Raw genomic sequence first — 547693 nt, 5'->3', positions numbered from 1 at the left:
AGCACAAACCCTGCAGCGGCAGAGCGCAGAGGAGCCCTGGAGCGGGAATCTAACACGGGAAAAGGAGACACAAACCATGGAAACCAAACCGGACACTGTCCCAGCCGCGCCTTCCTGCAACAAGCTATCAGCAAAACAAATGGACCCAATCCAAAATGTTAACCCATTCCATCCTTCAATCACCCTCGTGTAAAAAAACCACAAGATGCAAGCATATTAAAAAAACCCATCAAAATCAGTAAGGAAGTTAAATCCCCAATAAAAATGGGAAAATACCTTAATTTAAAAACTGAAATCCTCTGATAAACTGTGAAGAAAATGCCCCTTTTTTCCTATAACACATGAAACTATAAAAAATGAAAGTATTCAAATAATATGAAATAAAAACCTCCATACTAAAATAAACAAATATTAAAATAACTCTAATCCCATAAAAAGTTTAAACTTACAAAGAGAGGAAATACTCCTATACTTTCAAAAAAAACCCAAAAAAACCTCTGTTCCCAGAGATTAAGATAATTTGCAGACACAAACAAATAATAAAAATTTTACCTTTAAACAACTCATCTTTAAAACAATACCCCATAGATCAACATAACCCATCAACAAAATTTAAAAAAGTTTATAAAAATAAGAAACACTTTACACTGGCAAAGTTCCTCAAACTGTTTTTCTTTCCTTTTATAAAGAAGTCTCTATAACCTTAAAAAAAAGACTTCTCTCCATAAAAAGCCCGAAAAAAATAATTAAAAAGAAATAAACTGATTAAAAATTTTAAATTTAGTTTCTATACATTATCATTTAAAAAAATGCTGCAAAAGTACTTTTTTCTTTTAGTTACTTTCTATAAAATATTCTTTATACCCTTCAAAAGTTTTAAACCTACTTTACCTTTCTCGCAATCCTATCTCACAACAAAAAATAAATACCTTAGTAATTAATCAACACTAAAATCCACCACACTCATCAACACAGTAATTAAAACATCTCAAAATTTTAAAAATCTGAAATTAACAAACCAAAACCTCTGTTGTAGTGCTCATCCAGCGACACTTCATGTACCAATAGAATTCCCAAAAAAACCAAATGTTTCATGTTTGATGCAAAGTGTTTCTATATTTTGTGTTATTTTGTTTGCCAGAGAAGATTTGAGCTTAAAAGATGAAAATCTGCCTCTCTTGAAAACAAAGAGAAATTTTACTTCTATGGAACCCTAATTTTACCTCAGATGTCTATGATTCCTTTCTTTATGTTTCTTTCCCCCTGAATGTGAATGCAATTTTCAGCAGCAGCTGGGCTGTGTGGGAAATGCTGTTGGGTGCCCACAAGAAAAGTTCCTCATGTTAGTGGCGGAGACCATGGTGAGGTTTCAGCATTTCCTTTGTCAGGTGGGGTCTGGAGGCCCTGAGGTGGCCTTGTCTCCTCCGAGATTTCGTGCCTAAGGAAGCAAAGGCTGATTGAATGTGCCTGATCCTCTCCTGTCTAATGGGGAGGAACAGCAAACAGCAGAGCTGGAATCGCCTTCTCTGCTCCTGATTTCTCCTGCCAACAGATCTCTTGGCTCTCCCGGGCCCAGAAGTCACTTTTCCTTTGGGATGGATGGCCTGAAGGCACCCCGGTGCTGCAGGGCAGCACTGCTTCAGAAATCCTTTTGCCTTGGAAGCATCCTTCTGCCTAAGAGCTGGATTTGCAAATAGACAGATGTAGTGAGGCCAGGGAGCTAACTCAGAAATGTCAGTAGGGTCCCAAAGAAAAAGAGCCCCAGAAAAGAGTGCAGTTATTTTTATCACTAAGTTCCTAGCAGAAGTTTCTGGGCTGCAGGTGAGCCATGGAATAGTTTAGCAGCATCAGAAACAGCACATCCACTCTTGGCCAGCAGTTAGGGTTAGTGTTAGCATCTAGCCCTAAAACTCTTCCCGTGGCACTGGCAGTGGTTTCTGTCAGGATGTTTTTCCCAGCAGAAACCAAGGTAACCACAGGATGTGACAATATCTGCCTATACAGTGAATCTTGCTGTAAGGTTCCCATTTAACCTCCTGCTAACCAGGTGCAGCTGCCTTCCTGCCTGTGGCTGCCCTCTCACAGCTGGGTCTCAAAGGCTTTGTTACACCACAGGGATTCAGATGTTCATAGAATCTCTAGCACTGCTGTAGAAAACTGAATCTATGCCTTGTAAAAGTGAACCTTAGGTCAGCACTGGCAGCTGTACATCAGAAGGTGATTTTCTGTCTGACTGAACCAAAACTTCTTTAGAAAGCAGGAGACCTTACATGGATCAGAATTATTTATTAGAAATTACAGTTGTTTTCCACTTCAATTTCCATGCCAAACACAGGCACCTTTCCCCCTTTCAGTCAGAGAAGAAATCTGGATGACAACTGTGTTTCAGAGTCACTGTCACCCCTGCAGAGAGGCCTGGAGCTTTCCTTACCCCATCCCAGGGGACTGTGAGCTGCCCTCCCCAGCAGCAGAGGCCACACGTGCCCTCCTCAGCTCAAAGTCAAAGGTGCCCCTTGACAGAGCACGAGCTTCTAAGGCACTGGGGTAAGGAGTTGTTAGTTCCTAGCCCAGCATGCCATGGTGATGTGAGGGGTGAAAAATGCCACGTGTGCTGTGCACCAGCAGTGATGCTCAATCCATCTTTCCAGTGCTCTCCTTGGAGCTGGTCAGGCTCCTGGGGAAGACAGGCCAGCCAAAGGTGCTCAGTCTGGCCCTTGCAGGGTGAGGGGCAAGAAGCCAGAATCCAGCGTGGTCTCTTTGCCCTCTCCTGCAGCAGGATTTCTGAGAGGGACAGGACACGGTTTATATTTGGAGTGAAGGCTGAGCTGCCCCAGCCTCGGCCTCAGCCACGGCCTCAGTGAGGCCTTTGAAGCTGTGGCGCAGTCAGAAATTGGTCTGTGCACAGTGAGCAATTATGTTAAGGGGTAAGCAGAGAGCAATGGGCTTTCTGGCTGTGAGTTACTATAGGCCTGCAGTGTGAAACTTTAACCACCTTAACACAAAGACAAACAATGTTTGCTTGCCAATGACAGTGTGCTCACAATTGTAAACTATATTGAAGTGTATATAAACGGCCATTTTATAAACAATAAACAGAAAACCTTTGATTAACCGCATTGGTTCGGATCTATGTCTGTCCTGTCTAGCTTGACGATCAATACGAGGTCTCTTGCATTATCTGGCACCACGAACAAGGGACTCGGAAGACCCCGATGAGTTCCCAAATCACCTTCATGGCAACGGGGGACTGTCTCCAAATCGTGTGAAAGATGGGACGGGGGACACAGATGGCTCTGGATACACGGCTCCGTGCATCCCACTGCTGTCCCTCCTCCAAAAACAGACATAAATATATATTTATATATATATATATGTACATATACACCTGTGTTTGTGTATGTGTCACTACCCAGCTCTGCTGGCTGGAGCAGCTCCTGGCTCTCTGTGTACACTCTGCTCTCATAAGGAGAAGAATTTGCCTCTACCTATATATTTCCAAAATGGCTGATGTAAAGTTGTGTGCAGTGATTTCCATCAAATTTAATAGTGTGAAGTTCCCATTAAATCCCCATAAACAGGGGTATCTGCAGTCACTGTGATCCACTGCTGTTCTAGCCCACGCTCCCCAAAAACTGCTGCCAGCAGAACGGGGCACTAGGCCAAGTGCTAAACCTCTCTGGGACTGTGGTGCTTCCTCGGCCAGGCAGTTCCCTGTGCCAGCAGCGGTGGGTAACCACTGTAAGACTCAATTACCCTCTCAAATAATGACACACACGAGGCTGTGCTGTGCACGTTGCCTTCAGTGCTCAGCCCTCAGTGGGGAGGTCCCTTTCAGGTGCTGCTCAGCACTGAATGGGCTGTGCCAAGCGCAGAGCGAGAGCGGCTCACGCCAACAGAATGAAAGGCTGGGGAAAGAACCCAGAGAACAGCCTGCAGCATCCAGACTGGGTCAGAGATAACCAGAGAGGCTCAAAGATGTCCCAACAGTGGAGTCGAGCTTCCACCAGCTTGAAGATGAAGTCACACTTTAGGTGGGGAGATTGAACTGTATCGTTTATTAATGGAAGTGTCCTGTTTTGGAAGATGAGAATTACAAGCATCTGTTGTGGGGAAGTACACAGGGAACCATTAAGAGGCATTGGAGAGGTTTCCTTAAGGACCAACAAGTAAAGTAGAACAAGAAATAGAGGGCAAAACCAGGTTGGCCCCTGTATTCCCCACTGAGAAGGTTCCATAGCCCTGCTGTGGGCAGCAATCCCATAGGCATGGTAAGGTGGGGGCAAGAAACCACAGCAGAGCTCTGACATTCCTCAGCTGCCTCTAAATACAACAGGGACTGGAAGGCAAGGCTGAGTTGGCCTCTGTACTCACCACTGAGATCCACCTGCCATGGGCAGCACCCCATAGGCACGGCAGATGGGGTAAAAAAGCCATACCAGAACTCAGTGGTGCCATTTGGACCATTCCAAATAAGTGTGTCTAAAGAAACCCTGAGATGTTTTCCTTCTGTTCCCACTGTCCTTGCCCATACCAACAGATGTTAGTGTGATTCATTAAAAATCAGAATTGAAAACAAGAGGTAATTTTTCAAGCCACATGATTCATAGGAAAGGAGAAGTGTGACTTGTTGTAGATGACTCATGTGATGTGTGGCTCTCACAATGAAGAGATAGATATTATGTATATATTAGGAGAATTTTTGTAAATGTATAGTGCTGTTACTGTAACATGAGCTCCCCCAGTCCCCTTTCCCCTGCCCCTGTAGCAGCCTCAGCAGCCAGGGCATTTGGGGAGGGCCGGCTTCTTACCAGGAGGGGCGACAGGACAGCACCTGAGCTGCAGTCGAGATGTAAGGAAGTGATCTGCACCAGTGCACGGCAGAGAAGGGGTTCACTGACACAACTTTGGGAGGGGCTGAGGGTATAAAAGGCAGAGCACCCATTTTGTAAATGTGCACGTGGCTGATAGCCCCAGAGAGCGCCAGCGTTGTAATTATTCCTTAGTATTGTATTTTTTTGCTATGGTTTAATGAGCATTTGAAATTTTAAAAGTGAGGGTCCTTTCTTGTGGGAACTCAAAATGTCTCTCAGACATTTTTAGAGGTTCCAGGCCGTAGTAAGACGCAGTCTGGACCCCGGCAGGCAGCTGGATTTAGCTGTGATTTCGAGTTTGAACCATGGAATGAATTACCAACTTTGAAGGTGGAACAAGCAGTCACAAAATGCTAGATAGTATAGTAAATGTAGTCACAAAGTAGAGGGAAAAATTTTTTAGTAGTGTACAGGGGGGTTTTAGTGCATGTACAGGGGGGTTTTTACTTTGTACATGGGGGTCAGAAGTTTTAAGATGGAGGAAAGTGGGCCGAACCCATCCTTCTTCTTTCTTCTTCCTTACCTCCAATTCTTGGTGATGTTGGCACTCACAGATTGGTTTAGAATAGAAAAACACTTGGTAACATAGGTAATAGATATTGGGGAATAATTGTAAACATGTTATATGTAATATATCTTATAAAAGACAGCAGCAGCCCTGGGCGGGGGGGAGAGAAGAAGAAGACACCGGACAGTCAGGGTGTCAGGAGTGTGTGATTCTCTGCCTGGGCCGCTGACCAAAGGGCCGCAGCCCGAGAACCTAATCTGTTAGATAACTAGCAATAAATCGTCTTGAGACCGAAAAAGAAGAGGCTGCGGAGTTGTTCTTTGGGAACACAGGTTGGAGGAGAAGCTTTACCACCACACGAGACCCCAAACCAAACCCGGGGTTCTCACATCTGGCGTCCCTGGGTGGGCACCAGCAAGAAGATCAAAAAGAAACATCAAACAACCTCCAACCTTCATCAGTGGAGAAGAAAAAAAAAAAGAGAAAAGCAGAGCACACACTCGCCACAAATTCCAAGAAGAGAGGGAGCGGACAGCTCGAGATAAGAACCTGACCTTCACTGAAACAACTCGTCTCGGGGACTTTCCAGGGAGGAGATGACCCAGAAGCGTGCCTGGGATCTCTCACCTGTGAGCTGCTGGATGGTGATCAGTGCCATCTCCGGACTGACCTCGAGCCGACACAGCTTTTGGTGAGAACGGTCAAAATTAAGAACATGGGGGGGGAATTCTCCCAAGAGGAAAAAGAAATAGTATCTGCCTTCCAGGGCATCATCTCTACCCATCTGGTGGAGATTGCTCGAAAGGAGTTGAAAGATTTATTGTTATGGGTGAGGTGTAACTTCCTACACTCAGATCCAGATTTATTGTATGAGCCAAATTTTTGGCAGGAAATTAATAAACAATTATATTATCAGGCTATAAAAAATAATAAGCTTGTCGCAAAACTTTTACCTTCAGCAAGAACAGTTTTAGAGTCACTCTCACAATGCGGCAGCTCAAGCCAGGCAGCTACGGCTCCTGGTGACAAACAGGGGGGAACAGTCCAGCCAGCAGCTCGGGACATCCCCTCTCACCACACACACAGGACAGGCAGGATTGCGTCCTGTGGAACATCAGGGAGATGATACCCCATCGCGTCCCGTGTCCCTGGGTTCTCACTGTTCCTCAGTTTCCCAAGAGTCCCTAAGCTCCTCCGACGCAGAAATTCCCCAGACGGAGGCGGGCGAGCCAGGCACAGCCGCGACCCTCAGTGGGGGGAAGGCATTGCCCGAGTCCAAACCCACGGTGGGGGCGGCAGCGGCGGCGGCTCCGGTGGGGGAAGGTGCGAACGTGAGTGCAGAGCAGGGGGAGGAGGGAGAGGAAAGTGCTTTTGCATCTGCACAGGCTGGGAGTTCAAAACAGCCCGCGCAGAAGGCGAGGCCGGGGAGAGCGGCGGGGGTGGGACGGATCGGGGCGAAAGCGGGGGGTGCGAGTGTGACGGTGGTACGCTCGGAGCGCCCGGTGACACGTTCAATGTCGAGAATCCGTGAGGCCGCAGAAGCGGCCGCCCAAGAGGTGCAGGAAGGCAGCTCCCTGACCGCGGCAGCCAGGGCTGCTGAGGAAGCGGCAGAGGGACAGCGGGAGGCGTTCCTCGCTGCAGCTCAGGCGGCGGGCACGTGTGTGAAGGTCGAGCAAAACCCGACAGCCACGGGTGGAGGGGATTTCTCACATTTCAAATGTGCGGGACGAGCACACAGGGGGTGGAGCCGGCGCGCGGGCTGTGGGTGCTGGCACGGAGCCAGGAGACGGGCAAAGCGAGACGGAGACATCGGGGCCAGAATGGGAACAGGAGGGTGGATATGTCAATCTTGGGGGGGATGGCAGTGGCTCTGATTCGGAGGCGGTGCGGGGCGGAGCGAGGCCAAAGCATAGCCAGGGTCGGAGCAGGAGCGTTCACTCCCCTGAGATGACGCAGGCAGGGATGGGGCGTGGCCAGGAGGTAAACATTCCTCAGGGCACCGTTCCGTCACAATTCCCATGCCAACAGACAGCCCAAGCCCACAGCCAATCCCTGTCAGCTTCAGATATGACCAAATTAGAACAGTTATTGCAACGAGAGTCAGTTTCTCCGATTGCAGGGATCGCAAACGTGAATCAGTTGTTAGGAGAAATGCTCAAAGGTTTATCAGGAATATTGTGGGATTTGCAAATGTAAATCAATTGTCAGAAGAAATGCTCAAATGTTTATCGGAAGTGCAGATTGAAGAGCAGAGTGCGGTTCCCACCTCAGCTGGTCAGGCGGCAGCGCCATCTAGCGGCGGAACCACAACATTGCAACACGCTTCGCAGAACTTGTCGGGTCGAGGCTCTGCGCCACCCAGTGGTGGGACTGTGACATTGCAGGACTTTTTTCCAGTTTCTTATAAGAAAAACTCCAGGGTGAAAAAGGTCACATCTGCACGGCAGCAGGAACCTCCACTGACACCGGAACAGTGCGGGACTCAGGACACTTCTGCTGAGGCGCAGCAACGGGAGGAAACGATACGCATCACTGCTTTATAGGGTGTCCCAGCTTGGACGATTCCAAAATCAAGGTCTGCCAAAATTTCGGGGCAGGGAGAGTCAATTTTAATATCAAAGTGGGTTGTTGAATTTCTTTTACGATATTTAAGCACAGCCTTGGAGTCATAGCCAGAACTGTTGGTTCATCTTCCAAAAATTTCCAAATAATGCAAGGCAGTCGCGTGTTCTCCTCCACAGCAGATGCTTCACTTTTCTCCAGAGACTCTGAGCCTTCATCTTCGCAGAAGCTGCAGACGACATTGGTATTGGTGAGTGCTGCTGCACCAGAACTGCAGCCATGGCAGATGACTCCACTCTACAGGCAAGTACCCACTGAATTTACAGCTTTGCAGAGTGCAAAAGTGGACTGGCAGGACATTCGAGCAGAGTTGGAGAAAGAGAAAGGTTTATTGCAGGGCTCGGGAAATATAATGATGCCGGTGAACTATGACACTCAGGGCCAAAACCCGAGATGGGAACACCTGGACCGTGGAGCAATGAAAGAATTAGCTAAGGCCATTCGGGACAATGGGTTGTCATCACCATATTTCAAGCAGATGTTAAAAAGTATTTTTGGAATGTATGACTTAACACCGTATGATCTTAAATATCTTGCAACGTCAGTTCTTACAGACACCCAAGCTCTCATGTGGCAGAAGGCGTGGAGGAGATCCCTGGAGGAGCTGAGAGCCAGATACCAGGGCGGGCCAAATGCGAACCTCACCATGGTGCAGCTTGCTGGTGATCCTCCTGAGGATGATCCAACTCAACAGGCGGTGAGGCTCCCGCATCACGTGCTCAGCGACATCAAAGAGGCAGATGGAGGGCAATTCTTCAGATTGCTCCAGCGGGGGTCCAGGACACCATCTACACTGAGGTCAAACAGGGTCCTGCAGAGCCGTTTTCTTCATTCGTGGATTGTCTTTCTCAGGCGGTGGAGCGGCAGGTGAGCGAGGAGGGAGCGAAAGCACACCTGGTCAAAAGCCTCGCGTTCTCCAATGCCAATCCAGAGTGCAGACGGATCATCAGCATGATGCCGCACCAGGCCACCTTGGCAGACATGATCGAGGCATGCAGCAAGGTGGGGACACCACAACATGTTGCTTCCATCATGGAGGAACACTTGGGGGATCGAATTGAAAAATGTGTTAGGGAAGCTCTTGCAAATTATACAAAGGGCAACTCCAGTGCAGAGAGACGGTGCTTTGGGTGTGGGGCACAAGGACATATTAAAAGGAACTGCCCACAACTTGCAAAGCCCAACAAACCACCAGACCTTTGCCCTTGATGCAGGAGAGGGAAACATCTCGCAAGTGAGTGTCACTCACAGACAGATGTGGATGGGAAACTTCTTCCTATTCCGGGAAATGGGAAAAAGAGCACGAATCAACACCAGCGCGCTCAGACACAAATCCTGGCAGTGACACAGAACCAGCAGGAACAATCCTCAGGGAGCAACAAACAGAACCCCTCGGCAGAGCAATCTCCAAAATCCCCAGCGACCCAGACTTGGTACCACCCAGATTCCAATGCATCTTGGCAACCTCCAAACTGACATGTCTTTTGGACAATAGCCATGCAGTGATACCTACAGGTGTCACAGGGACTTCTTGGAAAAGGCAGGACTTTTTAATAATGGCCAGGGACAGAACTATCCTTGGACTTGTTGTTTATCCATCTTTGATTTCAGCAAACCATAATGAGGAGCTGATGGTCACGGCAAAAACCTTGTCACCACCTCTGACAATTCCACAAAACACACCAATTGCTCGAGCTATGGCTTTGCCATCTCATCCAGAAAGGCAAGCCACGCTGGTGTTCAACAAACGGGACTCTTTTCCTGGTGATCAAGCAGAAGTGCATGCATCTTGGGTGAAACATTTGAGCCGGGTTCGACCCATTGTTACTTGTCAGTTGACTTGTAACGAAAAGACAATTGCTATTACAGGGATGCTTGACACAGGAGCGGATGTTACAGTTATTTCATACATTTTTTGGCCTCGGGAATGGGACTTGGTTGCACCTTTGGGTTCTCTCACAGGCATAGGGGGGAGTTCCCTGTGCATGCAGAGTGAGAATGCAATTGTTGTCACAGGTCCGGGAAAAAAGACAGCAGTTATCCGTCCTTTCATCATGCAAAAGCCCATCACAGTGTGGGGAAGGGACCTTTTGGCACAGTGGGGACTGAAATTAGAATTGGATTTTTAACAGGGGTCACTGTGGCACTCGCCACTTTGAAACTGACCTGGAAAACAAATGATCCTGTTTGGGTGGATCAGTGGCCCCTGGAGCAGAAAAAATTGAGTGCATTGAAAAAGTTGGTCCAAGAACAGCTGCAAAAGGGACACATCAAACCAACAGACAGCCCATGGAATTCCCCAGTGTTTGTCATTCGCAAGAAAACTTCAGGGTCTTGGAGACTGCTTCATGATCTCAGGAAAATCAGCGAGGTCATCGAGGACATGGGGCCACTGCTGCTTGGGCTTCCATCTCTCTCGATGATCCCGAGGGACTGGTCGCTTGTGATCATTGATCTCAAGGACTGTTTTTTCAGCATTCCGCTTCATCCAGAAGATGCTCCACGCTTTGCATTTTCTGTCCCAAGCATCAACAGAGAAGAACCTTTGCAGAGATATCACTGGACAGTTCTTCCTCAGGGACTCAAAAATTCTCCAAGCATTTGCCAATGGTATGTGGCCCAAGCCTTGCATCCAGCACGAGAGAAACATCCAAAAACAAAAATTATCCATTATATGGATGATTTGCTCATTGCAGCATCAACAAAACAGGACGTGCAAGAGGTTCGTGACTGTGTGATTGCGCAGGTGCAAAAAGCAGGACTGGAAATTAGTACACCAAAAATACAGGAAATTGCACCTTGGAAATACCTGGGGTGGAAGATCATGAAACAAACAATAAGGCCACAGAAACTGGAAATCAACACAAAGGTCACCAATCTCCAGGACTTACAACAGCTTTTGGGGGAGATCAACTGGATGAGACCGATCCTGGGAATCACCAATGATGACATCTCGTCACTGCTCGACCTTTTGAGAGGGGACAATAACATCAAATCTCCCAGAACTTTGATGCCTGAAGCAAAAAGGGACCTTGAAAAGATCACAGACATAATTCAGCAGAGACAAGCACATCGCTTTGTAGAATCATTGCCTTTTCATTTAGCAGTGTTGGGGGAAAGAGCACAGTTATATGGGTTGGTTTTTCAATGGGATTTGTCTCAAATGGACCCTCTTTTGTTGATAGAGTGGGTTTTCTTAGCTTACAGGCCCTCAAAAACAATTCTCACAGATCTAGAAATGGTAGCACAGATTATTATTAAGGCAAGAACCAAGCTGCTGACAATGTCAGGCAGAGATTTCTCAGTTATTCATGTTCCTTTGAAAAAAGTGTATTTTGAATGGGCGATGCAGAAATCACAGGATTTTGCAATTGCTTTGTTAGGTTATCCGGGAATTTGTACTGTTCATTTTCTAGCTCACAGGATACTGAATGCGAAAGTAAGTTTCAGGGAAAAACCAAAAATAAGCCAGGAACCAGTGGATGGGGTAACAGTGTTCATTGATGGTTTGGGAAAAACTCATAAATCAGTAGTTACATGGCAAAATTCAAAAACAGGGGAGTGGAAATCAGACATAAAAATGGTACACGGTTCACCACAAATTGTGGAATTGGCAGCAGTTGTCAGGGTTTTTCAATTGTTTCAGGAACTTCTCAATCTGTTCACAGATTCAGCATATGCTGCAAATGTGGTCAAACAGTTAGAGGGATCACTTTTGAAACACACTGACAATGAAATTTTATATTCATATTTGTCATGCATGAGGACAATTCTAGAAGGTAGAGAACACGAATATTTTGTTACACATATCAGGGCACACTCATCACTCCCAGGGTTCTTAGCAGAGGGAAATGCTCACGCAGACAGACTCACAATGACCATATCTCAAACACTGCCGGATATTTTTGAGCAGGCAAAATTGAGCCATGCATTTTTCCATCAGAATGCACAGGCATTGATGGAATCCTTTCGCCTCTCCAAAAGTCAGGTGAGGGAGATCATCAATGCTTGTCCAGATTGTCAGCTTGTGCAGCCTCCTGCATCTACAGGAACTGTCAATCCAAGGGGATTGCAGAGTCTTCAGCTCTGGCAGGCTGATGTCACAAAATACCCATCCTTTGGGAGGCTCAAAAATATCCATGTTTCAGTAGACACATTTTCAGGAGCGATTTTTGCATCATTACATACAGGGGAGACCGCAGAACATGCCTGCAGACACTTTCTACAAGCATTTGCATCACTCGGGGTGCCAGAAGAAATAAAAACAGATAATGGTCCAACTTATACAGGTAAAGTTCTTGACAAATTTCTGAAAAAATGGGGAGTGAAACACACTTTTGGTATTCCTTATTCTCCCTCAGGTCAAGCAATCATTGAAAGAACACATCACACCCTGAAATCCCTTTTGGATAAACAGAAAAAGGGAGAGGCAGGCTCAACACCTTATATGCGGCTGAGCAAAGCTCTGTATGTGTTGAATTTTTTAAATGGTTCATTCTCAGAGCCCACACCACCAATTGTTAGGCATTTTACAAACAGTGCACAAGCAAAGTTAAGGGAAAATCCTTTGGTTTTGATCAGAAATCCAGAATCAGGACAAATTGAAGGTCCATTTACATTAATAACTTGGGGCAAGGGTTTTGCTTGTGTTTCCACAGAGCGAGGACTGAAGTGGGTGTCGGCGAGGCACGTGAAACCTTTCTGGGTGCAGACGCAGGTGGACACGGACCCGAGGAGCAAAGAAGAGAGCACGCAGACAGAGGCAGACAAGGACGCTGCAGACGTCTCGTCGGACAACGATTGATTATTCAGAGACTTGGGGTTTTTTTTGGGGGAAATTAAGTGTTATTTGAGTATTGCTGTATTGCAGGGTTTTTCACAGAGGTTGGGGACATGGACATGGAGTTTAGACAGGTAGTGTTCATGTGTCTCATTCTCTTGTCTGTTGCTTTGGACAATGAGACAGACTTTCCCATGAAACAACCAAGGGAAAATGTGTGGGAAACTTTGGCAAAGGCAGCAGGTCTGGACAGTATTTGTCTGACTCATTCAAAGCCAGGGAAACCATTTTCAACATGTTTGGTAGGTGTGCCAGTGAAGGACTGGCCAATTCCAAAAAATATCCCTCCAAAGGTTTTGAAAACCTTTTCGGATCCTATGGAAGGGTGGCATGTTTGGACACAATACCTTCCTGTGGCTCACCTGGAACCCCCAGAGTTAGACATTTTTGGGTCAACAAAATGAAATACTGTATCAAATTTAATCCAGTGGGAGTGGCAAAGACAGATAATCATACAATAGATGTCACTCCAAATCAATCTTTTTATAAAAATGCATCATCCTGGTGCAATTACACCAAGATGACAAGCAAAGCATTCCTTCAGCACCCAGCCACTTCACCAAAGGGAGTGTTTTTTGCGGTGGTGTGTTTTTCTTTCATTTAATATTTGTTTAATATCTGTTTCCCCCCCCCCATCTCCAAGTGGTCAATCTTCCCTTTCCCTGCCCCTTTCCCTGGAACCTTCCCTGTCATGTTAGTTCTGCCCTAAACTCCTCCCCTGCTATTCCCTTAGTGGTTACTGTTCCTACACCCGTCCTCCTGAGTTCTGTATAAAACCTCTGCTCCCGCCCCCGAGGGGGTCTTGGGGCTCATGGAATAAAACCATCCCGTTCATCCCCCAAGTCCCGTGTCACCTTCGTCTGTCCCTGCGCGCCACGAACTGAACTGCAGAGCTTGCAGGGGAAAGCGGCCGCCCGTTCTCTTCCCTCACCGCCCAGCACGGCACGGCTCGGAGTGCCGCGGCGAGAGGAGCGCATGCCGCGCCACAACATATGGTAGCGAGAGGATGGTTCCCTCCTTCGTCTTGTAAAAAAACCGGGCAAATTCGTGGGGGCGCCCGCCTCACAGAAGAAGAAGGAGGGAAGAGGAAAATCTACGGCCGTAAAAGCTCTGCCGGATGCTATGAGAAGCTGAGCGCCGAGCGAAAAAGATTGAGGCTCCGGGACCTCTTTGTTCTCGCCATCTTCCCGCCCGGGAGCAGCCGCGCTGCACGGGCAGCCGGGCTGCAGAGCTTTTTGGCGGGCAGACTTACCCGAGGACACAGAGGGCGGTTTTGGCAGCGGCTCGGGGGAGCCCGAAGAAGGGCTGACCGAGAAGAGGTTCGTTCCGCGGTCAGCATCTGCAGCGAGACCACCGGAGGCTGATAGTGGCCGAAACCAAGGCTTCGGGGACGAGTCTTGGTTTAACGGGAACACCCAGGCCTCCGGAAGGGCCAAAACCGGGAAGGAACATCCCCAGTTTTTAGCGCGACTTTTCCATCGAGTCGAAGAGAAGATTCAAGCCATCTCCGTCCGAGCCTGCAAGGTAAGGTAGGGTACACGGGGTGGGGATTGCCCCGACGGGCGGCTGGGTCTGCCACTTTTTTTTTTGCGTTTTAACCCCTGTCTGCACCCAGACTGGGGCTGTAGCCGTGCATGTCCCTGGCAGGCGGGTGGGTTTTCCTTTTCTGGGGGAAGTTAGCACTGAATGCTATTCTTCACCTAGTCTTCTGTGGGGACCTAGATTGGATCGCTTTTTCTTCTCCTCGAAAAAGTTGTCTTCTCTATCCTCCCCTCCCCATTCTGGGCTGGACGGAGGGGGTAGAAAAGACACCAGTAGGGAACAGCTAAGAGGGCGACACGTTAGCTATAGGAGAGTTGTTAAAAGAGACCCTTTACACCCACGCATTGCACCGACATCCAGCTGCGTTGGGTCCCCCCCCCCCCCCCCCGCCCCTATAAATTTCCCCTTTTTGCTTCTGTGAAGCTCCCTATGCCCCCATCCCCTCGGACTTTCCTAAAACCCTTTCCTATCCTCCCTTGGGGATGGCTGTGGCCGAGCCGCCCCAAGTGCCCTGCCGGACACTCCTCAGGCCAAGTGCCCTGTACACGGCACCCCCTCCCAAGATGGCGCTGGCCACGCCGCTCGGGACCCATTTCCCGCCTTGACCCTTCTTTTCCACCCCTGGTTTCCCGCCAGTCCCATCTCTTTCCCAATAGCCCTGCACCGTCCCTGCACGAGGCTAGTCCCTATTGTGGGGAGGCGGGGTTGGATATTCCCCAATCCTTCTTCTGGCTCTTCCTCCGGGGGGAAGGTCGGGAGGGATCTTCTTCCAAGGAAATGGAGCCGAAACCCAGGACTGAGGATCCGTCATTTTGTCTTCCCCCTAAAATGGCGACACCCCGGTCCACCCCTTACCGATACCCCCTGTTAATCATGGCAATCACTAATTAAGTGATTGTCTGATTCCCCCATCCTATTCCTTAATGTACCCTACCCAATGTTCCTTTTTATTTAACTACGAATTCCTCTTTTTGCTTTTAATTATTTTTTGAATAATCTATTTGTTGAGTTATATTTTATAGAAAGAAATACCATCCCAGTTAATTAATACTCAAGATATTATGCCCACCTCGCAAACAAACATTCAAATTGAACAAACCACACCGTTATCCGCTGACTCTGCTTTAAGAGTTTAAGAAGCTGAACATCGCAAACGCCGTAACGAAGCAAGTTTTAAATCAGATGAAGTCACAAATCCTGCTGTGCTTTGTACCCTTAATTTGGACTTTCGTTTAGGACAATTTTATATATTCCAGATGAAGTTTTTATATGTTTCATATGTTATAATCACAATTAGTTTATCATTTTTTGATGTCTTTCAATTTATGTTTTTTTTTAATAATATGTAATGTTACAATTTGATTTTATATTAAGTTGTTTTGTTATAATTATAATTAATTCAGTCTTTTCTAATATTTTTTGACCTAAAGGCTGTGTTTTTAACCATTATTGCTACAGGAATCGCATAACTAGTGTATCGCTTCAAGCTTGCTGCATTGCTGCGAAGTTTAAAAATTTATGAATTATATTTAGTTGATCTTTTATTATATTTAATTCCAATAATTCCATTTAATTATTTTATTTAAATTAGATAGTTGTAATTTTAATCATTCTAATTAAATTTTTTAGTTTAATTTCTGTCAATTATTTCATTCTATTTCAATAGTTTCAATTATTTACATTGTTTTAGATTGTTACTCAGAGCAGCAAAACAGCAAGTTTTGTACAGTCTTATGTCTGATTTAGGCTGTTACTACTCTTCCTGCCCTATAAATGCAATAATGTGTCTTTCATGTCCTTTAAGTAATTTACAAAGTTATCATATAATTTTACGTTGTATTAATTTGCTTAAACCACAGAATTCTCCTTCCTTTTGTAAAAGAAAAGAGGGAGATGTGGTGGTGTGTTTTTCTTTCATTTAATATTTGTTTAATATCTGTTTCCCCCCCCCTCATCTCCAAGTTCCCAATCCTCCCTTTCCCTGCCCCTTTCCCTGGAACCTTCCCTGTCATGTTAGTTCTGCCCTAAACTCCTCCCCTGCTATTCCCTTAGTGGTTACTGTTCCTACACCCGTCCTCCTGAGTTCTGTATAAAACCTCTGCTCCCGCCCCCGAGGGGGTCTTGGGGCTCACTGAATAAAACCATCCCGTTCATCCCCCAAGTCCCGTTCAGCCCTCGTCTGTCCCCGCGCGCCACGAACTGAACTGCAGAGCTTGCAGGGGGAAGCGGCCGCCCGTTCTCTTCCCTCACCGCCCAGCCTGGCACGGCTCGGAGTGCCGCAGCGAGAGGAGCGCATGCTGCGCCACAACAGTTTTTGATTTGCGGGGACAGAGTTTGGCCTGCTATCCCTGCAAAAGTCAAGGGCGGCCCATGCAGCATTGGGGAGCTCTCATTGATAGCACCTGATTTGAAAACTTTAAAGGAACAGACACGCAGGAAAAAAAAATCCCTTGATCAATGTAGTCCAAATTGTGATGATGATATTTATACCTGGGACAAGGCTCGGAGAATTGCAGTTGCAATTTTCTCACCCCAAACAGCATCGGGGGTGGCCTTGACACAATTGGACCACATAGCTTGCTGGTTGAGTAAACACAGTTGTGTCATTTCGTCTGCACTGAGTGACATGTTAACAGATATCAACAGTGCAAGACAAGCAGTTCTTCAAAACAGGGCAGCAATTGATTATTTGCTGCTGTCACATGGACACGGATGTGAAGAATTTGAGGGGATGTGCTGCATAAATTTGTCCGATCATTCAAAATCCATTAATGAAAATATAAAACAAATAGAAAGTAGTATCACCAAGTTGAAAAAAGTAACAGGGTCCTGGTGGGATGATTTCTTTAATCTTTTTGATCTCTCACCAGTGTGGAAAGAAATTTTGAAAGTAATATCTTACATTCTTATAGGGCTTGTAGTTCTTCTGCTTGTCATGCCATGCATTTTCATGTGTATTCGAAGGGCCTTGAACAAAGTGGCAAAGCACATGTTTTTGGTTCAAACAGGGAGGGGAGATGTGGGAACTCAAAATGTCTCTCAGACATTTTTAGAGGTTCCAGGCCGTGGTCAGACACAGTCTGGACCCCGGCAGGCAGCTGGATTTAGCTGTGATTTCGAGTTTCAACCATGGCATGAATTACCAACTTTGAAGGTGGAACAAGCAGTCACAAAATGCTAGATAGTATAGTAAATGTAGTCACAAAGTAGAGGGAAAAATTTTTTAGTAGTGTACAGGGGGGTTTTAGTGCATGTACAGGGGGGTTTTTACTTTGTACATGGGGGTCAGAAGTTCTAAGATGGAGGAAAGTGGGCTGAACCCATCCTTCTTCTTTCTTCTTCCTTACCTCCATGTTCTTGGTGATGTTGGCACTCACAGATTGGTTTAGAATAGAAAAACACTTAGTAACATAGGTAATAGGTATTGGGGAATAATTGTAAACATGTTATACGTAATATATCTTATAAAAGATAGCAGCAGCCCTGGGTGGGGGGGAGAGAAGAAGAAGACACCGGACAGTCAGGGTGTCAGGAGTGTGTGATTCTCTGCCTGGGCCGCTGACCAAAGGGCCGCAAACAGAGAACCTAATCTGTTAGATAACTAGCAATAAATCGTCTTGAGACCGAACAAGAAGAGGCTGCAGAGTTTTTCTTTGGGAACACGGGTTGGAGGAGAAGCTTTACCATCACACGAGACCCCAAACCAAACCCGGGGTTCTCACACTTTCTCACATCTTCCAAGGTGTCCTGGGTTGTAAGATAAGCTTGTATTCCATTTGCCATCTGTTGAAGGCAAACGGGTTGGACAGGTTTTTGTTATCTCTCTCAGAGACAATGGTTTGCCCTGTAGAGGCAATGGTTTGTTTATACACCATTGACTGATCCAATACAGGGCTGGTAAATGTAACACGGTGAGGGGTCCCACCCAGAGGGGGGAAGACAAGCACTCTATTGTTGTTTAAAGGGGTAGCTTTTTGGGGAGAGGAGGCAGCTCTCTGGGCGGGACTCCGAGAGAAGCAGCTCTTTTTTTTTTTTTTTTTTTTTTTTTTTTTTTTTTTTTTTTCTTCGCGGGATTCCCGGGGAAGCAGCTCTCTCTCGCTCTCTCTTCGGCGGCACTCACAGCGAAGCAGCCGGCGCGCGGAGGCGACGGCAGCGGAGCTCAGAGGCAACCCCGGCGCAGAGGAAGACCGGCCCCACTGCCACCAGATCTTCAGAGGAAAACTATACCCTTCTAAAGATCACCACTGCAGCTACAATTCATCAGTCACTGCAAGGGAAGCAATTGTCCCAGCGGAACTGATACTGGCACCCCTCAGGTTCTGGACTTTTTCTTTCACTGGTTTCGTTTGTACCGATTGCATTTGCCTTTTTAAATTGTTGTCTAGTTTTCTCCTAGTAAAGAATTGTTACTCCCACTCCCATATCTTTGCCTGAGAGCCTTTTAATTTAAAGATCCTGGTAATTCAGAGGGAGGGGGGTTTGCCGTTCTCCATTGCACAGGAGGCTTTGCCCTCTTTCACAGACTCCTGTCTTGTCGAACCAAGACAGAATTTGGCGCCCAACGTGGGGCTCGAGGGCATTGAGAGGGAAAAAGGATTAACAGTTCTTAAGTAATTTGTTTTTTTGTTGTGTGTAAAAACATCTTCAGCATCATCATGTGGTCTAGTTTACCTTGGTTTGGGTGGCATGTGATCGTAGCTATACTTTTCCCATTTGCAGACCCTTATCTAAAAATGGGTCCTATAACTAAGGCTACGGTGTCTGTTATCAAGTTTGGCTTCTGGGTTAATTGGGTGAGGAATTCATGGATCTTTAATTTCCTCTGGAAGGCAGGTACATGGATTCATAGCTATCACACGTTAACTGTATGTTTTTGGGGTTATTTTAATAACGGTACCTACTGCGAGGAAATAGCACTTGGGCAAACTTTCTCTCAACCTTTTAACCATCTTTTTGGGTCTGCTCCACCAGTTCTCAAAGGGTTAAGATCCTTTATAAGTGCTAATGATACCATACAATGGGTGGTGTTGCTGATAGTCCTTTTATATTTAGCATTCAGAGATAAGGGAAGATTAACCTGGATAACTACCCTCACACCTACACCACAGACTCGAGAGGCTGCTGCTCCAGAGCCTGACCCTGCCCCACAGCCCACCTCAGAAATGAACCGCCCAGATTGGGTGAGGGTTCTGGTTAAGGAGATACGAGAGATGCTGAAGGAGTGCATTTCCCCAGCTGGTGAGAAACCGGCCCTTTGCCTTGAGGAGGGACAGTCTAATAGTACAGCTGTGGAACCCACTAATGTTACAACTGTCCAGGTTCCAGCTGAACCACAAAGGCAGTCACGGTCAGCAGCAGTGGCCCCGGTAGAAACAAGGAAGTCTAAGGTGAAAGCAGAGCACCCTGCAGATAGGGACAGGAATGGAGGAACCTCACAACCCACAGGGGAGCCAGAGATTGCTATCATCACCGAGTCCCTGACGTACGAAAGTCTTCGCAATCTGCATAAAGACATTGTGCGACGAGGGCGTGAGGCTTATGCTACCTGGCTACTCCGGGTTTGGGATCTTATGAGTACAGGCGTGCAGCTGGACGGTGGTGAGGCAAAGAACTTAGGACCCTTGACCCAGGACTCGGGTATAAATCAAGTTTTTATAAGGGAACCAGGGTCCCTTTCTCTCTGGGAGCGGCTCTTAATGAGTGTCAGGGAGAGGTTTGTCCACAGAGAGAGAATGCAGGAGCACCATCATAGAATGCGCTGGAAGACCCTCGAGGAAGGGATCCAACAGCTGAGGGAAGTGGCAGTATTGGAGGTACTCTTTGGGAGGGATGGACGACACAATGATGACCCTGACAAGGTCAGGTGTATGGGACAAATGCTGTGGAGTCTGGCAAATCTTGGGCCATCTCAATACGCCACCTTCATTGCAACAATCAATGCTGACACCCACCGGGAGACAATAGGTTCTGTTGCCAACAAACTTAGGAATTATGAGAGTATGATTAATGGCCCAATGCAGGCTCATATCTCAGCTGTGATTAAGGAGTTTAAAGAGGAGATGAGGGAGGAGATAAGGAAGGTTAATACAGCACCCGTGAGAGTCACAGGCCCCAGAATCAGCACCCAACAATCCCCAGCTAGAGAGAGAGGGTACACCCCAAGGGCTAATCTGTGGTTCTTCCTGCGTGACCATGGGGAAGACATGGGGAGGTGGGATGGGAAACCCACTTCTGTCCTGGCAGCACGGGTCCGTCAACTCAAGGAGGGAAACTCTAACCGGGGGAGTTCCACCAAAGTGAAGGTAGCCTCAACCTCCCGTGACCAAGCTTGTGGGTACAATCTGTCAGACCCCCTTGAAGGGACCTCTAGTATGTATGCCCAGGGAAGGAATGATAACCAGTGTTAGAGGGGCCCTGTCTCTAGCCAGGGAGAGGCACGGGAAAACCGGATCTTCTGGACAGTGTGGATCCGATGGCCTGGCACATCAGAGCCACAAAAATATGATGCTTTAGTTGATACTGGTGCACAGTGTACTCTGATACCATCGGGACATGTGGGGGCAGAGCCTGTTTCCATTGCTGGTGTGACAGGGGGATCACAACAATTGACTCTGGTGGAAGCTGAGGTGAGCCTGACTGGGAAGGAGTGGAAGAAACACCCTATAGTGACTGGCCCAGATGCTCCGTGTATCCTAGGCATAGACTTCCTCCGGAACGGATATTACAAAGACCCAAAGGGACTCAGGTGGGCTTTTGGAATAGCCGCTGTAGAGGCAGAAGACATTAAGCAATTGAACACCTTGCCTGGACTGTCAGAAAACCCCTCTGCAGTAGGACTCCTAAGGGTGGAAGAACAACGCGTGCCAATTGCGACCTCAACAGTGCACCGCCAGCAGTATCGGACGGATCGAGATGCCGTGATCCCCATCCACAAAATGATTCGGGAGCTGGAGAGCCAAGGGGTGGTCAGCAAAACCCACTCACCCTTCAACAGCCCCACCATCTGCCATGGACTGATCCAGGCTGCACTAGAAAAGGGTGAGGCTCCAGAACACCTGCAATACATTGATGACATCATTGTGTGGGGGAGCACAGCGGCAGAAGTGTTTGAGAAAGGTGAGAGGATCATCCAGATACTACTAGAAGCTGGCTTTGCCATCAAGAAGAGCAAAGTCAAGGGACCTGCCCGAGAGATCCAGTTCCTGGGAGTGAAATGGCAAGATGGACGGCGCCAGATTCCCACTGAGGTCATCAACAAGATCACAGCTATGTCCCCACCAACCAGCAAAAAGGAAACACAAGCTTTCCTGGGTGCCATAGGTTTCTGGAGAATGCACATTCCTGAGTATAGCCAGATTGTGAGCCCTCTTTATCTGGTTACCCGAAAGAAGAATGATTTCCACTGGGGCCCTGAGCAGCAACAAGCCTTCACCCAGATCAAGCAGGAGATCGCTCATGCTGTAGCCCTTAGCCCAGTCAGAACGGGACCAGAGGTCAAGAATGTGCTCTACTCTGCAGCCGGGAACCATGGGATGTCCTGGAGCCTTTGGCAGAAAGTGCCTGGGGAGACTCGAGGCCGACCACTGGGATTCTGGAGCCGAAGTTACAGAGGGTCTGAAGCCAACTACACTCCCACAGAGAAGGAAATCTTGGCTGCCTTTGAAGAAGTTCAAGCCGCCTCGGAGGTAATTGGCACAGAAGCACAACTCCTCCTGGCACCCCGACTACCGGTGCTGGGGTGGATGTTTAAAGGAAAGGTTCCCTCTACCCACCATGCCACTGACGCCACATGGAGCAAATAGATTGCCCTCATCACTCAACGTGCCCGTATTGGAAACCTGAATCGCCCTGGGATTTTGGAGATAATTACGAACTGGCCAGAAGGTGAAAACTTTGGTCTCACTGATGATGAGGAGCAGGTACAAGTGGCAAGGGCTGAAGAAGCTCCACCATACAACCAACTACCAGCAGAGGAGACCTGCTACGCTCTTTTCACTGATGGTTCCTGTCGCATCGTAGGGATGAACCGGAAGTGGAAAGCAGCCGTATGGAGCCCCACACGCCAAGTTGCACAAGCTACCGAAGGAGAAGGTGGATCGAGCCAACTCGCCGAACTCAAGGCTGTTCAGCTGGCTCTGGACATTGCTGAAAGGGAGAAGTGGCCAAAGCTCTACCTTTATACTGATTCATGGATGGTAGCCAATGCTCTGTGGGGCTGAGTAGGAAGGTGGAGGAAGGCCAACTGGCAACGTAGAGGAAAGCCAATCTGGGCTGCTGATATATGGAAAGACATTGCCTCTCGGGTGGAAAAGCTGACGGTGAAAGTCCGTCATGTAGATGCCCATGTCCCCAAAAGTCGGGCTAATGAGGAGCACCGAAACAACGAGCAGGTAGATCAGGCAGCAAAAATAGAGGTGTCAAAGATAGACTTAGATTGGCACCATAAGGGGGAGTTGTTCCTGGCTCAATGGGCTCATGATGCCTCAGGTCATCAGGGCAGAGATGCCACCTACAAGTGGGCACGAGACCGAGGGGTGGATCTAACCATGGACAGTGTTTCCCAGGTTATCCATGACTGTGAGACCTGTGCTGCCATCAAACAGGCCAAGAGAGTGAAGCCCCTATGGCATGGTGGGCGGTGGTCCAAGTACAAGTATGGGGAGGCCTGGCAGATTGACTACATCACACTGCCCCAGACACGCCAAGGCAAGCGCTACGTGTTGACCATGGTGGAAGCCACCACTGGATGGCTGGAGACTTTCCCTGTACCTCATGCCACTGCCCGGAACACCATCTTAGGCTTGGAAAAGCAAGTCCTGTGGAGACACGGCACCCCTGAGAGAATTGAGTCTGACAACGGCACCCATTTCAAGAACAGCCTTATCAACACCTGGGCCAGAGAACATGGTATCGAATGGATATATCATATTCCCTATCATGCTCCAGCTGCCGGCAAAGTTGAACGGTGCAACGGACTCCTTAAGACTACCCTGAAGGCACTTGGTGGGGGAACATTTAGAAACTGGGAAATTAACCTGGCAAAAGCAACCTGGATGGGGTCTGTCAATCGAGCTGGCCCTGCTCAGTCAGAACCCTTACACGCAGTAGATGGAGATAAGGTCCCTGTAGTACATATGAAAAGTATTTTAGGGAAAACTGTTTGGATTAATCCCACCTCAGGCAAAGACCAACCCATTCGTGGGATTGTCTTTGCTCAAGGACCTGGTTACACTTGGTGGGTAATGCAGGAAGATGGGGAGACCCGCTGTGTACCACAGGGAAACTTGGTCTTAAGAGAGAACTGGGTGTAAGATTTCATGGTGTGCAGATGGAAATAGAATAAGGGGTGGATAATGTCCTGGGTTGTAAGATAAGCTTGTATTCCATTTGCCATCTGTTGAAGGCAAACGGGTTGGACAGGTTTTTGTTATCTCTCTCAGAGACAATGGTTTGCCCTGTAGAGGCAATGGTTTGTTTATACACCATTGACTGATCCAATACAGGGCTGGTAAATGTAACACGGTGAGGGGTCCCACCCAGAGGGGGGAAGACAAGCACTCTATTGTTGTTTAAAGGGGTAGCTTTTTGGGGAGAGGAGGCAGCTCTCTGGGCGGGACTCCGAGAGAAGCAGCTCTCTTTTTTTTTTTTTTTTTTTTTTTTCTTCGCGGGATTCCCGGGGAAGCAGCTCTCTCTCGCTCTCTCTTCGGCGGCACTCACAGCGAAGCAGCCGGCGCGCGGAGGCGACGGCAGCGGAGCTCAGAGGCAACCCCGGCGCAGAGGAAGACCGGCCCCACTGCCACCAGATCTTCAGAGGAAAACTATACCCTTCTAAAGATCACCACTGCAGCTACAATTCATCAGTCACTGCAAGGGAAGCAATTGTCCCAGCGGAACTGATACTGGCACCCCTCAGGTTCTGGACTTTTTCTTTCACTGGTTTCGTTTGTACCGATTGCATTTGCCTTTTTAAATTGTTGTCTAGTTTTCTCCTAGTAAAGAATTGTTACTCCCACTCCCATATCTTTGCCTGAGAGCCTTTTAATTTAAAGATCCTGGTAATTCAGAGGGAGGGGGGTTTGCCGTTCTCCATTGCACAGGAGGCTTTGCCCTCTTTCACAGACTCCTGTCTTGTCGAACCAAGACACAAGGACCATCCTAAAGTCTCAACTTCAGGCCAATTTGTGATGATTTCCAGGGAAATTTGCTTTCCCCAGTCAAGGTTGTTCTATAATGTTATAATTAGGGCTTTCAAATTTATGTACTAACTTTGGTTTTTCAAGTTATTATTGACCACAAGAATCCTGATATACTACACATTGTAATTACTGCTTTTGATATAGTATAACCTGTCACTGCATGTTTGCAACATATAGCTTCTGTAAGTAGGGCTGTAATAGATACCGTCTTAGAGCATAGAATAATAGAGACTGTGAAATGCTGAAATGATTGTTTCATGTAACTAACTCAGAAAATGATGCAAAAGAATTGATTTCCCATATTTGGGGACTTTCTTATCTGAAAGACACGATAATGGAATCAGAAACAAGAGTGCTGAACAAAAAGAAGAATTATTGACCCTCATTATCAGGGAGTGAAAATACAAGAAGACAGAACCACAAGAAAACATAAAATATATTCATTTAATTAGACAAGATAGCATGAAGACAAGTCAAAGGTTAAAACCAAACAAAAGAACATGTTAATGTAAAGTCATAATATATAAACTTTTAAAATATTTATAAAATAATTTCTATGTCTATATGAAAGGTATGTATAAAAACTTTTATAAGAAGGGTGAATAGAGAGCTGTGTTCCTCACATGTAATGAGGGCAATCCACTCACTCCAGGCAGCACCGCTGGCAGGATGCACTGCAGAGACTTTTCCCCTGAACACCCACCCCTGTGTTGGCACTGGGGATGGACAGGCACTGAGGTGACCCTGAGAGTCCGTGCAAGGCACAGGGTGCAGCTGAGGAAGGACAGCCCTGTGCTGGGCTCAGAGCTGAAGCTGGCACTGCCCAGCGTGGACAAGGTCCTTCCTGCAGCCCTGTCACAGGGCAGCTTGGGCCTTGCTGCAGACATACGGCCGCTCATTTGAGCACATCTCACTGCGGAATTTATCGTCAGCCAGGTACACACACGGGGAATTGCCAAGGACAGGAGCCCTGCAGGGAGGAGCAGAGACAGCGCTGGTTCCCAGGGGAACACCTTGTGCCCCTGTGCCCCCAGGCCCTGCCCGGCTCCCCGGCACTCACCTGGAGCTGTAGCTGCTGCCATCCCCCCAGTGCAGGCGCTCGCCCCGTCTGCGCAGCCCGATCCAGTAATCGACGTTCCCGCAGAGGCGGAAGAGCAAATCCTGCCCAGGAGAGAGGAGTGGGAGCTGCCCCGGCCCCTCGGGGGGACCCGTGCCCGGGGCTGCCCCCGCACGCCGGGGCTCCTTCCCTGCAAGGCCCCGGCACAGGGCTGCACCCCCAGCCCTACGAGCACCCAGCCCGGCCCAGGAGCACCCCCAGGCTCCCCTCAGCCACCCCACACCGCCCGCAGCCCCTCACTCACCATGGCCTCATCCTGGAGAATGGCCAGGGAGGCCCCGAGCTCCGAGCACCGTTCCTGAGCCTGATCCCAGCTCCTGTAATCCCTTGACAAGTAGTAGCAGACCCCATTGTACCCAACCCAGCCATGGGGACAGCCCAGAACCAACTGCGGAGTCGCAGGTGTGACTGGAACCTGTGGTGCTGGAGGGGGAAGAGGAGAAGGTCTGAGGATTCCCCTCTGCAGGGAGCAGGGACCCCGCTCTGCCCCGAGGGGATGGGCCCAGCCTGCTGCCCCTCCCTTACCTGACTGCACAGCCAAGGCCACCCCCAACGCCAGCACCAGCACCAGGAGCAGCAGAATCAGCACCGCCGTGAGCATGGGACGGGAGCTGAACCATTCACCTGGAGCAGGAAAGAGCTGCTGGCTGCCAGAACCAGACCCGGCCCTGCAATCTGCTCACCCCGTGCCCAGGGAGCACAGCAGGGACCCCTCAGCCACTGTGTCCCTCACTCAGCTGGCAGCCAGAGAGCCAAGAGCCTGGGCACAGCCAGGGACACAGCTGTGGGGACAGCCAGGGACACAGCTGTGGGGACAGGCTGCAGCAGGAGAACTGCACAGCCTTGGGGGCAGCTGGGGCTCTTGGTTCCAGCCACTGACGGGGCCCAGCAGAGCACGAGGCCTATTCCAGACATCGGGAAACAGCCACACACCTGCCAGCCCTGGCCTTGGGAGGAGACATTGTCGTCTCCGTAGAGGCCACAGGGGTGGCCCTGCACTCACCCAGGAATCTTCTGAGGATCCTTTTGTGTTCATTGCTGGTTGCTGATGTGCCCTGGGGACCCAGGGGCTCCCTCACACTCCCACCACTGCTGCAGAATCCATTCTCCACATCTTCACACTCACAAATGGCATCTCCCTGCTCATGCCAAGTGGCTTCTTGTGCCCCAGGCAGGTGTGGAACCCTGGCTGCTCGTCCCTCCTGGAGATGCTGGAGCTTCTTCACAACTCCATGAGTGGAGCACAATTCACCCTTCTCCAGCACACAGCCCTCATCTCTCTGCCTGGAACAAACAGCACCTTGCTCCCGATCCATCAGGAGTGCTGACAAGGCCTCTCGGAGATCGCCTCGGGAACAGCTTTACACCCGCGGTGGTGGCACCCTGAAAGGGACACGATGCGAGGTCACTGCTGGTGCCGGCCCCGCGGGACACCGAGGCTCAGCAGGGCGGTGCCGGCTCTGGTCGCTGCTGCGGCCCCGGCTCGTCCCCAGCGATCCGGGCAAGGAGGAGAGCGCGGGCAGCCGCTCCCTCCGCGATCCCAGCGCAGGGGGACCCGGCGGAACCCGGCACAAGGAACTCACCAGAACCCCCCTGGCCCTCAGCGCGGCCCCTCCGCCCGCAGCGAGCCCCGAGCTGGGGCAGAACCGAGCGCGGGTCCCGCCTGTGCCGGAGCCGCCTCCGCCTGCCGGGCTCCGGGGCCGCCGCCGCTCCGCAGTGACACAAACTCACTCACTGACTCACTCGCTCGCTCGCTCCCTCCCGTCCCTCCGCTCGCTCGCTCCCTCCCTCCCTCCGCTCGCTCCCTCCCTCCCTCCGCTCGCTCCCTCCCTCCCTCCGCTCGCTCGCTCCCTCCCTCCGCTCGCTCGCTCCCTCCCCTCCCTCGCTCCCTCCCCTCCCTCCGCTCGCTCCCTCCCCTCCCTCCGCTCGCTCGCTCCCTCCCTCCGCTCGCTCGCTCCCTCCCTCCGCTCGCTCGCTCCCTCCCTCCGCTCGCTCGCTCCCTCCCTCCGCTCGCTCGCTCCCTCCCTCCGCTCGCTCGCTCCCTCCCTCCGCTCGCTCGCTCGCTGCGGCTCCAGCCCCTCCTCACACAGGGGCGGGGCCGCCGCCGTCACTCGTGGCCGAAGCGGTGTGAGCGGGGTTTCGACCAAGCAGTGGGGAAAGCAGCGAGGGGTGGTGAGGGGCTGGGGGGGCAGAGACGTCACTTCGTTTTCCGTGAACTGGCTGAGCAAGAACCCCACCGTGGGAACGAGTTTCTTCTGGGGTTCTAAGGACTGGCTTATGGCACGGATTCTGGGGCTGGTCTGGGCTAGGCCAGGTGCCCGGGGCCAGCAAAACCGTTCTATGTCTCTCCCCCTGCCCCTGGGCAGGTACAGAACACAGCAGGAAAGTCTCGAGGGGCTCAGTAAAGGCAGCGAGAGAACTCTCACCCGTCATGGGCATAACGGAGGATTGAGGTCTGGACTGGGGAAATTAATTGAATTTATTATCAAACAAATCAGAGCAAGGGAATGAAAAGTGTCCCAAATCCTAAAAATGCACCCACCCCACGCTGGTCTCTCCTTCCTGGGCTCTACTTTATTCCCAGTTCCCTCCCTCCCCCCCGCACGGTGCCACAGAGGGATGTGGTTGTTTTGGTTTCAAAGGCAGGAGTCTGCTAAGGAAGGCAGGAGTCTCCCTTGCAATGGAAAATGTAAACCCTCTACCTCCAAATAATTAAATGTTGAGATGAAGTGGTTATCAGGCAAAGATATGAGAATATAAATAACAATCCTTTATTAGTAGAAGAAACTACAACACCGCAGCCAAGTGTGAGCCGGCCCCGCCCGCAGCGCGGCCCGCGCGGACACAAACCCGGGCCCGGCCCCGCTCGGCCGCGGCACTTTCCCCGCGGCTGCAGTTCCGGGCACGGCCGGCAGGGGCGCTGGCGGCAGCCGGGTCTGAGCAGGGCAGGGAGAGGCGAGCTCAGGAGCGGCACCGAGCAGGGGGGACAGGGCCCGCGGGCACCGGGGGAATGAGGGCCCCGCTCGGGGGCTGCTCGCACAAGCACAGCCTCCCCCCACAGCACAGCAAGCGCCTCTGCGCTGGGCTCCCGGGGTCGGTTGGATTTCCCATTGGAGCTTCTCGTGCCAGGAGGGCAATCCACTCACTCCAGGCAGCACCAGTCCCAGCATGTACTGCTGTCACTGTTGAGGCAGGACGGGAATGAAGAGGATCTGATTGAGAAGGCTGTGAGAGTAAAACTCCTATTTATTCAAAATACACTGCTCTTTTATACAGAGCTCCGCAAGGACCAAATCCATTTGTTGTGAAGTGAAAACAGCCCACCACCATTGGTGCAGAGTGCTTGATGCACAGTGATAGAACTTAACTATAAACAATGTGAAAAACGAGATAAATAATTATTTACATTCTTCCCCAGCTCTTTCCCAGGCCTCTGCCTGGATAGAAACTCTCAGTTTCTTCCTTTGACTGAATCTGAGTCCCACATGTCCGCCTTTTTAGTTTCAAGAAGGAGGCGGTGTTTGTCAGAACACCTTACAAAGAAGAGGACAAACACGACTCCGAGGTTCACTAGTTGATAATTCAAAACCTCATTGGATTTTGGCTCAGATCGGTCAAAGAGCTTCCAAACTTATAGTTTTCAAGGAATCAGTTACCAACTCTAAGATGGTAACAACTCTTTGTCAGACTGTCAAAAGACTGGCAGTCCAACTTGTCAAAACCCATTTCCCAGTGTGAGTATGACATGACAGAAAAGGTATTTACAACACATGCACATACCCAAATCAGCCAAATTTGGATTTGGCAAGATGAGTAACATCTGTTTGCCAGAGCTGCAAAGCCTTTAGGCCTCTGGGATTTGTCCCAGCCAGTAAGGTGCAGCAGGTTTGCCTTGATTGGCATTCATCAGAATTACTTTTGCAAGGTGTGTGCACTTAATAGAAGAATCATGCAAGGCTCTGCCTATGCAATCATGTCCTCAAAGGACAGCTTGAGTGATGAAATTGAATTCAGATCCAAATTACATCCTCAAGGCTTTCAAAACAATTGAGTGAAATTGACCCAATTCAGAAAGGACCAAATTCACAACACTTGAGAAACTTCTGAAATGCCATGAAATCTCTGAAATGCCATGGCCACAGCCCTTAATTCAATCACTTGGGCTGATGTTGATTCGTGGCTTCCCAGTACTTTGAGCTGTTAGTGAAAACACAGCTCTTTCCTCTTTCCGCTTTTTTTTTTTTTTTTTTTTTTTTTGAAGAGCCAGCGGCGGGCTCTGGGACCCAGCGATGCTGGGCAAGGCGGAGGACCTGGCCCCGTGGGCAGGGCCATGTGTCCCAAACCCGGCCGGGGCGAGCCAAGACTCTCCGCTGAGCCAAGAGTCACCCAGCTGGGCCCCCAGCTTCTCTTTGGTATCTCCTGGAGCCCCTGAATTTGGGGTCCCTGGGACATTTCAAGACCGCTGATAAATGAGCGACCTCTCCCACCCTCACACATCAGTGCACGTTCCCAACAGGGTGCGGGAAACCCAGCAATTCCTCGGAGTTTCCGCCCTTCCTCCACCCCGCTCAGCCATGGTTTATTCTACAGCTCCTCGGCATCCCGCTCTGCGAACCACCAGAGCAGGACGCGCAGGGCGCGAGAACGGGCTGTTTCCCCGGGAATAGAGAATTTCACCCGGGCTCCGAGACTCCCTGCACCACCCACGCCCGCCCGATACAAGGGGCTGCTCTCCTGTCCCCTCACAGTTCCCTGATCCGCGACCCCGCCCCCCTCATTCCCAGCTCCGGGACCAGCAGCAGTGGCGCTGCCGCTGGCCAAGCCGGTGTCCCCCCGCCGCCGGCTCTCCCTCGGAGGGGCAGAGTTCGGTACAGTCGAGGGGACGAACGGCTGGACCCATTGTCCAGCACGGGGCTCTCGGCCGCGGGACCGCAGGGCGGAGCCGCTCCAGGGGCCACGGCGGCGGAGCCGCTGCGCGCTGTGACCGCCCCTCCGCCGCGTCCCGCGGGGCGGCGCCGCGGCCGCATCTCCCGGCGGGGCCGGGGCCGGCGGCGGCCGCGGCTCTTCCGCCGGTCCCGAGGTCGGCGGCGGCGGCCGCGGCTCTTCCGCCGGTCCCGAGGTCGGCGGCGGCGGCCGCGGCTCTTCCGCCGGTCCCGAGGTCGGCGGCGGCGGCGGCTCTTGCCGCCGGAATGCAGCAGGCAGCGCCGCGGCTGCGGCGGTTCCTCCCGGGAGTGACGCCGGTGTTCCGGGGCGGGCGGAGTCAAGGCCGCCGCTGCTGCCGGAGCAGCGGTGGGCGTGACAGCGAAGTCTGCTGTCGGCAGGGGTGGCTCCACGGCAGGGGTGGTGTAGAAGGCAGGCACCACCTCCGGCAAGGGAGTCCATCCCACAGTGGGCAGGGCGGAGAAGAACACGGGTGCCCCGCTCAAAACGTGCTGTTGAGCAGCAGATGCCGGCATCGTAAATGAAATCAAATCAACCAGTCCGCATGACGTGCAGAGGGGCGGACTGGGAGGCAAAGCCTGTCCCGCCGGCACGATCGGAATTCCTGCGGATGGTGGTGGGCGTGCCAGGGGATGGACCAAAGGCTGCATCGCCGTCTGTGCCGGCTCCATCAGCGAAGGAGATGGGGGGCAGCATCCGCCCCGGCTGCGCCCGGCGCCGCGGGCAGTTCCAGCCCCCCGCAAATGCAGTTTGGAAAGCGGGGGGCTGCGGGGCCGCGGGCGGCGGCGGCTCCGCCAGCCCGGGGCCGCCCCGCGCAGTCCATGCACCCACGGCTGTGCTGAAGCTGAGAGCTGCGGCAGAGGCACCCCGGCTGCCTCGGGAGGGGCGGGCGGTGTCAGCGGCACCGCGCTCTGGGCAGGGTGCGCCCGCACAGCCCGCCGCCGCCCGGGCTGCAGCGCGGTCCGCCTCCGGGATCCCGAAACGTTCCGGTCAGAATCCATGTCTGTGTACAAGGTTATATCGATCCCCGCCCAAATTGCAGCCAGGTCGGACGCAGCGGTGTCTCCATTGCGCATTTGCACCGTGAGACAGCGTCCAAGGTTGAGCCAGACCTTCTGATCAAAGGGGAATCTGGGATTTACAGAAAATGCCCAGTCTCGAGCCCAACACAAAAGTCTGATCAGGTCCTCTTCAGAAAGCCAAGCTCTGATAAGAGGGATGCTGGCTCGCCAGGCAGTCGAGACTGCTTGCTCAACCGCCGATGTCTGGTTTCCCATTTTTAGGGAACCTTTCCCTAGCAGATGTCAACTTCAAGAGTCCAACAGTCCGCTATTCCAGGGAAAAACCCGCCCCGCTCAGTTCCGGAGTCTTAAGAGCCAGTCCACGGTCCAACCAGGACCCAGCCTTCTCCAGAAGGCGTGGACTTCCAGCGTTACCTTTCTTAAGAAGGCAGAGGTGTCCGTTCACAGCCTCCAGGCTATAAACGTGGAACCGCGCCAGAGGAGACCCCACGCAAAATGCTGAGGTTCAGGTCTGCTACGGAGGCTGCAATTCCATTTCAGGTCACCAGACCCTGTCCCTTCAGGGCAGGGTGCCGGGCCCACATCGGGATACACCAGACCCTGTTCCTCAGGGTAAGGTGTAATTCCATGTCAGTGGTAACCAGATGTTGTTGTCAAGGCAGGACGGGAATGAAGAGGATCTGATTCAGAAAGCTGTGAGAGTAAAATTCCGTTTATCCAAAATATACTGCTCTTATATACAGAGATCCACAAGGACCAAATCCATTGGTTCTGAAGTGAAAACAACCCACCACCATTGGTGCAGAGTGCTTGACGCACAGTGATAGAACATAACTATAAACAATGTGGAAAACAAGAGAGATAAAGAATTATTTACATTCTTTCCCAACTCCTTCCTAGGCCTCCGCCTGGATAGAAACTCTCAGTTCCTTCCTTCGACTGAATCTGACTCCCACATACTGCAGAGACTTTTCCCCTGAACACCCAGCCCAGCACTGGCCCTGGGGATGGACAGGCACTGAGGTGACCCTGAGAGTCAGTGCAAGGCACAGGGTGCAGCTGAGGAAGGACAGCCCTGTGCTGGGCTCAGAGCTGAAGCTGGCACTGCCCAGCGTGGACAAGGTCTGCTGCGCTCCCGCCCCGGTTCCCTTTGTCTCAGCCCCGGCTAGCTCTTCTCTGGGGCGAGAGTGGGTGATTGAGGCACCCTCCGCCGCTCCCAGCTGGGGTTTGGAGAGTGCCTTTGTGGGTTCCGGGCAGCGCTAGCAAGCCTCGCGGTGGTAAATGAAGAGCGGATCCTGCTGGGGGCTAAGTCCGAGTTTATTGTAGCCCAACGGGGCCAAATATCCTAGAACGGTGCCAGCCAACAGGAACAAGCACAAGGTGCTTGCACTGGCTTATAAACTGTAAGGGAGGGGTATCCAACGACCAATGGGGATAGGGATAGGGATAGGGATAGGGGGTGGCTCCGGGATGGGGGGATATGGTGTGGTCCAATGGGGGAAGGATATGGGGGGAGCCCCAGGTCCTCACCCAATCACCCGGTGCCCTGAGTAGAAGCTTCTGGATGGATGGGAAGGGGCACCGAGTGATAGACAAGGCACCCAGGGGGGGTAAAATGCCTCTTTCAGGGTGATGGATAGATACTGGGAAGGCGGGAAGGGAGGACAAGGCGGGAAAACTGGGGATAAACCAAGTTGCACACGGGGGTACAAAGGAATAAACCAATACATAATACAGGGATAATAAAACATATAAATAACGCAACTCCACATCTCCTCCTTTTTTTGTTTAAAAAGAAAGGGGAAATGGGCAACATGAGTCTTTAAATGGGGGCTGCACAGTCTCTGGGCTCATCTTGAAACTAGATGTTGTTTTCTTCAGGAAGTTCTTCTTCTTGGAACCCTTCCTTGTTCAAGGGTTCCAGTTCATCACTATGTTAAAGCTTGTAATAAACACAATGAGTCCCAGCAGCAGCGAAAGTCCTGTTTCTTTAGAAAGCAACTGAAATTAATAGTCGAGGTAGGGGAGGTCTAACTCAAAGGGGAACAGAGAATCCCAGGGAAGAGGGGGGGATCAGGTGAGGGGGACCTTTTCCGCCGTCGGAGGGCGGCGTACCCAACTTGAGGACTGTCCGGTTTTCTCTTCTGGGTCTTAGGGACATATGGTCTGACGAATTTGGAAGGGACCCATCTCAGGCCTGAGGGCGTGGATACGCAAGCGTACCCCCGTCCCCAGGTGACCAAGTCATAGGGTCCTTCCTGCCGCCAGGTCTCAGGGTCTTTAATGAGAACTGGTGGCTTTTCCCTGACCTTGCTCTGCTCGTAGGAATTAAAGTGCCTCGCGATGGGGGGGTTGAGGCACTCGAAGGAACAGTTTAAGAAATTGATGGTAAAAAGGGCCCGCGCCAACTGAACCTGGGGGGACTCATTTTTAGCTGACGACTGTTGTTGTTTAAGCATCCTTTTGATGCTTTGATGAGTCCTCTCCACCACGGCTTGACCTGTCGGGGAATAGGTGATGCTAGTTTTATGTTCTATTCCCCATTGCTGCAGGAAGCCTGCGAATTCCTTGGACGTGTACCCGGGGGCATTGTCTGTTTTTATCTGTTTTGGGACGCCCAGCATGGAGAAGGCTTGTATCAGGTGTTTCTCTATTTCCTTGGCCTTCTCCCCTGTGTGGGCAGAGGCGAAAACTGCTCCAGAGAAGGTGTCCACGGAGACATGGACGTACTTCATCCTCCCGAAGGAGGGGATATGAGTAACGTCCATCTGCCACACCTCACAGGACTTCAGACCCCTAGGATTAGCCCCTGCACTCACCGATGGTAGAGGGAGCGACTTACAGGACGGGCATGTGGCCACAATGGCCTTGGCCTGGTCCCGGGTTAGATGGAACTGCCGGACCAGACCAGGCGCATTTTGGTGGTAAAGCTGGTGGCTGATCTTTGCTTGCTGGAACTTGTCCGGGAGCGGCGCCAGCTGTGCAGGGGCAGCAGCGAGGGAATCGGCACGCCGATTGCCCTCGGCCAAGAACCCCGGCAGGTCGGTGTGTGACCTGATATGCATCACATAAAACGGTTGCTCTCGGTGGGAGACTAGCCTTATCAGCTTTGAGAGCAACCTGTTAAGGGCATCGTTGGAGACACCTTGCAGGATTGCATCCTGTGCTCTGGACACTACACCCGCTACATAGGCCAAATCGGTAACCAAATTGAAAGGTTCAGAGAACCGCTCAAAAGCTCTAACGACTGCGGCCAACTCAGCCACTTGAGGGGATCCTTCCACCTCAACAACATTTGTCTCCCACTGCTGAGTTTGAGGATCTTTCCAAGTCACTACTGACTTGCGGGACCTTCCGGACGCGTCTGTAAAAACTGTTAGAGCCTTTAAGGGTTTTTTGCTCTGAATTTGTTTTGTTGACAGAGTGAATTGGATTTCGAATTGAAAATTTTGTGGGCCGGTCTCAAAACAGAAATTTTTCCGGTGTAGCTGTCCAGTGCGAACTGCAATGATTCATTCTCTTGCAGCAGGTGTTCCAACATTGCCTTTGTGAATTGGCCCGATTCCAATTTCAAAGGAATGTGGATGTGATCAAAGTCACACCCCGCCAGCTCCCGAATCCGCGTTCTCGCTTTGCGGATTAGCTCTGCCACCAGCTCTTGTGGCCGTGTCAACCTTTTGGATCGTGAATGACTCAGGAATACCCACTCTATGATGGAGAGTGGGTCCCTTTTGTCCTGATCCTTGCCTTTTCCTAGGGTGTCTGCCCACTGAAAGATGACTCCGTGGAGGTGTGGCAGTCTGCCCAATATGATGAATCTGAAGGGCAGGCCCGGATCGTACCTGTGGGCCTGCCTGGCAGACATTGCCTCCTGAACCTTCTGCAAAGCAGCTTTGGCCTCTGGAGTGAGTTCCCTGGGAGAACTAGGCTCTTCCCCCCCTTTCAATAAATTGAAAAGAGGGGCTAGGTCTTCGTTGTTAATACCTAACCAGGGTCTCACCCAATTTAAAGACCCACACAGCTGCTGCACGTCGGCTAGAGTCCGAATTGAATTTTTTATGGCCAATTTCTGTGGAACAATGGTCCGCTTGTTTATCTCCAAACTTAGGTACTTCCAAGGTGGCATTCTTTGAATCTTATCTTCTCGCAGCTCGAACCCTACAGTAACCAACGCACTGGTTGTCAGTTCAAGCGCGTGTGTAAGTAAATCGCCGTTGGGGGCACAAATAAGAATATCATCCATATAGTGCTGGATGATCACGCCCTCGGTGGCTGCACGCACAGGGGACAGCAATGAAGAGACGTACCACTGGCAAATGCTTGGGCTGACTTTCATGCCTTGGGGAAGAACTTTCCAGTGGTATCTCTCCATTGGGGCTTCTCGGTTGATGGAAGGAACCGAGAAGGCGAACCGTGGTGCATCATCAGGGTGTAGGGGAATTTGAAAGAAACAATTCTTGATATCAATTACAGCCAATTCCCAATTTTCTGGTAACATCGTGGGGGACGGCATCCCTGGCTGGAGAGGACCCATATCTTCTATGACGTTGTTGATGGCACGAAGGTCATGAAGGAGGCGCCACTCGTCTTTGCCAGGTTTTTTCAGGACAAAGACGGGGGAATTCCAGGGGGATGTTGTTTCCTGGATATTCCCTTTGGCGAGTTGCTCCTTCACGAGCTCCCGAAGCGCTTTTAATTTTTGCTTATTGAGCGGCCACTGCTCTACCCACACTGGTGTGTCTGTGAGCCAATTAAGTTTCCGGGTAGGACGCTCCTCAGTGACCGCTGCCCGAAAAACCTGAGGGGTCGGGATGTCAATTGTGACCCCTCACTGGGCCATCAGGTCTCTCCCCCACAAGGGTTCCGTGTAATCTAATACGAACGGGCGTAAATAAGCCGATTGTCCGTTCGGCCCCTCAAATTTTACGATGTTTTTTGATTGCTTTGCCAATTGAGAACCCCCTACACCTTGAATTTTCCCCGCTACGTTTTGCAATTCCCAGCGTGACGGCCAATCCCGTGCGGTAATGACTGTTACGTCTGCCCCTGTATCCAGGAGACCGCTTAGGTGTTTGTACTCCCCATCCTTCCGCATATAGCAGGAGAGCTTTGGTCTTTCCTTCCCTATGACCTGGGCCTGGCACACCTGGTAGCTCTTCTTCGCTGACTTCTTCCATAGATCCTCAGGGTGTGCCGGGGGCCCAGATGCTGGAATAGCCTGGGCGATGATTTGGCCCTTGGGAAGGAAGACTGGAGGATGGGGGCAGTGCAGCCACACCACTAATCGCTCGGTGTTCCTGGATGTCAGGGATGGTGCAATAGTGACTTTGAGAGGCGTGAATTTTGTGTCCCCAAGAACGATGTACTTACTGTGGAGGTTCCTCCAGGTTCCTGGGTCTTCTGTGTCGACAGCGATGGAGTGCCAGTCGCTGTCCCTTAGGTGCAGAGCCTCAGTCAGGGCCAACCTATATGGGGAGAAACCAGATACGATGTTAAGTATCGGCTTGGGCTGGTTCAGGCTTCGACCCAGCCAGGCAGTGGGAATGAAATCCACATCTTCCCTCATATAGGCTGGTTTGTCAGCCATAATCTGGTGTGTCAAGTCCAGTGAAATGTTCTCAGGTGGGCATTGCAAGTAGTCGTCCCTCCCCTCCTCTGATGTTATAGAACCCACCATATTTATGTCCTCGCGCAGGGAGGGACTGCGCTGATGACTCAGTTTTTTTGTTTTCCCCCCGAGTTGGGGGCACTCTTTTCTTGTCGCTGCTGTTTAAACCTAAAAAACTCGTCCCTCAGCGGGCATTGGGAAGCCCAATGTCCCTTCTGCCTACATAGATTGCAGGCCTGGTGGTGCTGTTGTCCCCTCGGGGGTGCTCCTGTAGGGCGGTGATCTGGAGAAGGGATGGCTGGCGGTGTCACGGCTGCAGCAAAAGCCACTCTCCTTGTTGGTGGTTTAGGAGTCTCTGGAATGTCTTTAGCAGGAACTGTCACCTTCCTCGCACAGACTTGCAGCATGCTTTGAAGGGTAGGCTCAGGATCCAGGGGCAGACTGAGGATGGCTTGCCGGCACGCGTCGTTAGCGTTCTGCCTCACAACTGTGGCAAGCATCCCCTCTCGCAGCCTCTCGTCCGGGACCTGAGCCTCTATCGCATGATGCAAGCGATCCACGAACGCGACAAAAGGTTCTAGGGGTTCCTGCTTCAGGGACAAGAAGTTAATAACCGTACCGCTGGGTCTTAACTTAAAAAACGCCTTTTCTGCCGCCCTAGTGCTGACTTGCAGCACCTCTCTGGGGATTTTTTCCGCCTGCTTGGTCCCCATTTTCCAATCCCCCCCCCCGCACAAGTGGTCTACGGATATTATTGCCCCATCCTCATCCCTAGAGCTATCTGCATTGGCCCAGAGGTCAGGTAACACCTCTCTGATCTCCCGCTTCCACTCTGACTCCCAGATGAGGAATTCTCCGTGGGTAATTAAACAGGAGAAGAGAGTTCGAATATCTGCGGGGACATATTCTTTGGAGGAGAGGGTTGCTTTTAATAAGCTCGGAAGTATTCACTTTCCATCCCGAACTCCTTCTTGGCCTTGCAGAGCTCTTTGATGGTCTGCTGGGGGATGGGGGACCACTGTGCAAGGGGCCTACCCCCCCGCCGCGGGGTACAGGTGACAGGTGCGGCCGAGAAGGCAGGTAGGGACTGGGGTGGATCGGGGTTCCCACGCTCCCCCCCCCCCGGAACCGAAAGCGTGGGAACTGGAAGTGGGGTCGTGGGAACCAGGGGACGAGGCGTGGTCTGGAGCAGGGGGAGTGGTATGGTGGGGACTCCCCTCCTCAGGGGTGGAGCTGAGGGGTGGGGTGTTGAATAATTCAACGAAGGGGGAGTTGATGGGGGGTGGAGGAGGGAGGTGGGCGGAGAAATCCGGGGAGCAAAAGGGGTTGGTCTGCCGGAAGGGATTATGGGAGGGGGGAGGACAGGGATCATGGGAAGAAGGAGCACGAGTGGCGGGAAAACCCACGCGGTCACCTCCATCTTGTGTCCTGGGGAAGGGGGAGAAGGGAAGCTATTTTGGGGGGTTTGGGAATGGTGGATAGGGGATGAGGGATCTTCGAGGGTTTGGAATAACTGAAACCGAAAAGAGTCTCTACGGGACGGGGCTGTACAGTGCGGGGAAGAAGGGGAACGGGTAGAAGCAGAGACAATGCCTGCACCGCCCTGCGGGGTGTCTAGGGTATTCTCAGAAGGGCCAGAATCTGCCTGCGGGCAATGCCGGGATGCCTGTCTGATAATACCCGACTTCGGGAGAGAGGGAGAGTTTTGCCGCAGTTTTCCCGCAGCGCCTGCCGCAGCCGCAGCCTCGGGAGCAGCGACAGCAGCCACCCCGCGCTCTGCCGCAGCGGCGGCCACCGCATCGTACTGCAGAGAGCGGGCTGAGGGACAGGGAAGCGGAGTAGGGTTATATGAACTACCCGCCGAACTGGGGATCGGTTTGTTTGCGGCTGGCTGTGGCAGACTTTCGTAGCAGTATTTAATTATATCGCGAATTTGGAGAGCCAAATGGGTGAATTTGGAGAGAGAGAGATCCGACTGTCGCAGGATCTTTTTCCCTACCTGGTCCCAAAAGGGGGCTTGGTATAATTTAGCTGGCAAAATGTCGGGGAAAGTCTGCGACAACCACTGAACAAACTTCTTAACTTCAGATTTTTTAACCTTAATTCCCCCCACTAAAAGGATACCCACAACTTGGGAATAAATGCTCTTCTGCGGCACGGACAGCCTTGCACCCATGGCTGTTAGATGTTAAATCGTGCCGCAGCGCCTACGATTGGGAAAACACGAATGAAAAACAAAAGACCACACTTCCGGCTTTGTCGCGGTCCTTAAGCTTCCCGCCCGGGAAGGGAAGCACCAAAACCAGGAATTTTTTCCCCAAACCCCGGGGAAAAAGAAACCCACCAAAAAGGGATCCTTCCCCTAAACCCTAGGGGAAAGGAACCAACCAAAAAAGGATCGGGAAAGCCCCAGGGGCCCCTATACTCACAAACCACAGGGGTCCAAGAGGGAAGGGTGGAAAAGAAAAACCAATCGTAGAACTCCTCCGCGAGAGGATCGACTCCGGCGGTGCGTTCTGGAGCTGCCGATCCTGTCCCCGAGAGCGCCACCCACTAGAACGTGGGTCTGCTCTCGCCGGGGAAGCTGACGGCCAGGAGGACGATTCTTCGGGTCCGCACGACCCTAAAATCCTCAAACGAGGGGTCCAACGCCGCAAAAACGGGGCCGCTCGTTGGGCGCCAGCTGCCGCGCTCCCGCCCCGGTTCCCTTTGTCTCAGCCCCGGCTAGCTCTTGTGGGGCGAGGGCGGGCGATGGAGGCACCCTCCGCCGCTCCCAGCTGGGGTTTGGAGAGTGCCTTTGTGGGTTCCGGGCAGCGCTAGCAAGCCTCACGGTGGTAAATGAAGAGCGGATCCTGCTGGGGGCTAAGTCCGAGTTTATTGTAGCCCAACGGGGCCAAATGTCCTAGAACGGTGCCAGCCAACAGGAACGAGCACAAGGTGCTTGCACTGGCTTATAAACTGTAAGGGAGGGGTATCCAACGACCAATGGGGATAGGGATAGGGGGTGGCTCCGGGATGGGGGGATATGGTGGGGTCCAATGGGGGAAGGATATGGGGGGAGCCCCAGGCCCTCGCCCAATCACCCGGTGCCCTGAGTAGAAGCTTCTGGATGGATGGGAAGGGACACCGAGTGATAGACAAGGCACCTGGGGGGGGGGTAAAGGGGAGGACTGCATCTCTTCCAGGGTGATGGACAGCCACTGGAGAGGCGGGAAGGGAGGACAAGGCGGGGAAACTGGGGACAAACCAAGTTCTACATGGGGGTACAAAGAAATAAACCAATACATAATACAGGGATAATAAAACATACAAATAACGCAACTCCACACTCAACCCAGCTGTAACCCCAGATTCTCTTGGATATCCTTCAATCCGGCAACGCTGAGTGCTCTTAGGATGTTAATCTCTTGACCCAGCAAATTTATGCCCCTCCAAGGAAAACCTTCTCTTTTTACCCTTTTATTTTTTCCCAATTAACGATGCCAAGAAAACTCTCTTTTTGCTTTTTAATTACCCAATTAATTATGTCAAGAAAACCCTCTTTTTATATTTTCATTTCCTATCCCCCCACACCAAGGTATCACACTCCTTCCCGGAGACCCAGTCCCAGTTTCCCCGGGGTGGGGGGTTTCTCTCATTCTTGTTTTCACTCGCTTCGTCTCTTTCCTGGCCGTTTTTCTCGCGAAAGAAGATGGAAACGCAGAGTGGGAGACTACAGCTCTCATTTGGCAAGTCTGGGATGACCAGCTCACCTCTCATTCACACCCATTCATCCCCCCCCATCGGCCCCATCCCAACAAATACTCACCTATCCTCTTTCCTTGGGTCTTTGTTCTTCGCGTATGCGTTAATCTTAGGGGCTAATTACTGCGGTTTTAGGGAATCCTTTCCCTTTTCTTTGTTTTATTGTCTCCTTTTGTCCCTGGATCAAAACCTGCGTCTGTCGGTAGCACCAGGGGAACAGAGCGAAGCTGCCCAACCAGGGCAGGACGCGTCTCTTCACTCTGAGTCTCCTAAGGCACCGGCAGAGAGGTGTTAGCAACCATCCTCTGCTACCATAATTGTGAAAAATACCAATCACTTGGTTTTTAAAATTTTAAAAGTTTAATAATAATAACATGGTTATAAAAATAGTAATACAATTAGAATAATAAAGTTTAGAGTCAGGACAATTACAAGATAATAAAAAGCAAAGAATTAGGGACGTCCGGGTGCTCTCGGACACTAAGTCGCGAAAAGCATCCCTTGTGAACAAAGGAATCAGCCTTAAAACAATACACTTGTTACATATTCATATATCCTTCATGGTTATGCATACATGCTATTTAAAACAAGAAACTCTGCCTGTTGTATGTCAACTGTTTCCTTGAATTCCCATGGCATCTTCGAGTCTGAGCAAGGCCTGAAGAAATTAGCTTCTTCTGATAAGAAGCCATAAATTCCTCTCCTTTGGAACACTTAGGTGTTCCTCAAAGCAAGTATCTAATTTCAAAAAAAAAACAGAAAAAAAAACTTCCCCCCCCACATACATGGTGTTTATTTTAACTACTAAAATCTTCATCTTAACTACAGAAGAACAACTAATCAATATAACATAATACATATAGTAACTATCTGCAGAGAGCCATATAATAAGCATTTTTCACATAATGGAAACAGAAACCAGGGCATCCAAAAAAAGAAGAATTATTGACCCTTGCTATCAGAGAGTGAAAATACAAAAAGATAGAACCACAAGAAAAACAAATATTAGCTTAATCTACTAGGCAGCATGAAAAAAAGCCAAAGGTTAAAACCAAGCAAAAAAACTTGAAACTCAAACAAATATTTGAGTACGCACAAACTCAAGAATATGCATATAGGCCTGTAACATAACAGTACAATAGGAACATAGATTAAGTAAACCATATGCAAATAGCCAAGCACGTCAGCACAGTATTTTATCCCTTAACAAACTTCTATAAAAATTGTAAAGAGACAGCCATGTTTCAATAAGGACAATCAAATAACTGTAGGCAGCATCAGTGGCAGGATGCACTGCAGAGACTTTTCCCCTGAACACCCACCACTGTGTTGGCACTGGGGATGGACAGGCACTGAGGTGACCCTGAGAGTCCGTGCAAGGCACAGGGTGCAGCTGAGGAAGGACAGCCCTGGGCTGGGCTCAGAGCTGAAGCTGGCACTGCCCAGCGTGGACAAGGTCCTTTCTGCAGCCCTGTCACAGGGCAGCTTGGGCCTTGCTGCAGACATATGGCCGCTCATTTGAGCACATCTCACTGCGGAATTTATCGTCAGCCAGGCACACACACGGGGAATTGCCAAGGACAGGAACCCTGCAGGGAGGAGCAGAGACAGCGCTGGTTCCCAGGGGAACACCTTGTGCCCCTGTGCCCCCAGGCCCTGCCCGGCTCCCCGGCACTCACCTGGAGCTGTAGCTGCTGCCGTCCCCCCAGTGCAGGCGCTCGCCCCGTCTGCGCAGCCCGATCCAGTAATCGACGTTCCCGCGGAGGTGGAAGAGCAAATCCTGCCCAGGAGAGAGGAGTGGGAGCTGCCCCGGCCCCTCGGGGGGACCCGTGCCCGGGGCTGCCCCCGCACGCCGGGGCTCCTTCCCTGCAAGGCCCCGGCACAGGGCTGCACCCCCAGCCCTGTGAGCACCCAGCCCGGCCCAGGAGCACCCCCAGGCTCCCCTCAGCCACCCCACACCACCCGCAGCCCCTCACTCACCATGGCCTCATCCTGGAGAATGGCCAGGGAGGCCCCGAGCTCCGAGCACCGTTCCTGAGCCTGATCCCAGCTGCTGGAATCCCTTGACAAGTAGTAGCAGACCCCATTGTACCCAACCCAGTCATGGGGACAGCCCTGAACCAACTGCGGAGTCGCAGGTGTGACTGGAACCTGTGGTGCTGGAGGGGGAAGAGGAGAAGGTCTGAGGATTCCCCTCTGCAGGGAGCAGGGTCCCCGCTCTGCCCCGAGGGGCTGGGGCCAGCCTGCTGCCCCTCCCTTACCTGACTGCACAGCCAAGGCCACCCCCAAAGCCAGCACCAGCACCAGGAGCAGCAGAATCAGCACCGCCGTGAGCACGGGACGGGAGCTGAACCATTCACCTGGAGCAGGAAAGAGCTGCTGGCTGCCAGAACCAGACCCGGCCCTGCAATCTGCTCACCCCGTGCCCAGGGAGCACAGCAGGGACCCCTCAGCCACTGTGCCCCTCACTCAGCTGGCAGCCAGAGAGCCAAGAGCCTGGGCACAGGCAGGGACACAGCTGTGGGGACAGCCAGGGACACAGCTGTGGGGACAGGCTGCAGCAGGAGAACTGCACAGCCTTGGGGGCAGCTGGGGCTCTTGGTTCCAGCTACTGACAGGGCTCAGCAGAGCTCGAGGCCTATTCCAGACATTGGGAAACAGCCACACACCTGCCAGCCCTGGCCCTGGGAGGTGACACTGTCCCCTGCCTAGAGGCAATAGTGGGGTGCCTTGCTCACCAGGGCATATTCTGAGGTTCCTTTTCAGTACATTACTGATTGCTCTTCCATTCTCCAGGGGCTCCTTCTGAAGCCCATCAACAGAGCAGAATTCACCCTTCTCCAGCACACAGCCCTCATCTCTCTGCCTGGAACAAACAGCACCTTGCTCCCGACCCATCAGGAGTGCTGACAAAGCCTCTCGGAGATCGCCTCGGGAACAGCTTTACACCCGCGGTGGTGGCACCCTGAAAGGGACACGATGCGAGGTCACTGCTGGTGCCGGCCCCGCGGGACACCGAGGCTCAGCAGGGCGGTGCCGGCTCTGGCTGCGCTGTCCCCGCTCCCCAGGGCTGCGGCAGCAGCTGCGGAGACAAGCGCAGCCTCCGGGAGCTCTGCGCTCCCCGCAGCCCCGGCCCCTGTGGCTCTGCAGCCGCTGCAGCCCAGCTCCGTGCGGGACAGGCGCTGAGAGCGCCGGGCAGCTGCCGGATGCTGCCGGCCCAGGGCAGCTGCGGCTCGGAGCCCGCCTGCCCAGGGGCAGGAACCAGCAGCCCCGGGGGTTCACCATTGTCCCCCGCATGCCGTGCCCCGGCGGCTCGGAGCCCGGGGACACCGAGCGCCGGCACAGCCGCTCTGGCTCCCTGCCCGTGCCCGTGGAGCGGCTCCTGGCAGAGAGCGCAGCGCCGAGAAGCCTCGGCCCCGGAGCGGGCAGCGTGCGGCGCTTTCTGCCCCCGCTCGGCGCCCGCAGCGCTTTGGGCTCTGAGGCACGTTCGGGTTCATCCCGTGCCAGCCCCGAGCCGGGCACGGACACCGCCCGCCCGAGCAGCGGCCCCAGCCCGCAGCGAGCCCCGAGGTGGGGCGGAACCGAGCGCGGGTCCCACCTGGGCCGGAGCAGCCTCCGAGCTCCGGGGCCGCCGCCTCGCCGGGCTCCGGGGCCGCCGCCTCGCCGGGCTCCGGGGCCGCCGCCTCGCCGGGCTCCGGGGCCGCCGCCTCGCCGGGCTCCGGGGCCGCCGCCTCGCCGGGCTCCGGGGCCGCCGCCTCGCCGGGCTCCGGGGCCGCCGCCTCGCCGGGCTCCGGGGCCGCCGCCGCTCCGCTCCCGGACCGACACCGCTCGGGGCCGCCTTTTATAGCCTCAGCGCTGTGGGCGGGGCTTTGGCATTTTGACCAATCAGCGCGGGGAGCGCGTCCCGAGGCGCGAGGGCCGGGGGCAGCGGAGCGGTCGCGATCCGCGGTTTCCGTTTTGTTCTTGTGTCACGACGTGGTTACTGGAGTGGAAATGTACTAATAAGAAGAGGAGCCGCGTGGGAGGAAGTTTCTTCTGGGTCTCAAAACTGTGAATTACTGCGGAGATTCCTGGGCTAGGCTGCGGCACAGGCAGTGCCGGGCGTCCGGCGGCATCGGAGGTTCCCTGTCAATTTCGATCCCTTAATTATGCTTAAGGAGGGTCTCCCCTCAATGTAGTCCCGAGTAAAAAGTGAATTAAGGGGGATTTTCCCTCAATTTCGCCTCTGAAAATGAGAGGAAACAGAAATGCAGTTTCGTCTTCACAATCCCTCAACGAAGACGATTCTGCGGCCTTTGGACATCATTTCGTCTGTGAAGGTCCCTTCAAATGGAGGCTCCCCCTCGATGGAATTCTTACAATGGCACGTAAAGAGGTTTCCTCTCAAAGGAAGCCCTTTCAGACCAGGGACAGCCGTGTTTGCCGTCAAATGGAACCTGAAGCTGATGAAAATGGAGCTCTTTCCCTCAATTCAAACAGTACAATAAAGGTATTCCCCTTCCATTTAAACATAAAAAACATGGGAAATGGTGATTGCCTGTCTAGGGAGGCACCCTATATAACGAAAAATGTGTGTTTTCCTTCAGCTGAGACCCTTCAAATCATAGGTGCTTGGAGATTCTCTCCAATTCCAACAAAATTACAGAAAAGCTTTTCCCCCTCAATTTAAATCGCTTTTCTGCTCATTAGCCCCCTTTTTGGGGCACTAAGGAGGGACTGGGGGCACTTCCCCCTCCTCACTGGTCACACCTGGGGCTGCTGCACCTTGCAGAGTGCTGAGGAGTTCCCTCCCAGCTCCCTGCCAGTGTCCCTCTTCCTGGCAAGCAGCGGGAGGGATGCTGACAGCACCGGGCAGGAACTGGGAGCACTGTTCCTTCCCAGAGCTCCTGATATCCCTCCCAGTGCTCCTTCTTGTCCACTGCCGGTGCTCCCACTCTCCCTCCCAGCTCCCTCCTGGCATTCCCTGTGCTCCCAGTTCCCTCCCAGTGTTCCAGGATCTCTTCCAGTGCTCCCAGCGGCAAAGCACTGGGGGCACTGCGTGGTCTGCTCCTGAAGAGGCGAGACTTGAGCCGCTGGGAGGGAAATCCCCACTGGAAGGTGCCCGGAGCGGCGGTGCCCGCAGGGCTGGCCCGGGAGCGCCGGGCTGCGGAGAATTCTCTGCTGCGCCGCCGGCCTGGAGCCGCAGGGCCGGGGCAGCACGCAGGCAGCTCGGCAGCTGCTTGGGCTGCCGTGCCAAGGGCGCAAGCTGGTCTTTGCTTTTGCTTCCCAAGAAGGCAAAACTTCTTCTTTCTTTCTCCTTTTTTTCTTTTCATCCTCTCTCTTGTTATAGATGGATAACGAGATGATTGGCTCTTGCAATTAAGGGATGACTATTGTGTGAATATTAAGAGAAGCTTTATTGATGTATAGTTATGTTCTTGAGGTTTAGCTGTCCTCTGTTCTCCCCATAGCTCCCTTTCCCCCTCTGTATTGGTGCCATCAGACAGCCTGGTGTGTCTAGCACAGGGAGAAAGAAGGGCACAAGTGTCCCTGGCATGGGGCAGCTGGGAATGGAAAAGCTCGGTGCTGGGGTGGACATGGCAACACCTGGCCTCCAATCCAGCTACAAGAAAGCAATCTCCACCGATAAACGGCAAAGAAGAGCTGCCTGAGAGACTTTGGGAGGGACCAGGGCAGGCTGATGCACCCCCAGGGTTATAAAAGACCGAGCATCCATCTCGAAGAGGAACCGGCCACGTGGTTTCCACGAGGGCAGTTCCCAGCACTGCAAATTTTTCCTTATGTAGTCCTTTTGTTGTATTTTTGGTAAAGTTTAAATAAGCCTTTCAAATTTTTAAAGTGAGCAGTTGTCTTTCACTTTCTTTTCTTTTCTTTTTTCTTTTTTTTTCTTTCTTTCTTTTCTTTCTTTTCCTTCTTTCCTCCTTGTCTCGCTAATCAGGGATTTGTGTCGGGAGAGCCTGTCTATCCTGACTGTCAAGGAGGAAGGCTCTGTCTACATTTTGTGGTTAGACTACAACCGAGATCAAGTAGGAAGTCCCCAAAGAGAAAAGGAGGAAATAATACAAAAACATCAAACACTACCTTCCTTCCTATCTCTTTCTCTGTGATTACTCATTTTCAACCTGCTCTTGTGCCATACCTTTGGGTAGTACTAAAACGGCATTACTGCGGTCACTTTTACTTTATCCTCTGTAAGAGGACACAAAGCTGGCAGAGCTTTGCTGTGCTTCTGCTCCTCCCTCCTCTCCCTGAAAAAGCCCAGTCTTACTAACAGTGCAACTAACAGCGCTCTGGTCCTGCCTCAGGCAGTTTCCTGTGTGTGACTGGGCTTGAAAATGTGACAGGAAATATCTGAAACACAGATATTCATTTCTTTAACTTTACATGAAGTCACTGTTTCCCAGTTGATTTTGATGTTGAAACCATTCAGTGTAGCTACTCTTCATACAAAATAACCTTTAGCCATGTTTACTCTTACTGCCAGTAGGAGAGCATTTTCAGGAATTGCTGCAGTCTGTAGCAGTAGTCTCAGTATTTGTGTGCTTCGGGAGTTGCGCTTTGGAATAGGAGGAAAGTTTCTGTAGCACCACTGAGGAGCTGAACGCGCCTCTGTGAAACGCACGTGTTAAATCAAAGAGGAAAACCCCAGGAACCTGCTCCTTCTTCTGCAGCCGGCGAGGAGGTGGCGACCCCGGCCGCAGCCCCCGGCTCAGCCCGGCCGGGCCGGGCAGCGCTGGCCCGGGATGAGCCTCTTGTCCCGGGATAAGCCCCTTGTCCCGGGATGAGCCTCTTGTCCCGGGATAAGCCCCTTGTCCCGGGATAAACCCCTTGTCCCGGGATGAGCCCCTTGTCCCGGGATAAACCCCTTTTCCCAGGCTGAGCCCCTTGTCCCGGGAGAAGCCCCTTGTCCCGGGCTGAGCCCCTTGTCCCAGGCTGAGCCTCTTGTCCCGGGATAAGCCCCTTGTCCCAGATAAGCCCCTTGTCCCGGGAGAAGCCCCTTTTCCCGGGCTGAGCCCCTTGTCCCGGGATGAGCCCCTTGTCCCGGGCCGGGCCCGCATCAGCCCCGCTCGGGCCGGGCCGGGCCAGCAGCTGCCGGGCAGGAGGGCGGGGGAGGCTGCAGAGCCAAAAGCAGAGCGGGCCGGGGCTGTTGCCAAAAAATCCCTCCCGCAGCGGGCTGAGAGCACAAACCCTGCAGCGGCAGAGCGCAGAGGAGCCCTGGAGCGGGAATCTAACACGGGAAAAGGAGAAACAAACCACGGAAACCAAACCGGCCACTGTCCCAGCCGCGCCTTCCTGCCACAAGCTATCAGCAAAACAAATGGACCCAAAACAAAATGTTAACCCTTTCCATCCTTCAATCATCCTCGTGTAAAAAAAACACAAGATGCAAGCATATTAAAAAAAAAACCATCAAAATCAGTAAGGAAGTTAAATCCCCAATAAAAATGGGAAAATACCTTAATTTAAAAACTGAAATCCTCTGATAAACTGTGAAGAAAATGCCCCTTTTTTCCTATAACACATGAAACTATAAAAAATGAAAGTATTCAAATAATATGAAATAAAAACCTCCATACTAAAATAAACAAATATTAAAATAACTCTAATCCCATAAAAAGTTTAAACTTACAAAGAGAGGAAATACTCCTATACTTTCAAAAAAAACCAAAAAAAACCTCTGTTCCCAGAGATTAAGATAATTTGCAGACACAAACAAATAATAAAAATTTTACCTTTAAACAACTCATCTTTAAAACAATACCCCATAGATCAACATAACCCATCAACAAAATTTAAAAAAGCTTATAAAAATAAGAAACACTTTACACTGGCAAAGTTCCTCAAACAGTTTTTCTTTCCTTTTATAAAGAAGTCTCTATAACCTTAAAAAAAAGTCTTCTCTCCATAAAAAGCCCGAAAAAAATAATTAAAAAGAAATAAACTGATAAAAAATTTTAAATTTAGTTTCTATACATTATCATTTAAAAAAATGCTGCAAAAGTACTTTTTTCTTGTAGTTACTTTCTATAAAATATTCTTTATACCCTTCAAAAGTTTTAAACCTACTTTACCTTTCTCCTAATCCTATCTCACAACAAAAAATAAATACCTTAGTAATTAATCAACACTAAAATCCACCACACTCATCAACACAGTAATTAAAACATCTCAAAATTTTAAAAATCTGAAATTAACAAACCAAAACCTCTGTTGTAGTGCTCATCCAGCCACACTTCATGTACCAATAGAATTCCCAAAAAAAACCAAATGTTTCATGTTTGATGCAAAGTGTTTCTATATTTTGTGTTATTTTGTTTGCCAGAGAAGATTTGAGCTTAAAAGATGAAAATCTGCCTTTGTTGAAAACAAAGAGAAATTTTACTTCTATGGAACCCTAATTTTACCTCAGATGTCTATGATTCCTTTTTTTATGTTTCTTTCCCCCTGAATGTGAATGCAATTTTCAGCAGCAGCTGGGCTGTGTGGGAAATGCTGTTGGGTGCCCACAAGAAAAGTTCCTCATGTTAGTGGCGGAGACCATGGTGAGGTTTCAGCGTTTCCTTTGTCAGGTGGGGTCTGGAGGCCCTGAGGTGGCCTTGTCTCCTCCCAGATTTCGTGCCTAAGGAAGCAAAGGCTGATTGAATGTGCTTGATCCTCTCCTGTCTAATGGGGAGGAACAGCAAACAGCAGAGCTGGAATCGCCTTCTCTGCTCCTGATTTCTCCTGCCAACAGATCTCTTGGCTCTCCCGGGCCCAGAAGTCACTTTTCCTTTGGGATGGATGGCCTGAAGGCACCCCGGTGCTGCAGGGCAGCACTGCTTCACAAATCCTTTTGCCTTGGAAGCATCCTTCTGCCTAAGAGCTGGATTTGCAAATAGACAGATGTAGTGAGGCCAGGGAGCTAACTCAGAAATGTCTGTAGGATCCCAAAGAAAAAGAGCCCCAGAAAAGAGTGCAGTTATTTTTATCACTAAGTTCCTAGCAGAAGTTTCTGGGCTGCAGGTGAGCCATGGAATAGTTTAGCAGCATCAGAAACAGCACATCCACTCTTGGCCAGCAGTTAGGGTTAGTGTTAGCATCTAGCCCTAAAACTCTTCCCGTGGCACTGGCAGTGGTTTCTGTCAGGATGTTTTTCCCAGCAGAAACCAAGGTAACCACAGGATGTGACAATATCTGCCTATACAGTGAATCTTGCTGTAAGGTTCCCATTTAACCTCCTGCTAACCAGGTGCAGCTGCCTTCCTGCCTGTGGCTGCCCTCTCACAGCTGGGTCTCAAAGGCTTTGTTACACCACAGGGGTTCAGATGTTCATAGAATCTCTAGCACTGCTGTAGAAAACTGAATCTATGCCTTGTAAAAGTGAACCTTAGGTCAGCACTGGCAGCTGTACATCAGAAGGTGATTTTCTGTCTGACTGAACCAAAACTTCTTTAGAAAGCAGGAGACCTTACATGGATCAGAATTATTTATTAGAAATTACAGTTGTTTTCCACTTCAATTTCCATGCCAAACACAGGCACCTTTCCCCCTTTCAGTCTGAGAAGAAATCTGGATGAAAACTGTGTTTCAGAGTCACTGTCACCCCTGCAGAGAGGCCTGGAGCTTTCCTTTCCCCATCCCAGGGGACTGTGAGCTGCCCTCCCCAGCAGCAGAGGCCACACGTGCCCTCCTCAGCTCAAAGTCAAAGGTGCCCCTTGACAGAGCACAAGCTTCTAAGGCACTGGGGTAAGGAGTTGTTAGTTCCTAGCCCAGCATGCCATGGTGATGTGAGGGGTGAAAAATGCCACGTGTGCTGTGCACCAGCAGTGATGCTCAATCCATCTTTCCAGTGCTCTCCTTGGAGCTGGTCAGGCTCCTGGGGAAGACAGGCCAGCCAAAGGTGCTCCGTCTGGCCCTTGCAGGGTGAGGGGCAAGAAGCCAGAATCCAGCGTGGTCTCTTTGCCCTCTCCTGCAGCAGGATTTCTGAGAGGGACAGGACACGGTTTATATTTGGAGTGAAGGCTGAGCTGCCCCAGCCTCGGCCTCAGCCACGGCCTCAGTGAGGCCTTTGAAGCTGTGGTGCAGTCAGAAATTGGTCTGTGCACAGTGAGCAATTATGTTAAGGGGTAAGCAGAGAGCAATGGGCTTTCTGGCTGTGAGTTAGTATTGGCCTGCAGCGTGAAACTTTAACCACCGTAAGACAAAGACAAACAATGTTTGCTTGCCAATGACAGTGTGCTCAATTGTAAACTATATTGAAGTGTATATAAACAGCCATTTTATAAACAATAAACAGAAAACCTTTGATTAACCACATTGGTTCGGATCTATGTCTGTCCTGTCTAGCTTGACGATCAATACGAGGTCTCTTGCATTATCTGGCACCACGAACAAGGGACTTGGAAGACCCCGATGAGTTCCCAAATCACCTTCATGGCAACAGGGGACTGTCTCCAAATCGTGTGAAAGATGGGACGGGGGACAAAGATGGCTCTGGATACACGGCTCCGTGCATCCCACTGCTGTCCCTCCTCCAAAAACAGACATAAATATATATTTATATATATATATATGTACATATACACCTGTGTTTGTGTATGTGTCACTACCCAGCTCTGCTGGCTGGAGCAGCTCCTGGCTCTCTGTGTACACTCTGCTCTCGTAAGGAGAAGAAGAAGAAGGAGAAGAATTTGCCTCTACCTATATATTTCCCAAAAGGTTGATGTAAAGTTGTGTGCAGTGATTTCCATCAAATTTAATAGTGTGAAGTTCCCATTAAATCCCCATAAACAGGGGTATCTGCAGTCACTGTGATCCACTGCTGTTCTAGCCCACGCTCCCCAAAAACTGCTGCCAGCAGAACGGGGCGCTAGGCCAAGTGCTAAACCTCTCTGGGACTGTGGTGCTTCCTCGGCCAGGCAGTTCCCTGTGCCAGCAGTGGTGGGTAACCACTGTAAGACTCAATTACCCTCTCAAATAATGACACACACGAGGCTGTGCTGTGCACGTTGCCTTCAGTGCTCAGCCCTCAGTGGGGAGGTCCCTTTCAGGTGCTGCTCAGCACTGAATGGGCTGTGCCAAGCGCAGAGCGAGAGCGGCTCACGCCAACAGAATGAAAGGCTGGGGAAAGAACCCAGAGAACAGACTGCAGCATCCAGACTGGGTCAGAGATAACCAGAGAAGCTCAAAGGTTTCCCAGCAGTGGAGTCGAGCTTCCACCAGCTTGAAGATGAACTCACACTTTAGGTGGGGAGATTGAACTGTATAGTTTATTAATGGAATTGTCCTGTTTTGTTAGATGAGAATTACAAGCATCTGTTGAGGGGAAGTACACAGGGAACCGTCAGAGGCATTGGAGAGGTTTCCTTAAGGACCAACAAGTAAAGTAGAACAAGAAATAGAGGGCAAGACCAGGTTGGCCCCTGTATTCCCCCCACTGAGAAGGTTCCATAGCCCTGCTGTGGGCAGCAATCCCATAGGCATGGTAAGGTGGGGGCAAGAAACACAGCAGAGCTCTGACATTCCTCAGCTGCCTCTAAATACAACAGGGACTAGAAGGCAAGGCTGAGTTGGCCTCTGTACTCACCACTGAGATCCACCTGCCATGGGCAGCACCCTATAGGCACAGCAGATGGGGTAAAAAAGCCATACCAGAACTCAGTGGTGCCATTTGGACCATTCCAAGTAAGTGTGTCTAAAGAAACCCTGAGATGTTCTCCTTCTGTTCCACTGTCCTTGCCCATACCAACAGATGTTAGTGTGATTCATTAAAAATCAGAATTGAAAACAAGAGGTAATTTTTCAAGCCACATGATTCATAGGAAAGGAGAAGTGTGACTTGTTATAGATGACTCATGTGATGGGTGGCTCTCACAATGAAGAGATAGATATTATGTATATATTAGGAGAATTTTTGTAAATGTATAGAGCTGTTACTGTAACATGAGCTCCCCCAGTCCCCTTTCCCCTGCCCCTGTAGCAGCCTCAGCAGCCAGGGCATTTGGGGAGGGCCGGCTTCTTACCAGGAGGGGCAACAGGACAGCACCTGAGCTGCAGTCGAGATGTAAGGAAGTGATCTGCACCAGTGCACGGCAGAGAAGGGGTTCACTGACACAACTCTGGGAGGGGCTGAGGGTATAAAAGGCAGAGCACCCATTTTGTAAATGTGCATGTGGCTGATAGCCCCAGAGAGCGCCAGCGTTGTAATTATTCCTTAGTATTGTATTTTTTTGCTATGGTTTAATGAGCATTTGAAATTTTAAAAGTGAGGGTCCTTTCTTGTGGGAACTCAAAATGTCTCTCAGACATTTTTAGAGGTTCCAGGCCATGGTAAGATGCAGTCTGGACCCCGGCAGGCAGCTGGATTTAGCTGTGATTTCGAGTTTGAACCATGGAATGAATTACCAACTTTGAAGGTGGAACAAGCAGTCACAAAATGCTAGATAGTATAGTAAATGTAGTCATAAAGTAGAGGGAAAAATTTTTTAGTAGTGTACAGGGGGGTTTTAGTGCATGTACAAGCGGGTTTTTACTTTGTACATGGGGGTCAGAAGTTCTAAGATGGAGGAAAGTGGGCCGAACCCATCCTTCTTCTTTCTTCTTCCTTACCTCCAATTCTTGGTGATGTTGGCACTCACAGATTGGTTTAGAATAGAAAAACACTTGGTAACATAGGTAATATGTATTGGGGAATAATTGTAAACATGTTATATGTAATATATCTTATAAAAGATAGCAGCAGCCCTGGGTGGGGGGGAGAGAAGAAGAAGACACCGGACAGTCAGGGTGTCAGGAGTGTGTGATTCTCTGCCTGGGCCGCTGACCAAAGGGCCGCAGCCCAAGAACCTAATCTGTTAGATAACTAGCAATAAATCGTCTTGAGACCGAACAAGAAGAGGCTGCGGAGTTGTTCTTTGGGAACACAGGTTGGAGGAGAAGCTTTACCACCACACGAGACCCCAAACCAAAGCTGGGGTTCTCACATCTGGCCTTCCTGGGTGGGCACCAGCAAGAAGATCAAAAAGAAACATCAAACAACCTCCAACCTGCATCAGTGGAGAAGAAAAAAAAAAAAGAGAAAAGCAGAGCACACACTCGCCGCAAATTCCAAGAATAGAGGGAGCGGACAGCTCGAGATAAGAACCTGACCTTCACTGAAACAACTTGTCTCGGGGACTTTCCAGGGAGGAGACGACCCAGAAGCGTGCCTGGGATCTCTCACCTGTGACCTGCTGGACGGTGATCAGTGCCATCTCCGGACTGACCTCGAGCCGACACAGCTTTTGGTGAGAACGGTCAAAATTAAGAACATGGGGGGGGAATTCTCCCAAGAGGAAAAAGAAATAGTATCTGCCTTCCAGGGCATCATCTCTACCCATCTGGTGGAGATTGCTCGAAAGGAGTTGAAAGATTTATTGTTATGGGTGAGGTGTAACTTCCTACACTCAGATCCAGATTTATTGTATGAGCCAAATTTTTGGCAGGAAATTAATAAACAATTATATTATCAGGCTATAAAAAATAATAAGCTTGTCGCAAAACTTTTACCTTCAGCAAGAACAGTTTTAGAGTCACTCTCACAATGCGGCAGCTCAAGCCAGGCAGCTATGGCTCCTGGTGACAAACGGGGGGGAACAGTCCGGCCAGCAGCTTGGGACAGCCCCTCTCCCCACAAGCACAGGACAAGCAGGATTGCGTCCTGTGGAAAATCAGGGAGATGATACCCCATTGCATCCCGGGTTCTCACTGTTCCTCAGTTTCCCAAGAGTCCCTAAGCTCCTCCGACGCAGAAATTCCCCAGACGGAGGCGGGCGAGCCAGGCACAGCCGCGACCCTCAGTGGGAGGAAGGCATTGCCCAAGTCCAAACCCACGGTGGGGTGGCAGCTCCGGTGGGGGAAGGTGCGAACATGAGTGCAGAGCAGGGGGAGGAGGGAGAGGAAAGTGCTTTTGCATCTGCACAGGCTGGGAGTTCAAAACAGCCCGCGCAGAAGGCGCGGCCGGGGAGAGCGGCGGGGGTGGGACGGATCGGGGCGAAAGTGGGGGGTGCGAGTGCGGCGGTGGTACGCTCGGAGCGCCCGGTGACGCGTTCAATGTCGAGAATCCGTGAGGCCGCAGAAGCGGCCGCCCAAGAGGTGCAGGAAGGCAGCTCCCTGACCGCGGCAGCCAGGGCTGCTGAGGAAGCGGCAGAGGGACAGCGGGAGGCATTCCTCGCTGCAGCTCAGGCGGCGGGCACGCGCGCAAAGGTCGAGCAAAACCCGACAGCCACGGGTGGAGGGGATTTCTCACATTTCAAATGTGCGGGACAGGCACACAGGGGGTGGAGCCGGCGCACGCGGGCTGTGGGTGCTGGCACGGAGCCAGGAGACAGGCAAAGTGAGACGGAAACATCGGGGCCGGAATGGGAACAGGAGGGTGGATATGTCAGTCTTGGGGGGGATGGCAGTGGCTCTGATTCGGAGGCGGTGCGGGGCGGAGCGAGGCCAAAGCGTAGCCAGGGTCGGAGCAGGAGCGTTCACTCCCCTGAGATGACGCAGGCAGGGATGGGGCGTGGCCAGAAGGTAAACATTCCTCAGGGCACGGTTCCATCACAGCTCCCATGCCAACAGACAGCCCAAGCCCACAGCCAATCCCTGTCAGCTTCAGATATGACCAAATTAGAACAGTTGTTACAACAAGAGTCAGTTTCACCAACTGCAGGGATTGCAAATGTGAATCAGTTATTAGGAGAAATGCTCAAAGGTTTATAGGGAATTAGTGCAGGATTTGCAAATGTAAATCAGTTGACAGAAGAAATGCTCAAATGTTTGTCAGACGTGGAGATTGAAGAGCAGAGTGCGGTTCCCACCTCAGCTGGTCAGGCGGCAGCGCCATCTAGCGGCGGAACCACAACATTGCAACAGGCTTCGCAGAACTTGTCCGGTCGAGGCACTGCGCCACCCAGTGGTGGGACTGTGACATTGCAGGACTTTTCTCCAGTTTCTTATAAGAAAAACTCCAGGGTGAAAAAGGTCACATCTGCACGGCAGCAGGAACCTCCACTGACACCGGAACAGTGCGGGACTCAGGACACTTCTGCTGAGGTGCAGCAACGGGATGAAACGATACGCATCACTGCTTCGGAGAGTGTCCCAGCTTGGACGATTCCAAAATCAAGGTCTGCCAAAATTTCGGGGCAGGGAGAGTCAATTTTAATATCAAAGTGGGTTGTTGAATTTCTTTTACGATATTTAAGCACAGCCTTGGAGTCACAGCCAGAACTGTTGGTTCATCTTCCAAAAATTTTCCAAATAATGCAGGGCAGTCGTGTGTTCTCCTCCACAGCAGATGCTTCACTTTTCTCCAGAGACTCTCAGCCTTCATCTTCGCAGATGCTGCAGACGCCGTTGGTATCGGTGAGTGCTGCTGCACCAGAGCTGCAGTCACAACAGATGACTCCACTCTACAGGCAAGTACCCACTGAATTTACAGCTTTGCAGAGCGCAAAAGTGGACTGGCAGGACATTCGAGCAGAGTTGGAGAAAGAGAAAGGTTTATCGCAGGGCTCGGGAAATATAATGATGCCGGTGAACTATGACGCTCAGGGCCAAAACCCGAGATGGGAACACCTGGACCGTGGAGCAATCAAAGAATTAGCTAAGGCCATTCGGGACAATGGGTTGTCATCACCATATTTCAAGCAGATGTTAAAAAGTATTTTTGGAATGTATGACTTAACACCGTATGATCTTAAATATCTTGCAACGTCAGTTCTTACAGACACCCAAGCTCTCATGTGGCAGAAGGCGTGGAGGAGATCCCTGGAGGAGCTGAAAGCCAGATACCAGGGCGGGCCAAATGCGAACCTCACCATGGCGCAGCTTGCTGGTGATCCTCCTGAGGACGGTCTAACTCAACAGGCGGTGAGGCTCCCGCGTCACGTGCTCAGCGACATCAAAGAGGCAGCACGGAGGGCAATTCTTCAGATTGCTCCAGCGGGGGTCCAGGACACCATCTACACTGAGGTCAAACAGGGTCCTGCAGAGCCGTTTTCTTCATTCATGGATCATCTTTCCCAGGCGGTGGAGCGGCAGGTGAGCGAGGAGGGAGCGAAACCACACCTGGTCAAAAGCCTTGCATTCTCCAATGCCAATCCGGAGTGCAGACGGATCATCAGCATGATGCCGCACCAGGCCACCTTGGCAGACATGATCGAGGCGTGCAGCAAGGTGGGGACACCACAACATGTTGCTTTCATCATGGAGGAACACTTGGGGGATCGAATTGAAAAACGTGTTAGGGAAGCTCTTGCAAATTATACAAAGGGCAACTCCAATGCAGAGAGATGGTGCTTTGGGTGTGGGACACAAGGACATATTAAAAGGAACTGCCCACAACTTGCAAAGCCCAACAAGCCACCAGACCTTTGCTCTTGATGCAGGAGAGGGAAACATCTCGCAAGTGAGTGTCACTCACAGACAGATGTGGATGGGAAACTTCTTCCTATTCCGGGAAACGGGAAAAAGAACACGAATCAACGCCAGCGCGCTCAGACACAAATCCTGGCAGTGACACAGAACCAGCAGGAACAATCTTCAGGGAGCAACAAACAGAACCCCTCGGCAGAGCAATCTCCAAAATCCCCAGCGACCCAGACTTGGTACCACCCGGATTCCAATGTGTCTTGGCAACCTCCAAACTGACATGTCTTTTGGACAATAGCCATGCAGTGATACCTACAGGTGTCACAGGGACTTCTTGGAAAAGGCAGGACTTTTTAATAATGGCCAGGGACAGGAGCAGTATCCTTGGACTTGTTGTTTATCCATCTTTGATTTCAGCAAACCATAATGAGGAGCTGATGGTCACGGCAAAAGCCTTGCGACCACCTCTGACAATTCCACAAAACACACCGATTGCTCGAGCTATGGCTCTGCCATCTCATCCAGAAAGGCAAGCCACGCTGGTGTTCAACAAACGGGACTTTTTTCCTGGTGATCAAGCAGAAGTGCATGCATCTTGGGTGAAACATTTGAGCCGGGTTCGACCCATTGTTACTTGTCAGTTGACTTGTAACGAAAAGACAATTGCTATTACAGGGATGCTTGACACAGGAGCGGATGTTACAGTTATTTCATACATTTTTTGGCCTCGGGAATGGGACATGGTTGCACCTTTGGGTTCTCTCACAGGCATAGGGGGGAGTTCCCTGTGCATGCAGAGTGAGAATGCAATTGTTGTCACAGGTCCGGGAAAAAAGACAGCAGTTATCTGTCTTTTCATAGTGCACAAGCCCATCACAGTGTGGGGAAGGGACCTTTTGGCACAATGGGGACTGAAATTAGAGTTGGATTTTTAACAGGGGTCACTGTGGCACTCGCCACTTTGAAACTGACCTGGAAAACAAATGATCCTGTTTGGGTGGATCAGTGGCCCCTGGAGCAGAAAAAATTGAGTGCATTGAAAAAGTTGGTCCAAGAACAGCTGCAAAAGGGACACATCAAACCAACAGACAGCCCATGGAATTCCCCAGTGTTTGTCATTCGCAAGAAAACTTCAGGGTCTTGGAGACTGCTTCATGATCTCAGGAAAATCAATGATGTCATCGAGGACATGGGGCCACTGCAGCTTGGGCTTCCATCTCTCTCGATGATCCCGAGGGACTGGTCACTTGTGATCATTGATCTCAAGGACTGTTTTTTCAGCATTCCACTTCATCCAGATGATGCTCCACGCTTTGCATTTTCTGTCCCAAGCATCAACAGAGAAGAACCTTTGCAGAGATATCACTGGACGGTTCTTCCTCAGGGACTCAAAAATTCTCCAAGCATTTGCCAATGGTATGTGGCCCAAGCCTTGCATCCAGCACGAGAGAAACATCCAAAAACAAAAATTATCAATTATATGGATGATTTGCTCATTGCAGCATCAACAAAACAGGACGTGCAAGAGGTTCGTGACTGTGTGATTGCGCAGGTGCAAAAAGCAGGACTGGAAATTAGTACACCAAAGGTACAGGAAATTGCACCTTGGAAATACCTGGGGTGGAAGATCATGAAACAAACAATAAGGCCACAGAAACTGGAAATCAACACAAATGTCACCAATCTCCCGGACTTGCAACAGCTTTTGGGGGAGATCAACTGGATGAGACCGATCCTGGGAATCACCAATGATGACATCTCGTCATTGCTCGACCTTTTGAGAGGGGACACTAACATCAAATCTCCCAGAACTTTGATGCCTGAAGCAAAAAGGGACCTTGAAAAGATCACAGACATGATTCAGCAGAGACAAGCACATCGCTTTGTAGAATCATTGCCTTTTCATTTAGCAGTGTTGGGGGAAAGAGCACAGTTATATGGGTTGGTTTTTCAATGGGATTTGTCTCAAATGGACCCTCTTTTGTTGATAGAGTGGGTTTTCTTAGCTTACAGGCCCTCAAAAACAATTCTCACAGATCTAGAAATGGTAGCACAGATTATTATTAAGGCAAGAACCAAGCTGCTGACAATGTCAGGCAGAGATTTCTCAGTTATTCATGTTCCTTTGAAAAAAGTGTATTTTGAATGGGCGATGCAGAAATCACAGGATTTTGCAATTGCTTTGTTAGGTTATCCGGGAATTTGTACTGTTCATTTTCTAGCTCACAGGATACTGAATGCGAAAGTAAGTTTCAGGGAAAAACCAAAAATAAGCCAGGAACCAGTGGATGGGGTAACAGTGTTCATTGATGGTTTGGGAAAAACTCATAAATCAGTAGTTACATGGCAAAATTTAAAAACAGGGGAGTGGGAATCAGACATAAAAATGGTACAGGGTTCACCACAAATTGTGGAATTGGCAGCAGTTGTCAGGGTTTTTCAATTGTTTCAGGAACTTCTCAATCTGTTCACAGATTCAGCATATGCTGCAAATGTGGTCAAATGGTTAGAGGGATCACTTTTGAAACACACTGACAATGAAATTTTATATTCATATTTGTCATGCATGAGGACAATTCTAGAAGGTAGAGAACACAAATATTTTGTTACACATATCAGGGCACACTCATCACTCCCAGGGTTCTTAGCAGAGGGAAATGCTCACGCAGACAGACTCACAATGACCATATCTCAAACACTGCCGGATATTTTTGAGCAGGCAAAATTGAGCCATGCATTTTTCCATCAGAATGCACAGGCATTGATGGAATCCTTTCGCCTCTCCAAAAGTCAGGTGAGGGAGATCATCAATGCTTGTCCAGATTGTCAGCTTGTGCAGCCTCCTGCGTCTACAGGAGCTGTCAATCCAAGGGAATTGCAGAGTCTTCAGCTCTGGCAGGCTGATGTCACAAAATACCCATCCTTTGGGAGGCTCAAAAATATCCATGTTTCAGTAGACACATTTTAAGGAGCGATTTTTGCATCATTACATACAGGGGAGACCGCAGAACATGCCTGCAGACACTTTCTACAAGCATTTGCATCACTCGGGGTGCCACAAGAAATAAAAACAGATAATGGTCCAACTTATACAGGTAAAGTTCTTGACAAATTTCTGAAAAAATGGGGAGTGAAGCACATTTTTGGTATTCCTTATTCTCCCTCAGGTCAAGCAATCATTGAAAGAACACATCACGCCCTGAAATCCCTTTTGGATAAACAGAAAAGGGGAGAGGCAGGCTCAACACCTTATATGCGGCTGAGCAAAGCTCTGTATGTGTTTAATTTTTTAAATGGTTCTTTCTCAGAGCCCACACCGCCAATTGTTAGGCATTTTACAAACAGTGCACAAGCAAAGTTAAGGGAAAAGCCTTTGGTTTTGATCAGAAATCCGGAATCAGGACAAATTGAAGGTCCATTTACATTAATAACTTGGGGCAAGGGTTTTGCTTGTGTTTCCACAGAGCGAGGACCGAAGTGGGTGTCGGCGAGGCACGTGAAACCTTTTCGGGTGCAGACACAGGTGGACGTGGACCCGAGGAGCAAAGAAGAGAGCACGCAGACGGAGGCAGACAAGGACGCTGCAGACGTCTCGTCGGACAACGATTGATTATTCAGAGACTTGGGGTTTTTTTTGGGGAAATTAAGTGTTATTTGAGTGTTGCTGTATTGCAGGGTTTTTCACAGAGGTTGGGGACATGGACATGGAGTTTAGACAGGTAGTGTTCATGTGTCTCATTCTCTTGTCTGTTGCTTTGGACAATGAGACAGACTTTCCCATGAAACAACCAAGGGAAAATGTGTGGGAAACTTTGGCAAAGGCAGCGGCTCTGGACAGTATTTGTCTGACTCATTCAAAGCCAGGGAAACCATTTTCAACATGTTTGGTAGGTGTGCCAGTGAAGGAGTGGCCAATTCCAAAAAATATCCCTCCAAAGGTTTTGAAAACCTTTTCGGATCCTATGGAAGGGTGGCATGTTTGGACACAATACCTTCCTGTGGCTCACCTGGAACCCCCAGAGTTAGACATTTTTGGGTCAACAAAATGAAATACTGTATCAAATTTAATCCAGTGGGAGTGGCAAAGACAGATAATCATACAATAGATGTCACTCCAAATCAATCTTTTTATAAAAATGCATCATCTTGGTGCAATTACACCAAGGTGACAAGCAAAGCATCCCTTCAGCACCCAGCCACTTTACCGAAGGGAGTGTTTTTGATTTGCGGGGACAGAGTTTGGCCTGCTATCCCTGCAAAAATCAAAGGCGGTCCATGCAGCATTGGGGAGCTCTCATTGATAACACCTGATTTGAAAACTTTAAAGGAACAGACACGCAGGAAAAAAAGATCCCTTGATCAATATAGTCCAAATTGTGATGATGATGTTTATACCTGGGACAAGGCTCGGAGAATTGCAGTTGCAATTTTCTCGCCCCAAACAGCATCAGGGGTGGCCTTGACACAATTGGATCACATAGCTTGCTGGTTGAGTAAACACAGTCGTGCCATTTCGTCTGCACTGAGTGACATGTTAACAGATATCAGCAGTGCAAGACAAACAGTGCTTCAAAACAGGGCAGCAATTGATTATTTGCTGCTGTCACATGGGCACGGATGTAAAGAATTTGAGGGGATGTGCTGCATGAATTTGTCTGGTCATTCAAAATCTATTCATGAAAATATAAAACAAATAGAAAGTAATATCACCAAGTTGAAAAAAGTAACAGGGTCCTGGTGGGATGATTTCTTTAATCTTTTTGATCTCTCACCAGTGTGGAAAGAAATTTTGAAAGTAATACGTTACATTCTTATAGGGCTTGTAGTTCTTCTGCTTGTCATGCCATGCATTTTCATGTGTATTCGAAGGGCCTTGAACAAAGTGGCAAAGCAGGTGTTTTTGGTTCAAACAGGGAGGGGAGATGTGGGAACTCAAAATGTCTCTCAGACATTTTTAGAGGTTCCAGGCCGTGGTAAGACGCAGTCTGGACCCCGGCAGGCAGCTGGATTTAGCTGTGATTTCGAGTTTGAACCATGGAATGAATTACCAACTTTGAAGGTGGAACAAGCAGTCACAAAATGCTAGATAGTATAGTAAATGTAGTCACAAAGTAGAGGGGAAAATTTTTTAGTAGTGTACAGGGGGGTTTTAGTGCATGTACAGGGGGGTTTTTACTTTGTACATGGGGGGTCAGAAGTTCTAAGATGGAGGAAAGTGGGCTCAACCCATCCTTCTTCTTTCTTCTTCCTTACCTCCATGTTCTTGGTGATGTTGGCACTCACAGATTGGTTTAGAATAGAAAAACACTTGGTAACATAGGTAATAGGTATTGGGGAATAATTGTAAACATGTTATATGTAATATATCTTATAAAAGATAGCAGCAGCCCTGGGTGGGGGGGAGAGAAGAAGAAGACACCGGACAGTCAGGGTGTCAGGAGTGTGTGATTCTCTGCCTGGGCCGCTGACCAAAGGGCCACAGCCCGAGAACCTAATCTGTTAGATAACTAGCAATAAATCGTCTTGAGACCGAACAAGAAGAGGCTGCGGAGTTTTTCTTTGGGAACACGGGTTGGAGGAGAAGCTTTACCACCACACGAGACCCCAAACCAAACCCAGGGTTCTCACACTTTCTCACATCTTCCAAGGACCATCCTAAAGTCTCAACTTCAGGCCAATTTGTGATGATTTCCAGGGAAATTTGCTTTCCCCAGTCAAGGTTGTTCTATAATGTTATAATTAGGGCTTTCACATTTATGTACTAACTTTGGCTTTTCAAGTTATTATTGACCACAAGAATCCTGATATACTACACATTGTAATTACTGCTTTTGATATAGTATAACCTGTCACTGTATGTTTGCAACATATAGCTTCTGTAAGTAGGGCTGTAATAGATACCGTCTTAGAGCAGAGAATAATAGAGACTGTGAAATGCTGAAATTATTGTTTCATGTAACTAACTCAGAAAATGATGCAAAAGAATTGATTTCCCATATTTGGGGACTTTCTTATCTGAAAGACACGATAATGGAATCAGAAACAAGAGTGCTGAACAAAACGAAGAATTATTGACCCTCATTATCAGGGAGTGAAAATACAAGAAGACAGAACCACAAGAAAACATAAAATATATTCATTTAATTAGACAGGATAGCATGAAGACAAGTCAAAGGTTAAAACCAAACAAAAGAACATGTTAATGTAAAGTCATAATATATAAACTTTTAAAATATTTATAAAATAATTTCTATGTCTATATGAAAGGTATGTATAAAAACTTTTATAAGAAGGGTGAATAGAGAGCTGTGTTCCTCACATATAATGAGGGCAATCCAGTCACTCCAGGCAGCACCGCTGACAGGATGCACCGCAGAGACTTTTCCCCTGAACACCCAGCCCAGCGCTGGCCCTGAGGATGAACAGGCACTGAGGTGACCCTGAGAGTCCGTGCAAGGCACAGGGTGCAGCTGAGGAAGGACAGCCCTGTGCTGGGCTCAGAGCTGAAGCTGGCACTGCCCAGCGTGGACAAGGTCCTTTCTGCAGCCCCTGTCACAGGGCAGCTTGGGCCTTGCTGCAGACATACGGCCACTCATTTGAGCACATCTCACTGCGGAATTTATAGTCAGCCAGGCACACACACAGGGAATTGCCAAGGACAGGAACCCTGCAGGGAGGAGCAGAGACAGCGCTGGTTCCCAGGGGAACACCTTGTGCCCCTGTGCCCCCAGGCCCTGCCCGGCTCCCCGGCACTCACCTGGAGCTGTAGCTGCTGCTGTCCCCCCAGTGCAGGCGCTCGCCTCGTCTGCGCAGCCCGATCCAGTAATCGACGTTCCCGCGGAGGCGGAAGAGCAAATCCTGCCCAGGAGAGAGGAGTGGGAGCTGCCCCGGCCCCTCGGGGGGACCCGTGCCCGGGGCTGCCCCCGCACGCCGGGGCTCCTTCCCTGCAAGGCCCTGGCACAGGGCTGCACCCCCAGCCCCACGAGCACCCAGCCCGGCCCAGGAGCACCCCCAGGCTCCCCTCAGACACCCCACACCGCCCGCAGCCCCTCACTCACCATGGCCTCATCCTGGAGAATGGCCAGGGAGGCCCCGAGCTCCGAGCACCGTTCCTGAGCCTGATCCCAGCTCCTGGAATCCCTTGACAAGTAGTAGCAGACCCCATTGTATCCAACCCAGCCATGGGGACAGCACTGCAGAATCTCAGGTGTGACTGGAACCTGTGGTGCTGGAGGGGGAAGAGGAGAAGGTCTGAGGATTCCCCTCTGCAGGGAACAGGGTCCCCGCTCTGCCCCGAGGGGCTGGGCCCAGCCTGCTGCCCCTCCCTTACCTGACTGCACAGCCAAGGCCACCCCCAAAGCCAGCACCAGCACCAGGAGCAGCAGAATCAGCACCGCCGGCAGCACGGGACGGGAGCTGAACCATTCACCTGGAGCAGGAAAGAGCTGCTGGCTGCCAGAACCAGACCCGGCCCTGCAATCTGCTCACCCCGTGCCCAGGGAGCACAGCAGGGACCCCTCAGCCACTGTGCCCCTCACTCAGCTGGCAGCCAGAGAGCCAAGAGCCTGGGCACAGGCAGGGACACAGCTGTGGGGACAGCCAGGGACACAGCTGTGGGGACAGGCTGCAGCAGGAGAACTGCACAGCCTTGGGGGCAGCTGGGGCTCTTGGTTCCAGCCACTGACGGGGCCCACCACAACTCGAGGCCTCTTCCAGACATCGGGAAACAGCCACACACCTGCCAGCGCTGGGCGTGGGAGGTGACACTGTCCTCTCCGTAGAGGCCACAGGGTGGCCCTGCACTCACCCAGGAATCTTCTGGGGATCCTTTTTTGTTCATTGTTGGTTGCTGATGTGCCCTGTGGACCCAGGGGCTCCCTCACACTCCCACCACTGCTGCAGAATCCATTCTCCACATCTTCACACTCACAAATGGCACCTCCCTGCTCATGCCAAGTGGCTTCTTGTGCCCCAGGCAGGTGTGGAACCCTGGCTGCTGGTCCCTCCTGGAGATGCTGGAGCTTCTTCACAACTCCATGAGTGGAGCAGAATTCACCCTTCTCCAGCACACAGCCCTCATCTCTCTGCCAGGAACAAACAGCACCTTTCTCCCAATCCATCAGGAGTGCTGACAAAGCCTCTCGGAGATCGCCTCGGGAACAGCTTTACACCCGCGGTGGTGGCACCCTGAAGGGGACACGATGCGAGGTCACTGCCGGTGCCGGCCCCGCGGGACACCGAGGCTCAGCAGGGCGGTGCCGGCTCTGGTCGCTGCTGCGGCCCCGGCTCGTCCCCAGCGATCCGGGCAAGGAGGAGAGCGCGGGCAGCCGCTCCCTCCGCGATCCCAGCGCAGGGGGACCCGGCGGAACCCGGCACAAGGAACTCGCCAGAACCCCCCTGGCCCTCAGCGCGGCCCCTCCGCCCGCAGCGAGCCCCGAGCTGGGGCACATCCGATCGCGTGGTCCGGCCGGGTTTGAGAGGTTTCATCACCTTGAACTTTTCGCGAAGAAAGCAGCCCGTTCCAGCAAGGGGAGGGCGGAGCGAGCGGGGAGGTGCGGTCACGTCCCTGATGTCCCGTTAAACCCGCCCTACCAAATAAGGCCCCACGCCATTGAATCTGGTGAAGAACCGCAGCCCCGGGGAAGATGCTTCTGGGGCTCTCAAGAGTGAATTCTGGCAGGGATTCCCGGGCCGGGCTGCGCCTGGCCAGGTGCCCGGGCCAGCAAAGCCGCTCTGTGCCTCTCCTCCTGCCCCGGGCAGGCACAGAACACAGCAGGGAAGGCTCGAGGGTCGGGAAAAGGCCGGGGAGAGATCACTCACCGGTCACCGGAATAGGAGACACGGCTGGGGGAATTATTGGAATTTAGTATCGAACAAATCATCGCAAGAGCACGAGAGGTGGAGCAGCAGGGGTTCCAGCCTCGGAAGCAGGACTCTGCCCTCGGCCTCTCGCAGCTGCCCGAGGGGGATAAAGGATCCCCCGGGCCCCGAGCAGCGGCTCTGCCCCACCATGGGGATGTGTCCCCAGCCCAGCTCCGGGCCGGGCTCGGAGGGCCGAGCGCGGAGCAGGCGCTGAGCTGCTCCATGGAGCTTCCAGCCCCGCTGGGTGCGGCGGGCGCGGCACCGGCAGTGCCGGGCGTGCGGCGGCATCGCTCGGTGCTGGCGGCGTTTGCAGCGCCGAGGGATGGGCTGAGTCCGGCCCGGCAGCGCCAGCCCGTCGCTACCGACCTATTGCAGCTTCATGCCTGGTGCCTCTCTCCATGTTCCCTCCCAGTGTTCCAGGATCTCTTCCAGTGCTCCCAGCGGCAAATCACTGGGGGCACTGCGTGGTCTGCTGCTGAAGAGGCGAGACTTGAGCTGTTGGGAGGGAAATCCCGACTTGGGAAAAGCATTTCCTGGCCCGGGGCCCGAGTCCCGGTCCCGCAAGCGGCGGAGGGGGCTGGGCTGAGAGCGGCCGCGCCCCGGGCACGACGAGTTCGCAGCTGCCGGGTTTCTCCTCACGTCCCTCCCTTTTCCCGCAGCCTGAGCCTGTCCTTCGGCCGCGTTGGCAGAGCAGCCTCCCTCCGTCGTGCCGCAGAGCTGCCCTCGCTCCTTGCGAGGCGGGCTGGAAGATCGCCGGGCGGGCGGGGATGGCAGCGGCGGCTGCAGCCGGGAGAGCGGCGGGGCTGCCGCGGCTCCGCGCGGGGCTTCGGGCCCGGGCAGGGCTGAAGGGGACGGAGGCTGCGGAGACGCGCTTCGGGACGCCAGGCTTCTGCAGGTGGGGCTGAGGAAGCAGGAAGCTTTGCTGGTTGCTTAAATAAGGGAATTAGCTTATTTGTACACAGGCAATACATTAGTGGTTCTGTGCTTCCTGTTTGCGCTACAAGCATTGTAGGTTTTGAGTTTAAGTAAGCTTCAGAGATGGTGAACAGAGAAATATTATTTATAGTTGGAAATTGGTTTTGGACTTAAGACTCTACATTTTTTAGGTTTTGCTTCGAAATATAAGAATTACATTTGATTAGAGCTTTAAGGCTTTTATAAACGTCTTTGTGATGCTGGGATATTTTGTGCTTGATTGTGTTTTTTAAAGCTTCCCTGATGTTGTGTAATAGGAGATAATATTGGTTTGTGTTTGAGTCGAGCTAGTGACATAGGTAGAAGACTTGACTGGGTTTTTTTTGTAGAACGAATTCTTTGGGATCCTGCTTCTTTGTAGTAGCACTGAACAGAAAGTATTTTGAGTTTCTTAACTGCTTGAAAGATACTTGAGTTATTGGGGTTTTTATAACACAAACACAGTTGTATTGGTTATTTTAGTTTCTAACAAAACAGAGTTAACTGAGCAGTGTTTTAGAATATTTGATTTTATTATCAGTCCCAATAGAGTGAAACATACAAAATATAGAACTCAACATTATTCTATTAAAAGCTAAGTAATTTCCTAATTACAGTACCATATAAATGTTTTTCAAGATATTAGCTTTTACCACACAATACGAATGTTACTTTAACACCAAGCACCTATACTGTTACCTCATATAGTCCTATTACAATACTTATTTCAGAGTTCTAGTGCTCTAAAATATCTACCCATTTATAAAGCTATATTTTCAAACTTATTTCTAATTGAATCTCTTTCTCAACAATATCATCTCAATTCCATAGCTTTCCTAAGTCAACAAATCTTATCTCAATATTTGCCTGTGTGAACGTTCTATCAAATTGTAAAACTTGCTTACAAACCCATTCCTCAGGCACAGAGCAGCGAAAGCTCGGAGCAGCGGCAGCCGGGTCTGAGCAGGGCAGGGAGAGGCGAGCTCAGGAGCGGCACCGAGCAGGGGGGACAGGGCCCGCGGGCACCGGGGGAATGAGGGCCCCGCTCGGGGGCTGCTCGCACAAGCACAGCCTCCCCCCACAGCACAGCAAGCGCCTCTGCGCTGGGCTGTGGCCGTGGCAGCGAATTCCCTTCCCCGAGGCAGCGGCTCCGACCCGTCCCGTCCTCTTCCAAAGCCGAGAGAGAGACACAGAGCCAGCAGCGCACAGACCCTGCTTCCCTGTCAGGTGCCTGCTGCCAAAAGTGGGATTCCTCCTCAGCATGTATCACCTGTTCCTCTTCCAAGAACAGTCCAAAAGTGCCACCTTCAGGCCAGTTCGTGATGATTTCCAGGAGCACAGGGCCATTTGGATTTCGCAGTTGAGCTTGTTGTGTAAGGAGGGCAATGCACTCACTGCAGGCAGCACCGCTGGCAGGATGCACTGCAGAGACTTTTCCCCTGAACACCCAGCCCAGCGCTGGCCCTGGGGATGGACAGGCACTGAGGTGACCCTGAGAGTCAGGGCAAGGCACAGGGTGCAGCTGAGGAAGGACAGCCCTGGGCTGGGCTCAGAGCTGAAGCTGACACTGCCCAGAGTGGAGCAGGTCCCTTCTCGCCAGAACCCCCCAGGCCCTCAGCGCGGCCCCTCCGCCCGCAGCGAGCCCCGAGCTGGGGCGGAACCGAGCGCGGGTCCCGCCGGGGCCGGAGCCGCCTCCGAGCTCCGCCGCCGCCTCGCCGCGCTCCGGGGCCGCCGCCGCTCCGCTCCCCGCCACACGCAGCGGGCGCGGCCGCTACCGCCGCCGATTTGAGCCGATTTGAGCCGATTTGAGCCGATTTGAGCCGATTTGATCAATCAGAGTCCGGGAGCGCTGCCCATCGCGGCTCGGCCGTTCTGCTCCCCGCTCCCCCGCGGTCCCCTCTCCCCGGCGCTCCCGCCGCCTTCTCCGGGATCGGTTCCTTCACCGTTCTCTCAATGCGCGTCGCTGCCAGCCGGGATTCGGGGATCTGAACCCGAGTCCCTTTCGCTCGGCTCAGCGCAATGTAAACCCTCTGCGGGTGTCGGGGCAGCCCCGCCGCATCCCGAGCCCCGTGCGGGGCCAGCTCGGCTTTCCCCGCGCGGCGCCGGCCCTCGCCTAAGCCCGGCTTTTCCCACCCCCGCCTGGCTCCGCTTTTCCCACCCCCGCCTGGCTCCGCTTTTCCCACCCCCGCCTGGCTCCGCTTTTCCCACCCCCGCCTGGCTCCGCTTTTCCCACCCCCGCCTGGCTCCGCTTTTCCCACCCCCGCCTGGCTCCGCTTTTCCCTCCCCCGCCTGGCTCCGCTTTTCCCACCCCCGCCTGGCTCCGCTTTTCCCTCCCCCGCCTGGCTCCGCTTTTCCCACCCCCGCCTGGCTCCGCTTTTCCCACCCCCGCCTGGCTCCGCTTTTCCCTCCCCCGCCTGGCTCCGCTTTTCCCGGCGCGGCACGGCGGCTCCGGTTCTCCCCCGGGCGACCTCACTCCGCTGCTGTCCCTTCCCCGCTGCGGCGGGGCGAACTCCCCATTATCTGCCGTAAGGTCTCTGACTGCCTCTGGTTACTGAAGCCTCACGCACCGTGCTTTAGAATGCCTTAAAAATGTTGAAATGCTTTTTCAAAGTGAATCTTTTGTTTCCCGTGAACTCTGATTTCTCTGAGTGTTGTTCTTGGAGAGATTAAAGCAGTAAATGCAGTGTGTTCTTTATTATTGTTATTTTGTGCAGCATAAAACAATCTAATTTCATTAACAGAAATGCTGATAACATTTACTATATGGTATTACACTACATCCAATGTCGAGAAGCTCCCGGTTTGTTGGGCAGTTTGACAAATTCTACACTGTTGTTGTTTCTTTTGGTACAGGCAATATTCACAAGATATTATTACCTTGTTTATAACTGGCTTTTCAAAAACTTTGACATATCTTTGTGTGAGTACCTACAAGACACGCGTCATTGTGGGATCTCTCTATTCTGTTCTCCAGCTGCAGATGCCTCTCTTTGAACAGGCTGTCCACAGCCCTTCCCTGCTCTGCCTTCTCAGTCTTTAGTCCCTTCTCTCGTTTCAGCAGGTTTGCTATGCCTTGGCCCAGTGCTGTCTCATCATTCTCCTGGGCTTTCAGAGCTGCAGGATAACATCTCTGGCCTTTGTGGAAAGCCTCATCTGAGCTGAGGCCCTGTGGACTTTACGGACCCTGGTGTGACACACATCCTTCCAGGACACGGCTGTCACCTGCTGAGGGCAAGGCTGCTTCTGCTCTTTGGGAATCAGATCCAGCCCCAGGAATTCCCACAGAAGCAGCCCAGCAGTGTGCTGTGTTTGGGGCATCTCATCACTGCTGCTGTTGAGAGACTTGGTTTTGGATATGTTAGGGAGACCCTCCCAATGAGGGTCTTGGCTCTGGCCAGAAAATTGCCAACAAACCCGGGTGTTTTCTGCCTCAAAACTATATTCAAGTCTCTCTGACTTGGCAATTTGACTCTATAACAATGTGACAGCTGGATCTATTTTTAAAGTAAGCTTGGACACCTTTCCTGGGAATGGGAATCCAGGACCTGACTGACACAAGGTGTGGCAGCTGCTGCAGGCTCTGGGTGGTGGTGCAGTATTTAAGACATTGATAATCATCCAATTTCACATGTGTCATTAATGACATGTATTATCTGACTTATTCTTGATTCTGTAAGTGTCCTGTTTCACTGCATATATTCTTCTGTTTTGATGTTCCCTTCATGTTCATACCAAGAGACATGCATATTATTTTTAAAACAAAAAGAAAGGGGAACTGACTCCTAAATGATGGCTGAATAATGCAATATTTATACTAAAAGAATTTTAAAACACTTTTCTGTAAGTGTCACAGTGAGGGTGGCTGTGACAAACCTCTCTGGTTCCCTGACTTCAGGCAAGGGTGGTGAAAAGGAAAAGGAGCTGCTTTGATGGAGCTGCCCAGAAAGAACTTTAATTAAGGGTGAAAAATAACAAACGTGGAGAAGCCCTGCACCATACGAGGGGCAGGATCCAAAGACCTGAAACAAAGGGGAAGCAACAATATACACACTTGGGGGTGGAACATTCTAGAACTATAACCATACAGGAGAAACAAGTAAGCAATAGGGGAGCAGAACTTGGGCAACTTAGCACAATAACACCAAAAGCTTATGGGGAACTCTCAGGCTCTCCCTGAATTCAACAAATGATTCCCAGGCCCTGGAACTGACACCCGGCTCTTTTGGGGTAAAATCCAGCTGACTGTGGGTCACTGCTGGGCCAGTTCCCACATATGAGGATCTCCAGCAGAGTGTGCAATGGCAAGGCCGAGGTGATTTAGGAGCTGAGGGAGAAGGTGTGCAGGTGTTTAGCACCAGCAGGTTTAAAGTGCTCACCCGTTCCTGTGATCAGACATCAGTGGGCTCCGAGAAAGCGAGGCCCAGTGAGAAGAGAGGTGACCCAGTCACCACTCAGCCCTCGTGGCCAGGACAGGAACAGAGGCAGCTCTGCCAGGACGTGGCTGTGTCTGGAGACTTGGAGAGGCAGCTTGGCAACAGAGGCCTTCTGTCCTACAGTATTTACCACCATGGAACTGTGTTCCTGCTAACCCTCTTCAGCCATTCCCTGTTCCCTGGTAGAACAACAAGGATATGACAAAGCCTTAAGTGGGGAACAGGTTATGAAGGTTTTTGTCAAGGAAAGAACAAGGAACTTTACTTAAAAGAGTATAAGGATTTGGTACCACTGGATAGCAGGTCTGAGTTCTTTTGTTAACCTCCCTTAAGTCTTGTACCACTCTATAGCTGCCATCAGGCTTCTTTACTGGGAGTATTGGGGTATTATGGGGAGACATACAAGGTTTTAGTGTCTCATCCTTTATTAGTCCTTCTATTACTGGCTTTAAATATTCCCATCCTTCTAAAGATATAGGATACTGCCATACACATATGGGACAATTTTCTCTCTCCTTTGTAACCCTTATGGGGTCAATATTTAATCCTCCTCTATTTCCCTCCCCAGCCCAAACTTCCTTGTTAATTCTTCTTTCATTCTCCTGGCCTAGTTTTAAAAGTCGAGCTGTCATCTTCCCATCTTCTGGAACAACCCCTATTCTTAATTTCACTTGTAAATCTCGTCCCAGTAAATTGCTACCTGCCCCTGGGACCAATAAAACTTCCCCCAGCCAAAATCTAGTTTCTCCCTCTATTACCACATTTTTAACAACAGGTACTGTGAAACTCTCCTTTTGCTCCTGTTACTTTTACAGTATCTTTGCTTACACTATAACCTTTTGGAATATCTAACAGACAGGTTCTTTCTGCCCCTGTGTCTACCACAAATTCCAATTTTTCCTCTTGGGGACCCACTTTTAAAGTTATCACTGGCTCCAGATGGTATTTGTCCCCTTAAAAATAGAGCCTCTGACATCCCCATTCTTCCTCGGTGCCCATCTCTTTAGAAATTTCCAGATCTGTTGCCCTCTTAGGACAATCTCTTTTCTGATGTCCTTCACCCTTACAGTAAAAGCAGACATTCCTGGAATGTCCCTGAAACTTTGATTGTATTGGGATTTTATTCTTTCCTATTGCCCTGTTTCTACAACCGCCACCTCTAGGAGTAGTGCCTGTGTGGTTTTGATTTTTCTTATAATTGTTTTCTCGCAGGGTGACTGCCATAAGTTTTGCTTTTAGTTTAGATTTTTATTCATCTCTCCGAACATAAATTTTCTAAGCTTCCTTTAATAAATCATCCGATGACTTATCATGCCAATCTTCAATTTTGTCTAATTTTTTTCTAATATCTGGCCAAGCATTAGTAACAAAGTTAATCCTTAACAAAGCTTTTCTCACATCAGTTTCAGGATGTATTCTGGAATATTGTTTTATATTTCTCCTAAGTCTGTCTAACCATTCAGCTGGAGTTTCTTCTTTCCTTGTTGTGCCTCAAAAGCCTTTTTAGCATTTTGCCCTCGAGGTGCTGCCCCTTTTATTCCCTTGATTATTAAATTACAATACTCATTCATATGTTTTCTCCCCTCCTCATAATTTTGACCCCACTCAGGAGGTGCGGTTGGCATTTCTTCTCTCTGGGAGGCCCCTGTGGATTTTATTTATTCCAGGCTTTTATGCCTGCAATGCTGATCATTTCCCTTTCTTCCTGAGAAAAGAGTATCTTTATTATAGACGGCATTTCTTCCCAAGTATAGATGTTTGGACCTAGAAATGGGTCTAGTGTTTACCAGTGCCTATAGGATCCTCCAAAATCCCTTTGATTTCCTTTTTAAAATTCCTGACCTCAGAAGAAGTCAAGGGAGCTTTCACAAACCCAGTTCCAACCCCTCCCATCGGAACCTCTCTTAGTGGAAATAGATCCATTTCTTTAGCCCGGTCTCTTTCTATAGCCTTTCTCCCGTGCTGTGAGGAAGAGTCCGGAGAATGTTGCCTCCTAACTGAACTCCCTGTGTTCCTGTAAGGGGCGTCCTCCAGACAGAAAGAGTTTCTCGGAGCTGGGGCTGCGGTTCCCGGGGAGCGGAGCTCCGGGCAGGAAGGGGCTGAAGGCAGGGCCCAGCGCCCAGCCCTGGTCCTCCGAAGGCGGAGCCCGGGCAGGGTGTGCTGCCGGAGCCGCCGCAGGAGGGGCAGTGCCGGGGGCACCAGCCGGGAGCGGGATCGGCCCGCCCGTGGTTAAGGGCGGCTGGGCCGGTGCTCCCGGCAGAGGCAAAGCAGCAGCGGCGGTGCCCAGCGCAGCCGGGACGGGCAGAGTCGCCGGGGCTGGGGCAGAGGAATCAGCCGCGGGAGGAGCCCCGGGATGGGCCGGGCGGGAGCGCCGGGAGCCCGGCGGGCGGAGCAGCCGGGCGGGCCGGGGCCGGGGCCGGCCGGGCAGCCGCGAGCAGCGGGACGGGGCCGGGCACAGCGGCTGCGGGCGGCGGGGCGGCACCGGGAGCGCTGCGGCGGGGCGGGACCGGCAGAGCGGCCGCTGTGGGCGGTGGGCTCACAGCCGGGACGGGAACCGGGGCAGGAGCAGCCGCTGAGAGCAGCGAACCCGCGCCTGGGACGGGAGCGGGGCAGGAGCGGGCGGCGAGCGGGGCCGGGACAAGCGGCGCGGGCGCGAGTGGGAGCGGAGGGGGCAAAGCCCGTAAGGATCCCACTCCTTTTTATTTTTTCCCTCTTGCTCCCCTCCCTTTTCCTTTCTGTTTTCTTGGTTGTTTTTCCCCAAGTTTTCTGGTACTTTAAAGATTTTTATTTTCCTATAATCTCCTGTCCAACATGTGGCATATTCTCTTTTATCTGAATTAAACGATTCCTTTCAATTTACAAATACATTGAGAGCATGACAAATCCAACTTTCAAAAGAGCCGTATCTAGGCCAGTAAACATGGTCAGATCTTAATTCCTTTACCGGCCATTCTAGCATATGAAATTGTATCATCTTTACCTTGTCTTTCTTTCTCGTACAAGGGTTTTTTTTCCCAGTTGGCTAACATATATCCTTTTTCTTCTCTCTGCATTCTTCTTACTGGATTTCTGTCCCATCCCAAGATCTTATCTAATCGTCTTCTCTGTCTCTGTTTCCCACTTTCTCTAACAACCTGAGTACCACCTTCTTTCAACTACACAGAAAGTCCTTTCTCTCGCAATATCGTTCAACACAATCCACCTCGTCCAAGGAAATAAAGCTCAAAATAAACAATCTACATTCTATATACTTCCATTCATCTGTATTTACTCACCTTTATCTGTCACTCTCACACACACTGACACCCTCAAGCCTGTTCATTCATACTTCTCGACTTCACAATACTATTACATATACTTTCATTTGCCCACGCTCACTCACTTTTATTTTTCACTCACTCTCACATACAACAACAAGGTACCTTTTACTTTTAAACAATCTATATTACATATCCATATATCTACATTTATTTGGAGTGCTCTTGGAATGTAACCCACATCCATCAACCCAGCAGGTTTAATCCTGGAAGTATCTCCATTCTGCAGAATTTTAACACACCTATAACACTTTTAGGTGTTACTGGCCAGTTCGGGTGTTCTTGGATATCCCTCAACCCAGCCGTAACCCCAGATTCTCTTGGATATCCTTCAATCCGGCAACGCTGAGTGCTCTTAGGATGTTAATCTCTTGACCCAGCAAATTTATGCCCCTCCAAGGAAAACCTTCTCTTTTTACCCTTTTATTTTTTTCCCAATTAACGATGCCAAGAAAACTTCTCTTTTTGCTTTTTAATTACCCAATTAATTATGTCAAGAAAACCCTCTTTTTATATTTTCATTTCCTATCCCCCCACACCAAGGTATCCCACTCCTTCCCGGAGACCCAGTCCCAGTTTCCCCGGGGGGGGGGTTTTCTCTCATTCTTGTTTTCACTCGCTTCGTCTCTTTCCTGGCCGTTTTTCTCGCGAAAGAAGATGGAAACGCAGAGTGGGAGACTACAGCTCTCATTTGACAAGTCTGGGATGACCAGCTCACGTCTCATTCACACCCATTCATCCCCCCCTTATCGGCCCCATCCCAACAAATACTCACCTATCCTCGTTCCTTGGGTCTTTGTTCTTCGCGTATGCGTTAATCTTAGGGGCTAATTACTGCGGGTTTAGGGAATCCTTTCCCTTTTCTTTGTTTTATTGTCTCCTTTTGTCCCTGGACCAAAACCTGCGTCTGTCGGTAGCACCAGGGGAACAGAGCGAAGCTGCCCAACCAGGGCAGGACGCGTCTCTTCACTCTGAGTCTCCTAAGGCACCGGCAGAGAGGTGTTAGCAACCATCCTCTGCTACCATAATTGTGAAAAATGCCAATTACTTGGTTTTTAAAATTTTAAAAGTTTAATAATCATAACATGGTTATAAAAATAGTAATACAATTAGAATAATAAAGTTTAGAGTCAGGACAATTACAAGATAATAAAAAGCAAAGAATTAGGGACGTCCGGGTGCTCTCGGACACTAAGTCACGAAAAGCATCCCTTGTGAACAAAGGAATCAGCCTTAAACCAATACACTTGTTACATATTCATATATCCTTCATGGTTATGCATACATGCTATTTAAAACAAGAAACTCTGCCTGTTGTATGTCAACTGTTTCCTTTAATTCCCATGGCATCTTCGAGTCTGAGCAAGGCCTGAAGAAATTAGCTTCTTCTGATAAGAAGCCATAAATTCCTCTCCTTTGGAACACTTAGGTGTTCCTCAAAGCAAGTATCTAATTTCTAAAAAAAACAGAAAAAAAACCTTCCCCCTCTGTTGTGGCACGGTACGCGCTCCTCTCGCTGCGGCACTCCGAGCCGTGCCAGGCTGGGCGGTGAGGGAAGAGAACGGGCGTCCGCTTCCCCCTGCAAGCTCTGCAGTTCAGTTCGTGGCGCGCGGGGACAGACGAAGGTGGCACGGGACTTGGGGGTGAACGAGATGGTTTTATTTAGTGAGCCCCAAGACCCCGGCGGGCGGGGGGGCAAAGGTTTTATACAGAACTTAGGAGGATGGGTGTAGGAACAGCAACCAATGAGGGAATAGCAGGGGAGGAGTTTAGGGCAGAACTAACATCTGGAAGCTGAGGAGGGGGCTAGAATGAATGACAGGGAAGGTTCTAGGGAAAGGGGCAGGGAAAGGGAGGATTGACCACTTGGAGATGGGGGGGGGAAAACAGATATTAAACAAATATCAAATGAAAGAAAAACACACCACCGCACTACTCCACATACATGGTGTTTATTTTAACTACTAAAATCTTCATTTTAACTACAGAAGAACAACTAATCAATATAACAATACATATAGTAGCTATCTGCATAGAGCCATATAATAAGCATTTTTCACATAATGGAAACAGAAACCAGGGCATCCAAAAAAAGAAGAATTATTGACCCTTGCTATCAGAGAGTGAAATTACAAAAAGATAGAACCACAAGAAAAACATATATTAGCTTAATGTACTAGGCAGCATGAAGAAAAGCCAAAGGTTAAAACCAAGCAAAAAAACCTCAAAACTCAAACAAATATTTGAGTACTCACAAATTCAAGAATATGCATATAGGCCCGTAACATAACAGTACAATAGGAATATAGTTTAAGTAAACCATATGCAAATAGCCAAGCACCTCAGCACAGGATTTTATCCCTTATCAAACTTCTATAAAAATTTTAAAGAGTCAGCCATGTTTCAATAAGGACAATCAAATAACTGTAGGCAGCACCAGTGGCAGGATGCACTGCAGAGACTTTTCCCCTGAACACCCACCCCTGTGTTGGCACTGGGGATGGACAGGCACTGAGGTGACCCTGAGAGTCCGTGCAAGGCACAGGGTGCAGCTGAGGAAGGACAGCCCTGTGCTGGGCTCAGAGCTGAAGCTGGCACTGCCCAGCGTGGACAAGGTCCTTCCTCCAGCCCTGTCACAGGGCAGCTTGGGCCTTGCTGCAGACATACGGCCGCTCATTTGAGCACATCTCACTCCGGAATTTATCGTCAGCCAGGTACACACACGGGGAATTGCCAAGGACAGGAAGCCTGCAGGGAGGAGCAGAGACAGCGCTGGTTCCCAGGGGAACACCTTGTGCCCCTGTGCCCCCAGGCCCTGCCCGGCTCCCCGGCACTCACCTGGAGCTGTAGCTGCTGCCGTCCCCCCAGTGCAGGCGCTCGCCCCGTCTGCGCAGCCCGATCCAGTAATCGACGTTCCCGCGGAGGCGGAAGAGCAAATCCTGCCCAGGAGAGAGGAGTGGGAGCTGCCCCGGCCCCTCGGGGGGACCCGTGCCCGGGGCTGCCCCCGCACGCCGGGGCTCCTTCCCTGCAAGGCCCCGGCACAGGGCTGCACCCCCAGCCCTACGAGCACCCAGCCCGGCCCAGGAGCACCCCCAGGCTCCCCTCAGCCACCCCACACCGCCCGCAGCCCCTCACTCACCATGGCCTCATCCTGGAGAATGGCCAGGGAGGCCCCGAGCTCCGAGCACCGTTCCTGAGCCTGATCCCAGCTCCTGTAATCCCTTGACAAGTAGTAGCAGACCCCATTGGACCCAACCCAGCCACGGGGACAGCCCAGAACCAACTGCGGAGTCGCAGGTGTGACTGGAACCTGTGGTGCTGGAGGGGGAAGAGGAGAAGGTCTGAGGATTCCCCTCTGCAGGGAGCAGGGACCCCGCTCTGCCCCGAGGGGCTGGGCCCAGCCTGCTGCCCCTCCCTTACCTGACTGCACAGCCAAGGCCACCCCCAAAGCCAGCACCAGCACCAGGAGCAGCAGAATCAGCACCACCGTGAGCACGGGACGGGAGCTGAACCATTCACCTGGAGCAGGAAAGAGCTGCTGGCTGCCAGAACCAGACCCGGCCCTGCAATCTGCTCACCCCGTGCCCAGGGAGCACAGCAGAGACCCCTCAGCCACTGTGCCCCTCACTCAGCTGGCAGCCAGAGAGCCAAGAGCCTGGGCACAGGCAGGGACACAGCTGTGGGGACAGCCAGGGACACAGCTGTGGGGACAGGCTGCAGCAGGAGAACTGCACAGCCTTGGGGGCAGCTGGGGCTCTTGGTTCCAGCCACTGACGGGGCCCAGCAGAGCAGGAGGCCTCTTCCAGACAGTGGGAAACAGCCACACACCTGCCAGCCCTGGCCTTGGGATGTGACACTGTCCCCTCCCTAGAGGCCACAGGGTGGCCCTGCACTCACCCAGGAATCTTCTGAGTGGATTCTGTGTTGCTGACCGGTTCTCCAGGGACTCATTGACCCCCCCATGGGTGGAGCAGAATTCACTCTCCTGCAGCTCACAGCCCTCATCTCTCTGCCAGGAACAAACAGCACCTTGCTCCCGACCCATCAGGAGTGCTGACAAAGCCTCTCGGAGATCGCCTCGGGAACAGCTTTACACCCGCGGTGGTGGCACCCTGAAAGGACACGATGCGAGGTCACTGCTGGTGCCGGCCCCGCGGGACCCCGAGGCTCAGCAGGGCGGTGCCGGCTCTGGCTGCGCTGTCCCCGCTCCCCAGGGCTGCGGCAGCAGCTGCGGAGACAAGCGCAGCCTCCGGGAGCTCTGCGCTCCCCGCAGCCCCGGCCCCTGTGGCTCTGCAGCCGCTGCAGCCCAGCTCCGTGCGGGACAGGCGCTGGCAGCGCCGGGCAGCTGCCGGATGCTGCCGGCCCGGGGCAGCTGCGGCTCGGAGCCCGCCTGCCCAGGGGCAGGAACCAGCAGCCCCGGGGGTTCACGATTGTCCCCCGCATGCCCTGCCCCGGCGGCTCGGAGCCCGGGGACACCGAGCGCCGGCACAGCCGCTCTGGCTCCCTGCCCGTGCCCGTGGAGCGGCTCCTGGCAGAGAGCGCAGCGCCGAGAAGCCTCGGCCCCGGAGCGGGCAGCGTGCGGCGCTTTCTGCCCCCGCTCGGCGCCCGCAGCGCTTTGGGCTCTGAGGCACGTTCGGGTTCATCCCGTGCCAGCCCCGAGCCGGGCACGGACACCGCCCGCCCGAGCAGCGGCCCCAGCCCGCAGCGAGCCCCGAGCTGGGGCGGAACCGAGCGCGGGTCCCACCTGGGCTGGAGCCGCCTCCGAGCTCCGGTGCCGCCTCGCCGAGCTCCGGGGCCGCCGCCGCTCCGCTCCCGGACCGACACCGCTTGGGGCCCCCGCCCCCCGCCATTTATAGCCTCAGCGCTGTGGGCGGGGCTTTGGGCATTTTGACCAATCAGCGCGGGGAGCGCGGCCGGGGCCGGGGGCAGCGGAGCGATCGCCATCCGCGGTTTGATTTTTATCGCTTGTGTCACGTTGTGGTTATTGGAATGGAATTGTACTAATAAGAAGCGCAGCCGCGTGGGAGGAAGTTTCTTCTGGGTCTCAAAACTGTGAATTACTGCGGAGATTCCTGGGCTGGGCTGCGGCACAGGTAGTGCCGGGCGTCCGGCGGCGTCGGAGGTTCCCTGTCAATTTAGATCCCTTAATTATGCTTAAGGAGGGTCTCCCCTCAATGTAATCCCGAATAAAAAGTGAATCAAGGGGGATTTTCCCTCAATTTCGCCTCTGAAAATGAGGGGAAACAGGGAAATGCAGTTTCCTCTTCACATTCCCTCATAAAGACGATTCTGCGGCCTTTGGACATCATTCCGTCTGAGAAGGTCCCTTCAAATGGAGGTTCCCCCTCGATGGAACTCTTACAATGGCACATAAAGAGGTTCCTCTCAAAGGAAGCCCTTTGAGACCAGGGACAGCCGTATTTGCCGTCAAATGGAACCTAAAGCTGATGAAAATGGAGCTCTTTCCCTCATTTCAAACAGTACTATAAACGTTTTCTCCTTTCATTTAAACATAAAAAACATGGGAAATGGTGATTGCCTGCCTAGTGAGGCACCCAAAATAACGAAACAGGTGTGTTTTCCTTCAGCTGAGTCCCTTGAAATAACAGGTGCATGCAGATTCTATCCACTTCAAACAGAATTACAGAAAAGCTTTCCCCTCTCCATTTAAATCCCTTTTCTCCTCCTAAACCCCTTTTTTGGGGGGGTCCATGGGGAGGGATTGGGGGCTCTTCCTCCTCCTCACTGGTCACACCTGGGGCTGCTGCACCTTGCAGAGTGCTGAGGAGTTCCCTCCCAGCTCCCTGCCAGTGTCCCTCTTCCTGGCAAGCAGCGGGAGGGATGCTGAGAGCACTGGGCAGGAACTGGGAGCACTGTTCCTTCCCAGAGCTCCTGATATCCCTCCCAGTGCTGCTCCTTGTCCACTGCCGGTGCTCCCACTCTCCCTCCCAGCTCCCTCCTGGCATTCCCTGTGCTCCCAGTTCCCTCCCAGTGTTCCAGGATCTCTTCCAGTGCTCCCAGCGGCAAAGCACTGGGGGCACTGCGTGGTCAGCTCCTGAAGAGGCGAGACTTGAGTTGTTGGGAGGGAAATCCCGATTTGGGAAAAGCATTTCCTGGCCCGGGGCCCGAGTCCCGGTCCCAAGGGGCGGAGGGGGCTGGGCTGAGAGCGGCCGCGCCCCGGGCACGACGAGTTCGCCGCTGCCGGGTTTCTCCTCACGTCCCTCCCTTTTCCCGCAGCCTGAGCCTGTCCTTCGGCCGCGTTGGCAGAGCAGCCTCCCTCCGTCGTGCCGCAGAGCTGCCCTCGCTCCTTGCGAGGCGGGCTGGAAGATCGCCGGGCGGGCGGGGATGGCAGCGGCGGCTGCAGCCGGGAGAGCGGCGGGGCTGCCGCGGCTCCGCGCGGGGCTTCGGGCCCGGGCAGGGCTGAAGGGGACGGAGGCTGCGGAGACGCGCTTCGGGACGCCAGGCTTCTGCAGGTGGGGCTGAGGAAGCAGGAAGCTTTGCTGGTTGCTTAAATAAGGGAATTACCTTCTTTGTACAGAGGCAATACATTAGTGGTTCTGTGCTTCCTCTTTGTGCTACAACCATTGTAGGTTTTGAGTTTAACTAAGCTTCAGAGAAGGTGAACTGGGAAGCATTATTTATAGTTGGAAATTGGTTTTGGACTTAAGACTGTACATTTTTTACGTTTTGCTTCGAAATATAAGAATTACATTTGATTAGAGCTTTAAGGCTTTTATAAACGTCATTGTGTTGCTGGGATATTTTGTGCTTGATTGTGTTTTTTAAAGCTTGCCTGATGTTGTGTAATAGGAGATAATATTGGTTTGTGTTTGAGTCGAGCTAGTGACGTAGGTAGAAGACTTGATTGGGTTTTTTTGTAGAACTAATTCTTTGGGGTCCTGTTTCTTTGTAGTAGCACTGAACAAAAAGTATTTTGAGTATTTTAACTGCTTGAAAGATACTTGAGTTATTGGGGTTTTTATAACAGAAACACTGTTTTATTGGTTATTTTAGTTTCTATAAAGACAGGGTTAACTGAGCTATGTTTTAGAATATTTGATTTTATTATCAGTCTCAATACAGTGAAACATAAGAAATATAAAACTCACCATTATTCTATTGAAAGCTAAGTAATTTCCTAATTACAGTACCATATAAATGTTTTTCAAGATATTAGCTTTTACCACACAATACGAATGTTACTTTAACACCAAGCACCTATACTTTTACCTCATATAATCCTATTACAATGCATATTTCAGAGTTCTAATGCTCTAAAATATATACCCTTTCATAAAGCCATATTTTCAAACTTATTTCTAATTCAATTTCTTTCTCAACAATATCATCTCAATTCCATAGCCTTCCTAAGTCAACAAACCTTATCTCAATATTTGCCTGTGTTAACTTTCTATCAAATTGTTAAAGTTCCTTACAAACCCATTCCTCCGGCACAGAGCAGCGAAAGCTCGGAGCAGCGGCAGCCGGGTCTGAGCAGGGCAGGGAGAGGCGAGCTCAGGAGCGGCACCGAGCAGGGGGGACAGGGCCCGCGGGCACCGGGGGAATGAGGGCCCCGCTCGGGGGCTGCTCGCACAAGCACAGCCTCCCCCCACAGCACAGCAAGCGCCTCTGCGCTGGGCTGTGGCCGTGGCAGCGAATTCCCTTCCCCGAGGCAGCGGCTCCGACCCGTCCCGTCCTCTTCCAAAGCCGAGAGAGAGACACAGAGCCAGCAGCGCACAGACCCTGCTTCCCTGTCAGGTGCCTGCTGCCAAAAGCGGGATTCCTCCTCAGCATGTATCACCTGTTCCTCTTCCAAGAACAGTCCAAAAGTGCCACCTTCAGGCAGGTTCGTGATGATTTCCAGGAGCACAGGGCCATGTGGATTTCGCAGTTGAGCTTGTTGTGTAAGGAGGGCAATGCACTCACTGCAGGCAGCACCGCTGGCAGGATGCACCGCAGAGACTTTTCCCCTGAACACCCAGCCCAGCGCTGGCACTGGGGATGGACAGGCACTGAGGTGACCCTGAGAGTCCGTGCAAGGCACAGGGTGCAGCTGAGGAAGGACAGCCCTGGGCTGGGCTCAGAGCTGAAGCTGGCACTGCCCAGCGTGGAGCAGGTCCCTTCTCGCCAGAACCCCCCTGGCCCTCAGCGCGGCCCCAGCCCGCAGCGAGCCCCGAGCTGGGGCTTGATATGTATGTTGGTTGTAATTTGCACCAATGTAATATTGTTGTATTTGATCAAGGGAAATATTATTTGACATGTATAATATTTTGTTATTGCAAAACACACGCGCCAACGACCTAAGCTGCACCCCCATTACACCAGAACTGGTTTTCTTGGACAAAGCCTCATTGACAATTTAATACATGTGGCTCGCCCGTAGATGGAGTGTTCCAAAGGACCCCTAGGCGCTGATCATCCTGGTAGCGACCTGAGATTGGGATTGCTGGAGTCCTCCAAGCTGATACATCTGAATGCCATGGTTCCAGTAACTTCATCAGGGAAATCATCCACACCTGGACTTGGACTGTTCAACCTCAACTCGGAGAAAATAACTTTATACGTGGGACTCTGAATAGAAAGGAAAGGCAGATGGCTGAAATCCTTGCCTCGGGCTGAAAATTTCCTATAAAAACTGCAGGGTCCAAAAGGGCAGTGTGTGGGCTTAGAGGAAAATCTCTGCTGAGGCTGACTTCTCTGTTGCACACCCAGTGCTGGCCTTGAGCTCGTCTCTGTTTTTTCCTTGTGTCTGGTTAGATATGTTATGTGTAGTAAATATAATTTGCGCCATGCCTTGTATGAAATATGTAATATTAGATGTTAGATTATGCCAGTTTGTATTAGTTCCTCCCCCTTTGCAGACGAGACAGCGTACATATTGGAAACTGATTTACAAGTAAAAGGATGTGGCTTGGCCAAGAGATGGGCCGTATCTGGGCTCCAGGTGTTGATCATTGGTGCTGATCATCGCATGAATGGCCCGAGATGGATATCATGGAAATCCTCAGACAGATACATGTGAATGTAGTCTTCCCGTAAACTCTCATCAGGGATTCACCTACCCGGACATTGAATTATTTCTGCTCATCACCAAAAAAAGAAAATCTTGTTAACCTATGGACTCTGAATAGAAGAAAACACTAATTGCTGAAATCTTAGCCTCAGGCGGAATTTTTCCTATAAAAACCGCTTGTGCCAGGATGGAGATGTGTGGGCATAGAGAAAAACCTCTGCTGAGGCTGACCTCTTTGTTGCACACCCAGGGCCGACCCCGGGCTTGGCTCTGTTCTTTCCTTGTGGCTGGCTAGATAGAATTTGACCGCTAATAAAATTATTTTTATTTCTAATCTGGCTGAATAAATTCTCATTTATAACAGATAGAATTAATTGCAAATTAAATACTTTATTTTTTCATTTTAATTTGGCTGGACAAATTTTCATTTATAACAGGCTCAACCCGACTGCGGGTTGCTCCTGGGCTGGAGCCGCCTCCGAGCTCTGCCGCTGCCATTCTGCTCTGGTACGAGCACACCGGCCTCACCACTCAGACTGATCGAAGGCACTACTCGCATTGCCCTTTTGAGCTGATGTGCGTGGGAGGGCTTTGGCCATTTTGCCCAATCCATGCCCGGGGAAGCAGTAATGGAGCGGGCAGGATGTGCCTGAGGGAGCCTTGTGTGGGCTCAGGCTCAGGAGATCGCTGGCAGCGAGCCCCAGGCGGTGGGGAGGAACCTGGCCGGATCCACGGCACTCAGGGCGGGCTGCCAGGGCTCCGCAGTCACAGCTGCTGAGGGAGCCTGCCAGGGAAGGGACTTGTATGTAAATGGAGATGGGCTGGTGGGAGATGTGCTGCTTGGAGGCCTCCTGCAGCATGGTAATCATGTAATTGCAGTGTTCTCGATATTTGGTGATATTTGTGATGAACATCAATAGAATTTTTACATTAGATTGGATTGTCTAATTGGTCTCGGGTGGCAAGGTTTCTTTCAAGGGAAAAGTGTCAGCGTTCGTGCTCAGGGGCCTGTGGTCCCGAGTGTGTTTTGAATCCACAAAATCCGAACAGCGCAGGATGTGTCCCAGACCCAACCTGCCACCACCTCAAACTTGTGCTGCCCTGAGAGTCCCAAGCGCACCCTGCAAACTGACATCAGGAACCTGGCGTGGCCAATTTGTTTTCAGAGGGAAAAGGGCCAGTGTTTTTGTTCATGGGCCTCTGGCCCTGAGTGGGTGGCCACCTCCTGAGAATTCCGGATGGCACAGAACGTGTCCCAGACCGAACCTGCCATCACAAGGAACTTGTGCTGCCCTGACAGTCCCAAGAGCATCCTGCAAACTGACATGAGGAACCTGGGCTGGCGAGTTTTCTTTCAAGGGAAAAGGGCTGCTGCTTGTGTTCAGGATCCTGTGGCCCTGAGTGGGCAGCCAACTCCAAAAAATCTGAATGGCGCAGGATGTGTCCCAGACCTAACCTGTCCCCACCTCAAACTTGTGCTGCCCTGACAGTCCCAAGCACACCCTGCAAACTGACATCAGGAACCTGGGCTGGCGAGTCTCCTTTCAGAGGGAAAAGGGCTGGTGTTTGTGTTCAGGATCCTGTGGCCCTAAGTGGGCAGCCAACTCCGTAAATTCTGAACAGTGATGGGTGTTTCCAAGAACCAACCTGCCACCACCTCAAGCCAGTGTTGCCCTGACAGTCCCTGCAAACTGTCCCCAAGCACACCCTACAAACTGACATCAGGAACCTGGAGTGCCAAGTTTTCTTTCACAGGCAAATATGCCAGCGTTTGTGTTCAAGGGCCTGTGGCACTGAGTGTGAGGCCGTCTCCTGAAATTCCGAACGGCGCAGGATATGCCCCAAACCCAACCTGTCCCCACCTCAAACTTGTGCTGCCCTGACAGTCCCAAGCACACCCTGCAAACTGACATCAGGAACCAAGGGTGATGAGTTTTTCTTTCACAGGGCAAAGGGCTGGTGTTTGTGTTCAGGGGACTGTGGCCCTGAAGGGGTGGTTGGCTCCTAGAATTCTGGAAGGTGAAGGATGTGTCCCAGACCCAACCTGCCACCACCTGGAACTTCTGCTGCCCTGACAGTCCCAAGGGCACCCTGCTAACTGACCTGAGGAACATGGGCTGCTCAGCTTTGTTTCACAGGGAAAATGGCTGGCCTTCTAGGTCAAAGGCTGTTGCCCTGAGTGGGGACCAATTTTGAAAAATCCGAACGGTGAAGGATGTGTCCCAGACCCTACCTGCCACCACCTTAGACATGGGCTGCCCTGACAATTCCAAGTACATCCTGCAAACTGATATCAGGAACCTGGGGTGGCGAGGTTTGTTTCACAGGGAAAAAGGCCAGGGTTCTCGGTACAGGGCCTGTGGTCCTGAGTGGGCTGTTTGCTGCCCATGGTGTATCCATTGAGGAGATCCTTTTAATAAATCCCTACTTTATTCTTTAACTCTGTACAGCCTCTGTTCTAGGTCAGCCTTCTCAAGGCATCATGAGCACTCAGAGATCAAACAACTTGTGTCATGAGGTTTGCTTACTTCAGTTGTATGCTGGCACCTGTTATAGATCAACGTGAGTTTTATGCCCTGCTACTTTTGGGAGGTAGGTGGAATGCTGCTCTCAAGTTGCTAACCAAAAAGTTACATCTGATTAATCATCTGATTAATCAGATGAGTGCTAGTATTCTATATCCTGCTGATTAGTAATACCTATGAGCAATTGGGGCAATTGGGCCGTAATGCCCCAGCTGGCAGCTTGTCAATGCTGGGTCTTTCTGTAAATCCCTAAAAGCAGAGGGGTCTCAGTGATTTATACAAGCCAAGTGTTCCCAAAGAGGATTCAGTTAAGGGATGCATTCTTGAGAGAAATATGTTGTTGCTCTGTGTTCTTCTGCCTGTCTGGTACCTTTTCCATGGGAAAGCTCTGCTGTGTTTTGGTGAGGAAGCCGCTGTCAGGAATTGCCTGTTCCTTTTTCTAGGTCACTTGCCTTTATGGAGCATGTCCTGTCTTGATTTGCAGTGAGTGTTCTTCAGGCTTCAAACAGATTTCTCAGGAAAATGCAAGTGAGGACAATGTCCCTCACCTTGTTTTTCTGACCTGCTCAGGGCTGGGTACTGCCCATCGTCACTCCTGGTAGTTTAACATCAGTAATGGAGGCCACCAATGTTGTTTCATAACTAAGTCAAAAGGGTCTGTGTTATAAATGAAAATTTGTCCAGCCAAATTAATATGATAAAATAAAATATTTATTTTGCAATCAAATTCTATCTAGCCAGCCACAAGGACAGAACAGAGCTGAGCCCAGGGTCAGCCCTAGGTGTGCAACAAAGAGGTCAGCCTCAGCAGAGGTTTTCCTCTATGCCCACACACCTCTATCCTAGCACAAGTGGTTTTTATAGGGAAAATTCTGCCTGAGGCCAAGATTTCAGCAATCAGTCTTTTCTTCTATTCAGAGTTGATATGTTAATAAGATTCTCTTTTTTTTGTGATGAGGGAGAACAATTCAGTGTCTGGAGTTTGTTGAACCCCTTGATGAAATTTATGGGAATTCGGGAACGCTGCATTCACATGGATCTGACCGAGGATTTCCATGAGATCCATCTCGGGTCCTTCAGGCAAGGATCAGCACCTGGGGTTCCCTATCTCCCCAGCCATGGCCCATCTCCTGGGGGAGCAGTACCTTCTTACTTGTAAATCAGTTTCCAATATACACCCAGTCTCACCTGTGAGGGTGGGGGGAATCCTAATACAAATGTCTATACTCTAACAAATATTCAATATCACATATATCATATTAGAAACGGCACAAATTATATCTACTACACATAACAGTCTGGATTGAGGATTTTATAAAACAGTTTGAAATGTAATGCTTCTCCAAAGATGTGATGTGATTTTTATCTTGTAGTTGTTCTAGCTCTATTAAAAAATTCCCTATTTGAGTAGATTGAAAATACTTTTTCTCTTACTGGTAACTAAAACACCAGGAAGGGTGTTTGTACATGCCACCATGACCTGAAGGAATTCCCTCTCAACCTCCTAAAATAAAAGTAACCCAAGCAAACACAGTGTGTCTCAAAGGTGTGAAAGACTTACTTTTTTACTTGCTTCTCAGGTGTCAGGACTGCAGATTTTTACCACTGCTCTCCTGCATTTGTGGCAGCCAGGGACACATCCCTGTCCCCCTTCAAGCACCTGGCTTTGCAGTCTTGGCATCTAAGCTCTGACCAAGCAGGCAGAAAGGACTGTCAGCCTGAGTCAGCAGCAGATCAAACATCCTTTCAGCTGTCTCTTTCACTAAGCTTTCCTTGCCCAGATGGTTCCCTTGTTGTTCTTCCTCCAGAGAGGTGGAACCATTTCATCAGTAAAATCAGACCAGCTCTCCAAGCAAGGCACAGACTTTGGCCTTAGGGGAAGAGGCACTGATCCTTTCAAGATTTTTCTCTGTTCTAAGTGCAGTTCCTGTCGTAGCAGTTTCTGTCACCTTTGCATTAGCTGTGGTCTTCTAAAATGCTTATGTGCTGGTCTTGCTCTTCCCTTCTCCACCACCAGATAGCTCTGTTCTCTCTTTCTTGGGACTGTCTTACCAGTGGAGAAAATGAAGAGGCCCACTTAACATTTACAAAAAAAAACCCCAAAATTTAGGTATTTTATATGAAAACGGAAGATTGAATGGGAAGAGAGAGAAGAAGAGGAGAGCAAAGAGGCAATGGCTTTTCTTCTGGTTTTTGACAGCTCTCCCAAATCCATATAAACACAGACACTGGAAAGTGCCACTCTCCCTTTATTTTTGTTCTGGGAAAAAGAGTGCATTGGATGTCCACCAAAGACAGAAGAAATGGAAATGGGACATTGGTGCCATGGGGTCAATGACAGCTGGTCACAACAATTTGATGCTTTGGAACAAAGAATTTTATTGTACATTTACTTCAAACCATGGGATCTCAGAGGTGATCCACTGTGCATGGGCCTGTCAGACCAGTTCAGAGACCTTTGTAGGTCAGTGTGTTGAGTGCCATCAACGTGGTGCTGCCCTCACTGTGACTGAGCCCTTGCCTCCAGGGGCTTGGGAAGCTTTTCTATGGAGCTTTGACAGTTCTAGTGGAATCACAGAGTTGACGAAGCCCTGCCTAAGCTGTCTGGGCAGTCTGCTGCTGCAGCCACTCACAGATCAGCTGGTGAGCAATGGCCTGTTTTGGAGGGAACCAGGGTAAAAAACTACCGTCGTCTTGCTTTGAAGAGCTGGGTGCCCTCTTGAGACCCTCCACAATCTCCACCAGGCCAAACCAACGGGCTTCCTCCAGTTCCAGGGTGTCCACACTGATCTGGAAAGAATTCAGAGGGCACCACTTCCTTTAATCAGCTTTGAATGTGGGCAGTGGTACCTTGCCTCCACAGAGATGCCATGCTGAAATGCCCAGAGTGCTACATCCATGCCTGAATTAGGCACTGATGCCAGCCCAGGGAAGGATATTACATTGTTGTGCTGGCTTCCTTAGGGAAGCCACAAACCAACCCTGCTCCATCGTGGCAAAGCAAAGTGGCTGAGCACAGTAATTAACATGGTGGAATCTGAGTGTTCTATGGCAAATGTGTGAGGGAACCTTCTCTGCAAAGTTCAGAGGGAAAAATCCAGGGGTGTTGGACTCTGAGCTTGTATATACAGCGACCTGAGGGAAATCTGGCACCTTTCAACAGAAGATGACGGGATTGTGTCAAAGTTTCTTCTGTACTTGCAGAAAAAGCCAAAGGAAAATTGCATTTACGGAGGGTTTGATGCTCTCCTAACTAAATTCTGTGGACCGAAGGAGATTTTGCTGCCTGAGGCAGGCAGTGGAATAGCTCAGGGGAGCCCGAGGCGCTCACCTCAGCCCGCTGGGCTCCCACCAGGGCATGGCAGGCTATCATTAAGGAGCTCCTGGGGAAGGGCCAGTGCTGGGAAGCCGAGTAGCGGAGCGACTCCACCTCCAGCCCCACCTCTTCGGCCACTTCTCGCCGCACTGCCTCCTCCACGTTCTCCCCTAGAACCAGCCAGAGTTAGGCAAGGACGGCCCAGCCTCAGGGCAGCGAACCGCGGCGAGGAAAACGCAGGACATGCTCATTCCCACCCGCAGGAGCTCCAGCTGTGCTGACTTGGAAACACTTGCTGGTGGCAATACTCTGTTAAATCCATCAACTTCTGATAAACACAGGCACCAGAGACATTTTTGGCGCCATCTATATACAGATAGTGGACAGAACAATTCAATTTTAAGGCATTTTCCCTCCTGTAATGAAAAGTCTGTAGTTCTTCTTCTGAGCCAGATGGTATGAGACACAAAATGGATTTTTAAAGGATCAGGGGTTATAACCTAGCAGGTTTAAAGTTTATGTCTGCTATCAGGGACTACAACAACTGATAGACACCTATAATTCCCAATCCCTTCAGGTACATAACTGTATTTTTAATTCTGTCTGCATGCAAACACTGATCTATTTAGACATAATGGTTTTTTTCCCCACCTGTCACAGAATTACAGACTGGTTTGGGTCTGAAGGGACTTTAAGGATCATTTAGTTCCAACCCCTTGCCATCAGCATGGACACCTTCTGCTACACCAGGCTGCTCAATGGCTTACCCAGCTTGGCCCTGAACACATCTGGGGATGGGGACACAGATCACCTGTGTGTCCATCCTTCTTTGTGAACAGGGATTTGGCTGATGTCTGTTGCAGTAAGGTAGAAAAATCATAAAGAAAGGCTTCGTAGAATCAAGGCTCCTATCCTGGGGTTGCTGGCTGGCCTTGTCAAAGCCAGCACTTTGCAAGTTCCCATATGAAAGCAATCCTGGTGTGAACAGTTTGTTAGCATAACAATCTATTCCTGGGTAAAAAAACAACTTGCACTTGTATAAACTGTTTTTGCACTGTTAGAAAAATGAAAACTACCTCTCACAAACAGCTTTCCTGCACGTACACACTGGGGGTTTGAGTGACCAATCAATACAGAATAACAACTTGTTAATAGCCAATAAAGTAAATGGCAAGAAAGCTGCTGATCAATTGGAGTCACACAGGAGGTCTGTAAAACTGTATAAAAAGGATTTATGTAATAAAGAATGGGCTTTTCCCTCCGTGAAGAAAATGGAGTCCCGTGTGATTTATTCCAACAGATGTCCCCACACCCTGCATGCCCAGGGCCACTGTGCTGGATCAGAAGCCACTTACCCATGTCACAGAAGCCTGACAGAGCTGTGAACATCCCCGGGGGAAACGAGGGCTGGCGGGCCAGGAGGCACCGGCTCCCGTCGGACACCAGCGTGATGACCACTGGAGATATCTGCCACGTGCACCACAAAGCAAAACAAGGCCTTCAGACAAAACAAGTAAGTGCATATTTTTGCTTTTCCCAGCTGGTTGAGGGTTGCTGCCTGACCACTAAAAGCATCCAGCTAGGCACAAATCCCTTTTCCTGCTTCCCCCCTGGGGTGAGCCAGCAGTGCTCCTGTCCCTGTGTCCCTCCCCTGTGCTGCCAGGTGCTCACCTGTGGGTAGTAGGTGACTCCACTGGCATGGCAGACACGTTTGCTGCCAGCTGGGTTCTTCTCAGTGGGCTGCCCAGTTTTGCTGCAGTACTGGTGGGAATCGTGCCACCGCAGGAGGGACTGGGCCTGCCAACACAGAAGCACAAACTAAATATAAATATAAATATAAATATAAATATAAATATAAACATAAATATAAACACATAGGAGCAAGAAATAATTCAGAGCAGTCTCCCTGAATAATGCTTTGCGTGCAGTCGTGGGGATAAATTCTGATTATCTTTAGAAGCCTCAGAAAGGTGAATAAAGTATGGGCAGTGCTTTGAAAAGTGGCAGATTCTGCAATCCATGCTTGCTGCTTCTAAATTTGAGTATGTTTGGAGGAGGTGGGCAAGAGCTATTGTTTATTGGGACATAATGGGAGTTTTATTGGGATCTGGACTATTCTAAAGAGTCTCCAGCCCTGAATATTTTCTTGAAAAATAGCTCAGGCATCACAAACATTATAGAGCAGGAAAGGAAACATGAGCTATTTCTCCTTATGGGTCAGGATAGCTGATTTTCACACACAGGCCTTTTCTTAGGCCCTCCAAACACAGGGCGTCTGCAGAGCACCACCTTGTAAGGGAGAGGTTTTAAAAGAGCAGCTCTGAGAGAAGATGTGTAAGTTTGTTTGATTCCCAGTTTGCCTGATAGTTGTTGAGCTGAGGACAAACTGGGATTGCTGTGATTTAGCACATTTCAGCTAAATGGCATAAATTACTGCAGTCATTTTAAAGTCACTTTTCTGTTTCTCTTTCCCTTGCATCTTCCTTTTGGGACTACAAATTTGGGAAAACGAATGTAATTTATAGTGTGTCTGTATCTAAGTTCCTGAAAGTGTACAGTAGGTACTTCTACAATATTAGATCGTAAAACAATGTGGGATATGAAGAGAAGGGTTGATGTTAGAGATCACAGCTGTAAAAAGCCCTGTGCAATACCGAAGCCAGCAAAGGAGAATCCTTCTCATCCACTACAAAGAGAGCCTTTCGTAGGTCAGTAAATGATCCCTGCAGTTCTGACTCAAGGACTGATTTATCCAAGGCTCCTGTTCAAGGGGAAAAAAAATTAAAAAACAACGAAAATTTGATCTCATAAATTGCAGCTATTATTGCTATTATTCCAATTTTATGCCCCTTACTGTTCCAATATACAGTTCCTGGGAGTTCCCATGGAAGTGAACCACATCAGGGGTAGCATTCCCAAATGTTAGTGGCCTTCCCCAGCCCACCTTTCCTAACACACACAGGCACAGGAGCAGCAGTGCAGTCCATGGCCGTGACCTGCCACGCTCACACCAGCCCCTACAGAGACCCAGCCCAGCCCTCCTTGGCAGGACAGGATCTCCCAAGGATTAGGGATCTCCCCCATCCCAGTGCATCAAACTGGTGCTGGCACAGGTGGAAGAGGAGTCATCCCAACCTAAATCCAGCGCGAAGCGTGGTCTGTGCTCGTCCGAACAACCGATCAGCACCGACTTCTCCAGCCACCCCGTGGTCTCCTGCAGCTTCTCCAGAGTCTGTCTCATCTCTGAACAGCAGGGAAAGGGGAGGAGAAAGCTCTGATGAAAGCAACTCCATCTCTGGATTTGCTCTCTGGATCCATCTCTGGTGCTCTCTGGATCTTCAAGGCACAGGGAATCTTGACTCATGTGTGAAAGGGGACCAGACAAGTGATCCCACACAGGTAGAAACCTAAAAACCTGGCTTTCCTCCTAAGCTGTAGGGAGTTTAGACCATGTCAGGCTAACGGTCCCAATGTTGTAAAACTTAGGGACCAGCTGTCCATTGGTTTTGTCCTGTACCAGCCAATACCTTTCTCTCAAATAAAATTTTTCCTACATTACACCAAAAAGACGTTTGTCAGTAAGTCCTTGTTTGTTTTCTTTTCAGCCCTCTGTTTTCAAAAGGTACAGATCCAAAGGTTTAAGCCTGATCACTTCAGAACAGATCAGGTTGATACCATGTGTGTGTCTCTGTTTCATTTCAGCTGTGTGATCCACCAGGTGTTTCTTTCTGGATGCACTGATTCCTTTCTTACCTGCTGCACTGAGCTGTGGTACCAAATATTTCTTTCCAACTTTCTGCAGGAAGGGGGAGAGATTGTGAAAGAGGTAGAAAGTTCCTGAGGTCTGAGCTTGTCTACAAAGGCTGTCATCTTCCTTTAACTGATTTAAGTATCTGCAGTGAGAAAATGATTGGGGAGATGAATTGAAGATTGTGTTGAGATTATTGCTTATTTCAAGTCCTTTCTTTTGCACAGAGCAGGGGGGGCTGAATGAGCAGATTTAAGGTATTCCACGTGCTTGGAGAGTTTTGACAGCTGAGTCACTCTTTGGTGGACTGCAGCCTCTAGTAAAGTTTGTGTGGCAGAAAATACTGCAGTTCTTACCTATCACACGAGTACCCTCAAGTCTGGAGATGCAAGAAGATCAGTAACCCAGTCTCTCAATCCAAAAGGTCTGCTGTAAAGGCTGCAGGAAATCTTAATCTTCCCTTTAAACCCCCAATCCCTCCCAGCTCGGAATATTCTGTGAATTTGGATGACTCCAAATGCTGTCTGGCTGAACTGCTGAGCACTTCTGATGTTGAATCTGGTTCCCAGCAGGGCACATGTGTTTTGTTGTACCTGTGACACTGATGTGAGGGGTAAAAACCAAGTCTTAGGGCACAGCCGGCTGGAGCTGAGTTAGGAAAAAAAATCGCTGGAAAAAGAGTGTCAGCATATTCTCCTTCCAGGCTGTTTGAAGCAGTATTTAAAAGGAGGTGAGCAGCACCACTTCAAGTCTTCCTGGTATTGTAGGAGCCCTCTAGCCAGGAGAGGCAATAATTAACAGAGCTTCAGTCTGAGAGAAGCAGTTCTTACCACTGGTGAAGGGAGAAGCCTTGGTTGTTACCACTCACAGAGCTCACAAAGCATTTATTTCTGTGTGATGGCTAAACTGTTAAAGGATTTACCCTGGGGTCAGGGTTAGGTAGGGCTGCTTGTGCCAAGCTCTGTCTCCCAGGACTCAGGAATCTGATGAGAACTCACCTCATTTTTCTCACATAAGTGGAGTGCAACCTGCAGGCGAGGGAGGAAACTCTCCTGTGCAGTGCTTGACACACTGCAGCCATAACCAACACCTTCAGCTGGTGTCTCTGCCTAAAAAAAAGAGCATAAAATGTAATGCAGCAGCCCTGTAAGGCTAAATTTGATTTAAAAGGTCAATAACGAGATAAATCTCCCTCTCACAGTGTCTGCAGAATCTGCTTTCTAAAATGATCATTTCAGTCACACTTCAAATTCCATTTCAGGCCAGTTTTAAGACTACTTAAAGATACCTCAGTTTGTCTCCATCTCTGAGTCTTACAGAACTTGCTTATAAGACTAGATTAGAGCTTCTTGTCCCAAATCTCTGTGTCCCTGGGGAAAAGGGCAGAGAAGGTGGCTGCTCTTTTGCTGGTTTCCTACACAGTTGTAATGACCTCGATCCAGCCACACATCCTATTGCAGCACATCTGTGGGAAAGGCACTGATGCCAGGAGAGAGGAAAAGACAAAATATCAGCTGTGGAAGAGAATTCCTTGAGTTAGACAGGGGACAGCAGTTGCAGCTGAGAGGGATCATCTCCAGCTACGAAGGCTTTTTGTGCCAAAGAATCCCACCACCTGGGTTTTCAGCCCAGGCTGAAAGCCTGACCTCGGCTCCAGGATGCCAGGAAATAGCCAGAGACCCGGGACAAAAGTGAACGGTGGTGCACAATCCTCGGTGGTCACTTGAGAACATTGTGTGTATGTGTGTGTATATGTGTGTGTGTGTGTGTATGTGTGTGTGTGTGTATATGCGTGTGTGTATGTGTGTGTGTGTGTGTGTGTGTCTGTGTGTGCGTGTGTGTATGTGTATGTGTGTGTGTGTGTCTGTGTCTGTGTGTGCGTGTATGTGTGTGTGCGCGCGCGTGTGTGTTTGTGTATGTGTCTGTGTGTGTGTGCATGTTTGTATGTGTATGTGTGTGTGTGCGTGTGCGTGTATGTGTGTGTATGTGTGCGTGTGTATGTGTGTCTGTGTGTGCGTGTTTGTGTGTGTGTCTGTGTGTATGTGTATGTGTGTCTGTGTGTGCGTGTTTGTGTCTGTATGTATGTATGTGTGTGTGTGTATGTGTGCGTGTGTATGTGTGCATGTGTCTGTGTGCATGTGTCTGTGTGTGTGTGTCTATCTATGTGTATGTGTGTGTGTGTCTGTGTGTATGTCTGTGTGTATGTGTGTGTGTATCTGTGTATGTGTCTGTGTGTATGTGTGTGTCTGTGTGTATGTATGTGTGTGTGTGTATGGTGCGTGTGTATGTGTGCATGTGTATGTGTATATATGTGTGTCTGTGTATGTGTGTGTATGTATGTGTGTGTGTGTGTCTGTGTGTGTGTGTGTGTCTGTGTGTGTATGTATGTGTGTATGTGTGTGTATGTGTGTGTCTGTGTATCTATGTGTATGTGTGTGTGTGTCTGTGTGTATGTCTGTGTGTATGTGTGTGTGTATCTATGTGTATGTCTGTGTGTATGTGTGTGTCTGTGAGTATGTATGTGTGTGTGTGTGTCTGTGTGTATTATGTGTGTTTGTGTGTGTGTCTGTGTGTATGTATGTGTGTCTGTGTGTGTGTATGTATGTGTGTGTGTGTCTGTGTGTGTATGTATGTGTGTCTGTGTGTATGTGTATGTGTGTGTGTCTGTGTATGTGTGTGTCTGTGTGTGCGTGTCTGTGTGTGTGTCTGTGTGTGTATGTGTATGTGTGTGTGTCTGTGTGTGTGTATGTATGTGTGTCTGTGTGTATGTGTATGTATCTGTGTGTGTCTGTGTGTGTATGTATGTGTATCTGTGTGTCTGTGTGTATGTATGTGTATCTATGTGTGTGTGTGTCTGTGTGTGTATGTATGTGTATCTGTGTGTCTGTGTGTATGTATGTGTATCTGTGTGTGTGTCTGTGTGTGTATGTATGTGTATCTGTGTGTGTGTGTGTATGTATGTGTATCTGTGTGTGTGTCTGTGTGTGTATGTATGTGTGTATGTGTGTGTATGTGTGTGTCTGTGTATCTATGTGTATGTGTGTGTGTGTCTGTGTGTATGTCTGTGTGTATGTGTGTGTGTATCTATGTGTATGTCTGTGTGTATGTGTGTGTCTGTGAGTATGTATGTGTGTGTGTGTGTCTGTGTGTATTATGTGTGTTTGTGTGTGTGTCTGTGTGTATGTATGTGTGTCTGTGTGTGTGTATGTATGTGTGTGTGTGTCTGTGTGTGTATGTATGTGTGTCTGTGTGTATGTGTATGTGTGTGTGTCTGTGTATGTGTGTGTCTGTGTGTGCGTCTGTGTGTGTGTGTCTGTGTGTGTGTCTGTGTGTGTATGTGTATGTGTGTGTGTCTGTGTGTGTGTATGTATGTGTGTCTGTGTGTATGTGTATGTATCTGTGTGTGTCTGTGTGTGTATGTATGTGTATCTGTGTGTGTCTGTGTGTGTATGTATGTGTATCTGTGTGTGTGTGTGTATGTATGTGTATCTGTGTGTGTGTCTGTGTGTGTATGTATGTGTATCTGTGTGTCTGTGTGTATGTATGTGTATCTGTGTGTGTGTCTGTGTGTGTATGTATGTGTATCTGTGTGTCTGTGTGTATGTATGTGTATCTGTGTGTGTGTGTGTATGTATGTGTATCTGTGTGTCTGTGTGTATGTATGTGTATCTGTGTGTGTGTCTGTGTGTGTATGAATGTGTATCTGTGTGTCTGTGTGTGTATGTATGTGTGTCTGTGTGTGTGTCTGTGTGTGTATGAATGTGTATCTGTGTGTCTGTGTGTGTATGTATGTGTATCTGTGTGTCTGTGTGTATGTATGTGTATCTGTGTGTCAGTGTGTATGTATGTGTGTCTGTGTGTGTATGTATGTGTATCTGTGTGTCTGTGTGTATGTATGTGTGTCTGTGTGTGTATGTCTGTGTGTCTGTGTGTCTGTGTGTGTATCTGTGTGTCAGTGTGTGTGTGTGTCTCTCCAGGCCCGCGTCTCGCACAGCCGCCGTGCGGACCGCAGGGCGCTGAGCGCGGATCGCCGCCTCCGCTCGGGACGAGCCGCAGCGATCTCACCGCCGCGGACAAAGAACTCATGCCCGCCCTGAGCGCACGGCCTTAACCCTCCCTCCCCAGCAACCACGGCGCCCGGCTTTGGCTGGGACCAGCACTCCCGGCAGCAAGCCTCCACCTCCAGAGCCGTCCCGAGCCGCGGCGGGCCCCCCGGCCGAGCGGAGCCCGCCCGGGCCGCACTCACCGCGCCCGCCCCGCCGCGCAGCGCGCCGTGCGCCGCTCCGGCCGCGCCTCCCCGCCGGCAGCGCCGGGACCTGTAGTCCTGCCCACGCTGCACTTCGCGACCTTCTCTCTTCTCCTTTTCCCGCAAAGCTTCCCCGGCTTTCGGAACCCCAGCGCAGGAGCGTTCTTTAAAGTAAACGACAGCTCCATGCCAAAAATCAAACGGGGACACCCCTTGTGATAATTTATTTGCGAAGGAATTTGAGATGGGACTTTTGGAGTAATTTTTAATCATGTGGTTTTAAATTTTTTATATAGGCAAGGGAGAGTGAGTTTGGTTTACGTTGTTATGGTTTAGAAGCTTACAAGATTTTTTGTTATAACTCTTTTTAAGGAGTTATTGATTAATAAAATATCGTTAGTAAGGCTATTTATGATTTTGACTTAGTCTTTAAATATTTTATGGATTTAACTTACCATGTAAGTTTTTTACTTCATTATGTTATGACATATAAACTTATAGTATTGTATTTTAAGTTTTTGTTTATTTTGGTAATAATTTTTTAATATCTTAAACTTTAAAACTCCAAACTTTTAAAAAATTTAGCTTAACGTGCTTTTGTTTTAAACTATAAATCTACATTTTTGCTTTTAGCACTTAAGTTTGGAAGTTTTTTTTTAATGTCTCAGATCAAATTCTGTGTTTAATTTTAAGCTTTGGTTTACAGGCTCAAAGTTTTGAGAGTTCCTTGCATTTCAGATTCCAACAGTTGGATATATCCAAGGTCTGGAGCTGTTCAGTGCTCCAGCACCCAAATACCCACAGCTGGATTTGTCGGTGAACAGCTCTGATCAGAGAGCACCCTGTGCCAGGGCATGTCAGAATAATGACAAATGACTTTCATTCCTTTGCAAGCCAACAGATTCCTCTCGAGTATTGAAAACATTTTTCTGGGTTGGAGCCTACCTGACTATATTTAGCACAAAGAGAATTTTATAAACATACAAAAAGTAAATGTTTTCAGGGCAGCCTGATGCTTTTTGGTCATGAATTGAGCTGTTCTAATGAAGAATTCACGTCATGTAATCTGAGAGCACAGCTTGTAAAAATAATAAATAGAATATCCAGGGAAATAGTACTCTCGTTACCAGAGTTACTAACAAGTTTAGGTTTAATTACACTTGACTGCTATTTTTGTGCTTCCTGAATCAGAGCAAGCCCAGTCTTATTAATCCAGCCAGCTAAACTGGATTAATGGACAAAACACATCTTCCCTTAATAAGATAAAAGATTGAAATACAATCTCTAAGGGAAGTATCCACCCTGCTGTTAAAACAAACTAACAGCTTTATTGACCCAAACTGCCCCCAGATATGGATCTTGCAAGAAGAGCTGGCTTTAGAGGGGAGCAGCTGGGGGAGTTGCTTGGGACATCAAATCTTGGGCCAGCCTCTCCAGCTGGCTCAACCCAAAGCAGCCAGGGGTTTGGTGAGTGCACCCTGTCACAGGAAGGACTAAAAGCCAGGGCATCATGGCAGGGCAGTGCTCTGGCCTCTCCTTGTTAGGCGCAGCTCAAACCCCCATGGGTTGGATTAACCCAGTCATGCCCTGTGTGCCTCGGGAAGATAAGAAATGAGATTAGAGTATGCACTTCTGCTGCTGGTCTGACCTGGGGCAAGCCAAGCAATCTGTGAGAGATCCCTTGTGCCTCCTCCCCCGCGGTTCACACATTAATTGCCCTGTTAGATATTTCTGCAGGTGTAAGTAAGGGGGATGATTTCAAAACAGAGGCTTGCTTGTCTTTTATTCACTTCATAATTTAATTCAAGGAGCACAAATACCAGCTGTTGGTTTGGCACTTGAGTTGTTTCTTTGTAAGCATCTTTGGGGCTCCAGGCTGAGCGAGTTGCATGTGTAAACTGTTTATATCAGTTCCTTGCAGACATTGTACCCCATGCTGGGAGGAATCCTGGGAGTGAAGTGAGGGTCTGGACACACAAATGCATCTCTGACAGCTTTCTGTAGCTTACAAATTGAGCTTTGCAGGGCCCTAGAAGGAAGAGAATCCCAGAAACTCTCCTGATGCAGTAAGAGCAAAACAAAGGAGAGGGAAAGAGGAACAGGCAGTAGGAACATCATCTCTTACATGGACAAGATCAAGGTAAATCTTTGATTCTGTGTTGCTGAAATTATTTTTCTTAAATCTGGGTTTATAAAATACTCATATTGGGGTTAAGAGCTGGTAAAAGATTTTTCCAAGCCATAAAAGCTGCTGGAAAATGTTATTCCAGGCTAATAATGGTTATATTACTAATCTTGCTTTTTCTTTCTGTTTTGTGTCTCTGCAGTTGCTCCCAATAAGCAGCAATGAGCATTAGAATTGCTAACAGCTGGCCCTTGTAAAACAACTGTATGCCTTAAATACATGAAACCAGCAAATTCACATCAAAAACTTGTGGTCAAGCCGCAAGGAACTTTTTGGAAAGGAAAAGAAAGTCCTTTTTTTTAGGATGAGCTTAGGGAAAGACAAACCACTTCTTTAAAGAGAAAGCTAATGAATAGCTTTCCCCCCTGTCATTAAATTTTAGATGCAAACCACCCAAAACCTGGCTTTTCTCTGAAGTTAGAATTGTGTCCATCATGTATATGATGGACCCTTTAAACAGCTGGGCCTTTTGAGCTAATGTGGATTGATATAAATATGACTCAGCAACCTCATTAGTCAAATTAATGAGGTGGAGCCTTCAGCTCCATGCTGATTGACTTGCTGGTGTCCCCCACTGCCTGCCTTACTTCCTAAAAATAGCTGGAGAGCAAAAGAGGATAAGAAAGCAGCAGACCTCACTTGAAGAAATCTGCCTGTGCCTCTACAGCATGTGAGGTTTTGCCAAATCTCTAGAAGCTGCTGTTAAATCTCTGGCTGGATGTTAGGGACTCTATGGATAATGGGGCTTTAACTGGATGCCTCAGCTTGGATAACGTTCCAGTGTTTCCTGCTAGTTGTAGGAGTTGTATTTCTGTTGGAAGGCGACCAAAATGAGAGGAAGGGAAGGCTTATTTTTTGACGGATAGTTCCACTAAAAAACTGGCACTCTTCCTGCTCTGTGCAGCAGCGCTGCTGTCAGCCGTGTGGACACATCTGTGTCTACAGCTGGACAAGAAATTACTACATTCACCTCCTGCCCTTGTTTGTATCTCCTGTGAGACATGATTCATCTCAGCACCCCCTCAAAATGGGACGAAACACCCGAGGTTTTGTCCTTTGGGGTGGGAGCTGAGGTGGAAGTCTGGGTACAGGGAGAAATCTCAGCTGTGGATCACGCTGCAGCCTCCAGGTCTCTCTTCTGGCCGAGGCGGTTTTAAGGCAGTCACCCTGCTAAGGAATGTGTGTTAGAGGGGGGTTTGGGCCCTGTTATACCTTTGCCAGGTCTCTGTTGCTGTTGTGAAATATTTCCAGCTGGGAATGACCACAAATGCCTGCCTTGAGGAGGTGACCCTTTACTTGAAACCCTCATCTAAAGGAAAAAATGCGTAGGAATGTCCCCACTGAATGGCTGGGATGAACAAACAACCAGTTCATTTATGAAACCCTGGAAAGCAACGAGCAGGCAGCATCGATCTCTCCCAGCAAGACTCACTCAAGCAGCTTCTGGAAGTGTTTGAGAGGGTGCAGAGCGCTCCTTCCCAGGTGGGCTCGATGATCCCGGACTCTTTTCAGGCCTAATTGATTCCGTGATGCTGAGCCCAGCTGCCCCGGCAGCACGGTGCGGGGCCGGGCAGGGCTGCGGGGCGGTGCCCCGGCGTTCTGGGCTTTTTGTGGCAACTTTTACTCCAGAAACACCGCTTCGGCTCGAGGCTTCCACAGTCCCTGCTGTCCCGGGGGCTGTTCCCAGCTCGCAGCCCGGTCCCCAGGCCGGTGGCGGTCCCGGTGCGCGGTGTCCCCGGGCCGGTGGCGGTCCCGTTCGCGGTGTCCCCGGGCCGGTGGCGGTCCCGGTGCGCGGTGTCCCCGGGCCGGTGGCGGTCCCGGTGCGGCCCCGGTGCGCGGTGTCCCCGGGCCGGTGGCGGTCCCGTTCGCGGTGTCCCCGGGCCGGTGGCGGTCCCGGTGCGCGGTGTCCCCGGGCCGGTGGCGGCCCCGTGCGCGGTGTCCCCGGGCCGGCGGCGGTCCCGGTGCGGTCCCGTTCGCGGTGTCCCCGGGCCGGGCGGACCCACGTGGACACCAGGCAGTGGCGGCGGCGCATGCGCTGCGCAGCGGCCGCAGCTGTGACCGGGCTCACGTAGCGCGCGGCCGCACCGCCGGGGGCGTGGCCTGAGGGGGCGTGGCCACACGCGGCTATAAAAGGCGTGGCGGGGCCGGCCGCGCTCAGTTGGTGAAGCCCCCGGGAGGAGCGCGGGTCTCCGGTGCCGCTCCCGCCTAGCGCCCCCGTGCTCAGGTGAGGCCCCGCCGCCCGTCCCGCCGGCTGTGAGGGCGGCCGGGCGGGTGGGCCGGGGGGAAGGGAGCCGCGGGGCTGGGCGGCTGCCGTGCGGGCGGCGGTGGGTGGGGGCGATACGTGGCAGCGCTCCGCCGCCCCCGCCTTCCCCGCGGCGAGGAGCTGGTGTCCCGGCGCTGCCGGCCGGGGTTCCCGGCCCTTACGTAACGGGAGCCGGCAGCCTCCGGAGGGGGGCGGGAGGGCGCCGGCTTCCCGGCGGCTGGCAGACAAAACACAGCCGCCGCCTCCCTCTCCTCCGTGCCTGCCTCCTCCCGTTCCCCGCAGCTGGGAGTTGTCCCCTGGGCCGGGTCGGGTCCGCTGCCCTCCGCGGGGGCAGGTGGGCTCCCGCCCTGCCCGTGCGGAGCCGGGAGCGCATGGCTGGCAGCGATGGAAAGTTACTCGGCGTGAGCTGTGTGCGGAGATTGCGCCGCGGGCAACGCGGCTTGCCTCGGGTTCCCTCGCCGCTGCTTTGGGCTGGGCTCAGCCAGCTGCTGTGCGTGGAATTTCGTATCTGCCTTTGTAGTAAGCGATACCGTTCAGTTTTGGTAGGGTCTAGTCTGGCTAGCAGGAGAAACTCTGGAGCCTTCAGCATGCTGACGAATGTGATAAAAATATAACTAATATAATACATAAAATAGAAATATTATATATAATAAAAATATCACGTGTACTTAGACTAAATCTCCCAGCTTGCCTGGCTGCTCCCATAGGGAAGATCCTTTGGGATTGCCCAGCGTGTAGTTTCACTTCTTTTTTCCTGCTGGCTTCAGTAAGAGGCGAATGCAGAGTGCTGAAGTGTTTGCCTGCTTGTAAGTAAAGGTTCAGCACTCGAGGCTTTAGTGAATGAAAGGCATTTATTTACTTGGTTACAACGAGTAAATCGATGCGGCTCCCCGCAGCGCCCGGGGCTGTTGGCTCAGGATGCAGACGGTGCTCTGCCAGGGGCGGAGAGTAAAGGTAATGAGTTCCCGGCTTGTCTGGGGAGCAGAGGCCTGCCTTTGGGGACAGGGATGTTCCCTGTCCCACTACCCTACACCTCGGAACTTTTAATGGATACGCTGTGATGCCTTGGACCAAACTGATTTGACCCGGAGCACTCCGCACTGCTTCTGAAGTATGTGCTGACACAACCAGTACTGATTAACTTTCCTTCTCTTTGTTTTCCTCCCCGAGCCAGCTCACTGACCTGTGCAGATTTAAATGCTGTTCCATAATGAATGGCTTTAAAACCTGGCGTTTAAAGCTGTGACTTTTAGGGCTTGCACGTAGATTGCAAAGTGCCCGGTGCAGTTTATCAAATTGAAATGACAGGTGGCGAGTTACACTTTGGAAGGAGTGTGGATAAGCAGAGGTTTATATCAGGAAAGCCATGCCTTCATGCTGTGGTTGATACAGATAAGGAAATCTTTTTTTTCTTTAGAATAATATACTCCGTGGAAGAAACCAACTATCATTGGCATTGTCCTGCTTTCTTTATAGTTCACAATATCACTGGGTTGGAAGAGACCTTAAAGATCACCAAGTCCAACCCAGCCCCAACACCTCAACTAAGCCCTGGTACCCAGTGCCTCATCCAGTCTGTTTTTAAACACATTCAGGGATGGTGACTCCACCACCTCCCCAGGCCATTCCAGTATTTTATCACCCTCTCCTTAAAACATCTTTTCCTAATATCCAACCTATATTCCCTTGGTGCAGCTTAACACTGTCCTCTGGTTCTCCCAGTGCTGCCTGGAGAAAGAGACCAACCCTAGCTGAGCAGAGCCTCCTTTCAGGGAGTTGTAGAGAGTGACAAGGTCACCCCTGAGTCTCCTTTTCTCCAGGCTGAGCAGCCCCAGCTCCCTCAATCACTATTAATATTTGAAAACATTCCTGTATATCTCTGTTTTTGCTCAGCTAATCCTTGAGCAGAAGGATAGCCTCCTGTCTGTTGTATGTAATAAAATAATTGCTCTATTCCATTCCCCATGCTCTTTGTCTTGGCCTGGGAAGTTAGAAAAGGTGGGCTCTGAGGGGTGTCCATTCCATCTTAGTCTGGAGGAAACCAAGGGAAAACTTGCTTCAGTTCCCTGTGTACAAATCTCTGTACAAACAGAACTGCTCTGTATTCAGCCATGAATGTTGTCTTCAACTTGGAAGTAAATGATAGGTAGAGCACCCTACTCGACTTTGATTCTCATAAGGGTATTAATAATTAGAGTATTATGCTATGTTTTTCACATATATAAAAGATTATAACTTTGTTAAAAGATGCCTAAAGTGCACCCTCTTCTTTTTGTAATAGCAATTGTAGAAAATCTGTCTTCTTTCACTGCTTGGATCTTAATTTTAAGGCAGCCTTTGAACATGCAAGAGGACTTGGGAACTGGATTCTGGTGCTTCTGTCCTGTGAGACCTTTAAGCAATGATGACAGCTAAATATTTGTAGTACTTATTTTGGGAAAGTTTTCCTTTTCAGTAGTTTCAGTCACATTGTGTCATGAGACTGTAGCTTGGGTTGTCCTTGAGACAGGAGAGGTTTAGGGCAGTGAGCAGCTGTAATTTCTGGTTCCATCTTCTCCATGTCCCCTAAACTCAGCTTAACTGGTCAAGGGGTTTTATTATTATTTTTACATACAGTGGGGTCCAGGACGGATTTAATCAAAAGTTGAGGATCTTGGTGATAGTTTTGTCTCCTGGCCCTGCAGTGGACTTCATTTTGAGCAGGCCAGTTACTTCTTACCTAAATAAAGAAGCTGGTTTGGAATTGAGTTAGAGCCATTCCATATTGAAGTAGCCCCTCAGTTTACATTTTTTTATCCTGTTTTCTCAGTCCTTGTAAGCACCTGGGAACTTGGAGCTGGCAGTGAGGAGACTTGGCTAATGAGCCTCTTCAGTCTTTGGTCACTGGGCAGTGGGACCTTGATTGTGATGAGGTTATGTCGTGTGCCACTCTGCAGCTGTCTTTGCTTGTCTGCTTGCATCTTTCTACTTGTAAAGCAGGACTGAACTCTGGGAACCCCCCAAAAAACCCCTCTAAGGTTACATCAGTTGAAATGGTTGTGTTGAAATTTGTTGTGCGCTCAGAGAATCTGTGCTGCTCTTGGCAGTGCCATTGCTCTGCTTGCTGCTTTGTTTCCCTTCTATCCGCGTGTTTATTTTCTCTTTGCTGTCCCCTCCTTCCCCTGCTCGTGTTTTGCTGTTTCAGAGCTTAGTCAGTGCACGTTCCCAGGGGAGGCAGGGAGCTCCTGTGTTGGAGCTGTCAGCTGGACTCCCACTTCTCTGCGTGGGCAGTGATCCCCTTCTTCCCGAGATGCTCAATTGCCATTTCTGTGGGACACAGCTGAGGAGGAGGGCAAGACTGACAGGAATAATGGAGAGAGGATTTTCATCTTGTTTTACTTCATGTCAACAACGGGAAGAAATTAAAGCCTACTTACTTGGCAGCCTGTGGATCTGGGAGATTGCCAGCGTCTATATGGACTGAGCTGTGTTTTCTTTGATTTGGGAACCTGTGGCTGGTGCTGCTGCAGTGGTTGGAAGGCTCTGCTCCTTCTGAAATTCTTCCAAGAATGGGAGATCTAGTTCCTCTGGGCAGCCCTTTCTAGTGCCTAAGTGTGACAAACTTCGTGTTTGTACCTCCTTGGAATTGCCCTCGTTGCATTTTGTGGCTGTTGCCAGTCACTCCTGCTGTGTGCCTGTGGAGATAAGGAGTTGGGAATAAGGGTTGCAACATTGTTTGTAGAAGCCTGGTGTTGGAACAGGCTGCAAAGGCTGAGAAATAAAGAGGAGAAGAGGAAAACCAAGATGGAATGCTGTCACTGAGAGCAGTATGTGGTGAGGAAACATTGTTTTCTTCACCTTTTTAGTGATTTTTAAAATTGGTTTTCCTTTGTGGCTTTAAAAAGTTTCATCTTGATTAATATAGCAAGAAAGGAAACTTTCTGAAGCTTCTCTTGTGTTTCACTGAGTGCAGTAAACAAATAGCTCAGTGCATTCCCAGTGCTGATAAAATTGGTAAATATTTGTGATGTAGTAAAGCTGTTCGTGCTTTGTCACCGATTCACAGATGTATTGGCTCGAGTGCTGAATGAGCAGGAGGCACTTGGCTTTCTGCAGGGTGAAACAGGAGTTGAGTGGTGTTTTCAGTAAGAATGGAGGTGGACATCAGTGGGTTTTTATTAGGTTTGTTTGAAACAGTCTGATGGCTGCCTGTGGGGAGGAAGAGGTGAGGAAGGCTGCTGTGGACAGCAGGGCTGCTTTAAAGCATTGGTGAGGGGAAAAAGGGGAACTCCAGGAGGCTTCCCTGTCCAAACTCTCACGGGCAGAAAGCAAGTTAGAATGTGCAAGAATGCATCAGCCCTTCAGCTGTGGTCATGCAGATTTTGGGTGGTTTACAAGAGCTGGAGGTTGTGCTGCTTTTCTGGGCTCGTTTCCTGCTGTTGCTGTTGGTGCCAGTGGAACTGTGCTGGTCCTGTCCAACAGGCAGGCAGGCCCCAGAGGAAATCCAAAGCCCAGTGCAAATCCTTCTGCAGTGCTGGAGGTGGAAGGAGAGGAGGGAGCTGCCTCCTGACCCTCAGGTGCAGGACAAGCAGAGGTCCTGCACTCCAGAGTCAGGGACGGTTCCTGTTAATACCACCACCCATGCTTGGGATGGTTTCTATTTGGGTGTAACTTTTGAACTTCCATGGTTATGTTTGCACATTTGCTATGTGAATACCAGACCTATTGGTCTATGTTGTTTGCTTCCCTAAATAGGACAAACTACCTTGTAGCTGAGCTTGCTTTTTTCCTTTCTTTTTTTCTTCATTAGTTGTGCTGTTGGAAGAACTGTAAACCAATTTCTGTTAGTCCATGCACTGGAATTAAATTTTTTTTCTGACCAGATACAATATGTGAGAGGTTTAAGCTTTTGTCTGGGGAGGAAAAAAAGCAAACCTTGTGAATTCCACGACAGCATAATTACTCCTGAAGTATGCAGGAGCCAGGCGATGCTGGGCTGCTGAAGGGATCAGGATCCTGAAAGGCTTGAGCTTGGCAGCTGGCCCTGCAGAAAGCACTGCAGCCTGTGGGTGCTCAGCCAGGATCCAGGGACAGACAGAGCAGCCTTTTGTGTCAGGTGTGCAGCTTGGCTCCACGGGGGCAGCGGGAACATGCACACAACTCCCTCTCTGGACTGCTCATGTCAGACTTTCATTCAGACCTGTTCCACTGGCATCTTCCCGACTGAAAAAAGGAAACTTCTTTTTCCCACTGAGTGGATGAACTTGATGATGACTATTTTAAACCAGCGTTGTGTGCTTTTTTCAGTGTTTGGTTTCTTTCAGTGCTTTTTGCCAAGCAGCTCGTAACTGCAGCATGATTTAGATGCCAAAAAGGAAGAGTGCTGGTGAGCACCTTGTCCCTGAGCTATTCTTTTTTCTCAGGTATAAAAGTCAGCAGGAAGGACTCAGTCTGTGGGAGCTGCTCAGGCTGTCAGGGTTCTGCTCCCTCAAGCAGCAGTGGCAGCCCCAAGAGACTGAGCTGCTCCTTCTGAGGGTGCATTCCACTCTCTGGTGAGCAGGGATTTTCACCTGTTTGTGTTTCTCTCACAGGTGTGTAGCGAGGTGAGAGCTGTTGAGCAATGGCGTTCAAGAAGGTTTGGTGTGCCCTAGCTCTGGGATTTCTGCTGCCTTTCTCTTGTGCCCACACGGACTTCTTCACTTCCATTGGTGAGAACTGCTTTGGTGTAGCCAAAAGAGTTTCTTGACAGCCTCCAAAGCTCATTCTGCAAGGATGTGTTAATCATCCGAGGCCCTAATTGGTGCAGAACTAAAACCACTTCCTAGTTCTTACCACATTATTGGCTTTTCTCTGGGGAGAAACCAGGGGTGGTCTAATGACCCAGGCTAGGCTTTGCAGTGACTATTTATTCTTAAGGGTATTGGAATTGAGGCAGAATTTGGGTGTTGCACACATGTTGAAGGAGGTGGTGAAGCTGCCAAGGACACATAATGGTGCAGTATGTCTGGATCACCCTTGGGTTCTGATGGGCACTGCACCCCTTTGTGCTGAACCACTTCAGCTGCCTGCTTGCAGGAGGTGAAGCAATTATTAATTAATACCAGGGACCCCTTGAAGTCATGGATATAATCTTAAAAATAAAGCCCTGGATCAGTGCTGTGTATCAAACATGAAGGCTTTGTGTATATCTGTAGCTTTTTCTTTATTTGCTCTACATTATGTATGCTTGGATGAAAGATTACTCTGTGGCAAACAATTTCCTTTTCCAAATGAATCCTAAATTAGTTCTAATAATAAATATGCAGTATTACATTAATTTCCATGGCAACAAGGTCGGTCCAGCAGGAGATTTTCTCCTTCAAAAAAGAGAAAAAAAGGTCTTACTCAGATATTCCTTCAGGATTGTTTAAGCAAACGCAGAAGGACTTTTGGGGAAGAATGAAAGTCAAAAAGAGGAAAAGGCCTTTAATTCTCAGGGTTTTGTTTCTCCTTGACTCACCAAACTCTTTTTTTTTTTTCTAGGTCATATGACAGACTTAATTAATACAGAAAAAGATCTGGTTGTGTCACTCAAAGATTACATTAAGGCAGAGGAAAGCAAGCTGGAGCAGATCAAAAAGTAAGCAGTTGTTGCCACAATGCTAATGGTTGATCATTTGAGTCCACCCTTATGCAGAAAGATCTTCCTTAAGGCTGATTAAATTTGTGGAATTTTTCCTCTGGGGCAAAGCTTAAAGTAGCAGGTTTTGCTGGGTGTTTGTTGTAAGTTGTTCTTTCAGCACTGCTTGGTGCATAAATAAGAAGAGACCTGACCATGTGAGGAGCAGAGCCCAGTGTGTCAGATTTTATCACAGCTAGAAAAACACATTTTATCACTGAACAGGATGCTTTCCTTGCTTTCAGAAATATGCATAAGTCTGTCTTGAGGGTGTTAAAAGAGTTCTAGATGGAGGAGTAGTTTTTATTTTAGCCTTTGTGTATTACTTTCTGGTGTTCCACCATGCAGGAAGAAAGATCCTTCTTAGTCCTTTGAAACACAGACTTGGAATTGCTGCCAGGTTTGGAATGTTACAAGTAGATTCTTTACAACTACAAATGAACAAGGGAAGTGAGCCAGTTGGGGCATCCCAGGGTGTGTAAACACAGCTTGTTGCAGAAATGTTGCAGCTCTGTTTTAATTTTATCAGAGGTGCTCCCTGTGAGGTCAGGAGAGTTTAAATAACTGTCACAGAGCTGTTAAAGAACATGGGGGAAAATGCCAGCGTTGTTTGTTGGCATCTGGAAGATACTGGGAGCTGCTCCTGCAGTGGGAAATGCAGGGAGGGTTTGACCCTGGGCCATGTGAAGGCACAGGGTGAAGTTGGTTTCTTTCAGTCTTGCTCTGAGCTGGAGCTGGTCCCCAGCAGCTCCTCTGGTTTGGAGGGACCCCCTCACTGGTGTGGCTGCTGGAAACCCCCCCAGGGACTGCCAGAGTGCAGGAGAACAATCAGGGGCAGTGTGGGGAGATGCAGCCAGGGGCTCCTCTGACAGCTGTGAACACCTCCGTGCCTCAGGTACAGCCTGCAGATTCCATCCAGGCAAACCAGATCCTGGAACAAGAGGAGCTCCAGCTGATGGGCAGAGCTCCCTCCAGGCTACAGATTCTGGATTTGCTTTCTTGCTGGAGTTTGGGATTCTCTGTGGGTGTGGCTCCTCAACATCAATTTACCCTGACTGCAGGGCGTTGCTGCACCTCTTCATGGTGTACAGCTGCTTTTTAATTTTTTTTTAAGCTGTGCTTGTTTTGGGTCACCTTGGGGTTGTGAATGACTTGTGGTACTTAGAGAATTTTGAGTTGGGGCTGCAGCACTAGAAACTGGGTCTGGGCCACTCATGTGGAGGTGTGAGAACAACATGTTGCTTCATCCAAGCTTTCAGCATGGAAAGGAGCTTTGAGAGGCAAGGGATGTCTCACACATGTAAGTGTGTGTCTGAGTGTAAAATAATTTGAGACAAGCATTGAACTGCTTTTTTGTAAGCCTTAGGGGGAAAAAGGGGGCAATTGAAAGATTGAAAATGTGGGTAAAGCTTTGTTTTTGATCAGTCCTGCATGACAGCTTGTAATGGAAGTGCTGGCACTGTGCTTTTGGGGCTTGTAGGAAGAAGTTCCTGCAGCAGGGCTCCAACGAGGACTGCAGGAGCAGCACAAGACTTGGGCTGCAGCTGAGGAAGAAGATTTAATAAAAGAAAAGGAAGTAGCCCTTTTTGTTCCTTTTAGAAGAGCTCTAAATATATATAATGCAAAAGCCTGCAATTTTGGTTGACTTTTTTATTAGTGAAGACATTTGAGCAGTTTGCAATCATTTCTTTAGCACACCAGCAGACCTCTGTGAGACTTTAATGAATACTGTCATTCTAGATGGGCAGAGAAGTTGGATCAGCTGACAGCTACTGCCACGAAAGACCCAGAGGGGTTTTTGGGCCATCCTGTGAATGCATTCAAGCTGATGAAACGGCTCAACACAGAGTGGGGTGAGCTGGAGAGCCTGGTCCTCAAGGACATGTCAGATGGTGAGTGTGTGCCTGCAGCACAAGCCAGCATCACAGACTCACTGCAGGTACTTGGCTGTTGCCTTTCACGTGTCAGGGCTTGAATTAGATTGGCAAATCTGCTTTTGAGACTGAGCATTTGTGGAATTAGTGTAGCAAACACTTAATTGCTGCCTCTTTTCTTCAGCAAGAGTGGAAGCTCTTTAGCAAAGGAGCAGGACAAGAAATAGTCAAGTGTGAAAGACACTTAGCAAAAGGAAGCCAGGGTGGTTATAATGGACCTGTGAGACTGTCTCAACAGCTAATTAATACCAGATGGAGGTTTGTAATAAGGAATTGTAAGAAAGAGCTTTCAAAAAGAAAAGGATTAGTCTCTGATAAGGGTTCAGCACGCTCAGCTTCCCTGTTGCTGCGAGAGGGGCTGAATATGGCAACAGAAAAGGCTCACACTGCACCTGCCAGCCAGAAATCTGCACCAGTGTGTCTTAAGCCCTTCTGAATGGGTGGGAGTAAAAAAACAACAACAAAAAAAGTCTTTATTTTTGGTTTTTCCTTTGCTTTCTTTAAAACAAAACCCAAACCAAATGCAAACTGTGCAGCCTGTGTTGTGAGTTCAGTCCAGGCTTGTGTGAAGGTGGATTTTGGCTTTCCCTGGGGCAGGGAGTTCACACAATTCCCAGGACAGAGGGTGAGCATGTGTTTCCCTGCCTTTCCCAGGCTTTATCTCCAACATGACAATCCAGAGGCAGTTCTTCCCAAATGATGAGGATCAGACTGGGGCAGCCAAGGCCCTCCTGAGGCTCCAGGACACCTACAACCTGGACACAGACACCCTCTCCAGAGGGAACCTGCCAGGTGAGAGCCATCCTTGGTTGTTATTTGCATTTCCTAAATGTCCTCATTACAAATTTTTTTTCTCTGTTCCATCTTGTTTAATTTCTCATCCTGAAGGTAACATTAGGAAAGGGTTTGAGCTGGCTAAAATGAATGAAAAAGTGGTTTTTTTGGTTGAAATCTGCATCTTTCTTCTAGTTATGGTAAGATAATCTAGTGTTAATGGTTTCAAATAAAAATCAATAGCAATAAAATTTTGTCTGGGTGAGTTTTTTCCCTTGTGTTGCACTGGCAGTTGCCTGGTTTTATTGCACAGCTTAATGCATTTTAGCAAGTTCCTTTGAGCTTAACATTCAGGGATTGTGTAAATTGAAGAGCAAAAGATGGTGCATACACAGACTTAAGCCTATGTGGCATTGCTTGAGCTGATCATTAACAGGCTGCTTTGTGCAGGAGAAGACACAACTTCTCTCTTTTTGTCAGAAAACTTTCTCTGCTGAGTCTTCCTTGTTTCCTCTGTTCAAAACCAGTCCTGTGCCAGCTGGCAAAAAATCAGCTCTGTACAATCCATCTGTGTTTTTGCAAGTGCTCATTGTGGTCAGATGCCTAATAAAATTAAGGGTAATTTGCTTTATGTGTTATGATGTATAACCTTGCTTTTGGGTTTGGTTCAAGACCTGCTTAAGGACCTACAGATTCCTCCTAATGCAATGAGCAGCTTGTTGCTGTTTTCTTCAAACAGCACAAAATACAAGGGGAAGTTTTGCTGGTTTTGAAGCAATGAGCTGTCCAGACTGTGTGCAATGAATTGTAATGGCAGAACCTAGACGTTCTGGAGGATAAAAAAGAGGATAGAAAAGAATAGGTTGGACTCCAGAGAGGAACTTCCCATGTGGTCACTTGTTTGTGCTCCTTTTCTTCATTCCCAGGGAATTTCTTTTGGTCCAGAATCTCAGCTTCTGCCCAGTTATTGGAGGCTTTGCAGATTCAGGCTCAGGAAGTTGCAGTTGCTGCCCATCACAGGAATGGACAGCAGAACAGCTGCACTCTTTGGGCACTGCAGAGCTGCTGTTAGAAATTCAGAATGGTTAAGATGTAATCAGGGATGTAATTTTAGCTGTAACACTGGCAGGTTCTGTTTCCCTTTTACAAGATTAAATCTGGTTTTTCATAGGGCCTGTATTTCCAGAGGCAAAAATAGGAATCTGTAATTTGCCTACTAGTGCTTTAATCTTTCAGAGGTCACTTAAAATGTTTCTAAAAATGACTGACTTGAAAAAAATCCCAAGCAGCTGGGAATTTACTCCCTGGTGTTTTTCTTTTTCCTCCCCCACCAAGTTGTCACTAACAAGTGGTTCAGTAACATTTTGAAAGCAGTGGTGTGATGTCCTTGAAAACAAAGTTCTGAAACTTCAAATTAGGCTCATTTTTACTCTTGTTGGAAGTGGTTGGGGTTTTGAAGAAGGAAAGTTTAATTGATTTTTCACTAGTGTAGAGACATTTAGCATGTTCCCTGGTATTCTGGCAGTGGAAAGCTGCATCTGAGTGCTTGTGTGCCAAGGATTTACAGGCTTTAGAGACTTCCAACAAACAGCTACTGCAGAAGGGAGCTGTGGGAGAACAGAAATAAAAGCCTGCTGTGAGGAATGAGAAATAATTTGAATGTTTCTCGGAGGACAGGTCTGGAACCCTGTGTAAACTCTTTGTTTTGCTCTAAATACCCAGGTGTGAAGCACAAATCCTTTCTAACAGCTGAAGACTGCTTTGAGCTGGGCAAGATTGCCTACACAGAAGCTGACTACTACCACACAGAGCTGTGGATGGAGCAAGCCCTGAAGCAGCTGGATGAGGGAGAAGTGTCCTCTGCAGACAAAGTCTACATCCTGGACTACCTGAGCTATGCTGTGTACCAGCAGGGCGACCTGGGCAAGGCCATGGCGCTCACCAGGCGCCTCCTGGAGCTGGGTGAGGGACACAGGGGCACAGCCCTGCCTGGGTTTGTCCTGGGGAGTGCAGCCTTGCCTAGGATCTGACTCCTATATACCTTTGTGAAGTGTGTTTTTACATTTTAGATACAGATTTGCTCCTTTGTACTGAAGGGTTTTCTTGGCTTCTGTCCTTTTACCTGTCTGAAATCTGGTTCTCTCTCTACGTTTTGCTTTCCTGGATTGAGATTGCTTCCCACTAGGTAGAGGCAAAACCAAAATTAAATGGAAACTAAAATGGTGATACTGAAATCTCTGCAGATGATTTAAATGCAAATTCAGCATGCTGAAGATGAAACACTTGTAAAAACAAGAAATACAGACTACAGGACAGTGAGATAAGTCTGTTTCATGAAAAATGAAAGCATTTATTCTTCTGTAAATACTCCACTGACTGACTGTGTAACAGATGTTCTGGGAAGCTCAGAACTAACCCTAACATAGCAAAAGCCACTTACTAAAGAACTGAAGCTAATTCTGTAAGTTAAAAAGCTTTGTCACCAGAAATCCTAAATCCCACCAGGGTAGTTTCAAGTTTCCAGGCCGTCGTGCTGTGCCAGCTCTCTCCCTGTCCCATTCCCTTGTCTCTCCCTCTGTAGTGAGATGGGATGGAGTGGCCAAACCCTTTTCCTCAGTGCTGGGACCCCTGTGTGCAGTGAGGGTTGGAGAAGCAGTGGTGTGCATCTGTTTCCTTTTGCTTTCTGTGAATAACCACTTCTGGATGATTCCTCAGGGGCTGGAACCCTGCCAGTGATCCCCGTCTGCTTCTCTGTCTGTAGATCCTGAACATCAAAGAGCAAATGGGAACATGAAATACTTTGAATACATCATGGCTAAAGAAAAAGAAGCAAACAAATCCAGCACGGATTCAGAAGAGCAGCAGGAGAAGGAAACTGAGGTTAAGAAAAAGGATTACCTGCCTGAGAGAAGGAAGTACGAAATGCTGTGCCGTGGGGAGGGGCTCAAAATGGTAAAGTGGAGTAGACTGTTCTCAAATGTTTGAAACCAAACAATGTCAGGAATTTGTGTGTGGTGTGCAAGCAAGGAAGCTGTTAGAGCAAGCAGCTGGATGAGTGTGCAGAGCTGAGGATCACGTGTTGGATTTCTTCCCCCTTTGGGCTGTTCAGTAGACAGAAAGCAATGCTGCCCCAGGCACTGCTGGCTGTCTTGGATGTGCTCCATCAGTGTAATTAATTGAATAAGGATGCTGGAAGTCCGGAGTTACAGACAGAATTAAACAGGGGTGGTTTTTTCGTGGTGAAATTATCTTAGTAATGTTATGTGAAGTAATGCTTGCTGAAGTATTGCACAGCAACATTTAAGTGCAGGCAGCGCTGACTTCTCAAACTGAAATAATCTCTTTAACCTGTCACATAAGGAGGTGGGGAGAGTGAATTGTTTGCATGCCCAGGATGTGTTCCACCCTTGGAGATACCAATGTCCTGTGGCAGTTCTCTGACTGTCCCCTGCTGTGCCTCCCTCCCAGACTCCCCGCAGACAGAAGAGGCTCTTCTGCCGCTACTACGACGGGAACAGAAACCCCAGATACATCCTGGGCCCTGTCAAGCAGGAGGATGAGTGGGACAAGCCCCGGATCGTTCGCTTCCTGGACATCATCTCTGATGAAGAGATCGAGACCGTAAAGGAGCTGGCAAAGCCCAGGGTAAATGCCTTACCCTTCCTTGCCTCTGGAATCTGCAATTCCTCGTGTACTTGGTGTGAGTGGCTGTCTCTGGAGCGCAGGGGTGCGTGCAGTGAGCTTACACTTTGCATGCCTCACCTCGCAGCTCTCGGTGGCACCCCTTGCAGGAAGCTGGGAAAAGCTGGGAATTCTCTGTGATTGACTGGAGGCAGGTCACAGCAGCACAGAATTGTCAGGCTCTCCCAGCAGACACAATTTCAGCTGGTTTGGATGAGGAGGAGAATGTTCTCCAACAGAGAACAAACATAAAGCAGCAAGGGTGGACTGGAGTATTCCTGACTTGTTGCTTTTCTGCTTGTGTTTCTTTCCTTTTTAAGTCTGGAAGGGAAAGCAGCCATTCCTCTGGTCCTGGAATGCCACCTTATTGTATAGACAAGAAAGAATGGTTATATTCTCCATTTTGCTATATGACTGGCTTCTGTTGATGCCTTGTGAAGGCTGGTCCAGAACAGAGATGAGACAGTTAAAGAATAAAGTAGGGATTTATTAAAAGGCCTCAATGGATCCACCTTGGGCAGCACAAGAGCCCAGCCAGGGCTGCACCCCAGATGAGTCAAAATGGTCACAAAATGCACGAGTGCTCACGGGGACTCTCACTTTGATCAGTTCAGCTCCATTTGCACATTGGAGTTCATTGTCCAATTCCAGCTTTAGCCCAGGCAGTCCCATCCTGCTTTTCTCTCTTCAGCCCACGTTGTTTGTGCTCTTGGGCCTGAGATTTGGATCATCTGTCCTTGGTCCCCAGCTAGAGAAGGAATTGTTTTGTCTCCCTGCTCTGTGCAGAGAGCTCACTGTGCCTTAATGTGAAGCTCAGACCCACACACTAAACCAGCACAGAACCTGGAAAATACAAAAGCTAAACCTGAGGCCATCACTATCTCCAGGCTTGGAAGCTGCCTGCAGGTGAAAGAGCTTTAAGAGGTCAGGACATAATTGGTGCATTTTGGCTTCTTATTGACGATGGTGGCTCATCAACCCTGTTTGAGACACTGGATGCACAGGTTCTTGTTTCTTAGTGAGGAATAATCCAGGGCAGCTCCACTGTCTGAGAAAACAGCAAGCTGATGGGGTTGCCTTCTGTATCCAGTTGGTGCAACTTGGCATCTACAAGTGTACACTGAAGATGTAGTTAGTTAAATTAATTTATTTTTTCATCAATTCTAAAATAAGACTTATACTCATAGAAATGTGATTTTCCTGCTTTTTTCCTTTGCTTTTGGCTTAAATGGCTGAGAAGATGGAGACTGGGGGAATAAGAGCATTCAGTGCAAGAGAAGCTCTTGGCTTGGCTAAGAGGTGTGGTTGTACATGGGCACCTGGGCAGTGAGGCTGTCCTTGGCCTACCAGAGAGCTTGAAGGAGATGTTAAAGCTCCCTGAAGCCTGAGGGCTTGGACATTGGGAAGAATCTCTTCACTGAAGGAGTTTGTCAGGCTTTGGCAAGTTGCCATCCCTGGAGGTGCCCAAGGAATGGCTGGATGTGACACTCAGTGCTCCAGGCTGGGTGGCAAGGTGGGCAGGGATCAGAGGCTGGAGTTGAGTATCTTGGAGGTCTTCTCCAACCTCAGTGATTCTGTGATTTTATTCTGAGGATTCTGAGATAATGTTCTGAACTGTAAGCAAGAAGTGCAAGCTTTTCCCTCCATCTGTGAGACACCTCCTCCTGCCGCCCTGGCAGACAGCTTTGCTGCAGGGCTGAAAATCAGAGCCCCCATTGCTGGTCTGGAGGTGTTGGAGCTCCTTTGCTCCACTGTGATGTGTTCCATACCTGTGGACTGTGACCAGACCACTACTTTACAGAGTAGAAAACTGTTAAATGTGTGACTGTAAGCTCTGAACTTGCTGAGGTCGCTGTTTTCCTGTCAAACAGCTCATGGCAAAGACTTGGAGACCTTTATGGCAGGAGCATCTGTATGCAGTTACTGTTCCCATATTCCCTGTGGCTGAGGCCTTGCATGGCTCAGCAGCAAAAGATTTTGTTCTTGGAGACCTGAAGGTCATCTCCTGCTTCCTGCTGCTCAGGATGCTGCCATCCTCTGGGAGAAGAGTGCTGGCTGATCTATGCCCAGCCTTCTGCCCTGCTGGCAGGATGAAGCCTCATTATTCAGCTCTGGAGTCTCACTGGAATTGTAGTTTGTGCCTTTCTTTTTTATGTATCTGCATCAGAGGAGAGGAGAGGCAGCATACTGGGATCGCCCAGTATTTTTTCTTCTTAGTAGGTATGGAGAGGCCTTGGCTTGTTTAGTTGATTTTAACAGTGGAGAAATGCTTCTGATTGTTTGGAAGTTGGCATGACATTGTGCCTTTAGCAAGATTTGGGTTCTGCATCTCAGCCTTTCCAGTTATGAGTGATGGAGAGTGTCTGGTAGTACATGAACCAAGCTAAAGGGCACATGTAAGGCTCCGAGTTGGAATATTAACACAGATGGGAAGGTGTGAGGTAAATAGAGCACAACAGAGGGAAAGAAAAGCTTTGAGTCAGGAGTTCCCACTCTATGTAGATGTGACCATGGGTGAAGCAGAAGTTTGTGGGAACTCAGTGCTGCTTTTGGTACAGGAAGGACCAAAAAGAAATGGTTTATTCACCTTTGGCTCCTGGTGCTGCCTGGATTCAATTTACCTGTCAAACTCCTTGTGCAGGGGCAGGGCAGTGTTGTCCACATGCCACACCATGGTGCTGCTCCCAGAGCATTTCACTACAAGAGAAACTCAAGCTGCTGTAGTTTGCTTTATTCAGACAGCTGTTCCCGCTACAGCCATGGAAACACACAAACATGGAAAACCTTAAAAAAAAAAAACCAACCAAGAAACCTTTCTTTTGGTAAAGCTGGAGCCTCCCCTCGTTCCCCGTGGCCCTGCAGCCTCGGTGGCAGCCAGAGCAGGGCAGCGGTGCCGGGGCGGTGGCATTGTCCCCTGGCCAGGCTTCTGAATGGTCGGATTGCTGGGATGCAGATTGTGCTTGTAATGCAACTTCTGATGGTTCGCTTCACAGCTGAGGCGAGCCACCATTTCAAACCCCATAACGGGAGCCTTGGAGACGGCACATTACAGAATTAGCAAAAGGTAAGAGAGCTCTATGCCAGAGGTTTTGGGCCTGTCATGAGTGTGTACGTCCTGCTCATTCTGAGGAAACAAGAGGTGGGCTGAAGAGACAGCTTGCAGTCCACCTTGTGATTCCCTGCAGATCTGTAACAGGCTGTTGCTGCTGAGTTTCTCAGTCTTTTCCTTCAGCTGGAAGTTCTGGGGGCGTGTTTTGATTTGTTCTTTCCTTTTTGGTCGCCTTCTCAAGTCTGTTTTCTTAAGCAAGTCTCTGCAGTCAGTGTGATAAATACAAGATGCCACAAAAACTTCAGTAAAATCTGGTTTTTGTTTTTAATCTATACATTTCCCCTTGCTCCTTCTCGCAACCAAAGGGAATCATCCTCTCTTTCTTTGGAAAATGAAACAGACCTCAAGAGTGCCTTAATGGGTGTAAGAAATGCTTCAGGTCCTTGCTGTGCACACAGATACACATCTCCTTGTCCAGGATAATCCCACACTCCCAGCTGAGCTCCTTTACCTCCTGCCTGACACAAACCTGGCAGAACACAGGCTCACTTCCACTGGGCTTCTGGTTCTTTTCAGCTTGTCCATTAAGTACTACAAGAGCTGAATTTAGCCAGTGCTGTCCAAAATTGGCTGGATCTGAAAGAAACCACCTGCCCCTGCTTGCCCTCCCTTGGTTTTAGCCATAGTAATTAAAGATTGGCTGCACAGGCCATCAGCACTGAGCCAAAATTCTGGGAGGAGTTAAAGCTTCTGGGTGAGGAGGAATTGTGTGGGAAACTCAGCATCGTAAATTACTTGCAGAAAGTCTTGATTTTAAACAAACAAAAAAAAAAAAAAGAGGAAAAATAATAAAGGGAGGAAAAAAGTGAAAGGACAATCTAACCAAATTATTCCAACCAATTTGTTGTGATTTGGACATGGCAGCTACAGCTTGTGTTGCCCTTCCAACCATTGCTAATATGCGAGCATCGCATCCGGACCAATCAGAACCCTTTCAAACACCTGGGGCTTGGCCAAAAAGCAGCCTGCAAGGTGGGTAAGCCTTGTCCTTTCTCTTTTTGTAGCTGAGCCGTGCTACTGTTCATGACCCTGAGACTGGGAAACTGACCACAGCACATTACAGAGTCTCTAAGAGGTAAGGGGAAGGGATTCCTTGTCTGAGGAAGTGTGTCCTGGGGCTGTGCTGCTTCAGCGCAGGGATTCTGTGTTAACTTTCCTTATTCTTCAGCCTTTCTTTCAAAGAGAGCGGCCTAAGCAAGCTAAGCTGTCATCTAACAAAGCATGGGGTCTTCTGAAGTAGGGATTGGGTGTCAGTGGTGGCATTCCAAAGTGGAAGTGCCCCCTCTGGCTGAGCATGGCTTGTGTGCTGTGACTAATGTACTAAACGTGGGCTCTGCTGGCACTGGTGCAATGAGGCACCTCCCTGGCTCTCCTCAGCTCCACTGCCCACGCTTGCTCAGAGCTGGGAGCTGCTGTGATTCCTGGGAGCACTGCCCATTAAAGCTAGGGGATGATTTTAAGGGATTTCCATGTTGGAATGGTGGAAGGTAGTTGCTGCCCTCATAGAAACTCAGTCTTCTTTCAGCTGCTTTGAACTTGGAATGGTCTGGAGCTGAAGGGCTTTTATTTAGCTGTGAATTTCTTCAGAAAGGTTAAAGTGCTTCCAAATGTGGGCTCACCGGAAGGTGATTGATTCAGGAATGATGATAAGTCTCAGGAAAACTGGAAAACCACTGGAGCCAAGGTCCTTAAGGCCACTCTAGTGGCAAGTTGAAAGCATTTTTTTTATGCCTCACACCTTTGCAGCACGTGGGTCTGTGTGCTCATTGGCACACAGCTAGTGGGAATCCCCTGGAAATTGTCTGGGAAGCTCCTATACGTTCACTCCTTAAAACAGCCCCTACAGAGGGACTTTAGGAGCATTCATCTTTCTGTTGGACATGTGTTTTATTTAATTTTTATTTCTTGTTTTTAATGTTCAAGTGTGTCCATGTCTTACCTGTCTTGGTTATTTGTCACTGCGTATTTGGAAGGTTTAATTTATTCACTTGTGGGCTTTGTCCTGTGTGCCAGACAGCTCTGGAGTATTTACTGAGTAACATCCCCTCATGTCAAACTTGATGTGCTAATGATGGGAGTTGGAGAAGGTGACCAGATTACTGATGGAAATTGGGATGCATAATTGGTCCCTATTTAAATAGATGAGGCTTAGTGAAATAACTTTTTATTTTGAGTTGTGATTTTTCATTAGTAGGGAGTGTTATTCCCTGAGGTAGTGCAGATACCACAGTCAGAAAAAACAGTACAAGGCACCATAGTATTAAAGTATTAAAAAATAGTATTAAAGGCCTATTAAGAAAAACAGGATAGAGCCTGGGGAATGTGACCCTTAAATTCTTAATGAGGTTTGGTGCTCAAAAATGTGGGACTTCCTTCCAGTGTACCCAAGGAACTCTCAGAAATAAATCAGATTTTACTGAGCTAAGTATTCAGTATCTCATTGGAAACTGGAATTAAAATTGTAGAGACACATCCAAGAAGTTGGGGAAGGCCATTTTTTGAGGGTAGGACTAGCCTTGAGATGTGCAGCAGGGCTGCCCTTCTCCTGCTTCCCCTTGCCTTTGCTTTCCTCCATGTGCAGATTTGCACGATGGATCTGGACTTCCCAAGAGAACTTGACACCTAAATCTGGAGTAGGAGGCAGAAGCCACCCCCACCAGCCTGATTTGGAGGGCCTGTGCTGTTCCTGCTGCTCTCCTGCACTGCCAGAAACATCTTTCCCTTGGAGCTGCTTGAGCGCGTTCAGATTCCAGATGAATCATTGCTCCTGAAAACCAAAAAATGCTCACTTCATTTTTTTAATACATGACTGCTTTCCCCCTCCAAACATTCCTTCCCAGCACATGCCCTCCTAAATTACAGCATTCCTGTCTGTGAGAGAGCTACTGTTCCCTTGGTGGGACGTGGCAGCTCTGTGAAGGGAGGCACCTTGCCAGTGTGTGCAGCACCAGGATAAACCCACCCACTCACACACTGCTTTTACAGATAAAAACTCCCTTTTCCCCCTTCTCTCTCCTCCCAGCAGGCAGCCACAGTTTGCAGCATGTAATGCTAAAAGTTTCCACTTCAGAAATACCAGGCTGGGCTTTTTACTCGCTCCCTGTTGTGTCACTGCTGGTACTTTTCTGCACACCAAGTGTGGCTTAGGAGGCTTTTAAACACAAATGCCAGCATTTTGTGGCCAGTGTCTTACAGAAGTAGTGCTGGGATGCAATATCTTCTCCTAGACTGACCAGTGCAGCTGAGGAGATGAGATCTGGGGGGGTGGGGTGGATGTGCTCTTCTGTGTTCAGTAGCTCCAGAGCATTGTCTGGTGTTTCCTTAATGTACTGCTTAGTCTTTAAATTATTTCTGTGTAGAAGCATTGTGCCATTAAAAAATCTCTGAGGTGCCTCATGCAGATTTATAAGAAGGAGGAATATGGGACATTTTGTGGCTGCCCCATCCTTGGCAGGGTCCAAGGCCAGGTTGGAGAAGGCTTGGAGCATCCTGGGATAGGGGAAGGTGTCCCTGCCCATGGCAGGGGGTACAATGGGCTGAGCTTTGAGGTCCCTCACAGTGAAGCCACATCCTGATTCCATGAGTCAATATGATTATTCCTGACTCTTTGTAATGCATATAGAAGATGTTAAAAGCCCCCCAGGGTGAATTCACCATGCTAATGGAAGTTACATTTTTTTGTAACAGTTCAGGGATGGCTTTTTACAAAGCAAAGTAGGTCAGCAAAGCACCAAACTTGGGTGGTCAGGGAACTGGGGGGTTGTGGGGTGGTTATTAAGGAAATACCAAATCCTTCTGTAACTGAATCAGTGGTATCTTGAACTGCCCTGCCTGTGGCTTCCCAGGAGTTGTCCCTTTTTTGTTAGGGCCCATCACAGACTCAGGTGGTAGCTGGTCAAAAATAGGACAGAATGCAATGAACCTGGAAGTATGTAAATATCAAAAGAGAACAAACTGCTGAGCATGTTTAGGGCTGTTAATGCTGCATCGCCTGCACCACTGGTCAGGGGAATCTTTCTCTTTTTTTGTTAGACAAGGGCCGCAAAAAAGCCAATTTGTGTGAAGAAATAGTTCTGAATGAGGCAGAGACTTTTATCAGCGAGGGACCAAGCTGGGACAGCAGCAGAGGAGGGAATATGGGACAGCTGTAATATTCTGTGACTAGGCAAAAGCCATGGCTGCAGCTTGCATGACACCTCCAGGGTTAAATCCTCCTGTTAACTGCAGCACTCCAGGCCTCCCTGTGGTTTTGCTCAGCACCCAGCAGACAGGCTGGCACTTGGAATATGGTTTCAATTCCCTGTTTCTCCACCTTTCATAGGCTTTCTTTGTATGTGGAGGCAGTTTGATTTTTAAAATACATACAGTACTCCCCCTTCCTGAAAGGCTGCAGTATTCTCCCTGGTGAAGCATTCACAACAGAGCAAGAATGCTTGGGTTTTTCTTTCTTTGGGTTTTTCTTTCTTTGGGTTTTTTTCCTTTATTAACAGACTGGATAGAGGTAGAGCGAGCCTACACTGAAGCTGCTGGGTGTGTTGGGGCTCTTCTTGTGCCTTAAATGTGAGGTTAGGGCTGCTTGTGAGCATTACCTGGTCACCATGGCAGTGTAGCATGGCTGCTTTTAGGGATTTTTGTTTGCTGAATGCTTCATATCCATATCTTAGCATTCTTCTGCCACCTGAAAGCAAAGCAGGTTGTGTTGTAACATTTCCTTGTACTAACAAGTGTTCAGCAGTGGATGGGTCTGGGCATGTGTTTGTGCATGTCTGTCATGAGAAATCTGATTTCTTTTATCTCATAGTTCATTTGTAATTTAAAAAAAATGCCTGTAGAGATTCTGTAACCTGTGTCAGTGCCTTGTGTCATGTGTCATGCTACTACTGTTCCTCCCAGGCAAAGCATTTGGGGATTTTAATTTTTTTTTTTAAATGCAATTTGAAAGAAAAACTTAATTTAGTATAGATGTGAAGATTGATTTGAGTAAAAATACGTGGATGCTGCTGATTATAGTTTCCATCTGGGCTCTGGGCACAGAGATTTCTGTGGCAGGAAGCAGTGCTGAGCCCAAAAGCTGAGTCAGCTGCTAGGAAAAAAAAGGTAGCAATAGCTATCTCTATTTTCCTGCCAAAAAAAAAAGAAAAAAAAAAAAGAAAAAGAGGAAAACAAGCCCCAAATCATCAATATTATCACATCAATATTAGTGCAGTGGGCTGCCAGGATAAAATGAAGTTGCAGTGGCTGGCATGGGATGAGTAAAGCAGCAACAGAAACAGGCATCAGGTGAGCAGATGTGGAAAAACTCTAATACACAGTAGGAGGCAAACATTCTGAAAGATGCCTTTGGAACTGAGGCTGACCTTCCACATTAAAAAAAAGGGGGGGTTTAGTTTGGGTACCCCCCCCCTTAAAAATCATTGTGTGCCTGAAGCATGTGCTAAATACCAGATTTATAATAGGCTGTTCTAATAGCAGTTGTCCAATTTAATGCATTATTTGATTGTTTTCAGAATGATTTTTAGTAGCACTGCAGGGATAAGTGATGAGGAAGGGCAGCTCCCAGAGAGCTGGCCTGGAAGTGTGTGACATTTATGGGAGTAGAGTTCCAGCTCAGCTCAGACAAACACAGCAATTCACCTGTTCCTGTCCCAAACCTTGCTTCAAAATGCATCACCCCAGGGGATGGATGAGCTGTTGGGAGTGGGATATGAGCAAAACTCTGTGTGTCTGGTTTAAAAAAACAGCTTGAAGCACTGTTTGTAACACTTCCTTCAGCCCAGTATGGGAATTCAGGCCCTTGGTTACAGAGCTCCCTTAAACCCCTGCTGGATTCGTCTTTTTAGGAAATGCGTTCATTAAATTCAGGGCTTTGTAACACCCTGGAAATACTTCTGGTCATGCCACCAAATCCTTGAGAAGTCCTAAAAACCAAGCTCCCATTCCAAGTACCTGCAAGTGTTGCTGCTGTGCTGCCTGTTGCTGTCAGTGTCACTAACTGTCCCCCCCCAGCGCGTGGCTGTCGGGGTACGAGAGCCCGGTGGTGTCCCGCATCAACACCAGGATCCAGGATCTGACAGGGCTGGATGTCTCCACAGCAGAGGAGCTGCAGGTAAGTGGCACCATGGCCTTGGTGCTGGATGCCAGTCAGCATTTCAGCACCTCTTGTGCTTGCTCAGGTGAAGTGGCCATAAAAATCTCATTTATTTACAGAGGGGGAGAAAAGGTTGTCTTTGCAGAGCAGCTGTTAAGTGTGAAATGGCTTTTTGGGGCTGGAAGGAAGCAGTGATAACTGAAACTCTGGATTCCTTTTTATTTGGACAAATAAACTGAGTTTCAGGGCCACAGGGTCAAATCTTACTGCTGTTGGAGGCAGTTAAAAGTTTAACTCGGGGAAGGCCACCAGTGTGTCTGGTGTCCCTGGGATGTGGGAAACACTGGCTGTATGTGTAACCTGAGTAAACTGTAATTTAGAAGTGCTTTTGTTTGTTTGAGGCCTTTAAATGAGCAGCTGCCTCCCTGACTGTGAGGAGAGCATGAGTGCCTAGAAAGCAGGACACCCACAAAGTACTTCTGAAACCTGCTGTGCTCCTTGCCAAGGTTCCTGGTGATAAAATGGCCAAGGATCTGGTGGAAAACTGATGATATTTTTTTATAACTAATTAGCAAGAAGAACAGGGAACCCTCTTTATTGACACAGTCAAATTCAGGTCAAAAAGTGGTATCAATTTGATGATGTAAAAGTACCATGACACTGTTTTGGAGAGAGTCTGAAGAGTTTTCTGTAGAAGAAAAATGCTTTTCTGTCTTGGGAAGCACCAGATTCTTTACCTGGAGCATCCTAGAGTGCCAGTCTTGGATGTGGCTCCTGCTGCTGACAGAGGCTTGACATTTCCTGGGGGTTGGTGTTTAAATTTCATTTCTGCAAAGGCTGTAGCTGACAGTCAAACTCTTGCCTGGGTAAAGACTGATTTACTAGATCCTGTGCTTCTCCTTCCACTGTAGGTAGCCAACTACGGCGTAGGAGGCCAGTATGAGCCTCATTTTGATTTTGGAAGGGTAAGTCCTGTTTTGTCTTCACTCTTTCTTCTTCACAAGCGCTGTGTTTCTCTTTTTCAGGTGGCAAATTATGGAGTGGGAGGACAGTATGAGCCCCACTTTGACTTTGCACGGGCAAGTAAAGAGCTGGAGGAGAGCTAGACCTGGTGAAGCCTGGGCCTCTGGGCTGGGGCACACTCTCTGTTCTTCAATGTGTATTAAATTTTGTAGCTCTTCCACTTTCCTAATCCATGTCCGTGGAGAAAGCCCTCTAAACCACCAGCTGAACCTGTGGAGGTTGCTACCTGTAAACTGAGTGCCAGCAGACTCCTGACAACTGGAAAAAGTCTTATCTCACTGTCCTTAATTTTTTAATTGGATTTAAATTCCCCACCTGTTTTATTCCAGTTTAAATTGCAGACTGCTGAAATTCAGTTGGTTATTTACTGGGCATAATTCTGTGTGGTTTAACCCTTTCAGATTAACCTTAACCCTGCCAATCCCAGCCACCAACTCTGAATCAGGATCTCTGCTCTGTAAGCACCTGCTCCAAGGCATTGCAAGCAATTAACAGGTTTTGTTTGGAAACACTAGGTTCCCAGGAGTAACAGCTGTTGGAATTTCAGTGCACACAAACTGTGGTCACAGGGGGTGGGTTTAAAAAGAGAGGTGTGACAGAAGTTGGTATCAAAACTCCTCAAAATGGGGGGTTCATTCTTGTAAGTTGAGTGCTGGACACCTCTTAGTTGCCTGGTTGGTCACTGAGGCTTCCTCCCTGCTTCCCAGCTGGAATCCAGAGTGGAGTGTGGCAGGGAGGTGTCCCAGCTGACCCCTGAGTCTGAGAGCTGCCCTGGCTGCTCCCAGGGACAAGGGGGATGAGTGTAATTAAATAATTCAGTTTGCTGTGAGGAGGATTTATAGCCTCAGCCTCAGACAGCACAGTTGTTGTTACCCATTAGAAATCTGGGCTTAATGCCCTCCCTCCCTGTCCTACAGAATTTCAAAGCGCCTGGTTTATTTAAATTTATATATTCACTCCTATTGCATTCCTCCCCTCCTTCCAAATCGAGGGGTTGGATTAATTCTTCTGCATGAGTCTGTTCTGTGCTGCTGGCTCAGCAGCTGTGTGTCACCGGCTGCTCTCAGCAACCAAAAAGAAATGCTGATGGAATCTGCCTGCTTTTGTTCACAGAAAGATGAGCCAGATGCTTTTAAAGAATTGGGAACAGGCAACAGAATTGCTACTTGGTTGTTCTATGTAAGTGATACATTTCTGCCATCTGTCACTGCATATTCTATACCATGGAATGATGTAATTCTGTTTTTCTTTCATTCTTTTTTACTGAAGGGACTTGCAAGTGAAACAGCCACTAACTTTGTGTTAATACATATGGGGGGGGGGTTTCACCCAGACTTTGTGGCTCTTCCATGTGTCTTAAGGAGGATTCTTCCCCAAATTTGAGCATTAGCTTAAGTCATTTGCCTGCCTGTTATTGTGTTTACAGCATGTTCACTGCCTTAACACTCGAGTGGGAGGGACAAGGCTGGGACTGCACTGAGAACAGAGGGGATTTGGCTTTCTTAGGGGATTTATGTCAAAATTAAATTTCATTTTTACTAAAAAGTGAGATTTTATCAGCCTGAACTCACCTGTCCTTCCCCACCTGTTCAGATGAGTGATGTGTCAGCAGGGGGAGCCACGGTCTTCCCTGAAGTGGGAGCCAGCGTTTGGCCGAGAAAGGTGAGCAGGATTGATCCAGCAGATAAATCCACTCCTCCCCACCTACCCAAAAACAGAGCTTGAAAATGAACCTTTAAAATAATTGTAAGCACCTCTGTGCTGTCATAACAGTGCTATGATTTTCCTTAAGTGCAGCAACTGGAGCTGTGCTGCTGATTCCAAGGGCCCTGATAGTCCATGTGTGGATGCAAATGCAAAACATTTGAATACTCCAAAACACATATTGAAAATACTCAAATCTGTGAGTTGATTCAGTCTTGAGGCATCTGTAGGAAATTCTCCTGTCAGTTTTTTCCTTCAAGCAAGGCTTGCCTTTATTGGCCTGCTTGCTGCTCAGCTTTAGTAAATAATCTTGGCTTTCTTAAACTGGTCAGGAGTTGAATGAAACTGGCTTAGGATTTACAAAAAAAAATTAAGAGCCAAGTATATAGACATACAATAAGTCAAAGGAGACTTATTCCTGAGGAAACACATGATATAACACAGAGAAGAGCCTTCAGTTTTAAAGGAGGCTCTGGAACACAAATGCACCTGCCTTTGCCTTAGTGTGTGTTGTACAGAGCACACACTAAGGGTGAGTGTTCCCTGCCATTCCCAGGGAACAGCTGTGTTCTGGTACAATCTCTGGTGTGACAGTGTGTGTTGTACAGAGCACACACTAAGGGTGAGTGTTCCCTGCCATTCCCAGGGAACAGCTGTGTTCTGGTACAATCTCTTCCCAAGTGGAGAAGGCGATTACAGCACGCGACACGCAGCCTGCCCGGTGCTAGTGGGAAATAAATGGGGTGAGTACCTGCCTCTGACCTGAGTCTGGGCTCTGCTGGGGGCATGGCTTGGTTTTATTTTTCCTTTGAACTTCAGAAATTACATTAGTTGTAAAGAAATATATTTAATTTACTTTATCTACCTCATATCTCTCTATATGTTAAATATATATAGTAGCATATTTCATTATGTGTATATAAAGGAAATTAATACTATATCCACTTTAAGACTTTTTGCAGCTATGTCTACTTTAAGAGAATTTTTGTAGCTTTGCTGCCATACTGGAAGGGTTTTTGGTTGGTTGGTTATTTTTATTAGACTAACCTCACAGATTTGTGTGTGGCAGTGGGGGTTGGAATGAGAGAGTCTTTTAAGGCCCCTTCCAACCCAAACCATTCTGTGATTAAAACCCTTTAGAAAATTAAGATAATCCTGTACTTAACCAGAAGCTGACCTAGAGCACATTTAGCTTCAGAAGAGGAGCTGGCCATGTGCAGTGATCCAATGCCTTTGTGTCTTTGCAGTCTCCAACAAGTGGCTCCACGAGCGGGGGCAGGAGTTCCGCCGGCCGTGCACGTTATCGGAGCTGGAATGAGGCAGCCTGGGCTCCTGAGAACTCGGGGTGTGGGAAATGCACACACCTGCCAGTTTACAACTGACTAACAAACACTCCACTACAGGTTCACCCCGCCCAGCTCAGCTGTGGACAGGACAAACGTACTTTTGGTTCCCTCCAAATCCCCCCCCAAGGTTTATCAACAGAAAATACCGAGGTTGACAAGTGTTACTGGAAAAAAAAAAAGGACAAAATACAGATGAGGGCCACAACTTACAGTGGTGTTGTGTGTGGTGTTCCTGTCACCATCATCCCTCTGAACAGTGCAGGCAGCCAGGGGTTGTCTGGAGTTCTCCTCACACCTGCCAGGCTTAGGGCAGGATGACTGTGTGGGAGGGCTCCTTTCTAAGGAATGCTGAATTAAACCCATTCCTTTCTTCAATTCCCAGACACTCGACTCTCTGCTTTCCAAGAGTGCCTGACCACTGCAGGCATGCTTTGTTTTTTTTTTCCTCTGGAAAACAGGTTGTTAGCATGTTTTAGCCTGGTTTTCCACTTCCACAAAAAACCCACTTTTTAAACTTGTCTTCCTTCTCAGCCTGGGTGGAGAATTTGGCTCTTAATCTTGACCACATGAGCCAGCAGTTCCACAGGCAGAGTCAGGATGCTTCCACAGTGTCAGAGCAGCCTGGGAACGCCCACAGCCCATCTCCCCTCCTCTTCTGCAATGTTTGTCCACACGAACAAATGCTGCTTTTGTTCTGTCCTGGCAGCCAGCTCTTCCCTCTGCTCCTTGGGCAGCAGGGATGGGGATGTTCCCATCTTCATTAATCAAAATTGTCGTGCCTTAGGACACTGGAATTTCAAATTGGTTCTGAGACTTCAGGTGCTGAGGTAACACAGAGTCCTCACAGAATGCTCCCTGCCCTCATTCTCCTCCCAGCTCTCGAGGTTTCAGGAGAAAGTCTCAGCCTATTTATAGTCCTGAACCTTTTTATGAAGCGGGCTCCCTTTCCTGAATCCTTTCCCTTCCACAGCAGGATTTTTAGCAAACTATCCAAATAATCTCACTAGCATGAGGACAAAAATCAAAGGAAGCTGCACCTGCCTCTACCTAAACAGTCCAATTTTCTGGAAGATGATGATTTTACTGATTTAGGGGTCAAGCCTGAAGTCTTTACCAAGGGAAAAATTCCAATTTTGGTTAATTAGATTTTCTGCCTCAATAAAAATCTTGACAGTTGAGCCAAAACATACAAAATCAATTATTACATGTGCTAGAAATACCTCTGGATTACTGGGAATGCAGTTTAAGGTACTATAGTTGGAGGAACTGCATACTTTCAGAAGATACTTTAAAAGGTCTTTGCTGGAAAAAGAATTGTTAAATTTCTACTGAGCCTGGTAGCAGTGGGACCCACAGAACTGCCCCTCCTTAGCCCTGCACCTTCCTGAATTTTGCCTGGCTTTTGGCAGCTGGAAAACAAGGTCCATCCATAACGTGAGAACACAAAGTCTGCACAGTCCCACCTCACATCTGTACTGCTCATTTGCCAAGAGCAGGAGCTGATCTAAATAAATTCACCCCAGAGCTGCGTTAGCAGAGGTGAACTTTGAGCACCAAATTGTAATAATTTTAAAAAACCCCAAACCCATAAGATTTGTGCCTACCTGAGTTTTCTCACTTTTTTCATCTGTCTCTCTTCCTCTCCATTGTTCTCTTCTCTTTCCCATCTCTTAGTTTGTTAAGCTCCAAAAAAGTAACCATGGCTGCAGGTACCTCCCACCATGTCCCTGCAAGTAAAAGGGGACAATGAACAAGTGGGAGCAGTTGAGAACTGCCTTTGGGGCATCCATAAATGCTTGTAGGGAAGCCAGTCCGACCTAGTAAAAGAGCACAAAACAAAATCCCTGTATTGCCAACAGGTATGGAAAACGCCTGCATTTGCTCTTACTATCCCATCTCTGTTTAACAGTCACCAAAGCATGAAAAAAAACAGAGTTGGGGAATTTTGCTCAGCAGTTCCCACCCTCACCTCAATACCAGTGAGTACTTCCAGTGTTAAACAGCACCAGTCTCAGGCATTGCTTAGGGAGTACAAATCTTCTGGTGTACAACTTTCTAAAGCAGTGAAGCACTCAGATAATTCTTCAGGAAAGAATTTTCTACTTTTGACAATAGAAAATTTTACTTGGTTAAAGGAAAAAAAACCAAAACAATCAAAATTAAATCTCCAATCTGCTGGGATACATCAGGAATATCCCAGATTATGACAACAGGGTTGTCTTAGATTTTTTGAACTGCAGACAATCCCTATTTCCACTCCCTCCACTGCAGTGGTGTCCATGCATCCAACGCTGACTGTGTAAGGGATTACACTGGTGCTGCTGCTTCTGCCTTATCCCATCATTTCTCAGAGGGCTTTTGGATCCCCATTGTGGCTCCTGTGTGAATCTAGTTTTGTATTAAACGTGATTGAAAACTGTCTGGGCTCACAGTGACTGACAACTGCCTTACTGTTACATTTTTTTGTAATAAAATTTTTAATGTAAAAAAAAAAAAGTGAATAGGCTTAAAATAAAAGCCACTGCCATTAGCAGTGAGAAATCCTCCACATCCAGCTCTCCTCGTATGTGGCTGCTACGAATCTGATCACACAGAGTTTTATTACCATTTGTGGAAACCAAACTCCTCCATTTCCCTTCACCATCTCACTAGGCAGGTGCAGGAGAGGTTCCTACCCCAAATTCCTGTTCAACACTAAACTTTGTATCTCCACTGGGAACACACAGCACTAAAGGACTGCAAGAGGGGAGGACAGATAATGCTGGGCTGAACGCAGGGTCAGCTGCTGAGGGTCCCTTTTACAGGGGTGACAAATCTCTTTCATGAAGCCAGAAGGTCAAACATCCACTTACCCTGGAATGGTTCTAGGGAGGGGAAGAAAACACCAGAGACTCCAAGAGCACAATAAACTCACATGTAGGAAGGTCAGGCTGGCCTCTTCCATGACGCACACCTCTGGGGTCTACACCACAGCCATTCCTGGGCTTCACCCTGCAGAGCAGTGGAGCTTGTGCTTAATTCCCATCCTCAGGAACCTGCAAAAAGTACAGCAACGGCTGGTGAGCAGCCTGGATCCTTTTGCCTGTGGAACGGAGCCGTGCGCTGCCCATGGAGCACTTGGCTTGCAGGTAGGGAGGGCATTGCCCCACCACAGCTGATGTGAGCACACATTTGAAATAAGCCTGAAGTGCACCAGCACTGTTTGATTTTGGAAAGGTGATGGGGTTCCACCTCCAGCCACCCTGTGCTGTTGAGCTGCTGCCCTGCCCCTGGCAAGATGGGCCTGGGAGGAAGGGAAGGGCTCTGGATCAACCCTGTCCCACCCTGACTTCCCACCATCCTACCTGGGCTCTTGTGGCACAGCTGCACCTCAAGGATGACCATGGGGGGGGTCACCAGCATGGGAGGAACCCAGCAAGGGTAAGGACCACAGCAGCTGCAGCTGAAAAGGCAGGGTAAGGTCAGAGATAGGTAAGGCCTGTGAATGTCACAGGGCAGGATAAGATGAAAAGAAAGGAAAGGGTCTGACAGGATCACAGAATCCCAGAATGATTTGGGTTGGAGGGTGCTTAAAACTCATCTAGTTCCAATCCCTGCCATGGGGAGGGACACCTTCCAGTATCCCAGACCTTGTCCAACCTAGCCTTAGATACTTCCAGGGACAGCCATAGCTCTTCTGGGCAGCCTCCTCAGGGCCTCACCACCCTCACAATATAGGATTTCTTCCCAATATCCCCATCTATCCCTGCCCTCTGTCAATTTGATGACCTTCTCCCTTGTCCTGTTACTCCAGTCCCTCTCCAGCTCTCCTGGAGCCTCTTTAGTCACTGGAAGGGGCTCTGAGGTCTCTGCCATTTTCTCTTTTCCAGGCTGAACAACCCCAGCTGTGCAGCCTTTCCTCCCAGCAGAGCTGCTCCATCCCTCTGCTCATCCTGGTGCCTGCCCTGGGCTCTCTCCAGCAGCTCCAGGTCCCCCCTGTGCTGGGGCAGCTCTGCAGGTGGGGTCTCACCTGAGCACAGGGGCAGAGGGGCAGAACCTTCTGCAGCTGGGAGAAGGCAGCACAAAGCTGAAGGATTCCCAGAGGGACGGGACCTGCCCACACACTTGAGCTCGACCCCATTAGGGAGGGGGTCTTTAACCACCCCACCCACCCTCCCCTGGCAGCCAGACTCTGACCTGGCTCAGAGGACTTGGGGATTTCACCATTGACCCGCAGCTCTCCTCCCCACAATCCGTGACTCACTGGGCTCCCAAACCGGGCTGTGGAGCAGCCACGGATCCCCCACTAACCTGAGCCACCAGCTGCCTCTTCCCCCTGCTAAACATCCACCAGCAGCTCCCTAAGGCAGCCAAAGCCGATGGAAAAGTAGCTCAGTGCCTCAGTCCCATGTCCCCCCCAGCAGAGTGGCACGGGAAGGAGCCTGGCAGTGAGGAGGAATGCAGCACAGGAGCTGCAGCCCGGCTCCTGATGCGGGGCCAGGAGGGCTTTTCCAGCTCCATGTGGGAAGGGGCTCGGTGCCCCGGGCGCGGGGGACACAGGAGCACAGGGACAGGCCGGGTGCAGTCACCTCTCCCTCCCAGGGCAGGAACACTGCCAAAAGCTGGGCAGCATCCCTGGGAACGCGGGACTCACCGCGGCCCGGCTGCTCTGTATTTGAGCATTACCGAGGCAGGAATGAACGCACGCAATCAGGAGCTGCCTATCCCGAGGTCAGCACCAGGGTAAGGAACCAGCTGTCAAGAGTTCACCTCCGTGGCAAAAAGCATCTGCACCCCTTAAATCTTCAGAGACAGAAAAGCTGGTGCAGGGAAGGGGTTTTGGTAAGAGCAGCGAGGCCAGAGAACCTGCGGGGGCCCACTGTGCATATCCATGCTCCTCACTGCTGCAGCTGCTGAGCCACTCCCCGAGGGAAAACTGGAGGTCGCTTTTACCCAATCCCACATTTTTCCTGGTCTTCAAGTCTTGCAGTCTGGGTGCAACCAAGGTATTTGCATCTGGACTGAAAAGCTCTCAGGAGACTGGCTCGGGGAGGGAAGGAGGCAGAAGGAAGGAAGGAGAGTGGCTCAATCCCAGGGCAGGGCAAAGGGGCTGCCACGTTATGGAAAAGCAGTTAAACTGCATTGTACTCACCAACCTTTGCTTCGGGACCAGTGACAAACTAACAGGAAACTTTCTGACTCCTCATTACTCAGGCTCTGCCTTCTGCCAGCTGCTCCCTCCCCGCCCTGTTCGGCTTTCCCAATTCCAATTGATTTTGCAAACAAGCCTGGGTGCTCCAGAGCCTCCAGCTCCAGGCTGCATGCCCTGCTCATGCCACATTCCCTGTGGTTTGCCTCCTCTGCAGTCCTGCCAGCATTTTTTCCCTCTCTCTTTGCCTTCAGCAGCACATGGATCAGTCAGCAGGGACTGAGGGATGACAAAGAAAGCTGGGTTCTGGAATTGCCTCTAGAACAACCCTAAAAGGCTCTACATAAAAGCAGGACACCATGCACAGACACCCAGAGGCTCTTATACATTTCCAAGCTATTCCCAAATAGCTGTTTTGCTCTTTTTTACATTAATTTCTGCCAGGCTGTTGGCAAAGGCTGGGAGCACTGGGACTGTGAAATGGAGTGTCAGGCAGGGCAGGGACTGAACCAAAGGCTCCACTCACTGCAAGACACAGCATGGGACTCCTGAATCCAGTTTGCCCTGCACTGGGGCTGTGAAAACAAATTCCAGTTTGCCCTGCACTGGGGTACTGACAACAAATTCCAGGGACCATTTCCACCCATGACTGACAGAGCAGTCCCCAGCATGGTCTGAACAGCAGGAGAGGCCCAAGCTCTCCAGTGTTCCTGCAAGGAAGTCCTCACCTCCCCAGCACTCCCTCTGCCATGTGCCAGGGGTGACACAGATGTCACAAAAGGCTTACTTGAGGCAGGGATTTGCTGATTCCCAAGCTGCCAACCTCCCTTTCCCAGTGTTCTATGCATCTGGGTTTATTTCCCCAAATGCAAAGTTGGTTTGAGGTTCCCCTGGGAGCTCCTGCACTAATAAATGTCACCTCACCCCTAAGTCAGCCCTGGGCCTCAGAACGGGTAGAACAAGCAGGCAGAAGCTGCCTCCACACCATTGCTCAGGAGAGGGACTAACCAGCTTGTTTGCTCCCTTCCCCACTTCTCTGACTTACCTGTCTAAGAAACCAAGACTTGGCTGTAGTTCCCCCTCCTTATCCCATGTCTGGAGCTCATCACCCAGGGCTACGTGCAGAGACAGGCAGTGCCATGGACCTCTGGCCCTTCAGAAGCAGCAACACTGAGGGGCTGAATCTCCTGCAAAACTATAAAATGCCAGAATTTGCATTTGTGCTTGGCATAGATTTTAAATGCCTGCAGCCCAGCTCCTCTTGAGAGGCAGTGCTGTGCTGGAGCACATCTGAAAATCTAAGAGCAGCCAGAACCTTCCCACACCATTTCCCTTCTCTATTCCTTGTCAGTGGTTTGCTTTGTCTTTTGTTGTTGGTGTTCACTTGGTTGCTTTCTTTTTAATGAGCAACTTTGAACCCTGCACCAGCTGAGCAGGTCCCTGGGTCCTGGCAGACCTGTCCCACTCCAGAGCCAGGACCTGCAGCTGCCCTACTACCCATTCCCTGGCTCAGGTCTCAGTGCCAACCTTTCCTCCTGGGTCACCTGTGCTACACATTTAACTTACATTACACAGGAGCTGTAACAACCAGCTGGAACATCAGCCACATCAAAGGCAGTACTCACCTACCACACTGATCCTGGAACTGGAGCTGATGCCAAGGATTGCCAAGGAATTACAGACTCCTGAATGGAGGCTTTGTAACCCCGAACTACTCCAAGCTGCTGGACCAACCCCTCTGAGGCTCCGTGGGCCCTTGGGATTTGCTAGGAGCAATACACCCAGCAGCTAGGCTGGCTGAAGCTCCCATCCCACCCCTCCACGTGCCCAGGAGGCCTGTGGAAAAGGCAAGGGGTGCTCCTCAACCCGCCTGAGCAGCAGAAATTTTGGGCAGAGAGATACTCTTCACGTCCCAGCAGGCTGGGGAAGGAGCGAGGTGGCCCATGCAGCGTCCTCGGGGGACAGACCCCGCTCAGGGGTGAGGGAAGGGTTCCTCCTGGGGAGCTGCAGCCCCGGTGCCATGGGGACCGAGCGTGTCCCAGCGGGATTGTGCAAACTCCCAGCTCTGGGAGCCGATCTCCCTCCGTATCTCGGCGCTGCACTTTGCACCCCGGCTGCCGTGACCTCACGCCGGCTCTGGGGCAGCGTTTAAAGTCCAGGCAGAGCGGTGCCACTGCCTCCAGCCCAGAGCGGCTCGTCCCCGGCGCGGCTGCCCCTCCGCCGGGGCTCGGCGCCGCGCAGCATGCGGCTGCTGCTGCGGGCAGCGCTCCTGTGCCTGGCCCTGCGCCGGGGCCAGGGCTCCGAGCAGCCAGCGCCCCGCAGCCCCGGCCAGCAGGACTCCCAGGCAGAGTCGTCCTTCCCCGACTGGGGCATCGAAACCATCCGGGACGGCTTTGAAACGGTGAACAGCTACTTCGACTCCTTCTTGGAACTGCTCGGGGGGAGAAATGGAGTCTGTCAGTACCGCTGTCGATATGGTAAGTGCTCATCGCTGCCGCTGGCTCCTCTCTCCTCGCCCTTTCCTCTCTTTCCTTCTCCCTCCCTGCGGCCACGACCAGCCCCTCCTCCCCACGAGCTGTGCCCGGCATTGCTCAGGGTCAGCACCTCTGCCGGTGCCAGCACGGGGACACTGAACCCCTTCCCCAAGAGCAGCCTGCTCGCCAGGCACCGCGCTGGGTGCACAGGACGGCAGGGGAGGCGCAGCTTCCCTGCAGGGGCACACAGGTACCCGGCTGTCCCTGTGCCCGGAGCCCGGACAGGACGCGAGGGAAGGCTGAGCCAGCTGCCCTAATCTCAGCAACCTTCGGAGTGTCCTTATCCTGCGGCGGTGAGCTGGCCGTGCCGTGGGCTGGAGGAGGAGAGATAACGGGGGACAAGCCACACGGCACTGCGAGGCACCTTTAGTACTCAAGGCACAAGGAGGCAGCTCCTGCTTGCTTTGGACTTCACTTTTTGGTGATTTACCCAAAAGGATTAGTTTGGTTTGTCCTGCGGGCAGGATGAAGGGGGTGACACCTTGGGGAGGGCAGGGCAGGGGAGTGGGTGCACAGAGCTGCAGTCTGTGGGGTGACAGGGTACCTGTGGGAACGACCTGCTTAGGAACCAGCCAGGAGTTTTCCCACAGACTAACCTCTCCTCAGCCTCCTACAACTGTCCCACAGCCACATCTTGTCCTGTCACCTCAGCCTGCCCAGCCACAGCTGCCTGTCAGCCCCTTGCCCCACAGCTTCACCCCACACCTTTAGTGACCACCTGGGAAAGATGCTTGTGAGCAGAGGGGTTTCAACCCCTCTCCTCCCCGGAGCAATGTTTTGCACAGACAGACTTAACCCTTTGGGGAGACCCCACTGACTCTGTCTCAGTCTGTATGGATCCCGTGGACCTCCTGCTCTTCCCAGACCAGCAGCCAGGGCACTGGGACAAAGAGATGCTGCAGGGCTGGGACCTCAGCTCCCTGCCAAGGCAAAGGGGCCATAAGGAGTTCAAAATCAGTCTGAAAGTTGTGAAGTTCTTTGTTCTGTTTCATAACTAATGTCACAGAAACACACAACAGGCTGAGCTGGAAGGGACCCATCAGGATCACTGATTCTAACTCCTGGCCCTGTGACACCCCAAGAGTCACATCCTGTGAAACGTTGTCCAGACACTCCTGGAGCTCTGGTAGCCATGGGACCACTTCTCTGATGAGCCTGGAAGTGCTTCCAGGGCTCAGCCACCTGCTGGATGTAAAATCTCTTCTGAACATCCATCTAATGTGTATATATGTGTCCTCCCCCTCCTGCCAGCTCTGCTCCCAGGCCCCACACTGAGAACAAACAGGGAGCAGCAAGCTCAGCCCCATGGGATGGAGGGAGCCAGGTACCCCAGCCCATCACCACAGTCCCACAGTGACTCTGGTCCCTCAGCTGGGGATCTCTCAGTCCTCTCTACAGCAGCCCAGGAGGGCCATGTGTGTCCCCAGTGCCTGGAGGATGAGGTCCCCAGACCCTCCAGCACCACCCCAGCACACAGGATGAGCCCATCAGGCAACCTGTCCCATGCGCAAGGTGTGGCAGTCCCAGGCCATGTGTGTGACAACCTCCTAAAGGTGCACTCCATGCTCCAAATTCAGAGCAGAAAGGGACTTGCCCTCCTCAATGTAGAGACTGAAACTCCTGGCAGTGGGAAAAACGTGGCTGGGACTGCAGTGGGCCTGAGGTAATGATGATATTCAGAGCTGCTTTCACAGAGCCTCAGGACTTACCACATCATGCAGGAGTTACTGCTTTTGGACACATCCAGAGGGCTATCCCTGCCTGTCCTTAGAAAAAGCATCTCCAGAGAGCAGCACAAATCCCTGCTCACATCCCAGGAGCACCCTGCATCTCAAAGGAACAGTGTTTTAGCCAGAAAGGAAAACAAGCCCATTGTTAGCCCAGTTCTCACTCTCTGCTGAACAGCTCATTAATAACTGCCTGAAGGAGGACACTACTGAAATGCTGCCCATGTGGCTCCAAGGGGCTTGCTGGACCCTTCCTTGCTAATCTCTGGCACAGACATTGCAAACTGGAGAGGATGCCAGGATGGTCCCAAATCAGTGAGATCCAGTCCTTGCTCAGAAGGGTGAACATAAACCATCTTTGTGCTGAATCAAGGCCTGATTGCTTTTTTTCCCCAGGCATGAAACAGAAATTATTCCTTCTACTTATTTCCATTTCAGCCAAGAGAGACCAAAAATAGCTTATTTTGCCACGGTAAAGGTCAGGACTCACCTGTGATTGCCACATCCATCTTCAGCTGAACACTTGGCAGTTCCAGCTGTAAGACTCTCCTGATTTTTCAGCAGCTACTGAGGTCTGAAAACAGCCAACTTGATGGATAACTCCCTTAAATCAGGACATTAGGGTTACACTAGCATTTACTGGCAAATATCCTCCTGCTTACAAAGTCTCACTGGGGAAACAAACAGCCTGGGCTGGGAGTGAAGCCCTTGTAGCTTCCTCCTGGCCAAACAAGACTTCACTGCTTTGCTCATTTGGTCCTGAAGGGCTTCAGATGAGGGGGCACCTCCAGGCTGTGGGAAAAGAGCCTTCAAAGCCAGGCTCTCTCCAACAGGGCACACAAGGCTGGGTGTGTGCAGGCACCTCTGCTCAAAGCCTGTCTGCCTGGGGCACACAAACAACAATGGACCACCCAAACAGTGCAAGGAGCCCTGAAGACCACCCATTCACCCAAAAATACACTCAGCTCCCCCAGCCAATGTCCCAGCACTGAGACCTCCTGCATTGCCAGCAGCTGATCAGCCAGCTGGCTGCTTTCCAGCCTCTTGGAATAGCTACAACAGCCTGAGGGTATTAAAATGCATCAGGGAAACTCAACTTCAGTTCTAGGGCTGTGGCGACAAGGCAGTGGCCTGCAATCTATCTTCTTGCCTGTAAGGATGGGCAAGCAATAAATGATAACAGGGGCACTGAGTCAATGCTTGTAGAGAGGCAGGAATGCCTGATATTCCTGTTTTGCTTTTCTGCTACCTACAAAACAAGATGTAGGAGAGAGGTTAATTGTGGTGTCTTGGACTTGACCTAGCTGAGAAAGAGTACAAAGGGACACTTTATAAGTTTAAAAGCTCTGTTTTTCAGAGGGGAGGAGACAAATTTCCTACAAGGGCTTATCCTGAAGGCAGTTGATGTTTTGTGGGATCAGCACAATCCTTATGTGAGGGTTTTTTTCCTCATAACAGCTTTCTAGAACATTGTAATAGGCTCTGACTTGGGCTTAATTGAAGATCTGGAAACACAGCTCTCATTGGCTGGGAACTGGATAATAGAGGGAGAACTGGATGATCTTAAAGGTCCCATCCAACCCAAGCCATTCCATGATTCCATGATCTACACATCCCCAAAAAGTCTCACTCCTACTCAGACTTGCCATCTTATCCCATTAACTGTCAGTGTGCTGCAGGAACAGAATTTTTACAATCAATATTACAAGTAAGACACTCAAATTTGACTCCATCCTGCAAAACCCACGGCAGATTTTGAACTTTCTTCTGCCTCCTGCATCAGTTCAGGAACATTTGAATTCTGAGTCCCTGTTCCCACCCCCTTCCAAAAAAAAAAACAAACATCAAGGCTCTTTTGGAGGGGGAAAATTGCCTGTTGGTGTCTCACAGCTGGATAGGATTTCAGTTTGTTATTTATTTGTAGCAAATCTGTTATTTAAGCAAAACAGCTCTGGCAAAGTTTAATTGAGAGGTGCTGGGAACACTCCTACATAAGTCTCTCTGAGGCTTTTGGCTGCAAGGCCTTCCCAAGGGCACAGCAGATTTATGGTTGAATTAACCACTGGCTTTTTAGGTACCTGAACAGAAAAATGGGGAAAGTGTCTTAAATAATTCCCCGCGCTGACAAAAAGCAAGAGGTGGAAATGGACTTTAAAAGAACCCACCCCTGCCTTGAAGGGCTGAATTAGATCCATTTTATGTCTATATAAATTCTCTAGCCATGCTCAGGGAAGCAGAAACTTAACCCTTGATGTGACAGGTTTCAGAAGGCTCAGCTCACACGTGGTTTTTTGGAGCATTACTACAGTTTGTTGTCCCAGGGCAGCGACAGGACCCAGGGAATGGCTGGAGCTGTGTCAGGGCAGGGTTAGGTTGGATATGAGGAAAAGGTTCTTCCCCCAGAGGGTGGTCAGGCACTGAACAGGTTCCCCCACAAAAATCAGATTAAAATGCTACTGAAAGGTACTGCTAGACTGGCTGGGAGCTGGACTCTTCCTACATTGGGTAAATAATTATTCACAGAGGGAGTTCTTGCTCCTTTATGCATATTAAGCAGACTGAGGAAAGTGCAGAGATTAAAGGAACAAAAATTATTTGCAAAATGTGGCAATGCATCACCATGGGCAGAAAATGGACCAAGAAGACCTGCTCAGAGCAAGATCAGACACTCAAGGTCTGGCACAGTTTGGAGGAGATCCGCAGCACAACAAGAATGAACTGAGGATAGAAAGAAACCCCCTTGCTAAGCCAGCAGTGCAAGCAGTAGGGTTTGGGGATGCAAACCAAAGGGGAGCTGTCACTCCTTGCTTTTTGGACCTAGTCCTGGGAAGATCAGCTTTCCTAACATTTGTCTTGTCTCTTCTTTCCCAGGGAAGGCTCCCATGCCACGGCCTCACTACAAACCCCAAGAACCCAACGGCTGTAGCTCCCATTTTCTGGGGCTCAAGGTACCCGAAAGTGTATGTACTATCCCACCCACCAATCCCAAAGGATGCAGCTCTCCATCACATCACCAGCTCATCATTCTGGGCAAGGAAAAGGCTGGGCTGGGCAGCTCGGTGACAATAACCTGTGTGCACACAGCAACACCTGAGTGCATCCTCCATACCTGCCCCTTCACCTCTTCCCACACTTTTTGCCTCTGCCAAGCACTGAATGAAACCCGCAGGCTTTAATAATGCACCCGCTCGTTACATTAAAGGCAATTAATGAAATCATATTGGAATCACCAGGAAAAGCCTTCCCAGGAGGCTCTCAGAGCAGGGAATCCTATTTAGCTCATGCATTATTACTGCCCACGGAGTCTGCAGCAATTAGGCAGATTCCTGCCCTGACAATCGCTCTCTTTGCAGCCCATTTTTCATGTTAGGTTTAATTCCTGAAACTCTATTTCACTGCAAAGCTTGTGGGCATTTCTGTGGTGCCTACTCTGCACCAGGCAATTGCAAGTGCAATGAAGGAACAATTAATCTAAATTTTACATGAGGAAGGGCAAAAAGAGGAATAATTCATAACAAGCTAACAAGTACAGTCTCTCCAGGAGACAGGCCTTCTGCTCCACCACCTCCAGGGTCATTGGCTAAGCTTACAGGGAGCACAACTCCCCTGACCATGCTGTGTTTGTCCTTGGCCTCAATTGCATCTCTGAGAAATAAGGCATTAGAACACTTATGGCATGTTTATTACGCCAAAAAGCAGGACCTTGTCAGGTTGTGGGAAAAAGAGGAAAAGAGAAAAGGGGCCTTTGCCACTGTTGGCAAGGACATGGAGCTCTCTGACAAATGAAAACTAGAAAATGGTCATGGTGGGGCTGTTTCCCACCTCTCTGCCAGATGCCGATTCCCTGGGACACAGAGAGGAGAAGAGAATGGGATGAAGTCTGCACTGAGCCTGAACCACTGACACCACTGGGCTGCTCCCTCATCCTTCTTTAGATGGTGAGGGAGCAGCACACATTCCCTCCTGCTGCCCCAGCTATCAGGAACAGCTTCTGGAAAAGGAGCCAGCTAGACCTCACCCCATCACAGCTGTGTGAGCCTGAGGCCAGAACCCAGCCAAGGGACACCTCTGTTCTCTTTCCCCAGCTAGACTTGGGCATTCCTGCCATGACCAAGTGCTGTAACCAGCTGGACATTTGTTATGACACCTGTGGGGCCAACAAGTACCGCTGTGACGCCAAGTTCCGCTGGTGCCTCCACTCCATCTGCTCCGACCTCAAGCGCAGCCTGGGCTTTGTCTCCAAGGTGCAAGGTAGGACCCTGCCTCACATCCCCAGTGCAGGGAGCCCCTTCCTTGCCAAAAAGATGCACAACTGTGCAGTAGGGAGCAGCATCTCTGAACTGCACTCGTCACAGGTGGGTGAGAACACAGAGATCTGCCCCCTCTGCCACACACTTCTGTCTCAAATAACCTACAGTTATTTGCATTTAGAAAACATTACAATGTGTGGAAAAAAACCACAAACAACCCTGGACGCAATTCCTTCAAAACTTGGAGGCAGTCCCAGACACCTTAATGGGATAGTGAGGCACACTCTTGAAACCTTTACATGGCCAGAGGCCAGCAAAACTGAGAAAGCCAAGGGCTCTCGGGGATCTGGTCACAGATAAGAGATGATGATGGCACCAGGGACACACCAGTCTGGGTAGTGGCTGAGCCACTGCAGGCAGCTCTGGATGACTCAGAAGTGCTAACAAGCTCTAGAGATGTGCCAGCAGCTCAAGTGCCACCCTGGTTTTGCCTAATTTAAAAAGCCTCAGCCTAGAAGTCTGAGAAGAGCTTTTTTGGTAACTTCTGCTGACCCCCTGCTCTAAGGTATCCTTAAATATGCATTTGTTTTCCAAAGGTGCAGCCTGATTAGGACACATGGGAAGTCTGCAGCGCTAGTGCAGATAGCTTCCTACCTGGTCACAGATAAATGCATGGAAAGAGTGCCCAGGCCAGCAAGAGAAATCAAAGGCATGGATTGAGACATAAATGCTACAGGCTGAGCACAGCCAATCTTTCATGGTCACCCTTATCAACAGTTCCTCACACAGCCAACTTCTTCCCATCTCTTCAGATTTTCCACTTTTTCATATGACTCCTTCTTGCTCTCTGCTTGCAGCAGCAAAGCAAACCTAGATCCTAGGGAGTTAAGGTGGAGCAGAGCCCAAACTCCTGGGCTGAGCCAAGCCACCTCTGCCAGGAGGAGCAGATTCCTCCAGCATCTCTGTCCTGGCTGCTGTAGGAGGCACAGGTAACACCAGTGAACTTCAGAGCCATCCTCCCCTCACCTTGGGCTCTACAGATCCTGTCCCCAGGGCTGCTCTGAGTAGCTCCTGTCACAGTCCTCCTCCTCAGCCATCCCAGCTCTTATCTGGCATTCAAAACCTCGGTTTTCCCACTGACTCACCACAGCCTCTCTAGTGCCTGCCAACTGAGCAGCCTCCTGAAGGAACAGGAGAGGCTGAGATAGGAGAAAACAGTCTCAAAGGCAAGGCTTTCCCAGCTTCATCATGCATACAGCTATCAGTGTTGCTGCCAGTAAATAAACCCTAAAGACCTAATATTAACCTATTTATTTACTGACAAGCACTTTCAGGGCTGTTTTTGGGATGTGGAGGGGCTAGTAGTCAAGCAGTCAGCTGCTCCAGCTGCTGTAAGATTTTTCATGCTGGCTGGCAGCTGGCATCGTAAAACCCAGAAATGTTGATTAATAGTGGCCATAGGCAAAACTGAGAGGAGAAGTAATAATACAGGGGCCTCCTGGGAAATCTGTTTGGTAAACAGTGCTGTTTGCAGAGCCCCAGATGATCCATCAACCAGTAGGGCCTCAAAGAGGCAAGAAAGGAGGGGTTTGGGGGTTAAAAAATGAATGCCACCCTGGGTAGAAGAGAGGAGGGAACCTCAGGATTATAAAAATGCAGTTCTCAGAGAGAAAAGATGACAGCCCATGCTTCCAATGGCAAACCCCACGGAGCTCAGTGCAGGGCTCGTGCTGGGGAGCTCAGGGTTTCCTGTCCTTACCTGGCCGCCCTGTTCTTCTCCACAGCCTGTGAATCCATGGCAGACACGGTGTTCAACGCCGTCTGGACCCTGGGCTGCCGGCCCTTCATGAACAGCCAGAGGAGCGCCTGCATTTGCAGCGAGGAGGAGCGCGACGAACTGTGAGCCAGAGCAGCCGCGCAGCGCCCGTCAGGCAGCACGGTGACTCCTGTCAGCCCCCGGCATGGGCACCCACGGCAGCCTGGGGCACGGCACAGCCACCCCACGGACAGAGGGCAGCCGTGCCTGCTGCCCGCCGCAGATGCAGCTCCACAGCCCCACTGCCCCTTCCCAGGCCCACAGGATCCCAGGCCAGTTCTCTCCAAGGCAAGCAGGATGCAGCGCTGCTTATAAACACAAGACTTACCTTAAATACGTACTATTACCTCCCCCCACCCTGTAACTCCCTAATTTGCAGTGCAAGGCATTAGGTTTCTGCAAGCCCTGTGAAATTCCCAGTCCATGGATACGCTATGTACATTTTTGCACTGCTGGTGACAGACTGAAGAGGGGTAATTTGCTTTCAGTACATTGCTCGCACCCATCTCTTGACACTTTCCATCCTGTCATTACACACCCTGACAACCCTGCATATTTAAATACTTGGTGGATCCTAAACTGACTTAAGACATCTGGAGATTTCTTAAGCATGAGTTAAGGGGAAGGGCTCGAGGTGTTTGTGGTACACAGTTGATATTCAGGACCAAAGCCCACCATTTATCAGATGTGAAATCACAGCCTTTTCCCCCAGTCTCAGGAGAGGAAGCCACTTTTCTTTGCCAGTGTCATCCACTGGCATCTATTTAATTACTTTTCTCCTACAGCATTTAACAAAGCTTTGCCCTTAGGATCCCTTTTTACACAAAATGGCTGGGTCTCCACCTCCATCTCTTGCACGAGCGAAACAGGAGGCTCACAGTGGCCTTGGATGAGAAATTCTGGAGCCTTATCTGTCAGATGACAGGACTTATGTGCTACCTCTGTGGGGCCGCTATCAGCAGCCTCAGACACCATTCCTTCTAAAACTGGTTAATACTCCCATCTGTTATGGAGAGCTTTTGTTGCGTGCAAAACCAGAATTTTAAGTGGTGCATGGCATTTTGCCTCCACAGAACACTGGCAGACAGCTTTCAGCTGGGTTTCTTATTGGAAGGATGTTGCTACTGGGTGTGTGCGTGCCGTGCCATGTAAATATTTCAGCAGCTCCTGCAAACATATTTATGGTTATGTTCCTCCATCTGCCACAGAGAAGTTAAGGCTGCAAAAGGGTGATTTAACAAGAGTGGAAAGAGTCTGCCTTGGTTGCTTTTCTTCCAGTTTAAATGGGTTTAAAATGTATGCATGGAGCTATAAATTATTTAAGCCCTGTATTCCTATTCCTGCCAGTCATCCTTGCCTTACAGTGAACAGCAATGAGACATTCAGCTGGCCTCAAGTGGGCTGGAACAACAAGACCCCCCCTGGTATCCAGACCAGGAAAATGGAAGTGACTGCGTGAGGTGTACTGGAGTGTTTTCTTTCACAGAGGACTTCAACATTGCTCAGATGTAACGACAGCCTTTCCTAGCTGGGCTAATGCCACTGGAGAGGGAATTCTGCATTGTTGAGATTCCCTGCCCTGTCAGAGCATGAGGCTGGACACACAACCTTGATTATCCAGCTAAGAAACATCTACTTTTGGCTAGGGATGGGAAGGAAACATTCCTCACTCCAGACGCTGCCCAAACTTTGTATTCTGTTGGTGAAATAGTGCTTGTGGCCAGTTGAAATTGGCCAGTGAACACCCTCCTATGATTAAATGACAAAAATGAAGTTAAAATAGCTATATTGCCTACATTCAACAGCTGACTGCATGGCAAATATCTTAAATTACCTTAGAGTTCAAGTGATATCAGACTAAAGCCAAGCAACTGCTGGCAGGTGGTGACATACACCGGAGAAATCAAAGGGTTCTGAACAAAATCTCTGTACCCAGACACTGATAGTGCTGGAGACATTGCTAAGATAAATCATAATTTCTCCCTGCTTTCAGACCACTATTCATCCCAAAACCCCAGAGACCACCCCAAGCAGGCCAGCTGCTGAATAAATTCATTTTTCACTGTGGTAACGTGAAAAACTCCCTAGCAGCTCTACAAGGAAATATCTGAACCTTCAAGTGGTGGCAGTGACTCCAGCAAATAATCCTGTGTTGGAGCAAACCAGCACATGAAACCCAGTAAAACTGCAACCAAACTAAAACCTGCTTCCCCTCCATGCCACTCCTGCTATCCAGTGATGTACAGCCACAGAAGCAGCTGATCACAGGATACTGCATGAACCTTGGGTCATCTTCAATTCCACCCTGCTCTGGACACAAAGACACCACTTTGCTCATCCCATGGCTTCCTCTTGATTTTGTGCATTGGCAGGACTGTTTTCAGCTGCAGAGTGGAAAAGCTGCTCCACGTGAATTCGTCAGGAAGAACCAGATAATCTGCACAATAACTGACATAAACCAGGAAAGGAACTTCTCTCTCCATCACTCCCCTGACATCCCTTCCATATAAACAAACAAGACCAGTTGATTCTCCAGAAGGCACCAGATAATTAATTTAATTTCCCAGCTCTTGTTTTATCAAAACAAATATATTTAATGGAGTCTGCCTGAACAAAGAAGTGACAGTGGGAAACTGCCCCTGTGGTCCTACTGCAGATGTGAATCAGCAGAACAGCAATCCTAGGAGAAACCTTTTTCCTTTCTTTTTCTTTCACATATGGTTGGATAACACATGAAAAGTGTCTTTCCATTTATACGTACTTATCATCATAGAAATATTTTTGTTTACCGTAACACAAATACACTTATTTCCAAGATTAGAAAAGCAGCCATGAAGCTATTTAGAAAAATCATTAAACTCTCAGCCATTAAATGTTCATTCCTCAATGGAATCTCACTTGCCAGAACAAATAAATCTGTGAAATAGGTTGAAATGTTTGAGGTGATTTGTGACTCCTTTCTAAATGGTCCCTTCAAACAGATTCCACTCCCATTTGAGAGCAGCAGCAAATTTTGGCTTTTAGAGTAATGTGGCTGCTCCAAGCAAAGCAGAACACAGGTGATGAAGATTGGGGAGCTTCCAGCAGAGCTCTAACCACACAGGACAGAGCTGCACACTGAGGAACCTCTTGCAGAAAGCCCTGGGAATGCACTGCAGAGCCACTGCCACCGGTGGAGACGGATCCTTCCCCTCATCCTCCAGCCCAGCCTGTCCCATGTTGTCCTTCACTGCTGGCTGTGCTTCCTCCCTTCCAGCCCACACCCCTAATCCTTTACCACACAGCTCAAGGAACCTGAGCCAGAGGAGCTGATCAACATCCATTGTATTTTCTTCAGAAGGAGCTTGGCAGCCCAAAAAGATTCCTGACAACCATGATGCCACCACCATCACCAGTCACTGTGTCCCCTGCCGTGTCCACTCAGACAATGCTGCCACGTCTCCTGTCACCAGGCTCACTGGGGACAGCCCTGTCCTGAGAACTGCCCACATTACCAACAATTGCTATAAATAATTAATATGCATTCCTCTAATCCTCTGTTGGAACCATGGCCTTGCTAACGAGGGCAACGTATCACACCTTCCAGACAAACACTTGGCAGCAGCATGCACGGGATGGGGGTGTTTATAGATGTTTAATGGTGTTTCTCTTACAATCAAGGTGCTATCACAGCACTTAGGAAAGGCATTTTTGGTGGTGGGAGAAAAAGAAGAATAATGATACACTAAATACAGGAGGAAACACTATTAAACTTCATGCAATTATCAAAAGCCACTAAAAAAAATCAAATCTCATTAAATATCTTTTGCTATTTAAAATCACAGTTAAATGTGCCTGTGATAGATCTGAGCTTTAGCTGCCTGTAATGACAATTGCATCGCTCCAAGGAACTTAGACATGATGAGATATATTTTACACATGTTTTTATTAACAATCACCTGAAATCTCCAGCATCACTCACAGAGCTGCACAGCAAACACACTCATCTATGATACTATTTGTACTGTCTGATGCAAGAAGGGCTTGGATAACATTTGTTTAGTCAAGGACAAACAGTCCTAGGGCCTGTAGGTGGATGTAGGGAAAGGCAAAGTTGGGTAACATTTCTGGCCTGCAAAGAAACAGGGTCCCTGCAGCTAAAGGATTGTTGGGAAGAAATGCAGATAAAAGCAAACTGTTCTGCAGTCTGGGTCACACTCCAAGGGCTGCCTCATGGGCCCAAACCACTTGACAAATAATCACCACAGAGTTAAGGAAATGAGTCCTCAGGTTCAAGCGGGGCTTTAACAAATACCTGTGGTTTCTCAACCACCACAACAGAAGGCAGTGATAAGGAAGGCCAGGGATGCTGTTCCAGAGGGTGGGTGTCAGTCATCAAAGTCGATCCTGATGGGGCCTCCTGTCAGGATGTGGTTTGACACGTGAACAGATTCCTTGTCCTGCTGCTCCTCCTGTTGCTCGGCCGACCTGCGCACGCGTCTCCGGCAGCCCTGGGCGCAGCGCGAGGTCTCGTCCAGCGCGCCGCACACGAGGATGCGGCAGTGCAGGAACACCTCCTGAGGTGGGGACACAGCAGGAGGGTCAGTGCACAGCTCTGACCACTGGCACTGCTGCCAGGGCCAGTGCCACAGCATTCCTGTGGCACATGGTTCGTGTCCAGCATCGCCGCCCGCGGCCAGAACGGCCGCTCCGGCTGTTTCCTGGGCGCTCTCTGCAGAGAGCCTGGCTGAGGTCTCAGAGGCAAGAGCAGGGAGACAGGGAATAGGATGGTGTGAAATGACCCTCCAGATGAAGGGATGAAAACAGCAGGAATCAGCTCGAAGAGCTCATGGGGACTGGTAGAAGCTGCGTGTCGAGAATGCGAGCCTCGCACGGATTGATGGAGACGTGCAAGAGAATTTCAAGTGAGCTGGGCAAACAAAGCCAGGAAACCAAGGGGAAGAAGGAGGAAAACACAGGGTATTGAGAGGGTAAGCTGAGGGAAGAAGAAGAATGCAAAGAGCAAGGAGCCAGCTGCCTTTTCTCCTGTCACAGCACAGGCAGTGACAGGATTGCTGCTCCCTGCCCTGTAAATGACCAGGAGAGCAAGCAAGATCCCTGCAAGCAGCAGCCACAAAGACTTGGAGAGGTTTGAAGCAGAATCCATTGTGCAGGATGGGAGGATGCAGGTTGGAGGCAGCAGGGGTAATCAGAAAGCCAAGGAAAATTTCTGAATTTTAGAAGATCTCATCTGTTTTAACCCTACTGGGGCTCTCCAGTAGCTGGAGCAGCAGCTTTATGCTTTTTGGAGCAGGCAGTGTTGGCTGAGCATAGCAATGACTGGAAGATCCAATTTCCTCCAACACAGAAAGGAAAGCTATTTGCATTAGGAAAATGGCATTATCCTTCCACTGTCTTCCCACTACAGAGCTGCTGCCCTAGAGAGACAGCCTGGTTTCACATTGAATTAAACAGTATAGTGGCCTTCTGTCTGGAGTGCTGGCATCTGAACTCATGAGAGCTAGAGAAGGCTGAAGAGATCCCAAACTAAAAACGGTGTTGTTTTAAAGAAAGGGCACTGTGAAATGTGACTGAGAACACTTCTCTCACCCAGCAAACAAGGGGCCACCAACACCACCCTGGAGGCAACAACAATTTTAGTCCGCTGTGGCACTGATGTTCCAAAACTGTCCTTCATATTTTAATTTTAGTTGTTTTTATCAATCTCTCCTGAACTACCTTTCTCAAACTCCTGTAAGGTGTAACTGCTGGAACAGGCACAGCAGAACCTGCCTTGGGCCAGCCATTTCATACCCTTTTCCAGCTTGGTGCTGAGGCTCCTCAGTCATATCAAAGCTGATGAAATATCTAAGAGTTGAGTTTTGATCTTACCTTGTTGTCTTTGCCCACAAACTTGAACACAGGAACCTGGAAGTGCTTGGCAAGATGGTCCTTTGACGTGTACTGCTTCACAGAATCATCAGAAACACAGCTGAGGAGAGCAGAGGGAGAGGCTTTAATGGGTTTCCCAGAAATGGAAAAAAGAAAGAGAAAAGACATTCCAGCCTACTTAACCAGAGAAAGAAAAGGAGGGATTGGTTCTCTCAGGCTCAGCTACCATTTCTGCTACTTCCTCTTTGGCCACAGGAGAAAAGTCAGGAATGATGGGGAAAACCAGCAGCACTGCTAATAGCATCTCCAGACAGGGAACAGCTCAGCAGCAGAGGGCTGGCAGGACGTGGCCCAGTCCCTCAGAGAGGGACTGCCAGCGAGCTGCAGGCAAGTCTGTCCTCATTTCACCTCCCTGTGCAACAGCCTGCAGTGTTATACACTACAGAATGTGCCGTGCACTCACTGTATACACATAGATATGCACATAAATTATGCTTAAAATGAATCAGCCTGCACTCACATTACTAAAATATGACAGATGATGGAAACAACAAAAATCTAGGTTTACTTTGCTTTATATCATTTACGTTTTTCTTCCTGCTGGATTTGGTCAAATAGCTTAAATGCACTACACCAAAAATTTATAATTTCAGTTTTTCCATTGCTAGCAATGCAAGCAAGTAAGAGAGGTCACAGAACTGCAAGAAAATAAACTGCTTTTATAACAAGCTACATTCCAGGTACAGTGTATTTATAAACTACTGCAGCCTATTTAGAGTTTGACAGACAAAATTATGGTGGCTCAATAATTACTGCTGATTATTGCAAAGCCTTGGGCATCTTGAGAGGTTCTGATGCTGCTGTGAAATTGCATTGCAATGTAGCTTGTCCTTTCTAGCAAGTTAATGCCAAAAATGTGGACTTTGAAAGATATATAAAAAAACCAACAAAAAACAACAAAACCAAAGCAGTGGTGGAAGTGACAAAAGGTACTGGTGTAGCTCAAATCCTTGCTCTTGCAGCAAGCTTCAGCTCCCATCTTTACACAAGAAATGTGCATGGCATTGTCAGCAACTCTGATGTCTGCCATGTTCAGCTGTAAAAGAGCAGTTCTGCCTTCACTGGAACGTTTTGGAATCTCTAAGTTGCCAAAATTCCTTTTTAAACAAGGCATATGATCATAAGGAATGACAGTTAAAGACTTTTCATAGGTGAGTGGCCAAGCTCTGGGCCATGAAGTCAATTCACAGGCATGTTCTCATTTGTGAGCACATAAACTGTGATGATTATTAGACACTGGATCAAACTGACTCCTAAACCCCAGGTTCTCCAAAGGTTCTCCACACTGGTGGAAGGAAACCTACTGATCTGGGGCTAGGGAGAGGGAAAGTGGAAGAACACCAGAAATGAATCAGAGATACATACACAAAACCAGCACAGACACCTCATGAGTCACATGGGCAAGTCCTTTTGCATTTGTGGGGCCAGACTACATCCCATTCTCCTAGGAAAAACCCCAGAGACCCTGCTGCCCACTTTGGAGAGGTGAGAAGAGACAGGTACGGAAGGAAAAGGGGTGGGCCTGGTCAGGATATGGGGAAAACCACCCTATCCCTGTGCAGAATGTGCTTAGGTTTGGGGAGCAGAGCAGCAGTGCCGTGGCAGCTGTGCTCTGACCCTCTTATGCAGGGTTGCAAGGCTGAAAGGAAGGCTTGCACAATGAAATATCCACCTCAGCCTAGCAAACAGGGCAGCCTGAGACATAAGATGAGCTCTGCAATGGAACTACCTTAACCACCCCGTGCTCTGCTGAACCACAGCTTCTGAGCTCAGCAGTGACATGACCTGGCTCCAGATGCCCCAGAAAGCTCCAGTGTTTATCAGCTGTGCCATCGGTCACTGCCTTTGTTCCACTTTGTTCTCAGAAGGCAGGGAATTAACAGAGAAAGAGCAGCAGAGGGAATTTCCCATTCCTCAGACCAAGGTATATCCCCCTCCAATATAAACAGTGTTTCCCCTTGGATTATGCAGTTAACTCTTGCAGGTCTGATCCTATATAAACTGATAAAAAACCCTATCTTTATTGCCATGGGCTTTTGGGACTGGATTTCTAGGAGGAAACTGAATTATTACAGAAGAGTCTGGAGCAGGGACAACTTAACAGTGCATTCAGGTAATTCAATTTTGAATCACTGGAGCCTGCAGTGATGGCTGCAGAGTGGAGCATTTTTCCCTTCAGTGAAGTTTTAATGCCCTCTGCAGGTACCAAGGGACTGCTGGTGCCATAAATCCTCCAACCAGTTCTGGGGTGAATTCAAGAGATGACATTTCCTGCCTTCTCCTTTCTTTATGCAGCTCAGGTTTTAGCTGCTGTTTTGAATCCCATCATTTTCATTCATGGGGAGAAAGGAATGAATATTTGAGGCCTTGACTCTGAGAAAGGTCCATGGAACAGCCAAGCCAGGCAGTTGATAAAATCAATTTTTCCATTACAGATCTGCTCATAAAGCCCAGAAATGTTGGGCACAGAAGGACTGCAGCTTAGCATGGAGGGAGAGCACACTAATGCTGATTCCTCTGTCAGAAGGGAATAAAAGCAGTAATTTTGGGTACTTTACATTGCAGGGCCCTTTTGCTACTAGACAACCACACAGGACTTGCTAGCAGCAGCTGTAACAGTGGATGATTTAGTCTGGCAGCTGAGGACATGATTGTTGTCATCATTACACGGTCTGGCAGGCAACATACAGGATTTACACAAGCACTGTCCCTTGACTCTCAGGCTACAACTCTTGGGTATGTCTTAGATATTCCTTTGGCTGATTTCCCTCCCTAAAGAACAGCAGACTGCCTCACAACTATGACATTTCCTCTGGTTAAGCAGCTGGATGCAAACGCTCCACAGCAATGCTGCAGCATGGCACAGCCATTCCAGCACCCAAAGAAGTGTCTGAAAAGGGAGATCATCTCAGGAGCCACAGCTGACCCACAGCAAGGCTCCCCAAACCTCTGATGCAAAAACCACTACAACAGTGAACCCACAGATCTGCACAAACTTATTTTTAGCATATCCTAGAATAATCACTAACTCCAAATACCTAAAAAATTTCAGCCAAACTGAAAGACTCTAAGTTTATTGCACTGACAGGCATCACAGAGAGCAAAGCAAGGGATTCTCCTGCAGCTCCTACCAGGACTAGCAATGGGCTCTTCTGGCTCGTGCTATAATAAGGCCATTATGAGATAATTAAGAAACTCACTCCAGTTGCTGCAGCAGCTGCCTGGCAGCAGCACAGGGCCATAGGGGTTTTGCACATTGGCTTGGCAGAGAGAGGATATCAGGAAAGAGAATCTTTTCTACAGGAGCCAGCTCAATTATCCACAAGGCTAGTGACAGGGAAATACATCCTGTAAAGGCTGCACTCAGAGGAACCTCTTTCACTGCCTCCCACTGTTTCTCCCAATTACTTTTGATGGGACATGTGGTTTCAGCCTGATGGCTGCTGGTGATTGCTACGACCAGGACAGACAGGCTGCTGTGGAGAGGGGGATAGTGTTTCCTGCATCACACAGACAACTCAACCCCACTGCCAATTACCTCTAAATTGCCAGTAAGAGAGGGAACAATGAACTCACCCATCTTGAATCAGGTAGTACTTCAGGATCTCATCAATTTTGGAGGTGGGAGTGGCAAAGCAGCTCTCCACCAGCGTCTCCAGTCCACTGACGTGCACCAAGGGCTCAATCCCAAAGTACAGGGAGTCCCGAAGCTTGAGGGTGGGAAGATCACCCCTGTAGGGCTCATCAAAGTCTTTGTCCTTGAAGATCTCCAGAGTGAAGGGGAAGACGCCCTGGTTGCGGCTCATGATTTCCAAGGGAGAGTTCTTGAGGTTGGGCACGTAGCCCTCGGAGATGGTGTAGCGGCGCGGGAACTCGCAGGTCACGGGGATCAGCAGCTTGCTGGTGCGCACAATGATGTCCCCATTGCTCCCCGGCGTCTGCTTGGGCAAGCCAGTCACCAGGTTGGTGGCAATGATTTTATCATTGATTACCTACAGCAAAGAAAGGGGAGATCGCTGAGAAAGACCTCCCTGGGCTGACACTCGGAGTAGCCACTGAAGGTCCACCTTGTGAATTTACAGCCCACAACCAGAATGATGCTGCTCATCCTCACAGACCAGCTAAGGCCTGCTGGCAGCTACAATGCACCACACTTCTGCTACGGTGAGCCATTGTCCAGTTGCCAGTTTAACCTTTCAAATATTATCAGAATCTGTCTCAGCAGAAGGATGAAGAGTGGGGACACTTCTACCTTCTACCCTGGTGAAGCAGGAGGCAAGCAGAAAGCAGCACCCATGCTGTCAGACACACACTGCTGGAGGGGGGATGGAACAAGCTGACTTTGGAAAGCCAGTCCAGGTCTACTCTGAGGGCAGCTGCATGGCAACACAGAAAACAGCTCTGAGGGTGCAGATAAATCAGCTTTGTTCCCCAAATAAGCCACAGCCAAATCCCCAAATCCCAGAGACTGGGCAGTAGGTATACGTACATCTACAACGGTACCACAGGACTTCAGGGAGAAATGGATGTTGACATGAGTGCCATTGGACACGCCTTTGCATGAAGTGTTGATGAGGGAAAGGTCCAGGCCTCCAACCAGGTCCTTTGGGATGCTCACCTCAATAGAGCTGGACTTGCACAGCACTGGAACTGCAAGAGAAGTCCCCAGAACAACAGTGTGTGCCACAAACCTACAGGTGAGCTGGAGAAGGGCTAGACCAGATATAATCAGGGGAATAAAATTGGAATCATAGATAGCATTTATGATAATGATCCTACCACAGTAACCTAACTACCCATCTTGCATTCCCACTCCACAACACAAACCAGAGCTGCCACTGCTCCAAATTCTCCAGCCACAGCAATGCCTCAGAAAACAATGAAGACAATCACTGCACTTGCAGCTGAAACGTAGCTGTGCTTTCCAGCTTCACTTAACACTCAGCACAGATTTGGTTGATAGATCTTGCACTGTGATGTCCTGGGAAGAGCCTTTGCCAGATATGGGTATCAAATTCACGATGCCCCAGGCAAAGCCATTTTTTTAAGACCCTTAATCAGATTTTACATCAAACCCGGAACATGCTGAAACAAGGCAGAGTAATTCCATATAGATTCTGAGCTAAAAGGGAAACACCTCAAAAAGCCATAATAATCTTTTTATAAGCAATAAACCTAGCTCTGACAAACAAACCCAATTAGCTCACTCATTCCACCTCCCTTCCAACCTTTAAATTTTAATACAGGCCTCCGTGTGAATTTTTTAAATTAAAATTTCATTACATAGTAAGCAGGAGAAAATGAACAAAATAAAAAAAGGAAGGAAAAGAAAATAATCTTCACTAAAAAAGTAGTTGCTGTATATATATTCCTTGGGGTTATTCAGTTCAGTTGGAGACAGGACAAACATACTGGTGGCATATATTCTGGTTTCAGCTAGAAGAAAGAAACCTTTTGCAGGATTTACATTTATTATATTTTGAAGTGCCACGACAAAACCATTTTGCAAACATACCAGTTTCCCGAGATTTTTGCCAAAATTAATTGCAGCACCAGTCCTTGACATTCCTGTGGCCTGCCTTCCCTTAATTTCAATCCTTAATTATATAATTTAAGATTCTGGATATTTGAAATAAGGCACACTGTTAAAACAGGCATTTAAATCCCCTTTAAAAATTTCCCTGTCCCAGCTCAGGTATTTACAGCAGCCTCTGAGTACCTTCAGGGAGGATTTTTGATTAAAAGTTGATCATTTCAAAGCGATACGCTAAAATGTATGCAGAGTTCCCAAAGCAATATGTTCCCATAATGACACTGCTGGGTTAGAACAGAAGCTTAAAGGACGAAAAATTACCTTAACCTTCCCTCCACTGGCAGCAGAAGGCAAGTGGGAATAACTGAGCATGTTAAATGGCTCAGGAGCAGACAAAGGAACTTGGAGAACACAGCATAATGCAGAGAGAGAGGAACATCCTTTGCAGAACTGATTGGTTCCATCTGGATTTAAAGACTTGCTGTTCTAGCACTCCTTGATAAATAAGAATATGTAGTGCTTTTATAAAGGTGACATTCAGGGCAAGAGATTTGGATCCCAACTGCAATTCTCTGAAGTTCAGGACTGATTTAGTTCAGGATCCTGCTGTTTCTACATGTCTTTGACTGACACAAAATGGGAGAAATAAAAGATTCCGTTTTCCCTGTGCTCTGGAGCTGCAGGAGCTGTGTGCCCTCCTGGACACAGAAACAAGTAAAGGAAACCTCTTGACTCAAGCCAACTCGTGGCTATTTGGGTAAACAGTGACAGTCAAACATTTTAGTTATTCACCTCTTACTTCTCAGAGCACCTGTGAGAACTGGGAAAGCCTCCTCATTTCTACTTTAAGCTCTGTTTTGCACCAATGCCTCTGAGCACCTGTGCCTGGGAGGAAGCTTCTGTGGCGAGTCCAACACTCATTTCTCTGCCTGCCATTGTTATTGGCACCATATTCCAGCCTCTGGCTCCTTCCTTGGCCTTTCAAAGTGCTGCTGCTTGGAGCAGAGGTTATCTCCCTGCACAGACTGCTCAGCAGAACAGGTTGTCTGGCACTGGGGAGCCCTGACCCACTACAAACATAAACCCTGCTTAGCTGCACAAAAATTTTGGTAGGGGATGGGGGAAAGAGCATCTCATCCCTACTCTTCAGGAAGAGGTGGGATACTAGGATGGGCTGCAAAATTCTAGGATGATCTGCAAAATTCCAAGTATTTTGCTGGCTGGTATCTTTATGGAAAAACTGCAGCCTGTAGACTGTGATTTCTGTTAAAGACTATTAATGTTTGTTCTGAATGTGGAGACAGTGCAGAGGAGGGTAGAGAGTCTGTAGATTCAATTGCTTCAGGCTACTGTGCCTACCCTGCACTGTTAATTGAACCAACATAAACCTGATAAGGTGCCACAAAAAATGGTGTGGTACAGTTCCATATCTGCTCAGAATTGCAGGCCACAGCATGGGGACATAAATTGATGAATGCAAAAGTACAGGCAATTTCACTTTATGAGATGCTGTAGCCTAAGCCTCAGCCTGGCTCCCACCAGTGCTGCTGCTCTCATTAGCACAGCCTCATCAGCAGCAGAAACTCTGGCTGGGAAATCCAGAATTTCCAACCCTGCCTGGGGCTGCCTCAGGGGCTCAGGACTGAAAAACATTGCTCTGTTCTGGCCTGTATCCATCAATCAGACTTTGAATCAGAGAGTGTGATCACAGCTCTTGGAAACCCCTACCCCCACCTCCCCACCAGCACTGCTGGATTCCAAGTGGGCAATGCTCACCCTTGGGAGCCCTGCCTTTTAAAAAGCTTAAAAAGCAGAAAATCCATCAAGCAGAACCATTCCAACTTCCTCTCTGAGGTATACCTGCCCTTTTGGCCACCACAAAGCCTGAATTGTGTCCCTCCCACTGATGTCTGGGCACTCTGTGGCACATCAGACTGCAGGAGGTTCTCTGAGCACACCAGGCAACACCAGACTGCTGGTAGCCTGGATGTATTTGCATAAGAAATCTTTGCAAAAACCAGGGAGCTTGTTTATTCCATGTGCATACCATAGGCACAAGTGACTCAGCATCAAGGACTCCCTGTGGAAAGTTCAGATGGAAGGTTCTCCAAGGATAACGCTGCCCTGGCCCCTACACAGCAGAAGCAACAGTCAATTTTTGGATGCCATCCTGGGCACTTTTCCAAGGGGCAGCAGGAGCACCTACTAGCAAAGCTACTGCCCTGCTTCATGGCACAGGAATGCTTACTGGATTGACATACTTGGAAAAAAACATGCCTCTCTCTTTAACCCTGTTCTTGGAAGGGACTGACTGGACTGCTTTAGCTGAGAGTTTGAAGTTTGAAGCCTGGAAAATGCCAGCTCTAACAACATAAATTTGTCAGGGGTGTGCACAGAGCAGTATTATGGGAGATGTTTGTAGGAAATAGGAGAGGTAAGATGACTTCCAGAAGGCTGTAAAAGCAGGCCTAAGAAACTGAAAGAACAGAGAACTAGCTACAGCTGCAAAGTCTGAAAGCAGAGAGTTACATAGCTATACCAAGCAAGGACATAGCTTGAGTTTTAGGCTTGGCTAAAAGAGACCTTAAAACTGTAGGAAAATATGCTTAGCAAGGTAGTAGAAGGTTTTAAGCTTAATAATGAATTATTGTGCATTGTTAATAGAAAGAAGGCAAGCAAGCACTGTGTGAAGCAGGTGTACATGTGCTTCTAGCCATTGGCTAGAACAATTGTCTGTAAGCTTTAGCAATGTTCTATTGGCTCAAAAGCTTTTAAAATGCTCTGTAACAAAGAAATCTTTGGCTGCTGCTGGCTGTACATGAGCTTCTGCCATCTTCCTATTGTCTCAACCATGTAAAGAGGCCGATGCTGCAATAAAAGCTCAAGGATTGTACCCCAGCAGTCCTGTCCTGTTAGTGAAAACAAACTGCAAACACAATGCTGAGCAGTATTAGTCGTAAGGGAACACTGCCCCACAATTAATGTGATGCAAGATGCACCCAAACTGGGCCCTGTGGCTGTTCTCCTGCCTGGAGAGAAGAGCAACATCTTCAGGCTCTCATCTTTGGATAGACTGTCATTAGTAACAAAGCTCCATTAACCCAACTGGGAAGGACAGACTAAGAGAAGACAGCAAAAACAGGAAGAAAAGTTCCTCCAGACATTCTCTTGGAGGACAGAGGCTGCTGGGGAGATTTTCTTCACCTACCCTGGCAAGTGTGGTTGTCTTCTGACAGAACAAGTCCCCTGGGACATTCACACTGGTAGGTGCCTTCCACTTCAATACAGGTATGGCTGCAGCCTCCGTTGTTATTGTGACAGCCTTCAATTTCTGGGAAAGAAGGGAAAATCAGCACATCCTGCAGGCTGAACAGACCCCTGACTAACCAACAGTCTGAACAATACAGCTCAAAGGCAACAGTTTTTCCCAGAAAATGAGGTGGAGACCCCCTTTTAAATGGTACTTTTACAATTAAAGGCAATAGTTTGTCTCCCAGAGAATGAGGTGAATACCCTTTTTTTAATTGTACATTTTTACTCATGTAGAGCATCATGATTTTTTTCTTTCAAATAACCTTAACTGCTTGATTTTTTTAACCCTTTGAGATGAATATGCTAGACGAGTACTACTGTTCTCAGTAAAATAACTGAACATGAGATAAGCAAATCATAAATATAAAATATTTCTCCCTGAGCCTGCCATCAGAAATCACTTTGTGGCTTTCACTGAAATGTACAGGAAAGAATGGAAATCCTATACTCAATCCTATACAATGCATGGAAAATAACAGCCCAAACACCCCATACGAGTCAAAGCAATGGGTAAAACATCATAATGTAAGTTTTGAGATTCTTTCAACCTTACTCAGCCTCCCCAGCTCAGGTAATCAAGCTAAATCTCTTGCATTTGTTCTTTTTAGCAACAAGCTGTGAGGTGGCTCACATCTCACATCCCATTCTCTACCAGCTCACAAAGCTGAGGATACATCTTCAGAAATAAAACTCACTAACAAGCTTGTAAAAATCCCCAGCAGCAGTGTTAAACTCGTGAAAGGCACCATCCTTCGTACAGAAGGGAAATTAAATGATACATCAAAGGCCCTAAAAGCCAACTTGGGGAATGGCAGAAACAAATGAGTTTCCAAACAGACTATTCCAGCCTCGTCAGAAGAGTGCAGCACTTGGGAATAAAAATTGCACAGCTCATTTATGTGATGCCCCGGCAGCTCAGAGCTGGATGTGACAGGGACAAAGTCCACAGACCATTTTTGGCCCCACACAACTTGACAGGTACTTAAGGAGCACTCTGCACAGCAGCATTTCCCAGGAAAGTGTCACTGCCTGGATGAGTGATGTACCGGCAGAGCTCAGAGAGCAGATTTAGCTCTTTTGGGTAACTGAAAAGTGAGACACATCTGTAGTTGTTTTTCTTGTCTGAGACCCCACAGTTTCTGTGAACATCACACAGCAGCTTTGCTGTGGGGAGGTACAGCGTTTTTCCACAGCTCACCACAGAAAACATCAGGCACACATCAGTTTCTGCTGGGTTTGCTTTTTCTGCTCAGGGATGTTTGTATATTGTTAGTGACAACACATCAGGTCCACAATTTGGTCTTTAAGCCATCAGTCTAAATTTATCAAGGGTTTTCAACCTGGCTGTGCCACCACTGTGAAGGAATTGTGGCAGCTGCACAAAGCAGAAGAGCCCATAGACATCAAAGAGCAAAATGCTGCCCTAATCCCAAATTTAACTTCTGTCTGCAGATTGGCACCCCCTCTCCTCAGTCTCTATCCTGGGAGGCTAAAGTGATCCTCGTGCTCTAGTCTAATGTCATGGCATTACCCCATACCTCATGTGAGCTGCCAAAACCCAGTGCTGCTAAATCTGTCCCCACAAATCTACAGAGCCAAATCCCAACAACTCCAGCAACAGGTTCTGCCTAGACAATCAATCTTGCAGATGCACTGCTGTCTTTCCCCCACGGAGATAAACACAAGTAAATCCTAACAGAAATGGACAAGGCAGCGAGAACAACAAGGAGATTTCTTTCTGCTTGCTTAGAGGGATATTTTAGTATCAACCCCTCTGGCAAGCACAGAGGTGATATCAGTGACATTTAATCCCAGGGGCAAGGAGCCAAGAGAGAGCCAGTGCTGCAAGGGAATGATTTATATAGTTCCAGCAGCCTGTGGTAGATGAAGCCTCACCTTCACAGGTTTTCCCATCACTTCCCAGTGTGCGCCCAACCCCGCACTCGCAGCGGAAGGAATTCTTCAGGTTAACACAGAACTCGCTGCAGCCCCCGTTGTTCTGTTCACACTCATTTTCATCTGAAAAAAAAACAAGCTCTGGAATGGAATGAATAATCCCACTACAAGTAGTAATACTGATAGTAGCTTTTGAATCTCTTGATAAAGCTCTGAAAACTCCTCCTAACTATTTTTTAAAGACTAAAGTGGTGCTATGTCTGTCTGACCTTTTTTTTCTTTTTTTTTTTTTTTTGAAAGGTAATTTGTTCTCTGATATTCTAATTCCTCAACCTGATTTAATCTCTGTGTGCAAAAAGCAAATCAAACAGAGATGAAGGGACAAACATTGCTCTTGCTGAGCCACAAAATGAATGATTTCTCTTAGGCAGGCTAGGATGCTGAAGTTATCAGTTAAAGTTCACATGGGGCTTCATCAAAACAGCTTAGAATATGGCATTTATTAGGTGTCAGAAGCTTAAAACCAAGAAAAAAGAAAAGTACCATTTGAACAGGTCAGAGATGAGCTGTCTCAGGTATCTGTGGACCCACACATGCACAGTACCCACAGCTGGCAGCTGCTGGTGGTGTCTCCTTCCACAAGCAACGTGAATTGATTATTTTTAGCCACAGGCTTGGCCGGTACCTTGCTTTGGGAGGCAGGAAGCATACCCAGGAGACTCAAACAGACACTCTGTATTTCACACATGTGACAGGCTCCACACTTTCCCTTCTAAAAATAAATCTAAAGCTGCTTAAAAACAGAAGGTGAAGAGGGAAAGGGCTACTGGCAAAGGCATGGAGATCTTGTTAGAAGTGCCTAGAGATTGTCTTGGCCAAGGGTTGAGCCCAGAAATTCCCCTGACTGATCCTTCCAAGTTCTACAGCATACACAGATCTCTGTCCCCACTCTTCCCCCAGTGACAAGCAGCACTTTTGGAGTGCAGGCTGGTTGTCTTGAGACTGGACTGGGACAGTGCTGAGCTGATTTTAACCATGGCTTAGTAGAACCATGGCTTAGAGGATCCAGGCATTGAAGAAGTGAAAGGCAATGCACTGAGTTGGTGGATGTGTGACAGACAAAGACCTTATTTAACCCCACCTCGTTTAACCCCTAAATGAAAATGTAACTCAGGATCAGCTGCTCTGCTCTGAGGTTTAAAGCATCCAATGTACTGAGGAGAAGCACAGAGACGCTCAGCATTCACAAAATGGTCTGGGTTGGAAGGGACCTTAAAGCTCATCTTGTTCCATCCACTGCTATTATTCCAGGCTGGGCCAGCCCCATCCAACCTGGCCTTGGACACTTCCAGGGATGTGGCAGCCACAGCTGCTCTGCTGCATTCCTGCAGCAGCTTCAGTCCCTCTCTCTGGGGGAGCTGGGAAAGGAAGCACATTCTCTGCTTAGGAAAGACAAACAGGGATTTATTTGGTTTCTCCGAAAGGAGGACATAGCTGCTCTCAGAGCTGTAATTGCACAATTACTCAGCACAACAGAAAGTTATTAGGAAGATTATGGAGCCACACAAGAGAGGCTGCAGGTAGGGGAACCAGTGTGATCATTCCAGCTGAGGTGCTGTGCCACATGGGAATCTCGAGGAGAAGCGGCAGTGCAGAAATCCTGCTTGTGGGGGGGATGAAAGCAGCTACAGCACACACAGACAGGCTCAGGACTCTTGTGTGCCTCCCTGCTGCAGGAAATCCTTTCCTCTGAGCCTGCCACACATTCACTGAGTGCTAATGCTTGTCAAGGGCACTTCTGTGACTGGAAAGCTTGCACAGAAGCAGCCAATAAATGCTTTTAATTACCTCAGAGAGCTCAGTCAGCCACTTGGCTGCAGACAAGTGGAGATGCTTAAGCAAAAGCCTTCCCCAGAATCACTGGGAGCAAGTGTAACTCTGCAGCAGGACCAGGCTGCTCCTTCCACACACTGGAATGGCTGTGGGTCCCACCCTGATGCTCACAGACATGAGGTGTGTGAAGAAAGAAACCACCCACGCCTGCATTGTCAGGTATAGCCCCTATGAAACAGACTGACCTGCCACACAGCCTCCTGGACCAGCTCTGCTTGCAGCTTCATCACCAAATCAAGTGACAGATGAGATTCCTCTTCCCCCAAACATCCTTTCCTCCCTTCTCTCCCTTACCTCCTCCTATCAATTGCTGTGGCTCTGCAGCTCCCCAGCAGCCACTCCCTTCCCATCCCCTTTATTTGTCCCATCATTTTCCCGACCTCTCAGTCCAGGTGCTCTCCCCCAGCACCACACACAACCACAGAGCTCTCCTCAGAGCTTCATGGGGATTCCCCCACAGATCTCCAAAGCCCATGTTCCCCATTCTGCTCTCACCTCCCTCCTGGCCATGCTGGTCTCTGCCATCAAGTGCCAGCTCCCCCTTGTCATGCTGCCTAAAACCATTGCAGCTGTGATGGGACTTAAAGGTATTTGGGTCTCCTCAAGCCCCAGGCCCTGGACAATGTCCCAAAGGGCAGGAAATATGATGGAGTTTAGTGTGCAGCCCCACAGCAGCCAGCAAAACTTTTTTTGGAAGAGAGATATTCAACAGAGCATGGGAGAGGAAATCTCTAATGCCAGACTGCATAGCACTTTCTGAGTACCACAGTGATACCACAGAAACCTGCACCACGAGCTTGCAAAGAGTCTCTGCTACTGCCTTCAGCAGCTGAACCATGCAGAAAGCAAATGCAGCCTCACAAACACGGAGCTCCAGGGGCACCAGAATGGATGCAGTCATGGGATGTCGTATCTTGGAACCATTTACAGAATCATAGTCCTAGTTGTAGGCAGCAAAAGGGAAAACTCCTCTCAGGATATGTCATTTTTTATAGTGCTTCGTAAGGCAAGGGATTTGAGATGTGAGCAATGAAACAGAAGGAAGAAAACCATCAGCAAGTGGCACAGCTTATTTCCACCCTTACCAAGGCATGTCTGGCCATCAGGTCCGAGTGTCGTACCCGGGGAACACGTGCAGTCACCAGTGTCCAGGCAGGAGTCCTGGCAATCCACTACATCACAGATGTCATAAAAATCTAGGGCATGACAAGAACAAGGTCAGCACAAAGCCCTGAGCATGCAAGGAAAGCACAGGATTTGTCCCTTCAGCTTCCCACCATGTGTGCATCCTGGCCCACGTTGGGAAAGCTGACCTGCTGAAGCTGCTGAGAAACGATCAAGTTTAATTACTGCAAATCAGAGATGTAAATTTTGACTTCGGTAGCATGCCAAGGCAAGCCTCAGGGCCCACAGGGAGCATTAAATCACTGAGACCAGGTCAGCTGTGGAAAAATCCTGCTAGAGGAACAAAGCAGTGATGCTACAGACCACCACCTGGGGAAGCCAGGCAGGCTCTGGGGGACCAAACGAGATGACTTACGGCCACAGTAGGCGTGGAAGCAGACGCTGGGCTTGGCGAGGTGGTACACGTAGTACCCTCCCGGGCAGGCCTTGACCTCGATGGTGGTGTTCCAGAGGCAGCAGTTGCCGCTGAAGCTGGCGCAGGCCTGGCGCCGCACGATGCCGTCGGCGGGGCGCGGGTGGCTGCCGTTCATCCACACGGGAGCGTGGGTGCCGCAGTGGTTCTCGGGGATGCAGAAGGTGGGCATGGCGTCGCCGGCCATGCCCGTGAAGCGGTACCACTCGCCGTCGATGCCGCTGTCGCAGGTGGGCTGCCCGTGCGAGCTGTTGATGCGGTGCTCCGTGTTCCTCCAGGGCTCGTTCAGGCTGATGTAGGCAGAGCAGGGGTCCAGGGCTGGGACACACACAGAGAGCAGCTGATAGGTATCAAACCCAGTTGTTGATGGACAATTACAAAACTGTTTTTTTTTTTTTTTCTCTGTCCCTGACTTAACAGAACCATTGTGATCTGTTCTCACCCCCGAGGAGAAAAGGTGGTACCGGCAAACTCATTGCCTTGTGGAAAATTCTGACAGCTCGCCTGAAAAGTCTTGGAGGAACAAGTAAATTAACAGAGCTCGTACAACATTATACAACAGTCTGACCTGCTGCTTAGCTGACAGGGAAAAAACAAGATATAAGCACATCTGAGATCCAGGTAATGATTTTGCCATAGCAAATACACCCTGGGATCTAGCCTAGGACAACAAACCTTTGGTTCAAGCACTGAGCACCTGCAAGTTCCTCCTGAAGTCACTGGGAAGTCTCCCAGTTTGGAGAAATCGACCACAAAACTGGTAAATCTCTCAGCCTTGGAACAAAGGACTATATCTCAAACAGTTCATGCAGCCTCTTTTAAAACCCACCCACAGCCAGTGTCATCCCTCACAGCTGAGCTGCCAAACCTTTTTAATCATTATCTTAAAATCTAGAGGGCATGAAGGTCTGGATTGGGGCCTTCTGAGGAGCAACACGTTAAACCCTCTACACAGCTGTGTTCTTGCATGCCCACAAACCCTCCTGTTCTGCACAGGAGATCACCTGTCTGTGAGTGAAGTGTTTGTGGGTGCAAGACATGAAAACTTTCTGGCAAGTGCATGTCTGTCCATGCAGTGCTCAAGGAGTGTGCCCCTTTTCAGAGGCCTTTCTGAATCTTCTGCAAATAATTAAAATATCAGAGTACCATAGGGAGAACATAAACGAAGAATTTAAGTGTTCATTAAATTTTCAACCTCCTCCTAATTAACCCTCATTTGGCAGCTTTGACACTGGAAGTCCAGAGGTTCCATTTTGCCTTACATTTAATACCTGATTAAGCATAACTTATCCATGACAAGCAAAAGGAATGTTAATACTGCCACGAGTAAGGAAAATTGATTATCATTTCCTAAAATTAGGCTAATAAAACCATTCACTCTGACAAAATACATCTTAGACTGGAACAACCTTAACTTTCCACAGCACATTTCTTTTGAAGTTCTAAAACTGTGCTGTTTTGACAATACTGTGATGGAGTTTGGGTGAAGGAGGAATACTATGCTCTTTCTATTAGAAAAACAAATGAGCCTGGTTCATTATTTTGATTTGTTTCACTGACTTTAAAGTGGAAGCTACAAGTGCTTCGGCGAATAGACGTAAAATTGTTCTTATTTAGCTACATCCTCTGTAAATATCTGTCCCTCAGATGTGCTATCTCACATATACAACATCTCTCATTCCTTCCTCAGCCACAGATACATTTTGCTGGGTCTCAAATCAAGCACAAAAGCAGGAACAGCTGCCAGAGTCAGGAGTGCTGCAGAGCTGGCACAGGGAGCGTGGATCTGGGCTATGAAGGAATCTCAAGTGCCACGATTCAGACACAGAGGAGCTGATTCACTGCCACCACAACCAGCCTGGTTCTCCTGAGCAGCAGACAGGGGAATGCAGCACATTGGAATCTCTGATGGGATCCACCAGGCATTCGTTCCTGAGGTCTCCTTTTCACCTGCCTCTGCTTGCCTGTCCTTACCACAGACAGCAGCAGCAGTGCTGTAGATCCCATCCTATAAAAGCTGGTTTGATTTCTGCCAAAAGGAAAATACAGAACAGAGCATCCTCTGGGCTTCCCTCAGTGTCATTCCCTTGGTTTCCACAAGAGGATTTGGTGTGGCCTTAGGGTGAGTCACTGACTGAAACAAAAAGGTTTTTGCAGTGTTAAAAGCCAAATGAGGTGAAGCAGGAATCCCCTGTCAGCTTTCCAGCTGGGCAGCACTAAAAATACCAACACTCTCATTAGCTTTCATGTAATTATGAAATATCCTTTGTAGACAGACTCTGGGAATGCTCACCTAGGGAGATTACATTGTCTCCTAAATTTAAAGGCAAAATTTAGTGAGATGAACATGCAACAGCTCAGAGGGAACTGGAAGAAGGCACATCAGGGGAATTGAGGTAGCATTCCCTCACATCTTTCATTCCCCTGAGAGCTGGCAGGAGTGAGGGGGAAGCAAACAAGCAGAAAAAACAGACAGTTCTCTTTGGAACACTGCACATCCTCACGGCCACTTTTGGACTGCCAGTGCTGCCCCACACCAGCATCCCTGTAGACACCAAGCAGTCTTTGGCAGCACAGTTTTTTTCATTTGAATTAATTAAACTGAGTTTTTAAGACAAAAATTCCACAAAAATAGAGAAGTGGCTGATCAGCCTCTCCCCTCAAACTTGGGGATTTGCACAAAACTGTAACTGTAACCAGCTCACTACTTTTCATTTTTCCTGGCTTTTCCTCCTCAATGCTTCTTTCATGGCCAGAGCAATTGAGGCTGACAAGCACTAGCTTCGAAGCAAAGCTTTTCCATTTGTAAGCTTGGTGCTATCATTAGTTCTCTGACTGACATGGTAGCAGCTATACTGAGTGGAAAATCAGGCTCCAGCAAGCACTGGTGAGTGCCCCATCCTGCAGAGATGAATCCTGGGTGCATTGTGTAACTAGAGATCCTTCCTTCAGTACAACTAAGCAATAAAGGGAGCAGCACTACATTATGGCACTAAATTCAGTTCAGATTTGTCAAGGAAGCAGGAGAAAAGGCAACATAATGCCTACTCATAGAGTCTGTCCTCCAAAGGGAGAGGAAAATCCCACTGTGTCTTGGCAATAGAGGTTCTTCCAGCATGGGAGACTTCACACTCTGTAACAGAAGGATCTAACTGGAAGGAATTTCACATCACCTTCAAACAAAAGGGGTATTTCTCCCACTTTCCAATCTTTCACCTAAGAATACCAAGGCTCACCGTGAACCTTAGAGATGGCAAACAGAAATAAGTCAATGCCTCTTTACTCACCCATCGAAGACACTGGCTGGAGCTGAATGACAAAGTAAATACAGAAAAAGAAGTACTGGAACATCCCACTGAGCCAAGGAAGAGCCACCACTCAAGGGACAGAGGCTTTGAAGTCCTTGTACAGGCTGTGGCTCTTGCAGCCTTCCTCTCAGTGGAGCTTCTGACTCCAGGCTTCCAGAAGAGCAAGTGGGATTACTCTCCTGGAAGTTTATCAGAGGAAGGAGCTGAAGGGACGTGGGCTACAGCTCCAGCCTTGACCTCCCCAGAGCAGCTCTGCCCCTTACTGACAGCAGGGATGTAGTCACTGATCAATCTTGTTTTTTGGACTTAACCTGCTATTGTTTTCTGCCCTGACTGCCCCACAGTGACACCTCCACTATCTTATCCAGAGAAGAATTCTAACCAGGGACACCCGGACATCCCGAAGGGATGGAAAAGAAGAACAGATGGGTGCTTGTTATCTGTGCTCCTTCCACAAGTCACACTCCATGGCTCCCTCCAGGCAGAAAACACCAGCTAAGGAGCCTTAACTGCAGGAAATAGTGGCCAAAGGAGCAGCACTGATCCTTCCGAGAACAGATTGCAGAGGAGTGCCTGGAGCAGAGCTACAATGGGAACATCAGTCAAACTGAAAGACTGGGGTCCCACAGGGAAATGAGCTGCTCTTAGGCTACCCAGAGGCCCTTGACACTCTTGGCCACACAGCCTGACCACTGCAGCGAGATTATCAAACAAGGCAAGTAAAGACACTTTTCTGCAGTGCTCTTACAAGTCTCTTGTCTTGATAAAGTAAACCAATCCCAACGTTATGGAATTAATTTTGATGCAAAACCGAGCGTCTAAGAACCTCTCCTGACTAGTTCAGACCAAAGTGGGATAAGTCACAGGTGACAGCCACAAGCTCTAGATGCAGCTCACTGAAATGTATTCTTAATTACAGCAAACCCAGAAAGGATTCTTCCCTCCTACCCCACTCCAAGAGCTCTCCATCAGCAATGAGTGCAGCTGAGCCCACAGTAATTACACAAACAGCCAAGTGTGGGCATTTCCCCATTCCCTAGGCATCCTGCATTTCTGCAGCAAGCTGGCCTAAGAAATGACACCAAACTTCATATCCCAGCAGGAAAAAAAGTGTCTCCACTATGCTCATTTTATCCATGTTGAATTTGCACAAGACAGGGAGCTGAGTGCTTGTTTGTCTTGCAGGGACTGTACATTACAGAAAATTCTCAGTGGCCTCTGTTGGGGTGTGCTCCTCGGAGTGAAGGGCAATGGGCTGCTGTACTCCACCCCAGCACAGGAGTTTTTTCAGTGGTGAATGACTCTAGGGAACAACAAAAAAAACCTCCAAATAAAATACTGTTATTGCTCCCATAAGGAAAGAAAAATATATAAATTCTTGTGGCTCTATTGTGCTGACAGCTGTGCAGTACCAGAAAGGTTTTTCCAACAACAGGAAAAGAGAACAGATTCACTACACAAAGCTATCAAGGCAGATAACCCTCAAAAGGTGACTATGTGAATTCCCAGAAGAGAAACTAAAATTGAACAGAGAATAATACAGCAAGCCACTGGAATTTCTATTTTGCCACTTTCCTTGAGAGGCTGGTTTGTACTTACGATGCCAGGTAAATAAAACTGACAAGCCTAAATGCAATGCTCTGTGTCACAGGTGTGTACAGTTCCCTGAACCATCTCTTCACCAGCTGCCTTTGTTTCGTAGCTGCTAGATGAGCCTGTTATAACAAGGTTTTGACAGGTACATGTAAGTGACTGACAGCTGACAATTAACACAGAGAAATGAACTGCAGCAAGGCAAATTGGAGCCTCAAAGGTGTCACCTACAGGCCCTATCAAGTTCTCAAAAATGGATTAAAGCAGGAGATGCCCCAGCATTCCCAGTGATCCCAAATCACCATAACATCTAATTGAAGGAAGTGGTCTCAAGCTGGAGAAGACAGTCTGCTACCTCTAAACATTTCCGGGAAGAAACACCAGAGGAAACTCTTCTATCAGCAGCTTCTCTTTGAAAGTTAATTTGGGTGACACTCACAGCTCCAATTCCCCCACAAACAATCTATGCCTCAGGGAGCTGTAACAGTTAGTGCTAAGAGGATAAATGGAGGGGAAAAAAACTCTCCCTGCAAGGAGATGCTCTGGGAGAGACAGAATTCCAATAGGGCATTCTGTAGGACCTGCACTCTCCAGCAAATATGTTGCTCCTGACCTCCACATTTGCATCCCAAAGAGATGCTCTCAACACCCCCAAAAGTTCAGGCTCAAGTTAGAATCTTGTAAAAGAAGCCACCAGTACTGTTTAAGAGATATGAAGAAGGAAGGCAAAATTAAAATATATGGCAGGAATTTTATTTTGGTACCCAAGAGGGATTTTCTAAACCTGCTACAAAGCCTGTGCATATCTGTTCTTAACACAAGAAAAATGCAGGTGGCAACCACCTTTGTGGAAGAGAGATCTCTGCAGGGCTTTACAATCCTCACACAAGAACTCAAATTCTTCAAAGCATTGGCTGGGCTGGAAAGCCTCATACAGTTTGTAATGGATTCGTGAATAAAAATGTTTCGGCATTTGCTGAGGTGGTCTTGGTTTTGTCAGAGCCACCTCTCAGAACACAGCAATGCCTGGGAGGTGTGTGAAGCACAGCTCTGGGTGCAGGAACCTGCAACCTGCCTAGAAGGAGCAGGAAGAAGAGCTAATCAGCACTTCCTGCTGCAGGCAGGGAGGAGAATCTGGCACACAGGACAGGCTCCCTTGTCTGGGATTGATTGGAGGATGCACGTTCACAATAAGCCCTGACAGGCAGCTGAGATGGATTGCACTGAAGTCAAGGACTTGGAGATAGGCCTTGTTGCTGTAAACAACTTGTGCCAGGACTCCAAGCCAGTGAGAAGGGCTGTGGAGACAAGGGAGAGAGCACGAGCTGTGGGATGTGGGCAAACTCCACACAAGTACAACACTGAGAACATCACTCCTAGTTACAAGTAGCAGTTCTATTTCCTTCCCGTTAGTGGAGCACTGTGATACAGAACTTGGTGTTTGAGAGTGCTTTTCCACAGGTCCTACAAACCCAGCATATTTTCCATGCTCCTACATTTTCAGATGGAGGAATTAGGGCATAGACAGCACACCAACAACTGCAAAACCAGTCAGGGGCAGAAAGAGAAGCAGAAGTCATCTTTTAAGAGACCTCAGAGCCCAGCAGCACAGCCTAAGAGCAGTTCTCCCCGGCTTCAGGGCTTAGGTACACTGCAAGTCTAACTTTCATTACGGGATTTTACTTTTCATCCTTTTAAATGCCAGTAAAGAAAATAAGCTTAATGAGTTTTTTAAAAGGAACAATTAGCATCTCTTGGGATAGGTAGAAGAACACTAAAGATATAAAAATCTCCTTCCTCTGTGAAAATAAAGCATACAATGGGACACAAAGGAAAGAAGCTTGTTTTTATAACTACAGAGACACGAAAAAACCAGGGGGTATCAAAGAAATTGGTCCATTGGCTCAAAGACGAGGTAGCTTGGCCAGCTTCACATGGCTGGCTCAGTGCCATGGTCTGACAGCCAACAGCAGCTTCAGAGCATCATGCAAACCCTCTTAAAGCCAACAGTGAAGCTAAGAACTGGCAGCAAGGTGATCATCATTGCTGCCTGCCAGAAAGGAAGGGTTACAGGGAGAAAGAAAAAGGGTTTCTTCTTTGCTCTTCAGAAAAGAGGAGCCATGAACAGCTTCCCTGGAGGGGCCTGCAAGGCAGACTCAGGGGTGTGGCAAAGGGAATGTAATGCAGTTCTCCAGGAAACTTTGAACTGGTCGTATGTTAAAACCCTAGATAGTAAGTGTTTTGGGCTTTCTATACTAGAAAACAAAGACCCTCAAGAGAACACTACATTTAACCTAAGGCCATTAAAAAAACGTCCATACATTTATTTGAAAACTCCCTCACAGAAGTGGTTAATCAAAAGAATGACAAAATCAGAAGAAAAAGCAGCACCTGAGCACTGCAATTCCTCACCAGGGCTGAGGAACGCAGTGGTGCAATAAATCCGGGCAGCTCTGCCTGCTCTGCAAGTGCTGCCTATCACCTGCCTGGCTCCCAAAGAGGAAATACCTGCTGCAAGAGTGTGTGTTGATGTTGAGATACAACAGTGTGGATCAGGAGAGTAAACAAACCCTGCCCTTCCCTTCAGTGTTAGCATTCCAAGACACTGAGACTGGAGAGGGAAGCCTGTGGATTTCAGGACACAAGTGCAGCCACTGACCTTACTTTTATTACCCATCCCATCTCTAGAGCAACGTTAATTCATGTGCAGGAACAGTTTTGCAACAGCACCCTTTGCTTTCAAAATAGAGATGGTGGTAATAAGATGTCACAACATCTCTTGCTCTCCTGGATGCCAAAATGGATGAATTCTTATGCAACTGAGCCAAACAATTTACCTAAAGGTGGCAGCAGCTCACCTGGGGACAGCAGCAGACTAAGGGCTGGTTGGAGGAAGGAGGCCTGTCAGCAGTGATTAAAGGTAGTTGACAACAAAGAGCTTCCAGCCCTTCCTCTCCAGCTTTGAAAAACACAAGAGTTGTTTTTTTTCAAAAACTAGCTAACATAGATGGTAATTTTTTTTAAGCAGCCCACAGGCAAGATGGAAACCTGCACTAAACATCTCATCCTAATAATCCACAAAGCATACTCTGCCGATTCCCAAAGGTAATGAACAAGTCATGTGTTACCATGACAAATCATTCAAGGGCCCAGGCAGAAAGGAACTGAAGCCTAACACCAGTTTTTCTCCAAAAAAACACATGAGTGCAATATGGAAATACACTGACACCACAGCTACCTCTTTTGGGTTGCTGGCTATTATCTGCCTATCTATATTCTTATCCTGCTACTATGCTGGCCAAACAAAGGAAGATCTTTGCTAGACCAAGTATCTCTACCTCTACCTCACCACCTCAACTGCTCCTGAATTCCCTGGGTTAGGCAGCCAGGCCTGGCAGCCAGATCTCCATCCAGGCTTCTTCAGGAAAGCTATTATCTGCATCACCACGGCCTCCGTGAGGTGACGTCAGTCAAGAAGACGCAACCTAAACAAAAAGAAATGGAGGAAACTCAGGACAGAGCTGCCACACAGGGAATATTCTCTTCTCAGCTGGGGAAAATAACATTATTCAAGAGCACTGATTCAAAAATTGAATAGTTATTTATTGTTCCAGAAGTACATTGCTCTTTTATACATATTTCATAAATGATACAGGATTTTACACATGTTCAGGTTTTTTTTTTTTGTTCTTTTTTTTTTTTTTTTTTAAAGAAGGACTTTTCTCCATGCTCCCTCCCTCATCCCAAACACACACCAAAGATTCAGCTACAGGATTGTGTTCACTTTTTTTCCTTTTAAAACTCATCACACAAACATGATAAAACAGATAAAAAATAATCACACAATGTAATTAAATGGAAAGACAGAGGAGAAGGGGAAGGGAAGAAAAAAAAAATAAAACTAGAAACATGCACCCATTCGGTCCAACATGCCACTGAGTGAGAAGAGGCAGCAATCCCAGCTGTGTTTCCACATCTGCAAGGCACCTGGCATCTAGTTAATACTGAATTATTTTCTTTCCTATATTTTTAAAACATGGTTCCCCCAAAAAACCAGAAGCCTTCTTCCATGACACAGTGAGGAGTAGTAGTGAAACATCAAAAAGAAGCAGCCAGCCTTTCTGTATATAAAGCTTAGTGTCCTTCTCCCACCTTCATCCTGTCTCCAGAGCATTTATCAGCAGGGTGCTAAACCAGACTGACCTGCTTTGAGTGAAGAGATGTTTTATCTGCTTAGAAAGCAGCCAGCCTTGGCTAAGAGAGAGGGCAATGGGTTGGCCTTCCTTTCATTATTTCTTTTTAGCTAAGAACAAGAGATGTCATTAGCCACTCCTAAGAAATTCTGACCTGTGGACACAAAGTTCACTTAAAGCTACTTAATCAGGGGAAAGTGCTACAGAACCAAAGCAGTTCTGTGTCTTACACTGTAAGATCCCCAGGCTCTCAAAAAGCCTCTGGGCAAGGGAAATGCTTTGACGATATGTGAAACCTTCTATCCCATTACACAAGCAGTCAAGTATCAAGTTTCATTATTCCATGTTCCAAAACTGTTCATTTAAAAGCAGGAGTCATGATTCTGGCAACAGTTTTGTAATCCTTTAAAGCCTTCCTAATTTCATAGTCCAGGTAGCTCTCAGATTTGGGGTAGGAAGAGGGGAACCTCCCTGCCTTAAGACTGCATATAAAAAACCGCTCATGCAATGCTGCCATGGATTTCTAGGAGGAGCTCAAGGGCATTGGGACACAAAGTTTAGAGAGTTATTACGGAATAATTCAAAACATCGATTATCGAATGTCCAGAAGAAAACTCATTCCTTCTCTCACTGGGCTACAACCAATCTGTGCTACAAATAAGCAAAGGAGGAAGTCAGTGGAGCACAGGGGGTGGGCTGGGAAGAGGAAGCTCACGGTTTTCCAGTAGAAAGCAGTCTTGTAGTAACTTTATAAAAGAGACCAGGTCTGACCAGAAGTGTGCGTGTTAATGGCGGTGGAGTGCAAGTTCTGATCACCAGCCAGAGCTCCAGGTGGCTTGGATTCTTTGTTCATTTATTTTTTTCTCCTTTTGTTTTTTTTTTTTCAAGAGAGAAAGAGATTGGAATCAGGTAAAGGAAAATTTAAAAAGCTAAGCAGGCTGCTGGTGTCTTATCAAGAGGCAGACCCTGCAAAGCTGGAAGAAGACACCCCTTCACCCCAGCATTACATTCTTTTCATGAACCCCCCCCAGTCCTGTATTTGTACACAATCACCATTCTGACAGTTCTTAAAATGTGACTATTTGCCAAGCCCTTTTCAGAACTAACATTCCACAATGTCCCATCTTCAGATTTAGGAGATTTTCCCCCTTTACAGTCCTTTGCCTTGATTAAAGGTAAAAACCCTCCACCCCACAACACCACGTCCCAGCTTCCACCTGCAATGCTTTAATTAAAAAAGGCAAGAGCTATGAACAGGTTTTTTGCTGGGGTTCAGAGCTTCTTTGCTGATCAGTCCTTTTCAGAAATTTGCTGGATGGGCAGATGAACTTGCAGTGGGTCTCGAAGTCTCTTAAGGTCCAATTCTGCCTAAAAGTAAAAGACACGTTATAAAGCACAAGCTCCCAAAACAACTTCCCCCAATACTATTTCCCTTTAGAGAAAGAAAAGCTTTCCCACATTTTCTTGTTTTTTCCCTGTCCAGCAGGAATTTGCCCAAAGAGTGACAGCAAGTTGAAAGCTCATATTTACAAAAACCATTCTCAGCTGCATTTCTCTGAAGTTGTCTGTATGGAGCCACTTAAAGGAACAGGGTAGGGGAGATTTGGATCCCCATAAACCCACTGTAGTATTTTTTAAAAAAGAAACCAACAAAACCCCAGCAAACCAACATCCCAACTAGATTATTAGGCATGGTTGATTCTAAAAAGCTCCAGGAAAATATGGCCATCCAATGGCATCTGTATTCAACACGGCATAAGAAACCCCAGAGAGACCTGTGGGTCCTTCCTTATGCAGTTTTTTTCTCCAAGGCATGGGTAGAACTCCTCTTGCCTTGGGTATCTTACACTGTCATTTCCAGAGCCTGGAAATAAAGGATGATAGAGTAGTGAAAAATAATGTGGTAATTCTGCTTTTTCTGCTCACACCATCCTTCTGCAATAAGGCTCGGAGAAACACAGGGAAACATCTCTATCCAAGTCCTTTGCTGAACAGATCCCACAATGTGGATAATCTGTCAAGAGTGTCTGTCTCCAGAGTCTGAGAAATCTGCTCCCACTGATTTAAACAATACGGCTACATTTTCTGAGGATTATTTTCCAGGACTGCACTGAAGTGGTATGTCAGGAAGACCTGAACTGAATGGATGCAAGCCTTCATTCCTCACTAAATCCATCTGGTGTGTAGGAGCTGAGAAGAAAAGATACCTTGAATTAGGCTCCTCTAAAGCATGAAAAGTCTGATGCAAGTCAAGATTTACCAGCAGTTTCTGAAAGGCCTTTAAAGATTGATATGTGTTTCATGTTGATTTACACTTCCAGCAGTTCTATTCCTGGCAATATCAAAGCCAATTCAGCGATTGCAGTGGGGCTGTGACAGGAAAATGGGCTGAAAACTTAAAATACATTCATTCTTGCTTGAGGTGTGTCTGTTAATAGTAACGAAGAGCTAGCAAGTAGTAATTTCTTTATCTTGTTTCTGGAAAAATTCTTGTTACCTGAGCAATTGCATCCTTGAGTTGATTGTATTTCTCTAGATCAAATCGTGTCTTTTTGGCTCCTTTATGGAAAAATAGTAAGTACTGTCTGTCTCTGGCATCTGGATAAACATATTCCTAAAGAGAAAAAAGGAGAGGAAACAGAAAAAAAGCTACAGCAGGGAGGCAGCACAGGATGCCATAGCACAGTATGTCTCAGGTGTTTTAGGGGGAATGACCAGTTTCTGACAAAAGGCACAAGCTTGGCCCCAAGCTCACACAGTGGTGGGTGACCCCTGCCAGCAGCTAAACCCCCACCCAGTCACTCACTGCTGCACAGCTGGATGGGAGAGGGAAGAGAATCCAAAGGTAGGAAAAAACCAAGAAAGATTTAAGTGTAGAGTTAAAGACAGTTTAATAACTGAGGGGAAAAACCAACAACAATATAAGAGTGATGCAAAAGCAATCACTCACCACCTTCTGCCAGCAGACCAATGCCCAGCCAGACTCTGAGCGACAGCTGCTTTGGAGAAACTCCCTCCCAATTTACTGCAAAATGTGACATCATGTGGTATGGTCAGTTTGGTCAGTTCAGGGCAGCTGTCCCAGGTGTGCTCCCTCACAACACCTCACCCAGCCCCAGCCTATTCCCAGGGATGGGAAGCAGGGGATTGGGAGGCAGCAGACCAGGGAAGAACAAAAATCACAGAAGGCCTTGATGCTGTACCAGCACAGCTCAGCAACAGCAAAAGGACTGCTGTGTTACCAGGGCTGTCTTGGTCACAAATGCCAAACACTGCACCACACCAGCTGCTCTGAAGAACATTGACTTTGCTGGGTCTAGCTGGGATGGAGTTAGACATATGCTTCTCTACCCATTTGTTACACTCCACCAGTGAGTTACCAGCACCTTCCTCCTGTCCCCAGTGTGTGAATCCTTCCACACAGAGACAACAAAAAATAACATTTCATACTGACAAGTTTGTGTGGAACAATGGAGGGAGAAAAGCTATAAATACTGTCCCTGAAATGATGCAGCTGACAGACCCTTGGGACACCACGCTGGAACACCTGCAGCATCTGTTCTGATGGCCCTGTGACAGCAGAGACACTTTGAGCCCTCCCTTCCTCATTACTTAGGCAGGATTAGGAACTGATGAGACAAAATCCCACGCACAAGAAAATCGAATCTGTCACAATTACAAGGATCCAGAGACTGATTCTTCATCTGGATGGGAGGCTATATCTGTGAAAGGCATTTCCAACAAGATGCCCAATCCCTGGGCTCTTTAAAAGGGTCAACATGGCATGTGAGAGGGGTGGGCTTCTTTGAAGCTCAGAAGGTACCTCATGTAGCCATACCTGTCTGTGCTGACCATATGTGCCAGCAGATGAATCTGTCTGGCTACAGCAGTCAGTCAGCAAACACTTTTAGAAAAGCATTTCTGGTAAGGCAACCGGCCATGAGAACACCCCACAGCCACACACCAGCTCTCTGCCACAAATTAAACAAGTGGCATCTGGGTTCCAACAGGATAAGGAAGGGGCAAAGCAGCTTCTACCAGGCACAACTTTGCTATTTTTCTAGGGAGTAGAGCCCAGAAAGTCTTCTACTGAAGCGTCAAGATCAGCACAACAAGTCCTACCTGGCGGGTCATTACGAAATAAGCATACATTGCCATGGCACTACCATAGGTGATGAAATAGGTGACTGGTTCCATAATGTCCCAAGAATATTCCCACCAGGTGAGGCGGGCCAGAATCCCAAACTGAGTGGCCATGTAGGCCAGGCCTCCCCACAACACCAAGGTTGTCCTCTTCTCTGCCTTCCTGCTGAGCTCCATCCTTACCTGCAGAAAGCAGAAACACACACCTTGCAGTCTCAGAAGTAATTATGTTAATACTGTTAAAAGATAATACTGTAAAATGAGTCCCTTATATTAATAGCAACATTACGTGATTCAAAACATGATTTGATTATACATAATGCTTATACAAACACAAACACATCTCAGCTTCTTTCCCATCACTATCTTGCTGTCACCTATATTTACTCTGAGCATGCTCCGAATGCCTCAGGAAAGTATTTTTTTCTCTATAGTCAGAGATGTTCTGTTGCATTAGCCCAAGTCCTTATTTACTAACAAGCTCATTTCCAACTACTTGAAGCAAGGAAACAAAATATTTCCACAGAAACCAAAAGCAGACATGGTTTGGTAAACACTTGGTTCAGTGATCCTAAAACTATTTGAAGCATGCCAGGGACCCAATTAAAACCTGGAAATACATCCAGGCTACATTTGGAGGATAAATAAAACACACTGAGAAACTCCTTACTTTTTCTAGAGGTGCTAGCTGCTCCTTCAATTGCTCTAGTCTCCCTATCAGCTCCTTCTCCTTGTTCAGCTGGTGCTCCTCGATGCTCAAGGCTGTGTACAGCTGCTGAACCAACGTCTTCACATCATTCAGCGTTGTGGCATTTTCATGGCTTAAGAGCTCTAGGGAAAAACAGAGGCTGCTTTATACACTGTGCCCACAGGGTTTCTCACGGGCCCTTGGGAAACCAATATTAGTCTGCACCGGAAACAAACAAAACTATCTTTTCAACAAACAGGTCTTTGGAAGAGCTCTAGCACTCTAAGACAATGGGATCTCCCTTGAAAGAAAACTAGGCTTTACTACTGGATGTTCCTTAAATTTGTTAAGAACAAGGAAAAGAGAGAAGTCCTATAAAGTTAGCCAGTTGTCAACAGCTGCTTCTGATTCATATTTATGTACAATTCGAAAGAACTAAACTAGCTACAATCCATCACACCAGCTGTCAAGACCCAGGCAGATTTCAGAATACAAACCATCAGCAACCAGAGTTATTGGTGGTGGCAACTGGACATTGTGGGTTAGGGACCCTACAACAGCCTCATCAGCAGCATTTTGAGCACCAGTGCCAAGAATTGTTTCCCAGGGCTCTGTGGCAACATCCCTTGCTGTGCTGCCTGCAAAGCAGCAAAGTTGCCCTCATGGAATCCAGAAACAAGAAAAGGACCATGACTCAAAAGCACCTTGATCCTTGCATTCCAACTCAAAAAGGATTCCTACAGGATACCAGTTCATAAAGGAGTTGTGACTACCTGTACTGTCTTACAGTCCAGATAGAAATAAAAAGAAGCTTGAAATTAAAGCAAAAGATTTTGACATTAGCCAAATAAAAAAATTAATTGTTGTAGCATCCTTGGACTTGTACCTACAGTTATCAAAATATGATTTTACCAACTCAAAAAGCTATGGACAGCTTAAGCTTTAACACCAGCAGCTCAAGGGAAAAAAGTGACTCAGCTGCCAGCGCCAAGACACACAAAGTACATAATTTCATTCTAGTTAAAGAGCTCCTGTTCTCCCTGGAAGAAAAATCTATATGTTCCTACTGAGACGAACATCAAGAAGTACATATTTAAAATTACAGTATTCTGGCATTTCCATTCTCAAATACACAAGGTGATCTTGTAACAATGCAAAAGCAATAGTTGAAAAGTTTGACAGAACTAATCTCAGTGCCTATTTGCAGGCACATTCATTTTAGCACAAACTATAGAAAGCTCCTTGGCAAGTGCATCCTAGGAGACCATTTCCTGTAACCTTGGTGATCCCAGAGCTCACCTATCAGCACACAGTGGGTGACAGCAGAGTAACAACTTTGTGTATGTGTGTGGTACCCAGTGTTTAGACACCCAGTCTTAGCAGAGAGCTTTCTGCTAAGGTGCTTTTAATGAGATGGGGGAAAAAGAAAACATCTCTAGTAGAGGTCAGTCTACCCCACATTTAGGGGAGAAAGACTATCTCACCCAGTACACTGCACTCCCAATTCCAGAATAACAGAACAATAAAATCCCCCACATCTGTGAGCCTAACAGAAACAGCATTTCCCAAGCTGTCTCTTTGGTTTAAATCCTCAAAAGTAATTACAGGCATACAAGAACCTGGTGTTTTATGAAGGCTATTAAGCTGCCCAGAAGAAAGAGGGCAGACAAAAACACAGGTCCTGCCTCCCCCAGAAATGCTGAGGTGTCTCAAAAGCTTCTTTGCAGGTTTTCACATCTTGAAAATCAAACACATTCAAAGAGTATTACTGAAATGGATTTTCTTATTGACTCAAAATAGGTTGCTTTCCCTTCCCCTCCTACATGATTTTTCTAAGGGCACAGTCTCCTTTATTTCACTGTTTGGTAGCTAACAGGGTGTTGAGGTTTATCTGCAATATTCAAAGTACCACACTTAAATGGAAACAATGTTAGCTGTCAGGGGAAGCAACAATTTATTCTTCCAAACCAGACAATCTCAGTTTCAATCTAATTCCCATCTTGTATTGTATTCCCTCAGAATGAGTTAAATTAAATTACTTTCCAGTAATTATGAAAAAAAATTTGGAAAACTTAGAAATTAAAAGGAATTCTATTTCTTTGTTTATTCCTTTTGAGGGCTGGGGGCACTAGCTTTGAACAGAAATGAAATATCTGCTTTTCATTAGTGATTATTCTTGGCTATCTCTAAATTGGGCTCCAAGGGCAGGATTAGAAACCATGAGGTTTCCTTTGAGAAATAACACTTCATGCTCCCGAACAAGTCAATAAAGCATGTTGCAATGAAGCAGGGAACTGAATACTGAGATGTACTCCCAGTGCTGAGCAGAAACAGGCTGCTTTACCTCTCTTTGGTGGTCTGACGTGGTAGGAGACATCATTAATGATCAGTTTGAAGTCATCCAGCAGAAGGAGGTCTATGCCTGTGGAGGAGGCCACACGTGTGCCATCTGTGAGGAAAGCACAGATGATGCATTAAGCAGGAGGAACAAAGAGCTTAAACATGCTCTGGCTAAATTGTAACACCATCCCAAATCCAGCTGTTTGGTTTCTATTCTTTGTAACTAGAATAAACAGAAAACCAGAGGGTGGATATCTTAATGTACAGTATTGGATTATGGAAAAACAGTACATCTGAAGTATGGAAGTAGTATACAAAAATACAGAAAAACATTAAAATCTTCAATACAAATAGTAACGTCTTCAGATAAACTTGATCTCTTGATGTGCTTTGCCATATAGCCAAAAATCAAAAAGCAGAGTCCCTTAAAGCTGAAACGGAATTTAAGTTTACAAAATAAATTCTTAGCTATTTACAATAATAATGTAAACATATATTGTAAATATTCTCTGTAAAGGATGATACTTTTTGCCAGGACAACAAGGGGTGAAACGTGACTGAGTTCTCATTGCTAAAGCAGGATACTGATTCTCATGTACCACCTTCCATACCCAATTCCTTATAAATCAATTTGAACCTCTCTGTAGGTTGCACAGCTTGCATCTTTCCTACTAAATAGTAGGGAACTCACCAGAAAGCATCTCCATTAGGACTGATTTCCTTGGCAACACTGACTACACAATATTCTAACTCCAGGAATAGCATTTCTACCTTCTGCTCTTCAAGGAACGTCAAAAAACTCACTACGGCAAACTTTACTTCAAAAGCAAAAGGCCGCACGCAAACAGCTGGCAAGCAAGTAAACCAATCCATTTGTAAACAAGAATAAATACCTGCTGAGTAGATTGCAACCCGATCAATTCCTCTGTCCTCTGCTCGCAGCTGTTGCAAGAACACCCCGACAGAGTCTGAGATGGGTTTCAGGGTGAACTGGCAGCGCTCGCGCCGCGATGGAAGACTCACAGAAATCACAGGCAACCCGTTCTGGTAAACCACTGTCACTTCTGCAGAGACAACAAAAACACAAGCTCAGCATTAGAAGGTAACAGATCTTCTCTGCTTGCTCCATGAAGAAGAGGCAAACCTGATTATAACCTGCATATAACAGAATAAACTTTTGGTTTTCTCAAGAGATGTGGCCAAAGAAAAATGAAGGTATAACAGAGATTCTCACTCCAGTAACCTGGCAGCGTTTTTCTATACTTTGTAGAAGTTACTTACTCTAAACACAGTCACCTTTGTTCTAAAGGCAACATGATATATAAAAGCCATAACATGGCAGCACAGTATGTTTTGGGTAGGTTTTGAGAATAAAAGTGTTTTGGACTATGGAAGACAAAACACTGCTGTTTACATCAGGATTTATAGCTCAGGAGACAAAGGCAGATTGTGTCTATTAGAAAACATCAAGGAAGGGCCCACTTCAAATGTTTATATTCTTGTTTACTTCTGGTTTCTTCCTCCTTGTCCTGAGGCAAAACATGTAAGAAAGCAGGAGCATGAAGTTGCAGGAAAAGAGCACTCCAAGTTTAGGCTTCAAGGTCATTTCATCTAAAATTCATGGGATCAATATGCTTTGTACTTCTCCAGACAGGCATTACTACTTAGGTGTAGATGAAACAAGATTTTTCCATTTCTCTGGTGCTGCCAAAAGCTTTTCTGAGGGCGTTCTTGAGGATTTCTGTAATTCTAAAATCAATGGTAGTGACCTGTATGAGCTGTAAGCTGGTTATTATTTTACTGCCACAACCTGCTCAGTGTGCTTTGTGAGACCCATACATAGAAAAGAGAAGTTCAAAGTTCATCTTCCCTAAGCCCTTTACTGAATCACAGTCATAACTGTCCTCAAGTGACGTAGTTGCTAAGATATAACAGCACACCTCAAAATGATTCGCTTTTATAGGTATAGGTATACGGGGTTTTTATTGCTCAGATCATTTGCTGTGTCTCAAGGATGGTGCAGTCACACCCACCCACAATTCATCTGCCTCAGTATCCCAACCTGTTGTAACTTGGGTCAACTCCTGCCTCCTTATACTCACTGGACTGACAATGCCAAGTCATTTTAAGCAACATCAAAATCAGCCAGTCAAAAAGTCAACAGAAATAGAAATGAAGGCAAATAATGTTATTTTAACAAGCAAAGGGAACTATGGGGACAAGTCCTGGGGCAACACACCCTTCCAAAAATGGGGGATTGTGGATATTGAGAAAGCATTTACCAAGTGCACTTTCACAAAGCCAGAAGAATTCTCTTCTCATTCTTAGCTATCACACACCTTCATGAAATGAATCAAGCATAAAAAAGCTTTTTCCCTCTTGCAAGAGATTGCTGCCTTCAAGTCCTTAAAGACTAGATGGAAGCAACCAAGTATGGACACCTAAAACAACTAAAGCATCCTAAGAGGCCCCAGTATTTGAAAACCTATCAATGCCTCTTCTAAAGACTCAGACATCTGACAGGATTTTAGTAGCTTTAGTGTTTTGAAGCACAGAATTCAGAGGGAACAATCATATATTTACTGGAAAGAAATACAGCAAAGTGCTAATTTATTTGGACTGCCAGACAGAATTTAGAGCTCCTTAGCAGCAGCTGTTTTGACACCAGCTATCAGGTTTTCTTTACATTTAAAATGCTACCTGGATTATACAGGCAGTGAGGCAGTTTTTTTGCAGAGAAAAAGAGAGAACAATGTTTACATTTGCACGTTGTCCACATATTCCCATCAGTACCACACCACAACCAGAGCTCCAGGACTGCCAGCTCTGGAGGAAGTGACTACCAGGAATAGCCCCACTGCATTTTAGGAGTCATCAGCATTAGGAGCACAAACAAAGCCTTTCACAAGAACTTCCAGCTTAGGTGAAGTATTAAAGACCAAATTATTTCCCTTCAAAAGACAGGGTCCTTAAGTCTGTAAATACAGCCGCTTTATGTTTTTCTTGCAAAAACCTTGTACAAGTGATTTCCTAGCTTAATTCACTGGTGGGGAAAGTTCATGATTGTAGGTTGATCCTCTCACCACCTCCCACACAAGCAACGCTGGTCTGATTTTTACTGCATTGAAGAGGGAAGCAGCAAAGAAAAGAAGGAAATCTGAAGGACACAATAACACAAACCTAACAGACAGCAGCAAGCAGCTCCAGTAAAAATTATTAACAAGCCCCTGCGATATGGCTGCCTCACTCTTTCTCCCACAGCCCTGTGTGTCTTCTGCACCTACTTCACAACTTACTAAGTGGACAAAGTATTTGGTACCTCTCTAATTACAGAGTTAAGGTTTCAGCTAATCTTCCCCTAGTTACATTTTAAGCCAGGATTTAAAGACATGGCACAAGTAAAATAAATTAATTTTATACAAGTGTGCTGCACTTACATTTACAGTCACCTACAGCTTGGCCAGGAATGGTGCTAAATGAGACCATGGAGGATTTTAACAGCTTTACATGCTATATTAAGTGTGGAGTTGCTTTGAAGCATCAGTTCCATCCAAGTACCACAAAGTTTTGACTCAATCAAATGTGCACCAGCAGCAGGTCATGGTTGGTTTTTTTTTAAATATTTTTGCTTAAGATCAACTTGAGCTACAAACAAGGTCACAACGGAGAATGGTAAAAGGAAAGTGTGGCCAAAGAAGTCAGTGTTGAACATTGGCTACCGGTAAAGGCAAAGTTATTGGAAGAAATAATGAGAGAATTATTCAAGCACAACATGAGGAAAGGTAAAATCTCATCAGCACAAACAGATATCTTCTCAACCTTACACATCCTCTACAATTCTACCTGTTTAAGCACCCAGGTTTTCATGTAAGCTCTGCAGAGCAGTCAGTCATGTTCTCTTTGTATTTGCACACTTGTTATCCTGGCAGGGGAAGCAGGAACCCTTCATTTATTAGCTTTCAGACCTTATTAACAAGCCTTAACAAGGAGAGGATCCACTCAATGCTCATGTTTGTCAGCACAAGCGCTCCACTCCCTGTGCACAGCATGCAGATGTTAAGCAGCTGAAAACTGCTCCTTTCCTCTTTGCATTGTGGCACACTGAGACTTTTATAGTTCCACCAGTGCATCCTTTTGCTTTGTGCTCTGACAACCTTATCAAAAAAGCTACATGTTTAAGCTGTCCCAGAATTTAAATAAAGGAGTAACATTGCCTTGGCTTCAAAACTTATTCACAGCAGTAAGTGATGCTTCTGACTATTCTGGCATATAGCTGAACTGCACTTTTGTTATATAAATGGACTTAAGGGAGCAGGTAGGGTCAGGCTAAAGGGACAACAGTGAGTCTTCTGGTGCTCAAGCAGGGGTATCCCAGAGCACACAAGCACAGATTTGTGTCCAGATGGTTCTGGAGTATCCACAGACTCTCTGGGCTATCTGTTCCAGTGCACAGGAGAAGTTGTTCTTCCTCATGTTCAGGGAGAATTTCCTGTGCATCAGTTTCTGCCCTTTGCTTCATGTCCAAGTACTTGGTATCACTGAACAGAGCCAGGCTCCAGCCTCTGGCACCTCCCTCCAGGAAGGGCAGGGGTCATACAGACCTCACAGCTACATCAGAAAGAAGTCTGGCAAAAAGACTTGGACAGCTGCACGCAATTCCATCTTTCTTTATAAAGCCTGCCGAGTTTTGTAAGGACAGTTCATAGAAAAGATGCCCATTGCCTTAATTCTTCCCGAGGTTGTTCTCTCTGTCACTTCCTTAGCTCCAAATTGGACTGGTGCCCAGCCAAGGAAGCCTCAACCAGAAAAGGGAGCAGGGAATTAAAGCCGAGTTGGGGAAGTGCAAGTGAGGCAGGAGCTGGTGTGTACTCACCATCAGAGGGCACTACGGTACTGCAATACACCACTCTCACGCTCTGCCAAGGAGACAGCCGATGATGCACCTGGAAAACACGGGAAAAGGGACAACTGTTCAGAGTCTGGCAGGTTCCTGCGCCCCCTCCCCAGTGCCCGCTCCAGGCACTTCCTCCCGTCCCAGGAGCGGCCACAGAGCCGGAGCACCTGCCGGGAACAGCCTCTTCCTTCCCATCTGCCACCCCACAGGGATTCCCCCGCAGCCAAGTTCACCTCTCCACACCTCCCTCTCCACACACGCAGCTGAGAGTCCAGAGCAGAACAGCTGTGGTTTGTTTTCCTTAATGTGACGTGTATTTTTAAAGCCACGCGGTCAATCAGTTTTAAGAAATCCATTTAGCTTACTACACAGAGTAGAAATCATATCAAAGCACAAGTCTTTAAAGGTTAAAAAAAAGAAGTTTTTGCCTAACCAGGATGGATGTTTTGAGTTGTGGATTGACAGGTTCATTCTCTTTGGTTGTTTTCCATGCCAACACTACTTTTCTCATATCCATACAGAGGGAAGCCAAACTTTGAAGCATGAAGTAGTAAACATGCCTGTCCATAGAAGAACAAATTGTCCCAACATAAAAAGCAGTAATTGTAATACTGAGCTATAAAAATAAAAAACAACAGCCCAACAGGAAGAGAGCACATATAAACGGGTTTGTATATTTTGCAAACTTGGCACAAGACTCATTTGTCCATGAAAATCTACAACCAGACTGATTTAAAGTCTATCTTTAAGATTATATTACACTGGTTATATACTAATCCTTCCCCAACACCAAAATTGCAACTCTGGCACAAAACGGCCCAACTGTAAACCACACCACAGCAGCTCTCACCTGCCTCTGGTGGTTTATATTTCAGTAGCTAGCCTCATATTTTTCAGCAGCTGTTGTCCAATTTGGACATTCCTATGGTCTGGGATATTTTCTCTTTGCTGATTGCTAAAACACAGCTGCCAAACCTACATTTTTAAAAAAGGTATCTTACAGGGAGGAATTAAGTAAACTTCTAAGGAAGTTTGCAAACAAAACCCAAGTTACTGATTGTTTCTCTGCCAAATTGTCCAGACCCCTGTGTTTCATGAGGCTGCCTTTGATAACCTACTTTGAATAGCTTTTATTGCCACTCCCCTTGTCCTCTGAAGTCTGGAATCTAAACCAAGGATAGTTTCCACTAACCTTTCTTGAAAGCAGGACCTTTGGCCCTGATGGTCACTGCATTGACAGCTCTAGAAATTCACTGTGGCATGTGCTGTATTTATATTTCATTTCTATCCATTTTGACAACAAAGATCAGTCATTTTCAATTTGCCTCCTCTCAGCTGCATTTTCAGCTTCCCAGGGTCGAATCAGACACAGGAAAATAAGTAGGCACCACACAGCTGTAACTTAAGTGGGAAGCTGAATGTTTCAGCAAAAGTAATGCTGTAAAAAACATTCGTGTGTTGGGAACCAAAGGGCAAATTTGCCCTTTTGCAAGTGAAACAAGCAAGCCTTCTTGATTCTCTGACAGATGTGATACTGTTGAGCAACCAGGACTACCTCTCCCACATGAAAAAAAACAGGTTTTTAGGCTCAAAACTATCTGAGAAAAACACAGCTGAGGTCCCACATACCGTACAAATCCAGTTCTGTTGTCTTGGCATTACTATTATATTGTTAACAAAGTCAGAAAGCTTCAAGGATCAAGATGCAAATCAATTTTCAGAACCAACTTTTACCTAAGGAGGGGAATTTCAATCCTCCCAAAAATAGTATCAGATACAAAAACAAGTTGACAGAATTCACTCAGTGAGACACAAACCCTCCTCAGTCAGAGAGCTCTACCCCAAAGACCGTTTATAGACCTGTTATACCTGATCCCACAGCACAGCTAGCACTGATACGAGGTTTTTACTGCTTCACTCTCCCCCTCTACACAACGTAATTCATTCATTTTTCAAACACTGCACAGCAGGACTCTGCCTTTTTGCCAGATGTGGGTGGCAGCCCAAAACCACAGTTCTCTGAACATCCTAAACCCTGCTAAACCCAGCATCATCCTACTGCAAAATAACCATGTAGCTGGACAATATTATAAGTTGCACATGCAAAGACTTTACCTTAGGGTTATGAGTATCTGACAGATACAAGCTCACTCCAGAAACCTCCTGCCCTCATAAAACAAAACATGAAAAAGACAAAACAGGTTGAAAAAAACAGGGCATGTTAGGCAACTCATCAAAAAGCTGAGGTTTCCTCAGACTTAACCCCTTGCACAATTCTTGCATCCCAATATGAGCTGAACCCCTCTGTTTCCTTAACACTCACCTCCAGTGTGCTGCCAGTACATTTTATAGCAGAGATGCTGTTAAAGCACTCATATCTCACTCCTGCAGCTCTGAACTGTGCTGCTGGTACAATTCCTTATCAACAAAAACAGTCTCTACTGGGCAGGAAGTGAAAAAAAAGGAACAAATGAACTCAAAACCGAGCAGAGACGGAGATGTCATGATATGTCATCCAAGGTTAGCAAGAGCTTACAGAGTCATTCATCATTTTTATTCCTAAAGGGAGACTGTTGTTTTAAAATTGAGATGGAGAGAAATGTTTGAACCCATTACTCGACATCTGCAGTTCAACAGCTTCATACAGAAAGGGGTCAGAAGGCTGAAGCTGGGGATCAGAGCAGTGCAGGGCACAGAGATGAACTCGTTTCAAGCTTTACTGGCCAGATCTGTCCCTCAGGTAAACAGCCAACAGCTCACCCCCCTTCAGCAACCAAGTGTGGAATAACTGCATCCAAATTTTAGTCCATACAGGCTGTCTACCCCTCCCAAAATAAACAATACTTGGGAGTGTGAAAAGCACGGAAGCCAGACCACTAAAATGAGAAGCTTTAAGCGCTAGGATAACTTTCTGGGTCTCACAGGAACACATGCAGGAATTCACATTCCACATCCATCAGATCTTTCATTTCCTCCCATATCTGCAGTAAGATGCATGCTAAGAGGCTCAGGGTCATGCAGCAGCTGCACTCCCAAAATGATTACTGGAACAAGAGGAACAAAGTCCAGTCTTCTATCTAAAATTAATGCTTCCTCCAGGTCTGTATTAGACAACCCAAAGGTAAAAATAACAGCATCTCTATAGGTCCTAATGTAGCTTTCTTAATATTACCTGGGTGACAAAGTTAATCAAAGCCAAAAAAAAAAAAAAAATCAACCTTTTGGCTATCAGTGAGTGCTCTCTGATGGAAGAAGAGGGAGCAGCTCCTGTTCTCCAATTATGTAATTAGCAATGATGGAATACTAACAACTTTAAGAGATTGAGTCTCCAAACATTATTTAGAATAAGAAAAGAGGTTGACCAGGGAAGAAAAAAAACCCACAAAAAACCCCAAAACAAACAAACAAAACCAACACAAAAACAAACAAACAAACAAAAAAAAACCACAAAACCACAAAAAAACCCAACCAACCAAAAAAAAAAAAAAAAAAAAAAAAAAAAAAAAAAGGTGAACATCTTACTCTAGAACCTAAATAAAACATGCTGCTAACTCATTACCTGGAGTACCAGTGCAGCAGGAACTGCACAGCTTTTGTGAAAAACAGCATACTCTGCACAAAAATTTCTTACAAGTAAAGCATTTAGAGACACATTTACAAGTGCTTCTGCCAACATCTATTATACAAATTACAAGAGGCCCCCTTTATATGAGACCGACTTAAGTCTGATACAAAGCAGCTCACCTTTTCCAATAAGAAACAGCTATTTTCCTCTCTATCCCAACTTTTGCTGCATGAAACACTGAATGTCTTTCCTGGCTCTAAAAGTGGTTATCTTAAAATCTCCAGGCTGGAATCTCAGTGATAAAAATTGCTTCGAGCTTTCCCAAGCAGCCCCAGGCAACCCAAGCCACCCACCCTAAACATGCTGAAGGGCTCCATTTATCTGTCTTTACCTCATTTCTGCTCCTGTACTCAATCTGTTAGATTTTGGTCTCTCTTAAACAGGATGCTGGAACCCTGGATACTGAGGATTTTAGACTCTGTGCTGACAAACACTGACCCCCAAGGGAACACAGCATTTGACCAGAGACTGTGGAGAAGGCTTCCAAAATTGAATAATAAAACTAAAATTATTAATGTGTAGTTTGAATATAAGTGTGCAATATCATGTAGTAGAAAAGTTGGGAGTTGAAAGGTTTAAAATATAATAATATATATAAAGATAAAAGTTTTAAAGCAGTAACTAGTCCTTCTTCACGAGCTTGAGTAGTATTTTGTAATTAGACAGAAAAGTCCACATTAATGAGATATGAGTGATTAGTGTAATTTCTTAATTAGACAGCTTTTCCTTAAAAGATGCTGAAGAGATAGATACAAAGCCATTTTTGTAACTTGTTAGTGAAATAACTGTAGAACTCACAATTTGTGAGACTGTAATATAAATAAAAATAATAAACATCTAAGTCTAAACACAAAATACCATCTCAAACACTTTCAATAACAACCCTAACCAAAACAAAAAAAAGAAAATAATGAACACAGTACCTCAATCCTAAATTATCCAAGTTTTCCCTTCTGTCCTCCCCTTTTCTTTCCCCTTCAACACCAGCTGTTTGCAAAGTAAAGGAGACTCAGGGCAAAACCATGCCCTGACCAGAAACCTGCTGTCCAAGGGATGTGACGTGTGACTTCCCAGCACAACCAGTGTTTTTGCACCAGCACATAATCTCTGACTGGGTTGAAGAACATTGAGCTGTGAGGGATTGACTGGGGCCAGCATCCCAGCCAGCTGCTCCAGAACAGGACAGGAAGATGCAGGATAAAAGGATGAAGGCAGGGAGATCAGTCACCACTCCTCCTCACTGGCTTAACAGTCTGGACTAAGGGAAAGTTGATTTACCACCAATTAAAGTAGACAATATCAAGAAACAGGCTGAAATTAATACTCTCCCCCCTAAGCCAACCTTTTATCCGGGATCCAACTCTGCCCAGAAACCCCTTAGACACTGCACACCGAGATCCCTCATCCCCTGGGTACCCCACAGAGATCAGAGACTCTTCAACCCACACACCTCTCAACATCCTGAAACACCCCACAGACAAAGACCCCTCTCAGCCTCCTGAGACACCCCACAGCCCTCAGAGACCCCTCCCAGCCCCACCCAGTGCCTATTAAACCAGTTTGCCAATAAAACCCATCACAAAGCAGCCAGTGTGGGCTCTGAGCACTCACAGGACCTTGCCGACCCACGCAGTTCCTCCCCTGAGGTGACCAGGGGAAGATGGTGGTGCCTCATGAGGGTGCCAGTTCAGTGCACCAGTGCCAGCTCCAGCTAATTCCCGCTGATTCCTCCTCGGTATCCTCCCTTGCCTTCCTCAGACACCTCCAAAGGGATCAAAACAAGCCTATCTCACTGAAGATGTCTGCCTGCATCTCTCACCCCCTTCTTTGCTTTCTGAGGTGCCTGCACCACTGCCCGCTTCCGGGATCTCTCTTTGAGAGAAAAAAAAAATTAAACAAACTTCTCAATCTTCCTTTGAGATTGAGGCCAACTTTATCAGGGATTTTCAACCTTGTATAAAAGACCTTCTCCAGCTTCTCGCTGTGGTCTCTGGATACATTCACTCAGCCAATACAGCCGTGTAGTATTTTCCTCCAGGTGCACCCTGGGCTGCTGTTTGGGAGTCTGGGATGTGATAAAACACTCCCTGCTCTCACAGGGGTACAGCTCACACTGCATCCATGCAAACCCCCCAGGGATTTGGCTGGAGAGGGAACGCAGTGAGGAAAGCCTCTGTACCCAAGAGCTGTGCCCTTGCAGTGACAGCAACAAGCCGCACAATTTTCTCTAAGTCCAAACTGCTGCCTTTTTCAACCATACAGCTCATCTCCCAGGACCTAAACAACACTTGTCTGATTAAATCCCACTGCCTTGAACTGATTCCACTCTCTGGCAGCACACCCTTACTCCATCCCACTCAAGAGGTCAGATTTTGCACCAAAAAGAACATTTTGCACCCACTGCCTCCACAGGGCAGCGCTTCATGTGGATGAAGGTCAAGCAAATGAGAACCCATCTGAACTGCAGTGCTGTTCTTTGTGGATTTTTTCTTCTGTGTTTTAAAATCAGGCTGTAGACAGACACACGCACAAAAAAAAAGCAATGCCAGCAAGATGTGGGAAGTGTCATTCCTTACATTTGGAAGTACTTTGTATGACCTACGCATTAGCAAATGATCTTCATTTGCCTCGGTTCTTGTTCCTGCCTGAATTTTCTCTTCTTCCAGCATTAGTACAAAGCTCTATCACATCTGCTAGGAAGAGAACATAAACAGGAGGTGAGCTATAAATACTCCTTTCTCATCCTGCTTCCTTTGCCCATCTGCCTAAAAAGAAGCAGGTAATCCACAGTGTCCAGGAAGAGGAGGGGGTTGGAGGAAAGATTAATTCTCTGCAGAAAAGGGAAAAAGAAGGGATGAAGTAACTTAACTGTTCCTCATCCTTCATTGTGCCTTTCTCCCAGGTATTACTGCTGTTCTGGAGATACTGAAATGAGGAGTTGCAGCAGCAACTGTTGTTGAGCAGGAACATCACTGCATCTGATGGGTTTGATTAAGCCCCTGGGAGATGAGGGAAGGGGAAGTAACAAAAGGGGGAAAAAGTTAAGCTGACACCTTAAGCACACCAGTCAGGCAGAATCTATTGCTTTTAACACCATCCACATCACTTCCCCCTTAACTAAAAACCAAATCAAAACCTCAAACTGAAACCTTCTCTCAGTCTATATTCTTAATTCTATTGCAAATGTCAAAAACTTACAGAGAATTACCCAATTCCTAACTTAAGACAGATGACAGGCAGGGTACCCCAGACCCTCACACTCCCTCTTCCACCCAACCTTCACACTGAACTTCCTACCTCTGGCAGACAACACAAAACAGGGTTGGAACTTCTCCCTGACAGTTTGTCATGCCAGATCACAGTTTGACCATGAAAATATTTTTGCTTTACTGGAGCAGGAGGGTTTGGATTCCACTTCTTTAATACAATCTTCATGATTACTGGGGGGAAAAAAAAGCTGAGAATTTTAATTCCTTTGAATCCTGAAGGCTTGAAACACAGAACTCAAACAAAACACTAGGATGCATTTAAACCTGTGTCAGCTTTGAAATCTGAGACTAAGCTCCTTTTCCTAATTTCCAGATTCATCATTTGCATCTTACTGGCAAGGTTTATAAACCTCTTCTCAAAATTAAGGGGGCTGTCGACCACTGTTTAAAAAAAAGTTTGAAGAACCCAGTGAGTTCTGAGCCCACTGATTTCAGGGATTTTGTCTCTCTCAGCCACCCACAGCTGAAAACTGCATAACTAAGAGAGAAGGCATCAGATGGATTCCCCTCAGCAATTTCCCCAGGGCAGCTTCGCTGTTGTTTTGTCCTTTGGTTTCTTGTTTGATTTTTTTTCCTCTAGCACTTACCAACCCCATTAGGCAACTCCTTTAGCCTCTGTTAGAACCAGTTTAAAACAAGAGCTCTTGCCCCCCTTCTCCCAGTGCAAAAAGAGCTTCTCAGTGAGGAAACAGCACTTCACTGACATCCCTGCACTTCCAGCATCAATGAGCAGAGTTACGGAGCGAGATTCCCACAAGTGCAAGGGAATTCCTTCTGCCTTGGTGATTGTTGGGGGGCAGCCAATTTGCACTGGTTTTCCAGGGAAATAAACTCAGAAATGAGGGAACCTCACTGTTGAAAAGACGCAGCAGGCTCCTGCAGGCTTTGGAGTCAGCGCCAGCACATGCACAGCTTGGGAGGATCTGCACGCTCTGAAATATGGAGAGTGCAACATCCTGTAAGCCACAGCAGCCCAGCACATCCCACTGCTGGGGGAGTCCTACACCATCAACTCCCTGCAGGATAGCACAACACAAAACAATCTCATCTCTCTGGCTAACTTTACACCTGGGTTTGGTCCAAAAAGTGGTGGAACAAAACGGTAAGTATTCTCAGACAGCAAAAGGCTGTACCCAACAAAGGCACATCCAGTCAGTCCATAAAAAGTGGTTCCTTCTCTTGGATTATGAGCCTTACAGGGTGAGCCTAAAGGCCAAACTCACTTTAGGATTGAATCTTTATGAGGCACTTCGGGAAGCTTAAAAGTGTTGCCTAGAAGTGCCAGACAAGCTTTATAGATACTCTGATTCTCACAAGTTCAGATCCTAAGCAAAAAACTAAGTTTGGCTACAAATACCTGCAGCCAGTTAACACCGGCCAGGTTTATTCTGGAAGAAACACCGAAGTGTAGGATGTTCAATTGGCATTCGTCCCTGTTTTCTACAATCAGTTTGCAGCAGTTTACCACCAGGTGTGATTAGTACAGTAAAAATCAATCCTCTTGCTAGTCCCACACACATCTCATGAATCCCTGGAAGAATCCCCTTCCAAAATTAAGGGTGGATGCCTGATTCTCCCCCTGGATACGCTGCCTGCCATAAAGATTGTTAATGTGCAACTCTGGCTTCTAAATCCCTTATGTTCCCTGGCAAGACTAGAGCAACAGAAGGAAAAGAAAAAATCCCAAAAAAAATATATGAATGTTTTAAAGCCGTTAAAGAATTCCATTTCATTGTGCTACCAGACCATAGATCAAGGATACTTACACGCAAACTTAATATCCCTGTATGTTAATGTTTAATTTCCTTTGGTTAAAGATGTACTTTTACTTATTTTGCAGGATGGCCTGCCTCCTGTGCCCTGAGAGAGGAGATGGTGCAATGCTCACCTCCTGTGTGCCATAGGTACGTGCCTGGAGAGGCAACTTGGCAGAAGTTGAAGCAGGAGTGAAAGGCAGCGTTCTGCAGAGGAGGATCTTTATTGACACACTAATAACGTGCAGGAAGAACACAAACACATTACTTGTGAACCTGATGCTTAACTAGTGTGTTAAATTCAGTTCCCAAGGTTCCTCAGTTCAGTTTTTCCCTGCTCATCTCACCTGGTCTATTTGGGAGAGGAGGCGGTCACAAGAGTCACAGAATCCTGGAAAGGTTTGGGTTTGAAGGGACCTTAAAGATCATCTTGTTCCACCCTCTCTTCCCATGGGCAGAGACTTCTTCCACTATCCCAGGCTACTCCAAGCCCTGCCCAACCTGGCCTTGGACACTTCCAGGGATTCAGGGGCAGACACAGTTTCTCTGGGCACTCTGTACCAGGGCCGGCCCACCCTCACAGGGATTAATTTCTTCCCAACATCCCATCTAACCCTGCCCTCTGACAGTTTAAAGCCATCCACCCCTGTAGATAGTCTCTCCTTTTGTAGGTTCCCTTCATGTACTGGAAAGCCACAGTTAGGTTACCCCAAAGCTTTTCTTCCCCAGGCTGAACAATCCCAGTTCTCCCAGCCTTTCCTCACAGCAGAGGTGCTCCATCTCCCTAACCACAGGAAAGTGGTGTTGACCCCTTCTGTACAGCACAAGCAGCACCCACAGGCTATCCTGCAGCATTCTGTGCATGGTTGCAGAAACCCAAACTTGCTCCTGGCTCCTCTGGAGGAGGAAAAGCTTTTATCACCTGTAGGACTGCTCCCCAAACCCCAGCTTTGGCAGCAGGTGGGGCTGACTGGAGCACCCATTGCTTCATCACTGGTCACAAGCAGGAGGCCCAGAGATCAAAAGGTTTTTATTTAATTGACCATTGATAAAGGGAATGACTGCAACAGCATCTCCTAATAGCTCCGAGCTATTCATTTGAGCATCTCCTACATGGCATTGCTGTGCTACAAAACTGAATGTAATTATACTCAAATGCATGAAAGCACAACAGAGGCATGAACAGATAAAGTCTGAGCAAAGCTGTAAACTGAAGTCAATCACTTCATCTAACAGCCAGTGCCACCCTCAAAGCTCAGTCACACCCACCACTCCTTGAGGCTGAGGCTGGATGCCCTCGGAAGGGCTCCTGCTCCCCTGTAGGTGCCACAGCAGTGCCTGTGGCCAGGCCATCTTCAGCACCAATCCGCTCTGTCCCCTCCCAAACCTCCCTCCTGTGTCCTGGCAAAACCAGTCAAAACAGGGTTTATGGACATGCACTATGCACAAACCCACCTTTAGTTTATATAATGATTAAGTCCAGGCATCCAAGTTAAAATCACTAAAGTATTTTAGATAAAATCAGACTTAAGACTTTCCCTAACTTATCAAGTTAACCACTGCCAAGATGTGTGGTAAACCAGGACTACCCAAACATTCCATTCCACCTCTTTGTTTAAAGATACTTTTTTTCTATAAATTTTCTATCTCCCAGACCACAAGGCTTGTTTTAGTAGGATTTTAACTGAAATTTTTCAAATTGTTTTAGCTCAAGTATTTTTACTTTGTTTTAAAAGCACACAACATAATTTCCTGTGCTTACACCTCTACCTACAGATTTTTCCCCCACAGAAGCTGTTGCAGCTTCTTCCAAAGAGTAAGAGACAAGGAGGATCCAACACCAAACAAATCCAGTTTCAACAGGCAGTCACAGAAAGCAAATTTGAACTACTTGCCCAATCATAAACTACAAAGCACACATCAGAAATACACATGTTGCAAAGGGTTTGTAGCTCACACTTCTTCCCTATATGAAGGCTAAGGATTAACTCATATTAAGAGAGATTGAGAAGCCTTGGAAATGAACCATTAGAAAAAAATTACTAGGAAAATGAACATTTTTCTAGTCATTAAGGCCATTTAAGAATGAACAGTCCTGGGAAAAGAGATTATCCTGGGAGAGAGAGAGATTTGGAATGGAAAGTAACAGGAGATCTTTAGCTTGCTCACTTCCTTAAAGCTTTTCCAAATCAATTAAATTTGGTTTAATATACTGTGATAGGTGTTCAGTGGTCTAGAAGAAGGCAATTTACAATTTGGCTCTGAGTTATACAAGCTGTCAGAGACACCTTTACAGTTTGTATTTGCATTGACAGTCTCAGTTAGTTAATGAAAATTGAACCATTCTTCTCTGGAAAATTAAATATACACACAAAATAGAGAAAAAAAGCCTCTGTGGAGAAGCCACAAAGCGATAGGCATCAAGACAAGGACTTCAAAACATACTTCAAAACATATGCTTTCAATCAAGAGAAGAGGCTGGCTCAGCTACACAGAATCAGATACTCTCCATACTTTCTTTCCAAGAACCTTTTTAATGCTTTCTCGCTGCACGGAATAGCCCTGAGAAGCAGGACTTTTCCTTTGATCCAATACTAATTATGACTTAAAGCTCTTTCAACTGTGAATCCCATGTTTCTGCTCCTCTGTGGAGATAGCTTTAAGAGGCCAGAGAGAATCACAGAATTCCAGACTAGCTTAGGTTGGAAAGAACTTTAAAGCCCATCTCATTCCAACTCCCTGCCATGGGCAGGGACACCTTCCACAGACCAGGTTCCTCCATGCTCCATCCAGACCGGCCTTGGACAATTGCAGGGATTCAGGGGTAACCACAACTTTTCTGGGCAATTTGTGCCAGGGCCTCTCCCACCCTCACAGGGAAGAATTTCTTCCCAACATCCCATCTAACCCTGTCTTCTGGATGTTTGAACCCATTCCCTCTTGTCCCATCACTATATGCCCATACAAAAGCCCTTCTCTCTCCTTTGTTTTTAAATTGATTTTGGCAGCGTTGGGTGAACAAACAATGGGAAGAGCACATTTCCCCAGCTGACTTGCTGGTAGGACTCTGCCTTGTTTTCTAAGCCTGTGAAATCTGCTGGGTTCACAGCTCTGCAGTCTGACATGTGCAGCTTGAAATCATCTCCAAAATATGCATCAACAACTTGGAAGGTCTAGACATAAAAAAACAGTGAACAGGGTTGGGCCTCCATTACAATTTGTTTCTTTCATCCCTCCCCACTTACTCTGCTTTGCTGATGGATGGAGGGATTCAAACAACTTGTAAGTGAACCACAACTAGCTGCCACAGCTGCTGGTCATGATTCTTTCCAATGGGCTCTGCTAAAAGCTTGCACAACCACAAACACTCTCATGAGACATCACAAGCACATCCCTCTTTTCACAAGGTTTTTTTTTGTTTTTGTTTTAGTATCTGACAAAGCTTATTGCTCAAATCAGAATGTAACAAGGTGATGAGTTTCGGTATGAGACCCAGGCATTTCCAAGCAAAGAGCTCATCCTTTTGGGGAGCAGGAGGCCCAATGGCACTCTGGAACAGCCTCGGAGAGGCGAAACCTTGCGTGCTTTCCCAGCACAGCACCAAAAACACATTAGCCCTTGAGAAAGCATTAAGAGAAGCATTAAAATAGCTGGCTGGGAGCAGTGTAAGTGGCTGTCCAGACAAATACTAGGAGAATCTATAAAGAGCTCTGGAGGCAAAAAAAAAATCCTCAGTTGGAAAGCAGACCAATCCTACAGACACGCAAACCAGGGACACTTACATCAAGTTCAGACTAAATATCAAAGATCACTCATTTCTGAGAGGGAGCAGTCATGATAGAAAATAAAAACATGCACAAGGCAAGCTGGGAAAGCAGTAGCTAGATGAGCACAGAGAAGAGAAACAGCAGGAACACAGGTCACAGCCTTGCTACAATGCTGCAGGACACTGCACCAGCTGCAATCAGATTTGCTCAGGAGTGCAAGAACCCAGCAAATCCACTCAGGCAGAGCACATCCCACATGGATTGCCTACAGACAAGCACCATTTCTGCAGTGACAGTCACGATGACCCTGTGCCATCTCCAGTGAGGAGGCTGTACAGCAAACAACCCCCTCCCCGAATTTTACCTTGCCCTTTTCACACAGCAGGCACAGGGTACTTGAGTGTTTTCAAGCCAGTCTGAAAAGGCTAAAGTCTCATCCCTACACTGTGTTTCTGTAATTCAAGGATATCACTATAAACTTGGGAAAAGAATTCAGGCAAAGTTACAACTGCAAGAGTTTGAACACAGCCTGGGAATCATGCTCGAATGGTGGGTGACTGGCACACGCTTCTCCTCTGGGGATAAATTTCTTTTCCACATTAGGAACCCAGAAAGATTCATTCCAATATGCCTGCAGGCAAGAGGAACAGAATTAATTTAAGCTCACCTGAGTTTTTTTTCTGGCACTGAGAGGTTCTCAGCAGGCAAATGCTAACAAGGTATTTATGAAGTTATGCTGTATTTGCAAAGAGGGGCAGGGGGAAGCTTTGGCCTGTTCAGCCATTCTGAAAAAGGTCATCACCAAGTCGCCACAATCCCCTACATGCAGCGAGGGGCTGGGCCACCAAATACTTCAAAAAAGACAGTATTTCAACTTTTTAACAAAGAGAGGTATTAAGAGTCTCACAGTCTAGAACAGAGTCTGTGTGGTCCTTGGCTTGGAAGCATTTGTGAGACCTGTTCTATTTCTCAGGTCTCATTTGTTATTAATATATACAATATGTTTAAGAGCACAGTAGCCAGTCTGACAGACTAACAGACAGAGTAAAGTCTGATCAGCAGGAACTGCTGTTCTCACCTTCTGTAGATAGGGAAGATGGATTTAAATCCAGTAAAACATTAAGTGTTGTGAATTTGACACCATGACTCTCTGGATTACCAAAACCTCTACCCTGCAGAACACTGAAAAATTCAGAAGTATCATCTCCCAGACCACTGAGCAACCATCACTCCTTTGGTTTTGCACACTGGTGAGAAATGCGTTGGCAAGTTTGTAGGAGAGTGTGAGGCAGCTCAGGGGATGACATCTGGCAGAGGGAACTGTCTCATGTACATTTATTATTAATTAATATCAAACTCCTTTTTTGGAATTCTGCATCTTCCAGACAAAGTCCTGCCTAAGGAAGATTAAATACCTGGTTTCTCCAAAAAAGGCAACTTCTAGCAAAGCATCTTGTAAAAGTCAGTCCTCTTACCCAAGTGAGGGATCCACAATTTCCCTGGACAAAGAGGCAGCTCCTCTGATGTTTAACCCCCCCACAAACACTCTGCAGAAATCCCAGCAGGAAATAGGAACACTCTTGTCCCTGCTGGGCAAGTGCCAAGAGTGTGCAAAGCCAACTCCATCTCACCCTGTGGTGCTGCTCGTTTGCTGATCTCCATTAAGGGTGTCATTAAGGGTAGCCTCAAGGCTACCAAGCCACAAAGCCCTGCAGTTTTGTAGAGGGCCACCTTGTACCCTGCTAGGCACCAGGAGGTTACAGAAAGGGGCTGTAAAACCACCCCCCTACTCCCCTTTAACAGCCCTGCACAGAACCTCTGACACATCTTAGATGTAAGAGGAGGTGGCTGGGTAAGAAAAATCAGGACTTGTGGACCTTGCACAAATGGAATTTACAAAGATGAACAGAACTAAAGCCTGCACAGTCCCAAATAGATTTCAATAAGCTTTCCCCACACTATTTACAGCCCAGCAAGAGGCTTAAAACCGCTCATTCTGATCTGGCTAGAAGTAGCTCACGCAAGGCTCACCTTAATGGGGTGACATTAACTTCTTTTGGTGCCCCAAACCTTCCTACAACTGCATTTTAATGCAAACTCTTTCCCCTGCTTCCCTCCTCTTCCCACAAGCCTAGGTTTCTTTGATTCTCAGTCTAATTAGGAGATAATTTTAACTCTGATACTTATTTGATTGCACTGGTGCTTAACCACGCTATTAGGCAAATCATTAGCTGACATGTGGCACCTTTTCCACCTCACAGAGACAGCTCAGTGGAGAGGATGGGGGGAAACTCCAGAGAAAGAACCCCTGTCAATCCTTAGATTTAACAGGCTACAGTTAAAGCACTGCTTGGGCCACCATTTCCACTTTATCACAAACAACAGGGGCAAGACAAGCAGCTGTAACTGCAGTCCAACCTGCCTGGGATCACACATCCAAGGTCACCTGTGAAGGACAACAGGACAGCTTGATCCTAGAACCCACACTGAGCATCCTGAGCAGCACAGGAGCTGCAGCAACCAAGCAGACAACCAATCTTCTGTACTTGAACACCAACTGTGCAAGACCCTGCCTGCTCCATTTCTACAACCCCGGGCTCTGAGACTGCCTGTGGCACATTCTGGCAAAGGGCATTGGAGCCCATCAGCTCCAGCTTGGAAATGCTGCTTTACAAGTTTACTGTTCCAGGAGAAAATACAACAGGTTCAGTCACTTGCTGCTGCCTGAGAGAGGCTCCTGTGTTTCACTCACACCCATTTAGAGAAGACTACTTCAAATGAACAGTAAGTTAAAAAAGGAACTTTTAAAAAACCACAAAACAGCTGGATAAGTTCTATGAAGGGAGTGTTTCCCACCTTCCTTCAAGAATCCCAATTAAAGTACATAAGCAAACAGTAAGACATCATTTAACAACAGTGTGCCTAAATTGATTGTTAGGGCATCAGTGAGTCATGAACTGCCAAGTTCAAGCAGCTGCTTTCTCCTTCTAGGAAAGCCTTCAGCCCAACACACACAAATTTGCATGGAATAACCATTTTGCAAGCCTGTGAACCAAAGCCTCCTGCAGCAGCAGCCACAGCTGCTGACTTTGCCAACTACCTCTGCTCAGCAGCTGCCCCAGCAACACATTCCCCCTTCACACCCCATCTCTGAAGCACCAAGTTCTTGTGCTCTGCTGGAATGAGAAAGAAAGGCAGTTCCAGACAGGCTTTGCAGTCCAGCCCCTGACAGAAACACACCTGAAAACAGTTTCTTTCTTCTGAAATTTCTTGCTGACAGTAGACTGTGTTAGGAGCTGGAAACATCAGCTCACTCAAGGAGACAAGTGATGAGCTGCCTTTGTCTGCTCCTTGGGAACAGCTGGAAAAGGTTGAGATAATAGAGGAGGCTTTAAACTGGTTGCCAGTGTTTGCTCTTCACAGAAAGTACATTTCACAAGCTGTTTGTGTGACTGGCACCTTTGTATCTCCTCTCAGTGTGCTACAGCACCTGAGAACAAGAGGAGTCCGAGACCAGAAAAGATCTTCCAGATTGCTTAAAACAGATTTCACGTGACAGAAATGGCTCAAGTACTAACACAATGAATGCTTCTTATACTATTTTACCAAATTACAAGGGAAAAATCTCTCCAAGGTCTCTTGCCAATCAGTCCTGGGAATCCATTTTTCCTGCTTTTTGCCATGGTAGCTGACTTTACAGTTCCTGGCCATATAGAAGCAGCCAACCTGGCATAGCTGGAAAACAAAACAAAATTTCAGATGGGCTTTTAAAGACCTCCTTTACTGACTTGATCTTAAACTACTGCACAGATTGCCAGTGCTTTGCTGCTCATTGCAGCAGCTCTTTTGCCTTATTGTGCCAAGAAAAGTCACCGGTGCTTCACAGGGGGCGTGGAGGGAGATCATCTCCATGAAGTCACCAGGACCATCTTAAAAGGGACCACCACAGCCAAGGGACAAGCTCTACCAACAGGAGAGGGCACACAGAGTCAGCTGGCTGATTTCACAACTGCTGCTGACAGCTCCGATGATTTGTGTCCTTACAACAACAACATTTCTGAAGCCATCAGCTGGTAGCAGCTTACCAGCTAGCAACAGGAGCAAGATGGAGAGCAAATCCATAAGCTACCAATGACACTACCAGGAAAGTCCGTGAATATTCATGCCACTAAAATACAAATGAATTTTTAATATTTTTTTTTACTATGGAATAAAAATTAGTAGCTTCAAGTAACCCAAAGCTTTACAAACCTTAGTATACCAAAACAACAAACCCAAAGATGACCAAGAAGACTGTTTCACTCCATTTTTCTGGACCAGTGCATTTGTACTTCCTATTTTCCCCTCCTTAAGGAGGCACCCATCCAGTTCACTGTATGGAGCAAGCAACTCCACACTGATGCCTTAGGTTTTAGGCTTTTATATATTTCAGATTCTGTGCTGCTTTAGTGTGTAGGTCTGAGCTTCACATTAAGGCACAGTGAGCTCTCTGCACAGAGCAGGGAGACAAAACAATTCCTTCTCTAGCTGGGCACCAAGGACAAATTATCCAAATCTCAGGCCCAAGAGCACAAACACCGTGGGCTGAAGAGAGAAACACCATGAAGAGAGAAACACCATCAGGATTGGACTGCCTGGGCTAAAGCTGGAATTGGACAATGAACTCCAAGGTGCAAATGGAGCAGAACTGATCACAGTGAGAGCCCCCGTGAGCGCTCGTGCATTTTGTGACCATTTTGGTTCATCTTGGTGTGTAGCCCTGGCTGGGCTCTTGTGCTGCCCAAGGTGGATACTTGAGGCCTTTTAATAAATCTTTACTTTATTCTTTAACTCTGTCTCATCTCTGTTCTAGATCAGCCTTCACAAGGAATCAACACACTGGAGTACAAGTCACACACACATACAACACAAGGCAGACTTTATTCAAACAGCTCACACATATTTCAGCCTGTAGTTTTCCAAAACTTTTTCTCCTTTTTTTTTTTTCTTTTAAACTGAACTTGCAAACAACCAGCAATGGCTCCAGCAGGAATTAAACCAACTTTTACAATCCATATGCCATGCACACCTGACACACAGGTGTCTACAGCTGGAGCCATACTGTCAACATGGACAACAGGCACACCAGTGATCTACATAAAACACGGGTAACTAAACTTTCAGATCAGCAACCCATTTTTGTACCAAATAAAACAGTGACAAGCACTGTCAAAGCACCACATGTGTCTGCTGGGCACAGGCAGCACAATGGAAGAGGGGCAGCTCCCAGTAGCCTGTAAAAGTCAAAATGTAGTGAGCAAGCCTGTCTTGAATTGAGTAATAGAGCAGTCATCTGGATTTATTAAGAATATTTATTCAGAGCAATCCTAAAATACAATGGATGCATGCTTGGGAAATGCCACAGATCAAGCAAGCATATAGATTACACTTGCAGCTGTTTCCTCAGCTGTCATCAGTCCTCTGGGGATTTCTCACTGACCACAGAGGCTGCCCTTGCCCTGCTGGCCAGGTCCCCCCACCACACTCCTGATCACAGCATCTTCTAAACACAGTTCATGGCACCACTTATAGCACATCCCAGCTAACAGAAGCACGTTAGGCACTCCTCCATCATCATCTTTCCAGAGAAAAACAAAGAGGCTAAATCCTGCTGTCTGTAACTGTAGGACTGAGAAAGAGTTACAGGGTTAAAGTGAGAAATTGTGTCAAAAACTACCAGTTTGGGCTTAAAATTTGAGTAAAGCATGCCTCTGCTATTTACAGCTTAAAGAGTAATACCTTTAAGAGCTGCATAGGGGAAAAACAACGTTCCTGGGCAAGAAAGAAGAACTGGCTCAGCTGCAGTTCTCAGGAGCAAACTCACAGGTTCTCAGGAAACTCGGAAGCAGATTCACACCACCAGATTTGGTAGTAGAAAGTGAATACAAGAGATGAGGATGAAAACTGAACACCAAATGGGATTTTCAGTTACTGAATGCCAAGTGAAGACTTGTAATCTGTTTCTGTATGGCCCTGAATATATTCACTTGACCCTGAGCATACCTCATGTTTCAGGATTTTTTAATGCATCACAAAAAGACACGGAGGTGCCAGCTCCATCGCCTTGCCCCATCCCCTTACCCAGAACCCATCCTTTGGGAGCAGGCAATGGATCACAAGTGAGCCATTTCAGCATTCCCCTTCCACTGGCACACTTGCACACTGCTGAGCAAGGGAAAAACCTCCCTTTCCAAGTTATTTTATTCATGCTAAGTTCTCCCTCTTCCCAGACACCAACTATATTTTAACATTCTACAACTGCAAGTTAAATTTACCATAGGAAAGAGACCAATGCCTGGTTCCACTGTCCCAAGTTTGCAGTCACTGGACTGTAGTGTGCTGTTACCAGCCCAATGTAATCTCACAGGGCTTGCCAAAACCCAGTACTGACCCCTGTGTGATGCTCCTGACAGGCTTCCCTAACATCCACCCTATCCAGGTATCAGTTTTTCCTGCCATATAATCACTCCTTGCTCTTTATCACAATCTAGGGAAACTTCCACAGCCATTTCCTTACAGCACCAAGGCCAGGAAAAACATTTTACTGAACTGTGCAACCTTCAGCAGCTTCTTGGCTCAGTTATAAGAAAAATTATCACTGGCTTATAAAAAAAAAATCTCTAATGCAGTTAAAATATTTCTGGCACAGAAACAATAAAAAAGTAAAGTGTTTCAAATGCCTGGCTAAATTTGCTACAATAGATGAAAAAGGGCTTTCTAAGCAAGTTTATCCATGAGATCACCTTTCTGTGGTATACAGCAACAGCTCAATTAATCACAAAACTTTTTGCAAGGACTTTCCAAAAAGAGAGGAATAACATAACAGACCCTGCAGAACAGCTCCCCAATAAAGGCAGCACACATACTCTTCATCCTTCTGCATGAGGAGCTCCTCAACACTGAACTCTGATTTGAAAACCATTTCTTTCTATTTATTCGTGCAACAATGATGCAAACTGGCTTTGTCCTTTCTCAAGTGGTTGCTGCTTTATTCACTACAGCCCTCAGTTTGCACAGCACTTAAATACTGATTCAGTTCTTTCTAATGAAAGATTTCATGTAGAAAAGAACCAAAAGAGGTAATTCAGGTACACAGAGAGTGATTTATCCACATACCTCCACACAGGCAGCATTCTTCCTCCAGTCAATAAACTTTATTCCTCCTTAGGAAGGATTTGACACAGACATCAAGCACACAGATTGTCCAGTTCAAAGTGGGAAGCACACAGATCAAAAGACACCCTCCAGCTCCAAATCACCATTTTTATTTTGGTTGTGACCCCTGCAAAATAGGCTTCCCTTGTATACTAAGGGTGAATTCCCAGTGCTACCAGCTCTTGCTGGATTCCCCCACACTCCTCATATCCCCCTGAGCCCCACTGTCAGGACACCTATTTCAGCCAAACCCTCCAATATCTCAGTTCTACTGCCAAAAGGCAGAGTCTATAACTTCTGGCATTCAATAGCCTTAAAGTATCAAAGCATAGATGAGTCACCAGGGCAAGATTAAAAGGAATTAGATTTTTTAATATTGCCAGTAAAGAAAAAGAAAAAAGTGGTTTGTGCAAGAGACAACTTATAGTCTTCAAATATGAGTCTCTCTTGGTGAGCTCATCCCTCAAATGGATGGTGTCAGTTTGATGCATCAGTGCATGCAAGATCAATGCAATCCTAAACTTTGTATCTTCAAGAAGTTATTTTCCAAATTTGCCCGGGAATTGTTTAAGCATTACACAGGCTGAAAAAAGAATAAATCAAGCCTAACTATTGGAAACACAAGTAATTCATCTGGCAAGCTGAGAATAGAGACAACGGACTATGAATAATTCAAGAGGGGTAAGATCCAAAATATTCTGTTACCTGCAGCCTGAAGTGGTGATAAAATACTTGATTAAATTGGAGAGTAAAAGCTGTTCAGCACAATTACTGGATAAATATTTCAGAGCAATTTTTCTGTTAAATATTTGGAATCCCCCTGCCAGCCTGCATTCCACCCAAGGACACAAGGGGAGGGTTCCTACAAGAACTCACGGCCTTTCAGAGGCAAAAGTCTCAGAGGGTGAGGGATGAACATTCAGACTCACAGAAACCCAGCTCCAACCACTTTGCCACTTTACAAGCTAATTGTTTCAGATGTAGCTTCAGATATTTGTTGAGAAGAACCTCGATAGTTCTACTTGTGGAAGTAGGATTTTAGGCATTGCTTTAGGAAAAAAATCCTCCTCCCCTCAAGCCTGTTTTAGCTGTTGAATAAAATCAGAGCTTAGGAAACAGATCTCACAGACCACTGAACCTGCATTTGCACACTCACTTCACCTAATCACTGAGCTATACAGCCGGTCCAGGGAGCACAAAGGGCACCACAACAGAGCTGCCACCTGATAATGCCAAGGTAAATCACTTAAACCAGTTATGATCTGTGTTATTTCCAAGCAATTTGCTCCACGGAGTGATTGGGCATGGAGTTCTCTGAGTAACTTGAAATTCTGGGGGAAAAAATGTTCATAATTGCCATTTGAACTCAAAGGGAGGAATTTCTCAGCACCCAGAGGGGGAAAAGAGCAAACCTTGTTCAAAGAAAGGCAGAACCTGGTTGGGGATCAGCAGGAGAGCCTTGTCCAGATGTGATCATGGCATTATCAAGGCTTTGGGGACTTTCTCTGAAAGCCCTGTACCTGTGAGGAATGTCAGAGTAACCCTCAGCCTGCATTTGGGAAAGGGAGGGGAATATGGGCACTAAAGCTAATCCTGGCTCTGACAAAAAGTAACTTTCACGTTATTATTAGTATTTCTTCACCCCATCTTTTCTCCTCCAGACCCAATACTTGGGACATATCTGGGAAAAGGAAAAAAAATCTGACCTACACAAATTTAAAGGCATGAATGACTGTGATAAAAAGGAAAACACGTTTCAGTGTGAAAAGCACATAAAGCTCCAGTGTAGGAGCTCAGGAGCAGCAACTGATGCTTGGGCCAAGGAGGAGGTCTCAGAGATAAAACACTCAAGAACAGAAAGGTAAATTCTATCCACTTTTAATTAAGGAAGAAGTAAATGTTACTGAATTTAATCAAGAGTCCTTCCCTATTCTTTCTAGCTGGGTTTAGCAATAGTGCAACAAAACCCAGTTTGGGGAGTGTGATTTCAAATCCAGACCATTTCAAGAATATCGAGCTTCAATAAAGCTTCAATAAGCAAAGCCACCAGGCAGGAAAACTCATTAGGAACAGTCAGCTAAATACATTCACAATTTCTACTTTATTTTCCTGAAATGCCACTCATATCCAGCAATAGGGTTTCCCCTGCACTTAGAAACATCCATCCAGCTCCCATAATCCTAACTCCCAGTTTATCTCTGAAAACACACAGCATGTCAATTGCTATGTATTTCACACGCTTCCTGATTTATTTAAACCAAAGAGAATTGTAAAGAAGACATTTTTATGACTTATTCTAATTGAAGCTGAAATATAAATCTCCAAGTCAAATGTAGCTACCTTAAGGATACATGATAGATCAATCCTTTAAACACATTATTCATGGCATTTAGGTTCAGAAATGTAAAGCTGCCGCTAACCAGCTATTTAATAATAAATAGACATAAAAATTCAGTAATGGGGGCAAAAAAATCCACAACCAGGTACTTCTGAAGCTTCCAGAAGAAATCTGGAATGATGATCCTTGAGGGTGCCTTCCAAATCAGAATATTCTGTGAAATACTGGAGACCTGATGTGTGACTTCCATGGAAATGAAAAAAATAGCAAAAACTATTTCTTTATTTTCCATCAAGAAACAGGTCTGATAAAGAGATAACATACACAAAACAAATAGGTCTTCAGGCACCCTTATCACAAAATATTCGAAGCTGACTTCTGATTTTGACTGTCAATATTTTCCATTAGGCTTTACCTGCCTTGTGATAAAATAATAAAATGAATGCCCATCGCTGGTTTTATTTTTGGGCATGGACAAAGGCAGGCCCTGGGGATATCTCATCCGAAATGTTTGAGGGAATTTCTGTCAGTGCTGTCAGCCCTGGGGGAGCACCAGGAACCTGTGCCAGCTCAACAGCCCTGCTCACCCAGCCCATGCTGACCCATAGCTAAGGCCACTCAAACAACCCAAATTCTTCCCAGCTTGGCACTGAACTGGCAAATCCCTTAAAAGAATTGTGGATCCTCTCAAGAGATGCCACTTGAAAAGCCTCTCTGTAGTGGTCAGTGGCTCTGGACATCAGTGAGGGAGATGCACAAGCTGTTAACAAGCAAGATTACAGGCTTTCTTTTGTAAAAATTAGTTATTTAATAGCAATTCTAGAGACTGAACATCAACATTTTTTTCATCTCAGCACATAACAGCCTCAGAGATGCAAAAATTTTCAATTCCAACTGAAGGCACATGTGTTCAGACCCCACCTGTGAACAAGATTAAATTCCTTGGGGTTTTGTTTCATTTTTTAAAAGCACAGGAGTCTTGCATTTTGGAAAATTAATCCAGCTGCCACACTGCAGGACAATGAGAAGGACAAGATTAGCTTGGTCTCTCCCAAAGGCTCAGAGCACTGCACATGAGCTGCTTAGGTGTGTTCCCTGCTGGCAAAGTGTGGTCTTGTAGCTGAAGTGAAAAGCAGAGAAGTTCCTTGGCTGGCCTGTGGAACAGAGGTGCTTTGCATTTCCTGCCCATTGAACAGCAGGGAGCTGGGCTGGAGGAAGACAGGAATGGTGTGGCATTAATTTTGGGTACCTTTAACCACAAAAACAGGAAAGTATTTCCTGAAACAAGCTGACTCTCAGCAGTTTATTTTACAGAACACCTTTGCCACAGGGAACAGCAAGGCATCCCAGCATCAGAACTTGACTCCCCCTGAAGCTGCCCCCACCCCAAGTCCTGCTATTAGCCCATGGTGACCCCAGGTTAGGAAACCATCAACTCCTCCAGGGTTTGGAGACACCACAATGCTTTGCTAATGCTGCTGTGGGCAGCACTGGCCTCGTGTGGCAACGTTTTGTGCACTTTCCAAATGTTACAGTCCAAAACCTCAGACTCTGCAACCCCACTAAACTCTTTCTTTGGGAGCTGCTCCTCCTTTAGCACCTTTATTACCACACCTGGTATGTCAGCATCATTTTGATCTTTACTTGCTCAAGTCTCACACAACCCACAGTCCTTCACCCTTCACACTCATTTCCAAGACACCTTGGAGCTTCGTGAGATAAGCACATTTGACAGAGAATCTTGCCCAACACTGCAGCCAATAGGAAATCCAAGGAATCAACACCTCCCCTCCCCTCTTGGGACTGAGCTCTGGCACTGCTGAATCCCTCCCTGAGTCTCTGCTGCCAGCAGGGCACCATCCATCTCACACTGCCTGAAGTGCTTGCACAGCATTCTCCCTCCAAGGAAGCTTTAGGGAGGAAGTTTCCCTGAAGCAGAGGATGCTAACAAAAGCAGATTAGATAAATCACAAGGTCCTGTTGCTATAAAAATGCCCCTTAATTTACTAGCTTAATTAAGGAGACCCCAGACCATGCTGCCAGTGCCAGGACCCACCTCCCCACTCCTGCCTGTGGTGGTGTTCTGATGTCCTCTGGTTTACTCAAACTCACTTTTTTTTTCCCCTGCAGGTTGCTATCAGCCAGATAAAGGAATCAATACAACGTGCTGTCACACAGCTGCTGGTTTTCCTGCTTGCAGCTGAAAGATGAGAAATACCCTATCATCCCTGCTCACATTTGGGGTTGACAGCTTCTTTCTAAACAGAAATTAAGGCTAGCACTGGTGGAACCTACCCTAATTGAGCACCATACTACTGGCAGATCTTTGTTTGCATCCATCCTTGCTCCACTGTGAGAGCCACGTAAGCACCACCAAAACTGGTGGTTGAAGCTTTTAAACTACAATTTAATACAACTAAGAAAAAAATCAAACTTCAAATATTGCCTTAAGGGTTTAGGAGTATTCTCTTCTCCATGAAGTGAGAGTTCCTAATGTGAATCTTCTAATTTTACTTCCATAAAAGAGTAGCAACTTTTAACTTCCAGGTGGAAATTACCACAAGGCTGGGTCAGACTTTTGTTTTCTCATTGCTTAGAGAAGACCAATAAACACTCAATTCAGTAAAAGCTCCACTATTAATTCAGGTGGCTGGAGAGGTTACACTCACCCTAGGGACCAGGCAATAAATCAGCACAAAAGACACATACACAGAAGCCTGTATTTTTCTCATAAACCCCAATATCACTCTGTAAGAAAGCCAAGTTGTCAGCCAAATTCTTCTTTCCTCAGAAGCTTGCACACATTTTCTGTGAATTTCTAATTTAAGCCCTCCCTTAGGCAGGAGAAGGCTTCTCAACACTGGAATGAGCAAACAAAAATTAAATCCCTCCTAAGCACTGCGGCAGAAAGCAGCACCTTGAGCTTGCTTTGCTCTCCAAGTTTATGGTTAAAAGTACCCAAAATTAATGCCACACCAACCATTCCTCTCCTCCTCCAGCCCAGCTCCCTGCTGTTCAATGGGCAGGAAATGCAAAGCACCTCTGTTTCACAGGCGAGCCAAAGAACTTCTCTGCTTTTCACTTCAGCTACAAGACCACTTTGCCAGCAGGGAACACACCTCAAACTGATGCACAGCTCAAAGTAACTGCAGCAAGTGGCATCCTTTGAAATCCAGCCATTAGAGCTAAAACCATTTGTAACCACCACCACCCAACAAAGCAGCAGCAGCCTCCACAGGCACCCCAAAGATTCCCCCCTAAATGTCACCCAACAAACCCTTCAGTGCTGCTCCATTTCCACGGTGGGGGGGTTTTACTTTTAACATGACAGGTGCCCCCAGCTGCTTTTAGATGCCAAATTTCTGGAGGAATGGTGTTTATTAATGGTCTCAAATTCACACCGAGCTCAAAATAAATGAAGAACATTTTCAGGGTGCTTCCACCAGGGCTTGCAGGACAAGCCAAGGACTAGTTTCTTCTGCCTCATTTCTTCTCTCAGGTCACACACTGAGAAACACCATTAAAAGCCAAAGAAGGTAAGAAATTTTGACAAACTTCAACCTGGAAATAACACTGCAAACCAATACAAAGCTCTGGCCAGCAACTTTTCCCTACAGATCCAGTACCAGAGCCAGTGGAAAACTACACAGATATTGATGGGAACCTTCCAGAGCCGAGTGTGAACGTAGCAGGGCTTGGCAGAGTCACCAAGACCTGGGCTGGTATTCAAAAACACCCAGAAACTGAAATCTCAGTATATTCTGTACAAGTTAGTTTGAAAAGAGCCTCACACTAAATCTGACACTTCCAAAATTGTTCAGTGCAGATGCTGTAACATGCTATCTGCAGGTGATACTGGTTGATTCCTGCAACCTCTTTGACACTCAGATGTGTACAGGCAGTCTTAAATCACAGACAATCATCATTCATCTGCAGAGAACAGGGCTGAAGTCCTGCTCAACAGAGTTACAGAGAAATAATCTCTGCTACACATCATCAATAATGCACAGCCAACAGAAAGTGCCATGTTAACATACAGATGGACAATAATCTAATTAACAGTGACCTTTTTTTCTCTTGCACTGCCTACAGGTCAAAACGTTTGAGTCACTTTGAAAGGAGAGATGATGTCAAAAATGGCTGTTTGGGGAAATCCCTATATCTAATAATGGTTTTAACCAGCCCATTTGTTCTGACTGAACTGAAGAATGCTTGATGGTTGCTATGAATACAAATGAAGGGATTTCCAGTTAATGTGCACTGCACAGAGAAGCAAATCCTCGTGATTAAACACCTCCCTCCTCTCTCCCTGCTCCACAGCCCCCAAAACAACTAATGCTCCGGGACAAGAGCTCCAGTGGAATTGTTTCTGAATTCACTGATCACGCCAAACTCGCAGACACCATCTGCTCCAGCTTCCTTATCCCATACGCGAATCCCTCCTTTAAGAAAGGAACACTTCTTGTTAGCAGCAGGCTCTCTACTACAAGCTCTGCTACTCACAGAACCACTGGGTTGGAAGAGACCTCCAAATGAGTCCAACGCAGCCCCAACACCTCAACTAAACCCTGGCACCCAGTGCCACATCCAGTCTGTTTTTAACACATCCAGGCATGGTGACTCCACCATCTCCCTGGGCAGCCATTCCAGAACTTCATCACCCTTTCTGTAAAATACTTTCTCCTGATACCCAACCTATATTCCCTTGGTGCAGCTTAACACCGTGTCCTCTGGTTCTCCCAGTGCTGCCTGGAGAAAAGGACCAACCCCACCTGGGCACAGCCTCCTTTCAGGGAGTTGTAGAGAGAGACAAGGTCACCCCTGAGTCTCCTTTTCTCCAGGTGAGCACCCCCAGCTCCCTCAGCCGTTCCTCACAGGGTTTGTGTTCCCAGCCCCTCTCCACCCTCGGTGCCTCCTCTGGACGCGCTCCAGCGTCTCAACGTCCTTTGCTCGGCAAGCAAAATCGTCTCTTTCAACATTATTTCAGAAGCGGCTTTAGAGAGCAAGGGCATCCCCCAGAACCCGACACGGGGAATTCAGCCCCGCTTTGCGCTGGCACAGCGACAGCCTTGCGGCAGGAGCCCGCAGGCTCTCGGGGGAGCGGCAGGAGCAGCGGCCGGCGGTACGGAGCCGGGCGGCGGGAGATGCCTCGCTGGATGCCGGCTCTCATGCCGCCCATGCTCCCGGAATGCCAGCTCCCAGCTCCCCCGGCTCTGCAGAGCACGAGAGGCGGCTTTGGGATGCAGCGAACAGCATCTCCATCCCTGGGCCGGCTCTCCCGGCGGCCGCCGGTGGGGAATCACCGCCGCCGCCGCCGCAGGGATCTCCCAGCCAAGCAGCTCCGCAGGCTCATTTCCCCGCCTGCCTGCTGGGGGTTCCCCTGGTGCTTTGAAACCAGAGCCTCACATCCCTGCACTGCATTTGCAGCCACGACTGCAGGGAGGGACCGCTGGACCACAAGAGAGCGGAGTATTTTTGTCATCGCTGCCCCGGTTCCCAGCAGAGCACGGCACGCCGCACCAGCAAATGTATTAATAGCGCTTTACGCTCCTAACGCAATCTTCTGTTTGGAAATTCGCTCCCAGAAAGAATTACACTGCTGTAAAAGCAAAAGGAAGAAAATCCACACAACAGCAGGAAATGAGCAAATAGAAGAGAGTTGACAGAGCAGTTGGGCAACTCAGGACTGCAATAACTCACCCACGCAAAAAGATGCGGAAATTCTTCACACAAAAGTGGTTTCCATATTTATATGGCATTAAGTGAACTTCAAAAAATTAGCCCAAAATTATTAACCCTTCAAGATCCCCTGCACTCACTCATCTTGCTAAACAAATAATTCTTCCCTGTGAAGGAGATGCATTTCCTTTAAGAGCATAGCACAGAGTTGCACTAACACGGAGTTACTCCTGCAGAAATCATTCTGCTCCTTCTGCCGCAGCCAAATGCTTCTACTGTAGCTATTGCTGCAGAATGGAATTGTGATGTTCTAAGAATTCATTCTTTTTCGTATGGAGTACCTGTCAATGGAACATCTATCCACGTGTAGTGGCTAAGCACTGGAACTAATTACAGAGACCACATTAAAGACCCAACACGGGATTTTTTTCCCCGTTCCAACAGGTATCTTGTCCTTGAAAAAACCAAAATAGTCAAGCTTGAGAAATAGGAGTGTTTGTAACTACATTCAGAAATTGGGATGGCTTGGCAGAGCACTTTAGTTCTGAAACAAAAATAGGGATTTTAACTAGAAAAATAAAATTTAGACACCACAATCTTTATACTAAACAGAAAGCTCTTAGATTTTTCTATTTTCACATTCCCTCAAAAGCCCCTTTTTCCAACAAGAGGCTTAAATAAGCATTACTATTCCTACAGATGCTGTTCCATTGAACACAAAGGAATGCCTGAGACCTACACTGGAACTCCTTGGGCAGGGAAAGAGCCGTGTCCCAGGCAGAGCATGGCAACACAGGATGGCATCAACTGCTGCCTTCCCGTGAAGCAACAAACTGTGCTCTGCAAGTAATTCATTCTGTATTTGTACTTTATATTTAATTGAGCTAGGTATCTGTTTCAACTAAGTGCAGTCACCAGACCTACAAGTGGGTAAGAGCTAATGTACAGAACAACAAAATTTCCCACAAACACAAAACTGGGAAGTCGAGGCTTCTCACCCCGCACACAACTCCCTTCTCTACATTTTTTGAAGCACGTGAACATTTTCCCCATAAGGATTTGGCTCCATTTCTGAAATTCAGAGGAACCTGCCATCCTGCCCAAGATGGCAGCTCCACCATAGCTGGTACCTAAATTACATGCTGAATTTTTAGGACTGAAGCTTCTATTGCAAACATTTGAGTGGTTCACACTCAAACCACAGAGCTCAGCATTTCTCAAGCAGTTATAAGGAAGGAAAATGAGAGTGCAACTTCTTACCCTCTTGCAGCCACTGCACAGTGTTACAGGAAGGGGAGGGGTGAAATCAGGTTTAAATGAAGGTCAACATTTGGATTGGGGGTTATTGCAATAACTCATCTGGAAAATCAGCCTTCAGCTGCAGCCAGAACACAAAAATATATTTTCCAATTTAAACTTGGTTGTTTAGTAGACACAGGTTCAGTGTATTTATCCACTATCCTGCTATATGCTTCATTTTATGAACAGCCAGAGAGAATGGTGGGACACTGATGAGTAAAACTAATAAATGGGTAAATGTCAGCCACATTTTGGATACCACATGCACAAAAAATTGCTTGGGAAGCAGCAAAGAAGTCAAAGACTTCTAATCATTCGTCCCAATAAATAACTTGTCCCTTCAGTGAAAAATTCATGTTCACAGTATCAATGGGTACAAAAATGCATATGCTTCACAATGAGATAATTTCTGTATTTAAATCACAGCAAAAGTAAACACACTTCTGCCCTGGCTTTTCCTCAAGGCCTTGCTACATGATTTCCCTAAAGACAGCAGCTCCCAGGCTAGAGGAGCACATTTCCAACAGCGCCTTCATCTGTGCCAGGAGGACACCAAGAGCATCAAAGCAGAGGGGAAAGAGCATGGATTTGACTCCAAAGCTCGTGGCAGGCAGCAAACCTCCCCGAGTGACACTGTACATTAAACAGCTCCCTGAGCAACACCAGATATGTACATGGCAATCCCCCCAGCTTGGCTTACAAGTTGTTCTCAGTGCTCTGGCACGTTCACCAGAGAGCTTGAGCATGCAGAGACCCACTGTGTGCTCACAATTTCACTCCCACCTGGACAGCAGTGAGTCGTGCTTTCGGTTTACGGAGGTGGCAAGGCTTGGAAAAGCAGGCAGAAATAAACTGATTTGCAAGCTCAGAGCAACCAGCAATCAAAAGGTTTTATTGCAACTCTCAATTCAGTCCTACCTGGCTGCTTACAAATGAAAGCACAGCCCCTCTCTCGCGTGGTAAGAATAGAGCAGGGAGAAGCAGGAGATTCCCATGCCTCAGGACACAGCGTTCCGGTTTTCAGCTGGGTGAAAAAGGGAAACACGAGCTCCAGCCTCTTGTGACATCTAATGAAATGCTGTCTCTTCCTTTTTTTTTTTTCCAGGATTGCCTCTGAGGCAGAAATTCATTTAGAGAATCACCTGTTTTTTCAGCTGCTAATTTCAATGCTCGTTTAGAAAATCTGCATGGGTACCAAACAGCCTTGAACCCCACCAGCTCAGCAAATGCTCAGCTACAGCCCCTGCAGCACAACACTATTTATTAACTTCACAGAGCTCACTCTTCACCCTCAGAGGTGTTTCTGGCACAAAACACTGGATTTCCTATCCACTCTCAGGGAGAGGAAAAAACCCACATTCATTATTTGCAGCCCACACCTCTCCTGCTGTAATTGCCTTGGTTAACAATTACCTGCACCACAGTTTTGAACTTGGTTTCAGCCTTAATTTACAGCTTTTCAGGAAGGACATACAGGTGGGATGGAGAGAAAGAGACCACAGGCCACCTTCCCTACCTGAGCAGAAGCCCTCAAGCAGAATGTAATGAACTTCAAGGTTGTGCTGCTCCTTCTCATCCCAGTGGGATGAGATCAGTGCTGTCCAGCAGCAGTGGAAAAAAAAAAGCATTTTCCTTCGCAGAGCACAGCTGAACTGATAAAGCCACCAGAGAAAGATTTCAGTCACAATAAAGGGCTAAAGAAAACACCCCAACCAACCTATGTATTAGAGATCTTGCATGTTTCTGCTCATCTCCAAGCTTTGAGACATGTCATTTTTGTTCCCACCTCTTATGACTATATTTCCATCACACAACTTCCTTGTTTGCTGTACCAGAAACCTGAAGTTGTTATAGAAAGAATATATTTATTATATTATTTATATTACATATAATATTATGTCTTTATACTATCTTATAATATCTATTATATCTTTATTATGTTTACTATTATTTATAGAGCAGCCTCGGAATTTCTCTCACTCCCTGAACTAACATCAGTTCATTAAAGGTGCATGAAAGCAGCACTTCTAATATTAAAACTTCTTTCCTTTTTTTCCATAATAAAATGTGGAGGTAGACATATTTTCCACAACAACATGACAATGAAGGCTGTGATGAGAAAGTCACAAGGATTTTCACCAATGCCTTTCCATGGTATTTGAGACTCTGGACATCCCTAAATAGGGACAGTCCTACTGTCACGACAGCAAGGGCTTATCTTCAGCAAAACCAGCTGAGGCTTCAGGTATTAAAGTAATTATCCCAAGTCATTTCACAAATCAGAGGTCATTCTACCTTCTCCAGAAAAGCATCCAAAATGCAACACAAACACTTTCATGGGAAGGGGCAGAGGGAATGCAGGTATTTATTTGCATTATACTCAGAGCCACATTCAGGGCTTCCTTCACCTGAGTGTATTTTTGAGAGCCATCTGCCTGTTCTGAGCAGTAAAGAGCAGGAGGAGTTACATCACCTTCCTGTGCAAGTGCAGCTTTTTCAGCCACAACAAGCTTTTTTTTTCTTTAATGTAAATAAAACGCAGAAGTCTGTTCCAGAAAACAAGTCCAGAATTTTTCTGTCTTTAAAATAATTCACAGAGAGGTATCTGGTTGAAGGGGGAGTAAGCAGGGCAGCAGGAACAGGATGACCACAGCACATCTCTGAGGATTGCAGACCTTCTCACATCTACCCAGACAGTGACTAACTACTGCCCAGAGCTGCCACTATTCTTTCAATCAAACCCAAACCTACTACAGCTCTGATGTGAAATTTTCTTGGCTATGCAGTGCATAAAAAACCCCAAGGAGCAAGCTGCTTTTTTTAAGAGTTCTTTGCAGCATCTTTTTACTATGGCTTTAAATGGACTAGCAAAGAAGCTGAAATATTTCAATCAATAGCTGTGAAAAAGAACACAGCAGTCTGCAACACAGCTACAGGGGAAGAACAAAAGCATGAATTTCTCTGGAAATATTTACAAGAGAGTTCTATTTCCAAATCTCCACATGGCAGAGCATTCCAGGCCATGAGACATCCTTGCTAATGAAGCTGTGAGCTCAGTTAACTCAGACAACATCACTATAAAGCCTGATTGAATATTTTTTTCTATCCATCATTAGGGAGCCTATCTATATCCAAGTGTCTTCTGCAGGAAGCTCTTCAATTTGACTTCCCAACACGTGTGAAAGTCAATCCAGAGGCACTTCACACAAATTAATGCCAGCTGCTGCCAGCAGCTAAAAGATCTCAGCCTCAGCCTGAGAGAGCAGAGGTTATTTAACCTGGAGAAAACGAGGAGAGCTCAGAACCCCTTCCAGAGCCTAGAGGGGCTCCAGGAGAGCTGGAGAGGGCCTGGGGGCAAGGGATGGAGGGACAGGACACAGGGAACTGCCAGAAGGCAGGGAAAGATGGGATACTTGGAAGGAATTCTATATTGTGAGGGTGGGCAGGCCATGGCAAAGGGTGCCCAGAGCAGCTGTAGCTGTCCCTGGATCCCTGGAAGTGTCCAAGGCCAGGGTGAAATAAGATGAGATTTAAGATTTGCTCTTGTCCACACCACATCACCTTTATCCTTCCCCCACCGCTGCACTGGAATCCTCTTGGAGCTATTCCCAGGACCTATTACTCTTGGGATCAACACCACATACCTTGAGACAAGCACACACAAGACACAGCAGTGCCCAAGGAATGGGCTTTGAGATATTTATAAACCACGTTATGTAGAAAGGGAAACACAGGAACACACGCTGAATTATCCTGGTGTGGGTTTGTAGACAATTTTAGCAGCATATTTGACTAACACTGTGCATTCACATATCTCAAGGGATGACTTTCAGAAAATCAAGCTCTCTTCATACATTTATGTAGGGCAGCTTCACAACATATGCTATCATATCATTATTTGGCTACAACACAGCCAAAATTTCTAGTTCTCCTACAAAGATCCTGATTTTATGGCTGTATTTTCCAGCTGGTACAGGAATGTTAGTTTGCAGCAGAAAAGGTAAAGCAACACTGTTCACTTTTTCTATTAGCACAAAGAAAATACTCATCAGAGACAGCATAAAAGAGATTCTTGTGTCATTTACTAGATCCTCATTACCCCAATTCCCACTAACTGGGCACTTACACCTGAGTCAGCAGCAGCTCAGTGCACTCCCAGCAGCCCATTTCTTTCCTCTTTTGTAAAGCTTTTAATGAGGCTGCCTGACCAAGAGAAAAACTTCTCAGTGTTGAGTGACCTCTGGAAGCCCTGAGGCAATGGTCCTGTCTTCGGTGGAGATGCCCTTCAACACCTTCTCAATCATTTTCTTATTAAAATATGCAAAACCAAGAACACCCACACATTGCATGATTGTGTCCTGAAGCCAAAGAGTTTTAGATTGTTCAGCTTATTTATTATTTTTGGGGGGGAGGTAATGTCTAATTATGCAGCTAAACCTGCCAGCAAGGACCTGGCTGCTATTTTATTTCCACCAGTTATGCAGAAAAGGTCTCTGAAAGGACACTGGGAATTAGTTTGTGGCAATAGGTTATGACAAACTTGCTGATGAATTTGAAGAGTGCCTGACTGCATTTTCAACAGTTCCGGGCACTCTCTGTCTTCAGGCTCAACCTAAGATAGCAAGAGCAGGTTAACAATAATCTCTGCTGAACTTGTTTCCCTGATTTTATAATATCTGTGATATCCAGCAGATACACAATCTTTTATGTCTGGGACAGGAAACAGCAGTAGGAAGCACAAAGGTTATTCTCTTGTGCTGTACTCTCACCTTCCTCCCATGGGCCATGACACACACACAGTGTGTCTGCATCCCAGCCAGGGCACTGGAAAACACCCTGGGCACTGCTTTTGCTCCTGTGTGAGCAAAAGCTCTTTCCCTGATCCCTCTAAGAGCCTCACTGAGGCAGTGTCAGCAAACCTGCAATTTTAGTTTTCATTAGAGCTCAGAAAGCCATCCAAGTGCTCCCCATGTGAAATTCCTTGGCTCCCTGGGGTTCAGCTGAACACAAAGCCAAGATGGAAACCATCTAAGACCAAACTCATCAGAGGGCATTCCCAGTTTCCAGAGTGACTCACCCATCCCTCCTGAAGCTCAGAAAAGCCAGCCATGGTCCAAGACACACTCCTATAAGGTCAAAGAGAGCACAAGCCAAATTTTGATGCTGGGAAGCTGCCTGCCCAGGCTAATAGCAATTTTGCTTTTAACATACTTAATTATATCTCCTAATACAGTCACGTCTTTCCCCTGCAAGGGTTCATATGGGGCTGTTTGTAGCCCCTCCTTCTGAGTCAGGAGATATTTCTCCAGAGATTGCCTTTTAAAGATAATTTTTTAAATTCTATACACTAAGCACAAGTAGCAAATCACACTGAGGAGTAGCAGCATATGGCAAAACATACAGGTGGCACTCAGCCCATCAGCTTTGTCTCTGATCTGTCAAACCACGACAGCAGCTTATAAAGAAGCAAGCCCTTCCATCTCCTCTCACCAGAACCAGGATGGATTGTGAGATCCACTGCATTCCAAGGCAGCATTAATGCCATCCTCACTTGCTAGGTCTTTAAGGAGAAGAGTTGTGCCATGCTTTAAACATCTCCCCTGCAGCCACTGAAGTAGTAACCTCATGTTTTACGTTATAGATATATTTCTGTCTCTGATTTGGCTTGTCTGTGTTTAGAAAAATAAACTGCATGCAACAAAACAGAAAAACCTGATTTGGAAACAGCCTTAGCATTGCCTTTAGCACTTGGAGCTCTGGAAGGTTGCCTTTACCGTGGAGGTCTTGCTGCTTTAAGACAGAAATAGAAAAAAAGGCCTGATTACGCATTTTCTTCAATAAATAATGCAAAAAGCCTACACACTCCTGTGAAGAGAGATTCAAACCTGGGTCAGTTCAGAAAATACCTCAGCTACCACAGAGCCACTACAGAAACAGCTCTCCCATCTCTCAGCCACACCTGCTTTGCACATCAGAGTCCCAGCTAATCCTAGTTTTACTGTCTCATCATTACTATCAACACTTATAATTAATAGCATGCAGAAATAACTCCCAATGCAAACTGCTATGGAAAGAAAATGACAGCTCAGGTTTTGTGGAGCAGAGCTCATCCATCCCACTGTTAGAAGGACAGACTGCAGGCTGGGTTTTACTATGCCTGGTTCTGCATAGTGCTGCCTAATAGAAATCCTTGCCCACTAATAAATCCACAGGGAATTATAAATCCTGGCTGTAAGAAGAGAAGGCAGATGATTTTTCCAGGGGCAGGAGGACAAGACACCTCTGAAGGGCTCCTGAGCCAGTGGCACACGGAGCTGCAGCTGCTGCTGTTTCACACTTGCTGCTCCATGTCCCCAGGGGAGACAGGGGATTACTGCAGGATGTTTTCATGAGCTGGAATTAGCCAGTGCCAGCATTTCACAACTCTAACACATGAAATAAATAGCTTGACCTCTGCTCCCTCACACCACCTCACACCCTAAAGGACAAGCACAGTGGTGCTGGCATTGCTTCCCTCCACGTGGCGAGCATGGAAGGGGGCACCACATCCCTGCTAACAGAGCTGGAAAGGCTATTTAGGAGAAAAGAAAAACGATAAAACTGCTGGAGCAGTCCACTGAGGCATCTGCTTTTCACTGACCACTTCTTTATTAACTACACATTGAACACCAAGTGTTTCCTGTGCCAGCATCCGGGAGAGAACGGCCAAAGCTGAGCAGGCAGAGTTCCAGCAGCACAACCTCAGTGAGCACAGACTCCTTCAGAGGGTTCCTCAAGCCACACAGAGCCAAGAATACAACACAAAAAGCCCAGCTTAGGAGCAGGTGTGGCACAGAGCTACAACACTCCCCCGGCAGCACTGGGGGAAATAAAAATGGTTTGAGGAGAGACAAACAGGACCGCAGGGTTTTTGTCAGGTTACTGACAGCACAGCAAAGCTGTGGCCAGAAGGCAGTTTATTCTGTTTGGTTCATAAATTGAGTAATTCAGTGATGTCTTTTAAACAGGACTGAAGCTTTTTCAGAAGTAATGTTCATTTCTTCCTAATTTCATGGTAGAATTCCCAAGTCTCCACTTTTTCTTTTAAACAGCTCTTTAGAGCCTCAGCTATTCTTGCTGGCAGCATACAGTGGAAAACATTAAAGAAAAACAATACATGATCAAAAATAAAATTTGCTAAACCCCACGATTTCTAGGGCAACACCACATAAAACAAGTCACCCCCCTTTTTCCTCTCAAATTCCTGCAGTTTTAGATCTTCATGTTTGGTACCTCAACTGATCTTCATTTTCCAGCATAACAAATTCAGTCCAAAACAATTCAGGTATCCAAGATCCTACTAATTACACTTCCCACACACACAGAGAAAAAGAGACTTTCTTCTTGGCTTTCAGGAGTACCAGATCACATCTAGATTTGTCCCCAGGAGGATTCTTCCAGTGAACTCATATTTCAAAGCAGCAGAGATGAAATAGCAAGATGCAGCAGAGAAAACCCCACTGAGATCCCAACTGGGCACTACACCACCTATTCCACTCTCTGTGCTCCTCACACAGCACTCATGAGCCAAAAGCAACCAAAGCACAGCCTGGAGGTGATGCCAGCAGCTGCTGACGAGGGTGGGAAGCCTTGGGTGCAGCATCTGAAGCTGGAAAGTTTTTTACACACTTTTCACTGCAGGCTGTCAAGGGGTTTCTTAGCTATAGCTCTGCAAGCAGGAGAAAAGTAATCTGCAAAACCCTGCAGAAGAACTAAATACATTAAAGTCTCTGTTTGCCACACAGCTAGTGTCACAACAGACCTTAACAGAACTCACAGCACACTGGTATTTGTCCCCCAGCATCCCACAGCACAGCTCAGGGCTTTGGGGTGCCATTTATTATTACACTTACTCCATGTAACCAAACCCTCTTGGTATGTTGAAAAACTGTCCCACTGATTTATTTTTTATATATATACAAACAAAGTAAGTTTATAGACAAAATGTTGGCACCAAAAGGCTTCTTTACAAGTACCTCTTTTGATACACCTGTCCCAGCAGTGCTGTGGGCACAGGCCCAGGGCAGGGACTGTCCCCTGGGCTGGTCCTGCTGCGGGACCCCAGGGCTGTGTCCAGTTCTGGGTCCCCAGTCCCATGGAGGGGCTGGAGCGTGGCCAGGGCAGGGAAGGGAGCTGGGAAGGGGCTGGAGCCCCAGGAGCGGCTGAGGGAGCTGGGAAGGGGCTCAGCCTGGAGCAAAGGAGGCTCAGGGGGGACCTTGTGGCTCTGCACAGCTCCTGCCAGGAGGGGACAGCCAGGGGGGGTCGGGCTCTGCTGCCAGGGAACAGGGACAGGACAAGGGGAAACGGCCTCAAGCTGGGCCAGGGGAGGCTCAGCTGGGACAGCAGCAGGAATTTCTCCATGGAAAGGCTGCTCAGGCCTTGGCAGGGCTGCCCAGGGAGCTTTGGAGTGCCCATCCCTGGAGGTGTCCCAGGAAGGGCTGGAGGTGGCACTCAGTGCTCTGGGCTGGGGACAAGGTGGGCACAGCTTGGGCTTGATGATCCTGAAGGTCTTTCCCAACCTCAATGACCCAGTACAAATATTTTGGCTACTACAGCATTTTGCAATAATATTTTTCTTTTAAACACCTGTAGACATCTTTTTTTTCATAGAACATTAAATGCTTTATTTTAAATCATCCCACTAAATTATCTACTGTGCATTCAGCAACACCACAGTATTTTTAATTTTTTGTCCACATCTGCTGATACAGGTACAGGGCAGTGTCCAGGCAATAGTATCTACTACAACTTGCACAACTCATGGCACTCCCAGAACCACAATAAGCCTCCAGCACTTGTGCCAGCATGGTGCATTATTCATCAGATCTTTTTACAGACACACCTACCCCACAACCAAAATCTCTTGCTCGATACACTTCTCCCTGGATCTCCTCCTGAACAATTTCAAGAAAAGACTTACAAAATTGGGAAGCTTAGCTAAAAGCACCTATTATGTGCAGTACTGTGTAAAAGGGCAAAAGCCACAAGAAAGCACAGTAAAAAATCACACAATCAATTAAAGCACCCAAAAGCAGTTTAAGAGATGAAACAAGCACTCTCTAGACATGCACCAAAGCACACACAGGTGAGGAATCAGTTCCCAAACACTCTTCCAGAATATTCTGGACACATTTAAAGGTGCAGAGGCTCCCTGGCACAATTCCTCTGCAAAGCCTGAACTTTCCACTGATTCCACCCAGCAATAAACATTGCTTGGCAACATTAATATTTATTCTCATCTCATCCCCACCCTTTCCCTGCAGGAAGAAGTCAAGCCTCCAAAGGATAGCAGGTCTCCCATGTCAGCCAGAAGCAAAGTGTAGAGACTGAAATATCAGCTATCACCTCCAAAATAGAATCATAATTATAATCAGGTCACCATAATCACCTGGGCTAAAAACTTCCTAGCAGGTGGACCAGGCAAAGCTCAAGGAATTCAAAAAGCCTTTCCCACACTTTTAACCTGTGCATGGAAGGCCAAAGTGATTTCAGCATCCTGTCAAGGTCACAAAGCTAAAAAATAAGCCATATTTGGAGAAACTTCTCATGCACACTCAACTGGAAGAAGGTATGAGGTGAACAAAATTCCTTTCTCTCTCTCTAGGGGAGGATGATAAAGTTACTCACCTCGGTCACACATCAGGAATAAGGGTTCCCTGCTTTTTCAGAAAGCCTGTCCAAGGCCTCATCACCTCCCTCAACATCCCAAGCTTTTCCCAATTTACTATTTAAGCCTGAACTGGGAATTTAACCACACAGGGGGGAGGAATAAGCAACAAAAGCAGCAGAGAATAGTGCCTGAAAATGCTGCCACCCCTCCCAAACACAACATGCCAGCAATTACACAGAGGGGAAGGAAACAGAAGTGTCCCCTGTGGCAAAGAAAAACACTCTCTCCCAAAAATGCTCTGTAATCAGGGCAAGAATGACACAGAGAAACAGAAGGATGGAAAGAGTGGTTACAGCCTAAACAAGGAGCTGGTGTCATGTCAAGTTTTATCTTCTTTTCCTACCTGGGTCAGGGCTGGGATTGAAAGCTCTCAAGATGGTATTTCGTGTTCAGACTGAAGTTTATAGTTCTTATCTATATCACAGTCTTACATGCCATGAATTCTGCAGCTCTAACAAGCTACAAAATGGCTCCATATCTATCTCTACAAGGCCGTTTAAGGATAAACTGTCCAATTAGGAAATGACACCTAAATTATTTTTACTTTTAACCCAATAACCAACCACCCATGGCCCACAATGGGGACTTTTTTATCCAGTTACACAAAACCACCCAAACCCATGGAGAAGAGGGTGAAGAAGAAGAAGATAAAGAAGGTAAAGAAAAAGAACCAGCCTCTGCCCTAAAACCTCCATCTTGTTTCATATATATTACTATATTCTAAAACCTTAAACTCTAGGTTTCCCACCCTGTGATATCACACACTTTTATTCAAACTCCACACCCATAATCCCAGTTGTGTTATTCAATTTTGGAAGCTTCTCCACAACCTCAGGTCAAATGCAGTGTTCTCTTGGGGGTCAGTGCCTGTCAGCACAGAAAGTCTAAAATTCTCAGCAACCAGGCTTCCAACAGTCAGGCTCAACAGGTACAAGACCCAAAGGTTAAATTAAAGGATCTCTGGATTAAGGCATTTGCCAAACAGCCGCAAAAATAAAAAACTAAAGAGGTTATAGAGCTCCTTCTGAGAAAAAGAGTAAAGGGTGAGGGCTGCTCCCAAATCACCCAGGTTTCTTCTACACTGATGACCCAAAGCCACACTCGTGCCCCATGATGCTGAGCTCAAACTGCTTTCCCACAGGCCTTCACAGGGCCCTTCAAAGTTCAGAGCTGCCAAGCAAAGAAACAAAAAGGATGCAATCACACAAAGAAACAACAACAACAAAAAAGGATGCAATCACACAAAGAAGCAAAAAAAAAGGATGCAACCACAGTTATTTCTACATGTTCCCAGAAATATCCCAACATGTTGCATCACACAGAGGCCTGCAATGCAGCCAGTGGAAGGTGTAACTCCAGGGGAATTCAAAGTCTCAATTTTGAGTCCTCCTTCAAAGGTCACAGATACTTAATGTTGATACCAAAACAACATTACGGTGTTAACCTTCATCTCAAGCAATACTCAGGATCCTTCATCACTTCAAATTAGGGTGGTGCTGCATGACCGACTCTTGACTTTTTTGATATTGGAACTTATGATAACTTGTACAGAGTCCTACTAGAAGTACTGACCATGTTTCTCTCCTTAAAACCTTTTCCTCAGCAGAAGCATTTATTTAAATTCAGGACTGGCAGGAAACCAGAAGCTTCTCTGCTTTTCAGTACTGACAGGAGCTGTGTTGGTCTAAACAAGGGCTTATTCCCTGCACTCTCTCCAACAACCTGGTTGCAAGGATGTTTCTGTCCCATTTTGGAGGTGTCAACAGGAGGATTTTTCAGGAAGAGCAGACTGGGTTACAGTGTCAACAGAAACCAGAAGGCAGCCTATCATATTGGGATGACACAGAAGGAGAGAAGGGAAAAAGGAACCACTGCTGTAGCATTCAACACAAAAGCCACAGGAGCACAGGTCATGCAATGTGAGTGGGAATATCATCACTGAGGGAAGCACAGAGACTGAAGAGATCAAGATTTACTCCAAGGCAGCAGCTATTTGGCATAGCTATAGAGAAGCTATCAAAATTAAGGCCCATTAGGCTCAGCTCAAACAGTCAGGAGGCTTCCGTTCCTGCTGTTTTGGGGAAATAAACAGATTAAAATGTTGGGAAGTTACTGAAATGTGCCTATTGAAAACAGCTAACTGTAGGTTTTGCTCTGGGTAGTTACCAACACAAATGTTTACCACTTGCCAAAGTATTCCCATGCAAATATCACTACAGGATTTTCCAAATAACTCTGGCTGTGAGCTGAACCTGACTTGGGCTCCCATCCTCCCACCTGAGCACAGGCATACATCACTAACTTGTACAGTAATTTCCATGGAATGAACCACTTCAGAGGACTTAAACACCTGCCCACGAGAATTCCCTTGTGAAGAAACAAAGTGGAAATCACAATCACCGGATCTTCAACCCAAGAAACACAGAAAGCAAGAGCCAAAAGCAAAGAGAGCAGCAGGGTGGTGCCATGGCTCAATATTATTTGTTTCTTTTCCTGGAGGGACCTTGGCCCCAGCTACTCCAGTGGTTCCCCCAGCAGCAGTTTGCTGCCTCAGTGTCTAAACAATGTCAGAAGCCACCAGATCCAGTGAAACTTTGCTCCCAATTAAGTCTCTTAAGGGACACCCTGTGCTGCAAATCACTGAAGACAAGACACTCAACTTCCTTGATCAAAATACCTCATTAGCTCCCCACCTCCCTCCTTGGTAAGGGACAATCCACCAGTTAGCAGCACTTCTGGAGTCCTACCTAAAGCACTTATTTCAGGCTGCTCATAATATCTGACAAGAGCTTCCCCACATAAAGGAAAAATTACATGTGGATTTCTTTTTGATTCAAAGCTCAACCAGCAATTAAGCTGCTAAGAGACAATTGCAGTGGCTCTCTAAAAAGCCCCCAGTACCCAGGATTGCAGAGTAAATCAGCATTTAACTCCACAGTAAGTATTTTCCAGCTTTTAAAAGCTCCAACAGCTGGATTAGGAAGTCTGTGGTGGAGTGGGGGATTAACCAGGGGTTTTCCACAATGGGAGAGAAGCAAGAAAGCAAAGCCAAATCAGGGCCACTTTGGTTCAGAGCACCTTAACTGAAGAATTACATCAGGCTTAGTATCACTAACAATTCCAGGGGCTTAAATTCCGTCTGACACCACAGTTGATGCCTCACTCAAAATTAATTCATCATTAAAGATGACCTGCTGCCATGAGACATCAAAAACTCATTACAAGCTATAGGAGCTGGGTGCTGCAGGACTGAATTGAATCTCATCTTCAAGAGGTTTTCCCTTCAGGAAGGAGAAGCTCAAATTGCAAGATTAGTCATGCTTACAGAAGCACAGGGACAGCTCCACACACCCTGCTGAAAGGGAAAGCCCAGGCTACACAGGGAGAGTGCCCTCAGCAAAAAGGAGAAAACAGGATTTAAAACCCCTTAGATATTAATCAACAGGTTTTCCATGGCTCATTTTTTCTTTCTGTAGACATTCACATTTCACAAGCACCCCAAATCCCAGACAAATTACCATTTAGAATACTCTATGTGTGTGGATATATATAAACTTTAAATTACCATTGAAAATATTGTGTGTGTACATATATATATATATATATATATATATATATATATATATATATCTGAAATGAAGGCTGCAAACTTGCAAGCTCCTTTGTCACTCTGTTTTCTATCAGCTCAGAAAAAGGAATTCCCTTTACCTGGAGTAAATTAAGGTGAATTTGCTGCAAGGGAAAGCAAGAGTGGGTTTTGGTCGGTCTCCTAACATTTGTTTTCTCTAATCATCCTAATGTTTTCCAAGCTTTACAGGGGAGACACTGCATTCATTTCCCAGTGTTGCAGCTCTCTGGGAAGGACTCAAAAGAGACTCCAAGCTCAAACACCTAAAAGACAACACTTCACATGCAATACTGCTGTTTCATCAGTCTCCCACTGCCTGTCTCTGTTACCTCAAAGGAAAGGGAAATTAATTATTCCAAAGCCAGGAAGGCTGGATGTGTCAGAGCTCCTAATGATAACTCGGGCACCTTCCAGTGCTGGCAGCCAAGTCATCTCGCAGCCAAAGAGGGTGGGGGAAGTAAAACACCCAATTAAGACCACATTAAGGAACTTGTTCTCTTATTTTAGTAGGTGTAGCTCACTTCCCAATTGCCTAATGCATAATTACACCTAGAGGTGCTTATTGTCACTCTGGATCTGTTCTTGCAGTGCATTTATTTTGACAGCTCCGTTTACACCAATGGGCTTGGATCTCCAGTTTTGGGATATGTTTTTCCAAGCGTGAGGGATTACAAGAGCGATCGAACCCTCACACTCCCATTTTTAGTCTAATTCCATTGAGTTAAAGGCCTGCAGTTGGCAAAAGCTTTCACTAGAGGAGGCAGAGTTTACACTGATTTAAAACTAGAGTAATCAGTAATTCCTGCAGCACCACCTCCCCTCAAGGAGGGCTGCCTTGGCCAGGAATACAAGTAAGATTTTTAAACAAAGCAAGGGGTTGTTAAACAAAGCAAGGCTTCTATCCAGTGTCAGGTGTGTGCTGGAGCACAGACACCACCCCTAGCAACAGCTCCAGCCAGCATCATTGCTGCCCTACAGCCCAGGCTGGTGCCTTCTGCAAGGCTGATCTCAGCAAAACACTCCCCAAGCACGGGAGACAGGTTAAAAAACAAACCAAAAAGTAAACATCTATCAATCCAAGTCACTTATGAAGCAGACCAGCTCTTCACTGGCCTTGACTTCACCCTTTAGACAGTTCAAAAAACTCCCAAACGGGATATTCAAGTAGGGCTGAGCAGCCAATCACAGGAAATTAATTTTATATTCTCCTAGAAGGAATGAGGCAGCTTCTTTCCAGCTGAGAGCATGTAATTATTTGGCACCAAGTGGCTCCATCTCAGAAGCTGTGACAGCAGCTGCACAGCCCCTTTTGGTACGGTAAGTGCATTTTTCCTTCGTCTCAAATCTATTGGTTCTCCAGTTTTACCAACTGCCTGGAAAAATATAAGCTCCCAAGAGGATTTCAAGTCACTATGACACAACATTCTCTTCCATGTGAATAATTTTGCAAAGCACCAACTCCAGCCACCAAGGACAGGACAAGGCAAGCACCACAGCACAGCCTAGGCTGGATGGGACCTCCCAGACACCTGAAGCTGTTCTCTTCTTTTACTCCAGCTTTAACAGGGAACATAACAGCTCAAAGTATCTCCAGAAGACTCTGGAAGGAAGGACATCTGTCCTTATCCCGGGATAAACAGATGACAACCACAGCTTTTATCTCCCCAAAGCAGGATGGGTAAGTTAAAAACCCAAAACGCCCCATTCTTAACGGTCCAGTGAAGCTCAACTGAGTCTACTCATCTGCTTTTATAAAAATATTGTTCCACTGTAAAAAGGACTTTTTTTAAAATAAATGCTGTTTAGAAGAGATTTATTGACAAGAATTATTATTATTATTAACAAGATGTGGCCAATGACAGCAATGTCTCATTAATCCACGTAATTGATACCATTTCTAGAGCAAATTCCAAGCAAAACCCTGAGACTAAACATCTTTCTTTTCAAGATAGAGACTCAGATAAGGTTTCCTGTCCAAGATATTTAGAGATGCCATTAGTTTTTCCAAGCTGCCTCTAATGAGTAATTTGAGGGGGAGGTTGTTTTTGTTTTGCTTTTAGAATCACAACCAGCAACAGCCTCTCTGTAAAGGAGAAAGAGGAATTCACAGCAAGTAGCTCTGGTGCCAATATTTCAAAAATAAGCAACTTGCATAATCTTAAAAGCATTTATATGGAAGCTCTCCTTCAGAAAGAGGCCTTTGATGATACTGTGGTTTTGACAGCAAGGTCCTTATATGGATTCAAACCACACAAAACATTTTATACAGAGCACGATTGTAACAATGATCACTAGGAACATGCTGAATGAATGGAGGCCAGAACCAAAAGATTCGTGGAGACCTTGGTGTTCCTAACTTGAAAGTTTCATACCAGGAATACCAGAGGAGCTTGGCAGAGCTTTTGTTTTTACATAGACACACGCTGTTTTTCCAAGAACAAGCTCCCTGCCAAAAGAGCTCCCAGGCAGGGATGCTCCCAGGGCCTCGAGATCAGCAAGGAGTGACCAAGGATGAGGGATTTGTCCTCTTCTGCAGGAGCTGGACACCAACCCCCAGGTAAATGGACTGCAGCACACATTTCCTGAGTATTTACAATGGAAGCGAGATAAAGAAGTGCCATTTCTAAGAAGTGACATTAGTGAGAACAGGGTGTTACATCAGTTTACCAGGCTGCAGTGCCCTGACAGCATGACAACAAAACCTTCATCTGCTGAAGCCACTCAGCACATCCCTCTGCACCTCATCTTTCCTTCTCCCTAGAGCCTCCCATCCATGACAGACTTCCTGTGCCTTTCCATGGCTGAGAACCACACAGAGCTAAAGGAGAACAAACTTCTGCCAACAAACCCTAGACAAGAGCCCCAATATTTCAACTTCTCTTCAGCTTTAGGAGGAGAATGCAAGCTGAAGATCTGATGTATTTATGGCATAGCAGTTGTGCTTCCCAAACCCCTGGGGAGAAAACTGGCTGGAAAACACCCAAAGTGCCTTAGAGCTATTCACTGCAGCTGCTTGTGCTTCCCAAGGTGTGCTCCTGGTTGGAAAACAGGACAGCATTCCCCTTGTTCCTAAGGGCTCAGAGCTCCCATGCCAGAGGTGGTGTAAATTCAAGGAGCCAGCACAGGGCTCCTGTAAAGCACACTGAGGAAAAAGGAAAGCTCAATGTACATTTTGACAGGCTCTGAACACAAATGAAAAATGAGGTAACAAAGAACTGCATTCAGACCTGTCTGGAGAACTTCTGGATTCCTACTATATTTTTGTGCAACAGTACATGAAGCTTCACCGAACACCAGAGCATGACTGTCATAATTAATTTCATTTTTCAACAATTAGATGTGGACATTCTCCATCTCACTGAAATGAGAAATGTGATTTATATTTCCTTTGTCACCTGTTAAATCAGAGACTATGCATTAAACAGGATTGAATTGTGTCATTTTTGCCAAAAGTAACATCATTATTATAGCCACAGGGACTCACAGAGGAAATCCATTCTCCACAGGATTTTTTTTCTGTGCAAACAACACTAAGCATTTAAAAATTATCTATAATACAGAGGTGTTTTGCATAAACTTCCCTGCCTGAGTACTAAATTTGAATTGGAGAGCTCCAGCAGTGCTCAGTAGTAGAATCTGACAAATCTTTTCTATTAGAAGAATATTTGGATGCATGGTAACCTCATGCTGCAAAAGGCTTTCTCCTATCTCAGTAAAATGTCCAAAACCAACACTTGCTTCCCCCAAACCTGTAGACCACCTCAGCCCAGAAGGCTTCTAGGAGCAGCAGAAGGAAGGAGAGCAAGGAGCAGGGACCCACAAGGTTAATCCAACAGGATCCTCCTGGCTGAAAGCATGTGTAATGTTCTTGGATATGCCAGGCTTTTTATTTACAGCTGCTGCAGGAAGGCTGGACAGGGACAACACAAGTACCAGAATTTCTGCCTCAGAAACCCAGAGAACAGCTGATCTACAGCAAAAGGCAAAAAAGCAGTCAGGAGCCTGCCCTGTCAATAATCTAGGAACAAAAGTGAGGGATGGAAGCAGCTGTGGTTCAGGCACTATGCAGCACCACCACATCAGAACAACTTTTCTGTCTCTGAGACAACTCCATTACTCACATGTGTGGATCCATCTGTTCCCATTAGAGTGTAAAATGCCTCAGTGTGACCCCTGCACTGTTCCTTATTGCCACACACATCTGTTCTTCCTCTAGTCAGACTTCCCATCACCCCAGCAGAGTAACACACCTCCCCCCCCAGACCAGCTATAAAATACATACATCAAAGGAAAAAAATCACTCTGCAGCTGGCAGCCATAACCTCACCACTTAATCCACATGAATTTCTAGGAAAGCACATAAAGCAAAGTGTTTGAAATAGCTTTCCTACTTCCAAGGTGCTGCAAAGAAAAAAAACCCAAAAAAGCCTTCTCCCACACAACTCTTCTGGCTGCTGCAAAATCCTGAGCTAGGCTGCAGCCAGTGGGGAGCACTGACAGGTCCTGCAGAGCTCCCAGGCCTCCAGGACAGCCTGTGCTTCTTGAGGACACTTCTTGAAGCATCCAACCTGACAGCTCTGCTCTTCTGTCCAACAGCCTGGTAACTCCTGCAGTTATCACCCTCCACAGCACTCTCATGATGCCTCAGGTTTAGGTTTTATGTATTTCAGATTCTGTGCTGCTTTAGTGTGTGGGTCTGAGCTTCACATTAAGGCACAGTGAGCTCTCTTCACAGAGGAGGGAAACAAAATTCCTTCTCTAGCTGGGACCAAGGACAAATGATCCAAATTTCATAGCATAAATCTGAATTTCAAGAGCATAAACAACATGGAGTGAAGAGAGAAAAACAAACAGGATGGGACTTCATAACCTGAAGCTATAATTGGACAATGAACTCCAATATGCAAACGGAACAGAACTTCTAAAAGCGAGAGACCCCATGACCGGTCATGCATTTTGTGACCATTTTGGTTCATCTCAGGTGTAGCCCTGGCTGGGCTCTTGTGCTGCCCAAGGTGGATCTATGCAAACCTAATAAATCCCTGCTTTTTGTTCTTTAGTTCCATCTAGTCTCTGTTCTAGGTCAGCCTTCACAAGGTATCACTCAGACCTCTGAGCGCTGCCAAAGCACTGCAGATCTCTGAAGAGGGAGTAAAAATCAGACAGATGTGGGAAAGGAGAGTTGTCATGAGTGCAGGGGACAATAAGCAGGTAAATAACCAGCCAGAAGCAGCAGCTTGGCAGGTCAGGCAGCTGGGGCATTCATGGTAAGGCTCCCTCTGATTCTCCATGGGCTTTGTAAGCTCTAAATACCAGTCAGTCCTCCCCAGATTGAATTGTGGAACGATGTGGGTTGGAACAGACCTTAAAGCTCATCTCATTCCATCCCTTGGCCCCATTACATGATGATCCCAGGGTGCTCCAAGCACCTTCCAGCCTGGTCTTGGACACTTCCTGGGATGGGGCAACCACAACATAACTATCCTGATAAATCATGAAGCTGCCAAACTTCTATTCCATATACAAACCCATGTCCAACATCATCTGGCTTTGCAGTCATGAGCAACAGACTTGAACAGAGCCAGCCTCACACGCCTCACTGGTTCCAGTTTGCAAATTAGGCTTTTTACAAAATCACCCAAATCAGAACATTTCTGCAAGTAGGATTTATCCCAAAGATTACAGCAATAGTAGGGAGGAAAAAATGAACAACAGCACTGAAAACCAGAAATCACGGTCATGTATTAATAAAATTGCACCAAAACTCTCACCCATCACATGAGGAAAGTATGTTTGGATGCTGTCTTGTATTTCAGGAGCCCCTCTGCTGCAGCTTTGGTAGGCCTTGAAAAAAACCCCAGCAAAAGAAGGAAACCAAAGACAATGAAAAAGCTCCTCTCAAATCATCAATACCTACAATCTCCTACTATCTGTTCAAAGTACACAAGGGCATAACACCAACCTGAAAGAAAACCAAGCCAACCTACACAAGTCTGAACATCCACACACTATTTACAGACACACAAATCTCTCTGCACATTGATAAAAGTTTCTGAATTTGGTAAATTTGCAAGAGATTAGGGCTGCAGGGGGCTAAGGCTGGACACACCCTGCCTGCCCTTCCCATCCCAGCCAGTAGCCCTAAGGAGAGGCCCAGACTCACCTGAGATCACTGTTATTATATAGAATTGTATTATAGATGTCTAATCCTGATCTTCATTTAAAAATTACTAAGAAATTCCTTTCTATTACACCTACAGTTATACACGTTTCCGGGCAGGAAATAAAACCAACAGAACCCAGACAATGCCTTGCAGGTATAAACATCCTGCCCAGGATCAGCAAAGAGCCACAGACCTCAAAATCCCACAGAATAATTGATGGTGCAGTCATAACAAGTGCACAACCACAGGTGTTTGCCATCACCTTCCTCCACATGTTTACCTACAAATTGGGCATTGAAATCAAAGGATGGACCAGGTGAGCTTGGTTCAATCAGCTTTATAACAGGGATTTGGAATCTGTTCTCCAGACCATGCTGCTAGGTTTATTTCTACATTTAACATTAAAATTGTGTGGTTTTTCAAGTGATAAACACAGTTCACACACTAATGCAAAACTGACTCTTAGCTTATGAAGATATGGGTAAAGTTCTCCCAGGTTTAGCCTTTGGAGGAAATGAACTTGAGGGAGCCTAAAGGAACTAAATACACTCATTAAAAAAAAACACTCCATCTGCTTCCTGGTAAAACACTTCCCTCTCCAAAAATCAGCATGTGAACTGTGTTTATAATCTAAAAAAATCACACAAGTTTTGCTTCCATTTTGAACAGGTCTGATACAGTCTGTGCTGAGGGTTTTAGTGGTTTTTCTTTTCCCCTGCTACCTGTCTGTCAAACTGAGCAAGGTGCTCACTTCAACCTGAATAAAGCAAAACTGGAGTCACAGATGAAAAAGGCAACATTCCTTATCTGCACTGATCCCACCTCATCAGGGATTCCAGCCTGAAACACCTCAGTAAGGAAAGATAACAGGAAAGAAAGAAAGAAAACCTCTCAGGTTTGTAAACCCATTCAAAACACAAATGTTGTGTTACTTGTGCCAAAACAGACTAAGGAAGAGGAAAACCACTGTGCACCTGTAATGTCAAGCCCCAGCCTAACACCAGAACAGCACCTTCAGTTTGGAACCAAGAACATTCCTTTTAATCCAGCTCACACATTCATATTCCTTCCTACTGCCAAAATGAACCACAAAAGCAAGGTAGAGAACAGATGATTCTCTAAAGCATGGTTTAGGGTTTTTTTAGGTTTTGGTTTTTCAAAAATCATTCAGAACAATTTCACTGAACAGAATTTGTCCCAGATACTTGACCTGCTACAAAATATCAGCCAAGTCCCTTCTCAGTGAAGGCAGCCCACAAGCCTTGGAATAAAATCTACCTTAGGCAAGGCAAAAGCATTAATTCCATCAAGATACTTGAGAGTATTTCTTGCAGTCTGAGACAGGAACAGACAAGTCATAAGAGACACACCACCACCTGGAAGGCTTCTTCATGAATTCCACCCCTAACCCTTGGACTGGTTAGAGAGGAAACAGAGGTCAGGGAATCACACTGAAGTTTCCATGTGTTTCCACAGGCTGAAGTGGGTGCACAAATGATTTTATGCTCAGCCACAATAGCACAGAACTGAGCAAGAGACTCCCACTTATCCAAAATGTACAGCTGGTAAATAAATACAGGCCCAGCCTACAATTTCAGGCAATCACCAAAAACCTTGTCATGCTCCCCGGAAAAGTCAGGGATGTCCCAGCAGCAAAGGAGGGTGCAGGTGGGATTAATTGTCATAGTACTCAGAGGTTCTACAAACAGCAGACAAACACTCATGTAATAAAGCCACGAATGTAAATCCATCCTCTTGCTCTTGCTGTTTATAGCCTCCAGCAGAAGCCATGGAGCTATAAAAACTCCCTCATTACCACCTGCTCAGCCTTCAGTAAACTGAGTATCTTCAAAAGAGGAAAGACAAACCCACCCCAAGAATGCACATCTTGCCAAACTGGCTCTGGCTGACGTGTGAGATATCCCAACAAAACAGTCTCACCACGGAGAATGCAACTGTGCACTCTGGGCTAAAGGCACAGGGAGGAAAGAAAGAGTCAGTCCTAAACCAGGAAAGCTGAATTTATTTGCTATTACGTTATTTGTCACTGAAAAAATTGCAGACTGCCATCATCTGTCAGGTCAAACATGAGGGAGGTGAATAGTTTGATTGGTAAAACCCAGGGTGCTGTAACCCAAGATGATTTTCTGCTCAAACACTCCTTGTTAGGAAAAACTCCCAATTACTTTCTCTTGCAGGGCTGCCTGAATTGAAAAAAACAATGTGGTGTTTTGACAGTCCTTCATAGGAGAAAACCATCAGCTCCTTTCAGTGCTCAGAGGCTTAAGAGTCATCTAAGGCACTGGTATAGCCTGAAGAGGGACAATTATGATATTAATTCCCCTGAATCTGTCTAAATGCCTACAAAACCAACACTTTAAATAAAAGCTTTCACTTGGGCAAATATCGAACCAGTTCCCAGCAAGACAGAGCTCTAAAAAACAATTCCATGGTGAATGTGAATTATTAGACTTAAGAACTTTCATGTACACTTAAAATCTCTCATGCAAAAAGCCAGAGGACTATGATGAAACGAACTGGTCTCCATATCGACCTCATTCAAAAATGCCACAACAATTTTCCTTAGCAGCAGATAATGAAAAACCTATAAACTCCCATCTCAACCATGGTAATTCATCCTGCCTTTTTTATTACTACTCAAAAATGTATCAGTCATTGCTAACCTTAAACAAATGCAGATTAATGCTGCTTCTTGAACAAATCCCATCTATTTTCTCCCAAAATAGATGACTTATTTTTCAGTCACACTTCCCAATTAACAGGAGGATGCATCCAATGTACTCAAAACCCTTTTGGATTTAGGTGCAATTTTTCAAGTTATTCTCTGACCACATTCCCAGCTCACACCTTTGATGGAGCTTTAAGAACAGGTATTTTCTTCTTCCCTTTTACATGTTATGTAAAGAGCTCCAGAAGTTCCTTGTCATGGACACTGAAACTTGTATCAATGATGATATTCAACACCTCTTAACACATCCCCAAGAGCTGAAAACTTTACTACCCAAGACTTCAGGGTTTTATTTTCATGCTGGTAGACAAAAGGGTGAAGATCAGGATGACAAAACAGGGAAGAGAGGAACAAAAAAATGCCAGCAGAGAACAAGTAACTTGGCAGGGGTGGGAGGGAAGCAGTGAAGAACCTCATTAGTCAGGATAGAATTTAATTAAAGTGTGAAAACAACAGCACTGCCAAACTCCAAAATGCAACTACCTGGGACTAGAAGTATCCAGCCCAGAAATCAGGTACTTCAAGACAAACAAAGATTTATTCCAACAAAAAACTACCCAGTCATTCCCAACAACTGGCCAGATTTACTGCTGATTAATAGCCATAAGGAAAACTTACAAAATTTGACCTCCTTCCAGCTTGAACACTGACTAAGCCATGATAAGGACAAATCAAAATATCTTCCTTCAGGATGATCTAATGCTTCAATCTGAAAGTTCCCAATGTAGAAAGCCACCAGGGTGTGCTCAGACACCAACATCTTGCCAACCAAATCACCACCACCGGGCCCTGAACACCACTTTTAAACCATCAGGTGTGATTAATTAACCATGTCTTTGCCCATCAAAAGATGATTAGCCCCACCTGAAAGTCCTAATTGGCTGCAATTTCAGCTAAGAAGTTAGCCATGGTAACTTCTCAAATCACAATAGCACCCAGTGGTACTTGGATTTATCCCAGTGCCTTTCGCACTTTGAATCATCTGTCTGTGAACTGCATTTGAGTTTTCATTCCCTCCCAGCTCTCACATGGTCACAGTGCCACCAAAATCATTCAGGCACTGTGTTCCATGCTCAGGCACAGCTTCCACACCCTGTCTGGCAAAAGGAGGAAAAGGAGCTATTCCATGAGCTTGTTTTGAAGAGGGAATATCTCCCTTTAATTATCTCTAATTAAACCACCAATGTACACCTGCAGTAACACACAGTCCCGGAGGTCACTTGAGCAGTAAACCCTGGACTTTTGCTGGCACTACACAATCTTCCAAGAAATCCACACATATTTATCTTGCAAAGAACTTAGTTCTAGCAATTTTAGTGTTGTTGAAACAGGCAACTTTGCTACTCCTTCAGCAACAGGGAGGGCTCCTCACCAGTTCTTGGTCAGGTGATTAAAACTGTGTGGATATTCATTAACGCTTTCTATGCAAAATTCAGTGTAAGCTCACGGAGGCCCTGTTTTTTCACAGATTTGCTGATAAATATTCCTGCTGCAGCAGCCCTACTCCTGGCTGGTAAATACTTTAAGGCCCCACACAGACTAGCATAGAAAAAAACAAGATACATATAACTTCAGGTTCAGTCGACTTGAAATTTGTCATGAGAACAGCAACTTGACATTTTTAAGAAAGCCTTACACAAAACATCTGCTAGTGACAATTGCTTAGACTTCTGTCTCTAGGAAAAGCCAGATAATCCTTCCCACATTATTTCCTTGAAAAGTTGACAGCAGCATTTTAATATTGACCTCTTTGTTAGCTTGAAAACCAAGAATAAAACTGACTTTGTATACAAAAAGGAGGAATTTTTTATTACCATATTGAGCACCCTATCACACACAATCCAAGCAGCAAATATTTGTGCGCCTTCACCTTTATTTACTTTATCCAACCACTTGCATACTTAAAAAAGCATTTCTTTGTCCCTTACCCTACCAATATAAAAGGCTCATTCAGATCTAAGTACTCACATAACCAAGACACCAAGCTGGTTATAAACCTTCCCAATTTTTCTCCTCAGCTGAGACATTTGCATGGATTTACTACTAAAGTATAAACATAAGGAAAATTATGTTTAAGTAACTGAAGTATAAAAAAATATAAGAGACACCAAAAACATCCCTGCCATAGTTTCCAGCTTTGTTAAGTACTCCCTTTGAGCTGTGGGGAAAGGCTGGAGAAGAAAACAAGGCTTGGAAGGCAAAAGCCTCACTTCCCCCAGGTCTGTCCTGGTGGTAAGTGGTGAATTCTCTCTACAAAAAGTTTACTCCCCCAGTTGCTGGGCATTCATAACATCCCAAGCTCTGGCCCAACACATGAGGATGGGGAGACTTGAAATGCCAAAAAATTACAACACAACACAGTCAGTAACTTGGAAAGCCAATTGCAGCACGACAACTCTCCAGGCAGAAATAAAAGGTATCACTCACCACACACTCCAGGCTGAGGAAAACAGAGAACTGAGACAGCACCAGCAGAGAAAGGGATGCTCTCCCAGCCTTTCCACTCTGCTCACCACCCTCACCTGCTCCACACCCAGCTGCTCCTCATTCCCCTAATGGGCACAAAGCACCTCCAGCCCCTGGGAATGATCCCTTCAAACCCACCAGGGTGGGGCTGTCATCCACTGCCCAGCTGGTTCTGAGCTGGGCACACAAATCCCCATTGTGTTCCTCTTTGTGAACTATTTTTAAAACCAAGTCCCCTGGTACAGGCTGGGAGAGCTGGGGCTGCTCAGCCTGGAGAAGAAAAAGCTCCAGGGAAACCTGGAGTTCCTTCCAGTTAAAAGGGGCTTATAAAAAAAGGGAGAGTAACTTTCTACAACTGCATGGAGTAAGAGGACAAGGGGGTACGGCTTCAAACCAAGAGAGGAGAGATTTAGATGGGATAATGGGGAGGAATTGTTCCCTGGAGGGTGGGCAGGCCCTGGCACAGGGTGCCCAGAGCAGCTGGGGCTGCCCCTGGAACAGTCCCAAGGCCAGGCTGGACAGGGCTTGGAGTGACCTGGGATAGCAGGATCCTGCCCATGAACAGGACTGGGATGGGTTTTAAGGTCAGTGTGGGAAATGGATTTGTAGAGAATTCTCAAAACCTGACAGAAGGCTCACACAGTGTGCATCTGTATGCAAACTTTGAGAGAAGAAATGCTGACTTAGAAATGCCATGGAATAGGACAGACATTGCTGAGAGAGACATGGAACTAGAAACAAGTTTCAAAGGATGGCCTTGTAAAAAAGACTGGATACTTTGGAGAAATAGAACCATTAAAGATGCATTGTAGTGGGACCCATGAGGGGTAATTTAGATGACTGGCTTTAAGGCATTTACAGCATGGTGTGGCTAAAGCTGATAGGCCAAGAAACTTTTATAATGCATTGTAATTAGGAAATAGTTGGCTTCTGATTGTGATGGTGTAAATTAAAACATCTGTATTGTCTCACCCTTCACATGAGACTGAAAATTGAATAAAAGTTGTTAAAATGCCTCTCAGTTGCCACATCTCTGGGTCAGAAAAGAGCTGAATCTGACACCTTCCAACCCAGACCATTCTGGGATTCTGTGATACATAAGCAAAGCTGTTAATTTGTTTAATCTCTATTCTAACATTTGTGGATTTTTGCCTCAAAACATCAAAACTTGGTGAATAAATCTTTTTTTAGACAGCGCACAGAGAAAACGTCCAGTTAAATACTGCAGTGGCAGAAGAGGCACACAATAGCAAAGGGACAAACTCCCCTCCTTGGAGGTGCTGGAAAAGAGGGATAGCTGCCCCAGGCAGTAAGCAGCTCTGCCCTTCAAGCTTCCTGTTCTTTCTTCAAGCTCTTTCCTCAATTTTTCCACAAATTGCCTCCTTTTCTGCAGCAGCAACCACCCCTCACATACAAATCAAGCTCTAACCCTGCTGCTCCAAAGCACAGCCCCAAGTGCAGATTTGACCCCACAGAGACACTTCTTTAAGCTCAAAATGCAACAGTACATTGAAATAGGTCATTATTTTTCATGACCATATTTTTATGGCTGGTATTATCAGTTGAAGGAAAACTGCTCTGAAAACAGTTGTAGAGTAAGTGTTACGTATCTATAGAGAGTAAATGTAACACTAATTTCATTTTTTCCCCATTTAGTGGCATTAAGTCACAATCCATTCCTACTTATCCCCCAAAAAGTCACATAAACTGCATTAAGACACCCAGTTCCCAGTGTCCATCTGTTTGCAGGGATGCTCACCAGCTAAACCTCCTTCTTCACAGCTCACAATTGCAACAGGAACTACTCTGCAATCCCAAAGAGAGTTTCCAAATGATAAATTTAGTGTCAGAAGCCAAAAGTCCCTCCAATAGGTCCAAAGAGCCCTTTCTTTGCAAGGTACTCACAATCACCACTCAAGGGGCAGTGATTCTTAGAAACTAAATATTTACTCACAAAAAACCTGAGAGAATCCATTCCATAGCCACCTCAGCTTTCCCTGAAAAGTTCTTCTGCATCCAGGCAAGTAAGGATTCATAAAGGCATCTGCTTGCACAAGAACTGCAAAAATCCCTTCCTCTGAGCCCCTCTGCCAGCAGTGACTACGGAGCTACCTCATGTCACCCTGCAGCTGCTGCTTCCCAATCCACACTGACTCCTCCTGCAGAACCACCAGCTGCTCCTTCTGCACACCTTTACTCACTGAGGGACATGAAAACACCAGTTTTTGCCATCCTCTGACTCAAATATTAAATTTCCCCACAGCAAACAGATATAAATCGGAGCATCCTACAACTGCAAAATCCATGAGGTTGTGTAGGGTCCAGTGTTTTCAGTTTTGTGATGGATGCCTGGCAAAGCAACTCTTTGCCAGAAAAACTATTTGAGGAAACCTAGAGAGGGTAAGAAAAATTAATGGTGGCCCTAAAATTCAAAATATACAAGTAATTTTTACCCTGTCTTGACTGTGGAATAATCAGCAAAATAAAGAATTTCAAAAACCACACGAGAGCTGGAAATATTTTGATGCTGAAGCTCTGCTCAGTTCACTGCCTGGGATTTGTTAGCAGTATCCATTTAAACCTGCACTCTGCCAGATTACTGTCTCACTGACACTAATTCCAGATTATTTTTCTAAACTAGGATAATCTTAACACAAGCACAGTAAAGACAAGATGTTTGTCTGGAAATCAGTTCTCTTCAAAGCTGTCTTTTACAAATCAGTTCAACCTATTCTGAGTGAAAACTGCCCCCAGAAGTCTGAGGTTCCACAAGAGTGTAGGGATTAAGAGTGAAGCAACAATTTGGTCCAAAACTAATCACCAGGCAAAGGTCTGAAAGAGATTATTCAATCACCTATGCTCTCAAACATCCTTGTGTAATTTTTGCTATTTTACTTGCATTCTCTTACTATTTTTTTGCAAACTATTGATCAAAAAATTCATTTGTAGAAATGTAAAAGAGTGCAGAGAAGGATTAATGGCTCGTGCTAGTTGAAGCAGACTTTTTACACTTCTACATAGCCTGCTTGGGTTTGTGCCTTAGAAACTAAACTTTGCGAAAAACAGGAGAAAAGGGAGAGGACAGGGAGAAAGCTATTTATCACTGGAGGCTCTGGAGTGCTAAATCAGCACATCACATAAAATTAATCTTGCTGGCCACTGGTCCTCATCCCTACAAAGAAAAAAAAAAAGAAACAAGCAGCTTCAGCAGCAAAGTGGCACACATTTTATTCAACTTTATTATTTAAATCCTACCTGAATATTACTTAAAAGCTTTTCTATCAAGGAAGTACTTTAAGAACAGTAGCTCAACAAAAAGCAGATGATTTGCACTTTCACAGGAGGCCAACATTCCCATCTCTTCTCTCCTGGACACGAGGGTTAATATACTGTGTTCAACCTCTGAGTTTCATAGCTACACACTAATTACTGCAGAGAGGGAAGGAAAATTAATGGCTGGTCAGAGCTGTGGGCAGAAATAAAGCAAGTGTCTAGTCAAAGCCTGGTTATTCTTCTCCTATCAGATTATCTACCTGGAAAAGCCACACCACAGTTAAAGCTGCAAACAGCAATTATAACTGTTAAAAGTTAGGACTTCTTATTAAGGTTGTGCTTCTTCAGTCTCTTGTGAAAAAGTGCAATTAACATCCCCAAAATGACTTGGTAGTCTTGTTCTCACAGCAAGATGAGGGGGGGAAAAACCCCAATTATTACTGGATTACATAATATAATCCAATAGATATTAATAGGTATTTTATATATAGATATTGTATATATTTTCATATAATCCAATAATTAATTTATACAATGCAATAATGTTAATAATTATTGCAAGAGAAAAGCCTTGGCATAGGGACAACACTGTGTTACGGGTTCACTATCAAACAAGGAGGGGAAAACATCAGGAAGGCCAAGGGATGATCAAGAATAGCATCTTTGCACCAAAATTCCCAGAATATAAATCAGGAATCCAGGAGAAGCCACTGAAATGCTTTCATGTCCCTTCAAATTCCTGTACTTATTACAATTACAGCGATACATGGCAAAGTGGAATATGAACAGATGACAACAGCTCAAGTGCATCCTATTTTTCATCTACCTTCTTCCCACCCCCACTATTTTTGATTGTCTGCCTGCAACTGTCCTTTCCCTTGATTTTGGGAAATAACCACCTTCCCAGGGAGTCTGTCGAATTTATTCACATGGATCAGCAAATTACAAAGCTAACTTTGAACTTCTTTAACTGATTGCAAAAACATCAAGTTATTATACTCACAATGTCCTTTCAACTTGGGTGATGCTCTTCAAACCTACAAGGAAATAGGCAGGTATTTTTCACAGCAAGAGCTGGAAGGGCTTTGCACTCAGGTAATATGCAATAAATCAAAATTTCTCTACTAAGAAGTTGCATGGATTTCTCTCATGTTTATGTACGAGCTCTTCATGCATCTCAAACAGCCAAGAGAAGAAGTTGGGGCACTCAGCAAAACACCAGAGCAGTAGGAGGAAGATACAATAACAACAGCAATAAAAAAAAAAAGTATTTTCTTCTATTTTGAATTATATTTCTTCAGGAACCAGACTGAGGTAGATCTGGCCATGGGAAAAGCCTCACATGATCACCAGGACTAAAAATTAATATTAAGGTTCAAGCAGCACAGAGATGAAATCAGAGCTGGAGAACTGCAGCTGTAAACACAACCCATAAAATTAAAGTTTAATCACTTAGGATTAAATAAGTTTCATGCATATTACTGCCAGTGGTCAGCCAAGCTGTTCTCTAGCAGCAGTTATTTACAGCTATTAAATAACTGTATTAAAGTGTTCTAGAGGATGCTTTTTCCAAGGCAAATCATAGCCAAAATAATACAGATTTTAAACTACCCTGTGCTCACAAATGGCAAAAAAAGGGAAATACACTTGAGAACTAAATTAGCCTAATCTGAAAACAACTCTTGAGATGCTAGTTGGTATAATAAAAATGGAAAGCATGACAATAGAAGGCTGAAAGTTTTACTGTTTTTTTTATTAGTTTTCTTTGGAAAAGCTAAAGGAGGAGGCAGAGTAACAGAGCTGGAGCACATTAAAATACACAAACAGAAAACAGTCAGGAGGGGTTTTGGGGGGATGTTCAGTGGAAAGGAGATAAGGGCTGGCTTAACTTTTTAGCCAAGGAAATTGAGAAAACATGGACTTGACACCCAGCCAATGGGGTCTCCAAGTCCTCAGTGGGATGCCATGGCTAGGTAAGGAATTCTGCTTTCAGGCCACATATTTTCATATACCCAAGGCTGTAAGGAAGCTTGGAAGCGTTTGTGAGTCAGAATCCTGCCTGGAGCATCCTCAGCTCCTGCAGGAGGCGAGCAGAGCTCTGGCAGAGCCATGAAAGCTGTGCACGGATACCCAGGGAACATGAGGGTATTCCTGTGATTCCATCCCAGTGGAAATCCACACAAATTATGTAAAGACTGCTCTGAAAACTACTGTGGTGCTTTGACATTGTAATTCCAAGAACAAACAGGCCTCTCTGGTGCACTCTGTTATATAAAACGTCAGGCTAATCATACCAATTTGGCTTGATGAGTGTTGCCAAATGTCCTAAACTGAAGGAAAAATGGGAGATACAGTGTTGAGGATTAGTCAGTTATATACCTACTGTCTACACAAGCACAAATGAAGAAACTAATGACATCTGACTGACCACAACAAACAGTTCCTCAGGAACACACAGTGCTTGCTTGAAATGCCCAAAGACACACTGCTCCAGGCATAGGTGTTCCTGTGCTTTCTTTCCACTAAAACAGGAATAATTCAGGGAACAACCTCAAGGAGTATGACTGGATCAAACTGGAGTCTGATTTTTAAAAAAAAAAAAAAAAGCCTAAATCTCTCTTCTGAGCCACCAGGAGCAGTTTTTTACTTCCAAGAAGAAGTAGGTCATGAAAGCAGCAGCTCCACCAAAGTCCCTGTCCCAGATCCAGAGCCCCGAGTGCTCCACACAAACTGGAGCTGTGTGTTACCAGTGAGCTTGCAGTGGATGCCTTGTGTGTACCACTGACTGCAAGTGGAAAAAACCACAATTCAGCACAAGCAAAGGAGCTGCTGTGCAGAGGAAAACTGAATGGTGTGCAGGGGCAGCCACCAGAAACAACCCACCTTTGGGGAAAGATGAAAAAGAAACCCCAACATCTGTTAAAAATGTTATTTACAAAACAATTAATTTCACAAATGCATAGTATCAATGCTTTTCTCAAAATCCTGACTTCCTTGCCAGCTCAAAAAACCATATCTGTGTGGTGTCACATCCTGCCCTGCTCAATAATGAGATACTTTGCGAAACTATTTGTGTAAAATTACTCTCTCGAGCACTAAATGCCAAGAGGAAATATGGAAATGGTCGCTCCCACACACACGAGTGAGTGGCTGATTCAAAACCATGATTTGTTTTCCACAAGAACATGTGTGAATCTGAGTCATGGTCTTTGTCTTTGGACAAAATTATCCTTAAAATAAAATCCATCTTAGCACTCTTCAACTCTGTGGTCAGAGCAATCCGTGGCTTTTTGGCTTCAGCCCAAAGCTCTGTTTTGGGCCATCAGCCTCGTTACTTAGCAATCAGACTCACATCACCCAGCCGAGCAAGGAGGAATGGATGTCTCAGCACTTGCAGTGGTTTCCCTCCCTTGCAGCACCACGGTTTCCAGGTTCAAAAACAACAACAGTCCTCCCGTGCGATGCAGGGCACTGACCACAGCCTGAACAAAAGCCACTGCCAGGGGTTTTCTAGGCAGATCATGAAACACAAGGACAGCTCATCATGAGAAGGGAACAGTTTTTAATATATTTCCTTCGTGCAGAAGGGAGTATCTGGAGCTGGTTTCATTACTAGCAATATACACTGCTCATGAAACAAGTCTTCTCTCTTAACAGAGACACTGGGTTTGATTCCCTTGAATCCCTTACACCAAAATCCAAGGGAAGGATCCCACTCTCCACTTAAATACAACACCCCCAAACTCGGGAAAAACCACAGAGCACTGAAGAGTGCAATTATCCAATCTACTCAATATTTAGACAATGACATTTCTGTTGTCAGTGCCTCAGGAAGAAGTCCCTGGATAACAGGAATAGCCTTGCAGAAAGCAGGAGGCTCCCACAGGAGCCCTCCTGCATGGCAAACATGCCAGGCGTCACCACCCGACCAAACCTTCAACTCACCCTTTCCCCCTCTGCAGGAAGCCAAGAGGATTTCCCAAGTCACATGATAAATCAGGGCATTTTCATTCCAAAAAAGGAATCATATTCTTCTCCCCCTGGGAAATCTCTGCAGTTTTTTAACTCACTGTTATTTCGGGGAGAAAATAACTTTTGCTGCCAGCTTTCCCTCCCAGCTCCCCTCCACCAGGAATCTTTGTAATGTTTGGGACAGGCTTCCAATTAATTTAAATTACTATTAAAAGGTTGGTGCTGCACTGCATATTCACAGTGTGTGAGATTTATCTGGAAGCAGAAAACATGAGCAGAACGTGGGATATCAAATTATTCTCAAAGGCAAGCATGAATAATGACAGGACAGTATTCATGCAGGAAAATTTGTACAGGAAAACCATCATCCAGACCCCAGAAATTTCTTTTTAACACACAAGTTGAAAAAAAATCCCACATCACTCTTGTGCTATATTGGGCAGCCCATTTTCTCTTAATATCTTCATTTGTCAGAGTAGTACTTAAAATTGTCATTTGTGGAGTTGCTTTGCCAGGCAGAAAACTCATTCTCACTTAAGTCCAAACATCAAAGAAAAATGACAAGGTTAAATTATGACGATGTATTTTTAAAGAATGGTTGAAGTGGAATGAATAACTATTTCCTCTTACAACAATCTGTCAGAACTAATTTCCTTCCTACTCTGATTCCATCTCACAATCTGCACCCTGGCCAGCAAACATCCTTTTGCTGCTCCTTCTATGGGTTTCAGCTGCAAATCTAAAAGAGCTCAGCACCATCAGGAGTCCGTTTGGGCAGAAGAAAACAAGAGTTTAAGACAAGACTGACAGAGCACCAGACTGACAATCACCCAGAGCCTGTTTTTATGGTGGTTGTTCCCTTGTAGATCCTTCACAAGTTACATATCTGAGTGCAATTCAAGGTTTAATTATTCCAACAGGGAGTGTCAGAGATTGAGAGTTTCCACATTGCATGGCAGTTCTTTCCTCCTGGGGAAGCCAACAAAGGCAAATTGCTGAAATTGCTGAAATGAGCTCCACATTTCCTAATTCCTTAAGAGCTGCCAAGAATGCAAAAAGATAGTGGACATGGTCTGTGTTTTACATGAGACAAAAGCCATACCCCATAGGCTCGTCCTGCTGGAAACTAATTCCACATCACACTCAAGTGCTGCACATTTTCATCTTCATTAAGATGACATCTCATTTTGATGACCAGTTGAGACCTTAATAACAGGGAGAAAACCCTATTCAGAATCTTTAACAGCAGAAGTACAAGTCCTTTCATTTTCTGCATTAAATACTCAAGGACAAAATAGCCCTTAAAGCCTGATTACTGAAGTTTGCACTGGGAAAGTGAAAATATAATAAAATCCCCACCAGCAATATCACAGGTGGCCTCTCACCCTGAGAGCACTTCAGAAATAAGAAGTATGCCCCCATGGTGAGCGCAGGGAACACAGCTTCATCTAGTTTCAACAAATTTCAAATTTTTTAGTACAGTACCTCATCCTACCAGAAGCCACAGAAGTAGAAAGCAGCAGTTGAGATTTTAGGAGGAGTGGCTGACCACCAACTGACACTGCAATAAATGAATAATTACTTTTTCAAAAACCTGCGCCACCCAAATCTAAACCAATTTCTGTATTTCCACAGACCTACAATCAGGACAATAATTTAAATTGCATATTTGAGTCAGCTCAATGCTATTTTATAGAATGGCAAACTGGTGACTCATAGCACAAATCAGAAATTAAGTCATAAAAGTTTATGTTTCACCCTCCAGACTGGGTGGAGCCTAACCTCACAGAAAGTTTCCTCTTTAAGAGGAGTCTTAAAACAGCTTTAGAAAAAGAACAACTTTTTTTCTTCCTCTCTTTCAAAGACTTGACTCTGGTCAGGAGAGCTATACCCCTCTTGTCTGAGCACAGCTGAGAAATAATCCCCTTGTGGAAAAAGAACTACCCTGAAATTTTTATATTTTAGTGACAGCATCAACTTGATCATGACTGTAACTTCCTTTCCCATCATGGAACCTAGAGTCTTAATTATTCCCATGGGATAAATAATAAATAAAATATGGTAATACCATCAAATAACTGTCAAAAAACCCCAAACCAACATCTAGTCCTCATATTGTGCTCCTCTTTCACACAGATAGCCCTGAAAGTGTGTTCTCTGATTTTAGCCACTTACATACATCCAAAATACTTGCTGGTCATCCCCTTTGAAGCTTTTGCTCACCAAAAAAAAAAAAGCACAGATTTTTAATCATTCCTTGGAAAATCACAATCAGCAGTATGCCAGGTCAGGAAAACAGCAGTACAGCTAATTAAACAAGTCTGCCAAAAAACACAGCCCACAGTCTTCCAAGTCCCACCATCCCTGCAGCCACCCACTGCCACTGCCTGAGCTTCACCTGAAAATTTACTTCAAGGGCTGGGAAATAATGGGACAGTAAACTGTGGCTTTTGTGACAGCAAGGTGTTGGAACCCAGAATTTTAGACTTTCTGTGTTGACAGGCACTGACCCTCAAGAGAACACTGCATTTACCCTGAGGCCGTGGAGATGGCATCCAAAATTGAGTAACAGAACTCATTCAACTCTATCTGAATGAATGACAATTCAATTCTACCCATAATCTGGGATTGTGGGTGTGGAGTTTGAATAGAAGTGTGTAATATCACAGGATGGAAAACTTAAAGAGTTTAAGATTTTAGAATAATATATATAAAGGAAGATGGAGGTTTTAGAGCGGAGACTGTTTCTTCTTCTTCACTTTGTTCTTCATCTTCTTCTTCACCATGGGTTTGGGTGGTTTTGTGTAACTGGATAAAGAAGTCCTCATTGCAAGCACAGGTGGTTGGTTATTGGGTTAAAAGTACAAATAATTTAAGTGTCATTCCTTAATTGGACAGTTTATCCTTAGAAAGCCTTGCAGAGAGAGATGGGGCTCCATTTTTAGTTTGTTGGAGTGAAGTGCTGTAGAACTCAGGGTTTGTGAGAGAAGAACTGATAAACATCTGAGTCCCAACAAGAAATACCATCTCACACATTTAATCCTGACCCTGGCAAAAAAGAAGCAAAGACTCCTCGTGTCTTGCCCTCAGGGCTTGAGGGGGTCCCACAGGAAATTATGACCACACTATCGATCTACAGCTTCTCTGGAAGTCAATGCTGCATAGGAAAAAAACCTCACTAAATACACACTGGATCTATGGTGAATAAAGGACAGCTGCAGCAGTATGTCCCCTGCATCCTCCTCTTGATGCTTATCCTATCTCTCCTTGGCACAGAACAAGATCTTTGCAAGACACAGTCTCCACTACATCCTCAAACCTGAGCCACCTGCACCAAAATCCTACCTGGCTTGGAGGATGGCTCTATACAGGTAACCCTGGTCCTCAGGAGCAGAAAGAAAAATCTGCAGGTTGTCCAATACCTACTCAAAATTTGGCTGTGCCTCAGATCGGTTCTCTTTTTCCTTCTTCGGCTTAGAAGAAGGCACTTGGAATCAATATTCCTGATTTGCCCAGAACTGCTAGAATGAGCTACCACAGGAATGCCACACACAGCCAAGCCCTTGATTTTTTATAGGTATTTTTGCACCAGCTGATTACATTCCAATCCAACCTAACTCAACCCCTGGCTAGGGGCACCAGGAAATGCAGCAACAGGAGCCTCTAATCTCTGCAGGAAGGAAGCCATGAGGATTAGGTGTTCAACAGACAAAAGCAAAGCATTTCATTTAAGTATTTTGTCTACTTCCACATCACTGAAAACCATTTATAGCTTGCTTCCAAGCCCCACTACACCTCAGCCCTTGGGAAGCTGACCCTCAACTTCCACAGCACCTGGGACAAGCAGGAGACAGAAAAGGCTTTCCCTTGTTCCATGAGGAAATTTCCCTTGAGGAATAGCCCCACTTCAATTCTCTCTCCACGCCCCTCAGAGGACAAGCTGTCTATCAGGACGTGTGGCCTCCCACACATTACAACCCCCCAGCCCGCTCCAGCACCTTCTTCTCCACTGCAAACACATTTGGGAACTTGGCTTCCTCCAGCCTCGGTGTGTGTACCCAAACAGGGAGACTGGAAAGAGATGAAGGCTCTGATACTTCTGCTCCCAGTTCATTTATTCAGCTCTGTCACACTCTTCCAGCACTGTGGATGCCCAAGGCCCAGTTGCTCCATGGTCAGGCCTCCTCACCCTGCTCAGCCATCCTGAAATGTGCAACACCACCACACTCAGAGGGGAAATGGACAAATATCAGTAAAAACTTCCTTCTTCTTGCTTATCCCTACACCAAGATCAATGAAGGAACTTCTCATTCAAGTTTCTTGCATCCCCCTCCCCAGATCTCTCACCCTTGTTTCTGTTAGGGACAGACTCACGTCTTCTCCCTAAGGCATTGTTCCTGTGGGAACATCTCCATGCTGAACATTTCCCACAGAGCTTTCCCAACTCCCCCACCAGGTTTCAGAACTCTCAAGCAAGCTGTGAATGCTTCATTCAAGCCCTGTGTCCTCCAGTATTGATGTACTCCCAACTGTTCCCTCATAATCCAAGTATTTGCTCACCTCCTTGCCCTCTCTCCCATTTGGTGTTGTTATTGAAACCTCCTCCTTTGTATTTCACCCACCTGGAGGGGTTTTAATGTTTATTTTACAGCACTGTCCTCTCACAGTAATCTGGTCTATTGGTGCAGTTTCTTCCAGCATTACTTATATTGCTTTTGAAAGAACTCATCCATAAGACCATTTAGCATTTCCACCCCGTTTCAAAGAAGGCCCATATAATTTATCACCTCTGCGAGAAACCAGCCATCCTGAGAAGTACCCAAGTAGAATTGATGGTACTAAAAACAACAGTGCACAGACACACCTGATGCAACCACTCTATTAATTACATCCATATTATACAAACTCTTCCTCCATCTTTCTTAATATAATCTATGGTCTCAGGAAGCTTGTACGTCCCAGTCCCATCACAGCAGGATCAATTCTTCATCAGCCATAACTGATTGATGTGAGCCTAGCCTGGCCTAACCACCTCCGATAACAGACTAAACAGCCTTCCCAAGAAATAATTCAGCATTTCACTGTCTTATTGTCAGTAAAGTCTGCCAGCACCTAACCAAACCCTTCTGCATACGCTGTGAGCCCATTCCTTCTCCTACTTGACGAGAATTAGTGTGGTTTGCTGCTTCCTCTTTGCAGCAACACCTCCTTTCAATTTCCTCTTTATTATGAAGAGCTCCAGTTCCTTTAATTTCTCCTCACAGATCATTTATTCCAGGATTCAGCTGCTCTCTCTCAGTGGTCTGCAGAGTTTCTCAAGTGCAGTGCGAGGGAAAGGATAACTAATCTCTGCTGTGGAAGGATAAAAAGGCACATCACAGATGCTGCCAGAAGGAACTGCCAGGATCCTGGATCCCGATCTCTTGATTCTCAGGGATTCAACCCAACCAACCTGCGCAAAACCTCCCGGTTGAAAAAACCCCAAAAACTAATGACTGCAACACCACAGCCAGGCTGCCAAAAATCAAACAGCACAGCCCAACTAAAGCCAGGAGGGCTTTCTAATCATCAGACCCCCGGACACTGGCAAAATCCTTCTCCTTCCCCAAGCTCCTGAAGGAGACAGCTCTGACAGCAGGATTTTAACATGCCCACACCTCAGTCACGTCCGCTCAGTATCCTGGGCAAACACAGGAGATTCACAGCTTTTGTATTTTTTTTTTTAGATTTTCTCACACATTTACTGCTACACTTAGCTCAAGGAGTGAAACTAAGCACGAATCTGCGCCTCTGTTAAATCAACCGCAAAGGTCAATTTAAATTTAGACAAATACAAATTATTTGCCAGGGCCACACCACTCAAGGAGACAGCTCAGATATTAATGACGGACGCTGGAAAGACCATTCCACACCTGAGCAGGTGCCGGGATTAACCCTGCAGTCACAAGTCACACCTCACACGCGGGAACGAGCGCGCCGCGAATGCGGGACTGCCGGGATGGAGACACCCGATAGCGACGGAACGTCCGGCATCCCCTCGCTGCCAGACACAGCGACAGGGGCGGAGGAACGAGCGGCACCCCGAAGATACCGGGCACAAACAACTCTTTCAACAGCACCGACAACCGCAGCGATGTCTCCGCTGCGCCGGCGGAGCTCAGAGCCCGCCCCGTCCCCCGATTAATGCACAATCTTGGTGGCTCCTCGTAGTTCCGTGATTACTTGTTTGGAGCAAAACAACGGAGCGACAGGTGCACACCTCCAACAGAAGCTCCTTTAGAGGCAGCACTGAAACGGATTGTGGCAAACGCCGGAAGGATAACCTGCGGTAACACAGTGTTCCCTTAGTTTAAAAAGAAAAAATAGGGAAAAAACCTTCCCGGTATTTTTAGCAAGTCTTTCGAGCTCCAAGACGCGACCTGCTGCCTTTACAGTTTTTTTCCGCCCTGAGACACACAAGAAAGCCTGTGCGCTGCCATTCCCCTCTTTTCCTGGCAAAGCTACCAAGAAAAAGGGAGCGAACAGAACCCGGCTAGCTGTGCCCCCCTCCCTCTGCCCGCCAGCGCACCGACCGGGATTCAGGAAGCCCCCCGAGCGCCTCTCCCTCGGCTGACCTTGAGGGGGGCGGGAAGAGAAGGGACGAGAGGCAGAATCCGGGGCAGAGGCGCTGCGCTGCCCGCTCGGGTCGGTGCCGGTGCCGCCGCTCCCGGCGGGGGCTCCGCGACCCCCGCGCCCCCCCCGCCTCCCGGCGGCCCCCAGCGCCACCTGGCGGCCGCGCCCCGCGCCCCCCGCCCCGGAACGCCGGGCAGCGCCGGCAGCACCGCCCGCTCCCGGAGTTGCGCGGGGCGGGCGGGCCACGAGCTGCCGCTGCCGGCGCGCGACCGGGAGAGCTCCGCTGCCGCCGCCCGCCACAGCGCTCGAGTTTCACCCGGTGACGGTGCTAAGAATAAACGCGCAGCTAGCGGAGCCACCCCGAAACCGCCGTGGAGCAGCCGCGGAGCCGGGGCCCCCGCGCCGTCCGCCGGCACCGCGCCCGCCTTCTGAAGGGCACACGGCTGCCGCCTCACTCACCGTCCGGTGTCGCTGCTGCTGCTGCTGCTGGCGGCGCCGGCCCAGCGCCGGGAAGCGGCCGGCGGCGGTGAGTGCGGCGGGGCGGCGGCCGCAGAGGAGGAGCGGCAGCGCTCTGCCCGCCGTGGCCGCCATCGCGCCGCTGGAGCCGCCCCACGCTGCGGCGGCGGCGGCGACGGTGCTGCTGCCGCCCGGCGGGGCGGGGCGGGGCGGGCGCGCGGCGAGCGGCGAGGCGGGGCCAATCGGCGCCGCTGGCCAATCGCGGCGTCCCTTCGGCCGGCCCCCGGGCCTCGCACAGCCAATCGGCGTCCAGCGGGTGGGTCGCTCGGAGAGGCGATTGGCCGGTGGGCGGGGCGGGGAAACTCCTCGGCGGAGGTGCCGTGGGGCGGGGCCAATGATGGGCGGGGCCAGGGATGGGCGGGGCTGGGAGTGGAAAAAAGGGGCGCGGGGTCCCCAAAGGGGAACAGCCAGGAACGGGATGCGGGGAGATGGGGAGCACTGGGAAAGGGGTGCAGCGAGGTGCGATGCATTAAAGAGGGGGTGCAGGGAGATGGGGAGCACCGGGAAAGGGGTGCAGGGAGGTGGGATGCATTAGAGAGGGGGTGCAGGGAGATGGGGAGCACCGGGAAAAGGGTGCAGGGAGGTGGGAGGCAGTAGGGAGGGGGTGCCTGGAGATGGGGAGCACCGGGAAAGGGGTGCAGGGAGGTGGGATGCATTAGAGAAGGGGTGCCTGGAGATGGGGAGCACCGGGAAAGGGGTGCAGGGAGGTGGGAGGCACTAGAGAGGGGGTGCCGGGAGATGGGGAGCACCGGGAAAGGGGTGCAGGGAGGTGGGAGGCACTAGAGAGGGGGTGCCGGGAGATGGGGAGCACCGGGAAAGGGGTGCAGGGAGGTGGGAGGCACTAGAGAGGGGGTGCCGGGAGATGGGGAGCACCGGGAAAGGGGTGCAGGGAGGTGGGAGGCACTAGAGAGGGGGTGCCAGGAGATGGGGAGCACCGGGAAAGGGAGACCACCAGGAAGAGGCTGCAGGAAGATACCACAACGGATGCAACGTAAAGGTGGCACAGGAATTTGGGGTACTGGGTCAGACTGGCACCCAACCAAACAGTAGTTTCAGTGAAGGGTAAAAGAACATCTGGAGATACATATATGTATGTATGTATATATGTATGTGTATATATATATGTGTTGCAGACATGGTGGGCTGAGCTGCCAGCATAGACCTTGCAGCACCTGTGCTAAGTAAGCAATCTGTGCTCAACTTTCTCTTGAAAGATGATGTACCTGGATTACTTTACTTAGAAAAGACTTTTTCCTCTGGCCTGGGAGTTACTACAACACCGATGGCAGATCCTTCTTAATTCCTGTTATTTCTCCCTCTGCGTTTCTAAAAATATGGAGAGGAGCACGACCAAGTCATGGGATGACACAGATGTGCTTCAGTATCTCCCACACCATCACAACTCTCCTTTTTCCATCCCCACCTCCCTCCAGTGCTGCCTTCCACAAGCCCTGATGGGTGTTCTAAGCTTTCCTCCAAGCAATGTCATTTTGGAGTTTGTCCCTGAGAAATCCTCCACCTCAATCCTAATTTCTGGCTGGATTTTTTCCTGCAGAGATCAGCTTTCCCTTCTTTCTCTTTGTTGGTTGGGAAAGTGTGGTTGAAAGCCTTGATTGTGTCCATCTAGAAGGATTTACCAATGTCTTTCAGACTTCCCACATTTAGCATTTCAATGATTATTTGTGTTTTCTTGGAAAACCAAGGAGACAAATTGCAGCAGCAGCTACTCTTGAGCTTTGTTGCTCAGACCAGGCAGAGTCTTTGCTTGATCTCTGCTTGTTTTATTTCCCTCTTCTGTCATGTTGAAAACTGATGGTGAAAGGAAAAATGCTTCCAAACAAGGGTTTTAAGTAGCAAAGCCCTCAGTGATGACTCCACAGTGGAAGATGTTCCCCCACACATCTTGGCACCCCATGGACCAAAGCCAGGGTTTCCCTTTCTGCCACATCAGGCTCTCCCTGGGACAGCTCCCAGCACAGTGGGATTAAAATTGTAAAAATGGCAAAACTGTGGTTAATGCAGCCTGGGTGAACTGGAAAAGAAAGATTAGAAAGACAGGAAAGGGACAGGGAGGAAGTCCCAGGATGGGGAATTCCCTTGGGGTCAGAGCCACCTCTTCTCCTGATAAACTACCCACCCCAAATCTTTTTGCCTGGGGGAGCAGACACGTTTAGGATGAGCCCGTGCTCTCCTCCTCATGGGGTTTCCTACAGGGATCAGTGCCAGCAGCTCTGAGGGAGGACAGGGATGGGCACTGCAAGCAGACCCTGCCCCAACTCTCTCCTATTCCCTACTCCTCCAGCCATTCATATTCTGTAATTAGCTATTTATTAATCATAAAAGAGGAGCTAGGACCGACCAAAAGTAAAATTTTTGGCAGAATTTATACATTTCCAGGGAATATTTGACAGAGGTGGGGGAAGATGGGCTTTGAGCAAAGGCTGAACACAGCAGAAAGGCCAAAAATTCATTAGCAAATGCCTGCTGAGTGTGCACTTGTTACAAAGCACAAAAATGGGAATTAAATATGAGCCCTGAGATCAATACCCCAGGCAATTAAACGAGCCAGCAGGGAACAACTCCCCAAGGCGCAGGTAGAGAGAGGGGTGAGGATACTGGCACCAAAATGAAACCCTGTCATTTCATGTCAAAAACTACTGCTAGAAGCATCTTCCACTCTTGGAAAACCTAAATAAAATAATGTATTTAAAAAGGCTTTCTCCTGGTGCTTATAATTACAACTGGTTGAATATTGGAAAGCTGCTCCTGAGAAGAATTGCTGGAGAAAAGCACACCAGAGTTTGCAATTAATATTATTGCAGTAGGAAAGTGGAAAACTTAAGCTTCAAACCCTCATCAACCATACTGACACTGCTGAGAGAGGCACGGATTGTTCCCTCTTGCAAATAAAACACTGATGTAAGAGAAAGTGAGTGTGAGATAAGCCATAGGCAAAGCCATCACTTTGGAAAACCTGCTCATGCCCCAAAGTGCTTGGATTAAATAAACCAGCTAGGAAGAAAAATCCTAAATTATCTTTTAGTCCATAGATTCATCACTTTCTCCATGTTATTTAAATTTAGGATTAGCCAATTTTACCCCTACAGATGTCCAGGGCTGTGATACAGAAGAATCAGGCATCTGGAGATAGATGCAAAATCCTGCAGGTGCATTAGGCATGGGTGGAGGAGGAAATTCAGGAGGATCCCAGGTCTAAGTGCTTTTTATCTCCTTTTATTTAGAAGAAAGGTTGGTGCTTCCAGGTTTCTGCACAGCCCTGAGATGGGGGTCAGAGTCTAGTTGCCAATAAAGGAACGGTGTTGGCCACCTTCTGTAAGCTGAGCACTGCCCAGCTTCTCATGGAGTGACAGGATAGGAGGGGAAAATTCCCCTGGACTGGGCAGGATGGTGATCCCTGTCTCATCACAACTCAGATCCGAGCTACCCAGTGTTTGCTGGCTGCTTCTCCCACCCCTTTTTGGGATCTGGAGATGGCCAGACCACAGCCACACAGAGACCCCTCTAAGCCTCTGGGATCCCCTTGCACCTTGCCAAAATGTTCACCTTAAAAATCCCCACAGTATTCCCGCTGTGGGAGGGCAGTGTCAGGACTTAGCAGCCTCCTGGATTCCTCAAGAGCAATTGCTGTCTATTTATGCCTCTGGAAAATGTGTTTTTTAATGGGGGTACATTAAAGCCCGAGGAGAGTCAGCCTAAGAGGCAACTGGAAGCAACTGAAATTAAAATAGCTAAAATTAGCCTCCTCAGCAGTGAGTCCTCCCTCTGATCTGAATGCCGAGGTACACATGACCCAGGCGTGCCTTTCTCACTTTCCCTTCCTGCTGCCATCCCATTCCTGGGCCACTGGGCACGGCTGCAGCTGCTGCCACACCCACCCACCACCCCGAAGAAGGAAGGAATTGTTCCCTGGGAGGGTGGGCAGGCCCTGGCACAGGGTGCCCAGAGAAGCTGTGGCTGCTCCTGGATCCCTGGAAGTGTCCAATTCTGGGTTGGATGGGGCTTGGAGCAGCCTGGGATGGTGGAAGGCGTCCCTGTCCACAGCAAAACAAGATGATCTTTAAGATCCCTTCCAACCCTTTAACATTCTATGATTATATAGATATATAAAAGCACCTGAGACCCCATATACCACTTTTTCAGGCACTATACACAGGCCCTACAGCCCAGCTAACCAGGACCTATGGAGACACTCCTTGTACAGTGCATAGAAGCCTTTCAGGACCTGTACATAAGCCCCTCAGATCCTACAGACACACCATTCAGGGGACCTGTAAATATGCTCCTTGTACACTGTATACAGGCCTTGAAGGACCTACAGATATGGGCCCCTGGGACCCTATATACAGCAGGCCTTTCAGAGCATACACATATATATATATATATATATACACACACCATAGATAGGCTCCTGAGACTATATACAGACCTTTCAGAATATATATATATAGATATATTTATGTATATATACTCCTCAGAGCCTGTCTACAGGGCTTTCAGAGCCTCTGTCTATCTATGTGGGCCCCTGAGACACTATATAAAGACCCCTCAGAACCTATATATATGGGTCCCTCAGAACCCATACACAGGCCTTTCAGAGCTTCTGTCTATCTGGGCCTCTGACACCCTATATATAGAGCTTTCAGACTATCTACCTACGTATAAATAGGCGGGCCCCTCAGACCTTATATACAGACCTCAGAGAACCCATATATATATGGACTCCTGAGACCCTATATACAGGCCTTCAAGTACGTCTAAGCCCCTGAGGCCCCACACACACTGTTCAAAGCCCTATACCAAATCCCCTCAGCCCCTACAGACGGGACCCGCCGGAACACTCACCACACGCTGTATAAAAGCCTACACAAAGAGGTTTCTGAACCCATACACACGCACGGACCCACCAGAACCTGCAGCGAGCCCCGCGCCCCTCACGGCGCCCAGCAGGACCCCAAGGCCACGCCCACCAATGCAGGTCCCGCCCACACGCGGCGCAGGCCCCGCCCACACGCGGCACAGGCCCCGCCCACACGCGGCACAGGCCCCGCCCACACGCGGCACAGGCCCCGCCCACACGCTGCGCAGGCCCCGCCCACACGCGGCACAGCCCCCGCCCCCGGAAGCTCGCGCATGCGCGGTGGGCGTGGCGGCGGGAGCGGCGGCGGGGCTGAGCGGAGGGACTGAGGTGAGCGGGATCCTGAGGGGGCCGGCTCAAGGTTGAGGAGCCGTCGGTCCCGGGGCTGCAGTGTTCCCGGCCTTGGGGCGGATGGGGGCTGAGTGGATGCCAGAGCCCAGAACTGGGCGGGGAGGGGGCGTTCCCAAGGCACGGGGAAGTTTAAGGCCCCGGAATATGGGTCTGCTTAGGCCGTAGGTGTCAGGGGAGTTCTGCGGGCTGAGCAGGGGTTCCCGGGCCACGGGGATGGAAACGGGCCTAGGGGGAGTCGCAGGCCCCGGGAATAGGAGGGTCCTGCCTCCCGGGGCTGAGGGACTCCAAGGCCTCGGGGGTGAGGGCTCCTGGCTCCCGAGGCTTGGGGCTAAGGGGTCCCAGGCTGAGACAGAGCTGCTGCCCGGGATAACCAGGTGTTCCGGCACACACGAGGCTCGGGATGCCGTGTTCTTGTGGCTTCTCCATCCCCCTGGGAAATGACCGCGGGTCTGGGGCTGCACGGCGGCGCTCGGGAACGGGGGTCCCCCGGTGTGCGGCGCCCGGGGGCCCTGCAGGGAGTGTTGTGGGGCTCTCCCACCGTGCGAGCACCTGCCTTTGGGTTACTTCTCTTGCTGGTTGTGGGATGCCGGCGGCGCTGCCCGGGCTGTGTGAGTTATCGCCGTGTGTCAGAGCTCACGTCAAAACACTTTCTCTTGATAGAGGTTCTTTAAAGCTTCAACTCTGCTGAATGGCCCCAGCTGCGTTTGATGTGCAGTTTGTGTCGGAAAAACTTTAGGGTGAATTTGAGTTAATGTACTGCTCAGAGACCAGAAATGCCTGATGTTTATCACAACGAGATTGATGTGCTCTGTACTTGCCTGTAGTTTAATGAACTGCTTGGGAAGGATCTGGCTGTTTAGTGGGGTCTAGGGGTGTGGGCAGGTCAAACCAGGCAGGATTTCTGGAGGTTTCTCCTTTAGAATCCTCATTGCCAGCAGGCTTGAGCTAAAGGCCTGGCTTATCTTTAATTCCTTTATTCAGCTGTTGACCATTTTCCTCCTCCTGGCTTTTTTGGCTCAGTCTGAGATGCATTTCCTGTGGTCGATAAACTGAGGTCGAGTATGAGCACTGCAGGGCATGACTGCCAGGAGGAAAATTGTGTGCAGCACAAAGTTATGATCTTCATTATGCTTTTTTCTCATCTTTAGAACAGGCCCCAGATGAGAAATACTTCTCTGTGTTCTCTGTGACCTCTTTATCTGCAAACTGGGAGCTAATACACTACAGGTGAGGATGGTACTGCTGAGTGCTGAGCATGTCCTTGCTTTCAGGTGCTTTAACTGGTGAATTCATAATGTGGCTGATTGTTACCCTTAATATACCCTGCGTAGAATTATTCTTGTCCTGGAGCATTCTCTTAGGGCTTTTCTTAAAGCTGTAGGAGAATGAGTTGCCTTTTTTTTGCAGTGTACAAAGTTGTGCTGACTTTCCTGGTGCAAGTGCTTGGGCACACTGAGCCCTGAAAGAGGTTTGTCTGCCTGTAGCTTTCTGTCAAGCCAACCTCAGCTGTTCCACCACTTTCATAAAATGCAAAAAAACTCCCAACACCAAAAAAACCTGAAGTAGTCACTAAAAATGTGTTTGAACATAGGGAGGTATATAAAAAGCACCAACAAAAGTACAACCAAAGCTAATAAAAGATACTTAAACTATGTGTTTGTCTATCTGGAGCAACAGAGCATTTAATGACTTCTCACTGTCAGAGGGCAGGGTTAGATGGGATATTGGGAAGAAATCCTTCCATGTGAGGGTGCCCAGATAAGCTGTGGCTGCCCCTGGATCCCTGGAAGTGCCCAAGGCCAGGCTGGATGGGGCTTGGAGCCACCTGAGATGGTGGAAGGTGTTTACAGTGAGTCTTAAGCTCATGTAACCCCTCTTTATTTCCTTGTGGAAGTGGCTTGTTCTCCCAATGACCCATTTCCTGCAGCAACTTTTGTGGTATTCCCTAATGCTTCCTGAGCCCAGGAAGCTGAAATTCCATGCCCTGGAGGAAAAAGAATTATGTGCCTTGATTCCATCATCACTGTCTGCCTGCTGGGACCCTCTAGAGAACCCTGTGTGTCACTGGGGCTGACACTTCTCCCTGCAAGTTCCTGTTGCACCTCCTGGCTTCCTGGGTAAGCTCATGGCAGAGTTTGAGGAGACATGATCCAGTTGTCCTCAGGCTGCAAGACTTGAAAATCATTTGAAGTCTGGGCAGGGCTTTGAAGCAGCAGCTCAGAAATGTTACTTTTTTCAGGTGATAGTTGAGGGAGCCATCAGGATGTTTAGATCTGGAATGTGGCAATAACCATTTTTATTTTCTTGAGCAAAATAAGTTCTGTAGCAGTCATATTAAGTTTATTATAAAAACATACTGTTTTATGCTGTTCCAGTTGCTGCAGTAACACTTCCTGAAGTGATCTGGGATATGGAAATGCTTGGGTTTTTCTTCCCAAGTTCCCAGTTGACATATTGGGGCCAAATATTTTAGCTCAGTACAGTGGGGCTGAGGATGCTTGGGTACAACAATAAAAATAACCTTAATTGTATTAATTCCTGGTGCTGTGATTTCCTGTTGGGATGTTGAAGGGTGAAAAACTGTCTTGGTGTAGATGTGACTTCAGGTGGGATGATGTCGTTTGGGATAATTTATCAGGAAACAGTTACCCAGGGTCTTTGGGTGTTGTACACCTTTGAGATTAAAATTGCCTTTCTTTTTTAAACTGAATTGTTCTAAGAAAAGTGTGCTGTAAATGGTGTGGCTCCCTCTTAAACACAGAAAGGAAAGACTATTTAACAACCATCCAATTCCACCCCTGCCATGGGCAGGAACACCTTCCACTGTCCCAGGCTGCTCCAAGCCCTGTCCAGCCTGGCCTTGGGCACTGCCAGGGATCCAGGGGCAGCCCCAGCTGCTCTGGGCACCCTGTGCCAGGGCCTGCCCACCCTCCCAGGGAAAGAATTCCTTCCCAATATCCCATCCTTCCCTGCCCTCTGGCAGTGGGAAGCCATTCTCCCTTGTCCTTTTGCTCCATGTCCTTGTCCAAAATCATTCTGCAGCTCTTTTGTTGGTACTGAAAGACTGAGGATGAATATTTATCTTTAGGGTGATGCATTTTACACTTCAAGTAAAAAATACATGGACTCATAGCAGAAGGTGAGTAGAGCCTGAGGCACTTTGTCTCCCTAAGCACACACCATCCAAAGCCTGTGGCAGCTTCACCTCTTAGTTTTAGATTTAAGATACCTTAAAAGAGGAAAACCAGACTGTTAGATCATGAATTGTTTTACTGTGGCTTCTGTGGACTTATCTGAAAAGTCCTTGGGTAGTAAATTTTGAGTTTTGCTTGTCTACTGCCCTGTCTGGGAGTACAGTCACTTGTTTATCCCCAGAGAAACTTGCTAAGGAGTTTATTTCTGTGCATTCTGGATTTAACTTCTCTTGAGAGCAGCTTTTAATTGTAGTCCCACCATTTGAAGAGCTCCTTGTCTGTGGGTGTGGGGCAGGACCAGGTTAGAAGAACCAAAACACTGATGGTTGTAACTGGGAATTTTGTACTGAGACTGGCACAAGGTTTGGGTTGGGGATTTTTTTCTGGGTCTCCAAGGTCTCTCAAGGTAAAATTCCTAGTTGTTTCTCTCACTTCAGCTCTGTGATGTGGAATCTGAGATCCTCATGTAGACAACAAGAAAGAAGGTCATGGTTTGAGACAAGAGGAGTTGCAGCTGACCTGTGTTTGAAACATGAGCCCTGGGAATCTGTGTGGCTCCAGAATTCATGGCCTGTCTGTGATGCAGACAAAGCTGCTGTGCTGACACACACCAGCCAGCCCCAGTGTCTGTATGGACCAGCTGTGTTCTGTACCACCACTTGAATTTCTGTGTTTTCATTTGTTTCATGCAAAGTTCCCACCTCTGGCATTTTTTGCTTCATGAGCTAGAAGAGCAGTGGGGGTTTTGTCACAAAAATCCCAGTTGTGATACAGACAGGTACCTGAGGTGTGCCTGCCTGCCCACCTTGGATGGAGCCATGTGTTTGCTGCTGGCTTTTTCCTGCTGAAACCCAGCTCCTCAGGCTGTGTTTTACAAGCACAAGGCACTAGCCTGGCACTTTCCCCTCTCTGAAGTTCAAGGTAATCCAACAAAAGCAAAAGAAAAGCAACTGCAGTGATTCAGACCTGCCTTTCCTTTTTAGGGCGAAATCAATGCTGTACTCTTCTGCTGATTTCCCAAACAATCTCCATCTGGTAGATGAAACAGAGGTGCTGTGAATATTTTTGTCTGTTTCAGTAAGTTTTTAATTTAAAATTTCTTTGTGTAGAAAAGAGAGCCACCAAAGTACATGACTCTGGCCAGGAAGAAGCATTTTCTTAAGGAGGATGTGGCTATACATGATGTTTCTGTTTAAAAGGCAACTTCAGCCAAGGAGAAATTACCACATTGTGATATTCAGGTTCTTGGAGGGTTCACAGATCTTTTTCCTCCTTGTCACAGAGGAGTTCAGACTTCACCATATCAAATTCTGAGACAATCCACTCTCTGACATGCTTCAAAAAACCTTTGTCTCTTTCTGAAGCTGGAATTGTATCTGCAGGTAACTCAAACCTGCCAAACTGCCACCTTGTCAGCCTAGGGAGGCTTTTGCTTTGTTCTAAATTTTTCTCTTCCAGAATTAATTTTTCATGTTTATTCATTAGGAGTTAACACTGGTTTTCTTGGAGCCCAATGAGCCATAAATATTTCTTAAATGTGACTACTCTGAGATATTTTTTGTTTCTTTTGAGGTACATGCAGGTGGATGACTGTTGGATGAAGCTTCAAGGAGAGTCTCTCCATTCTTAGGAAAAGTTAGGAATTCTCAGGGAAAACATGCCCTGTGGACACAGATTGTGCAAGGCAAGTTAAATTAGTCAGGCCATTAAGCAGATGCATTCCTGCTGGCTGTAACTTTTTATAGGAAAAGGCAGATGTGTTATGTTTTCTACCCCTCTGCCAACAGGTCTTTGATGCTCCTTTGCTCCTCAAATCAGTGTGGAAATATCTGTGCTCTAGTGCACCTGCTGGAGTGGCTGGTTTGCAAAGGCAGCCTGAATATTTGAGAATAACAGTTGGAAAAAGGAAATTTCAAAGTACTGATGAGGGTAGAAGTAGCTTAATAAAGGGTGTGAAGTTTTTTGGTTGGTTTTTGTTTTTACAGCTCTTCTAAATTACTTTTGACATCTCTAGATTTTTCTAGGGAGCTTTTCGTGGCTGGGGTGTACTGCAATGTTTTCTAGGCAGAAAAGTTCAAGGAATGTGCTGCATTTTGAATGGAGAAGGGGAAGCTTGAACCAGGAAAAAACAGCATTTGGCATTTGTTTCTGTGCAAGTTTATAGCTGCCTCCTAGAAACCTACAGTGCATTGCTGGAGTCTGACAGTCTGAAGTAGCAAGGAAATGGTGTATCCTTGTGGAGGTGCTATTTTCAGTGCTGCTGCAATAGATGGGCCCAGTTTACTCTGTTTTGGTACACTCACTTTACATTTGTGTCTCCAGAGCTGTGCTTCATGGTGACTGCATCCATCTACTCTCAGGTCCTCTGGTGACTCAGCTCACAGGTGAAATTTGGGGTTGCTGTTGAGTTTGCCAAGTTTCTTCTGCCAGTTTAGTGGCACCAAAATATTTCCCCAGGATGTAAACACTCCTGTTTCCCTTTCAAGGGAAGCCCAAGCCAGCTACTGTCCTACATCCTTATAAATAATCCAGTTGCAATTTCTAAAAAATGTTTTATTAAAGCTAAATCTAAAAGCTTGTGTGTTTGCAATGCATAATCTTCTCTCCTTACTCTGAGAATCAGTGCAATTATTTGGCAGAATACAGCAGCTTATGAGGGGAGGGATGTCACTGATCATCTCTGAGGGGAGGCTGAGCCATGGCTGAGTGTAGTTACAGAGCTGTGCAGTTGGGGATTGGTCATTTCCAGGGCTGAGGATTTTAGGAAGAGGTGAGACTTTACTGCAATGACAATTAAAAAGAAATTGCTGGGCTATGGCTTAAGTTTGTGCATTGATTGATACCTGGTAGACTCTACATCATTTTGAATCATGCTCTGAAACAAATCTGGTTCCTCTCCAGCAAAATTAATGGGATCAAATATTGCCCCAGTCTCCTACCTGAGGAGAAATTACTTTTACTGCTAGATTTCATTTTCCCAAAACTGATTTATGTGTCTTGGTAGGCTAATAACTTCAGTAAGGTATGAAATCCTTTATCTCAAAATTGTGCTCAGTAAACTGAAAATTTGGAGGGGAAAAGAGCAGGAGCTGTTGGGTCTGTTTTGGAAATGGGGGAAGGAGGGGATCCAGGTGTTTCATTACCTGGAATGCACCTCCTGGCACCCTTTCAGGAGTTATTCTTAGACAAATTTCATGGAATAATAGAATGGTTCCTGTTGGAAGGGACCTTAAAGCCCATCCAGTGCCACCCCTGTCATAGGCAGGGACACATTTTCCTATCCCAGGCTGCTCCAAGCCCCATCCAACCTGGTCTTGGACACTTTCAGGGATCCAGGGGCAGCCACAGCTTCTCTAGGAAGAAGTCATGACTGGTGGAGGCAGGTTGAAGCTCTGAGGTTTTTTTCCCCGTGGTTTATGAATCTCAGTGTTTACAGTGAAACTTCTTTCCTGATTGCTTCACCCTTTCCTTTGCATGTTGAGTTTTCCTTTCCATTTGATTTATTGTCCTTTTTTCCCCATTTTAATTTTTCCTTCGTCTCCCCAATCCTCTCAAGAAGATGGAGACAGGAGAGCTGGGAGCTGTTCCCCTCACTCCTCTGCTGTTGGCTCTGGTTTCAGTGAGCAGGGCTGAGGGATAATTGACAGTCAGGGGCTGAGATGGGAACAGGTGAGGAATTTTCCTACAGCATCTCTTGGGTCAGGATGTCTTGATGTGCTCTGGCAACATCAAACTTGGCTTTTTAATGAACACACAGCTTCAGAAAGCTCTTTGAGTTCTTAGTGACTCCATCTCAGCCAGTCTCTGCATGAATTTTTATGCCTAAATGGTGCCTCCTAAATACACTTTTTTTTTTCCCAGAAGATCTTACTGCATAGCAGTATATTAAAATTTACAATTGGCATTCTGCACTAATTCATGGGCTTACCATGTCCTAGTAAAATTTTTCAAATAAGTGTGTGTGACCCCTTCTCTGATGAAAAATTAAACACCCACTGGCTTCTTGAATTACTGTTGTCCTTCTCACATGCTTGTGCTGCCAAGGCCAGCTTTGACATCAAAATGCTGCTTCAAGTGTTTTATCTGCTCTGGATCTCCAAAAGATCTACAAAAGTTTAGTGCTGGGGGTACCCAAGTGTGGGTAGCCCCTTTTCCTCAGGCTGAGCTGCTTAGTGCTTTCAGTCTTGGAATCATGAGCTAATTAGGGAGCTGGAAAACCAGGAGCAAGTCTTTTTGTAATCTCCTTTTGGTATCTGAAAAAGGATGCAAGAGTTGGGATCTTCTAATTCTTTTCTGCACTAAAAATATCTAGAGCTTTGGAAAGGCCAGAGGTGGACAGCTTGTCTCATTTTCCTTGGAGACCAGATTAGCAGACAGAGGGTCATTGTTTGGGGAAATCAAATACCCACATCAAGCCAGAAGTGATGTAACTGTTGAAATAATGTTGCATTGCTTCTTTTCACCTGACCTGATGGTCTCAGTCAGAGTGGAGCATCTTTTGTCCTGGGTTGGAAGTGGTGTTTTCCTAGTGGGTTTGAGTCTCTCTGTTGACTCTTCTGCTTTAAAAAAAACACCTATGAATTGTGGCATAAATAAACGTAGATGGGTCATTCTGTTCTGGAAAAAAGCCCCAACTATTTCATTTGTCCAAGGATATTGATTCAACCTCTGAAAGTAACTACAGAGTTGTTCTGAGCAAGAATTTAAGGTAAGGTTGGCTTATCTCTTGGAAACATAAATACAGTCTACATATTTCCTTGTAGCTGTAGTTCTAGAACATCATGATAACTCCAAAATAATAAAAATAAGCAAACATAAAATTTAAGTGTTTGTTGGGGTTTTTTTTCCTCTAGGCTGCTTTGTTGTATCCTGTAAAAAATCTTTTATTATAGTAAATCATTCAGGAATAGGGATTGTAAGCTGTAATCATATCAGTTGATGGGAGTTTCATACTTGATCTCAGTTTTGTTCCTAGTCCTACTGCAAACTGGTGTTGAGCTTTTTGTTGCTGCACAGGACAAGATGCTTATTTTTAATCTTTCTAAAAGTGAGCATCATCTTTCTCAAGTGATCTTGACTTCAGTGCCTGGAGTTTTTAGCCAAATATACCAAATATCAGGGCACTTTTGATTTAAAGAAAGGAAATTGTGAGAGAGTGTAGAAATTGCAGATGACAAATTCAGCTTCCATAGGGATTTTTTAAATTGCTCTGAGATAAAGATGCTCTTTATTTTGGGGCAATTGTGTGAACTGCTTTCAGCTCTCTCAGGCAGTTGCCACCAAGTGAACACTGGGCAAACATCCCAGCAAAATCAAGGATGGAGATTGCTTGGACAAAGCAGATAATTTAGTGTTTCTTAAGGCTCAGGCAGAGTAAACATTTATGCAGTACTAAAGTCAGTGATCAGAAATGTTGTAAAAAATCTCTTCAAACTCCCAAGGAAACGCTGTGGGGCTTAATTTCCATTTTGGTTGATTAAATGATGCTGGCAATACTTCTCTTATCCAATACATGTTAGGAATATAAAGTGTAATTAGGATGAGGAGCCCTAGAAAGGGCAAGGATAGCTTCTTGGGGAAAGGAACACATGCAGATTTTCCTCTGCATATGGAACAGAAATTCATCCCTGGAGACAAAATGGGAACATCAGGTTTGTGTAGAGTGGAAATAATTTTAAATTTGAAATCAGAGTTGTTTTTCATAACCATCTCGTTCAGAGCTGGAGAGGATTGGATCAGTGCTGTTAGCTGCCTGCATTCTGTTAACATTTGAATTTTAAACCTGTTTATTTGAAAAAGAATAAACAAAACCATAATTCCAATTTTAATAGGAGCACAGATGAATATCAAATGGATGCTGTTTGGATGGATTCACTGTGAGCACTGAAATTTGCTGTGTTTGCCCATAAACCAGGGTGGGGATGGATGCACAGCCTGTGGCTTTGCCACCTCCACCATTTCTTGTGCTCCCACCTCCCTTGTCCCAGGACTGGGCAAAAGTCTTAGTCTGAACTTAATCTGAAAAAACCCACTGAGCAGGGATTTGTTAACAATTTTTCATTACTTGATTGTGCTGTGAAGTCTTCAGGGCCTCCTCTACCACCTCTTGCCTTTAAAGATACTGAGCTTCAGCCCTCACAATTACCTGCTAAATATTTGAGTGTCTTCCCTCCCTCTTCCTCTGTTCCCATCCCAAATTGTGCATCCCTCCACTGTGGAATCCTGACCTGCAGCAAGTGGCACTGATACATCCAGCTCTCTGCGGTGGGAATGGCCTAACACACCACACACATGAGAGGTGTTTGCACAGACAGGTCCCAGGATCCTCAGTTTTGGTTCAGCAGAATAGTGTGGTGGCATCCTGTGTTGCAGAAGCAAATAGAAAACAATAGTTATGGCTTTATTTTTTGTATTCTGTAATTATTCACTGCCTGGGGATATGTGAGTAGAATGGCAAGAATGGGGAATAAAAGGAAAAATTAGGCTGCTGCTCCTCTGCGGTTTTTTTTGGGAATTCCTTTACCATTCTGTTCCCAATTTTATTGCTGACCTTGTGAATGAAAATATTGCATTTGCCTGAGAAATAAAACCTTTATTTCATAAGAACACGCAGCAAATTTTCTTTTCAAAGGCAGCATTTACCCTTCGCCTTCAATCCTGTGAGCTACCAAAATTGCTTTGCCTCCTGCAGCTGGTGTGTGATGAGGTGCTGTTTCTGTGGTTCCTTTTTCTCTGTTGTAATTATGTTTGGATTTGTAGCTCTGCTTTCCCATTTGTCTCTGTTCTGTTGGGCATATAATGGTGTATGGATTGTATTTTGTAAGCTTTGACACTTTGAAACTTGTCCTGTACTTACAGTTGCATATAAATGCTTTGCTTCAGGCTAGATAAAAAAAGGCATTTAAGAACAGTAGGGGTTTCTGAGGAAAATTTAAATGCCTGGGTTGGGTTTTGTTTGATAGGTTTGCTTGTTATTTGGCTAAATTTGCCTTTTAAAAATCCAGCTATGACTTTGCTTTTGGCTAAATGCCTCTTACCCGCTGTAGTTGTTTATCAGGTCTACCTGCCATCTTCCATGCCTTGGAAATTGAGAGATGGGCTGCAGATATTTCATAGAATCATGGAATGATACGGGTTGGTACGGACTTTTAAGATCATCCAGTTCCAACCCCTTGCAGGACAGGGACACCTTCCCTAAATCAGGTTGCTCCAAGACTCATCCAGCATGGCCTTGAACATTTGCAGGGATGTGGAGTCCACAGCCTCCGTGGGAAGGTGAGATTCCCTCTTGATGAGGGTTTTGCGGAAAGGCTGAGGAATTGGAATAACACTGATTAACAGCTGGATGTGACAGCCAGGTGTGTGTGGCATTCACATTCTCTGGACAGAGACATAATTCTCTCAGGAAAAGCACAGAGAGAAGAAGAGAAAACAATCTTTATCTTTGCTCCTTTGTTTTCCCCATATGGAGATTGTTTACCTGAAGTGGTTGCTGGATTGGATTCTGTTGAAAACTGTTTGGGTTCAGTGACCAGTCGGATCCACTTGTGGCTCGGGCTCTCAGCAGAGAAGTCACGAGTTGTTAGTTAGTTGATAGGTAAGTAAGAAGTATGTATGTAGAATAGGATAGTTTCTCTTTAAATAGTATATTAATATCATATAGTACAGTTTTAATAAAGCTATCCTTCAGCCTTCTGATCTGGAGCCAGACATCATAATTTCTTCCCTGTTAAGGTTGTCTTTTTTACTATAGGTGTGTGCCAATACCTGACACTCACAAGCATTTTTAATCTGTTTATTAGCCAGATTATGTGCCTCTTTCAGAACAGGTACTAAACACCCGGGAGTTACTCTGTGAAACTTTTCCTAGTTTAGGACCGGCAACCCTTGGAAACTTTGTTGTCCTGAAGCAGCTCTCATTCCGCAGGATGTTCCGGCTGCGCTTCCTGCCCGTGGCCGCGGGGCTGGCGGCGATGTCCCGGCATTACCATGGGACAGCCCAGCACCCTGGCATCCGGCGTAGGCTCGTGGTGGCGGCTTTCATGGGGACCACTGCAGCCACAGCGAGTGCCAGATTCCTTTGGCAGAGGTAATAGATGGATTTCTCATTTCTTTCCTGCCCCTGGTAAGTACCTGTGGTGCTTCTGCTTGTCCTGCTGCTGCTGCATGGAAGGAAGGTTGGTGAAGGGCTTGGAACACAAGCCCTGTGAAGAATGACTGAGGGAGCTGGGGGTGCTCAGCCTGGAGAAAAGGAGGCTCAGAGGTTACCTTGTCACTCTCTACAACTCCTGAAAGGAGGCTGTGCTCAGCTGGGCTTGGTCTCTTTGTCCAGGCACCAACTGACAAACCAGAGGACACAGCCTTAAGCTATACCAAGGGAATATAGGTTGGATATTAGGAAACGATTTTTCACAGAAAGGGTGATGAAGTACTGGAATTGCCTGCCCAAGGAGGTGGTGGAGTCACCAGGGTTTAGTTGAGGCTGGATTTGATGATCTTGGAGGTCTCTTGCAACCTGGTCATTCTGTGAATTCTGTGAATGGCTGTGGGTGATTCCCTGAGGAGCTGCTTTGCTGCTGGCAGTGCTCAGGACAGAGCTCAAGTGAGGCGTTGTCTCACACGGGCTCTTTGATGTGTTTTTCTGCCTCATTTCCTCCCTGTCTGGTGGTTTGTGGTGGTGTGAAGAGAGAAACCTTCACTTTCACAACTTTTAATTGAAACAGCACATCTGGGCAGGGTTTGCTCCTCTCTTTTTTTGTGTGATCTGCTGGCTGCTTAATATATAAATATGCTTGCAGCATAGGAGCAGAAGGGAATAGTCTGTCTTTGAGTGGGAAGGTAGCAGCACACAGGGTTGATGTGGATTTTAGGACACCTCATGGGTTCTGAGGCTCACAGCTCTTTCCTGTAACTGAGGCAAAAGGGGATGTTTGGGCCTTCCTGAGGTGATGCTCACTGAACCCTGGGGCTGTGCCATGCCTGAAGTAAAACAGGGACTCCCTTCTCTTCCATTACTTGGGAACAGCATGGCACCGGCAGTGTCGCTCAAGCACATGACTGCAATTGGACTCTAAAAATAAACTATTGCTGAAAGCTTGTGTTTTTTTCATTCCAATACTCAGGGGATTTGTTGCTGGCTTCCTGCTCACCTGTGGCTAGAAGGCTGAAGTTTTAATGCAGTGGAAGAAAGGTGATGGGAATTGTTCTGGCTGTTTCTTAGAGCTGTCAAAGCTGGCTCTCTGCTAAAAGGAGTTGCTTTGTGGAGGAAGAACAGTGTGATCCAGCACAGTGTCATTTTGTGCTGCATTTTGCTAATGATCTGCACTGATGCAGTCAGTGCCTCTGAAAGAATGGTCAGGATAACTCCCCTTTTCCAGCAGGGAAGAGTGTGGGGTTTTTCCACTGCAAACCTTTCCCTCGACATAATCAGAAAGTCAGTAGGACATCATGTTCTATATAGAGTTGTCCCAGAGACGCAGAGTTAATATCTCCCTTCTGTAGCAGGTTCCTCTGCTTTTAAAACCAGCTACGTTTTCAGGTGCTGATGTTGTTTTTATCAGGAGGATTGTACTTGTGCTATGTGGAATGCTGGGCCAGAGAGGGATTTTTGGCTCCTGGAGTACTTTGCTGTTCCTTGGAGGTCCTTGGGCACCTTCCTCAGCTGAAAGCATTGATAGAAATCAGTGAGACACAGCTCTCAACAATCTGGAGAGACTGACTACTTGCTGTTATTACTTGTTTTGCCTTTCCTTGCTCTGTCTTCTTCATCTTTTATAAATTTAAAAAGCACTAAATAGAATTGTACAGACTTTCAAGTATTCTTTTCCTGAGCCATAAAATAAATCCTCAATGTCAGCAACTGTAAAATAAAAGTGCACCTAAGCTTACGATGTTAATTTAATTACTTGGCTTAAAGCTGCTGAATAAAACAAGGAACAAAACTGATATGTTTGATGTAGAAAATTCTTCATACTGACATCTGTGGAAGTTTTAAATGGACTTTCAAGTGGGCATTTTAGCCTTGTTTAAAGAAATAAGGGATGAAGTGTAAATTTCTTTTGTCTTTTTGAAAATGCCTATTAGGTGATCAGTAGAGTTGGAGAGTAGGTGAATACAGAATGTTTGTAATAATATCCTCAGGTAGGTGTGTCCTGAGTTAGTACAGGAAGTAGCAATAAGTATAATTAATTTGTTCTAAGAGATAAATATGTGAATATTTCTTTACAGTTAAGGCATTAAAGATGTACCAGGCCAGATCAAGAAGCAGTTGGAAATTTTAAGTTTATTGGGCTAGATAAGTAGAAGATGGTGGTGGTGTGAAGAAAGACAGGAATTATCAGATATAGTCTGAAACCAGTGTATTTCAGGTGGATTCTGTAGGATGTGCTCTGAGCAGCAGCAGAAGCCAGTGCTGGGGTAAGTAAGCTCACACAAAGGTAGAGAAGAAATCGAGGAGTAAAAAGATACATATGGAAAAGTCCTGTAGTTGTATGATGCAAGATAGACTTAATGGTGTGTCTTCCCAAGATGGGAGGTGGGTTGGTGGGATCTTTGGTCCATTGTAGGTAAGTGTTGCTCTTGTTGCCTTCCCTGCTCTCTGGAAGTCCTGCTGCCTGCTTTTGGGGAATGTATCTCATCTAAATTATTATACAACAGGAGTAGCTCATGCTGATCAGTTTTCCTGTGGCAAGGAATATTTGAGCAGTGCAAATAGCTGAGCTTAGAAGACTAATGAAGTTTACACTTTCTCAGCAATAACTTAAACTCTCAGGATTTCCAGCTGGCAAGAGAAGCAATTAAGTACCTGGGCACTGGCATAATGAACTGAATTAATTGAAATTAATCTTGGTGCAGTCATTGGCTACTCTAAATGAGGCACCAATATATGAGAAGTTTGTGGCAAGCTTAATGTTTGTAAAAAATATTCTATTGCTGATCCTGGTGTAAAACTTGTACTTTCTAGTTTCTGATACCCATTTGGAATGTATTAGTAAATGGCTGCAGATCTGTTCTTCATGTCACAACCTTTCTTGGCTGAATCTGTGGGCGTCTGAAAGCACTTACATTGCATTTTGGTGCTGAAGCTTGTTAATCAGTCTAACGTTGAATGAAGTAAGGGAGCAAAGGTACCTTTGGGGGCACAGAGTGACCTCTGTAAGCAGAGTCATACCAGTGCTCTTCCTGACAGACTGAAAATACTTAGTAAATGATCCATTTCTTATCCTTCTGTGAATAAATTAGTGGTAAGAATAAGGGTAAGACACCTGTGTTGCTCTGGAAATTGCTGCCTCAGACCTGGACCTTGTTGGAGCCACTCCAGAGGAGGCCATGGAGCTGCTCCCAGGGCTGGAGCCCCTCAGCTCTGGAGCCAGGCTGGGAGAGCTGGGGGTGTTCACCTGGAGAGAAGAAGGATTGGGATTGGGAACTTGGAGCTCTTTCCAGTGCCTAACAGTGCTCTAGAAGAGCTGGGAAGGGACTGGGGACAAGGGTCTGGAGTGACAGGACAAGGGGGAATGGCTTTCCACTGCCAGAGGGCCAGCTTAGTTTAGATATTGGGAAAGAATTGTTCCCTGGGAGGGTAGGGAGGCCCTGGCACAGGGTGCCCAGAGAAACTGTGGCTGACTGGAGGTGTCCAAGGCCAGGTTGGATGGGGCTTGGAGCAATCTGGGATAGTGGGAGGTGTCCCTGCCCATGGCAGGATGTGGCACTGGAGGAGCTTTAAGTTTCCTTCCAAATCAAACTGGTTTGGGATTCTATAACTCTATTTAAGAGTGCACTGGTTTTTTTTTTGCACAGGTCCCAGGGACTTTAGAGTAATTTGCTTAAAATACATTTTTAATGGGAGAATTGCTGGAAATATGCTAGCTGAAACAGAGACTTCAAAAATCTCTCTTATAGTAAAACAAAGGAAACCACATAAATCATAGTCAAGAGGAGAGAAACCCATTTTATAGCTACAGATCTGTCAGGTACAACTTAACCTAATGTATGGAGAAAAGATGAAAAATTATAGGTATTATTCATGTGAGTTTATTTTTAGAGTTCTCATGTGTTTACGTGTTGGGGGGATGGAATGAGCTGATCTTTTCAGGTCTCTTCCAATCCAAAGCATTTTGTGATTTTATGCTTCTTTTTTAATTCTTTGTGAGAGATGGCACACTCAAGAGACTCTCTTTGGGATTGCTGTGCTGAGGGTTTTTTCCTAAGACTTCAAGACACATTGGTCTGGGAGTGGTGTCTTGAAAGAACGCTGTGTTTTCTCCAGTGGCTTTTGGCTGAATTACTGGGTTTTTTTTTCCATGGACACTGGGGAAGGAAAGGATCAGATCCTGGGGGTACAGCCTTATACCCCACTGTGGTCAGCTCTGTTTGGAAATGAAAGCAGCCTCTCCTGGATTAAGAAATACCAGATTTATGCTCACAAGGATATTGGGGTAATGTCAGGAACACCACAGCATTAGGGTGTCATTAGGGTACCTGCCTTTGTGGAGTTCTTGCCACAAATTCATTGTGCCAATTTATATTGGTGTTGAGTATGTGAGAAATGAGGAGGGAAGCAAAGTAGTAAAGAGCCCTGTGAGTGTGACAACACTGAAAAATTGGGTTGTGGCTCTTCATCCTCTCTGGTGAATTCCTTATTAAAGTTTCAGGTAACTAATTGAGGTGCTGAATATGGTTGAGCTGAGGATGAGCCAGAGTTCCTTGCTGAAAGTTCTCCTGATCCCTGGAGGTTGCCTGTTTTTATGAATGCCATGTCCTAGCTTGCTTTTTCATTACAGCATGAAAGCCCTGAAGTCTTAAGTGGCTTTTAAACCTCACTGGGATGTTCCCAGATGTTTACATACAGGGAGAATGGCAACTCTTAGTCAGCTGAGGAATATGTGTGTCAGGCAGGATTCCTCCCTCCTGCCTCTGGTTTGCTGACTCCTGAGGGCCCATCTCTTGTATTTTCTTCTGAGGCTGAGCAGCAACTGATAGCTGAGCACTTTGCTACTGCCTTCAGGGTTAGAATAACTGATCACTGTTATCTCTGGCACAAAGTTTTGTGATTTTTTTTTTCATGCTGTTCTGCTTCTGTCATTCAAAGAAGAAAAATACTTTCAAGTGAGGGGTAGTGATTCATTGGAAGACTTGCAACTTGAGGTGTTGTGCCAATGCTTAGTGTGAGTCCCAGCATCCTTCCTGCATGTGTATCCTATGGTTGCATGTGTTTGGCTCTCTTCAAGAATGGTTCCCCAGGAGAGAATTTATCATTGCAGACCTCTGGTAGCTCAGTGTTTTTGGGGAGGATGAGGAATCTAATCTTATTTCATTATTGGCCTTCTCTAAGCATTCAAAGAAGATATTGCTAAGTGGGTGGGAAGTAGACTTTGTTTCAGATTCAGTTCACTGGAGGGGAAAAAACTGAAGAGATCAGAATGGTTGAAGCATGGCAGTAGGGTTCAGGATCCAGGGCAGGCCCACTCTATGGGGAAAGGCTGGTGGCTGGTCTTGGCACAGAGTGAAGGAAGGCTTTGTATTTTAATTTGCCTTTTGTGCAGAAGCTGCAGCACTAGGAATTTAATTGCAAAGTCAGCCTCATCAAACAGGGGAGAGAGAGTCCTCACTTGCTGAGGGAAGGCCAGCAAGGTGGATATTTCTGGAGTTCTGGGGTTTTTTTCCCTCCAGCTATACTCTGACATCTACACTGAAAGGCTTTTTTTATGTGGGTTGAGTATGGAAGTTGCAGTTGTTGGAAGCCAAGGATTTCAGCAGAGGGTGGTAAAATACACAGAGAAGGTGCATGTAGCGAGCTTCTCCTTCAGTGGTTAATTCAGTAGTAGTTTGGCCAGTGGCTTGGAGGTGAGGAATAGCTGTTAAAACCTTGCTTGAGAAGTAGCCTACAGATTCTGCCTTACTCCTCAGCTCATTTTCCTGGATGCTGGGGTGGTGGTCTGGTTGTGGAGCAGAGTTAATTACCTGGATAAAGCAGAGGGAGGAAAAAGCTGACTGTATTCAAACAGCCTCCATCTGTACTGCTGGAGCAACTGACTTGAAGGAATGCGTGGGATGTGCTAGAAAAGTTTGATTTTTCAATTTCATCTATCTCTTCCCTGGTCTGCTAGCTGTCAATCACATGTTACAGGAGCAAATCTTTCCTGATACAGCTATTCTGCTGCACGTTTCCTATGGAATAGCTTAGTTGTGGCAGTTGATTTCCTGCTGCTTTTCTGTCCCTTTTCCCAAGAGGTTCCCTCAGAGCTACTTAAGATGGGTGTCATGCCTGCACAAGGGCTTTCCAAGTGCTGCTGGTGTAGCCTCAGCTGGCAGCTGCATTTTCAGCCAAACCCACAGCTCCTCAAGGGTGTGCCAGTGCAGATTAAACTTTCAGGAAAGGCTTCAGGACAGGTGCCAGCATGAACTTCATGCTCTCCAAGAGAGATCAGCTGCTGGACTGTTCTGGGGAAAGAGTTCCCCTACCTTTAAGTACTTGTGGAGGAACCAGGTTTGTATCGTGTCTCTGAAAGTTTGGTTCAGTGGAGGCCATAAAGATGGTGCTTTGCTGTAAGATCACAAATACATATTGGCAAGTTGAGACTCAGGGCCTTTTCAGAGTAGAAAGTGTGTAAAATCCATATCTATGTGAAAAGGCAGGATTAATGCTGCTCTTTGCTGAACACTTGTGTATTTTATTACATCAGACCCCTTTAATGGAGCTGTGTTCTGTCCCACTGTGGATAGAAACCTCTGAATCCCTATCTAAGCTGATCCCTTCCAACCCAAACCATTCCATAAATTATAGTGTCTTCTTCCCACCAGTACTGTGGACGTTTGCAGTTCTTTAGCCTGTTCCCATCTGTCTTGTACTGTGCTGTCAGTGAATTATTGGATGCTGATAAGGAGAGAGTTGTCTTTTATTTTGCTCGCATTTAAATTAATTGATGGAGCACTTATCCTCATTTCTCCTTCTTGGAAGCTGATGTTCTGAGATTGCTGCAAGCTGTGGAAGGTGCCCCTGCCCATGGCAGGGGGTTGGAATGAGAGGATTTTTAAGGCCCCTTCCAACCCAAACTATTCCTTGATTCTGTGAATCCTGGGGAGACAGACACAGACTCTCTTCTGTTAGTATTACATAGCATATCTGTGTTTTCCAGGAAACTGGTAGGATGAAGTATGTGTAGCCTTTTGTTTAGAGCTTGGGAAACTTCAAAAATCTTGGTTTGTTTTTGTTTTTCTCCCTAGGCAGCCCTTTTAAAACAAACTCACACAGCTGTAAATGACCACATTCATAGTTCTAGGCAGTACCAAAGTGGTCAAGGAGCAGCACCTGTGTGTGAGCTCATACTCTGTGACTAGTCCAAAATAAATCACCAGGAATGCAAAGTAAAGGCAATTTTACTTAAATTATGGGATGTTTCCCTGAGCTGTTTGAGTCCTTTAGAAAGTGAAATAATTTTGTCAAACCATTGGCTTTGTTGCTTGTGACATGTTAAGGGATCCTCAGAGATTATCATCTCTCTGATGTTAATGTGGTCTGAATTCTGTCTGATTCTAAACTGCTTTACAAGTAAAGCATGGGAAAGCCAGAGCATTGTTTGGCTTAGGGATTTATCCTGCTTTTTATTTAATCATCCCATTGCTAGTTGCAGTTCTGTGAGTTGCTCCTGATTCTGAGTGATTTGAAGTGTTGAGTCTTGGTCTATGAATAGAGTTGACTGAAGATCTTTGTATTTGAACAGCAAGGGAAAAGGGGTCCTGGGCTCTTCCAGAGTTTTATTTGCACCTTGAGGACAAACAACTCCAGTTTTATTGTCATAAATCCTGCAGCACTGGTGTTTAGAAGTGTCATTGGTGGAAGAAGGGGATAAAACAGCTTGTCAGCTGCTGGAGATAGAAAATAAATCAGCTGAGCTGAAACAAAAAGGTTGTTCATCCTGAATCCTGCAGTGCTGCGGGTAAAACACATTTCTGTCACTTAATACATCTTTTTGGGGAAGCAGAGATGGAAATTAGTGCTAGAGGAGGTATGATATGCCTTTCTCCTAGTGTTTCTTGCGTGTCTAGTTTTTGGGAGAGGGTGTTATAATTCACGGAGTGATTTGGACTGGGAAAACTTACTGTGGCCATTAGTCTGGGGTTTGATGTAGGGTGGAAATTTGATTACAACAGGGAAAAGTACACTGAATTCCAAGGGGACTGGTCACTTTTTTGCTTTTGCTTTGCAGCTCTCCCCGCTGAACTGTAACCAGTGTTGCACTCAGGTGGAGCCTGGCAGGACCATTTAGTGGCACCCCTCAGTCACTCCCTAAATGAGTGTTTTCTTTTCCCTGGTACAGGGCCTATGCAGAAGACTCTGTCAGACATGGCCCGAGGGCAGAGCCGGGGGAGAAGCACGAGGAGGAGGAGAGCAGCAGCAGCGAGGACAGGAGGGCAGTGGCCTCGGGTGATGAGGAGGCGCCACCGGAAGGGAAGAAGAAGAAGCGCTCTGGGTTCAGGGACCGCAAGGTACCGAGGGAAAACTTGCTCTGCACCTGTCTTTTATTTTCTGAGGAACCTCACTCTTTGGGAGCCTTTCTCAGCATATTGCCATGAGTTTCTGCAGGTCGAAACTTGTGTATTTGTGATCCTCTGAAATGGAGACCTCTTCTCCCACCTCTACTTATATGTCCAAAATAATCAAGGCTCCTGCACTGATAGCTGTTAAGATGGTGCATACAAAGTAGGGAATTGGTGCCAAAGCTTTTAAACCACTTGGGATATTCAGCATGTGTGTCTCTGAGTCCATCCTTTTGCCTGAGGATATACACAGTGCATGCAGGAAAAAGTAGAGGGTGAATGTGGAGGGGAGGGTTATAGGAAAAGGTGTACTTTAATTCTTCATTTAATTATTCTGTGCAAATGTACTTGTTGAAATACAGCTTTGGTCCCCCTTCTTGGTTAGTTCTGGCTCTCTCAATGCTTCTAGCTATTTCATTTTCAGATCAGACACATTTTCAAGAGGAGGAAAACTTGAGTAATAAGCTCTATTGTTGGCTTGTGACCTCCCTTCACTCTTGGGCAGTTCCAGGAGCTTTGGTCACCTCAGAACTGACAACTGGTTTAGCACTATCTGAAACCATTGTTATTAAAGGATGTGTAACTGGATCTGACAGAATCCTGTAACTGGGAGCTGGCAGATAGCAGTATTTTATTTTTTTAAGCCCATCTGGATGTCAGTTTTATAGGGCTGCGTTGGATGATGTAATATCTTTGCAGCACCAAAGAGGAGAAAGGAATTGTGAAGAGAATCTAGTCCCATTTTGTTATGATTTGCTTCTGATATTTATTTTTAAGCCTGTATTCTAGAAGTTGCATCTCATTAGCTGTTAAATTGTGGATAGTCATATATAGTGGCTTAACAGCCTCTCATGAAAAATTAAGAGTTGTTTCCTTTAGAGCTGCTGAATCATTTTGGTTCCTGGTCAGAAAAGATTACACAACTTGTGATTTCAAGTGCCTCGTGGTATTTGGGGCTCCAGACTTTCTCCTGTTGTGACATGTTGGTGGCAGCTCAGTGAAGTTACGTAGTAAGATACTGTGCTGAGATATTCAGAATTGTCCAGGAATGTGGGTTCTTGGAAGCTGCTAATTTTCATGGCAGCTGGGTGTCAGGTGCTCTGACAGTGCTCTTGCCAGTACTACTCAAGAAAAGCAGGTTATTGGCTTTTTCCAGTGTTAGCAGAGGCAGTTTGCAGAGAGCAAACCATACTCCACCTCCACACACACTCTTACTTTTGAATACAGTGAGTGTAAAGGTTGATTTTAGTCTGACATGGCTGCTGGCTGGGGAAGCCAGAGGAAGTTTTTTTACAGGCAAGGACTATTGTTCCAGTTGTTTGAGATGTGCCTGTGTTGACCAGCTCTTTCCTTTCCAAACTAGGTAGGGAGGAATATGGCCATGATTTCCAAATAAGACACAAGCCAGGTATGCCTAAAAGATGGAAATAGTGTGGCCTGGATCCCTTCTCATCCCAGACTGCCTTCTCCAACAGCAGGAACTCAGGAACAGTGATTTCCCTGGGGACAGCCCTCATTGTCTTTGTGCCAACACAAGCCTTTTCTCTGCAGCCTCCAGACAGAATGTACCTTGTGTGGCCTGAATGCCAATGTTGCAAAAGCTCCTTTAAACGCAGCATGTGCCAGGTATTGTCTCAGGTGCTGGCTCAGTGTTCGGTCAGCAGTTGCTGCAGTGAGTCACCCCGAGAGCTGTTTGAATGTGGCCAACTCAAATGACAGGGGAAGGTGTGCCCCCGCTCCCAGGATGTGCTGCTCCCCTAACTGTGTAGCACCTCAGTGATTCTTGACTCTTCTACGTGTTTAAGTAAACCCCAACAAACCACCAGCCACAGTAAAAACTTCCCAGCTCTTCCCATAATTAATTGAAATAGCATGGGGTTTTCATTCCAAAAAAATTAAGCCTAATTGGAAGTGCTTAACACTTGTTTGTTATCCTAATGTTGCTTTTAATGAAGGTGATAATTAGTGGTGAAACAATAAATTAAGTTTGACATTGCTGTTTTAGATAGTGATCCAGTGGGAGGGGGAAGGTGAAACATAAAGCACTTTCAGGTGTTGGGATTGTGTGTGGATAGTTCCCAGGCAGGTGTAGGTCCTCGATATGTAGGGCAGAAAAGGAAAAAAATTACTTGAGTGCCTCAGTACAGTTTGAAGGCTAATGAGCTGTAATACAGGATGGGGGCGGGCTGATGTGTTAATTAACTTGCTAAAAGTGTTTGCATGCAGTAGTAGGGCTGACTTATCAAGATATACTGGCAGTGTTTGGGTCCTGCAGGTATATTGCCTTGGGATGTTCCTCATGCTGAGCCTTCATTTGGGTGTGTGTCACAGGAGGAAGCACAAAGAAAATGAGTCCTAATTAATTTACCCTGTAAAAATGTGTGCTGCTGCATAGTCAGGGAGGCCCTGGTGATGCTCTGTGCCTTGAGATGCTAATTTAGAGCTTTATTTTCAGCATAGGATTTAGGTTTTGTTTTTTTTTTTTTTCTTTTAACCTGAGGCTTAGCATAAACATTGACAGTCTCAACAGCACCTTCATTCTTGTAGAGCAGCAGGGATTACTTACTTGTCTTTCTCCTCCAGTACATGCTCTACTAATAAATCCAAAAAAGGGATTTTTCCCTTGGGGTCATATAATCTTTCTGAAGGTGCCTGATTATGTAAGGCTGCATTTCTGGGAGCAGGATGAGAATTTTGACTGGTCTTCCTTGCATCAAGGACTGGTTTGTAGTAGGGAAAGGAGATGGTACCCTTGCCTGGCATGATTTTCAGTCCAGGTGACTTTGAAGCAGTGCAAAAATCCCTCACAAATGGTTGTCTGCACCCAAATACATGGGCTCTTAGCTCCACGTTTGTGCTGGGGGATCAGGCCACTCTTGTTATCACCCCTTTGATGTTCAGCACCCAGTCATAAATAACAGGTTTTCCCATTTGCAGCACCTTGGCTGCTCCCTTCTTGACCTAGCTTCGTGTTGCACCCAGCCTTGCAGTCAGAGGGATGGGCTGCAACATTTGTCAGTTTTTGCCGGCTGATTAGCTTTTTACCAAGAATGATGTAATTGAGATTTCAGCTGCAGGCAAAGGGGAAGAGGTGTGGCTGCATTTGTTCCCTTCTTGTAGGGAAGCTTGTAGAAGAGGTGCGATTTCCGTTGTGATGAAAGCAACCTGTGAGATGCTAAAAAGCAGTTTAGGTTCTTCTCTTTTGGTCTAGATTGTGCATTTTTTGTGCTGTAAGATGAGACAGGAGACGTGGTTTTGAGCCTATGTTGTTATTAAGATGTTGTTGCTGTGGAGGTAATACTCAAAATAATTTAAACATGAGGAGAAAAGCACCTGAAAGTAACAAGCCTGATTGTAGCATCTTAGCAGGGGCTTAAAATAGATGCAGAGGGAAGAGCCGTTGTGGATATGAAGTCAAGTGGGGTAAAATGAAACATGGTTTTACTGCCAGAAATGTCAGGATTCCTGTCTCTGGTGCAGCAGTGGGGTTGGGTTGTTGAGTTGTGCCCAGCTGGGTTGAGGGAAAGCATTTGATAGCACCTTGCAAGAAACTTTTCCACAGGCTTGGAAAATTTGGCTAATGAGGTTTTTTTAGCTAGAAAGCAGGCTGTGTTGAAGGGTTACCATGGATGGAGGGAGCTGGTTGTGGTTTGTGGTGTCTGCTTTTGGCCTCAGTCTGGGATTTCATACTGTCCTTGAGTTTGTCTTCCTTGAAGGTAAAAATACCGAGCTGTTTCTGGCTGATTAAGCTGGGTGGGGTGTTATTCATGAGATCAGGTCACGCAGGAGTGAGACATGGCCTTCACCCACAAGTGAAAAGATCAGTTTGGCATAAGGAGCTGCCTCCTGCCAGGTGGGAGCAGTAGACAAAGCCAGAAAGAGGTGGAAAAGTCGGTGTCATCTTTACTTGGAGCTTGGCAATAAAGCAATTTTCCTCATTCCAATGCCCTTAGCTGTGGAGAACCCTGTGGACTGAAGCAATAAAAGTGGAATTAGGTTTGTTGATTGGAAGTCCAAAGGGCCTAGTGAAAAAAACTTTGTCCTGCAGGAGGGAGGGAACTGCCTGTAGTGGTTGATGCAAGGACGTGTGAATTCTGGAAAGGCTGTGGTGATGCAGAAATGAGGGGGGAGAATGCTTTAGGTATTTTCATTGTAGGTAGTGTCATCTGGGGCAAATACAGAGTAGAGAGGATTTACTTTACAAAGGCCTGGCTTGGGGGATTTGAAATATTTGGCTCTTTTTTATCCTAGAAGTAAGAAAAACTAGAGGGGGTGTTTTCTGTCTGATAAACATCAGGCTGAGGAAGTTGTTCAGGAACTTAAGGACAAGGCTGAACCAGGACCAAAGCCAGGAATGATCTACAGCTGCCTTGGCAGTACCCTTGATCTTGCCTGTTCTCTTGCAGCACATTGTTGGTGGGGATATTTTTCTCCTGTGGCTCTTGGCCAGCTGCAGGTTTCAAGTACATTATGGACTGTTAAACACAGCATATAATGCAGGAATGAAAAGCTGAAGTAAGGAGGAAAGTTTTCTGTGCTCATACATGATGAAGTGTAGGTGTCTGTGCCTTTTTCCACCCTCGTGGCCTTGTGTTGGGATTTTGTTTAGAAAAGCTGTCTGTTGTCTTTGATTAATTCCAGCTGTTTGGGGGGAAAATGATTCTAGGTACCAAAAAAGAAATCACTGCTGGCAGAGTTAGGAAGAAGCAGATTGGTGGAGAGGACTGAGTTTCTGGGGAATTCTGCCAATGTGATAGAAAAGAGGAAAAAATGGGCTTGGGTGACTGAGCAACCGGCTGCGGCTCCAAGTGATTTTTCCAAGGCTCTGCCTGAAAGTAAAGGTTTCTCCCAACCTTCCAAGACTTTTTTCTTTTACTTCATATATTAATCACAAATCAAACCCTTCAACGCTGTGGTTAAAATGTTGGGCTGCTTTAGATCTACAAATGTGATGCCAGTGTGTTTTCTTATGCTCATGTTTTTAAAGCACCTTCAGGAATTTTGTGGATTTCTTTTTCTTCTGCCACCATGAAGAGTCTAAAGTTATTCACAATGAAGATTTTTAGTGTTTGTTCTTAATCCTGGGACATCAGCAGCTGATATATCCAGTTTTCCTGGGTGTTCAAAAGGCTTTTGAAAGGAATAATGCAAAATTGTCCCGAGTTGTGTTGCTACATGTAACTTGTCCTGTGGCTAATCTCTCTGAGGATTGAGAGTCAGCGAGGGGCAGGGACAGTGAACATCTAATGCTGGCTGAATTTCATTTCCAGGTGATGGAATACGAGAACAGGATCAGAGCCTACTCCACACCAGACAAAATCTTCAGATACTTTGCCACGCTGAAGGTCATCAACGAGCACGGCGAGTCCGAGGTGTTCATGACCCCGCAGGATTTCGTCAGATCCATCACCCCCAACGAGAAGCAGCCAGAGAGTGAGTGGTGTGTGGGTGCTGATCAGGAGAGCTGATACTCCCCAGGCTCTGCTCACCTGGTCTGTAAACTTACCAGCTCTGATTGCCAGAGCTAGGAAGCATCTCCTGAAGGTCCTCTGCTCCAAGCCAAAATTAGCCTGAGTCCTTTCATGTTTCCCAAAATGCTGTTGCAGTGTACTAGAGCTGGCCGGTGTGAGACCCTGAAGAGCAGATGGGATGCCTTTCTCCTGTATTTAATAGGGAAATATTACCTTTAACTGAAACACTTCCTAAACCTACAAAAAGAGATTGCTTTGGCAAGGAAAGCACCAGCAATAAAGGTTGGAGTCAATGATCTTAGGGATCTTTTCCAGCCCAAGTGGTTCCAAAGGAGTTGAGGCAGCCCTATGTGATGCTGCTGGTCAGGGTAGGGCTCATCTCTGCCATCTTCAAATTCCCTGTGGGTTGCAAACAAACACATCACTTGTGCTACTTGGAGGGGGAGGTGTTTGGCAATGAAAAAGGGGGAGAGAGACACCTTCTCTTGTCTGGAAAGCTGTGTCCTGAATATTTGGTGTTGGTGGGGTAGCAGGAGGCTTTTATTTGCATTTTAGAGATTTTGTCTCCATTTCATGTTTGGGGTTTCCATTTAGAGATTCGTTTTGTCTTCCTTTTAGAGATTAATATTTGGGATGAGATGTGGGAGATCATGTTTCTTGGTCTCCCACATTGTATCTCAAAGAATGAAACAGGCTTTTGTCAAATTAAAACTTCCCTTGTCTCTGCAGACATTAAAGAAGAACTTCAGCCCCCAAATGTTAAATATTTGAGTGTGGGGTTTGTGTCCAAATTGTCAAACTGTTTTGATCTCTTACATGACAGCTGCTAAATAAATACTGTGTACTCTTGTGCTTAGAAAATAACAATATGAAGTGTGTGCAGGAGGGAAGAAAAAATAATCCTGGCATTAGTGTTTAAAGCATGTAGATGAATTGATATTTAAATTTCCATCCTAAATTTCCATTTTCCTTGGAAATGGCTGTAGATTACCATCCTGTCTGTCTCAAACTCCTTGAATTGGTACTTGGAAAAGAAGTAGCACCTGTCTGGAAGTTTAAAAACTGAAAACATCCTGTGTTTCATTTCAACACATCTGATTATTTTATTTCTTCCGCATGCTTGGTGCATTTTAGGGTGTGTACAGCAAATAGCTGGAAGAATGCTGAGCAAACACCTTACTCAGAGACAAGCAGAGGTGACTAATGGGAAATAATAATTCATCAGCCTTGGCCACTCACTTCCCATATTATTTCCATTGTTATCCTGGCTGTTGAAATGGCCTCATGAAGCCATGGTGCCTGCAAATACTGCCAGTCAGTGACACACAGCAGCTTGTAAGGGAACAAAGTGGTCTTGGGTGCTTTTAGCAAGTGGAATGGGATGGAAGCTGAGCTTGGGCTGCACATCAGCAGGCAGAGCAGGAAGCTAGGCATCTTGGATTTTGCCGAGTTGAAAAATCTGTCTTCAGAACGCTTAGGGAAATTTTGTGGATTTGCTTCTAGATGGAACTGCTCTAGGGTGGTTGTTCCTTACCAGCTCTGCACATCATCACAATCACAGTAAATGGGTTTTTTTAACAAATAATGAACAGTAGAAGAGTAAAACACTTATTGCTGCAATAAAGTCAAACCAGCCATAACCTTGTTCTGAAATGTTTTTAAAGCTAGTAGTAAAAAATAAAAGGAAGATAAGTCTGGTTTTCACACCAGAAACTGAAAACAAAGAGTGCTACCTGCTGGCCAGATGAGTTCTGTACTTCACTCCCTGCTGGTGCTTTTGACTCATAGGATAATTTAGGTTACAGGTTAGTTGGGAAATGCTGGGGCTGCTTTCATACTGAGTGACAACTTGGGTGTGCCCTCCACTGGGGCTAGAGCATCCTGCCTTAGCCCAAGTTCCTCTTCGGGGTTCCAGTGTAGCCTGGTGTGTTCCTGGGAGACCTCTTCGAGGTAATCCTTCAGTGTGCTCAAGCTGCAGGTCATAATTTCAGGGAGTAACTTCTTGTAAATGCCTCTGCTGTTTTATTAAGAGAAAACACTGAGGAATAGAAGTGATCTGGAGTAACGAGGTAGCTGAGTCCCTGTTGTATTTATTTTTAAACTGCTCATCTACTGTGAAGGTGTTGTGTGCCTGATTCATTTTTATGGATTATGTAGGGAAAGTTTGATTTATTGTCAATAAAGTGTCAGCTTAATTCTGGCCTGTGTTTTGCTAGCGTGGGGAAAATGAATGCCAATTCCTCAGCTCCTGTAGATTGCTTTCTCTGGTTCAGTCAAACTTCCTGCCACAGCATTCCCAAGTAGGCAAGCTGTGCTTAAGTAATGACATGAGCTTGCTGTGCTTGGAATGGTTTGTCAGAAGCAGCCAAGGAATGGCATTAAATTTGAAAGCTTGCTTTAAAAAAAAAAAATTCTTTCTGTGCTATCTGGAAAGTTCAAGTGCCAGGAGAAGCGTGGGTGGTGATCTCTACTCCCTGCAGTCCTGTATTATTTTTTTTTCTCTTATGTCCTCTCATACCTGAGAGGTAAGTTTGCTCCAGGAGTGGATGGGGAGGGATGGCTGTTTCCTGCCTGGTGCTTCCTTGGAACCTCAGTCCCAAACCAGCTGAAAATACTCTGGTGGGAAGTGCAGAGATTCCCTCTATTTCCCCAGGTCTATCTGGGTCCGTTCTGCACTGATTGTTTTCCTGAGGAAAATGAGTATTTTGGAGCATCCTGGACTAAGAAGGAGCTGTGTCATGCTCAGCTTTCCTATGGCCTTTGAAATAAGGACTGAAAGAAGTAAAAAATACTTCTATCTCATCCCAGCATGGTGTAATGAAGGCAGGTTCTTCACAGACCAATCCTACTCTTCCTTTCCTGTATTAACCTCACTGGTTATCCCAGACTCCTACCACAGGAAAGATTAATTTCAAGTTTCACCACATAATGAGCACCAACTCAAATATCTGAACTCTTGGAAGGTTTTTTGGTTGGGTTGTTTTTTTTGTTTGTGTGCAAGAGACCCCAACCACGCTGCTGAAGGCCAGGCAGGAGCAGCAGCTGTGGCCCTGCTGGCTCTGTGCATGGGATGGTGACAGAGGAGAGCAGTCGTGAAGGATGGAGCTGATTTCTGGAGTCTACATCAGAGTGTGCAGCTTGCTTCTCCTGGTAGGAATGGTTTGTTTTCCATGTCTCAACTGCATGAGGAGCTGACCACAAGCTGGCCTCTGGGGTGGTTATGAGTGATTATTTGTAATTTTGATTAAAGTTTATGAAATAAACCTGTACAACCATCAGCCAGGAGCTGAGACAAGCACTCAAGAAGGAGGGGAGAGCTCCCTGGGCTGGTACAGATCCCTAAAGTTACACAAAGAGGTCAGCTGGGATATATAAGACCTAGAAGGAAGCTAGAAACTCTGGGATTCCAGTCCTTCTGGGAATTCACTCTCTGTTCTTCCCCAGTACATCTGCTGAAGAGCTCTTCAGAGCAAGGATGCAAGCGAGAGGTAACTCCATTTGTCTCCTGAACAAGGTGCAGCTCTTTTTCTGTGGGAATACACAATGCCTGGGCAAGAATCATCTTTGAGCCTGTCATGCCTGATATGAGACTCCAGGAAAAGAGGCAGGGAAGAGCAGGAGATGCATTTACATGTATGCTTATGTGCTGAAAGTCACATAAATGAGGGCTTCCCATAGAGGTGCCAAGTTGGTGTGGCTGACCAGGTGTGTTAGGAATGCATGTCTTACAGGGAGACTTGTTGGAACAGGAGGAGATAGATGAGAATCTTGATCCTTCCTGAAACAAAACAGTCCTGGACTTGAACCTAAACGAGGCTATTGTCCCCTGAGAAGTCTCAGGCAGCTTTTTGTTTGCTTGCAGATTACATTTTAGATTCAGAAGGGAAATACTCTGAATACAACAATCAGAAGCTGGATTACAGCTCTGGAGGGGAAAGCTTGCTCCAGCATTTTCTACTGCCATAATGTAGCCATATCACAAGCACAGTTAGCAGGCTTTTCAGTCTTTATAATTAGCCCTTTTATTCATCTGCTGGCAATAAAGGAGTCCATGTTATATATTAAGCAGTGGGGAAAAAAAAGCAGATCATGAATGAATGTTACCCAAATAATGTGAAAAATCTGACAAGGATATCAAGACTGGAAGGAATTGAAAAGGTTTTTCCATCAGTGAGAAGTTGCTGGTGTCCCAGAGGAAACCATGATGGTTTCTAATTGATCTCAACTGTGTTCTTGGCAGAATATAATTGTCCTTCTCCTGGAAGCTCATTTTTAAAATGTTTTTTAGAGCTGCAGTCTATAACCTACTGCCTATGGATTTATTTTTACAAGATAACATGAAGAGCTTAGTAATTGACTGCATATTTATCAAGTGTGGTTATTAGTTGGCTTTGAGAAAATCCATGGAAAGTATATTTTTTTTTAATCAATAGGAATATAATAAGCATTTGATTTTAGATTTGGCTGTTGCTGAACAAGAGCAAGAGCAAGTTATTCTGTATTTTTCCCTTCACATAATTCATTCCTTCTCCATGAAAATGTCCTCCCTAGCTTAAAATGAGAGAAGTAAATGCAGGGAGTATGGTTCTGCTGTTGAACACCCTATTTTCCCTATTGTGGCAGGCAGTGAGTGTTAAGTAATTTTTGCTTTATATTGAATCATTTTTATTTTTAGAGTGCTGTGAAAGTACCATCACATGAATAAAAGTGGCAGCCTGTATCCCTGGTATTGGTGAGTAAATGGTGCCTGTCTACTCTGAAATAACATTTCTAGTGGTGCTACGTGCTTGGATGCTTCATGGCAGTGCTGCTGTTTATTTGGGGCTCCTGATAGGTGACATCAGAATTTGTAGGAGTAATAAACAGGGGTTGCTAAACATTCCAGGGAAGCTGCCTGGGAAATCATTGCAGGTCACTGAAATGCTGCTGGCAGTGCATGGCTGGTGCAGAGCCCTTGGCTGCAGGAGCAAAAGGGATGTATAGGGAAAGGTGAGGTGTTGTGCAGGGTCTCAGATTGTGGCAGAAACTCTGAGTTTGTTAAATAGAAACAATGAGTGAAGCTCTGGGTGATCACTGCAAGCCACACTAGCCATGGGGTGTGTCCCAGGAAAGCTTGAAGCAGACAGGTATCTTCCTGAAATGACTCCTGGATTTCATTGCTGCTTCTCTTGAGGAAGTCCTTTCAACCACTTCTGGGAGAATGCTTTTTCAGCCCCAGCTCCTCAGTGAAAGGTAGAAAAGTTCTTTTTCTCCTGATTGAACATGCCTATTAGCCTGTGTTCCTGCAGCCTGTCAGCAATAGCCCAGCAAGGGGCTGTTTGTCTTGGGAGTGTGGCACTTAGAAACAATCCTGTGGTGGCTTTAACATAACACTCTGCTTTTTGAGAAGCAGAGGTGCACTAACTGCCATTCTTCCCTTCCTTGTTCAGCTGGGATTGTCTTCATCCATCCATTGGCTCGCCAGCCCATGCAAATGCTGAATTCCTATTGCAGCATCTTGGGGGGAAAGCTTCTTGGGGCTTTTTATCTAATTTAAAGAAAGACCCCAGGCAACAGACCCCCTTTGTTGGTTTCCTTTTGTCAAGTTTAAAGGCTTGTGGAAAAGCAGGCAGCTAAGTCCTTAAAAAAGAAAATAAAACTATACTGGGAAAAGAAAAATATATAGAATAAAAGTGTATGCATTGAACATAAATGCCTCTTTTCAGCTTTTGAATTTACTTCTTCTCTCAGGACCAATGTAAGGGGAATTTCACAGAGGAATTTAAGTGTGCAGCTTAATTAATGCAACAGAGGAGAGGGGACATGGTTGTGCAGGGCTGGGAGGGTGACCATATAAAACGCTGGTGGAAACCAATGTGCTTGTGTGTGCAGTACAATTCTGGAATCATCTGGGTTGAAAAAGATGTTCAGAGATCAAAGATGTTCAAGAGTTCAGATATTTGAATTGCTGCTCATTATGTGGTGAAACTCAAAATGCATCTTTCCTGTGGCAGCAGTCTGGAATAACCAGCGAGGTTAATACAGGAATGGAACAGCAGGATTGGTTTGGGAAGAACCTGCCTTCATTACAGCAATGCCACAGCCACCACTAAACTATGTCCCCAAGAGCCACATCTATATGGCTTTTAAATCCCTCCAAAGATGGTGACATCACCACTGCCCTGGGCAGCCTGTGCCAGTGCTTGACCTCCCTTTGGTGAAAGAATTTTCCCTAATATCCAGTCTAAACTGCCCCTGGCATAGCTTGAGGCCATTTCCCCTTGTCCTGTCCCTGTTCCCTGGATGCAGAGCCCGACCCCCCTGGCTGTCCCCTCCTGTCAGAAGCTGTGCAGATCCAGAATGTCCCACCTGAGCCTCCTTTTCTCCAGGCTGAGCCCCTTCCCAGCTCCCTCAGCTGCTCCTGGGGCTCCAGCCCCTTCCCCAGCTCCCTTCCCTTCCCTGGATATACTCCAGGGCTCTCTGGCTGGGAGGGTCAGAACTGGACACAGCCCTGGGGGCCAGCCCAGGGGATGGCCCTACCCTGGGCCTGTGCCCACACCACTGTTGGCACAGCCCAGGAGCCATTATTTCCATATTTATGTATTACATAAATATTTATTATAATTATTTAGAAACATATGGTATTTATAGATATAAATTGACAGTTATCAGCTCATCTTTTCTTGCAGTTCTCTACACAATCATCTATTCATTTTGGCTCTCTGTTGAACCTCTGTGCTTTCCCTGTGTCCAGTTGCAGGAGGTGCCATTAAGACATACTTTCACTTGCTATTTTTAACCCATGTCCTTTTTTTGGCTTTCCATGAGTACATGTATAATGTCAGGCTGTCAGGGATCTGTCTTTCAGCAGCATTTCCTGGCATGGGAAAAGGAGGTGTTCCTGAGAAGTGACTTTATTATGACACATAGACATAAGCTCAGCTTAAGTCACCATCCAAGTGGATGGTCGGGGTGAGCTCTGACCACATAAAGTGTCTGTAATAAAATAATCACATTCATCAGATAAATCCTGCCTCTAAATGCACTATTAATTACCTCATTTATACCTGCAGCTTGGAGAAGGACAAAATTCAGAAGATTAAAGTCTGGAAATGTGTATGAATATGCAATTTGCATTGTTATCAGGCCCATGAAATATTGAGAAGGTGCTTTCTGGCTAGAATTTTCGCAAGTGCAGAAAGCCCTGTGACAATTGCCTTGACCTTTGAAATTGGTGGCAGAGGAGTTGTAGCTGCTTTGGGTCACAAAGGGCAAGAGGGGGTCAACCTGGAGCAATGAATAATTCCATTTTCTGCACAATACCATGAAACTTTCCAGCAGACAGGAAGGGTTTTGTTATCCTCTTTCAAAAGCAGGTGACGCAGCAGGCATGGGGAAGGCTTTATTTTGGTTTTTCCATCTTATTTTCTAATTTAAATTGAAATGAGAATGTGCTAATTACCATAAACAGTGGCAGAAAATACACGGGATGTCTCCAGAAGGTTTTATTTCTCAGAGCACCAAAAATCAGCCTCTACTCTCATGAGTTTTACTGGAAATGCTTGACTTGAGTTCTGCTTAATCTCTTCTCAGGATGCGTCTTCCTGATTTTGGATTGCAAAGCTCAGATAATTAATCTTACTGAACTTTTTTTTTTGTCATCTTGCTTATACGTACAGTCACTGGTGTTAGATGCAGCCTGCTGGGCATTGTGGGTGAGATGAGAGCTTTGTGCCTTAACTCACCTCAGGCTGGCATATTCTTTTCCCCTCTTCAACATAAATAAACATTTCAGGAAGGTATCAGAGACTTTATTGATATAAACAATCCCTCTGCCTGCTTTTCTCCAATTCAGCTAAAGTACTCCACTTCTTACAAATGCATCTACAGCTTATCTCCTTTAAAATCTATTTATTTTATACTCAGATATGAACAAGCTCTGGGTTTGTTTGGGGATATCCCAATTAACTATAAGAACAAGTCCATTTTTTCCCATTTTGAGCCATTCCAAAGGTGTTATTAAAAGCACCAAGAGTCACAGGTGAAATGTTTACCTGGTAATAGTGCAGGGATCTACTTTGAGAAGGGTATTCCAGGCTCTTGAGAGGTGCTGATTGCTGAGCTCTTGCTGGCCCTGCTATAGAAGGAGGTTTTCTTCTCCGATTCCATGAGTTTGTTGACTTCTTGGGTTCAAAATACAAAGTACAAAATATACAAAACCAAATATAATTTTCCTCTTATCCTTATGCTTTCTACACATGTTACTTGGACTGTGCATTTTATTTTCCAGTTCTCTCAAGCAGAAAACACAAGAAATATTTAATTCTATGCTATAAAAGCTTTCTTTTCTGTAAGTTTTTTTTTTCTCTTGCAGACCTGGGCCTGGACCAATTCATAGTGAAACGCTATGATGGGAAGGTGAGCACATTGTATTATTAAATGTACTTTATTTAATGGCTTTTTTGACCTAGAATCCTTCAGTTATTACCTGTGTGAGGGTGTAAGTTAAATGAAGTGTGCCAAGTGTTCTCTTCTGAACATTTTCATTTTCAGTAGCATTGCAGTACTTTTTCTGTAGTGACAGAAAGATTGTTTCCATAAAGGGACCTTATTTTAATGTTTACAGACAAAATATTACCACTTCCTATATGCTGGTGGGCTGGGAAATCATGGGTTGTAATCACATTTCTTTGCTGCTTCTTTCTGACTGTGTGAGAGCCCCACAAGTTAAATCATTTCAGAGGAAACTCACTGGACCTTTCCCTTCCAGTCTCATCACCAGATTCCTAAAGGAAGGAGATGCTCTTGTGGTTTTTTTTCTGTGTCCCACCCATGTATTTCCCCCCATTGAACAGCCTTTCTCTGTTCCCCTTTTGAGGCCAGGTTCTTCCTGCAGCACTGCACAACTATTCTGGGTGATTGTGCTGTCATCACAGGTGTTGGTAAAATCTTAGTTCTGATCTAACTTTGTCTCCCTGTGAAAGGGAGCCACCTAGCATCCCACCTGTTGTTTTGGACAGCACAGACCTAATTATCCACACTGTAAATCCCACTGGGGTGGTAAAGGTAGCTCTGCCTCAGGACTGGCAGCTCAGATTGACTCCTTGATACAGATAATTGCAGGTTAGTTAATTTTCCATCATATCATACAATGATGTAGCAGCATTTTAGCTGCTTTTAGCAGCATTTTCATCTGCACCATCTGAAAATAAAGCTTTCAAAGGGACATCAGCATCTCACCCCCTATTGCTGCTGGGTGCACCTGGCATAGTGTAAGGCATTTCCAGAAAACTTTGACACTGGGGAGAAAAAAGAATTGAAAGCTTTATATAAACACAATGTGGGCTGAACTTGTGCAGTCCCCTGGTTTGTGTTTAGCAGGGACGGGTGACAACAGGATGATCAAATACCTGGGGTCCCTGTCATGAGCTCTGGACGAATGTGCTGGTTACCCAGACAGCAGAGCAGGGCTTTGCTGGAAAACAGACAACAGGGAGGTGGATTTTGGCAGTTAGTTTTGATACATAAAGCTCCAAAACATGTCATGAACACCTGTTTTCTTTTCCCCCCTGCCACAAATGTGATGTCTGTTTTTTGTGATTTAAAAAAACAGCCCAACCAAAGGAAGGATGTATATTCTTTGCAAAATATCCAGTGTTTCTCCCTCTGGATTCATGACAGTCTGTTTTGTATTCAATCACTTTCATCATTTTATCTTGTCAAGATATCACCCTCATTCCTTAGGCTTTAGATAAACAGGATTTGTTTGTAGGGAAGAAGTGCTGAATCCCACACTATTTTTGCTAATCGCTCTTCTGTTCCTGAGCGCTCTGCAGGCGATTCCCAGCACACTAGGTAAAAAATCCAAAGGCAAATCTTTTGAACTCAGCTTTCTGTTCCTTTGCCCCTCAACACCAAGGGCTCTGACCTGTAGTAGACTGAAATAGCTTTTTATATAACTTACAGATGTTGCTGCTGCATTTGAATGTCTCCGTGCTGTGGTTTGATTGCCTGAAAGTGAGGCAGCAGATTTAGGGGACTGCAATGGACTTTGCTTTATTATTATCTTCTCCTGGGGCCTGATTTTTCCACAGCCTAATAACACCCTGGAAGCAGTGTACTCTGAAAATGAAGAAATAGAGGGTCTTGTTTGCTTGGCTGTCTGCTTAAAGACACCTTGGGACTGGCTACATCTGCTGTGGCTATTAGGGCAGTGGTAATGTCCAGATGAGAGGATAATTTAAGGAGAGGATAAAATGAGCTGGCCTTGGCTCTCCCTTGGTAATGAAGGAAGGTGACAGCAGTTTATTCTGACAGCAGCTTGTTCTCATTTTGTTGCTTGCTTTGGGTTCCAGTTTAAAAAAATAACACTGCTGTTACTCAGCCAAGTACAACTGAGCTGCTGCAGAGCTGGCCTTGCACATTCTGAGTTTCACTTGCATAGTGATAAAACCCTTTTGCATCTTTTCCTCCATGCCTGGTTCCAGCCACACGTTCCTCTTGGATTATCAAAGCAGCCTCTGCTTGGAGGAGATTTGCCTTTGTGTGCTGAAGGAGCTGCTGAGCTCAGGCAGAAGGGTGAAAGGGTTATCACTGTTCCCCTAAGCATCCTTAAGGATGTTACACAGAGGCAATGGGAACTGTGGTTCTCAAAAATAGGCCTGGTCACTGGAAAGTAGTTCTCCTTTTTTAAGGAAAATGGAGTTTGTGAACTGTCAGACATAAGCAAGCTGTGCTGCTGAAAAGCACTGACAATCCAGAGGCCAGATCCTGGCTGAAGAGTGGGAAAGATGATTGATTTTAGTTCCAAGCAAAGTTCCAAACATGATGTCTGCATGCAAGGAGTAGTTTAGAAGGAGATTCAGTTAAAAGGTCTGTGCAGTTAGTTGCATTTTAATGACATATTCCAGGACAGTGTTTGTAGCATCCGTGTGAATTTGAAGTATGTGTCTTTGAGATCTAGATGCTGCAGCATTAGTGGGATGAAGTATGAGCTGCTCCTTTCACAGAACCCATTTTATTTAGGCAAAGCTGCCGTCAAAACCAACTAATTGGCTGTTGTGGAGTGATCAGGACTGATCTTGCCAAAGGATTTTGGGGAGTGATGTGCCTCTGTATTGTGCTTTTGTTGGGTTTCCAAGCCAGCTTGCTGTGCATGTGACTGAATGCCATGGTGAGAAGATAAAATCCACCTTTTTCCCCCTCTTCCTGCCCCTCCTTCTTCCTGCTGATAATTTATAGAGTTACTGGAGAGGGAGGTAGATATTACTGCCTTATTAATGGCAACAATGCTCCTGTAATATGAGCCTAAATGCTTTTTCTTCACTCATGCAAGACCAAAAGCCCTGGAGACACTCAGCCAGCACAAACCTTTGGTCAGATGTGTGTGCCAGCACAGGCTCATGCTTTTGGGCTAAGCGTGTACAGGGAGGCAACCTGTGGCTCCATTTTTGTCTAAGAGTGGTGGTTTCTTCCCTTGGGAAGCAAGCTCAGCAAAATAGGGGGAAAGAGGCATTGATTACTATTCATGCAGAGTAGAAAAAAGGTATTAATCAGCTTGCAGACATTTCATATGGACCCTGAGCAAAAGGCTGATGTGAGAACAGACACACTCTCAGGGTGTGGAGGTGCCCAGACCATGACTGTCTGCTCTGTTTCCACTGTCTCTTCCCTCTTGCATTTGGCTGTGGGAAGGCAAATGCATTTTTAACCCATCTGTAGGAGAAGTAACTCATGTTTTAGTGATGAATATGCTCTCACTAAGTAGTAGGGATTTCTTAGCACATATAACCTGGTATAAGCTTCATTAACGTTATGTAAGTTGTCATGCAGTTTGTTTAAAATTTTCTTTTTTTGTGCTCTCTCTATTTTTTCTGGTTTATGCATTAATGATTGACATGCTTCATCTCTCAAAAAAAACAAAGAAACAATGCAGTTCATGTTATTGGTCTGAATTGTGAGCTGCATATCCACCCTGGTGAGCCAGCATGGGAGCTCCCAGGTGTCCCCCAGCTGAGCTTCCAGCAGTGCAGCCTGGTGGAAAGGTGAAGGTGAGCTGGATTCCTTTTAAGAGACCTCTGGCCTATTTAGGATATAAAAGCCTCACTCTAGATGGCTTATTAGTTTAATTAGGATACACTTGACTTGCTCTTTTTTCTCCTGTGGGGAGAATTCCTTACTGCTGCTCAATAAGAGCAAGAGCCTTTGAGCTACCAGCAACAGCTTCCCCTCCTGCAGTAAGTAATTAGAGAGGCTTTCAGTGCCCTCTAATTAAATTTATGACTTAAGTATTTCCTGCCAGCATTTATGTTTACTTCTCTAGATGTTTGGGCGTGCCATAAAGTAATGCCAAGCAAGGTGAAGGACAAGGAAAATACTTCAAATGGTGCCTCTAAGTGCCAGTAAAACATCTCTAGAATAGAATTCACTTCCACTGGATAATGCAGGGTCATATCATGGACCAGTGCAATGAGTATCTTCAGCTGCCCTGACCTGAAGGTGTGTGTCCATTAAAGAACACTTGCTGGGAGTCAGCTCAGGAGGCAGATTTCTTTCCAGATGATTTAAAGAGCATCTCAGGAGTAGAAGAGTTGAAAAAAGTACTTGGGGAGGATCCCCAAGGCAAAGACTGGAGGTAGATGCACCATCCTTTCCTGGTGGATTGAAGGATCTTGCACACAGGTTTCACAAAGTGGGAAGGAAAGGAGCCTTGATTTATTAGCTGGAATTTCTGGGATCCTTTGCTCTGTGGATGGGCTTTGCCTGGAGCTCTCAGCAGAGTTTGATAAGCTGCCATAGACCCAAACTTGCGGCAAGCGAGACAAGCCTAAAATCCTGCTGTCATTCAGGAGCCAAACACAGGGTCAGAGCTCTGAGCTCCCTGGAGGTTTAAGTGCCTCTGAAATCTTAATTCCAAAGGATGCAACTATAAATGCTGCCTTACCAAAAGCCAGTATCACGATTCAGTAAAGAGCAGCATAAAGGGCAGGTGCACTGGAAGACACTTGGTATGTTCTCCAGGTTAAATGCAATGAAAATAGGTGAGGAGTCCTCTAAATCCAACTGTGTGAGGTCTTGCCAGCATCTGTTGTGACAGAGTTTGAAATGAATGTGTCCCCAGCTGGAGCTGGTGAGGCTGAGTTATGGCTTGCTTAGAGACACCTTTCAAGTGTTTAGCTATTCTAGTGCATAATCCATAGGAAATGTCACTATCCAAATTCAGATTCCCTGCTTTTAAATTCCTTCATCCTCTGATCTCAGCACAGGTAGTATTTGCATAATAACCAGGAGGCACCTTCTTACATGGATAATAACCTTACACTGATCTGCAGGAACATTCCTCTGCTATCCCTAAAAGTATTGTAAGGAAGTGGTGAGACAAAATCCTTGCCTGTGGCTTTGTGGAAGCAAGCAGAGATGCAGTTTATTGCAAATAACCAGCAAAGCTGAGCTGAGAAGGTTTTTATCTTCTTTGCTTCCTTTGCTAACACCCTGTCCATGTTGGTTGGTTTCTTTGCTTGTTGGTTTTTCCCTCCCAGCCAAACTTGACCCTCCTGTCTGCTTCAGTTAGTTCTGATGTTTCTCTCCTGTGTGGACACTGAAATGTGCAAATTCTTTTCTTGGTTTGTTTTTAATAAAACTGTATTTCATCAAAGAAAAATCCTTAATTGCTTCTAACACAAACATCCCTGTGAGCACCTGGGCTGCTTTAGGTACAGAACAAGTAGATAATCCTATCTTCTCTACCAAACATTTGTGTATTTTGGCTTTGACAAAGCTCTATTTGCTGTTATCTTTGTGTATCCCTAATTCTGCTGCTCATTTCCATAGGGCTCCGACTAAAATCCTCTGTTTGTTCTTTGTCCTCTTTTGTTCTGGTTTCCAGGTACCCGGCGGGTGTTTCCTCCAGCTGCTAATATCTCTGATACTTGTCTTTATTCTAATTCTGGTTTGTGGTTTTTTTTGGTGTAACCAAGCATTCCCTCATTTTCTTCCCTTTTCTAACCCTCTCCCCTCCCACCAGGATTTCTGGCAGGTACAAAGCAGACAGCAGCATGTGCTTTGATTAGTTTGTGCTTCAGACCTCATAATATGCACTTTTCACGTGAAAGGGACAGTGTACGCTCACCTCTTCCCCTGCTCCTCTCGTAAATACTCCTGAGTGCTCTCCTTGATCCTCAGCCTGCAGGGTTTATTTCAGAGCACCTGAGTGTGGCTTGTGGAGAGAACAGTCCTCAGGGTAACCATTAATACCTGGCTCTATTAACAGGAACTGCTTTGAGCAAAGCTCAGATGTGTGTCTGCCTGCCCTCCTGGTTTCACAGTGTCCTCTGAGGCTTCTGTCTTATTCTGCAGCTTGATGAGATTGTGATAGAGCTGGCTCTGCTGGAAAATAGCGCTTTCCCCTTGAGGCCATAAAGTTAGTTTGATTCCCTGGCCAAATGCTTTGGGGAAATGTCATCTATCTGAAGGTGTGCAGGTGTGGGAAAGGCTGCATTTGCAAACTTGAGTTTTTCAAGTTAATTATGTAGACTGAACTGTATTAAAGACTATGTTAGATGGTAGATATTTAGTTGTTGTAGTTCTTAAAATGTTTTTTTTAGGAAAAAGAACTAGAAACCAAAGGGGAGTTCATTCAATATTAGTAAGTAAAGAGGAAAATATCTGGAAGCACTTTGAGTTTGCCCTGTAGCTTTGTGGCATTAATGAAATCCATAGGGAAAGTTAGGGGAAAATAAACAACTTAGTAATAAGCCCTCAGTGGGTGTATGCAGTCTTTTAATCAAAAATAGATTCTGGAGTATTTGTGGCTTTAATTTCTTTGGTAGTTTTGCTTTTGTTAGCTTAACGCTTAATACTTGAGGGACAAAAACAAAGCTCTGAGAACTCTGTCCTTGGGTGACATGGTGTTAGGAGGGAGAGGGTGGCAAGGAATGCTTCAGGAGGTGCTTGAACTCACTTGGCTCCACAAGGAGGTCAACTCTGGATGGCAGAAGCAGGTGAAGAAAAAAAAAGACAGAGAGGGAAAGAGAATTGATAAGATTTTGGTGGTGAGTACCAAGTGTACAACCCTAACCTCATCAACTGAGCCAATGTTTAATAATTGCTTTTTATAGAGAACTATTATTTTCCTCCTTGTGTCCTTTCACACTGGGAATTTCTGCCTGAGAGAAGGAGCAACACAATGAGTTCATCTTGGTCATGCAGGCTGACATGAGGGAGAGCAGCATCCCAATTTCCATCCAAGACATAAACAGCTGTTTAAATTCAAAGGTGGCAAAACTGAGCTCATTTTAGAAGCTTGATGTGGGCCATCAAGGACCCTAATTTCAATCATCTCCATTAAATTTCCATGCAAAATGCCCCAGAGGTCCTGCAGATTGTGATTTCATTACCCTGCAGAGGGCTGAGGGGAGCACAAGTGTAGACTGTCCCTTTTCAAGGCCTTTCCTATTTGCTTTTCCTGCAGGGGTTTCTCCCTTGCATGAGTGGCTTTGCTGCCTGCCACGCGTTGGGAGAGTCTGTGTCGTTGATTTTCTGGGTTGTGCAGAATGCTGGCCTTGCATTTCAGGTGCCCTTTGTTTGAAAGGTGGTTTGAATATTTACAGCCTTGCTGGAAGGGAGGGAATGCAAATTTCTCTTTCCAGTCACAGGAGTCCACCTGCAGTAAGAATTGCTGCCCAGGTTTTCATTCTCTGCATGTGCTCAAATTGAGAGTGAGAGAATGTGCAGGACAACCTCACCCATGTTCAACTCTGTATTTTTGTGCCCCTCTGTAGACACAGATAAAATAACCCCTGAAAATCAAAAGTTTTTAAAACCTCTTGATTAAAATATACTCTTGAAAGGTATTATCTGCCAATTATGCAGTATTATCTGCTAACAGTAAATTTTAAGCATTTTTTTAGGTCAGCACTCAGCCACAACAATTTGCTATGGAGAATCCGTTTGTGTTTGCCGGTATTGGTGTGCAGACTTCATAGTAAATTATCATTCCTAGTGGCTCCAGATAATGTGAGCTTTCCCAGGTTCTAAAAGAGGTTTATGAGTTTCAAAAGGTCCTTGTGCTGTTTTCATCACAGCCTCCAACACTTTTTTCTTATTTAATGATGTAGAAAAAGTGATATAAAAAAGCAAGGCAGTGCATTTCAAATTACTTATTTTGCATCTATATTATGGAACTGACTTTAAAAAGTGTTGAATTCTTTAATTTTCCCTTAAGTCCCATTTTTGTCCATTTCATAGTGCAGAGGGACCTCTCCCATTTCTTTTTCCCTAAAGGACTTTTGAATATTTGGGCTGAAATGCTCAATTTTAAAATCTGATCCTGAAAACCTTTTTATTTCTTTATTAGTTTTTCTCAAAGTGAGGTGCCTGGTATCTCTAGATACATGGTTTTGACTCTTTAAAGCTTAAATCTTTAAAAAAAATGAGCAAAGTTTAAAATCCTCCCTTTTTTGGTTCAGTGTTTTGATGCAGACAGAGTTAAAAGCACATATTTTTAATTGCCACAGCAAGCTGGTTTGCACTGGAATTAATTAAGGGCTTTCCCTTGTCTGTTACCAAGTCTCTTAATATATATTTCCCTGGATTTTCAACAGCCCTGCTTGGGAAAAGCTGCAATAATCCACACCTGTCCTGCTAGCAAAAGGGACTTTCTTTCCTACATGCTTACAGTTAACCATGAAAGAAACACATTAATAGATGTTCTTATTTTAATATTTTGCATAACTGAAGGTGGTCAGTTGGGACTGAAAGAGAATTGCTTTGCATCCAGGGGACTTCACTCTACACTCATGGGTTTGTATTTGCTCAGTACAATATTGGTCACCTGAAAATGTTTCTGTTCAAAAGGAACAAACCAAGTACAGTGATGTTTGTAAATAAAAGGTGGTTTATTCTTCATCTAAAATCCCTTGCTAATTAACAGAATTGCTTCCTGGTTCTGGAGAAATACCCATTATCTCTCATGGATGTTTATTTTATTGTTGTTTTGGAAGGCAGAAGTGGTCACATTGGGCTGATAAATTCCTGAAGCTTTGGTTCATGGAGGTGCAAATGTGGTGCTGAAACATAAGTTACAGGAAGAAACATGCCCAAAATGTCCTTTCCTTCTCCAGATGGAAACACAGACTGACAGCTCTGAGGGATTTCCCAAGAATGTGTTCTTCCCAAATTAAATGCTGTAGTTTCTGGAATGCCAGATGAAGTGGAGCTGCCAGGATTTAGGTGGTCAGGCTTTTCTAGACTTGCATTAGGAGTGGGAGCAGCAGCACCGTGTGCCCATCTCTGCCTCTGCAGAGAAGGCATCCTTCCATGTGCAAAAATACGCCTTTATTTTTCAGATTTGCATAATTCAGTATTACCACGTTTCACTCCTCAGCCCTGAGAAAACAATTTTAAAATCCAAAATAAAGGTAATATTTGACAAGGAACATAAGGATTCCGTGGGGTTTTTCCACCAATCCTTGTTGATGGAAGCTGTACCGTGTCCTTAACTTAAGGGAGGCTCCAGCACATCAGTTTTGGGGTGGAGTATGTGAAATTTGTGATGTATATTTGGGTGCTTTGCAGCCAGCCTGTACATAAAGAACTCTGGGGAATTGCCTGCATGCAGCACAAGACTTTTTCCTCTAGCACGTGGGTTTGGGGAAGCTTGGTCACTGCATTGATCTGTTCAGCCACATCTTGGTGCTGATTGAGCTTGAAGCCTGAGTTGGGAAGGGCAAAGCAAGCTCTGTATCTTGAATTTGAGTCAGTTTTTTGACCTGTCATCGGTGTCTGGAACTGTAAGAGAATCTGCCTGTACACCTGTCACAAGTTTTGTTCCACTGAGACTGGACTGGTAGCTTCTCACTGAACTTACACAGCCATGCTTGTGCCAAAAGCAGCGAGATATTTGGATTTCTTTTTCTTTTTACATGTTAATTTGGATGTCTGCTTGTCTGTGTGCTTGTTAAATATGAATCTACTGCTTGATCAAAAAATACATCGTAATTGTAAAGTGTTCCCCATGGCTTGCTCACTTGTGAATGCTCGGGTTTAAATGGGTTTTTTTGGGGTGTACTGAATGATCTTAACCAATTACTCTGGTTTTGGGAGTGGATTTTAAATGGAAAAAAATGCTGAGTGGAAGACATTTGGCTGTTTTAACTGAACAATTTGAGAATTACCTTGAGCTCAGATACAGAAGGGTGTTGATAATTACTTGTGGAGATGACTTGTCTCTAAAAGAAGGTGGAGGTTTGGAAAGAGATTTTTTGCCTGGGTGTTTGATACCATGCATCACCTTTCTGGCTGAATGGGAGTGTGCTGGAAGGAAGGTGGGCTGTGGAAAAGGGTGGTTTGAGATGTTAGTGAGGACTGACTTGAGGGGTGACAACAGCTCACATTGTGCTTTGTGAAATAGGTAGCTAGATTTATTTTACAATATTTTTTCCTGGAAGTTAGATATAATTCCTTGCAGTACGTTTCATGGTGGGGAGCAGCTCCTGGGAGATGGATGCTTTGAGCCTTCCCATTGTGGGGTGAGCTTCCCACTAAGTTCATGGAAAGCAATCAAACACACAGCTTCTCACTGAGACAGGAAAATGAATGGGAGAGTTGGGAAATTTTTAAAGCTTCTGTTCTACTGCTGGGAACCTGAAAATCTGATTGATCAGGGCAGTTGTTATTTTCCCTTAAAATCAGCGGGAGAAATTCCCTTTTCCACGAGCTACAGGCAGCTGAGCAATGTAGTTACAGCTTGTGTTCCCTGGGTTGGTGACAAGTAGATGCTGGTTTTAAGATAAATAAATAACCTTTTTTTACTATGTTTGCTCAAAGGAAGGTGCAAATGGGTAAATGCTTCTCCCTCCCACCTGTCTTTATATTTCAGAGACTAACTAACTTAATATCCTTTTTTATTGCTAATCTATGAATGTTCTTTCCTCTTATGAGGAATATTTTGAGCTGTTTGATGCTGACCATGAATTTTAAGTGCAGCAAAAAGCCCATAAAAATTAATAAACCACCTTCTGGAACTTTTTCATGGGATTCTTCAAGCAAGTTGCCAATAGCTAGATTATGATCAATGCTGCCCAAGAGAGGCAATCAGAGGGAGAGGCAATAAATCACAGGAGCAGGTGAGATGCTGCTGGCAACACCTCCAGCAGCAGTCACAGGGAGCTGCTTTCTCCCCACATCCTGCCTGTGGTTCAAAGGAAAACCAGATGTTTGTTCTTCACATCAGCATCAATGTTATTTTTGCTTTGGATTCATCTTGATGGAAATGGAAGCAAAACCAGTTTTTGAGGAAATGATATTTCAACCTGGTACCCCATAAGCATAAATGGCTGTTATCTTGCATCAAATGAAGGCCATTAGCATGTTGTCTGCTGGTAGTGACTCACCTCTTATTAAATTCCTGGTGCTCTCCAGGTGGTAAAGGCAGAGTTACTGGGAATAATTTTATGTGATCAATAGGACCAAAGTATTTTTCCCTGGAAACTGTGGGGTTTTGTAATCTATATGATTATTTTTGTCTCTTTTCTTGTGGTTTTCAAGCCAGATACAGGTTAAATTTTCATCTAAATTATTAGCTGAGCTCATCCCCACTCTGCAATCACATACAACGGTGAGTTCACTCTCAAAAAATAAAAGAAAGCCAAAAAACTTGAGGTGGATGAGAGACATCAGCTGCAGGCAGTGGAGAAGCTATGAGCTAACACTTGCTGGGATATCTCCATAGGGTTCCAGTCACAGCAACCACCTGGTTGCTCCAGACTTTCCTTGCTCTTGGCAAGCCTAACCATTCAACTTGATGTGACGTTTTGCCTGCTTGTTTTATTGTTGGTTAATCTGTTTTCTTTTCTTTATCTTGTATATGATGGGATCTCCGCTAGACAGAGGTAACGGTGGGGGGCAGTTGTGTAGCTGGACCCTTGTGTGGTGCTGTTTGTTGGTGGTTTTTCCTAAAACCAGTCCTAAATTCAGCCTTCTTTTCACCGTGCCTGCGTGTGCTTGCATGGCCTGGTTTCCATGGAATAACCTCATCCACCCCTACTCTCCTCTGTATTAATTTAATTCTCCTCTCTGTGTGTGTGTGTTTCCTCCTACTGTGTCCTTAAAGTGGGTCACCAGTGTGTATTCCCTAACAGTTTTATGGATACTTTTCAGCCTTTGGGGGTTCTGCGGATCAAAGGGACTGGAATTTTTAGCTTAGTAAGATATTGTGAGCTGATAAGTGGAAAAGAACTGGAGCAAGAGGGGGGATTGAGTTGGTTTCAGGCCCAGTCCTCCCTGTGAGTTCACACACACACACGGTTTGAATAACTTTGATCAGATTTTATATTCATGTCAAATAGTCCTTTCTTGGCTCTTATCTACAGCAGAGTCTAACTAAAAAGCTGTCAGTGAAATACAATTTCCTCTTTGAATCCTGTATTAAAGTTTGAGTTTTTTTATCACTAATCTCAAAGATTTTAAGCAAAGTGACCGTAGTTTTATTTATGTTTATTTCAGCTGAGCTGAACTAACAAAGGTTGGTTGCAATTCCTTATCCTCATTTGAGATGGGCAAGCACCGATCTTTGCAGAACTTTTGTGATCAGATCCAAAGGCTGGAAAAGGTCCTCTGGATATGGATGGAGATGGTAGGGGTGTGTGTGTCTATGGAATGGCTTGTTGGTGCTAAGGATACAAATCAAGCCTTCCATTTCTGTGTTTAACCTGATGCTGTCTTTGATCTCTTTGGGGTGTGGCTCGGGTGGATGACCAGAAGTTATCTCAGGAGAGGGAGAAGTTTGCTGACGAGGACAGCATTTTCTACGCGCTTGGAGAATGTGGACTCATTTCTTTTTCCGACTACATCTTCCTCACCACAGTCCTTTCCAGTAAGTACAGCAGGGATTTGCCCTGCAATTCCTGTTTTGTTTTTTTTTAATTTTTGGGGTTCACAAGCTTGTTGACATGAATTTCCCTAAAAGGCCTTTTGATTGCCTGCAACTCGAGCTGAGCAATTGCTGTTGCTTGATCTGGTCTAGCCTGAGTGCTTCGGGAAGACAAGCAGATTGATGACTTCTGAAGATTTATTTCTCATTTTGAAATGTGACAGATTTTTTTTTAATGAGTCACTTGACCTGCTGTTCAGATCTGTAAATGGAGATGTGTTCTTGAGCTGTGTTCATGTGATATTCTCTTGGATTTGGAAACCAGCTTTTCACTGGTTTCACGCCTTTCCAAATTCACTTTTCCAGCTGTATTTTCACTTGGGTGAGCTCAGGTTTGTGAGTGATACAATCCAATGAGGAGGGAAGTTAAGCTGTTTATATTTCAACCAGTATCATTAGATACCTTCTGTCTTTTTACCCTGCTGCCCTTGACTTGCATTTGTGGTATTTCCATGATCTGCTATCTGTTCCAGCAAAGTCGTCTGCACTCTGAGTGCCAGCACTGAAAAGTTTGCTTTGCTGGCAAGAACCAGTAAAACTGAAGCCTTTGATAATGTCAAATGGCATTTCTAGACTTTCTTCACGTGGAAGTCAAGCTCAGAACCTCATTTGCAGAGCTTCTCTGACTGCTTGGAAGGTGCCGTGTCATAAACAGGAAAGTCAATGTCACTTTCTCAGCCCTATTAGAAAAAGTGGGGTAAGGGGTAATAAGCCACTGTCCAAATGAATTTGAGACATTTTATTTTCAGTTTTAAAAAGAGAAAACTTGGCCATCTAATCTGGTAATTATCTATTCCATGCTGACCTGATCTGTGGAATTAAAAAACTGAATGCTTCCCAGTTAGCTGCAGAGCCCACTGCTGCCTGCCCAGTGCTGTTGAGGGAGTCAGCTGGGTTAATCACTGATGCTTTGTCACAGCAACAGGTGCTTTATTCTCCCCCGTGTTCTTGCATGTTGTAACAGGAGACATGAGAGGCAGCTCTTCATTTACTGAGGATCTATTCCTGGGAAGCAGCAATGCTCACGTTCTTGTTTGTTGTCAAATGGACCTGGCGGGGGGACAGACTTGTGTGTGACCTTCATGTTGTGAAAACAACCAGAGAGATACAGCTGGTTCAAGCCAGGGAATTTGTTTTATGACTTTAATTTGTTTTTTTTTTTCCACCAAGTCTCCAAACTGGCTCTTAAGATCTTTGCTGTTCCTTTCTTGTATTCATCTGGACTGTGCCAAAATGATCTCAGGTACTCACTTGTGTGTAATGAGGGCTTTTCATCTGAGCCTCCACAGATGACAATGAACTCTCAAATTACTGAGTGTGGTTTGGAAAACACTCTTGCCCTTGTTTTTATGGTTGTGCTGGTGGTGAACAACGCCCTAATCAAGTACACAGGGTGCAAAATTAATTTATGTGCTTCCACAGGCAGCAGTAAAAGAAGTTGTTCTTGCTTTGCTTTAACTTGTTTGTTGTGAGAATAAAAGAAAAGGACCACCTTGTGTTGGAGGGCTGTGAGGGGGGGACAGGGTTTTATTCCTCTTGTTCTTGGGCTTTTGAATGTGTTCACAATTACAGGGGCGTTAGCTTAATGAGGAGACAGAATTGACTTTGAGGATCCATATGAAGGGTGGGCAAGGCAGAAGCTTTCAAAAAGGAAAATTAAAAAAAAAAAAAAAAAAGGAAAAAAAAATTCCAGGGCTTTGAGGCTGACTTATAGACATTTGGGGAGTTTGCTAAATGATTACTGAAGATGGAGGAATTTCTCTGGAGCTCCTGTTTAACAGAGATTCCCCAGAGGGAGAGTTTGGGTTTCATTTCTAAAGCATTTGCTTTTGTAAAATTAACTCCCAACCAAGCCTTACCCTGTGGATAAACAGAAAACTCACTGTTGCACCCCACTGGTTTACTCTCTGGTTAATATTGCTTTGCAGGAATCCAGTAGTTCCTGATTAGGTTCTTTTCCCTAGAAATAAATAAATAAAACAGAGAAATAAATAAATAGACTATTTATTTATAAATAAATAAAATAAAATGATGAAAATAAATCTTAAATGTGACAGTTCAATATTTGTTTTCTCCTTGTGTTGTTTAAATAATCCAAACATTAAGGAAGTATCTGGACAAGGTGGAGCTGTAGATTACATCAAATAGAAAAATAAATAAATATTGGGAAAAGAAGGTGGCATATTGAGCATTAAGCAGGATAATCAAAAGGGGGAGTGGGAGATTGGGTCTGGGAGGGGAAAGCAGGAGGGAGAGTGATGGGGAGAGATCCATCATGGTCTGGTTTGGCTCGTTGGACTCCAAACTGGTCAATGAGAGCCTTGGGAAACAAGAAGCCCCGAGGGCGCTGTGTCGTTGTGCTCAGCCAGGCTTTGGGAGTGCTTCCCCAAACTCCTCATTTCAGTTGTCTTTGCAGCTTTACCTGAAGCTCCCTCCAGCTGAGTTCTGTGAAATGGGGAGTGAGAGGAGGAGAGAGGGCTGGAGTTTTCATTTCATATTGCTCTCAAGCAGCTGTTTGCACATTGCTCAGAAAATTAGTCTGTCACCGTATCTTATTTACGAGCCATTCCTCACTCCAGCACTGTCTGTTCCCCTCGGCTGAATTTTCTTTTTAAAAGAACTAATAAAATGGCTTTTAGCTGCTTCAGAAAGCCAACCTTCTGTCCTGGTAATCCTGTTAAAGGCAATGAGAGTTGAGGGGCCTTGAGGAAACTCCATGGCTTCTGTCGCTTCAGCTGCTTCTCATGTTTTGGGGCCAGAGGTAGAAAGACAAGTAAATTCTGATGGAATTTCCCTTGGATCCTTTGAATGTTATAGGAAAACAATGCCTTCCCTGACCAAAGAGGTTTTTGCTTTGAAACTTGCAAAACAAACGGAGGAAGGAGAAAAAGAGCTTTTCCATGGCCAGTGACTGCAATTTCCCAGCAAATGGGGTCCATTTTCAAGGCACACTAATTCTGCCTCCAATAACAGGTACTGAAGAGAGCTGGGCATTAAAAGAATAAATTGGTGTTGTTTCCACAGTTGGACTGTTGCTGTGTCTGGATTTAAGTCTCCTGGCAAGAGGGTTAAGTGACATTGGCTGAAGCCACAATAATTAACCTTTTGCCAGGGCTCTCATAGCAGACCTGCATCTCCTTCTCCCATCACAGCAGGTAACTCTCACTTAGGATGGATTCACCTCTGTTATTTTTTTTTCTGTCCTGTGTATAGGGAATAAATTTCAAGCCATCTAACTCTGGAACTTGTGTTCTGGCCGGATATTGAGCTCTGTGTGTGTCCCTGCAATGGAGAGACATCTTCTCCCACACTGGGATCTCCAGAGTCCCTTTGGACCATGACTGTTCTGAATAAATTATTCCTGGCTGACAGGAAATTCTTCAGCCCCATCCCTGCCATGAGTGAAATCTGTTACCTCACCAGTGGTGGGGTAATCCAGGTGTGCCCAGTGCCACAGGGCCCATTTCCTCAAGAGAAGGTTGCTTTGAGTTCACAGGACTATTTTTGTTTGTAGTCTTTTTCATGTTAATTTTATCTTCAATCTTTCCAGACCCTCCATGGGTCCATCTCACCCTCACTATTTGGAGCAAGGATGTCTTCCTACCTTTCTGCCAGCCCAGTCACTGCTGTGTGGCATTTCCAACATGAATCTGAGCAGCATCTTCCAAGGAATATCCCAGCTTCCAAACACAAGCCTGGCTGCTTCCTGGCACAGGGAGAGCTCTGTGGCTTGGCATACCACTTGTGCCATGCTGAAGGACAGAAATGGGAATGAATTTTCACAGTTGGCAGTTGGGGATGTTCCCAAGTGATTTGAAAACTCAGACTGTGGCATGGGAGGCTCTGTCAGCCTGCATCCTTCACATGGCTTTCCTCTGTTCATGTCTTCATCCCTTAGATTTGTGTGGTGTGATGGGATGGGGGATTCAGGGACAGGGCAGCCACAGTTTTTCTGTGCCAGCACCCTCCCAGGGAAGAATTTCTCCCTGGTATCCCAAGATGATGCACTTGCATTATTGTGGAGTTAATTCTTATCCTTCTTTGTGAGAAGAAATAACCCATTTTTCCTTCAGAACTGATGATATTGTGGCTGTGTCTATGCTGTGGGCTCAGTTTTTTAGTTGCCTGTTACTTACATCTCTGGGTTGATTAACATTAAAAAAAAAAACAACTTGGAATGATTTGGATTCATTTTCTGAAATGGTGGAATAGTAATGAAAGGAAAATATCTGCAACATTAAGTTTAATGGGTTTTTACCCCTATATTTACTGCAGCTGGGGCTCAGCCATCTGTATTCTATGGATAGCTGTCTCTGCTTCAGGACTCTGTTAATCTGGGATTGAGTCACTTACAGGATACTGGGGCCTTTGCCCATCTATTTTTCTTAATTTTGGGATAAATGGAACAGAAGCAACCATAGGATGTTTAACTCCAAATGACTGATTTTTTTTCTTTCCCAGCTGAGTTCGTGATCCTTCTTCCCACACTAGAGTTGCTTGGGGAGTTATTAAGCCTTGGAAGCCATGAACTCCTTTGTGCATGAGTTCCCACCAAAAGACAAGATATTCTAGTGTTTTCTAGCCAGAAATTTTACTTCCTCTAAGTAACATCACCAAAAAATCTCCCTTTTTTGGCAAAGAAATTCCCAGCTCCATGAGGAGGGAGCAATGGGTACTCTCCAAAAGTGTGTTAAGACTTTGGTTTTCTTAAAATGCAGTTCTTCTGCTAGACACCAGAAGGCAAGATGCACTAAGAGGTGTCTCCAAGTGTGGAATGTTGAGTTTTTGGGAAAGAGAAAATCCCAAATGAGCACAAAGCCAAGAAATGTGGGCTTTCTTATAGGCAAGCTTTTAATGTCTTTGCTTCTGCTGAGAGTACAAGGCTGTAAAGAGCAATTGAGTGCTGCAAATTGGTCCATTGAATAATTGAAAATAGTTTAAAATGGCATAATTGGCTTAAAGATGCCTAATCAACCCATCTCATCCCTCAGAGCTTCCCAAGGGCTTTACCCTGCTGGATCCAAGTGGATTTTTTCCATGTGGTCAGGGCTGCTGCTTGTTATTTGTTTGCTGGTGGAGGACACTTACCTCTCTAATGTTCCTGTGTTTGACTTCTGCTTTACTTGCTCTTCTTCTGTCCCCATATATTTGATTAGAACAAATGAATGAAGAAAAATGTTAATTGCTCTTTGTGCTAAATCCTGGGTTAGTTGAAAAAGCAATGGAGAGCAACTCTTGGCATGGAGAGCTCATGGAATTATGGATCTAAAGGATCCTTTCAGCCTTTCCATATATCTATGTCTAGGTCTATATATATGGATCATTCCACATGTCTGTAAGCCAGGAGTTTGCTGATAGTGGTGTGGGCTTCAGTACCACATTTTCACTCATGTTGGCCTAATGGAAGGGATTGGAAATAGGTGATTTCTAAGGTTCCTTCCAACCCAAACCATCCCATGCTTCTATGTTCATGATTTGGAGGATCCTCCTGAACATCTAAAGGTAGAAATAAAACTAAAGAAGAAATTGCAGTTGCCCTGATCAGTTTCTGTCTCATTGCCCAAGGGAAATCAGTTGCAATGAAACAGTCTCTATTTTTAATAATATCGAAAATTATGGCAAGGAGACAGCTCACACAATCAGAGAGAGCTGGGAATGCATCAGAGCACCTGGGGAAAATCCAGAGGTGGTTTTCCCTTATCAAGACAGGCATCAGGCCATATGAAAACCAAACAGTCCTTTAAATGGTTTTGGAAACCACTGCAGGAGGAATATTGGGTTTGTTTGGAGGCATCTTAATTAGGGAGGCAGTGGGGAAATTTAGAGATGCTGCAGTTGGGAATGGTAAAATTTGGGGGGGCAAAATAAAAGAGGGAGGGAAAGCTGGGCAATCTGGTGTCTGCTGCTTTTTTGATCTATAGGTTTGAGGGATGTAAGTGCAGGAAGAGGAAGAGAAATGGAAGTTGTACAAGCTGAGGTAATGGGCAAGGCGGGTGCAGTGGGATTGGCTGCTGTCAGGGCAACTCTTCCTACATAAATCCTGGCCAGAAGCATCACAGCCAAGGGGAGAGGCAGAAATCATCTGACCCAGGCCCCATAAATCCAGTCCTGGACATCAGGGGTGTACATCTCTAATGAGCATTCCTTCCTGAGCAGCAGTGGGATGAGCTAATTGTCTTGGGTGCCCTCCGGTTCCTCTGGCTCAGGGTCACATTGTTTGGATTGAAGTGTCATCACAGGTAATTGGAGCTGGATATGTAGATCAAAGGAAGAAACCAGGCATGCCATTTATTAGCTAAAGGAGTGAAGTAATTGAATTTGCCAATTTAAAGCCACTCTTCCCTGTCTTCAGAAAATACTGACCCTGCAGATTTTTGATGCTGAACTGCTCATTTAAATTTTGGAGGTGTTGTTCTCCTCTGGGGCTTTGATAAACTGCTTATGGTAATGTGTGTTTAAAGATGGAAAAGGAGAGAAATGGCCTTGTGAGGGAGAAGTGCATATTCTACTCTGTTCACCGTGTGTCTGCACAAATGGGATGGGCTATTATATATTTCCTTAAAAAAGGGGAAAAAACCTCAACATGTAACAGTTTTTCACAAGGAGTAACAAATTTCCCAATTTTTAAATAAACATTGTTATACTCTGGTAGAGAAAATGGGGTAAGAAATATTTGTTGACTACTCTTTTTCTAGAACCTTGTAACTAGATGAGAGTTTCTTCTGTTCCTCCCCTTCCTCGTAGAGGAAACACCATTTCCAGAGTGCCAGATTTTGGGCCTAATAAAAAATTGCCTCCAGGCTTTCATGAAGTACTTGCAATTAAAGTGAATAAAATTGCATGTGTTCTTGAAATATTAAGGGGGTAGTTGGAAGCTTGTTGCTCTTCAGGAAAATGGGGAATTAATCACTGGAGATGCTGGATAGATACAGAGGAGTCTTAATCCCTTAAATTCAATGTATCATTGGAGAGATTATGAAAGTGGTGCTGGGGACTGGCTGTCCCCAGGTCAATTAACACTGAGTTAATGAGGGACAGGGAGTGAAGATCTCCCCCTCCTAGCAGGCAGGAGGGAGGAGCTGTGTGGAGGCACAGCAGGGATGTGGGTGGAAGTGGGGGATGACCCAGCACGTGGTGTGGTCACAGGAGATGCTGCTCCTGCACGTGGTATCTGGAATTCCAAGCTCGAGTAATTGGCAGGGGGAAATTGGAAGTGCAGGGATGATAACAGCGGGACCACGTGTGCTGTGTATATCAAGCAGGTAGTGACAAGCTGGCCCTGCCATCAGCCCAAATGCCCTCATTTATCTATTTTGGGCACAAAGTGTTTGGGAAAAGAGGTCTCATTAACCTGTCTGCTGCATCTTTTCCTCATAAAGTGATAGTCTTTATTACAGTAAGGAGAAAACACGATGTGAAGGTTTTGAACTGGAGCTGTAACAAACATCCAAAATCCAGTTAATTGCATATTCATTTCCTTTTGTCTGAGTGATTCCTCTTTGTCTCCCCTCTCCCACCCCTGTTTGGGAAGTGCCTTCCCACAGAAGGGTGGATGCAAAAACTCATTATACCCTGAGCATCCACTGGAAATATTAAAAGTTGATTGCACAGATGAGATTAAAGAGGGCTGAACCTCACCAGTGATCTACATTAGATTTGGGAAATGAAAAAAGGAGCTAAGTTTTAACTGATCTCTTAAGATGACAGCCTTAGCATTAGTTATAAGCTAGAGGATTCCCTAGAAATCCCAGCAAACACCACAAATCCTGTAGGAGGTGTGTATTTGAAAGTAGCAGAGCATGATAATTCCTCATATATTAACTTAATTTGGAAAAAATTTTGGCGCTGTGTTGTAGCTTCAAACAGTGATGGGTTACAGAGCCCAAAATGGAAATGTACTGGAATTCTGTGGTGGGATGTAGGGAAAAGAGCGTGGCTGGCTGGGAAGTGTTGCTTTTGCAGTTCTGACTAAATAAACCATGACGGCACAGACTAAATGCAATGATAAATAACGTACGGTGGCGTCTCAGCTCGTGAGCTCCAGCCCACACCTCATCTCAGTATCATGACTGGGCTGGGACAGGGTGGTCAGGATTTGTTGAAATTTGTACAGGGAGGCAAGAGCTGAGAACTGTCCAGATTCCAGATATGCTCCTCACCCATGGGAAGCACAGAGAGTGCAGTGCCGGAGGAACATCCTCTGGCCAAACTGGTGTTCAACTGCATGGAACAGACTGGAGTTCTTGCTGCAGCATCATTTTCTGTTAATTGTCATTAGAAATACCAGATGGCATCTTGCTTTCCAGCTTTTTCCATCTGTAAATAGAATAAATGTTCCAGAAATATCTCCTCCTTACAACTCCTTGTCAAGATCTTTGGTAAAAAGAGAACCATGAAGCTTATAGTTAGAGGTTCCTTAGAGCTGCATTTCCTCACTAAAATTGAAAGAATTTGGCAAAATTGCTTTCAGATAAAGTAATTCAGAACTTGTGCTCTATTTTTATTGAGCTTTTTTATCTTTGTTAACTGTTTTTTATGTTTTGTTGGGTTTTTCATGTAGCTCCCCAGAGGAATTTTGAAATCGCCTTTAAGATGTTTGATCTGAACGGTGACGGCGAGGTGGACATGGAAGAGTTTGAGCAGGCAAGTTGAACAATCAGTGCTGTGGCATCTTAGCCATGAGCACAGCATTCCTCTATGTTTTATTTTGGTGCTTAGAGAAAATTTTTCATTCAACCAGGACAGCCAGCAGTACAGATTCAGAATTTGAGATTTCCTATGACTTTGTCACCAACATTCAAGGCCAGCTGCATGGGCCTTGGAGCATCCTGGTCTAGTGGAAGGTGTCCCTGCCTGTGGCAAGGGGTGGAACTGGATGATCTTTAAGGTCCTTACAGAAAGTCAGTTTTAAGAAAGAACTTTTTTTCACTCTACTGATAAAATGGGATTTTGATCCTACTGCCTTCACAGCTTCTACTGTATTCCTTAATTTTGTCTTCAGAGAATAGCCAAAGTAAGTCTGCTTCAGAGGAGAATTTATCCACTTATTCCAGTGTAATCCAAAAACACGTTATTGAGAACATATTTTCATTAGTCCTCTACTTCTTACAAGGCTTCATCAACAGGATCTTTGCTGCAGGTTTTTTAATGAGTTTAGCCTTCGTGTCTGATACTGGTGAGCTCTTCCTGTAAGCTGTGATTTATGGCTGTGTCCAAGTGAGAATAGATTGAAGGCTTGAGCTGTCAGTGGGGAAAAGATTTGCCCTCCCCCAGCAGAAGAGCGTGATTTTTCTTGCCTATTTCTAGCCTTAAGATATTGGGAACTTACATACACCCTGAAATGACATCCTGAATCACCAGTGTGTGCTATTCATAACAGGAAACTTAAATGCATTTACAAAGTGCTACCGAAGAACAAAGCAGCCCTGGAGAATCCAGGGACAGATTCCTACTCATGAGTTGGCTCAATGAGTAATTAACTGCAGAAGAGTCTCTACAAGGTCATGCTTGGGGCACTTGCTATAAATGGGAAGAACTAGTGGCAAAGGAGGTCAGTTGAATTACCTTCCCTTTCTAATCTTTTGCTGTCATCCTCCTTAAATTATTACCTGTGTGTATGATGTCATCATCATGAGCTTGCTCCAGAGCCATAGAATATATCTGGGTAAGATGCACACTTTGGACACTGAGGAGACTGGAGTGTGTTGATCTGCAGTCTGATATCACTTCACTTGACAGCTTGAAATGTAGACCTGGGGTTTTGTTCATGTTCCCTCCTTCCCCCAAGTAAAAATCTCTGTTCTTCCTTCTGTCTGCACAGTGCATGCTATTAGCACTCCACTGCAGCTATGTGATCATATTGAACAGTCCAAAAGGTGATTTATGGTAGTTGTAATGTTCTAAAATGAAATCAATTATGGAGGTAGATGAATTTAAGAAAAGCAGAGAACAATTAACCTCCTACTAAAAATGCAGTGACGCCAAGGTACTAACACAGATGTCACGTTTGCTTTTTTATTAGAGTCACATAAAATGAAAAGGGAACATTTCTACCGGACGAATGTTTCCTAATCACTATGAAGATGAGGACACAAAATTGAATTAAATTATTTCAAATCATCTAGTAAGCCAGGGGAAGTTATATATGCATTAAGTCACATAAATATCCTTAGGAAGGGGAAGGTATTTTTGTTAAGCTGGTTACATGTGTCACTGCCTGTATAGAAAGGAATAAAGTTCCTGGTTAGCATCAGAATATTTGGGTGAAGGCTGAGAGTAAGAGGATGAAGGAGCTATTCTGGAAAGTGAGAAGATATCTGTGAAGATACTGATTTGCTGCAAGAACAAACACAGCTCCAGTGGGAGGCACATATATCTTATTATGCAAACATAAAACATTACAAACAATTGTTTATATGATAAATCCTCTTTTTCACTCCTTATGGAAATGCCTTGGGAAGAGCATGCAGGAGGCAGAGTTTGCAGCTCTGTCCTGTTAATCTTACCTAGCAGGAGCAGCTGGAACTGGCCCTCTCAGGGGATTATGCAGCAGTTGAAAAGAGCAACATCATTTTGGGAAGAATGGGTGCAAAAAGAGGGGGAAGAAAAGGACCATCAGGGAAGCATCATTCTATCCCTGCTGGCTGTGAGCATGTGGGAATGAACTTCCTGCTCCTCCCTCACACCTTCTCTTTGGAGGCAGCCAACAGCAGGTCCTCTTATCACTGCTGTTTGTAAACCTCATCAGGAAAGAAAATTACTGCAGACATTTAGTTAATATGTGACTAAGCTTTAACTTCTTAATAAAATCCCATTTCATTTCTTCAGGCCTTGCTGAAGGATTTCAGATATTTTATGCAGTCGCAGCACGTGGTTAGTTCTTAGTCCTGAATAATGTGGTGCCTGCATCAGTATTGCTTCAATTCTTCATCCTTTGGCATGTAAATTGTTGGTATACTCCTCTGTTTTTAAAGAAAAGCTGGCTAAAAAGTAGAAAACTTGCAGGCAGTGTTACTGGTGATTTCTCTTTAAGTATTTTAATTTTTTTCTTCCTCCTCATCTGGTACAAAAGATGAAACATGATAAACACTTAGGCTGAAATATGAACAAATCATGGAGCACCTCAGAGCTCCATGTCCTTGCACAATTTATGAGCTGTGGGTGAGGGCAGCTCCTTGCAGTGGTGCCTGCCTTTCTGGGCATTGAAAGGATTACCCAAAACAGAGACTAGTTATATCATTTTGGCTCTAGCGCCCACAGGTGGATTTTCAACCTGTGTAACACTTTGTTACAGATGGGAGAGGAAAAGACAGCCTAGGATTCCATATAAATAACACCCAGGAAAAGCTGCTCTGTGGAGCAGTCTGCAGTGTGGCAAACACTCATGTAGAAACAGGGGCAGTTTTCCAAGCTGGCCTTAAATTGCCTTGCTTCAGACAGTTTATAAATATTTGTCTCCAAACTGTGCTGCATGCAGAGCTCACAGTTAACAGTGAAGCACAAAGCTAACTAAGGAGTTGCTATTTACAGTGCAAAAATCAGAGAATTCCTGAACGGTTTGGGTTGGAAAGCACCTTAAAGATTATTTCATTCCAACCCCCCTGCCATGGGCAGGTGCACCTTCTTCTATCCCAGGTTGCTCCAGGTTCTATCCAGCTTGTCCTTGAACACTTCCAGGAATGGGCAGCCACAGCTTCTCTGTGCAACCTCTGCCATGGCCTCACCACCCACACAGAGAATTTCCTCTTAATATGTAGTCTAAAGCTCATTTCTTTCAGTGTAAAGCCACTATCCTTGTTAATAGTCTCTCTCCATGTTTCTTGCAGCTCCCTTCAGGCACTGGGAGGCCACAATTAGGTCACCCCACATCCTTCCTCACATCAGAGTAACCCCGAAAGCCTCAAAACTTCTTTTCTGTATTTTTTTCCCTCTTGATTTTCTCTTCAGCTTGATTTTCCTTGTGGAAGAACAGCCAGTAGTCTCTGGTTGGGATGCAGCGTTTACAACAAGGTGAACGCAGGAGCAGCAGCACAGCATTTTCCTCCAGAGCATCCCCTTTGGGGCTGCTCCAGCACTCACTCTCTCATTAGGAAAAAGTTGAACACACTGAATACCACAATAATGAGGTTCTGGCATCCTTGTTACAGCTGGAGCTCTTGGCAGCTGCTTTTCTTCCTCCCTTCCAATTTTTGTCTGCCGGGGGAAGAGGCTGATGGCAAAGGAGCAGTGTTTGCTGGAGCTTTGGGAAGTCTGGGTTGTCAGGTGGCTTTTTTCCCCCTCCTTTTTCAAACTTCTTGTCTTTAATATGAATCCTTTTGCTGCCTTGTTGGAAGACATCAATTAGTACACAGAGAATAAGCCTGCCTTCTCACAATTCAGCAATAATCACTTAGATCACCTTGGTAGTTTAGTGAGCTATTTGAGGGTTTCACTACTCCCAAACCAAATGCAGTCATGTCCATGAGATACTTGAGGAGAATATGGCTGCATTAGGCTTGGCTGCCCCCTTAAATTTGCACAGAACCCTTAAAATAACACACTCTTGGATTTTCAGGCTGTCACATCCTTCAAGGTCAGCCTTTGTGGGGTAGGGTAGTTCTTTTGAAGAGCGTTTTGTGCTGGGTGGCACAGCCCCCAGGGATGGAGGAACTTCCAGCTGTCACAGAGAACAACAGGCAGCAAGGAGAGGCCCTTGGGTTGAGAACCCCAGGATTTGTGCATGAGTGGGAAGAAATGTGCTGTTTGCTGACTGGGCTTGGTGTAAGCTCACAAGGATGGGCAGTAAAGGAGTGGAAGCTCTAAAACATGTGAAGAGTTTTTTCTTCCCCACAATCCCTGGATGTGTTTAAAAACAGACTGGATGTGGCACAGGGTACCATGTGTTGAGGTGTTGGAGCTGGGTTAGACTCAATGATCTTGAAGGTCTCTTCCAACCTCATCCTTCTGTGAATTCTGTGATTGCTGCAGCTTCCCCACCTCCTGGGATTTTGCTGAGAAGAAGATGCTCTGCTGACCAGGGGTGGGATCAGCAGTAGAATGATTATCTGCAAACTGGCTGAATTGTTTCCTAAAACTCATTTTAAGCACTTGATTCTTTTCTTTCTTTAAAATGGACTGAAAAAAACCAAAACCTAGGTTGGCCAGAGAAGTTGAGGACTCCTCATTCTTAGAGGTGTTCAAGGCCAGGCTGGACAGAGCTTGGAGCAAGCTGGTCTAGTGGAAAGTGGTCCTGCCCACAGAAAGGTTTTGGAACTAGATGGTCTTTAAGGTCACTTCCAGCCTGAATCATTCTGTGATTCTCTTAAGTTCAGCCAAATCTTTGAATTTTTGTATCTCCAGAGATTTGTTTGAAGAGGAAAAGAAAGGAGGATGCCACTTTGCTGGTATGGTGTTGATTGTGCCATCCTCCCTGTGATTTTTAGGTGCAGAGCATCATCCGTTCCCAAACCAGCATGGGCATGCGCCACCGGGACCGCTCCACCACCGGCAACACCCTCAAAACCGGCTTCAACTCGGCGCTCACCACCTACTTCTTCGGGGCTGACCTGAAGGGAAAGCTCACCATCTCCCACTTCCTGGACTTCCAGCGCAAGCTGCAGCACGACATCCTGAAGCTTGAGGTTTGGGGTGCTTTTTTTTGTGCAGGGGAGGGCAGTGCAGCATGGACTGTGCTGCAGGGTGGGGCTTCTGGAGGAGGAGCAAGAGCTTGGAAAGGGTACAGAGGGAATTTGCATAGCTGCGACTTGCAGAGCCAAGCTGTTAAATTCCTGGTGAGCATTTTAGTTGACTGTGGCACTCCCCAAGGAACGTCTCCAGCATTTGTTGGTGGCTGCTGTTGTGGAGTTGGAGCAGCAGCTCTCACATCCTGGGTGTGTGTCCCTCTAAAAGCCTGCCTGTTACCTTGGCGCTGCTGCTGGAGGTGATTAAAGGGAAAACCAACAGAGGTTCTGAGTTACCTGTTGCTACCTTGCTGAGGAAGGTTGGTCTCACTCCTAATCAGTGAGCTGGGCCCTAAAGGACCAAGATTTATAACATTCCCAAAACTCTTAATCTTTGCTTTTCTCCCCACCTTTTCTGTTTGCTTCATGATTTTGAATGTTTCTGATGGCAAAGTGTTCAAGGCTTGTTTGAATCCTCCTAAATAGGTGGTCTCTATTATGTGACCTCCGTTGTTCACTCTTGGATGTTTTATAAGAAGTGTTGCCCATCTCTTCTGAATTTAGTCTCCTTTTTAATTTGCATTACCCTGAGTTTTAACAGCAGCTCTCAGCCTCTTGCTCCTAGTCACATAATCTGAATTTTAGCATCACCCTTCATAATTTGGTTCTTTTGTATAAAATCAGTAGAAGGACAGCAACAGGGGACTTACTGGTCTGTCTCAGCTCCCAGGTAGAGCTGACTCAAGATGGAAATGGTGCCCATCGCTGCAATCAGGCTCCAAGGTTCAACCTGGCTTGAGCAAAGCCAGGCTTTTATTTGCATTGGAAACCAGGATTTGTGCTCAAGAAGATGTCCCCCATCCTAGCAGGACAACAGTATTCAGAGCTCTGTCACTTCAGGCTGGTGTATCATTGCTCACATGCTCAGGTTGTGTGATCAGCATTTTATTAAGTTCTTATCAAGTCATTTATTGTAATTTGAACTGAATTTATTTCCTTTTTAATTTGGAATTTACAAATCAAAGTAAGAAACTGACCCAAGGACTGATTATTTATTTTTGTGAAGGCTATTGCCTGGTTGACTGCCTCCATTTCCTGGCCATTGAAGCAGGTGGTGTGGCCCTTCCTTTGCAGGGGGAATAGTCTGCTTGAAGACAATGTTCTTTGTGAACTGGGTCAGTTTCTCAGTGCCTCTGCAAATTGAAATGAATAAAATACTTTCTAAGGTGAAGAAAAATCAGGTGTAACATGAATGTAAAGGCAAGAGAAGCAGAGATTATTCTATGCCCTGGTTTTCTACTGTTCACTCCAGGGGTGGGCACTGAAGTATTTCTGACCTGTGCTTCTTCCACGAGTTCCCACTTCCCTCTTTAAGAAAAAATGGGGTTTTTCTTTTCAGTTTCATGATACTTGTTCTTCAATTTCTGCTGTGACAATTTAGGTTTTGATTTCAGTCAATTGTGAATCTTCCTGGCTAATAGTAGTTGCTTTTCTAATAGGTTATTTATAACTGGGGACAATAAAAGATATTTATGTCTGGGTAAGTTATCAAATATGAAGGGATCATTACTGCTTCCCTGCCTGCAGCCTTGAGCACAGCACCAGGCTGATACTCATTTCCACTGAAACATTGGTGGTTCTGTTCTGCCAAACTTAACTTTTCCTTTAGTTCCTGCTACTAAAGCCCTGATTTTCCTGTTCATAGCTCTCATTGATTTAGGCAAATCAGGCCTATTTCTGTCCCCAGCATTATGCAACATGACTTCTCTTCAGCTTTTATCTCTTTTGACTTGATCTCAAACCTTTTTTCCTTGCTTCACATTTGATGTGTTTGTTCACACTTAAGGAGCTTTCACATGAGTGTCTGGTGGGTTTGTGTTGTTCCTTTCCCAGGGAATGCTCTAATGACCTCAGCCTCTTAAAAATCACAGTAATTCAGAGATGAAATATCTCTTGAGTTGAGAGAAGGGTTTATCCTGACCCATGTATATCAGGAAAATGTGAGAGGTGGTGCTCAGCTGAACTCTTCTTCCCTCATTTACTCATCTTTTGCTGGCTCAGTAAAACTGGAGCAGGGTCTGAAGCTGGGATGTTGATTTGGAACCCAGTTTTTGTTTATATTCAGAGCTCTGGGGAAGTCCTTGGGGAAATGCAGGTCTGAAGAATCTCGTGGGGCTGGCGCAGCCCTTGAGTGACCCAGAGCCTCTGTTCTCCAGCTGGGATCTGCCTTTGTCTCTTCTGAAAGAAACCTACCTTAAGAAAGACTTTTTTTTTTAAAGCCTTTTCAGCTCAGGATCCAGACATTTCTGCAGTTCATACACTTGAGCTGTTTTCTGCTGACTGAAAGTGGAACAATAGTTTCTGACTGTCTGAACCCACTTTATCTCTCCTCTTACTGATTTTGGTTCATTTTTTTTAAATCAAAATATCCGTGCATATGTCTTGCTAAGATTCAGCAGAGGCTCTCACAGAGGAATTAACTCAGACAAAGCCCTGAACATTTCAATGTTTCTTATGGCTGAAGTGCTGACAGCAGGTTTAAGTAACCATGGCCTGGTGTTTTCTTCTTCTCTTCTGCTTTTATATCTTTTTTTAATGCAAGTATATTTTCCATCATTTTGTGAAGACTCAGTTGCAGGAAGGGAAAGATGAGGAAAGTAACCACAGCCAGAGGTAGAGGGGAAGCTTTCTTTCAATGCCTTATTTCAGCCTTTTGGGGTTTAGCTACTTGGAGAAAGCTGTAGTCATTTTTTTGGGTTATGGGGTGGTCCTGCTTAGCTAAGGCTGAGCTACAGGAGCCAACCCATCAAATGAAGCTCCTGGCAAGGTCCTACAGCCAAAAGTCCTTTTTTCTTGTGGCTCACTTTGACAAACATTGACAAGTTTGTCTGTCAGGCTCTGCAGCTCTCACATGTCCCCTTGGCACAGGTGGTGTTGGGCTCTTTTTTTGGTTTTAGAGTGGAAGATCTCTGTGAGTCTGGAAGATTAATAGGACTTAACATCATTGTTTATGCTATTTCTGCTTGTTAGTGCTTGTCCCAGATATTCCTGTGTCCTTGGTGGACCAAAAGAAGTCCCAGTCAGCCTGTGGGGCTCTTCCAACCTAATTTTTTAGGATTCTAGAAGTGCACATAGCAGAGATGTGCGAGCCCTTTGTTCTCCGTGTCTTTGTCATTCCTGCAAGGCACCCCAAAACCTGCTGCTAGCACTGAGTTAATCTCCATATTTTTCCTCTTGCCCAAGGATTAAGGATGTCCCAATGTCTCTCCCAAGCAAAAGGTCTTCCAAGCAAAGTAAAATGGGATTCTGTAAGAATATGGCAAAGGTATGAGACATCATTGTGGTTGTGGGTCTCAGATTCAGTGAAAGGAAGAAACTGAGAGTTTCTATCCAGGCAGAAGCCTGGGAAAGAGCTGGAGAAGAATGTAAATAGTTCTCTATCTCTCTTGTTTTTCACATTGTTTATAGTTAAGTTCTATCACTGTGCGTCAAGCACTCTGCACCAATGGTTTGGGTTGTTTTCCCTTCAGGACCAATGGAGTTGGTCCTCACAAAGCTCTGTAATAAAAGAGCAGTGTATTTTGAATAAACCAGAGTTTTACTCTCAGCAGCCTTCTGAGCAGAGTCTCTTCATTCCTGTCCTGCCTCGACAGCGACATCTGGTTATCTGGAAAATTCCTTATTTGCTGTGTCAGTTCTGTGACTGGTGATGTGTAACTTATCCTGGAAATTCCTGGTTTTTCATGGCCAGTGCCACTACACTTACTGTCTGGTTTGGTTTTTATGAAGAAGGGGTGCTGGGTACTCTTCCATCTGCACACACCTCATTAGCAAGTCCTAGGTCCTTTGGGATCTCAGGCCTGTCTTAACAAATACTCTTGTTTCAGAAGGCATTTCTGATGCTCCTCAGTTGGGTTTTATGGTAATATCTTAAATCTGTAAGTGCCTTTCTGAGTCCCAGTGTTGGAATAGTTAGTATCCAAGTAATCCTGTAGCAGGTATTAAAAACTGCTCTATTGTTTCCAGCTAACTCAAGATTTTTTTGGGATTCTGCCTTGGTTTTTATATAGGCTGGCAGAGCAATACAGGTTTTCAGTGATTTGTTAACACACAAGCAACAAAACTTGCAGTAATGAATCACATATCTTTGTTTCTGCTGCAGTCATTTAGGGGGGAAATGAGTAACTTAAGTAAATTGTTTTGAGTAGCCTGAAAAATGAAGTCTGACAGTGTGAGACTGTCTGAGCTTTGTAAGGAGGGGCCCCAAAACTCAGACGTTTTACAGGTTAGTTTACTGTTGGAACTTATACAAGGTATTTTTGTTTGGTTTTAAGTTACCTTTATGACAGTCTCTGTCATGATTAGCTGTGTTGTCTCTCAGAGTTGTCCTTTACTTGCTGATCCTCTCAGCCTCACCACTGACCCAGCCCCTTGATGGGGAATGTAATGTTTTCCCTTTTTCCTTATGAATTCTGCCCTTTCAGCAGTCCTGTAATGGATTTTGGGTACTGGTACAGTTTTGTCACTTCTGTATCTATATCCTGGATATCTAGAATTCCTGCTTAAGTTACAGAGTTGCTTTCTCTTCCTTCACATGATCCTTACATCTGAAAAGCCAAACCAGCACTTGTGGAATTGCTTCTTCAGTAAGGCAGTTAATGACAGGTACAAAAGTTGTTTGTGTTCTTGTTAGTGATTTCCTGGCCTGGTGGCAGGGGAAGGAGAGGAGGATGGGCTGATGGCTAAATACAGAAAGTCTAAAGTGTGCCCAATGAGTCCTCTGTTTATCCCAGAGGATGAGTGATGTGTCTGTGTCATTGTTGTCAGGCCCTGACCAGATAAAAGGTATGCTGATAACTAATAACCTTTAAAAGCTCTGGAGGAAAAGAGGATCTGGATGTGGAGGCTATGCCCTCTGAAGTCAGAGATGGACAAAGCCATGATGGATTTAGTGCCAAGGAGAGAGGAGTTACCAGGAGACCCTGCAGACCTATATATTCCTTCTTCTGCATTTCCCATGGTAGGAGTTGAGGGAACAGAAGTGAGGCTGATGTCTCTGTGTTTGATAGATAGCCACAAAATTGTGGTGGGTGACAGAATTTTCTGACATGTCCACTTAAAAGTGGGAACATCCAATCACTGTGAAGAGTTTCATATGAGAGAGCCTTGTAGTTAAGAAGGCACAGTCCAGCATACACATATGTAATCCAGGAATTTCTAGGCAGGCAGTGGAGGTGATTTGGACAGCTCTTCCTGATTTTGACAGCATTCAGAGCTGGCAGACTGCTTTTGTCTTGGTGTGTGAGTGGAAATGGTCACATGAAGCTTTCAGGTTGACTGCACTATCTCAGTTAGGTTTGGTGAAAAGCTGGCATTCAGTTCTTGTCCAGTGTCAGCCAAAGACTTGGGGAGAATTCAGAGTGGAACATTAGTATGGAAAAAAAATCTGGGGATAGGGATAAGTTATGAGGCCATGGCATGTGCAGCTTAAAGGAAAGACAGAAGGGAGATATAACTGTCTCAGTAAGCACAAGGAGTCACCATAAAGGAGTCTGAGGCAAGTCATTTTCATCAGTCAGGAACAGCAGAGCAGGTAATGAAATGCCTAAGTGTGCACCAGAGAAAGTTTAGTTGGAATCCAAGGCAGGTTGAATGAATTCCAGTCCCTTTTTCCATGAAGCAGGGGGAATGCTGGTGGGTAGGGGACTCAATGCCATGGGGGAGTTACCAAAAGCTGGACTTTGTGCTTCAGTCAGAAGATGCCATAAATACTGTTCCTAACTGATTCCTTCCTTGTCCAAGGGAGGAAATTTGTGCCAGAGAACTCAAACTCTCCCAGTGCCTCACTCTGAGAGGCAGAGGAAGACTCTGTGGGGTGGTTTTGGGGGCGTCAGGATTATAAAAGCATATTGAGTAACTGCATGTCAGCTGTAAAATCACAGAATGTCCTGAGTGGGAAGGGACCCACAAGGATCATGGAGCCCTGCCCAGGACACCCCAGCAATCCCACCCTGTGCCACCCTGAGAACATTATCCAAACACTCCTGGAGCTCTGGTAGCCTTGGGGCAATGCCCATCCCTTGGGAGCCTGTTCAATGCCTGACTACCCTCTGGTGGAAGAACCTTTTCCCAAAATCCAGCCTAAACTTCTCCTAACACAACTTTGGGTCATTCCCTTGGGTGCTGTCACTGGTCACCAAAATATCAGTGATCCAGGAGTGTGCCAGTAAGGCTGACAGGGTGTGGCAGTTCATGTGCTGCAGCTGCTTGTGAGCGTGGCTGGAACACAAAGGAGCAGCTGTGGCATCCTCTTGTTTGGGATGGATGCTTCATGGAGCAACCACCTGGGGAGAGAACTGCCTTGCTTGTATTTGAACCAGCGTGGTTGATGCAGTGGCTTTGCAGGGGAAGCTATGGAGAATTTTATTGGAATTTCTATTTATTGCATCATTAGCAGCAGTGAAAGCTTTGCACTGTACCAGCAGGCTCCTTTGGTTTATGAAGGGTTTGTAAATCCACTGCTGAGCTCCCGCAGTGCAGCAGAGCCTTGTGTGGGACCCCTGCAAATAAAATCCCAGGAGTGCTCTTTGGATTCATTACCTTGCCACAGGATTGTGTGGAGGTTTGTATCAGAGTCTGTGAGTTAGAAAATATAAGCTATTCAGCATAGATGCTCTAGTTTATGTGTGCACAACCAAGTTAGCCAACAGCCAGGGGGCAGCAGAAGTTGGTGGGCAAGAGATTATGGATGTCTGTGTGAGCGTGTTCTTGTAGCAGGTACCTGACTTGTGCCTCCTCCTTCTGCTGGATGAACACCTCAGTCCTCCTGCTCCTTCTCCCCTTTGAGGCTCTGAATTGAGCTTCTCTGCAGCTCCACACATTGCTGGCTGTGCTTCAGCCCTGGCTTTGCTTCTGCTGATGAAGGAAGGATGTGGAAGCAGGACCCTTTTCCCTGCTAGGCTGAATTAAACTCCTGCAAACTTGTACTTCTTGGAGAACTGAACACCAAGATCAAGCAGAAAACAGTGTGAACTCTTAACAGGCAATGAGGGAGCTGTATTTCTTAATAAAACTGTATACAGCAGTTCCATGGAGACTTAGATATTGGGATTTTTCAGAGTAATGGCTTCACTCACATTCTTGCAGCTCCACTGTCCTGTGTGTTTTCCTGCAGGAGGGTTGGAAGTTTATTCTGCTTCTGAACTTTCCTCTTATTCAGAGAGCATGCAGGACAGAAAAACTGCTGTGTTCCATGGTACCAGGAGCATTGTCAAGGGCAGGGATGGCAGCAGCAGAACCAAGTCTGGAGAGCAGCTCCAGAGGGAGGAGATTGCTCAGCTCTTCCCCCTCCCCATCCCTTTAATTTATCATATGTGTCCTTTTTCCTTAGCATTACTGATTCCTTTTCTTCAGGTTTCCTTCCTGTCGTTCCCTCACTGCACAGAATTTCAAAACACTGATCTGCTCAGAGCCTGCAGGAAGATATTTTCATCCATGGGGCTGAAGTTCAGGTGCAGCCATCTTTACATAACCTTTTTTTAATCGCTCATTAAAGCGGAACAAGTGGCTGGTGATGGGAATGAATTTTTCCCCCTTGCAGGCAACACTGGCTTGCCAAGGTCAGTGAAATCTCCAAAGCTTCTCTCCAATATCAGGTGTGTTATGGACAAATTCAATTGGGGAGGCTAATTATAGATAAATCAATTAACAAGAATTTATTAAGCAAGCAGTATTAAGCAAAAGAACAGCGCTGGGCGACCGGGGAGCCTCTGCTCTGCCACGGCAACCTTCCCCCTTTGACCTTTTTGTTTTTTTAGTCCCCTTTATTTTTTTTTTTTTCCAGTTGATGTATTTTCTCTCAATGCACTCTGCGCCGGTGCAATTGGTTGCTGGGGGGTCTTTTTTTCTGCCCTTGGTGGTCATAGGAACGAAGGCTCCTCATCTTCCTCGCAGATTGTCCTTAGCCTAAAAGTTAACTTGTATATAATTAGTTACACAGTCTTCTATGCTAGTAGCATTTCCTACTCAGTTCAAATTGTTATCTCCTTTAACGCTCATTTTGATGAACAAAGACCTTTTTATTTATTACAAGGTCTGCTGGGATTGCACTGCTGTTGACAGATGGACATTTTGAACCTGGCTGCTACAGATTCACTTAGGCAGAAGGGGGAAAGTGTGAACAGGAAAGCATGTGGAAGATTGGATTTTTCTCATGTGAAAATAGCTCCCATTTCTTTCATTTCTTTATTATTTTTTAAGGTAAAGAGAAGCAATGGTCCAGGCTGGGTTTGGCATTTCCTCCTGCCCATTTTCATTCCTCCTGTTGTTGGCAGCTCTGAACATCTTTAGAGCTGTGTCTTTGAGTGGGTTTTACCAAATAATGCAGTAATTACATTTGGGGGCTCTTTGTAGGCTGTGTCCAGAGCAGGCTGAACTTCATCTTGGAAAACCCAGTGCTTTAGATCTATTGTCCATGGAAGAAACCTTTCAGCATAATCATCCCCCCACAAAGAATTAGTTTTTTAACTCTTCAATCTTCCCAAACAAAAAGCCTTTAGAAACTTTCCCCTTCCTTTTTTTCTGGCAGTAATTCAGTGCCTGTGCAAACACTTCAGCTTACTCACAAATACATTAAATTTTTTTGGATGGACGAGGTTGCTCAAGGATGTAGGGAGATATATAGTGTTTTCCCCTTTCTTTTTCTTCCTGTCATAGTTGTATATGCAACTTGACAAGAGATCCTGGCAACCTCCCTCTCCAGAACAGTAAACAGAGCCAGTGCTGCAGTAGTTTGCAGATAAATAATGTATTACAGCCTGTCAAATAAAGCTTTGAGCAAATACCACTTTAAAGGGTCATATATTATGAATCTGAATATTACTTTACAAATAATTATTTCCAGATCCTTTTGATTCTTTATTACGTACAGAGCAGTCTGGGAACAGGTCACCTTTTTCCACTACCCCTAAACCTGATAGAATTAGTATTAGCAAGATTTCTCCCTTGGATGTTTTGTTTTTTTGGTTTTTTTTCCCAGCCTGCAGAAAGAAGCTCAAAGATCATCCCTCAGCACTTCTCTCCCCATCCAAATGTCCTTGAAGATATATTTCTCTTTGCTATTTCAATTAGGAATGTGGCACATATATATTTATTTACTTGAGATCCTTGCTTTGAGATTGTAGGGAATGCATCATCTGTTTGATTGGTTTTTAGGAGAAACCTTCCTAGAAATTTAGGAGCCTCCTAAAATATAGCTGGATATTTAGCTAATGTGAGTGTTTGAAGAGGATAGGAAGTATATCCTTTTGGCATTGCTTTAGGAAAAGTCTGAGCTGTGTTTTCATCGTGCTGGCTCCAGTTACAACTGGGTGTTTCCCTCCTGCACTGATGGGATTTGGTGGATCCCAAATGCTGTTTGTGCCTGTGCCAAGTGCAAGGGCCCAGAGGTTATTTTAGCCGTTTTCTTCTTCAGCAAACAAAGCAAGAGACACAAGCCACCAGTGTGTGTCCAGTCCAAAAATGCCAGGTTAGGAAGGAGGGGCATAATCAATTTATCCCACTTTTCCATGGGAGGTTTTGACAGCCACTTGTGATTGTCTGGTGATGCTGAGCCCTCTCTGAGGGCTCTGGTGTCCCCTCCCAGCTGCAGAGCAGGGGCTGCTCTCTTGGGCCCAGCTGGGTCTGGTGGCAGCAATCAAAAAACATTGCTCCTCCTTTTTTAAGCAGTTTTGTAAACTCCCATTCTCTGCTTAGAGGGGATATTTGTTAGCTTATGGCCTTTTCTGACACAGAGATAGGCAACTGAGAACTCAGAAATAACCAAGAAATGTTTTAAAAACTTTTATTCTACTTTGAGTCTCATGTGAAGAGTAAAACAATACAGATGTTATGAGGCACACCATCACAATTGAAAGCCAACTATTTTCTATTTACAATAAATTATAAACATTTCTTAATCTATCAATTTTTACCTCACAATGCTTTAAATACCTTAAATAATCTAAAATTACCTTTCAAAAGTTCTACTACAATGCATCTTTCATAGTTCTATTTCTCCAAAGTATCTGATCTTATTTACAAAACCATCCTTTAAAACTTGTTTCTAATTCCATTTCTCTCGCAACAATGTCTGTCCTATTCCATGACATTTCTAAGTCAACAGTTCGTATCTCAAAGTTTACATACAAATACATACTGTGTAAATCTTATATCATACTTTGAAAATTCTCTATAAATCCATTTCCCACAGATTTTAGCACTGGAGTTTTAGGTAGAATCTTCCCCTATTAACACTATTAATTATGACAAATTTACTGAAGAGGAAGGAGAGTCAGTTGGGAAGTGAAACCTTCCCCTGAAAGCGTGTGGTACCCAAACTTGGCCTTTTTCTGGCCAAGTGGAGCTGCTTCATTTCCCACTGGTGAGCCTTGCTGCCAGAAGGAGAGATGGAAGGAAACCAATGTCTGCATTTAGGAACTACCAGCAGGTTTTATTTTTTCACCAGGATGTTTCTTGTGTTGGTGTCTCTGAATTGGTTTGGGCTGGATGCTCCTCAGAGCCTGGGATTTGATTTCCTGCAGGGGAAGATGGATTGAGTTATTGGAGGAAAAAAACAATGAAGCAGGAAAAGATATGATGGGTCTGTTGTTTTATGATGGCTCCTTGTATTACCTTTCCATAAAGTTGTGCAATTAAGGAGCTGTAGAAGCTGGGGAAATTGCTTATTTGTCCTCTGCTCTCCTCATGTGAGAAAGCCTTTTTCTCAGAAGGAAGGAGAGTGGGGTTATTTGAACAAATCTAGGAATTTCATCTTATAGAGGAGCAGGAATATGCTCATCCTTCAGGTTTTGGGGGGGAGTTTGGGACTCTTTAACGTGTGTATAAAGTTAAGGGTAGGCTTTTAAATAACAAAAAAAAAAATCAGGGAGTACCCTGCTGTGTATTTGGACTGGCTACTGGGACTGGGCTAGCAAAGCTGGTGAAGTCAAAGGCTGCACCCCATTTCTGCTGCCTTCTTCCCCTCCTATAGGATTTCAGAATAGCCTGGGTTGGAAGAGATCTTAAAGCTCATCTCATTCCACCCCCTGCCATAGGCAGGGACACTTTTCACTGTCCAAGACTGCTCCAAGCTCTGTCCAACCTGCCTTTGGACACTTCCAGGGATCCAGGGGCAGCCACAGCTTCTCCTGGCACCCTGTGCCAGGGCCTGCCCACCCTCACAGGGAACAATTCCTTCTTTATACCCAATCTAAACCTCCCTTCTTTTAGTTTGAAGCCATTCCCTTCTGTCCTGTCACTACAGTTCCTGCAGAACTGTTCCGTAAATGCCTTGGAATTCCTTTCACATCACTTGGCTTTGAATGAATTTTAAAACACAGCCTTTTTATATTTCAAGCTAATTTCTTCAGCACCTCAGGTGTCCTGGCCTGCAGGAAGAACACTGACCAGCATTCTCTCCTCTTTTCTCCTTGCCTCGTGCAGATGCAGAATCCACTGCTGGCACCAAGTGGCTGCCAGTGGAAGCTGCTCCGGAGGTGTTGGACTCGCTGGCCCATTGTGTGTGTGATTTTGGGATGGGGTAGGACCCCCCCCACCCATCCTCTGTTTGTCCTGGTGGGATGGTGGGAGCACGAGCTGCTCCACCCTCCTCTGGATAATGCTGGGTGAGCACTGCTTTGGCCCTGCTTTTCCTTCTTTAAGATCCATGAAAGGGCACAAGGCTGTCAGAGGACTCGTTTGTTGTAATAAACCCCAGAGTGCTGTGCCCTGCATCCCCTCCTTGTAGGGTGTGGGGTTATTTCCCCCCAGTGAACAGAAAAATAACCTGTAGAGTGTCATCCTGTGCATGGAGGCAGATAATTGTAATTACCTGGGAATGGACACTGTTTTTCCTGCTTTTTCAAATACCAAAAGAATTTTTACACTTAACACTGTTTGTAGACTGTGTATTGAGTACTGAAAGACAAATTCCTGTAGGCTTTGCACCCTCCTTCATTTCCAAGTGGTGAGTTGTGCTTGGCTAGAAGATATTCCGGAGGGTAGAGAAACATGGATGTACCTCTGCTCCCAGGAAAGGGGGTGTCAGGGGTAGCTGGGGGTTTTCTTTCATCAGGAATCAATGGGTTTCCACTCACAAATCCTTTGAAGCCCAGTTTCTTTATGGATCAACACAATCTCTGACACAGCAGAAAAAAAAAAACAGAATTCCCTCCCTGAAATTTCTCTTAAAATGACATGGCATGCTTATCCCTTCTGTAATTAATTTAAGTGCATCTGACAACAGCTTGGAGTCAAAGAGTTGAACTTCCTTTATCCCTCACTGTGATGCTGTTGCTTTTGCTCAGTTCAGTGGTGGTTCTGTTGGAATTTGGGAACTGGATGTGGACCAGCTCTCACTTCCCAGCCCCTTTCTGGGCTGACCTTTGCAATGAGCACCACTGTATGTGACAGTGGGCATCTGAGTGTTCTGGTTTGTTGTTAGAAATATTCATTTCAAAGTGAGATAAATAATAAGCAGCACAAATTCCATAGTTTCCAGACTTTTTAAATTAAATTCCATAGTTTTCAGGCTTTTTATTTCTTGTGAATACTTTTGTGGTGTATCAGTAGAAAAATGAAAAGTATTTAAATTTTTCCTTTCTGGTCTTTTCTGCATCTGGTAATACAAAACAGATCACAATCTGAAGGTTTAGTTCAAAAAAAAACTGCAAGGAGTTGGTTCTTTATTTCCCCATCTGCAGGGCGCTGTGCTTGCTTGTGTTACTCCATGGAGCTGCCCAATGCTTGATCCTTAATGCAGGGCAGGGGGAGAGGGGACTGATGGGCTTTCAGACACCAGCTTGAGATTTTCTAAGCATAGGCACCTCTCAGGAGGTTGATCTGAGATATTTGGACCCATTTCCTAGCCTTTAATTAAAGATGCTACCTAAAGCTCTGCTAAAACTTGGGATATTTTAAGGTTGTTGGTAGAAATATGCTGATTTATGTCTTTGGGGATGAAATTAGGAATATTACAGCAGAAGAAAGCATCAGTGCAGCTTTTGAAGCAGCACTGATAGCAAATTTTTGTGTCCCAAGGGCATTTTCTTTGCATTCTTTAGGCATGACAGAAATGACTACTTTTGCTTTTTAATGAAGAACGATTCCAACAAATGAGTTTTCCCTCTCCTTTCCCAAGCACAGGAGAATGGGAGAGGCCCACGTTTTGCATCATGAGTGATTCCCAAAGCCTGTATCAGATGACAGTAAAAATAACCATTTTTTCCCCCAAAACTGTGTGTGGGCCACTCAGGTGAAAGCACAAGGGGGCCGAGGAGCAGAATTTCTCCATTTGGGATCTGCCTCCTGACAGAGTCACCCATACAAATCCCTCCAGCCTTGGTGCTCCACTTTTCAGGAGTCCCTTGGTTTCCCACTGGGAAAAGCAGCCAAAATCTAGTTGATATGGTAATAATTAAAAATTCATTAGCACCAAAGAGCAGCTGAGTCTGGAATGGTCAACTCAGCAGGCAGCAAAATGTCAATCATTGGTACCAAGTTGTTCCCCATGAGTTTAAAAATTATTTTTGTTGTTTAATGTCATCTTCTGGCTTGTGACCAGCTGGAGTATTGGTCTTGTGTTTCCTGGTAAATTTGAAGGGATATAATCTATCCCAAGTGCTGGGATCTGTGAAGCTGGGTGAAGTTTAATGTTGATGCTTGTAGATTCACAGAGGAGGGGGAAAAGGAAAGGATGAAATCCCCATTACTCAGAGGGCAAAGAGCTGGTGCTCCTACCCAGCACCTTCCCAAGCTGGGGAATGGCTCTTCCCTCCTTCCCTGCAGTGGAAGCCGGGAGACAAACTTCTGCAGGAGAGGTGGATTACTGGAGAAAACCCTTCTCTGCCCAAGGGCTTTTTGGAAGTTCTACAGGGGCCTCACAGCAGCATTTGTGGGAGTCAGGGACCGGAAGGGTCTGAGGATGAGGAGAACTTTGGGAAGGTGAAGTCTGGAGACATCCATGAACTTTTCTTTGCTGAGACACTGGTACAGGCCTTGGGGCAGAGAGGAGTAAAATTAAAGACCTTTGCAAGACTTCTCTTTGGTTTATTAATCACTGTCCCTGTTTAGAGCAGCCATGGAGCCACTCATTAGCCCAGTCCTGTGTGATAAAGCTGGGAGGGATTTCTGAGTTCTGTTTTCTTCCTTTATTCTTCTTTCTTTTCCCCGGGGATTTCTCCCTTCCAGCTCACAGCTGCACGTTATCTCTGTTTCTTCAGGAAGGTCCCAATTTCAACAGGTGTCCTCACACTGGTGCACCATTAAATGGTGTGGTTTTTGTTTCTTAAACTTTTGTTAAGGTTGGGATTGAAGTGCTTGAGATGGTATTTTGTATTTAGATTTAGATGCTTACTTTTATTTATATTGTAAGTTGTGAGTTTTATAGTATTTTATTAATAAGTTATAAAATATTTAATTATTTTTATATAAGGCTTTTTAATGTTAAACTATTTAATTAAGAAATTATACTTGAATTATTTTTACTTTTAATTTAATAACTAATTACTTGAAGTCTGCAATGCGGACTTGTTTAATTATACACTGCTACTTAAATTTATGAAGAAGAAGGTGAAGAAAAACATTTAGCTACCATCTTAAAACTTTTATTTTGTTTCATATATATTGTTATATTTTAAAATTTTAAACTCTTAAGTTTTCTACTCTGTGATATTACACACTTCTAATTAAACTACACTCATAATCTTAGTGCTATCATTCAATTTTGGAAGCCTTCTCTACAGCCTCAGGTCAAATGAAAATTCACCTGAAAGGAGGCTGTGCTCAGCTGGGGTTGGTCTCTTTCTCCAGGCAGCACTGGGAGAACCAGAGGACACGGTGTTAAGCTGCACCAAGGGAATATAGGTTGGGTATCAGGAGAAAGTTTTTTACAGAAAGGGTGATGAAGTTTTGGAATGGCTGCCCAGGGAGGTGGTGGAGTCACCATCCCTGGATGTGTTAAAAACAGACTGGATGTGGCACTGGGGGCCAGGGTTTAGTTGAGGTGTTGGGGTTGGGTTGGACTCGATGATCTTGGAGGTCTCTTGCAACCTAGTCATTCTGTGAATTCTGTGAAATGCAGTGTTCTCTTGGGGGTTACAGTCTGTTAGTACAGAAAGCCTGAAATTCTCAGCATCCAGGACTCCAACAAAGGCTTCTCCCAAGAGCTGTCCAAGGAATTGCACATAGGGCAAATGTGGAGAGACAATCCTGTGGAAAGCAGATCCTAGAACCCATCAGCACTTCTCCTTCACCAGCTTTTCCTGCAATCTTAATTCTTTATGGTGCCCTTTTTATGCTTCATGCCTCAGGTGGAGCTTTGTGGTGCTCCTGGTTTTCATCTCCCTGTTCCCTTTTCCCTCGCAGTTCGAGCGGCATGACCCGGTGGATGGGCGGATCACGGAGCGGCAGTTCGGGAGCATGCTGCTGGCATACAGCGGGGTGCAGTCCAAGAAGCTCACTGTCATGCTCAAACAGCTCAAGAAGCACTTCCAGGATGGAGAGGTCAGTGGCATTCATGGAAAATTTGGGAAAATTTCTCAGCCCCAGGCTGGGCTGAAAAATGAGTTAAGCAATGCCTATCTTCTTCGGAAGAGCATTCACTCCTTGTTGAGCTGTGGTGGAGAGAGAGGGAAGAGCTGGGAGTGCAGTGGTTGGTGTCCAGTGCAGGCTGTAGGTTTATTCCTTATGAAAATAGATGCTGTAATTTTAAAAATTCAATTTGCTGAATAGCACCCTGGGTCTGGAGCCATAGAACAAACACTGAAGCCATGCTCCCAATTCCTGGCTCGACCTTGGATTCGTTAGCTGCTGTGACCAGGCAGTTTATTATTCAGTTATTAACTTCTGGGAAAAATTACTCACAATTTAGAGAGGACTATGTTTGCAGACCCTACACTCATTAATTCAGTGATAGTCCTTGGAAAAAGATATCCATATCGTAAGATGTGCTTTATCAGGTAAGGCAAGTATGGGCTGAGAAATTATCGAGCATTAGAATTTTACATCTGCCCCTGTAATAAATGTTCTTTTATTAAGCCAGAATGTTCTTTTATTAACTGGGATATAAACAAGCAATTCATCAAAGTGAGAAGGGATGGAAAGTCTTTGGCTGGCTGTTTTGGAGTTGCTTTCTTCTGACATCAGAACCAGAGTTTATTTCATAACTGGTTTAGGTGCCAAATGTGTTATAAAACACAAGTTCTGACCAGAGTCTGCAACTTTTTTTGTTCCTTAATGGGATTCCTACATTAACAGGAATAACTTGATTTCTCCAGGAAAAAGTGCTTAAATGCAATGTGTGTCTAATAGAAAAATATCAGCTCTGGTTTAGAAGTTTGCAAATTGTTGATTCTTTTGCTGTGATTTTTGTGTATATATATATATATATATATATATATATATATATATATATGTATGTATATATGTATAGATATTACTGAACAGTAGCTGGCTGTGTGAGAAAAGAGACAAAGGAATTTCTTTTGGAAGGTTTCCTACAGCAGATGTTTTCTTCCTTTCATGTGTAAGCCAAGACCCTGACATCTGTGCCAGAGGAAGAACTTCTTGTTCTCACCTTATTCCTCATCCCCAAATCAGCCAGATTGTCTTTCTATTTACAGACAGCCAGACTCAAAGCAAATCTTTATCTTCCTTTATTCCAAGGACTTTCAAGGAGAGAAAATGGGCAATAGGACAAAAATTTTATTTGTAAGGAAAAGTATTTGTGAAAAATTCATGATTCCTTACACTGCTGAGGATGAAATGCCCAGACACTGTCCCAGACTCACCCAGCAAGGCTTTTCCTTGGAAGTGCAGTTCTTTTGAGAGAGCTTTCTTATGGAATCTGCCAAACTTTGTCCTCTTTGTCTGATGAAATTACCTTGACTGCACAAGGCAACCCTGGCAGCCTCCAAAACAACAAAACTGAGTTTAATCTAATCTGTAGCTGTTTCCAAGGCTGTTATTCTGCATTCCTGCTTTTGAGAATGATAAGCTTTCTTCTATTAACTGCTAATCTGCTTTCATTATTTTATTTTTCTTGAGGAAAAATCCTATCTTAACCCTGGGTAGGTGAACTTTGTCTATTCAGCAGAGCTGCCACACTCTGTTTTGTCTAACATTTCTTATGAATGTCCTCCCCAAGTTGTACTTACACAGCTGCTTTTCTCCTGGTAAAAAAGACCTGAGTCATCAGCAACATTCAGAACCAATGTATTAGTGCCTCCCGAACTGCTGGAAAACCAAGCTGTCTCTTCAGAAGCCAGTGATTCATGTCATCTCCCACGTGTGCTTCAGGGGCTGGCTGGGTTATTTTTCTGTGGAGATAGCAGGGGGTGGCAGTGAGGTGGAATTCCTTGCTGAACCTGGGTTCCCAGGTGAAAAGCCCTAATTTTTGCAGGTGTTTGAGTTGTTGTGTTACAAGCAGGTAAGTGCTTCTGGAGTCTCCCTGCTTATGTTTTGTGAGGATTACGTGGGTGATGAAGGAATTTGGCTGATCATGAATTAAAAGCTGGAGCTACAAATGTCTTGAAAGATGTGATCATTCATTTGTTGATTTGCCTCATGCTGTTCCAGTCCCTGATTTTTATTTTATTTTGGAAGCTGGAACAGAGTTAACACTGACACCAGCCTCACCTATGGGATTCCTCAAAAACAAAAAATAAATTTCCTAACACTCATGGTATTCTTGCTACAGACATTCAATGGTCTTGTCCACCTGAAAGCCATGATTTGTAGGATACATGTGTGCACTGGTTTTGTTTTTTCAGCTGGTGAAAGGACCACAAAGGCCAGGTTGGGTGGGGCTGGGAGCATCCTGGGATAATGGAAGGTGTCACTGCCCATGGGACACCATGGAATGAGATGGGCTTTGAGGTCCCTTCCCACCCAAACCATTCCAGGATACTAAACAAGGGTCCATGATGCACAGACAACAGTGCTCCTGGGCCTCGGCATCTGCCATTTTGGGAATTCCAGGGAAATACAAACTTTATGGCTCTTTGCTTAGAACCCTACAAACCCCAGATGTCCCAGATAGAGCAGGCAGATCTCAGCACAAAGTCTTCTGCTGGCCTGGAAGTGGCCACACACCTCATGATTCCTCCAGGCTTTCCACTCTCCCAGTGCCCTACTCCCAGGCAGGGAGGCATCATGATAATTGCAAAGGTATTTTCTCTTGTAGAACCATTGTACAAAACAGAGGGATCTTTGCAGTGCTTCCTGTAGAGGTACCTGATTTACTGGATTATTTTTTTCCCTAGGACAGTATTTAATTTAATTCTGCTGTACATCCTAGTGCTTCTCTCGGGAAGAGGAGCAGGCAGACATTCAAGGAAAGCTTCCTGCAGTGTCACCAGGGATTTCTCCCTTCAGTCAGCTCTGTTGTCTACATGTGCTCTCCCATTTTGCCATCCCATCCTTTTTGGCCCAGATCCATGAGTCCAGGGCTGACAAAGCTGCTGTTGCATGTGTCAGTGCACACGTAGATCATTAGAGCAGGGCCACGTACTCACAGCCAAGATAGGAACAAGCTGCAAATGTCTGTATGGAAAGACTTTTAAAATGTTCTTTTTCTTTCAAAAGACTGGTGGCTTCTTCCCTGATTTTAGAAGTTGTTTGAGCAGAGTTACAGCAGATTGTGTAAATTTATATTTGACAGTACCTGCTGAACACATCCAAGTTGTGGAGCTCTGCTGTGTTCTGCATCTTGGATTTTTAATATCTTGCTCTATCAATCTGTTGTGCCAGGCAGGATAGGAGGAGCCTGAACTCCTCTTGACAAGATGATTTATGTCTCCCAGAGAGGGAGTCTGAGTGGTTATTACTGTGGTGATGATTCACCTCCTCCCTTGGCTCCATGCCGTGGCTCTGCTGCAGGAGCTGGAGGCTCCAGCTCTTGTCCCAGTGATGCCTCAAGTTTTAGCTTTTATATTTTTCAGATTCTCTGCTGCTTTAGTGTGTAGGTCTGAGCTTCCTATTAATTATTGGTAAGCTCTCTTCACAGAGCAGGGAGACAAAACAATTCCTTCTCTAGCCGGGGACCCAAATACAAGCACCCAAATCTCAGGCCCAATAGCATAAACGACATGGACTGAAGAGAGAAAAACAAGCAGGATGGGACTGCCTGGGCTAAAGCTGGAATTGGACAATGAATTCAAATGTACAAATGGAGCAAAACTGATCAAAGTGAGAGACCCTGTGAGCAGGTGTCCATTTCGTGACCATTTTGGTTCATCTTGGGTGCAGCCCTGGCTGAGCTCTTGTGCTGCCCAAGGTTGATCCACTGAGGCCTTTTAATAAATCCCTGCTTTATTCTTTAACTCTGCCCAAGCCTCTGTTCTAGGCCAGCCTTCAAAAGGCATCACCAGCCCTGCTGTAGTTGTGCTGGAGCTGCACAGGGTGATAAAATCAGGTGTAGTGTAACCAGGTGGGGTTCCCAGAGTTGTGTTCATCAGCAGTTCTTCTCCTCAGTATCTCAGGTTGTTTTTCCATGACTATCCCAGAACGTGGTTCTCACCTGAGCACATGCTCACTTGGCCCAGGTAGATGGAGCAGACAGAGATCCTGCCTCCAGCAGCAAAGCAAACTGGGACACTTCTGTGCTTTAGTGTCACCTTCTGCCACACTGGGTAAGACATGGATTACCCCTGGGATCCCTGAATCTCCTGGGAGAGACCTCACAGTGCACAGGCTTGTTGAGTTGTTGGGTTTTTTTGGGGGGTTTTTTTTGTTGTTTTTTTTTTTGCCAGGGTTGGGATGAAATGTGTAGATGGTATTTATTCTTTGGACTCAGATGTGTATTAGTTCTTATCTGTATTACAGTCTCACAAACCCTGAGTTCTACAGCACTTCACTCTAACAAACTAAAAATGTAGCTCTATCTCTCTTTACAAGGTCTTTTAAAGATAAGCTGTTTAATAAAGAAATGACACTTAAATTATTTTTGCTTTTAACTTGATAACTAACTACTTGTGACTTGCAATGTAGACTTTTTAATCTAATTACACAATATTCCTTAAACTCATGAAGAAGGTGAAGAAGGACTAGCTTCTGCTCTAAAATTTTTATCTTGCTTTATATTACCATATTTTAAAATCTTAAACTCTAAGTTTTTTACTATGTGATATTACATACTTTTATTCAAACTACACACCTATAGTCTTAGTTTTAGCATTTAACTTTTGAAGATTTTTCTATGGCCTCAGGGTAAATGCAGTGTTCTCTTGGGGGTCAGTGCCTGTCAGCACAGAAAGTCTGAAATTCTCGGTAACCAGGCTTCCAACATGGACTGTTTGATATTGTCATTGCAAGTGTTCAGGCTTCCAAAGAATTTATCAATTCACCTGTTTGCAGTGGCCTCCTGCATCTGAGGTCTGCTCACCTAGAAAATGGTTTTCAGTCCCTTCCCGTTGTGGGACTGGTGGGGTCAGGAAGGGAACAAAAGTACAGATCACAACCCACATCCTCAAGTGCCAAGGCTGATTTTTTGGAGTGTGCAGATGAATTCCCTTCAGGCTACAGCTTCAGGCCAATGAGTCACTGTGTCATTGCCAGGAGTGCTCATGATCTCCTTTTCCCATCACCACATGAGGGTCTTTTCTCTGTCCTAGGGGCTGACTTTTGAGGAGGTGGAGAACTTCTTCACTTTTCTGAAGAACATAAATGACGTGGACACGGCTTTGAGCTTCTACCACATGGCTGGAGCTTCTCTTGATAAAGGTATTAAAACCTGTGGGATGTTCAGGTGCTGAAAGCCTGAGGGAGCACAACTCATGCCATGTCTTTGGGAGTTGGGAAGATGTCAGACAAGCCCAGGCTGATAGGTTAAAACTGTACCCAAATTTCAATTCCTCCCTGTAATGAGGTGCTTAGCTTGCAGAATCCATGGATAAAGAGGGATTTCAGGTTTTCTACTTCCACAGTTTTAGATACAGGGAGAAGAAATGCTGACATGTAGCCAGAAGAATGAGGAAGCAGTGGTTTCATGGTGGTACCTTCAGAAGGACCATTCTGCTGTGTGCAGAGGCAAGGTGACCTAATGAGTGTGCCACAGGCTGTGGTTCCCAGGGACACCACTGTTTCTTGTTCATCCTCATCTTCTGAAGTTACCTTATTTTTCTTCCTCTACAAAGGACTTCAAAAATTAGTGTAAAAAAATTATTGCAGAGTTATTTTCTGTGGAGGTCTCTGATCCACATGGCAAAGACACAGCAGCTGTGAGACTGGTGATAGGAACTGCTCAACCCTTGTTTTGGTTCAGCTTTGCTCAAAAATCATAGATTTTGTCTAGAAATAAGGGCTGGATGCTGCATTTCTGATTGGAAAGCCAAGCAGTGGCAAACACCTTTGGAGCTCCTGGGAATGCTGGAGGGAAAGAGGAAGAGCACTGGGACACCACTGAGGTCACAGACTAAGCATTAAAGTCTGTCCAGAGACTTTATTGTATTTCAGATAACCACAGTCCAGAGGAGTAGCTTGAATAAACCTCAGACCTGGTGTTTCCTGGAGAACTTGGTAATAATGTGGTTTATTGATCAGACCAATCCATATCCTTCTCCTTCTCATCAGGTTTCCTTTTCTGAGCTGGTCTGTCTCAGGTATGTTCTTAGATCTGACACACTGATTAAAAAAAAAAAAGGCAAAAAAATCCCAAAAATATATTTCAAACCAAGTCCCACTCTGCCAGGATCTGTCACAAGTGCTTTGGTTTTTGGGTTTTTTTTAAGAGGGCTTTTTATTTTTTTAACAGACTGAGAATATAAAAAGAAGATGGCAAACTCATTAAGATTTTTAGGCTAAGTGGAAACTCTTTGTCTGCTATAAAGTTGAAGCTGATTCATTTAGGCAGCTGCAGAATTAAACATTTTGGAAGTCAGCTATTCCAACTGCTGCTGTTGTGGGAATATTAAGGCATTAATAGGTTGTGGGGCAGTTGAATTACAGAGGGAAACAAACGTGTCACATTTCTTCTTCTGTGTGTCTGCAGCCCTTCTCATTTGGGGGGAAAATCATCTGTACTTTTTGGTTTAGATCATCATTACCTTAAGACTTAAAAGATCCTGATAGGATTTTCTTTCATTTAAAAGTTTTCTTTCATTTAAAATACCAAGTCTGTGTGTGCTGCTGCTGCTCTGAGCCCTTTCTGCAGCATCCCAGAGGAGATAATAGCCCAGCAAATCAAATTTTTCTCAGTGCCTACAGGAAATTAGCATTTATCCTGTCATGGAATATACATTTTTCCAGAATTTAGGTCTGTGTGCAGTTGGTAAATCAGTGTGATTGTTGTTTAAATATGTGCTATTAATGAGCTTGTGCAGCCACTGAGCTGGGAGTGTTTGTCTGGAGTAGGGGAACCTTCTTTGGGCGGGGATCAGATTTAAGTGAACCATAAATGGCGTGTGCCCTCCCAAAAGTGAAACTTTCACAAGGTTGCTGGTTACAAACTAACAAATGTAAAAATTACACGGGGATGGGGACTAGGAAAAGGTTAGTATGTGTAATCATTTGCTGCTAACAATACAGCAAACATTATTATGATTTTAGAAGGGCTGTTTAAAATTTCAGAGGGGAAAAAATGGCTGGTACCAAACAGCCAGAGCTTGACAGCCTGTTTTCTGTGCTGTTGCTTCTTCTTCTAAAAAAGATCATAAACCTGCATTTTAATGATCCATTTAAAAACACCCAGATTATTTGTTAGCCCATCTTTCATTTTCCGAGCAACATAATAGCTATCATTCTCCTAAATCATAAGCATTCCTTAGAAGACCTCCCCAGCCTGGGCTCACAGCTGGAAGCAGGACAGGAACTGAATTTGGTGCTTATTCCCCTTTTAGGAGGGTGTGAATTGCACTTTTTCTGGCACTGTGTGCAGCCAGGCTTTCCAAGCAGCCCTTCTGCCAGCAGAGAGCTGTGGGATAACTCCTTTGGGGTTTAGGGCAAGGCATGGATGGGCCAAAGCATGGCAAGACAGCTGAGCCCACTGCTGATCCATGGCTTGGAGCAAGGCTGGAGCCCCAGAGAGGTTAATGGAAAATCATTTTATTTGAATGATGCTGCTTGAAATGGCTGCAGAGTGGACAGGGGATCTGGAAGGGGGCAGAGGTGAGCTGGAATGCAGTCATGGAATTGCTGCTTGCTTTCCTCTGCCTTGGAGATGGATGGAAGAAGTCAGCCCCCCCTGAAGCACAGCTTGGGTTGCTCCTCTGGAATAATGGCAGTGCTGGTAGTTGGGAGGGGTCTCTGGAGACCCTGGTGTCCACCAGGATCCCCTGCAGCTGCTGGCCCTGGGCCACCTGCAGTCAGGTTTGGGATGTCTGCAAGGAATCTCCTTTCTTTCCATATTTCTGGCTGTGGATGTTGCACAAACAGCTCTGCCTTTGGTCTGGCAGCTCTGCTTTTATTTTTTTTTCCCCCTCCCTGATCTTTGTGACTTTCTGTCATGCTCCCTTTGATGTCAAAACAGCTTCTGCTCAGCTGCAGGGCTGCAGTTTGAGGAGACCAAGGAAAATGTGCTGTGCACACAGGATTGCACAAGGCTTATCCATCTCTTTCCTGGAAGGGTGTTCCAGCACGTACTCATGCAAATGATTTGTAAAAAGTTAAATAGATTTTGGTAGCTAAACTGCCAGTGATAGCATCCAACATTTTCAACTGGGAGCCTTGAAATTAAACGTGTGCATCAACGTGAGGCTGATTTCTGAGAGCCCAAAACACGTGTCCTGCCTTTCCATCCTGGAATGGCCCAGGGCAGGGAGCTCTGCTCCCATCACTCCAGTGCCATTTGGAAAACAAAGGCAGCAGCCCAGCTGTCCATTCTTTTGGCCACATGTGTGATTAATGCCAGGTTGGAGGGAAGAAGTGAGTTTTGCCATCTGGTGAGACTCTGGCCTGGAGCGAAGCCCCGTTTGCAGGCACTCAGTGAGGCATTGCTCACAGTGCAGTTCTGGGAATCAGAGTGGAAAAAAAGAATTAACTGTGTCAGACTCTAAACTTGCATAAAATCACTCAGATGGCTCATTAAAGGAACCATTAAAGGAAGGGAGATATCAATGCATGAAATTTTATAAGCTTTTCAAGATAGAAATGTGGAACTGATTCTTGATTATATGAAATCCAGGAGAATTTATATCCCAGAACCCCAAACCTGGACAGGCTTTAGGAGGTGTTCCTCAGACAGCATCTATTTCATTTTGTGAAATGGTAAAGAAATTACTCCAACAGGCTTGCTTCAATTTTATTTGCCTCCCCGAGCTACTTTGTGGTCTGGAGCATGTGTGTGGATGTGAAAGCAGAGACGCTTTCCCTCTTCCTTATGATTCCTTAAAAACCAGCACAGCACAGTCATGCAGCCCCTGTGAAGTCATTTTGGCATCAAGCAAGAATGATGGGATGGAGCTGACACTTGTGCAGTTGGATTAATAAGAGAGGAAGCAGGAACTGGTGGCCATGAGTACAAGTTCCAGCTGGGAAAACTGTGGCTGTGAAAAATAAGCAGGAGGGGAGGGATCAGGAGACTCCCTGCAGAGATGGAAGGACTGGGTAAAATCTCAGCAGAAAAACATAATTTATAATTAAAGGAATTAGGACAAGGGGCAATGGTTTTAAATTGAAAGGGGAGGTTTTGATTTGGTGTTAGGGAGAAATTGTTCCCTTTGAGGGTGGACAGGCCCTGGCACAGGGTGCCCAGAGCAGCTGTGGCTGCCCCTGGGTCCCTGGCAGTGCCCAAGGCCAGGCTGGACAGGGCTTGGAGCAGCCTGGGATGGTGGAAGGTGTCCCTGCCCATGGCAGGGGTGGCACTGGATGAGCTCTAAGGCCCCTTCTAAGCCAAACCATTCTGGAATTCTGTGATGAAGAAATCATTCTAACTTTATTTTTTACATGTAAGGCTACAGCTATAGGGTACCTAGAGCATCAGGAAGGGAGGATAGCATCAAGGTGAAGCACCTTGAGAGAAGTTTTTAATTTACAACAACTTAAATGAAATTTGGTGTTTCTGTCTGAAGAAATACAGAGTAATAACTGCTGACTGGAGCTACATCACTCATGGAGAAAAGGAATTTCACTCAAAAAGAATAATTATGTGGGAAAAGTAGGGTCTTGCTTGAGAGTATATATTTTACATATATACAATGCATCATTTCAATTTTCTACTATATTATTTAGTAAAAGGAGAGGTTTTATGGGGAAAGGACCTGATGGTGGCTGTGAATTCCTCTCAGAAAACCCCAGATTTCACTCAAGGGAGCAGAAACGAGGTGGAAGGTACCAATAATGTAAACATCAATGAAAAAATCCCATTAGAAATATTTTATGCAGTTTGTAATTAATCCAGTAATGGTATACATTGGATGATTATTTTTTCCTTTTTGACACTCAACTCTCCAAAATTCCTGAAGGACTGGGTTTGCAGAAACCCCATAACGATACTGTGGAGGAATGCAGAGGCTGTTTGTGGTTTCAGTCTGGTTTTGTGATGAACCACTTCCCTCTTTTCCTTTGCTCCACAGCTAAACATTGATCCCAGTTGCTGCGGATGGCGTTTCCTTGGGTCAGGCTTTGTAGAGAAGCAATTTAAATACACTTATACCACCCTAGTGAGGGGGCACTTTTTTCCCCATTTGTGCAGCAAAATCAACTGCCTAACCCTGCCAGATTGATAGCTCCATGGATTGCCCTTTTCTAAAGGTGGGAATAAAACTCCTGCTTGCTTCTCTGCTGCCAGTCTGGGGAGAAAAGGGAAAAAAATTCCTTACAACTCTATTTTATTGCAAGTTTAATCTGGTTTGCTCCCTGCAGGCAGGTGAGTGGGTTCGTTCTGCAATTACCGGGTTGCAACAGGAAAAGCAGTTTTTGGAATTCCCAGTTTTTTTAATACCCTGCTTGATAGAGTTGAATGCTTGATAGCATTCCTTGGAATGCTGTCAGGATCCGCCTTGTTGATCAAGCTTATTCCAGGCCTCTCTGAAGACCCAAAGGTCGTTTTCCATGGAGGAACAGCGGTCTCCTGCTGTGGCTGGCACATCGTGCGCCCTGTGTGACCCTGTGCCCTCCCTCTGTTGCAGTGACCATGCAGCAGGTGGCCAGGACAGTGGCCAAGGTGGAGCTGTCGGACCACGTGTGCGACGTGGTGTTCGCGCTCTTCGACTGTGACGGTGAGTGAGCACCCCGACCTCAGCCAGGCTGCGAGAGTCCAGGGCAAGAAATCCGGGGGGACAGGGCTCTTCTCGCCATGCTCCTTGTCCGTGGATCTGTGGTGAACCCCTGTTGGATTGTGCCCTTTTCTGACCCAGAGATGGGGCAACTGAGAGGTCTTTTAAAAACTTTTATTCCATTTTCAGTCTCGTGAAGGGTGAGACAATACAGATGTTATAATTCACACCATCACAATCAGAAGCCAACTATTTCCTAATTACAATACACTGCAAGTGTTTTGTGGCCTATCAGCTTTAGCCACACCATGCTGTAAATGCCTTAAAGCCAATCATCTAAATTACCCCTCATGGGTCCCACTACAATGCATCTTTCATAGTTCTATTTCTCCAAAGTATCCAGTCTTTTTTACAAGACCATCCTTTGAAACTTATTTCTAGTTCCATGTCTCTCTCAGCAATGTCTGTCCTATTCCATGGCATCTCTAAGTCAGCATTTCTTCTCTCAAAGTTTGCATACAGATGCACACTGTGTGAGCTTTCTGTCAGGTTTTGAGAATTCTCTACAAATCCATTTCCCACATTCCCCCTGCCCTTTTGGGAAGGGTGGTAGCCGCCCTGTGAGATGTGGATGTTGGAGCACAGATGGGAAGGTTTGGTGTGCACACTTATGCTCCTTTTCCCCGCCAGAGAACTCCAGTTGGTTTAACAAAATGGACTGTTGTGCTCCAGCGTTGGAAACGAGCCGGTCTGGGGCTTTATCTCCAAAGTCCTAGACAAATGTCAGCTTAGTTTTTAATTAATTAATAGCAGCTCTGTGCCCTGGTGGGAAGCTGGCTTTGCAGAGGGTGTGCGTGCCCCGGGGTAGTTGTTGCCACACTGAAGCACTCCTGGCTTGATTTAATGGGAGTTCCTGGAGTCTTTGCCAGGTGACAGCAATTCTGACTTGGAAAGAAGGAAATTCTGCATTTGCCCAAAACTGCCAAGCCAAAATCAGAGTCCTGGATGGCACCCTGCTTCTCCAGCACAGTCACCAGCATCTGGCAGCTCTAAGTGGCAGCACTGCTGCATGAACATTAAAATATTTATTTAATTTATTTATTCCTTGTTGTCCCTCTTGGTTTCAGCCCCACCTGCTCCTTTGCAGGTTTCTAAGGTCACAGCTCCTGTTTTATTTTCCTCTGTGCTTCAGTATCACTGTTGTGATACAATCTTCACGCCAGATGATCAGGCTGGAGATTAGAGTGAGCTGAAGTGTATCCAAATATTCCCTGTTTGCCTTCTCTCACAGGAGAATCTCCTAAATATTTTCACAGCAAATCTTGTGGGGGGAAAGACTCTGGTTGCCAGAGGAGTCCCCCAAGGATGTAACCAGGCACAGATGTCTTTTTATTATTATTATTATTTTGTTGTTTTCTCTCCATCAGTGTTTACAGACATTAAAAATCTGAAGCACTGGAGGGAATTTTGCTCAGCCCTTGATAGTTTGCTGGAATTTTGCTTCCAGTGGCTGCATTCTCCATAACCTCATTAATCAGACTGACAAATCTTCCCTTCTACTCCATTTGAAACATTTGTGCACCCATAATTTCCTAAACCACTTAAAGCAGTGTTTCCTGAGAGGACAGGGACATTTGGTTTGCATTTGCTTTTCTGCCTCCTGCAAGCATCCATGGGGTTGGGATTTAAGTTCTCTGGCTCAGGAACCCTTGCTCAGCAGGATATTTTGGGAGATGGGAGCCAAATGTGCTCTCAGTTTCTGGAGGAAAGGACACTCATGGCTGTTACCCTTTAAAGTTATAATTTCAAGGAGGTTGCTGGTGGGTCTCTGATTGTTTTTCCTCCTTTTTGCAGGGAATGGAGAGCTGAGCAACAAGGAGTTTGTTGCCATCATGAAGCAGCGCCTGATGCGAGGCTTGGAGAAGCCCAAGGACATGGGCTTCACACGGCTCATGAGGGCCATGTGGAAGTGTGCCCAGGAGACAGCATGGGACTTCACAGCTCCCAAGCAGCAGTAGCAGGGTTGGGAAGGAGCACCCCCATTCCCTGGATCAGCCCATGGGCACAGCAGGGTGGCACCAGGCTCTGGAGAGCCCAGGCTGGCTGTACCAGGAGGGTTTTGTCAATCCAAGTTAGAAATCCTGCCTGCTGTATTTACTTGCTGCTGGCTCCTTCATATTCCTCTCCCTCAGGAACAAGGAAAGGACTTTTACTGCCACCAGCTGCATGGTGTGATGTGCCCTGCTCCAGAGCTGGGCCCCAAATCACCTTTATTTAGTACTATGAAAAAAATGGCATGGGGGGGGGGATTCTTTTATTTCTCAGACTACTCTTTGGAAAAGCCAGGCAATTCCTGGATTTCCTGAATCCCAGGCCAGGATTTCAGCCAGCCAAAAGCTCCGTGCTGCACCTGCTGCAGAAGGGCAGCTAAAAGTAGTGGAGCTGTCCTGCCCTTCCTGCCTTGCAGAAGCCTCCTGCTGCAGGAGCTCCCTGACTGATCTCCTGAGTGGGGAATTGCACTGGGAAGGCCTGACAGGCGTGGTTTGCCGGGTGCTGTCCTGTAAAATACCTTGTAAAGATGTTCTCACAGCAGCCTGCCTCTGTCTCTCCATTGCTCCAGACCCTGCCCCAAGACTGGCACTGAGGCACTGAAGATGGGGTGCTTTGGAAGGAGAGGGGGGGAACCTCCATGACTTTCCAGAGCTGGAAAGCCAAAGGGGATCAATCACTCCTGGAATACTTTCCTTCCCCAGCACAGGAAGGACATGGAGCTGCTGGAGGGAGAAGCCACCAAGGTGATCAGAGGGATGGAGCAGCTCTGCTGGGAGGAAAGACTGGAAGAGTTGGGATTGTTCAGCCTGGAGAGAAACTCCAGAGTGACCTAATTGTGGCCTTGCAGTGCCTGGAGGTGATAGGAAACATGGAGAGGGAATATTGACAAAGGCCTCAAGTGCCAGGATGAGGGGAAATGGTTTCCCACTGCCAGAGGGCAGGAATGGATGGGATACTGGGGAGAAATCCTTCCCTGTGAGGGCGATGAGGCCCTGGCACAGGATGCCCAGAGAGGCCGTGGCTGCCCTGGATCCCTGGCAGTGTCCAAGGCCAGGTTGGACACTGGGGCTTGGAACACCCTGGGACAGTGGAAGGTGTCCCTGCCATGGCAGAGGGTGGCACTGGAGGGGCTTTAAGGTCCCTTCCCACCCAAACTATTGTAGGATTCTGTGGTTTGTACTGGGATATTGATCCTGACCACTCCAGCCAGAGTTCTCTTCCTTTCCTCCCTCATTTTCCAGGCAGTGCCTGTACCTTCGGGGTGGTTTGGGTGTGGGTTACTGTGCTGTCACCCCACAGACCAAGGTGGGTGTGCAGGTCCGGCCCTTCCTGCCTCAGCTGTTCCTCCTCCCCTGCCTGCTCCCCATGGCCAGCCTCCAGGGATCTGTCACCTGTCTCTGGATTCCTTTTTGGAATTACAGGTTCTCGCTATCCCTGCTGCTACTGAATGTGAAGCAGTGTGCAACAATGTGACGGAGCCCCGAGCAGCCTCTTCCCTCCTCAGCGTCTCCTGCAGCCAGGACCTGTTCCAAAGGCTGGAAGCTCCATAAGGAGGAAGGCTCTAATGTTTTGACAATTCCTGAGGCGATGTTAATAATGTTCCCCTCCGGGGTGCCCTCTGCTTTGCCCTCCCGCTGTTGGTGGCCGGCAGGGCGCTCCCCGCCCGCCCCCCGCGCCCGCCCCCCGCGCCCGCCCGGCCCCACAGAGCCGCCCCGCCCGGGGGCCGGGTTCCGTGACGTCATCGCTCCGCGCCCGGCCCCGCCCTCCCGCCCCCCCCGCCCGGCCGCCGCCGCCATGGAGTCGAACCGGGACGAGGCGGAGCGGTGCATTGGTATTGCACTGGCCGCCCTCAAGGCCAACCAGCCCGACAAGGCCCGCCGCTTCCTGGAGAAGGCGCAGCGCTTGTACCCCTCGCAGCGGGTCCGCGGTGAGCGCCGGCCCGGGGGCGCGGCGGGGGGCCCGGGGGAGCGCGGCCTGCGCGGCCGCCGCCGGGCCTGACCTCTCACCCTCACGGCGCCTGCGCGGTGCGCGCGGGGGACGGCGGGAAAGCGAGTTCCTCGGGGGTCCCGGGGGTGTCCTGGGGTCTCGGCCGCGGTACCGCCGGGGACCGGGCACCGATGGGCGGCGATCCGGCACTCTCGGCCCGCGGCCTCTGTCTTTAACGGGGGCTCACAGTCAGGAGAGCGCCGGGAAGGGAAGGGGAACCGGCTCCGTGCTGCTGTGGCACCCCTGAGCCGCGGGCACAACACCCGCTGCTGGTGCAGCAGCGCTGAGGGGAGGGAAGGAGCTCGGCAAGGCGAGGGAGAGGTTCTCGGGGGGCTTCGAAAAGCTCTTCTCCTCCTCCTATTCCTCTTCTCCTTTTCCTATTGCACTCCTGCTATTCCTCCTCCTGTTTGTCTCCTCCTTGCATTCCTCCTATTCCTCTCCTATTCCTCCTCTCCTTCTCCTATCCTGTTTCTGTCCCTCTGCTCCTGTTCTTTTCCTCCTCCTCCTTCTGTCCCTCTCCTCTTCCTGTTTTTCTCCTCTTATTCCTGTTCCTCTCCTCCTCCCATTCGTCCCCTCCCTCTCGTATTCCTCTCTTCCCTGTTCCTGCATTCCTCCTCTTATTCTTTCTCTCCTCCTATTCCTCCTCATCTCTTCCTCTTATTTGTCCTCTTCTCCTCCTCCTTTCCTTCTCCCATCCCTCCTCCTCTCCTCTTCCTATTCCTCCTGTTTCCATTGTATTCCTCCTCTCCCTGTCCTGTCCCTGCTCCAGCAGTTGCCCCCTGTTTGCAGACAGACAGGCTGGGGCTGAGCTCACACTCTCACATGTAACAAAACAATCCTCCTCCAAGACTTTTTGCCAGATTTATGTTGGTTTTCATCATTTCCTGAAAGCTGTAATTCATATGGGAAGTGGTTTGTGAAAGCGGCCAAACTCGATTCTTTCCCTGCATGTTCTTACATGGCTGAATATTATGCAAAGGGCTGAAGGTTTAATATTTTTTTTTTCTTTTTTTTTTTTTTCGCTTTGACCTCATCTGAGTTTGGATTTTCTGGCTGAGCCTTGCAGCTTGTAATCTCTTTTTGGTTGCACCAGGCCTCCTCCCTCAAACACAGCATGTGCTGTGGTGTGGTTTTCCTCCTCTCCCTTTCCTCTGGAATTTATACTTTGGTGAAATTACTGGGTAGGAAAAGTGACTTTTGGAGGAAGGCAGAGCCTGGGGAGTGGGGGGCAGCAGGGCAGGTTAATGTCAAACACAACATGCTAATTTGTGGCCAGACCTAACCACGTATCTCATCCAAGGACCCTTTGTTCCATGTCCTGCTGGGTCTGGAGTTGGGAAATGCTGCCAGAGATCCCACGGTGGTCCCTGAGCCTCTGAGGAGCTCCTGGGAAATCTCTTCCCCAGGAGATACCCAGGGTTTGGCAACACTCAGCAACGTGGCCTTGCTCAGCCAGTGCTGCAAACTCTGACCCTGGCTGGGATTTTTGGGATCAGGGAAGAGTTTTGCAAGGGGATTGCAGCAAAAATCTTTTGTGTCAGGACACGTTGGCTGAGACACAGTCACACTCTGGTCACCTTCAAGTGGGAGCTGGGGAAAATTTGTGGGAAGTTGGGCAAGTGTTGGCTAATAAGGGAGGGAAAAGGCTCTGTGGCACATGCTGAGAGGAACTGAGTTGGCATAACTGAAATCTAATTCTGCACTCTCTGCTTCTGAATTTGTGCTGTGCTGGGGCTGCACAGAGGATGCAAAAAGCAGCAGGTTTGGGGCTGTGGAGCAAAATGGGACTGACCTGTGGCCATCTGTGGGTGTCTGTGCTTGGGTTTGGGAGATGCACTCTGGGCAGCAGGAGAGGGGGGATTCTGCTCCTCTGCCCCTGTGCTCAGGTGAGACCCCACCTGCAGAGCTGTCCCAGCCCTGGGGCCAGCACAGGAGGGACCTGGAGCTGCTGGAGAGAGCCCAGGGCAGGCATCAAGTTGCTGAGGGGACTGGAGCACCTTCCCTATGGAGCCAGACTGGAAGAGCTGGGGCTGCTCAGCCTGGAGAAGAGAAGGATGTATGAAGACCTCACAGCTCCTTCTAGGGCATGAAGGGGCTACAAGAAAATTTGAGAGGGATTTTATCAGGAACTGGAGTAGCAGGACAAGGGGAGTGGCTTCCACTGCCAGAGGGCAGGGCTGGATGGGATATTGGGAATTAGGAATTGTTCCCTGGGAGGGTGGGCAGGCCCTGGCACAGGGTGCCCAGAGCAGCTGTGGCTGCCCCTGGATCCCTGGCAGTGCCCAAGGCCAGGCTGGACTTTGGAGCATGGAGCAGCCTGGGACAGGGGAAGGTGTCCCTACGCATGGCAGGGGGTGGGAATGGATGGCTTTGAGATCTCTTCCAACCCAAAGTGTTCTGGAATTAAAATCTCCTGGTAAGCTGTAGGGAACAAAGCCCAAAGGAGCAGGAAGGGCAGTAGGTGTGGGAACAGCCTCGTGAGGTGAAATTTAAAATCACCTGGCAGATTGCTTCAGGTTTAGAAGGAGCAAAACCAAAGACTGTAATTCAGTGAACACTGAAGCATTGGAAATATGAGCGAGGGAAGAATTTACTTTTCTAAAAGAAATTCATTTTAAATTTGTGAAGCCCCCAAGCCCAAAACTCATCCAGTGAGTTACTGCTCCTTAGCCCACTGTCCTTTGCATCCCTCATCCTGTATCGGCTTTTGGATTCCTGAGTGGATTTTTCTGCCCCCTCTGAGTGCTGGGACCAGATAGGATATCTTGGCTCATCTCTTGGCCTGCAAGTGTTGTTTGCACTTGCCTAAAGAAGGTGATACTCCCATAGTACAAGGTCTGTGGTGTGCAATCCATGGGAGGATTGGAACTTCTTCCCCAGCTCTAGGGTCTGGATAAAGGACTGCAAGCTCAGGATACTGGGGCCTGTGTAAATATCCTTGGCTGGGTTTCACTGTAGTATGTGTGCCTGTTGTTTTGAATGGGGGTGAAGAAATCAGTCTGATGCTTGGTTGAAAAAGCAGTTTTAAAAGATGGTGCTATGCAGCTGCCAGGGAAATGCATGATGGAAAGGTGTTTGGTATCTTCCTCCACTGTGTCCCCTGGGTGGTTAGGCCAGGCCTGCGTGTTTGTCCCCTCTTGGCTGCAGAGGATAGAAAACAGTGCCTGAGCCTTGCAAGGAGGAGCAGAAAAGGGAAGGTGAATTTATTATACTCCCAGTACCTGAGAGGGAAGATGGGTTTCACAGCTGCTCCGACAGGAGAGCAAAGCACCCATGTGAGGAGCTGGCAGCCAGCAGTGCTGCAGCTCTGTCCCCAAAAGGGGAGTGTCCCTGTGGGATTGGCAGCCCACAGAATTATTTTCTAAGCTATCTGAAGATATGGCATTGTCACATCACTTCCCCAGCACTGTAGGCTCCCAAAAGCAGGGGATAAAGAAGAATAATACACTGTGATGTGCTAGAGGATGAATTTGGACATGCTTTGCTGTCAAGGAGAGGTGGAAGGGAAAAAAGGACAGGAATACACTGCTTTGCTGATCTGCTGTGGCTCCTGGCCTGTCTGTATGGGTGGTCCTGGGGTTTTTATGGAGGTTGTGTGTGTTGGGAGAAGCAGAATTATCTTCAGGAGTGGCCCTCACATCTGGGTCAGAAGCAACAGGAGCTGAAAGATTACATGGGAGGGAAGGTGAGGGTCTTCCTGGGGAAGGATGGGGGGAATCTTGGGAAGGTGGCAGAAATTAAGAGAAATCTCTTCATGGGAGAGCTGGAAGGGCAGGTTGAGCTTGGTGCTTTCTACTTCATGTTTTTGTTTCTCTCGTTTCAGTTCTGCTTGAGTCACTCAACAAGAATGAGCATTCAGCCAATGGCCAATCCCAACCCAGGGAATCCACAAACCATCAGTTCAGGAAAATGAGTGGAGAATTCCCATCAGCCAACAGAGAGGCTGGGGGGGAGGCCCCCAAGGGCTACACTCAGGACCAGCTGGATGCAGTTAAGAGGTTTGTCCACTGCTCTCAGGGGCATTTGTTTGACTCTATCACATGGTACCCCATGTGCTTTTCACAGGATTTTAAAAATTTGGGTTTTGAACCATATAGAATAGTGTTAAAAACATGCCCAGGAGGATTTATAGCTCCAGCAGCCCTGGTAGGCAGCTGGCTTGGGTCTGCTCATTTTCCAAACCCTGTTTCAAGCTTCCCTTTATTCCTTTCTCCCATTTGCCCATCCTGGAAGCTGAAGGACTGAACTGCAGGTGCTATGGTGCTATCACTTGGTAAACTTTGTTTAAGGTTATGGGCATGGCCTGAATTGTGCAAGAACCACTTCAAGGGATTTGCAGGAATGTTTGTTACGTCATCCACTTCTCCTGAAACCCAGCCTGCTGGATTCTGTCTCATCACATGAGAAGCAGAAGCCTTGGCTGGGCTGAGTGTGCCCAGGAAGAATGGGCTGCACACCCTGGGCTGCTCCCTCTTTTCTCTGGAGTTCAGCTGATGGAAGTTTTAAATCTGGGAATTAGCTGAAGAGAGAGTGAGGGAGGGGAAAGGCCAGTATCCTTCAGGTGCTGTAGTCCTTCCCAAACAGCCTCCAACACACGAGGATGATGAATGTGAAGTTTATCTGCCAGTCACATTCCTGTGTGGGTCTGAGGGGAGGCTCTTCCTCCTCCACTAGCCCAACTCATTCTGTGCTGGTCCTCCCAGCACAGCCGGAGTGAGTGGGTGAGAACAGCTGGGTCACCTCTGAGGAGCAGGGCCTGAGTAATGCAGAGATCCCTGAGCAACATCCATCGAAACTGTGCTGCCTGAAAAGTCTCACAGCTGACGAGTATTCAAGAGTTTTTATATCCAGTTTTTATATCCAGGTTTTTACTCCTAGAACTCGGTGTTTGCTCCCCTCTCCCATGGCAGGGTAAAGCAGTGCAAAGATTACTATGAAATTCTGGGAGTCAACAGAGACGCTTCCGATGAGGATCTGAAAAAGGCCTACAGGAAACTGGCCCTGAAGTTCCACCCAGACAAGAACCACGCACCGGGGGCCACAGAGGCATTCAAAGGTAAAGCCAGCTCCAGATTTGTGGTTTGCCCCCCACTCTCAGTAAGCTGGGCTTGTGAGAACCCTTAAAAACAATCCCATGAGTCAGGCAGAGTGAAATAAAGCTGCTCTTTGTGAAATTTTCTCCCTTCAGAGCTGGTCGTGTCATAACCAAAGTATGAACTTAAAATAATAAACACAGGTTGGCATGTGTAGGATTCACCGCTGTTGGCTGGGTTAGGAGAAGCCTTCTTCTCTTTCTCCCTGTGTGTTGCTCCAAGCTCCTGCCTTGCTGCTCAGGGGGGAATTCTGTCAGGATTAACCCAGTTAACTTATGCAGCACCAGAGGCAGACGCAGGGCTCACAAACCCCTCAGGAGAAACATTCCAGGAAACACCCAACCATTTGTGGATGGAATTGGTGGATAGAAATCCCAAGTGGAAGTTTCTAGCGTAAAACTGCAGCAGATATACAAGTGAGCCCAGTCAGAACTTAGAAAAGGAGCTCTGGTTCTGCTGCAAAGAGCCCAATTCTCAGATCCTCTCTATAAATGCAGCAGGGGTGTTTCCTGGGTAATAAGAAACCTTAAAATTTGAGTAATTTCCAAGAGAGATACTGTTGCTCAGAACATGTAATCCCATTTTCCCCTGCATGCTGTGGAAGTTTGATTATTATCATTGAGCTAAACACAGAATTCCTTGGTGCCAGTTGCACAGCACTGGTTTGGAAGCTGTTAAAATAATCTGATTCTGGCCACTTTTAGAGGGAAATTCTTTACTCACGATAATGCTGAGGCTCTGGCACAGGTGCCCAGAGAAGCTGTGGCTGCCCCTAGATCTCTGGAAGTTTTCTAGGCCAGCTTGGATGGGGCTTGGAGCAACCTGGGATATTGGAAGGTATCCCTGTCCATGGCAGGGCGTGGAACCGAGAAGGTCTCTAAGGCACCTTGCACCACAAAGCAGCCTGATTTTAGGAGTGAAATGCATGAGACCTTTGCTGAAGCAGGGAGCAGGCCTAGCCTGATGTGAATGTACTGGTACAGTATTCAGGTGAGCTCCTCACAGACACAAATTCAGCAGTAAAAGTCTTAGGTAAGGTTTGTTCAAGCCTTTTAAGACTTAAATCCTTCCCTGATAAGTGTTAGCAAATAGTGACTGACCCCCCAGCTACCTGGGAGAGCCTGTGCTGGTGTGGGGGGCAGATGAAAGGGCATCTGCACACAGGTATCAGCTCTGCCTGTGCAGACCTGCTGCTCCACAGCTCATCCATGGATCCCTCCGTGGCCAAAGGCAGGTTTCCTCACCTGTAAACTTGAATAATGATGTTTGCCCAAGGCTTTTGCAGGAGTTATGTGTCAGAAGTGGAGCGTTAAGCAAAGTGCCCTTTATCCCCCACTGCGGGGTTATCTCCTCCAGGTCTTGCTTCCATGGCTTCCTGTCCGTCAGCCCCTGAGCTGAGCTGAAGTCACCCTGCTTGGCTCCAGAGGGTGGAGGGGGAAACGTGCCCTGCTGTGAGGATATGAGATAATTTTTCCTTATGTTGATGTATTAGCTGAAGTCTTGGCATTCACCTTCCCAGTGACTGCTGATAAGGTGATGTGCTGAGCCCGTGTCTCAGTGTACAGTTCCAGCTGGCTGCAGGCTGTCTCGTGGCAGATCTGCATCACTACCTATTTGCTCCTGGAAAAAGCCTTGAGCCTGGCTACTTGGAGCTAAAATCCTGCTTTGGAATGAGGCATTTCTTGGGCTTTGTCAGCACAAAGTCAAAGAGCAAACAAACCCTGAACCGCTCCATTGTCGTTCCTTCCTTTGTTCTTTTCAGCTATGTGGTTGATACACTCTGAGTCAGTCCTTGTCCTCCAGCTTCCTTGCCTGGCTCTAGAAATGTTTGCTCTGGGTACACTAATTATAACCGAGAGGGAGAAGGAGTGTATTGACATTACATCCTCTGCCCTCCAAATCTCCACTCCAAGAAGAAACCATACACTTCCACCTGACCATGGGGAAAGTATCAAATCTTGGAGCTGATCTCCAAATGGGCACGTTATCCCACTGTTCCCCCTTTTCCATCCCTTCTGCCCTGCCCTTTACACACCAGGCAGCTGCTGCCATGGGCATTTTGGGTCCTTGCAATGCAGGGAGCCCTGGGGTGGCTTGGTGCAGACAGCAGTGGGAAGCTGGAATGTGTGGAGAGGCGAATACAGAAATGGGAGGGTGGCAGGCAGACGTTCTGGGAAAAAGACTGGGAGGAGAGGGACCCAGGGACCTGGCAGGGGTTTATTTCCAGTACATTTCCAGCCTCACAGGCACTGGTTAACAATCCTTGTAATTTTGCACCTTGCATGTGGCATCTGGAAGTACTGAAACTCTTAGCTGATGCAGCTTTTATGGAAAGTGTTAAAGTCCCTTTCAGGGATTCAGCCCGTATTTAAATTATTTTGCAGTTCTAGTTCTAGGCTCTGACATCGAATTCCCTTAATGCCACTTTTGAATAAAATTTGTCAACTAAAATTTTATTTCCCTACACAGCTGCCTACAGCTGAAGGGTTTCTCTGGGGACATGCACCAAATCCTTATCAGTCATATAACTTCTTCATTTGAATTCATTATGGAATTTTTCCCTGAGTGTGGTTTCCTCCTGCCTGGATTTGCCCGAGCCGTGTGCCAGGTACCTGCTGCGAAGACGTGGGTGGGCGAATCTCTTGCTTTGTACGACAGGAAGGGCAAATGCTGGCAGTGTGCAGGGCAGCAGGCGGGAGGAAGGAGCTAACTGCTTCCTCGTGTCCGTGTCGCAGCCATCGGGAACGCGTACGCGGTGCTGAGCAACCCCGAGAAGAGGAAGCAGTACGAGCAGTTCGGAGACGAGAAACTCAACCCCGCCCGCCACGGACACAGCCACGCCGACTTCCACCGCGGCTTCGAGGCCGACATCTCCCCCGAGGACCTCTTCAACATGTTCTTTGGGGGTGGTTTTCCTTCTAGTAAGCACCTTAAATCTGCATTTCTTGTGTGGGGCCTCATCCTTTTGCTGCAGTTGGGCTTCTTTAGGCTGGATGAGGGGGATTTCTCCTTCGCGTGTGGCCAAAACACTTTTGAGTTTCTTAAATGGTTCATCTTTGGAGAACTCGGCAACCATCAGAGCTGGACTTCTTCCCAGCCTCAGGTGTTTGCTTGCATGCTGGCAATCTGCTGTTAAGTTGGGTTGGATGCTAGAACAAAAAGTGACTTGTTTTAAGGGTAATTGTGAAAATAATCCCGTTTTGAGGAAGGCTTTTCTGCCTGGTGGTTTTGGAATTTAAATCTTACCAGAGCAAACTGTGGTAACAGCTGGGCCTTGTTCTTGATCTCTGTCTACTCCACCATGCAGCTAGAACAGGTTCTCCAAGATCAGTGGCCACTTCCTTCTCTCCCCTGTGTCCCATAAAAAAGGAAAATAATATTTCTACAGCATAATTTAGACCTTGTGAATTGAAAAATAAATCTGTGTCCTGATCATGGCCTGGGGAGCAGGAAAGAATCTGTTCCTTTACTTTCTCAAAAGACAGATTCCATGTCAGGAGAAGGGTATTTTGGAACACTCCTTCGTATTTGTTCCAGTTACATCTGACTGGAAGTGGACACAGGGCTTCCTGACCTCTGTAGACCAACGTGAAAAAAATAATTTGGTTTCAGTAAAGAAAATTCACTCTGGTAGCTCTTTCCTGTCTGGAATCTAAGCACTAACACCCCAACACCAGAGGCTCAAAAGCATCTGGAATCCTTTTGCAGCATTTGTGCTCTGCCTGGCAAAAACAGCATGTTGCTATTTTAGCTCAGTCTCTTTTTCCCTTTCCTCACTGTCTTGAGAGATTTGAGGGCTGCTCTCAGCCTGGCTCCCTTTGCAGCTGTAGCTTTGACATTTAAAACAAGACATGGAAGAGCTTTGTTTGCAGGGTGGGAAAAACCCCAGAATTATTTATGTTTGTAACTGGTTTTAATCTATTCCATCAGAAGGGAGAAGGCCTGTGCAGGGTATTCTCTTTCTCTGTAGCTGACCCTGCCTGCTTTGGGCAGGAGGCTGAACTTCCTGAGGTCACCTCCAAGCTGAGTTTTCATATGATCCTGCAGAATCTTACAGAAGGAGCTCTGTGCCCACTCTGTACTCAAACCACCTCAGGAATATCCTGTTTCAGCCTGAGAGCAGGTGACAGGGATCACAGCCACCTTTTGTGGCCCCTCCCTGGCCAGCCAGCAGCACCCTCCACAGTGTGACTTTGGAGTAAGAGTTTTCTTCTTCCTTCAGGTAATGTTCACGTGTACAGCAATGGCAGGATGAGGTACACCTACCACCAGAGGCAGGACAGGCGGGAGCATCAGGGAGATGTAAGTGAAAAACACCTGGGATCTGGGGGGCTGGAGGTTTTGCACAGCACTTCATTGGGTGCTGTGCCTGGCTTGTGAAACAGTCCTACTTGTTGCCACCCTCCCAAACAGAAAGCTGGAGTCAGGGTTATTATGGCTGTTGTCTGGGCAGAGCCAATTTTATTGTAAAAGAACAAACAAGAACTTCCTGAATATTTTTATCTTGAGCTTAAAGGTGGAACTGAAGGGAGCTTGGGAGGTAAGGGAGAAGGGGAATTACCTTCATCTGTCCAGCATTGAAAAGGGGAGAAGGCCATCCATAAAACCAATCCTGCTCACTAGTTTGCTCTAGAAAGATGAACTGTGGGTATGAAGCTTTTGGAATTCCCTCCCAAGGCTCCCCCTGGCAGTCCCCTCTGCCCGTTGTCATATCCAGAGAAGAGCCAGGGAGTTTGGACCTTCAGAGTCACGATGTCCTGTGGGCTGCTGGGTTCCCCCCAGCTGTTTTGGGTTACTCCCTGTGAAAAGCAGGAGAGAGAAGGTTGTGTTGGAGCGCTGGGAGGGAAGGAGGAAGGGAGGTGCCATGGGATCCTTGTCCAGCTGTATGGGTGGCACTCCACTGTGTGTTTCTGTTCCCTCAGGGTGGCCTGGGGCTGTTTGTCCAGCTGATGCCCATCCTCATCCTGATCATCGTGTCTGCTCTCAGCCAGATGATGGTCTCCAGCCCACCCTACAGTTTGAGTCACAGGCTGTTAGTACCCATTCCTCTAAAACTTATCTACATGGGGAGGGGGTGGGCTCTGGAGGGGTGTGGGGGGGCAGGGATCTTGCATCTGTTCTTCCTTTGGTTTTGTTTTTTTTTTTGCTTTATCTCCTGACCCCATTGCTCTTGCTGATAGTGAAGCCTTTGTGCTTCTCAAACAGCTGTGAGATACAAGGTACAGGGAAGGTTGGAGGGTGCTCATTTCCCTAATGGAGAGAGTTCCTTGTCAGGGATCTTCTGGAGTCCGTACCCACAGCTGTGCCTGTCACGGAAAGGGGCAGACAAAGTGGTTTGGGGAGGCTGCAGCCCAGCACCAAAATCCCATATGGACAAAATTGAGGTGTAGAGTGTGAAAAACAAAAGCCATGTTCTCCATGAAAGCCTTAGTACAACACAGCAGAGGAAGAGGGTGAGGAATAAAAGACACTCCCAGAGAAGTCCCCTGTTTCTGAACTCTCATCTTTCCATGAAGTAGCTTTGGCCAGACACTTAGTATGTGAAAGTGAAACTGCTCTGTTCTAGATCCTGTGGAAATGCCCTGATCTTCTCCCTTTGGTGACTAATGGAATGTGTCCTCATTCTTAGTCACTTTGCAGTGCTAACAGAGAGTGGGAAAACAGGCTTGATTTCTGTCTGCTTGCATCATTCTTGGCAAAAGCTTACTACGTGTTCAGTGTGAGTTCCTTATGTGCATTTAGAGAGGGCAGACCTGGTTGCAGCCTGGTGTTCCTGCCTATTTTCACAGGTAGCAATGTTTGCCATTGATCATAGAATCCCAGAAGGCTTTGGACCTTAAAATTATCTTGTTCCATCCCCTGCCACGGCCATGGACACCTCCCCCACTAGACCAGATTGCTTCAAGCCCTGACTAACCTGGCCTTGAACAATTCCAGGGGAGGGGCATGATGTTAATTACTATAAAACCCAGCTACGCTTTCAGATTCAGAGTAAAGACTGTGACATTGGTGCTTGGGACCAAAAGATGGGATGGTTTTGGCACAGTTAAGGGTTATTCTGAGAGGGTGAAGGCTGCTGAGCTGTGATTTCCACAGTTGGCAATAGCATTGTGAAACTAAGCATTACACACATGCACCAGTTTGGTTTATACTGGTGAAGCGTTTGTGGGGTGAGAAGACAGTGAAGGCATTTAAGTGGGCAGGGATCTGCTTCCAGCCTTGCCAACTGCCAGAGGAAGCCATCCCTGAACCCCAGATGTTTCTCTGCTGCCCCATTCCCTGTTCCCTGTGCTGTCCCTGTCTCTGCATGCTCAGGTAGCAGCAAGCAACCCGATTTCCAAGCCAGGATTTGGACAAACGTGGGAAGTGAGTTCATCCCGCCCTGCAACAGCCTTCCCGAGGTGTTTGAGCTGGAATGAGGTGGTGCAGGGCCGGCAGGAGGAGCTGCTGCATCACTCACTGCCAGCTCCTCTGCCGGGAGGGAAGGGAAGGCTGTGCCTCAGCTCAGCGAGCAGGGGAACAGAAGCTTTGAACCCACAGATTTAAATGCCACTTCTCCACAGTGAAGGTGTCACTGAGGAGGGCAGAGTCTTAAAGAACCACTGTTACCTTTGTAAATCTCTTCCAAAAAGGATCTTGCTGCTGGAAGAGCTGCCTGGCTTTGAGCCTGATCATTACTGTTCAGTAACACCTCATGGAATTGGCCTGACTTAATTGCCTGTCTGACTGCAGGTGACAGGTTTCTTGTGCCCTGATTTTCATGCTTCACACCCCAGTGTGCTGCTGCTGCAGCCCTGCCATTCCCAGTCCTTCTCCTGTGAGGGGACGCTCTGTAGTCCATCTTTATCCAGGAGAGGAATGTGAGTGCTGGGTGAGCTCAAGGCTCTGTCTTGACAGGGAAAATAGTGAACTTGGCTTTTTCTCTGCCTTGAGAAATCCCAGCAGAGCTCTGTGCTCCTGTTCAGCCCTTTCAGTTACCTGGCACTGGGCCTTGGTGAAACGTGCAGGAGTCCTGGGATCCCACCTGTATATTCTGATAACAGACTGAAGGGTGAGCTGGATGAGTTAATGTTTATACCTGGCTTAAGAATCAGGTTTTAAATCAGCAGCAGCAGCTGGTGTTTATTACAGGGAACTTTGGGCACGTCTCCAGGTGGAGCCGTTCCTGGCAAATCCAGCATTTGGGCCCAGCTCCTGTGTTACAGCTCACACACACGCCCTAGGGAGGATCTCTAGGTTTGCTGGGGTGTCAGGGGAGGCAAGAGCTGGGGTTTGTCTGAAATGCAAATCCACAGGGCCAGGGGAGGAAGGCATTTCCTTCTGGAAAGTGTTTTCTGTGCTGGTTGATGCAAGCCGGGGCATAGAGCAGGTCCCATCTTGTGAATGGAGGAAATCACAGATTTAATAATTTAATGAAAATTCTGGGGAACATTTTATTTTAACTGGGTTTAGGCCCTGGGCAGTATGTCTTAGAGTTATGTCTGTATTCAGAGCTCTGCCCACCTTGCTGGAGGCCTGGCAGCTTCTCTCATTTCTACCAGAAGTGCTGCTCCCTTCTAACCCTCCAAGCCGGTGGCTGGATAGGGATGAGGGATGTTTCCTGCTGTTTGGAATCACATCACCTGAGCTGGGGGCTTTGCTGTGCCCTCAAAACGTGTCCTACACTGTTGTGCTCTTGTCCCTGCACCAGGTCTGTGGGTCACACACACAGGAGGGTCACAGAGCACTTGAAAGTCCCCTACTACGTGTCCGAGAACTTTGCTGAGGAGTACACGGGCACGAACCTGAAGAACGTTGAGCGGAGCGTGGAGGACGACTACATAGCAAACCTTCGGAACAACTGCTGGAGAGAGAAGCAGCAGAGTGAGTAGTGAGGGGTCAGGAGCTGCTCCATGGGGTGGCTTTGGAAACGTCTTTGACTGAGGACTAAGTTGTGCTGAAGTTATACTTTAACACAGTGCCAGCACATTTCCTGTGTTGTTGGCTTTGTTTTTTCCAGTCTATGACTTCATGACAGACCCGGTATGTGGGGTTTTTTTGTTTTGTTTTGCTTTTTAATGCTGCTGCAGAACTGGTCAGACAAGAGCTGTGCCCAGAGGCTCCCCTGCCATGTCAGCAGGATACCTCTGATTTCCAGTGGAGGGGGAAGGTAGAACCTCTGGGATCCCTGATAGCCCTGTCTAATATTTCAGTTGGTCAAGGACGATGCTAGAAAGTCTGCTGCCCATGGTCATGCGTCCCACATCCCACCCCTGCTCCAAGGGCTGCAGGGGCTGCCCAGGCAGATGATCCAGATAAATATCCTGGTGGCAGAGGGTGGTGAGAGCAGCGAGTCCAGGGACAACCTGTGTGCTCTGGCTGCTGTGATGGTCACGGCTCTTGGAGCAGCAGCCAGGGTTGGGTTTCAGCTCTGGAATGCTGGGGGGGGCTGTGATCATCCCTGGGCGGTGCCAAATGCTCCGACCTTTGTGTGGGCTGCCCATGCACCTCCAGGGACCGGAGCCGGGTTCCCTTGGCTTTTTCTGGGATGGATGAGCTGTCAGCAGCTCTTACGCCCATCCTGTCCTGAAGGGCATGGGGCATTTCCTCATCCTCATCCTTTGCTTTACCTTGGACAGCTGGAGGTGCCTCCTGTTCCCAGCAGAGCCGGTGGGGGAGCAGGGCCTGGCAGGGGAGGCTCTTCCAGAGGGCATTCCTGACGCTGAGCTTTTCCCTTTGCAGAGGAAGGCTTGTTGTACCGGGCACGCTACTTCGGGGACTCGGACCTGTACCAGCGGGCACAGAAGATGGGCACCCCCAGCTGTAGCAGACTGTCAGACGTCCAGGCCTCCCTGCACGGATAGTCCCAGCCCAAGTACGAGCCGGGAGCAGGGAACCGTAGTGCTTTTATCACTGAAACCCCTGATTGAGACACAGCCCTCCAGGAGTCTCCTTGGGGTGCACACATGCAGCCTCCCCTCCGACGGGCGCTCCCTCGTTAATCAGGAATTGATTCGGTTTAGTTTGCATGTCGGCACCCTCGGCTCTCTCCAGGCTCCCTGTTTTCTCTGGCCTCTAGGAACGACAGGGCAGAATCCCTTGGTGAAGTTGGAAGTTTCTTAGGTGGTGTGGCATCCAGCCCCCACATTTTAATGAGTCCTTGTTTTTAGTTGCTTTGTTGTCTGTTTTGCTGGGAAGGCTGTGATTCCTGGCACGTGAAGCAGCGCGGTGACAGGGAATGGAGTCCCACCCAACAGATGTTCCTTGTCCCCCCTCCCGTTGCCTTCCCATTCAAGGAGAACAAAGCAAATGTTCCCAGCAGGTTGTAGAAGTAACTTACTGGGTTAAACTGGCAAGCAAAGTAAAAAGCAGCTGGGGGGGAGGTCTGGAAGATTTGGGGGTTGGAGAGCTTGGATTAAGGAGAGCCCGGATAACACATGTGAGACTGGATGTGCTGGGAAAACTGCACGAAAATAATGAAAAAAAATTTTCACAGGGTTTGGAGTTCTTTTTCTGCAAAAATTTTTGGGCTGATTTCACCTACCAGGCTGGGCTGCCTGTGAAGTGTGCAGATCCCACTAACCCAAAATTGTCTGAGCACAGTATTTCTATAGAAAAACTTCTGGGTGAAGCTTGTTCCAGGTGTTGCATGGACACCGTTCTGGCTCACAGGGACTCCTTGAGGATGTTGGCCGTTGAGCTGCTTGATTTGCACTTTTGAGGGGTGTTTTCCTCGGCATCTGACAGTCTGGCCTTTAAAGCAAATCCTCCGGGGCACATTGGGCTTTTTTTTGGGTTTTGGATCTTGGTTTTGGATGCAGTCTTATCTTGATCCGCTCGCTCTCTCTTTTGGATGACTGCGCCTCTTCTGGTGTTAATCACCTGCTTTTCTTTAATTCCCTCCCTGCACCCGTGGTCTGGAAAGAGCCTGGAAAAGCTGCTGCCTGTGCTGTGGGGTGGGGAAGCAAGGGGGAGTCACAGATTGGCTGGAGACTGACACCGCCGCCACTTTTGTTCCCAGAGCGTTGAAACGCCTGAAGACTTTTGGGGAAGTGCACTGAGCCGAGGTGACAGACTCTGCTATTTAAAAAGAATCAAACCTTATCTTAAAAATGGAATTGGAGAATTAGCAACGCACAACTGCCCCTCTTTCTTCTCTCTGCCTCTGAGATCACAGGCCTCTTGGGACAGGAAATCCAGCTCTGTCTTCCTCCTCCCCTTCCAACACTGCTGGCGTGCTCCCAGGATCCCACAAGGATCCCACAAGGATCCCACAGTCCCTGGAACAGACCCACAGAGTGTAAAATAACCCAAACTAACTGCAGAAGCCGTGAAGCAGAAGGAGACCCTTCGCTGCGGCCAATGGAGAGAGAAGTGGGATTTTGTTGATAAAAGAAGACACTAAAGAAAAAGAAAATATAATCTATTTAGCATTAATTTAAAGCTGTATATATGTTGTACTTTTAAACTATGCAGGGGTTGGATGATTAAATTATTTTGGTTTCTGCCCGTTTTGGGGAGCAGGGCGGCAGGAAGCCTCTTCCCAGGGTGTCTCTGTCCACAGCATTTTCCTTCCTGGAAAACAGGAATCCCTTTGCAGTTGCTGTCCTTTGCTCCCAGGAGGATGTTCTGCAGATGGGGATGTCCATACACCTGCTCTTGGGGTTTTGATAAAACCAAACCCCAAATGTGCAGGGGGTCACGGAGAGCAGGGGCGGCCCGCCCGGAGCCGGGGATTTGCAGCATCGGCAGAAGCTGCAGGGTCAGCTGAGCGCCAGCGTCGTGCTTGGGACGGGAAGGATTGTCCTGGATGGATTTTGCTCATCAGTCTTTGGTTCATTTGTGCATGTAACTCCTTTTTCTGCCGAGTCTGCTCGAATTCTGCCTGGTAATCAGCGTGCTCCATGCAGAGAGGGCTTTCCAACAACCCTTTGTTGGGAGATTTTGTGCTCGGGTTCCTCACCCCCCCAGCCACCCACCGGCACTCCCGGGTGCAGCCTGGCCCTGTTCACCTGGGAAATACCACAAATCCATAAGGAACAAAGTATTCTATTGGAAGAAGTTCTGCTGGGGGAGACCAGGCGGTGTCTGATCTGCCCTCTGTCTGCCCCACCACAGGCAGGACCAGTGTGAGGCTACTCCAGGTGAGGAGCCATCTCTTGGAAGCAAAATCAGCATGAGCAGAGCCACCTCCCATGGAATAAACTGGATTATTTTACTTTTTTGTTTGTTTTTGTTTTTGTTTTTGCTGCTCTGCAGATCATTTGTGTCTAAAGACATTTCCAGTGAAAATCATGCCCTGGCACGGTCATGGGAGTGAGCTGGGAGCACGGCAGCTCCCGGGTGGGCTGGCAGAGGTGGTTTTATCCCGTTGTCCTTAGGAGTCCATGCGCTCTGTCTTGGCTGTTTATTTCTTTTGTGAAATTTCAGCCTCCTGTTGGCTGCAGGCCCTGTTATCCCACAGCCACCGTGACCTGGACCTGATTTTGAGGGGTTTTATTATTTCCTTTTTTTTAATGGTTCCTCCACCTTCAGAAGAAATTGAGTAGAAGTTCAGGATTGGAAATGGCACTCGATAGAGGCACAGGGATGATGGGGACAGGGTTAAACCAGACTCCTGCTTACAGAAGGAGCTGGATGTGTTGCCCAGTGGCATTCCCTGCCCGGAGCCTGCCTGCCAAAACCTTCAGGTTATTTTTCCTGGTAGATACCCATGGATCATAAGGAGGGAGAAGGCATCGATCCCAGTGGATGCTCACAGAGGCTGTATCTCTTGATTTAGAGTTACTTATACAATTGTACATCTATAAATAAATGTTTATAATGTGAAAGGCTCTGGCCATGTTGGTGTCCTGTGGATCCCTGCACCAGCCAGCTCTGGTTTTGCAGCTCCTCAGCAGTGGATGGAATTTGGGGTCTTTGCCATCCCAATGGCTGAGAACTCTGTCCCTGTGGGGGCAGAGAGAAGGACAGGCAGGGGATAGAGAGGACGTGGTGCCCCTGGCAAGGTGACGGCAAACACCCGGCAGGACACATTTGCTTCAGACCTGTTCTGCTGGGATGTTCCCAGAAGGGCCTTCCTCCCATCCCATTAGCCCCACATCCTCTGGCTGAGCCTTATTCTCATCCTAGGATGCCACTGGCCTGGCAGCACTACCCTGGCATTGGAAGGTGCCCTGTGGACACCATCCCCATCAGGTGGGCAGGAAGACTCGGGCTGCCTCTGTTCCGGGCAGACACTGCCTTGGGTGCCCTTCCTGCTGGCAGTGGCTTGGAAACTCGGGGGTGGATTTGGGATGGGTCTCTTTTTCCTCCCCAGGCCCATGCACCAAAGTGCTGGAAGCTTTAGGTGGGAATTTCCCCCTTATCCCCCTTCTCTCAGAGGGCAAGGGTGGGAATTTCTCCCCTTTCCCTTTTTTTGCCCTCCTCTCAAAGGCCAAGGGTCACATCCCTGCCATTTCCCCTCTGGCAGTGAGTCAGACCTGCCTGCACATGTACAACCCAGGTTTTGGGGTGGTTTTGCTGCATTTTGGGTCATTCCCAGCCCGGAGCAATGGGAGACACTCTTGAATTTCAGGGTGTGCTGGTCCCTGCCCACTCACCAAAGGTGTGAGTGGTTTGAGCTGCCCATTAGCTCATTAGCCCAAGCTTTTAATTGGAGTGGCTGCCAAAGGTAGGGAGGCATCAAAGGAAGGCAGGTGCTCCAGGAACATCCTCCTCTGGCAGGTAGGGAGCCAAGGGGACCTCTCTTCCCCACACAATTGGTTTTGGTAGCCAAAACATGAGAGTTTAGCGTGACGCTGGGATTTAAACCCTCATTTGCCTTTTTGCTGCTGATGCCCCCAGAAATCTCCCTTTCCTCTGCTGGCACCTGGCATCCCTGGGCTGATGCTGGTGCCACAAATAGCCTGACTCTACGCAGGTCCTAAAATATCCCTTTGCATAACCCCCTGCCCTGGGAGACATTTCATCTAGCCTTGCTAGAAGCTTCTGCACCTTCCAGGGAGCTGCCAAACACCAGGAACCTTGAGACACCCCCAAATTTCTCACAGAAAAGCCATTTTGCTATAAATAAAAGCCAAGTTTCTCCCTCATAGCTGGGGCTGTGACTGGGGCGTTCCAAGGCCACGTGGTCCCACACGGAAGGTTTTGCTGGGCACCCCCAGGACAGAGGCTGTGCTGTCGCTCCGTGTTGGCTTTTGGGAGTTTTGATGGGATTTTCTTTTTGTTTTCTTGGTCTGATAATTAAAAAAAACAGATGTGGAGCCCATTGCCTTCCCTGAGAGTGACTGGTGGGGGGGATGAGCAGGGGTCACGCTGCTGCTGGCAGCACAGGCGCGGGGCCACCCCTTTAGGAGCTGGGTATTTAAAATTCCACGTATTTCTGGGGCTGTAAATACCACTCCCAGGGGCGGGATGCCTCGGCAGGGCTGACGGTGTTGCTGTCACTGTAAATCTGCTGTGCCTGGGATCAACATGCTGCTTCCATCCTGGGCTGGCCAAGGAACTTGGGCTTTGCAGTTCCCTTCCACCCCTCTCAGTGTCTCCAGGGCTGGGTTTGTGCTGGATGACCCCACAGGGGATGCCCCTCACGTGAGGGGGGGATGCTCTAGCATGTGATCCTTTGAGAAATGCTCCAAACTCCAAAAATTTAGGGGAAATCCTAAAGGTGCATTTCCAGCTGTGTGAGCCTGGCATTGCTCATTGTCCTGACTGCTCCAAAATTATATTTACACCAGTGAGCATTCTCTGCTCTCAGCACTCCAGTTATGGGTCATTCATGTCAAAACCAAGGTTTTTATGGTGAAAATTCTCATCAAAAAGTCACTGTTTGTCTGTCCACAGTGCTATTACAAAAAATAAAAAACAAAAATCAAGCAACCCAAGGCTGAGCCAGAATGAGCTCACATGTGAATGGAAATGGCTTTTCAGGCCAGTTTTATCCCCCCTACACCTTCCACGGGCTCCTCATTTGCCAAGCAGCTTAATTATCCTTGAGTGAAAGCCTCTTCCCCGAGGCCTCTAATTGCAGGTTTGGGTAATTGGTCTCAGTGTTGCAGAGTGCGCTTGGGGCTGGGCTCCCCCCGGCAGGTGTGACCCTCCTCCTCCTCCTCAGTCCCGGTGGGAGCCCGTTCTCCTGGCTTTCTGCCCCAGTGCCCCGCCGTGGCTGCCGGGGAGGAGCAGCAATCCCTCGCTGGGTGTTCGGGGTGCTCCTCGCTGGCCATGAGCAGGCTCGGGGGCCTGACTCAGCCCCCCTGAGTCACAGCCCCGTGGCTCCCATTAGGAGTGGGTGCAGTGGGATTCCCCACCATTCCCAAAACATCCAACTCCCACCGAAGGGGCTGCCCCGCCAGGGAAAGAGTGCCAGCAGGGAATTTCGAACCAGTGGTTGCATCATCCCACCCCCAGCAGAGGTGACAACAGGGAGGCGGCAGCTTATCAATCACAAGTTTTATTAGAAAAGTAAAAAACCACCCGACACGATTGCATAGGAATTTTCGCACTTGAACATCAAGTGTATGAGTGTAAACTGTAACCAACGAAGTGCCCCCAGCGTGTCGGGGCCGGGGGTCCTGCCCTCCGGCCCCTCTCCCACGGCCCTGGCGATCAAAGACACAATTCCAGCTGGGCCTTGCCTTTGATCAGACCCCTCGGCCGCCACTCGCTGCCACGCTGCCCCTCCCCGAGACCCCATTGATTACAATCCTGGTTTACAAAAGCCCCCCACGATTGATCAGCCGTCAGGAGACCAGCGCCCCTCCGGCAGCCCCGCTGCCGCCTCCGGGGACGCGGTCGCGGGGATCAACCCACGATCGCCGACGGCGCGAAGCGACCTCCGGCTGCCCCGCGCCACGGGTGTCCCGGCACGGGCAGGACCCGCGGGGACTCGGCCTGGCCCAGCTACTTCCACCTACAGCCCTACTCCAGCCTAACCTAAACTACAGCGGCATCAGGAGCCGCCACGCTCTGCCCGGCTCTTCCGAAGCACTTGGGAAGCGGCTCCTCCATCAGCACTCCTCGATGAGCAGCTGCTCGGAGCTGTACAGCTTCTTCTTCATCACCCTGAAGCCCGTGCTCAGCTTCAGCGGCGCGAAGGCCGGCCCCGAGGAGAAGAGTCCCTGGATCTTGGGCCAGAGGCGGGAGTCCAGCCGGAGCACCAGGACGAGCTGGAAGGTGGGCACCACAGCGGGGTCGGCCGCGATGTGCCCCACGCCGTGGCACGCCTTGCCGTGCTCCACGCACAGGTCCAGGAGGGCCCCGCGCAGCCCGCAGGGCTCGCTGCACGCCAGGCGCAGCAGCTCCGCCCGCACCTGCGCCCGCAGCTGCGCCGGCATCAGCAGCCGCGAGCAGCGCCCGGCGCCCAGCGCCGCCCGCCCCAGCGTGGCTTGCACCACGTCCATCAGGCTGGCGCACAGCAGCTCGTCCTCGGGGTCGTGCAGCAGCTCCAGGTCCATGTCCGGCAGGGAGATGCCCTCGGCGTACTCGGCATCTGCGGAGAGGACAAAGGCAGGTCAGTACGGGGGTGCCGTGGGCGTGGGAGACGCCGATCCCAGGGGCTCGGGGGGTAACAGGGGTGTGCTGGTGGTTCTGGGACGCTCCGACCCGGGGGTCTGCGGGTGCCTGGCACAGCACCACCACCCCTCCGCCCAGGCGCCCCCATCAATCCTCCAGCCTTGAGGGACCCGCACTCACCTCCCTCCGAGCCGGAGGCGCTGCCCAGAGACTCGCAGTCGGAGGTCTCCAGGCGGCCGCGCTCGCCGCCCGCCAGCCGCTCCCACAGCCCGGGCATGGCTCCGGAACACGCACGGTCGCGACTCTGCCGCACCCCCGCGCCCCGCCCTTATATACCCGCGGCGCGGCTGGCCACGCCCCCTCCGCGTCCGCCAATGGGAGCGCGGGGCACGTCCGCGGCGTCTCTCCTGCCCGGTGACAGCGGGAGGCCACGCCCCCTCCGGCCACGCCCCCTGGCGGCCGGCGCGGCGCCGGGCGCTGCAAGCGGGACCCGCGGTTGCGTCAGGGCCGGCCCGGGCTGCCGGCGCCGCCCCGGCCCCGCGCTCCACAGCATCCCCGCAGCCCTGCGCTCGGGCACAGCCGTCACGCTCCGACGGGAAAGGGGACACACGCCGTGCCCCTGCGGTCCCCGAACCGTCCCTGGGCTGGGAAGCCGTGCGGGTTCCCCTATGGGTTACTGGGGTTTGATCCCCTCGAATTCCAGGGGCACTGGCGCGGCCGGATCCTGGCGCCCCGGCACGGGATGGCGCTGAGCCCTGCTGCCCCGCTCCAAGCGTTCGCCGGCCTTGTCCCGCTTTCCTCAGGCAGGAAGGGATGGTGGAGCGAAACCTGTTGGAGATGAAGGGGAGCGGGGGCAGGGCACGGCCAGGCCGGGATGGGCTGTGCTCAGTGCCAGGCTGCCGTAGCCCCACCTGCCTTCCCCGGTGTCTCCTAAATGGGGACGCGGGCCCTGCGTGCCGCTCCCCGCGTCCGTGCCCCTCGCAAAGCCAGACCCCAGCATGCACGGAGCCCAGTCGGAGATAAAGGGCTGTTTGTCCTCCCGCTGCGCTGCCCGCGGCTTTATCGGACGGGCTGAGCACGCTCTGGAGCCGCCCCAGGACCTATCTCGGCTCCTGTCCTTCCCGAGCGCAGAGGGATAGGAGCCGGCGGTAAACACGGTGCGGAGCACGGGTCCCCCACTCACGGCCTGCGACCTGCCCCCCGAAGGGTGCAGAAAGGGGTCCGGGCACCCCAGCAGCAGCTGCTTTTTAGGGGTCACAGCTTCAATCCATCTGTATTTTGGGCATGGAAGTCCAGGCTGGGGGAGTGGGTAGCATCCCAGGGAGCAGAGGAGAGGTGTGGGGAGCTGGGAACAAGTCCTGGCTTGCGCCTACAACTTGCAGAGATACTCCCTCGGTTTTTGGGACAAAAAATGAACAATCCCCCAACCCCCAGCTGTTAAAAATACACCCCAATATTTGCACACTCAGCGGGATGGTGCTTGGGATCCTGTTTTTCACAAAATGTATCTCATGGGTTATTTCTTCCCACAGCCACCAAGTCATTGGTACGAACGTCAGCTGGGCAAGGCTGAAAATAGATGCGAATCTGCTGGTTTGGGGGGTCAAAACAGGGGGAAAGCAGCAAATAAACAAAAAAGAGGTAAAGGACCACAGGGAAGGCACCTTGCTAAAAATAAGCTGGAATTCTAGAGGCAAGCATAAATATTTTTCTTTCTTTGCCATAACATCTCCTGGTAGGCAGCAGAGCAAGCAGCTCTGGTGCAATAGCAAGTTTTAAAGGGAAATGTAATTTTTGATCCCTGCAATAAAATAATCCAGCTGGGAGGGGAGGCAATGGCTGGCAGCTCCTTCTGCTTCCCAAAAGAAGCTGAGATCCAGGCCACTCCTCTGTAGCAGGGCCTCTAGGAATGATTTTGGGCTGGAAAGCAAAGTTTTAGCTACAGTGCTGGCAATCCCTGCACTTCCCCTGCCCTGGTCCTGCTGCTGGCAGTAAACCCAGCGTGGTTGCTGTGGAGGAGCAGCGTGTCTTTCCCCCTGACCTGCTGTCCTTTCTGGGAGAGCAGAGATTGAGGCTTTCTGGACAGTCTGTTCCCAGCCAGCTGTGCCTGTCTGGGATGAGATTGAGTCGATTGGTCTGATTTCCAGCCCGGCTATGCAAAGGGTTAAGCAGGAGCCGGGGGAGCGGCTGGCATTGGGGAGGGTCCTTGGCTGGGCCCCTGCCCGAGATGTGCTGAGCTCAGCGCTTTTGCAGGCTGCAGGGGGAGGGGGCTGGGAAGAAGGAGGAGGAGGAAGAGGAGGAGGAGGAAGGGAGGAGACGTACTGAAGGCTCAGTGTGTGCTCTGGCGCACGTCTGGTGCAAACTGTGCCCCTGTATGGTGAGGAGCAAATTCCTGCCCCATGGGCTATTGTTATGGAGGAGTCCCTGGCTTCATGTTTTTTCCTAGCAGCTCCGTAGCCCAAACAGTTGCTCTTAGGTAAATTGACACACTGTTTTGGCACATTGGGTTGGCACAGACACCAGTGGGATCCTCTGTGTCCAAGTAACAGAGGGGCTGAGGCCATGGTTTTTACTGTGCCCCCTAAGTGCCTGGTGGGGTGTGTGTCCTTCACACCGGGTCCCTGGCTGTGGCTGGGGTGACAGGCACAGGAGGGGTGATCCTGCATCTTCCAAGCCTGTGGCCAGCTCCGATAGGCGAGCTCTGGCTGCGTGGGACGCGGTGGCAGGTCCCGGCGTGCTGCTGGCCAGGCAGGTCTGTGCCACAGCCAAACCTTTGGGGCCGTCTCTCGCCCCTGGGACAAGCAGCTGCAGGAGCCGGGCGGAGGAACAAGGAACATGCATCCAGGAGGGAGGTGGACAGGTTTTGGCAGCTGAGATGTGAGCGCTGGGTTGAGTGCTGGGCCGGCACCGTGTCGCTCGCAGGGTGTGGGCTGTGAAACTCATCTCGCCTTGGGTGCTTCTGGGGGCGCAGATGGCAGAGGGAGTTTCTGGGGGTGCTGCCCCACACTGCGGCATCCTCGATGTTGGGAGAGGCCCTCCTGGCGGGCGGCCTGCCCAGGCAGCAAGGCGAGCGCGTGCCTTGGCGCTGTGGCCGGTGGTGGGGCCATGGCCAGCGGCGAGAGGAGCCGAGGAGGGGAGGTGTGAGCGGGGCTTGTGCCGGTACATAATGTTCTGCTGCGAGCACCCACAGGAAAACCAACAGCAGCTCTGAACAAGGCTCTTTGTTCGGCTCTTTTTTTATTTTCCCTCCCCTCCCCGCATCAACTTTTTCTGGCAGCTGCTGGGCTCCCTCCCCCCTGCGCTCCGCGCCCAGCAGAACGGCCCCCCGGGCTCCCGGGGCAAGGGGGATGTGGGGCTTCCACACCCCAAGGAGAAATATCCACTGCTGGCGCAGCCCCACTGATCTGCAAAGCAGGAAATAGGTTGGTTTGGGAATTTCCAGCTGCCAGGGAAAACCTGGGTTTGGAGGAGGGGGAGTGTGGAAAGCTTTTGCCCACACAGACCCCTCCAGTTCTCCCTGCCTTACATAAAAGTGTTTACTGAGCAGGAGGAGGGAACGGCCAACAACATGTTTTTGCATTCGTAGTACTGTACAGGGTGAACTTTTCACTTCCTCTCAATGGCTCTCACACATGTGTCTATTTTGGTGCTGGGCACACATACAAACACACCATGTACAGCACGGAGCTAGGGACGTTCCCTGCTCCTGGTCTGTCCCAGCACAAGAAACTGCTGCAAAACAAGGAACGGGAGGAGGGCAAGGGGGATAAATCTGAGTCCCGCTGTGTTCTGGATCTGGATGGGAAAGTTCTGGGACTGCAGCCCCTGGGCAGAGCTGCAGGCACTGAGTCCCTGGCATCCCAGGAGGGCTGGCAGGGTAGAAAAGTTTCCCAAGTTGAGCAGTGAAAAGGAAAAGCTCTTTCTGTGCCTGATTGTGCTGGGTCAGTGAGCAGAGGGGAGCGGGTGTGAGCGACTGAGTTTGAGGAATCTACTACTCCTGTTTTCAAACCCCACAATGATATGGAGTGAGGATTTTTATCAGGTTTGGCTAAGGTAGATTTAGGTGGCTGGAGTAAGCAGGATTACAAATAGATGCCACCAAGCAAACAAAAAAATGGAGGTCCGAAGCACTCCCTTCTTTCTCGAGCAAGCCCATCTGGGATGGAGTTTGAATCCCGCCTGCCGTCACGTTTGGAGCGCTCCTGGCAGCGGAGCCACTGACGGTGCAGGAGGCCCCCACAGAGCAGGGCCTGGCAGCCCTCCAAGGCTGGGGAGGAGGTTTTCTGGGCTGGGGCCGGGGCCGGGGCAGCCGGCGTGGGACAGGCTCAGCTGAGCTGCAGCCCTACGTGGGAACACCCCTCCGTGAATTTCCAGAGCTAGAATCGCAGCTTCACCTGCGGACCGGGCAGCGTGCGGCTCTGGATTGCCCAGAGCTGACTCTGGCACTGGGACTGATTTATTAACAGCAACAAGCACAGAAGGTGGCTGTATACTTTTCCCCTTCAGTTTTAGCTAATTGCTGGTCATCTAAAATGGGAATGGATCCCAGTTAATCTGTTTCAATGCAGATGTGACTAGGCTGAAATAGTGAGTGAAAAATACAATCATCTCTTAAGTAAGATGTTGAAAATGGAAAAATTAGGCATCTGGAGCAATAAATCAAATAATTGCTTGCATGCGGTGCTGCTCCTACCCCCTGCTGGCCGGCAGAGCCATGGGGCGAAGGCTCTCATCCATGGAAAATCAACATGTGGAAATGGTTACACCAGAACGTGGAAATCCAGTTCCCTCCAAGAACAGAAGTGAAGTACAACTGAAAATCAAGATTATTAAAATGGATGGGTTTAAACCAGGGTCTTCTCCTCTGGCTGAGTTAAAGCAGGATTCAAATCTCACTTAAATCAAGTCACTTTTAAGTATGGTTTGGTTCCTCTCACATTGAACTTTGGTCTACCATCATGACAGTCGATCTGCCTCTGAGCTTCGCTAAACCTCCTTAACTCCCAAACAGCTGATTCTTTCCCTCATCAGACCAGATAAAGAGTTTCAAAGACACAGTTATTTTATTGTCACAGAGAAATCTAATACTGAACAAAGAGGACAAAGTTTCAGGGTATTCAGAGACAGAGCAGTGTCCTGGCAGCACTGCCAGAGGAATGGTGATGAAGAGGGAATGGCTTGGGCAATGGCTGAGGCACTACTGGAGCAGGTGACACCACTTGGCCCCTCACCCCACACTGGGACAGTTTGTGTCCATCCCCCAGAACAATGGCAGGGGATGACGAGTGCTTCTAGCATTTGTTCCAGAGGGTTTCCCCGCTCACCCAGCGCTCCGGCTGTGCTCCAGCGGGAACCTGAGTTACGGGGTCGCCCTCCCGCAGCCACACTGTCCGTGTGCCCTCCTCTGTAAACACCATGGAGATTCTCTGGGGGCTGTACAGATGATCCTGCCTTCTAAGTTACAGAAACCAAGCCCTGCCAGCCTGTAAGGATCTACAGAATCTTGTCATTTCCATTTATTGGCAGCTTTACGGGGGATCCCCACTCTCAAAAAAACCCAAAGCCCCGTTCTGCTGATGCAGCTGTCAGCATCTGATGAATGGGGGGTGTTTTGAAGCCAGGCCAGAGAACATTTTTCTTCTGCTCCCTGACAGCAGTAATCCAGACATGCTCAGCCCGAGGAGGGAGTGAATCCCAAGAGCTGCTCTATTGGCTTGTACCTCCACTCATCTGCCTCCAGCTCTTCCACCAGACCGGCAAGTTTTTCCATCCTTGCGACTTGTTGATCTGCGAGGAGTTCAAAGGTAACTGTGGTTTGCAATGGCAGTGCAATGAAACCCTTCAATTAGATGCAAATTCCCAGCTGTCAGTGGGGAGCAGGGCAGAATAAAACCCATGGAGCCCCATTTGAATTCAAACCCACTTGGTGCAAACAGCAAGGAGAAAGCAGGGACAGGCTTTTCTGCCCCAGCGTGTGTTTACCCATCCCTGCCCGTGCCACGTACATTCAAGTCCTAACAGGGAAACATCAGGCCCATTAGTGTATGGGGGTGAAAACAGGACGAAGCTCATTTCATAAAGCATAAATATTTATAGTGCAGAAGAACAGAGAAGTTCAGAGAGGGCTTGGTCAGCCCATGGTGGAGCTGAGTGCAGCAGCAGGAACTGTGCTTTTGATGAAGGTCCTTGGAGGAGGACCTGGATGAGTGTGGCAGAGAGGCTCTGCAACTAGAGCCTGCTAATGAGAGGAAGGTCCCCAGACAACATCTTCCTCTCAGGTTTATTTATAACCAGTCGCGTGTTGGGCACACAGGGTCCATTTTCAGTTAAATGTGCTGCAGTGGTGCAGAGATGGGAACATCCCTCCTCCCAGCTCTGCTGGAAGTCTAACAGTGCTGTAAGCTCACTGCAGCCTCTTGGAGAGACGGCCCAGGGCTAGCAAGAGGCGTAGCGTAAACTGTGTGATTTATGCTGACTGCAGCAGTGGGTGCTTTAAGAGGGACTGTTCTCACTCCACCTCCTGCACTCTTTTGGGAACTGTCAAACAAACAAGCCAAAAAATGATGACCTCTATCTTTTTTTTTTTTAAACCCTCCACCTTTCTTACAGGGAGAAAACAGGGAGGTGCTCCACAATTCCAAAGGCTGCTGTCTATTGGGGTGCCAGGCTGTGTAGCAGCAGCCACAGCAGAGCTCCGGAAACAATGGCTCTGGAGTTCAGCTTTGCTTTCTGGTGCAGAAATACAGGATCACAGCCTTGCAAGCTGCTGCACACCCCCACAGCCGGAGCAGGACAGGAAACCTCTCCACTCAGAGACAACAGGTGGAAGTACCATTCTGGCAGACAAGAGGCGGGGACCAGAAAGGATGTGACCCTCAAGCAGCAGACAGGATCTGCTGCTGGGCTCTGTGAGAACCAAGGCTGTGACGCAGCCGAGCCCATCGCTGGGTCACGGGCACCTGGGTGAGGGCAAAGGGCCTGGCAGGGAAGCAGAGGTTCAAACAGGACGTCAGGCTGTTCCCTGGGGAGGCAGGGAGTGTGCTCAGCCCTGTCACGCCACACCACGCGTGGCCACCTCCAGAGTGACTCTGGAAACCTGACTTGACCCTGCCAGGGCCACAAAGGCTCAGCAGAGAAACAAAGGTGGAATGGAGCGTCCCTCTGCCCCAGGCCAGAGAGACAGCGCTGGGCCGAGATCAGAGCGTGGGCGTTTCCTGCCCAGAACCTCCTCCTCCGGCCTCACCTCGTCCTGCCACACAGCCAAGGAAAAACAAGCTTCGGGAGGCACAGCCTGTTCCCACCCCGCCTGTGGGCTCCTGGCACTTTGCATAGAGCTTGCAAAAGGACTCAGTGGTGGCCTGACTTAGCGTTCACTCTGCTTTCTTGTGGCTGCCACCCCAGAGCAAGTCAGGCTTTGCCCCCACCGCCTTCCCCGAGCCACACGCGACCGGCGCTTACCGTGCTTCACTTGCTTTAATGTTGACGCAACCTGAAAGCTGAACACAGACTCGCAGAGGAACCTCTCAGAGCCATCTGTAAACATAAAAAGGGAGATGGTTGAACCCCAGAGTTTGAGGCTGAGCAGCCTTCAGTGCCCCTGACCTCCTATTTTTATGTTTGAGGTGTGGGCTTCCCCTTGCCTCATTCCAAGAGGTTCCCCTGTGCTGACCGCAGCCCCTGTGACCCTGGGCAGGACTTTGGCTGGTTCCTGCCTGGGAAGACATGCCAGGTGGAATTCTGTTACATCCTCTCTGACAAGCAATTTTAGTCCATTTTAAATAGAAGTTAAAGGAGAAGCCAGGTAATGTTATGGCTGTCTCTGATTCCCTCAGGGCTCAGACACTCGTGTCCTTAGAATGCTTTAGGATTTCCCACGGGCTCAGACCATAACCCTGCATAGAGTTTCAAATAATGTTTATCTTTGCCATCCAAGTCGGTAATTGATCATGCAAGTGACTCAGAAATAAAGCAATCTGGAAAACATAGCTAATTGTGTACCAAGGACTGACATAGTTTATACTGCCTCCTTCTAAAAATCCCCAAAATACCTATGGGTTTATTTAGAAACAAGCAAGATAACTAAAGTAGCAATAAAAATCAATCAGTCAGTGGGAATTTTTGAAGAGGAAACTGCAACTTCTCCACAGGCAGCTGCCTGATGAAAGAATGAGTGCATCCCCTTTGGTGTCAGAAATTCAAAAGCCAACCTAGAGCTTCCTGCAATAGGGACAGTGTTTGGTTGCTGCTGCCACCCAGAGCAGGCGAACTGCTGTGTTCCTGGTAAAGAGGTCAGCCCAAAGCACAATCCATTTAAAGCTTTGTGCCATAACAATGTGGAGAGCAGTTTCAAAGACAAAACTCTGAAAAAATCTAATCCAAAGCTGAACCCCAGGGAAGAACTATAGTTTCACCATGCTCAGAGCTTCCTCTTAGAAGTGCTGCCCCAAATACATCGTGGAGACATCAACAAGAATTTTTTCATGGAAAAACATTGGAAGGGGCTGTCCAGGTAGGCAGTGGAGTCACTGTCCCTGGTGGTGTGCAAGGAACAACTGGACATGGCACTCAGTGCTCGGGTGCTGTTGACAAGTTGGGGATCGGTCACAGGCTGGACTCGATGGTCTTGAAGGCCTTTTCCAACCTAAATGTTGGATTCTGTCCTCCGACTCCCTGTCTGTCCTGCCGAGTGGCTCTCAGGAGGAACAGCTGCCTATTTGGTAACACGAAGTGCTTCATTACTTTAATTTGTTTTGACGGCTCGTTAAGTTCTGTGAGCAAACCTTTAGTCATAATTACTTCAATAGCCTGGCATATGGACTCTAATGTATAATAAAAACAACCCTTCAATGGCACAGCCATCAGTTCCCAGCTGTCCTGTGCTGCCACAGGGACACTCCAGCCTCAGTCCCTGCCATCCCACAGTGACAAGGGAGGTTCAAGGGCAGCAGACAGAGAGATGCTGGTTTAACCCTGTCACCCAGAGGACCTGCCCCTCCTCCCTCACCCAGAGCTTGCTGGGCTTCTCCTTCCACAATCCTGATGAAGCTGGTGGCAGGGCTCAGGCACCCAGATACAAGCTGGCAGGGAGACAAGCTGCCTCCTGGACTAACCCAGTCAAATCCAACCCAAACCAAGAAAATTACTATTTCTGCCAAGAAAAATATGCCTGTCTCAGCTATCCTCTCAGCAATCCCTGCCTGACATCAAAGGATTAGCTAACAATGAGCAATTAACACAGTCATGTTCCCTTTCAGGTAGATTCTTCCTGTTCTGAAGTGTTGTCGTGGAGATAAAAAGCAGGTGACTGCCAGAAAAATCACTTCCTCCTGAACAACTGGTGGGATAGCCGGGATCAACCAAACTACGGTGCTTCCTTTCTACCTCCAGCTTTTGCCAGTGGGGTGAGAAGTTCAGCAACTGGAGGAGGAGTGGGGAAGGAGAAGAGCAGCAGCAATCACCTTCCAGCATCTCCCCGGCTCCCTTGGGATAAGTGAAGAGGGCTTTCCGGGGCGGCGCCAGGTCCGAAACGCTGAACCCCGACCCTGTCACGGAGCTGCCACTGACTCCGCCGGCCGAGGAGGATGAGGAGGAGGCTGCCATTGCACCCCGGCCCAGCCTGGAAGGACAAAGAGCAGAGCCTGAGTTAGGAAGGGCATCTTGGAGTTCCCTGGGGTGCAAGGCCAGCAGCCACACGCCTCTGAGGATGGACGAGGGCAGTGAGGGGCAGGATGAAGCCGCCCCCGCTGCCCAGAGCGTCCAGGCTGCCCTACATGTGTGGGAGAGCTGCCTGTGCCCACTGTGGGGATGGGCAGAGCTGTGACACCCCGGAACTGAAGGTAACCCCCGCTGCGACCCCTCAAGAATTCCCCTGGGAATTCCTCCAGAGGGTGCACAAGAATAACGAGGTGCAGGTTGCTGGCCTGAATTCACCGGCCCTGGTGATTGTCCTGCTCCCCAGGGTCATAAAAGGCAGGGTTCCTTTGCTTTTTTCCTCCTTGTTTCCAGGAGCACAAACATAGAAGCCCTGCTGCTCATAAAATCTGGAAGGCTGTGGGACTGCCAGTTCCAGCACCGCATCCTGCACGGAGCCACGCCGTGCCTAACCCACAGCAGCTGCTTTCTGCATCGCCTCAGACGTGCTTTTGCCTTTCAAACACTGTGTTTGACCTAAACTGGGAGTGCCTGAGGATCCAGCTGCCTGTGCAGCACAATTACAGCTGCCTCTTGCATGCTCCCTTCTCAGCCTTGTTTTTAAGAGGTACTGGGCTTGTCATGACATGGGAATTAAAACTGCTTACGTCCCTCTCTGATAGTACAAAAGGAGTCGCTTAGCTCTTATCAGTGACAGCACTTGCTGCTCCTCCAAATACTTATAAGCACTTCCAAATTATCCTGCCCATTTCATCCATTTGTGTTATCATGTGTAGTACACTACTGCAGGCTCTGTAGGGTACCCAGACAGTGCCCTTGGAAAGCACTTGAGGGTTTTGTGGAGAAAATGGGGTTTTAAGACCTTAAAGCTCATCTCATTCCACCCCCTGCCATGGGCAGGGACACCTTCCACTATCCCAGGGTGCTCCAAGCCCCATCCAACCTGGCCTTGGACACTTACAGATATTAGACAGCCACAGCTCCTCTGGGCAGCCTGCACCAGGGGGTCACAGGGAATAATTTCTTCCCAATATCCCACCTAACCCTGCGCTCTGTCAGTGGGAAGCCATTCCCCTTGTCCAGTACCTCTGTCCCTTATAATTAAGTTTCCCAAGAGTGCTCAAAGTGCTCAAGGTAACTGTGTGTAACACAGAAAACAGGAAGCTCACAGGAAGCTCGGGGCTTACAGGCCGTGACGAAAGACGTCTGCATAAAACACTTTTATTTTTGCTACGCTACAGCCAGCAACACCTCCCTCAGCAAACCCTCAGGCTCAGCTCCCTGTTCGCAAGGGAGGTGCGACGATCGTCTGCGCTGAACCTGTGCCAGCCGGGGCTCGCAGACCCGACAGATTCTTAAGCGTGGCTGCAGGGGATTTATTTTAAACAAACACAGAGGAGAGAAGGCGGCAGGTCAGGGCGATGCCTGGGCCTGTTACGGCAACCTCCGGCCGGCGCCTCAGGCACCGCCATCCCGAGGGGGCGGGGAGCCCCGCGCTCCCGCCCTGACAGGCCACGCCCCCAGTGCCGCCATTGCCACGCCCCCAGTGCCGCCATTACTACACCCCCAGTGCTGCCAGGCCACGCCCCCAGTGCTGCCAGGCCACGCCCCCAGTGCTGCCAGGCCACGCCCCCAGTGCCGCCATTGCCACGCCCACGCGCTGGCCACGCCTCCTCCCCGCCCTGCCGGCCATGGCCCCTCCGAGCCGCCTCGCGGTGAGTGCGGAGCCCACGCGCCGCGGCCGCCGCCGCCCTCCCCGCGCTCTCGTGCCGTCGCCCTTCACCTTGCGGGCCGCCGCCGCCTCCCGGCGCTCCCCGGTCCCGTGCCGAACCCTCTCTCCTCTCACCTGGGAGCGCGGACGGCGGCTTGGTGCGGGCGGCACGCCCGGCCGCGCTCGCGGTGCATGACGGGGCGGGGCGCGCGGCGCTTCCGGCGGGCCGCGCGAGGGGAGCGGGAACAAAATGGCGTCGGCCCCGCGGGCGCACGGCCGAGCTTCGCTGCTCCCGCCGCCTCCCGCCGGGGTGGGGGTGCCGGTGTAGCGCCGAGGGGCTGTATTGCTGCGGTACCCTCGGCGCCCCGGGAATTCCCACGGTGCGGACCCTGCCGGTGCCCCTGCCGCCCTCCCTGGTGGCCTGGAGTTGGTTCCCGCGGAGCCCTTCTGGATGCTGCCGTCGGGAGCGGACCCGGCCTAAGGCTGCAGCCCCAGCTGCGCTCTGCCTCCCGCTGTTGCTGCGCACTTTGCAGAAGTCCTTGTGTCATCTGTGACACCGATGTGTTAAAAACATAACTCCCCAAGAAAAGCCTGCTTGGAAGGAAAAGCCCCAGCGACTGATTTTCATGGCTTTTTCCGTCATTGCGCACAGTTGACCTCTGTACTTCTTCCCTTGAGCAACAGGAATTACTGCTTTTATTGAAGTGTAATGTTTTTTATTATTCGTGTGAGTTCAGATGGTCGTGAGTCATTTTAAAAGGTGGGGCTCGAACTGAGGGGAGAAGTATTAACCTTCTCAACCTGATGTCACTCTGTGATACATGCTATACCTTGCTTGTGAGGCAAGCTCTTATTTTTTCCTGTTCTGTTGCAGTGGATAAGTAAACCTTCTGACTAAGGTGATTTTTTTCCTGAAAACTATATTTTCTGAGTAACAGATGCTGGTTTAAAATTGAGACAACCAATATTAAATTAACCATGCCAATTGTTATAAATACATATTACAATATTGACTTTTCACAAATATTAAAATGAATACTATATATGTGTTATGTTATAAAGTTATGCTGTATTAATCTCTTTTAAGTAATTTAGTAAATACAATTTTTAGGCTATAACATAATACTAAAATAGAAACTATGTGATGTAAGATACTTTTTATAGCTAACTCAAAGAATAGAAAAAATAATCAAGAAATGCTTCACATTATCCTATCTATATAAAAATAACAACTGACACCAAGATCCCAAGAAACTAATTACTATCTCCTTATCAGAAAAACTTAGACTTCTAAGAACCAAGAAAATTGATTTACAAGATGAGGGGGTGAAACTAAAGTTAAGCAGAAACACCTTAGTTTAAAAGGAATATTTAAATCCTGTATGAGATATATGAATATGCAATAGGCTATTGCTTTTAAAGAGTAATCTTTTGTTAGCAAGGTGTGCTTTGTGGCAGAGTGCCAGACACCCAGACACCCATAATTCTTAACTTTTTATCATCTCTTATTATCCTGATTTTCATTACTATTAGACTTCTAAAATTTTAACAAAAGTGTTTTTCACACCAGTGAATATAGAAATTCAAGTGTTGGAGATGTGAAGTCTCTGACAGAACACTGCTGGCTCTTTGTTTTAGCACCATTAAACGTTCTCCACTCTAAACATTTTTAACTCAGAACCAACTAAAGCCCAGAGAAACTTTGAAATGTCACATTGACTGAGATCACAGTGACTTTTAGCTGAAACCTGTGAGTTTCAGAGTTACATACCTTACCCTGCTTAAATTTCCTGTTTCCACTTGATTGTGCTTTACTTACTTGTGACTTCTCATCAAATTGCTCTTTGATTGAGACACATAATATTTGAGGAGATGTTGCCTTTCTTAATACTTTTAGCACAAGGAGGGGAGGCTGAGATTGAATATTAGAAAGAAATTGTTCTCCTATGAGGATGCCAAGGCTCTGGCACATGTTGTTCACAGAAGCTGTTGCTGCCCCATCAGAGCAACCTGGGATGGTGGAAGGTGCCCCTGCCCATGGCAGGGCATTGGAATGAGCTGAGCTTTAAGGTCTTTGCCAACCCAGTGTGCAAGGAAACACTGAAATAGCTTAGCCTGGGTTAGCACAGCTGTCTTTGTTGTTGCAGTAGGAGGAGGAGCAGGATGGATGTGCTGCGGCCCCCCTTGATAAGGATCGGGGGGCGAGTGTACCGGAAAAATCTCATCCAAGAGCAGGCCTTCCCACATGAGGAGGAGGAGGACTTCTGTGCAGGTAAGGATGCTCAGGAGGTGTAATCATCAACACTGGGGACCTAGGGAGCTCTCAGAGTTGTCTCTGATGCCTTTGTGAGTGCAGAGACCTGCCCATGTGGCAGATCAAGGTCTTCAAGAGAGAGGAAAAGGCAGTCCCAGTTATCCCAAGTGGGTTGGTTGACTGTGCTGCTGACTGTTCAATTTTCCTGCTGATTGTGGAAGAACTCCAGGAAAAGGGAAAACCAGTGTTGCTCTGTAGATCTGTTTTTCCCTGGTTTCTTTCTTTTCCTTACCATCTTTATTTGCAGATATGGAAGCTGCTTGCTAAAGACCCTCTGTCCTTGCAATGTTTGTGGCTTTAAAACTGGCCTTTGGAAGGTGTTACCTACTTTGGGGACCAAATTTTTCCTGTTCTGGTGTGCTTTACTTTGACTTCTTGCCTCCATGTTGCTGTAGTTATGTGTAAGTTGTGGGCACAGAAAAGCTCCACTGTTAATTTTCAGAAGGGAATGTGGCAGTTTCTCCTCCCACCTTGCCTTTCAGTGGTTGCACTAAGCTTTAACCAGGTGCTTTCTGTTCAAATTCATCCTTGCTTTTGTTGGAAAGGGAATAGGAAGCATGGATTCTTTCAGGGTGTTCTGTTTGATCCGTGCATGACTGAGCAGCCTGAGGATGAAAGGTGCATCTGTTCCTCTGAGCCTGTTTCTGAATCACTGTCTTGAACCCTCCGACCAAAACTCCCCTCACCTTTTATCTGTCTTCTTATGCAGCCTTAAATTTCTGAAATTGGCTGCCAGAAGAGACCATTCCCACTGTGTGGGAATTGCACAAACTCCAGCTGAGAAAAGCCGTGGTTTGTAACTACCTGCTTCCTGTGCCTCCCAGCCGGCCGGATTTAGAAGCTGTCATTATGTGTTCTGGGGCTGGTAGTGAGGTGATAAATAAAAAGCAGTTATCCACAGCAGAGAGAAGCTCATTCCTTCCTTCATTTAACCTTGGAAGAAGGCTAGGAGGAGACTGTTGTCATCCATAAAGCACTGCCAAACTTTACAGAGGTTGTGCAGGGTCTGATGTGGTTTTCCCGGTAGGCCCTGGTGACTGTGTGGATGAACCCTGCGATGCCTTTGTGGTGGAGGAGACCGAGCGAGGCTTCCAGTGCCGGCTGGACGTTCCCAGCCCCTTGTACAAGTGAGCCTGTGTGCTTTGGTTTATTTGATGTGCCGCCAGCTGGGAAAGAAGTTGAGCACAGAATATTTATTTTTGGAGGTTGGGGCGAGCACTGGATCCCTGGGATGTACTCTGTGCTCTGGGTTTGAGTGCTAGGGAAGGGGAAATTGGCAATGCCTTTCTAGTGCAGTTGGGCCTCGCTTGACTCCTCACCGTCCCCGTGGTAGGGACAGCAGGTGGTGCTTGCTGGCTGGCAGGAGAGTCTTTGAACATCTCTTGCCTTGAACATAAAAGCATCGAGGAGGGGGGAGAAGGAACGGGAGGAAGAACTGGAGCGAGCAGCCTGGTGGGAGAGTTTGTGGGAGCTTTCAGAGAAAGCACACACAGCTGGAATTGGCTGTTGACTCCAGTCCCTTGTTTACTGGAGAACCTGTAGTGTTCAAAGTTTTATCTAGTTATTTTTGACAGTTTTATTAGTTAGATCGTTTTTCTGAAATACAGAGACAGAAAAGTGGTCCATTGTGTATTTGGATGCTGGTAAATGACTACTTTGAGCAAAGCAAAAAGCTGATATAGAGCCCTTCTTATCTCAGCTGGGATAAAGGGAAAAGAGATTAACCCAGCTGACAGAGGCAGAGCTGTTGTGGACCTACCAACTTATTTTAACTTAAATCAGTTTTGAGCCATAGCTCAGCATTGTCCCAGGCTGGACATGTGTGGAGTCCTGGGAATCACCTCTGTGCCTGGATGTGGTCCTGCATGTGGAGCTGGGTGTGTGCATCCCTCCAGCACAGAGGGTCCAGGTCTGGACACACGTGATGGAGCGTGGCTCAGTGTCACTATGTGAGGGAAACTCTTGCACTTTCTGCCTCCAGGTACATCATTGGGAAGAAAGGGGAGACCAAGAAGAAGCTGGAAACAGAGACTCAAACCTCCATCAGCATTCCCAAACCTGGAGTGGAAGGAGAAATTGGTGAGTAGGGGACACAAAATGGATGTGCTTTTATCTGCTCTTGCACAAGCACAGTTTAAGCAGGGAGGGGGTACTGGAGGTGTTTTCCCTTTAATTCCTACTCCTTACACAGCACTGACTCACTTTTTGGCCCTGGGAAAGTCTTCACTTCACTTTTCTCCTGAGCTTATTTTTATTGTCTGTAAATCCTTATTAAACAGTGTCAGTTGTTTTTTTTTTTTTAAGTCACTTCTAGGCCTTTAAATGGCTTGAGAACTTGGGTCCTGAATGCGTTATATTTTTTATTTTAGGTTTGCTTTTAAAATGCTATTTCATCAATAAGAAACTGAAATAAGCACTCAGAGAAGTATCTTGTCTGTCTGTGTGCAAAATAAACATCTGCACGTGCTTTAATATGAGAAGGGTTGAGATGACATTTGTGACTTTCTGGTGCTGTCACTAGATCCAAACAGTGAGAGCAGGGCTTCTTGTACCATATGTTCCCTCTCATCACTTCCAGGGATTTAAAAAGAAAGGAGACCTTGCTCATCAGGGCTGAGCCTTGTGAGTGCTGCCAGAGTGGGTATTTGGAGGGTTCCTTAGGGCATGCTCCAGAGATTACTGGCACAGGGATGTTTGTGGCAGAGCTATGAGGAGGAAATGCTGGGAGGATCACACTGTGATGCTGCACAGGAACATGGTGGTGCTTCTCGAGTGGGTCTTGACTTCTTCCCAAGAACTGTGAAGGACTGTTAGGAAGGTTGAGAAATGTTGAAAACATTGAATAATAGGAAGCCAAGGAGATTTTGATCCTTGCTGTTCTTTCCTTTTGAGCTCAAGTGTTCTCTGTTTGGTGCCTTGAAGTGCATGCACAAATAACACAGTCTTGATCCTTCATAAGATTTCCTTGCCCTTTTCACTCTGCCTATATGAAAACTTGAAATTATGTTCTAGAAATCTGAAGGGTCCCTGAACTGATGGGCTCTCAGTTACTGTTTTTATGCCCTCAGAACTGACTTTCTGGACAGCAGAGGGATGGCTGCTTTTGATGGCATCATCCTGTCTTTGCTGAGGAAAGCACAGCTGTATCAGACATTTTAAGTCAAGCAGGGAGTCTGGCAGGTTTTTCAGTGCATGCTTGGGGGTTTTGATTCCTGCTGCTTCCTTGGGAGGCTGAGAGCAAAAGCTGAGAGCTTCAGGAAAGCAGAGAGGTGTTGCTGTGTCTCCCTGCAGTGATCACGGGGCAGCAGCGGAGCGGTGTCATCTCTGCCCGGACGCGGATCGATGTGCTCCTGGACAGCTTCCGCAAGAGGCAGCCCTTCACACACTTCCTGTCCTTGGCTCTCAACCAGCCTGCCATCCAGGAAAAGTTCCTGCAGTTCAAGGAGGAAGTGCTGGAGAAGTGCTCAAAGGTAGGGACCCATGTGAGGATTAGAGTGCTGTTTCATTTATTGAGAGAGCTCTTTGGCATTTTCCTTGAAGGCCTTATTCTATTCTGTTTCCTAGGAATGCGTTTTCAACAGGCCTTTTACTTAAGTTGGTGGATCTGCTGGGAATTTGTTGAGTGCTTTTGTCAAATTTTCTGAAAAGTAGAATGGTTTACTTAGCTATCCTCCCATCCAGAAAAATCTCTACTAACAATACACTAAGTTTCAAAAGAGGGTTGGGATTTTTGTTTTTAATGGGAAACTCACTAAATAATGTAGTGGACCTGTCGACATTTTATATTATTTTTACATAACCATGAAATTAGGTAGGAATTTACAAATTTGCTGCTGCTTCTGTTTCACTTTTGGCTCCTGATAGTGAAGGAAGATGGGTGTCATTGCCAGAGCTGAGCGAGAAATGACTTGGTAGCACATGCCATCCTGCAAATCTCATCACTTCCCTTCTTCCCCAGGAGACTTTGTGCTGACAGCACTCCTACTTGCCTTCAGATCTTGTGTTGGGAGGAGCAGGAAATAGTTAGGCATAGGGAAATGAGGAAGAAAATTAAGGGAAAGCTCTGCATCCTCTGGCTTATCTTAGCATGCTTCTGGGCTGTCAGAAGTGGTGTGTCAGTGCACAGGGTTGAGCTGAGGAGAGGGAATGGTGTTTTTAAATTGCCATGTCCTCTGTGTCTGCTGCAGGACATCTCTAGGCAGGAGAGAGGTCTGTGCAATGCAGGTTGCATTGCAGACACACTGCAGGGTTCTGTGGGCTGATACTCTTCACTTTCATGTCCATCACTTCTTCTGGTGCCTTGCTAAGGGGAAAATACAACCTTGCAGATAGTACAGCTTAAGAAGTTTAGTTTCGTATATCTTCATACCATGGGTGTGAATTATCTGATATCTAGGGAGATATGAATTCTTGCTCAAGTTCTCATGGTCACTTGCATGTCAGTTGTTTCATCTCCAAGAGCAGAAATGAGCTGTCTTTGCAGTCTTGTCTTTCCTGGCAGTCGGGACTTAAACTCCTGTTCTCCTCCCAGCTGCTTTATTCCTTGACAATTTAGGAGCTTTCTATCACCTGACATTAAATACAACTGAAAGTGGCCAACAATTCCAGGGATTAGCCAGTGCAATGCCAGGACAACTTTTCCCTCGGGCTAGGAGGATGATCTCTCCTCATTAGCCAGCAGCACTACCTTTATTAAAGCTCACCTTGATTAAAGGAATGCCCTGCAGGCAGGGGGATAGAAAGATTAGCCTGGGAAGGTGTAGGCTGGACAGATTTGGGACCTCGGGCTGGCATCAGTGATGGCCTGGCTCCCTCTGTTGGTTTCTAGTTCAGTCCTTATGTGGGACACACCAAGGTACAGTGAGGGAAGCAGCTCTTTGAGGGGCTGGTGACCTGCACGGGGCTCTGTAGAGGCTTCTCGTGCCATTGGCTCTGGAGTGAGGCTGCTGCTCTCAGCATGGGCTTTCTCTTGCCCTTTATCCCTTTCTGCCTGGGCTTATGGCTGCTACAGTCCTTTCACATGGCCTTCCTGGAGATCTGGTCCTGCTCTGCCTGAAGACTTGGCATCCTGGACTCCAGGTATTTGGTCCTCCTCCTCCTCTAGCTGTCTGCCAGCAGGTCCTGTGGATCTCTGTGGTCCCTCTCCATGGCCTTGCCCGCTGCAGTAACATCAGTGTATCCCATACTACCTGCTGGCTTCTGGCTTCCAGGCTGCCCTGCTGTTGGATGAGTCTTCTAGGGACCTTTCTAAGTCCTTTCACTGTCAAATTTCTAAGATGTGTGGTTTAGCCATCTTTGCAGGCAGTGCTGTTGTTCGTGCTCTCCTCCATTGTTTTTAATCCTTCAGCACAACCGACTGACCCAGGACCAGCCCTTCTCCCTGCAGAGCACTAATTTTTCCTGCCTCCTGGCTGGGTTGCATCTCTGCAGCTCTCCATTGGCCCAGCCTCCACTGGTGGTCCTGCTTGCTCTCCAAACCCCTCCTGATCTTGTCTGTCACATTGTTTCTCTCTTGCTCACTCTTAAATGTCAGTTTGCATCTCTGGGGGGAAGGGAGGTTGTCTGCCATCCTCATAAAAACATATTCACAGACTTTGTGCATTCCTCAAGTGTTGTCAGTCACATTTGGAAGGAGCTGCCTGCAAACCTTCACATGCTCCTTGTCTCAGAAAACTGCAGCAATCCGGCCTTGGTCAGAGAAGTGCTGAGACCAAGTACTGGCCATGTTCATCTTTGCTCCTCCTGCCTGTCCTTCTGTCTGTCCTGCAATTTTTGTTCTGTGTCTGGACAGCTCCAAGTCCTGTAAGGGCCTGAAATGTTCCTGGCACTGCTTACATCAGCTCTAGAGTTTCAATTTTCAGTTTGAAATGTAGAACTCGGTCAGTAACAGGTATTTAGGGGGTTGCATATGCTTAGCCTAGGAATATATAATGCTATATTTTTCTTCCCTTCCCTCTCCTGGTATTAGCAAAAGAGTTTCTAGATATATTTATTGCTTCCTGTTAGTTGGAGGAGTACACTGCAGCCCCGTGTGTCTCCCAATCACTCCTCCAGCCAGTAATGCCACTCTAATACCACTTTATCTCACAGCAGGGTCTGCTAGAAAGCATATCAGTAATGAAAAACAGTAATTCAAAACTGTGCCTCCAAGAGCAATAAAAGAGCTTAGATTTGTCCGAAGCAATGGGATTTCTCGAATACTTGAGGAAATCTGAATAGGTTTCAGTGACAGAAGCGGGGCGTTTCACTGCCTGGTGCAAAACATTGCAGAATTAGGTTAACTTCAGCCTTTGAATGAGGGATAATAATGGTAAGGAAGGGAAAGGAGCAGGTGTGTGTGTGTGTATATGTTGTGTGTGTGAGGATCTCTTCTGGCCCTTGAGCATTTGTGAGGGACTCTGTTTCTCTTGGAAGCAGTTACCATGACAACCATTCATTTATATTTTACAGCATTTTGTTGGTAAGTATATGCTTTCTAAGTTTTTTTTGTATGTGTCTTTAAAAGCTTTTTGAAAATAAACCTTGTGCTGAAATACAGAGCACTTCAGGTGTTGTTCATGCTGTACAGTCAGGGCTGGCAGGCAAATGAGACAGGGCTGAGGGGAGGTTCTTTTAGGTTAATTTAATCTAAATATGGGGAGGTGGCTCACCTGGACAGGCTCATCACTGATATGGTGCAGTGGGAGGTCCGGATGGCTGGATGACCTTGGAAGTCTCCTCTCTCTCACTGTCATGTAGGTGTCATAGAGTGAGGAGAAATGAGATGTCTGTCTGAGCATGCAGGTGGAAAAGGGGAGAGACTTTGCAGTAACATTGCTGTGAAAAATCACAGTTGGGTCTTTGAGAGCTGTGCAAACACAGCGTTTGCAGACTGAACAGGCTGCAGATGTAGCAGGGAAAAGAAACATGATTGCTGTCATATATGGCAACCTGTAAATATCAAACATTGCTAATGAGGTATTTCATCTCAGAGTGGAAGGGACAGAAAGTGGGAGGGGCTTTTTAGCCTGTAGCTTTTCAGATAATCCTGTGCAAATACTGTTTTCCTGGCTCACTCCTTTGTTTGTGGATCAGGGTGGCACAGGGCACATAGCTGGCATGCAGTATCTTGCTCTTAAGGAAAAATAAAACCTGAAAAACATAAAGCTGTCTGCAAACATTGGGAGCTCTTAAAACAGAAGAGAGGACACAGCTAGGGCAGAAGAGCTAAGGAGCTTGATCCTTTTTCTTGTCATGTAGGAGGGCTGAAGGGTGTTGTGGTTTATGATTTCCCTACTACAGGGTCTTAGATTTGGAGGCACAACGTATTTGGGCTTTGCAAAGAGTTGGAGACCCCAGATAAAACCTTTTCTGTTCCTTCTAAAGAAGCACAGCAGAGGTAGAAGTTTTTGGTAGCAGAAGGGATTAAAAATGACCAAGTGGAAACGAGTTGGTTTTTTTTGACCATGACAGGGCAGTGTAAAGCAGAGGCATAAGCTAAAAAGGACAGTCATCACATATGGATAGTGCCTAAAGGGATTATTCTTCCTGCCTCTCAATACATGTTAAAGAGCCCAGGTTTGAACAGTAAATTTTTGTAGAGACAATAGGCGGGTTCCTGTGAGGTGATTCAGTGATTGCTGATCGCACATCATGATCTGGGATTAGAATAATTGAGTTCCAGCCTTTTTGTATCCTGGTGAGCAGCATCCAGCCAGGAAGGGCTGCTGAGACACCCACAGGAACGTTGGCTGTTCAGAGGGAGCCAGCTCTGACGCAGCATCTATTTTATGTGTGGGAGAAGTGGGATCTACTGGCCTGTGAAAGAGTAGGGAGTGTAAGCAGGGATTTGAGGAGCTGCCTGAAATACTAGGGAGTAAACCAGGAGGATTATCTAGGTCTTGGCCTGCTCACTGTGCGCTCTCTTCCCTGTTGATCTCCCCAGCAGCAGTAGTGTGGCTCGTGGAGGTGACATGCCATCATTTGTCAACTCAGCCCACACTCAGGTGTTGAAAACCTCAGGGGAAAATGCTGCTTTTGGGGCAGGGTCATGTTTACAGCACGAATTATACTGGGGCAGAAAATGAGGGCAGGGCTTTGGCTTTCTGACCTGCAAAGGGCTGTTACTGTAGCTCATCTGTGCACTCTGTGACCTCGGCTGGTTGTCTGTGGCAAGGTTAAACCAAACCTCCCAGTTTCTGTTACCCAAGCTGTTGTTTTGTGAAGGGCCGTATATTCCCTGACTGCAGATATCACTGGAGAAAAAAGGCTGACAGAGAGCAATCATGTCCTGTCATGCATGTGAACAGCAGCATGAATTAAAGGAAGCCACAAAGCTTTTACTGCAGGGAGGGGAAGGTAGGAAGAAGTGAGATGGGGCCATCCCTGTTTTTTGCCAAGCTGTGGCTGCTGGAGCAAGCCCCTAGCCTCTGTTTTGCAGCCTGTCTTGTCCCTAGTCCAGCCCATAAGCTGTGCTGTAAAGAAGGGTCTGCATGTGGTCATTAGGCATGAAAAATGCTGAGTGAGATGTAGGGCATGAAACTCTTGACAGGCTGAGATACTGCAGCATTTAAACGTCTGAAAGGTTTTATTTCAAACTCTGGAGCACAGTAGAAATTTCAAAGCTATTGTTCTCAGCTGGTGCACTCTTTTCAGATGCAGAAAGGCTTCCACGGCCTGGCAGCTTGGCTTCTTCTGGAGTTAAAATTGGAGGTTATTTAATGTGCTGATTGGGAAGTGGCCACTAAGTGGAAATAATTGTTTTAATATGGGTGTGTTAACCATCCTTGAGGTATTTTTATAAGTATCCTAGAACAGAATAGCACATTTTTTAAAGCTGGATGCAACCACTGCTCCACCTGGGAAGAGTTCCTCCCCAGCAACAGCACACAGATCTTCTTATAAAGGGAATTTAAACTTAATTCACCTCAGCAAACTATAGGGCATATGAGAAGAAGAAAAATATAATTATCAGAGCTGGTATTAGCTGTGCTTCTGTTGTGAGGTGCAACCTGTGTTTAGACAGGATTTAGAGACCATTTAGAGCTTGTCACAACAGCTGGTCTCAGCTTTATTGCACAAGAAATGGACTGAAGTTTTAAATCTGAGCTGGCTTGTGTTGAGTTCATTTCTGGTAGCAGATGCTGCGTCAACACCTGTGGAAGTCTCCTCCCAAAAAACCCCACACAAATGAGTGTTGCAAGTCCTGGGTACCAAGTTACAGCCTGCTGTAATGATGTTCCAGGCTGCTGTTCAGCAGCTCTGATGGAAGAGCAGGCAGGGAGCTGTGATAGGACTGCAGCTCATCTGCCAGACTAAGCTTGCTTCCTCACAAAGCCTGAGAAATTTTCAACTTTGTGTCATTACCAACCCGACCAGAGATAAAAGAGATGAATACCAGTGACTTGGTACCTGCTTTCTGTGGTATTTATCCCTGTGCTGGAGCAGGGTATGTGTGGATGAGGTAAGACCCCCTCTATGTGATTGATTGATTTTTAGGATCATGGGGTCAGCAGAAGCCTGTTCCAGAACCCTGCAAAGCTTCACCTGACTCTTGGGACACTGGTGCTCCTGAACGAGCAAGAGATCCAGAAAGCCTGTGACCTCCTGCAGCGATGCAAAGAGGACTTTGTGGAGTAAGTGGTGGGAAAGGGATATCATCACCAAGGCCTTGAGAGGGGGGAAGGCAGCACTCTGTCTTGACAAGGAACAGTGAAGGGAAGAGCAGCTCAGTAGTCTTCTCTCAACTCTGGAAATTTAGAAAAAGGCTGAAATGTTTCAAATGGGGCAGTAGAAATCCCTGAGAAGCCACAGAGAGCCTTACAGCATCTGTAACTCAGCTCAGACCCTCGGCATTCCCTGAAAACCTGCTCTGCTCACTTCCCTTCCTCACATTCATCCCTGTTCTTTGTACCTGAGCAGTTTTTGTCGCTGTCCCCTGCCTGCTGCAGTGGGGGGGCTGAGCTCCCTTACCTTTGCACGCTGCCTGCAGTGGGCTCTGCCTCTGGCACTTCCCTCCTGCCTCAGAGCAGATGCTGAGGTGTCCTTGACACACATTCCTGGACGAGGGGAGCTGTGTGCAGGGAAGCCATCAGGAGCCTTGTGAGTAATCAGCCTGGAAGCGTCCGTGCTGCTCTGGGAGCGCGGCTGCCGTGCTGCCTGTTAACACTGAGCTGCAGATGCTGGTCTTTGGCTGCAAATGTGGTCCAGTGACACTGTAATTAGCTTATCTCTGGTCAGCTTCGTAATTGAAGATGGCCTGAGGGGGAGGTTTATTTATTTATTTCTGCAAAGCCTTTGCACACAGAACGTGGATCCTTCGCATTCATTTATTTGCTGCCTTGGTGCGTGAAGAATTGGCCACACTGTGCCAGCTAATATCTGTGGGAATTAATGCATGGCCAGAATTCATACCTCTGCCTTTAAAAGGATGGCTCCAGTTCAGCTGTTGAACAGAAATGCAAGTGTGTTTCCAGGGGGAGGCTCTGAATGCAGTATTTGGAAAGTGCCAGCTTCCATGTAAGTGGATTGAATTGATGCCGAGAAAATCATTGCACCCTATTTCCTTTAGTGAAGGGGGAATCAACACTTGAAAGTAACCTTTAGTTTATTTCCCCTTCCACACCCAACTAAAGATACTTGGAAATTAATTAGGCTCCCTTCCACCTACATAAAGCTTCATTAGCTTTCATTTCCTTTTCTAAAGTTCAGGCAGTGCCCTGTGAAGTTAGCTATGACCTTTCTGACCCTTTTTAGAATAGGTAACCTTTAGTGCTGTTAATTTGATGTCCATAATAATACATTTGTGCTGTTTCCCTCCCAGTAACTATACTGGGAAGGGAAATCACACTGCTTGTTTCACTTGGGAATCTTTGCTGAGAACCTCAAAAGCTGAACAGAAGTGAGCAAGGTCAGAGCAAAGTCACACTCACCTTGTTAACTTCTGTTTGTTACATCTGCCTGCCCAGACACTCCCTGTTCTTTCCACGAGCCCTGGGTATTAAACAAGGCAGCACTTACTCACAGGGAGTGCTGGCTGCAGCAGCAGCCTCCCCAGGATGCTCTGCTGGGAAAAGCAAGGAGGCAGTGTATTGGGAAGCAGATACCCTCTACAGGCCATTTGCAGGTGTGGGAGTGCATATTATATCCTGCATGAAGAGCTGGAGCTGATTTTAAACCAGCTCTATTCACTGGTTGGATGTTGCACTCAGAGTTGTCTTCTATATCAAGTACCTTTCCCAGCAAAAATCAGAGACTTTATGGTTGGTCTTTTCACAGGGAGGCAGGAGCCTCTCTGGAATGAGAACTTGAACCATTTACTTCTGGTGGGTTTTCTGACATGTGGATGGAAATCTCCATATTGAGGTGGCCTGTGAGCACTGACAAGTTGACTTAATGTGTATCTGAAACACCAAATATATTAATTTAAATTCTTTTACCACTCAGGGTGATAAGGCAATAACAGTTATAGGCTTTTGAGTTTTAGGAATTGGGGATACTTTTTGAGTTTGGGTTTTTGCAGTGCAAACAAGCTGAAAAACAGGGGACAGAAAAGAACTCCTGAGTGGAGTTCACTGCTCCATAGGCCCTGTGTAGCATTTAGGTCCCACTTAACATCAAATTTGTGTCTCACTACAGCAAAAAGTAAACCCAAATATTTAGTATGTGCATGAGGAGCACTGTGTGTTGCATTTCAAGAGCTGGTGTAATGTTTTGGTTTTTAACATTAGGGCTTTCTTGGGTTTTAGCCAAATTACTGGAGGCCAGCCTCTGACAGTGGAAGTATCAGGAGTGGAGTACATGAACGATGACCCTGCCATGACAGACGTCCTTTATGCCAAAGTCCACATGAAGGATGGCTCAGACAGGTGAGTGCCCCTGCTCCTGTCTTTCATTCTTCCCTGGAGTGCCAGGGAAACCCTCTGGAGCTGGTGGGTGCTGCTGGCAGTCTTCAGGCCAGCAGTCACCAAGATGAAGTCATCCTTGCTTCCTGAACCAGTTAAGGCAGTGATGTGTTTGCTCTTTAAATCAGTCAGTAGTGCTGCAGCTGAAGGGTGTCATTTGTTTCTGCAGCAGTCTGTCAGGTTGAATAATGGAGTCACAGCTCACACAAGGGTAGCATGGCCAAGGAGGTACTCCTGAGATGACTTAGAAGGCAGGATGATTTAGCCTCTACTGTCTAGTTCCCAACCTGCAGTCCAGATTAATCTGGACAACCTGGTGTATTCTATTCTGCAGCACTTAATTATTCTTAAAACCCAGTTAACCTGGAAGGTCCTCAGAAGAGCATGACCTGATTACAGAGTTGGTTCATGTGTCTGCAGCAGCCTGGAACAGGTGCTGGGTGTGAAATGTCTTTTGGAGCTGCTGCAGCAAGATCTTGAAGCCTGGTTGGTGTCAGCTCGAGTGTTTGTGCTGTTCACCACTGTGGCTGATGGCTTCAGCTCTACAAACAGCCCTGCCCAGGATGTGGCAGTGTCTGGACAACCTTCCTTCATCTGTGTCACCAGTGGCAACACCATCTTTTCTCTTGTTGCTTTCTGGAAGACTGAGGAAACATGGATGGGACTTGGAACACCCTGTTCTAGTAGAAGGTGTTTCTGACCATGGCAGGATTTGGAAGCAGATGATCTCTTAACACTTCTTCCACCCTAAACCACTGTAGATTCTATGATTAATATAAGAGCTGTTGTACTCTCTGCTGCTGGTTGCCAGAAATAGGGAAGGGGAGTGGCCAAAAGAGCTTTACCTCCTGTCTCTGAGCCTCAGCCTTCTCTTTGCCTGACAGCACTGCCCTTTTGTTGTCTGTTCCCATTGCTAGAGAACAGCAGGAGCTAGCAGAGGAGCATGGAGCAGTGCAGCTGGAGGAGGGAGGCTGTGAGCAGGGACTGTCTCAGGAAGAAGGGATATGTTCTGGCATATCCTTTCCCTGAGGGCTGAGGAGATGGCAGGGGGGGCAGCCCTGCTTAAAACTAGACTTTGGAGGCTGTGTTGAAGTAAGAGATAGGAAGTGGGATAAGGAAATGAGGGGGGAAATGAAAAATGTAAGAACTGCTGGGAGGCAGTAGGAATTAAAGTCTTTTCCCTTTCTTGGCTCTTCCACTTTGAAGTCTGTCCTACCCTGAAAGAGGTGAGATAAAAATGAATGGGGCAGGTAGGGAACCAGGGCAAGTCAGAGATCAGCCAGGAGACAGAGCACAAGGAGAAAGAGAGCAGAAGCACTTGGAAAGATGAGATGGAGACAGACACTGGATGACCCAAATGTCCTTCTGTGGGTTTTGTTGTAGAGAGGATCTAAAATTCCAGCTCTGGGAGCTGAGGTCTGGGTCTCCTCTCCTGAGTCACCGAGCTCTGGCTCTCTCTGAGGTGCAGTGCTTGCCAGTCTGGTTACATCTGAAAATAAACCTGTGGCCTGAGGAGCTGGGAGAGGAGTCCTGTAGAGCATAAGCAGGGCCTACATTGACAGTGATGTCTGCCTGCCTCTGGGGACAGCTGGAATTGTTGGTACTTTTGGTACTTGCACTGTGCTCTGTTTCAGATGCCAGCTGTACCCTGTGTGATGAGAACCCACTTAGGCATAATGCTAGAGAAAAGTGCTGATGTGCATCAGGGTTGGCAGAGCTGCTTTGGGCAGGGGAGAGAAGTGAGGTCTTCAAATCCACCTGGCCTTACAAATGAAAACAGCACTCCCCACTCACCCCAGGAAAGGACTGGTGTCACCACTGTCCTTCACAGAGATCTGTTAGCTGAGGTTTTGGCCAAAGTCAGACCTTATGCTTTGCATGGCACCTGGAAACTGCCAGGCTTCTCTTGCACAGCACCTGTTTAGCACCTGTTTTGCTTTTTGCATAGCAGCAGGCTCAGAGAGGGCCAAGCAATTTGAAGTTTTAATCCTTGGCCCAGGCTGATCCTGCCCTCACCTGCAAATTAATTCATAGAATAGGCTGAATTGGAAGGGGCCCATCAGGATCATCGAGTCCAACTCCTCACTCTGGCTAGGGCACCCCAACAACACCACTCTGTCCCTGAGAGTGTTGTCCAAATGCTCCTGGAGCTCTGGCAGCCTTGGGGCCAATGACAATTCTCTGTTCAGTGCCCCACAACCATCTGGGTGAAGCTCCTTCTCCTGATACCATTCATCTGGCATTTCTCCTCTTATATAGTTCCTTAGCTATTAGCAAGCATCCAGAAGAACATTTAGCTTTGCAGAGGAAAAATGGTTTTGTGTTGATGGAGAGCAGCTTTTCCTTCCTTTGAGATTCCAGGAGACACTGTGTTGGATCAGCAGTGATTAGAAAGAGAGGACAAACGGTGATCTCTCCAGAAAATCCTGCTTTGGTTTCTGGCTGTAACACAAGTGAACAGCCAAACAGCTCCTTGAACCTGTTGCCTGCTGAAACCTGCTGTGCCTTGCTTAGGGAAATGGGAAAGCAGTTTCTGAGCTGCAAGGCGAATACTAGAGGAGAGTAGCAGCCACGTGGCTTCCCATGCTGGATCTGACTGCTGCAGCCTGTGCTAGAGAGAGGTGTGTGCCTTCCTGTCTCATGCCAGACGTCCTGTTAGTTCTGTGTAGTTCCTGGCATGGCTGAGGGGTGGAGTTCCTTCCTGATCTTTGGATGATCTTGATCAGCTTAAGCTGTAAAGCAGGAGATTTGATTTATCCTGACTTAGCTTGCATAACTGCAGACAGAATTAGGGGTTGGCAAGCCCTTCTGCACATATAATGGCTCAGACTGAAAGAGGGATCATGCTCTGATGCCTCCCACATGGCAAATAATTTCCATTATAATTCATTCTAATTTGTTTTATTTCCTTGATTAACTTTATAACGTAATAAAGCACCATTTTCACTTGAGCTATTCTCTGTTAATTTGTTTTAGTATTGTCTGTAATGATATTCATTTAATCTTTGTCATTGCTGATTTTAAAAATCACTGAAGTAAATCCAGAAAATAGTAGAAAGCTGTGACAATTGGTAGTTTGAGAGTCTTGCAATGGTCACATGGGGGCTGGCAGCCCGTGAGGGGCGGCCCAAATCCAGCAGTGGGTTCAGAGCTGGCATCCAGAGCATGCCAGCCCCAGGCTCTGGGGACAGGCCATGCTCTGCCACAGCTGAGACACCAACATGGTGGGACCTCACAGAGCAGAAATCCCTGGGACATGCTGGGAGAAGCTCAGATTCTTCTGCACAGACATAACACCCTCTGGCCTTATTTGTGGAGATGGGAAGTTTTCATTCTGGCATATCCTCTCTGTCTACCTTTGGTAAGAATCAGACATTGCAGAAATTGTTTGGGCACAGCAGCAGCTTGGAAGTTCCTTCAGCTCCTTAGACATGAGTGCATTGCTCTGATCACTGCTCCTGCTGCCTGTCTTAGGATGGATCTACCCTCAAATCCTGACAGTCAAGGCCAGACACAAAGGTGGGAATAAGTCCTTGGATTTTGCTTGCTCAGTAGCTCCAAAGCTGGAGTGTTCACCAGGATATGCTGACAGGGTTTGTGCCTCTGCCACCATGTTCTGGGCTCTCCCAGAAATCAAGCCCAAGGCTGGGTTGGTTATCTGGGACGGAGAGGAGCCAGGCTGCAGCAATCCCTGAGCAGATCCTCTGGGAGTCAAGGTGCCCAAGCCCCTGCGGGTGTGCAGATTTTAGCATTTGCAAGGAGAGTCACATTGTGTTTCCTGGCAGTAGAAAGATGAATCTTTCAGCTCCCAGTAACATCTGTCACTGTGAGCAAGCTCTCTGCTGTGCTAAATCTGCTCTTATTCGTGGAATATTTACAGCAGAAGCGATCACAGGGAAGCTCTGTGCAACAGCCAGAACTTTTTGCATTAGAGCTGAATGCTGATGCCTCTGCTCGCTTTCCATCAATGGGACTAGCTCCCTTTCCTGTGTGCATGCAGAGACTTCATTTCACACTTGCTGCCCACCTGGCTGAAAAGCCAAAAGCTGATGCTGCAGAGGCTCCTTCTTTTATGTAGCTCTGCTCTTTCTCTTTGGTTCCCAGGTTGCAGATGGTTGCTGATCAGCTGGTGGAACGGTTTGTGGCCTCTGGCCTGATGCTTAAAGAATGGGACAGGGTGAAACTGCATGCCACAGTCATGAACACACTCTTCAGGAAAGATCCAAGTACGTACAGAGCCTTCATCCTTGCTGCTAAATGCATTTAGAGTAGTCCCGTTGCTCAGCAGGTGCTTTTGTTTGCTTTTTTAGTGTGGTTTTTCTTACCAACAGAGCTGGGGGGAGATGTCTGCAGATAAAACCCAGAAGAAAATAAAGCAATGAACAAGAGTCATAGATTAAAAACCTTGGCACCCTGTAGCACTCATAGTAACTGGGCTAGGGAAAAATATGTTCAAGTAGAATTGCAGAATGTCCTGAGTAGGAAGGGACCCACAAGGATCATCCAGTCCAGCTCCTGGCCCTGCCCAGGACACCCCAACAATCCCACCCTGTGTCTGAGAGCATTGTTGAAACACCTCTGGCAGCTTTGGAGCTCTGACCATTTCCTGAGGAGGAGGCTGTTCAGTGTTCTCTCTGGGTGAAGAACCTTTTCCCAATATTCAACCTCCCCTGGCACAGCTCCAGCAATGCCCCTGGTCACAGAGAGCAGAAAGCAGAGCTGCTCCTGCACTGCCCTTTGTGAGGAAGCTGCAGACTCTGATGAGATCTCCCCTCAGTCTCCTTCAGGCTGAACAGAGCAAATGACCTCAGCCACTCCTCATGGAGGTGAGATCTTGGCCTCTCTGTGTCTTGGTGTTAAATTGAAACTGGGTAACAACTCCATGTGTTGTGCTGACCTTCAAACAAGATGAAAACATAATCCTCTTTGGTTAACTTAGACATTGCTCGTTTCTTTAGGAAAGTGATTCCATTGTCTTTCTCCTTAAATCAGCTGCAGACAGATGAATGTTATGTGAAGCCGAATGTGAGCTATTCTTGAGTGTATGGCGTCTGCTGTCTCTGCCAAAAGATTGTCTGCTCTGGCTGTCTGTAGCATCCTGATCACATTACTTTATAAAGCAGCCCTAAGAGTAATCATCCTTGGGGAGGCACAGTGAGTTACAGCCTGGTTCTCCATGTGCATGCTCTGGTACAGTGGACCCTGTGCACTGCAATAGGTTGTGTCAAGAATTCTTTAGTTGTTGCCTCTCTGAATCTCTGCAGGGACAGTGTAACAGCAGGTGATTTGTGTCATTGTTTTCTGGGCAGGTTTTGGGTCTGACTGCTGCTGAAGTCAAACAAGCACACCCAGGGCGTAAAAACCCTGTAAAGATGGGGCTCTCAAATTGAGCCCTGAAAATGTGACCCCAGAGTGCTGATGTGGCTCTGTGTGAGGGGAGGCACATGGGCAGCTAGGTCTGGCATCCTGAGTCTATATTCTGCACAACCCCATGAGGCATGAGAGGCATTCAGACACAATGGGGAGAGCATTCCGCCAGCATTCTGCAGACAGCCATAGAAGTCGCTTTGTATTCCATACAGGATTTGAACAGCAGCTGGATGTGAGGAGGACTTAATAGTTAATGATGGAGATGAAAAAGAAATACTGAGTATATTCAGCGAGTGAGGAAGAGGTCCTGTGGAAGGAATAGATCATGTACTTGGAGATTATATAAAAACCCAGCCATGCTCTGGGGAAATGGATCTCAGACATAGGCTTGTGACAGTTGCTGTAGGCCAGGCTGCTATTCTGAATGTCTGTGCGTGTGTGGCTGCGTGCCGACCCCACAGAAGCATCCACAGCACACGTATGGTGCAGGCAGCAGAGGTTTGTGTCAGTGCTGGCCACAGCCCGCCTGGGATTGTTCTGGTGTGCTCAGCCTGGAATCTGGTGCTGTTCCAGGCCATGCAAGTGCTGTCTCACACCCTGACATGGCAGGATGTGGGATGAGAACGAGCCAGAGAGAAGCAGGTGTGTTGCACTGAGCAGTCAGCCCTACAGAATCACCACAGCAGTAGCTGTGATTTAGGGTCTTTGCTCCAGGTAACAGAGGTGATCCCAATAGAGGCACCAGTTGCAGCTCTTTTCCTCCTAAAATCCAAGAGGAAGTGTTTTTTTTTGCACTGAGAACTGGGCGAAGATGGTTTATTAGCTGGCAGCTGACTTTGGGGAGAGACAGAGAGGGGGGTGAAGTACAGCACACAGAGTTTTCCCATCTGAAGCTCATTCTGGTGGTGGTTTTTCTCTCTACAGCTGAAGAACGAAACAACACAATGACTGGTAAATCATCTTTCAAGGAGCGGGAATCATTTAATGGCCAAAATATCCTCAAGGTCAGTATGAAACAATTAGGGAAATGGAGCCAGCTATGGATATTGTATAGCCAAAAGAGGTCGAAACACCTCTTCTAGACTGCTTTTGTCTTAGGCTTATGGGATCTCCTGGGGCTTGGAGGGGGGGTGGTGGGGAGGAGGGGATCTGTTTAGAAAATAAACAGTCCAGATCACTCGTAATTGGGAGCATTACAGTATTTAACAGGAGCATTTCTTAAGCTGCTGAGGCTCAGAGCAGGAACATGAAGCACGAATGCTAAGTGGGTGTTCATGTTGTCGTTTACTTCACTCCTGTTTTACCCTGGAGACTCAGGCTCGAGTTGATTCTCAGCCCACCAGAAAGAAGCAGTTCGTTGCTCTTGTTCTACTCATATATATTTATGAAACTAAACCCTGCTCTCAATTCACTTACTCTTTTCTTCTTGGTTTTAATCTCTGGTATTGATTTGCTCCAGAAGAATACTGGGTAGTGGTAGGGGGTCCCACGAGGATCTGAGGGCTTTGGCAGTGATCAGAGGTTAGGAAACACAATCCCCCAGACTGTGGAGGTTGGGTAAGGCTCAAAGGGGAGCATGCTGCAGATTCCTGGGCTTTGCCAACCAGGGTTGAGACTGCAGGCAGCCTCTGCTGCTCATCCAGATGGCTGTGGCAGACTGATGCTGTGGTGCTTGACCCCTGCAAGTGTCCAGAGAGAAAAGAGATGCACAGAGGAGCAGAAATGGAAAACAGCACCGGTTTGTAAGCAAATTTGCAATCCTCATTGTGTGAGAGGATTTGTTGCAGGCAGCTCTGATAAGAGGGAGTGAAGACAATGCATGGATACATTTGGGAACGGTAAGAAGATACTCTGGCAATGAAGATACATGAGAGAGGATGCAGGCTGAGTGGGAGCTGGACAACCCAGTAGGACTTGAGAGCCGTTCCCAGAGGAGGGGAAGAGTGTGCTTTATTTGTATTTACAGTCTTCATAATATATCAAGCAGTTGATGCAGGGGGATGTGAAGGCAGGGAGTGGAACTGATTGATCTGTGTGCAGAGGACAAACAAAGGGACAAAATTAGGTTAAGCTCTCATTGTCCTCAAACGGTCTGTGTGAGCACGGTGTCATGACTCAGCGTCACCACATGTTGAGTGTGCAGTGTGAGACTGCAGTATTGCAAGGTGGAGCAGGGAAGCCACAGCCCTGGTCCCTTTCTTGACATGATCTACAGTTTTGGATAGCTCCCAGTGTTGGGAGAGCTGGCTCTGGAAGGGGGAGATGTGTGTCAGGAGCCCTGAGTGCTGCAGGATTTTGCTTTCTCCACTTTCAGCTTAGCTTCTTTCTCCTGTTTCTGTTAAACTTGTCCTCAGGCTTTAGAGACACATAAAATCAAACTGTGGGTCTTCCTCTGTGCTCCCATCTCAAACTGTTTGTGATTGGGTATTAACGATGCTCCCTCTGCTGGTCACACAATTTGTGGGGTCTGAGGATCTGGGGAAGGGTCTTATGGTGCACGGTGCTTGGAAATGCAACTGCTCTCCTTCCGAGGCTGCTTCTTATTCTTGATGCTCTTGGAAATATCAGCCCAATGCATTTTTAAAGCTCCTAATTGATTTTGTACTGACGTAGCCAAAAGAACTACTGGCTGTTTGAACTGTTGGTAATTATTTCAAAGCATGTCTTGCCACAAGAAATGTCATCCTTCTCTCCCACCTCCACTACATTTCCTAACCTGCCCGTTTTGTATTTCCCTTTGGTCTCCCACGTGCCTGCAGCAGAACGCCCTGTTGGCATTAATTAATTACATGAGTCATAAATAGCTCCAGGCTTCTTACCGGAGGAGCCCAGTCTCAGTGAGCCACTGATGCATTCCAGCATGACCTTGCAGGGATGCGCCAGTTCCCTCCCAGCCTGCTTTTCTATCCATTATTTATCTTGTGCTGGGGAGGCTACCCTCTTGCAAAGTGGCTTCATTAACTTTTGCACCAGGATCCAAACGACGGGCTGTTAATGAATATGGCTGTATTTAGGCAGGCTGGTGGGAGGGAGGGCCATGTGCCCCACATGTGATTCCAGACAGTGGGACTCTGTGATAGCTGTGCTGAGAGGCTGTTTTCCCACTCGGAACACTAACGAAGCATGGCTGCTGGTAGGGTAAGTGGGAAAACTCAGGTTTCATCACTCTCATTCCCATTGTGCAGCCCTGTAGGGCCAAAGGCTCGGGGCAGGACTGGAGCTGTCGGAGCACAGAGCACGATGGAAGTGCTGTGGCTCTGCTGTTCCAGGCTGAGGCTCCCCATGGTCAGAGCTGAGGGGGGGGATGTGTGTGTGCAGATGCGCTGGCAGCACATGTTTGCTGGTAACATGCCTGCACTACACCAGGCTCCAGCTGGTATTTTGCTTTCAGCTGAACTAATCAGAATTTTATTTAATAATTCTTTGTTCTACCCATTCCACGGAGTTAAACATACACTCCTATTTGTGCTAATAAATGGTTGTGCAGGCCGGTATACCTTCCCACACTGCTCAGAAAATAGATCCTGTAGGATGACTTGCTTTTGGGAGTTTAAATTACTTCTTTCTTAAAGGATATCCCTGAAAAAGGCTTCCTGGCATGGGTGGAGCTAAGAGCCCAAAGGGCTGTGTGAGATTTGTATCCAACAAAGCTTTGCCTTTGCACTTCTCTGGTCTAGTCCCAAAAAGCTGGGGATGCTTCATGGACCGCTTCACATGGAGCGATACGTATTCCCTCTAGACTGTCTTTGAACATCCCAGTCACGCACTGGGCAGGAGCAGAGTGTCATATCTCTCTGAGAGCTGAGGGAGGAGGCAGCAGTTCCTGGCTGAAAGGCCCCATCAGCTCGGGCAGGGTCAGGCCTGGGGGAGATGCTGGATGGCAGCTCCCTGCCGTGTCCTGGCGGTGGCCACGTGCCCTGCGCCGCAGTTGGCACAGCGCTGGCACGGAGGTGGCCAGGGCAGCTGCCAGCATCTCCGGAGACGAGGCTGCGCTGCCTCCGGGCTTTTATTTATTTTTGTTTAGTGCAAAACAAATCCAACTAAGGCTGCAATGAATAAATAAGAATGAAAAGAAACGCAATAAAGGCTGACTGGCCAAAAATTTCTGTTGCACGTTTAAAGGAAAGGAAGAAAACCACCTGGACTCTCACTGGGTCAAAATGGAATGAATTTTGGCTTGAGTTGAGGTCTGAGAAGTAAATGAATGGCTTTTGCCACGTTCAAACAAGAAGGAAGCAAATTCTGAGTACAGAAAAAGCTGAACTCTGCTGCTTAGCACAGATCCATGCATTAACAGCTTACAAGATTAAATATTGAGGGAACAACTACTGAGGTACAGCAGCAGAAAGCTGCACATCTTATGTCTTTAGGGCATTAGGGGAGACTTTAAGCTGGGATGGAAGACTGGGAATGGGATCAGCCAAGGTGGTGACATATGCTGCTGTGCCCTGGTCCAGCAGCGGGGCTGCAAGAGTGCCCAGGGAGGGCTTCTAGATCAGATAAGGCATCATTTGATGAGGCTCCTTCTCTTTTGAGACCTGCTTGAATGTATTGAGTTATGGCACTGTACCTGCTTTCACTGGGAGCAGGGAGAAAGTGCATTTACTGTCTGATACCCTGGAGAGCCAGTGGTGTTCCCTATCACCATGTCTGTCCCGCTGGGTAAGACCAGTGTGGTGGCTGGCATGCAGCAGTTCATTTAAAACTTTTGATACAATGCCACAGAGAGAAGTGCAGTGGAAGAGAAAAACCTTGGTCTGAATAAACCCCTGCCCCCTCAAAATACCCCAAGCCCACCAAGTTCTAAACAAATGAACGTGTGCCCCTGTGCAGAGCCAGCTCCACTTGCAGAGGAGGAGTGTGTCTTGTGTTCTGCAGCAGTTGGAACCCAGACCTTTTGTGTATTTTTTGTTTGTGGATTTAAGGAGGCTGAGTATTTTCCTGATATATCTTTAAGCTGAGGTGAATCAAAGAGTCAAAGAACCAGCATTAGGTGGGGATGAAGACTGCCTGGTGTCCAGAAAGAGTAAGAACATCTTGTTATCCTCAGCAGTGTGGTAAAGATGTAGATCCAAAGTAGAACTGACAGCTGGAACAAATACCTAACAGGAGGTGGCTGCTTGGAAAGTTTAGAGTTAAAAATACCAAACAAAGAATCCACTGGGGTGAGGGGAGACTCAGTAAGAGACTGTGGTGCAACATCAGGATCTCAGAAAGAAGCCGGTGCTTTCCTCACCTCGTTTTTAGAGAAGACTCAAAAGCAAAATGAAAGGCTGTGATGCCACTTTGCAGAGGGGAGAATTCTTGCCATTACCAAGAGGTACCGGAACAGTCGAGGGGGCTCAGCAGTGTGCAATTAGAGCAACAGTGGGATGGGAGGATGTGACAGTTGAGCAGATGAGACTGGAGATCAGTTTGTATAATCATGGGGGGAAAAAAAAGAGATTAAATTTGGGTTGCTGTGAAAATGCTTCCCTGCGAATTATATTCTTCAGGAGTAGAAAAAGGCATATTCATGTTATTTGCATTTGATGAAACAGGAATCTGAAGTGGCATTTGAAAAATCAGAGCAGACAAAGGAGCGAAGATATCTTTGTTGGAGTGTTCAGGCCTTGGAGGTTTTGGGGGAAGGCTGAGCCACTGCGCTGAGAACGCAGAGCAGAAGGTTTGTGCTGCCTTTGCGTGACAGAGATCTCTTTGGTGACCTTACCAAGAAAAGGAAAAGCTGCAATTTTTTTCTCTCAGAGGTGCTCTACACCCCTCTTGACTAATTTTAGCAGGAGCTGTGAGAGCTGGAAGAGGGTTTGTTGAGAGACTCTGAATGCTCTTTCCCCTGCACCTCTACACTCCCACCCAGGCCAACAGCTGAGCCTTTTGGAGGTTCTGTGGGTGCCTCTGCCTCTCACCCGGTGAGCATCCCCCCTCCTCACTTCCCTGAGATCCCTGTTGTGCCACCAGCCAGCCAGGGCAGTGTCACCTCTTTGATTTTAAGAAGACAGTTTGTCTCTATGGAGCTGACAGGGGCTGAATAACAGCAGTGCCTTAATAGAAGGCAAGGACCCAGCACATTAAATGCAAAAAAACCCAACCCACTGATTAGCAAAAGTAGATAGTTCATCCCCAAGATGCCATGACCCTTCTGCTGGATAATTTTCTGTGTCTCTCTGAATTAATTCACTGGCTCTGTAGCTAGACTGCTCCTCTTGGTGTTTGATGGCATAGTGAGAGGTCACACTGACGGGAGCTCCTTGTCCTGGTATTCCCGGATGCCTCTCAAGCCTCCTGCCATCTCTGCAGCAAAGGCAAAGCCCAGCTTTTAGAAACTGTTGCTGCATTTGCTGTAATAGGAGCCGTGGGGATGAGGCTTCTGTGGAGAAATGCAATGTTTGATTATTAATTTCCTTAAGGTGTACTGCAAATCCCTCATACTTGAGGTGTAGGTCTGGGATCTTCTTGGAGCCTTTAATTTATTGAAAGTGTTTTTATCCTTGTCTGAAAGACGTGCTAAAATCTGGTAACCTCCAAATGTCCCACTTGTATTTGTTTCTTAGTTTGCAGAATGCCTTTCACCATAGCAACTGGGTTTTGATTTCCTGAAGCACATGAATTTTCATAGATTTGTGATGGGGGGAACGGACCCAAAACTGAGCTAAAGCAAAGCTTTTGAAGCAGGGAAGTGGCGGGAGCACCACTAGATTTGGCTTGTGAGGAGGGGTGGATCCTGGAGGGAGGGGTTCTCAGCTGAACAAAGGCCTGCACCCGGCCCTGAACAGTTCTATTTGAAAAAAAACCCAGCCTGACAGATTAATTTAGATTATTGCTGAATGTCACCCTCCCCACTGCTGCATCACTCTCTGGCAGCTGAGGTGGCTTTGCTCCAGTTTTATGAAGAGCTGAGGTTTCACATGGCAGCAGTCACAGAAGGATCAGCTGCTTCCATCTGCACAGAGCTGGAAACCTCGTACTCATCCCACCCGTGGAGGTCAGGAGGGTATTATGGGCAACATGAAATACACTCCGAGGTCTGCAGGTGAAACCCAGCTGGGGAGAGGCAGGAATATTGCACACATGAGTAGGAGGGAGCAGAGCTCCAAACAATGTTGGGAAATCGGGCAGAAACAAACAGGCAGCTGCAGACAAGGACAGGTCCTGGAGGGAACAGTGACACTCGTGTAGGATGGAGAAGTTCCTCAGTACCAGCCCGACAGTCCAGGGTTTGGCTTATGGGGAGCTGCTCCACACTGAGTCAGCCCATGGAAATAAAAAAGAGAGGCAAATGTCCTTAAAGTGAACCTCTGACTATGCTTAGCTGAAGGATTTGTCATGTTTTGGGTACTGTGGATGGGTGCAAAGAGTCCAGGGGACAACAGTAAAATAATTGGAGGGGTAGAAAATGTCTGCAAGCTGGGGCTGAAAGAGTTGTTTCAAGGGCAATAAAGGGAAGGAAGGCAGCATGTAGGAAATACTCTTGAAGCTTAGAAATGCTTTTGCCAGTAGTGGACGATAAATAATGGGCTTAAATTGCAGCAAGGGATCAGGAAAATCTTTGTAATGGGGAGGATAAGGAAGCACTAGAGGAGCTGGGAAAAGGGGGTCCTGATTGTTTTAAGGGAGCAGAGATGTTAATCCAGGATCTGCCACCACTAAGCTCCTCCTGCCTTGAAGAAGGGGAGGATGGTGGAGCTGATGACCTTTACTGGTCCTTTCTTCATTTTGTCACTTCATGATTCCTACATGGAATGTGTGCAGAACACCCATGAGATGGCATCTGTGAACGTATCAAGAGCTTCTTGGCGTTTACGTGACATTTACTTTGGCTCAGGAAATAAAAATATAAAAAGGAAACCTCCCATCATGCGCCTTGGATCTTTCTCCATGAACTTGCTGCTGCTTCTTGCCAGAGAGAGATGGTTATGTTTTTTCCAAGGGACTGCACCAGTGATACAATAGTAAGGGATTTTCCTATGTCATAGAGGAGATAGCCCTGACTTGGGTATCTCCCAAGAGAGAGGCCACTGGGACTTTTATGACACAAGATTTTTTCCCTCCTGAAGTCTGCCTGCTTTATTCTTCCTAAGGGAGGTGAGGTGAAAAGGTCTCTGCTGCTGCCTTTTAAATCTTGCCAGAGGCTGGAAGAAAAGGAGAGGGGAAGGGCTGTTCCTTGTAAAAGGACTGGATGCTATATTGGGGATGGAGAGACACTCCAGAGCCAGCTGCACACTTGCAGAACAAAACAATGTGCAGCCTTGGGGCTGGTGCTGGTGGGGACAGCCCAGGTGACAACTGCCCTCTCTGTCCTTCCTACCCATCTTCCACCCTTGTGACTCTGCCCAACATTTTCCAAGACTATAACATCAGAACAATCTTGGAAAATGTGGGATGGTCAGCCAGCCATCCTTTAAAAAGCCATGGAAAGGAAGCAGTTGCTAATTTGGGGAGGAGGTTGGGAATGCTGGGAAGAACTGCCTCTCTGGGTGAATGTCTGCCTGCTTTTCCTATGCTTCTCATGCATTATTCCTGGAAAGCTTCCAAGCACAATTAAACCTCTGACAGGTAATCATTGGTGGAGTGGTGTCCAGGGTGAGTAACACAGGAATCAGGTATTTCTTTTTCTGGCACCAAATTGTTGCAGAAAATTTTGAAAGTCAAAAATAGAAGGAAGAATAATCTACTCATTTAACAAACTCCCCAGATCTTGACAATTTGCCTCGTTGTGTCTCATCTTCTGAGAGCCACTAGGGGCTTTGTTTTGGGGTTTGTCTGTCACATAGTTTGGGGGACTTTGGGTCACAACTTGGACAGGGTTTGGTGAATTTTTTGGGATGAGGAAGAAGGAGCTCTGCCAGCACATACTGCAGCCTGGGAACTGTGGCAGCTGTGGAGATAACAGCCTTCTGGAGAGGTCCTGGCAGGTCTGTGTGGGAGGCTGCAGGACTGGGATGCATTAAACAAGTAGGTGAGATCCCAAAAGCAGAATTGGAGCCTGGGGTTTGTGCAGCAAAGGAGGTTAATGAGAGGAACTCAGATGGACAGAGTTTGCTGGAGTTCAGTGGACTCTCTTAGAGTCCATCAGTGTTTCTGAGGGTTATGTTCACATTTCAGAATTTAATTTTTTAAGATTTTTAATATTTCCATGTTTTTGCCATTTCCTCTATCAGTCCTTTTCGCCTGGTGCTGGTATCAGTAATCCAGCAATTTGCTGAGGAGTCAGCGCCTTCCTGCTGTGTGTAGCATGGGAACTGCAGCTGTGCTTTGGCCAGGTGATTTGGAAGGGTGATTGTTCTCTGCTCTCTCCAGTGTTTTCCATCCCAAGCTGTGGACATGTTACACAAACTGTAATTTGAATACATCATCCCTTATGAGGTGGAAAGATTTCCAGGGGAGAGTGCAGAAAGTCTGCAGGCAAACAGGTTTTGTTGCTCTGTGTTGAGGCACCTCTTCAGAAACACCACTTAATTTTTCTCCATGCTCGTCAGCGGGTGCCTGGGATTTTGTTTGTTCCTCCCCTTCCCCAGAAGGGATACCACCACCAGAACATGCTGATTTCCAACAGAAAGCTCCTGGCTTTCTGAGCCTGTTCCCTCATTCACCGCTGCTCCCGGTCGGGACATGCTGGGCCTGTGCTGCTGGCAGGCGAGCTGGTGAGTGTTGTCACTTCGTGCAGAGCAGCTGAAGCTGTAAAGCCTCCAGGTCCTCCAAAGCCTCAGTTTAATCTCCTTCTTGGAGCTGTCCGTGCGCTGCCATCACCTGCTGGACCCTGCTTCCCAGTGCTGGGCTGTCTGTCAGTGTGATCTTCCTGCAGTGCTTTACCATGGAAGCACAGCCCAGTGGTGCTCGCACTCCTCACACCCTTCCTGGTGGGATCTTGGAGTGGATAAACATCTTCCACCCAGGAGAAACAGCAGAGGAGGGATTGCTGGCGTCCCGTCCTCAGCATGGACCACGCAGCAGGAATGACGGAGGCTCCTGGAACTACGAGCCTCTTCCTCCCAGCCTCTGTGAAGTTGCTAATTTGTGTGTTTGATCCAGATATGGGAAACAGGACCCTCCCTCAGCTCCCTGCCTAGGGCAGCAGGGGTTTGTGAGGCGGATTGTCACAGGCTAATGACATTACAGTGCTGAGTCACCGGGGACAGTTTTGTGCTGTTGATCTGTGATAGCCCAGCCCTAAGGCACTGCTTTCTGGGGCTGGAGTTCACAACAAAACTCCCTGCAGTCCAGGGAGGTGTGTGTGTGTGTACACATCAATTTTATCCCGTTGTATCACTGCTTGTTAGTGGGAATTTTTAATTGCAAGGCATTGCAGTGAACTGTTGCTCCCTCAGCATTTCCAAGGTTCTCAGCAGAGCTGCTTGGACTTTTTATCAATTCAGGATGAGTCTTTTTTTGGCCGACTACTGTAAACGACATAAGGCTTTAAAAACTGATCAATAATCCTGATGGTAGTGGCAAAATCCAGGCCAAGGCACTGTGAATGTGAGCCAGAGATTACGTGGAGGAAGTTTTAAATACCTCTGGCTCCCTTCCTTTCCGTGCATTTACTTTGTCCTCCCACTTCCCACTGCTTCTCCAGCTGAATCCATTAATATTTCTCATGCTTGTTGAGCCCGTGACAGGTGATATAAAAGCCCCAGTTTGCTTTGGCACCTTCGCTCTTCATAACCAGAGCTGAAACACATCGCTGCTGTCCTTCAGTGGATTAGCTGTGATTTATTGCTGTTGTTCCAGGCTGGAGCACAGAGGTACTGTCTCATTCCAGGAGGGTTGTCTGTGGGAAGCAAGCCCCCCGAGGAGGACAGCTTGACAAACACCCGCGCTTGGGAACACGACATTGTTTAGGTGCCTGTTTTAACTTCTTCATTGAGGAGTCATCCTCCTCCTTGCCTCAGCAAAACCTACTTCACAGGCTTAAAGAGGAAGAAAATGTGGCAAAGAGGCATCCTGGGTTGGATTTGTTGCCCTGCCTTTGATAAGGAAGTTGTTGCGGTTTAGGGGTTGAAGTTTGTACGAGCAGTTTTGGCTCAGGTTTGCAAGGAGTGAGCAGTTTGATGTGTAATTCTGCCTCTCCCAAAACAAGTCTTCAGCCTCTTGTCTTCCTTCAGAAAATGGTTGTCCCATCCCAAGGGAGGTCTGCTGGGTAGTTTGTGGGTAATGGAGGGGAACAGACCTCAGAGAAAGAAGGGTTTCCAGCATCTGAACAGAATTGTCTTATGGGAGAAAATGTGGTGTCAGAAATGACTGTGTGCTGCTGGCTTTCCCTGACTCAGGATAAATGACTCTGAGGGGAGAAGTGGAGGAAAACTTGCTTTCCGGGAGCTACCACAGGGTTGCCTGCCTTTCATCATGACCTGAGTGGTGTGTCCTTGGACCCAGTCCCCAGGCTGGGAGAGGGGGAGAGAGGAGCACTTGGGTCTATGGTAGTTTGCAGGCTGACCTGTGAAATATGGGTTATCCATCATCCAGTTCTCTCCTTCTCTTGGGAACTTGTGGCTTTTGGGGAGGGCTGTGTGGCTGTAGTCTGTGCCATCCCCCACAGATCCTGGGATGCTGCTGCTGTCACTCTCCAGGCACCTGCTCTGTCCCCATGGGAGATGCAGGCATCTTCAATGAGTACTTCCCAGACCTTTGGCTGTGGCTTGAAAGGCAGGGCACATCCCTGGGGTTTTTGCTTGGAGGTGCTGGGTCTGGGGTTAAAAGTTAACAGTGCTCTTTACTTATTCCATTCTAATTCAATTTGGGAAGGCAGCAGGGAGATGGAGGGCACTTAGTCCTCTAAGTGCTATTCCCTTGATGGGAGTTAGTAGCTTGCACTGCATGCGTGGTGTTGATTCTGTAAGCTGACCTTTACTTCCATCAGGTTCATTCTCATTTATAATACTTAAAAAAAAAAATCCCAACCTTCATTCTCTTATTTATTCCTTGGGCATCGAGGACATAAATCCTTCAGCACGTTTGGATTTATAGAATTACTGTGCTTTTGCTGAGTCTCGCGTCCCACTCCAATCAAATGACATGGCTCTGCGGGTGATTGCAATTCTCCTCCCCTGCCTCCCTCCTGGCTGCTCCTGATGCACATCTCCTCATGTTCCCTGCAGCCTTTTTGGGGGAAGGTGGGCCCTTGGCAGCCATAGGAAAGGACAGGAAGAGGAATCGGCCAGTCTTGGGGGTATCAGCAGTTGCTTCTGAAGGGCAACAACCTCCAAGTACCTTCTTTCCTGGTGCAGAATAAAAAATGCTAAGATGCTTTCCCAGGAGACATTTCATTAGCTGTGCTCCAGGGCTCCTCTGAAACCAGAGCGTTTCTGTGGTGGCTGCAGAGAGGGGGGAGTTATAAATATCTTTCTTGGCTCTGCTTGGCTTCGCCTCAAGATAAATAGAAGTGAAAGTCAAAAGCAGAGGCTTGGCTGTCTGCAATCTCTTCCCAAGTCCCCAGGGACCCAAGTGCAGGGTGCTTTTGTGATGGGAAGCCACTTCCTGTTGTTTCAGAGGTCTCAGAAGATCGCTCCTTGGTGTTTCAGAGGTGTTGGAGGGTGATGTTTGAGGGGCCTCTCTCGACACTGCCTGAGGCAGGTCTCAGATGTGCAGTGATCTCCATGCCTTCTGTGCAGTGGCTTCTGTCATGGGAAGCCTCAGGGAGCACAGGAGCATCGGTGAGAAGCTGACCTGAAACAAGAGCAGAAAAAAGTGTCTGTGGTTGTCCTCTAAATCTTGTAGCATGTTTACTCTCAGAAAGTACAGCCATATTACCAAAAATCAATAGTTCTAGCAGCGTTCCTCCCTGGGAAACACACAGCTGCTTGAACACACGGGAGGTGGTGAATCTTAAAAAAGCCAAGGGAATACAAAGTGCTTTGGTACAATGGCTTTGCTGCACTTTTAGCAGTGTACAAATGGAGGGCCCTTGACCTGGGCAGTGTCTTTTGGGGCTTCTCAATCATCCTTCTGCTGTGACATGCCTGAGGCTCTGTGAGGCAAGAGGGGCTTGGGGGAGGGTTTGTCTCCTTAACTAATTTTTGGTTTGATATATGTGTGTTTAGTAAGAAAAACATGTGGTGTCCAGCAATGGCATAAACAAAACTCTTCCTTTGGTTTTTTTGTGGAAAGGTTTGACTTCTAGCGCTGCTGATGGGTCTGGCACATCCCAGCATTTAATTTGTTTTCTTCATAGAATTCTGGAATGGTTTATGTTGGAAGGGACCGTAAAGTCTACCTTGTTCCATCCCTCTTGACATGGATAGGGACACCTTAGATCAGAGTGCTCCAAGGCCCAGCTAACCTGGCCTTGCACTTCCAGGGACAGGGCAGCTTCTCTTGCCATGGCCTCCCCACCTCACAGGGAGGAATTGTTTCCCAGTATCTGAATCACGCTCTGGCAGTGGGAAGCCATTCTTCTTTGACTCCATGCCTTTGTCCAAAGTCCTTGTGCAGCTCCCTTGGAGCCCCTTTAGGCACTGGAGGAGATCCTCTTCAAGCCCTAGTACTCCTTGCTTCCCTGCACACCTACCTGTCCCTCTGTTGGGAATCACAAGAGAGGCTATTGCTGTTTTTCCTGGGTGCAGAGTGCTCTGTGATGGGAAGGAATGACAGTGAGAGCAGCCACTGTGACAGGGATATGTGTGAAATTTTGGGGTGAGTGGGCACAGTGGCAGAGTATTGCAGTGAGTCCCAGAGAGCAGGAAACCATCCTTCCTTCTGAGGTCAGCCAAAACAAAGAGAAAGGTGACCAACCCCTTTTTACTGCCATCTCTTATTAATGAGATATTTTATCCTAAGTCCTCCAGCATGAAAGATGCAGGCTTTTGGGAACATAATTAATCTTTCTTGTATAAATCTTTAATTGTATGAAATAGAGTTTGTATGGCTGTCATAATTTCTCTTCCTCTTTTCCTCCTCTCCCGGTTTGAGATGCTTCCTTAGCAGAGCTTCTTTTCTGCAGGCTGCTCCTCTTTAGGGCAGTGACCCCATGGAGCCACCACTCACAGTGTCCCTTGAGGCCATGCTGCTGCCCTGGGGTCTCGTGCTCTGCCCCAAGAGGGGCAAGGAATCACTTTCCTTATGGTTCTTTTCCTTTGTAGAGTAACAGCAAACCCAGGAATTGTCCTGAAAGAAAACTAGCTGGTCTCCTCTGGAAAAAAGGATATAGAATACTCTTGGGACAAACAACAAAAGAGCAGTTGTGCCAAAATCAGTGCCAGGCAGAGCCAAATGCCTCTTTGGAGGAGGTGAAGTGCAGCCTTTCAGATGCTAAGTAGTTATTTGGGATTTCAGTCAGTCCCTCTATGGAGGAATTGATGCACCATTGGCTCCAGGAGGATTAATGTGTTGGCTTTCCTTCTTGCCTTCTGTAAAGGGCAGGAAGGGCTGTGGGACTGTCTCAAGCCCACGCCTGCAGGGGCAGATAGAAAATTGAATAGGAAACAGATGGAATGGACATTTTGGAGATCTCCAAGGTGGGGAGAAGTCACTGCTCAGGTTCTCAGTGACTCACAGCTCTCTGGTTAAACAGAGCTTCCAAATTAGCATCTCCACCAAGAAGCTTTTCCTGAGGCACAGCTGATGTTCCCAGGTAGAGCAATTTCCTGCTGCTTAATGGAACGGGAGGAGCACTTTGCGCTTGGATGCAATGCTTTTCCAGCAATAACTTCTTGTAAGAAATTGTGATGTCATTTTGTTTGTCTGCTTCGTGGGTTGGATTAATGGGCAGGGACACACCCCCGGGCACCAGAGTTGGCTTGCTTTCCTTAATTTGCACTCAAGTCTTTGCCGAACAAAGACGGATTTGTTGAACAAAGCGGGGTCAGTGCTGGGATGAGGAGCCTTGTGCCTCCAATCTGCTACTTCGAATTAGGACTGAGCTGTAGCTGTTAAGTCCTGCATCCTGTGGCCTGGATTGGTGCAAACCTCCTGGCCTCAAACCTTGCTCCTGCAGAGCCTGCGACCTCGAGAGGCACCCGGGGGTGGTGCCTCCAGAGCAGTGGTGCTTCCCCACACTCTCTTAGTGACACAGGCAGCAAAACAGGGGAGGTTTGAGCAGCTGCTGCTGTACATAAAAAGAGTTCAAGTGCAGTCTTTAGTGGGAAAAATAATCTAAAGAACACTTTGATTTAAAGGCAAAACCTATCTGTGAGTAGAGGCTTTTGACAAGGCCAGCTCCTGCAAGAGAGCTGCCAGCTGCTGGCTCCATTTCTCTGCTGCCCTTCAAGTGGTTTTTTTCTTCTTCCTTTCAGCTCTTTGAGAACTTCTACTTCGGGGAGGTGCAGCTGGACTCGGTGCGTCTCTCCCAGAGGTTCTCCTCGGACGCCTCTGGCTACTATGCAACATCTGGGCAGCTGTGCTTCTCTTGAGGCGGCCATAGCAGGTCTGCTCGGTGCGTAATCCCTCAGTGAAAGGTTTTAGAGGACATGAATCTTCAATGGGAACCTGGGAACTCCAAGCTGGGATGCCTCATGACTCCTCCAAAGCTTGGGAACCTTGACATTTCCCTGCAGCTTTTCCCACTGCTCTCTTCTTGGGGGTTGCCAGAGTCCTTCCTCCTTCTTCCCCCAAAATGTCACGAAGTTGCCTCTTTGATGTCTGTGGATGGCTGATTTTCCAGGAAAACGACTAGAACTGGGGCTTTTGGGACATCGCCGGTGTTGAAACACGGCTTTTTTTCAGAAGAAGGAAGTTCTTAAAATAAGTATTTAAAATCCAGGAGAGCTTTGCTGGAGCACGATTTAACAATATTGAGGTCAGGCATTGCTTGGATCTCCAGCAGCGTGCCTGTGTGATGTAGATCTCCAAATAAATGAATTCCCTTCAAAAGCAAAGTGTTTATCTCCTGTTGCATTGATAGTTTCTGTAATTAAACTTCCAGCACAGCACATAACTATGATAATAAGAAAGCACTGACGATTAGAGTGCTTTCCAGTGACCGTTTCAGAGCGTGTCAAAAAACATATGCCTTGTAGGTGGTTTCTCCATTAAAAGCAGCACCAAGCATTTTGATTCCATTGTGAATCCTTCAGCGATCTCAAGACAACGTTGTTTTTTTCCTGTAAATCTCCACATTTGCTAAAAACAGCAACACAGGATTTCAACTTGCCCTAGGATGAATGCTTTGGAAAATGGAAGGTGCTGGTGCTTGGGTGTTTTGTAACAAAACAGGTGCTGCTGCCCATTCCTAGCTGGTTCCATGGGTATGGAATCATGCTGTGGTAGAGGTGGAGAGTGTCTCAGCCAGGGATAGGGGTGCTTTAGTAGAACCCACGTGTGCTAGTGATCATTTCACCCCATTTCTTCCCTCCACAGTGAACTGGCTGTTTGGCCATGCACAAACAGCAGTGGGAGTCATTCAGGAATTGGGATTGCTTTTCATTTCCCCCTCAAATGTGTTGCTGTTTATGTTTCCCAGACCAAATGGCCTGTCTGTTTTCAAGCCTGCCTGTCAGGCAATCAAATAATCTGTGCTTTTGCTTGGGTGCCCTTGCTTGTACCCAGCTATAGCCGTTGGGCTGATTGTGTCCTTTTCCTTGGCACAAAGGCGGTCTGACGCCTTTGTGCTCTCTGAAAGTCTCCTTCCAAACGGTTCCCTCGGGGAGCAGAACACCAGCACACACTCACAGGGAGGGGAGGTGCTGAGAGCACTTAACACCAGTTGCTGTCATCTTTCCGCCAGCCTGAAGAGGTACTTGGCAAATCTCTTTGGAACAGACTCGGAGCTGCTCACGCAGCCACCAGGAAAGGGGAGATGCACCTTGGGAAGCTTCTGCCTGGCGAGCTTTTAATAACTCTCACTGAGAAGCTGAGGCAAAAATGGGTTTTTGACAATTGAAGCATACTCCTCCTCTTACCACTTGTATAAACATGATTTAGTGACAATTCTTTTGGAAGTTGGTGGAATTTCACTGGTAAGCAGCTTATCCCGCGGCTCTAGCCTGGCACAGCAAAATTCATTTCACACCTCCTTCCCCAGGCAGAATTAAGGATTCTGATCTTTTGCCTGACATCACCGGGGTTTGCTGGCAGTTTTCCTTCCCATCCTGGCAGGGAGAAGAGAAGCTGGATGTGTGCTGTGGCATCCCCAGCTGAAGCTGTGAAGGAGCTGCAGCTGGGGTAAGTTGTCACTTGTTGCCTACCCTGATTTCCCCCTGCTGAGAAGAGGGGAAAATCCAAAAGCAAAACCTTGGGACTGGGGGGAGTCTTCCCTGGGGCCCTAAAATGCTGTGCTGGGATGGGTGAGGAATGGGGACCACAGTGTGGGCATCACAGGGAAGATGGGAGGTGCCAGGGACAAGGGGCTGTGGGATGGGGGTGTAGTAGGGACTGAGAATGCAAGATGGGGTATTCAGGTGGGAGATGGGGAAGGAATGGGGGGGATGTGTGATGGATACATGGTAAGAATGAGGGGATATGGCATGACTGGTGCTGGATGGGTATGTGGCAGGGGATGCAGGATGGGAGATGTGAAATGGGGACCTGGCAGGACCAGGGGTGCTGGATGAAGGATGTAGGACACAGCTGTTACAGGGTTGCAGGACGAGAACAAGGCAGGGACCAAGGGATGCAGGACTTCGGATGTGGGATGGAGACCGGGTAGGAACCAAGGATGCAGGAAGGGGGATGCAGAATGGAGATGTGATGGGGATGGGAGATGCAGGGTGGGGGACACGGTATGGACCGGGGATGAGGGCGCAGAATGGGGAATGAGGAATGGAGACCGGATAGGGACCAGGAATGCAGGATGGAGGATGCGGGAAGGGGGTGTGGCAGGGGATGCAGGATGGGGACGCGGTAGGAACCAGTAGTGCAGGACGAGGACCTCAGGACGCGGGGGTAGCAAGAGTTGCAGGGTGCACGATGAGGAACGAGGGACAGGGACAGGTCAGGGACGGGGGTGCAGGATGGGGACAGAAGGTGGGTCGGTGCTGAGGCCGTGCCGTGCCGTGCCGTGCCGTGCCGGCGGCTCCCCCGCCCCGGTGTCGGCGCGCAGGTGCGGCGGGCGCGGCGGAGGCCCCGCCCCGGCCCTCCCGCCGGTGCCGCCCGGTGCCGCCCCGCGGCCGCACTCGCCGGCGGCGCCTCCCCGTGCGCACCGCACCGCTCCGCACCGCGCCCGCTCCCCCCGGCGCTGCGGCAGCATGCGGGGCTGCGGCGGGCGCCGCGCCCTGCTGGCCCTGCTGGCCCTGCTCCTGCCCGCCGCCGCCGCCGGCCCCGGGCCCGCCGCCGGCCCCGCCACCGGCCCCGGGCCCGCCGCGGCGGGGGAGAGCCCCGGCAATTTCATGGAGGACGAGCAGTGGCTCTCGTCTATCTCGCAGTACGGCGGCAGGATCAAGCACTGGAACCGCTTCCGAGACGTGAGTCCGCGCCGGCAGCGGGGCGGGGGGGACGGGACGCGCTGCCGGGCACCGGGAGACCCCTCCCCGCACTCCCCGCCCCGCGGCTGCGGCTGCCGCAGCGCGACCCTCCCCGGCCCCGGCCCCGGCCCCATCGCCGGGGATGCTCGGCGGTGCCCGCATCCCGCCGCGGCCGTGGGCGGCTGCCGGCCCCGGTACCTGGGGGATGCTCACCGGCTCCGGCAGCGCCGCCGTCTCCCTGCCCGACGCCAAAGCTGCGTGGCTTGTGCCGGTGCCTCCATAGCCGGGGCTTGATCCCAAAGCGACCCTCTGCGTTGTCCGGGGTGCTGTCTTCTGCACCCTCTTCCCCGTGCCCGCCCGCCCCTTGCGGGGGCTGCGCCGTGGCCTGATACCCTCGGTGGCAGCCCAGCCCGTGTCAGGGCACGAGCATCCCCCGGGACACCGCTTCCCCGAGCCCCGCGGGGTGTCTTCGGAGCCCCGCGCGGTGCCGCAGGCGGGGCCGGCGCCGCCTCGGCGGGGTGGTGACCCCTGGGGATGTGGGGGACGCGAGGCAGGGAGGATGAGGATGCAGGCAGTGCTGGAGAAGCGCTGGCACACCGGGCTCGGGATGCTGTCACCTCTCCCCGTTACACAGCCCTTGCGAACAGCCTCGATGGCATTTAGCTGCAGCCCTTAATATTATGAGGCAGTCGGGTTTTTTCTCGGGCTCGTTTTACACCTCCTGCTCGTGTCCTCCAGGGTGGGAGACACGGTGCTGCAGCTTTATCCTAAGGAGACCCAGGACACCTGCAGCAGCCGGACGGGGAGGGGGCACACCCCGAGCCGCCCCCCCACCCCGAGCCAGCCCCGCTGGTCTTTGTTCAGATGCACTCTCGGGTTCACCTTGGCAGGGAGGATTGGATGGGATGGATGGATGGATGGATGGATGGATGGATGGATGGATGGATGGATGGCAGCAAGGGAGATATGCCCACTGCATGGCAGGGAGCACGACCCCCGAAATAAACCAGTTGGGCATCCCCGGGGAGGTTCAGGGCTGAGGGATGCCCACCCCCGGGCGCTGGCTGCACGCGTGGGGCCCACCCTGCTGCTGCCGCGCTGGGGAAGGGGGGGGGGGGGATTGGTGGTGCAGCCCTACTGGCGGTTAGCTTGGATTAATAAGCAAATCCATGGATTTGTGGGGTTTTCGACTGAGCAGCGCCGGTGGGGGGATGCACGGGGAGGAGGCCGGCGGCCGTGGCGAGACCCGCGCCGCAGGGAGCTGCCGGGCGCCGCAGTGTTACCAATCACAGCACGGGAACGCGGCTATCGATTGCGGTGCAAACACCGCCGTGCTGGAGTGAGACATCCCCTCCAGAGCTGCCTCCCGTGCCGCTGCTTCCAGCTGCCATCCCCAACCCTGCCCACCCTCTCCAGGGCAGCAGGGATGCTCCTGCCTCATCACAAAGCTCACCCCGGAGCATCCCGTGGGGCGGGCCATGCTGCCTGCTGGGAGGGTTGGAGTCCCTGCTGCTCCCCCACACCCCCGGCATGCTTTCGGGGTCCTGTGGGAGCAGCTCTGCCTCCCCAGGCAGTGACATCCATCTTGGCCCACTCCTTCTGGGCTCACGGTTGAAGAACCAGGGTGGCAGCACCATGGGGATCCTCTGAGATCCTCACTGGGCTCCCAAGGGCTTCATCCACCCAATGCCATTTCCATCCCTTTCCCAGCTGGCTGATGGGGGAAGTCTTTATCCAGTGTAAAGGCTCTGCAGGATTACAGGTCTAAGCCAGAGATGGGGAAGCACACTGGTGGTCAGTGCCAGTGATATCCAGGGCTGGTGGCGAGAGCTTTGGGCACCAGAAGGTCAGGGTGCCCCACTGGCACAGGGTGCTTGTCACTGTGGGATGGGGCCAGGAGCAGGGCTTTGTGCTGTCCCAGAGCTGATGGTGGGCACTCTCTCTCTCTTTTTCTTTTCTTGCTTCCGGCTGGGCCGTCTCACTGCCATGCTGCCAGGAGGTGGAGGTGAGCCTCGAGGGGCTACCGAGGGGGTGACACCCCGCTTGTGTGGGGAGGCTGCTCCCTGTCCCTGCTCCCTGCCCTCCCGCTGTGGGGTGCCCAGGGGGTGTGTGCAGCGGGAGCCGGGCCGGTGGGCCCGAGCAGGGTGATGGCACGCCTGGCCCGGTGTCACCTCTCCCGCCACCTGCACTCACGCAGGCTCTCCCCAATTCGCAGGATGACTACATCAAGAGCTGGGAGGACAACCAGCCCGGGGATGAAGGTACCGCTGAGATGGGTTTGGGCTGGAGCACAGTGGGCTCGATGCCAGCCAGTATGGCGAGGGGTCGCACTCTCTGCTTGCACCCCCCCGGGTTTTTCCCTTCCGGCTCGGAGCGGTGCTGGGGTCGGTGCGAGCTGGGAAGCAGCAGCTGGTGCCGAGGCGGCTGCCCAGCTGCAGCCTGAATGGCGCTTTGTGCCGGGCCGGCCGGGGCTCCCCTGGAGCGTCCCCGCCTGCCCCAGTCCCTCTGTGCCCCCCCAGCCCTGGACACCACCAAGGACCCCTGCCAGAAAGTGAAGTGCAGCCGGCACAAGGTGTGCGTGGCGCAGGGCTACCAGCGCGCCATGTGCATCAGCCGCAAGAAGCTGGAGCACAGGTAGGAGCGCGGCGGCGCCGGGGCCGAGAGGCGGCAGGCGAAGGGGGGCCGAGGCGGGGGCTCACAGCCTCTCGCCCCGTGCAGGATCAAGCCGCTGGGCCCCAAGGCGCACGGGGGCTGCAAGCCCTGCCACGCCGCCCCGGTGGCTGCCGTCTGCGGCTCCGACGGCCACACGTACAGCTCGGCGGTAAGGACAGCGGCACCCGCCGCGGGGACGGGGCCCTGTGCCCCGTGTCCGCCCGCCGACGTCCCGCTGCCGCCCCGCAGTGCAAGCTGGAGCAGCAGGCGTGCCTGGCCAGCAAGCAGCTGACGGTGCGATGCGAGGGGCAGTGCCCCTGCCCGACCCCGCACAGCCCTGTCGGCGACAGCAAACAAGGTGAGCGGGGTGCAGGGCACCGGGGGACCGCCCCCGAGCTCTGCCCGGCCTGACGCTGCCCCGCTGGACCCCACAGAACTGTGCACCGGGCAGGATCTGGCCGACCTGGGTGACCGTCTGCGCGACTGGTTCCAGCTCCTGCGGGAGAATGCCAAGCAGAACGGCTCCGGTGGGCTCCCCGCCAGCCCCACCTCTGGTACCTGTCCCTGCCATGCGGGGAGGGGACGTGGGCTGCTGTCCCCAGGCGGGCCGGGCAGACACGGGCTTCATCCTACCCTGCAGCACTGGAGAGGAGCGTGGCGGCCACCTGCAAGGAGGCGGTGGGGTGGATGTTCGCCCGGCTGGACACGAGCGGGGACCTCTTCCTGGAGGCGACTGAGCTGGCCGCCATCAACCTGGACAAGTACGAGGTGTGCATCCGCGCCTTCTTCAACTCCTGCGACACCTCCAAGGATGGCCGCGTCTCTGCTCCCGAGTGGTGCTTCTGCTTCTGGAGGGAAAGTGCGTCAGGGCAGGGGGGAGATGGCACTGAGGGGCCGGGGCCTGGAGGATGCACTCCGTGAGGCTGGGGGGATCTGTGTCCTGAGGGATGCATGCCATGGACTGGGGAATCTGTGCTGTGGGATTGGGGTTGTACCTCATGGAGTTATGGGGAATCCATGCTATGGGATTGGGGTTGTACATCGTGGGGTTATGGGGGATCCATGCTATGGGATTGAGGTTGTACAACGTGGGGTTATGGGGGATCCATGCTGTGGGACTGGGGTGTGGGGGATCTACATCATGGGATTGGAGTTGGGAGTGGGGATGTACATCATGGGGTCATAAGGAAGCCATGCTGTGGGGTTAGCGTGTGTGAGGGAGGAACATATGTCATGGGGTAATGGGCAATCCTTGCTGTGGGTTTGGAGTGGCTGTGGGATGTTTGCCTTAGGGGGAGAGATACACCACAGGGTTTGGGGGGCCTGGAAAACATGTGGGGATGCATGCTGTGGGTCGTGGGGAAGCACATCTTGGTTTAAGGGGGATATGCATGGTGGGGGATGCACAGCGTGGAGCCAGGGGGATACACACTGTGGAGCTGGGGGATGTACTCCGTGGGTCAGGGTGGGTGCACACTGTGGGATGCACACCATGGAGAATGCACACTGTGGGGTCTGGGGGATGCACCCCATGGGGGCATCTGGAGTTCTAGGGGATGCACACCACAGAGATGAATGCTGTGGGTTTGGGGGTGCACACTGTGTGGGGTGAGGGGTTGCCTGTCCCGGAGGGGCTGCATGCCTGCCCTAAGAGCAGCATGTGGTGCTGCTGCAGAGCCGCCCTGTCTCAGGGAGCTGGAGAAGATCCAGATCCAAGAAGCAACCAAAAAAAAGCTGGGTGAGTGGGGCATCCCAGGGCCCTTTCCCCCAGCAGTGCCCCGTGCAGCCGGGCTGGAATGAGGATGGGGATCTCCCTGGGGGGCTTTGGCACTGCACGTGTTTGGGGGGGGTGGGGGGCCATCGCTTCCCTGCAGGCACCTTCATTCCCAGCTGCGATGAGGATGGCTACTACCGGCGGGCACAGTGCGAGCCGGGCGGCGGCGAGTGCTGGTGTGTAGACCAGCACGGGGCCGAGCTGACGGGCACCCGCGGCCATGGCAGCCCCGACTGCGGTGAGAGCTGCGGGGAGCACCCGCCTGGGGACGGGGCTGCAGCCCCGGGACCGGCCCTGAACCTCTGCCCCTCGCCCCTCCAGATGAAGCAACGGGGTTTTCGGGCGACTTCGGGAGCAGCGTGGGCTGGGAGGATGAGGAGGAGAAGGAGCCGGAGGAGGCGGGCGAGGAAGGCGAGGAAGAGGAGGGCGAAGCAGGCGAGGGCGACGACGGCGGTTACATCTGGTAGAGGAGCAGGAGAGCCCAGTGGGCGGCACGGCCGGGAGGCAGCCCCCCAGCTGGTGGTCCCCGTGGCCCCCCCGCTGCCGGTGTGGCATGGGGTGGGTGCTCCCCTCTCCGGTCCCGTGTGGGATGGGCCAACGGGGCGCTCGCCTGGGGAGGGGGTGAGCAGGGCGGGGGGGGGGGCGTTCTTATGCGAATTTGAGCTTTTTTTTTTTTTTTTTTTTTTGGGTAGAGCCTTGTAGGCCTAGTGTGCTGCTGCGTGGTCTTCAACCGGGCAAATGGCGCTAATAAAAGTGGGAAAAAAAAGAGGAAAAAACAAAAAAAAAAAACAACAAACCCCCTTATAGATAAGCTGCCCCTCCTCCCTCCCCTCATCCCCCCTCATGTTGTGCTTGCGTGGCTGCCCCGGCCCCCGGCGTTGTGTAGTGGCTGTGAAATAAATACCCCGTGCTGTGTCAAACACTCGCCCGCCCGTTCCTCCCCATGGCACCCCCCGTGCCTCCCCTGCACCCACCTGCCTTGCAGGGCTGTCCTGGGCAGGGGGTGGTGGTGGTGCTGTGCCCTCCAGTGAGCAGGCACTGCAGGGCTGGGGAGCAGGTTGGGGTGGGAGTGCCCCCCTGTCAGTGCCCTGGGTTGGTTCCTGCACTCTGCTGCCATGAAGCTGGAACTGGCCTCCCTCCCCAGGGACATGTCCCCTCCCCAGCTGCTGACCCTCTCCAGCATCCCAAACCCCCTTTCCACAGGGTCCAGAGCCGTGGAAGGAATCAGAACTGCCTTCCCTCCCCATGCTTTACCCCAATCCTACCCCTAACCCAGAATATCCCTTACAGGACCAACCTGCCCCCCAGAACCCAACCCACACCCTAGTGAGGGCCTCCACCACCCCCCCTGCAGCCACTCAGCACACGGGACACCAGGGCCTCAATTCACTGCATTTATGGCCCCAGGGAGAAAATAAAACAATAACAGACCCCAAACTTCTCCAGTCTGGGGCTGTCAGCAGCTGTCAGAGGCACTGTGCTGTATCCCCTGCCCCAGAGTGCCCATGCTCCACCGGCTCTGTGCAGTGCAGGTGCTTGGGCCCCACACCACCGGGCTGAAGAGCAGATGTGGCAGCCCCATCCTTGGCATCTCAGTCCCTGATACCTCGGTCCCTGGCACAAGCCTCACAAGAGGGGCGTCAGAGCTTGCTGGGGAGTCCTGGCCTCTGCTGGAGCTGCCAAGTCGCCCTCACCCCCTCACCCACCCGGTTGAGCTCGGCGAAGGCGGCGGGGTCGCCAGTGCAGCAGTAGCATGCGACGAGCGGCTGCAGGATGGTGATGGGGATGCAGAAGTTGAGGTGGGGGTAGGTAGCCCCCACAGCGGTGTCCCGCGTGTTGCTGGCCACGATGCCTGGCGGGGAGGGAGTGATGCCCACATCACTGGGTCTGGCCGGGGGATGCCCACCCCCACCTGCCCACGGGGAGACCCCTGGCTTACCCATGAGGCATCCACTGCGGGAGGAGACGAGGGGGCCGCCGCTGGAGCCCCCGTGGACGGCACAGGTGGTTTGCAGCATGACAGGGCGCCCAGCCACAGCCACCACGGCCGAGAGCACCCCTGCTGTCACCGAGGGGCCGCACGCCTGCCCCAGCGCCCCGAAGCCCACCACGCTCACCTCTTCTCCTGGGATGGGAGAGGCAGCAGGTGTGAGGCAGTCCCTACCTAACAGCCCGTGTCCCCCCAGTGCTTACCTGGGAGGAAGGTGTTGGCCAGGCACGGTGGGACAAAGCCTGGCACGCTCTCCTCCAGCTCCACCACGGCCACATCAAAGGGGGATGACTCCTCGGTGGCAAACACCACATGTCCCCTGAGCACGGCGACATTCCTAAGGACACGGTTAACGAGATGTCATGGCGGGGGACACGCAGGGTCGGGGGTTAAGGCTGGCAGGGGGACAGCCGCACTCACTGGTCGGGGCCGGCTGCCGGTGTCACGTAGAGTGGGGCTCTTGCCTCCACGACGTGTCGGCAGGTGAGGAGCATCCTTGGTGCCAGCAGCACCCCGGAGCCCCAGGTCGCCCCGCACTCCACCAGCGCCGTCCAGCCCAGGGGATCCTGCCCGCTGCTCGCTGGCACCGCGGCCACCCACGCCGGCACCGGCGGCACCACGATCCCGGCTTCACCCAGGACGCCGGCGCTGCTGCGCAGGATGGCGGCGAGCGAGCAGAGCAGCGTGAGCCCGACCCACTCGGCGCCCTTCCAGCAGAAGGAGGCGGCGATCACGGCCACCACGCGCGGCCCGTCGGGCGAGGGCACGAAGGCGGCGCCGCCCTCAGTGCCGGGCAGGCAGCGGGCATCGGTGAGCACCAGGGCGTTCTCCTCGCCCGCCAGGTTGCTGACCACGCCCCGGCTCAGCGTGTTGAGGAACAGCTCGGGGCACAGGTCTCCGAAAGGCGACCCGCAGGCGAGCAGCGCCTGCCCCTTGCGCAGGCAGCCGGCGCTGGTCCGCGCCGCCCAGCCGCCCTCGGGCGCGTCCAGCCCGGGCACCCGCAGCCAGGCGAACCAGGGCAGCGCCCGCGGGTCGGTGCCCGCGTCCTCCGAGGCCCCGAACCGCCACCGCTCCGCCCGCCCGAGGCCGCGCTCCAGCGCCCGCCGGAACGCCGCGCACGGCACCAGCGCCAGCAGCCGCGCATCGAGCTCCCGCAGCCCGCCGGCCGCGGCCCCCAGCACGACGCTGAGGCGCGGGCACGGCCGGAGCGCGTCGGGCAGCAGCGCGGCGGGGCGCGCCCAGGCGAGGGGGCCGGCGCGCAGGAACGGGGCGAAGACGGCGGCGTGGCACAGCACCAGCGCGGGGCGGCGGCTCAGCACCAGCCCGCTGCAGCCGCCATCGCCGCCGCCCGCGCCCCGCACCCGCACCGCGCAGCACGGCGGCGCCGCCATCGCCGCCATCCCCGCCGCGCCCCCGCGCCCGCCCCGCGCGCCCATTGGCTGCCACCCCGCGCCGCGCCCTCCCCATTGGCCGGGGCGGAGCGCGCACGTGACGGGCGCGCCCCCGCGGGGCCCTCACCGGGGGTGCGCGGCCCCCGGCCCGGCCCCGCTGCCCCGGCCCCGGCCCCGCTGCCCCGGCCCCGCTGCCCCGGCCCGGCCCCGCTGCCCCGGCCCCGCTGCCCCGGCCCCGGCCCCGCTGCCCCGGCCCGGCCCCGCTGCCCCGGCACGTCAGGAATTCCTGCTTTGGAGCCGCCCCTCGGCCCCGGGAGAACCGGGACCCTCGGCCCGCAGCCGCCCCTCGCCCACCACGACCCAGCGCTGCACTTCGGGACACCGGCACACGCGCCCCTTTCCCGGGACCCTCGGCCCGGACACCCCACGGCCACGCTCGCTTCCCACCTCACCCGCAGCACCAACGAGTACGAAACTTTTATTTCCAACAGAGGTACCGGGACTGGGAAAATCCTTCTGGAACAGCTAAAATCGCCCCCGAATACCGGGAGTCAGACCCCCCCTCCCCGTTTCCCCCCCAGCCCCTTCCCGGCTGTCTGGGCTCGGTGTGGGTTTGTTCTACCAAGAGCAAAGCCCTGCAAGCCATGAGCTCTCCCTGGATGCCAGCCCGGAGACAAGCGGCTCTTCCATCCTGCCTGTTTCCCTCACTGGCTGCACTGTGCAGGTCACAGGACCATGGAACCATTGGATGAATATCCTGAGTTGGAAGTGACAAGGATTTAGTCCAGCTCCTAGCCCTGCACAGGACAGCCTCTAGAATCCCACCCTGTGCCTGACAGCGTTGTCCAAACCCTTATGGAATTCTGTGGCTGGTGTTCTGATGGCCCCAAGGCCCAGCAAACACCAAGCCAGACTGAGGCTCATTGCCCCTTCGGTGGAGAAAGACATGTCTTTATTGAACTGAAAATGAGTGCCAGACAGCAATGAAACTTCAGACAAAAAAAAAAAAAAAAAGTCCGTTGAGAGTATAAAAGAAACCAGTTTAGTCTACATTAATCACCTCATGATATGCAAATGTCAAACACTTCCATGCTACAACAACCAAAACTGCTCCGTGGTTCGTACTGTGATGGCGTGGCCAGAGGATCCTCAGTGGAGGGTCTGGCCTGAGGGGGAACCAGGCAGTCCCTTCCCACTACACACCAGCCTCAGCACCTGCACCAGGTGCTCCTCCCCAACTAGTAAAAAGAAAAAAAAAAATTCCCTGTAAACTAAAGAAGCTGGGATTGCACACCTCAGTCCCAACAGCACCGCGCTGTCGTCGGTCAGCGTGACACAGCACAGCCACCCTACAGCTCAGTTAAGCCCAAATGCTATGTTTATTGAGGACTTCTAATATCGTGATACCTTGGTTCAGTAATTTGTGAAATACCTAAATACCGTTAAATATATTTTTAAAAAACCCTAAACCAGACTCTGGACTAAACAAGATGAACGTTAAACTAAAAAGTTAGAAGGGACGTCATTTACATTAACACTTTCTTTAAAAAATAGAATCACTTTTTCCTTTTCTGTTTGTTTGTTTTTGAAGTCAATTAACCACAGTGGTGAGACGTGCTCTCTTTTTCAGCTGTTACATCGCAGCGTGCAGAGTTTTGCCTTCCCAGCCTGGAGCAGCCCCGCTGTCACCCAAGTGGCAGGGACAACTCAGGAACAGCGCTGCCTCCCCGCCGCGTGGAAAAGAGTGGTGTCACCACTGTGCCATAAGGGCAGCCGGAAAACCAGGAGTCTCTTGGACAATGCCAGTATGCGCTTGGAAAGCCTTCCACGTTCTAATAGAAAAGTCCATAGGAAGCTGAAGTGAACAGGATCAGTCCAGAGGAGTAAAACTCTCGTGTCCGTGCCAGTATCAGTCAATGTACTGCGATAGCCAGCGGAAGCCCTCACCGTAGCCTTGCCTCTTGAGCACACTGCACATGAACACCTCCATGGGGCGCGCATTCAGGTCCTTCAGTGGCACATTTCCCTGGGGAAATCCAAAGAGGAGTCACATCTGCACCCCTGGTGCCCTCAGGGAAGCACCCAGCGAGCCACAGCCATCCAGGGGAGCTCCTTTTGCAGGCCCCTTTGTGTGTGCACTGCATTTTGGACAATCCCGGCAGCCTCAAAACTTGCCCAAGGGCAGCATCAGAAGTTTGGGTTACAAGGGACCTTAAAGATCACCTCATTCCACCCCATTGCTCGGTCCCACTGTCCCAGGCTGCTCCAAGCCCCGTCCAACCTGGCCTTGAACCTTGCCACAGCTCCTCTGGGCAGCCTGTGCCAGGGTCTCCCCACCCTCACAGGAAGAATCTCTTCCCAATTTCCCATTCGAAGCTGCCTTTGGCAGTGGGAAGCCAGTCCCTCTTGTCCCACCGCTCCATGGCTTTTAAACAGTCTCTCTCCTTGGCTCCCTTCAGGCACATCATCATTATTATCATTGATTGACCTTGACCAATTAGTGGACAAATTCCCAGTCACAACTCAATCAGGGCTCAACCTGCAAGGAAGCAGGCAAGCGCTCCCCATTGCCAATCCAAGATTTGGATGCTTCCCTACCTTTCCTGTGGTCTGTCCGTAGAGCCCAAAGATCTCCCGCAGTTTCTCCTCACTGATGGCCTCTGGTCTGTCGATTTTGTTTCCCAAGATAAGGATTGGCACGTTGCATATTGTCTCGTCTGTCATTAACGCCTGCATGCAAGAGCCAACAAGAGCTGAGCAGACAGGTGGAAAAAGGAGTCGTTGCCTGAAGAAAACGGTTTTGTTTGAGCTCTGTGACCAACAAGGGCTCCTTTCTGGGGCTTCCATACTCCTGTGGAAGACTCACAGAATCACTGAGGCTGGCAAATCCCTGCCAGCCCATGGAGTCCCAGCTGTGCCCAGTGCCCACCTTGTCCCCAGCCCAGAGCACTGAGTGCCACCTCCAGCCCTTCCTGGGACACCTCCAGGGATGGGCACTCCAAAGCTCCCTGGGCAGCCCTGCCAAGGCCTGAGCAGCCTTTCCATGGAGAAAGGAAAAGCTCCTGCTGCTGTCCCAGCTGAGCCTCCCCTGAACTCAAGTGCCTGTGGCCAACCCAGAGCAAGGACATCCAGGCTCCTCCAGCTCTGGGAGAGATGGCTGTTATTCATAATTTAGCTGATCAGGTCTTGGAGAAGGGAAACAAGAGAAGTGTATTTACATTAAGCTCAACTTTGGATTCCATAAGCCGTGAGTGATCTGCACAGTCCACCAGGAAGACAATCCCATTGATGGCAGGCAGGTAGTTTTTCCAGACCCGGCGAGCTGGAAAACACAAGGGACAAACATGGCCCTGTGAAATCTCCACACAGGGAAAAATCCACCAAGCCTCAGCAACCATGGCTGCCTTTTTAGCCAGGCTGTCTTCCTTCCAGTAGTTTTGTGTATAAAAGGGCAAAAAACCTGTGTTTAAAACTTCTAGAAAGTACATAACTAAAAATCCATCAATTATACAAACTAAATTATATTGCAGTCTTCCACAGCTAAAAATACTCCAGGCAGCAGGGCATGAACTGGCAGCATTTCCTTCCAAGCAATCCTACAGCCAGGAGGTTGCTTCCACGTATTGTTCCATAAATAAATCCAGGCAACAAATAATTAGGCACTGCTAATTGTTGACACTCGTCTGGATCAATTTTTGGTCATTTTTTCCTCACCTTGTTCATGTCCACCCAGATCAAAAGTCGTAAAGGTCATTCCAGCAATTGTCAGCTCCTCTGATGCTGAAATGGAAAGCACAGGTGGGATTCAAGAAAACAAGGAAGGTGGGCATTCATGCTGGCATCACACATGCTCTTCCAATAAGGAATTCCCTAAACTTCTTGTGGAATTCAGCGGCTGAAATGCAGCCATTTCCCAAAATCACTAGCGGCAGAAACTAATTTCTCCTGCTTCCCCACAGAAGCTTTTTAACCTGCAATTATTATCCCTTATTAGACTTTCCATTAGGAAAATCTTCCCTTTCTACTAATTGAGCCATACCAGTTCCTGGGCATTTCTAGAGAGGAAAACACAGACCCACTTCAGCCTGGGTAAGCACAGTGCAGCTGCAACCTCAGCTCAAGTTTTAAGACCCTCAAATCCCCCAGGCAGAGCTGCCACCAAGGTGTCTTCCTACACCGTGTCCCCACAATTCCAGAGGAAAAGCCAGGCCGGGAGGCTTTTCCCAGGGAGACTTACTGGGATGTAGCGTGGGGACGTGCTGACCCAGCCTGTCATCTTTGAGCATGTGCAGCAGAGTGGTTTTCCCTGCGTTATCCAGCCCCAGGAAAACCAGCTTTCCAGACTTCTTGTACAAACCTGCGAGGAGAGGGAACAAAGCAAGAGGAAAGCTGCAGCGGGCTCGTCCGGAGCCAGAACGCCACGCTGCTTTTTTGGGGAAGTCCTTTCCCAGAGCTCTGCTGCCACCTGTGCACACTTGCAGCACGGACACGGGGCAGCAGGGAAAACACACAGAGCTCTAACAGGCTCCTTCCAAGGCATGCTCACAGCAATGGACATTTCCTAAGCTCGTGTGCCCCTGAGAATTCCATTCTTTCCTCAGATCTGTACTAGCAGCAGAGGACAGCGTGCAGCAGAGTGTTATGGACCAATCTGCCTCCTCAGAAAATGTTAAAATTGAACAAACTCATAAAAGAGAGCAGCGAGTTGTCCAGGAAAAAGTGCAAAGCAGGGAACAGAGTGTTGTTTTCTTGGCATAAACTGATTTTTGTTGTGTCTGCCACAGGAAAGCTCCCAAAAGTTTCCAACAGGACTTCTCACCCTGTCGCTCTAATCCTCCTTTCAAGAGGGGATCATGAGAATGGGCACCCTATCCTCCAGCAAGGAGTTCCACTGGAATCCAGGACTCTAGGAGGAGGAGGAGGAGGATGGGGCTCCCTCCCTGTCAAGGCAGCACCTCTGCCTGGGGCTGGACAGCCTAGCTGCTCTCAGGCATGCAAAGGGCAAGACAAACACCTGAGTGGGAGCCCAACGCCTCCAAATACTCCCAAAGTTTCTCTGCACCAGTGTAAAAGCCCTTTTATTGATACAGAGATTCCTCACCAGACTTTGCACTGGCCAGAGCTGCTGCACACCACCTTAACCCCGACTTTTATGGGATACTGGGAACCGGAGAAGCCGAACCCACCCGGAGGGGGCTGCTGAGGCATTACCTAGGAACTGCAAGACGCTGCTGAAGCCGTTGTAGAGCCATTCGAAGATGAAAGACATCTCTGGAAATAAAATGCCTGCGGGGGACAAATCCCAAACCCCGCGTTACGAAGTGTCGGTGCTCAAAGGGAGCCGCGGTCACGGCCTCCGGGACGGGGGGGTCGGAGGTCCCGGCAACGGGAGGGGTCGGCGGGAGCGGGGGCGAAGGGGAACGGGGGTGAGAGGAGACGGGGGGTGAGGGGCCACCGGGGTGAGCGGGGCCGGCCTCAAGGGCGGGCGGCGAGGCCTGGCCCCCGCCCCGCCCCCGCTCTGCCTGCGTGTCACCCCCCGCGCCGCCGCCGCCCCTCTCCCGGGCCTGCCAGGCGCCCGCCGCCCCGCTGAGCGCCCCGCCGGGCCCGGCCGCCGCCCCCGCCGCTCACCCCCGGCTGCCCCCGGGCCGCCGCCGCCGAGTCCCGTCCGCGGCCGCCGCCAGCGCCCCGCCGGAAACGCGTCAGCGCGCGCCCCGCCCGCTTCCGGCCCCGCTGGCCCCGCGCGGCGCCGGGGAGGGCGCGGGTTCGAGAGCCGCCCGCGCCCCGCGGGGTCCCGGGTTCGAGACCGGCCTCGGCCCCGCGGGGACGCGGCCCTCAGCTACCCCCTTAACCCCGCCTCGCCACAAAGGGCAGCGGGCAGGACGTGCTGTGCAGCTGCTCCGGGCGGGACACGAGGAGGAACTCCTCCACGGAAAGGGCGGCGAGACTTGGAGGGGGCCCAGGGAGGCGTGACCATCCCCGGAGTGTCTGAGGGACACTCGGTACCCGGGTGGGGAACCGGCCACAGGCCGCACTCCATGATCCCCGAGGGATCCTGCGATTTTGTGACCCCTCAGCTCCAGAGACGAAAAGGAGAGGGAGCCCCACAGCACTGGATTTCAGTAGTTTTTTATTTCTAGCATCCATACACATCCCAGGTGAGTGATCTCCTGTCATGACTTAGAGCACACCACATGACAGTCACAAGCAGGGTGTTCGGGTTTTATAAATTATTTCTTCCAGCCTCCACCAGGCCTCAGCAGACATGTCACTGCTAGGTACGGAATTCTAATCAGCAAAGTTACAGGCAAGGTCTTGCTGACACTGAAGCTATTTTTCTGGTCTATTCCTGCGTGTGGCAGCAGCTCGGTGGGAAGGACACAGCTGTCTCACCACCATCCTCGGGACTCAGTTTTTCTGGTAGTAGAACCATTTGTCAACTGTGTGGGGCAGAAAAAAGGAGGGGGGATTAGTCCCCTGTGAGCCACCCAGTTATTAAGTAGTTACGTGGCAGTGTGTGTGTGTCACCTCCAGCTCAGGGGCTTCCTCTGCTCCTGGCAACAGCTCCTCAGCACAGCAAACAGGTTCTGGCACAACCCTGTTTATGTGGATTTGTTTTCCCAAAGCAGCCAGCCTTGCTCAGGCTGCCATTAGGAGCATTCATGACTTGGTGCAGGCAAGGACAGCAAGCCAGGCTTCCCTCTGGCTCAGCTGACTCAGGGAGGCAAAGCCTCCAACTCCCATGCCCACATGGGAGACACACATTTCTCCACAGATTTATTCCCCATGAAGAGATTGGAAGTGTCAGCCTGGCTCCACCTTCTGCTCCCAACACCACCCTGTTTGCCTTCGGGCCTTGCCCTGGCTACAGCAACATCCAGGTTTACCTCACACCCTCATTTTCCTATGCACAATTCCTCTGAGGAAGCCCCTGCTGTGTACTGGGATGTCAGGGTGGGTTTTGAGGCTCACCTTCGGGTGGGATGGGGCTGGCAGCTTTACACGGTGGTGCCTGAAACAAGAAGGGTGTTATCAGAGACCAGAGGTGTCCTTCACTCTCCACACATCATTTAGGGCTGCACAAGTCTTTCCTGAGCACCATTTAAGCCCCTGTGGCAGCTGGTCAGCTGTGGGGGGGACATCTGAGCTCATGTGCAGCATCCGGTCATTCCTGTAGCCTCCCCATTCCGGAGATGCCCGAGGGGCTCTCCTCCAAGTGCAGGCTCCAGGGCCATCTGACCCCCAGCACAAGCAGTTCCCACTCCAGACTCTACACAGCTGCAGGCAGTCCTGGATTTTTTTTTAAATCTACAACGTTGGTTTAAAAATTATGGGGGAATAGAGGCACGAAGGGCTCTCTGAGAACTCCTCTGAAGAGCTTTCTCTGGTATTCAACAAGCAAAGACAGTGCAAATCCCTGTCTGGTGACACATCCTCCATGAGGGCTTTCAAAAACCTTGATGAGACCCCTAATTGGGATACCAGCACTTTAGAAAAGAACACAATGGTTTTAAAGGTCTCTCCAAGGCTACATGAGACCCAGGTTTCCAGTTATGGAAGAGAGACAAGATGTGCACTTCAATTTTCCTGTCCCCTCCCCTCTAAGCCCTTTCAGGCTGCCAACAGCAGTACTCTGCAAGTCTAGGGAGACACAATTAATTCCTGAGGCTGGACAGGAGAACTACACCTGGAATATCAAGCTCTTCATTCTGAAGCTGCAAAATCCCTGGGGAATTAGATTCTCTTTTCTCAGAGGGAGACCTGTACTGTGAAGCTCTTGGAAGCCCAAATATTAAAACCCTCTCAGAACAGCTGACAACCAAGCTACAGCTCAGAAGTTTAGCCCTCCACGCAAACTCCGTTTGGGATTCCATCTCTTGGATGACTAAGGGCAGGGAGGAATGTCTGGTTTGCTCCACATCCACCCTGTTTAACCAGAAGCAGGTGTTCAGCCACCCAAAACACTGTGAGCATGCCATGTGCCATTCACACAGAGAGGACAGTTCACCACACAAACTGCACCGTTTTTCCCAACAATAACACCAGGATTTGGCCACTCAAACTGGTACTTACTGCATCCACAGTAGCTTTTGCACAGTCTTGACTACAGCAGAAAGGGCTGTCGGACACCGTCAGGTTGGTGCTGGAAGACATTGGGCACTTGTGAGAATGTGCAAGCCTAGCCTCCCCCCAGGAGCATTAAATAATGGAATATTAAGGACTGCAGCTGCCAAGTGGAAGAGGAAGGCCTGGGGAGACAGCCAGCAGCTAACAGAAAGCATGGCACCCCTCAGGAAGTGATGTTCCAGGGGTTTTAGTTTAGGGAAGGGGAAGGTGCACATTCCCACAAGCATTAGCCTACCAGTTGATCTCCCCTCCGTCAGTTTTCTTTGTTATTAAAGCTTTCCAGTGTTCGTGGGTGCCTTTGATGACATCCAGGGCAAAATCCTGACATTGGAAATGAGAACAAACATCATGTTACTTGGAAGCACCAGATCACCTTCTCCAGACTATCACTAACAAGATGCTCTGGAAGGGGCTGGAAGAAACCTCTTCTGCTCCAGTGCCATTCAGGAAGAGCAGAAACTCCCAGGACACAACAGCTGAAAAAACCAGGATTGTGTAGGAGAATTGTTGTTTTGCTTCCAAGATGGGAGGATCTGCCAAGGTCACAGAGCAAGCTTGGGGCCAAAAGAAACTGAGCACAGTCTCGGGCTAGTGCTCCACTATAAAAGCACCTTCACCCTGCTGCTCCTCCCACTCGGTTTGTCTCCAGCAGCTTGTTGATCCGGGCCTGTCCAGGAGCTCTCTTCCACTCCAGGCAAATAATTCAGACCAGCAGGAAGAGACATGCAGCTGATCAGGCTTTGCAACTACTTAAAAATGAATTTGTTTCCAGGCATATCAACCTCTTCCCTTAAAAATGAGCAATATATGCTCAAGCATTAACCTGTCAGCTGGAGAAGGAAACACATGCAGTCCTTTCTTGGTGTGAACACTGGCACTAAACGTCCTGGTTTGATACCAAACCAAGCCAAATAAAACACTGCAGAGCATGTGTGAAGTTCTGTATCCTGATTTTCCAGTTTCCTTGATGGGTTTCACCCATCCTAAGGGGCAACGAGGTGTTCCAGCCTGACCAGCCTAGTGCTGTGCTACAGCCAAAGGGGACAAGTCCTTCACGACTTCCATTTTCTTTCCCAGAGAGGGCTTTTGGAAGAACTCCCCTCCTCTGCACCATCTCTGGAGCCCTGGGAGTTGAGTCACCTCACTAAACCCCTCATGGCACTCCAGGAAGGGCAGAAGTGAGGACACCAAAACAGGATTTCACCCGCTCAGGAGCAGTAACTTATCTGATCCAACCCAGAGAAGAGGCAGAGTGCTGCCAAGGCAGAGCCTTACTCACAGGGTGTGAGGGAACACTTCATGCCTGAAGCAAGAAGTGTTTTAACTCCTGAGTTAAGTTTAACTTGCACCAGGTTGCAGTGGAACAAAGTCCACAGGTAAGGGAGGCAAAGGGTGATGTCAAGCTGCCTTTGCTCCACAGCTGGAGGAAATAAACCTGGTGTTTTCCACCTGGTTCTGACACGAAGGCTCCCAGCCCTCAAATGATCCCACATGAAAAAAATATTCAATGACACCATGGGGATAACCCCAGGCTTTTTTTTTTTTTTCCTGGTATTCCTGTATTCACTAGGATGGAAAAAACCAGCAGGATGAACTGAAATCAACTATCAGCACCCCCATAAAAATCCATTATCTCAGCAACTTGCTCGTGTTCTCACGCAGCCTGAGCTCAGGTTTTGGGCCAGGTGCCACTGTGCAAAGGAAGGTGATCCTACCTTGCCTTTAAATTCTCCATTAAAAGCAAACTGGTTTTCTGGCTTTCCATCCGGTACTTTGTATCTTCTGAACCAGTCCACAGTAGCTTCTAAGTATCCAGGCTTCATCCTTCTGACATCCTCGATGTCTGGAAGGGGACATGAGGTTTGTTAGCCAGAAACAGTAACAGAATGTAGTGAATTACAGAATTTATGTGGCTCTGCTGAGTTGTTCTGGGCTGTGCCTCTTTCAGCCCCTCCCCAAGCAGCCTTAGCAACATTTCAGAAAGGTTCCCTGAAGCCTCAGTGAGTATGTCCTCAGGGAAGTTAGTGTTTCATCCCCAGGGTGTGTATCCCAAGTGTCCCCAGGAGCTGGGACACATTTAAACAGTTTGGATTAGAGGCTGGGGGGACAATCCCTTTTCTTCCACTGTGTTTGGAATGCCAGGCTGTGCCGAGGGTTGGCCACATGTGCCAAACTGCAATGAAATGTTTTGCTCTAGGATTGTCCTTCCAGCACCACATCTGACTGATAGCAGAGCACAGAAGGAGCAAGCCCTGTCCCCACCTCCTGCAGGTTTTCAGGGGAGGAAGGGAAGCACTGATGCTGCTCCCCCCCCCTGTAACTCACCATTGTAGCTGGCTGCTTCGGGGTCTTCAGTGTTGATAGCAATGACCTTCCAGTCTGTCTCTCCCTCATCAATCAGAGCCAGAGTGCCCAGCACCTTCACTTTGATGACTTCTCCCCGAGAGCAGACCTGCAAAAGGACAAAGGCCTTGTTGTCCATCCTAGTGCACCCAGGAGTGCACGACAGGAGGCTGTGCAGGGGCTCAGCAAGCAGCCAGGTACCATGAAATTAGCTCTGGCTGTCAGCAGCTCATCAGCCCTGGCTCATCGCAGCAACAGTCTCCAGAGGCAGCAGAGGGAAACATCACATTGTTAAGGGGAGGAGGGGTAGGAAATGAATAATAATCCCTGAATAATTGGCTTTGGAGACATTAATTACACGTTTCAGGAGTCATTTAGGATGCGCTACCTTGCTTCCAATTTCGCAGACATCAATTGGATCGTTATCTCCACAGCAACCAGTATTTTCATCCTTGTGACCTGGGTCTTCCCAAGTCTGAAAAAAAACCCCAAACCAACACCAAAATCAACTACACATAAGAATAAGAACTCGCAGGTTTAAAGAGGTAGTAAAAAGCAGGTTTATTTCGGGCATGCAGTTGCCTGGAATAAACAGAGGATGGCCCACTTCACACCTGCTGCCAGGTCAGGTATTTGGGCTACTGTTTCCCTTGGGCGTGGGGAGTTTGAATTCAAGTTAAAAGGTCTCATCTTCCAAAAGCTAAGCAGCCCCTTCCTACCCACAAAGCCCCTTTCAACAACTTTCCAGACTTCCTCCCTGTCCCACAGCTGTGTAAAGGTGAAGTTCACATCTATAAAGGGCAATTGTTGATTTGGCTTCCTGCCTGTTCCTCTCCCTATTCATTCCTTAGCAGAAGTTTCCTGAACTCGAGATAGCAATCCAGCAGAGAAGGAAGACAGACAGGGTGTATTGTTTCCCTTTAATTAAACAATTAAAAACCCTGGAGAAGTGATAAGAATGTGGAGTCCCACTGTGCTCTCCAGTGCATCTCACCCACAGTGGTGAATGCACATTGAAGGACATGACTCCAGAGGCCAGTTAATTGACTCCAAGAACAAGGGCTGTTTAAAACACGCTCCTGATCAGGAGTGAAAAGCACATTCCCACATAAGGAACATGTACTCCTAAGGGTGTTGAGATATAAAAAAGAAAGTTCCTCCCAAACTTCTCTGGGGGGACTAGTGTAGTCAGGACCTTGTGATGCATCCAGAATGGTGAGGAAGATGTTCTGACACCTGGGTGGTGCTGTGGGGCTGTTCACAAACCCTATCACATTTCTCTACCAGGAAATGTTAAGCGCTTGATGCACAAATATCTTTGATCACAAACACATAACAGAGCAAAGGCTTCAAAAGACACAACTGTGCACAAAGAAACAAGCAGCAGAATTCATTCAAGCAGGAAACAACTCAACTTGTTAAGCCACGTGGGGAAAACACTTGACATGTGCTACTGTCAAGAGCACAAACACCGAATTCAGAGTGCTTGCCTGTGATCTGTCACTGACAGCTTATTTCTTTGGAGGAAACCCCAGCCTTAGAGAACATCAGAGGCAAACAGGCCTGTTTGAAGTCTCACTGCGCTCCAGACCAGACTCTCTGCTGACCTTTTTGCTCATTAATACAGTGGCAATTGCAAGCACCCTCCCTCCTCCCCAACAGGAGGGATGATCCACTGGGATAAACCACAGTACCTGTGGGATGGCACCATAATTCCAGATGTAGCCCTTGTGGGGAAACACGTTTGCTACAAAGCGCAGTTTCCCTTTCTTCACATCCTGCTTAATTGGGTTTAAGGGTTCCTTTGTGGAAATCTGAAAGAAAAGTTACATAAATCCCTCTGCTTTACCCTTTATGAATAAAAAAGTGATTTTATTTTTAATGGAACTGACAAGCCAAAAGACCAGGAGATGATGCTGATACCAGCAGCAGATACTGGACACCTCCTGTTGCATTGCCATCCCTTGGTTTCTAGCAGACTTACAAGCCTTGGAATCACATGGAGCCAAGAGCCATAAAATATTGCTTTTATCAGAAGCCATGTGAGAACACCACAGCATTCCAACATCTGCAATCTCAGCCTCCACATCAGAGGAGGTTTATTTCCAGGTTTATTTCCTCCATATCAAGCAGGTTCTCACAGGAGAAGTTAGAAACCACTAACTTCTAAGCACCAACTGGCAGGTAGAAACCACTGCAATTCCAGAGGTGGAATTGAGGAGGGCTTGACAAAGCCAAGCATTAAGGCTGGAACTGTAATGTAGTTACCTCCATTTTAGCATTTGTCCATCGAGGTACCTCCACGACCATGTTGAACACATTCTGAAGAAAGCAAAACAGCAGTGAGTGGGAAGGAATCTTGGGGCCATGCTTTAAACTAGGGAACACATACAAGTGAGCAGAAAAAACAGCCAGCTCACCTGAAACCATGTTTGTTCTGCTGTTTTGGTTTCTTTTTTCAGAGCTAATTTTGAGACAGCTGATAAAAGTCCTGTAGCCCAGTCAGTTGCATGTCATCACTCCAAGCTGAATCCCACAAAACACCCCAAAGGCCAGATTTGAAGTTCCCACATGTTCTCCAGCAGTTGCCACCTACAATCATCCCTATCACATTCCTAGGCTACAGGAACAGGTTAAATCAATGGCAAACAGCTGCATACAAACTACCCTGGACACAACAAAATGGGGTTTAGGCCTTATTTATTAAATACAAAGTGTTTAATGCTCCAGAAAGAGCCACTCTGGCCATTCAGAAAAGACAAGACCAACATGAGAAACCACCTATTAAATAGTGTAGGTATCTATGTACTGCCCTGAATGAGTGAGACCATCACTCCCAAATATTCTAGTAATAACGTAGGGAAGGATGCCCTTTCTCCAGGCTGACACTCCTGTAAAAGCAGACATTGCTAGTGGCATGGTGTGAGGATAAAAATGTGGGGGAGAAATGCAGAACCACATCTCACTGTATCTCATTTAGAGGTGACACTCGAAAACATCTCCTGTTGATCCAGCTGGCCTGAGAGTTCAATGTCAGCCTCCTCTCCAAGAAAACAAGCTTTTCCACACCTGTACCTTAACATCTGCTGTTTGAAGAGATTATGGCCTAGTAACAAAAAGTCAAACCTTGCTCCCTGGCCTGGGCCAGGTTTCTAATCCCCACCTTAAGCAGTATTAGCATGGCAAAGTCCCTCGAACCTGTATTGCCCCATAATTGGCTTGATACTGTGCAACAAGTGCTGTTACATCACTGACTTTGCCCACACCCTTCCCTAGCAGAGCTTTATTACAATCCCTTGATTGCAGGGGGGTCACTGCTCATTTGCATTTTGCATGTAGAAAGGTACAGAACTATTTTTATTCCTAACTCGAGGGAAGGAGTGAGGCAACTGGAACAGGCTGAGCTGGGAGCTTCTGGCTTTGCAGGCAGGGAAAGATGACTTGGGGCTGCATCTTTGTAAGGACTGAAGCTTCCCCATGGTCCAGCTTGGCCAAAGACACACAGAGAGGAGCTCAAGGGCATCCCTTTGCAATGATACAGGTCCAGGTAAGGTCAACACAGCCCAGCCTGAGACTGAAAAAAACACAATCTGAAATCCTCTCAGTGTCTTAGGAGTCTGAGGATAAGGATCAAGGAGGCCAGACAGAGTGGGACAACCTTTTGCTCTGAGCTGGGCCCTGTAATGTAGCTGGCAGCCCACCTGCTAAGTGATGAGAAAAACCTCAGTGCTGAGGCACTCCAGCCACAGAGAGAGCCCCGTGGGACCAGCACTATTGTGTAACTTCGGGGACTGTGACCTTCAGCTACTGGGACTTTTTTCTCTGAATGACTTGGCACAGAGGTGCTGGCAGCAGCACTGCATGCCTGAGGGCACACCAGTTTCCCCTGTTAAGCACTACCAGTTCAAGGAACTCCCCCTCACCTCTGTACACACTCCCCTGCTTCTTCCTCCCCTGTTCTGCAGGTGCCTGCAAAGCATGGCACTATCTGCATTTTCCTTGGCTGGGTTTCCTGCCAGGCACCTGCACTGGGAACTGCTTCCCTACTCAGCCACTGCTGAGTCCTTGATGACCACAATCCATCTTTTCTCCTCCGTGAAGGCAAAAACCACCTCAGGTAGCTCCATCACCTTCACCTCAGCAGCTCAATCAGCTGCTTTTTAGAGATCCATCTCTCAGCTCTGCATATTCTTTCTTCCTTTACCAGAACCACTCTCCACCTCTGAATTTCATCTCTCTCTAACAAGGAGTAGTTGCTCCACTACATTTCCCGAGCTGCACAGCTTTATAGTCAGAGAAAGAAACAAGCTACAACAGTAAAGGAAACAGTCAGAGCCCGAGGTACCACTGAAAAAACATTAAATGAAAACTGAAACATAACCATTCTGATTTCCTGAAGCTGGGGCATTTTTTGTTCACAACAGCCTAATTTGACTAACCACTGTCTGCAAGAAGGATGTGAAAGCCCTGCAGCACTGCAAGGGGCAGGTTCTGCCAGGCAAGAGGTCCCAGGAGATGTTACAGCAGGAATTTAACCTGTTCATCTTCACTCTCTTTTCTTTGTTGTATTATACTTTAGGTCATACTGCAGCCAAACCCCAAGCCTGAAATATCATGCAGCACGCATAGGAATGGGGATAGATATTACAAAAAAAGCAGTTTTCTGCTTAGCTAACCCAAAATGCCTGCATGGGTAAGCTCAAGCCAACCACTCGCATCTCTGATGCAAAAAATGAGAATGAGATCATCCATTCTCTTCTCCTGGGCTGCTCCACCCGAGGCCAGGACAGCAAGAAACCCATTCCTTGTAGGGTGAGCCTCCCCTGGGTGCCTTAGGCTGCAGGACCCCCTGGTTCCTTGGACGTTTCGGGATTCCCTGATGCCCCGTGTGTTCCCAAATCCCCTGGTTCCTGGGTTGTTCCCCGATGCCCTGGTCTCTGGGATGTTTCAGGACCTCTGGTCTCCAGTGTGTTCCCAGATCCCTTGATCCCCGGGATGTTTCAGGACTCCCCGATCCCCTGCGTGTCTCAAGACCTCCTCTCACCTTCCCGGCGTCCGCGTAGATGGGGATATCGTGGAAGGGGGAGATGTAGCGCCCGGCGGCATCCTCTGCAAGGCAAGGGGAGGGAGCCCAGTCAGCCGCCCGGCAGCTCGCACCGGAGCGGGCTCAGGCGAGCGCTGGCGGGCAGCGGAGGGGCAGGCGGGGCGCGGGGGGTGGCGGGGCCGCAGCACTCACTGAAGAAGAGCCGGTACTCGGGGCTGTGGGGCCCGGCGCGCTCCTCCACGCCGTACCGCGACATCGCCGCGCACGCGTCCCGCTCGCCGCCGCCGCCGGGGGTGGGGGACACCGCGCGCGCCCCGCCCCGCGCGCGCGCGCACCCGGCCCGCCCCGCGCCACGCGGCGCGGCCGGGAACGGCCCGGCCCGGTGGGAACGACCCGGCTGGGAACGGCCCGGCCCGGCTGGGAACGGCCCGGCCCGGTGGGAACGGCCCGGCCCCGGTGGGAACGGCCCGGCCCGGTGGGAACGGCTCTGCCCGGCTGGGAACGGCCCGGCCCGGTGGGAACGGCCCGGCCCCGGTGGGAACGGCCCGGCCCGGCTGGGAACGGCCCGGCCCGGTGGGAACGGCCCGGCCCTGCTGGGAATGGTCCGGCCTGCCTGGGAATGGCCCGGCCCAGCTGGGAATGGCCCAGCCTGCCTGGGAATGGCTCTGCCTGCCTGGGAATGGTCCTGCTCACCATGGCCAGAACAGCCTGGGCTGTCATGGACCCGCACAGCATGGTCCTAGCCCAGCATGGTTCAGCATGGCCATAGTAGCAAGCGGTGGCATGGTCCAGCACGGCGTGATCCTGCATGGCATGGCTGGCACAATCCAGCATGGCATGATAACAGCCTGGGGTGGCATGGCATGGCTTGGTCCAGCATGGCACGGCCACTGCAGTATGGTGGGATGGTCCAGAATGGCCACAAATGCAAGGAGTGGCATTGTCCTGCATGGCATGCTTTGGTCTAGCAGGGTCACTATAGCATGGGATGGCGTGGTCCAGCCCAGCTTGGTCCAGCATGGCCACAGCACTGTGGGATGCCTCATTACACCATGGCCACAGCATTGTCCATCTGTGGAATGGCCATGGAATGGTCCATTCCCCTTGGCCATGGGGTAGCACAGTCCAGCACAATATGGCTTGGTCCTGCCTGGCACAACCATGGCAGCGTGGTTTCACACGGTCCCACATGGCATGGCTTGGTCCAGCACAGCATGGTGCTGCATGCCTCTCTGTAGCATGGCCAAGCATGGACAGGATCCCTGCATCCCCTGGCCCTGTGCCTGGACTGGGGTGGATAAGGGGGGTTCTGGCAGAGCCCAGGGGGCTCAGCCAGGGGTCCTCCGGATGGTGCTGTGGGGGAAGTGGAGGAGCCTAGCCAGGAACAAGGCAGCAGTAGGACACACCTTTATTTCCATGTCTCATGGCCATAATGTGGCAAGTCCCCACTCCCCACCCCACAAGCCCTTGGTCCAGAGGGGTTTGGTGGCCACAGCTCCTCAGCCGTCCCACGCAGGGGCACCAGTGTGGCGCGGGGCCAGTGGCCCTGACTCGGACACGGCTGGTGAGTCGCTGGTTCGCACCTGGGTGAAGATGCGGTTGCGAGTGCCGAAGAGGGTCCTATGAGCGTGGCTGCGGGGGGTGTAGGGCCTGCGCTGGCTGTGGAGCGAGCAGAGCGGGGCCCTGAAGACCTCCTGGAAGCCCCGGCGGAAGTTCTCATTGAAGTAGCCGTAGATGATGGGGTTGGCGCTGCTGTTGAAGAAGGCCAACCAGTGGGCGAACGGGTAGACGTAGACGGTGAGCAGGCGCAGCTGGCCCTCGCTCAGCTGCCCGTAATCCGTCAGCAACATCAGCGTCCAGAGGGGCAGCCAGGAGATGGTGAAGAAGAGGGCAACAATGATGAGCATGTTGATGACCTTGGCCTTCCTCCGGGAGATCCTCCTCCCCTCCGTCTCCTCTCCGCCATGGGCGGGCGCCACTGACTTGAAGAGCTTGAAGGCGATGCGGGCGTACATGATGACGATGAGGGCGAGGGGAGCCACATAGATGTGGGAGAAGAGGACGGTGGTGTAGATCCTCCTCATCCCTGTCTCAGGCCAGGCCTCCCAACAGGAATAGAGAGGGTAGGAGTTGTTGTAGGTGTCCACCATGAAGTGGTGCTCCTCCCTGGTGACAGTCAGGGTGACGGCAGCAGGGCACATGATGAGCAGGGCCAGCACCCAGATGATGGCGATGGTCAGCAGGGCTTTCCTCAGTGTCAGCTTCTGCCGGAAGGGGTGGACGATGCAGCGAAACCTGTGGGAGAACAGCTGATGGTAGCTTTGGGCACCTGGTGGGGACATCCCTGGGGAAGGAGGGCAGCCAGGACCCAGGGTTGGGAATGGAGGGCAAGGTGGGTTGCTCTTTACACGTGTCCTTTGGTGGCAGAGATAAGTTGGTGTTTTCAGCCCAGTGTGGGGAAGGACACCTTGCTGGAATGCCCCATGAACAGCTCTGTGGTCCTCCTGGAGAGCTGTGACAGGCTCCTGACATTCCCAAGAGCTTCCCTGCAATGGGAACCGCACAGGGCACCTGGACCTGCTGGACATTGCTTGGTCCCCACGTCCCCACATCCCCGTGCCAACATACCTCTCCACAGCAATGGCGACCAGCGTGAAAACAGAGGCGGAGACGGACATGCCCTGCACCAGGCCGCTCATTTTGCACATGATGTTGTCAAAGGGCCAACCTGTGAGGGGACACTGGAGGCTGTAGGTGCCTCTGGCTCACCCAGCTCCCTTTAGGTGTCCCTATCCACTGTGTTGTTGCTGGGGGATGCCAAGTCCTGCTCCTAAGAGGGGTCTTGTGTGGAGATAGCCTTTAGCAGCATGGATCCTTAAAGAAGAACCCCAAAACTGGTAAAAAGGATGCACATTACACTTAGAAACTCAAGGAACATGGTGGCTGTCATTTTTCCTACCAACTTTGGGACCCTCAATCAGAAGGACTTTAATCTTGTTTCTTGACCCCAATACCAAGACCATAAATAAATCACACCCCATAATCAATAGATACAAACCCTGCCCTATGGCCTGGCTGCTGCTGCAGCTGAACCCTCCCAGTGCCTTATCTTTGGAAAGGTCAACAGGCAGAGCTGAGCCAGCACAGGAGAAGGTGGATGTAGAAAGGAGGTTTTTTTTCAATGTTGCTTGGTAAAGAATGGCTGGACTTCAAACAAATATGCAAATGCAGCATTAGGGACAAACTTAAATGGCCAGAACCTAAAAAAAAAAAAAAAAGGTCTTTCCCCCTTCCTCTCCTTGCTCACCTGTGATGAGATTGTCCACCAGGGTGGTGGGCATGCAGAAGATGCCCACCAGCAGGTCACTGATGGCCAGGTTGAGGAGGAACATGTTGGTGACCGTGCGCATCTGGCGGTTCTTCACCACCACGAAGCACACCAGGACATTGCCGATTACGCACATGAGGAAGATGAAGGTGTAGGCCAGGATAAACATGAGAGCCACGGGGGAGGAATGCTGGTAGTACGCCAGGAAGGTAGAGTTCTCCCTCAGGAGGTGGCTGGCACTGGAGTTGGGCCACCAGGTACCATTGGAAGGGCCTGGGGAAGGGAAAGCAGGAAAATGAAGCCAGGAGAGAATAAAGCAATTATTCCCTTCATTTCTTATGCCTCCAGAGGTGTGTTTTCGTATTTATTCCAGTGCCCAGACTGGCTGGGACATGTCCTGCTGTACTCATCTCCATGCCCCAACAAGTCTCCTCCTTGGGTTACACAGCTCAAGGTTTTCCAGCACCTCGGCTGAATTATTTTAAATCATGATTGTTTTATACCATCAATGTAATTATTATTTGATACAATTATTGTGTGATATCGTTATTACTTTATATTATTAGTATTTGCATCATTCTTTTGATGAGGAATTAGGGCGGCCCAGAAGACATCCTAATCTCGTGGGCCTTTTTTTTAGGGATGATGCAAGGAAGACAAATCCACATCCTGACACTCCAGTGCTCCGGCCTTATGTATGTGTTGTATCCGTGCGGTCCCAGTCACGGCTGGCCTGGGACCATCCCTGCCCCCGGGCGGCTGCCGCTGCTTCTCCTTTTGCTTCCAAGGTTTTCAATTCGATATTCCGCAAAATCTTATTCTCCCCGGCAAAACCGCAAGAACCAGAGGAAAGGGGCTGAGGCAGAGGACACCCTCCCCTCCTCTCACATCTAAAGCGATAATTGTCTTTCTGATCATTATCTGGGAGGTCCTGATGGAGGCGCGGGGGTGGTATTTTGTCACCAGCAGCTCGGCAGCTCCCACCCTCGGGCTTCCCCAGCCGCACACAGGCAGCGATGCGGGAGGATGGCGGGCGTGGGCAGGAGCTGCCTGCAGCGGTGACGGGACTGGCTCCGGGAGAATCCAGGCTGCAGTTGTGAGCCGAGGAAAGGCACATTTTAGCTTTAAGGCTCAGCCTAGACACCTGCAGGTCAGCCCTGCGCTGACAGCCCTCCAAAACCGCTGTGTGCTGGGCAGCCGGAGCATCCCCCATCCCTGCGCCGATGCCGGTGCCCAGCTCACCAGCCGAGATGCTTTTCCCAGCCACCGGGACCACCGGCTTCCTCAAGGTTCCAGCAGGCAGGAGGCCCTATCCAGCCCCTAATACCCCAGTCCTGAGTGTAGGATTTGGGCAACACATTTCCAGTGGGGATTCAGAAAGGCGCTGGGGTGGTATGCAGCTGACACAGGAGAAGGAACCTCTTGGAGAGGCAAGGGAGTAGCGGGATCGAGGGGGCAAGATTCTCCAGATGATCAGTATCAGATGTGTGAACCAGCTCTGTAAGCAGGAGCAATAACGAACACTGTAATGAGATTGCCCAAAACCTGTGATATTAAGCCTAAAACTTTGCTGGACTTTATTTTTTGGGGCTGCAGTGCAGCACGAGCAGTAGGTTGGTGTCCTATAGAATTGGAGTTGGTTTTAAAGCGAGGTGGAAGACGGGGAAAGGAAAACAAGGGGCTGCTGAGCACCCGGGTGGGTGCTGAACGGATGAGTGAGTGGATGGATGGATGGATGGATGGATGGATGGATGGATGGATGGACGGACGGACGGATGGATGGATGGATGGATGGATGGATGGATGGATGGATGGATGGATGGCAGCAAGGCTTCCTCAGCTCAGCACTGACTGACACCACCTGACGTGAGGACAAGGGGATGGGGGGACCGCACGGGGGACGATGGATTACCTGCCTCCCTGCCCGGCTGTGGGAAACCACCGCAGGGAAAGGCTGGTCTGATGGAATAGGGGGCTGACATGAGGGGTGGATAGCTTTTCTGGGAGGATAAAATCAATCAGATCTTAGCACTCACCTCCGCCGGCCCGACCCGGCTCCGGGGGCTGCATCGCTCCCGTGCAGAAGGCGATCTGCTGCCCGGGGAGGGAGCGCGGTTCGCCCCCGTCCCTCGCTCCGTTCCTCCCGCCCGGTCCGGAGCCCCGGAGCCCCGGAGCCGCCGCCGCGGTGCCGCCGCGCCGGTTGCGGCTGCTCGCCGGCTGCGGCGGAGAAGGGGAGGGGGTGCGGGGGGAAAGAGCCTCCTATCGCCATGGATACCCGGGTAGTCCGGGTCTGTGGCCCCTCGCTGCCACCGAGGTCCCCACAGTGATGCTGGCAGCTGGTGGCTGGTGTCCCCAGCAGCGCTCCTGTCCATCCCGGGAGGAAAATATGCCAGGAGCCTCAAAACGAGTGGGGAGATCCCCCACCCATCAATCCACACAGAGGGAAAAGCAACACGATGTTTAGAGATGCTGGTCCTGGTTTCAGGATGGTCCACTCAACCCCAGCTCCTCTGGCATGCCCAACATCTCTCACCATAATCTTTTATCAAAGTTTGGCAAGTCTAGAAGTCAAATATTTACAGGATTTACCGTTCCTGGCTGTCCCCAGACCACACACAGCATTGGGAAGTATTTGTCCCTTAAATAAAAAAAGGAACAAACAAGGGAGATGTTTAAACAAGGCATTCTGAGATAACACCTGGAGTTTCTCCCAGGAGTTTTTCTTTTGCAGGCAGCCAGCTGCTAAGGTACATGGCTGTGCTTAGCAGTGGCCAAGCCAAGCCAAGAAGCCACTCTCTCCAGGACATTTCTTCCTGGGAAGGGAATCAGCACAACTTGAGGACCCACAGCACCCAAGAGGTGGGCACACACTTCTGGGGACAGCCACGGGATCAGCAGCGTGTGGGGACCTACTGGCATTGGGTCACTTTGGCTTCCACGGTGAAAAAAACAGAAGGGAAGAAAATTTTTTTGGAAAACAAGGATTTTTCCAGGGAATTACCCCTTGAATCTGGGAGAATCCAGTTGGAGGCTGCAGTGAGCAGCTGAGCGAAGGGGCTTCTCTAAGGACAAGATTGGTAATTCAAATTTAATCAGATACAAAGCCCCCAGTGTAACAGGAAAGCATTTAATCAGGCACTTGGCACACCACCACTTTGTCAGCAGTTCCAGGGAGAACCCTTACAGCTGCAGGGATATCCTCCACCATCCCACTGCTCCCCGTCAGTGCCTGGGTGGCAGGCTGAACGTCCAGATTTCCCCCAGCTCTACCCAAACCTCCCAGCACATGTGTTGCAGCTCCTCTGCACCCCCAAAACACATAAGCAGGAGATTGCCTGGCTTGGGATTTGGCAGAGCCATCCCTTCACGGGGGAGCCCCACTGCTTGCTTTTAATTTAGGAAAATCGAGGCACTCGCTCGGGTTTGGGACCCTCTGGCTGCAGCTTTGGGGCATAAACGGGGGCGTAGCAGGGACTGACCTAAGGCAAACCACTCTGGTGGGCAGTCACCCCTCGGGACAGCTCGGGCAGCCTGGGATCCTGTCAGGCTCTAGGGATGGGCTCCTCTGGAGACAGCAGCAGGTCGAAGGGAACCAGGGGCTGGACCAGCAGCCGCACCTCAGGGCTGACGGGGTTCTCCCGCAGGTTGAGGCTCCGCAGCAACGCCATGGAGGCCAATTTATCCGTTGGCACCTCTGGAAAGACAGCACAGAGGTGAGAATCTGCCCTGGAGAGGGGTGGAGGGGATGAAAGATCCTTTTGATGGACAGCCTGCAGCAAACGCGGCTTCCTGACTGCCTGCAGGCTTTGAGCAAAACAGAATCACAGTGAAATATTAATTTATCCAACTGCTCAGGCAAATGGGTATTGGTTGGACTCAATAGAGGTATTTTCCAACATAAGTGATCCTGTGATTCTAAGGAATGTATCAGCAAGGTGCAAACATGAAGATATCCAGTGTGGGCACTGCCCCCCAGTTCTCCCAGCACTAATAAAACCCCTGCTGGGACATTAAATTGGGATTCAAAGACTTATTCCCTGATTTTATCCCCAGTGTTGCAATGCCCAGGAGTCCTCTCCAAGCTAACAGGAAGGCACATGGTCTTTGCCCTTGTTGGACAGGCTGCAAAATGGCCCTCAGCCATCAAGAGGCACCCTTCTGTTTTGCATTTTCCACCAGTTTGGGTGTTGTCCTTCAGAAAACATGACATTTATAAACTCCGCATTAAAAAAAAGGTGCAGCTCAGCTGGATTGTCCCAATGTGAATCCACTGAGAGCAGAGGAATCAGACCAATATGAAAACCTAAACCTAATCAAGGTCATTAAAAGGTGATAGATTTTGCTACAATTCACAATATTTTGAGCTAGCAAAGCCCACTTGTCTGATTTACCTAGACCAATTTCTTTATAATTTGGCCACCAAAATGACAAGAGCCTTTTCTATCCCAGCTCCTGCTTCCTCTGCCAGCACCTGGAGCAGAATTGCGATGTTGTAATTATATCTGGTAGATGATTATGTAATTTTTAAACCATGAAACTTATTTTATGCTGGAAAAATACTCAAACACTTCAATGCCTTTGTTTTTTCCCTCTTTCTCCTCCAGAAAATCGTGTTATTTTCCTTACACAAATTCCCTAGGAGCACATAGCTCATCAGGCAGAGCTTCACATGAATTTTTTTAATAACTCTTCTTCATGGTGGATTTGTTCACTGCCATTCCCCCGTATCATTTTGCTAATTTTTTTTTCCCTTGAAGCACCAAAGTAATATATTTTTTCATACATCTTCCTTTTTAATCATGATCTAAAACAGTGGAGAATAAGTTTCATCATCCTCTATGCAGCACGATAAAGTTAAAAGTGCTTTCACCCATTTTGCTTAAATTAGGGAGTTTAGTAAAGTATTTCGGGGACCAAGATCTTCCCAGGCTGGGAACAGCTCAGCTCTGCTCCTTAATTCCAGGTGAGGTGCAGTGACTCACCCCTGGCATGAAGGGACAGGCAGGGCACATGGTGCAGCCTGTAGCTGTGGGGTTGTGCCCTGTGAGCCACAAATTCCTCGAGAAACAACCCAAAGCATTCCTTGCTGCCTTCCCAATGGATGAGGCACTTGCATTTGAGCCTGAATTATTCATGCTGGCTTCACCAGGGAGGGAAAAGGCTTCTTTACATAATTAATGCAGAATGTGAGAATAAGTGAGTGGAATGGTCTGGGTTGGAAGGGGACCTTAAAGCTCATCCAGTCCACCCCCTGGATGGAGGCAGGGACAGCTTCCACTGTCCCAGGTTGCTGTCAGCCCCATCCAGCCTGGCCTTGGACACTGCCAGGAATGCACAGTGTCTCTGTGTCAGTGTCTCATCACCCTGACAGGCAAGAATTTATTCCCAATATCCCATCTAGCCCTACTCTGAGTTTGAAACCATCCCCCTTTGTCCCATCTTGACATTCTCAGGAGGACAAAATTAACCACAGCTGCCCCCAGCAGTGACCTCCCCAGCCTTGGCAGCAGTCTCAACATCATCCCTATTAAACCATTAATCAAGACATAAGGGAAAGAGAAGCTGAAGCTCCTGGCACCAAAATATCCCCATGGATTTGGGAGCTTTAAACGTTGATTTGATATAAATCTAATTACCAGGGAAAGAGTTAAAAGCACTGACAGTAATAGCTACATAATTACAGTTTGTTTAGATGAAAAGGCTGGCTTGTGGCACTAAATGTCTCCTTCACAGAGCCCACAGGCTCCAGGCAGGCATTAATTAATCTCCTTTCACTCCTGTTTCCCTTTGGAAAACATCACCTACCAACTCCAGTTCAATATGTCTTAGCAAGTCACTCAGCTGTTTCAGCAGGAGCTTTTAAATCAGATTTGCAGCCCTAGTAGGAGCTCTCCAGCATCTCTGGGATGGCACAGGACAGTCAGGATCAGCACTTGCACAGCACCACAAACCAGGGCATCTGCAACCCAAGAAAACACCAGCTCACGTGCAGGGGAACCTGTTTGGGAAGGGTTGGTGGTAGCAGTATGACTGCCCAGGTTTTTGTTTCCTTGGGAAAAAAAAAAAAAAAAAAAGGCTGAAACCCCCTGGCTTTCTGGTCTCTACCTCTTCCCTTTCCAGAAAATGTGCAAAATATGCTCACATCACCTATTTCTGCAGCCAGACAGAGTGGTGTGCACTACTCAGACATATCCCTACAACATTTTGCCTTGAAATTGTCAAATTTTACTCTGTTTTTATTTTCCCCGCATCTGGAGGACACCTCTGAGCTGAGGTGGGAGGTGACCCAGCTTGGGTTCCAAGCCACCCCCTCCCCTGGGATCAATCAGCTTGGGTACAACCCTGGAGGCAGCCTTTCCTCCCTGCATATTAGCAGGGAAAAGGCATCAAAAAGCTGCATTCCCTTCTGGCAGCATCCTGCTTCCACACAACAAGTGGGGAAAATGCTGTTCGGAGACCAGCTCGGATGGAAATCAGCCAGTTGAACTCAAAAAGTGATGGAGGGGAACTAAAAGTGAGACAGCTCTCTCCAGGAGGCAGGAGAGAAAAAGAGGGTGAGGAAAAGCCATGTTTTTCTCTGGCTCCTGTGGAAGCAGTTTTTAATTCCAGTGTTTCTACAGGCACAGCTGGGGAGCAGCTGATGTGAGGCTGTTAATAAACCTCATGTTGCAGGGAGCAGCTTTCACAGCAGCAGCTGAAGCAATCCCAGAGAAAACAGCAAAACTGAGTGGACTCTGATATTTGCCTCCCTGGGGGTCCGTGAGGGTTGGGGGATGCTCCAGACTGGGCTCTTTGAGAGCTGCCTGCTAAATAAATTCACTTTTATCTGTGTGCAACAGCTGCCTCTTTTGCCCAGCTTTCACAGACTCCAAAGCCTTCAGCGTTTTGCACATGAAAAATTTTCCTGCCACTGCAGGGCTGAGGGATGAGCAGCTCTTACCATTCCTTTAATTGAATTTTTAGGGGATTTGACAGTGTTAAACAGCGGCTGTTTGTTCTGGGAAATGTTCAGGTGGGCTCATGTCCTTGCTTAGCCTGGCAGCAAACATCCCAGCCCAGCATTCCTGGGGCCGGTTTCTGCAATCAGCTCTGTTTTTTTTAATGAAATCTGGGGATTTTGGCTCACCCCAGCTGGAGGTACCTTTAAGAGCTACATGGTGAATAGGGCAGCTCGAATGGGGCTTGGTTCCCACTGTGCCTGCAGCAGCTTTTCCCTGGGAGGCAAATTTCCTTTCCCGGGAAAGGCAAATGGCTAAGCAGGCTCTGATGATAAAGGAGGTCACTGCTGGGGGCAGCTGTGGTTAATTTTGTCCTCCTGAGAATGTCAAGATGGGACAAAGGGGGATGGTTTCAAACTCAGAGTAGGGCTAGATGGGATATTGGGAATAAATTCTTCCCTGTCAGGGTGATGAGACACAGAGACACTGTGCATTCCTGGCAGTGGCCAACACCCCTCGGGGTGATGCTAAATCACCTTTTTCCAGCGGGAAAAGTCCTCCTCACCTACGATCTCGTTCTCTTCCAGGTCGATGGTCTCCAGGGCGGGGACAGCGGCCAGGGGCTCCGGGAAGCGCCGGAACCGGTTGCGGGAGAGGTCGATGGCCCGCAGGTGCAGCAGGGAGCCGATTTCCTCGGGCAGGCGGTGCAGGTAGTTGCCCGCCAGGTTGAGCTCTGCGAAAAGAGCAGGGAGGTGGTGGGATGCAGGGAAAAAAGATGGGAAAATAAACTAATGCACAGCTTGCTTACAGCCTCTGGCCCCCGTGGACTGCCAGGTGCATCAGTGGGATTCCAGCTCCAAAATTTGGGCTTTTTCCTTTTGCTATTTTCCGTAGTTGTGATTGTAGGTTTGCCTGTTGGGAATACCACATTTAGGAGCAATGCTTTTGTTTGTTTCCTCAGGCTTTCCTAATGAAACTGGGGGGCCTTTTGCAAACAGGATCCATAAAAAATAAGGAATATTTCCTCATAAAGTCAGTGCAATTACCTCCCCAACGGACATTTGTCATGGCTTAAGCTCTCTATATTCATGTGCCTGGACTCCTTCTGAGGAATAAACAGAACAATGGAAGAAAGGTCTTTGGATGTGAAAAATATCTATTTTTTGCAGTTTACCTATCTGTGATGCTTTCCCACCCCAGAAATGAGCTCCTGTGGGCCAGAAGTAGCACTCCTTGGAACAGAACCCAAATCCTGCTGCCCCAGTGCCCTTCTCCAGTGACACAGAGCTTTCTGCACTATAAATACCCACACAAGCTGCTCTGCCCCTGCTAATACCTGGCATTTATAGGTCCTGCCTTATTCAGCCTGTCCCCAGCCCTGGGGCATCTGTTCCTGCTCAGACCCAGCACAGGTCATCACATGAGTGATTGGTTCACTGGTGGAGCAAAGCCCTTGCTGGGAAACAAAGTAAATTTTTCCTTTCAGGGCTTGTTGTGCTGTCTAGAAAATGAAAATTGATTTCCTTTGCTGGATATATTTCCTTTCCCCAGTCAAGGGGTGTTCTCACAGACGATGCTCCAGCTCCAGAACAAGGGAAGCCTTCCCAGGCACTCACCACAGTGGCATTTGTGTGGTATGTTGTGGGAACAAAATTGATTTTAGAAGCTGCCAGAGCATCCCCAGCGCTGGTCCTCGGTGCTCAATACCGTGGTGCTGGATGCTCTGGATGCTTGCATGGCCATTTTTTAATGGATTAGCCTCAGGTTGCCTTCTCTGGGCTCCGAAGGAAGGTGTCCCCGTGGTGCTGATGATCGCTCCCATCTCCTGCAGTGATTAACTCTCATTGATGTCTCACGATGAGGACTAATTAGTCGGCAGAGCCTGGATTGCCATGCTCTGTTATCCCCAAGCTGCCTTTCCTGTCCTCCTCTATCCTCAGCCCCATCCTTGGAGGGATCTGGGGGGTGATCAGTGACTCCACAGCATCCTGATACCAGTTTGGAAGGGTGGGTGAGAGCAGAACCTTCAAGGTGCAGAAGGTATAAGGAAAAATTGATATTTTGGGGTCTGAACTAATGCTTGCAATGAGGTGTGAGCTCAGGGGAGACTCTTGGTGCTTTGCTCCCTCTGCAGCATCCTGGGGGCTCCTGGAATGTCCCAGAGGGTTGGAAGTGGCAGTCCCTTACCTCTCAGCTGGCTGAAGGTGGTGAGGAATCGGCTGGTGATGGACTTGAGCTCATTGTTGGCCAGGGAGATGTGATGGATCCCCTCGGTGACGCTCCTCATGGCTTTGTAGATTCCAACAGGGAAGGTCATCAGTTTGCAGTTGGCCAGATCTGCGCAAAGGCAAGGGTCTAACAACTTCAGTCCTCCTGCTCCCCTGTGTCCCTAATTCCCTGGGGGTGGATGAACAGCCCAGGGATGCTTATTCCACCGCTGAAAAGGATGGATTTCCCTGGGCATGCTCCTGGCTGGATTTCCCATGGTCACGGGTGGTTGTCCCATGGCAAGCGGTGGGGACAGGAAAAAAGATTTTGTTGTTCTTCTCACCTCGTGGCCTTCTTGTTTTGTCCTGAGTTGTTTCTGTTTCGCCTCTCAGGAGACTCCATGGATAGAAACCCCCTTCCCAAAGCCACCGCAGGGGCTGATGTTCCATCCTCCCACATTTCTCTCAGGAGGATGTGGAGAGCCTGAGCAACGAAGCTGGTTTATATCCCAGGGCCAGGAATCCAGTGGGAATAAAAATGAGTGGCTTTCATCTCTCTCCTTTGATGATCTGCACTCTACTCTTGGGTATTAGATGGAAATGGGGAAATTGCAGGAAAAAAGAAATTTGACAAGGCCACATGGGGAAAAATCTGCTCCTGCCACTGCTTGCAAGGAGGGGACACACCCCATGGGATTTTGTGAACCTGCTCTAACTTTGTGGGGCTGAGGACCCTTTGGGGGAACCCTTCTCTTCTCCAGAACCGCAGGGAGGGAATGCCAACAGCTTTTTTTAGACTGTGGCAGTGAAAAATAGAGCCCTGCTCCCGGATACCCGATCCTCGTCCGGGGCCCAGGTGGGAGCTGGGACGGAGCGCTGGGCTTACCCAGGGAATCCGTTTTGTTCTCCACCGTATCGTTCACCTTCCTGGCCACCCGGGCGACCGCCTCGCCCATCCTCTTCTGCATGTGGGTGGCTGGTTCCGCCGGGAACGCGCTTCGGACTGGGGGATCCAGGGCTGGAGGGAGAAACCAGCCACTCTGGCCTCTGGGAGAGGGATACTAAAAATAACTGACAGGATCAGTGTTCCCGGGAGGGAGGGAGGCTGTGCTGGGGCTGGCATGTCCCTCAGGGTGAGATTCCCAGCTTTCCAGGATGGTGCTTTTGGGGTATATAGATGCATCCTATTCCTTGGCTTGGCATATGGGGATGTATCCCCTATCCTGGTATGGGATATGGGGATTCGTCTCCTTTCTTGGTTTGGGAAATGAGGATGCATCCCTTTTCCTGGTCTGAGATATTTGGATGCATCCTCCTTCCTAGTATTGGATATGCCATTTTCCTGTTTTGGGACATGGGCATAGGTGCTTTTTCCTTGTGTGGGATATGGGGATGCATGCTCTTTCCCAGTTTGACATAAGGGGATGCAACCCATTTCCTTATTTGGGATATAGGGATTAATGCCCTTTTCCTGGTTTGGGATATGGAGATGAATGCTGTTCCCTAGTATGGAATACAGGGTTGCAACCTCTTTCCTGGTTTGGGATATGTGGATACAACCCCTTTCCTGATATAGGATATGGGGATACAACCCCTTTCCTAGTTTGGAATGTGGGGCTACAACCCCTTTCTTGGTTTGGGATATGGGGATGCAACCACTTTTGTGGTTTGGGATATGGGGATGCAACCACTTTTGTGGTTTGGGATATGGGGATACAACCCCTTTCTTGGTTTGGGATATGGGGATGCAACCACTTTTGTGGTTTGGGATATGGGGATGCAACCACTTTTGTGGTTTGGGATATGGTGATGCAACCCCTTTTGTGGTTTGGGATATGGGGATGCAACCCCTTTTGTGGTTTGGGATATGGGGATGCAACCTCTTTTGTGGTTTGGGATATGGGGATGCAACCCCTTTTGTGGTTTGGGATATGGGGATGCAACCACTTTTGTGGTTTGGGATATGGAGATGCAACCACTTTTGTGGTTTGGGATATGGGGATACAACCCCTTTTTGGGTTTGGGATATGTGGATGCATTCCTTTACCCCTTTGGACAGTGACTTCATTCAGCTCGGTCTAGCCAAAACATTGTGCCCGAAGGCATCCTGCACAGGACGGAACGGCAGGACACCGCCATCCTTCCTTCCCGCCCTCCCAAAAAAGCAAAAAGCCCATCTTCCCACGCCGGGAGTCGAACCCGGGCCGCCTGGGTGAAAACCAGGAATCCTCACCGCTAGACCACGTGGGAAGCGCGGGGAGGGCGGCGCGGCGCCGCGCCTGCCCCCTGGCGGCGGCGGGCCGGGCGGGGCGGGCCCGGGGCGGGGCCGCTCCGCCCGCGCCGCTCGGCGGGGACAAAGCGCGGCGCCGAGCGGGGGCCATGTCGTCCGCAGGCGGCCGCCAGCCCAGCCAGAGCCGGGCCATCCCCACCCGCACCGTCACGCTCAGCGACGCCGCGCAGCTCCCCGCAGACTACTGCACCACCCCCGGCGGGACGCTCTTCTCCACCACGCCGGGAGGTAAAAGCGCCGCGCCCGCCGGGGCCTCCGGGGCAGCGCGCCCGGGCCAGCCCGCCGCCCCGAACGCCGCGTGTCGCGGGCGGACCGTGCCTCTATCCCGTCTGTATGTCGCTGATACGTAGCGCCCGCCGCCCGCTCTCCTCGACGCACACGCGTGGAGATGGGCTCGTTATTTTTCCGGGACGTACCGGGAGCGCGGAGGGTCCCGGCGGGGCGGCAGCTGGATCCCGGGACGGGTTGGCAGGGAGCTCCCCGCGGGACGCGGGCACCGGGGGCTCGGCGCCTCGTCCCTACCCCGCCCCGGCACGGCGGGGCGGTGACACGCCTCGTCCCGGGGCAGCGGAGAGGGACACGTGGTGTTCCGGCTGCCGCTTCCAGCGGCATCCCCGGGACGCGCTCCCACCCCGGCCATGAGTTTGCCCGGTCGCTGCGCCGGGACAGCGCTGAGCGCCCCGGGGCAGCCGGGACCCGGTTGCCGCCGCGGTGTTTGGCCAGCGCCTGTTGTGCCCAGATAAGAGCGAGCAGAGCGGCGGCGCGCACCCCCCAGCCCTCCCCGCCGATCTGTGGCGGAGAACCTTGGACGGGGTGCCCGTTCCGCCGGGAAACTCCTTCGGCAAACAAGCGCTGCCGAACCGGATTCCCCCACTCTGCTCCCGTCCTCCCCCCAGGCACCCGGATCATCTACGACCGCAAGTTCCTGCTGGACCGCCGCAACTCCCCCATGGCCAAGACCCCGCCTTGTCACCTCCCCAATATTCCCGGCGTCACCAGCCCCGGCGAGGCCGGCGAGGAGCCCAAAGCGGACTCTAACAGCTTGAACCACCAGGAGGGCAAGCCATCCATGGGTAAGGGACACCCGGGGCGGGACGGGAGCGATTTGGGGTAGAGGATGACGCCCCTAAAACTGCTTCCATGGGTAAGGGACCCCTGGGGTGGGACAAGGAGGGATTTGGGGTAGAGGATGATGCCCCTAACACTGCTCTCCTCGCCTCTTGCCAGGGGATGATGCTCAGTTCGAGATGGATATCTGAGCAGGAACCACGGAGAGGCAGCGACTCCCCAGACCTGTGCACACCCCATTCGGCTTAGCAGGATCCGTCCCGGCGAGGTGGAGGTGGCCGTGGTCCCACCAGCATCCCCTCCCCGCCCTCCTCCTCCCCCTCTTTTCTGGGGGGAGCGCAGCTCTGTCTTCTCCCCCTTTGTGGGTGACTGGTCCCAGCACGTGCCAGACGGAGCATCCCTTCTGGATCCGGCCCTATTCCTCTTCTTCCACCTGCCAGCAGCCTGATCTCCACCAGGCTTCTTTTTAAAACATCCCTTTGCCTCTTCTGCTGCCTCGTGCCCTCACAAAATTCCCCTCTTGTTACCCAAACCTCCCATTGCCAGCAGCTTGGTGTTGTGGAGCTGTGTCACCCCCTTTGCCCCCTTCCTCTGGAGAATTTGGGCAGCCTGTCAGGAGGAGGGGGAAACATCACTCCTAAAATCATGGACCTGCTTGCTCCCTGGGGAGGGTGTTCTTTGAGTTTCCCTGGGACGTGTTGGCATTCAGTGAAGGACAGCGTTGGGATCCCGTTCCCTTCAGTGCTCCAGGGATCTGATGTAGTCCCTGCTGGAATCAGCCAGCGTGTCCACATCTCTCCTACGTGGATTTCTTCCATCTTGGCCCTCCAGCCAGGGGCTACATCCCCTACCCACCAGCCAGGACTCACAGCAGTGTAGCCATATATTATAAAACACCCTTGCTTTTATTTTTGGTACTAAAAAGGGGCACTTTACCCCCAACAACTTTTTCTGGGCTGGGGCCGAGTGTCTCTGGGAAAGTGCTTTGTACTGCTTGGGGTTTTTTTTACCCCCCAACCCTTTAAAATGTGAATCCTACAGAGGGGAGATCCCTCTGGCACCGTTGGATGTCTCAGGAATCACTGGGTGTCGCTGGGGGCTGTGGGGGCTCACCAGACACCGCAGGGATGGGGTGGTCTCCTTGCAGGGTGCTGCCATCGGTGCCATCCTCTGCTCAGTTTTCAGGATGGCATTTCTCCCAGCTGGATCATGCTGTTGTGGATAAAGCATTTCCATGTTAACCTCCCGTTTTCCAGCCTGGTATGGCATGGCCATCTTGAGCCTCCCCTAGAGATGGGGTTTCTTCATCCCCCTCTCTCCGTGTGACTCTCACCCGGACTAGCAGCGCTGGGCAAGGCTGTGCCCCCCAATCTCACCAGCCCCCCAGTTCTGAATTTTTACTGCCTGTTGGGAGCTGTCACCAGCTCCACAGCCTTCTCAAGTGCCATTTTATCAGCCCCCACCTGAGTGCCTGCTCCATCCATTTTCCCTCCCTCGCCGGGGTCGCCCCCCACCTCGGTACCCAGCCTGGGGGACCCACGCTGGGGAGGGGGGCACCCCACAGGCTTTGTGCACTTTCCATCCTGTAATTTATTTTTCTAGGTGTGTTTGGCACGGGGAGACGCTGGTGGCGAGCTCCCATCTTCCAGCTGCTTTTCTCACAAAAGGAGAGGGGGCTGCCCCTGGTTTTGGGGGTGGGGGAGGAAGAAGCAAAAGCACAACCCCAGGGAATGAATGGGTTGTCTTTCCCATCCTTTCCCTCGTGTGGGAGGTGAGGTGAACACGGCAGCCCGGCCGTGGGCGCACGAGTGAGTGAGTGCAAGTAGCAATATGTATATGTGTGTGGGTGGGTGGTGATAAGACACACACAAATATATATATTATATATAAATAAATATATTTTCCTTGAAGCTAAGATCCTAGGAGGTCGGTTAGGCCCTCGGATCGAGGGAGGGGCAGGGGCAGGGGGCAAGGACATCCTTGGCAGAGCGAGGACGGCCACCACGGATGCAGGGACCTGGTGCCCTCAGCACCGCTGCTCGTTTTGGGAAACCTGCTCTGCTAGCCAAAAACAATTAGACCATATCCGAGGACAACGTGACTCAATGGACAGGAGCCGGAGGGAAACCTTTTTTGTTGTTTATTTTCTTTTCTCTAAATGCCCCCTTTCCCAACCTCCCTGTGTCTCCGTTCCCCATCCCAGCAACTTTACTCCCCAAAGGTTCTCTTCTGTAAGCGGGCTTGGGGCTGAGCAGGGAGGGAGTGCCTGGCCTCGCCAGGGCGTTCCTCTGCTAGTCAGGGGATCAGTTTGGGATTTCTCTTGTTTTGTACCGTCTCTTCAAGCAGGTGTTTGGGAGGAGAAAAGCTCTCGCCAGTGGTTGCTGTTACAGTGAGATCAATAAACATTTTGGTTCTACTAAATCAAGGTGATTTGGACTGTGATTGAGGGGGTGGGGAGGATTTTCCCTTCACTTTGGAGCAAACTCCCCTCATGGGCTCTCTCCTAGTCATGCCCTGAGAGCAGGGAAGGGTCAAACCCAGAACCAGCAGCTGAGGGTTAAATTGCAAAATGTCCCATACAGAGAAGCCTGATTTTCCCATAGGTCTCCCATGTGCAAAATTGCCCCAAACTTTTGTCCTGACCTCATCCCTGGAAGTCTTCAAGGACTGGTTGGATGGGACTTGGAGCAACCTGGTCTGGTGGAAGGTGTCCATCAAACTCGGCCTTGGAGCCTTCAGGGGTAGGACACCATTAATACATGTTAATAAATTACATTGTAATATATTTAAAAAATTTTTAAACCAGGTCAGTCTCTTTAATACCATCCATTGTAACTGGTGACGGGTCTGAGCAGCAAATGCCTTTTCCTCCACTAGGGTGCTGAGGGAGGGGCAGCAACAGGATGTCTGTCCCCTCCCTCTGGCTACAGAGGGTGCCCCCAAATTTTTGTGGGTGCCTCAGCAAACCACCGGCATCACTTGGGGATGCATCCCTTGAGGACACCTCAGCTCTGTGTGTAAAATATACCACAGTGGCACATCACATTCCCAAAGCATTCAGCTCCCAGGGGTGAAGCTGGGGGGTGTTTCCAAGGGTTCGGGGGGCCTCTTGGAGCACCCTGGTTTGGCTGCACTCGGAGTGGTCCTGCCATGACCTCCCGTGGATTCTGCTCATATTGCAGCAGTTTAATTCTGCAGTGTCAGGGAAATTTGGAGTGTGCGTACGGAGAGGAACACAGCGAGAAAAATTGCTGACGAGGCATTTAGGAGCTGCTTTTCTCTGAATCTGGTTCAGGCTGTGCAATGCCAGTGAGAACTGGTTCCCTCCCAAAATTTGGGGTGTTTTTTATGTGTTAATCCCAGCTACCAAAGCCCCTGGAGTGAGGGGAGTGTGTGTGAATCCCTGGGTTTTGGTGTACTCCTCCCTAAGGAGCTTCTAGATACTGATTTGGGATCTTAAAATGGAGAATTAAAATAAGTTTTAAAAGTTATAGAATTTCAGTCTAGTACTGTAAGTGCAGCAGAGCAGCTGAGGGCAGGGTATTTTGGCTGAGCTGGATGCTGGGAGCCTGGCTAGGATCTCGAATCCCAACGAACAAACTTTCCAGCCCTCCTTTCCAGCTGTTACCATTTTCGGACTAGCTCTGGGCTGCGTTTACATTCCTGGCCCTCCTTCCCAGTGCCAGTGAATGTGTTAACGCCATTTTTCTCCTTTTCCTTCGCCCTGCTGGTGTCCTACAAACACTTATTTGGAGCAGCAGGGCAGTTGTTGATGGTGCTGGGTGTGGGCAAGGCTGTAATGCTGGGGTGGTTCAGGGGGAGGTGGGGTTTGGGTCCTACCTGGGGGGCTCTGAGAGCCACTGTTTTAACCCAAATGGAGTGTGGGAAGGCAGGTAGGAGCTGAAAGGATTGGGGGTTTATGGATTAGCTGAAATAGCATCTTTCTGTGGCAACGAGGGGAGCCTGAAGTCGCCTGATGGATTCACTCCGTGCCATGGTGGACTTTGGGCAGGAGATGAGCTGAGCTGGGTGTTAGACCTGCTGGTACTGGTGAAGCCATGGCAAGAACCCACCGTGGTGCACCCTGTAGGGTGCTGGGAAGCGGCCAGATGGGTGGGCAAAATCCTTATTTCCCAGGAGTCTGAGTGGCCTGAGCAAGGAAGGATGACCCTGTGACCTGGGTGTGCCCTGACGTTTCATATGGAGCCAGGCTGGGCTGGCGGGGGGTGCCCATGTGGAGAAGAGCAGGCTCTAGTGAGACCTTAGAGCCCCTTTCGGTGTCCAAAGGGGCTCCAAGAGAGCTGGAGAGGGATTTTGGACATTTTGGACAGGGGCATGGAGTGCCAGGACGAGGGGAAATGGTTTTGAACTGCCAGAGGGCAGGGTTGGACGGGATATTGTTCTTCCATCACACACATCCCTGTCTCCCATGTCTGGGAAGGAAAAGCACTTTTTGGCTTTGAGAGGTGCCAGCAGGGCCATGATGCCCCCAAAACTGCAAACCTGGCTGGGGTGGTGGCACCTGACAGTCCCCTCTCTGTCCCAACCCCTCTGCGGTTTGTCACCAGGAGATGGTGGAAGGATCAGCGTGCTGCGGGGTGTTGCGTGCCGGGTGTCCCCGCGACCACGGGGGCTGCGAGTCAGGGGTCCCGAAGGGCACAGCGGCTGCGTTCGGGGGATGCTGCGGGCGGGGATGCTGCGCACCGGGCGCTCCCGGGGGGCAGGGGGCGGAACAGGGGGCGTGTCCCGGAGCCGGGGGCGGTCTCGGGCGCCCCTCGGCCCCGTCCCGGTGCCCGCCCCGGTCCCTCCCCCGCCGAGGCGCCGGCGGTCGGCGCGGCCGCGGGGCTGCGCTCCCGCCACCGCTCCCGCCGCCCCCATGGGGCGCCCGACGGCGCGGCCGGCCCGGCGCGGGAGCTGAGCCCGGAGCCCCCCAGGTACCGTATCCCCGCCGAGACCGGGCATCCCCCCTCTGCCGGCCGGGCATTCTATCCCCGACCGCGGCCCGGGGTGTTCTCCCCCCGCCGGCACCGGGCATCCTGCCCCGCTCCGCGCCCCGTCCCCGGTGCCGGGCAGCCTCCTGCATTCCTGACCCCCGGCCCGCGCAGCCGCCCCCCGGCACCGGCCGCCCCTCTCATCCCCTCCCCGGGGCGCGGGGAGCTCGTTTCCCGGCCCGGAGCGGTGGGAAGGGGATGGAGGGGGCAGGAGCGGCCCTAGAGGGTGCCCCCCGACCCTCCGGGGGGTTTGTGATGGGCACTTGAGGGGCTTCTCGGGCACGGGGTGCCCCCCAAGGCGAGGCAGGCGGGACAATGGGGGGAAGGCTTGTTTTGCCCCTGGAGCACAGACCCCACGGCGTGGCCATGAGGTGCCGCAGCCGGGGCGAGGAGGGTTTACCCAGAGCCCAGGCTGGGCTTCAAACCTCTGGAAAATAGACGGATCACTACTTCTGAGGCCCAGCATGCGCCCCGCGGACGGCATCCTCCCACCTCTCCTGCCTTTGCAGTTGCGTTTCCTATTTAAAAGGGGCTTTTCTCTCCCTCCTTTGGCTTGGAAGCCAGCCCCAGCGGGCTGGGAGCCCAGCACGGCTGTCTGCCGGTGGCGGCTGTGCCTGCTGTGGCTCCAGAGTGAGTTTTGGGATTTGCATCTCTTGGCTGTGCCTCCCTTGCACCCCCGAGAGCCGCCTGGGGAGCAGGCTCTGGGAGCGGGGAGGTGCAGGGGTGGCTGGGGGAGGAAGATGGAGGAGGGAGAGGAGCAGATGTAGCCGAGGTCTGGGGTTCGGCCCCCGTTTCGGGAGCACGAGGGGAGCGGGCAGGCTGGGATGGGCTTCCCGCTGGGCTCCCACCCCGCTGCGGCACCGAGTCGCCCTCGCTGCCGGAGAGGATGCCCTGCGAGCAGGGCTGCCGAGTCCCGCTGAGCTCCTGCCCAGCTCCTCGGGGCCGAAAACATCCAGAAACCTCATCCAGGCTGCGTTTCCGATGGCTGCCGGACTTTTCCGGACCTGCTTCCCTGCCCTTTCCCCGGTGCATCCTCAGTGCTGGAGGAGTCAGCACCCCCTCGTTTTCCCGCAGCGCTCCTGGCCGTGGCACCCCTCACATACCGAGCTTGTTTTTCTCCCCTGGATAGGAGAAAACAGCGGGTTTTGGGGTGGCTGGGCTGGGAGCAGGCAGTCATTGCCTGAGGAGGAGGCAGCCAGGCAGCGGTGGTGGGACATTTCCTTCCTGGAAGGCAGGAAGTGATTATGTCTTTGCACGGAGCCTAAAAATAACGGGCAGGTCTCTGTTGTGAGCAAAACTCCCCTGGGATTTGCTTGATTTTTGCTTTTTTTATTAAGAGAGCGGGGCGGTGGAGAGGAGGTCTGTGAGCTCCGAGTCCTCCCTCCTGCATCCCAAACCACCCAGCTGGCGTGCACAAGGTGCTGCTTGTCCTGGGAAAGGTGTGGTCTGCAGCGCTTCCCGGCGTGGAAACGCAGCCCCCGTGGAAAAGGAGCCGTCCCGTTGTTCGGGCAGCCTTCCCCCGTTGGGAGGGGAGCCGTGGTTACCTATGAATAGCACAAAATCACAGCCCTCGCCTTCCCAAAACGCCCAGCGGGCTCCGCGTGGCGCTGGCCATCCCGGGCTTGTGGGCAGGGGGTTGTGCTGGGGGGGACAGGCTGAGCTCCCCGCCCTTGGGGACACCCTGCTCCCCCCTGCCAGCCGCAGTGGGGTCACACCACAGAACCTCCAGCAGGGAAAAGCTTGGCACGTCTGGTTTGGGTGTGGGGCTGTGCTGCTTCCTGGCGAGCTGGGGCTGTTTGGCATTGGACAAAAGCTTTGCCCACAGGTCGTTGGTCTCTTTGGAGATGCCCTCAGCCTTTATCTTCATGTTTTATGGCTTTTTGTTTTGTTTTTTCTTTGTGCTGCTGAAAGGAAACCCTTCAGGCGAGTGTGCTCACAGACCTTGAAACCACTGGCAGCGAGCTGACGGCACAAGCGGCAGCACTGGTGCTTCCAAGTCAGGGCTTTGTTCCTCTTTCCATTGCTGCTCGTTGATGAAACCCCTCACCTCAGCAGCAAGCAGCCCAAGCATCTCCTGCCTGCCCAAAAAAGCAGCACCACAGGGACGGGTGGGATGCATGAGGGAACCTGCCAGCAGGTCTTAAAAGTTTGGGGCTGTGAGGCAGCAGTTACAGGTGGGCTGTTTGCAAAACCCCGGAGTCACGGAATGGTTTGGAAGGGACCTTAAAGGTCATCCCGTTCCACTCCCGGCCATGGGTAGGAACACCTTCCGCCAGACCTGCTTGCTCCAAGCCCCGTCCAACACTCTGAGGAACATAATTCCTCCCAGGCTGTGCTTAGCAAGGCAGGTTAATTATGCTGATTAATAATGCAAATCAGGTTTGTGAAGAAGGGCTGCAGCCTGGATACCATTCCCAATCAATACTAACATCTTCCTCGTGGTGGGAGCAGACTGGCATCCCCATTTTTGGGGTGACTTTTTTCTCCTCTATGCCCTGTCTCTAACAGCTTTCCATGGCTTCAGAGTGAGATGTTTTAAACCAAGTAACTAAAGGCAAGTTGGTCACATGGAGGATGGGGATGTGGCACTCGGTTTTCTGCCAAGAAACAGGAGCGTGTTGGGGAGGGGGTGTGAAATGCCTGATCCTCGTTGTTCTGGATGCTCCTGCTCGGATCTGGGGGCAGGCATCCCATTGATGCTTTCTTGTGGTGCTCGGCAGATGCTGGTGGTGGGCAGATTGGCAGCACCGATCCTGGCCTGATTAGGAAATACCTCTGGACTTTCTAGGAAATGCTGCTTCTTTAGTTATATTTTTGGCTGTCGCCACCGGCTCTCCAAGGAGCTCATGAAGATGGAGGGCGGTCCCTTTTGCTCCTTTAAAGATATTAATAAATCAGTCAAGGCTTGTAAAAGCAGAGCTGTCTGCCGCAAAGTTGCCTTTCCATGGCCTTTTCCTGCCTGTGGCAAAGAGCTTTTGGGTTGATTTGAGGCATTTTGGTCTTTTGCCTTATTTTACCCTCACAGCTCAGTGGGTGGACAACACGTTCCAAATCATCCGCAGCTTAATGTGTTATTTCTCACCTTTATTTTTTTGTTTTATTATGTGTTTTAAGAAGCTGGGCCGCTTCCTTCCGGCATCACCTGGAACAACAGGAGCCTGGTTCCCATGCAGCCTTTGCTCTGGGATGTCTCCTGGCAGAGGCAGGCTGTCCCAGAGAAGCTGTATGTGATTTAATTTTCACTGTTTTTTTGAAGAAGAGGGTTAAAGAGCACGCTGGGGTTGGGGGCTGAGCTCCAGTGCTTCCTCTGGGCTCCGGTGATGCCCCTCCGGCTGCACCGGAGCTTCCTGCTGGCCTGAGGTGTTTCCTGCCTCCCTGCTTGGCTCAGCAGTGCTCCAGGGCTGCCCCTTGGTCCCTCAAGGATGCATCCATGCTGACCCCACGCTGAAAAGCTGCCGGGGCTGCCCCACGCCGAGGAAGGACGGATGCATTAGGAGGATGCTGCCATTGCTGCTGCTTCTTCCCAAAGGGCTTTGCTTTTAATTTAGAGGAGCTTTAAAAGCTATAAAGTATCTCGAGGGTGCACGGAAGGGGATTTATTTGATTTATTTCGTGCTGACAATGAGGCAGCCAGGCAAGTGCACGCTTCCTCTTCGGCGCGGTGGCCGGGCAGATGCATCCTGCAGCTGCAGCTTGACCACCTCCCACAATATTTAGCCCATTGTTTGCTCCAGCTTTGAGTCCTCGCCAGGTCCCCAGGTGTGGGAATAACCCCTGGGCCGAGGGGAAGGTGGGAGTGGTGGGAAGATGGAGGGCAGAGCACTGTCACAGCGTCGTGACTTCAGTGGGAGAGGCTGCGGCATCCGCACGCAGAGGATCCATTGGCACGCTCAAGTGGAATTCTCGGGATGCTCCCGGAGGCTCCTCTGGCATTCCCTGTCCAGGCTTGGCAGAGCTGGGTGTTTTGAAATAGGGTCTGGAGGGAAAGGGAAGCACTTCTGCCCTGCCCACCCGGAGGCTCCGTTTTCTCATTAGGCAGAAAGAATAATTAATCGGCAGTGCTTTGAATTTAGGCAAAACACCTGGAGAGGAACACTGCTGGTTTGTTTGGTGGGATGCCCTCATGGAGGGTGTTGGTTCTTTCGGCAGCTGGGGAGAAAATGGGCTCTTTGTTCAGGAACCTTGGCCACGATTGATCTCAGACTTGGCTTTGGGGTCTGTGAAAGGATGAGCTGCTGGCTGGGGAAATATTTCTGGAGTTGGTCCCCAAAAAGGAGGGCATGGTGCAGACAGGAGGCCAGGATGCTGTGCAGGGGGATGATCCTCTCTCTCCTAGGAAGGAGACAGTGTTGGTGAAAGGGAAGGGATGCTCAAAACCAACCCACGCCATCTGATGGCTAATGCCGTTGTAAAATCCATGTGGCTTGCTTCCCAGCCTCCTAACCTGGGACTGTAGAATCCCAGAATGGTTTGGGGTGGGAAGGACCTTAGAGACATCTCATTCCAACTCCCTACCATGAGCAAGGACACCTTCCACTAGACCAGGTTGCTCCAAGCTCCATCCAGGCTTCAACACTTTGAGAAGCATTGACAACTTCTCCAGGCATCCTGTTCCAGTGCAGGAATGTCACATGGTGTTTGCCAGCTGTGGCCAGCGATGGGGAAAAAAATAATATTTGGGCTGATCCAGAGCCCTTTGGTGGGCTGGTCCTGGCCAGGCTGGGCCCTGGGTTCCCGCTTCCCTCGGCTGGCCTGTGATGGTAGCTTCATTGCATCTCTTCCCATTGCAGCCACCAGCAATATTTGGTAAAGTTTTCAGCTAAAATCATTTTATGTGTTTTCCTGGAGCAGGGTTTTGCTTCCCTACTCATCCCAGTTTGTGTCCCAGCTTGCAGAGTGGGCACTGGGGGTTGTAAATCCTCCTACTCCCATCAGATGCAGCAATACCAGTAAATAGCTGCTCTCATTTGGATAACACCAGCACTTCCCATTTCCCGTGACTTTTTAGAGCAGTTCCCTTGGCTTCCCTCAGCTGCCACTTTGGGTAATTTCGGTACTTTTCTTGCTTGGTTTTGCCTGCCCAACCTAAGCAGGGAGTAAGGGAAGACGCTGAGTTGTGATTTCCTCTCTCTGTTCATTTTGTGGTTTGAAAGACAGTTTCCAAATCTGCCCGGCATCTTTTATGCCTGTTAGTTCTTGGTGTGGTTTGTCGGGAAAAGCAAATATCCCTGGGGATTTTAGGGTGAAAGTGGGTGTCTGTGGGGAGGGGAGAAAGACAAAGCAAATACAGGAGCTGCCTGCCGTGAAAGTGGGGGGTGGGATCCTGCAACACAAGGATGGCTGGAGCAAACCCAGAGGGATCGATCCAGCCCACTGTTGAAAAGATGCACCCATTCTGAGCAAGACAAGGGAAAAAAGGCATCCTGGCTGGATGCCCCATTCCTGCTTGCTGCCTGAGCTCTCCAAAGCCACTCAAAACCTCCCTATATATTTTTTTTATTTGCTTTAGTTTTGCCCTCACAGTGTTTATGTGAAAAAAACACTCAAGAGGACTTTGAAGAAACAGCACTGGCCTGAAACAACTGTTTTTGTTTCCCGCCCCCCCCCCCCACTCCCTCCCTTTGCTCTTGTGTGTAAAAGAAACCAGGCTGCCTAATGGTGCAGAAAATTCACAGTAGAGCAACAAGTTTTCTGTGGAGAAGGGAAGGAAGATGGGGAGGAGGGGAAAATGTGTGCCTGGGCACAGTGGTCTAGAAATAGCACATTTTCCGCAGGCTTTCCCCCCTGGCTTGAAGCATTTGCAGCTGCTGGGGACATCACATTCACTGGGGTTGCAGTAAGGGATTGATCCTGTGCTGCCTGTAAGGCAGGAGGAGCAGCTGCAGAAGGATTTGTAGGGCTGGGTTAAAGCCATTCCTGGTATTCCCGGCACTGAGCATCGCCTCGGAGCAGGTACCATCCACCTTTGGGTGCTGCCAGGGTTATTCCCATGCAGCACAAAGGAGGTTTTACTGGGGACAGTCTCGTCGGGAGTGGGCAGAGTTTTTGTCTTTTCCAGGCTATCCCTTTGCCATCTCTGGCTTTGTTGGGAAGCAGGGATCCGGCCCTGGCTGGCGCAGACAGTGGCTCATTGTCACAGCCTGCTGGAGTGTGGCAGGATGGTCCTGGCCGCCGCCAGGCCTGGCCCTTTGCATTCCATCCTTGTTCGGGGATGAGCTCCCTGGGGATGAAGCGGGGGCTGCTTTCGGGGTCCCTGCCCGCCCTGGGTGCTCCCTTGGGTTGGGGATGGCTGGCTGCTGTACAGGCAGCTTCCAGACTGGCACACACCCGAAATGACCAAACATCCAGTAGTAGCACGTGCTCTCTGTCCGGGGAGTGGTTCGTGGGTGCAGGGGACGAGGCTCGGGGCTGTGCAGTGCCATGTGCTGACTCAGCAGATTTTAGGGACTGGATCCAGCATTTCGCCCTTTATTTCCCCCCCTCCCTCCTCAGCCCTACTTTCACCTCCCCATTGGTGTAAGCTGCATGGCAGGCAGGAAGAAAGCCTTTTGTGGCAGCGGGAGGGAAAGGGCTGGCTTAGCACTCCTTCCCTGGCCGGCTGTCAGCAGAGGCTTGCCCTGTGCCTGCCTGGAATTTTCCCATCCTAAATCAGGAGCGGCTGAAAAATAAATTCCTTCTCCCTTTTATTTCTTCTCCTACCTCCTTGTTTAGTTGTTTTTCTTTCCCCTTTTCCTCCCTGCTGCTCTCTGCCCGTTCCGGCACAGCTGCCCACGGATGATGGGTACGACGGCCAGCGCGGCACAGCAGGCGGTCTCGGCATCCCCGCTGGAGAGCCGGGCGCTGGGAGACGGCAGCATGGAGGACCAGCACTCCCTCAGCATCCACTCCTTCCAGACCCTCGGGCTCCACAACAGCAAGGCCAAGTCCATCATCACCAACAAAGTGGCGCCCGTGGTCATCACGTAAGTCCTTGGCAGCCTCTAAAATTCTGGGTTTCTCCACCTTCTTCTCTAAATATTGGGGTTTGTTTTGATCTTGACCTATGTTATTATTTTCTTCCTTTACCCTTTCATTTGCGTGCGTGTGGCTCTTGAAGGTACAACTGCAGGGAGGAGTTCCAGATCCATGATGACCTGCTGAAGGCCAACTACACGGTGGGACGCATTTCTGAGGCCACACTGGAGCACTACCTGGTGCAGGTGAGCATCTCTACCACCAAGTTCATCACCTGGCTCATTTCAGCTTTGAGGACCTCGGGAGTTTTTCAGGGGGACTCAGTTTGAAGATCACATAGAAAAAGCCAATTTTACACTCAGTTGTGTTCAAGTCCCGCCTTGCTCAAATCCACTGATGTCCCACCTACTCTCTTCTGATATTTTGCAGGGGAAATACTTCATGGTCAGGGACGTATATGGAAAATTAGATGTTTTGAACACTACTGGCAGCTGCGGCGCTCCCAACTTCCGTCAGGCCAAAGGAGGTTATGGCGTGTTCGGGATGGGGCAGCCCAGCCTCAACGGCTTCAAGCTCGTGCTGCAGAAACTGCAGAGAGAAGGCCACAAGGTTGGGACGGTGGGAATTGGGGTGGAAAAAAAGCCAGGAGAGCTTTTAGACAGCCTCTCACCTACTATTTGCAGGAATGCGTCTTCTTCTGTGTCCGTGAGGAGCCCGTGGTGTTCCTGCGGCTGGAGGGGGACTTTGTGTCCTACACCCCCCGGGGCAAGGAGAACCTCCACGAGAACCTGCAGCGCCTGCAGCGGGGCGTGCGGGCGGAGAGCCTGGAGCTGGCCATCCGCAAGGAGGTGAGCTGGGACGTGAAAGGGTGCACGTCCCACGGGTTCAGAGGCCAGTGGAGGGTTTGTGACGGGGCTTTTCCTGCCTCCCGTAGATCCGTGACTTTGCACAGCTGAGCGAGAGCGTCTACTACGTGTACAACGACATCGAGCGGCTGCGGGACGAGCCCCACGCCGTGCGTGTGCACTGTGACGAGGACATCCAGGTCACCGATGAGGTCTATCGCAGACCTGTCTTCCTCCAGCCCTCCTACAGGTCATTCCTCCTCCTCAGGGCTCTTGGCACCCCTTAAGCCACGTATCCCCCATGGTGGTGGGGATGAAGTCCCTCCATGGTCCCATCCTAACAAGGCTGTCTCTGTCCCGACAGGTACCACCGGCTGCCCCTGCCTGCCGAGGGAGCCCCTTTGGAGGAGCAGTTTGATGCTTTCATCCGCTGCCTCAGGGTGAGCAAAGGGAAAGCACCCGGTCTGTGGGGCCTCCTTGGGATTTGCTCTTGTGGTGTGTCAGAGACCGTGTCTGCCTGAGAGCATCTTCTGGTTTTCCTTAACTCTTCCTGTTAGAGGATGCCTGTGCCTGCAGATCCCACTCCCCTTGCTGTAGGATCTTGCTGGAGAAGTCCATGTTCAGCAGTTTATCCCTACCCCTGGCTAGAAATGACCATCCCTGGCCATCTCCAGGCAGCTCTTCCCTAAGTGGCTTTGGCAGGAATGATCTGCCTTTGGTGCAAAGGTTTTCCACATCAGAGCTGCTTTTTTTTTTTTCCCCAGTGGACTGGTCAGGCTGGTGGATGGAGAGAGCACTGGGCAGGGGAATGCAGTGGCTGGGCCACCCATTGTCCTGTCCTGCTCAATCCACCCCATCCCCTGAGCAAAAGGGAGATGCCACCCACCCCTCCATGCCTGGGCATGGCCTCCATCCCAGCCGCTGATGAGGCAGACCTGGCGCTCCTGGAAGCTGCTGGGGTCTCCATCCATCCCTCCATCCCTCCACCCATCCCTGTGTCCCTCCCTCCTAGGAGAGCCCCAGCCTGCTGCTGCGGGACCCCGGCAGACCCCCACCCGCGCTGCTCTTCGGCTGCCAGACTGGCGTGGGCAGGACCAACCTGGCCATGGCCATGGGCACCTTGGTCCTCCACCACCACCGAGGAGCTGCCCAGAAACCTGAGTAAGCTGAGCAGTCCCCAGGGTGGGACTGGGGGCATGCCCATTCCCCCTGGGGCTGGTTTGATTTCCTCCTTCTCCCACCGCAGCTTTCCCCCCTTGCCTAAGCCATCTCCTAGGGACAGGCTCTGGGTCATACAGACCTTCGTGGAGATGGTCCCCAAAGGCCAGCAGATGGTGGAGGAGGTAAGGGGGTGCTGGTGAACCTTCCAGCAGGGGGGTGGCTGGTAGGGAGGGAGGGATGGAGTTTCCCTTCAGAGCTGAGGCTTATGGAGCAATTTCCCACTTGCTCCTCCCGAGGTGGATGGTGCCATCGCCTCCTGCTCGGAGATGCACGACATGAAGGAAGCCATCTACGAGTACAAGAAGAAGCTGGAAGGGATTGGGGAGGACTATCAGATCCAGGTAATTGGAGAAGTGCTCGGATGCGAGCCGTCGGCACCAGGAAATTTATTGAGCTGTTTTTGCGCTGGGATGAGAAGAATGTAAATTCTGGAAACTCAAAGCTTCCTGTGAGATTTCCCAGCAATATGTAACCTGGAAGGTTGTGGAGTGTCTCTTTTTTTTTTTTTTTCCCAGTTGTTTTAAAAGCCATAAAATGGAGCAGACTGGGATTGGGGGAAAACAGACTGGTTTAGGCTTTGCTACTGCTTCTGGTAGATGACCTTGGGGGCAAATAATATCCCGTGGTCTGATTTCATCAGCTCTAAAATTGGAAAATCGATATCAGCCTGGATGGTAAAAGTCCTTGGGAGCTGGGAGGGATCATTGCAAATGTAGTCACCCAAGGTCATGCTTTTCTAGTTGTAGATTTATGTTTTTTCCTGTTGTTTTGAAGAGCCATCAGGCTGTCTTTCCATACTGGGAAGCTGTGGTCTTCCCTGCCCAACCAGGGGGCTCCTCACCAGGTGATGGAAGGAGGTTGGATGCTCAGATAGAAGTGCTGCCCTGATCCCACTTTCTTTGGAGATTAATTTTCCCATTTAAATGTTGAACATGGAGTGGAAGTGCCGGAGCATGTTGTAAAGAGCAACCTCAAACCAGGTGCCCTGTGGCAAAAAAAACCCATGAAAATGATTAAGCAACGGGAAAAGAGGATTTACTGTCACTTTTTTGTTGCTTAGCAGCAAATCCCAAATTTTATACTCTCCTGTTCCCTGTCAGGGTGGATTTGGTGCTGCTCGAGTGCTGGCAGGTTCTCTTGTGCAGCAGGGGAAGATTGGGCATGGGACAGGGGATTTTCCCATTGCCTTGAAGCCTTTCCCTGACTTTTCCCTGCTGGGGAAAGCTGCTCCATGTCATCCTGAACTCCTGGAGAACAAATGGCTGGGGGACTGCCGTAAATAAGCCTCAAGGAGTGTTTATTTGAAGTTTTTGTGGAGCAGGAGCAGGTTTAAACAGTGGTGAGGGGCCAGGAAAATGTGCTGGGGGTGCATGGAGGGTGAGGAGGCGAGGGGGAATAATGCTCAGTCTTTGGAAAACCAGCCTGGACTTCTTTGTGTTGAAGTGGTACTGGGTGAGCTGGTTGCTTTTGTGGGGAGGAAGGGCTTTTCTGGGCACGGAGGAATGATGTCTGTGGGTTTCTGCCTGGGTTTGTGGGGCAGAAATGGAGATTTGAGCCCTCAAGTGATGGAGGTGCAGGTGAATCCTTCTGTGGTATGCTGAGCAGCCAGACTCCCACAATACGTGGCTTTTCATGGCTGAAACACAAGTGGATCATTCCCCTTCCCACCCACAGGGTATTCAAGGGGACTTTTAGGAGGTTTGCCTTGGGTGAGAGCACTGGGGTGGGTTTTATTGCAGGAATCCAAGTGCTCGGGAAGCAGCACCACTCTCCTGTCGGTGCTGCCGGCAAACCTGGCACGGCTCCATCCCCACAGGCTTTGTTTTGAATTTCCAGAGCAAATCCCACTGCCTTTCCTCTTGATAAATGACTGCAGGCCGGATTTCTCTTGTGGAGAACAAGTAAATATTCATGAGTCAGCCACGTAATGTCAGGGATGAGCAAGCCCCGCTCGCCGAGCTGACCCCAGACACAGCCCCATCCTAAAGGGTTTTCCATCCTAGCCTGGGAAGTGGGTTCCAACAGGCTCTCTAGAGATAGTTGTGGATGCTGGGTGTTCCTTACCTGGTGCCAGGTTAATTTATTGGATGGGATGCTCAGAGATACAAACGCTCCCCCCCCAAAGTTCCTGAATTACGGAAAATCCTGAGGGGTTTGTGTTTCCTCCCTGAGAGGGAGAATATGTGGTGGAGAATATGTCTGGGTTGTGGAGGTGATGATAAAGAGGAGGGGGGGAGTTTACTGGAAACATAGGCATCAGGATGCTTCTGGACATGGAAAAGGGAGACACTTGGAAATGAAGGATATTGCAGGGTGTGTGGCTGGCACCAGGCCTTCTCTCCCCAGGGATGCCACTACCTGAGCATTTCATCCAAAGGCCACGGAGGTGGCTGGAACGGGGGCAGGACCTTGCATTTTCCAGACCCATCCCTTTGGGTTTGAATGTCCCAGCTGGACAGTGTGTCCATGTACAGCAGGGACTGGTTGGAACTGCTCCAGGTGTGTCCTTGTGCTAAGGGGAAGCTTTTGTTTTGAGCTGAAATGTGAATTTATGCATTTGAGAATCATTTAATACGGGAAATTTGAAATGTTTATTTGAAAAAAATAAAACAATCCAAAGTGTGTCTGTAGGGATTTTTCCCAGCCTTCTGATCTGCTGGGGGCTGCAGGACTGGTCAGCACTGAGCATCACAGATTCCTTTTGCTTCCAGGGGAGCAGCACCAAAGAGTATTTCCTCCAGAGGACTCTGCAGAGCCTTGAACGCTATTTCTACTTGATTGCCTTCAACTACTACCTTCACGAGCAGGTAAAAACCGCCAGAAAAACCCAAAACCCGCCTTCCTTGCCCTCCTTTTTTTTAAATTTTTTTTGGCTCTGTTGTGTGGGGTGGGGGCGGGGGGGCTTCCCCCTTTGTTTTCCCAGCAGGTTTTCTCGGTGGGGCAGGGGGATCAGAGCCCAGGCTGACGGTGCATCCCCCGCCGGCAGTACCCCCTGGGCTTTGCCCTCAGCTTCAGCAGGTGGATGTGCCGGCACCCGGAGCTGTACCGGCTGCAGGCGGACATGAACCGCTCCGAGCTCACCGTCACCGCCGAGCTCATCGCCACGGGCGCCCGGGTGCTGGTGAGTGAGTGGGTGCTGCCGAGTGGGCTGGCGCCTTCCCGGGGTGCTCGCCCTCCTGCGGGCGTGAAGGGCTGGGAGAGCCCCTTCAAAGCCCCGTTACGCCTGTGATGTGCTAACCTGTGTTCTCGGCTGACAGCTCCTAGAGGTGGATGCTGCAGCTCCAGTGATGCGTGGTCTCGTGCAGATTAAACCCTGTCGTCTGTCAGCCAGTTTGCAAAGGAGCCTTGTATGGGAATAAATCATGCAGATTCCGTTTTCTTAATGGTGGAAAAAGCCCCTTCTTTAGTCACGTTACTTGTTTTTATACAGTTTTACAGACCTCCTGTGTGACTACAGTTGGTCAGTGGCTTTCTTGCCAATTATTTTATTGGTTATTAACAAGTTGTTACCCTCACTCAAACCCCTGGTGTGTATATGCAGGAAAAGCTGTTGGTGAGAGCCAGTTTTCATTTTTCTATCTAGCGCTGCAAAACCAATTTATACAGGTGCTGGTTGTTTTTTACCCAGGAATAGATTGTTATGTTAAGGAACTGATCACACCAGGATTGCTTTCACATGGGAACTTGCAAAGGACTAGCCTGACTTAGAAGAAATGACAGGCTAGCCAGAGCAGGCCTGATTTTTGTGGCCTTTTTCTTATAATTTTTCTACTTTACTGCAACACCCTTGCAAATGGATGACAGCGAGCAGGTTGCAATTTTAATAAAGGAAAAAAGGAAGAGATATTGCCAAATTATACCACAGTACAAGCTGGCTTGTACTGGGCAAATTAATTCAACTGTCAGCTCCATAAATTAGCCCCTGGGTTGACTGACAGGAACGTCAACCAATTACATTCCTTCCTAAGCTGGAAGCATATCACTGGTCCAGGATTTGGGGAGAGTAAAAGATTAGAACTATGAGCTACCCAGACTGGGTTTTTCAAATGTCCTTTATAAAGAAGGGCTTGAGAATGAACTCCCTCTGTTGCCCCATGACCATCAGGTGAGTGGTTCTCTTTGTCTCTGACCCGCTCCCCTGCTGCGTTCACAGAGGGTTTCCCTGTTGTAGGGCAGGCGTCGTGGGCTCTCGGGTCCAGGTCCTGCTGGCATCCTCAGCAAGGATGGAACTAGATGGTTTTAAACTCCTTTCCAACCCGAGCCACGTGAGGATAGATGTGTGGCCAGAGATCCCTGTGCACGTGGATGTGTCTGGAGCATCCTGTGACGTGAGCCTGGGCAGCAGCTCTGTGGTTTCTGGGTGGGGTGGAGGAGGCCACTGATGCCTTGTGCTGCAAGAAGAGCCTGTCCCACCTTGGAAATGCAGCCAAAGGGCTTTGAGCCCTGGATGCTGCTGTTGGAAAGGTCTGGGGGCTTGTCCTGAGCAGAGTCCATGTGTTGTGGTGCACTGCAGAGCTGAGGGTGGAAAGGGGCATCCCTTGCCTGGACATTGCTCTGTTCCAGGTGGCGGATGAGCGCTTCTGCCCGGATGTGCTGAGCACTGCCAAGGAGATGAGCGTGGCCAACTTCCGAAGGGTGCCCAAAATGCCCGTCTATGGGACGGCACAGCCCAACTCCAAGGTGAGGGACATGATCCCACGTCAGGCAGGGACTCCACGTTGGCTCCCAGCTCTCCCATCACCCTTGGGCACCCTTTCCTTAGACCCTGGGCAGCGTCCTGCGGTACCTGACGGATGCCAAGAGGAAACATTCCCGCATTGTCTGGATCAACCTCCGGGAGGAAGCGGTCCTGGAGGGGAACGAGCAGATCTACACGCTGCGGGAGCCTGGGCTCCTGGAGGAGCTGATCCCTGTGCCTGCTGCCTCGCCCCAGCAGCTGGAGGTGAGCTCTGGGAGGTGCTGGATGCTGTGGAGGTTCCCAGGAACCCTCATGGGTGATTCCCACAGGCTTTCATAGTTCCTTGCCCTCTGGAGCTGCTGGCTTTGTTTTCCTTTGGGAACAAGAGAGCAAAGCAGAGATCTACCCTGGAAGAATTTATAGCATAACTTGAGCACAAGGGTAAAAGGCATCTGGGGAAAGGGGAGTGGATGATGTTCCCAGCTGGATTTCCAGGGGAGGCAGGCATTAGAGGAGCTTGGCTGCCAGCAGCAGCGTGGCTGCATGGAGGAGCTACCTGGTGTAGTGGGAAATGCTCCCATGGAGCACAGAGAGACCTGGGCAGAACTGGTGGCCAGGACCTGTGCTGGGGTTTGGGATGTTCACCTGCATCGAAAAACATTGATTAAAATCTTGCAAAAATTAGGAGGGGCGGGTGCTAGAGAGAGGGTTTCTCCATCCTCTGCAGAAGCTGGAGGCTGCCCTGAAGGGGGACCTGCTGAAGGGCCAGAAGTGGCTGGAGGTGTACCTGGAGGCAGAGAAGCAGATGAAGATGTTCAAGAGCTGCCTGACCACGCAGGAAATATTCAGCCAGCAGAAGAATTCCTGCCAGGGACTCACCTATGCCCGCATCCCCATCCCCGACTTCTGTGCTCCCAAGGAGCAGGTACCCAGGGAGGGGATGGTGCTGCTGCCTCCGTCCAGATGCTGTGCAGGAATGTCCCTTGGGTGCTCAGTGCTGGTGGGGTGCTTGCCAGGGCAGGGGGGGATCCCCAGGAGATGCTGCATGCAGAGGTTGTGTGTCTTCAGGTGGACAAGGATGGAACTGGAAACAAAGAGTTCAACCTGGAGGCTGTCAGACAAAGGGGGACCCGAAGGTGAGGAAGCCCTGGATCCCTAAAAAAACCCACTGGCTTCATCCTGGCAGGACTTTGACAGGCTCCTGGAGGCCATGAAGAGCGCCCTGGCTGAGGACTCGCGGGCAGCCTTCGTGTTCAACTGCTCCAGTGGCCGGGGCAGGACCACCACAGCCATGGTCATCGCTGTCCTCACCCTGTGGCACTTCAATGTGAGTATGAGGGGCTGCAACAACCCCTAGTGGGGTTCCTGGGGAGGCTCTGGAGAGTCCATGGCAGCTGTGTCACAGCCAGGGGCTTGAAAGCAGTGTGGACAGAGCCAGGGGTGGACTGTGGGGGTGGACATCTGTATGTTGTCATTTGTTGTGCCTAACTCCCAGTGAGCTCCAGAAATCTGGGTGAAACCCTGGTGAGCCTTTACCCTCTTCCTGAGAGCTCCTTCCCCAGGATGAAGGGTTAAGGGCAGGGGAGATCATGGAATTGTGGAATGGTTTGGGTTGGAATGAAGCTTAAAGCTCATCTCATTCCACCCTTTGCTGTGCGCAGGGACACCTTTCACTATCCCAGGTGCCTCCAAGCCCTGTCCAACCTGGCCTTGGACTCTTCCAAGAATCCAGGGGCAGCCACAGCTTCTCTGGGCACCCTGTGACAGTGCCTGGAACAGCCCTCTGTCTGTCCAGACATGTGGCTCCCTCCTTGGACAGGGGTAAAATTCTCATATTTTGTGCCTGGCAGAGGCAAGGTGGGGGATGCTGGGGGTCTATCACTGGCCAGGGGCTATGTACAAGTCACGAACGGGACGGGACTGCTGTGAAATGTGTCTCGAGCTGTTTATTTTTTAGCATCAGTCTCATTACATGTTTATGACAGTGGGAAGAATGCCAGCAGCTCACATCCCAGGCAACAGACCAAGAACTTAATGTTACAACTTACTTTAAAAGCTTTTTGAACAATCACACAAAGGAAAAGCATATTGACAGTAGTTTTATCTAACCACTATAAGCACACGTACCTTTGGTTAAAACAATGCTTGCTTATTTAGAATACAATCCTTGCTTGTAAGCCTTAAGATACAATGCACAGAGCTCCACTATTAAGCTTAGACCTTCCTAATATCTCACCAGAGATACTTTTCTGCAACTTAGAGAGTTATTCTACCCAAGCGTTGATACACAGACCATTGTTCTATTTGTCCTTTCTTCTTGTATACTTTTTCTGCTGACAAATCTTATAGCTACTGCTTAACTCTAATCCCCATCCTGCTGTCTCTGAGGCCTGCCTTCTGCAACGTGCCCAAAACCCTCTGATTTTAAGGAATCCCACAAGGGTCCTGCTGGGCTGGGCACAGGCTCTGCATTTTTGTGCAGCCCATTATGACCCAGTCCCCTCTGACCACCCCAGGGTATCCCTGAGATGAGTGAGGAGGAAATCGTGAGTGTGCCCGACGCCAAGTACACCAAGGGGGAGTTCGAGGTGAGTCCTGGGGCTCTCCCTCTGCTCCCTCAAGCCACAGCTGCTCGTTTGGAGGGGCAGTGGGACAAGGCAGGGAGGCTCCTGGTGAAGCCCTGCTGCTCCTGCCCATGCTCCAGGTGGTGATGAAGGTGGTCCAGCTCCTGCCTGATGGTCACCGGATGAAGAAGGAGGTGGACATGGCCCTGGACACGGTCAGTGAGACCATGACCCCCATGCACTACCACCTGCGGGAGATCATCATCTGCACCTACCGCCAGGTGAGCCCCTCTGCCCACGGGCAATTCCAGAGGGTGCAGCCGGGCTCTGGGACAGCCCTGCCAAAGCTGGGTGGCTTCTCAGGCTGAAGCTCTCTGGTGTGTCACCAGAGAGGTGCCAGGGTTCTTGTGTCACGTGTTGGAATCTGTGATAGTCAAATGATCCCCAGGCTGTAGAAAGTCTCTGTCTCTCAGCCCCATTGCCAAAGAAGAAATCATAATTGGTCTGTGCTGTTTCCAGGTTGTTTATTCTGTTTATCTCTCACATGTTCTGCTGCCCTGCCCAGCTCTGTCCTGCAGGGCAGCGTGTGGGGCTCTGCCCTCAGTGGGATGTGACAAACATTAAATACCAGAAACTCCCTGGGCTGGATTTACAAGAACGTGCCAATATCTGTCACCTACGTTGGACAGTGTGTCCCCAGCCTGAACCAACAGAAAAATGCCAACACCACAGTGAAACATGGAGGGCATGAAGAAGGAGAAAAAGGACAAGGCACACCCAATTTCCTCCATCTTGTCCCCTTTGGGCCCCTTATCTAGAATCCTAAAATTTGACTTTTGCACCCATGCCACACTTAATTATTACTTATATCAAACACTCAGAGCTGGTAATTCATCCTGTAAGATTGAAAATTCTTTTCCATGGCCAGAGATCACAGCCAGTGTCTCTGGGGGCTCTGTCCAGGGGGGTTCCTGACCCCTGCCAGGGTCCCAGACCTGCCAGGGCAGCCAGAGGGATGCCCTGGATTCCCACAGTCACGGTCACCCTCGGATCTGGTGCTGTCCCTTGCTGTCCTGCATTCCTGCCAGAGTCCAGCCTGCATCCCACATCCCAGTCAGCATTGCTCTCATCCAGCATCCCATCCCATCCCATCGGCAGAGGGCAGGGCTGCTCTGTCCTGCTCCATTCCCAGCCCCAAAGGCTCCTCTGGCTGAGTTTGGGAAGGTATCCAGCTTTGGGAAGGGGAGCTGCCCCTGGGGGTGGACTCCATGGCCTGCTGAGCCTGTGCTCCACAGCCCTGTTTTACTTGGGAGCCTCTGTGGAGCTGATGAAGAAGCAAAAAGGATTCTTTTAAGCAGATTTGGGATATTTCAAACCTGTGTAGCTGTATCACAGGGCCTTGGAAGGGCAGAGCCCATGGCCTGGTGTTATTCCTGGGGTGGTTTGTGCCACATCCCACTGGCAAGTCCTCGCTGCAGCTCTTGCTCCAGCTGCCATTGATCTGTGTTTTCAATTAACAGCTGCCAATGATTAATGGAGGGAAGAAAAACCAAAATGTTCAATCACCCAGGAACATCTGCAGCTTCCTGGGGATTTGCCTCCTGCTTCCTGAGATCCTCTGCATTTTTTGGGGAGCTGGGAGAGAAAACCCCTGGAGACTTAACTATTTGCAGACGTAGCAGTTATTAATAATTTATAATCACATTTATTTTTATTAATTTATTTTTATTCAGGATAAGTAATTTAATTTTGGCTTTCCCTCCTTTACTATGGGGATGTGGCCATGTGGGGAGTGTCACCTTCTTGGCTGTCAGGCCTAGCACGGGGGTGATCCTGGGCTGTATCTGATTTCCAGGCTGGCATCCTGGTGGGAAGGCAAGATAAGGAGGGTTTCATCCACTCCCTCTGCTCAAGGAGGAACCTCTTGGCTGCTCCATCCATCCCATTTGATTTGGCTTGGCCCTGAGGAAATGCTTTAATTTTAATTTGGTTTTTGATTTTTTTCCTCAGTGATGGGCAGATTGGAAAAGAGAATTATGGGAATTGTTGGGGTTTTGGGAGCCTGGTGGGAGATGCTTTGCAGGGTTAAGGCAAACAGAGGGAAAGGTGTTTTGGAGGCTTGGTTTGGTTTGTTCTGACCTCTTCCTACCCCTAACTGGGAGGAAAAAATAGGAAAATACAGGAAAATACAAATAATGGGATAAAAGATAAATGATAGGATAATAAGATGGTAAATGATAAGATAATAGAAGAGAAAAGGATAATAGAATAAAATGAGAAGTAATAGAGTAATAGAAGAAAATTAAATAAGATAATAGAATAAAATGAGAAGTAATACGGTAACAGACGAAAATTGGATAAAAGGAGAAAATTAAATAGGATAATAGAATAAAATGATAAGTAACACAAGAAAAATAAATAACATAATACACGAAAACAATAAATAATAGGATAAAAAATAAGTAGGATAAGATAACAACATAGTAATAATAGGATAATAGAAGGAAAAATAAATAGGTTAATACAGTACCAGGATAAATAATGGGATTATAGGATTTGCTTTCTACAAATACTGGCACACACAGGTGTAGGAGATACTTTTTCCCAAGGGCAGAGCTGGAGTGAGGAATTGCTGTTTTTTGGGGTGGCCTGTGGGATAAGAGCTCTGATTTATTAGTATTTATTAATTCCTAGAAAGGGCAGCATGCAGGGCTTAAAATAATGGCAATAATAATACCAATAAAAATTACTGTATAACTACATACAATATCTAATAAAGCAATAAATATAAATATTGAATGCATGAACACTATTATATATATAAAACGTATTTACAATTCATATATATAAAATAGTATAGGGACATGTGATGGCCATCAACTCCTCTCCTCTCTCCTCTCTCCTCCTCTCGAGTTGTTTTTCCCTGGGGAAGTGCTTGGCTGTCAGTTCCTGCTCCTGCCCCACATTTAGCCATCCCTCACCTATTTTTGAGCTCTGGGAATGTTGTCACCCTCTGGAAACCACAAGGAAATGAGAGCCTGGAGCGCCAAGCCCCGCTAGGAGCAGGCTGGACAGATGCACTCCTCTTGTCCCCAGAGTGTTCCTCCCTCTTCCTGTGCCCTTCCCAGGCTCCTCCCAGGGCTGTGGGTGAGGATGGGATGCAGGAGCTGCCCTGGGGGTGCCACAGGTGCCTCAGCCAGGCTGTTCCTTCCAGGGAAAGTCGGGCAAGGATGAGAGGGAGGCGCAGACGCTGCAGCTGAGGAGCCTGCAGTACCTGGAGCGCTACATCTTCCTCATCCTCTTCAATGCCTACCTGCACCTGGAGAAGAAGGACTCCTGGCAGAGGCCCTTCAGCCTCTGGATGCGTGAGGTGAGGCTTTCCCAGGCTGCCACCTCGTGTTTATGTGGGAATACAGGAATTTACTGCGAAGCAGGCACCCATCCTTCGCTTACATCTGATTACATCTGATTTCTAGGCTTGTTGGGGTGTTGTCTGTGCTCCCTTTGCTCCCTGGGCTGGTGGCTCTCATGGAAAGCCACTGGAGATGGATGGCATCCCACCACATGGATGGGGAGCTCTCCCACCCCAAACCTGCTCTTTTCCCCTGGTTTGAGTTTCCCAGGGGTTTAGTTGTGATTGCAGCATTTGGGGCTGGGGGCCCACCAGCCAAACAGGACGGGTGGCACAGGGGATGGAAGGGTGGGATATCCCCTTGGATATCCAAGGGGACTGGGAACCAGCTGGAAAAATGGAATGGGGGGCAAGTGAGAGACCCTAAATGATCCTTATGGAATGGGGGAAGGCTGGGTAAGAGACCCTAAATTGCCCATATTTCCTGCTTGAGGGAGTTGTAGTTGCTGGATTTATTTGGGATACATTGATTTGAATGGGAATGTTGGGGCGGGGGGGGCTGTAAATTTTCCTAGGAAAGGGACTTTGGAGGTGGTACAAGTGCTGTGGGGATCAGAGGGGTGTGTGTGCTGGTGCCTGGGGTGGGTTCTTCTGCATGAGAGTGAGGGGGGAGAAGGGAAAATGGGGACATGGCAATTTTAATAACGCTATTATTATTATTATTACGACATTTTAATTATTTGCATTTATTTAAACTTTATTATTGCACGAGAGTCTCTTTATTATTTTCAATCCTGATTTCTGTTGTTTCACTGTATTACTTCTATCGACGTACCCTATAACTTCAGTTGTTCTTTATTTATTTTGTCATTTCCATCTCTTGCTTCTATTATGGTGCAGAGAGTTTTTCTCCCCCTCCGGGTGCCCGCCCCGCTCTGGCATCCCGGTTATGCCGGTGTTTGCATTGCCGCCGGCTGGGTGCTGGCTGGAGCAGCTTCTGTGGAGATTTGGGATGTTTGCTGCTGGCTGGATGCAGGAGGCCTGTGGTTGAACACAGTTTTTAATGCAGCACTTTTTGGGGCTGCATCCTTTAGTGCAGAACCCTTTAGTGTCATGCCTTTTGGGGCTGCACTTTTAGTACATCCTTTATCGCATCCTTTAGTGCTGCACCTTTTGCAGCTGCATCTTTTGGGGCTGCATCCTTTAGCGCTGCACTTTTTGGGACTGCACCTTTAATGCTGTATTTTTTAAAGCTTCTGGGGCTGCATCCTTTAGTGCTGCACCTTTTGGGCTGCATTTCCATCACGTGGATTTACATCTGCCCTCTGTGCCCCTGTTTGCCAGAGCATCTTTTAGTGCCGCATCTTTCTTTTGGCACTGCATCTCTTCTGAGTGCAGCCCCAAAAGGTGCTGCCCCTTTTAATGCCACATCTCCACGTGCGTGGGGTTTCCATCCCCCCCTCCCCACTCCCCAGCCCAACCTGTGGATACAAGGAGCCTTTGACCCCCGGGGCGCCCCTTCCTGCTGCATAATCCCTGCGTTTTTAGCAAAAACAAGGCACCATTGTAGCTTTTTGGCAGGAGGGTGCCAAAGCCAAGAAACCCTGTGATGGCTGACCCCAGCAGCAAGGAAGAGGCTTAGAAAATGGATAAACTGGGGCTGGAAAGAGGCTGGGGGAGGTGAAGGGGGTGCTGCCGGCATGGGGAGGGGATGCTGGGGATCTTCACCCCGGAGGTGGCAAAAGCATCCCTGGGGTGGGAGGGGGATCCAATCTCCCCTGTCCCTCTGTTTGCAGGTGGCTGCAGTGGCTGGGGTCTACGAGGTGCTGAACCAGCTGGGATTCCCAGAGCTGGAGAGCCTGGAGGGCAAAGCCCTGTGCACACTGCAGGGCCGCTGGCGGGCGCAGGGGGCCACGTCCCGTCCCTTCCGCGGGGACTTCATGTAGGACGGGGCCCGGGGGAGCCCTGCTGCTTTCTGTGGGGTGGGGAAGAGCATTAAAAAAAAAAAAAAAGACTGTTTTCCCCAAATCTGAGGGTGTGGGGAGGGAGCGGCGAGCCTCGAAGCTGCCTTAGAGTGGGAGGATTTCTGGGGTTCTTTTGGACGCAATAAAAATATTGTAAATTAAAAATCGAGACTTTCCTTGCTTTCTCCCTGAGGCAGTGCGGCATTTACACAAATTTATATATTTATACACACAGAGGTGTATTTATGTGAATAAACTCACAAATGTACATGTCTATATACACATAAATATATGTGGTTATATTTTTACAGCTCCACGTATATATGGAGCCATAAACACCAACAGTCAGAATTAGGACTCACAGAAATCCCAGTCACTTCATACCTGGGTATTTTTAGGGCTTGGGCATATTTGTTGATTTTTTCCACTTCTTTTTAGTCGTGGGTACAGCTGGGGGAATGGTAGCTGTGGTACCCAGTTTTGGGGTCCTGCTCCCCAGGTTGAGTGCCAGGGTGGTGCTGAGGGGGCTGACCTGCTCAGCAAAGGCATAAAAGCAAAATCAATGCCAGGGGTAGTTCCTTTGTTTTTTGAGGAAAGAGTGAAAAATGAAGTTAATCCAAAGGAGATTATATAAATGAGGGGTCCCAGTGCCCTGCTGGCCTCCCAGTGGGATGAGAGGAGTTTGGGGGGGCAGGTGAGGGGGAAGTCTCTTGGAGGGGGGAGAGAATAGGATGAGGAGCACAAAAGCAGGAGCACACGCTTCGTCTGTCCCAGCAGCTGCTTTCATCCACTGCCAGTGGCGGGAGGTGGCAGAAATTCAAAGGTGGAGGCTGGAAAGAAAAACAACATTTTAAAATAGCAAAGTGCTGCTTTTTCTTCAGCCTTGGCTGTGACAGACTCAGGTTCCAAGGGGTCCCTCATTTTCTTTTTTTTCAGCTTAGCCAAGATTGGGGTCGTGCTTTTAAATTTTTTTTCCTTTCTTCAGGCAGAAATACCTGCCTGAATGTTTTGCCCCTTGCTGAGTGTTGCAGTGTTTGGATAACTTGCTGCTGATGCAGTCAGACAGTTGACTGAGTAATTTCAAGAGGCTGTTGAGGCTATTTTCCCTCCTTTTTTTCCCCTCTTATTTTAGTTTTTAACGTCCTCTCTATCCTCACATCCTCATTTATTCTCCCTTACTAAAGCAATTACCTGCAGGCTCTTTTGCTGCAAATCCTTCTGCCCCAGCAGCAACCCTTGGAAGCAACCCTGCTTATTAGCCCTCTCTTAATTGGGGAGAGTTTTTAATTGCTTAGGAAATCCCAGCCTCTTTTAATCTTGGTAATGAAGGCTGGAGCTTTGCATCACCTGGTCTGAGGGACTCAAAGGCTTCATTCTGCTTTCCCACCATCCTAACAAGTGATTTCCAAAGCAGGGCTACAGCAATTGCCTGGGAAGAAAAATATTCTGGGAGAGGGGAATGTGTTTGAATGTGAAAAATCAACCGTGCTGTGTTTATTCCTTCTTTTCCCCAGGCTGGGGAGGCAGAAACCCAGATCCCTCTCCTAGATGAGGAGTTAAAACCTGGCTCTGAATGGCCTGGATTTTCTGCTCCAAGGGAAAAGGATTGGCAATTCTGAAAGGATTCAGCCAGAGACAAAGCAAACAAGGGGTTATGTATCATAAATTCTATAGCTAAAATATAGACTCATTATTGAGTGTATATTATGTATTTTAAATGCTATATGTCTATAGCCTACATTTTATTACCTATATGGTGGATACATTATATATAGATTTTGTATATAATGATAGAAAATAGACATTCTAGACTTATTCTGTACAATGTAAATGCCAGAAATATTAAATACATTAAATATTTTAAATTCTATATAATAACAACCAGGAGCAACCTGGGCTAGTGGAAGGTGTCCCATGGCAGGAGGGTAAAAAGCAGCTATGAATTGGATGGGGTTAATGAGCCTTACTGGGGTATATTCCCTGGAGGAGCAGGAGTTCTTCCCAGGGGAGCACCAGAAAGAAGGTGTGTGGACTAAAATATCTACAAAAAAAGAAACTCCAAGTGTGTTTTTACATTAAAACACCAAGAGCTCATTGATCAATTTTATTGATTTTCATGGAAACTGGTTTTCTGCAGGTTCCTGACCCTCAGTTAACTCCTAAATCTCCACTTTCCTCACCTTGTTCAGGGCTTGGAGTGGGACTACAGCCAAGGGGGTCTGAGGTTATTTTGGGGTAGGGAATGAAACATTAAATATGAAATCCCAGCCAGCAGTCCTAAGGGATTAATTTCAGGGCAGGACAGATGGGTCTGTGGCTGGTTGTCTGCTCTGTTGGTGTTGACCCCAGATTTGTGTCTCATTGGGAACACCGGGCATCCCTACAGCTCTGGGTGCCATCACCCATTTTTGGGGCTTTGTTTTGTCTCCAAAACCCTTTTTCCCAAACCTGCAAGCTCACAGGGAAATGGCAAAGAGTCAGGCTCTGTGTTGCAGCCAAAGGAAAGTCCCAGCACTGCCCAAAATCACCCCACTTCTCTCTTGGTTGTACACATAGGCTGGGATGGGTCATGGAAACTCTTAATATCCCTTAAAAAAACCCAATCTACCCCTTCTTCCACCTGTGGAAAAAGGTATTAGTGGCATTGGTGCTGCTGGAGCTTAGAAGAGGTGAAATGTGGAGCTGGAGAACACTGAAAGGGGGCCCACAGCTGCCTTAATAAATGGTGTAAGTGGCTCTTCTACCTGCGACAGAGAGGAGAGGCTTTAGTTCAATATTTGTATATATTTGCCAGAGGAGCCTTGCACCACATCATCTCCCCAGAAAATCCAGCATGCTGCAGCCTTAAGGGGAGTGAGGACAAATTGTCCTGAGGTGGAGCTGCCTGGAGCTCAAACCCAAACCAGGGGCACCTGTACCCTCCTCCCAGTTCCCCCATGAGCTTCCCCTGGGGCTGCTCAGGAAGCCCTGAGCACGGAGCAAAGGAGGGATGCTCCTTCCTCCACGCCAAAATGCCCTGCATCATCATCAAAGAGGATTTTTTGGCTAGTTTGGGAGCCTGGCTCCATTGTCATGAGAGCAGGAAGTGTTTTAATGACTTTTCCCCCCCTTTTCTTTCTGGGGGAAACGTGGCAATGGGGCTGTTTGTAGCTGTGCTGCTGCCTAACGAGATTAAATTTGACATGGATAATTAACTAATGGATTATTAATGCTTCTGCTTGCCTTCCCCATCCCTGAGGGTTTGGGGTATGGTGATGTGTCCTTTCCAGGATTTTCTCTGCAGCAGATGTTCTGCACTCCTGTTCTTGTCTCATAGCAAAGGTTATGTTTAAGGGTGTAATTAAAACATTTTATAAATTGAAGCATGATCAACCTGTAACCATTGGCTGAATAATATTTACTATTCATACAGGGACAAAACCTCTCTTTTACATCCCTATTAAAATGTATTTTAAGATAAAACACTTCCTGAAAAAAAAATAGAAGAAAAGATTTTTGGAACAGAATAAAACCCCTGTGACTCAATCCATGGGGAATTCCAGGTCAAAATCTGCCTTGGAAGTAGAGGTATCCCCATATTTCTTGCCCCTGTGAGGAGGTGGGTGCAGAGGTGCTTTCTCCCTGCCCAGCCTTTCCCTTTGGGTGCAGCTTGTTTGGTGTGAGGAATATTTCAGTGGAGCTTTGCACCACGTGTACCCTTGGCTGGAAGGCTGTCTGCTTCCAGAGAAAGCAAAGCTTTCTGCCAGGAACCTTTTTTTTTTTCTGGGAGAACAATAATATAGATATATAAATCTGCTGTGTGAGTGGTGATAAAGTGGCAAGAAACTTTATCCCAACCCCACCATCTCTGTGAAACTGTACCCAGATAAATGGGCCTGGGAGCTCCCCTTTCTTTCAAGATTATACATTTTTTTAATGTTAAATTTTCAAAATTCAATTAATTTTTAAAATTATTTATTTATATTAATGATTATGTATTTATTTATTATAATTTTTATTTTTATTTATTTTTTATATTTCTTATTATTTATTTTATTATAATTTTATTCACTATTTTTATTTATATTAATGTTTATGTAATTTATTTTATTTTTAAATGTTTATTTTATTTTTATTTTTATTATAAATTTTATTCATTATTATTTATTTATATTAATGTTTATGTGTTTTATTTATTTTATTTTCATAGTTTTATTTATTTTCTTTTAAAATTTGTATTTTATTTTTAATTTTTATTTTTATTTTATTATATTTTTTTAGTCATACTTTTATTAAAAGTATGAGCATACAGCTGGTCCTGGCCAGATTTTCCCTTCCTGCATCTTTGCATCAGACAGGGGCCCTGGCAAAGGGACCCCTCCTTGGGCTTCAGAGAGGTAAAAGCAACAGGGCTGCTCTGACCTCAGCCAGGGATTTTATTCCTCCTCCTCTTATGGGCAAGTAGAAATTTTTGGAAGCTGAACTTCATGTGTCTTTCTGGTTTTTATCCATCCAAAAGGGAAAATGTGCCGAGGAGTCAATATTCCACTGGCACATGGGGCTGCAAGGGGAAACCTGCCACAGCCCCAGCCAAATCACTGCAGCTATCAGAGGCTTCAGGGCTGTGCTTTTCCCAATAAAAAAATCCCCTTTTACCCTGTTTTTCTGCCCAGCTGGGGCAGCTCTGCCAACTGTACCCAAGTCCCACAGCCATCAGCTTTTCAGGGCCCAGCTCAGGAGTGTTTCCCTTTAATTCTGGTGAAAATTGAGCGTGTTTGGGGCTGGGGGTGATATAATTTCTATTTACAGCAGCAGGAAGGAGGCATGTGCTGGCTTGGGGCCACCACAAATAGCTCTGGACATGAGAGTTCTTAAAATAATATTAATAATAATAATAATTTCCATGTTTTCCTTGCTGGGATGTCCCCCTCCGGCAGAACCCCCCGATGAAACCTCTGCAAAGGGAGCACATCTGGGTTTCATTTTTACAGCTGAAGACTAGTAATTAAGATGCTTTTGCAGAGCCAGGGCTTGAAAAACTAAAAATAAAAGCCATATAGGCACAGTACCAGACCTCCAAGCACCAGAAAAGCCCTTTTCCCCCCCGTTTTCACCCTCCCAGCTCCACTGGACTCCTGGGCATGGCCAAGCCCCTGTTTTGGGGGGCAGGGGGAGCAATAAATCATGGGCTGAAAGGGGATGGTGCAGAGAAATGGGATTTTTGGCTAAACCCAGAAGAGCAATGGAAATGCTAACCTGTGTAGAGGGTAGCAGCAAGGGGAGGATTTCCAAAGCTCCAAAACCTATGGACATCATGCAAAGAAATCAGGCTTGGCTTTTCTTATTGCAGCAAAATGTGCACAAACCATGGACCTCAGGCTTGGAATGACTTTCTCCCTCTATTTCTCACTTTTCTGACATGAATATTGCAGGGAAGGGAAAAAAAAGCAGTTGTTCTCCAGCCCTCCACCACCTCAAGGTGCTTCTGGCCCCAAGCTAATTAAAAATTAATTTTCCCCAGCTCGAACTAAAAGAGGAGATGGGGCTCAATGAAAGCACTGGGGGTCATGCTGGAAAAATATCTGTGGGTTGAGGGAATGAGCAAGGCCCTGGGGACTGGGAAGTGCTCAGAAGTTCGATTTAAGAGGTCAAAAAGGAGAAAAAAAAACAAAGAAGGATTTGGGGTTTACATGGCAGTAAGCTTAATTTTAGCAGGAAGATGATAAAAAATTAATAAGGTGGTCAATGTGTGGAGAGGGAAAGGCTCGTCTGGGGAGGATACTGGGCAAGGTTAACCTAGTTTGTATTGTGCATCAGCAGGAAAAAGGGAAAGGAAAGGGCTGGGAATGCCAAGGTAGCAGGGATGGATGTCTCCCAGCAGCCAGACGTGTGGCCAGCTGTGCCAAGCCCCAGGGCTGAAGTGATGCTGGCAGGATTTTGGTCCTAAAGATCTGGCATGGAGAGGCTTTAACACCCACTGGATCCCACGGCCAGGTGCACACGTTTCCCTTGGATGCCATGGCCACCAGGGAGCTTTAAGGCTCTGTGGTTTGGGGCAGGAGGGTCCTGTGAGTTCCCACCCATGGCAGCAGGAGCCCCTCACCCCTGTGACCACCTCAGTCCCACCGAGGTGCTGCTGACCTGGAGGTCAGCATCTGCTGCAGCTGTACTTAGGAAAACAGGGATTGTGGGACAGGGATTGTGGGACAGGGACTGTGAGACAGGGATTGTGGGACAGGGATTGTAGGACGGGGATTGTGGGACAGGGATTGTGGGGCAGGGATTGTAGGACGGGGATTGTGGGACAGGGATTGTGGGGCAGGGATTGTAGGACGGGGATTGTGGGGCAGGGATTGTGGGACAGGGATTGTGGGGCAGGGATTGTGGGACAGGGATTGTGGGGCAGGGATTGTGGGGCAGGGATTGTGGGGCAGGGATTGTAGGACGGGGATTGTAGGACAGGGACTGTGGGGCAGGGATTGTGGGACAGGGATGGTGGGACAGGGATTGTGGGGCAGGGATTGTGGAATGGGGATTGTGGGACAGGGACTGTGGGGCAGGGATTGTGGGACAGGGATTGTGGGGCAGGGATTGTGGCATGGGGATTGTGGGACAGGGATTGTGGGGCAGGGATTGTGGGACAGGGATTGTGGGGCAGGGATTGTGGAACGGGGATTGTGGGACAGGGATTGTGGGGCAGGGATTGTGGAACGGGGATTGTGGGACAGGGATTGTAGGATGGGGATTGTGGGACAGGGATTGTGGGACAGGGATTGTGGGACGGGGATTGTGGGACAGGGATTGTGGGACGGGGATTGTGGGGCAGGGATTGTAGGACGGGGATTGTGGGGCTCTTTTCTGCTTCCCCATCGCCAGGACACGGCCACGCCGGCGGAGCTCTCTGCTGCGCGGTTCCTAGAAGGAGAGCAAGATTTTCCCTCCTCTTTTCCAAGCCTCTGCCGCCGACAGTAGGGGCTGGGAGCCGTCCAAGGCTGTCAGTATAAATCTCGATGACCTTGTTTCACCATCCCTTAACTCGCAGCTCAGCCAGGACCGGCATCGGCTTCCACTTTTTGGCTCATTTATCCCTTTTCCAGCTTTACAGTTTGGGTTCCTGAGCTTGTCTGCTCATCCCTGGATGGGCAAGGCAATGAGGGGGGACTCCCAGCCCCTAGAAAACCTCCCAGCAAGGCTGCCAAGGCAAACATATTGCAGGAATTTGCAGATGCAGCTGTAGCTGAGGAGAAACGATGCTCAGAGGTGCGGCATGATGCAGTTTGGTGGGACGAGGGAAAGATGCTTCTGTTTGGATTGGGCTGAACACAGGGCTCTGATCCCAAAAAAACACAGCCTAGGTGCCATCAGGAGATGAGCCTTGGTAAGATTCGAGATCTGTTCCTGCCATGATGTGCCTAAACAGGAGTCTGTTCCTCTCCAGAGGTTTCTTGCTGTCACCCTTGTAACCTCCTGTGGTAACTCAGTGTCATCTTTGCTGTCCCCTTGCTTCCAGGGGTTTGGCTGCAGGGGAATGGCCTCATGTCTCAGCTTGTGGGATGCTGGGTTCACCGAGGAAGCAGGGAGGATGGCAGCCTTTGGAGATGTGGGATGCAGAGCAGCTGGCCATGGGGAGAGGGTAGAAAGAGGTGGTTTGCCACCCTGGCTGGATCAGCTGTTTTGCACACCCAGCTCTCTCTTCTGGATCCTGGAAAAAGGCATTGGGAACCTGGGTCCTCTCAGAAATCCACAGTGTGCTAAATCCATACAAACGCCTTCCTTTTCCAACTTCAGCGAAGCCTTGCCTTTAAAATGTTGTGCTGATTCCAGTGGGTCTGGGGCCTTGTGGAAGAGCTTTGCCAGTGGTTGCCATTGTCACTTGGTTTTGTGACAGCATCCAGAATCTTTGGCATGCTGGCAGGAAGAGTTTGGTGGCAGGATATACCAGGATTAGTGTTTTACCCGGGCCAAACTTGCAGATATACAGATTAATCAGGAGGGGAAAACTTTCCAGGATAAGAAAAGCAAGGCATGGCCAAAAAAAAAAAAAAAAAAAAAAAGTAAAAAGTTCGCTTGTGGAGGCTCCTTCCATCTTTGGAGGTCTTAAAGAAGGGATTAGGGAGAGATCTGCCAGGAACGATCGTGCCTCGGGGCAGCCGGAGACCAGATGATGTGTCTGTCAGCTCCCTCCCTGCCTGCCTGCCTCCGAAATCCAGGCTCGTGCTTCTGCTCCTCTCCTGGACGAGCACAACATCTCCGCGACTCTCCTTCGTGCTCTTCCAGCAGGACTGCTAAAAATCCCTCGGAAAAGAGCTGAAATCCTGGGAAAGGGGTGATTTTCTGCCAAGAGCTGCTGTGGAGAGGGAGGGGAAGGTGCTCGGGGGGGTTTCCCTCCCCTCCTGCCCCGGTGGTGCTCCAGCAGCGGCTGCTCCCTGCTCTAATCCCGGGGCAGCTCCGCGTGGCTGAGGGATGAGGTCATGCTCGCTCCCCACATCCCGCCGTGCTTCTGCTTCCATCCCTCCCTCTCTTCGGAGAGCAGGGTGCGACCGGAGCCTGCCGAGGCTCCAGGACCCCGCACGGTGGCTTGGGGATGCTTCCCCCACCAAGCTTTGCCTTGCTCTGAGCATGGATGCGTGTGGGAATCGGAAAAGCAGAAACTTCCACAGGCATTGAAGGGTTTGATCTGCAGCCTTGGGAGAAGCTTGGATTGACATAAAAATACAATACACAGACATGCAGAAAAACCATAAACTTACGTTTATAGAAATTTACAACTACAGAGTTGTAAGTAAGAATATGCTTTAAGTAAGTGAGAAACTGCATTGATAAGATGGTGAAGGGTTTATAGTGTAGGTGTGTGGCTGTATGGAATAAACTGAGTTTAAAAGTTATAACAGAAGCAGATGTGTATAAGTGTGACAGAAGCCCATTAGATAAAAGTATACACAGTGCAGCAGAAGTAAGTAAAGGTGATGGGTTAGAAAAGCAAAATAAACCTTGTGGCATCTATCCATTGGGTGAGAAAGTTCTGTATTGCCTTGTAATGAAGAACTTGTGACTGCTTTGAGCTATGGCCGAGTGCTTGCTCCTCTAAAATCTTACAGCCTCTGAGACTGATGTTTATCTGAGCAATAAATCGTTCTTAGCCCAAAAATAGTTCCATCCCTTCATTTCTAGCAGCAATAATGATTGATGTGTTGCACCTGGATGGGCATAAGCATCAGGTAAAATCCCTGGCTGTGCCCCCTGACCATCTTACCTGTGCCTAGGATGCTCAGCCATCCCTCCCAGTGCTTCTTCCTTCTTCCAGCTACTTTTAAAACCTCAGACTAACCCAAACAGCTGCAAGACACTTTCCCCCCTCTTCTTCTCCTTTAATTTTTTTTGTGTGATTTTGACCACTTCTTCCCAGAAATCAGCCCTGTCAAAAAGAAATCAGTGGCAAGGAGGTGATTGCGCAACCGGAGTGCAGGGGCAGCTGTTCCAGAGCCTTTTGGATTAACAAACAGAAGGTTTAAATCTCTGGGAAGAAGACATGTGGTGAGATAGGGCTGGAAATACAGCCCTGTCTTCTCTCTCTGGTAGACCCTGAGCTCCTGTCTCCTAAAATCATGGTATTAAGGGCAGGAAAGCCCGTTTAGGTAATTGGTGGGGATTGTTACAATTTTATCAGCCCAAATGCCCTTCCCTCCTGGAGGTTTGCACAGCTGAGCAAAACCAGTGCCCATAAAGGCCAAATTAAGTGGGTTTGTTGTTGTTGTTGTTGTTGTTGTTTTTTTTTTCTTGTAATAAATACTTCCAGCCTTTAGTGAAAGTTTTTCCAGCCCTCAAAATCAAGATTAGTTGTATTTGGGGGCCAATAGCTGCATAGACTACCAGTGGAGGGGATTTGGAACATGTCACCTGAGCTCTGGCTCTGAATGGTGCCTAGTGGGACAGGCAGGGCTTGGACACTGCAGCGCTCCAGGATGGGCAGAAACTGGCACTGCCAGATGAAAATCAGGCTTTGGGAATACTGGCTGGAGCCTCCTGCAGGAAAAAGGGGATGATTTAGGGTTTGAGAAACAGCAGCTGTTGTCAGCTTTCTTCTCTGGAAGCTGGAAGGAAAACCTGCTCCTCCCCAGGCCTAGAGGTCACCTAAATAATGGGAAAGTCCCCAAACCCATGTCACTGGTAAATCTCCAGGCTGCAGAGGGAAGCCTTGAATCATAAAGAATTCCAGAGTGCATTATCCGTGGAGGAAATGGGGGCATGAGATAAAATAGCACCCAAGGAGGGGAAAAACAGGAAAAGGAGCCATTTGGACTCCAAAATGGAAAAACAAAAGGTTAAGCCTAAAGTCAAGGAGAAGGCTGGGATAAAGTTAAAGTCTGGGAAAAGCAAAGCTAGGAGACAAAGAAGAGAATGGAGGGGCCAAAGCAGAGGGAAAGGATGAGGGGAAGTTGCCTTGCTGCTTCTCTTTCCATCCTCTATGACAAGAATTGGGAAGAAAAAAGCTAGAATAAACAAATTTTTCTGACTTAAATGATGGTGTATTGCTAGAGATAACACCAAAATCCATACTAGTATTATTATATGAACATTTCAGGCAGATAAGACCAACACTTACTGTCACTGTGTGGGTGACAAAGGAACATCTTCTGGGAGCCCAAGAGATCCCCTTGGAAGTTGTCTTTTCACCAAGTCCAGCATATAATAGGTACCCAAACTTGTTTAATTATTATCTTTAGGAGGTAATAAATGAGGCAAGTTGTGTATCAGGTCATTGCCATTGTCATTCAGCCAAGTTTATGCTGCCAAAGCCAGAGATTTGGTAACATCAGGGAAGGCACAAAGGTCCAGAGGGACTGGATGAATTCACAGATCTTGTGGCTGAAGAAATAGTTTTTGCCTCTGAAAAACAATAATTAAATTATGTTTTCCAGAGCTGTTCTTCACAAGTAAAGTATGCCCTTTATTAGATGTTTCCTCATAAATCTATTCAGCCAAAATAAGGGCTTGTTCCAGCTTTGAAACTCCAGCGGGTGCGTATCTTCCGAAATCATCCGAAATGCTCGGAGCACAAATTCTTTTTCTATCCTGCAAAGAATCTCTTGCAGATAGTTTCTCCTCTTTAATTATAGATTGCATGAAGCAACAGAAGCACGAAAAGACTTAAATTGGGAATTAAGATCTATTTTTCTTCCAGCTTGGAATTCTCTACTTGAAGTAAGTGTATTCCTCTCTTCTTTTGGAGGCACCCTGTGGCTTTAGCTACAGGGGATTTTGGATTGGATTTTGATCACTGTGGCCTCAGCTTCTCCTTTTTGCCTCAAAACCCAACGTAAACACCCAGCAGGAAGGAAAGGCTCTCCACCCTCCTCTGGAGGGATGCTCTGGCAGCAGAACACAGGAGAGTGGTGCCTCACCAGAAATGGCTGCAGCAGGACCATCTCCAAGGGGTTCCCCATCTCCCTACTCTGGATCTTCATCCTGGCACCCAGCAGCCCCACCTCCTCCCACCCTGCAGTGGAGGTAAGCAGGGCATTTTCCCAAATGGTGATCCTTTCCTACCGTTCTGGGCATTGTTGTGCTGATGTGCTGGGAACAAAACTCCAACTGAGGTCCTCCCAAGAAGACCAAAACCAGGATCCTAACTCCCAACAGGAAGCTTGCAAGCTGGCATGTTGTTTTCCTGCTTGCCTTTTCCCTCATGCTCTGGCCTGTATGGTAGCTTGGATGACAAGTTCCTCAAGGCAGGAATTACCTCTTGGGAAAGGTTTTGGGTTGCTTAGCATAACCCGAAGAGCTGCTGTGCCCCACGGCAGCAAAACCCCAGCACAACCAGCACAGCTGGTGTTACTGGTGGTCAGCACAACCCCCTCCCTGGAGCTGGCCTTGGATCCCGTCCAGAAGAAAGAATTAGCTGTACACAGCAAATGGAAACAGGAGGTTTGTTCCTCTGTGCTGATGCCCCATCCCTGGAAGTGTCCAGGGACAGGTTAGATGGGGCTTGGAGCAATCTGGGATAGTGGAAAGTGTCCCTGCCTGTGGCAAAGGGGTGGAGCAAGATGATCTTGAAAGTCACTTCCAATCCAAACCATTCCACGGTTCTATGATGTGGAAAGCCCTGTGCTGGGTTTGTTGAGTTCTGTTGAGGTTTTTATGGGAGTACTGGATTTATTTGCCCCTTGTCAGGGTGGTGAGGAGGAGGAGCCTGAGGAAGCACAGCATGTATTGAACTGTGGGGTTCCAGCTCTGGAGCTGTGGTGATGCCCTTTGGAAAACCCAGGGAGTGTGGGTTTTCCTTGGAGAGCCAGCAAGATTGTATCCAGGAGCAAGGCCAGCACCTCCTTCCAACTGTTTCCCCCTAAAAACAGGAGGAGAGGGAAGAAATAAAAATTAAATGGGATCCTGGAATGGTTTGGGTTGGAAGGGACCTTAAAACTCGTCTTATTGTCCATGGCCAGGGACACCTTCCACTATCCCAGGTTGCTCCAAGTCCCATCCAACCTGGCCTTGGACACTGCCAGGGATGGGGCATCTTCAGTTGGTCCGTTAGGGAATTTTCCGCATTTGGAAAACATCCCAGATGTTTCCAAACGGGATGTTTACCTCCAGCTCACGCGAAGGCAGCGCCCTAAGCTGGGAGACGACTTGGCCGTCCCTATGGAGCATCTCCCTCCGCGCGGGGTCCCGCTGCGGAGGGGCCGGGAGGTGGGACTGGGGGAGAGGGGCAGAGCTGGGGGGGCTCCCCGGCCGCCGGCGCATCTCGCCTTTGTTCGGGCAGCGCTGAAGCCCGGCGGCCGCGGGGCGGGGAGGGATGGGGAGGAGGGATGGTGGGAGGGAGGAAAGGAAGGAGGAAGGGCTGCCCGAAAAGGCTTTTTTTTTTTTTTAAATCTCCAAGAAAAGAACGATCCACAGGCAACGCGAGAACTTTCCCCCCCCACCCCCCACCCCTACCCCACCCCGCGTATTTAATAAGAAAACTATGTTTAAAAAATTTTAACAATTCAAAAAGATTAAATTCAAACCAGCCCGACCTCCCACCCCCTGGCTCAGACCCGGCCCCCTGCCCGCCCCACGCCGCTCGGGAGGCGGCAGAAGCGGCGGCGGCGGCGGGAGCGCCGGCGGCCCCGGCGGCGGCGGCGGGGGGAGGCGGTCGCCGGGCGCCGCCCGCCCCGCATCCCGCATCCCGCCGGCCCCGCATCCCGCCGCCGGCCCCAAATGGATTATCTGCGGCTGGTGCTCTCCTGCCTCGTCCCCCTGCACGGCTGCCTGGCCGCCGGCAGCGCCCCAGGTACGGTCGCTGCCCCGCGGGATGGGTGCCCGGGCTGGAAGGGGTGGGGGGGCCGACAGACGGCTGCGCCCCGGAGGATGGGGAGAAGGGAGAGGGAATCCGCTGGTGGGGGTTAGGTTTCAGTGGGAACTGGGGGAGATGGAGGCTGGGCGAGAAATAGCTGGCGCGTTTGGCGTGCGAGGGAACGTCAGCCCGAGTTCCTTCTGCTACGTTGGACGCACCCGCTTAAAACTACAAAGCGGAGCTGGGTCGGGACGGAAAAGCAGCCGTCGGGTTTATGGAGCCCCGGCGGTGCTCGCCAAAGGCTCCCTCGGTTGCGTCGGGCCCCGCGATGCCGGCGCCCGAGCGGGATGCTCCGTGCTCCGGCCCTTTCCCTCGCGCTGTCTCCGCAGAGCTCCTCCTGTCCGGCAAACTCAGCGAGTATGGAGTGATCGTCCCCTTCAGCACCGACTGCCGGGGTCGCTTCCTGTCGCACGTGGTGTCCGGCGACGCGGCGGCGGGGCTTGGCCAGCCCGCCTGTCCCCCGGAGCCGTCCCGGTCCCGGTGCCGGTCCCGGTGCCGGTCCCGCCGCCGCGTCCCCCGCAGCCCCGCGCCCGGGTCCCCCCCGCGCCGCCTGCTCTACTTCAACGTCACGGTGTTCGGGACGGAGCTGCATCTCCGGCTGCGGCCCAACAGCCGCCTGGTGCCGCCGGGAGCCGTGGCGGAGTGGCAGGAGGATTTCGAGGTGCTTTTCCGCGAACCCCTTCAGCAGCGGTGCCTTTTCACCGGTGACATCTCCGGGATGCCTGGAGCTGCCGTGGCCATCAGCAACTGCGACGGACTGGTAAGCTGGAGGCTGGTGGGGTGCTGTGCTGGTTTTGGTTTGTTAATTTGAGATTTTGTTAGTTTTGAGGTCAGTGTGCTAATGGGTGTGGTGGGTTTTAGTGTTGGATAATCACTAGTGTACTTACCTTTTGCTGCAAGGTAGGATTAGGAGAACGGTAAAGTAGGCTCAAAACTTTAAAAGGGTATACAGAAAAAATTATTAACAGTAACTGAAAGAAAGAGTAATAAAAATGAGAACAAAACCTTCAGAATACTTCTTTTCACAACATTTTCTTCTCACTGACAATGTAAAGAAACAAAATGTAAAATTATCACTTCCCTAAATGCCTCCCATGCAAAACTACCACAGGTGCTTTGTGCGTGCTGCCTATATTTTGGTGTGGTTTCCTCTTGAGAGATTTATCCTGGTGCCCTGAAACCCAATCTTTTGGTGATGCTATAGGTGTCTGTGCCATCTGTTGCCCTTTAGGCCTTGACAGCAGCAGGTCCCCTTTCCCCACGTGGCCCTGGGTGTAACCTACCTGCTCCATCAGAGTGGTCTGTGCACCAATATTTATTTAAAAGGCTTGGAGAAATTGCCAGTCCTGTGCCTGAGCTGCCTCCTCCCCAGATTCTGTTAACCCCACGGGCTGTGCCCAGCCTCTGGGGCAGGAACACACACTCATGGTGATACTGTTCCATCCTTGCCCACCCGTGTTTTTCCATGGGACTGCTCCAGAACTTTTCCTCTGCATTTCCCACCTCTTGAATGGTGCCGTGTGAGCTTGAGCACTTCGTGAAATCACTGTTAGCTGCAGTCTGGCTCCCACCAGGCATCTTTTTATAGGAGGGTGTCTTTTTTTTTTTTGTTTGTTTTCCTAATCACTCAGGGGCTCAGAGGCTCTTGGCTTTCTGAGCACAGGTCAGCATCAGTAACTTGCTGCCACAGCGCTTTAATTCCTTTAAATGGCTCTGTTACCTCATTATCCCCAGCATCTGCTCTGCCTGTGGGTTCCCTATCTTTGATACACTTGGGGAAGCGCTTATTTTTTAATACCCTTGGCCCGTTGCCCTTCAGATTTCCTTTGAGCCAATTTAAATCTTGTTTTAAGTGTCAGAGTTAGCTGTTTTCTCCTGGTACCACTTAAACTTTACTGCCAGGTTAGAAGAAATGCATTATTTAGTGCCTTTAAAAAAATTTTTTTTTTATGTATTTCTTTTTTAGTTACTTTATTCTGGAAGCTCCTTAAGCCAATTTTGGCCACCGGCACAAACAATCTGGCATTCCTTTCTTTTTATACAGCGCCTGATTCTATTGTACAAGCAGAAATGACAGAGCAGCACAGCTAGAAAAATGTATTTCGCCTACATATAGGAACTAAATTTTTTTAGCACATAATCCACACCTTTTGAAGCATCCTTTTGGGAATGGGCTGAGGCTGTGGACTTGCAGACATTTCTCCGGGACACGGATTGCTCTGGGACTGGCCAATCTGGGCAGGCTTAGAAGCTTTAAAGGCATTTCCTACAGACCCAGCAGGTAGTGCTGGGTCTGGAACAGAGAACAGGGCTTGAAGCGTGCAGATTCCGTGGCAGATCTTATTCCCTTTGGCATCATGAGCAGGAGGATGCTGGAGGTGCTCAGCAGCTGATCCGTGTCCTGCTGTGGCACAGCTTTGGGGATTTTCTTCCCCAGAGCCCATTGTATTGTTAGTGTCAATCCCAAGCAGGCTTTAATTTAACTTTTCCAGGCTTTCCTAGGCTTTAGCCCCAAGTTTTCCCATCTCAGCCCCTTGCACACCTTGTTGGTTTGTCATTCTTTTTGCCCTTGTTCCAGCTGGGTTAGGATGTAGCGTGTACCAGAGGATGCTTTTCCATGTGGATTTCTGCAGTCATATCCTGCCATTTGTGGATAAACCCACTCTTTTAAGCCCATATAAAGGAAGAAGTGGCTTTTCCCCCAGGACAAGGAATTTTTTTTTCTATTTTCTGCAATAAATTTATTGCTTGGTGGCCAACAAATCAATATCCTGGCATCCACCAGGAATTTCCAGAGCTGGTCTGGTGAAGGACATGAGGTTGAGAAAACAGGCAGGTGCTTGGCTCTCTTGCCTTTATGATAGAGTTGCTTTCTTTTTTCCATGGGTTTTCTGGCTTGGGCTTAAGTGAATCTGACATCTTCAGTCTGCTCAAGATCCACCTACTTTGAGGGAGCGGGGAGATCAAGAGGTTTCCCAAAATGCAGTGAAAAGATCTTGATTTAGGAAACAGAGCAAGAAATGGAACCAAAACCTGGTTGTAGGTGTGGATGGGATGGGAGGATGATGTTTATGACCTGAGAAGCAGCAGAGCATCTGGGAGGGATGTACGTGGTCAGGAACGTTGCTGATGGGCTGGAGGAAACTCTTCCATAAGCAAGGACCCTGGAATTCCTGTGAACTTTTGCTGGAAGTTGCCCACGAGCGTCGGAAGGGGACTGTAGCTTTTGCATCCCAGTATAGCACACGTGGGAGGCGCAGGGCTGCACTTGGCTGCCGGCTCCTGGCCAGAGGAAGAGCTCTGGGATGCTGTGGATGAGGGCTGTGTACACAAAGAGATTAGGCTGTGTATAAACAGAGAATGAGATTATAAATAACAGGGGGGGAGTGGAGGAGAGGAAGAAAAAAACCCCAAAACCCGATCCCAGCTCCTGAAAAAGAGAATCCACCCAAAGTCTTTCCTAAATCCATATTTAGCCATGTAGGCGAGCCGATCCTTTTTCCAGATGCCAAAGCTGCAGCACCTTCCACGGCTGCCATTCGCTGTGGGCATCCACCTGTGGGAATCTGGCCTTGCCTTTTTTGCAAGGGTGTCTCGTACCGGGGTGGGAAGGTGCTGTCACCCATAACGTAATTTCAAAGCTGATCTAAGCCCCCAAATTCCTGACTGGCAAAGCAGCGTTAGCAGAAATCTCCGCCGGCGGACACGTCTCGCTGCAGTGAAGGCATCCCACATTTTTCCCTGCTGGCTTTAGCAGCGTGTGGTCGACCTTGCTTCCTTCCTGCTTTGCTGGTTGCAGGGGTGGGTGAAGGATTATCACCCACACAGACATCATATTTGTGTGCCTGGCTTTTCCCTGGGGTGATTTGCCCTAGTGCTGCAAACCGTAGAGGCAGCGTTTTCCATCCCCCTGGCGCTGGCTTGCTTCAGATGGTGGCAGCAGATAAGCAGAACACAAAAGCCCTCAGAAAAAGTAATTAATAGGGAGCAGAGGGAGAAACAGCCCCCCAGAATGATACCCCACTGAAAAAATGATGGCTTGGTCTTTCAGGATTTTCCTTGCAGTTCCTGAGCTGTAGCATTAATTTTGGGGAGAAAAAGGGTGTGAGATGTCCCGTTAGTCATATAGATCCCTCTGGCCTCAGCTGGTGTGGGTGCTATATGGATATGAGGGCTTTTCTCCCAGGTGATAATCCCAAGTTTTGACAGTGAGATGCAAACCAGGCCCTGTTTGGGCTGAAAACCCAATTAAGTAATTAGTGCTGAGTGTGTCTTCATGTCCTCATTCCACCAGGAGCTACATTTGAGACTTGGCTCGGGTCACCTGGAAAAGCCTGACCTGTAGCCACCCCAAAAACCTCTCATCTTGGCACGAAGAGCAGGGAAAAGGAGTCAAGGAAGGCAAAGTGTTGGGGCTGAAAAGCCTGTGCTGCAGAGAAGCATGAAAATAGTGATGGAGCACCTCTGGACCATGCCTGATGCCCCTGGGTGAAGGGGGAGCACTGTTATCCATGGTGTCTGTGTTCACACTGCCTGGTTTTCTGGGAATTTTTCTCCAAATTGTGTGTAAATCTTACAAGAAATATACATACTATGCACGCAGTTGGATTTCCCCCTCCTGTTAGCTTCCCTGGTCAGGTACAGCAGCTTTATTAATTTTTCCACATCTCAGCTGTATTAATTGTCAGAATTTCCTGAACTCCTGGGGGAGTTCCTTACTCAGGGTCCTCGAGAGTCCCCCTTAGTGAGGCAGGAGTTCATCTCAGCCTTAGCCTGGGGAGGCACAGGAGAGCTGGGGAAGACACTTTACCCTCTGTGAGCTAGCAGGAGTGAGTTTGGTGTATGTTTCCCTCTTTCCAGTGGAATTCTCTTTAAAGGGCCATTTTCTAATTGGGGAGTACCTTCTCTGAGAGCTGCAGACAGCATCTCATGTTAGGAAAAACAGTGGTAATAGTTGCCCCAATTGATTTAATTTGATTTAGTATTATTAAACCAAATTAAAATCAAGGGTGGGAAGCATATGGCTAATTGATCCCTGAGGATGGGATTCAACTCTTGGAAAAAGCCCAAAAAAAACCGAGTGGAACTTTTTGGGTGGCATCTGACCTTTTCTGCTGCTTCTCTACTGTTACAACCCTCCCAAAATGCTGAAATACAACCTGAGCGGCTCCTCTTTGTGAGCAGGCAGGTTGGCGCATGCCTCTTGCAATGATGTTTTTTGGGTTGTTTTGTTTTTTTAATTTAGTTTTGTGCATGCTAGGGTGACTGCTGCAGCTTCTGTTCCATTTCTTGGGCTGCTCTGATCAGCAGAAATCCCTGTGTTGTCCCCTTTGCCGTCAGTCATCCCCGGAATCGGCAGCGCGTTGCATCCTGCCTTTGGGAGAAAGTCTGGGCTGCTTTATTCCTTGAGTCAGATATAATTAATCACGACCTGCAGAGCAGCTCAAACCCAAGTGGACTGTGGCTTGGGACCAGGCTCTTTCATGTTTTAATCCAGCCTTGCCCCGGCGCGGCGGCACAGCTTTCCTCCAGCTGCCTGACTCAGCAAGTCCCGGCTTTGGCCCTAAACCCATAAACCGGCTTTGGGGTGCCTGGTCCCAAACAGAACTCCCCGTGGCAGGGCTGGGAGGGGGTAGTGATGTCCCAGAAGAGGTCCTCCTGGGGCAGGGGCGGCTTCTGCTCCTTCTCTTATTGTATAACAAAGAACAATGTTTCAGAGCTGGAAATCAGGAGAATTTCTTCATGGAAGGGGTTGTCAGGCCCTGACGCAGCTTGTATTCCCCATCCCTGGAGGGATTGAAGAGATGTGTAAATGTGGCACTTGGGGATGTGGTTTAGTGGTGGCCTTGGCAGTGCTGGGTCAGTGGTTGAACTTGATGATCTTGGAGAGCTTTTCCAACCTAAAGGATTCCGTGTTTCTGTTCCCTGCCCCATCATTGTGGCCTCGCCCAACCATCACTGAACCTGACTGGTGGTTTGACTCCCTGGCTTGTTCTCTGCCTCATCACCACCACCCTGCCTGGTGCTCCTGGTTAAACCTGGCTGTGTTCTTCATCTCCTTGAGGAGATGAAGGGTGGGGGCACAACCCCTGGCTGCCCTGGTTTGACCTGTTCTTCCTGTGGGAAGAACCTGAGATATGTGTGTCAGGCAAGGACTTGGACTCCTCAGGAAGGAGGTATAACAAAACCAGCCAAAAGCCCACTTTGCAGTGGAGTTAAGCAGTTAATAATACCCAAGTGGAGCAGGAAATTTGGTGGAATCCAACAGAGCCATTGCCTGATGAACCCAATGGGATGTGAACACGAAGGGGACCCAAAGAGCCAGGTGGGTTTGGGAGAGCCACAGCCTCTGTCCAAAATACAGCTCTGTAAATATTTTACTTCTCTTTTATTTGATGAGACCCATTCCAACACCCCAACATGGGGACTCCAGTAGGTTTTGCTCCAAGAACAGATCCGTATGTTCTGCTGGTGCTTTCCAGGCAGCTCTTCAACAGTGGGCAGCTCTGGAGCAAGGAGCACACGTGTGCGCCATGCAGGGAGCTGGGAAGAATGCCGAGCTGGGGGGGCTGCCCGTGGGAGAGAAGCCAAATCCTGGTGATCCTTTGCCTTGCCCGAGGTCTGAGCTGGCCGGCGCTGCGGGGTGTGAGCGCTCAGGCTGATGTAAGGGGGATTTGATGGGAGCTTGGTGTTAATTAGGAGCAGGTTGGTAGTCAGGACAACATTTCCAGCGATGTTTGCCCTGTCATTCATCTTCCCTGTGTTTGGGAGGTGAAGTTGTAATGCTTTCCAGCTTCTGCTCCAACAGGATTCCCCTATGTTAATTCCCAAGTACTTCATGGGGCAGAGGGAATGGTTTCTCTTTCTTCCTTCTTGTTGCAGCTCGTAGTGTCAGTGAAATGGCAGATACCCTAAAGGCACTGTGGGAATGGAATGGGAAGGGTTCAGGGGGATTCAGGAGTGTCTTGGGAGCCCCTTCAGCCTTGTATCCCTGAGTTCAGGGTCCAGCACAACTCATGGATGAGACAGAACAGAGTTTCGTAGCCATATAAAGACACAAATTGAATTGCAGCCAGGTTGTTTTTTTTTTGTTGGTCGGTTTTTCCCTACAGTTTTTTTTCCCCATCTACAGGGGAAATTAAGGGTTTTCATAGATTAATATGGTATTAGAACCATCCTGGTGTCATGGAGTAGGATCACAACAAGATTATTTGGGATGCCTTTCCCCTTTGTGCATGCTTGTGCATGCGTCAATCTTTAACAAGTATACTGAGTGCGTGTGTCCCCCTACACTTATATAAAACCACATAATTTTTCTCCACTTTTCCTTGTTTCTTTGTGGAATCCAGGCTGGCCTGATTCGGACAGACAGCAACGAGTTTTTCATTGAGCCCCTGGAGAGGGGCCAGCAGGACACAGAGGAGCACGGGAGGGCCCACGTGGTCTATCGGCGCTCAGCCATCCGGCAGGATGGCGCCGAGCCGCGCCACGACCTCCATCCTGAAGGTAGGGGCTGCTGGAATCCAGTCTTTCCCAGCAACTGGTAATAAATATTTCACGTGGGGAGAGGATTTCTCCTCCCACGAGCCCTTGTGCAGCTCAGTTTAACTGCTAAAGTCAAGAAGAAGGACAGGAAATGCTGAGCTGGAGGCGCTGCAGTCTTGCTTTGATCACCTGTGTTGTGAGAATGTTGAGGCACTGGAAGTTGTTGTCCAGAGAAGTTGTGGACAACTTGAAACACTCTGAAAGTGTCCAAGGCCAGGCTGGATGAGGCTTGGAGCAACCTGGGCTAGTGGAAGGTGTCCCTGCCCATGGTAGGGTCTGGAACAGGATGATCTCTAAGGTCCCTTCCAACTCAAACCATTCTGTGATGATTCTATGAAACGTGGCCTTGATTTAACTTTTTCACTGATCATAGAATCATTTAGTATGGAAAAAACCTTTAAGGTTCTCGAGTCCAATCATTAACATGTCTTTTAGTGTTGGTCTTCACAGTTCAGAGCCATTTCCCCACCACAGAGTGAGCTGGACCAGCAACCAGCTGGAGCTCAATATCCCGTTAGAGTCAAATCTTGTATCTGGTTTTCTACTGAATTTCTACTTCTGTGGAGCGTCACCCTAGTGTCAGATCACCTCAAAGGCTCTTTCTTTTCCTGCCCAGTGCCCGGCGTGCAGGTGGGTGAGCTCCCAAATTCCCTGGAGCTGATGGCGGGGCGGCTGGGGGACGCGGAGCGCAAGCGGCGCCACGCCAGGAAGGATGACTACAACATCGAGGTGCTGCTGGCCGTGGATGACTCCATCGTGCGCTTCCATGGCAAGGAGCACGTCCAGAACTACGTCCTCACCCTCATGAACATAGTAAGGCTCAGCTCTGGGCGATGGGGATCCCACCCATCCCTGGGTTTCGTGCTCTTCTGATGCTGCAAATTTGTTGTCCTGGGTAAAGAAATGGGTTTGGGAGGGGGAGCAGTGCTGCAGGAAGGGCTGTGCCTTCACACAGCTGGCTCTGGTGTTTAATAGCTGTGGGAATTGGAGGGATGGAAAGCAGAGCCCTTTGTTCAGACCCAATGGCAGGGTCTGGCATGTTGGCGCTGTCACTGTCTGTCACCTGAGTCCAGAGGTTTCTCCTGGCTGAGAATGTTTCCTCCTCATCACTGAAGTCTCAGCAAATGCTAGAGAAGAGAATGGTCATGGCTTCCTTAGTTAGAAATTACGATAGCTGTAATTTGTTTTGCAGTGATTATGTTCATGATTTATTCTGAATACTATTTGTTCATAGAGAAAATATTTTTATAGCTTTCTAGAAGCTTTTTGGAAACCTGTGCACCTGGATAACCATTCAGGATATGTTTGAAAAGGAGTTTAGAGCAGCTTTACAGTTCCTGCACCCTTCCTCACTCCGAGGCACTGGGCAGCCTGTGCTGGTTCCCCTTTTATTCCTTTCTAAGATAAAAACATCCATATTCCCTGAGTCCTGAGAGATGTGGAAGGATCAATATTTATTCATCCAGTCATCTTGGGGGAGGTTTGCTCTTCCAGCACCTGAATGTCTGCAAATAAGGTCTATGCTCAAGGATCTCTTTCTCTCTCCCAGTTTTGTTTTGTTTTCCATGCTTTATCCTCACCTCTATTTATTTATTTTTCTTTAAGTGTTCTTTGACACAGTGGTGAAAAATGTTCAAAAAGCTCCACCAGCTCTGGAATGGCCAGGTTATAAAGATGCTTTTGGGTGCTTGGTTGTTGGTTTGGGCATTATTTCTGCCATATGGCTGGCAACGAAGGGGAAATGATAAACATGGTGGGGAAGGATTTGTGGCATTAAGGGTGATGGGGTGAAGGATGAGTGAAGTGGCTGGTCCTGAATAGGGAAAATGGTGAGGAAGCACACATCTTCATCACAATGTTTTATTCTCTGGCACGTTATCCCAATGCCTGTCGTCTGATGCTCTCAGCATCCCTTAAATTCACTTTCCAAGCATTTCTCCCCTTGGTGTATTAAATCCTCCTGCTGGGGGAAGCCACAGAGTTCCCTGCTCTGCTCTCTGGCTCTTCCCACGTTACGGGGGTCGGAGATGAGGTCATTTTTCCTTTCCGATCCCGGGCGGGGGGAAGGGGGCCCGGGATGGCCAGTTTGAGCGCCCGGGAATTGTCGGCTCTAATCAAAAGGTCGGTTTCAGGCGCATTTCATGGTTCCTACCCCGCGGACAGGACTTTTCAGGGAGTGAATGCGCGGGATGCTGCGCTGGGAGAAGGGAGGACCCGCTGCCTATTCAATTAAAGGCAGCGCTGGAGACTTTAATGGAGAGGAGGGGGGGAGCCCCAGGATAATACAGGCAACAAATACTTCTCCCCAAGTATTATTTCCTTCTATATATTCTCCCCCCACCCACCCACCCCCTTCCCCTTCTTTCTTTCTGGCTTTTAGTGCGTTCTCTTTCCAGCTTTGCCGTGACCTCCGTCCGCCTCCTCTTCCCTTGGCGCCGCCTCGTTTCCTTAGCGGCTCAAATTGCCTTAAAACACCCGATTCAGCAGAAAAAAAGAGTCCTGCTTTCTGGCCTGGGTGGCAGAGGGAGGGAGAGAGGAGGATGCTGGGGGGCTGGCGGGGAGGAGCCTGCTGGGACCACACAGCTGAACATTAATCCCATTAGATGGAGGCAAAGGGAAGAAGGATGAGAGGCTTGGCCAGCCCTCTAACAACGAAAGGACTTAACGAGCTGGGCTGGAGTACGTCAGGGAGCCAACTGGGAAAGTTTCCTGTCTAGGAGCTCTCTTATCAAGATATATCCCAAGGAAAGAGGGCAACGAGTTTGGAAGCAACGATAAACTTCCCTGGCTTTTCCTGAGGTCTCCGCTGAGTGCCGAGGGAGCAGTGGGACATGAATCCCTTCCCAGCGCTGCTGTAGGTAGGGTCCCGGGGCTCTTCCCAAGACACAAAACCCTTTATTAGGAACTCAGTGTCGGCTGAAGCTTGGTGATAAATGATTTGTCACGGAGGAGGTTTTTCATGAAAAGAAACAAACCCTGCAGCCCTTATTTCATTGCCAGAAATGTGGATGCTTTTCAGTAAAGGGCTCTGTGTCCATCCCAGGGAACTGAAATGAGGATGACTGCTCCTTTTGTGCACCTAAGAGCTTCCCTGCAGGCAGGCTGCCTTCCCTGCTAGCTTCCAGCCTGCATTCCCAGCCTGCCCTTTCCTTCTTGGCTCAGATGCTGCCCAGGAATTTGGGGTCAGGTTGGAGCGAGTGGGAAAGGCACAACTGCCCCTCTGCCATCAGTTGCTGAGTGTATCTCTGCTCTGAGCTGGGCATTGCTGTGTCCACCTAACCAAAAACTGGTCTGTTGGGCTCTTGGGATGAATGTTTGGTGATGTGGTGGCTCTGCAAAGCTCTCTTGCTTGCTGCCTGTGGCAGGGATTGTGATGTTGTTAGAAGGAAAATTTGGATCCCACAGCCATGGTGGCTGCTGAGATCAAGGGCTGGGAACCAGGAGGGGATCCAGCACCCTGGAAAAGGAAGAGGAGAGGAAATATTCAGTGTTTGGCTCTGCTTTCCAGTCTCTTGCTTTCAGGGAGTTGGGCTTCTTGGTTTTCTCCACAAGACTTCCCACTGCTCATCCCTGATCCTTCAAGTCTTAGGGTGGCTCCACTTGGAGGGGAGAAGCCAAGCTATGGCTATGTTAAACCTGGCCCTGGCCTCAATTGGGTTCCTGGGCTTTTGTCTGATATTGCCCATGATTTGGCTAAGGATGCAAAGGTTCTTGGTGTTTTCTCATTGTTTCGGGTTACTAGGGAAACCCTATGAGTCAGAGCCCTCTCCAGGCTGGGACTTGCCTGGCTCCAGCTGAAATTATTGTTCCCAAGGGCAGAGCAACAAAGAGTGCTACTGAGACCCCACAGAAGAGAAGGTTTGGGAACAAAAATTAAACCTTCAGCTTTAATTTTAACCTGTGTGTGTTTTTTTCTTAGGTGAGGGGTTTATGAGCCACTTCCTTGCTAACTGATATTAACAAAAATACCTCTGATATTTCTCATGCGTCCATGCACTTTTCCCTGTATAGAGAATGTATGTTATGTGTATGTTTGGGACAACATGCCTTGTTCTTTAGAGTGCTCTGATCAAATCTAGACTTGCTCTGCAGAACAAGTCTCCCCTTCCTCTGTTCCTCCCCACAGATAATGTGGGTCAGCCCTCACAGAGGTGAAGGTGACACTGTGCATTATGCAAGCTTAAAAATGCACTAAGGGGGATTTTCCCCTCCCTTCCTAACCCCCCAGTCCCAGCAAAGAGGTTCAGAGTGAATCCACCGGCATGAAAACCGAGCGAGGGAATAAAAGAAAGGAGTTTGAAGATGACTTGGCTGTTCCGAGTAAGCGATCCTGGCATTTTGAAATGTCAGCTATTCTGCTGGTTTGGCAAATTCTTCTTGTGTCTCTCCCTTTGTTTTCTTTCCCTGAAGAACAGCGAGGTCTAGACCTCACTGCCAGTGCGGTTTTGCTGTCGGGATCGTGCGTCTGGGGCTGCAGACTCGGGGCTGGCCAGAGGTTTGCAGGGATTTAGGGAGGCAGCCTGCCCTGCTCCCAGGTTGTAACATTCCTTTCACCATAAAGCAATGCCACTGCCTCCTTGCTGTTGCAGGGTTTGGGGGGAGTCCTATGGGGTAGTTGTTCCTGCTGGTTTGTCCTTAAATTACAGTGAGCCTTAAGGGCTGGGCTGTTTATAGGTGGGAAGATTCCATTTTAAATGAAAGAGGAGAGCATTTCTTCCCAGTTGATGGTATGAAGCAGGCTGAGCATGGATGAGAGGGATAAGATCTTTATCCCATGGCTTCAGGGATATTTTTTTTTCATATAAAAATAAGTATTTTTTACTGGAGCCCTTTGCTGAACAGATATTTTTGGGGAAGGGGTTTTTCTGAAGACACTGACTTGCTTAATGGCATGTGCAGAGGGCAGGGGGAGTTGTGCCAAGCCTGAAAACTGCTCTCCAGGTGAATTTCCATTTCCAAGGTGATGCTCAATCCCTGCAGTTCCATCGCCACTTCTTCCACAGGCACTGGAGCACTTGGGGCCCTGCTGATGTTCCCCCCTGCCCCAAAATTTGGGGCCTGCAGGGTTGCAGCCCTTGCAGCAGCCAGCACTAAGTCCTTTTGATATGATTCTTTCCCCCCTCCCAATCAGTAATTTATATCTGGCTGTGAAGGGAAGTCTGTAGCCTTGGGCAGTTTGGTTCCACATCTGCTTTCTGAATTAACCTTAAAGGTTGCTGCTGAGCTGGTATCATTTAGGTGCAGATCCCTGCCTAAACCCTGGACTAAACAGGGGCTGGGCTTTAGGTTAACTCTTCATTTCAGAGGCTGAAATGGAGTCCCAGGGAGGGCTGAAATGGAGTACCACACTGAGGGAATACCAGGCGAGCTGGAGGAGAATGGATTTAGCACTGCTTTATAAGGAAGATTTATGGAATTAAATCCCATCTTGGAATAATACAGCAGGATCTACTGAGCATCCTGCCAAAATATCCTGTGCACCTGGGAAGGGAGAGGTCTGTGCTGCTCCACGTGATGCTCCCAGTCACAGCAAGGTCAGGTTGTGGCTGGTTGGGAGGTCCCTAAGGCAGGAACATGGTTCATCCTGATGGATTGAGGGGTCCTCAGGAGCAGGCAGCAAGCAGCAGAGCACTGGTGGATGACCATAAAATCCTAAAATCATGGAATGGTTTGGAAGGTACATGAAAGCTCATCCCATTCCTACCCCCTGCTATTTGCAGGGACACCTTCAACCATCCCAGGTTGGTCCAAGCTCAGTCAAACCTGACCTTGGACACTTCCAGGAATAGGGCAGCCACAGTTTCTCTGGGCAGCCTGTGCCAGGGCCTCACCTCCCTGAGTTCCTTCCCAGTATCCCATCTTACCCTACCCTCTCTCAGTCTGGAGCTCCAGCTTCTGACAAGTGCTGGGGGTGAAGGAAAATGTGTGATGGTTTGGTAAAGTGAAGGAAATGGTTGTGTTTCCTGTCCTGTTCCCCACACCACCCCCCAGGTCCAGCTCTGCATCTCTTCAAGCATGGTTTTAATTTTTCCCTCTCTCCCTGCTTTCCCACCCTGCCATATTACCAATATTTTTGTAATCAAACTAATGACGTGGGATTGTTCCCGAATGCCAAAGCCTCCTCCATCCTAAAACCCAGCCTGACATCCCTGGGGAGTTGCAGCTCCTTGCTGGGCTGGATCCTTCATACCTCAGTGGGTCTGGAGGCCTGAGTAATGTTTGCAGCTGCAACACTGCATGACCTTCCACCCTTCTGTGCACATCCCCAAAAAAATAGGGTTGGGATCAGAAAAAATCCATCATATTCTCATTATTCGTACAAAAAGGAGAGGGTGAAGGAGCAACTCGCCCACAGAAAGTAGGGATGAACTGAGGGTGGGTTGACCAGTGAGTTATTTTTCCACACTGATAGATAAAATACCCCGCGGCTCTTGCAGCTTCTACATCCAAAGGGATGCATTAATGAGGAGGGACTGGAAGTTTATTGATTAGTTTTAATTTTTTTATAATTGATTTTGCTGCATTCAAGGCTCAGGATCTGCATTACCTCTCTGCATGGCTCGGAGGCATCCCATGGGAGTATTGGTTGTCACAGGGAAAAGGTTAACACTGGGTTTTTGGGTTTAAAACTGGCCTGAGTGGGTATTTCAAATGGAATCCCAGGCTGGAAAATGGGGGGCTTGTAAAACACTGGGGAGAGGCTGACATGGACTTGGGCAGCGGTAAAAGGGTAGTTGTTACCCAGCCTTTGATGTAAAATTGAAAAACACCAAAGGCATGGAGGAAAAAATAGAAAAGATCAATAAATCTGACTTTATAACCTTCATCTAGTCTGGAAGGCTAGAACTGAGGCAAATTAGTCCCCCTTTTGGCAAAGCTTGAAAAGTATATTTTAATTAAAACATGAATTCTAGTCAATATTAAAAATTGTCTTAGTTCAGTCTCTTCAACTTCTGCAGTGAGCCCCCATTTGTGGAACTGTTCATTTGCGAAGCTTTTTAGGAAAAAGAAAGCCCCATTCTCAGAAATCAGGGTGTGTTTCTTCCCTGGGCTGTGTTTTCCCACGTGCTTTGCAGGAGGTGCAGGGTCTCACGTGGGTTTGTGGTTGCCCACTCCATGCCTCTCTCCATGTCACTGGGCTCAGCTCTCAGAGACATTTCCCATCTGGGTGTCCTACTCTCTTGGTAGCATTTAGGAGTAGAATTTGTTTATTCATCCTGGAGGTGCAGAAGGAAGAGGTTGTATCTGGTTATTTCCTTTGCAAGGTCATTTTTAATAGCCGAGGATGGTACAAATCTCACTGACTCATGAGCCCTCCCTGTTCTCTTCATTGTGTTGCCTTCTCCTGAGATTTCTGGAGCCATAGGTCAGATTTGACTCACTGATGTGACTGAGGAAAGCCCTGGCTTTGGGGAGAGGCAAAGTATTGTATCAAAAAGCTGATTTTCCTTTGGATGCTGGAGTCTGGAGCATTTCCATCCCTCTGAAGGATTCATATTCTAAAGAGGCAATGGGTCATTGAGAAATGAGGTGCGGGAAATACAGCCCTTGATGGAAATGGGTGATGTCATTGACCATCTGAGCCATTCCTGGGGAAATTTTGGCTTATTCCAACTTGGCTTGTTGGCTCTGTGCTTGTTACACGTGGGAAAATGGGGGAAAAAATCCTCCCTGCAGTGGGAGGAGAGAGATGAGATCTTTGCACCTGGTCTTGGAAAGCCTGGAAGGGTGTGGAACGTGGGAGCATGGAGGACAGGAGGGGCTTGAGAGCTAGGATAGCCTTAACTTCTTCCCTGTTGGATTTCCCTCCCTTCCTCAGGTGGATGAAATTTATCATGACGAGTCGCTGGGCATCCACATCAACATCGTGCTGGTCAGGATGATCATGGTGGGATATCGTCAGGTAAGTCCAGCAGGAGATGCTCTAATGTTTATTTAGCACTTGGGTAAGCCCAGCCTTGGGAAAACGTGGCAGTTATCGGAGCCCAAATGACAACTGTGCTGAGCAGAGGTTAATTTGAACCTTCCTTAGCCTGGTTTTTGGGGGCTGAGGGCCTGGATACGAGGCCCTCAGGGTGGCTGTGATCTTCTGTTGTGTGCTTGCTCTGGGATGTGGGGAAAACCACAGAGTCCTCCTCAGAGCTCTCTAGATGATGGAGTAAAGGTGGCTTCCCACACTGAGAGGATCTGGACATCAGTGAGGAAAAGCTGATGCTGAGATCTCCTTGCCTGTCTCCCTGGCTGTCCTGTAGCTTTCGTGTGGCTTGGGCATGGCCAGGAAAAGCATGGGAAACTTTCCTGAGAAGTTTTCCTGTGGTTTCTCAGGCTGCACTTATTTTTTAAGGTGTGTTCAAGCACAACAGCCAGATTTTTTTTAAAACAATGTGATTTTCTGTACTTTTTTGGGGCAAGCCCCTGTCCCACAGGAAGTGATTTAGCAAGGGTGTTAATGACTCAACATAGTGATGTCTGTGTGTGTGTGTGATCCACAAATAGGACAGGTTAGGTCTTGGGAAAAAACTTCCTTATTATAGAAATATGCTTGGCTGGCAGAAACTCAACACATCCTGGAGATCCAGGGATGGTTCTGAGGAGCAGGGATAAGGATGAAGGCTGGCCCATTTTTGGAGGCTTCCATGGGACCAGGAACATCATCTCTAGCTGAGAAAGCCAACAATCCGTTTGGCTTCATCCCAGTGACTGGGCTAGGGGTTGGTCTGAGGAGGGGAAGGGATTTGGAGCTGTGGTGATACAGCAGGGTGGGAACTGCCAGGCTCTGTTCGGGATGATTTATTCTCCCCAAAGCCAGTGCTGGAGGCGGCTGCTTTGTCCAGCTACATCATTTCTTAGGTTCAGGGGACGATAATAAGGAGCAGATATTTCAATCCAGGCGCTCGCTGTTTCGATCTGATGCTTCCTGGGCGATTCCTCCTGCAGCTTCTTACCTCCCACTTGGGCTAACCCCTGCTTAGCCCCCAGGGGAAGGGCAGTGCGTGTCCCTGCCCTCCCCAGCAGCAGTTTCCCATTTCTCCGCAGTCGGTCAGCCTGATCGAGCGGGGTAACCCGTCGCGGAGCCTGGAGCAGGTGTGCCGCTGGGCGCACTCGCAGCAGCGCCCCGACCCCCAGCACGCCGAGTACCACGACCACGCCATCTTCCTCACCAGGCAAGATTTTGGGCCCGCAGGTATGCAAGGTACTGTATTTGTCTCGATCAGGTATGTGCAGTTTGTCGGGGGCGGGGGGGAAAGCCAGCGAGGGGTGAGAGGATTTTCTTGCAATCACAGTCTGTTTCTTGGCCAGCAAGGTCCAGAAAAAGGTTATAAAAATCGGTATTTTTTTTCTTCACATGATGAAGAAGAGAGAGACAGAGAATTAAACCAGAGCATCAGGCTGAATGGATAAAATATCTTTATTTATTTATTCCCTTGCTCTTTGATTTCATTTACCAGTCCTCCCCTTGGCCCAAAACACCTTAAAAATACAAAAATAAGATAAAAAAAGAGATGAAATAACACAGAAGCCCCACAGAATCAATCAACTTATTCTGTCCTCTGGAGGACTTTAAAGCCTATTTTTATATCGATTTATTTCTTGGATATGGGAGCATTCAATAATCCCTGGGCAAAAGAGGAAATTTTACTGCAGTAATCTCTCACCCTCTTGGTGCAGAGATTGTGCTGGTGTGGTCTGAGAAGTTGGAGGCCTTGCTAATAAAAATTTTCAGGAAAATCTTCTGGTGTTTCATGGCTCCATTAGGAAAACAGGTGCTTTGGTGTTACCAGGAGAGATGACTTTTCCCAGTTCTGAGCCTGCTTGCTTCCAAATTCCCATCTCCTCCTTTTCACGCTGCTGGCCAGGTCTGGATTTCCGTCAGGTGGCTCCGTTCGATGCTGTGAGTGGGGTGGGTATTGTCACCCTGATCTATAGCACAAATCCTCCAGGTGTGCACAGGAGGAAGGAAGGGTGAAGAAGGAAACCTGTCCTAACTTGGATTACCTCCCTGAGAAGGATCTTCCTCAGCAGGAGATGAACCTCAGGAGAAATCCAGCTGGAAACCCTCCTCAATGTGCCTGTGGCCACCAAATAGCAGACCTTGGGTTGTGCCAAGCTGGTGACCTTATCTCTGCCCTGGTCTCCTTATCCAGAGTCACACGGGTGAAATACCAGCTTTTGTTTCGTTTTTCTAGATCCTTCCTGGCAAAGTGACTGTGTCCAAAGGCATTGGTGAGAGGACCTTTTTTGGCAGAAGGGGGAGACTCCCTAGGCTGCTCCTTGGTGGGAAGGAGTCATGAGAGCAGTGGAGTAGCCCTGCTCTAGGGGTGCTCCTTCCAGCAGCTCCTTCCCTTTTTCCCTACGGATCTGGCTCTTTGCTTGTCACACATCTCCAGGACTTTCTGTGGAAGTCCCCACGTCCTTGTCTGGCTGTGCTGCATGGCACAAGGTGCTTCTCATCCACTGGGAATTTCCTTCTGATTGGGCTGCTGGAATAGTAACACTGTGCTTGCTCTTGCCTGTTTTCCCCAAAACAAAATCCTTGTGGATCCCCAATGCCCTGTTAAGCTTGGGGATGTGTGGAATGAAGAACAAGAGCGTGGCACCAAATTATCCCAAATATGCCCTCTGAAGAGAAAAGCAGTGGAGAGATGGGTTGTAATGGGTTATTAATTGCTGCTGTAGAGGTCTTGTCCCTCTGCAGTGAGTGGCACAGAGGGGTATTCTGGCCTGGCCTGAAGGATGCTTGTTCTCAGAATTAAATATTTTCCAGGTAGTTGCTTCTTCCTATTGTTCTCCTGTGGAGAACCTTTTATACTCCTTCCAATTCTTACTGGGGTCTTCCTTACAAAAAACTTGCCTTTGTGAGCATCCACCTTTTCATATTCCTTTGTCCCATCTCCCAACCACAGCTTCCTTGGTTGGGAATTTATCCAGTTTTCATCCTAGACAAAATAAATTTGCCCTCCCCTTGTAGAGAAAGTTTCCCACAACTTTATTCTTTCTTGTGGAAAGTTTCATGGGGGTAAAAAAATATTTTCAAATTATTTATCCAGGACTTGATTTATTACTCTATGGTTAAGCCCCATTATGGGAGTGACTTGGTGTGGATCAAGTATCCCACAAGGATGGGGGGCTCTGTGGACCCCGTGGTTTGGCCAGGGTGGGTGTAGGGTCAGCTTATCAGCATCCCTCTCCTGCTGCTGCCTACTCCTGGCTTGCTGAGCTCTCCTCTTCCAGCATGCCAATCCCCAGTTATCCAGCATGGGCCTGCCCTGCTTTTGCCTCTCTGACCTTTAAGGCCTCCTTCACTAACTTCCTTGATGCCAAAAAGGGTCACCCTTAAAAAAAAAACAACACACGTAAAAAAACTTTGGGGAGTAAATTCTGGAGTGTGCCAGCAAGTTAATTCAATTGGACAAAAATAAGGTGAAAAAGAAAGGAAAAGGTGATGTGTTGCTGCCTGGGCGGGGGAAGATTCCTCTGCCCACAGCTGCCCCACTGCACTGCACTTGATCGAGGTCTGGGGTCCTGGGGCCAGGGTGGGTGCATGTGTGGGTACACCCCATGGGGATCAGGGCTGTGGTTTTGGCAGGGCTCTGGGGAGCGCTTCACGCCTTTTCTTCTTTCTCTCTTTCCTTATTTGTTTGTTTTAAATGAAGAAGAATGTGGGGGATGCCATTCCTGGCTGGGAGGCGGTGGCCACCCACAATGACAGGGTGTTGTGGGTGCTGTTTCTGCCCTCCTGCCTGCACAGGTGTGTTGGCACCAGGGCAGAGTGGTGCCAGCAAGCCCCATGGCAACCTCTGCTGGCTTTTGGCACACACTGCTGAGCCAGTCCTTGGGCAGCCATCCAAGTGACCTGGGCAGTCCCTCCTCTTCAGCCTTCCCCTCTGTTTTCTCTTCTATTGCAGTGAAGCCAGATTATGTATTTGTGGATTTGGCACTTTTTTTTTTTCCCCTTAATTTTTCATTTTTCCCCTCCTCTCTCAAAGATTTTCTCTCTCCTCTCCTCTGTCCTTCCCTCCTGTCTTTGCCCCAGGCTACGCTCCGGTGACGGGGATGTGCCACCCCCTCCGCAGCTGCACCCTCAACCACGAGGACGGCTTCTCCTCAGCCTTCGTCGTCGCCCATGAGACCGGGCACGTGTAAGTCTGGGGGCAGAGCTGGCAGTGATGGTGCCCCTCTGTTTGCAGAGGGGGCTTTCTGCTGCTGCAGCTGTGAATCCCTTGGGGTTTTCCCACCAGGTTGGGCATGGAGCACGACGGCCAGGGCAACCGCTGCTCCGATGAGACCAGCATGGGGAGCATCATGGCGCCGCTGGTCCAGGCCGCCTTCCACCGCTACCACTGGTCCCGCTGCAGCAAGCAGGAGCTCAGCCGCTACATCCAGTATGAGCCTTCCAGCCGGGGTCGGGGGGTGGTCTCCCTTCAGACCCTGACTGGTGGCTTTTGGTACCCAAAGGTGCTCCCAGGGCTGGAGTGCCTCTGGAGCCAGGCTGGGAGAGCTGGGGGTGTTTGGCGTGAAGGGCAGAAGGCTCCAGGGAGACCTTGGAGCCTCTTCAGTGCCTGAAGGGGTTCTGAGAGAGCTGGAGAGGGACTTTGGACAAGGGAGAATGGCCTCCCACTGACAGAGAGTAGGGTTAGATGGGATATTAGGAAAAAGTTCTTCCCTGTGAGGGAGGTGAGGCCCTTGCAGGTTGTCCAGAGGAGCTGTGGCTGCCCCTGGATCCCTGAAAGTATCCAAGGCCAGGTTGGATGGGGTTTGGGGCAGCCTGGTCTAGTGGAAGGTGTCCCTGCCCATGGCAGGGGGGTGGAACTCTATGGCCTTGAAGGACCATTCCAACCCAAACCATTCTGGGATTCCATGAGAATTCAAATTTCTCAGTAGATGAATTTGGAGAGTGGCCTGGAACTGAGGGATGGGATGATGGAAGGAGATCCTCTCTCTGCAGCTCCTACAACTGCCTCCTGGATGACCCCTTTGAGCACCAGTGGCCCACATTACCTGAGCTGCCGGGAATTAATTACTCCATGGACGAGCAGTGCCGCTTCGACTTCGGCGTGGGGTACAAGACGTGCACGGCAGTGAGTACGGGGCTGTATGGCCACGCTGTCCCCCCTCCCTGGGGTCCTCAGCCAGTCTGGCTGCCACCAGCCTGCTGCTACTCGCCGCTGCTGTCCCAGCCCAGCTCCTCTGTGCCCCCAGTTCCGCACCTTTGACCCCTGCAAGCAGCTGTGGTGCAGCCACCCGGACAACCCCTACTTCTGCAAGACTAAGAAGGGACCGCCCTTGGATGGGACCGAGTGCTCTCCTGGCAAGGTAGGGGCTGGTCCTGCTTCCTGTGGGAGGGATGTGTCCGAGGGCATGATGAAGAGCCCCTTCCTCCTGTGCTTTACCGTTTCTGTAGTGCTGTGAGTGCAGGAGGGCTCTCCACTGGTGCTGAGCGCTTTGGAAGAGGTCTGGAACTCTTTCCTTCTCCTCCCTTCCAGTGGTGCTTCAAGGGCCACTGCATCTGGAAGACGTCGGAGCAGCCTTACAGCCAGGATGGCAGCTGGAGCTCCTGGTCCAAGTTCGGCTCGTGCTCCAGGACCTGCGGGGGAGGCGTGCGATCCCGCAGCCGCAGCTGCGACCACCCGCCGTACGTCCGGGTTCTGCCTCCCTCCCTTTTCCCAGCTGGAAGTGCCGCGAGCCAGAGGTTCCTGGCTCTTCCCCTTGTTGGCAGGGATGGGGACATCAGTTCCTGCGGGAGCTGTACCGTGCGTTTGGGCACTGAGCTGTGCTGGGCTTGAGCACCATCCCCCTCCAGCGCTCTCACAAGGCACTGGGTTTCTTTTCCAGCCCAGCATACGGAGGGCGCCAGTGCCCGGGAGCCACCTACGAGTACCAGGTGTGCAACGCCGAGGAGTGCCCGGGGCCCTACCAGGATTTCCGTGCCCAGCAGTGCTCCAAGCGCAACTCCTACTACACCCACCAGAACAGCAAACACTCCTGGCTTCCCTACGAGCATCATGATGGTGAGTGCTGGCCGGTCCTAGCAAAGGAGCAGTAGCCAAATTCCTCCAGAGGACTCTGCCCTGGTGGCCATCAGCCTGGGATGGAGACTATGCCAGCTGCACAGGTGTTGGGTGATGGGAAGCTCCTGGGCTGGAAACTGTTGTGCAATAAGCTGACATTGAGCAGCCAGCTTTTTAAAATCATGGAATCACAAAATGGTCTGGGTTGGAAGTGACCTTAATGATGATCTCATTTCAGCCCTGCAGCCGTGGGCAGGGAGGGACACCTTCCACTAGACCAGCTTACAGTTGGAAGAACACTTCCAGGGATTAGGAAGCAGCCACTTCTTCTCTGGGCAACCTGTGCCAGGGCCTCCCCACCTTCACAATATAGATTTTCTTTCCAATACCCCATCTAACTGTGCCTTCTGTCAGTTTGAAGCCATTTCCCCTTGTCCTGTCACGCCTTTCTTCTTGTCCAAAGTCCCTCTCCAGCTTTCTTGGAGCCTCTTCAGGCACTGGAAGGGGCTCTAAGTTATCCCTAGAGCCTTCTGTTCTTGGGGCTGAACACCCACAGCTCTCCCAGCCTGTTTCCAGAGCAGAGCTGCCTACTTACATTGCAGCCTCATGTAGTATGTCCTGTCCTTCCCTTCATTTCCTGAGTGTACTAGGCAAAAGTGCAGGCTCCTGAGCTGCAAATAGCCTTGGAAATCAGCCACATGAATATCCTGGGCTTTGGAATTGTGGCTGTGCTCAGGGGTACAAGCTGAGATGAGTTTCTCTCTTCACTCATTGTTATGAATTTCCACAACTCCTTTTCCCACCCCCACCTCTCTTTTTCTCCCTTTTCCTTTTCCTTTGTCACAGATGCTCAGAAGTGTGAGCTGATCTGTCAGTCCGAGGGCACGGGAGACGTGGTGTTCATGAACCAGGTTGTTCACGACGGAACCCGCTGCAGCTACCAAGACCCCTACAGCGTCTGTGTCCGGGGCGAGTGCGTGGTGAGGAGCTCTTGTGGGGCTGTCCCTGTCCTTCCCCTGGCCAGGAGAGAGTCCAGCCCCTTGGGGGCATGGGATTTTGCCCCTGGGGACCAAGCCTTTGTGTAGCAAAGGGAGATGGTGGAGTGATGGGCTGGGCCACAGAGCTGTAACCCTGGGCTGGGCTGCAGGGCTGTAACCCTGGGCTGGGCTGCAGGGCTGTAATCCCAGGCTGGACCTCAGGCATGTAACCCCAGGCTTGTCCTTTCCTCCCCTGGGTGCCAGCACGTTGGCTGTGACAAGGAGGTTGGCTCCCTGAAGCAGGATGACAAGTGTGGGGTCTGCGGTGGGGACAATTCCCACTGCCGGACGGTGAAGGGCACGCTGGCCAAGACCCCCAAGCAGCCAGGTGAGAGGGCTGGGTGAGTTTGGAAGCAGATTCACAAGCTGGATTCCTGTGTCCAGTTGGAGGAAACCTGCTGTTTCTCTTCCTTCCATCCTTCTTCACTCCCTTTCAGGTGTTTTGAAGATGTTTGAGATCCCAGCTGGAGCAAGGCACCTTCAGATAGAAGAGATGGAGCCAGCATCCCACAGCATTGGTGAGCATGCCCTAATCCACCTCTCTTTCACTCTTTCTCAACCCTTTTCTCATAATTCCCACCAAAGAGGGTGTTGTGTAGGTCATTCCCATCCTCCAAGTGAGTGACCAGAGGGAATGATATTGAAAATACCTCCTTTCTCCTCCAGCTGTTAAGAATCAAGCCACGGGGAACTTCATCCTGAATGCCAAGGGCCAGGAAGCCAAAAGCCAGGTGTTCATTGAGATGGGCTTGGAGTGGGAATACACTGTGGAACAAGGCAAGGAGAGCCTGAAAACCAGCGGTCCCCTGCACGAGGCCATCAGTGTTTTGGTAAGCCTGGCTGGCACATGCTCTGGGGGGTTGGGGACAACTGTCACAGACAGGGGAGGTGGTCTGAGGTGTAATGTATGTGGCAGGTGATGGAAGGATGTGGGTAGAGGAAGAGGGCATGTCATTAAATCCAGGGAATGAGCCAGCCAAAAGCACCAAAGGGTGACCAGCTGCGTGAGGGAATGGCACAAGGATGTGTTGCTGCGTTTTGCTCTGCAGCAGTTGTTTATGACTCCAAATGCCATTTTAGTTATGCTGGTCTGTGGGGAATTAGAGGTTGGGTTCCCTGGATATGTGGGGAATGGCAGGTCTGTGCTCCCATCCATCCCTCTGTCCCAGTTTTGGGCGTAGGCTGCCCTGCCACGTGGTCCCTTTCCCATGGCATCATTCTTCTGCCCTCTGCTCCCTCTGGGCCTGCAGGTCATCCCTCAGGAGGAGGAGGTGAGGAGCAGCCTCATGTACCGCTACATCATCCACGAAGACCTACTGCCCATGATTGGAAATAACAATGTCCTGCTGGAGGAGATGGATTCCTACGAGTGGGCCCTCAAGAGCTGGTCCCAGTGCTCCAAGGCGTGTGGAGGAGGTAACTTCCTCTTCATAACAGCCTACAGGGCATGCCTGGGGGTGTTGGGTATGGTAGAGGGTGTGTGAGCCCCTTGGGGCATCTCTGGCAAGGAGAAATCATTGCAAAGCAGTTCAAGTGAGCATTTTAGCTGGATTTCTTACAGAAACAGGCTTGCGTGATTGGGTGTGTGTACCTTTGTCTACCTGTGGACCTGCTAGGATTTTTGAATTCCTTGGCTGTTCTAACTGGATTTGAGCCAAGAAGCAGTGATTTTAAAAATGACCACTACTAAAGTTTGTGCAGAAGTAGGCGTGAGGTTTGCTGGTGAAAGCTTCATTTCCATATGGCCACTGGGATCTGGCCCTTCGATCATGAGGAGCACCTTGTGCTCTGGGAATCAGAGTGGTTTGTGTTGGAAGGAGCTTTCAAAGATCACCTGGTCCAAACCCCTCCTGTGGGCTGGGTCATTTTCCATGGGCTGGGGAACTCAGTGGTGGGCTCAGCAGCCACAGGAACATTCTTAGCAAACCTTGGGTCCCACCTGAGTGGTGACATCTGGGGGCACATATCCCAGCAGGGGTGCAGGAGAAGACCAGGAGGAAGCTGCAGGGATCCCACATGCACCACCTCATTGCCCACACTCTGCCCCCTCAGGCATCCAGTACACCAAGTACGGCTGCCGTCGCAAGAGCGACAGCCGGATGGTGCACAGGAACTTCTGTGACAACGGCAAGAAGCCAAAGCCAATCCGGAGGCGCTGTAACCTCCAGGAATGCTCCCAGCCCATGTAAGTCCTCTCTGTGCGGCCCGAGGTGCTCCCATTCCTCATGGGGGTGGCCTGGGGTCGCATTGGGAGCGTTTCCAGCTGCTTCCCAGCATAAGCATTGCCTTAAATGCCTTCTCCTTGTCCATGTTCCCACCCTGGCAGGTGGGTGGCTGAGGAGTGGGGTGCGTGCAGCCGCTCCTGCGGGAAGCTGGGGGTGCAGGCGCGGGCGGTGCAGTGCTTGCAGCGCCTGCAGGATGGCACCAACCGCACCCTGCACACCAAATACTGCCCGGGGCAGCGCCCCGAGACACGCCGGCCCTGCGGCCGCCTGCCCTGCCCCGCACAGTGGAGGACAGGAGCCTGGTCCGAGGTGAGGAAGCCCCTGGAAGGAGGGTACGGGAGGTGGGTGTGAAGGTCAGGTGCTTGTAGGGGTCATGGAGTAGAATCCTAGAGTGGTTTGGTTCAAAGGGAGCTGTAAAGGTCATCTAGTCCAACCCTGCTGTCATGGATGGGGACACTTTCCATTAGACCAGGTTGCTCAGAGTCTCATCCAGCCTGGCCTTGGTGGAGATACGGGTACAAGAGACAGTGATGTTTTTACAGAATCCTGGAATGGTTTGGGTTGGAAGGGACCTTAAAACCTATCTCATTCCAACCCCTTGCCTTGATCATGTCACCTTTCACTAGACCAGGTTGCTCCAAGCCTGGCTTTGAAAACTTCTGGGAATAAGGGTACAAGGAAAAACGAGAGAGGAGAGAGCATTGCTGTGCAGAGACCGTGGGGGTTTGGGAGACAGGGAGGGAAACCCCATATCAGAAAGCAAAATCCACCTGAGGAACAGTCACCACCACATCCTGGGGGATGTGGGGGCTGTCCCCATGCCGTTGCTGACTGTCTGTCTGTCTGTCTGGGTGCAGTGCTCGGTGACCTGCGGGGAAGGCGTCCAGCAGCGGCAGGTGGTGTGCAAGGGTGGTGACAGCAGCGCACGCTGCGAGGGTGACAAGCCAGAGGCCATCCAGGGCTGCCACGTGGCCCTCTGCCCGGGTGAGAGGAGGCACTGGGATGGGGCATGTGCTGGTGGGGATCAACCAGAGATGCCAGTGGACAAGGTTGGCTTGAACGTCCCTGATGTGGCTGGCAGTAAAAAAAACTTAAAAGCCAGACAAAATATTTCCCTTCTCTGCTCTTAGCCCTGGCATTGGCTGATTTTGGGTTTTCTGGCAGTTTGAATGTGTGATGAGCTGATGGAGATGGATGCCCTTGAGTTTATGTTAGGTGGGGTTTGAGCAGCTTAAATGCTGGGTGCTTAAGGGATTTAGTTTTTAAGGAGATCCCATAAAACAAACAAAACACCTTCCCGAGATATTTTGAGTGCCCTCAGCCTCCTGTGGCTGCTGGGCATCATGGTGTTCTCTCTGCAGGGAAGCTCTCCGGCATCACCACCAGTGTCGATGCCGGTGACCACGGCACGACCAAAGGGCAGCGGGTGCCCCAGGACGGAGCCAAAAACCCTGTGAGCAAGATCTCCTCCAGTAAGTGCTCGTGTAAGGGTGGTGTTTCCCAGGATAACCCTCCCGGGGAAGTGCAGAGGTGGGAGAGCAGCGCTGCTGGGGAGTTTCAGCCTCTGCTGCTGCATCCCCGATGCCTCTGCTCCAGAGCGCGTTGCTCCATTGCCATCTTGTGGTGTACGAGGTCCTGCAGTTCCCATGTTGAGCTCCTTTTGCCTCCCGGTTTTTATGCCCTTTTCTTTTTACCTTGGAATTTTTTTAAGGAGGGAGATTGCTCCTGGTTTTCCCCTTTGGAGTCCTTCATAGCTGTGCATTTTGGTTTGGAGCATCCCTTACTTTCTGTTTTTTTCTCCATGCACAGAATTTTTCAGTGCTTCAGCTTCATTTTCCAGGTCCCTCTTGCCTGCTTCCTGTGTGGATAGGCAGAAAGGGTACCTTGTTCCCTTTGGGAATCCCATTGGAGAGGTGCAGGGCTGGCAGCCTAATGCCACCTTATTTTATGCTGTTCTGTCCTTCTCCAGGGGAGCCTTGCCTCGGGGACAAGTCTATCTTCTGCCAGATGGAGGTTCTGGCTCGTTACTGCTCCATCCCTGGATACAACAAGCTCTGCTGCGAATCCTGTGGGAAGAAAGCCTCCTCCAGCACTGGTTCAACCCCTGTCTCCAGCATTCCCCTGGGAACCACTGCTCCCAGCCCCACTCTGGTGCTCTTCCCCTACCCCACTGCCCTGGCTCAGGGGGAGCCTGCTGGGGACCCCACTCTGGCCCCTGGGGTATCCAGCAGTGGTGCTTCTCTAGGAGAGCTGCCAGCCCCAAGGGAGCCAGGAAGGGGCCAGGGGGGCAGGTAACCTGCTCGGGACCACCTCACTGTGAGGCAGGGAAAGCCTTTCTCCCTCTTCCCTCCCATTCTCTTAATCTTTTTCCTCTCCCCCAACTTCCAGCAATGGTTTTCAGGGGTGGCACTGCCAGGTTTGGGAGTGACCTGACCCCACACCCAGAAATTCCTGGGAAAACCACTCATTTCCCATGGTCCTGCTTGCCCTTCCAGTCATGCCATGGCGTTTTTTGACAGTGCTGTGGGAAAAAAGATGGAAAAGGGCAAAAAAAGCTGCAGGTACACAGGCTGCTTCCTCCCAAGGTGCTAAAAATATGTGGGAGGAGTGATGGCTTTAATGTCGCATTTTCCTTCCCCCTGCTCCAAGCACCAACACAGGATGTGCTGGATAGGAGGGTCCTGGCTTGGTGCTTCAGCCCTGGAGCTTGGGGATAGCAGTGGGAGGATCCTGGGAATCTAGGCAGGGAAACTGGTGAGGTGAAGAGAGGGGAAATCCCAAACTGCTACTTTGGCTGTCCTTGTTGGGGTAGAGAGTTTGGGAAACATGTCTGGGGGAAGGTGGAATGTGACAAGCATAGAATCCTGGAGGCAGGAAATGATCCAGGAGATTCCAAAGTGAGCAATAAGTACCACAGGTCAAAGACCAAAAATTGGTGTCAAAAATGCCCATCACCTGGGGGTGACTGTTTTTTAGCCAGTACTGCCCTTGGCCAGCCTTGAGCTGATACCAGTGCCCAGGATCACTACCTCATCCCTGCACCTTTGGACCCAGTGCCTCTGGGGCAGCAACAGCTTCCAGGGGAAATGGGAGTGATGGGGAAGCCAGGAGTGGATTTTAGGGGCAGTTACAAGGAGAGGAGAGAGACGAGGATTCATCTGCATCTCTAATTGCTCGGGGAAGGGTGGAAAGGGGTGATTAATGCTGTTACAAGTTATTGTGCCAAATACTAAACATTTGCACAGCACTTTAGGAGCCCTGGGCTGCCCTCTCCTTGCTGGGTGTTGGGCCAGCACTGGGTACAGGGTTTGCCTTGACAAGTTTCAGTCCTCAAAAACCTCTCGAAAATGGTGTCCCTGAGGGGGCTTCCATGGTTTTGGTACTTAAGGCACCTCTGGGTGCAGTGGCAGGGGAAGGTGGGCATCTGGGGGGTAGGAAGTTGTGGGAACGGGGAGGTGGAGTCCTGGGAAGGCAAGGCTTGGCAGACAGACCAGTTTGGCATTGCAGAGTGGGATGTCCTTGGGAGCACATGCATGGTGTGGGTGCATCCGCTGGCCCTGAGGCTCCTGCTTCCTTGGTATCCAAGGAATAGGATGTGGCATCCCTAGGGACAGTGTTTGTGAGCTCTGCAGGTAGCCAGGGCTTGCTGGTGAGGTGGCTGGGGTGATTTTCTCAGTCTGGCATGGACTGTGACAGGGTTGAGGTGCTTGCTTTGACTGAAATGGATGGAGACCCCTCTGCATTCTGGATGTTTTAAACTTTGGACTTTGCATTTGCTCTCCTGAGGCTTCCCAACACCCTCCTGCTGCCGAGGCACAGCTGGACGAGCATTTTTCCACCTTCTCTTAAAGTACCTGAGGCTGGAGGCCCCCGGCCTCCTGGGTGCTGCCCTTTGGCCTTAGGTAGGCATCCCAAAACATGGAACAAACCCCCCATCTGTCTGAGCCACACAGCTGGCACACCTCGTGGGAGTGGGCACATGGAGGGTGCCTGTGGCATACCCAGACCCAGGACATGCACACTGGTACCCACAGGGGATCCTGTGGGGATACCAGGGTGGGGTTCATCCCTTGGAATGTCTCCACCACTGCTGTGCCCCTTCCCAGCCCCTCCATGGGAGTGCCAGCATTTATTTATTGTGCCAAAGATCACTTTGTTTGCTCTCGGAGGAGCATAACAAAAAGACCTTTCCCCTCAAAAATGGGCTGTGATGTCCTTCCTCCGGAATTCCCAGCTGCTCCCCTCTCTTCCGTGCTGGCCTAGACTTCGGTGCTTTATTGCTTAAGGAATATTTGCAGTGGTTCCTCCTACACCTCAGGGGAGAGCTGGGGCTGGGAGCTGACCCAGCTCCGTGCACCCACTGTCCCTGGGGGCGTTTGAGCAGGGGGCTCCACTGTGGGTGCTGATTTTGACCTCAGGATCTCCTGAGAGGTGGGGGAGATCTAAAGCAGGCTGTGATAACCTCCCCCACCAGCCGTGGCTGCTCTGGGGTGGTGATGCTGCAGGGCTTTCATGGGATCCTGGAATGCTTTGGGGTGGAAGGAGCTGTACAGCTCATCCAGTTCCAGCCCTCCTGCCATGGGCAGGGACACCTTCCCCTAGACAGCCCCATCCTGGCCCTGAACACTTCCAGGGATGGGGAACTTATTCCAGCTGAAGGCAGGCTGATCTTGGGTGGCTTTGTCCTGTCTCTGGTCCTGTCTAGAGGAGGAGAGGGTGACTCTGATCCCCTGCACCCTCCTAAACCAGATGGGTGCATGGAGTTGTCCCTGTGCTGTGACCTTGTCCAGTGTTACCATGATGTATAAAGTTTTGTACATACGAGATTCAGAGCTTTTTAACTTTTAATATTTATTAATTTTGTTGGGTTCCTTTTTTTTTTTTTTGAACTCTAACATAATGTAAAAAAATAAAAATAAATCCACATAAAAATCTCTTGCTGTTGATCTGTTTTGGGGATGTGTGTGTAGAGGGGTAAATATGAGTGTGACCCATGTGTGCTTGTTGAAATGGATTTACTTTGTGTTACTTCAACCCGGTGCCTCCTCTTTATCAGCCAGAGTTTCACATTGCTGTTTTGAGAAGGAAGAAAATCTCTGGAGATACACATATATAGATACAGAAACATAAACAGTTAAGCCACTGCAAAAATAAATATTGATGTATTAATGGTTCAGGCCAAAAAGAGACCCTGATGCCATGTCCAGGTAAAAAATGTAGAGAGGTGAAGCCAGGGATGGGATGAGGCCAGAGAGGAAGTGTCAGGGTGTGTTTTGGCAGCCCCCATTTCCTGTCTGATGCCAAAAACCAGTTCCTGTTGCCGGGGTTTTTAGGGAAACTCTCTAACAAGGTTTGGTGCTGCCTCGGTTGTCCCAGCTTATGGATGCTCCATCCTCAAGCAGCAGCAGCTTCCCTCTCAAGGACCACTCCCTGCCTTGCTTCCTGCCCTTTGCTCTGCAGGGCACGGCTGGGAGGGGACACTTGAGTGGTCCCCAGTGCCACTTTTCATCGAGGACAATGGCAGCAGTGGCCAGCTGGTGGCACTTGTGTGGGAGGGAGGTGAGAAGTGTCTTTGCCCTTAGAGGGTGTGGGAGCTGCTCTAAAGCTCACACAAAATGGTGCTTCCTGTGGAAACTTCAGAGATGTTGGTGATTGACTTCACTGTGATTGTGATTGACCTAATTGGTGGTCACTGATGCTGCTGTAATCCCTCAAAAAAGGCTGTCTTTTCATCCTTCCTGCTTTGCGCCCTTCTAAATGTCTCCTGCAGACATTTTGGTGTAATGAAGTCACTCAGTCCTTTTCCTTGTGTTTTTAATGGCCCCTCCTAAAAGGTTAAACCCAAACCCTACCAGGCCATTCCTTAAAACCCAGCCACGCTGGATTCCTCTGGATCTTTGCAGTGCCTGCTTTTACAAGTGCTTTGAAAACCCTGCTTGGATTTTACCATGGAAAAACTCTTCCACCTGTCTGTTGGGTCCTTCCCTTCCACACAGCATCACTACAGCTCATCACACCTTCAGGTTTTTAGGCTGCAGCAGCCACAATATTTGGGCAAGGAGGGATTTCTGGGATTGTAAGGGATATGAGAGACTTCAAGGCTTGCAACTGGTGTGGTTGTTGCTTTTCTTGCTGGGATGGCCAGGTCAGGTTGGATGGGTCTTGGAGCAACTTGGTCTGGTGGAGGATGCCCTGCCCATGGCAGGAGGTGGAATGAAATGAGATTTAGAGTTTCTTCCAACCCAAACCATTCAGGAATTTGTGTTCTGTGAGATGGAGCAGAGCAGGTGCTTGTCCCCATTGTTCCCATGGGAACTGGAATTATGGCTGTGTCTCCAAACACCTTCTTCACTTCTAATTTTCCTACAGCACCTATTGCATCCCTTCAATACTCACACTGTTGGCCAGGATGGAGTGGGTGGAGCAGCTTTCTAGGAAAGCTTCAGCTTTCTTTCCCGTGGCTTTTGCCAAAGGGTTTTATCTCAGCCCTGGAGCCTTGTTGGCTCAGCTCAGCCACTTCCCAGGCTCCCTGCCTGACTCACCAGCCTTGGCCCTGAGCTTCCCCCCAGCTTTTCCTGCAGGGATCTGCTCATGACACAGCTGCTGTGGTTTGCCCAGCTGTGTCCCATTGCATCTTCCCAGCTTTCTCCCTATATTCCTGATTGCTGGGCAGGTTATGACAGCAACCCTGCCAGCTGCTGCTCCTTGGATACTCCAGATTGATTCCCCTGTGGCACTGTGGCTGTCAGATGAGAGTGTGCACGTCCTAGGAAAGCCCTGCAGGGATCCTGGTGTGATGTGCCTGTCCCAAGGCACCTGCCAGCTCTGCAGTGGAGGTTTGGGATGTGCAGCTGCAGCTTCACGTGAGGTTTGCTGTTGCCACAGTTTGGTGCTGGGATTTTCACTGCTGCTTTGGTGAGTTATAAACTGAGGGTTTTTTTTGATTTTTCGTAGAGTCTGAGGAGTCTCTGGGGCCGAGCAATCAGGAAATACAATTGTTTGTATTTCAGGCTGCCTAGGAAGGAGAGAGCAGTGGCTGATCAGAGAGAGCTCTGCCCCAGCACTGCAGAGCTGCCTCTCCACTAAATTCCCATGGAGATCCAATCCTTGCCGTTTTCCAGATGCATTCCATCACTCTTTCTCGTGGTAACTTTTTCTCTGCAGCCAGCTGGAACAGACAGGTAGATAATGTTTTATTGCCCTGTTTGGTGAGTGGTGTCCATGTGCTCTCCTGAGGGCTGGATGGGATGTCCTGGCAGTAAGAGTGACTTGCAGGGTCAAAGAAAACATGGAAAACCGCTTGTGCTGGCAAGCCTGGAGGCCAGGAGGGGACGGCTTTGCCACCCAAAACCCCGGTCAGAAGGGCGAGGGGCTGCCGAGGAACAGCCCTGGTCCATCGTAGGGGTCCCTCGACCTTGTGTGCCACCCGTGGGACATCCCTGGGGAGCCGGAGCAGAGGATTTGGTCCCGAGATCCCCGTGGGAGCCGGCTGCGGTCCCTGCGGCTCCCAGAGAGGCGGGACATGGATGGGCACTGGCTGTCCTGGGGGGCTTCACCAGGAGCCACATCTGGCATCCAGCCCTGCCCGATTGTCCCTTTGACTTGCTGCTGGATGGAATGACCCTTTGGGAGGCTGAGGGAGCTGGGAAGGGGCTGGAGAGTTCCTGAGGGAGCCGGGAAGGGAATGGAGAGTTCCTGAGGGAGTTGGGAAGGGAATGGAGAGTTCCTGAGGGAGCTGGGAAGGGGCTCAGCCTGGAGCAAAGGAGGCTCAGGGGGGACATTCTGGATCTGCACAGCTCCTGCCAGGAGGGGACAGCCAGGGGAGGGGGACAGACAAGGGGAAATGGCCTCAAATGTGTGCTGGGGAGGTTGGAAATGAGGAAAAATTTCTTCACAGAGGGGCTGTCAAGCGCTGGAACAGGCTGGATAAAATACACCCAGGTGCAGGTCCCTTTCTGCCCACTTAAACTGAGATAACTCCATTCCAACTCTGTGGGCACAATGCCACCTTTACTGGGGACCTGGGGCTGAAAGGTCCCTTCCAGGAGGGTTTGGAGCCTTTGCCAAGGAAATGGGTGACTTTACCAAAAAGCCCATGTTCCTTCATTGCTGTTTTAATATCTAATCAGGACTGGGGAAAAAAAAATTCATTGGAAGGGTTTGGAAACTTCAGGATTCAGTGGCTCAGCAGGACAGCAAAACTTCCAGCAGCAATGCAGGTTGGTGAAATCCATATTCAGATATCCTCACCACTTCCAAAGGGTCTGGAAACCCATTCCCAACTTCAATCCCAGCTACAGGACCTGGTCCCTCTGGCAGGACAAGTATCTTTTGGGACTAGGAGTTCAGCTGATTTGGGGTAAATATCAGCTGGATGATAAATATATGCCTTTTTCAAGCTCTAGAGGAGGAGAAAGAGGAAAGGGAGCACCCTAGATACAGACATAGAAAGCAGGTTCTTGCTGGAAGTGCCTCTCCCTTCTTCCCTTCCGTGTGTCCAGGAAAGTTAAGAGTCAGAAACAATATAAAAATGCAGGGCATTTATTTCTGTACATAACCAAAGCACTTGTAATTGGTGTCTCCAGATAGAAAGCCAGGCAAGTCTCCTCCCCTGAACCAGGAGACTCAGTGCTAATATTTCAGGCTCATAATTAAAACAGAATATACTCCATATCACTCTTTTCTTTCCTAAAAACTTGTTTTGTGCCACAAGCACACAAAAAAAGGGCTAAAAATATTTCCAAGAAACATTATTATCAGGAAGGAATGAAGAAATGTTGCTTTTACCTCATGAGCCTCCCTCCAGTGCTGGAGGTGTTGAGTGGTGGTGCATGGTAACAATTCAGCTTGGGAGGCCAACCTCCCAACCAAAGAAAGTAATTTATTCCCCCACTGGGGACTCGCAGCTGGCTGCAGATGTGTCCCCTCCTGACAGCTTTGATAAATCAGGAGAAAACACAGCATTTTGGGCACTCAGTCCTCCAGGAGGGTTTCTTGGGCTCTCAGAAAGTCATTCACTTGCAAAACAAGGCCGTTTCTCATGAGGAAAAGCTTGGCTTCCAGCAAGGCCCTTCCCCATGAAGGAGAGGAGTCCAGGAGGGGGAAATCTCAGCCTTTGGGGGGTGATGGCAGGTTTGGGGGCAAGGGGTGTGTCTGTTCTTCAGCAGCTCCTCTTGAGGTCCCTTCTGATGCCCTTATTGCAGCATTCTTCTCGTTCAAAGGTGGTTGTGGAGGAGAATCCCAAAGTGCTCTGACTCCTTATTCTTTTTCTGCAGTCAGCAGAAGGTTGCAGACCTTGGAATTGGTTTGGTGCAAGGTAAATTCCCTCCCGTGCACAGTGCCACGCCGGCCTTTCTGAGCGGTGCTGCTCTGGCTCCCGGCAGCCTGGGAAACTGTGAGGACTTCTCTGTGGGACAAAGTGGCAGCAGGATGGGCAGGAGCCTGTGGTGGATCTCAGCCTTCTCCTCCCAGACCAGCCCAGTCACCATGTCCTGATGGTCTTATGGAAGGTGCTTCCACCATATCAGGAACTTGTGGCGCCCTTCCCTCATCCCTAACAATTCCCACCCAGTAAGTGCAACCATTCATTCTCTCCTCTTCCCAAGAAGTCCTCCTTTATCTCAAGCCCACCAGGATGTTTCTACAGGATCTGGTGCTACCTGTATGGGACCTGTTCCTCTCTCAGCTGCAGGCACATGAGCACAGGGCTGCTGGAAAACCTCAGCTTGGTGTCAAAGTGGATCGAGGTCTCCACCTCTGTCTGGCTCCTCAGGGTGGCTTGGAGGAAAGGGGAATCCAGTTCTGCCTGGAAATCCATGGCAAGGCTTCCCCTGGTACAGAGAAGCACGTAGGGTCTGGTCACAGAGCAGTGGCCTGTGCTGGCCACCAAACAACTCCATAAACACCTCAGTTAGAGGTCTGGCCATGGAAAATGGGTGTGTATGCACCAGGAAAGGCTGGACCCACCAGGAGAAGAGCAGGGAGCTGTGGGAATCCACCCTTACCCCCCGGGAATTCCCATTCCCAGAGCCAAGCTGACCTCGCACTGATGCTGGTTTTCAGTTCCTGATCCCAAATGCTCACGTCCATGTCAGCTGAAATGTCCAGCCCCAGCCCACCCTGGAGTCTGACGGTCACTTGGAGGCCAGACTGCAGAGGAATGACCTGGAAGATGGAAAAGGCAGAGCTACCTGGGACCAGGTACTGCTCCTGGATGAGTGGCTGACAGCGGCAGGGCCTTTGGCTGCTGGGAATGTCCATCCCAGCCCTGCAGCTGGACCTGCAAGAGGGCAGCTCCAGCCACGGGTCTCCTGTGGCAGGGAAAGACATCGCACTGCTTGACCAACCCCAAGACACATCTGGCAGTGCCACCTCACTCTCAGATCTGTGTCTGGGGTGTGTGACGTCCACAGGCTCATTTCATTGCATTCACTGGGATGTGGTGTGGAGACAGGCCACTGCTCCTTCCCCATCCAGTACCTGGTGGTGGTCCATCAGCAGGAGGTTCCCTCTGACCACACTGGTGGGCTCTCCACTGCTCAGCAGGACCTTGGCCATGAGGTCTGTGTACCCCTGGAAGAAGATGATTGGCCGCAACTGGACGTCCAAGAAGGTGGCCGACATCCCAGCCATGAGCTCCTCTTCCCCTTCTGAGAGGTTTTCTCCCATCATCGACTCCATCCCTTGCACTTCAAAGGTGACCTGGAAGACACAGGTGGACGGGAGCAGGACCTGAGTGATGGAGTGACTTGGATGAGGCATCCAAGCCACCCCTGAGCACCCTGAGGTATCAGTGTTGCATCCTCTGGTTTTTGGGGTAGCAGGGGACTCCCTTCTCCAGAGCAGGAGTGTCTGGTTTCACACAGGTTATTTGGGAATTTGCCTTTTTCTGATACAGGACATGCTGAGCACAGAGGTGAGGCACCACAAGGAGGTGAAGAGGGGACACAGGGTTGGTGCTGTCACTCCCCTTCAGCCCCTCTCCCACCGGCACCTGAGCTGCACGGAGCCGCTGGCCGTGGCTGAGCAGGGAGAAGTCGGAGATGCTCTTCCTCAGGAATCCACCCTCCAAAAACAGCAGGTCCAGCCCAAAAGTGGAAGTCAGGTCCTGGGTGACTGGCAGACAGAGAGATGCCCATGAGCACCCCTGGGTGTCTGGTGGAAGGGGGGTGGTAACAGGATGATCTTTAAGGTCCCTTCCAACCAAACTATTCTGCATCTTCTCCTTTTATTCTTGCAACACTCAAACGATTCAGCATTGCAAGTCTGGTTTATTTTTTTCTTCCTGACTATTCTACCTCACTGACCCTCTGCAAGACCAGACTGAGCTAATCTGAAGAGGGACAGAAAGGAGGATGAAGAATTCAGCAGATACTTAGCAAGACTGCTTTTTGCAGTCTCTGAAGTTTGATTCTTTCTTTTAAATCTCAGTGCAGGAATCCTCCTCTTTTAAGATCTTATTAAAAATACTAAAGGAAGTAAGGAATGGAGTGAAATATCTTGACTTGCCAGGGAAAGCACAGAAACTCCCGCCAGCACCATGCCATTGGTTTCAACTCCAGCTGAAGCTCCTCTTTCAAACCAGCAGCATTTGGGAAAAGTTTGTGTTAGAGAAGGTCAAGTTCATATCTCAGGTGGTGTCAGTCAGCTGGTGCTGGGGGATGCCCTCAGAAACTTCCCTGAAATTTTAGGGCGTTCTATAGACCTGAATCCTCCTCTGGAATCCATCTTTTCCCACCAACCCCTCCTTTAACCCTCTGAGGGGACTGTGGGATCAGTGTCCTCTGTGCTGTCACCTGTCAGAGGTCCCGAGAAAGAAGAGGAGATGCCAACTTTAGAGAAGAAGTTGTAGTTATTTATCCGTGGGTCTCCCATGATGTCTTTCATTATCTTCCTGGAAAAGAGAGGGAAAGGATATGTCAGCACTGTGAGGGAGGGAAGGCAAAAGGTCAGTGGTCACTACAGAAGGAAATATAATTTGCCAAAGTATTTCTCATGATTGGTGACTGCCCAGAGCAGTGTGAATGAAAAATGAAAGCATTAGATGTGGGCTACCCTGGAATTTTCTTTTCCTCTGGCTTTTTCTGCAGCTTTTGCTTAGCTCTGAAAAACGTGAGTGTTTGGTTTGTTCTGTGCAGACAGAAAGATTAATTCAAGTACAAACTGTGCACTGCCCTGGGAGCCAGAGCTTCAGCCTCCAAGGACTCTGCCAAAACCACAAGCCTGGGTCCTGCTGCCATGGGGCAGAATGATAAGGAATGTCAGGTGCCACCTGGCTGTGTGGCATCTGCGTCCCTTTTGTTACTCCAGGAATGTCCAAGCAGCCCCCACAAAGTGATCCTGATAGTAAAAAGGTTTTAAAATCATGGGGATTTAGGGTTAAAAGGAAAATTAAGCTTAGTAGCCCTGAAAACTAAAATACCCTAGGTATGTGAAGGCCTTGTACCTTGCTAGAACTGCACCTGGATAGCTAGTACATGATAAATTATATAATTGTTAGATGTGATGATTGTTTAGTAATTAAATATAATTACTGTTTAATCATAAGATTAATCATGGGTAACTGTGGTCAGGGGCCTAAGAAAGATCACGAGAAACTCGTGCTTGAATAAAGTCAATGTATACAATAGAACAATATAAGTTTAATAATTAATATAGATAGAATATTAAATAGTTCAGCTCAAAAGCCATGTTGGAGTCAGATTTGGGTCTGTACCCCTGATTCCCAGAGCTCCCAATAAAAGCACCTGCATATAATCATATCTTGTGGTTATGTGTGCTCCTGAATTCTAACAATTCTAGCACATTTTAAAGACATGTTCATCCAAAACCCACAGCTGGATTGTGGAGGAGGAGGAGAAAAAGGTGCTGTAGAGGAGAAAAAGGTGATGTAGAGCAGAGGGAAAAATGCACCCGTCCCCTCAAGCCCCACCTTGCCAGGTGGTGGTGGTCACGCAGGCTGTTCTGGACCTTCAGCAGCAGGAACGTGGCCATCTCAGTCTCCATCTCGCTGGTGGCCAGCAGGATGTTGATGACATCCATGGGCAAGGGGTGGCTATCCAGGAGGATTTCTGCAGCAGCCAGGCGACAGGTTTTGTCATAACTCTTCCTATTCTGGTGGAAAATCCTCCTCATCACACGCTTCACCTGATGAGAAGGGGCAATTAAAAGAGGGAAGTGCACTGCAGCAGCTTGGCTTTGAGTGGGGAGGGGAGCACCAAGCCTCCCAACATCCTCTCCCACCTCGCTGGAGATGTGGGGAGCGGGGAATCGCTGCAGGGCAGAGGTGGCTGCACTGGTGATGGCCGTGGGACCGTCCTCGGCGAGCTCCAGGAGGGTGGGGATGGTCTCAGGGAGCCTTGCATTCCCCAGAGCCAGCAGGTAAATGACCACCTCGGGCTCCTCCTCAGCACCTCTGAGCCCCCTGAGGAGCATTTCCACCCCACGCTCCACCACCTGTTCGGGATTTGCAGGAGGAGAGGGAGGTGAGGGACAGGAGATTCCACCTTGGAACTGCAAGTGTGAGGGATTGCAGAGGACCCACCTGCAGCCCACAGAGCTTCTGCTGGCACAGCTTGCCTACCAGAGAGCCCACAGCAACTATTCCTGTCTCCCAGATCTCAGGTGCCAGATGCTTCCCATCCAGCTTGTCCTGGGCATCAGGAAAGGGGTGACAGGAAGCAGAAAAAAGAAATGAGGGAAATAAAAAAAAAAAAAGAAAAAGAAGGAATATGCTTTACCACTCATCTCAAGCAAGTAAGGGAAAACTAGCTCACCTGCCTTGAAGGAGGCCAGGTGTGAGTTAATTGGATGAAATGCTGTGCTTCTAAATTAAGATTTTATTATCTCTAATCCACTGATACAAAGCACCTTCTGCTGGATTCTGTCCCTCTGAGAAGCATCTACTCCCATCACCAGTGTCCCATTAAATGCACATGAAACAATCCCATGGGCAGGAAAATCAATTTCTACAGAAACATTTTCCTTGTTCCATGGTGTGTGGATCCATCCCCAATGCAAGACCCTCGGGGAAGAGAGAGAGATGTCTGTACTCACTAGGACGAGGTGGAGAAGCTCTTCTGAGGGCCGGGGAGAGAAAGCTGCTGCATAGAGAAACTTCTCCAGGAGGGACTTGGGCTCCTTGCTGAAATCCAGGAAGTCTGAGAGCGCTGCCAAGGAAGCCACTGACTGCGCAGCCACCGCTGCCTCCACGAGGAAGGGGCTGGAGCAGGAGGAGGGAAGTCATCAGTGGCACAGCCGCAAAAACCATCAGTGCTTGGACAGGACAAGCCTTAGGAGAAGCCAGAGAACTCTGCCACAAGTCAGGATGGCTGCCTGGAGCAGGGATGGTGCATGGAGCAGCACCAGGTGACCCTGGATGTCTTGTCCAGTGCTGGGAATTTTGGAGAGATAGCTTCAGGGGTTCTCACCGTGTCTCCTCGGGCGCTCTCCTCAGCAGCTCCAGGACATCCCTCTTCTTGGCGCTGCGCAGCATCTGGATGAACCTCTGGAACTGCCAGGCTGTCGCCACCTTCGAGGTGTCTGTTCTGACTCTCTTCCTGTCAGAAGCCTTCAGGAAGGCTCTCAGCTGCAAAGGTGAGGTTTGTTAGGGGGGATTTTGCCTCTTTTCCCTTGTTACCATGGGATAACATGTTTTGTTTGCACCATAGCAGCCCCTCTGAGAGCACCACTGGGGTTTAACCCCAAACCCCACAAGTGCCCAGCTTGAGGCAGAGCTCCTGGTGAGTTCTGGGGGTTGGTAGCATCACTGACCGATGGGCAGTGGGTGCAGACCCTCCTGAAGGGCAGGCTGGCCATGCCCAGGGGCTGGGGCTCTGCCCCCATGCCAGCCAGCACATCCTTAAGGCTTTGTCCAGACACCTCTGCCGGCCCAGGCATTGCAGGAGACACCAGCTGGAGCTGCTGCCTGTGAAGGGAGAAACAGCTGATGGAAACAGTTGTGATTTCCACCCTCCATGGCCAGTGGTTGGGATCGTGGCTCACCTTGAAGTGATTTTGATGCTGGAGTAGGATCTCAGGGCTGGAGCCACCAGGTGGCTTTCCTCTGCCAGGACTGACTGGAGTAGGCTGTCTTTCACCACAAACTGGCTTCTGCTGGAGGGCTGCCACTTAACTCCAAACATCTTGGAAAAGGTAAAGCAAGGAAAAAAAAATGCAACATTTTCTCCCCTTGCCTTCTCCCCAGGAGACTTCTCTCTTTACATTAGCAGAAAAAGAACATTCCAGCCCACAAAGTCGCCTACTTTACTTGCAAAATGTAGGAAAGGAAAATCCATAAGAGCCCGCCTTCTTCCCAGATGTGGGAGAAGGCAACACCAGGTGTGAGGACCAGCAAGGAGATGCTCCCACCCAAGGCTGATGCAGGTAGACAGAATGGTGACACCACAGAGACTTGCACAACAAGGTGGTGTTGAGACCCCTGCCAGGGCTCGAGGGGTCTCCATGGGAACGTCCATTTTTATATTGAATTCAGTAGAATTTGTATATATTAAAAAAAACAACTTAAATTTTGTTTATGGCAGGTATAACTGCATTAAGACCCACGGGATTTCATGGGTTTATGTCAGAGTTGAACACAGCCTACTGCTTTAAGCAAAACAGAGGCCTGTCAAACTAATCCCCCATGCAATGAGTCTGAGACCCAGAAAACATCCCTGTGTCTCCACCTTCCCAAGCAGGACCAGCTGACAGCTCAGAACTGATAACAGGAGTGGGGATGGGGTGACCCAGAGCACCTTTAATGCTCCTTCCCACCTCGACACCTCAAGATCCTCCTGAGGGATGTTGGTGCATCCCACTTTGAGGATGAGTCTAAGAGTCCCATCCCAAGCTGGTGCAGAAGGCTGAAGCCAGCTGGGAATGGGAATCCAAGGCCACCTGTAAAAAGATTTTAGGGTTTGCGCTGCTGTACTCATTGTGAACTGAGCACCCCCACAGTCAGAGCAATGGACTTGCTTTGTTTACGGAGGTGAATCCAGACTTTGGCTTTGAGCAGCTGAGGAGATCTTTGGTCTTGGTGATGGAATGGTTGGACACGGTGTAGGTGACTTGGCAGCTTCCAGAGGCATCTTCCTGAAACACAGATGGGAGTGACCACGAGTATTAAACAGTCTGTGGAGAGGACAGACACAAGGGCCAGCCTAACAGAACAGCATCTAAAATCTAGAAAGTGGGACAAATCAGGGGGTGGCTGGATAGCTCCAAATCCATCTGGGCATCTTTGTAAATTCAGGTTCTAAATTAAGATGTAATTAAGCATCTCTGTGACTGCATTTGGGGTTCTGAGACTATTTCATGTTGTTCACAGGTCATTCCAGCTGGCTGCTGGCAAAGCAAATCCTGCTTGGCAGGAATGCTTGTGGAGTTTTTTCTCTGCTGCTCCTACTGTCCAGGGAAAGGCTGTGATTTTATTGCTGAAAGTTAGGTTATTTTATTTTAGGTCTTCTGCCTTTCCAAGAGTCATCCTTGCTCACAACCTGGTTGGAGCAGCAGACCTGATGCTGTTTATCCTGAATTTTGCCCCCCCTGCTGAAGCTCCTGGGCTGGCTAGGCTCCAGGGCCAGCTCTCCTGGTGCTTCCCTGGATTTTTGGTCCCAGCTCTGGACCTACCTCCACTGTGGTGCTGGCATGGGGCTGAAGCTGGAACAGACTGATGATGCCTCGTTTCAGGTTGGAGATCAGGATGTTTTCCGCTTTATTCCCATAGAAAGCTTTGACCTGGGAGGGCAGGAAGTGGTGCCTGGCTGAGGGGACATCTCTGGGGTCCCTGCAGGCTCTCTGCTGCCTTCTCTGACAGAAGGGAACCTGAGAACACCCTGTGGAATTTTCTCAAGGAGGCCCTTATCCCTCAATAGCATGAGGACTGTGAATGCAAGAGCACAAAATTTCCCTTTCTTTCCCACCCTGGGGTTCCATAGCCTTAGAGGAGAGGGCCAGAAAGGAGCTTATATCCCATGGTTAGGACTGAAGAGCTTTAACATGGGATTCTGCAGCTCCAGCTGAGTCTTTCTGGAGCACAGGACTCCATGTAGGGTCCAACACTGGCCACTCTGTCCAGTTCCTTCTGCTCTGAAATCAGAGGTGGAGCAGGAACTCCCATGGGCTTCATAGTCCAGAAAATTTAGGATGAGGACAGGAATGCTTTGCAGAGGGCATGAACAGCCCAGGAGGTGTCCAGCTGACCTTCCCACTGATCCAGGAGATGAGCACTGGCTGCTGGAGCTCTGCCTGTGCCTCTGGGCTCAGTGCAATCTCTACAGGGGAACCTCTGGTGCTGTCCTGGCTCTTCTCTTCTTCTGGCTGGCGTTGGGCCTTCAGGTCATGGATCTGCGACAGCAGAAGATGGCAGAAAGCAGTGACCAAGTGTCTGCTCTAAAGCTGGTGTGCATTTTACCTGCAGGCAATGGATTTGGACAGAGAGATCATTTTTCAGCTGGTGTGGGCTAGAAATGGAAGGGGTTGCAGCTCCTGGGGCATTCCCAGCAGGAACACCTGGCTGTGATGGCTGTACCTGCCCTGTACACACACCTGGAGCAGCTGGGATGGCTGTACATGCCCTGCACACACCTGGAGCAGCTGGGATGGGGCTGTACCTGCCCTGTACACACCTGGAGCAGCTGGGATGGCTGTACATGCTCTGCACACACCTGGAGCAGCTGGGATGGCTGTACCTGCCCTGCACACACCTGCACCTGGAGCAGCTCCTGCCCGCCTCGGTCGCTCCAGAGCCGGTGCAGATGGATCAATGCCTCGGCCTGCATCCGGGCTCCCCATGGGGATGGTGTGGATGTGTGCTTCAGCTGGACATCCAGGGTGTACCGGTATTGGTACAGCCTCCTGGGCTGGAAAGAAAGCAGCAAATTCCCTGTGGAAAGATGGAAATGTTGAAGTTAAGAGGTCATGGATCACCTCTACTTTTCATACCCAGAAACCTCCATCCCAGAGGGCACCCAGACTTGCAGGAGTGCTGATGGCTTGGATCACTCCATGTCCTGGGAGGGGAAGTCTAGCTGATGGGAAGGTTTTCATGGGCAGTTATTTGTGCCTGTGGTTTGGATATTTGGGTGCTCTCGGGGCTGGTGTTTCCAGCCCTGCCTTAAGAAAGATGGCTGGAGAAGCAGCTCTGCTTGGGCACTTCAGGACTTCTAGAAATGACAAAGAAACACACTTTAATCCTGAAGGGAAGTTTCCCGAGCATGTCCACGGACAGAAGGGATATCTCCAGTGCCTTTTCAGCACTGGGCATTAACTGGGGCACAATCAACATCTTTAGGGGAGAAAAGAAGCTGAATCCTTCATATTATCAGTTTTCCATCAGAACTTCTAACTCCTAATTAAATCACTATCTTTATGCTAAGACAAAATTAAGTTGGTGGGACAGCTTGTAAGAGGCCGTCTGAAGACCCTTACTCATTTGCCTGCCGATTGCCACGAGCAGGAACTCCCTTCCCCCTCTGCTGTTCTGGCTTGGAGAAGGAAACAGTGCAGGTGCAGCTGCTGCACCATCATGTTGGCTGTTCCCAACGAGGCCTGGCAGGAACTTGGCAAGGAGCTGGCAAGGACTTGGTGAAGACCCAGCGTGGACCCAGCACGGAGCGGCCTGCTGCAATTCCTGCTTCACTCTCCACCCTTAAGCCAAATGAACTGTTGGGGTGACTCTGGTGGTCTCTCACTGAAGACCCCTCATCTGCCTCGTTACCACTGTGATAGATGGAGATCAAGAACCCTCTCCCCAAGGACTGAGACTGAGACTCCTACCACAGGGAGTGAGGGAAATGGTGGTGTGACCACTAATGACATGACCTGTTTTCTTCCAGTAACTTCAATGGACTTATTCTTCATTGTGTTCGTCCTGCCTGGATGGTTTTCAGTAGATTCACCTGTTCCCCCCATAGCAATTTCAACAGACTCTCATTGTTCTGCCTGTTCCCCCCTTTTCCCTATAACTGGACCCCTGGGTTAGGTAGGACTTTGGAGACTCTCCCCAACACAACAAGACGGATCCCCATCATCCAGACCAGTGAGGACTCCGCCTGTGTTGGTAGCTATTCCCATCCCCCCTCTTTCTCTCTCTCTCTCTCTCTCTCTCCCCTTCTATTCTTTTCTGACCCCACTATCACATTTATTGTTTTGGCCCCTAATAAAGGTGCATTTGTTGTGATTAAACTGAAAGCCCCTGCTGTTTTTCTTTTGCACTTTGGGATTGGCTAAGAAACCATCACGACACCCTGCTATAAGCGGATCGTGACACAGCTTTAGATCAAAACTCTCTGCTTTAATCTTATTTCTCTCGACTTATTTGAAGTCCCTTCCTATTGCTCATATACAAGTGTGATTGAAGGGGGGGGGAGGGTTGTCTTTGCCATGACAAAACCAGTCAAATCTGTTTTCTAAAGTCACTTGAAATTCTCTTGCAAATTTGATGCAGTTGTTGGACTTCTGAAATGTTTTACAGCTTTGCTGCTTTTAACAACAAATGAATTAATGGAAGTCCAGGTCAGTCCCTGGGGCTTTCCTCTGTGAGACAGACTGAGGAGTTTTTACAGTTCTGCACTGCATGCAGTTTAAAAAGCTCCAGCTCTCTGGTTTTCCTCACCCCTCCAGAAAGGATTTCCACAATCCTCAAAATTTCCTGGCCTCAGGAGATGCTCATGCTGTCTGCAGTTTTCCAGTCGCTGTTTCCTGCTTGGCTGCAGACCGGGAATGTAAGTGCTGGGATGAAGATCTCACCTCTCAGGACATCCAGACCCCCTCGAGTCCCTGGAGCTAAACTAGCCCAAAGTCTCTCTTACCTTTTGCTGCTCTCAGGAGGGAAAAGCAAAGCAGACAAAAGCATCCCCAGACCGCCTGTGGATCCATAGTGGGCTCCGGGAGCCGGGCGGGAGGCAGGGAAAGGGAGGGGGTGGGAGAGAGGGACCGCACAACAAAAGTGGGCAAGATCAGCAGTGTCAGGGGATGGGGCCCGACCTGCTCCCTGTCCCCGCCTTACCCAAGGAAAGGCAAATAATTAAACCTCTGTGCCAACCCCCAGCAGCCGCGGGGCCTTTGGAAATCAGCTGAGGTTTGCCAAAAGCCGGCGGGAGGGGAGGGATGCTGGAAGAAAAAGAGCCGCCAGAAGCATTGAGGGGTGGAGGAACTGCCCGTTTGTCCTGACACGGGAGGGCGATGCTCAGAAAGCTGCTCTGTCTTTTGGTGATCTCTCTCTTCCCATCAAGGGAGAGAAGACAGTTCCTTTCAAAAGAAAAGACCCAGAAGGGGGAAGGGGGGGAAACAGCTTTTCCATCCTTTTAGCTGGAGACTGGGATTTGCAGCCTGGAGGCTCAAGTTACTTAAAGGGCCAGGCTGGAGGGGATGGGGAGCACTGCTACCCCCAGAAACAAACGGGAAAGGGCTTAGGAAATCCATCTCTAAATGCCTTGGCCCACTAACCATACAGTATTTTTTAAATGCATGAACTTCCTGATTGCTGAGTTTAATTGTTTTCTAAAGACACCAAAGTAAGCGGTGGTGATTCAGCTCAGAGTCCTGGGAAAGCTTTTGCTAAAAAAATGGGGGAGGTGGGGGGGGGGGTGGAAAAGGGAGGCACTTCATGTGTCCTTCTGGAAGTGATCTGCATATTGCAGTGGGATCAAAACCCCAGGACTTTGATGGTTTGGCATTTTCAAGGGCACATCTCCCAGCTCTGCATCACCACTGGGCTTTGGGGCCACTACTGTGATCAGAAAATCAGGGCAGATCCAGCTGAGAGAAACCTGGGGAAACTCCAGTTATAGGTTTCCCATATGTGGTGTCTTCACTTGGTCTTCCAGTGATCCGTATGGACAAATGCCCCATATTTAGCTTGAAAAATATCCTTCTCTTTAGTATTTTCATTTAGCTTTTATAGAATCATAGAATGGTTTGAGGTGGAAGGGACCTTAGAGACCATTCTCTCTCAGTCCCCTGTCATGGACAGAGAAGCCCATGGCCCAGAGAAGCTGCAGCTGTCCCTGGATCCCTGGAAGTGTCCAAGGCCAGGCTGAGTGGGGCTTGGAGCACCCTGAGATAGTGGAAAGTGTTCCTGCCCATGGCAGGGGGCTGGAACTCGATGATTTTTAAGGTTCCTTCCAACACACACCATTTATGGCTCTGGGGGATTTGTGCTCTGCAGTGCCACCTGAGAGCAAAGCACACTTTTCAGAGGATGAAAGTCCTGCTGAACACGGGAAGTTTCAGTTCTTTACCCAGTGTGGGGGAAAAGGAAGTGTTTCAGAGTGAGGTGGTTGTGGAGGGTCTAAGCCTTGAAGGTAGGGTCCCAGAATGTTTGCTGTCTGCAGCTCAATGCAATACCTGGAGAGGCAAGGCAAACAGAAATAGCCTGTGAAAAAAAAACTGCTGATAAGGAGGCCTGAACTTTGGCAAGGTGGTTATTTATGTCTGGCTGTCAAGGCTTTCCAGGATTAGGATGTGGAAAACTGAGAGAAAACTTGATTCTTCTTTCTCCAAAACTGCTTCTTCCTTCTGTTACTGAAGGATCTGTGAAAAAGAATAAAGCAGAAGAAACCAGAGAGAGTTCTAAAACTTTGTGAAGCATTCTTCTCAAATCCATCTGGGGTTGCCATGCTCTTGGAAAGGTGCCTTATGGAACTTTGGACACCGACAGATGGTCCTAAAATCAGCGCTGCTGGAATCCTGGGTGTTCCTCCAGCCCCTCGTGTATCACCCAAGAGAAATGTAATCTCCCACTTCTGTCCAGTGAAGGGACCTGGCTGCTGGATCACCATGGGGGATCCTGGCTGCAGAACCTGCTGTGGCAGCTCTGAAACCCACGGGCAGAGCAGGGGCACTCAGTGTGGCCAGGTCACCGTGCCCAGGCCAGAGAGGCACGCAGGGACCTTGCCACCAGGCTGTGATATCAGGGTGGACTTTGGCAAAGGGTGGCCAAGCTGTACTCGCCTGGGGCTGCAGCATCAAAGCCTGCAAACCTTCATTTCCTTCTCTTCTAAATGGCCTTCAGCTCCAAAAGTCCCCGTACCCCCAGCATCTTTTCCTGCTTTGTCACCTCCCTTTTTGCCATTGCAGTGGTAGGGAAAGCCCTGATTCTACCAGCAAGTTCCATCAATCCTTCCCTCTAAGAGAAAAACTGAAGGGAAAAGAGCACTTCCCACATGATTGCACTGGTGGCACTCAAAAGGCTCCAAACTTGCTGATCAGAGAGATTTCCTGGGGCTGTGTGGGTCAAGAGGCCCCAGGTGCGTCCAATGAGCACCTGAGGGCCCTAATGAGCTTTAATGACCCTAATGAGCCTCACCTATGGTCTCCACTCACCCATGGGCTGGGAGCCTATTTAAGCTCAGCCTTGAACTTGGCTGGGCTTTTTAGGTGATGTTACAGCCTTGGTTTCTGCTCTGTTTCTGCTGGTTCTGGATGTACCTGAGGCTTCTCTGTTCTCTTACTGCCCTGGAGAGTGTTGGTGGAGATTTTTGTGAGTACCCAGCCTCAAATCCTTCTCAAGAGACCCTTCTGGGGAGGGCACTGCCAGTACTGGGCCATCCAGCTCATCTGCCTGCACTGTGGCTCATCCAAGGAGCTGTTACTGTTCCCAAAACATCTACCTCTTCCTCCTGCTTCCCATTGGCACCCAGCTCTGAGGTGGGTGGGATGGGTTCTGTGACTCTCCACTGTGCAATAGTTTTTGTTGGGGAATACTTTGAGCACTTGAGGCCTGCCCTTAGAACTCATCACATAAATATTGTGAGACAAGGGGAGCAAGGCTGTGCAAATAGCCTGGTTTTCCTACAAGCCAAACACCACAGGAGATGATTTCTATTCCTGCAAAGCAGCCAATCACCTGCCCTATGAGCAAGGGAAGTATATGACTGGTGGTTGTGTTAACTGGCTTAAAACCAGACAATTCTAAGAAAAAAGAAGATCAATTCTACTCAGTTAATTGTGGGGTTTGAAAGATTTGGAGCTATATAAATTTATATTTACAGGCCTGGTTTTGGACCAAACATACATGTGTGTATGTGTGTGTATACATGTATGCATGTATTTTTAAAGCCAGCTCACCTAAGCTGGGTCTGTAAGGCAGAAATTCCACCTTTCCCACCTCTATTTTTTTTAGGCAGTTGTTTAGCAATTTCCTATGGAAGCACATACCTGTGGATTTCCTGGAGGAAATCAGGCCACACTGGGGATGAGGCTGAGGTGAGATGTATAAGAGCTACTCCCCACCAGCCCCATGGAGAGGCTTGTGAGCCCTCCACTTGCAAGGAGCTGTCTGTGTGCTCTGTGTTTTATTGTCTGGAGGTTGCCAGGCTGCACTTTCCAGGACAACCTCCTTTTAGTCCTCCTTTTTCTTTATTTTTTCTCCTTGCCTCTGCCTGAAACAAGCTGTGGAGAAGCTCCTGGCCTGGCTGGCTCCCTATGAGCTGTTGGTTACTCAGAAGATTGGGTCAGGGAAAGTCTGAGCACAACAAAGTGGTAGGAGCTGGGTTCGCACCTCAATCTGAGGCATCTCAAAGCCTCATAAGTGAAAGAAAGACTTTTCTGTGTTAATGCACAATTTTATTTTTGAGCAATTTTTGGAAAATAGGACTGGGATCAACCTGGGGATGTTGTCCAGCCCAGTTCCTGGTGCCTGGCTTTGCCATCAGGAGTGGATGCCTGACCTCTTTGCAGAGAGCTGCTGTTGATAGTTTTCTCAGTTTCTGTACTGAATTTATCCCAGCAGTTTGCTGTATAAAGTCTCCTCTTTCTACAGTTTCCTTCTATACCTTTAAACCCAGCCCCAGCTGTGTTAGAATTTAGTCCCAGACTTTTCTTTCCTCCTCCCTTCTCCTCCCTTCTTTTTTCGAATCCGAAGAGGCCTCGGCTGCCTCCCTTTTTCCTTCCTCTCTCACCTGCCCGGTCCTATTTCCCACACTTTGTTCTTTCCTTAGAAAACCCTTGATAACCCGTTCCTCACCGAAGGCTTTGTTGTATCCTTGTTTTTCTACCTTCTGGCTGCTGTGGGTGAAGGTCTGCCTTTGAGGAGCATACCCTGCTCCCCCTGCTCCAGAAACCAGCCCTGCAGTTCTCTCAATCCCCTGCTGCTCAGGGCTTCCTTAGGCTCTTGCTGAGATCAAAAATATCTAGGGGGCTTTTCCCTTCTTGAGATTAGAACAGTTTCTACAAGTCCTTGAGATGTGTTCATGATGGTTAAAAACCCACCCTGCCAATTAAGGTTTTCCCCTTCTTTCCACTGCTCCATCCTCTCCCTTACTTTGTCATCTCAACAACTGCTAAGGAAAGCTTTCTAATCTTGTCAATTGGCAATGCAACTGCTCTTTCATTCAGTTTTATAACAGGTTTTGAAGTCAGGCTCTGCCCAGGTTATTGATTTGCATTTTTGATGTAGTTTGTTGTTTAACAAGCTCTGTGCTGCTTTAAAGCCTTTCTCCAAGGCTCAAAGAATAACCCTGGCTAGAAGTTGAGTTTAGAGATCTGAACAGAGGAAATGCTTGAGTATAGCCCTTCCCAGCAGCTTTTCTTACAGTTAAATGTAAAGCACGAAACTCATGCACAGTACTTTGAGATCTGGCTTGTAACTGCAGAGGGGATGAGCTCCCCTCCTGGAACTCAGGCAGTGGAGGGCCACAAGCCTGCAGCCAGATTGCTTCTCCTTCAGCTTAAATTCAATGGACTTTTAGTTTGTTTTTATTTTAAAGTATTCTTAGAGATGCTACAAGGAAAGAAGAGAACAGAAATAGGCTGGAGCACCACTGGTACAGTAATTAATATTTTACTCTTCTGCTTTTCCCTTTAAAAGTATATTTAGTTAACATAAACTTTAAAACCCTGTAGTTTGGGAGAAATGCTCTTTTTTTCCTTTCTTTGGAAGAGATATGCAAGACCTGAGACCCCAGTGCTTGCTGCGTTTCATTTATGTTTTTACAATTAAACAAGGGGCTGGTAAGATTGACAAGGAAGATACAACTCAGGAGCTCACCAGACAGCAGCCTCCAAACTGTTTGGGTGATGCAAAGAGCAGTAGGGTGTGAGGACTGGTTTCCTGTGCAGGATTGATCCATGATAATATGCTCACTGACATTGAAGTCACTTCTTAGAAGCCCCCTGTTATTTCCCGAAGTGCAGGAGCTGGAGTGTTGGACACAGCCTGGGCAGAATGATGAAGAACATTCCTGTCAGACTTCTCCTCCTCTTGTGCCAGCAAGAGAAACCCATCCTCTTTCAGGGCTGTGTTCCTCTGTGGCAGTGTGCAGTTCAGAGATAAAGCAGTACCAGGAGCATTCATGATTTAATCGGCACTGTCCCCTCAGGCGTGCGAGCTCTCAGCAGTGTGCTGGGAAGTGGGGCCAGTCCCATTTCGGGCAGTCGGACTCGGAGCTGGAACGTTTTGGAGTTAACACCGGACACTTGGCTCCTTCTGTGGTCAAGGA

The 547693-nt window shown here is 48.5% G+C and overlaps 24 protein-coding genes and 1 non-coding gene across 75 annotated transcripts; 9 read left to right on the top strand and 16 right to left on the bottom strand.

The window, feature by feature from the left end:
* Window positions 1–24997: 24997 nt before the first annotated feature.
* Window positions 24998–27475, bottom strand: LOC146767000 (uncharacterized). Its single transcript, XM_085583918.1, has 6 exons — window positions 27280–27475; window positions 26700–27079; window positions 26222–26320; window positions 25941–26119; window positions 25640–25740; window positions 24998–25549 (listed from the first exon to the last, which is right to left on the bottom strand). The coding sequence occupies exons 2-6, from the start codon at window positions 27010–27012 to the stop codon at window positions 25435–25437; spliced, it is 807 nt and encodes a 268-aa protein (XP_085440044.1). The 5' UTR covers window positions 27013–27079; window positions 27280–27475; the 3' UTR covers window positions 24998–25434.
* A 970-nt stretch (window positions 27476–28445) lies between these two features.
* Window positions 28446–44850, bottom strand: LOC144246632 (C-type lectin domain family 2 member B-like). 6 transcript variants are annotated; one of them, XR_014956404.1, is made up of 8 exons: window positions 44748–44850; window positions 43750–43976; window positions 43273–43371; window positions 42992–43170; window positions 42691–42791; window positions 42451–42600; window positions 32620–32763; window positions 28446–28872 (listed from the first exon to the last, which is right to left on the bottom strand). XR_014956404.1 is itself a non-coding variant. In XM_085583951.1 (6 exons), exons 2-6 carry the CDS (start codon window positions 43907–43909, stop codon window positions 42486–42488), a joined length of 654 nt encoding a protein of 217 aa, XP_085440077.1. In that variant the 5' UTR covers window positions 43910–43976; window positions 44748–44850; the 3' UTR covers window positions 41781–42485. The 6 variants fall into 6 exon arrangements, 4 of the variants coding, with proteins under 4 accessions (XP_085440078.1, XP_085440077.1, XP_085440076.1 ...); XR_014956405.1 differs by lacking the exon at window positions 44748–44850 and adding an exon at window positions 44610–44671; XM_085583951.1 differs by lacking the exons at window positions 28446–28872; window positions 32620–32763 and having other exon boundaries at window positions 41781–42600.
* Window positions 44851–63517: 18667 nt separating this feature from the next.
* LOC144246642 (C-type lectin domain family 2 member D6-like) lies at window positions 63518–65914 on the bottom strand. The gene is made up of 5 exons (XM_085583929.1): window positions 65199–65914; window positions 64722–64820; window positions 64450–64619; window positions 64149–64249; window positions 63518–64058 (listed from the first exon to the last, which is right to left on the bottom strand). Exons 1-5 carry the CDS (start codon window positions 65509–65511, stop codon window positions 63944–63946), a joined length of 798 nt encoding a protein of 265 aa, XP_085440055.1. The 5' UTR covers window positions 65512–65914; the 3' UTR covers window positions 63518–63943.
* Window positions 65915–76890: 10976 nt separating this feature from the next.
* LOC144246577 (C-type lectin domain family 2 member B-like) lies at window positions 76891–79798 on the bottom strand. The gene is made up of 6 exons (XM_085583942.1): window positions 79702–79798; window positions 78855–79069; window positions 78378–78476; window positions 78097–78275; window positions 77796–77896; window positions 76891–77705 (listed from the first exon to the last, which is right to left on the bottom strand). The coding sequence occupies exons 2-6, from the start codon at window positions 79000–79002 to the stop codon at window positions 77591–77593; spliced, it is 642 nt and encodes a 213-aa protein (XP_085440068.1). The 5' UTR covers window positions 79003–79069; window positions 79702–79798; the 3' UTR covers window positions 76891–77590.
* Window positions 79799–88731: 8933 nt separating this feature from the next.
* Window positions 88732–101989, bottom strand: NUDT13 (nudix hydrolase 13). Of its 3 annotated transcripts, none has more exons than XM_085583907.1 (9): window positions 101423–101989; window positions 94558–94668; window positions 93565–93704; window positions 92947–93054; window positions 92466–92572; window positions 91483–91608; window positions 91167–91278; window positions 89827–89981; window positions 88732–89285 (listed from the first exon to the last, which is right to left on the bottom strand). In XM_085583907.1, exons 2-9 carry the CDS (start codon window positions 94638–94640, stop codon window positions 89091–89093), a joined length of 1026 nt encoding a protein of 341 aa, XP_085440033.1. In that variant the 5' UTR covers window positions 94641–94668; window positions 101423–101989; the 3' UTR covers window positions 88732–89090. The 3 variants fall into 3 exon arrangements, with proteins under 3 accessions (XP_085440033.1, XP_085440032.1, XP_085440031.1); XM_085583906.1 differs by lacking the exon at window positions 101423–101989 and adding an exon at window positions 97740–97858; XM_085583905.1 differs by lacking the exon at window positions 101423–101989 and adding an exon at window positions 97806–97858.
* An 81-nt stretch (window positions 101990–102070) lies between these two features.
* Window positions 102071–131099, top strand: P4HA1 (prolyl 4-hydroxylase subunit alpha 1). Of its 8 annotated transcripts, none has more exons than XM_021543876.3 (15): window positions 102071–102214; window positions 107824–107940; window positions 108755–108851; window positions 110631–110782; window positions 111479–111616; window positions 113321–113560; window positions 114360–114550; window positions 115067–115243; window positions 119393–119463; window positions 124395–124494; window positions 125502–125555; window positions 126613–126678; window positions 127093–127161; window positions 127850–127946; window positions 128451–131099. In XM_021543876.3, exons 2-15 carry the CDS (start codon window positions 107853–107855, stop codon window positions 128519–128521), a joined length of 1611 nt encoding a protein of 536 aa, XP_021399551.2. In that variant the 5' UTR covers window positions 102071–102214; window positions 107824–107852; the 3' UTR covers window positions 128522–131099. The 8 variants fall into 8 exon arrangements, with proteins under 8 accessions (XP_021399551.2, XP_085440023.1, XP_021399550.2 ...); XM_085583897.1 differs by having other exon boundaries at window positions 127760–127946; XM_021543875.3 differs by lacking the exon at window positions 125502–125555 and adding an exon at window positions 125388–125441.
* A 142-nt stretch (window positions 131100–131241) lies between these two features.
* Window positions 131242–147827, top strand: PLA2G12B (phospholipase A2 group XIIB). 2 transcript variants are annotated; one of them, XM_021543873.3, is made up of 4 exons: window positions 131242–136154; window positions 140810–140886; window positions 142024–142189; window positions 143973–147827. In XM_021543873.3, exons 1-4 carry the CDS (start codon window positions 135920–135922, stop codon window positions 144089–144091), a joined length of 597 nt encoding a protein of 198 aa, XP_021399548.1. In that variant the 5' UTR covers window positions 131242–135919; the 3' UTR covers window positions 144092–147827. The 2 variants fall into 2 exon arrangements, with proteins under 2 accessions (XP_021399548.1, XP_021399547.1); XM_021543872.3 differs by having other exon boundaries at window positions 140810–140898.
* Window positions 147828–147910: 83 nt separating this feature from the next.
* OIT3 (oncoprotein induced transcript 3) lies at window positions 147911–172551 on the bottom strand. 5 transcript variants are annotated; one of them, XM_085583903.1, is made up of 9 exons: window positions 172412–172551; window positions 164110–164484; window positions 163655–163765; window positions 160677–160799; window positions 158677–158799; window positions 154425–154585; window positions 153512–153927; window positions 149876–149975; window positions 147911–148560 (listed from the first exon to the last, which is right to left on the bottom strand). In XM_085583903.1, the coding sequence occupies exons 2-9, from the start codon at window positions 164351–164353 to the stop codon at window positions 148372–148374; spliced, it is 1467 nt and encodes a 488-aa protein (XP_085440029.1). In that variant the 5' UTR covers window positions 164354–164484; window positions 172412–172551; the 3' UTR covers window positions 147911–148371. The 5 variants fall into 5 exon arrangements, with proteins under 5 accessions (XP_085440029.1, XP_085440028.1, XP_085440030.1 ...); XM_085583902.1 differs by having other exon boundaries at window positions 172406–172546; XM_085583904.1 differs by having other exon boundaries at window positions 172417–172546.
* A 98-nt stretch (window positions 172552–172649) lies between these two features.
* On the bottom strand, window positions 172650–253441 carry MCU (mitochondrial calcium uniporter). Of its 2 annotated transcripts, none has more exons than XM_021543870.3 (8): window positions 253283–253441; window positions 185305–185374; window positions 181325–181495; window positions 180436–180540; window positions 178074–178234; window positions 177383–177586; window positions 175758–175874; window positions 172650–174628 (listed from the first exon to the last, which is right to left on the bottom strand). In XM_021543870.3, the coding sequence occupies exons 1-8, from the start codon at window positions 253412–253414 to the stop codon at window positions 174551–174553; spliced, it is 1038 nt and encodes a 345-aa protein (XP_021399545.1). In that variant the 5' UTR covers window positions 253415–253441; the 3' UTR covers window positions 172650–174550. The 2 variants fall into 2 exon arrangements, with proteins under 2 accessions (XP_021399545.1, XP_021399544.1); XM_021543869.3 differs by having other exon boundaries at window positions 172650–174624.
* Window positions 253442–258490: 5049 nt separating this feature from the next.
* Window positions 258491–347111, top strand: MICU1 (mitochondrial calcium uptake 1). Of its 13 annotated transcripts, XM_085583884.1 has the most exons (16): window positions 258491–258545; window positions 259715–259793; window positions 262744–262837; window positions 263333–263444; window positions 269688–269849; window positions 278077–278245; window positions 283567–283729; window positions 292121–292164; window positions 303296–303361; window positions 304504–304618; window positions 313236–313318; window positions 318097–318294; window positions 333736–333873; window positions 338982–339090; window positions 344433–344522; window positions 346374–347111. In XM_085583884.1, the coding sequence occupies exons 5-16, from the start codon at window positions 269689–269691 to the stop codon at window positions 346535–346537; spliced, it is 1500 nt and encodes a 499-aa protein (XP_085440010.1). In that variant the 5' UTR covers window positions 258491–258545; window positions 259715–259793; window positions 262744–262837; window positions 263333–263444; window position 269688; the 3' UTR covers window positions 346538–347111. The 13 variants fall into 13 exon arrangements, with proteins under 13 accessions (XP_085440010.1, XP_085440012.1, XP_085440006.1 ...); XM_085583886.1 differs by lacking the exon at window positions 262744–262837 and having other exon boundaries at window positions 259720–259793; XM_085583880.1 differs by lacking the exon at window positions 263333–263444 and having other exon boundaries at window positions 259720–259793.
* A 1197-nt stretch (window positions 347112–348308) lies between these two features.
* DNAJB12 (DnaJ heat shock protein family (Hsp40) member B12) lies at window positions 348309–365463 on the top strand. 2 transcript variants are annotated; one of them, XM_077784794.2, is made up of 9 exons: window positions 348309–348498; window positions 352381–352555; window positions 353468–353613; window positions 356386–356571; window positions 357873–357952; window positions 358573–358682; window positions 361341–361513; window positions 362372–362504; window positions 363651–365463. In XM_077784794.2, the coding sequence occupies exons 1-8, from the start codon at window positions 348366–348368 to the stop codon at window positions 362491–362493; spliced, it is 1125 nt and encodes a 374-aa protein (XP_077640920.1). In that variant the 5' UTR covers window positions 348309–348365; the 3' UTR covers window positions 362494–362504; window positions 363651–365463. The 2 variants fall into 2 exon arrangements, with proteins under 2 accessions (XP_077640920.1, XP_021399536.1); XM_021543861.2 differs by having other exon boundaries at window positions 362372–365463.
* Window positions 365464–368065: 2602 nt separating this feature from the next.
* Window positions 368066–369448, bottom strand: DDIT4 (DNA damage inducible transcript 4). Its single transcript, XM_021543887.3, has 2 exons — window positions 369323–369448; window positions 368066–369119 (listed from the first exon to the last, which is right to left on the bottom strand). Exons 1-2 carry the CDS (start codon window positions 369417–369419, stop codon window positions 368638–368640), a joined length of 579 nt encoding a protein of 192 aa, XP_021399562.1. The 5' UTR covers window positions 369420–369448; the 3' UTR covers window positions 368066–368637.
* A 4738-nt stretch (window positions 369449–374186) lies between these two features.
* Window positions 374187–380713, bottom strand: ANAPC16 (anaphase promoting complex subunit 16). Of its 2 annotated transcripts, none has more exons than XM_021543858.4 (4): window positions 380640–380713; window positions 378601–378758; window positions 376601–376675; window positions 374187–374929 (listed from the first exon to the last, which is right to left on the bottom strand). In XM_021543858.4, exons 1-4 carry the CDS (start codon window positions 380696–380698, stop codon window positions 374814–374816), a joined length of 408 nt encoding a protein of 135 aa, XP_021399533.3. In that variant the 5' UTR covers window positions 380699–380713; the 3' UTR covers window positions 374187–374813. The 2 variants fall into 2 exon arrangements, with proteins under 2 accessions (XP_021399533.3, XP_021399532.1); XM_021543857.4 differs by having other exon boundaries at window positions 380577–380698.
* Window positions 380470–415879, top strand: ASCC1 (activating signal cointegrator 1 complex subunit 1). Of its 10 annotated transcripts, none has more exons than XM_085583890.1 (11): window positions 380470–380508; window positions 382652–382776; window positions 383846–383945; window positions 384800–384897; window positions 386110–386288; window positions 392296–392432; window positions 393226–393315; window positions 394545–394664; window positions 398805–398926; window positions 400995–401074; window positions 415298–415879. In XM_085583890.1, the coding sequence occupies exons 2-11, from the start codon at window positions 382668–382670 to the stop codon at window positions 415412–415414; spliced, it is 1152 nt and encodes a 383-aa protein (XP_085440016.1). In that variant the 5' UTR covers window positions 380470–380508; window positions 382652–382667; the 3' UTR covers window positions 415415–415879. The 10 variants fall into 10 exon arrangements, with proteins under 10 accessions (XP_085440016.1, XP_021399529.1, XP_085440018.1 ...); XM_085583892.1 differs by lacking the exon at window positions 380470–380508 and adding an exon at window positions 380719–381210; XM_085583889.1 differs by lacking the exon at window positions 380470–380508 and adding an exon at window positions 380719–381264.
* A 2234-nt stretch (window positions 415880–418113) lies between these two features.
* SPOCK2 (SPARC (osteonectin), cwcv and kazal like domains proteoglycan 2) lies at window positions 418114–423736 on the top strand. Its single transcript, XM_021543853.4, has 11 exons — window positions 418114–418402; window positions 420399–420407; window positions 420618–420663; window positions 420922–421036; window positions 421121–421223; window positions 421304–421412; window positions 421489–421608; window positions 421695–421913; window positions 422730–422792; window positions 422929–423066; window positions 423150–423736. The coding sequence occupies exons 1-11, from the start codon at window positions 418187–418189 to the stop codon at window positions 423293–423295; spliced, it is 1284 nt and encodes a 427-aa protein (XP_021399528.2). The 5' UTR covers window positions 418114–418186; the 3' UTR covers window positions 423296–423736.
* A 472-nt stretch (window positions 423737–424208) lies between these two features.
* Window positions 424209–426209, bottom strand: TYSND1 (trypsin like peroxisomal matrix peptidase 1). Its single transcript, XM_021543849.3, has 4 exons — window positions 425239–426209; window positions 425022–425155; window positions 424768–424953; window positions 424209–424680 (listed from the first exon to the last, which is right to left on the bottom strand). The coding sequence occupies exons 1-4, from the start codon at window positions 426207–426209 to the stop codon at window positions 424469–424471; spliced, it is 1503 nt and encodes a 500-aa protein (XP_021399524.3). The 3' UTR covers window positions 424209–424468.
* A 1356-nt stretch (window positions 426210–427565) lies between these two features.
* Window positions 427566–431905, bottom strand: SAR1A (secretion associated Ras related GTPase 1A). Of its 2 annotated transcripts, none has more exons than XM_021543886.3 (7): window positions 431838–431905; window positions 431421–431495; window positions 430447–430566; window positions 429924–429989; window positions 429428–429531; window positions 428808–428994; window positions 427566–428235 (listed from the first exon to the last, which is right to left on the bottom strand). In XM_021543886.3, the coding sequence occupies exons 2-6, from the start codon at window positions 431476–431478 to the stop codon at window positions 428857–428859; spliced, it is 486 nt and encodes a 161-aa protein (XP_021399561.1). In that variant the 5' UTR covers window positions 431479–431495; window positions 431838–431905; the 3' UTR covers window positions 427566–428235; window positions 428808–428856. The 2 variants fall into 2 exon arrangements, with proteins under 2 accessions (XP_021399561.1, XP_021399560.1); XM_021543885.4 differs by having other exon boundaries at window positions 428808–428939.
* A 414-nt stretch (window positions 431906–432319) lies between these two features.
* On the bottom strand, window positions 432320–442015 carry PPA1 (inorganic pyrophosphatase 1). Its single transcript, XM_021543852.3, has 11 exons — window positions 441913–442015; window positions 441721–441785; window positions 438945–438998; window positions 438371–438490; window positions 437065–437151; window positions 436659–436785; window positions 436049–436176; window positions 434569–434654; window positions 434280–434349; window positions 433179–433218; window positions 432320–432646 (listed from the first exon to the last, which is right to left on the bottom strand). The coding sequence occupies exons 1-11, from the start codon at window positions 441974–441976 to the stop codon at window positions 432615–432617; spliced, it is 873 nt and encodes a 290-aa protein (XP_021399527.1). The 5' UTR covers window positions 441977–442015; the 3' UTR covers window positions 432320–432614.
* Window positions 442016–443112: 1097 nt separating this feature from the next.
* Window positions 443113–447286, bottom strand: NPFFR1 (neuropeptide FF receptor 1). Of its 3 annotated transcripts, none has more exons than XM_085583877.1 (4): window positions 447085–447286; window positions 445028–445321; window positions 444349–444448; window positions 443113–444297 (listed from the first exon to the last, which is right to left on the bottom strand). In XM_085583877.1, the coding sequence occupies exons 1-4, from the start codon at window positions 447116–447118 to the stop codon at window positions 443220–443222; spliced, it is 1506 nt and encodes a 501-aa protein (XP_085440003.1). In that variant the 5' UTR covers window positions 447119–447286; the 3' UTR covers window positions 443113–443219. The 3 variants fall into 3 exon arrangements, with proteins under 3 accessions (XP_085440003.1, XP_021399558.2, XP_085440002.1); XM_021543883.3 differs by having other exon boundaries at window positions 443113–444015; window positions 447085–447263; XM_085583876.1 differs by lacking the exon at window positions 447085–447286 and adding an exon at window positions 446291–446417.
* Window positions 447287–448159: 873 nt separating this feature from the next.
* Window positions 448160–457362, bottom strand: LRRC20 (leucine rich repeat containing 20). Of its 2 annotated transcripts, XM_085583878.1 has the most exons (6): window positions 456900–457178; window positions 455080–455240; window positions 454174–454323; window positions 452795–452898; window positions 452552–452719; window positions 448160–448742 (listed from the first exon to the last, which is right to left on the bottom strand). In XM_085583878.1, the coding sequence occupies exons 1-5, from the start codon at window positions 457121–457123 to the stop codon at window positions 452552–452554; spliced, it is 807 nt and encodes a 268-aa protein (XP_085440004.1). In that variant the 5' UTR covers window positions 457124–457178; the 3' UTR covers window positions 448160–448742. The 2 variants fall into 2 exon arrangements, with proteins under 2 accessions (XP_085440004.1, XP_021399559.2); XM_021543884.3 differs by lacking the exon at window positions 452795–452898 and having other exon boundaries at window positions 456900–457362.
* Window positions 456372–456443, bottom strand: TRNAE-UUC (transfer RNA glutamic acid (anticodon UUC)). The gene has a single exon. It is a non-coding gene; the product is annotated as a tRNA-Glu (tRNA).
* EIF4EBP2 (eukaryotic translation initiation factor 4E binding protein 2) lies at window positions 456530–459972 on the top strand. The gene is made up of 3 exons (XM_021543881.2): window positions 456530–456711; window positions 457380–457556; window positions 457711–459972. Exons 1-3 carry the CDS (start codon window positions 456573–456575, stop codon window positions 457740–457742), a joined length of 348 nt encoding a protein of 115 aa, XP_021399556.1. The 5' UTR covers window positions 456530–456572; the 3' UTR covers window positions 457743–459972.
* A 2399-nt stretch (window positions 459973–462371) lies between these two features.
* Window positions 462372–484289, top strand: PALD1 (phosphatase domain containing paladin 1). The gene is made up of 20 exons (XM_021543850.3): window positions 462372–462485; window positions 469307–469504; window positions 469639–469741; window positions 469926–470105; window positions 470180–470344; window positions 470431–470591; window positions 470706–470781; window positions 471354–471502; window positions 471588–471684; window positions 471799–471903; window positions 474274–474369; window positions 474549–474683; window positions 476126–476242; window positions 476325–476504; window positions 476968–477165; window positions 477427–477567; window positions 478757–478828; window positions 478945–479085; window positions 482019–482174; window positions 483953–484289. The coding sequence occupies exons 2-20, from the start codon at window positions 469317–469319 to the stop codon at window positions 484100–484102; spliced, it is 2610 nt and encodes an 869-aa protein (XP_021399525.2). The 5' UTR covers window positions 462372–462485; window positions 469307–469316; the 3' UTR covers window positions 484103–484289.
* A 12908-nt stretch (window positions 484290–497197) lies between these two features.
* ADAMTS14 (ADAM metallopeptidase with thrombospondin type 1 motif 14) lies at window positions 497198–527154 on the top strand. Of its 4 annotated transcripts, none has more exons than XM_085583875.1 (22): window positions 497198–497372; window positions 497765–498195; window positions 504785–504941; window positions 505597–505793; window positions 512800–512883; window positions 514017–514164; window positions 517015–517120; window positions 517220–517363; window positions 517927–518059; window positions 518181–518294; window positions 518465–518613; window positions 518814–518989; window positions 519836–519969; window positions 520231–520354; window positions 520464–520544; window positions 520693–520856; window positions 521277–521442; window positions 522079–522211; window positions 522353–522560; window positions 523109–523235; window positions 523613–523723; window positions 524221–527154. In XM_085583875.1, the coding sequence occupies exons 1-22, from the start codon at window positions 497300–497302 to the stop codon at window positions 524544–524546; spliced, it is 3486 nt and encodes a 1161-aa protein (XP_085440001.1). In that variant the 5' UTR covers window positions 497198–497299; the 3' UTR covers window positions 524547–527154. The 4 variants fall into 4 exon arrangements, with proteins under 4 accessions (XP_085440001.1, XP_031360988.2, XP_085440000.1 ...); XM_031505128.3 differs by having other exon boundaries at window positions 497199–497372; window positions 514017–514173; XM_085583874.1 differs by lacking the exon at window positions 497198–497372 and having other exon boundaries at window positions 497505–498195.
* A 3618-nt stretch (window positions 527155–530772) lies between these two features.
* Window positions 530773–542479, bottom strand: LOC110477787 (microsomal triglyceride transfer protein). The gene is made up of 18 exons (XM_031505127.3): window positions 542063–542479; window positions 539957–540135; window positions 539454–539597; window positions 538881–538988; window positions 538227–538343; window positions 537255–537394; window positions 537024–537177; window positions 536681–536838; window positions 536307–536472; window positions 535795–535902; window positions 535494–535706; window positions 535183–535397; window positions 534047–534144; window positions 533245–533366; window positions 532731–532952; window positions 532291–532415; window positions 531911–532081; window positions 530773–531657 (listed from the first exon to the last, which is right to left on the bottom strand). Exons 1-18 carry the CDS (start codon window positions 542127–542129, stop codon window positions 531510–531512), a joined length of 2655 nt encoding a protein of 884 aa, XP_031360987.2. The 5' UTR covers window positions 542130–542479; the 3' UTR covers window positions 530773–531509.
* Window positions 542480–547693: the final 5214 nt, after the last annotated feature.

This window comes from Lonchura striata, chromosome 6 (assembly GCF_050655825.1).
Source record: "Lonchura striata isolate lonStrDom1 chromosome 6, ASM5065582v1, whole genome shotgun sequence".
Taxonomy (NCBI): Eukaryota; Metazoa; Chordata; class Aves; order Passeriformes; family Estrildidae; genus Lonchura; species Lonchura striata.
Note: the sequence above shows the minus strand (reverse complement) of the source record. Positions and strands in the feature narration are given on the sequence as shown.

Bases quoted from the DNA above. Each gene is read 5' to 3' on its own strand.
- DDIT4 (XM_021543887.3), bottom strand. From the start codon at position 369,419: ATGCCCGGGCTGTGGGAGCGGCTGGCGGGCGGCGAGCGCGGCCGCCTG. The intron at 369,120-369,322 runs GTGAGTGCGGGT...TCCTCTCCGCAG, and splicing joins CGCCTCCGGCTCGGAGGGAG to ATGCCGAGTACGCCGAGGGC.
- TYSND1 (XM_021543849.3), bottom strand. From the start codon at position 426,209: ATGGCGGCGCCGCCGTGCTGCGCGGTGCGGGTGCGGGGCGCGGGCGGC. The intron at 425,156-425,238 runs GTGAGTGCGGCT...CCGTGTCCTTAG, and splicing joins CCGGCAGCCGGCCCCGACCA to GAATGTCGCCGTGCTCAGGG. The intron at 424,681-424,767 runs GTAAGCCAGGGG...CCTCCCCGCCAG, and splicing joins CCGCAGTGGATGCCTCATGG to GCATCGTGGCCAGCAACACG.
- DNAJB12 (XM_077784794.2), top strand. From the start codon at position 348,366: ATGGAGTCGAACCGGGACGAGGCGGAGCGGTGCATTGGTATTGCACTG. The intron at 348,499-352,380 runs GTGAGCGCCGGC...CTCTCGTTTCAG, and splicing joins CCCCTCGCAGCGGGTCCGCG to TTCTGCTTGAGTCACTCAAC. The intron at 352,556-353,467 runs GTTTGTCCACTG...CTCCCATGGCAG, and splicing joins CAGCTGGATGCAGTTAAGAG to GGTAAAGCAGTGCAAAGATT.
- ASCC1 (XM_085583889.1), top strand. From the start codon at position 381,242: ATGGTCGTGAGTCATTTTAAAAG. The intron at 393,316-394,544 runs GTAAGTGGATTG...CTTGGGTTTTAG, and splicing joins TGGAAAGTGCCAGCTTCCAT to CCAAATTACTGGAGGCCAGC. The intron at 398,927-400,994 runs GTACGTACAGAG...TTCTCTCTACAG, and splicing joins ACTCTTCAGGAAAGATCCAA to CTGAAGAACGAAACAACACA.
- PLA2G12B (XM_021543872.3), top strand. From the start codon at position 135,920: ATGCGGCTGCTGCTGCGGGCAGCGCTCCTGTGCCTGGCCCTGCGCCGG. The intron at 136,155-140,809 runs GTAAGTGCTCAT...CTTCTTTCCCAG, and splicing joins TCAGTACCGCTGTCGATATG to GGAAGGCTCCCATGCCACGG. The intron at 140,899-142,023 runs GTATGTACTATC...CTCTTTCCCCAG, and splicing joins GGCTCAAGGTACCCGAAAGT to CTAGACTTGGGCATTCCTGC.
- SAR1A (XM_021543885.4), bottom strand. From the start codon at position 431,478: ATGTCTTTCATCTTCGAATGGCTCTACAACGGCTTCAGCAGCGTCTTG. The intron at 430,567-431,420 runs GTAATGCCTCAG...CTCTCCTCGCAG, and splicing joins CAGCGTCTTGCAGTTCCTAG to GTTTGTACAAGAAGTCTGGA. The intron at 428,940-429,427 runs GTAAATACACTT...TCTTGCATGCAG, and splicing joins AATCCAAAGTTGAGCTTAAT to GCGTTAATGACAGACGAGAC.
- LOC144246632 (XM_085583951.1), bottom strand. From the start codon at position 43,909: ATGGGTCGGGAGCAAGGTGCTGTTTGTTCCAGGCAGAGAGATGAGGGC. The intron at 42,792-42,991 runs GTGAGTGAGGGG...TCTCCTGGGCAG, and splicing joins TTCTCCAGGATGAGGCCATG to GATTTGCTCTTCCACCTCCG. The intron at 42,601-42,690 runs GTGAGTGCCGGG...TCCTCCCTGCAG, and splicing joins GGCAGCAGCTACAGCTCCAG to GGTTCCTGTCCTTGGCAATT.
- PPA1 (XM_021543852.3), bottom strand. From the start codon at position 441,976: ATGTCGCGGTACGGCGTGGAGGAGCGCGCCGGGCCCCACAGCCCCGAG. The intron at 436,786-437,064 runs GTAGCGCATCCT...GTCCTTTTGCAG, and splicing joins TCTGCGAAATTGGAAGCAAG to GTCTGCTCTCGGGGAGAAGT. The intron at 434,350-434,568 runs GTAGGCTAATGC...AATGTCTTCCAG, and splicing joins GACGGAGGGGAGATCAACTG to CACCAACCTGACGGTGTCCG.
- MCU (XM_021543869.3), bottom strand. From the start codon at position 253,414: ATGGCGGCCACGGCGGGCAGAGCGCTGCCGCTCCTCCTCTGCGGCCGC. The intron at 185,375-253,282 runs GTGAGTGAGGCG...CGTGTTTTCCAG, and splicing joins AGCAGCAGCGACACCGGACG to GTGCATCATCGGCTGTCTCC. The intron at 175,875-177,382 runs GTAGGACTTGTT...TTTTCTCTTTAG, and splicing joins ATTTCGTAATGACCCGCCAG to GAATATGTTTATCCAGATGC.
- ANAPC16 (XM_021543858.4), bottom strand. From the start codon at position 380,698: ATGCACCGCGAGCGCGGCCGGGCGTGCCGCCCGCACCAAGCCGCCGTC. The intron at 378,759-380,639 runs GTGAGAGGAGAG...TTGTCCTTCCAG, and splicing joins GCCGCCGTCCGCGCTCCCAG to GCTGGGCCGGGGTGCAATGG. The intron at 374,930-376,600 runs GTAAGCGCCGGT...AACTCCTCGCAG, and splicing joins ATTAAAGCAAGTGAAGCACG to ATCAACAAGTCGCAAGGATG.
- LRRC20 (XM_021543884.3), bottom strand. From the start codon at position 457,123: ATGGCCGGGGTGGGAGCGCGTCCCGGGGATGCCGCTGGAAGCGGCAGC. The intron at 452,720-454,173 runs GTAAGGGACTGC...CTCTTTTCGCAG, and splicing joins CACCTTCAGCCAGCTGAGAG to AGCTCAACCTGGCGGGCAAC. The intron at 448,743-452,551 runs GTGAGGAGGACT...CTGTCTTTCCAG, and splicing joins GGAAGAGAACGAGATCGTAG to AGGTGCCAACGGATAAATTG.
- NUDT13 (XM_085583907.1), bottom strand. From the start codon at position 94,640: ATGGCTGCAGTGTGTCAAGCACTGCACAGGAGAGTTTCCTCCCTCGCC. The intron at 93,705-94,557 runs GTGAGTTCTCAT...TTCTCACTGCAG, and splicing joins ACTTATGTGAGAAAAATGAG to ATACTTAAATCAGTTAAAGG. The intron at 89,982-91,166 runs GTAAGTGGCTTC...GGCTGGTTCTAG, and splicing joins GTCAGGCTTCTGTGACATGG to GGGAGAACGTGGAGGAGGCA.
- MICU1 (XM_085583880.1), top strand. From the start codon at position 262,800: ATGAAACAGAGGTGCTGTGAATATTTTTGTCTGTTTCA. The intron at 304,619-313,235 runs GTAAGTACAGCA...TTTTTCATGTAG, and splicing joins CCTCACCACAGTCCTTTCCA to CTCCCCAGAGGAATTTTGAA. The intron at 344,523-346,373 runs GTGAGTGAGCAC...TCCTTTTTGCAG, and splicing joins CGCGCTCTTCGACTGTGACG to GGAATGGAGAGCTGAGCAAC.
- OIT3 (XM_021543871.3), bottom strand. From the start codon at position 167,517: ATGTTCCAGTACTTCTTTTTCTGTATTTACTTTGTCATTCAGCTCCAG. The intron at 154,586-158,676 runs GTAGGTGAAGAA...CTTCTCTTGCAG, and splicing joins AGACAACCACACTTGCCAGG to TTCCAGTGCTGTGCAAGTCC. The intron at 153,928-154,424 runs GTACGTATACCT...TCTTTGCTGTAG, and splicing joins CCTGTGGTACCGTTGTAGAT to GTAATCAATGATAAAATCAT.
- LOC144246577 (XM_085583942.1), bottom strand. From the start codon at position 79,002: ATGGGTCGGGAGCAAGGTGCTGTTTGTTCCTGGCAGAGAGATGAGGGC. The intron at 78,477-78,854 runs GTGAGTGCAGGG...TTCCTGCTCCAG, and splicing joins TCCACTCAGAAGATTCCTGG to GTGAATGGTTCAGCTCCCGT. The intron at 78,276-78,377 runs GTAAGGGAGGGG...TTCCCCCTCCAG, and splicing joins GGCCTTGGCTGTGCAGTCAG to CACCACAGGTTCCAGTCACA.
- LOC110477787 (XM_031505127.3), bottom strand. From the start codon at position 542,129: ATGGATCCACAGGCGGTCTGGGGATGCTTTTGTCTGCTTTGCTTTTCC. The intron at 539,598-539,956 runs GTGTGTGCAGGG...CTGCTGTCGCAG, and splicing joins AGGAGCTGCTCCAGGTGCAG to ATCCATGACCTGAAGGCCCA. The intron at 536,839-537,023 runs GTCAGTGATGCT...TCACCTTTGCAG, and splicing joins TCTGCACCCACTGCCCATCG to CTGAGAGCCTTCCTGAAGGC.
- LOC144246642 (XM_085583929.1), bottom strand. From the start codon at position 65,511: ATGGATTGGGAGAAAGGTGCTGTTTGTTCCTGGCAGAGAGATGAGGGC. The intron at 64,620-64,721 runs GTAAGGGAGGGG...TTCCCCCTCCAG, and splicing joins GGCCTTGGCTGTGCAGTCAG to CACCACAGGTTCCAGTCACA. The intron at 64,250-64,449 runs GTGAGTGAGGGG...TCTCCTGGGCAG, and splicing joins TTCTCCAGGATGAGGCCATG to GATTTGCTCTTCCGCCTCCG.
- EIF4EBP2 (XM_021543881.2), top strand. From the start codon at position 456,573: ATGTCGTCCGCAGGCGGCCGCCAGCCCAGCCAGAGCCGGGCCATCCCC. The intron at 456,712-457,379 runs GTAAAAGCGCCG...TCCTCCCCCCAG, and splicing joins CTTCTCCACCACGCCGGGAG to GCACCCGGATCATCTACGAC. The intron at 457,557-457,710 runs GTAAGGGACACC...GCCTCTTGCCAG, and splicing joins GGAGGGCAAGCCATCCATGG to GGGATGATGCTCAGTTCGAG.
- P4HA1 (XM_085583897.1), top strand. From the start codon at position 107,853: ATGGCGTTCAAGAAGGTTTGGTGTGCCCTAGCTCTGGGATTTCTGCTG. The intron at 108,852-110,630 runs GTAAGCAGTTGT...CTGTCATTCTAG, and splicing joins AAGCTGGAGCAGATCAAAAA to ATGGGCAGAGAAGTTGGATC. The intron at 115,244-119,392 runs GTAAATGCCTTA...CTCTTTTTGTAG, and splicing joins AGGAGCTGGCAAAGCCCAGG to CTGAGCCGTGCTACTGTTCA.
- PALD1 (XM_021543850.3), top strand. From the start codon at position 469,317: ATGATGGGTACGACGGCCAGCGCGGCACAGCAGGCGGTCTCGGCATCC. The intron at 476,243-476,324 runs GTGAGGGACATG...CCCTTTCCTTAG, and splicing joins CGGCACAGCCCAACTCCAAG to ACCCTGGGCAGCGTCCTGCG. The intron at 477,166-477,426 runs GTACCCAGGGAG...TCATCCTGGCAG, and splicing joins TCTGTGCTCCCAAGGAGCAG to GACTTTGACAGGCTCCTGGA.
- NPFFR1 (XM_085583877.1), bottom strand. From the start codon at position 447,118: ATGCAGCCCCCGGAGCCGGGTCGGGCCGGCGGAG. The intron at 445,322-447,084 runs GTGAGTGCTAAG...TCCCTTCCCCAG, and splicing joins GCCGGGTCGGGCCGGCGGAG to GCCCTTCCAATGGTACCTGG. The intron at 444,298-444,348 runs GTATGTTGGCAC...AATGTCCAGCAG, and splicing joins GTCGCCATTGCTGTGGAGAG to GTCCAGGTGCCCTGTGCGGT.
- SPOCK2 (XM_021543853.4), top strand. From the start codon at position 418,187: ATGCGGGGCTGCGGCGGGCGCCGCGCCCTGCTGGCCCTGCTGGCCCTG. The intron at 421,413-421,488 runs GTGAGCGGGGTG...TGGACCCCACAG, and splicing joins TGTCGGCGACAGCAAACAAG to AACTGTGCACCGGGCAGGAT. The intron at 421,914-422,729 runs GTGCGTCAGGGC...GTGCTGCTGCAG, and splicing joins CTTCTGCTTCTGGAGGGAAA to AGCCGCCCTGTCTCAGGGAG.
- ADAMTS14 (XM_085583873.1), top strand. From the start codon at position 497,650: ATGGAGCCCCGGCGGTGCTCGCCAAAGGCTCCCTCGGTTGCGTCGGGC. The intron at 522,561-523,108 runs GTGAGGAAGCCC...GTCTGGGTGCAG, and splicing joins GGACAGGAGCCTGGTCCGAG to TGCTCGGTGACCTGCGGGGA. The intron at 523,724-524,220 runs GTAAGTGCTCGT...GTCCTTCTCCAG, and splicing joins TGTGAGCAAGATCTCCTCCA to GGGAGCCTTGCCTCGGGGAC.
- LOC146767000 (XM_085583918.1), bottom strand. From the start codon at position 27,012: ATGGATCGGGAGCAAGGTGCTGTTTGTTCCAGGCAGAGAGATGAGGGC. The intron at 26,321-26,699 runs GTGAGTGCAGGG...TTCCTGCTCCAG, and splicing joins GATCCTCAGAAGATTCCTGG to GTGAATGGTTCAGCTCCCGT. The intron at 26,120-26,221 runs GTAAGGGAGGGG...TTCCCCCTCCAG, and splicing joins GGCCTTGGCTGTGCAGTCAG to CACCACAGGTTCCAGTCACA.